Source organism: Aythya ferina, assembly GCF_964211825.1.
Source record: "Aythya ferina genome assembly, chromosome: Z".
Taxonomy (NCBI): domain Eukaryota; kingdom Metazoa; phylum Chordata; class Aves; order Anseriformes; family Anatidae; genus Aythya; species Aythya ferina.
Window position 1 is genome coordinate 52545 of NC_140299.1, and position 576716 is coordinate 629260.

The 576716-nt window shown below is 43.5% G+C and overlaps 14 protein-coding genes and 7 long non-coding RNA genes across 89 annotated transcripts in view; 9 read left to right on the forward strand and 12 right to left on the reverse strand.

Annotated features, from left to right (window-relative positions):
- Positions 1 to 4742, reverse strand: part of LOC311426666 — a 26414-nt gene extending 21672 nt beyond the window's left edge. For 8 of the 19 annotated variants that reach the window (XR_014686911.1, XR_014686912.1, XR_014686913.1 and 5 more), the window contains exons 1-6: positions 2015 to 2112; positions 1844 to 1893; positions 1363 to 1456; positions 1118 to 1253; positions 268 to 397; positions 30 to 68 (exon numbers count right to left, since the gene is read on the reverse strand). This is a non-coding gene — a long non-coding RNA (uncharacterized lncRNA). Of the gene's footprint in view, positions 69 to 267; positions 398 to 587; positions 1081 to 1117; positions 1254 to 1362; positions 1457 to 1843; positions 1894 to 2014; positions 2125 to 3019; positions 3897 to 3996; positions 4051 to 4323 lie in introns of those variants that run through there. The other 11 variants (XR_014686920.1, XR_014686921.1, XR_014686922.1 and 8 more) reach the window with 6 other exon arrangements.
- Positions 4743 to 9853: 5111 nt separating this feature from the next.
- On the reverse strand, positions 9854 to 21563 carry LOC311426668. Of its 15 annotated transcripts, none has more exons than XR_014686931.1 (16): positions 21297 to 21563; positions 21126 to 21175; positions 20645 to 20738; positions 20400 to 20535; positions 19550 to 19679; positions 19312 to 19350; positions 18494 to 18639; positions 17146 to 17313; positions 16867 to 17027; positions 16143 to 16242; positions 15344 to 15417; positions 14768 to 14913; positions 13293 to 13690; positions 12464 to 12496; positions 11141 to 11223; positions 9854 to 10579 (listed from the first exon to the last, which is right to left on the reverse strand). It is a non-coding gene; the product is annotated as an uncharacterized lncRNA (long non-coding RNA). The 15 variants fall into 15 exon arrangements; XR_014686932.1 differs by having other exon boundaries at positions 16926 to 17027; positions 21297 to 21562; XR_014686933.1 differs by lacking the exon at positions 16143 to 16242 and having other exon boundaries at positions 16926 to 17027; positions 21297 to 21561.
- A 437-nt stretch (positions 21564 to 22000) lies between these two features.
- LOC311426670 lies at positions 22001 to 24030 on the reverse strand. The gene is made up of 3 exons (XR_014686947.1): positions 23606 to 24030; positions 23279 to 23332; positions 22001 to 23178 (listed from the first exon to the last, which is right to left on the reverse strand). It is a non-coding gene; the product is annotated as an uncharacterized lncRNA (long non-coding RNA).
- A 4705-nt stretch (positions 24031 to 28735) lies between these two features.
- LOC311426671 lies at positions 28736 to 40432 on the reverse strand. Of its 15 annotated transcripts, none has more exons than XR_014686953.1 (16): positions 40179 to 40432; positions 40008 to 40057; positions 39527 to 39620; positions 39282 to 39417; positions 38432 to 38561; positions 38194 to 38232; positions 37376 to 37521; positions 36028 to 36195; positions 35808 to 35909; positions 35025 to 35124; positions 34226 to 34299; positions 33650 to 33795; positions 32175 to 32572; positions 31346 to 31378; positions 30023 to 30105; positions 28736 to 29461 (listed from the first exon to the last, which is right to left on the reverse strand). It is a non-coding gene; the product is annotated as an uncharacterized lncRNA (long non-coding RNA). The 15 variants fall into 15 exon arrangements; XR_014686954.1 differs by having other exon boundaries at positions 35749 to 35909; XR_014686950.1 differs by lacking the exon at positions 36028 to 36195.
- Positions 40433 to 40882: 450 nt separating this feature from the next.
- LOC311426673 lies at positions 40883 to 42912 on the reverse strand. 2 transcript variants are annotated; one of them, XR_014686963.1, is made up of 3 exons: positions 42488 to 42912; positions 42161 to 42214; positions 40883 to 42060 (listed from the first exon to the last, which is right to left on the reverse strand). It is a non-coding gene; the product is annotated as an uncharacterized lncRNA (long non-coding RNA). The 2 variants fall into 2 exon arrangements; XR_014686964.1 differs by having other exon boundaries at positions 40883 to 42086; positions 42488 to 42906.
- Positions 42913 to 47460: 4548 nt separating this feature from the next.
- LOC311426605 (uncharacterized protein) lies at positions 47461 to 60709 on the reverse strand (the record flags this gene model as incomplete). The annotated part of the gene is made up of 6 exons (XM_084503072.1): positions 47461 to 48008; positions 48635 to 49049; positions 49221 to 49286; positions 51758 to 51839; positions 60072 to 60374; positions 60691 to 60709. 5 exons carry the CDS (start codon positions 60707 to 60709, stop codon positions 49025 to 49027), a joined length of 495 nt encoding a protein of 164 aa, XP_084359198.1. The 3' UTR covers positions 47461 to 48008; positions 48635 to 49024.
- Positions 60710 to 76672: 15963 nt separating this feature from the next.
- On the forward strand, positions 76673 to 96804 carry LOC311427194 (protein ERGIC-53-like). The gene is made up of 13 exons (XM_084504357.1): positions 76673 to 76887; positions 78057 to 78211; positions 78300 to 78407; positions 81097 to 81158; positions 81889 to 81988; positions 83502 to 83625; positions 84023 to 84081; positions 84671 to 84803; positions 85504 to 85697; positions 85817 to 85887; positions 91014 to 91167; positions 91872 to 91993; positions 93435 to 96804. Exons 1-13 carry the CDS (start codon positions 76692 to 76694, stop codon positions 93469 to 93471), a joined length of 1515 nt encoding a protein of 504 aa, XP_084360483.1. The 5' UTR covers positions 76673 to 76691; the 3' UTR covers positions 93472 to 96804.
- A 4316-nt stretch (positions 96805 to 101120) lies between these two features.
- On the forward strand, positions 101121 to 118257 carry LOC311427195 (complexin-4; the record flags this gene model as incomplete). The annotated part of the gene is made up of 3 exons (XM_084504358.1): positions 101121 to 101287; positions 104422 to 104509; positions 118014 to 118257. The coding sequence occupies 3 exons, from the start codon at positions 101121 to 101123 to the stop codon at positions 118239 to 118241; spliced, it is 483 nt and encodes a 160-aa protein (XP_084360484.1). The 3' UTR covers positions 118242 to 118257.
- An 8081-nt stretch (positions 118258 to 126338) lies between these two features.
- On the forward strand, positions 126339 to 128675 carry LOC311427369 (retinal homeobox protein Rx2). 2 transcript variants are annotated; one of them, XM_084504678.1, is made up of 3 exons: positions 126339 to 126783; positions 126887 to 127113; positions 127839 to 128675. In XM_084504678.1, the coding sequence occupies exons 1-3, from the start codon at positions 126507 to 126509 to the stop codon at positions 128289 to 128291; spliced, it is 957 nt and encodes a 318-aa protein (XP_084360804.1). In that variant the 5' UTR covers positions 126339 to 126506; the 3' UTR covers positions 128292 to 128675. The 2 variants fall into 2 exon arrangements, with proteins under 2 accessions (XP_084360804.1, XP_084360805.1); XM_084504679.1 differs by having other exon boundaries at positions 126887 to 127101.
- Positions 128676 to 136601: 7926 nt separating this feature from the next.
- On the reverse strand, positions 136602 to 141478 carry LOC311427196 (gastrin-releasing peptide-like). Its single transcript, XM_084504359.1, has 3 exons — positions 141059 to 141478; positions 139871 to 140121; positions 136602 to 136992 (listed from the first exon to the last, which is right to left on the reverse strand). Exons 1-3 carry the CDS (start codon positions 141204 to 141206, stop codon positions 136939 to 136941), a joined length of 453 nt encoding a protein of 150 aa, XP_084360485.1. The 5' UTR covers positions 141207 to 141478; the 3' UTR covers positions 136602 to 136938.
- On the forward strand, positions 140131 to 143943 carry LOC311427197. Its single transcript, XR_014687250.1, has 3 exons — positions 140131 to 140966; positions 142338 to 142528; positions 142983 to 143943. It is a non-coding gene; the product is annotated as an uncharacterized lncRNA (long non-coding RNA).
- An 8277-nt stretch (positions 143944 to 152220) lies between these two features.
- Positions 152221 to 157822, reverse strand: LOC311427198 (signal peptidase complex catalytic subunit SEC11C). Its single transcript, XM_084504360.1, has 6 exons — positions 157673 to 157822; positions 157386 to 157495; positions 155998 to 156147; positions 154128 to 154247; positions 152837 to 152894; positions 152221 to 152430 (listed from the first exon to the last, which is right to left on the reverse strand). Exons 1-6 carry the CDS (start codon positions 157712 to 157714, stop codon positions 152377 to 152379), a joined length of 534 nt encoding a protein of 177 aa, XP_084360486.1. The 5' UTR covers positions 157715 to 157822; the 3' UTR covers positions 152221 to 152376.
- Positions 157823 to 172163: 14341 nt separating this feature from the next.
- On the reverse strand, positions 172164 to 218447 carry LOC311426618 (zinc finger protein 532). Of its 10 annotated transcripts, XM_084503097.1 has the most exons (11): positions 217049 to 217269; positions 215322 to 215431; positions 213486 to 213565; positions 200533 to 202889; positions 194624 to 194805; positions 191409 to 191585; positions 184767 to 184929; positions 180817 to 181095; positions 176849 to 176961; positions 175778 to 175925; positions 172164 to 174496 (listed from the first exon to the last, which is right to left on the reverse strand). In XM_084503097.1, the coding sequence occupies exons 4-11, from the start codon at positions 202867 to 202869 to the stop codon at positions 174002 to 174004; spliced, it is 3894 nt and encodes a 1297-aa protein (XP_084359223.1). In that variant the 5' UTR covers positions 202870 to 202889; positions 213486 to 213565; positions 215322 to 215431; positions 217049 to 217269; the 3' UTR covers positions 172164 to 174001. The 10 variants fall into 10 exon arrangements, with proteins under 10 accessions (XP_084359223.1, XP_084359221.1, XP_084359218.1 ...); XM_084503095.1 differs by lacking the exons at positions 213486 to 213565; positions 217049 to 217269 and adding an exon at positions 217915 to 218446; XM_084503092.1 differs by lacking the exon at positions 213486 to 213565.
- An 18892-nt stretch (positions 218448 to 237339) lies between these two features.
- LOC311426619 (mucosa-associated lymphoid tissue lymphoma translocation protein 1-like) lies at positions 237340 to 265786 on the reverse strand. Of its 2 annotated transcripts, XM_084503099.1 has the most exons (17): positions 265605 to 265786; positions 264214 to 264380; positions 261188 to 261309; positions 260291 to 260441; positions 259195 to 259373; positions 258537 to 258633; positions 257762 to 257794; positions 257354 to 257380; positions 256239 to 256271; positions 254092 to 254295; positions 247662 to 247839; positions 246247 to 246321; positions 245048 to 245175; positions 243654 to 243803; positions 242821 to 242978; positions 241923 to 242048; positions 237340 to 240714 (listed from the first exon to the last, which is right to left on the reverse strand). In XM_084503099.1, the coding sequence occupies exons 1-17, from the start codon at positions 265763 to 265765 to the stop codon at positions 240253 to 240255; spliced, it is 2451 nt and encodes an 816-aa protein (XP_084359225.1). In that variant the 5' UTR covers positions 265766 to 265786; the 3' UTR covers positions 237340 to 240252. The 2 variants fall into 2 exon arrangements, with proteins under 2 accessions (XP_084359225.1, XP_084359226.1); XM_084503100.1 differs by lacking the exon at positions 257354 to 257380.
- A 1755-nt stretch (positions 265787 to 267541) lies between these two features.
- On the forward strand, positions 267542 to 337683 carry LOC311426674 (alpha-protein kinase 2-like). Of its 4 annotated transcripts, none has more exons than XR_014686965.1 (13): positions 267542 to 267697; positions 267782 to 267835; positions 277486 to 279168; positions 280946 to 283838; positions 286372 to 286519; positions 287967 to 288094; positions 288180 to 288215; positions 292754 to 293028; positions 293152 to 293240; positions 296256 to 296473; positions 299313 to 299361; positions 336319 to 336423; positions 337503 to 337683. XR_014686965.1 is itself a non-coding variant. In XM_084503201.1 (13 exons), exons 3-12 carry the CDS (start codon positions 277747 to 277749, stop codon positions 310847 to 310849), a joined length of 5361 nt encoding a protein of 1786 aa, XP_084359327.1. In that variant the 5' UTR covers positions 267542 to 267697; positions 267782 to 267835; positions 277486 to 277746; the 3' UTR covers positions 310850 to 310863; positions 318598 to 318731. The 4 variants fall into 4 exon arrangements, 3 of the variants coding, with proteins under 3 accessions (XP_084359327.1, XP_084359326.1, XP_084359328.1); XM_084503201.1 differs by lacking the exons at positions 336319 to 336423; positions 337503 to 337683 and adding exons at positions 310747 to 310863; positions 318598 to 318731; XM_084503200.1 differs by lacking the exons at positions 336319 to 336423; positions 337503 to 337683 and adding an exon at positions 306422 to 307201.
- On the reverse strand, positions 307934 to 313857 carry LOC311426678. The gene is made up of 2 exons (XR_014686966.1): positions 313716 to 313857; positions 307934 to 310378 (listed from the first exon to the last, which is right to left on the reverse strand). It is a non-coding gene; the product is annotated as an uncharacterized lncRNA (long non-coding RNA).
- Positions 337684 to 338865: 1182 nt separating the features above from the next.
- On the reverse strand, positions 338866 to 480823 carry LOC311426675 (E3 ubiquitin-protein ligase NEDD4-like). 8 transcript variants are annotated; one of them, XM_084503208.1, is made up of 33 exons: positions 478966 to 479086; positions 455329 to 455437; positions 442106 to 442179; positions 413687 to 413768; positions 408973 to 409011; positions 407285 to 407338; positions 379324 to 379374; positions 376359 to 376420; positions 376155 to 376254; positions 373793 to 373959; positions 372060 to 372192; positions 370807 to 370983; positions 369989 to 370063; positions 368084 to 368143; positions 363024 to 363155; positions 362383 to 362502; positions 360930 to 361127; positions 360063 to 360140; positions 357733 to 357787; positions 357587 to 357643; positions 353715 to 353773; positions 351533 to 351598; positions 349957 to 350186; positions 348456 to 348577; positions 347511 to 347581; positions 346145 to 346240; positions 343745 to 343818; positions 342918 to 342978; positions 342473 to 342532; positions 341813 to 341920; positions 341091 to 341187; positions 340407 to 340479; positions 338866 to 339270 (listed from the first exon to the last, which is right to left on the reverse strand). In XM_084503208.1, the coding sequence occupies exons 8-33, from the start codon at positions 376403 to 376405 to the stop codon at positions 339168 to 339170; spliced, it is 2619 nt and encodes an 872-aa protein (XP_084359334.1). In that variant the 5' UTR covers positions 376406 to 376420; positions 379324 to 379374; positions 407285 to 407338; positions 408973 to 409011; positions 413687 to 413768; positions 442106 to 442179; positions 455329 to 455437; positions 478966 to 479086; the 3' UTR covers positions 338866 to 339167. The 8 variants fall into 8 exon arrangements, with proteins under 8 accessions (XP_084359334.1, XP_084359329.1, XP_084359333.1 ...); XM_084503203.1 differs by lacking the exon at positions 455329 to 455437 and having other exon boundaries at positions 478966 to 479123; XM_084503207.1 differs by lacking the exons at positions 455329 to 455437; positions 478966 to 479086 and adding an exon at positions 448946 to 449057.
- Positions 478980 to 482403, forward strand: LOC311426677 (uncharacterized protein). The gene is made up of 4 exons (XM_084503212.1): positions 478980 to 479094; positions 481056 to 481162; positions 481304 to 481377; positions 481529 to 482403. The coding sequence occupies exons 1-4, from the start codon at positions 479012 to 479014 to the stop codon at positions 481646 to 481648; spliced, it is 384 nt and encodes a 127-aa protein (XP_084359338.1). The 5' UTR covers positions 478980 to 479011; the 3' UTR covers positions 481649 to 482403.
- A 25255-nt stretch (positions 482404 to 507658) lies between these two features.
- Positions 507659 to 541124, forward strand: LOC311427720 (phospholipid-transporting ATPase IC-like). Its single transcript, XM_084505233.1, has 28 exons — positions 507659 to 507831; positions 517269 to 517461; positions 518407 to 518504; positions 519799 to 519912; positions 520464 to 520562; positions 520664 to 520725; positions 521180 to 521252; positions 521348 to 521418; positions 523431 to 523513; positions 524586 to 524744; positions 524922 to 525010; positions 525678 to 525868; positions 526436 to 526644; positions 527745 to 527788; positions 527926 to 528082; positions 529250 to 529438; positions 530152 to 530264; positions 530755 to 530919; positions 531606 to 531717; positions 532428 to 532503; positions 533171 to 533303; positions 534470 to 534755; positions 535524 to 535747; positions 536693 to 536776; positions 537723 to 537968; positions 538214 to 538352; positions 538895 to 539025; positions 539903 to 541124. The coding sequence occupies exons 2-28, from the start codon at positions 517281 to 517283 to the stop codon at positions 540131 to 540133; spliced, it is 3759 nt and encodes a 1252-aa protein (XP_084361359.1). The 5' UTR covers positions 507659 to 507831; positions 517269 to 517280; the 3' UTR covers positions 540134 to 541124.
- A 200-nt stretch (positions 541125 to 541324) lies between these two features.
- LOC311426860 (asparagine--tRNA ligase, cytoplasmic) lies at positions 541325 to 554107 on the forward strand. Its single transcript, XM_084503587.1, has 15 exons — positions 541325 to 541404; positions 542899 to 542981; positions 543200 to 543265; positions 543367 to 543459; positions 543890 to 543979; positions 544694 to 544772; positions 545930 to 546000; positions 546259 to 546345; positions 548434 to 548655; positions 549055 to 549254; positions 549700 to 549835; positions 550848 to 550961; positions 551387 to 551518; positions 552089 to 552220; positions 552784 to 554107. The coding sequence occupies exons 1-15, from the start codon at positions 541362 to 541364 to the stop codon at positions 552913 to 552915; spliced, it is 1680 nt and encodes a 559-aa protein (XP_084359713.1). The 5' UTR covers positions 541325 to 541361; the 3' UTR covers positions 552916 to 554107.
- Positions 554108 to 555929: 1822 nt separating this feature from the next.
- On the forward strand, positions 555930 to 572588 carry LOC311426861 (ferrochelatase, mitochondrial-like). The gene is made up of 11 exons (XM_084503588.1): positions 555930 to 556085; positions 556889 to 556994; positions 557280 to 557399; positions 557796 to 557944; positions 563207 to 563341; positions 563757 to 563863; positions 565018 to 565116; positions 565905 to 566012; positions 566970 to 567134; positions 567349 to 567408; positions 567896 to 572588. The coding sequence occupies exons 1-11, from the start codon at positions 556037 to 556039 to the stop codon at positions 568028 to 568030; spliced, it is 1233 nt and encodes a 410-aa protein (XP_084359714.1). The 5' UTR covers positions 555930 to 556036; the 3' UTR covers positions 568031 to 572588.
- The last annotated feature ends 4128 nt before the right edge of the window (positions 572589 to 576716 follow it).

Sequence of the window (576716 nt, forward strand, 5' to 3'; positions counted from 1 at the left end):
ACTCGGGGCCCCCACTGCTGTCCACTCACCCTCATGCTTCGTTCAAGCTTCCGTGCCTACGCCCTGAGCTACAAGAAACAAAGAGAGAAGGTCACATCCACAATGGATACGCAAACAGTGCGGCACATGCAGAGGACTCAAACACAGAGACCAGAGCCAGACAAATAAAAACAAACAAACAAACAAACAAACAAACAAACTGAAGTCCACAAATGCCACAAGGCCATGAATGCATAGCAGCCCCGGCAGGGGTAATGACAGACATACCCTTTGCAGATGAAAAAGGTGACCCTGCTCAGTCTCTTGGTAATACTGCACCAACGCGGTCAAGCCTCTTGTAGCACGTCATCAAGCTGGTTTTAGTCCTCTGGAGAGTTACACAAGTGGGTTGATTCATCTAGAGATTAAAATACAGATCAAACACAGGAGCGTATCATCCCACCATCCCAAAAAAAAAGTGAGCCAGCAACCTCTGCTAAATATCCCTCTATGAAGTGAATTCCAAGCCCTTAGAATTCCAGAAATCCATAGACTCCAGCCTGCCTAGAGAACCCGGCAACTGACTGAAGGAAAAACAAAGCACTTACCCCCAAAGAGCAGCCCAGGCAGAAGGAGCTCTCTGACGGCATACTTGGGGCTCATATACCTTTTGGTCCCACCCAGCACCCAAACCCAATCACCTGGGAAAGGGGAGGGGCAAAGCACATGAAAGTAGAAAGAGGAGGAGCAGCAGCTGTGGTTTATTTACTTATTTATAAGGCTTAGCTCGACAGCATGCAGAGGGCAGACAGCAGAACTGGGGTGTTTCTAGAAGCAACAATCCCCATGCTTTCGCTGCAGCTTTGAATATTGAAAGGACAACACAACCAAGCAAGTAACTGAAGCTTTTTCAGCTCGAATTAGCTCAAACTTTTATTTACGCAGAAAGAAAAATCTAGGAGCAGAACAGATTACACACCAAAAAAAAAAGTCAATTCCATTCCACTCACAGGAAAAATCACTTACTTCAGCAGGCTATCTGAGAACCAAAAGGCTATGCTGATGGGTCAAAACACACTACAGGACACTGGGGCCGGGCCCTCCGCTGCACCCACTTAAAACCCATCCCTACACTCACCAAGGTGCAACCCCAACCCGAACACAGACGCAGCATTTCAGCCTCAACACAGTTTCCAGAACTGCTGGAAAGCAGGCTTCATCCTCAGCGAGGCGTGCTCAGGCTGCACAGGAGGGGGCTTCGGGCACCTCTTTGCCTACCGAAGAAGACCGCCATCAGCACCTGCTTTGTTCCGATCCTAAAGGCTAACATCACAGCCCACGTCGCCTGGGACACCTGATAAACAGAAGAGAAAGCAGCCATACCGTTTTCAAGCCGTCCCTGCACGTGTCGCTCCTCGATGATCTGCAACCTCTTCTCAAATCCTCAACCGCTTCTGTGGAGAGCCTGCCATGGCACCTGCAAAGCAAGACCCTTCGCAGTCACCTCGTGCTACTTGGCAGTTCTGCTCCAATCCAGCTCACAAACAGCCCGCCCTTCCCGTGCTGCTCTTCAGAGTGCAGCTTGGCCCCTCTGAGCCTGTGCGACACACCTGTGAAACAAAAAGAAAAGCATAGGCTGAAGCAGCATCCAAAGCCACAGCACAGCTGGGACAGTTACTCTCATCTGCTCCCTAACCTCTCTGCTCCCTCACCTGCCCTCGAGGCAGATGCTTCCATCTGCTCTCTTAGGCCAGCTACAACACCCCTGAAATATAAACAGGATTTTTACTGTACTTTGTGCAGTTAAGTAACTGCAGTGACAACTGCACCCCTAAAGTACCTGCTACATCTGTTCATCGCTCACCTTGCCAAAAGCAGCTCCGGTCAAGTCCCGCGTTGTACACTGTGTTTCAGCTTTAACAAATGAAAACGGTCACAAGATAATCATTCAGCTGCCAGCATTAGCACCCATCCCTCAACAACACAAAGGGACCCCGTTTACAATATTATCATTTCAAAACAGCAGCCCCCATACCTCAGCACACCTCAGAAGTAGACCAAGCCAGTCACCGAGCTGCCTACCCAGTGCTGAACAGTTCCGGAAGGAGCTCTTTCCTGTGACAGGTTCCTCCAAAGGTTTACACTCTACTGGGGACAGGAGAGAAATAAAAATAAAAGTTTCAAAAACCCCTTATCTGTAAGCTTTCAAGATTCCACAGACCTCCTCCTCAAGCACACCGTTCAAGCACTATGCGAGCAGCTGCTCACAAGCAGCTCAACTCTTCCCCCCCACACACACACCTGACAAACACCACAGAGAGGACTGTGCCTGCTGCCCTTCAGTACATGCGCAGAGGCAGACCAGATGTCTTCGCCAACACAGTCCGGACAATGTATTAGCACACCCACGCACTGCCACGTTAGCTGTCATCACTAACTGCCAGGCAGGACAGCTCCAGACCAAACACATACACACACAGCCACGCCACAAACACTACAAACAAAACACACAACACAAGGCGCAAGAAAAAGTGACCCCCGGAGGGAAGCCCTATGGCAACAGCAAGTCACAACAGGTGCTCTGCACCAGACCCAAGGAGAGACTCAAATGTCACGACACGCGACTGGAAGCAACTGCCAGAACTGGGGTGATGGAGGCCTAAAAAGCCTGCCTTCAAGACAAGAGACCAGAAGGATGCGGACTGAAAACCCCATATGATTCAAAGATTGAAGCCGAAATTCCTTTAAGCGGTATATTCTTTATTGCAGCGCTGGATGCACGGGGGGATCTCTCCACCTATCGTGCATACCCAAAGCAGAAAGCAGTCTTGAATTTATACAATCAATCTATCAATATTCTACCGGCGCCTATACATATTCATTGCCTACCCCCGCCTTCCCTCGCTTCTCATGCTAATTAGCCTTTTGGCACCTTGCGCCTGCGTAGAGCCTCCCAAGAACTGTGGGCAGGGGCCTTTGGGACGTGGGCAGGGGTCTTTGGGAGGAAGACCCCGAGTCTTCCTCACATTGTACTTTTCACCTTTGGTCAGGAATCCGCTGAGTTGGCATGTTTCTTAATCGCAAGAGCTGGCTGTTGCTAATTCTTCCCTTTGTTGTGTCTTTATAATGAATTCCAATGTCCAGTTTTGAGATTTATAGTCCTTACATTTGTTTCTCTGTCCGTCTGCCGCTTCCTTATCGTGAGTTCCGGTGTCTTGTTTCGAGATATACAGTCCTTGTCTGGGGACTGTCCTTGCCTCCCCAATACCTCCTTAATCACATAAGACGACGCTTAGGAAATCAATTCCCAAGCAAGAGCTCCTGATGCGGCCCAGATGACTTCCACAAGAGCGAGGATGGAAACAGATGCGATCTCAAACCGAATATGATGCACGAGACCTGAAACAGAACTGCACTTCAAGCAGCGACTGCAAGACAAGAAGTGCTCGGATCAGAGCCACGATGACAAAACAAGCACTGAGGCCCTTCAGCACCGCTACCAAGTCGCCTGTCTGGTCAGTCCAGTGTAAAAAGCTAGAAGGATATCAAGACCCGAGAAGCACAGAACAGACATTGCAGAAGCAACACTACAGGACGGACGAACAGAAGGAAACTGTCCTGCCTGGCGCACGCACTCACGCTACAAAATAATCCCGCTGCTCCTATTAGCCTGGTGACCCGGCCACAAGCAGCCTGAACGTGACCCAGCCTGAACCACCCTCGCAGTGGCACCAAGTATTTTCAGCCAGCTGGCTCCACGCTGCTCTGGCTCCCAGCTCCCATTAGCCACCCCAGATATGCAAATACCAGGTGCCCCCCAACTTAGCTCTCAGGTTGCTGCATGGTAAATTCCCTCCGCCTCAAGAAATACACAGGCACTGGTCGTCATCTTAGTCAATTGCCAGGCTCATCATCAGCTGCAAAAACAGAGTACCAGCATTCACTAGCATGCCGGTCATGATGCCCACCTTCTCCACAATGCTGACTACTGCTGATGCAACATACAACTATGCTCACCTGTTCCTCTCCAAATCCAAGCTCCAACAGTGCAACCAGTATCATCCACACCACCTGGGAAAACAAAGGGATTAAATGATCGTTGCGTTCACAACACGTCACCCAATGGTGTTTTTTGTTGTTGTTGTTGTTGTTTTTGTTATTGTTGTTTTTTTGTGTGTGTGTTTCCTGTATTTATTTATTTTTTAGTCTGCTTTAGCTCAACGGCATGCAGAGTGCAGACAAGAAAACTGGGGTGTTTCTAGAAGCAACAATCCCCACGCTTTTGCTGCAGCTTTGAATATTAAAAGGACAATACGACCCAGCAAGTAACTGGAACTTTCTTACCTGGAATTAGCTCAAACTTTTCTTCACATTGAAGGAAAAATCTAGGAGCAGAACAGATTATACACCAACAAAATTGAGTCCATTTCATCCCCAGAAAAACAATCACATACTCTCATCCCCTCCTGTACCTCAGCCGCTTGCCTACCCCACGTGGCACACGCTTCCATCTGTTCTCTTTACCCACTTATAGCACCTCTAAAAGGCAAACTGGAATTTTACTCTATTGGCTGTAGGAAAATAACTGCAGTGACAACCGCGCCCCAAACTGAGCCAGCAGCCCCTACTAAACATCCCTCTACTAAGCGAATTCCAAGCACTTAAAATCCAGAAATCCATAGACTCCAGCCTGCCTAAACAACCCTGCAACGGACAGAAGGAAAAACAAAGCACTGCCCCCAAAAGAGCAGCCCAGGCAGAAGGAGCTCCCTGACGGCATGCCTGGGGCTCATATAGCATTTAGCCCCGCCCAGCACCCAAACCCAATCACCTGGGGAAGGGGAGGGGCAAAGCACATGAAAGTAGGAAGAGAGCAAAAGGAGCAGCTGTGTTTTGTTTTGTTTTGTTTTTCCTTTGTTTTTTTAAAATCTGTTTTATCTCAAAAACATTCAGAGAGCAGACAAGAGACCTGTGGTGTTTCTGGAAGCAAAAATCCCCTTTTGCTTTTGCTGCAGCTTTTAATGTTGAACTGATAACGGCACCAAGCAAGTAACTGAAACTTCTTCAACTGGAATTAGTTTAAACACGCTCACCGTCATCTGCAAACACAGAGAACCAGCATTCACTAGCCCTAACCCTAACCCCAACCCTCACCCTAAACTCTAACCCTAGCCCCAGCCCTAGTCCCTAACCCCAACCCTGGTTCCCGAGAACTTCATTTCCAGGCATGCTCTGGGCGCTCAACATGGCCTCCCGGAGGTCCGGAGTCCCAGAACTACATTTCCCGGCATGCTCCGGGCACCCAACATGGCCTCCCGGAAGTTCGGAGTCCCAGAACTACATCTCCCGGCATGCTCCGGGCAGTCAACGCGGCCTACCGGAAGCCTGGTGCCGGAAAACTACACCTACCAGAATTCCCTGGACAGCCAGCACGGCCAATCAGAGGCCGAGTTTTCGAGAACTACATTTAACCGCACTCACTGTAACCCTAGCCCTTCCCGCCCTTACACAAAAAAGCCTCAAGCCCTATCCCTAAACATCCTCGAAACCCCTACGGACCTAACCCAAACTATTTACCACACTAAACCCCTGAAGTCCTATGCCTAAAACCCCTAACCCAATAAATTAAGACGCTCAAATCCCAAACCCGCAAAATTGAGATGCTCAAATCCCAAACCCCAAAAAATAGGACGCTCAAATCCCAAACCCCCTTCCAAAAAAGAAAAGGAAAAATCAAGAAAAAAATAAAATCAAACAAAACAAAAACAACAAAAGGGGTAGATCTGGTGGCATCTGCCCTGTAACCCTGCAAAAATCACGAGGGACCTAGAACAACAAAGCAAACGCACAAAATAACATTGACATCCTATCCATAAATGTGCTATAACAATTAATCACCTCCAAAGAGCTTCAAGCAATAAACGCACATACTACTAGATCGGTTTCCTCTAAAAGATCGTACCAGACCCTGACCCACCAAAAGAACCCTGCATGTAGCTAACAGAAGCATCAACAAAGCACTGACCCCAAAGAGCAGCCCGGGCAGAAGGAGCTCTCTGATGCCGTGCCTGGGGCTCCTGTACCATTTGGCCCCGCCCAGCACCCAAACCCAATCACCTGGGAAAGGGGAGGGGGCAAACCACAAGAAAGAGAGCAGGAGCAGCAGCAGCTGTGTTCTTTTATTTATTTATTTATTTGTTTGGTTTTGTGCCTATCCCTAGTTTACAGCATGCAGAGTGCAGACAAGAGAACTGGGGTGTTTCTAGAAGCAAAATTTACCGTATTTATGCCTCAGCTTTGCACATAAAAAGGACAATACAACCAAGAAAGTAAATGAAATATTTTCCACGGGAATTAGCTCAAACTTTAGTGTTAGGTCAGAGGTTGGACTCAATGATCTTGAGGTCTCTTCCAACCTAGAAGATCTGTGATTCTGTGTGATTTACATATGAAGAAAAATCTAGGAGCGTAGGAAATTACACAGCAAAAAAAACAACGACATAAAAAGCAACGCGCATGCACGGCCCCACGGCCGCCTGCAGTACTCGTTTTCCACCAAAAGGAGGCGGCAGAGGGCGCCCCTGGGCCCCAACGCGCATGCGCCCCCCTCGGCCGCCTGCAGTACCCCTTTCCCACCAGCAGGTGGCAGCAGAGAACGCCCGCGGACCCCACCGCGCATGCGCGCCCCCCGGCCGCCTGCAGTACTCGCTTCCCACCAGCAGGTGGCGGCAGAGAGCACCCGCGGGCCCCACCGCGCATGCGCGCCTCCCGGCCGCCTGCAGTACCCCTTTCCCACCAGCAGGTGGCGGCAGAGAACGCCCGCGGACCCCACCGCGCATGCGCGCCCCCCGGCCGCCTGCAGTACTCGCTTCCCACCAGCAGGTGGCGGCAGAGAGCACCCGCGGGCCCCACCGCGCATGCGCGCCTCCCGGCCGCCTGCAGTACTCGCTTTCCACCAGCAGGTGGCGGCAGAGGGCGCCCGCGGGCGTCTCCGCGCATGCGCCCCCCCCGGCCGCCTGCAGTACCCTTTTCCCACCAGCAGGTGGCGGCAGAGGGCGCCCGCGGGCGTCACCGCGCATGCGCGCCCCCCGGCCGCCTGCAGTACTCGCTTTCCACCAGCAGGTGGCGGCAGAGGGCGCCCGCGGGCGTCACCGCGCATGCGAGCCCCCCGGCCGCCTGCAGTACCCTTTTCCCACCAGCAGGTGGCGGCAGAGGGCGCCCGCGGGCGTCTCCGCGCATGCGCGCCCCCCGGCCGCCTGCAGTACCCTTTTCCCACCAGCAGGTGGCGGCAGAGGGCGCCCGCGGGCGTCACCGCGCATGCGCGCCCCCCGGCCGCCTGCAGTACTCGCTTTCCACCAGCAGGTGGCGGCAGAGGGCGCCCGCGGGCGTCACCGCGCATGCGCGCCCCCCGGCCGCCTGCATTACCCTTCTCCCACCAGCAGGTGGCGGCAGAGGGCGCCCGCGGGCGTCACCGCGCATGCGCGCCCCCCGGCCGCCTGCAGTACTCGCTTTCCACCAGCAGGTGGCGGTAGAGGGCGCCCGCGGGCGTCTCCGCGCATGCGCCCCCCCCGGCCGCCTGCAGTACCCTTTTCCCACCAGCAGGTGGCGGCAGAGGGCGCCCGCGGGCGTCACCGCGCATGCGCGCCCCCCGGCCGCCTGCAGTACTCGCTTTCCACCAGCAGGTGGCGGTAGAGGGCGCCCGCGGGCGTCTCCGCGCATGCGCCCCCCCCGGCCGCCTGCAGTACCCTTTTCCCACCAGCAGGTGGCGGCAGAGGGCGCCCGCGGGCGTCACCGCGCATGCGCGCCCCCCGGCCGCCTGCAGTACTCGCTTTCCACCAGCAGGTGGCGGTAGAGGGCGCCCGCGGGCGTCTCCGCGCATGCGCCCCCCCCGGCCGCCTGCAGTACCCTTTTCCCACCAGCAGGTGGCGGCAGAGGGCGCCCGCGGGCGTCACCGCGCATGCGCGCCCCCCGGCCGCCTGCATTACCCTTCTCCCACCAGCAGGTGGCGGCAGAGGGCGCCCGCGGGCGTCACCGCGCATGCGCGCCCCCCGGCCGCCTGCAGTACTCGCTTTCCACCAGCAGGTGGCGGTAGAGGGCGCCCGCGGGCGTCTCCGCGCATGCGCCCCCCCCGGCCGCCTGCAGTACCCTTTTCCCACCAGCAGGTGGCGGCAGAGGGCGCCCGCGGGCGTCACCGCGCATGCGCGCCCCCCGGCCGCCTGCAGTACTCGCTTTCCACCAGCAGGTGGCGGTAGAGGGCGCCCGCGGGCGTCTCCGCGCATGCGCCCCCCCCGGCCGCCTGCAGTACCCTTTTCCCACCAGCAGGTGGCGGCAGAGGGCGCCCGCGGGCGTCACCGCGCATGCGCGCCCCCCGGCCGCCTGCAGTACTCGCTTTCCACCAGCAGGTGGCGGTAGAGGGCGCCCGCGGGCGTCTCCGCGCATGCGCCCCCCCCGGCCGCCTGCAGTACCCTTTTCCCACCAGCAGGTGGCGGCAGAGGGCGCCCGCGGGCGTCTCCGCGCATGCGCCCCCCCCGGCCGCCTGCAGTACCCTTTTCCCACCAGCAGGTGGCGGCAGAGGGCTCCCGCGGGCGTCTCCGCGCATGCGCGCCTCCCGGCCGCCTGCAGTACCCTTTTCCCACCAGCAGGTGGCGGCAGAGGGCGCCCGCGGGCGTCTCCGCGCATGCGCCCCCCCCGGCCGCCTGCAGTACCCTTTTCCCACCAGCAGGTGGCGGCAGAGGGCGCCCGCGGGCGTCACCGCGCATGCGCGCCCCCCGGCCGCCTGCAGTACTCGCTTTCCACCAGCAGGTGGCGGCAGAGGGCGCCCGCGGGCGTCTCCGCGCATGCGCCCCCCCCGGCCGCCTGCAGTACCCTTTTCCCACCAGCAGGTGGCGGCAGAGGGCGCCCGCGGGCGTCACCGCGCATGCGCGCCCCCCGGCCGCCTGCAGTACCCTTTTCCCACCAGCAGGTGGCGGCAGAGGGCGCCCGCGGGCGTCACCGCGCATGCGCGCCCCCCGGCCGCCTGCAGTACCCGATTAACACCAGCAGGTGGCGGCAGAGGGCACCCGCGGGAGTCACCGCGCTATGCGCCCCCCTCGGCCGCCTGCAGTACGCGATTAACACCAGCAGGTGGCGGCAGAGGGCGCCCACCGCTGCCACCGTGCATGCGCGTTCCTCGGCCGCCTGCAGTACCCCTTTCCCACCAGCAGGTGGCGGCAGAGGGCGCCCGCGGGAGGCCTTGTCGGGCGGATCACAGCTCGCCTACTGTGCCATTCGGAGCTTGTGGCCGTATTTTTTCCAACGTATTTGCTACCCACACCCCGCGGGGCAGCTTGTCTTACAAAGAATTCTCTCTGTTAATTTTCTCTTTAAGGCGGGCACGAAGCATCCACTGCTCTTCTAAGCAAGCAACCTTCCTTCTGTGCTCCCTTCGGGATGCAGGACTACGTGCACTCAGATTTATTCCACTCATTTTTCTTCGCCTTTTCATTGGCACAGTCTCCAAGGACGCCTGGCTTTCTTCTCACAGACTCGCGTCCGTTTCAGCGTAAGGCATCTTTTCCCTCCGCCGCTCTAATCCAAATTCAAATTATCCAGATAAAACAATAGCGAGGTAAGAGAGAACTGTCTGAGTTAAAGTCACCATCTTTCTGTAACTAATTTAGCAGACAGCTGTACCACATCAGAGGAGGAGGTTTAGATGCTAACCAGGTCACAGGCCCTGCTCAGGCACATCACGGTCAAGTGAGCGCCCCCGGAATCACTAAAGAAACTTACGTAAGAATCTACTAGAAGAAAGCTGTCTCCTCTTACCACCACCTATTTAAAAGATAGCGTAGTACAGGCAGTTCTACACGCATAAAACCACATACACACAGTATACCTGACCCAAGTAAATTCCCTCTTAGAAGTCCACCATTAAGCAAAAGAGGCGTATTGTGGTGACATACAGCTGCCGTGTAATGATCCTGAAGGGATGAATCGCCCTATGTATTCCAAGGTACTACTGTGGTTTTTTGTTTGTTTTTTTTTTCCCCCCCAAGTACGTTCAACAGTACAGATAAGTACGTTCCCGCTAAGAAAAGAGTTCAGAATTGTTTATAACGAGTTCGTTCCAAGTGTCACTTTCTCACTTAACGTAGTAATAAAGATACGCTGCTGCTTTTGGATTTTATTTCCTTCTTGAATCTCACTGGTGTAATTCCAATGGTCAAACAACCTCTTCCAGAAAGACCAGCCCACTGCTTCACAGGAGAAGGAAAAGATGTCTCACACACGCTGGCTAGTACTAAAAAGAGTAATAGGAAGAGAAGTTCAGGCCATCAATATAAGTATGTTTCCCTGCCTCTTCTGCTGGCTGGTCAAGTGGAATCCTCAGGACAGCCCCAATACCTTGTGAAGAGCTTGTTAACGCCAGCACAACTTCAACCTGTCTTTTAAAAGAAAGCTGTTAAAGGAGCAGGAGACTGTTTTTAAATGAGAACAACCGAAAATAAACTTATCTGAAGAGCCACTTACTACTGGCATATTACCGTTTAAAAGGAAAATATTAATTACGTGCAGGTGCTCCAGTCTTCGTTGCATTTTCTGTGATTCACAACATTACCTTTGAACAAAAGAGTAAGAGGAACGGAAGGGAGGATATTAACTCGGGTAACCAAGGATTTGGTAAGCTGGAACTTGGTGTCTTTAACACTTTAGCCTTGGAGCAAAAATGTACACCCTGTACAGGCTGAGCTGACTGATGAGGCAGGTGCTCCAGGGTACGTGCTACCGGGAGGTAAGTAACAAACACATTCCGCAGCTATTACCAGAAGTGGGGTTTCAGGATATGCAGACTGGTTTCACAAAAAATATTAGCGGTCTGTTGGTGACAGACAGTTTGAGGAATTCAGCGCTGCCCATTACAGACTCCTCAGATCAGCACTTAACGAGAATTAATAAAACGGCTTATTTTTTTTTTATATATATATATACATATACACACACACACACACACCCACCTATGTTCAAAAAAATGTATACAGTTAAAATATCAAATTAGTGATCCGGTAACAACACTGTTCAAAACCAATCTCTTTTGTATGAACATTAAACTAAATGCACACTTTTAAAAGCATTTCTTTTTAGTGCTTCCAAAGCACAGCGTGTGCCAAGGCAAGGCCACCTGAAGAATCTCCGTCCTCCTCACGGGATGAAAGAGAACTGAAGTCAGGGACCTGGGAAGCCTCAGGTGCGCTTTCATAATGTCTGCAGATAAAAACAGAAGAGAGTCCGAGGTAGATTGTTTAGTAACCACCAAGTGGTAACAGTCACAGGGCTGTCTTTAGCTTTCATTAACACAACAGCAGTTTCTTTATTCTCGATCTACGCTGAATCTCAAGTTTAAAGGCATGGCTAGCAGTTCTCGGGAACAAGGCCCTCGTCTCTGTGCTGGCAACATGCAATATTACCAGTGCAGGTGTTTCTGGGAGTTTTGTTTGTTTGTTTTTTTATTGGGGGGGGGGGACACGACACACACAACAGATGGGATCTCTCCACAATGCAGACACTGTGTGCATTTGACAGTGCCCCATTTTAGTGCGATCCACTGCCTATTGCACGTAAAACGGCTAATGACAGTATTCAAGTGAGTAAATTCTCACCACCTGCAGGAGGGGCAGCAATGGTTATTTTTTTCAGCCTGTTGAGCAAAGAGCACCCTCCACAGGAAAAAAGCCACACCTTTCATAGCACGTCCTTAAGGTTACAGCCCAGCTTCTGCCGATAGAGGTTCGTAAAGTTAAAGCTCTGCTGCTTCTTCTCGGACTCTGACAGTAAGATCACTTGACCGCCAGGATGGCGAGGGCAACAGCTACGTCCTCTTCCACTCTTCTGCGGCACAGCAAACTCATTCCCGGTCCGTATTCCTCTGGCTGGTACACTATTATCTACCGTTCACCTGATTAACTCTGTTGGGTAGGCTGTTGAACTCTAGCTCCTCTAGCGTTCTCTCTAAGTGCTGTATTAAGACACGATTTTTAAACCAAGGGAAGTAATTTCATTTCTTCTTCCAAAAACAGCAGTTAAATAACTCAGTATTATTTTGCCACGACAAACAGTATTAGCAGAGGCTCTCTGTTTCCAGCATGGAAGAGCTTCCCTCATTTCTGACATCAGAATGGCAAATTTAATTTGATACAGCCATCTTTCCCCAACCCACGCAAATTCTGGGTCTTTCTTCCATAACCACCCGTATCTTTCTATTTCACACTTCAGCTCTAGGTAACGACCATTTACTTCAGAAAATACAACGGCAGTTTGACCGCTGAAACTGTAATAATTTAAGTATGTCAAAACAAAACACTTGTTTTGGAAAAGACTGAGATTTGCTATCATGAACAACGTTAGCATTTAACTCTGAATCATTCATATCTATACAAACCTTGCTCCTTCCCTTATAGCAAATTCTATTAAATACTTCTGAGTTTCCATCGGTCCTTGTACATACCTCCTCAAGAAGAGAGAAGATTTTTTTCACCATCTTAAAGAAGAGATCCAAACAGATATTAGAAGCAGATCTTGTAAATGCATTTTCAATAAATCTCAACAGCCAAAGGAAAAGCAACAAAGCCTAGAGTTTCCCATTTCTGCATACAGTAATGCACATAAGAAAAAAAAGCCAGCATACCAATAATTTGAAGTGATATCGATCAGCTGATATTCAAATGTAACGCTGAATTTTGTTCTCTTAAAAGAGCAGTATCTAGAAACATCTGCCCTTGGAAAATGCAGACTAGGTTTAATCAGCAGAGAAGCCTTGTATCTCCACGAACACGCTGCCATGATCAGCAGTTAATAGAAACAAAGGGATACCAAGCCATGTTTCAACCTAGAGCTGTCATTTTTGAAAGCAGAGGTTTAAGATAACTACTCTTTACAAGATGACTGATCTATGTGGAGCATGAGTACGATTGTCTCATATAAAGTTTAACAAAATGAAACAAAAAAAAAAAGTAGCGCAAAAGAATGAACCGGACACCTTAGATGCGAAACAACAGTATTTTTTCATTGGTTTCTGTATTTTCTTCTCTGAACCAACTATGAAAACACGAATGGTGCTGTGACTAAGCCTGCTTAAGAGTGCTGCAGTAAGGACGGTGAGGACATAAAGTTGGACCGCGAATACACGTACTTACTTTCTTGTTCTTCCACTACTTGTACACGAGTAATCAAAGATCATTCCAAATCTGAGGTTTTATTTTTAAAATAGATCCTCATTTCAAGAAGAAGTCTTCTGTACCCCTAGCCTATTTTTAATACACTAATAAAGAACTTACTTCTTCCACGTTTGCGAACCTCTTTCACCACTCTGATTTTAATACCAGCATCGCTTCCCTCCAACATTGTAGGTGTTATTTTAAATGAATTTGACACAGATTCAGAAGTAGACTCCATCACTCGTTTTCGGTCATCTCCAGCCACGCTGTAATTTAGAGGCCCTCGAACAAGTGCATTGGTACCAGGTTTACGATCCAAGCCATCTTTGCATCATTTAAGCAATTGAACTCATCATGTAGAGAGTCTAAGTCACCAGGTGACATTTCATCCTCTCCCTTAACAGCTGGAACCGAAGAAGCCATTTGCACAGACAAGCCATCAATTTGCTTTTCCAGCAACTGACAGTTTTCTGCTTTCTTCTCTCCATTACCATCTTGGACAGTACTGATACCAGTGTCTGAAAATTAAGAAGGAGCTTAGTAGTGCATATAACTGCAGGATCAAAAAACACAGAAGGACATTATTCTGCATCCCTTCTTGTTGAAAGTACTGTGGAGAGAGTTACTCAGCACTGTCAGATCACTTCAGTAGTTTTATTCACCCTTTGACGCAACCACAGGAATACCTCCTTTTGGGCTGCTACCGTCTCATATGACTGTCGTGAAGTTATTTGCTGTATTCCCATTTCAGTGACTAAAGTAAACTAAAGTTTCCCCTCCTTCCCCCAGTTCCAGCAAATTTTTCTTTCGACTCTGCTGCAACAGGTGGGTAAATTACTATTTGTGAGAAATTTTAATTTTTTTTTTTATTTTTTTTTTTTTTTACACACTTTCCTTCCCCACTTCTCCCTTCCCCACTATAGAATACACAATTGAGAATTAAAAGCTGAAATGAAATCCTTGCTACCGCCAAACCATCGTGGTGAAAGGTTTCAGCACTTTTTAGAAACAGTTCAAAATTATTGCTCATTCAGGACTTCGTTACCTATAGCAACAGCCTGTTTGTCTAAGCCGACCAAAGAAATTCAGTCCCAATTAACTCTAAAACTTACGTGTCCTTTTGAATTAACACAGAAAGCACGGAGACCTTTTTTTTTTTTTTTCCTGCACACTATGTCCATTTATGACCACACAAGTTCCTGTACTACAACAACTCCAACATACTTTTATTTGTTGGCATGCCTTTGAGGTTCAGATATGGTGACGGAGATCCAGCAGCACAGGGTGGCCCTTTCCCACCAACATGGTTTGTCACAACAGTGACTGTGGCCGTCGCAATAGCGGCGACATGCTACGCCTTCTCTCTTTAGTGATGCTGGAGTATTGGGCTCTCCGGGACGCTTGATCTTATTCTGAGGCCCAGCAACAAATTTATCTGCTTCATCTATCATCGTACCCTGAAAAGACTTTTTTTTTTTTTTAAATATAAGTAAAAAACAATTGCTTCGTCAATTCACTACCAGAGTATTTGCCTCCGTGTTACAATTCAGTTACTTTTCAAATAATGATAGAGCAGATACCAAGACTTCTCCTACCTTCTCATCCTGTTTGAACAGACTGCCAAGTGTATGAAGAAGCCTTTTTGGTTGATCTGGATCAATCTCCCGAAGGGGTGAAGGCATCATTTTCAACTACTCCTGATGATTTCCCCTTTGAGCAACAGGAACGCCGTGAAGGCAGTCTGCAGCAGAACAAGGTATCTAAATTTAGTCTACCTTAAGACTAAGGAAATACAAGCCTCGCATGCTTCCATTTCCAGTGTTAGCATTTAAGATCTAGAAATCACTATTTCCTCCCTCTACAAAACAAAGGAAAAGCAAAAGGCAAATAAAGCCCCTCTTTCCTTTCACCGTCACTATAAGAACATCTACTGCATCCTGTTGCACAGGAAAGCTCACCCATGAGACTTAATTTTCAAATTCCAAGCACGCACAACATGTTTTGTGACAGAAGGCAGAAATTTCATTCTTTTCCTTCGGAATCTAGGGAAGGACGACTGACCCAAGAAACGATGCAAAGTCTACTTCCTCTCCCACACCGAGGACAGAAACACTACTTAGGTGAATTAAATAGCTGTACCAGAATATTAATAAATAATTGTGTCCATTTACCTTCATCCTGCCCCACGATATCCCTGTGTGTTTTCAGAAGATTGGTTCTCATTCCGGTTAGCTGATCTAGAAGACTGTGACAAGACATATCATATGCATTTCTGAATGCCCGTGGCTTCAAATCCTAGTTTTATAATAAAACAAGTAACTTTCAGTTAACCCGCGAGTTCTCACGCACAAAGAAATTGCTCTGTGGGCTGTACTACCGTTAACTACTAAAAAAAAAAACAAAACAAAAAAAAAATTCCAAAACAACTTCAGACATTCTGAACGTATTCTGAAACAACTTTCTTTCCATCTCTCTGGAAAGAGCTTTCCTCCTATCTGTGACAAAGGAAAAAAAAAAAAAAAAAAGTTGTGATCGCGGGAGTCGTTACACAAAGCCACACTCTGTGAATTCACTACTACAGTTAAGATCATTTTTAGTCAAAAATACCTCGGCAGCAATGCTATCACTGCAAACATAGCGTTGCCAAAAAAAAAAAAAAAAAAAAGAAATTCAACTCAAGATATTGGAGAGGGCGAGCTAAAAGCACAAATAACATGACCGATGGAGGCTGCAACAACCACCTGGTAGATGGTTGTCCACAGCCCTCGGATTGCATGGTTGTCTTTCCTGACAAACGAATACTGGAAGAACATAAAAGATACACCGTGTGTCCGCAAAAGCCTTCGGGGAGACTACTGAAAGGAAAACCAAACCAAAAAACTAGGAACAGCAAGTGGCGTATACGTCAGTTTTGTTAACAGAGCACCACTAATGTGCCAGGAATTTCCACATTCTTCGCCCCTCCTCTACCTTGAAAATGTCACCCAATTCTGTCAGTGTCTTCACCATCAGCATTTATTTATTTATTTCGTTTTTCACGTGGACATCCGAGGAAAACATTTCCAGTACCCTGTCATCGAGGAAGAAGAGGAGAGGGGGGAAAAAAAAAAAAAAAAAAAAAGAGAGATGAGGGGGGAAGAAGCACTGCCATTCCTTTCCTCGGTAACGCGAGCAAAAAGCTCAGGCGCTCAGCAACAACGTGCTTTGAAAGATAAAACACAGAAGAAACTGCACGTTATTTAGTCTCAGCTACAGAGTCACGTGTATTTGTACCTGCTCATTTATTCATCTGCCAGCGTATTTTAGTACAAACGCTACAGAACATAGAAACCGCAAGGTTACTACTACCTTTTGTGACCGACGCGATCTTTGGCAGGAACAGCTATCGAAAAAGAACCAACAAAATCCCCTTCGTCGACAGCCATCCGAACCTTTATCGTCTAACAGCAGTCCTACAAACATCCCCTGGGATGCTCAACTCCTGAAACTTTCTGTTCAACTTGAGGCAGAACAAGCCCTTACCCTGGGCACCTTCACCCAGCTCTCCACTGCTAGCAGAGTAGCACCCTGATACTGTCCAGGACGCGCTGCAGCAGCCTACTCGCTTACGCGTATTTACTGCAGCCTGGTTCGAGACGCGCACAGAGGGACCCACGAAAAATCCACCCTTTCCTTCAGAGAAGTAAATACATACATACATACGGACGACACGGTAAGGAAGAAAAGCTGAACACACAGCATGCGGTCCTTTACCGTGGGGCAGATCCAGCATCAGCACAAGGAGCTTTGGGGCACGTGAGCGATCATCTACACCGGCCATCGCGACAAGCCAAACTCACGCACACAAGCCTCGACCTAAAAACACAGAACACACTAAGTTCCTTTATAGCTTATGGAAGTAACAACCAGCATCTTAGATGCAGTTGGATAGTTGGATTGCATCAGCTTAGGGACTGCCTCCTTCAAAACGCACAGGGGGGTGGGGAAACCAGTCTTGGAAACCCGTTGCCTAACAGGAAGGAGACTGTTGTCTTCTCCTCCATAGGTGACGTTCTTCCAAGCATCGTCCTGCTCCTGGATTTTACCAGCCACGACGGGATGGTCCTACCGGCGTGAGTCGGGAACGCTTCCCACGGGGTTTCTGTGACACTGAAGTAAGTTTTCTGCAGGTACAAGTAACGCAGCACGAGACGGCAAGGAAGCTAAGGCACCGTCTGCAGCACAGCACGTGTGCGATATTGGGCCTGAGGGGACCAGTCAAAGCCTGCAGTAATCGCTGAACAGGTGGGCAAGCAGGGAGCCCTACGGGAAACAAAGCTCACGTTCTGCAAAGCTCTTTTCCCGTCAAGAAGACGGCCGTTTCTATTCAGCGCGTTTACTGAACTTTAGGCTACTTCCCATTCGCTTTGGCAAGTTAGCCTTTGCGTAAGCCAAGAGGTTTTAAACTGCCAAGCACCACTGATGGTTCTTGTTCTCCAACAACAGGGAATTTCAATCAGGGCACTCGTTAACAGGAAAGCCTGGCTCTGTTTCACACAAATCACGTACCTAAACCACGGAGACAGGAGTCTGCAGGAAGAACTCTTTAAAAGGTGAACTTAAAGAGAAGGATACTACTCATTTTTCCAGAACTTCTGCAAGGACTGCGGCAAAAAAAAGGCTGAACCAGGGACGTCTCTATCATCATCCCCTCTAGAATTCAGCAACTCCATACAGTTAGGGGTCAAATACCACAGCTGCAGCGCAAGACAAACAAAGACCTCGAAGGTCACGTTTCTGCCTGCGTACCGAGTTCCGCTGGGAAGACCCCCCACCTCTGGAAAGACCCCCAGCCGCTCAACTCCCAAGCAACGTTGCCACGGCCAGTGCTTACGCAGAGTTTTGCTCTCTCTCGCTGCTCAGTACAGGCCCAAGGCCTCCTTTATTGCACACAGTTCAAGCAAAACTCTTGGGACATAACCAATAGACAGACAGACAGACAGACAGAAATTGCCTCTCACGTCTGTCCTCACTGACCGCAACCAGCGTCCTGGAAAGCCCCGCAAGCACCGGTCTATTCCTAGGACAACTCCGAAAGCTGAGGCGGGACAAAGTTTAGCCTCTCGTACCAAAGACTGAGCAACAGACAGAGCCTGACAGGCCAATTCATTCTAGGTCTAAGAGGCTACTACGACTCGGCAGGCACTACGTGCCTTCCTTCCCTTTGCGCTTCCCAGCGCCGAGCAGCTCGCGCTTCCGCAAATTCAACGAAGCCTTTGAGCCGGGGCTGCAGGAAGCTTACGAGCACGCCTTGATTCCACCCCGAGGTCGCTGCGACTTACCTGGGCAGTCGGGACGGACGGGCTGCTCTCTCTCCTGAGAACCCTGCGACCGCAGCACGCCAGCTGCGGCTTTCCTCGCTTTACCCGGTGCGCCACCTTCGCTCGGCAACAAACCCCGCAGGGGTCCTAGCGGCGGGGAGCTGCTTCTGCCCCGGTGAACCGCAGCACAAGGAGAGAGCCGGCTGTCAGGACGCAGGGAGAGGAAAGCCTCCGGGGCGCGGCGCGGCGCAGCCCAACGATCAAGCGCAGCGAGGACCCGTGCCCGGCCTCAACACCCCCCGCCCCTCCCGGCCCGACGCTCCGAGGAGGCACCCCCGGAGGCTCTCGCTCGCCTCACCGCCGGCAACCGCGCTCGCCGCCAGCGGCAACCTGCGCCTCCCGGCGCGCACGGCCCGGCCCCGGCCCCGGCCCGGCCGCGCAGCCCGGAGCCCACGTGGCCGCCCGGCAGCGCAGAACTACAGCTCCCAGCATGCCTCGGGACGGAGCAGTCCAGCCAATCCAGAGGGGCGTCGGCCACGCGCACGCAACGGCACCTCCTCCTGCTGCCCTCTCTGCCCCCCCCCGCCGCCGCAGCCGCCCCCCTCTCCCCTGTCCCCTCTCCCCCAGCCCCCCGAAGCCGCCCCAGCTCCTCTCGTGCTCCGAGCATCTCCAGCATTTCAGGAACTGGAACCCTGGAACCGCTGACGTCTGGCACGTGTCAGAAACGTGGCAGGAGACGTACTCTGCTGTCGCAAGGCACTTGCAAAGCCGGCCCGACAGCTGAAGCAGACTCACACAGTCCACCGAGCAACTCGGGGCCCCCACTGCTGTCCACTCACCCTCATGCTTCGTTCAAGCTTCCGTGCCTACGCCCTGAGCTACAAGAAACAAAGAGAGAAGGTCACATCCACAATGGATACGCAAACAGTGCGGCACATGCAGAGGACTCAAACACAGAGACCAGAGCCAGACAAATAAAAACAAACAAACAAACAAACAAACAAACAAACTGAAGTCCACAAATGCCACAAGGCCATGAATGCATAGCAGCCCCGGCAGGGGTAATGACAGACATACCCTTTGCAGATGAAAAAGGTGACCCTGCTCAGTCTCTTGGTAATACTGCACCAACGCGGTCAAGCCTCTTGTAGCACGTCATCAAGCTGGTTTTAGTCCTCTGGAGAGTTACACAAGTGGGTTGATTCATCTAGAGATTAAAATACAGATCAAACACAGGAGCGTATCATCCCACCATCCCAAAAAAAAAGTGAGCCAGCAACCTCTGCTAAATATCCCTCTATGAAGTGAATTCCAAGCCCTTAGAATTCCAGAAATCCATAGACTCCAGCCTGCCTAGAGAACCCGGCAACTGACTGAAGGAAAAACAAAGCACTTACCCCCAAAGAGCAGCCCAGGCAGAAGGAGCTCTCTGACGGCATACTTGGGGCTCATATACCTTTTGGTCCCACCCAGCACCCAAACCCAATCACCTGGGAAAGGGGAGGGGCAAAGCACATGAAAGTAGAAAGAGGAGGAGCAGCAGCTGTGGTTTATTTACTTATTTATAAGGCTTAGCTCGACAGCATGCAGAGGGCAGACAGCAGAACTGGGGTGTTTCTAGAAGCAACAATCCCCATGCTTTCGCTGCAGCTTTGAATATTGAAAGGACAACACAACCAAGCAAGTAACTGAAGCTTTTTCAGCTCGAATTAGCTCAAACTTTTATTTACGCAGAAAGAAAAATCTAGGAGCAGAACAGATTACACACCAAAAAAAAAAGTCAATTCCATTCCACTCACAGGAAAAATCACTTACTTCAGCAGGCTATCTGAGAACCAAAAGGCTATGCTGATGGGTCAAAACACACTACAGGACACTGGGGCCGGGCCCTCCGCTGCACCCACTTAAAACCCATCCCTACACTCACCAAGGTGCAACCCCAACCCGAACACAGACGCAGCATTTCAGCCTCAACACAGTTTCCAGAACTGCTGGAAAGCAGGCTTCATCCTCAGCGAGGCGTGCTCAGGCTGCACAGGAGGGGGCTTCGGGCACCTCTTTGCCTACCGAAGAAGACCGCCATCAGCACCTGCTTTGTTCCGATCCTAAAGGCTAACATCACAGCCCACGTCGCCTGGGACACCTGATAAACAGAAGAGAAAGCAGCCATACCGTTTTCAAGCCGTCCCTGCACGTGTCGCTCCTCGATGATCTGCAACCTCTTCTCAAATCCTCAACCGCTTCTGTGGAGAGCCTGCCATGGCACCTGCAAAGCAAGACCCTTCGCAGTCACCTCGTGCTACTTGGCAGTTCTGCTCCAATCCAGCTCACAAACAGCCCGCCCTTCCCGTGCTGCTCTTCAGAGTGCAGCTTGGCCCCTCTGAGCCTGTGCGACACACCTGTGAAACAAAAAGAAAAGCATAGGCTGAAGCAGCATCCAAAGCCACAGCACAGCTGGGACAGTTACTCTCATCTGCTCCCTAACCTCTCTGCTCCCTCACCTGCCCTCGAGGCAGATGCTTCCATCTGCTCTCTTAGGCCAGCTACAACACCCCTGAAATATAAACAGGATTTTTACTGTACTTTGTGCAGTTAAGTAACTGCAGTGACAACTGCACCCCTAAAGTACCTGCTACATCTGTTCATCGCTCACCTTGCCAAAAGCAGCTCCGGTCAAGTCCCGCGTTGTACACTGTGTTTCAGCTTTAACAAATGAAAACGGTCACAAGATAATCATTCAGCTGCCAGCATTAGCACCCATCCCTCAACAACACAAAGGGACCCCGTTTACAATATTATCATTTCAAAACAGCAGCCCCCATACCTCAGCACACCTCAGAAGTAGACCAAGCCAGTCACCGAGCTGCCTACCCAGTGCTGAACAGTTCCGGAAGGAGCTCTTTCCTGTGACAGGTTCCTCCAAAGGTTTACACTCTACTGGGGACAGGAGAGAAATAAAAATAAAAGTTTCAAAAACCCCTTATCTGTAAGCTTTCAAGATTCCACAGACCTCCTCCTCAAGCACACCGTTCAAGCACTATGCGAGCAGCTGCTCACAAGCAGCTCAACTCTTCCCCCCCACACACACACCTGACAAACACCACAGAGAGGACTGTGCCTGCTGCCCTTCAGTACGTGCGCAGAGGCAGACCAGATGTCTTCGCCAACACAGTCCGGACAATGTATTAGCACACCCACGCACTGCCACGTTAGCTGTCATCACTAACTGCCAGGCAGGACAGCTCCAGACCAAACACATACACACACAGCCACGCCACAAACACTACAAACAAAACACACAACACAAGGCGCAAGAAAAAGTGACCCCCGGAGGGAAGCCCTATGGCAACAGCAAGTCACAACAGGTGCTCTGCACCAGACCCAAGGAGAGACTCAAATGTCACGACACGCGACTGGAAGCAACTGCCAGAACTGGGGTGATGGAGGCCTAAAAAGCCTGCCTTCAAGACAAGAGACCAGAAGGATGCGGACTGAAAACCCCATATGATTCAAAGATTGAAGCCGAAATTCCTTTAAGCGGTATATTCTTTATTGCAGCGCTGGATGCACGGGGGGATCTCTCCACCTATCGTGCATACCCAAAGCAGAAAGCAGTCTTGAATTTATACAATCAATCTATCAATATTCTACCGGCGCCTATACATATTCATTGCCTACCCCCGCCTTCCCTCGCTTCTCATGCTAATTAGCCTTTTGGCACCTTGCGCCTGCGTAGAGCCTCCCAAGAACTGTGGGCAGGGGCCTTTGGGACGTGGGCAGGGGTCTTTGGGAGGAAGACCCCGAGTCTTCCTCACATTGTACTTTTCACCTTTGGTCAGGAATCCGCTGAGTTGGCATGTTTCTTAATCGCAAGAGCTGGCTGTTGCTAATTCTTCCCTTTGTTGTGTCTTTATAATGAATTCCAATGTCCAGTTTTGAGATTTATAGTCCTTACATTTGTTTCTCTGTCCGTCTGCCGCTTCCTTATCGTGAGTTCCGGTGTCTTGTTTCGAGATATACAGTCCTTGTCTGGGGACTGTCCTTGCCTCCCCAATACCTCCTTAATCACATAAGACGACGCTTAGGAAATCAATTCCCAAGCAAGAGCTCCTGATGCGGCCCAGATGACTTCCACAAGAGCGAGGATGGAAACAGATGCGATCTCAAACCGAATATGATGCACGAGACCTGAAACAGAACTGCACTTCAAGCAGCGACTGCAAGACAAGAAGTGCTCGGATCAGAGCCACGATGACAAAACAAGCACTGAGGCCCTTCAGCACCGCTACCAAGTCGCCTGTCTGGTCAGTCCAGTGTAAAAAGCTAGAAGGATATCAAGACCCGAGAAGCACAGAACAGACATTGCAGAAGCAACACTACAGGACGGACGAACAGAAGGAAACTGTCCTGCCTGGCGCACGCACTCACGCTACAAAATAATCCCGCTGCTCCTATTAGCCTGGTGACCCGGCCACAAGCAGCCTGAACGTGACCCAGCCTGAACCACCCTCGCAGTGGCACCAAGTATTTTCAGCCAGCTGGCTCCACGCTGCTCTGGCTCCCAGCTCCCATTAGCCACCCCAGATATGCAAATACCAGGTGCCCCCCAACTTAGCTCTCAGGTTGCTGCATGGTAAATTCCCTCCGCCTCAAGAAATACACAGGCACTGGTCGTCATCTTAGTCAATTGCCAGGCTCATCATCAGCTGCAAAAACAGAGTACCAGCATTCACTAGCATGCCGGTCATGATGCCCACCTTCTCCACAATGCTGACTACTGCTGATGCAACATACAACTATGCTCACCTGTTCCTCTCCAAATCCAAGCTCCAACAGTGCAACCAGTATCATCCACACCACCTGGGAAAACAAAGGGATTAAATGATCGTTGCGTTCACAACACGTCACCCAATGGTGTTTTTTGTTGTTGTTGTTGTTGTTTTTGTTATTGTTGTTTTTTTGTGTGTGTGTTTCCTGTATTTATTTATTTTTTAGTCTGCTTTAGCTCAACGGCATGCAGAGTGCAGACAAGAAAACTGGGGTGTTTCTAGAAGCAACAATCCCCACGCTTTTGCTGCAGCTTTGAATATTAAAAGGACAATACGACCCAGCAAGTAACTGGAACTTTCTTACCTGGAATTAGCTCAAACTTTTCTTCACATTGAAGGAAAAATCTAGGAGCAGAACAGATTATACACCAACAAAATTGAGTCCATTTCATCCCCAGAAAAACAATCACATACTCTCATCCCCTCCTGTACCTCAGCCGCTTGCCTACCCCACGTGGCACACGCTTCCATCTGTTCTCTTTACCCACTTATAGCACCTCTAAAAGGCAAACTGGAATTTTACTCTATTGGCTGTAGGAAAATAACTGCAGTGACAACCGCGCCCCAAACTGAGCCAGCAGCCCCTACTAAACATCCCTCTACTAAGCGAATTCCAAGCACTTAAAATCCAGAAATCCATAGACTCCAGCCTGCCTAAACAACCCTGCAACGGACAGAAGGAAAAACAAAGCACTGCCCCCAAAAGAGCAGCCCAGGCAGAAGGAGCTCCCTGACGGCATGCCTGGGGCTCATATAGCATTTAGCCCCGCCCAGCACCCAAACCCAATCACCTGGGGAAGGGGAGGGGCAAAGCACATGAAAGTAGGAAGAGAGCAAAAGGAGCAGCTGTGTTTTGTTTTGTTTTGTTTTTCCTTTGTTTTTTTAAAATCTGTTTTATCTCAAAAACATTCAGAGAGCAGACAAGAGACCTGTGGTGTTTCTGGAAGCAAAAATCCCCTTTTGCTTTTGCTGCAGCTTTTAATGTTGAACTGATAACGGCACCAAGCAAGTAACTGAAACTTCTTCAACTGGAATTAGTTTAAACACGCTCACCGTCATCTGCAAACACAGAGAACCAGCATTCACTAGCCCTAACCCTAACCCCAACCCTCACCCTAAACTCTAACCCTAGCCCCAGCCCTAGTCCCTAACCCCAACCCTGGTTCCCGAGAACTTCATTTCCAGGCATGCTCTGGGCGCTCAACATGGCCTCCCGGAGGTCCGGAGTCCCAGAACTACATTTCCCGGCATGCTCCGGGCACCCAACATGGCCTCCCGGAAGTTCGGAGTCCCAGAACTACATCTCCCGGCATGCTCCGGGCAGTCAACGCGGCCTACCGGAAGCCTGGTGCCGGAAAACTACACCTACCAGAATTCCCTGGACAGCCAGCACGGCCAATCAGAGGCCGAGTTTTCGAGAACTACATTTAACCGCACTCACTGTAACCCTAGCCCTTCCCGCCCTTACACAAAAAAGCCTCAAGCCCTATCCCTAAACATCCTCGAAACCCCTACGGACCTAACCCAAACTATTTACCACACTAAACCCCTGAAGTCCTATGCCTAAAACCCCTAACCCAATAAATTAAGACGCTCAAATCCCAAACCCGCAAAATTGAGATGCTCAAATCCCAAACCCCAAAAAATAGGACGCTCAAATCCCAAACCCCCTTCCAAAAAAGAAAAGGAAAAATCAAGAAAAAAATAAAATCAAACAAAACAAAAACAACAAAAGGGGTAGATCTGGTGGCATCTGCCCTGTAACCCTGCAAAAATCACGAGGGACCTAGAACAACAAAGCAAACGCACAAAATAACATTGACATCCTATCCATAAATGTGCTATAACAATTAATCACCTCCAAAGAGCTTCAAGCAATAAACGCACATACTACTAGATCGGTTTCCTCTAAAAGATCGTACCAGACCCTGACCCACCAAAAGAACCCTGCATGTAGCTAACAGAAGCATCAACAAAGCACTGACCCCAAAGAGCAGCCCGGGCAGAAGGAGCTCTCTGATGCCGTGCCTGGGGCTCCTGTACCATTTGGCCCCGCCCAGCACCCAAACCCAATCACCTGGGAAAGGGGAGGGGGCAAACCACAAGAAAGAGAGCAGGAGCAGCAGCAGCTGTGTTCTTTTATTTATTTATTTATTTGTTTGGTTTTGTGCCTATCCCTAGTTTACAGCATGCAGAGTGCAGACAAGAGAACTGGGGTGTTTCTAGAAGCAAAATTTACCGTATTTATGCCTCAGCTTTGCACATAAAAAGGACAATACAACCAAGAAAGTAAATGAAATATTTTCCACGGGAATTAGCTCAAACTTTAGTGTTAGGTCAGAGGTTGGACTCAATGATCTTGAGGTCTCTTCCAACCTAGAAGATCTGTGATTCTGTGTGATTTACATATGAAGAAAAATCTAGGAGCGTAGGAAATTACACAGCAAAAAAAACAACGACATAAAAAGCAACGCGCATGCACGGCCCCACGGCCGCCTGCAGTACTCGTTTTCCACCAAAAGGAGGCGGCAGAGGGCGCCCCTGGGCCCCAACGCGCATGCGCCCCCCTCGGCCGCCTGCAGTACCCCTTTCCCACCAGCAGGTGGCAGCAGAGAACGCCCGCGGACCCCACCGCGCATGCGCGCCCCCCGGCCGCCTGCAGTACTCGCTTCCCACCAGCAGGTGGCGGCAGAGAGCACCCGCGGGCCCCACCGCGCATGCGCGCCTCCCGGCCGCCTGCAGTACCCCTTTCCCACCAGCAGGTGGCGGCAGAGAACGCCCGCGGACCCCACCGCGCATGCGCGCCCCCCGGCCGCCTGCAGTACTCGCTTCCCACCAGCAGGTGGCGGCAGAGAGCACCCGCGGGCCCCACCGCGCATGCGCGCCTCCCGGCCGCCTGCAGTACTCGCTTTCCACCAGCAGGTGGCGGCAGAGGGCGCCCGCGGGCGTCTCCGCGCATGCGCCCCCCCCGGCCGCCTGCAGTACCCTTTTCCCACCAGCAGGTGGCGGCAGAGGGCGCCCGCGGGCGTCACCGCGCATGCGCGCCCCCCGGCCGCCTGCAGTACTCGCTTTCCACCAGCAGGTGGCGGCAGAGGGCGCCCGCGGGCGTCACCGCGCATGCGAGCCCCCCGGCCGCCTGCAGTACCCTTTTCCCACCAGCAGGTGGCGGCAGAGGGCGCCCGCGGGCGTCTCCGCGCATGCGCGCCCCCCGGCCGCCTGCAGTACCCTTTTCCCACCAGCAGGTGGCGGCAGAGGGCGCCCGCGGGCGTCACCGCGCATGCGCGCCCCCCGGCCGCCTGCAGTACTCGCTTTCCACCAGCAGGTGGCGGCAGAGGGCGCCCGCGGGCGTCACCGCGCATGCGCGCCCCCCGGCCGCCTGCATTACCCTTCTCCCACCAGCAGGTGGCGGCAGAGGGCGCCCGCGGGCGTCACCGCGCATGCGCGCCCCCCGGCCGCCTGCAGTACTCGCTTTCCACCAGCAGGTGGCGGTAGAGGGCGCCCGCGGGCGTCTCCGCGCATGCGCCCCCCCCGGCCGCCTGCAGTACCCTTTTCCCACCAGCAGGTGGCGGCAGAGGGCGCCCGCGGGCGTCACCGCGCATGCGCGCCCCCCGGCCGCCTGCAGTACTCGCTTTCCACCAGCAGGTGGCGGTAGAGGGCGCCCGCGGGCGTCTCCGCGCATGCGCCCCCCCCGGCCGCCTGCAGTACCCTTTTCCCACCAGCAGGTGGCGGCAGAGGGCGCCCGCGGGCGTCACCGCGCATGCGCGCCCCCCGGCCGCCTGCAGTACTCGCTTTCCACCAGCAGGTGGCGGTAGAGGGCGCCCGCGGGCGTCTCCGCGCATGCGCCCCCCCCGGCCGCCTGCAGTACCCTTTTCCCACCAGCAGGTGGCGGCAGAGGGCGCCCGCGGGCGTCACCGCGCATGCGCGCCCCCCGGCCGCCTGCAGTACTCGCTTTCCACCAGCAGGTGGCGGTAGAGGGCGCCCGCGGGCGTCTCCGCGCATGCGCCCCCCCCGGCCGCCTGCAGTACCCTTTTCCCACCAGCAGGTGGCGGCAGAGGGCGCCCGCGGGCGTCTCCGCGCATGCGCCCCCCCCGGCCGCCTGCAGTACCCTTTTCCCACCAGCAGGTGGCGGCAGAGGGCTCCCGCGGGCGTCTCCGCGCATGCGCGCCTCCCGGCCGCCTGCAGTACCCTTTTCCCACCAGCAGGTGGCGGCAGAGGGCGCCCGCGGGCGTCTCCGCGCATGCGCCCCCCCCGGCCGCCTGCAGTACCCTTTTCCCACCAGCAGGTGGCGGCAGAGGGCGCCCGCGGGCGTCACCGCGCATGCGCGCCCCCCGGCCGCCTGCAGTACTCGCTTTCCACCAGCAGGTGGCGGCAGAGGGCGCCCGCGGGCGTCTCCGCGCATGCGCCCCCCCCGGCCGCCTGCAGTACCCTTTTCCCACCAGCAGGTGGCGGCAGAGGGCGCCCGCGGGCGTCACCGCGCATGCGCGCCCCCCGGCCGCCTGCAGTACCCTTTTCCCACCAGCAGGTGGCGGCAGAGGGCGCCCGCGGGCGTCACCGCGCATGCGCGCCCCCCGGCCGCCTGCAGTACCCGATTAACACCAGCAGGTGGCGGCAGAGGGCACCCGCGGGAGTCACCGCGCTATGCGCCCCCCTCGGCCGCCTGCAGTACGCGATTAACACCAGCAGGTGGCGGCAGAGGGCGCCCACCGCTGCCACCGTGCATGCGCGTTCCTCGGCCGCCTGCAGTACCCCTTTCCCACCAGCAGGTGGCGGCAGAGGGCGCCCGCGGGAGGCCTTGTCGGGCGGATCACAGCTCGCCTACTGTGCCATTCGGAGCTTGTGGCCGTATTTTTTCCAACGTATTTGCTACCCACACCCCGCGGGGCAGCTTGTCTTACAAAGAATTCTCTCTGTTAATTTTCTCTTTAAGGCGGGCACGAAGCATCCACTGCTCTTCTAAGCAAGCAACCTTCCTTCTGTGCTCCCTTCGGGATGCAGGACTACGTGCACTCAGATTTATTCCACTCATTTTTCTTCGCCTTTTCATTGGCACAGTCTCCAAGGACGCCTGGCTTTCTTCTCACAGACTCGCGTCCGTTTCAGCGTAAGGCATCTTTTCCCTCCGCCGCTCTAATCCAAATTCAAATTATCCAGATAAAACAATAGCGAGGTAAGAGAGAACTGTCTGAGTTAAAGTCACCATCTTTCTGTAACTAATTTAGCAGACAGCTGTACCACATCAGAGGAGGAGGTTTAGATGCTAACCAGGTCACAGGCCCTGCTCAGGCACATCACGGTCAAGTGAGCGCCCCCGGAATCACTAAAGAAACTTACGTAAGAATCTACTAGAAGAAAGCTGTCTCCTCTTACCACCACCTATTTAAAAGATAGCGTAGTACAGGCAGTTCTACACGCATAAAACCACATACACACAGTATACCTGACCCAAGTAAATTCCCTCTTAGAAGTCCACCATTAAGCAAAAGAGGCGTATTGTGGTGACATACAGCTGCCGTGTAATGATCCTGAAGGGATGAATCGCCCTATGTATTCCAAGGTACTACTGTGGTTTTTTGTTTGTTTTTTTTTTCCCCCCCAAGTACGTTCAACAGTACAGATAAGTACGTTCCCGCTAAGAAAAGAGTTCAGAATTGTTTATAACGAGTTCGTTCCAAGTGTCACTTTCTCACTTAACGTAGTAATAAAGATACGCTGCTGCTTTTGGATTTTATTTCCTTCTTGAATCTCACTGGTGTAATTCCAATGGTCAAACAACCTCTTCCAGAAAGACCAGCCCACTGCTTCACAGGAGAAGGAAAAGATGTCTCACACACGCTGGCTAGTACTAAAAAGAGTAATAGGAAGAGAAGTTCAGGCCATCAATATAAGTATGTTTCCCTGCCTCTTCTGCTGGCTGGTCAAGTGGAATCCTCAGGACAGCCCCAATACCTTGTGAAGAGCTTGTTAACGCCAGCACAACTTCAACCTGTCTTTTAAAAGAAAGCTGTTAAAGGAGCAGGAGACTGTTTTTAAATGAGAACAACCGAAAATAAACTTATCTGAAGAGCCACTTACTACTGGCATATTACCGTTTAAAAGGAAAATATTAATTACGTGCAGGTGCTCCAGTCTTCGTTGCATTTTCTGTGATTCACAACATTACCTTTGAACAAAAGAGTAAGAGGAACGGAAGGGAGGATATTAACTCGGGTAACCAAGGATTTGGTAAGCTGGAACTTGGTGTCTTTAACACTTTAGCCTTGGAGCAAAAATGTACACCCTGTACAGGCTGAGCTGACTGATGAGGCAGGTGCTCCAGGGTACGTGCTACCGGGAGGTAAGTAACAAACACATTCCGCAGCTATTACCAGAAGTGGGGTTTCAGGATATGCAGACTGGTTTCACAAAAAATATTAGCGGTCTGTTGGTGACAGACAGTTTGAGGAATTCAGCGCTGCCCATTACAGACTCCTCAGATCAGCACTTAACGAGAATTAATAAAACGGCTTATTTTTTTTTTATATATATATATACATATACACACACACACACACACCCACCTATGTTCAAAAAAATGTATACAGTTAAAATATCAAATTAGTGATCCGGTAACAACACTGTTCAAAACCAATCTCTTTTGTATGAACATTAAACTAAATGCACACTTTTAAAAGCATTTCTTTTTAGTGCTTCCAAAGCACAGCGTGTGCCAAGGCAAGGCCACCTGAAGAATCTCCGTCCTCCTCACGGGATGAAAGAGAACTGAAGTCAGGGACCTGGGAAGCCTCAGGTGCGCTTTCATAATGTCTGCAGATAAAAACAGAAGAGAGTCCGAGGTAGATTGTTTAGTAACCACCAAGTGGTAACAGTCACAGGGCTGTCTTTAGCTTTCATTAACACAACAGCAGTTTCTTTATTCTCGATCTACGCTGAATCTCAAGTTTAAAGGCATGGCTAGCAGTTCTCGGGAACAAGGCCCTCGTCTCTGTGCTGGCAACATGCAATATTACCAGTGCAGGTGTTTCTGGGAGTTTTGTTTGTTTGTTTTTTTATTGGGGGGGGGGGACACGACACACACAACAGATGGGATCTCTCCACAATGCAGACACTGTGTGCATTTGACAGTGCCCCATTTTAGTGCGATCCACTGCCTATTGCACGTAAAACGGCTAATGACAGTATTCAAGTGAGTAAATTCTCACCACCTGCAGGAGGGGCAGCAATGGTTATTTTTTTCAGCCTGTTGAGCAAAGAGCACCCTCCACAGGAAAAAAGCCACACCTTTCATAGCACGTCCTTAAGGTTACAGCCCAGCTTCTGCCGATAGAGGTTCGTAAAGTTAAAGCTCTGCTGCTTCTTCTCGGACTCTGACAGTAAGATCACTTGACCGCCAGGATGGCGAGGGCAACAGCTACGTCCTCTTCCACTCTTCTGCGGCACAGCAAACTCATTCCCGGTCCGTATTCCTCTGGCTGGTACACTATTATCTACCGTTCACCTGATTAACTCTGTTGGGTAGGCTGTTGAACTCTAGCTCCTCTAGCGTTCTCTCTAAGTGCTGTATTAAGACACGATTTTTAAACCAAGGGAAGTAATTTCATTTCTTCTTCCAAAAACAGCAGTTAAATAACTCAGTATTATTTTGCCACGACAAACAGTATTAGCAGAGGCTCTCTGTTTCCAGCATGGAAGAGCTTCCCTCATTTCTGACATCAGAATGGCAAATTTAATTTGATACAGCCATCTTTCCCCAACCCACGCAAATTCTGGGTCTTTCTTCCATAACCACCCGTATCTTTCTATTTCACACTTCAGCTCTAGGTAACGACCATTTACTTCAGAAAATACAACGGCAGTTTGACCGCTGAAACTGTAATAATTTAAGTATGTCAAAACAAAACACTTGTTTTGGAAAAGACTGAGATTTGCTATCATGAACAACGTTAGCATTTAACTCTGAATCATTCATATCTATACAAACCTTGCTCCTTCCCTTATAGCAAATTCTATTAAATACTTCTGAGTTTCCATCGGTCCTTGTACATACCTCCTCAAGAAGAGAGAAGATTTTTTTCACCATCTTAAAGAAGAGATCCAAACAGATATTAGAAGCAGATCTTGTAAATGCATTTTCAATAAATCTCAACAGCCAAAGGAAAAGCAACAAAGCCTAGAGTTTCCCATTTCTGCATACAGTAATGCACATAAGAAAAAAAAGCCAGCATACCAATAATTTGAAGTGATATCGATCAGCTGATATTCAAATGTAACGCTGAATTTTGTTCTCTTAAAAGAGCAGTATCTAGAAACATCTGCCCTTGGAAAATGCAGACTAGGTTTAATCAGCAGAGAAGCCTTGTATCTCCACGAACACGCTGCCATGATCAGCAGTTAATAGAAACAAAGGGATACCAAGCCATGTTTCAACCTAGAGCTGTCATTTTTGAAAGCAGAGGTTTAAGATAACTACTCTTTACAAGATGACTGATCTATGTGGAGCATGAGTACGATTGTCTCATATAAAGTTTAACAAAATGAAACAAAAAAAAAAAGTAGCGCAAAAGAATGAACCGGACACCTTAGATGCGAAACAACAGTATTTTTTCATTGGTTTCTGTATTTTCTTCTCTGAACCAACTATGAAAACACGAATGGTGCTGTGACTAAGCCTGCTTAAGAGTGCTGCAGTAAGGACGGTGAGGACATAAAGTTGGACCGCGAATACACGTACTTACTTTCTTGTTCTTCCACTACTTGTACACGAGTAATCAAAGATCATTCCAAATCTGAGGTTTTATTTTTAAAATAGATCCTCATTTCAAGAAGAAGTCTTCTGTACCCCTAGCCTATTTTTAATACACTAATAAAGAACTTACTTCTTCCACGTTTGCGAACCTCTTTCACCACTCTGATTTTAATACCAGCATCGCTTCCCTCCAACATTGTAGGTGTTATTTTAAATGAATTTGACACAGATTCAGAAGTAGACTCCATCACTCGTTTTCGGTCATCTCCAGCCACGCTGTAATTTAGAGGCCCTCGAACAAGTGCATTGGTACCAGGTTTACGATCCAAGCCATCTTTGCATCATTTAAGCAATTGAACTCATCATGTAGAGAGTCTAAGTCACCAGGTGACATTTCATCCTCTCCCTTAACAGCTGGAACCGAAGAAGCCATTTGCACAGACAAGCCATCAATTTGCTTTTCCAGCAACTGACAGTTTTCTGCTTTCTTCTCTCCATTACCATCTTGGACAGTACTGATACCAGTGTCTGAAAATTAAGAAGGAGCTTAGTAGTGCATATAACTGCAGGATCAAAAAACACAGAAGGACATTATTCTGCATCCCTTCTTGTTGAAAGTACTGTGGAGAGAGTTACTCAGCACTGTCAGATCACTTCAGTAGTTTTATTCACCCTTTGACGCAACCACAGGAATACCTCCTTTTGGGCTGCTACCGTCTCATATGACTGTCGTGAAGTTATTTGCTGTATTCCCATTTCAGTGACTAAAGTAAACTAAAGTTTCCCCTCCTTCCCCCAGTTCCAGCAAATTTTTCTTTCGACTCTGCTGCAACAGGTGGGTAAATTACTATTTGTGAGAAATTTTAATTTTTTTTTTTATTTTTTTTTTTTTTTACACACTTTCCTTCCCCACTTCTCCCTTCCCCACTATAGAATACACAATTGAGAATTAAAAGCTGAAATGAAATCCTTGCTACCGCCAAACCATCGTGGTGAAAGGTTTCAGCACTTTTTAGAAACAGTTCAAAATTATTGCTCATTCAGGACTTCGTTACCTATAGCAACAGCCTGTTTGTCTAAGCCGACCAAAGAAATTCAGTCCCAATTAACTCTAAAACTTACGTGTCCTTTTGAATTAACACAGAAAGCACGGAGACCTTTTTTTTTTTTTTTCCTGCACACTATGTCCATTTATGACCACACAAGTTCCTGTACTACAACAACTCCAACATACTTTTATTTGTTGGCATGCCTTTGAGGTTCAGATATGGTGACGGAGATCCAGCAGCACAGGGTGGCCCTTTCCCACCAACATGGTTTGTCACAACAGTGACTGTGGCCGTCGCAATAGCGGCGACATGCTACGCCTTCTCTCTTTAGTGATGCTGGAGTATTGGGCTCTCCGGGACGCTTGATCTTATTCTGAGGCCCAGCAACAAATTTATCTGCTTCATCTATCATCGTACCCTGAAAAGACTTTTTTTTTTTTTTAAATATAAGTAAAAAACAATTGCTTCGTCAATTCACTACCAGAGTATTTGCCTCCGTGTTACAATTCAGTTACTTTTCAAATAATGATAGAGCAGATACCAAGACTTCTCCTACCTTCTCATCCTGTTTGAACAGACTGCCAAGTGTATGAAGAAGCCTTTTTGGTTGATCTGGATCAATCTCCCGAAGGGGTGAAGGCATCATTTTCAACTACTCCTGATGATTTCCCCTTTGAGCAACAGGAACGCCGTGAAGGCAGTCTGCAGCAGAACAAGGTATCTAAATTTAGTCTACCTTAAGACTAAGGAAATACAAGCCTCGCATGCTTCCATTTCCAGTGTTAGCATTTAAGATCTAGAAATCACTATTTCCTCCCTCTACAAAACAAAGGAAAAGCAAAAGGCAAATAAAGCCCCTCTTTCCTTTCACCGTCACTATAAGAACATCTACTGCATCCTGTTGCACAGGAAAGCTCACCCATGAGACTTAATTTTCAAATTCCAAGCACGCACAACATGTTTTGTGACAGAAGGCAGAAATTTCATTCTTTTCCTTCGGAATCTAGGGAAGGACGACTGACCCAAGAAACGATGCAAAGTCTACTTCCTCTCCCACACCGAGGACAGAAACACTACTTAGGTGAATTAAATAGCTGTACCAGAATATTAATAAATAATTGTGTCCATTTACCTTCATCCTGCCCCACGATATCCCTGTGTGTTTTCAGAAGATTGGTTCTCATTCCGGTTAGCTGATCTAGAAGACTGTGACAAGACATATCATATGCATTTCTGAATGCCCGTGGCTTCAAATCCTAGTTTTATAATAAAACAAGTAACTTTCAGTTAACCCGCGAGTTCTCACGCACAAAGAAATTGCTCTGTGGGCTGTACTACCGTTAACTACTAAAAAAAAAAACAAAACAAAAAAAAAATTCCAAAACAACTTCAGACATTCTGAACGTATTCTGAAACAACTTTCTTTCCATCTCTCTGGAAAGAGCTTTCCTCCTATCTGTGACAAAGGAAAAAAAAAAAAAAAAAAGTTGTGATCGCGGGAGTCGTTACACAAAGCCACACTCTGTGAATTCACTACTACAGTTAAGATCATTTTTAGTCAAAAATACCTCGGCAGCAATGCTATCACTGCAAACATAGCGTTGCCAAAAAAAAAAAAAAAAAAAAGAAATTCAACTCAAGATATTGGAGAGGGCGAGCTAAAAGCACAAATAACATGACCGATGGAGGCTGCAACAACCACCTGGTAGATGGTTGTCCACAGCCCTCGGATTGCATGGTTGTCTTTCCTGACAAACGAATACTGGAAGAACATAAAAGATACACCGTGTGTCCGCAAAAGCCTTCGGGGAGACTACTGAAAGGAAAACCAAACCAAAAAACTAGGAACAGCAAGTGGCGTATACGTCAGTTTTGTTAACAGAGCACCACTAATGTGCCAGGAATTTCCACATTCTTCGCCCCTCCTCTACCTTGAAAATGTCACCCAATTCTGTCAGTGTCTTCACCATCAGCATTTATTTATTTATTTCGTTTTTCACGTGGACATCCGAGGAAAACATTTCCAGTACCCTGTCATCGAGGAAGAAGAGGAGAGGGGGGAAAAAAAAAAAAAAAAAAAAAGAGAGATGAGGGGGGAAGAAGCACTGCCATTCCTTTCCTCGGTAACGCGAGCAAAAAGCTCAGGCGCTCAGCAACAACGTGCTTTGAAAGATAAAACACAGAAGAAACTGCACGTTATTTAGTCTCAGCTACAGAGTCACGTGTATTTGTACCTGCTCATTTATTCATCTGCCAGCGTATTTTAGTACAAACGCTACAGAACATAGAAACCGCAAGGTTACTACTACCTTTTGTGACCGACGCGATCTTTGGCAGGAACAGCTATCGAAAAAGAACCAACAAAATCCCCTTCGTCGACAGCCATCCGAACCTTTATCGTCTAACAGCAGTCCTACAAACATCCCCTGGGATGCTCAACTCCTGAAACTTTCTGTTCAACTTGAGGCAGAACAAGCCCTTACCCTGGGCACCTTCACCCAGCTCTCCACTGCTAGCAGAGTAGCACCCTGATACTGTCCAGGACGCGCTGCAGCAGCCTACTCGCTTACGCGTATTTACTGCAGCCTGGTTCGAGACGCGCACAGAGGGACCCACGAAAAATCCACCCTTTCCTTCAGAGAAGTAAATACATACATACATACGGACGACACGGTAAGGAAGAAAAGCTGAACACACAGCATGCGGTCCTTTACCGTGGGGCAGATCCAGCATCAGCACAAGGAGCTTTGGGGCACGTGAGCGATCATCTACACCGGCCATCGCGACAAGCCAAACTCACGCACACAAGCCTCGACCTAAAAACACAGAACACACTAAGTTCCTTTATAGCTTATGGAAGTAACAACCAGCATCTTAGATGCAGTTGGATAGTTGGATTGCATCAGCTTAGGGACTGCCTCCTTCAAAACGCACAGGGGGGTGGGGAAACCAGTCTTGGAAACCCGTTGCCTAACAGGAAGGAGACTGTTGTCTTCTCCTCCATAGGTGACGTTCTTCCAAGCATCGTCCTGCTCCTGGATTTTACCAGCCACGACGGGATGGTCCTACCGGCGTGAGTCGGGAACGCTTCCCACGGGGTTTCTGTGACACTGAAGTAAGTTTTCTGCAGGTACAAGTAACGCAGCACGAGACGGCAAGGAAGCTAAGGCACCGTCTGCAGCACAGCACGTGTGCGATATTGGGCCTGAGGGGACCAGTCAAAGCCTGCAGTAATCGCTGAACAGGTGGGCAAGCAGGGAGCCCTACGGGAAACAAAGCTCACGTTCTGCAAAGCTCTTTTCCCGTCAAGAAGACGGCCGTTTCTATTCAGCGCGTTTACTGAACTTTAGGCTACTTCCCATTCGCTTTGGCAAGTTAGCCTTTGCGTAAGCCAAGAGGTTTTAAACTGCCAAGCACCACTGATGGTTCTTGTTCTCCAACAACAGGGAATTTCAATCAGGGCACTCGTTAACAGGAAAGCCTGGCTCTGTTTCACACAAATCACGTACCTAAACCACGGAGACAGGAGTCTGCAGGAAGAACTCTTTAAAAGGTGAACTTAAAGAGAAGGATACTACTCATTTTTCCAGAACTTCTGCAAGGACTGCGGCAAAAAAAAGGCTGAACCAGGGACGTCTCTATCATCATCCCCTCTAGAATTCAGCAACTCCATACAGTTAGGGGTCAAATACCACAGCTGCAGCGCAAGACAAACAAAGACCTCGAAGGTCACGTTTCTGCCTGCGTACCGAGTTCCGCTGGGAAGACCCCCCACCTCTGGAAAGACCCCCAGCCGCTCAACTCCCAAGCAACGTTGCCACGGCCAGTGCTTACGCAGAGTTTTGCTCTCTCTCGCTGCTCAGTACAGGCCCAAGGCCTCCTTTATTGCACACAGTTCAAGCAAAACTCTTGGGACATAACCAATAGACAGACAGACAGACAGACAGAAATTGCCTCTCACGTCTGTCCTCACTGACCGCAACCAGCGTCCTGGAAAGCCCCGCAAGCACCGGTCTATTCCTAGGACAACTCCGAAAGCTGAGGCGGGACAAAGTTTAGCCTCTCGTACCAAAGACTGAGCAACAGACAGAGCCTGACAGGCCAATTCATTCTAGGTCTAAGAGGCTACTACGACTCGGCAGGCACTACGTGCCTTCCTTCCCTTTGCGCTTCCCAGCGCCGAGCAGCTCGCGCTTCCGCAAATTCAACGAAGCCTTTGAGCCGGGGCTGCAGGAAGCTTACGAGCACGCCTTGATTCCACCCCGAGGTCGCTGCGACTTACCTGGGCAGTCGGGACGGACGGGCTGCTCTCTCTCCTGAGAACCCTGCGACCGCAGCACGCCAGCTGCGGCTTTCCTCGCTTTACCCGGTGCGCCACCTTCGCTCGGCAACAAACCCCGCAGGGGTCCTAGCGGCGGGGAGCTGCTTCTGCCCCGGTGAACCGCAGCACAAGGAGAGAGCCGGCTGTCAGGACGCAGGGAGAGGAAAGCCTCCGGGGCGCGGCGCGGCGCAGCCCAACGATCAAGCGCAGCGAGGACCCGTGCCCGGCCTCAACACCCCCCGCCCCTCCCGGCCCGACGCTCCGAGGAGGCACCCCCGGAGGCTCTCGCTCGCCTCACCGCCGGCAACCGCGCTCGCCGCCAGCGGCAACCTGCGCCTCCCGGCGCGCACGGCCCGGCCCCGGCCCCGGCCCGGCCGCGCAGCCCGGAGCCCACGTGGCCGCCCGGCAGCGCAGAACTACAGCTCCCAGCATGCCTCGGGACGGAGCAGTCCAGCCAATCCAGAGGGGCGTCGGCCACGCGCACGCAACGGCACCTCCTCCTGCTGCCCTCTCTGCCCCCCCCCGCCGCCGCAGCCGCCCCCCTCTCCCCTGTCCCCTCTCCCCCAGCCCCCCGAAGCCGCCCCAGCTCCTCTCGTGCTCCGAGCATCTCCAGCATTTCAGGAACTGGAACCCTGGAACCGCTGACGTCTGGCACGTGTCAGAAACGTGGCAGGAGACGTACTCTGCTGTCGCAAGGCACTTGCAAAGCCGGCCCGACAGCTGAAGCAGACTCACACAGTCCACCGAGCAACTCGGGGCCCCCACTGCTGTCCACTCACCCTCATGCTTCGTTCAAGCTTCCGTGCCTACGCCCTGAGCTACAAGAAACAAAGAGAGAAGGTCACATCCACAATGGATACGCAAACAGTGCGGCACATGCAGAGGACTCAAACACAGAGACCAGAGCCAGACAAATAAAAACAAACAAACAAACAAACAAACAAACAAACTGAAGTCCACAAATGCCACAAGGCCATGAATGCATAGCAGCCCCGGCAGGGGTAATGACAGACATACCCTTTGCAGATGAAAAAGGTGACCCTGCTCAGTCTCTTGGTAATACTGCACCAACGCGGTCAAGCCTCTTGTAGCACGTCATCAAGCTGGTTTTAGTCCTCTGGAGAGTTACACAAGTGGGTTGATTCATCTAGAGATTAAAATACAGATCAAACACAGGAGCGTATCATCCCACCATCCCAAAAAAAAAGTGAGCCAGCAACCTCTGCTAAATATCCCTCTATGAAGTGAATTCCAAGCCCTTAGAATTCCAGAAATCCATAGACTCCAGCCTGCCTAGAGAACCCGGCAACTGACTGAAGGAAAAACAAAGCACTTACCCCCAAAGAGCAGCCCAGGCAGAAGGAGCTCTCTGACGGCATACTTGGGGCTCATATACCTTTTGGTCCCACCCAGCACCCAAACCCAATCACCTGGGAAAGGGGAGGGGCAAAGCACATGAAAGTAGAAAGAGGAGGAGCAGCAGCTGTGGTTTATTTACTTATTTATAAGGCTTAGCTCGACAGCATGCAGAGGGCAGACAGCAGAACTGGGGTGTTTCTAGAAGCAACAATCCCCATGCTTTCGCTGCAGCTTTGAATATTGAAAGGACAACACAACCAAGCAAGTAACTGAAGCTTTTTCAGCTCGAATTAGCTCAAACTTTTATTTACGCAGAAAGAAAAATCTAGGAGCAGAACAGATTACACACCAAAAAAAAAAGTCAATTCCATTCCACTCACAGGAAAAATCACTTACTTCAGCAGGCTATCTGAGAACCAAAAGGCTATGCTGATGGGTCAAAACACACTACAGGACACTGGGGCCGGGCCCTCCGCTGCACCCACTTAAAACCCATCCCTACACTCACCAAGGTGCAACCCCAACCCGAACACAGACGCAGCATTTCAGCCTCAACACAGTTTCCAGAACTGCTGGAAAGCAGGCTTCATCCTCAGCGAGGCGTGCTCAGGCTGCACAGGAGGGGGCTTCGGGCACCTCTTTGCCTACCGAAGAAGACCGCCATCAGCACCTGCTTTGTTCCGATCCTAAAGGCTAACATCACAGCCCACGTCGCCTGGGACACCTGATAAACAGAAGAGAAAGCAGCCATACCGTTTTCAAGCCGTCCCTGCACGTGTCGCTCCTCGATGATCTGCAACCTCTTCTCAAATCCTCAACCGCTTCTGTGGAGAGCCTGCCATGGCACCTGCAAAGCAAGACCCTTCGCAGTCACCTCGTGCTACTTGGCAGTTCTGCTCCAATCCAGCTCACAAACAGCCCGCCCTTCCCGTGCTGCTCTTCAGAGTGCAGCTTGGCCCCTCTGAGCCTGTGCGACACACCTGTGAAACAAAAAGAAAAGCATAGGCTGAAGCAGCATCCAAAGCCACAGCACAGCTGGGACAGTTACTCTCATCTGCTCCCTAACCTCTCTGCTCCCTCACCTGCCCTCGAGGCAGATGCTTCCATCTGCTCTCTTAGGCCAGCTACAACACCCCTGAAATATAAACAGGATTTTTACTGTACTTTGTGCAGTTAAGTAACTGCAGTGACAACTGCACCCCTAAAGTACCTGCTACATCTGTTCATCGCTCACCTTGCCAAAAGCAGCTCCGGTCAAGTCCCGCGTTGTACACTGTGTTTCAGCTTTAACAAATGAAAACGGTCACAAGATAATCATTCAGCTGCCAGCATTAGCACCCATCCCTCAACAACACAAAGGGACCCCGTTTACAATATTATCATTTCAAAACAGCAGCCCCCATACCTCAGCACACCTCAGAAGTAGACCAAGCCAGTCACCGAGCTGCCTACCCAGTGCTGAACAGTTCCGGAAGGAGCTCTTTCCTGTGACAGGTTCCTCCAAAGGTTTACACTCTACTGGGGACAGGAGAGAAATAAAAATAAAAGTTTCAAAAACCCCTTATCTGTAAGCTTTCAAGATTCCACAGACCTCCTCCTCAAGCACACCGTTCAAGCACTATGCGAGCAGCTGCTCACAAGCAGCTCAACTCTTCCCCCCCACACACACACCTGACAAACACCACAGAGAGGACTGTGCCTGCTGCCCTTCAGTACGTGCGCAGAGGCAGACCAGATGTCTTCGCCAACACAGTCCGGACAATGTATTAGCACACCCACGCACTGCCACGTTAGCTGTCATCACTAACTGCCAGGCAGGACAGCTCCAGACCAAACACATACACACACAGCCACGCCACAAACACTACAAACAAAACACACAACACAAGGCGCAAGAAAAAGTGACCCCCGGAGGGAAGCCCTATGGCAACAGCAAGTCACAACAGGTGCTCTGCACCAGACCCAAGGAGAGACTCAAATGTCACGACACGCGACTGGAAGCAACTGCCAGAACTGGGGTGATGGAGGCCTAAAAAGCCTGCCTTCAAGACAAGAGACCAGAAGGATGCGGACTGAAAACCCCATATGATTCAAAGATTGAAGCCGAAATTCCTTTAAGCGGTATATTCTTTATTGCAGCGCTGGATGCACGGGGGGATCTCTCCACCTATCGTGCATACCCAAAGCAGAAAGCAGTCTTGAATTTATACAATCAATCTATCAATATTCTACCGGCGCCTATACATATTCATTGCCTACCCCCGCCTTCCCTCGCTTCTCATGCTAATTAGCCTTTTGGCACCTTGCGCCTGCGTAGAGCCTCCCAAGAACTGTGGGCAGGGGCCTTTGGGACGTGGGCAGGGGTCTTTGGGAGGAAGACCCCGAGTCTTCCTCACATTGTACTTTTCACCTTTGGTCAGGAATCCGCTGAGTTGGCATGTTTCTTAATCGCAAGAGCTGGCTGTTGCTAATTCTTCCCTTTGTTGTGTCTTTATAATGAATTCCAATGTCCAGTTTTGAGATTTATAGTCCTTACATTTGTTTCTCTGTCCGTCTGCCGCTTCCTTATCGTGAGTTCCGGTGTCTTGTTTCGAGATATACAGTCCTTGTCTGGGGACTGTCCTTGCCTCCCCAATACCTCCTTAATCACATAAGACGACGCTTAGGAAATCAATTCCCAAGCAAGAGCTCCTGATGCGGCCCAGATGACTTCCACAAGAGCGAGGATGGAAACAGATGCGATCTCAAACCGAATATGATGCACGAGACCTGAAACAGAACTGCACTTCAAGCAGCGACTGCAAGACAAGAAGTGCTCGGATCAGAGCCACGATGACAAAACAAGCACTGAGGCCCTTCAGCACCGCTACCAAGTCGCCTGTCTGGTCAGTCCAGTGTAAAAAGCTAGAAGGATATCAAGACCCGAGAAGCACAGAACAGACATTGCAGAAGCAACACTACAGGACGGACGAACAGAAGGAAACTGTCCTGCCTGGCGCACGCACTCACGCTACAAAATAATCCCGCTGCTCCTATTAGCCTGGTGACCCGGCCACAAGCAGCCTGAACGTGACCCAGCCTGAACCACCCTCGCAGTGGCACCAAGTATTTTCAGCCAGCTGGCTCCACGCTGCTCTGGCTCCCAGCTCCCATTAGCCACCCCAGATATGCAAATACCAGGTGCCCCCCAACTTAGCTCTCAGGTTGCTGCATGGTAAATTCCCTCCGCCTCAAGAAATACACAGGCACTGGTCGTCATCTTAGTCAATTGCCAGGCTCATCATCAGCTGCAAAAACAGAGTACCAGCATTCACTAGCATGCCGGTCATGATGCCCACCTTCTCCACAATGCTGACTACTGCTGATGCAACATACAACTATGCTCACCTGTTCCTCTCCAAATCCAAGCTCCAACAGTGCAACCAGTATCATCCACACCACCTGGGAAAACAAAGGGATTAAATGATCGTTGCGTTCACAACACGTCACCCAATGGTGTTTTTTGTTGTTGTTGTTGTTGTTTTTGTTATTGTTGTTTTTTTGTGTGTGTGTTTCCTGTATTTATTTATTTTTTAGTCTGCTTTAGCTCAACGGCATGCAGAGTGCAGACAAGAAAACTGGGGTGTTTCTAGAAGCAACAATCCCCACGCTTTTGCTGCAGCTTTGAATATTAAAAGGACAATACGACCCAGCAAGTAACTGGAACTTTCTTACCTGGAATTAGCTCAAACTTTTCTTCACATTGAAGGAAAAATCTAGGAGCAGAACAGATTATACACCAACAAAATTGAGTCCATTTCATCCCCAGAAAAACAATCACATACTCTCATCCCCTCCTGTACCTCAGCCGCTTGCCTACCCCACGTGGCACACGCTTCCATCTGTTCTCTTTACCCACTTATAGCACCTCTAAAAGGCAAACTGGAATTTTACTCTATTGGCTGTAGGAAAATAACTGCAGTGACAACCGCGCCCCAAACTGAGCCAGCAGCCCCTACTAAACATCCCTCTACTAAGCGAATTCCAAGCACTTAAAATCCAGAAATCCATAGACTCCAGCCTGCCTAAACAACCCTGCAACGGACAGAAGGAAAAACAAAGCACTGCCCCCAAAAGAGCAGCCCAGGCAGAAGGAGCTCCCTGACGGCATGCCTGGGGCTCATATAGCATTTAGCCCCGCCCAGCACCCAAACCCAATCACCTGGGGAAGGGGAGGGGCAAAGCACATGAAAGTAGGAAGAGAGCAAAAGGAGCAGCTGTGTTTTGTTTTGTTTTGTTTTTCCTTTGTTTTTTTAAAATCTGTTTTATCTCAAAAACATTCAGAGAGCAGACAAGAGACCTGTGGTGTTTCTGGAAGCAAAAATCCCCTTTTGCTTTTGCTGCAGCTTTTAATGTTGAACTGATAACGGCACCAAGCAAGTAACTGAAACTTCTTCAACTGGAATTAGTTTAAACACGCTCACCGTCATCTGCAAACACAGAGAACCAGCATTCACTAGCCCTAACCCTAACCCCAACCCTCACCCTAAACTCTAACCCTAGCCCCAGCCCTAGTCCCTAACCCCAACCCTGGTTCCCGAGAACTTCATTTCCAGGCATGCTCTGGGCGCTCAACATGGCCTCCCGGAGGTCCGGAGTCCCAGAACTACATTTCCCGGCATGCTCCGGGCACCCAACATGGCCTCCCGGAAGTTCGGAGTCCCAGAACTACATCTCCCGGCATGCTCCGGGCAGTCAACGCGGCCTACCGGAAGCCTGGTGCCGGAAAACTACACCTACCAGAATTCCCTGGACAGCCAGCACGGCCAATCAGAGGCCGAGTTTTCGAGAACTACATTTAACCGCACTCACTGTAACCCTAGCCCTTCCCGCCCTTACACAAAAAAGCCTCAAGCCCTATCCCTAAACATCCTCGAAACCCCTACGGACCTAACCCAAACTATTTACCACACTAAACCCCTGAAGTCCTATGCCTAAAACCCCTAACCCAATAAATTAAGACGCTCAAATCCCAAACCCGCAAAATTGAGATGCTCAAATCCCAAACCCCAAAAAATAGGACGCTCAAATCCCAAACCCCCTTCCAAAAAAGAAAAGGAAAAATCAAGAAAAAAATAAAATCAAACAAAACAAAAACAACAAAAGGGGTAGATCTGGTGGCATCTGCCCTGTAACCCTGCAAAAATCACGAGGGACCTAGAACAACAAAGCAAACGCACAAAATAACATTGACATCCTATCCATAAATGTGCTATAACAATTAATCACCTCCAAAGAGCTTCAAGCAATAAACGCACATACTACTAGATCGGTTTCCTCTAAAAGATCGTACCAGACCCTGACCCACCAAAAGAACCCTGCATGTAGCTAACAGAAGCATCAACAAAGCACTGACCCCAAAGAGCAGCCCGGGCAGAAGGAGCTCTCTGATGCCGTGCCTGGGGCTCCTGTACCATTTGGCCCCGCCCAGCACCCAAACCCAATCACCTGGGAAAGGGGAGGGGGCAAACCACAAGAAAGAGAGCAGGAGCAGCAGCAGCTGTGTTGTTTTATTTATTTATTTATTTGTTTGGTTTTGTGCCTATCCCTAGTTTACAGCATGCAGAGTGCAGACAAGAGAACTGGGGTGTTTCTAGAAGCAAAATTTACCGTATTTATGCCTCAGCTTTGCACATAGAAAGGACAATACAACCAAGAAAGTAAATGAAATATTTTCCACGGGAATTAGCTCAAACTTTAGTGTTAGGTCAGAGGTTGGACTCAATGATCTTGAGGTCTCTTCCAACCTAGAAGATCTGTGATTCTGTGTGATTTACATATGAAGAAAAATCTAGGAGCGTAGGAAATTACACAGCAAAAAAAACAACGACATAAAAAGCAACGCGCATGCACGGCCCCACGGCCGCCTGCAGTACTCGTTTTCCACCAAAAGGAGGCGGCAGAGGGCGCCCCTGGGCCCCAACGCGCATGCGCCCCCCTCGGCCGCCTGCAGTACCCCTTTCCCACCAGCAGGTGGCGGCAGAGAACGCCCGCGGACCCCACCGCGCATGCGCGCCCCCCGGCCGCCTGCAGTACTCGCTTCCCACCAGCAGGTGGCGGCAGAGAGCACCCGCGGGCCCCACCGCGCATGCGCGCCTCCCGGCCGCCTGCAGTACTCGCTTTCCACCAGCAGGTGGCGGCAGAGGGCGCCCGCGGGCGTCTCCGCGCATGCGCCCCCCCCCGGCCGCCTGCAGTACCCTTTTTCCACCAGTAGGTGGCGGCAGAGGGCGCCCGCGGGCGTCACCGCGCATGCGCGCCCCCCGGCCGCCTGCAGTACTCGCTTTCCACCAGCAGGTGGCGGCAGAGGGCGCCCGCGGGCGTCACCGCGCATGCGCGCCCCCCGGCCGCCTGCAGTACTCGCTTTCCACCAGCAGGTGGCGGCAGAGGGCGCCCGCGGGCGTCACCGCGCATGCGCGCCCCCCGGCCGCCTGCAGTACCCTTTTCCCACCAGCAGGTGGCGGCAGAGGGCGCCCGCGGGCGTCTCCGCGCATGCGCGCCCCCCGGCCGCCTGCAGTACCCTTTTCCCACCAGCAGGTGGCGGCAGAGGGCGCCTGCGGGCGTCACCGCGCATGCGCGCCCCCCGGCCGCCTGCAGTACTCGCTTTCCACCAGCAGGTGGCGGTAGAGGGCGCCCGCGGGCGTCTCCGCGCATGCGCCCCCCCCCGGCCGCCTGCAGTACCCTTTTCCCACCAGCAGGTGGCGGCAGAGGGCGCCCGCGGGCGTCTCCGCGCATGCGCCCCCCCCCGGCCGCCTGCAGTACCCTTTTTCCACCAGTAGGTGGCGGCAGAGGGCGCCCGCGGGCGTCACCGCGCATGCGCGACCCCCGGCCGCCTGCAGTACTCGATTTCCACCAGCAGGTGACGGCAGAGGGCGCCCGCGGGCGTCTCCGCGCATGCGCGCCCCCCGGCCGCCTGCAGTACCCTTTTCCCACCAGCAGGTGGCGGCAGAGGGCTCCCGCGGGCGTCACCGCGCATGCGCGCCTCCCGGCCGCCTGCAGTACTCGCTTTCCACCAGCAGGTGGCGGCAGAGGGCGCCCGCGGGCGTCTCCGCGCATGCGCGCCCCCCGGCCGCCTGCAGTACCCTTTTCCCACCAGCAGGTGGCGGTAGAGGGCGCACGCGGGCGTCACCGCGCATGCGCTCCCCCCGGCCGCCTGCAGTACCCTTTTCCCACCAGCAGGTGGCGGCAGAGGGCGCCCGCGGGCGTCTCCGCGCATGCGCCCCCCCCGGCCGCCTGCAGTACCCTTTTCCCACCAACAGGTGGCGGCAGAGGGCGCCCGCGGGCGTCTCCGCGCATGCGCCCCCCCCGGCCGCCTGCAGTACCCTTTTCCCACCAGCAGGTGGCGGCAGAGGGCTCCCGCGGGCGTCTCCGCGCATGCGCGCCTCCCGGCCGCCTGCAGTACCCTTTTCCCACCAGCAGGTGGCGGCAGAGGGCGCCCGCGGGCGTCTCCGCGCATGCGCCCCCCCCGGCCGCCTGCAGTACCCTTTTCCCACCAGCAGGTGGCGGCAGAGGGCGTCCGCGGGCGTCACCGCGCATGCGCGCCCCCCGGCCGCCTGCAGTACTCGCTTTCCACCAGCAGGTGGCGGCAGAGGGCGCCCGCGGGCGTCTCCGCGCATGCGCCCCCCCCGGCCGCCTGCAGTACCCTTTTCCCACCAGCAGGTGGCGGCAGAGGGCGCCCGCGGGCGTCACCGCGCATGCGCGCCCCCCGGCCGCCTGCAGTACCCTTTTCCCACCAGCAGGTGGCGGCAGAGGGCGCCCGCGGGCGTCACCGCGCATGCGCGCCCCCCGGCCGCCTGCAGTACCCGATTAACACCAGCAGGTGGCGGCAGAGGGCACCCGCGGGAGTCACCGCGCTATGCGCCCCCCTCGGCCGCCTGCAGTACGCGATTAACACCAGCAGGTGGCGGCAGAGGGCGCCCACCGCTGCCACCGTGCATGCGCGTTCCTCGGCCGCCTGCAGTACCCCTTTCCCACCAGCAGGTGGCGGCAGAGGGCGCCCGCGGGAGGCCTTGTCGGGCGGATCACAGCTCGCCTACTGTGCCATTCGGAGCTTGTGGCCGTATTTTTTCCAACGTATTTGCTACCCACACCCCGCGGGGCAGCTTGTCTTACAAAGAATTCTCTCTGTTAATTTTCTCTTTAAGGCGGGCACGAAGCATCCACTGCTCTTCTAAGCAAGCAACCTTCCTTCTGTGCTCCCTTCGGGATGCAGGACTACGTGCACTCAGATTTATTCCACTCATTTTTCTTCGCCTTTTCATTGGCACAGTCTCCAAGGACGCCTGGCTTTCTTCTCACAGACTCGCGTCCGTTTCAGCGTAAGGCATCTTTTCCCTCCGCCGCTCTAATCCAAATTCAAATTATCCAGATAAAACAATAGCGAGGTAAGAGAGAACTGTCTGAGTTAAAGTCACCATCTTTCTGTAACTAATTTAGCAGACAGCTGTACCACATCAGAGGAGGAGGTTTAGATGCTAACCAGGTCACAGGCCCTGCTCAGGCACATCACGGTCAAGTGAGCGCCCCCGGAATCACTAAAGAAACTTACGTAAGAATCTACTAGAAGAAAGCTGTCTCCTCTTACCACCACCTATTTAAAAGATAGCGTAGTACAGGCAGTTCTACACGCATAAAACCACATACACACAGTATACCTGACCCAAGTAAATTCCCTCTTAGAAGTCCACCATTAAGCAAAAGAGGCGTATTGTGGTGACATACAGCTGCCGTGTAATGATCCTGAAGGGATGAATCGCCCTATGTATTCCAAGGTACTACTGTGTTTTTTTGTTTGTTTTTTTTTCCCCCCCAAGTACGTTCAACAGTACAGATAAGTACGTTCCCGCTAAGAAAAGAGTTCAGAATTGTTTATAACGAGTTCGTTCCAAGTGTCACTTTCTCACTTAACGTAGTAATAAAGATACGCTGCTGCTTTTGGATTTTATTTCCTTCTTGAATCTCACTGGTGTAATTCCAATGGTCAAACAACCTCTTCCAGAAAGACCAGCCCACTGCTTCACAGGAGAAGGAAAAGATGTCTCACACACGCTGGCTAGTACTAAAAAGAGTAATAGGAAGAGAAGTTCAGGCCATCAATATAAGTATGTTTCCCTGCCTCTTCTGCTGGCTGGTCAAGTGGAATCCTCAGGACAGCCCCAATACCTTGTGAAGAGCTTGTTAACGCCAGCACAACTTCAACCTGTCTTTTAAAAGAAAGCTGTTAAAGGAGCAGGAGACTGTTTTTAAATGAGAACAACCGAAAATAAACTTATCTGAAGAGCCACTTACTACTGGCATATTACCGTTTAAAAGGAAAATATTAATTACGTGCAGGTGCTCCAGTCTTCGTTGCATTTTCTGTGATTCACAACATTACCTTTGAACAAAAGAGTAAGAGGAACGGAAGGGAGGATATTAACTCGGGTAACCAAGGATTTGGTAAGCTGGAACTTGGTGTCTTTAACACTTTAGCCTTGGAGCAAAAATGTACACCCTGTACAGGCTGAGCTGACTGATGAGGCAGGTGCTCCAGGGTGCCCCCCAGAGGGGCGTCGGCCACGCGCACGCAACGGCACCTCCTCCTGCTGCCCTCTCTGCCCCCCCCGCCGCCGCAGCCGCCCCCCTCTCTCCCCTCTCCCCCAGCCCCCCGAAGCCCCGCGCCGTGCAGACCCCGCCGCACGCCCGGTCCGGTGCGGTGCGGTGCGGCGCCGCCCCCGCCCAGCACAAGGGCCATTGCAGCACAAGCCGCCGACCGCGTGGCGCCCCGCCCGCCTGCCACCTCGCCCCCTCCCGGCCCGGCCCCGACCACCATCCTCGTTACCGCACCGAGCGTCGGCGGCTAGGGCTGAGCCCGGCCCAGCCCGACCCGACAGCTTCCGCCCACAGTGCCGGCATGTCCTGACGCCACTTCCGCCCTCGGCTCCCAGCCAATCAGGAAGTGCTTCCGCCCTCAGTTAAGGCACACCGTGATGACACTTCCGCCCTGGGTTTCCAGCAAATCAGGGAGTGCTTCCGCCCTCAGTTAACGCACTTCCTGACACCACTTCCGTCCCCGGTTGCCAGCCCGGTACAGGCTCGGCCGGTGCTGCTTCCGCTCCGCAGAAGGGCGCTGCCGTTTTGCGGCGTGCGGGAGTCCTGCAGCGCCCCCCGGCTCCCTCTGCTCAGGCAAGGCGGCCGGCTCCGCGCATGTGCAGAAGCAGAGCAGCAGGCACGGCTTCACGGAGCAGCGCTGACGTGCGAGCTAAAAAAAGAAAAAAAATAAATAAAAGCAATCAAACAAACAAAAAAAATACCACTCACAGCTTTATGCGTTTACGCAACTTTCTAACAGTTTTTCCAACATTAAGGTGCAATATTCTTCCGGTATCACGGGGGATGGTTGGGGGATGAATTTCTCAGACCCCCCCCGTACCTGTACATGAAAGCGGGAAAACAATCGTAACCACGGCGTGCCCGACCAGAGCCACTCAGGCCCCACCTACAAGAGAGAAATAATGCAAGCTGTGTTCAGTGCAAGCGGATGTTAGGGAAGACACCCCCCAGAAGGATACCTGTCTGACTTCCGGGATCAGTCGAAGGGCCGAGCCTCTCTTCCCCCTACCTGGCACCCTCCACCCTGGGTCACTGTGGGGTAACGTTTGAACGCTGCCCTTCAATGCACTGTTCCTAGCCGTGACAGTTCTCATTGAACACGACTAGAACGAGAGCGTGCTACCTCATTTAGGTGAATCTGTGACCGTGATAGTCCAGTACCCTGAATCCAAACAGTAACAGTCAGTCAAAGTTAATCAGCTACGCCCTTTAATGCGACCGTATTTCATAGGGAAAAAAACATTAAGCCTAAGATTTCTCGTCCCTAAGGCCCTGGGGGACAGGCAGAGCAGGAATCCAAGACTCCAGAAATGCTGTACTCTAAGGAACTTTTACTCATTCTAGCTTAGAAGTAGCTAAACTGTTTGGGATGAAGTATTCTAGGCGAGGAAAGGTAGTGGTAAGCTTGAAGCAGAAATGGACTGTGAAAACACTTCAACCAACTGACAGAAGTTTCGCAACTGAAGGTGACGCTCTGTAATGAGAGGAACGAGGAAACCTTGAAACTCCCCGTGCTCTCAGGCTTCCCTATATAACTACCCTGGTTCCTTCCACTCACTTTGGGATTCTTTTTTGTTTGTTTGTTTGGTAGGATGGAATTGTCCATCCACACCAGATTTCACCTATGTCTGTCAAAAGCAAGTTTGCCTGTGTGTCTGATCTGCGCTTTTGCACAAAAATTCAGCTACATATGTTTGGAAATCAAACTCTTTTGTTTTCTGGACTTTTCTATAGTTAGTTAAATACATTGACTTCTTGTTTGGCTGGTGCACTATAAAGTATTCTTTTTGTAAGCAAACCGTGTGCCATAGGGCTTCTGGCAAATGTCAAATAACTGATAATCACTAGTATCTCCACTACAATCGGCTAATTTAGTCAAGGGAAAATCTGACCAACTGCCACATCATCTGACATAAACCAACATGTGGAAGCACCCACATGTAGCATGCAAGAAGCCTGCCTGCTGGTCCCTTACACACCAAATTCCATCTCCCTTTCCACCAGACAAGAAAAAGCGCCTTCCCTGCCCTCCTTCTGAACGCTGTTTTTTCAAGCTGTTGCTGCAACCAGAACCACTCAGAGAGTTCAGCAGATACTTCGGAAATGCCCGGCTTTGTATGGCAGCCAACTGGGGAGCAGCCTGAATCGCGGGTTTCGGATGCTGGTTCATCTCTGATGAGATGATGGTCACTACACGTGCTCACTGGCAGTATGGATGTTACATGAGGTGTTGAGGGGGGGCATTCGCACCAGCCCTGTCATTCAGTTACAGAAGGCACAGCTCACCTCAGATTTCAGCCTGGCCTTTCACTGCTTAAAGTCAAAGAGCAGCACCACTGAGAACGACAGAACCACACAGACAGTTATTGCACTGTGGTGGTTTTACAGTGCCGGGCAGCTAAACTCCACTACAGCCTCCTTCTCACTCCTCTTCAAAAGAGGGACGGGAGGGAGAAGAAAGTATGCTGAAAAGAAAAAGAAATGAAAAGGAAAAGGAAAAGGAAAAGGAAAAGGAAAAGGAAAAGGAAAAGGAAAAGGAAAAGGAAAAGGAAAAGGAAAAGGAAAAGGAAAAGGAAAAGGAAAAGGAAAAGGAAAAGCTCATGGGTTGAGATAAGGATAATTTAATTAAAAGGGGAAAAATATAAATAAATAAATAAATAAATAAATAAAATAAATGAGCAAATGCTGTGCAGAAGCATAAAGGGAAGAAAGAAATTACTCTCTACTTCCCATCAGCAAGTGGTGTTCAGCCAAATCCCAGGAAGCAGGGCCTCAATACACACAGCAGTTGTTTGGGAGGACAGCTATCTTCAAAAAGAGAGCCACCCCCCTCCTTCCCCTTTCCCACCTTGTATTGCTGAGTGTGACATCAGATGGTATGGAATATCCCTTTGGTTGGTTTAGGTCTGCTGCCCTGGTGATGTCCCCTCCCCACTTCTTACCCACCACAAGCTTGCTGGATCTGGGGGGTTTGGAGAGAGTCTTGGTGCTACGCCAGCTACAACAATCTACAAAACACTGATGAGGTACCAGTGCTGTTCTAGCTACAAGCGCAGAGCAGAGCACTGTATGGGCTGCTGCAGGGAAAGCGAACTCCATCCCAGCCAGACCCAGTACATGCAGGGAAAGATTTTCAGGAAAGAATTTCCCTTCACAACACCGTTCCCTCTGCTTTTCTTTGCATGTTGAGGCTGTTTCGGAAAAGTGTTTCTCTCCACGGCACCAGGAGAATTCCCAGAGCTTCTCTCCTGTTCCATAGCAGAGCCCTGCATGTAAATGCCGGGCAACCTACGGAGAGTGCCTGAGAAAAGCAGACGGGGGCACCTCTAAGCTCTACGCTTCGTTCTCGTCATTTACATGTTTTTCCTGTGGTCGTCTCCGGAAGACCGCCTAGTTTTTGGAAGAATGGACCGTGGAAGTTTACATGCGTGGACAGTACCTGTAAAATAAAATACACGGTGGGTAAGAAACGGCCTGTTACAAGCGTTATTTTTAGATAAAGCACCACACGAAACAAGGATGCGGTGGGTATCTTCCAACGACTTTCACAAGCCCTGGCACCACCTCACAGGAGTGAGAAGGAAAAAAAAAAAAAAAACTACAAAAAAAAACGGAGCCGGCGGCCGGGCGGGGGCTGACGAGAAGCACGAGCAGCAGGCGGCGCCAGGGCACGGGCAGCCCGGGGGGCCGCGGAGCACGGCAGCGATGGCCCGGCGCTCACCGCCACCGCCGCGAGGATCCCGCGGGCCGGGCGCTTCTCGCGCGGCCTCCCCCGCCCGCCTTCCTCCTCCGCACCCGGCCGCTGCGCTGCCACCCGCCCGCGGGCGGAGCCCGGCGCCTCGCGCTCCCGCTCTCACCGCGCGAGGCTCCGCCGACGCCCAGCGGCTCCAGCGCACCGGGCGGCACCTCCGGCCCCGCAGCGCCGAGCGCTGCCCGGGGCCCCTCCTCCGCACCGAGCCGCGCCGGGGCCCGGCCGCGCTCAGGGCGCAGAGCGCACGGCCCGCCCCGGGGCCCCCTCGGGCACCGAGGGCCGCGACGAGGCCCGCCCGCGGCGCTCCCTGCCCCGGGCGGCGCGGGCCCGGCGCCCTCAGCCTGCCTCCGCGGGGCAGCCGCCGACCGCGGCGCCCGCTCGGCGTCCCCGGGCCGGCAGAGCGCCCGCTCCCGCCCCGCCCCGCCCGGCTCCCGCTGCCGCCCCGGGCCCCGCCGCGCGCTCTCGTAGCCGCGGGCCGGGAGGCGCCGGGGGCCGAGCAGCTGCTCCCCGAGCCGCCGGGGCCCGGAGCTCGCCCGCACCCGAGGCGAGCCGGCGGCGCTGCGCAGCTCCGGGCGTGCCGCTCTGCTCCGTGCCGCTCCGCTCCGTGCCGCTCCGCTCCGTACCGCTCCGCGCCGCTCCGCTCCGCGCCGCTCCGCTCCGCGCCCTTCCCGAGCGCCGCGCGCGGCTCCTGCTGGCTGTGCGGCCGGGTCCGGCCCCGCAGCGCCCGGCGCTGCAGCCGGCGGCGGCCCCGCTGTGTCCGCGAGCGGTGAGCCCGGGTGGCGGCCTTCGCGCGCAGCCTTTTGCTGCTCGTTTCCCTTGTCGGCGCTGCTGCGGTTCCCCGATGCGGGTCTTCAAAACTGACGTGCATCGAGCGTCTTCCCAGCGGGAGCCGTCAGCCGCTTCGCTGCTTTTCTTTAACGGTGCTGCTGGTGCTGTCCGAAGGATCGCTGCCGCCGGTAACCCTCTCTGTTTCACACACGGACACGTAAACTAGGCCCGAGGGAAGGCGAGCGCTCCCCGGCAAGGTACTGCGTCCTGCAAGCACTGCCAAGTCATGCCAGACCTTCTCCTGCTACCGGTTCCGGGCCGTTGCGCCCCGTTCCCCAGCGGTAGGTCGATGGGAATTTTCGACCTGCTTTTGCCACAACCACCGTATTGTTAGCGGTGTTGCGCGGGGGCCAGGCAGAATACTCGTGTTTGCACATTGCCGGCTCTGCGCGGAACACAGCTGACCTGCCTACAAGAAGCAGGTCTTTAGCTTAGCCCCACAAAGAATCTTTTCCCGTTCTTTCAGCTACCTTCAGTTCCCACAGGCCTTCATTATGAAGATTTCAGTTGATTGCTGCTAACACACACTTGAATCCAAATGTTTGTGCTATTCATAGTGAAACGCTCATTCAGCTAAATGCTTGTCTGTGTCAGGGCTCTTTTGATCAAACTGAATAAAAGACTTGACAAGGTTTTCTGCATAGCCCCGGGTCACATGAAGGAATTCACCAGTGCAGGGACGCCACGCAGTAATAAAATCTCTCTGATTTATGCAGCATAGGTGATGTCTGGGGTTCCAGCAGACAAAAGGAAAGTTTTTTTTGTTTGTTTGTTTTGTTTTGTTTTGTTTTGTTTTGTTTTTGTTTTTGTTTTTGTTTTTGCCAGGGCAGGACTGTATCTGCCTTTAGAAACCTTTCAAGGGCATCCTGCTAGGTGGAAAGCAGGCAGAGGTATCTACGTGTACCTAAGACAATTCTTGTGAACCAGAGAACAAAGTGCAGGCTCTGCACTGACACATCACTCACTCATTCTGAACACCTGAGTTTGTTCTCTTTCCTAAGAAGGACGTTTGGCAGTGCATTTAGCTCCCATTACCCATCTCAGTGATGGGAGCCTCCGTACCCTGACAGCTTTGCTGTCCCTGCAGCTCCTTGCTCCCTCCCCGCAGGGTGCAGCCAGCCCCCTCCACTCCCTGCCATCTCTATCCAGAGGCTGGGGAGGACAGGGAACACAGGGAACAGAGCTGTAGAGAGCAGTAGGGGCCGTTTGTGCCCGTAGGCAGAGCTGCCCGTTGTCCCATCGGAGCGCCTGGCTTTGTCGGACCCGGTGGTGTTTTCTGTGCTCTTATGCTATGCGACAGAGATCTTCTTCCTCAGACTCTTCGCTATGCCTGAGCAATGCATGATCCTAGAGCCTGCTGATATCACACTTTTTTTTTTTTTTTCTCTTCCAGCATAATGCAGAAAGAGGTTCTGCTTGCTCACATTTCTGCCCTGTGGTTGCAGATGTCTCTTGATTTTCCTTGTACTGTTCTTCCAGTACCAGGGCTTTGTCAGCCACCTTCCTGCCTTTGTCAGCCTCCCATGTTAACAGGCTACTTTTCCAGCTAGCTGTAAAAGTCACCTTTCAGTGCTGTGACGCCTTTCTTGTGATTCCCTTACAGCTCTCGCAGTCTCATTAGAACAAAAGGGGGCACTCGCACACTGCAGTCTTGTCTGCATGGACCATGTTGGTTTAACACTCGCTGCCTGGAGTGTAAGAGCTCTGACCAGCAGTAATTTGTCACTGTGTAGTTAATTCTCCAGTTTGAAACTGACTTGCCTCTGTTAAGAATCCTTCTTCATAAATGGATGGTAAAAACATGCTCTTCAGGTGCACGTGCTTACTTAAGTTGCTCTGCACTGTCTCCTACTCGAGGAGAGGCTAGCATTTCCATCAGTGGCAAAGATCCTTTTGTCTTAGCCACTCAATGGCTTTAAACTAAAAGAGGGTAGGCTGACATTAGGCATAAGGAGGAAATTGAGGCACTGGAACAGGTTGCCCAGAGAAGCTGTGGATGCCCCATCACTCGAAGTATTCAAGGCCAGCCTGGATGAGTCTTTGAGAAACATGATTTAGCGGGAGGTGTCCCTGCCCATGGCAGAGGTGTTGGAATTAGATCTTTACAATCCCTCCCAACCCAAACCGTTGTATGATTCAGTGGTCGTGTGATCTCATCTCATCTCATCCTTCTCTGCTCCCTCCTGCCCAACAGTGCCAGTACACAGACAGGTGGCACAGTGCAATGAGTTGCATCAGGGAACTTGAAATTAACCTGTCAAAGAAGGGGGAAGCAGCTATTTTTAACCTCAGTTCCTTCACCTAACCCATGTTGTGGCCTCACAAGCAGTTTAACAGCACCAAGGTGTTAAGGTCTTTAACAGCACGCAGCAGCTGTCAGGGAGTACATGGCTGCTGCCTAACGCAGCATGTCTGTGCCATGAAGCACAGCCTCAAGGTGCCTGCTGTGGACCAGCAAGATCAGAGCCAGGCCAGCCCAGATCTTTGTGCAGCACAAGCTTCCCTGGAGACTTCTGTGCCTGGCCCATTGCCTCAGAACTCCGCTGGCCTTTTACTCTATGTACACCTTTCCCTCACCGATCTCCGTGTGCCTGCCCTGTATACCCAGAGTCTGCTGTTGCTTTTTGTTCCATACTTGCTGAGGAATGAAAATGTATGTCAACTGCCACTTCAGTCGATCCTCATAGTGTTTTTTGGTTGTGATTGTTGTGGCTCATACATCCACTTAAGCCTTCTGCCTGAGCATAGGCACATGTCAGATTCCATCTGCGTGTCCTACAGCGTTTTCAGGCTGTGTCTTGGGATCAGCACTCAGACTGCGCCCAGTTTTTCACTGAGCCGCTATGCAGCCATGCAGATTTACTGGGTTCACCACGTACAACTAGCTCATTCGGTGAAAGGGCTCCTTAGCTGCTCTCCATGTCTGATAGTCACTGGACCAGATGGAGCAGAAGCTGAGCTCTTTAGGTGACTCCTACAATTGCGGTTATCCTGCAGCAAGGACACCTGCCCTAGAGAGAAGACTCCTGGCTCCTGGTCTCTGTTCCAAGTACTTTTTTTTTTTTTTTTTTCATACAAGCATGAAATACAAAGACAGCAGAGACCAAACGCACCTCCAGCTCCCAGCACAAGAGACCTGTCTGCCTTCTCTGTCTCTTTTTCTGCATAATGCCCTGCTTCAAAAGGAAAGAAGTGGATGGCAAGAACCATTCCTTACACTTTTTTCTAAAAAGCTATGGTGTGATAATTTGAAATGTGCGTACTTCCTGTAGATGAGGAGATAATTGGACTGGTTATCTTGCTTCTTGAGCACGTACTTCAGTCAGTAGACTAACATGGACCTGGGGGAGAATGCTGTTGGATGGTAGGAGAAGCCTAAATTTGGCAGTGTATGTTACACAGAAATATCCCTGGACTGAAGCCTTCACATGGCTTAGAGAAACACTTGTTACCCAACCTGTGCTAAATGGCCTTGTGGCAGAAAGCAGTTCCTGGTGCTGTTTCATCTGGAGCACAGACGTAGCCAACACAACTTCTGAACCAAAAGGCCAAACAAGCTGGTCCCAAAGTGCTGCAAAGGGTGGGAGACAGCAGAAGGGATCTTTTGCATGGCACTTCAAGGGTCACACCTGTCAGTCCCCTTCTCTTTCCTCAGCCACCTCAACAGCCTTCTCGGCCACATCTTCATTCCACACAAGGTGGTAACTGAACATATGCACTCTACAGGGAAAGGTAACCTGGTTACTCCTACAATAATTTTATGTAATTATATTGAATTATTTAAATAATACAAAACCAACAATATAATAATTGTACGGTATTTTGTGCAAATATAATGTATAATATGGAATAAATATATCAAATATTTATAATATGTAGAACACAAACTATGATAGGTTTATAATTGATGGCACTAGAAAACCTTATCATAACAAATCACCATATGATATTTAATGCTCAGATTGAAAACACGGTAATTTTCCTTGCTAAGGAAATTATTTCATATGGAAAAGTTTTTGCTATGCAGGTGGAACAGGGGCCAAGGGAGAGCTCCCCTGCCTTTCACAGTATTCAAAACTTAGAGGCCTTGGACAAGTGGACAAGGCTGTGAGCAAGCTGATGCGCCTGCACCTGCTCTGAGCCCTCCAGAGGCTCTGTCTCCATGGATGTGATTCTCTGATTTTTGACCTCTGGGAGCACTGCAGCCACACAATAAATTACAACACACACATGCCAGGCAGACTAGAGGTTGCTCAAGTCTTTTGACATGCACTTTTTTTTTTTTTTTTTTTTTGAGTGCATCTCTGTTATTTTGTGACATGGGTTGTAAAAATGAAAGGAGGAAGAAGAGAGAGAACGAAAGATCAAGGATCAGATGTTAAATCCTGCTTGCTCACTTGCTGGTATGAAAACAGTTTGTAAGTGTGCATTCACAATTAACAGCAGACATATTTTGTATCACTGAACTCTGCAAGCAGTCTTTTAACAGATTCTAATCGTGCCTGTAAGTGATCAAAAAACTGCAGTGGGAATTACTATAAAATTTACTAAAAAATTACTAAATTAAATTAATTTACTAAATTAAAAATTAAAATTTACTAAATTAAAACTTACTAAAGATTACTATCTATAAAAATATGAATGAAATTACTGTCATAATTTAGGCCTTAAAGCTGAGCAGTGGTTAAAGCCAGACTGAAATTTTATACCAAATCATAACCCAAAAATATCTCACCCTAAAGATGCTTCTCTTGCATGCTTCCTGCTATGGCTTCAAAGGGCAAGCCCAGTATTGTGGAAACATCAGTATTCCTGAAGACCAAAAACCGGAAGACTTCTATTTGCTTAAGGATTCTGCTGCATTCCTCCCTGAGGCAAAACAAACCAGTAATCCTCATTGTTACAGAAACACAGCACTTCACATCTGTTTATCTGTATATAAACATTAAACGATTAATAAAAAATAAGCACCAAAAGGCTTAATTTGAAATCTACTGAAGTTAATGCTAGTCCTCAGTACCCTGGGATACAGCTTCTCGTAACCCAGAACAGCAGAGTTTTCTATTAATGTTATCACACTTTTGCCTGTAGAAATGACCCCTTCAGCACAAGGTGGAAAGGCATGGGGAAGGCAAGCTTCTTTGCAACAACGTGGGGTACAGATGTCCATGCAGATCCAGGACAGCCCCTGCCCGGCTACCACCTTCACGGAGAGTTTCCGTACAAACCCACAGCCTCAAATGTCAGTACAGAAAACCATTGCTGTGAAAATACATTCATTTTTTTCCACACTACAGAAGAGAAGTGTTCAATATCCCTCTTCTTTTCGTTTCTTTTCTCCTTTTTATTTTTTTATTTTTATTTTTTTTTATTCAGTTCTGTTTTAGGTGAAATTGTCCCCATCTCTGAAAAATATTATGAGACTGGTGCCTGGAAAGCATTACACAAGTGTGGAGGAAAGAAAAAGTGCAGTCATGTGTGGCTGGGGTGATTTCTTCTTGACAACGTTGAGAACTGAGGAGCTCTTGCAAACGAAAGGTTCAATCCTGCTGCCCATACATAAACAGGTCTCCAGCTAGGCTTTGCATGACTGTGACGTATGGGATGAGACCCTGCATTAGCAGGAGGAACCAAGTGATGCGGTCAGTACAGCATAATGGGAAAAACCGAACTCTGCTACAACTAAATGTCATGTTGATAAATGCAACTTCACTGTTTTTTATAAACAAAATTAAACTTAATTTGCTTCACAGTAGCTAAGGTGCCGTTAATTCAAAACCCACAGAGTAACTCATTGGACACAGTTAATAGTCAGCAGACCACATAGGCCAGGCTTTGAAAGCATTTAATATTCACTGAAGTGCTGCTTGTATCCAATTATAACTCACTACTTGCCATCTTAATAATTTAAATCTGTCCACTCTTTAGAGAGGAAAAAAAAAAAGCACTAATCAAAGACATGAATGCACCTTTTGCTTTTGACAGCATTAAATTAAAACTAAATGGTAGATCTTGAATGAGTTACTCTGCAAGAATAAAGGCATTAATGAGGTAATTTCATTATAGAGGCTCATCCAAGCCTATGTGAAAACAAGGGAAGTAAATGGAGAGGAAAGCCACGGAGGAAATTAGGGTTCCTTCCACACTAATTAATGTTTTGGGGCATTTAGTACAGGCACCAAATTAACTGCTCCAAAGAACTCCATTGAAAAAAAAATACATTGTTGCCCTGCCATGTAATTAGAAGACAGTACAAGTAGAACACTTAATGAGTATAAAGCCGGCCTTTAACTTATTCTGCCCAGCTTCTGAAAACATGTCATTGTGGAGGCCTAAGTTTAAGGAAGCACCAGGCGTACAATATAGGATTGTTTAGGTCCTTCTGTTCGGTGAGCTGTAAACAGGTAGCCCTGAATGAGAGACTCTGGGACTCCTGGGAGGCCCGGCTTCCCAGAAGAAGAGGAAAAAAAAAAAAAAAAAAAAAGTCTTAAATGCATCCAGAGGAGAAAAAAAAAAAAAAAGGTGAATAGGCCCGGCACAGCTCACCCAGTGAATGCTCACTGCTGTCTTAAGAGATTACATGATGTTGTGCCACCCCCTCTCATTGAGTTATCTTTACACTGCTTTTGTCTCCTCTAATTGGAGCTGATGAGGTGCTAATTGGTTGCCTTTCTAAAAAGCGGTGCTTAAGCACTGGCAAACAGAGTAAGACAGCGTGAGTGGAGTTAATGAGGGCTTAGCACCCCCCACCCCAAAACCCAAGCAACCCCTCCGCCTCGTATGAGCACACGAACGCACGCACGGCCGTGCCCCTGCCGCAGCCGAGAGCTGAAGGGACGTGACCGACTTCGGGTACAGCCCTGCGCTGGCCCGAGCCGTGTGAGGAAGGGGCAGTGCCGGGCCGGCAGCCGCGCCCCGCTCGCCGCGGGCAGGCCGGCGGCTGGCTGCTGGCGGCGGGTGCCGGGTGCCCGGCGGGGCCGGGTGCCCGGCGGGGCCGGCCGCGGGCCCCGTGGCCGCAGGGGCCCGGGTAAGAACCGCGCAGAGACGGTTCTCACCCGCCGACAGAGGCTGCGGGGGGCCGCTCACACTCACCTCGCGCAGAAAGGCACGGGCGGGGCGGGGCGGGGCGGCCGCGTTCGTCCCTCGCCGCTTTGCCGCCCGCGTGCCAGCCGCGGCCGCCGCCAAGGGAAAGGCCGGCAGCGCCTGGGCACGGCGGCAGGGCCCGGCACGGCGCGGGCGAGGCCGAGGCCGAGGCGGCAGCAGCAGCAGCAGCAGCAGCAGCGGGCCGTGCCGGCGCTGCGCCCCGGAAGCACGGGGGGCTGCGGGTGCCAAGGAGCTCGCTGTCCTCGGGAAGCGAGGCACGAGCAGCTGCGGCACGCTCAACTGCAAGCGCCCCTGTAGAAGGAGAGGCGCCCGTGCTCGGGGGCGAGCGTGCTGCCGTTCTCCTTGCTTCGGCATTTGGCGTTTTGCAAGCTTAAACTTTGGTCTTTTGCTACTTAAAACAGGGTATGCAATTAATAACTCGGACGTCGTTTTCAGCAACAATTCATACATGGAAATACCCTAAATATTTTGAACCCATGAAGAAAAGAAAAAGATAGAAACTTCTTTTTTTTTTTTTTTTTTCGTAATGCTTTGCATGTTTGTTACTTTTTTTTTTTTTTTTTGCCAGTTTTACGTAAAGTATTTTGATTAGAGTACAGTGTTAAACCTCTTGCAAGAGGCTGCATGGTTAACTATAACTGCATCTGGAGCTCCTAGATCCCAGTTTTGCCATATCCATACACATTTCCTAAAAAAGGCTTTGAGTGATGCTGAGTAGTCTGTATCTTACACCTATTTTGAAGGTGGGCTGATATTGCCTCCTGAATTTCTACACCAATTCTGGAATTCCCTGCTACTGAAAGCGTTCCTGAGTCCTAGCGATAACGTACAAAAAAAAAAAACTGGTCTAGTGCTGATGTCACCTGGCAACAGGCAAAAATTATCCTGCAAGTTATTTGAACGGGACACTGCAAACATCACTGCTGAAAACAATCTGCCATTTCTGAATCTGTTTATATATAGTCTACACAGACATGTGGCGTGATCTTTCAGTAGGTGCAAGGTTGCATTTTTCACATGTACGTCATATGTATGGGCTCCGGAGAGAAGTTGGCCGATGATGACAAGTTCGTCCCCTCTGTCACAGACTCAGTACCACCAGCCAGTTCTCTAAATCGTTCAAAACTGCTTGGCTGAACAGTTTCATATTGGACAAAAAAATAATAATAATAAAAATAAAATTAAGGACGAAGCAGATAAAACTATAAAACATATAAGAACGATGCATCTTTTGTTAAGACAACTCAGATGGTCTATTCATGCTGAGGAGAAATCAACAGTCAAGGCTCCCCCTTTCATCACTTTTATCTTTTTTTTTTTTTTTTTTTTTTTCCTCAGCAGTTGGAAAGACCAATTAGTTTGCAAACAGCCAGTTACATGGGGAGGTGTTTATGCCTGGTAATTTGTCCCCCTATTCACATTCTAAACAGGATTCTGTTCAATCTTATGCATGGGCACTTGCTTTTCTTTTGGTTGTCATGAAAACGAGGGATTTCTTGCTGGCTGGTAGAAAGAAACTTTCTAGTGGACAAAGTTACAATTAATTCCTCTAAACGTGTTCCTAGAGCCATCCACCTATTAAAGCTCAGCGGAGGTCTTTGCTCTCTAAAGTCCCAGAAGATGCAGAACTAAAACCAAAACAAAACAATACAAAAAAAAAAAATCATCTTGGTTCCCTTTAAGGCTAATTGAGCAAATATATTTTCTTCCCCCTGCTCCTAGTTTATGTACTTAAAAATTAAAAATCTTCATGTGTTTTCCACAGCAGGTATGATTGTGCCTGCAGAGATCGACGCTCCCACCACTGCTACCTGCTGTGTTCTCACAGAATGCTTGCAGGAGGTAGTCCCTTGGGTTTCCTGTGTTTCCCATGGGATTAATAGTTTCTGGTTTACCCCAAACCAGTATGACATGGGTTGTAAAATCACATGCCGCGCATGCCAAGATGTAATCCTTAAACATATCTTACCCTCTTTCCATTTCCTCCTCCAGTTTACTTTTCGCCTGGCTGCTGTTAGCAAGGTGCTTCCCAGGCCCCCTCCCTTCCTAATGAGCACGTGCACACATTTAAATAGGAATGACCTTCATTTTCTGAAGGTGAAGGTGATCCTGGTCCTAAGGAACGAAGAGGCAAGAGAGCCGAGGTCTCTACTCAGCTCCTACTGTTCCCAGTCCTGCTGGATGGTGGCGTTATTGCTCTGGCTGTTGCCGCATCAGCTGCAGCCTGGGGGCACATTCAGCACTACTACACGTAACACGGGAGATGAAGGTGCCTTAAACCACCTCCCCTCGTTGGTAGGTTTGGGTCTGGAAGCCTTATCTTTTCCTGCAGAAGTGGTAAACAGTTTAGTGGTTGCAAAGTGCATGGAGCAGATGTCACACGGCAGAGGCAGTATCACACCTGTAATTAGCATTGCACCTTTTGTTTCTGCTGGGACTGGTTCCTTGGTGTACCTTCAGGCCAGCTCACAGGTGAACCTGGGCCAGTGGCTCCTACCACCAGTGGACAACACATCTGTCATCTCTGACCTGAGAGGGGATTTGTCAGCTGTCCCTCTGTATCCCCGGTACGGTGGCACAGCACCTCACGTGGAAAAGCCACTTGCCTGCCACTGCTGCCGTTGGTAATGTCCCCAGGGAAAGCAAGTAGCACAGGAGAGGCAGGTGAGTGAAACTTCCCTGCCTTTCCTCATCCTTCTTCCTGCTGCTCTGTACAATAAAGTCTGAAAATGTCTCTTCCTGAATATTGGTCGTTTTGGAAATGTCAGTTCACCACAAACACTCTTAGGCTAATGTTTAATAATTAAGTCCTCTCCAAAGGAAGTAAAGCCTGTTCATGAAGTTCACGTGAAGGGAAAAGGCCCAAGGGGTGACAGTAAGGGACTGCTATTTCCAAAGAAAATACCTGAAGGGTATCACAGGAGACTGAAAATACAGCAAGTCTGGAAAGAACCCTAGGGAAAGGTGGGCAGGTTTTTACTCTTGTCCTTTCCAACCCCTCTTCTGCATAGGTTGCCCAGGACAGAGGTTGCTGGGGAGTCAGGCCCACATGCCCTGTACCGTGTCCTGAGACACCACAGGCACAGTGAGCAGCTGGAAAAGCTACAGGACTGATGGACTGATGGCAATGGTCATATGGTGAGCTGGACTGACTGACTAAAGGAAGGCATGGGAATGCAGGTTGCCTGAAAAAGCAAAAGCAGCAGTTGGTGAAGTGTGCAAAGCAAAAGGCACCTGATTTTTCAAGCTTCATCTTCTGTTTGTGTTTCCGTGCTACGCTCACTGGGGGAGTATCTCACAAGCTGTTAAAGTGCTCCCGTTACATGCTACTGCCTTTCCAGGAGTTAAAGTACAGCATCAGGCAAGGTGCTGCTGCTAGAGCCTAGTCGTTTGGTTAGCGGTGACTGGAAACTAACAAGCATACCAGCAATAAGGAACAGACTTCACAACTCAGGAACTGGATTCTTCAGGATACTGCATGCAGTGCTAGTCACAAGCTCAGCATTGCAGAAAAAGTGATCATTGTTTCAGAGAAAGGTGAGAAGCAGCTCCTGTGAAACAACACTACTTAACTTCTTCTGGTAAAAAGAACAGAAGTGTAATGTTGGGAAATGCATGACCTCTTTCTATAATACTGATTGTACTAAGAAGTATCTCCATCCTTTAGGTAACACTGGATGCTAAAAACAGTTGCCAGGTAGGCTGAAACAGGCTTTGCAGCTTCCAGTGCAACTGAAGAAAGACAAGGGGGATGCAGCCAAGCTCAGTAGGAACTGCTGCAAATGGAAGGGATGGGGTTTTAATGCCACCAGAGAATACAGCCACAGTCCAAATGGGCACAGCGGGCAGGGCTGGGGCATGCATGTCCAAGGAGAGCTGGACGCATGCTCTGGAACCCTTCTGCAGGGACCTGTGTGGTGACCCAGCGCTGCTGTGGGGTGGCTGGGGCAGCCCAGCCTGCACGGCTGCACGCTTGCTGCGGTCGGGAGCCCTGCCATCCAAGGTCCCTGGAAGCCAGTCAGTTGAGTGACCAGGATGCTGTGAGCATGTCTCAGTGCATAAGTGTATGTTTTCCCCTGAATTCTGCACATTGCTTCTACTTTGAGCAGTAAAATTCTTGACTAAGTTAAATTGAATGTGGCTTTTATCTGATTAGTTATCCTTTGGGTACCAAAATTACCAAGAGCTCCTTCCTGCTTGCATGTAGAAACTAAAGGGGGGAAAGTGCATGCTTGCAGTGAAAACAATCTGGACGGTCCTTCAGCCATCAAGCGATGCTTTAGGGATTGATCATTCCTTATATTGTCCTCCCCATTAGGGCTGACAGTTATATTGCATTAGAGAAACAATGAAGTATCTAGAAACGTGTCCAATTGCTGAGGGAAGGCCTGTTGTCAGGAGGCAGATAAGTATCCTGGAGAAAGCAAACAGGGGAAGGAGGGGAGGTGAAGTAAAGCAAACGAGAGAACGAATGTAGCAGAGGTGAGACTCCAAGCATGGGGTAGATGCCTGGCAAGTGAAAAGGACTCATCAAGTAGAGTGGGGAAGCAGTGAGAAGACTGTGTGGTGTTAGTTGTGTTGTGCTGTGCCGAGGATCACATGAGCAGCTTGTCCAGAGGCTGTGCTCAAGAAGCCAAAGTTCAAAGCTGGGGGTGCTTCCATGTTTTTCATGGTTCACTTCCAGGTCATTTGCTTTAAAAGATTCTAAATTTGTCAACTTTTAATGCTCAAAGAGGTTCAGATGTTTTTAAATCAGCTCAGCTCGTCCCTGCTTGAGATAAACATGAACAGGACAATTGCTCATTTTAATAAAATATAACTCAAAATTCACCATTCAAAGTTGCAGGAGAGTGTGTTAGAAGGGGGCTCTCACTGCGGTGAAGATGTTCAGTATTTAAAATACTCAACAAGATCGGGGAAGAGCTGACTGAATATTGTCAGTCTGCAGCCCTAGAACTGAGTAAAGCACAAAAGAAGGTAAGAATGAGACAGAAGATGAGCTTTTGTGCCACTGCACTTGCCTCCTGGGGTCCAAAAAGGATCCTTGCATGGTGAGATACCCCCACCAATTTCCAGTGGATGTGTATGAAAGCTAAAACTATCAAAATATCAATTACTACCATGGGTTTCTGCAGCTTTAGGCCACATTTAGGCTAAGCCATTTGACTTTTAAAGCATGTTAGGCTCTTAGCAATTCATTAACTCATGTGTCTGTGGAATTAGCCAACCAATTTATGCATCTTTTTGAAATCTAGCCTCATCTACTAAGCAGGTCACAGAAAGAGCAATGCCCTTTATTATTTTATGACTAAGCATTATTTCTAAGGTTTAGTTTTGATCTGGGAATAATAATTAGCAAATGGTGTCTCCTGCCATTTTTTTAAATCTGTGATGGCATCCCTAAACTGGTGGCTGAAGAGGACGTGCCTTGCCTTCACCTCATACTCATGATTTTGCTAACTAGCCTGCTATTTATTTTGGGAACCAGAGCAAATATGAACACAAAGCCTTCTGCACAGTGAAAAGCATTTGCTTCCTTTACTGTGGAACACCAGCATTAACAGTATTTCCTTAATAAAAGTGCTAAAGAGAAAAGGGCTGGAATGGAACCATTGTGGAAGTTGACCGCTTGCTGAAGAGTATCTGAGAGCCATGTGGAAGCTACAAAGCTTCACCATAACCTTGTTTGCGCATTTTACACTACTTAAGTTGTGGAATGTCTGACTTGATCCTAGGGCTCACTTGTTACCCTTGGTAAAATTTTGGCTGGTACATCTGCTAGATCGGATGCTGAACTGAGTCCTGCCAGGAATCAGGTTAAGCTTTCCTTGTATCTCAGTGGCACTGGGATTCTGATCCTGCCTAAATACACTAATATAACCAATACGAAGATAGGTACAAAAATTACTTTGCAGCCTGAACTTTGTTAAGTCAGGCAGGATATTTTTATTTGTTCCATATCAAGATAAATTCATACCAGTGAACTTCCAAGCAATTTTTGGCACAGCTGAAGCTTTGCCTTAGCTCACCCAGAAGTCACCTGCAATAGCATACCGTGCACAACAAGGTGTGGTAGACAACTTGCAGCCAAGAGAAGAGCCACAGAACATTTTCTGCAACAAAATGGTATCATAATAATGTTTGAACAAGGATGCTTTATTTTAGAAACTCTGATGTTAGTCCAGGCCAGGGGAACCAAAGATGTAGCATGATAAATAAAATAGTAAAATAACCAGAGAAAAAATGTTCTCTGTCCCTATCTCAGTCTGTACAGCATTTTTACGTGCAAACAAATTATTACTAACAACACTGCTCAAGTCCTTTAACTGTCCTGGTAATACCACTTGAGGAACTAGATACTATTGTGACTTTTTTTTTTAGCCTGGAACTGTGAAATATGAAGAATAAAGCAGAGCAAGGATTATCAAGAAAGGAAGGAATTCTCAGAGATGATCTGTCCTGTATGTCTGCCAAGCAGACACTGCAGCACAGACACTTTTCCTAATAAAGCTTTTGCAGAGATGCTATGCCTTGTCAGCACTCTCTCCAGGTACTCTGCAGTTGTAACAAATACAAAATTTCCTGTTTAAAACCAATACTCATTTAAAGCCACTATTCTTTTTAACAGTTACTTGTTGACACAGAAGGTAAATTCCTTTGTTTTGTGTTTTTTTTTTTTTCTTTTTTTTTAAAGAACCATTTTTATGTTTTATGGGTTGTGGTGTGCTCCCCTTCATCTAATCTTCACTGATGTTAGAAGTGTGCCTTTACTGATAGCTGTGTTTTCCAGATCTCTCCTCCATGCAGTGCTCTCCTTTGGTCAGTTTTCTGTGAGCAGCAGTATACTTAATGCTCACTGCAGACTTGCTGGGGCCAGTGGCTGCCACAAACGTGACAGGTTCTCAGCTCACCTTCATCACAGTCTTCTTTTTATGGCAAGTTCTAACGTATATGTTTGAGAGAGTGGAGTGTCTCAATTCCCACAGTGCCAGCAGCGGTGGTCTAATGTGAAACAAAGGCTGCACATGAAAACAGCAGAGAAGGTGAAATAAAAATTGTCCTCATTTATATATCCACAATGGAGATGCATTTCCAAAAAGCATGGTATAAAGTTAGATGTACCTGCATTCCAGATCCAAGAATGGCCCAACTGTTAAAATGGATAATATGACAATGTCATCTGACTTTAGCAAAAAGTAGAGAATGCTTATTTGTTCTGAAGAGAGCTTTGAAAAAAACCTGTGTGGTTCTTTCCCTCACAGATCACAGGAGATAGCTAAGGTACAAATGAATTGAGAAAGCATTTCATATCCAATAGGTCATTCCTACTCTTTGTACCCTATAATATTTTAGTAATGCTGCTTTATAGCACAATAATTGGATTCCCTAATGTTTCTTACATTAAGCAATGTCAGCATGTTAACAGAAAATGTTAACTTATTCGCTTTTTAAAAAGCCTCTTCCACTGGAAAGCCTGTATATTTTCATAGAAATAGATGCTGGTGAGAACAAGGAATTTCTGAAGTCAGGGGAGTTGATTTTAAATTGGATAGAAATCTGAAAGTTTCTCCAGAGCAAGAAAGAAAAACGGTTTTCTTGGTTTCAAAGCTAAAAATAAAAGGTACGTGTCCGAACGACCTGCTTGGATGTTTTAGCCATGCCTGTGGAGTTAACCCACCGTGCCCGCCCCAACAGATCTAGGAGATTGTCTCCGAGAGCCTGCAGCCCTGCGATGGGGAGCCATGCCCTGAGCTGGGGTGCCCTGTGCCCTGCTGCCCGTGGGCATGGCCCGCAGCCAGCCAGAGGCTGACGTCAGGCGCGGAGGCCAAGCGTTAGCGGCGGCAGCTTGCGCAGACACCGGCCGCTTCACACTGAGAGAAAGTCGTGGATGATGACCGAGGAAATTTTCGCTTACAAAGACATGGGGTCTGTCAAGCGTCACTGTTGTGGACTTCTCTCGACCTCGCTCGGCAGCACACTCCCACTGGTTGCAGCCTTTGTCCTGGAGTTTTTGGCGATGACCGCCTTTGCGGGCATTTGTTTCCAGCACTGGCTCACCAGGTGGAAATGCAGCGCAGGCTTCAGTGACGGCCTGACCCGGCGCCAGCAGCTCTCCGCCGGGGTTGCTGTGGAGACAAAGCTTCCTGTGCGTAATCCAAGCTTATCCAGCTCCTTATCCTACATGTGACCCTTAATTACTTGCTAAATTAGAATGGTTTTCTGAAAATCACAAGGGGAGGTTAATATGTTCTTCCAGAGCTGGTCAAGCTAAGATGACACCAAATTCGCAGGGAATTCAAATTACATGATCCCTGAAGGCGTCTCTTTCAGAAGGAAGACGAACTTTCCCAATGGGAGGCAGAGTGCCATGATAATGCTTCTGTCACTCACTTTCCTTGCCCTGCTTGTCTAGCTACAGCTTAATCCGGTAGGAACAATGTAGTAAGTAAATATCAGGTTGATTAATTATGGTGCAAGATTCAGTAACCGCTTGTCTTCTGTAATTAACATTGTAACTGAAATTAAGTAATACACTTCATACATGGATTCCTGGACGTGGAGGAGGAACAAGAGAGAATCCTCAAGGTTGCAAGAGGGAAATGAAGGAATTAATAACAAGGAGTCAAAATACTAATTGCCTCTTTAAAGCTACAGTACATTTTAAGATACTCTTCATGCAAAAAGAAAAATGATTTTACTACTTCTAGGTGTCCTTGTAGAGGTGAAACAAGGGTTATCAGTAAAAATATTGCTAAAGATTTCTGAAAATACACCCTTGTTTCACCAATTTGATAAATGGAAATTACAAGAGGTGCACAGTGGTTTTCCTTTCCTTGGTTTCCTGTGACACGCTACTTAACAAGGAGTGAGCCTTTCACTTGCATGAGAAGCTTTGTAAAGCTGTGCTAAAAATGCAGTGTCATGGTTCCAAAAAAAAGCGCTGTCTGCCTCAGCACATGCCTGTCTATTGTGAAAGGTAAGGTAGTTCGGGTCTGTGCACATATGCTTGTTCACATGGATACACATAAAAATCAGTGACTAATCATTAAGATGGGAAGAGCCCCGACAGGTAAGTGCTGCCTATAGCCTGCAGTATTGCAGACTTCTCTTTAAGACCTGCTTGTATCTTACACTTCAGTTACGGATACAGTCGCTTCCATTCCTGCTCAGAATTGCTAAGTACAAGACAACACACCTCAGAAGTTTATCACCAGCACAATAAGCAATGGTTCCCCCAGCACTTTTTAGAAAGGCTTCACTGTGGCCTAATTTTTTTTTCCATTTTCTTTCCCCTGTCTCCTAGGATTGTGGTCTCTGGTGTATCCAAGGGCTCACAGCATTGCAGGCTGAAGGACACATTCATGGGCGCTGGATAGTCACAGGGTCTTAGACTTCCCTGCTGAGACCTCTGAAAAATGTGATGGCATTTTTCTGAGAATAATGACAGAGAAACCTATGCCATCTATTGCTTGGCAGGGTCCGAGACAGTTTTTTGGTCCATTACGTTTATAAGAAATTTATGATCCTGTCGATGGATCTTTGTAAAAATAATTGTCTTATGAAGATGCATTTCTAGATGTGTGAGAGCTTTGATTGGTGAGCACTATATATTCACACTTTCTTTGGCATCTCTGCTCATACTTCCAGCAATACGATCACGTTTTTCTGAGTGAGCATCAACCCACTAGTAACTGGACTGATGATGGCAAGTATTTTCTCAAATGAAAAGGCTGTCAGTCCCTGCTAGTTCAAGAAGGTTTCATTCCAGTGAACCATTTTCCGCTCTCTCTTTGCTGAACCATCACTTCCCTGTCACTGTATTTGAATTAAAATGTCATTTTCAGGAGAGAAATGAAGAATTTTCTTACAATTAAGAAACATTTTCTGTTTCCTTAATAGGAAAAAACAAAAAACAGTGAGCTCAATAGTAAACTCATGTAGTCAAAACAGCTCGAAGGGATAGTACTCTTTCTTAACTGTTAATTTGTGTAATTTGGAAGTCTCTGGGTGTTTTCCTGTGTGTCAGGGTGGACTGCAGGGAAGCTTTCTGTGCATGGAAATACGGCCTTTAAAGGAGTGAGTTTCCATTTTCAGATGAGGTGTGGTGAGGAGTCCTCCATGCACAATTATTAAGACAGCCTAGTACCCATGATAAAATCTTTGGATGCCATCCAAATGACTGAAAGCCACCTAGTTATTTATGTGAGCACACACACAAATATGCACGCACCCTTTCCACCTCCGATAGAGTATTAGAATTCATACATTACATCTGCACTGAAAAACTCCTTAATGACAGGGTCTGGTGAGCCCTATGACATCTGGGGGTGTAAGGAAGCTTTCCAAGCACTTCTTCCAAAAGTTTTGATTTTCACAGAATTAGAAACCATTTTAAGATGTTTTCTTAAGCATTTGGAAATACAGATACATATATTTTACATACACACTGTAAAAAAGAAAGCATTTTAAGATGATTTCTTAAGAAATCCACCCTTCTCTTCTTTCAGTTTCTGCATTCAAAGTATAGGGAGTTATCAGGATGGAAAAAAAGGATTACGGATATTCAGTAAGCTGCCCCCTCCCCTCCCGTCCCCCTTAAAATACCAGGAATAAGGAAGGGAACTTCCTGGTTCCACTGCCTGCTTTGGAGAAGGGTCTGTTAGAAACATGGGTCAGATCTTCACATTCATTACAGGAACCTCATGGCTACCATAAGAAAACAGACACACACACAAACCAGCAAATTAGAAGGGTTGAAGAGACAGAGAGAAACGGAGACCACAGGGTCTGGTGGCCAGAGGTGGGTGTGGTGGCCAGAGATAGGTCTGACACAGATTCCCCTGGGGTAAAGGAATTACCTTTCTCTGTCAGTCTAGTGGAAACACACAGAGGAACCTGCAAAATGTTGTGTCCTCTACTATCCCTTTGTGTAGGTTAAAGGAGTGGAAGAATAGAAAAGGAGAATATGCTGTCATCTAAAATAATCTTTTAAAGTGCTAAGCTACTAGGCTGTGACAAGCTGTGATTGGTTCCTCTCAGAGCAAAACCAGCAGGGGAATGAAGGTATCTGAATAAGAGATCACTTCTAAAAATGCTGATTCTGTTGTACCATTAGATTGACATCTCTACCAGGAATGAAGATAATCAATATGAAAAAAAAAACCAAAACACCACCACCACCAAAAAAATGATATCCTAAACACTTGAGATTGTGTTCAGCTGCTCTTGAGCTATTTCATCTCCACCCCTGGTTTATTTCGTTGGTTTATATCCTTTTGATCTCTATCTTGAAACGTGAAAAGAAAACAGTTGTACAATAACGCCTTATAGTCTATGGCATATTCCAATTCAGGTAAAAGATACATTAAGTACAGTTCAGCTTGGGATCAGTTCAGCCTGGAAAAACTTTTCAATTCTCCGTGACAAAACTGAGCAAAATAGTTCAGAAAAGAAGAATAGCAAAGCAAACAGTGCTCCAGGGATCTAACAAGGCAGGCAGCAAGATCCTTTACTTACCCCAGTCTGGCAATTAACTCACATACAAAGAGTTTTAGGGGTCTCATGGTGACCAAGAGACTGTAGCAATGCGGTCTCCCAGAGTGCAGGGTATGGCAGATGAGCTCTGGGGAATCTGGCCGTGGTGCTTCAACCCACAGCCACGTCACAGTGTTTCTCCGGCTCTTCCAGGATCACCACTGCCTCAGCTGGGAATGGTAAGGGCTGCGTGCTGGCACATCAGCTGTTCCCGTTCTTAGCTCAGCATATAATTTCAAATATGGCTTTATCAGCAGTTTCCACAAAGAAATTTATCTGAGGCTTGAGTACACTCTGCTTGTGGTTACCTCTAGCACCCTTTTAACATCTTCACCAGAGCAGTCTTGCTCAGCAGGCTGGGGCATTTACTTTGTTTCAAGGGTGATGATGGAATATTTCTGTTTTCTAAAACATGCAGGTAGGATTCACTGTTGTTTTCAGTTCAAGTCAACAGCAAAAATTCCACTGATTTTAGTGGAAGCATCAGCTGATCCACGGTAATTTTTTATGTTGCTGCTGAGTATTGGTGTTGGAAAGACGTTGGGAGCTTTCCATCCAAAAGCAAGTAGGTTAATCCTGCAATTAATTTTAAGAACTACATTTTGCCAGCTTTTAGTCAGAACTCTTTTTCCTCTGACCTTTAAAGAATCAGCTAGCAATCTAACATGCATAAGGTTGTGCAAGCCACAAACTGCAAGAGCACTATCCTGTTTAATCTAGGAATAGAATGTAAATTGTTATTATTTACACGGTAGAGAGGAAAACCCATCTCCCCTGAGCTGCTAGTGACACTCTTCCTAATGCAGCCCAGGCTGCTGTTGGACTTTTTTGCTGTGATGGTGCTATCGCTGTTCTATGTCAAACTTGTTGTCCACCAGGACCCCGAAGTCCTCCTCTGCAGGGCTGCTTTCCACCAGGTTACTCCCCAGCCTCTCCTGGTGCGTGGGGCTGTTCCACCCCAGGTGAAGGACTTTGCATTTCAGTTTGCTGAACTTCATGAGGTTCCAGCAGGCCCATTTCAGCAGCCTGCTCAGGTCCCACGGGAAACAGACCCACTGTCACAACCCAGGCCTAGGAAACAGACAGGCTTGGTTTCTTTCTTCTTCTAGGTGGAACAGCACTAAGAATGTTAAAGCAAGTGTGTGTGGGGGTTGAAACAGTGGTTGTTCATGGTTGTTCACGATACTCCATGTTCTGAACACAGCCTTAGCTGTGCAAAGCTGTGTTACCTCTTTGACTGTGTAATGCCTAGAGGTTTATTTCTGTTCTTGGACTGGATAGACAAAAACTTCAAATCAGGAGAAAGGCCTGAAAAAGCCACGAATACTGTTTATAGAAAAATGCAGTCTGTGATCTTCCTTTTCCAGAAAACTGCAAATACTTGGAGGAATCGTGTTCTACTTTTGTACAGCCATGCACGAAAAGCTTGTTGAGATCCCTGGTCTACCATTTCTGGTCATTACCATAGGCACTGACAGAGAGTAAGTGAAATGTGCATGCTTTCTTTAAAAAGTCTTCAAATATGTTCACCTCCAAATTAAAATTCCCTCTTGGAAAGGTGGTACATGACTAAAGCATTGCTGTTGGAGTGTCCTTGGCTGCTCCGAAGTGAGCTGAGTGCTCATCTAATGGATAAAACAAATTATTTTTGTTTCAACAAATGCAGATGATGTAGAGAAGTATACTCCTGACCACAGTTTGACTCCTGAACACAGTTTGAAACAAGCAGAAAACTCTGCAGAGGATGAAATAGGTGATGCTGCTGAAGGATGGTGAGAAAAAGAGAGGGGTTAGCTACCAAGCCATTCGATGTGAGATTCAACGTTTAAATGAAGGCATGGGATAGAGATGTCTACTGCAGACCTAGCTTGCTGTATTACTGATAGGAAGAAAACAGGACTCCTAAGGTACGTGCTGATGTCTTTTAAGCATCCACTTAAAATGAGATTACCCTTGCCCCTGAAGCGCTCACTTTTCTATGCTGGTTATACAAGGAGTCCAGAACAGCCATAACAGATGTAAATGCCTATCCTGTAGATGCAGATGTCTAAAAAGTGAGGTTAATCTGCTATGTAACCACAGACAAGCCAGTTACTAGCTACCTTAGGCTACCTTATGGACACATTCCAAAATTTTTCCTGCACTGAAGACAGGCCACACTCCTGTGCCAGGCGGTGCCGCAGCCCTGGCCCAGGCTGCCCAGAGAGGGGCTGGGGGCTCCTCGGGGAGGTCTCCAGCAGCTGCCGGGATGTGGGGCTGGGCACCCTGCTCGGGGGGCTGCTGGGCTGGGGGGACCAGAGGCACCTGGGACTCCCTGCCCTCCCTGACCAGTCTGAGAGTCTGATAAATATGATGGGATCATGTCCTCAACTAAGCTACACTGGCCAGCCTTCCCATGTGTGTGCAATTTTAATATGCAAAAAAAATGCTCATGCGACATTTACTGATAATTTATGCTGCTGCTGAAGATGACTTACATGCATTAATGAAGGAGTCCTTTGTGCTGGTGTAAAGCGTGCACTGTACTGTGCATTCTATAGAAAAACTTGGAGGGGAACACCTTTGCAGACTTGGTACAATGATAAAAACGTTCACGTGAACAAAACATTGTACAAAGTGCAAGGTATGCTTGCAGAGCTAGGTATCTTTGACAGAGATTTTCTGAGATAGAAGTTACGAGTGAGGCCGCAGTGATCTTGACAGTAGTAATTGCAATGAAAGTGGACTTGAAGGAAGATTTTTATTGCAGTTTGCTCTTCTGGGGCCTTCCCAGGATAGCAACGCTGTTACCCACACGTTCAGATGAAAGGGTCAAACTTCCATGGCATTAACCAAATCTTTCTGGCATGGCAGGGCTGAGAGTTTCACAGTATAAATGCAAAGGACACAAAGGGAAGGTATGACGATAAATGGTCATTCAATATTCCTTTAAATAAAATATTTTGAAGTTTGACATCCCTAGAGTTTGTCATTTAGCCAATGTATATGTAAAATAAATATTTATATATGTAGTCTCTAAGATCATTTGTGTCTACACATGTTCATACAATTTGATTACTTCATTTTCTTCTTCAGCCGAGGGAAATGACTGGCTGAAGCGAGAGTTACTGCAATGTAGTGAAGTTTTCAGTGCAGAGTGACTGTACAAGCTAAGTAGAGTTTTGACAGAATGGCAAGAATTAAACAAATGGTGACCTGGGAAATCCTGTTCCCTGACTATGGACTGCTGTGAAACTGTCTGAGTTTCACATGCTGTGTGACAATTATGAAACAACTCTGAATTACTGTATAAAACAAAGGGACACAATTGATCAAATGACAGGTGAATTGACAGCAAGAATGATGCATGGAAGAGTAACTGCATAACATTCTGTTTTATCTACTAATACAATTAGCTGAAACAATTTCATATGTCATGAAGTTTTGCAGTATACAGTGTCTGTTCTGCAAATCATGTATTGTTCTGTGCTTGTGCCTCTAAGTGGTAGAATTTCAGACATGCTTATGTATGTGGGTAGGTAAGAGATTTGTTTCAAGGCTAGTGCTTTTGGTTTTTATTCTTTTAGTGTGATTCAATTATTTTTTTGGCATGATAAATTCCAAGATTACTGCCAAACGTATGATGTGGACACAACAGGGCTTCATGTCGTTCTATTCAGATCTCTGATGAATATGCCATTTTATCCTCCCAAAGTAATTGCAGCATATTGTATTGCCAGTGTGCTCTAGGGTTCTACTAGGAAAATCACTTTCTAGATCTTTACCAAAGAGAGAAACAGGTAAGTTTTCAGCCCAGTTAGCTGCCAGGAAGAAACTCTTGATTCCCTAAACATCCCCCACTGCTGTACTCCAAACCCCCCCACCAATATATATTCTTATTTAGAGATACTTTAGAATATAGTGGGATACTACACAGAAACAAAAATCGAGTGCTTCTTCCTCTATATTACCATTTAACTTATCAAGAATACAAAATATGCTTATTTAAGTTCTTCTAAAATTCATCTCAGATATATTTTGCTGGCATACAACACCTGATCAGTGTATTTGCTTTGTGTAATTGAGGAAGCTCACATACCTTTCCCAGTTAATGTGTCAGGTTTTACTTTGTCTATGCTGAAGCACGTACACTACCAAAAAAAACAAAAACAAGCAAACAGAAAACAACAGCACAAACCGAACTTGATCTCTCCCGGACGACTCCAAGGCCATCTCCTTTAGGAGGCTCTGAACCCGCTTACCGTTAAGTCGCTCGTACTCCCAGGTTGGGCAAGCGGACTAGAAAGGAGCTCGGAAACGAGGGGCTACGAAAAGGCCGGGACGAAAGGCGAGGGCGAAAAGGCCCCTCGCAACCGAGCGAGCACACGGTGCCCCCCCCCGCTGCTCGCTGCCTCCGGGAGCGGGCGGGGGCGAGCGGCGGGACCGAAGGCGGCTCCCGCGCGCAACCGGCCCCTGCCGACCGCCTGAGGCGGGGGCGCGGGGCCGCCCGGGGCCCGGCAGCGGCCGCGTCCTCACCTGGGCGGCTCCGCCCGGCCGGCGGCCTGCGGCTCCCTCGCGGCGGGGCTCGTGCCGTGAGGGAACCGCGTCAGTGCCTGTCTGCTGGGTTGCTTTCTACGGGGCTCGCGACCGGCCTGGAAGGCGCAGACAGAGCCTGCGTAAGCGGGGCCCCTGCCGAGGCGGCGGCGGCGAGGGCCGGAGCGCCCTTCTCCCCTCGGCCGCGTAGCGGGACGCCGGGCGGGCGGGGGGGCGCGGCGCGACCGCGGGGATGGCTCAGCCACGCTCGGCTCCCCTCGGCCCCGCCCGCGGCCAGGAGCACGCCGCCGGCCGGCGGGAACCCGGCGGGGCCCCCCGTGGCACGGCCCCTCAGGCGCCCTGAGGCAGAGGCCCGGACCCCGCTCCCGCGGGAGGGCCGCGCACCCGCCGGGCCGAGCAGCGGCGGCGCCGCCCCCGCTGGCTGCAGGGCGAGGCCCCGCCCCCCCCCGCCCCGCCCCGCCCCGCCGGGCCCGGCCCCGCGCTCGGCCAATCGCGCGGCGCCCTGTTGGCTGTGCCCGGCGGCCCGCAGCACGGCCCAAGATGGCGGCGCGCGCGCGGAGGGGAGGCCTGGCGGCGGCTCTCGTGGCCGGTGCCCTGCTCGCCCTCGGGCGGGCGGCGGCGGAGGGGGGCTCGGCGGCGGCGCCTCCGCACCGCCGGTTCGAGTACAAGTACAGCTTCAAGGGGCCGCACCTGGTGCAGGCGGACGGCACGGTGCCGTTCTGGGCGCATACGGGCAGTAAGTGCTGGGCGGGCGGCTGCCGCGCAGGGGGCTGCGGCCGGCCGGCGACGGTGCCCGGGGAACGGAACGGAACGGAACGGGCGGGAGCCGCGGCGGGCTGGGGCTGGGGCTGGGGCCGGGGCCGGGGCTGGGGCCGGGAGCCACGGCGCAGGTGGCCGGAGCCGGCCGGCCGTGGCCGGGCAGGTTGCGGGCTCGTAACCGGGGGCGGTTACGAGGAGCCTGGGCGGTAGCGGGAAAGCGCCGGCGGCCGCTCCGGAGCTGCCCGAGAGCGGTCCGGAGGTGTCGACGTGTCCCTGCGGGCGGCCAGCCGCCAGCCCCCCGCTGGCCGCGGTGCGAGGGCCGCGCGGCTCGGCTCCGCCGGGCACCGGCTGCGCCCACGGGGCAGCGGCCCCCGGTCGCCGGCGAGTTCTCCGTCCCGACGCCCCCCTCCCGCTGTGAATCGCGGCGGCGCTTTGGGCCTTCCTGGCCGGTAGCTTCGGCCGTAGCGCTAACTGCTGCTGTTCGCTTTCTGCCAGATATTAATTCAGCTCGTTTTGGTTGGCTCGAGAGCGTTACGTTTGAGCTCTGAAGGCTATTCGATGTTAACGTGAAGTTACAGGTGACAGGGAGGAAACTGTCTGCACGTTACGTTCTTGCTTGCTTTTTTTAAGCCAAATAGATGTTATTTCATAAGTGTGAATGACTCCTCACTCCTCCCTTCTTTCTCCCTCAACTCGTGCCTCTTTTTTCTTTAAACCGCTAAACAGAAGGCTGGAACATCTGTTCGTAAAAAGCAGGAGGGAAAACAGTGATTTGTGGAAAAAATCACACGATGCTTAAGGCAGGAAACAAAATCTTTTTTTAAAAAAAAACTTAATTAGTATCTTAACGACAAGACCCATGTTCTATTCAAGTTGTACATCGCACTACCAAATAGAAGGTGAACAAGTACTCTGTAAAAGAACTGTAATTAACTTATTAGGAGTAAGGATGGTGTTGCGTTTTTTTTTTTTTCCGTTTGTTTTGTTTTAATTCTCAAGTGATAGAGTATTCCATTAAAAAGCTGTTCTGAAAACTCGAGCTGAAGTGACTGGACAATTTTGTGAATTTAGAGGACTTGTTAAATGGCTGGTTGTGCATTCACAATACTTTTTATTCTATTTAACGTTGGTTCCGTTCTTTTCTAGATGCAATACCAAGTGCAGACCAGATTCGAATAACGACTTCTTTGAAAAGCCAAAGAGGATCAGTGTGGACAAAAAACAAGTCAATATTTGAATATTGGGAAGTCGAAGTGACCTTTCGAGTTACAGGAAGAGGCCGCATTGGAGCTGATGGACTGGTATTAAAAATTTGATCTAAGTTTAAAAAATAGACGTACTTCAAAAAGTGGCTCTTGACTTACAGCTCTTAATTTCTTTCTGCAATAGGCAATCTGGTTTACAGAAGAGCAAGGCATGGAAGGTCCTGTTTTTGGGGCAGCTGATAAGTGGAATGGTGTTGGAATTTTCTTTGATTCCTTTGACAATGACGGAAAGGTTAGTTGGAAGTAAACTCTTCTAGCAGAGAGATAAAATTAATTTCCTGCCTGTTTGGTACATATAGCTTTGTGGGGAAAAAATAGAATGCCATTTTCCTATTTCCCTCCATCTTTCACTTAAAGGGCTGGTTTAAAATAGTCATGTTTTCCTTAATACAATTTCAGCTTGACCTTTGACCTCTTCTATATACTTTTTCAAGTGTGTCACTTTTTCTTTTTTTTTTTTTTTTTGTGGGGGGGGAGAGTGGGTAGGAAGTTCAAGCTTGAAAGTTGGAGTGTAACACATAATGAATCTACTGAATATTAGCTCATCTGTTAGGTTTGGAGGGAAAATGCATTGCACATATGTATAAGCTGAAATTTGGAATGTCCATGCACAGTTTGCAATGTTGATAAACCTGAAGAGTTATGCTTTGGAAGAGGCGTGTTGTACAAAATATGCTACTGTGGAAGCAGATTTATGTGTCTCTTAGCAGAGATGCTCTTTTTTTGTGGAACAAATCTGCCTTGAGCAGCTTGGTAGCATCTGTGGCAATGATGATAGTTGCTGTTTGTTTTTTTTTTTGTTTTTTTTTTCCCTACTTCCATCTAAAAATCAGTAACATTGCTATAGGTACCTGCTTTTGAGTTTTCAGTTTTCCAGTCCAGAATGCATCAAAGGTCCTCAGAAACTCTAACAATATGCAGTTGGTCTGCTTCGCTTTTCTGGTAGTGCTTTGGCTTTTTTCTACTGTTCTAGCTACTTATTTGTAGGTGTAAAGGTTTAGTGTGTTGTTTTTTCTTTTTCCTGCAGATGGGTTTCAATATACAGCAAACTTAAAAGCTGACAGACTGAAGGTGACGTTTATGATTTAGATCTTGAAAGACAAGAATTGGAGTGTTGTTCAACTTGCTAAGAATTTTAAAAGCTTTTCTGACTTCTGACAGGGTTGTGGACTTTTGCATAGTTTAGCTGGCTGAAAAGACCATCTGTCAAAATTTGCATGTGGATGGTTCTGTTTTCCAGTTCCAGGACTCTTTTAGTAAAATAGTGATTAATTTTAGTCACTGATGTGATTTTTTTTTTTTTTTTTTTTTTTTTTAAGAAGGTGATGATGTATCATTTCTAGTCAAAACGAAAGTGTGTGCCATGCCTGCATTGGTCTGACGTGTCTTAAATACTGGAGTCCATAAGACTTCTTTGATGATAGCCTGTTACTTTCTTCAGTCCCAGTATGGAGAAAACCTTCCTGGTACTGTTTTTCATATGTTTGCTGGAAGGTGCCTAGGATGTAGCTGAACATCAGCCTAATATGTTAGCATTCTGAAGTAGACTCCACCTAGTACTTCCAACTCAAAGCACCCTAGTTGTGACGTTGATTCTAAAAATTGCAAAGCCTTTTTTTTTCACTGTCTAAAGCTGCAGGCTATCCTAGAGTTGAATTTTTATTTCTCTGTAGACATGGTGAAAAGAGCTTTTCAAAAAGGAAAAAAAGTTTTATAGCTCTGAACAGCTGAAATAGTAAGAACCACACTAAATAGAATCATAGAATCATTTAGGTTGGAAAAGATACTATGTTAGTATCTGTCTACTATGCTCTAAAGGGTACTAGGCGTGGGTTGCATTCATTAATGCTATGAAATTGAACTGGTTTTACACACTTTCTGCAGAATATATGCAAATATGTTTGAAATAATACAGTAATACTGTTGTTACACTAGAATAGACTGTTAAGAAGATGCTGTTTAAGTATTTTGGTGGTACTGAGCAGGCGTAATGCTGATACTGAAGCAATTCATCTAATCAAAATCAATTGTTGAGAAGTAGAAACTATGGCGTATTTCTCTACACCATGCACAATTCTGTTGTCCCAGTGTAAGTGATGAGGGAAAGCAATCGCATACTTCAGTTGTAGTGGTCTCAAAGTATTAAAGAAAAAGGACCACTTGCTCCCTGTCACTGTGAATAGAGAAATATGTCATTTATTGGATTCTTGAAATCCACGTTTTGTTTTCTTAAGAGTTGGGAATCTGTCCAATTGGACAGTAAATTCCTGTGGGAAATAATGAATGGTAATGTTGAAGGGAAAGTAGAGATTATCTCTGAAAACTCATGCTCCTATAACAACTAGAGTTAACTTTCTAAACTCCTCTAGGCATCTGGAAGAGCGCTGTAAATTTGTTCTGCTCTTCCCATTTCAGCTTGTTCTCATTTTCTAGCAGTTTAAATAACTGGGGATATGTTTGTTTAGCCAGTGACAGATAGCTCCTGAGTTCTTTTTTTTAGTGACTGATAAAGTCAGCAAGATGTCAACATACAGCCTGTTTGAATGTTTTTCTGAGTTACATAGACAAAGTCAGATGTAGTAAGTCATCGAAGAGTTCTAAGATCTGTATATTTGCTACATATAAAATCCATAGATGAATTTATATTTCTGTATTTATCAAATGATGCTATTCAGTGGCATAGCCAAGAACTTATTTTTTTCCCCACCCCTAGCTATACAAAGAACATACCTGTCTCTTGCAAAGTATGCAGGATGACACACTACTTCAGTCATCTTGCTTTCTGTACTTAAAGATGACATAAGAATAACACCTAGAAGGTGTTATTCTTCTAGGTTTTCCTTCACAGGAAGGCTATCAGTGATGTCACATAGTTCTCTTTGAATTAAACTATCCCATTTGTTTGCTATTTGTTTTTCTAGAAAAACAATCCTGGAGTGATTGTTGTAGGGAACAATGGAAATCTTCTGTATGACCATCAGAAGTAAGTTTATTTTCAATGTTGACTTAATGACAAATGTTTGTTTTTGAATGATGAAGTGTTGCATGAAACTCTCCAAGAAACATTTTAAAGGGTTATTTTATATGGAACTCTGTTTATGTATTCCTTTATATCTACGGTTTTCTGTTTGTTAAAACACTGTTTTAACAGCACAGAAATGGGCAACTGATTTAAGTGTTATGTGGCCTTAGGTGTGGGTGAACTCAGAGAAGTGGAAGTACAGACTTCTTACCTCGTCATTGCTTATGAGGGTGTTCCGTATGCAGCTTATAGATGACGAGTGATTAGCTGAAAACTAATTGCCTCTTAGTAAATTAATTGGTTTAATTTTGATTTCTGATGGTCTGTTGTCAACAGCACAATTACTTTTTTTTTTTTTGGGGGGGGGGGAGGAAGGGAGGAGGTATTTTTGGGGAGAGAGGCATTTAGTTTATCTGGTGTGGTCCAGCCTATAGTTAGTTTATGGGTGCAGGAATATGTCTTAAAAGCAGACTTTCCCATTGCTGTTTCTACCTATAGTGTCCTGTGTAAACCACCTGGTACTGTTGAGCCCAGACTTCAGAAAAGCTCAATACAACTGAGAGACATCTTTTGCAACAGCTTTTACATTTTGAAAAAATAGTGTGATGCTTCTTAGTGATACAGTGATGCTTTTTTGTCTTAGCTGATATATCATAAGATATAGTTTTATGCAAGTTGTCTTCTTGCATAGTGATGGTTCCACTCAAGCATTGGCCTCCTGTCAGAGGGACTTCCGTAATAAACCCTACCCTGTTCGAGCAAAAATTACATACTACCAAAAAACACTGACTGTAAGTACTCTGAAATGATCTAATTAACTCATGTTTATCAGCTTTTCAAGCGTGGGGTTGGGGGTTTGAAATAGTTGCTACAAAGGCCTCTTACGCTAATTTCAATATGCTTGAAAAAGTTGAGCTCAGTAGCTTGGAAGCTGGAATGAGGTGCAGTATGTTCGAATACTAGACAAGTTCTTTCAGCACATCTGTAGCTTTCTGAGCTGACTTAGCAGGTATTGCTGATTTTTCTGATGTTACGTGGGGTTCAGTCATGCTGCTGTATTCATCCATGTATGTGCTCCGACCCTGCTGTGTTGCTGTTGACCGGCCTGTAAATGTGTCCCAAAGCCAGCGTATGTTCTTCAGCTTTCACACAGTTGAGCAGTCCCTGAACTTGAGCATATTTCTCAAGCTGATCAGAGAGCTTCCAGTTGACTGTAGGGGATTCTTAAAATATGATTAAGAAAACACAGCTCTTTGACAGCACACTTAAATTTGTTGCTTGAGAATTCCCACCTCCAAGAAGCAGGAGGACTTTGAATGTTAAAGAAGATAGAAAACCACTGGTGTAAGGGGGTATTTAAGACTTCTTAAATACTATTTGGATGATTGCCTCCTAGATACGGGGACAAAAATGCTAATGTGGTGCTGGGTTGGAATAGCTCTGAAGTATTTCTTTCTTGGCTTCTGATTTCTACTGAAAAGATACTGTTCATAGGCATTAGTCAGTTACAACATGCGGCTATCATTTTTTAGTAAAAGTTTCTCTAAAAGTAAACATGAGAGCACCTAAAAAAGTGGACCTTGTACTCAGTTGTAATGCTAAAAGCTATGTGTTAGTCTTTAATGAAAATTAAATTGCAGACTCTGAGGCTGCTCTCTTTTTGAATATGCCCAGTCGCTGATGCCTTATCTAGAAGCTCCTCACCCAAGTGGTACAGCTAACCTTAGCGGTTCTTGGAATGCTTTGGTGGAGGAAGGGAGAATCTCTAAGCTTAGGATCGATTGAAGAGCAGTAAGGATGACTGTACTAGGCTGGACCAAAAACACGAGTTGCCCAGAATCCTATTGGGATATATACTTGATAGATTGGCCTTTAGTGATCACTGAGTCACGGATTTCTTCAACAAGAGTTAGTATTATTAGATCTTGATGAATTTTTCCATGTATTAATCTGTTTTGCTGTTTCTTATAACAGGTAAGTAAGTTTTTATCTCTCTTACGTCTGTATAATATGTCCTCTTAAGCAATGAATAGAAAATACGGAATTCTGCTCATGTTGAACTTTGAATCAGGCCTTTCTTCTTTAAAAAAATAAAAGCTTATGCTTTTTTTCTAGTAGAACCATCTTCAGAAATTAAACACCTGCTTTCAGAAGCCAAAAAACTATGAAGTTGCCTGATAAGTTGTATTTGTGTCCATTAGTATGAATTAACAAAGCAATTAACCAGATTGTGCAAGTAGCTTTGCCTGAGTAATTTCTCAAATAGATTTTTGTGGTTAAAACTATAGGTGTTTGTCTTTCTAGGTATTAATTAACAATGGATTTACTCCGGATAAGGAAGATTTTGAATTTTGTGCTAAAGTGGAAGATATGGTGTTGCCATCACAAGGATATTTTGGAATATCTGCAGCAACAGGGGGACTTGCAGGTAGAAAATGTTAAATTGTGGCAGACAGTGTGGAGACTTGCAAGAGACCTTTTTTTTTTTTTTTTTTTTTTTAAACACTTTTATGGCTGGTGTTGATCCATTATACTAATTTTTGACCTAATCTCTTCCTGTTTGAACTAATCTCCTCCTGTTCCCAAATAACTGAAATGCGTAGATCTTTTTCATGCCTAGAATAGAAATACCTTTAGTTTGTCCTGACAAAGATGTTGATCAGTCTCATTTGCTACTGCATAAACTTGGGAGGGGTTTGAGAGGATACTCTTAGCTGGAGATCCTTTACAAGTTGGAAGGTTGACCTGAAAAGTTGCAGGATATTTTATAATATGTAGCAGTACTCTTTAGTATTGTTGTTTTTTTGTTTGTTTGTTTAATCCAGATGACCACGATGTCCTGTCTTTTCTGACTTTCCAGTTGACTGAGCCTGGGAAGGAAGTAGTAAGTGTCTCTATGCATAACTAGTAAAATGTGCTAATATATGTATAGCACCAGATCTTGGCATTTTTTTCTGCAGTCATAATTAGCATCCCTGTTTCTAAATTTTGGCATGGAGCTGTGCTGTCATCTGTTTTGGAAAAATAAGATTAATACTATAGTATTTCAGTAGTTTAGTTACATTGAGGACCAGAACTCTTGAAGTAACACTGAATTGATGATAATCCTGATATTAAAACAAAAAATGCAAAGAAAACAAACAAAGGTACACTTTGGACAAATTTGTTTTCACTTTCAACTTTGCATTCCTGTAGAACACTTTTGTACTGTTAATCCTCATCTGTTCTTGTAAAACTTGACTTCTTTATAATTGCAGAAAGTAGGCTTTTCAGGAAAAAGCCATGAGTTTCCATGCGAATGCCTGGTTTCTTGCTTCCACGTTAATATATTGTTAACATATGTTAATATATGTGCTTCGCAAATTGTCATGCCATCAGACCTGAAGTCTAGACAGCATTTGCTGGACAGTGTGTCATATAGGAGTGGTAGAAAATCTTTTCTCTCCCCCTTACCTTTTGATAATGTTTTAAAGCCCACACCAGATGCAGAAATTCCTCAAAAAGATAAAGAAAAATATCAAGAAGAGTTTGAACACTTTCAACAAGAATTGGATAAAAAGAAAGAAGAATTTCAAAAGGAGCATCCTGACGTTCAAGGACAGCCAGGCAAGTTATTTGAGCAGTTTTTGAGTTTTCAAGGAAAATATTTGCTTTCCAGGATGTTCAAAACTAGGGCCTAATACTGTGGCATGCTGATCTTAACAAAGCTCCTACTGATTTTTATATCCCTGTACCATATTTAAGAATCTTTGGCTTTGTGTTTGTGAAATGGTTTCTGTAATATGAGATCTCTTTCCTCTCAGGCTTCCTGAGGAGAGGAAGTGGAAAGGGATGTGCTGGACTGTGTTCCTTTGGAGGAACACTGATGGCAGGATGCATGGGAATGGCAGAAAGCTGTTCAGATTGGATATTCAGAAAAATTTCTTCACTGTAAGGGTGGTCAAACATTGGAACAGGCTTACCAGTGAGGTGGCTGATGCCCCAAGCCTGTCAGTGTTCAACAGTCCTCAGTAGTATACTTCAAATTTTGGTTAGCCCTGAAGTGGTCAGGAAGTTGTTCTTTGTGATCTTTGAAGGTTCCATCCAACTGAACTGTTCTGATTCATGCCTGTATTGAGAACAAAACAAATGAACAGAAACTTATACAGACTTTAGAGATATATCCAATTATTGGAAGAAATATATTTAATTACTGGAAAAGTATGTCAGTGTGGAAACTTCAAGGGTGCAAGAAAAATCCAGTGCAGCTTACTATGAATCCATATGTGTTAACTATTTCCTGTGCTTTTTTTTTTTTTCTTACCAGCGGATGATCCTTTTGAAACTGTAAATGATCGTGAACTGAGGCAAATCTTTGAAGGTCAGAATCGAATTCATCTTGAAATCAAGCAGCTAAATAGACAATTGGACATGATTCTGGATGAGCAGAGAAGATATGTCTCTGCAGTCACAGATGAGATTGCTAAAAGAGGAGCTGGTGTTCCAGGTCAACAAGTACAGGTAACTCAAAAAGTAAACTGCAGTTGATATCTCTGCCTAATTTCGAAAGTGCAATCAATTATTTTTTCCAAGATACGTTGATTTTTTTTTTTTCTCACCCGTTCCTGCCCCGACACCAGGTTTCCCAGCAAGAGATTGATACCGTTGTGAAAACTCAAGAAGAGGTCATTAGACAAGTGAATGAAATGAGGTAAATGCTTTCTTTTCTAAATATTAAGGCTGTTTTGAATTTTATTAGTTTCCACCTTTTAAGCCAAATTTGTTATTTCAGTAGAAGAATGTGGGTAAACTTGAAATTTCTGTATGTGTTCCTTAGTGATGATTGTTCAATTTCTGTAATAAACGTAAGTTTGTGTCCATACAGTGGTTAAGCCCCCCTCACGTGCAGCACTTTATCATGAGGTTCTGCTGCAAAAGCAAGGTAAGTCGAGCACCTTTGGAACCAGTTGGTTTCTGTAGAATGACTAGTTTGGTAACCTGCTACCTCATGAAAATTTTTTGCTCTGATTTTTAGAGCATTGATAACAACATGAGCATGAATGCCTTCACATTATAGCTGGTGAATCTTAATAAATAAATTATGTTGTATTGGAGTATCTTGTCATTTTATCAGGAGTATGCGGACAATAGGAGTTACATAATATATATATATATATACATATTTTAGTGTAAGCAAAATCTGTTAAGGCATGTAAGTCTTCTGAAGGGAAGTTTTGTGCAAATTAAAATGTTCAGATTTCATTTCCACTGGGAATTCTTATTCATGGAGTTTATGAAAAGGTGGTTCTGTTTCTAAGAGTTCAAGAACAAACAACAACAAAACCCACAGATACCACTTAAAATAAATAAACAAAAATCTAAAGTCTTGCTGAACTACCAGGGTCAAAGAAAGGGTTGTCATCAGTGATGCAAGCTTCAGCTGGAAGGCAGTCACTAATGGTGCACCTCGGGTTGGTAGTGGGGCCATTATTCTTCAAGCATCTTTATTAATGATGTGGACAGTAAGACTGGGTGCATCTTCAGCAGTTTTACAGGTGATGCAAAGCAGGGAGTAGCATTTGATACTCACATGGTTGTGCAACCATTCAGTGGGACCTGGACAGGCTGGAAAAGTGTTCCAACAAGAATCTCATGAAGTTAAAGGCAAGTGCAAAGTCCTGCAGCTGTGTAACTCCATCTATCAGTACAGGCAGGGGACTGATCATCTGGAAGGCAGTTCTGTAGAAAAGAACTTTACTGGTAGACGAGTTGAATGTGGGACAGCAGTGTGCCCTTGTGTTAAAGACCACGAATAGCATCTTGGGCTGCATTAGGCAATGTTGCCAGTGTGTCAAAGGTGATGACTTGCCTTTTACTCAGCATTGGTGGCATCACCTTGTGGGGTCTGGGTGGATGGTAGTAGAGGGAGTCCAGTAAACAACCGTGACAATGATTAAGGGCACACAATGAAAGATAAGGGAGCTGGGACTGTACAGACTGGAGAAAAGGCTCAGCAAGGACTTAACAATGTGTGTAAACATCTGATTTTAGAGATGATGGGGGCTGGGGAAGATTTGGGGTGTGGGTGGTAGGGGAAGGAAGACAGAGCCAGTCTTCTCACTGGGTACCCAGTGACAGAATGGGAGGCAGTGGGCACAAACTGAAATACATCGAGTTCTGTTTGCTCTTCAGATGTAAAAAATAAATAAATAAATAAATTTTTGCTTGTGATGGTAGTGAGACATTTAGTAGGTTGGTTGCCCAGAGAGGTTTTGCAGTCTCCATCCTTGGAGATGCTGGAAACCTGACTATGACTTAAAATACCTTTTTTGGTTTAGTGATAAGGGAAGTTGTCAAAAAATTGTTTTTCTAATTTGTGAGTATTTAATGGTCTAACGTTTATTTGCTGTGTGAAAACTGCCTATCAGCTGATACTGATGCATCTTTTTGTAGCAAAAGATAATCACAGTAAAGGAGACTGACAGACACAGAACTTGCCTGATTGAGTTCAGTTGTGTATCAGTCTTGTGGGACTTGTCAGAATCAAATGTTAAGGCTCCTGATTTTATTGTTGTCTTGTTTTGTCTTTTGTCACAGGACTTTTGCCAGGACTTTTAACTTTCTCAGGAATCTTCTATATCTGCAAGGGCACTTGCAAGTTCCCAAATGATTAATAGATTAGCTTTTAAGGTGTATATTTTTTAATCGATTGAGAGGTATGCTGTACTTTTCTAATTAAGTTACCAAATGAAGCAAAGATCTCCATGTTTAAGGTTCGATACTGCTAAAGTGGGTTTGAGAAAATGCCTGTCTTTCAAGGGGGTGTTTATATAATGCTTCCAAGATGTTTAACAATAGCTGTTGTTAGCTGGAATGTCTTTAAGTTGGTTTACTACTTCATTTTCAGTAGTTAAAACATTATTTTTTGGCTTAAAAAAAAATAATCAATTCTACAACTTGATATTGTGTATTGTGTATAAGCAGTTGTTTTGTTTTGTTTTGTTTTTTGTTCGTGTTTTTGTGTGTGTGTTTTTTTTCCCCTCTGGTATTAGTTCAGGGGCAGATCTTGTCATTCATCTAAGTAGGTCAGGTTTTTGTACAATGAAGATTAGAGTGCTTCTGTTTTGTGTTTTTTTTTTTTTTTTTTTTTTTGCACTTGTTCTTCCACGGAAGCTTTAGCATTAATATTCTTGACAAATCTTTATACCTTACAAGCAAATTAGATTTTCTTGTTAACACTGGCAGTCTGCCCTTTCAGTGACTACTTACTAGGTATGAGTTTGTGTAACGTCGTCTTAATATTTTTCTTAGATTAAATAAATGTTTTATTTATAGATAGAAATGAACAGCCCGCTGTTGGTATTGCTGGTCATCCCAGAGGAAAAGGACTTACTGTCTTAAGTAATTTTCTTGTCAAGATTTGGGGATTTCTTAATCATCTGATTACAGAAGAATCTTGCATGTTCATACAGTAGAAACGAACAGCATGATATTGTTTATGCAAAAGTAAAGTAAATTAAATTTGGTACAGACCATGTCTATTTAGGGAAGTTATTTTGCTTTTAACAAAGTGGATTAATCTGGGGGAAGGCGGGTATGCCGATTTCTGTTCATTACACAGGGATTCTGGTACAAGGAGGGAGATGTACCAAATGAGTCTCACTTGCATTCTAGCACTGAAAATAGTGGGCCAAGATAAACAATCAGCAATTATTAGGCAGTGGTCCCGCTGTTCATTGCATGGGTTTCCATGGGGTAGTTAGGAACAATTTCCAGTGGAAAAACTTTCTTCTAAAATAAGTTATTACAACACTAATTGTAACAGCAGGTAAATAGTAACCAATTGACTTTATATGTTAATAACATAAAAATATAAAACGTATGGATTATATGCTAATGCTATTCAGGATATGTTCATTTAATTCACGACAGATTGAAGTGTTTTTTTTTTTTTTTGCATTAATTTTGCCTGTATAAATACTATTGGTTCAAAGACAAAAATGTAGAACGAGTGATAGATGTCTTACCTATCTTTGTTTGCAGCAGCTTGTAGGAGCAAGCAGCTGTCTTTTGTTAAAGCCTTTTGATAACTTTACTTCAATAGCTTTGTTTTTAATATTGCAAGTACTGAGAGTTTTGCAGAAATCCATGCATACCTAGAGTGCAGCACATTATCTGTATTTAACAAATAAAACTGGAAAGTGGGTTGTCTTCCAGTGTGCTGAAGTGGGATTGACTTTTCACGAACATGGAAGGAAAAGGGGAATTCTTGGATCATTATTGGAAGTGAGATTTTTTTTTTTTATGGAAGTATGCAGAATATTGTTTGTCTCATGTGAAGTTGATTGTCTGCGTGATACTTAAAAGGAAAAACTAGTAGTCTTTCATTTGGAGAAGAGTATATCGTTAATCCTACATTTAAGAGGGGCTACAATTGCTAAGTGCCTTTTTTCTCTAAAGTGGTGTATCTGCAGCTTAATATAATTGAGTAGATTAATTCAATGTGTAGCTCTGACTTAACATGTAGCTACTTCAAGTAGTTGAGCATGCTGCAAAATTTTTGCCATGATGAGACAGCAGCTGTGAAACTAAATAATAACATATCTGCGTTTGCAGTTTTTACCTAGATTTGTGGTAGTGCCTTTGAATCTGTATGGTACCTTTTTTTTTTTTTTTAATTCTGTGTTTTGAACTTTAATGGCATAAAGAGCAACTGATGCAAAGCTAAAAGATGAGCACCATCTTTATGAAGATTCTTTGTAAACATCTAAGTTTTGATGCTTACCTTGCAATTTGCACAACGAATATAAACCATTTAAAATCAATAATAAAATTTTGTGAAGCGCTTATGTATTGTTGCTACCAGTTTTCCCAAGGAATGACGTTCTAGTGTTTTTTTTCTTAAGGTGCAAGTTAAATTGCTGACCACTGTACAAAGAGTTAGGACTTTACCTTGAAGGCATTAAAGTAAACTCTAATCTGAAGGAAAATGTGAAGTTTGAAGTAAATTAAACAGGAATCCAAAGACGTACATTTTGAGTGCTTATTCTGTTAATAACGAAGAGATTAACATTCACATGATAAATATTTTAGCTGAAAATAATCCTCTTTGCAACTGAAAAGAGACATCACAGTAAGGGAAAACTATATAAACATATTGACTAGAGACTAAGTGTTTTTCTCTCACTGATTAGTTCACCTCAAACAAAACTAGGTATGGAACCTCAACTTTTCAGGGATTTAATATGATTTGTTAGAGCAGCAAAATGAATTCACATGGTAACAATATTAAGTATTATGACAGTGCATATAGGAAATGAGTTTCTCATATAAGTGATAATCATGAAACAAGGATGTATCTAAATCTTTTCTTATCCCTAAAGCCGCTTCTTTATTTTTATTTCTTACATGACTGCTTTTATTTATTTATTTTTATAAAACAGCTTTGGCTTTCTTCAAAGATTGTATTATACTCTGTTTATCCTAAAGCCTTGGCAAGAGACTTAGATAAAGGACTTGTTTTAGACTTGATCAATCAAGCAAAGCAGATGTCTAGCAATAGAATATTTGCCAGATCTTGTTTTCTGTGTGACTTTGGGAGGTAGCACACTGTACAAATTGAAACTGTCTGCAGAATCAAATATTAAAGACAATAGTTTGGTTAAGGAATTGCCTCCTGAGAAGTATTCTTGGAAGCCAGAAGAATGTTTTCTGCCTTTTTGGGTACCTGTGTATTTCAGACTAATTTTAATGGACTGAAATGTGTCCAACATAAATGCTGTTTATATAAAAAAATGTTTTGTATTGAATGATGTTTTGTTGTCCGTCTTGCTTTAGGAATTCCATGGCTGATACTCTGAGGCTGATCAGTGGAGCTCAACATCCTGGTTCTGCTGCAGGAGTCTATGAAGCGACTCAACACTTCAATGACATCAAAGAACACCTTCACGTAGTAAAAAGGGACATTGAGCATTTAGTACAACGAAATATGGTAATTTGTGTGCTGTTAGTGTAAAGCATGACTGTAATGCTTCTTTATTTGGCTGTTGGTAAAAAGCTGGGATGAGCCAGCATGCAATTTACAGAGCAATTAATCCTTCATTAAGCTGCTTCGCTGAAACTGCACTGCCCTGACCCAACTGCATGATCTGTGTCTTGATGAGAAGTTTTGCACAAAGAGCATGATTTTTAGTCTAGCTTCCTGTGGAAACAAGGTCAAGCAATTAAGTTTTGTAGGTGCTTTTGTGTTTGTACCCCTGCTTAACAGTTCCATATATAGGAGACTTTGTAAGCTTCTGCAGAGAAGGGAGAGGTTTAAACAGGGGAAACTTAGGAAAGCTCTGCTTCAGATACGTAAATGTTAAAGATGACTGTGTTAACATTCAGGAACACATTAGTCTTACCTAGATAGCAATTAGGCTGAATTAGCTTATGAACCCATACAAGGTTGTTATTTTCTTTCTCCTGTGGTCCTTCGGTTATCGTTAGTCAGGTTATCTGAGAAACAAAGAGGAAAGGGGAAAGTGAAAAACAGGGAGTTAAATTAACTTTCTCAAAGTAGTTGTCATTTTTGGCTGATTTCTGATTGTTTCAATTTTTAGATCATGGTGCATAGACCTTGTTTTGTTTCTTGCGTAGTGATCTTTTGATGGCATGTTGTTTCTCTTCTCAGATAACACTTTTCTTATTTCTTAGCCATCCAGTGAGAAGTCAAAGTGTCCAGACTTGCCACCGTTTCCATCATGCTTATCTACAATGCACTTCTTCATATTTGTAGCAGTGCAAACAGTGTTATTCATTGCTTATATCATGTATAGGTAAGTATATCTTTCTTGAAAGACAACAGGGCAAATGATTTTAGAACTTCTGAGTAGAAATGCAATTGCGATGATATGATTATATTAATCTTCTTTAAAACAAGCAATCATTCAGATTGGAAGAGACCTTTTGAGGTCTTCAGTTCAGCCTGTTCAAGTTCTACTTGATTGTTATCTATCATTGTCTTAACATGCATCTCTAAATAAACAGCTCCTGTCTCTTCAATAACATCTTCTGGGTATTGGAAATTGCCATGAGACCTCTCAAAACCTTCTTTTGTCTAGAAAGAACAAGTCTAGTTCCTCATACCTCTCCTCCTGAGGCATGCACTTCAGCCCCTGACCATCATTGTGGTCCCCTACTGGACTTACTGACATTTATTAACAAAATCTGACATGATCTGAGTTTTTGCTACATGTGCCTAACAGCTTTTGTCTGATTTGACAGATTTGTCAGTGAACTTTTTTATGATACATATCCTATGTAAGAGACAGATAAGGAGATACTGATGTTTTATGGAGTTCTTAGCATTGGAGGGGTGGGTTGTGTGTTTTTGGTGGTTGTTGCTCGGTTTTTACATTGGGATGTTTGCTGTATTCTCTTCTTCTTTGTAACATCATAACATTCAAATTAAATGTCAGTGGAAAGGGAAACCTATTGAGAATACGGACTTACTTGTTTGGTGGTCCTGTTTCTCTCATACATGGACACTTCTTTGGAATAAAAGGACCAAAATAGCTGCAGTGCTTTTCAAAGAGAAAATGCTGTTTGCTACCTTTATGGAAGAATAACTAGTATTAATATAATATAAATGCTGCTCTGATATCATCAACTTTTATTGTATGTCTGCTTCTTCACAAAGTAGGGAGGTTTTTTTTAATGTCATGTTATTTCATCAACTGGGAAATGACTTCCAAGATAAATGAGGAGCTGGTCACCTTCAATTCTTTCTGATACCCTTGTACTTCTATTTGTGTGTGTGTGTCTCTATCTAGTACAGTATCTATATCCACTAAAGAAAATAATTTTCTGTGCCAGAGTGAAAAAAGTCCTATTTCTATTTCAAGCAAGTTCTTATGCTGCTTAATTGCATGTTTCCTCTTCTGTCATGATCTTTAGGAAAATCAGATATTGAGAAGCTTTAGAGAATATTAATTAGAGAATTTTAATAATAAATTAATAAGCTCTTCCACAGTTTTTTCTACCCAGAATGTTTCCATCTGATGCAAAATTGGAACTATAGTCATGCTTCCTTTATATTTGTGAATAGAGTAACTTATATACTGTTTTTGTGATACAACTTATGTTTGATTTCTTTAAGCTTCTGTTGAAGGGGAATGGAATCTTTTAATCCCAAAATAAAAGAACGAACTATCTCAACTGGTTAGGTAATCTTTTACTGTACATCCATAATGAATTCTCTCCTGGTTTTTCTTTCAGGAGTCAACAAGAAGCAGCAGCCAAAAAGTTCTTTTGATGACCTCTTCCTTTTGTGTGTACATAACAGCAGTATGTATGCACAGAAAATCATACAGCTCTGTAAATGAGGGAAAACTTAGTGTTTGATATACTTCAATATTGTAAATTATTTAACTTTGTTAAACCATCTTCTCATTTCAACGGTTAATATTAAAGTTAAAAATGGACTGGGGAGCAGCAGAGCAAATGCTAGGAAGGGGAAGGCTGCGGACCCTATCTAGGGCTCTGTTCTCAATTAGGTTTCTGATAAATACCGGAAGGTGTTTACTGTATTCCTCTTCTGTTAGAATTTCAGAGGAGGGATTTAAAATAAGCATGTTTGGTGGCTGTTGATAATGGGAATTTGTGAATTGATGATTTGTGCAGAAAACTTGCCACTAAGTATCCGTATCAGATTTAGAAAACAACAACACACACAATTCTCCAAAATCCTCTAAAACCAAAAATTTAAATCAAAACAAAACTACACCTCTCTATTGTGAGGGGAGGAAAACTTGTTATAAACATTTCATTTCTTTACTATTTGGATCTAATGGCTTAAGAATGATTTTGAAAATTCTAACTCCTTGTGATATACAGATTCTAACTTTTCTTTAGTACATGGATGCAAAGACAGTCCTGCTAACTGTTAAGTTAGACTGCTGATATCTGGTATAGAACAAACTATACAAGATAAGCAAACAAAGTCTTATCTCCTTATTTTGGGTACTGTTTTTAGGCAGTGAGCAAAAAAAACATGATCAAGTAGTTTCTTCAGATATATTTGGATTGATTTCTTTTTTGTAGTTTCAAGTCTGTCTGTAATCTTGTTTGGAGACTTTTTGGAACTTTTTCAACAGAGATGCCATTGCTTTATACCATTTCCTATCTGATTTCAAGATATGTTGAATTTGGAAATATGCCTTTACTGTTATAAAGCTGTCTTGTGTCTATCATGTATCAAATACAGATGCTTTGATTTAAATATTGACATGGCAAGTATTCTAAACTACAAATACTGAATGTTAACAACTTTCCTTGCAGACTGTTGCTTCAGAAATGTTTGTTAGTCCAGCAGCTATTGTAGAACCAGTATTGTGTATCAATTCCTGGTTTAATACCTAACGTGTAAGATTGAACGTGTTTTTCTTTTGATGTTGCTAATCAGATGAACATTTGTTTCTGAAACGAAACAAAGCAGAAAGCCCAAATTAGAAATGTGAAATTAATTTGTTTTGACTTGTTTACATATCTGTGGTAACTTTTGTCTTTAAGTTGTTTTCGTGTAGAGTTAGAATAGTTTTGTTTTTCTTCTAGTTCTATAAAATACACAAATGTCTCTGGATGTTTCTCTTTGAATCACAAATTTGTCTGAAAACCTGCAAAATTTGTCTGGAACCTAGTATACTACTCCTGCAGTTCTCCAGTCTGTTCTTCTGGGAGTGCAATGTGTGCTGCCAAATTCACTGTTACGAAGAACACTTCTAGCATTGTGCCTGACAATTTGGAGAAATGATAAATCTATGCAATACACTTTGTTACTGAAAAGGCAGTGCCCCAGAAGTGGGTGTCTGTGCTATACCAATAAAATTATACTACCTACACACCTATTTACATAGCTATGCTGTGTAGCATACTGGTATAGCTTTATAGATTCATTTCTGAAGTTGAGATTTTGGTGTACTAATTGGAGAAACTACTGCCTCAAGCTCATGTTGCTGGATAAGTAGGATAAGTAAATGAAAACCTTTTCAGAGAATGCAGAGTAACACACAGGAATTTATCCATTCAGTTCTAACACCAGCAAATATTTACAGGTGCCTTGAGTCCAAACTATTACAACCCTGACTTTTTTCACTAAGCTTAATATATTTTCTTAAATTGTTCTGAAGATATACGTTGTTATTCTTGTCCATTGCTAGTTTTCTTGCATCAGTGCAACACCTAAATGAACTCCCTCTCTCAAAGCAGGCTTTGCAAGACCCTTTGTACAGAAAGGCTGATGACTGTATCCTAGTGAATTAGGTGCATAGGTCTGGTGTAATGAGGAACAGCTCCAGTGTATGTATTGGAGGAAGCCTGTACTTCTTGTTACTGTGAACTTCTCCAATTATAACTGTTTCAAAGCTGGACGCCCCATACTGTTGTGTGGTTTCTTGGGAAAAAGGGAAGGCTGGGACTGGGGGTTAGGGACAAACTTGCATCAACAGCTATATCTCATATGGGGTTCAGCTTCTGTGTTTACCCTGCTAGTATATCTGACCTGTCTCCCATGTGGGAAACATTTGCATTAGGGAGTAGAAGGCCTGACGTGTAACATCCTACAAGCGATAACTTTGCTTCATGCTTCATTTCACAGTCATTGCTCCCTGGAACATCAGTAATTGCTTCACAACTCACTGGATCAAAGGAAAACTCCCAATTACACAGACCAAATTTTGTTCTGGCTACTCCTGAAGTGCTAGCAACAAATCTGGATTTTAAGAATTTTTGTCAGTTAATGTAGCCTTTTGATATGAAGTTTCTCTCAACACTGATAACATATTTCATTTTGTCAAGTAAGATTTCAGGACTAAGAGAAGACAACTTTCAATTCAATTTGACAATATGATGGGAGAGCAAATCTAATACCAGTATTTGAAGTGTGAATGATAAGTGGCAAATACTTTGCTGTGACAAGGGATTCTCATTGTATTAGAGTATACTAAATAAATAGTCATACCTGAATCTTTCAAGCAAAATTCAGTAGTTCTAAATTACCTAACTTCCTGTTTGAAGAAAATCTGACATTTATCATTGATTGCATCAATTACTGTAACACCGAAGACTGTCTACTGTTTTGTTTTGTTTGTTTGTTGTTGTTTTTTTTTTTTTTTTTAAAAAAAGTGAACAGCTGACATTTCCATATGTTTGTTTCTGAATAATGTAAATTGGTGGTTGGAGTTTGGAAATAACCTTATTTGAATAAAGATGCATATTTTTAGTAAACTTCTTTCTTTTAATCTGGTTAATCTGGTATGTGTTACTGAAGTCTAAGTGTATTGGAAGCATTCTTGATGCTGTTCTTCAGAACAAAAGACTCAAACATAACTAATCAGAACTGGATTTGCTCAAAAGCTTGTGTGAAGAGTATCAGATATGTAGGGTCAGGTGAAAAGTACTGTGTCAACTTCGAAGTCTCTTAACAGTAAATCAAGTTGTTTGCTGGCCGCTTTGATCATACAAAGTACCTAATTTTTTTGAGCTGAAGATTGCTGGTATGTCTGTAGTTCATTTTCCAAGTTCCCCAAATTGCCCTCATCTGCGTGCTCTGCCCTGGTTTATTAAAAAACAGCATGTCTACCCAAAACAAGATAGTCTCAATGGGTTTTGTGCGTGTGTGTGTTTTCTTTTTTGTTGTTGTTTTTAATTTATACTGTTCTGTCCAGTAAATCATCTGTAGTAATCTCTCACAGGAAGATTAAGCATCCCCTCATTGACTATGATTTTTCCCCAACCAGGAACAAATTGCCTGATAGGTGGGTGGGTCTTGACTTGAACCTGTTCAAGCTGAGAAAGACCTAAAATTCCTATTTCTGTCTTTCTCTGCAAATGGTCTGAAGTTCAAACTTACATAAAAGCAACATCCTGTTCTAGAGAGACGAAGAGGTGGGAGAGTCTGGGCCCTTTCAAAGAATGCTTAGCTACTTCTGGATGACGTGGTTGGTGGTGTCTGCTGTGACCCTGTTTTGGGAACACGTTCTCAGGTCTGGATGCTTGCCTGTCAATAGCATTTTTGTGCTGTCTTGTCTGTGAGGCTTTTGGACTTTGCCCTTTGTGAATTGCCTGTTTCGGGACTCCAAATTCTATTCTGAGGTTGCAGGTGCCCCTGTTCTTTAGATACAGAACTTGGGCTTTTTTTCTTTTCACGTTGTCCAGTTCAGATAACATGGGAAATGAGCCTTTAATTAAGTTTTCGTTTAAGTTATAGGGGAAGGTCATTGATTTAAAGCCAAGGAAGTAGCAACACCAGTACTTAATAAGCAGCCGACTGTATGCTTTTATTAAGCCTGTGATTCCTGTAATCAACAAAAAGTTGTAAGTGGTTTGTAACCAGTACAGGCAGTGGTTACAGCACCTCTCAAGAGCAGGAATTACTTTGGAGATTCCAGTCCTTGACACCCAGGGTAGGTAACTAGGTAGTACTGCGAGCAATATGTTCCTTATTGGACCGAGTGTTTATTATTTGCTGAATCCATAATGAAGTCAGCAGTTCACTAGTTAGTTTTATTTAGTCTTAGAAAGTTTCACAGCTAGTCTGTGTTTCTTAGGGTTTCCAGTGCCAGTAGGGTCAATAACTTTCAAAGTACTTTTCTGTTATCTTCCATTTCAAACCAGACATTAGAAACCCTTTTGCTCTTTGGTTCATGAGACCTATCTCAAGACCTGGAGGGCAAGATCTCAGGTTCATAGCAACCACTTTCCAAGACAGTTTTCAGCTTTCTTGCCTTCTCAGTCTCTCATTGTGTGAATGCATCTTATGCAACCTTCCTCTCCTTTCTCTTTTAGGCAGAAAGGGGTACCAGCAATATTTCTGTAGTGATTGAAGTCAGGGAAAGTTCTCATCAGTAAAGACCAGTAGCTCAAAGAATAACAGAAGTAGAAGTCTCTGAAACCTATTAATTGAAATCAGTGCTGCATGTCACATTTTTGAGCGCACTGTGCAAACGCATTGCTCCTGTTGGAGTTTTTGATACAGATGAGCCAAACACTTCAAGAGGACTTGAGAAGCAGTTGGCACTAAGTGGTGATGTTGTGGGCCAGCATTCTAACAACCAAATGGCTCTCAAAGCTCAGAGAACATGATAACAATCAAAAGGTAATTTTATCTGATCTTAAACTTCTCTTGTAGCATGATTGTCTGTGATGCCTAACATACTGTTACTGAACTTAGGTGAATTTTAGGATCTGTGCATAAACACTGCCTATGTATGACTTTAGGCTGCCCAATCAAATGTTTCTGCAAGCCACTAAAAGCCTCTTTGTGATACGTACGTGGTTTGTACGGTACCCATTTGTCCTGTGAACTTGGGTGAGGTATAGCTTGGAGATGAAGCAGATCAAGAAGACAATCCTCCAGCTTCTGGTGTTCACATTTCTGTTAGCTTTGCTCAAGCAGTGTGTGTGAAGGTCAGCAGGACAAAAACTTTTATCCAGAGTTGTGATGTCCTCTTTCTCTAGCCACCTCTATTGCTAGATATACCTGAACTGATGAAGCACCTTCTGCTCTCACTGTGTTATGAGGAACATGGGGCAAGACACCTTTGTGAATCAGGTTACACTTCAGGAAAAAATTATATTTATTTATTTATTTATTTTCCCCCCCCAGAGGCTTCTGCTTAGAGCTGTCAACTTCAAGTCAAATGATCTATAAATAGCCCTTTCTTGTTGCTTCTTCCCCTCAAAGCTGTCTGCGTAAGGGAAAGGGGGTCCTGTGGTCTTGTTCTCTGTATTGGGTGGCTGTACTGCTCACAGTCATAGTGGTCACCCAAAGGCCGGCTTCTTCCTGGCAGACTCTAGATTAGGCCAGTTTGCTGGGCTTTCCAAGTACCACCAAAATGAGTGAGGTCTTGGCTTCAGCAGAAGGCAGAAGAGTTGCAGGTTAGAGCCATTCCTGCTTGTATGCATCATGTCAAATCCAGTAAATGGAGAAAAAAAGTAGAAAAGCACCACTTAAAGCACAGGTACAGAATGATGAGGCAATAACATGTCACATTCTGGTGGAGCTAGCATGCCTGCACAGCTACAGGGGACCAGCAGTAGGCCCACAGTGCTGGCTAGTTGTCAGCTCGCTTGAACAGTCTTCTCTAAAATGCAGAAGGATGGGAAATGCAGGATACCATCAGCCACTCTGCCCTTGGATGCCTCAGAGGGTCAGCAAGCTGAACCAGGGAAGTCTTTGGGTGCTAAAGAAAATCAGACCGACTATTGCCAGGTCCATTTTGAAGTAACTCTCTGTGAAGTAGAAGCAATGACATCTTATGTATAAACTAAATGCTGGATTTTTAGTTTTCAAATTTTGACAGGTCATAAATTGTGTTTAGTTTTACACTTTCAACTTCAGAGTAAGGTATAATCAGGTTTAGCATTCTCTACTTAAACTGGGATGAACTATCTGACCTGTATGATCTCAGTTCTGTTAAGCACTTGGACAAGTACAATAAGGTTTGGAAATCAAGGTCAAAGTTGATCAGATGCAAAAAGGTGATTCTTCCAACAAATTCTTGCAATTTATGCATAGCTCTGAAGGTGCAGAGTGATTATCAAAATCAATTTTGATTAAAAAAAAAAAAAAAAAAAGCAACTGTTTCATAGGTATAGTTATTCTATCAAAGAAATTTTGTTGTGACTTTGAGTTCTTGCTGCTGAGTGATACTCTGTTTCAAAAATAAATTCAAAGGTTCTTGTTTAATCACTAATAATCCAGGATTACAGAAGGTCCTGGTATTTTTTTTTCTTTTTCCATTTTAAAATAGTAACAGGTCTGCTTTAATTAGAAAGGCTCTAATGCAGATTAAGGCATTAGGCAAACTAGAAATCCTCCCATCTCTCAGTGAAATTATGAGAGTGCTAGGAGAACCACTTAGATAATCAAGACGACAGGATATTTCATTATGCCACATGCAGCTAGTCGAAGTACAATAAATATTCAGAACTCCAAATCATGAACATTTGAGGCTTAGTAGGTAGTCAAATAGCCTATGATTTAGGTAGCAGATCTTGCAGATCTTCAGCTGAATAAACCTGATGAAGCTAACGATGTGAACAAAAGTTTGACAGATTAGAAACCTAGCACCAGCAGCCCACATATAATAGCTCAGTAAGATTTATTTCTCCTTTATTGTATGCAGCACCAGTCAAGGTGGTGATCTAATTGGATAGAGCCTAGGGAAGAGTGAAATAAACCACAAGGAATGAACACTAAGAAAACACAATGTGATTCCCTTCAAAAGAAAAAAAGTAATGATGACAGTAATGCCCCATTCATCTGTGAGACAAACAAATCATATGAAAAGGGAATTAAAATTCCATGTACTTTCTGTCCAATGTGATAACATATTACTGGATAAAAATGATTAGTTTTTTTTTTTTTTTTTTTCTTAATGAAGAATTCCAGTTTTCAAATCTCATTGCACTGTGTAAACCTCAAAGGATTTTCTGCTCAGTAGCCCAGAATTTGCAGTTTTATTATAGCCATTTAGTCAACCAGGCTTTTATTTCACATTGATTGTTTCCTTGGAAAATTTTTTGGTCTTTGTGAGAGTTTTGAGATGGAAGATGTCAAAGGGATGTTGCACACAATAATTTTTATATATATATATACACACATATATATATATAATTAGCTTACGGTATTAATATAAAAAGTAGGTAGCTGCATCTAATGATTTTTTTTTTGAGTAATCTGAACCATCTGCCTCTAGATATTAAGGAGTTCACTCTTTAATCCAGATTATGGCTGACAAACTGGTGTTGGCATTCATGTTTCACTAGTGCTGTGCCCTTGAAGAGCCGCTGTGGCTGTAGAAACTCTCTTATGACTGTCAGTTTTGAAAACATTTTTTTGTTTGGCTTGGCTTTTTCTTGTAGCTTTTTTTTTTTTTTTTTTTTTTTTTTCTTGAGGAGAGGATGGCCTTCCTAATGAAAAGCATGTTGAGCAACCAGGTAAAGAATTTGGGACTTGGAGGTGGAGGGGAAGAAAACAAGGAAGAAAGCACTCCTTCCGACCCAGCAGCCGCTGCAGGAATGACCAGAGAGGAGTATGAGGAATATCAAAAGCAAGTGGTTGAGGAGAAGTGAGTACCTGATCCTTATTACCAGTATGGGGCTGATTCTTTGTGACTTTGTGCAGGTAAAAATAACCCAAGAAGAAGACAGACATTCCTAGGGTTAGGGCTTCAAACATATATATATATATATATTTTTAGCAGAAAAGTCTTTTTTGGAGAAGCTTTCCAAAAAAAAACTTCACCAACTGTAAATGATAAACTATTGTATTCCTCCTTCTCCCCCCTCATCCTACAACTCTTTCCTACACTCTCCTGCTCTCACCACAGCTTGATGTGTTGGATTAATTGGAGTTGCCTTATATATAACACTTTTTTCACATGTACAAAGGTGGTTATATTGTAGTAGTTGATTTTAAAATCCATATGATTTGCTCTCCTAGAACTCCATGTGTAGTACACTTTACATGTATAGTTCTTTCTTGGTCCATGTTTATCATGGCAGACACAGAAAAAGTAATGAGTGCTATGTAAAACAGCTAATATCTATCTAGACATAAGTTTTAAGATGGTTATTTCTTCTAGTTGCATTTTTAGTTACTTTTCCTAAAATCTACTTGAATAAAGCAGAACTTTTCAGATGATTAAATGTCATGAATGTAATTTTTTTTTCCTGTAGTTATAATCTTCACCCCTTGTTATGTTCCAATATCAAAACAGAAGTAAAATAAAGGACTTTTAGTGTAAGTCAAATCATGCATACTTTATAATTGCTTTCTTTATAAGAAAACAATTGACTTTTAAATCTCAGGTGCATCTGTTCTTCTAATGATCAATTACATAATGGTTGTGTAAATCCTTCACGTAAGATGATTATAGGTGAAAGGCTAATGACTGACGGAATTTGAGGTATCCTGGTCTGTATTTAGCAGCAGCTGTTTCTATCATAAAACCTTGAGTGGGTAATACTCACTTTTGAATAAAATGCAGAATGTTTTGCTATGTCTTTTTGTCACAGGATATTTGAAAGAGACAGAGTCAAACCAGGATTCCTGGAATGGGAAGAATGCAGGAAAAACTATTATTTGTATGAAGTTTTCAAGTGTGGCATGTCTGTTACATACAGAAATGTATTGAGGAGTCACTGCAGGAGCACTTCTGAAAGTACAATTTGGAACTACAGTAGGAACATCTGCAGTACTTTCAGAGAGAAGATGTGGCTGAGGATAGCACATGCTGTGTGGTTATGTAAATGTGTGTCAGAAATGTTCGGCACAGGCAGAACATCTGCTCAAGGGCTGTCTGGATTTTACCCAGCTTTCAGCTGTACAGAGTGGAGGTCAGGGATGTAAAGTGCCTTGCTGGAGTCATACTCAGGCACCTTGATACATGACTGTCCTGTCTTTTTTTGTTGTTGTTTGTTTTGTTGTTGTTGTTGTTGTTGTTGTTTTGTTTTGTTTTGTTTTGTTTTGTGACTAACCCACAAAAATTCAAGGACTGCTGTTTCTCAGCAAAGTGTGTGATATGCAGAGACAAACAGCTGGCTTGTGCCAGCAGTTTCCAGCATGGTTCTAGAGTTTGTCTCCAGCACCACAAGAGTTTAAAAGCAAGAGGGGGGGGGGGGCACCAGTTTGTGCTGTACATCAGCTCCTGGCTGTCATGCAACAACCCCTATATCTGTTTCCTGTAGCCACAAATCTTCACATTCCTGGGAATAACTAAATCCTCCAGAACAACAGGGTGTAAGATCAGGGCCCAGGCAACGGTGGAAGATTGCCAAGTCTTCCTGTGATGCCAGGACAAGTGAAAAGCTCAGATCTACCTAAATAGAAAATCCCCTCCTTCCCCCGAGCCTCACAGAGCACCCAAAGGGATCTGTAACATCGCAGGGAGCACTACCCTGTGGGAACATATCCCAACACCAGCCTGGGCCAGTAAGGGCTCCTGTGGAGAAGGAATGGGCAGGAGAAGAGGAAGGTTGAGAAAGAAGGCAAAAATGTGCAGGAAGTGCAAAAAAAAAAAACCTTTTCCCAATCATCCCATCTATTACTGGATGAAAGAAGTTTAAGATGGCTTGCAGTTGATGTGAACTAGTTCTTTTAAAAAATGAGAGAGAGGAAGAGTGATGCAAAAACTCTTTTGTGGAAGCAGAGGAAAGGTAATATTTCATTCCAACGTGACAAATTTTCAACATGATAAAATATCTATACTGGAACAAAACAATTTTGCCTGAGAATTTCTATGAAGCTTCTTCTGAAAAAAACAAAAAACAAAAAAAAAAAAAAAAACAAAAAACAAAAAACAAAAAAAAAAAAAAAAGAAAAAGAAAAAAAAAGAAAAAAAAAACTGGGAAGGTGAATGATATCAAATATTACCAGAAATCATCTTTGACAACACACATTTTGAAATAAATATCTAAGTAATCTAACAAAGAATTTTTATGAAGAATCTTTGAATTGAATTAAAGCATTTTATAAAATCACAGGCAAAAGAAGCACTTTTCCACAGAGAGAAGCTGTGGAATTAGTTGTTATAGGATGCTCTGGAGCAATAAATGATTAAGAAAAGACTGGGAAAATTTACAGATGACAAAAGCCATCCAAAGCTATTGAAGATGATGTAGGGCCAATTTCCAGCTCCAGCAGTCCCTAAACTAATGAATTTAGGAAGCTGGACGGTTATGATACAGGATGCCTATCCTGCTCTTAAATTCTGTCTTTGTCTGCCACTGTCCACTGTTGTAGACAGGACTCTAGGATAGGTGAACTTTTTGGTCTGACCTAGAAAAAACACTCTACCATGGGTTTCCAAGCTAGAAGAATGTCCTGCTTGCAGAACAGGAACATTGCCATCACTGTAAGTGCACCTGGTCGGATAAACAAGGAACAAGCATAAATTTTCTGCTTTGTGTATTAGAATTGCTACAGTGAGCAATAACAGCCTGTACTGACACAAACTCCAGACAAGCAGTATTTCATTCTTCATAGTACTTAAGAGAGGTGCACTGAGAGCAAGCTTGGGATTCAGGAATTTGAGCCCCTGAGCATCACTTTGTTGTTATCACTCTTTTTGTGCCTGTGAGCAAGTTACATGACTTCAGGAATAACTTCTGCCATTGTAACAGACAGTATTTCATCAGTATCTTGAAGAAACTTTTTTTTTTTCCTTTTTTATTTTTTTTTATTATCCTTTCTGATTTCCAGGATGGAAAGAGATGCAGCCTTTGCACAGAAAAAGGCAGAGAGAGCCTGTCTGAGGGTTCATCTGAGAGAAAAGTACAGACTCCCTAAGGTAAGCCTGTAGTTTGTGACTTCACCTACCTCAGTGGCTGTTTTTAGAGCAGACAGCGCCCGTGCAGAACTCCGAAAGCAGCCAACTGCCTTCGTTAGCAAGATCCTTGCTGCAGCTCAGTACAGAAGCCAAGGTGGCCACAGCTATGGATTTTCCTAGTGGCTGCTGGTTTTAGACCCCTTTTTTCCTGCTCAGTAGATGAATTAAATGGAAAGATTCTTGTAGTAATCTCTGTAATGTCAGATCTGAAATAGGAGACCGGGCAAGCTGGACATCTGGTCTGACTGAGCCTTGCAGCTAGTACATATGTTCTTAAATCAGCAACATACACCAGTTAAATAAAAAAAATATATAATAATAAACCAGAAAGTAAATAAGCAAAACTACTGAAAACTCTTCTACAAGCTGTACACTCGAACTCTCCAAACTTCTGAGTGCTCATTTGTATTATCGTCTTTCAAGTAGGGCAAACAGTCCATTCTTTTTTTCTTTAGTGCTGCTTTTCCTTATTGCTGCCTTATTTTGCAAAGTATTCCCAGAAAACAAAACAAAACAAAACAAATATATAGAGATAGATATCAGAAGCTGCAAACAACTGAAATCTGGAGGTTTGTTAAAAGCAGGAAGCAGCCGTGATAACTTCTGGGTCGTGGCAGAAAGCCCAGGTGGCAATTTAGGTTGCGAACAGTCAGTCAGTCTCTTCTGTGGGAGTGAATCAGAGGAATTTTCTCCACTCAGGGTTGTCAGAGGAGGTTGTTACACCATGCACAGTACTCCAGGGCCACGGGGTATTTACCCAAGAGTTGTAAAGGACTTTCAGATTATGAATGGCCACACTTACCGAGGTACTCTGTCTGCCATTGAATCTCAGAAGGTGGCAAATGTGAACATGTTTTCAAAAAAAAAAAAAAAAAGGCTCCATAAGATATAGATGGGAAAATAAATCAGTAACTGAGTTATTTAAAGGAAATGTGGGGAAAACGGGGAAAACTACCAAAGATAGCTAACAGATATATGGACAAAAATCATGTGATGGGAAGAAGAGTAAAAAGACCTTTGTATCAGACAGCCCAACCTTTCAAATTGATCACCATGCTCTGATGAGATGACTAATTATAAAGGTGAAAATGATTAGTTTTAGATTAAAAAAAATATATATATACACCTTTGGTCAAATTCCTTCCCCAGAGGCTCTTTGAAAAAAACAAACTGTGGTGGAACAGGAAGGAAGGTCCATGAAGTACTAAATATTCAAAAGCTAGGAGAAAAAGGACAGTAATGATGAGTCCTCACAATGGAGAGGGTAAGCAATAAGATTTTGCGAAAAATCTGAGCTGTTTAACATATTCAGTAATTAGCTGGGGGAGTTCAATGTACAGAAGCGTTAAGGGTGTTGAAATTAAAACTTGCTTAAGCAGTTACAGGAAACGATAATGATAGTGAGTGAATGGGCAGTGAAACGCTGCATGAGGTGCACTGCAAGAGTAGTGAAAGAAGAAGAAAAACCCGCCCTATCTCTGTGTGTTATGGATGGGTGGTTTCAAATGAACTGCTACCAGTCAAGAAAGAGATCTCAAAGTCATTGCAAATGAGTCACAGAAAACATCAGAGGAGTCCTCACTGGTGTCCAAGGGAAAATAGAAATTTCAAGAATCATTAGGAAAGGGATAGACACCAAAATCAGAAAACATTATTAGGTTACATTAGCAGTCTTTAACAATTTGAAACTGGAATGCAGTTTTAATCACTCTGTCTCAAAATGATAGGAGAACAACAAAAGCAATCTGCAGTTTCGAATGGCCTTGGCACAAGCATCGGTTAAACGTGCCTGTGAGGGGATGCAATGGAGATGTGTCAATTCGTGACCACTGTAAAGGAAGTAAATAGAGAACAATAATACACTATTTCTAAACAGCAGATGAAATCAAAAGTATTCCACAGAAAGTTTCAATCACTAGTGGAAGCCTGAGTGCTGATGTTAGGTTAGATACCTGTATTCTTACAGTTGTTCATAGTTGTTAGATTAGATGAATCCCATCCCTGTGCCCTAAGCTCTGACTTTTGTTGTCTAAATTCCTTTGAATATACAGTGAAAATATGAAATACCCCCCCCCCGTTGTTTTTTTTTTTTTTTTTTTTTTTTTTTTCCCCAAAGGACAAGGAACATAGTTTTCCAATTCATGCAATATCTCCCTGTCATCCTGAAGCATTTAATGGTGCTCTACTCAAACATCTGTAAAGTTGAAGTTACATTTAGTTCCCATTCATTTTGAAGATGTAACTGAAGACTCATGTGTGCAAATTACTACCATGCACTTAGGGACTCCCTAAAATTTGAGACTGTTCTCTGGGCCACAGAATTGAAAGCCTATGAGTTAGTTCAACCAAGTGTTTTTTGGCATGTGGGTGTTGTCCATTAGTTATGCTTTTCCATTTTATCCAGAGTACGCTGCACTGTTTGCTCCAACACAGAGAAAATAACTCGGGATTCTGTGCTTTGAAAGATTGTTTTTATGTTTATTTCATAGGCTTCTTCAACAGGCAGGAAAGCAGTAGTATGGAACAGTGTTTGCTCAGAACTGCTACTGCCAAGAAATGTTAGTGTTTTTGAAAATTTAATTTATATCCCCCAAGGAAGCATTTTCTTCTTAGCAGTTTTGGAGCTTGCTTATATTACTGCTACTTGCCTGCCAGCTCCGAGTCGTTACTGTTTATTTTCTGGTCAGTATTTCTCATTGTTTTTCTGGTTAATTAAAATGGAGGAAGGTGAAGAATCCATCATATGTACACTTAGCTGCTAAAAAAATTAGCACTTGATGCAATACAGCCACTCAGGGACTCTGTCATCAATGGAAAGAAATGAGCACGAAACCTCATCTAGCCAAACCTCCAGATAGGTGTTTAAGGTGGAGTTGGCTCACCTCCCAGTGATGCATGCCTCCCACAGAAGGGGTCACATTGCTACGTTAGACTAGCTGAAGTTAGGCGAGAAGCATTCCACCCCTAATCCATAAAACACTGGTTCTTATACTCTGCTTTAGCTGGAATTAGCAGAACAATCCCATCTTTCACTCTATGCTCACAAACTTGAGCTTGAATCTGAATTTTGTGAGACGCTGGGGTGTCCCAAATTTCTGGGTTCATTGCCAGCTTGGTTTTAAGAGGAGAGATCAGGTTGTGATCTCAAGTCTTACTGACAGGACAGTGAAGAGCAGAAGATTTGAATGGCTTTGCAACTTTTTGCCTTGTTTATCAGGCACTGTCGAGCACTGCAGTGAGGAAATAAATGCACCAAAAGGCATCGATGTCTCCTGGAGAACAAGGAAGTTTGTCTTTGCTTGAATCAATGCTGTCTTAAGCAGTGTTATAAATAGTTCCCAGAGACTGTGTAGTTTGGACTCTTACAAGGAGGGAGAAGAATATTTGTGTCTTGAGCTTACTGAATTTCTCTACTATGCACATGCATAACATGTATTCATTCTATGCTCTGGTTTCTCATCTATGGTTCAGCCTAGCAAGCACTGCGGCTCTGCATGAGGTGCCCATGACACAGCTTCTCCAGCTGCTGTTGTTGGCCTGGCAGATTTACTGGGTGAAGGGGGGAAGCTCAGGAAGCACTCCCTTCCCTGGGTTCGTCCTGACACAAACAGCAGCGGCTGCACTCCTGCAGCCTGCTGCCCTGCAGGCAGCCTTCCCTCTGCTGACCCCAGGCTGCGCCTCTCCCTGGGCTCGGGCCTGTGCAGTGGCACTGAGTAAAGGTCACTTCTGGAAGGGCTTTGCAGACTCAAGTTTGTGTAGCCTCCTTATTCCCCTATTGTTAAAAAGTCATGTGAGTTGTCCCAGGAATTACTGAGCCTGAGCTCTAGTGGTTTATATGCTATTAAACTGCTCTTAGCCTGGTTACTCTTTCAATGCTTGCAAAGGATTTCTTAAGAGATTTATTCTTCCAGCTTCCTTAAGATGTGCTTCAGGTACAGTTATGTGAAATACAACTTCAGTGACTTACTGAAATTTTGTCATTTGAGCAAACGCTTCCTGAAAATGCCTCCTGGCTGTTGCCTGGATTTCCTTTTTTGCTTTTACCTTCACAAATATTGTTACGACCTTGTGATCTGTGTGGTCTCTGTGTTGTTTTTTTTTTTTTTTTTTTTTTTTTTTTTTTTTTTTTTGTTTGTTTGTTTGTTTTGTTTTTGTTTTTTTGTTTTTTGCCTCTCCTGCAGTCAGCAGATTTTGGAGCTTGCTGGTCCATCAGTCACATGAAGATATGGATTTCTCTGTGTTTTGGTGGCCCTTGTCATGTCACTCAGCTTCCAAATGGGATGAACTCAGTTGTGTTTAACTAAAGTCCTATGTTCTTGCTCTGTGATGCATAACTGCAAAGGTATTCAGGTGATAAACTCCAAGGAATTTCAAGAAAATTAAGAACCCATATTCTTCATTGATTTTGAGCCCAGGTAGATAGAATTTTTCTTATTATACCAGTGTAATTACAATATTCTAGCAGTAAGTAGCCCACATTTTCCAGCCCTTTCTGTTCTGGGATGAGATATTTAATTGGGATGATGGCCCTGGTCAAGGTTGAGAACTACCCATGAAAATTCTCCGTTTCTATATTAATTAAGCAGTAGCAATGGGATTAATTATGAACAGGAAGTCCAACACACTCAAAATATTCTCCACTAATAAACTATTAATACCCCAGGGTATTTCATTTGTGATTGCTCAGGGTTGCCATCACAGAGGTCACGTAACAGCAGGGAACACTGAGTCACCCCAAGGCTAGTGGTGACCCAACTTAAAGAAAAGCTGAAAGAAAAACCTTCCCAGGAGCTGCCGAGTCCTGCAATTTTAACTTTGTCAAAGCAGAAGCATTGCAAAGTGCTTGTGCAAGGCTGAAGCTTCAATAATGTCTTCTGATGTCTACCAGAGGAAAGTGTTTTACTGAAGTGAGGAAGAAAAATGCAAGGTTGCATGGCTACAGACCTAGAGCACTGTGTTCAGCACTGGGGTCCCCAGCACATGGATGTATTCGAGTGAGTCAGAGGAGGCCACAAAGATGATCAAGGACTGGAGCCCCTCTCCTATGCAGACAGGCCAAGAGAGTTGGGGTCGTTCAGCCTGGAGAAGAGAAGCCTCCGGGGAGACCTTACAGTGGCCTTCCAGTACTTAAAGGGGGCCACAGGGAAGTTGGGGAGGGACTCCTTGTCAGGGGTGTAGGGATAGGACAAGGGGGAATGGCTTTAAACTGAAAGAGGGGAGATTTAGATTAGATATAAGCAGTCCTTACTGCAGTTTTGGCCTCAGCTTGCTAGCCCCTCAGACACATTACCTGGCCTGATCCCTGTACTGGGATCAAAGTCAAATGTAACTGAGTAATTTTAAAAACTATCCTAGAGTGTGTAAGGAATAAAATTAAATAGGTATGTGTTTTCTGTGGAAAGCACAACTAAATACTAAAACGTTTGCAACCATCTCTGATGTACTGTTTAAAGAATTACCTACTAAAACATCAGAAATGCCAGAACTAAAGGATTTAGCAGTGAAACAATTACAAATTAGGAAACAAATCAGGAAACCTAGGCTCAGAAAGTGATTATATAATGTAAACACCAGTTATAAATAATGTATTTCTTCTATGAGGTGGTAGATGCTGTGTCTAACCCTGAGCTGTCGAAGGCCCTCTAGTGCCATTTTCATAAAACTACATCACTCTTATGTGAAATCACAATTATTTGCTTGAACCTAAAGGCAAACTTTGCAATTTGGTTGAAAAATGAATGAATCTTGTGACTTAGATAAAATCACACCATTTGTATTTAACCAGTCTGGCAGGCCTCATTCATAATCTGAGGTGAAAAATATTTTTTTTTCTCTAGCTTTTAAAAACTTGTCTTTTTGCAACCAAAACCAACCAACCAACCAACCAAACAAACAAAAAACAAACAAACGATTAAAAAAAAAAATCAGGGGAAAATATTCTGTGGAGAAAGCCTCGCCTAAGCTACTTCCACTCACCCTTCCCTCCAAATGTATAAATGTTGAACAAAGCTTTCATACGTAAATTTACAATGAATACAGTATTACATAAAAACTCATTTCAGATCAACAAACTCTCTGTAAGGGCATTGGGCTTTTAAAATTACCTGAAGACATTTTGTCATTTTCAAAAATGGAGGACTTCTGCCACGCCTATTGCTTCTCATATAAGTGACCCCTTTAAATCAAAGTATGATTGGCCTTCTGCAGGTTGCTCCCAAGGCCACACGCTTACTTGTACTTGTACTTGTACTTACACTTTACTCTTTTTCACTGCCCAGAGGTCTTGGTATTATGGCTGAGTGTCCCTTTAAATAGACATACATGTCTGCACTGTGTAGTCTGATGTTTCCAGCAGGTACCAGACCTGCGTACCTCCTACAGACTGCACAGACCGTCTGCAGGCCATCGGACCAGCCTGGGCTGAGCCAAAGCCACTGAGCGCCTCAGCTCAGTCGTGCAGTCCTGATGAGGCAGTCAGACAGACAGACAGACTGTGCATGCTGCCTGCACACAGCACAGGGCCCGAGGAACGTGCAGGATACATGCTGTGTGAATAAAGCTGATTTTTTGTTTCTGCAGGGAATGTGCTAGGGAGCAGTAGGCAGCTGCTCACAGCTATAGCCTGGCGTCGGAAAGTCTAGCCAAACATAACTCATCTTCAGAGTCCCTCTGAACAGAATGTCCAGCCAGAAGAGAAAGAGATATGCCTGGAGAAATGTGCATATATGTTAGCTCTGTGCATGACCAGTGTCATACATGGGATATAAGGAGCATCCTCCATGCTATTCTGTATTAATCAGCTGCAATATACCATTTGTTCTGGGCTGCAGGTACTCAGCAGAATGACAAGAACAGAAAGAGGAAAAAAATATCCTGGGGGTGAGTTTAATTACTGAAAGATTAATTATGCAAAACAGGGAAGTACAAGATTTTAAGTGGTTGATTGGATTGTTGGCCTAAATCTCTAGACATTAGTCTAGATAGTGGACATGTAGTAAAATCACACTAGATCATTTGTTATGCTTTGTTTTCCTTTTTGGAAGCATGTGCTGAGACAGCTACTGAACAGCTTTTCCCCACATCCTCTTCACACTCCGTAAGGCCCTAAAAAATGCTTCTTTCAAAGGCTTAAGCATAACCACATACCCAGCTCTCGCATAAAAGCCAGCGGAGCAAGGTGTCTGTGGTTTTGGAAGTCTCCCATCTGCAGTGCTCTCTCCAGTTCTGGGAGGGTGATAAGGTCTCTGCAGCTGCCCCTGGCTGACCTCCTACCAGTGCGCTGCTGCCTCATCATGCCCAGGGCATGCAGCAGTGGCCTGCCCCGTCTCCAGCAGGATTTGTCTGTGGTACACACTAAGCATAGCTTCAGTAACAAGAGGACCTGCCTCTCAGGTAGGACAGGAGCTCTAAGCCAGCAAAGAATTTATTAAGCATATACTTTGCTTCTCTGATTTTCAGTGGTTTCAAGTAATTTAGCAGGACATGCTTTTCTTTTCAATTTTTTTTTTCTACTTATAGAAAATACTTCTACATTTATTGCATGAAGGTCTCCTTTCTTTTCACCACCATTTATGAAAACAGGAAAAAAAAAGAAAGATATTATTACATACATAGCGTATGTCCCTGAAAAAAAAATAATAAATCAATTCTATGACACAAAATTATGCCAGCAAAATGCTCTCAGACTTGTGATAACGTAGACCAGCTACATTAGTTATTCTGAAAATTGCAAGTCACATCAGGTAGCGCATTAAGGGATAGAAACTCTGAATATTGCCAGTATCATTCACTAGCACACATTGCAAATGAAAGCATGAAACTCAGAACTAAGCAGGGCCCCCTTTTCAGTTCAAAATCTAAAACTCCATGCTATCTGGGACACATTTATAAGAGAAAGCAGTCCCTTAATGAACCTAATCCTATTAACAGAATTGTCAACTTAGGTTTGTCATCAGAAAGATGTTTTTAGCCGTGAGACATTTAGTCTGTGGACAACTTTTGCCTCTGCAGAGTACTCAGTGCATCACCTCCATACAAAACAAAGTGCATTTTTACCACTTGTTTGAACATCCATTTTGAACATTCATGCCAGCTGATTTCATTCCACTTGCTTTCTTGTAAACTGCTTTCTACACACACAGCAGGGCAGGGTCACCTTAGCATAAATCTGGTATCCAAGATAGGGTGAAAAGAGATGTTCCACCATATGCTATGTTTTGCAAGCTAGTGATTTGATCTCATCTAGTTTAGTTTTGTTTAGAGGAAGGCTTTCATCTAAAATACTAGTAGTGTGGGACTAGACTGGGCAACTCCACTAACTATGGAACTTGAGAAACTTCATTTCCAGAATCAGGAAAGATTCAGTAATTACAAGTAAGTGCAATAGAGAAGATCAGGCAAGAAAAGAAGATGGTCCTGGTGAGTTTGTGTTTGTGGGAACACAAATTACTTTCAGCATCCTTGTATTTGAAATTTGGAAATCGCACTATCCCCTCTGTGTTTTTCCTGAAGAGCTGTGTTTATGGTCAGAGGAGTGTCATCCAAAAATGTATATGCTAAAACCTCGCTAATGCATAGTGATGCAAGTAATAATGTGTGTTTAAACAAACAAACAAACAAACAAACAAACAAAAAACAAACAAACAACGAACCAACCAACCAAAAAACACTACCCAACAAAAAACCCTTTTATTCACTTCTTGCCTTCTACTTCATCCTGCCCGGTGCCCCTACCTGTGGTCCCAGCATGGCCATGGACATGGCACAGGAGAGGCTCGCGGGGAGAGGCCAGGTCAGCACCATGATGCTGCATCGCTCGTGGCGGCTCTTGCTTGCAGGTCAAGTTGTCGGTGAGCTCTGGTTCTGTACACAGCTGGTGCACTGCAGGGGACAAGAGACAGGATCAGGTCTGGGTTCTCCTATCTACGGGACTCTGTGTATAGGCACAGGTAAATTTTATGGCAGGAAGATAACCAAAAGGAAAATTACGTGTCGCTTAGTGATGCTGGAAAACAGTTTGGCTCCACTGGGGATTAGTCAGTAAGCTTTCATCACTTTTTCTTACAGACTTGGTAAAAATAGATAGCCTGTTTTCTGCTTACAGCTGCCTGCCACATTTGTACAGAGAACTCAGAGCTGGATTGCTCCTGTAACAAAATGGATCTGGCTGAGTCTGATCCATTGACCTGCATTACTGCACCAGGTGCATAATCGGGGTCAAAGAACACTCCCAGGCACTCAGGCTCCAGCATCTGTGCTGCTGAATTGTCAGAATAGTGTCTGTCCCAGTTTTGGCCTGGGCACTCTCCCAGGCAGTTCCCAGGGCTGGTTTGGGAGCTGGGACAGGCATTCCCAACAGGGAGTTAGATGGGACCACCCTGTTTTGTAGGGCAAAAAAGCTCAATAGCATAGCCGTGGGTTGTTGCAGGCCAGCTGGCCTTGGGGCAAGAGACCACCACGAGGTATATTTAATTTGCTAGGAATAGATGTTGTTTCTGTGTTCTCAGAGACCCTAAAAGGGTGGCTGAGCACTTGCAGAGACATGGAGACTATGGGGATAGGAGAGCTAATTCACGAGGAGACAGACGATCCAGCCTGCTGTAGGTTTACTAAGGGAAGGGGGGCTTTCTGTGTGGCTTTGTCAGAGACCCCCTAACCTGTCCTATCCACTAGCACTGCCTATCTGGATGCTGTCTGTGGTCCAAGATGGGTGTATTCTGATGCAGGGTAGTGCCTCCATCACTACTGGAGCCGTACCTGGCTTTGAGCAAGGTACAGTCCCCACCTGTGTGCATGTTGGGGCAGCAGGGAGCTGCAGACCCTGCTTGCACTCTGATCCCAAGCTGCTGCCTGCAACTAACAGACATAATTGTGCATTTCCAGCACTGCATTCCTGCTCTGGGCTTCTGAAAGTGTGTGCTTGGAGCTGCATGCTCACTGTGTACGCAGATGCTTGCAGCAGCATTTACCTGACTTTAAGAACATTCTTTGGGAAAACTGTCTCATCTCTTCTTGTGAGAAAGCAAAGCTTGTTTCCACCAGGCTTAAAAACAAACAACAACAACAAAACAACCTCCCTCCCCCCCCCAACACTGGGTAAAATCAGGTATTTAAGGTAACATTTCCATTTAAACAACAAAGGAACAGAACCAGATCTGACAACTTTTAGAAGAAAAAAGAAGAGGCAATGTGTATCTTGCTGGCTTCTTTGCTTGCTGTTGAGCAATGCTCCTGTGTTGGAGCTCGTATTGACTCTACTCAAGGCCAGGCTATATATCAAGAGGATAAAAGCAGGTGGAATTTCAGTGACTTTGACAGAATTTTGCTGCTTTCAACCACATCTGGATACATTCATCTTTGGTCAGAGATCACTTTGAAACCCCAAACTGTGCCATGCATCACATCTCAGACTTCAGCAGGACAGGGGACATTGCTGCAAAAACATGCCAAACAGTAATTCAACTTGCCAACATTGCCTTCATGTGCATTATATGGCCATTTCTCCACAAAATATATGCTAGCATGCAGTGATGATAAATTATAAGTAGTTCTAAAGGAAAGAAAACGTGTCATCGGCTGCTTAGGAAGACTTCTTCAATAAGTAGCCCAGTATCTTTTTATCATCCTGTACTGTGATGTGGGAGAATTTCAGAAGGAAAACTCCTCTGATAGCTATTGCTTGTGGATTAAAAGCTTAAACTGTTGCTCCTGCTACACAATCAATAAAGAACACTTCTGCTGATTGGGATATTGTTACTAGCTCCCACAGATTTGATGGCAGCAAACCATATTCAACAGGGTCAAGAGATCTCCTTACTCATTTTAGCTACATGATTGAGTAGCATCAATCATGATAAACCTCTCTGTATTTTTCAGAAGAAATGGGGGAAATCAGATTAACGGGAAGTATAGTTATTACAAGCATAATGCTGTGCAAGTAAATGTAACAGTAAATAGTGGCTATGCAGTCAAGCATACCAGCCTGCTTGTTCTTGCAAAAGCCTGAAACTACACAGCCATTGCTCATATACATCCTTCCATTCACCCTTGCATTCATTCATTCATGCAAACCCAAGACCCCTCTCACTCTCAAAAACACCTCCTGCTGACAGCATTGCTACTTATTCATATCAGGCCTTTGCTGCTGTCATGCTTCATTTTGGAGATGTAATGAAGCATTAATGCTTATCTTTGATGTGTGAACTGTGTCAAAATATCCTGTTCTTCTGTGCTCAGGATCCATCAGAATCCACAACAAAATGTGAACAAAATCGCCATTGTTTGAAAAATTGACATAGCCCCACTGATAGAGTGTTTCAACAGGCGGGCAGGAAGCAAGTGTGCCTAGTGCCTACTGCATCTCAGCCCTTTTAATTGCTTAACCAGTTCCTTCTCTTGTCTCTTTTTGCTTTCTCAGATGTGCACCAAACCTCCATCCTTGCTTTTGTTAAGTCCTCCTATTATCCCACTTACCAGCACTACAGCGTTGCTCTGATTATGTGCCAGGCATCCCTTGCTCTTCGTCATGACTTGGAGTGCCAACCAAAGGCCTAGATAAGATTTAGACATGGTCTGGTGAAGATGGAGACCTTTTTTCCAGTAATTCTAAGTTTTCTTACACTGTGTGACCTTTGTATTGTGTGAAGTTCTAAGTAGAAGATACTTCATATTAAACACTCAAACTGGGCAGGCTCCTTCTACAGTTCACTGAAAACCCAGAAAGACCTCAGTTGTGTCAGAAATCCTATTTGCATTAATGCAGCTTTCTTCATGCCCCTCTGCCAATGCAAAGGGTCTTAAAAGGGGAAGGTCATTTACTGTCCCTTCCCATTGCTAGAACAGCGAGCTGCTACAGGGACTTGGCATTGGCATGGCCAAGACGGGAACTGCAGGGCCTGTGTCAAACCTTGCTGAAACCAGTTTTTGATAATCACCAGATCTCATCTCTCCCTTACTCTCTCTCGATTGCAACTGCTGCAGGCCATTTTCCAGTCTATTCTCCTGAGCATGTCTAGGTATTAAAATGGCAGGTATCCCGATGAAATGCTCTCTGTTTTAATATAAAATTTTGTACAGTTTGAGCATTATCGTTTTTTGTTTTTTGTTTTTTGTTTTTTTTTTTTTTAATTATTGTTATTTAATTGCTGCCTAACAGAAAGTATATGGAACACAAAAGTAATAGCAACCTTCCAGGTTGAAACTGCAGAACAGGAGTAGAAAAGAAGTTTCACAACTAGTGTGACTTCAGTGAAACTGAAGTATTGAACAAAGTGCTGCTGATATACTTGTGGGTTTGTGGTAGACCTTAGCAGAGTGAGTTTTTTGCAGACCTCGTTGCATACATGTGTATAGAGCACCTGATTTGGGAGGGGCGGGGAGGGGGGCTGCTGTTCGTTATGTAACTGTAGGCGATAGTTAGGCATTGCATGATAGTGGTCGATAATTCAGTGCTGGGGCAGAAGAATCTATTCATGACAGCCCTGTTGCTACAACATGTTTCAATGCAAATATCTAAACGGTGAATTTACTTGCTGATCCATTCCCTAATACAAAAGGTAGAAAGCAGTAAAGCTGATCAAATAAAGCCCTGTGGCTATTAGGCTTGCATTATAAATAGGACCTATTTTTACTTTAAGCAAAATATATGTCATTTAGCAGCTCAGATTCACACTGTTTTTAACTGCCATTTATTTTACCTTCCCAGCTGTAATGAAAACAAAAAAGTAGTCTATCAGGCAAATGCCATACTTATTTTCATATAATGAAACGGATGGAGGATTAACAGCAATCTGTCAATAGCCTGAAAAGAAATGGCAGAAAAAGTGAGTTTGCTTTCTATATTAGGTCAGAGGAGCTAACACCTACCATGATATTCCAGTGGCCAGTTTCTAGGAAGTTGACCTCCGTCACTCAGCACCTGCATATATCTGACTCCGGGGCAGCTTCCAGCAGGCCACTGGAATACCAGTGGTTTTCTTCCTGATCTTGGCTTGGGTTCTACAAACTGACACACCGCCTACTTTTACCTGAAAGCATTACAGATTCACAGCTACAGCTATCCTGGCATGCACATGGAGCACAAAGTAGCCTCTTATTTAAAAGTGTAGTATCTTAATTTGCCTGTATACATACATACATACATATATATAAGAAAAATTGCAAAACCCAAAGCATCCAGTCCTGAAGGGAAGGGTAATCAAGATGCAGCACAAAACTTGTGCATGCTGGCAGCAGAGCCTGGGCTGTTCACCTTCCTTCTCAAGGAGGTAACTGCAGTGGGACAGCCGCATGCCTCATGGAAAGACTAGCCTAGTGGTGAGCACCCTAACAAGGTGTGCCAGGTACTGCTGCCCTGTGGGCAGGACCCACACCAACCAAACCAAACAAACGAACAAAAAAGAGGCTCTTTAGGTCCTGGGGAAGCAGAAATACTCTCATGTACTGCTTTTATTTTGTTTTGTATCAGAGTGAATTGGATGAGAATCAAATACAGATGGCTGGAGATGATGTGGGTTTGCCAGAAGACCTTCAGAAGATGGTGGCAGAAGATCAGGTAGAAGAAGAGGACAAGGACTCTATCCTGGGACAGTTGCAGAATATTCAGAATATGGACATGGATGCGATCAAAGAAAAGGCACAAGCCACCTTCACTGAAATGAAACAGGCTGCTGAGCAGAAGTGTTCTGTGATGTAGAAGAGGCACTGCTATCCCAGGGCTGTGAATTCAACCTTGTCTCATGGGAGTGGGGGGTGAGGGCAGGCAGAAGAATGCACTTAGCTCTATAGCAGTAAATGTAAATATAAAAGAGAGGGAGAGAGACTTTAAAACCTCCAGGGGGTCAAAAAATTAAGTGCTGTGACTCGCTTAGTGCAAAGTTAGAAATGATCCTAATTTTTTAACATGACATTTTTCCATGGGAAAAAGATGGCTTAAAAAAAAAAAATAATAATAAAAATTGGGGGAAAGATGTGCCTTTTTCCATTTTTTCAAACTGATCAAAATGCTACTAAATGTGTATTTTGTAATTAAAATTGTGCTTCTGTTGCATAACATATAGGTAATCACTCATTTAATACTGCTTTCAGAAGGAAATATATATATATATGTAATAAAATGTCTTTTTCAAACATTTTGAAAGAAAACCAATATTCAAATGTTGATGTTTTTTGCAAAACTTTTTTTTTAAAAAAAAAAAAGGTTTTGAACACCTCTGTACTACATATAAAAAAGCATAAAATGCTACAGCTTGGGACAATAATGTCATTGTACATAGGAATGAGTGGGGCTTTGCAGGAAACCAAGGCTTGGTAGCTATCAGTGAACCACGAACCACAAGCAATGCAGACTCTTCCAGGCTGCTCCAGTGTCGCATCCTGCCGGTCTTCAAATGCAGCTCAAATCTAAGCTGTCAGCACTGCCCCTCTGCTTGGCTTCTGTCTGAGCCAAATTCTGGGGCTTGGAATACCAGCATGTAACTTGTATAGTTCACTGCATTTACTCTAGAAGTTAACTCCAGGCAGAGGTAAACATAAACCTGGCCTCCCTGGCAGACTATGCCCAGGCAGTGCACCCAAACCATGAGAAAAAGTGTGTCTTTCACTGGTGTTGAATGACTGAGTCCGCAGGACAAGCCAGACCCATTTCAACAGCCTTAGGTTCAGGACCAAGCAAAATTTTTTTTTATTGTTATTTTTTTTTCCTGTGGAGAAGCTAAGCGGGTGCTGACCCGACAGCTCCCACTCCCCAGCAAGGGGGACTGATGCTGGGTAACAGCTAGAGCAGCCCAGCCCCATATGAGCACCCAGCTGGCTGCCTGTGCCACTGGCCCGGAGACCCGAACAACCTGGGCCAGCACAGGACACCTCTCTGGCCCTGTGGGGCAGAGCCCTGTGCTTAAGGCAGATGTGAACATCGACCTGTCTCTGCACTTGCACCGCAATGAGTTACCACGCATGCTAATCCATACAGGGGCCGTACTGCTCTAACACATGGCTGATGCATACCATGCTGCTCATGAGGAGCCCAAATATTCTGTGAAATGAAGTACTTTGTAAGTTTTACAAGAGATAGTCTGTGAATGAAATATGCAGGTGATTGTGTGTAGCAACTTCCTACAGGTTTATAAGTCTCTCTCTTTCTCTGTCTCCACCCAAACAAGTAAAAATATTCATTCAAAATGAATAAATGCACTAAATATGATTTGTCTCCTTTCTTTCTCTTTCCTTCCCTCCTTGCTTCCCTTTTTTCCTCTCTCCTCTTCTCTCCTCTCCCCTCCCCTCTCTCTTCTCTTCTCCAAAGCACAGAAGATTGGTCTACAAAGCACAGAGTGTGCTCCAGATGTGCAATTCACCCTGTTCTGAATTCCCTTTGCCAGTGCTGGGTCATGTCCTTCACCACCTGTGGTGGCTCTGCCAAGCCCTGGGAAATTAGAGTTTTGTGGAGAAAAATTGGGTGGTCCTATGGATTGACTTTGCAGAAGGCCCCACCACCAACAGGGAGGATCTTCCAAGGGATGCAGAAGACAGCTGGTCTCCTCAGACTTAAGTACAGGAAGAACACCTGCCTCTTTATCTGGCAGCTTAAGTCCCCCCATTGTGGCAGCCCAGAGCAGCTTGCCACACGCACTTGGACAGCACCTCTCCTTGCAGAGTGGGACAACAGTCACCCACAGCTGCATGGCGGCAGTGCCAAGGGGCAAACAGACACAGAACCTGCCACGTGCCTTGCCTGCTTGGCCGTCTGGATTCTCTGGTGAATCCAGGCAGCACCTGCAGGCTGCCCTTGTGCCTCCACGAGGCAGAGCAGGGCTCAGCCCTGGCTGGAGAGTCCCTGCCCTGCCAGCTGTGCACCGTGCTTGGTCCCATCCTGCTGGGAGCTGGTGGAGCTGGGAGATGGCCATGATGCCAGAGCTGCCAGTGGAGAGGCGGGCATAGGTGGCAGATGCTGGCCCATGGGACACCTCTGTGCAGGAGGGTTCTTGGCTGCTTGCAATCTTCTTGAGAAAGCTTGGCAATGACTGCTCAAATCTGAGTTGCAAAGTTGTTTTAAAGCCTGTTATTAAACATTTCCCCCACCGCAGTCCCCAAGAAAACACTCTTCCCTCTGTATTTATATAAAGCTGGTAGGTGTCTCCACACTGTTCTGTTACTTTACAGGGTGAATTATTTTATCTCTAAAACACCACAGTAAACAAGTCTAAGACTTTTGACCTTTGAATTAAAATGTGCCTGGGACATCCAGAAAATCTTATTGAAAGCATCTGGTGGTTTAAAGGAGCTAATTAAGTTCGTCAGCACGTATAGGATCAGCATTTTCACGGTTTAAAGGGTCAGAGAAGAAAGTACAGTCAGAATCACCAAACAAGTGATTAACGAGATTCAAAAAAAAAAAAAATCAGGGTTAGCAGAGGCAAGCGGGGCTGGGAGGTAGCTGGGGGCTGGCGTGGGATGGATCAGGGACCCCGTCCATGGCAGGGGACGCTGCCTGGCCCTGGTGCTGGCCACAGCCAATCTGATCTGCTGCTGGAGCAGCCTGGGTTGCCATTGGCACCATTTTTAGTGTTGTAGATGTAAAAACTCTCAGTCCGGCATGGCCTCCGCTCCAACTGGCGTCTCCCTGGGCTGCCAGGGCTTGCGCCTGCTCCCGGGCTGGCACTAGGTGTGCCTTGGGCTGGTGGGGCCAGCGCCACTGCACCAAATTGCCCCAGCAGCTCTGTGTGGGTCAGCATGATGGCCAGGGCCTGGCTGCAAATCTGCCCTGCTGGCTGACCCTGGGCAGCACGGTGCAGCTCACCCCTCTGGCACCAGCTGTCCCCATCCTCCCACAGCAGCTGCAGAACTATGGGGTAAAAGCTGTCCTGGCTCCCACAATTGTTTGGGGATTCAGGAAGCTGCCCCGGGCGCTGTCTGGAGGAGCCATGTGCTTATTTTAGAAGGCAGGAGTGGTGGTGGCAGGCAGCAGAAGTGGTGCTGAGGCCCTGCTGGGCTGCAGGCAGGATGGAGGGGCTGACAGTGCCCAACCATGACAGCCAGCACCCCAGGACCACCACTGCCAGGCGGCACCTCCACCACAGAAAGCTCCCAGTGACCTGTGGGCAAGGGCAGCAGGCTTGGGGTGAAACCAGCGGACCCCAGAGACGGCAGGGCCTGCACCACTCCCAGCTGCCCCCATCCCCAAGCAGCCAGTGTGGCCTCTGGAGTGCAGGGATCCCTCAGAGCTGGGCACTGCCATCAGCCTCAGGGGTGCAGCATTTCTCAGGGGTGAAGCATTCGCAGGGCCTCAGCACTGAGGCCTCCCCACAGCTCATTAGGCTTAGCCCTGGGGACGATTCACGGGGAGCCTGGAGCACAGAGGGCAGGCAAGCAGCATGCTGACACCAATTTGACTCAATTAATATAAATAGATGTATATAAATACATCAGTGTGTCTAAACACACCTATCTACATAAATACCTGAAGAGATGATGCGATGAAAAAGCAGGCTTCTGTCAGTGCTGCCCATGTCCAGGCGCAGCGGCAGCCCTGTAGCGGAGCCCCAGCGGCTCCCCCTGCCCGCCAGGCCGCACTCCTGGGCCGGGCGGTGCCGCGGCCCAGAGAGGGGCTGGGGGCTGCTCGGGGAGGTCTCCAGCAGCTGCCGGGCCGTGAGGCTGGGCACCCTGCTCGGGGGGCTGCTGGGCTGGGGGGACCAGGAGCTGCCTGCCCACCCCAACCGGTCTGTGAATCTGGGATTTTGATTCTGTGAACTCGTAAGGACAATAAAGTAAGGTATTTCTCCAAGGTCTTTCACTAAATAATCTTTCTCCTAAGGCTGCTGGAACCTAAAGAGTTAGATACTGCATGTGCGTGCTTGTCTGTGTGTGCATGTGTATGTGTGTTTTGTGCATGTGTGTGCAAATCCACGTGTATATATGTGCATGCACCTGTGCGCATGTGTGCATATGAGTACATGGCTGTATGTGCACGTGTGTGTGTGAGCTGCACGGAAGAGGAGCAGATTAAAGGCGTTAGGTCACATGGGAGCTACTGCTGGACCTGCCCTACCTGGGATTTGGGTTCTTACAGTTAATAGGATCGCTGGAGCTCAAGGCCGTCATCCCATCAAGATAAATGTCTCTGGTGCCCACTTTTAAGCAATCCGAATTCAATTAGGCTAATTGGAAAACAAGTAAAGAAGGATTTCATTAATATAGCCTTACAGCATGAACCTCCACTCCCCCGCCCTGGAGGGATGTTCAAGCATGGCAAACCCAAAGCCTGAGCCCTTGCACCAGGCCCGTGCCACTTACCGTCCTGACGTGGCCACCCCCACTCCTGCCGCAGCCATGGCTGCTCCTGTGCCCACCACCGAGGCAAGCACTGGCAGCAGCTCACTCCAGCCAGTGCTCCCTGGGGTTTCTGTCCTGGTGGGGAAAAAAAAAAAGAAAAAAAGGAAAAAAAAAAAAAAAAAAAAAAAAGCTTTCCTAGAGATGGAGGAGAAAAATCCCACCAGAAAGGAATCAGGAGGTGACTGTCAAGGTACAAGTGCTGAAGTGATGGGGAGGCAGCAGCTTTCTCATACATCATGCTTTCAAAGAGATTCTTGAACTGCAAACTTCTGCAGAGAGAGAAGCAAAGTCAGTTTTTATAGCTTTTAACAATCTGTGATGTGATTCAGAGCATGCAAACTGCAGCAGGGTACAGGTTCCTGCTGGATGAATATTCCCCCTGCATTGTCGATTTGCTGTCTGACCTTGAAAGTCCTGTTCAACTCTCAGGGTGGCAGTCCCTGCTGAACATCACTGGTCTGGAGAATGATTTCTCACCTGCAGACTGACTTCAGCTTCAGATGTCTTCTCTACAAGGCAGCAAATTATTTCGGCTTGACATAAAGACAAGAGAAAAGGAAACACGAATCTGGGGCATTTTATGGTGCCAATTTCACTGTGCAAAGCCCCATCCAGTACACTTCTCTTAACAGCATCAACAGGTTCAAAACTATTCCCATTTAGTCTTCATTATGCATAAACCAGAAGTAGGCATTGGGGACAGCTGCACTTTAGAGATTCTCCATCTCAAGAATTCTTGTTAGCTTCCAAACATAATTTCAGCAATAACTGTTGCAATAATGCATTGAAACTAATATTAATAAATTAAAAAGGTGGTGGATCAGGGGCCGCCTTTGGATAGACAAGTAATAAATCGCACCTACTTGATTACCTAATGAATATTCTCAGATCTGATTGCCCTGTACATTTCCAAAGAGCAATGGTCTTTGTGAAGCTGTGACGTACCATCGATTTTTTTAGGCTTCATACCTATGAGACATATCCCAGGAGACTGTGACAACAGAGATTCAGCTAGCAGCCAGTGCATTAGACCCTAAAGGAAATGTTCAGATGCCCCCCTTTCATTCACCACCCTAAACTCTCTCTGTTAGTCTCTGACTATTAGAGGAACCATCAGAGTTTCTGAGGAACCATCAGAGTTTCTGTGCTGCAGTCAGAACCTCCCTCCTCAGTGCCATCTGATGCTTCATGTGTGTGTGTGTCAGGGCACTGAAGTCAGCATGTATAAAGCAGGGCAAGAGAGAAAAGGCAGCTCCAGAGCTGGAAGAGACAGAGCTGGTCTCTGCTCTAATACAGTTTTTTCCATATTTTTACATGTTTTGACCCAGGGAGTCGCTGCTTCCTTCAGCAACTCCACTCCTCTGCAAAAACAATGACAAAAACGGCTCTAGACTTTCTGTACGCCTGTAATGATCTACTGCTGAGGAGGGAGGAGACTGCTCTACTGGGGAGGAAGGTCTCTCATGTACGGTGTGCAATGTGCACCCTGCTTTGGGGTGGAAGTCTTCTGCTGTATGTCACATTGGAAGTAATAGCAAAAATTCTGAGTCTTGTTCCTGTATTTGCCAATTCTGACAGGAACCTGAAAAGCTGCATTTGTGCCACGATCCAATACCCTTAGTGGCTCTTAACTGCCAGGCCAGGGTCTGACTGAAAAGCTTATGCTGCTTCATCTCACCTTGCTTTCCTTGCTTTTTTTTTTTTTTTTTTTTTTTGTGTGTGTGTGTGTGTTTGTGTGCTACAACAAGCAAAAAGGATTCCCAAGTGTGCCCAGGGTTTCTGGAGGAACAGGCATGTTTAGTGCTGGTTGTGAGTGCCATAAAAACCCAGCTCCAAATTAGAAGAAATTAGGGACATTGCACAGTTCATTCATCTTCGCTAATGGAGTTCTTGGGAAATACACATGTAGATTAAAGGAACACAATGGCCCCTGGCTGATTGCTTTGAGTACCCTCCAATGCCCCTACAATGGTATTGACTTGCTTTTTATATCGTGCACAAAAGCCACACTAACCTTTTTTTGTCTCTTCTGTTGGCCTCTTCCCTCTTTGCCAATGGATGGCTGAGCTTCCTCCCACCCCCCCTCTCACTCTCCCTGGAAGCAGCCAGTGAGGGCAGACCTCACCTGGAACGATTAGGAAAAGCTGCTGAGCTACAAGAAATTAACTTTGGGACATCAGACCATAAACCTTAAAAAGGTGTGGGCGAGGGCTGAAGCAAACGCTGCCAATCGGGAGGAAGACACAAAGATGGAGTGAAGATACCCTGAGGGAAGAAGCCATACCTTTCAGTAGCACGTGTATCTGGAAGAAGCAGTACCAATGTTTTTCATTCACATACACCCTCCTCAGGCTCGAAATGGAAGCATCTTTGAAGCTAAATGCAGGCTGAAAACCACTTTGACGCTTTTGTGTTTGTCACTTTAGCTGGGACAAAAGATGGTTGGTACCTCAAAGAAATGGGCAGGTGCTAGCAGGAAAAAGTGATAAAGAGAAGGAAAGAGAAAGGCAGGGAAAATAATAATGCAGAAAGAAGTAAGTTGGAGGCGGGAGACACGATGCTGTTCCCCAGTTAGGACTGCGTTGAGCTCATGTCCTCCACCAAGCCCGGTGCAAAGCAGGGTGTGGGATCAGCTCTCCACCTCACCTTCAAAAGCAAACTGTAGATGTCCCATGCACCCTGTCCTGCCTTCTAGCCTCCAGCCCCACTCCCTCAGCAGGGGACTGGGCTGCCGAATTGGCTCTGCTCACATGGCCTGTCGTCCTCTGTCCTCTCGGGAGTGATACCAACAACTTGAGCCCAGTCACCACCACCCCCGCCCCGATACCTCCGGAGCTCATCCTCCCAAAAAGCCCACGTGCGTTTTCACCCGGGCAGTAAACGTGACTTGGAAGGCTGCCGAACCCAGGGCAAGTACCCCGTCGGGGGACCACAGCAGCAGCTTTTACCCCCGGGGCTTTTCACCCTCTGCATTTAGCCGCGGGACAGTGCCACGGCCCCCTCGCGCCTCTCGTCCGAGATGAACACCGCCTCCGCGGCCGAGGCGCCCTCCAAAGGCGCGGGACAGGCGTGGGCTGGAGCTGCCGGGGCGAGGAGCGTGTGCGCGGGGGTGCTCCGGGAGCCTCTGCCCCGGGCCCGTCCTCCGCGCTACCGCCAAGCGGCCCCCGCGCCCCGGGCCCCGCCGTGCCGGGTCGCTCCCCCCCGCCTGTCCCACGACGGCTTCCGACGGCGCTCGGCCGGCCGCGGGGCTGCGGCGGCGGCGGGGCCCGGCGGGGCGCCCGGCCAGGGCCGGCCCCGGCGGCAGCGGGGGGCCGCCCAGCCCCGCCTCGGGTGGCGTCGCCCGGTGCCGTCCGGGGCCGGCGGGGCGGGGAGAGGCGGGGGCGGCGGCGGCGCCGGGGGGGCCGGAGGGGCGGGGGGCCAGCGGGCGGCGGCGGCGGGGCCCCGGGGATGCCCTGCCCCCCCGCCAGGCCGCAGCGGCGCGGGGCCTCGCCTTCCCTCCGGCCCGCCGCCCCCCGGCACTCCTCCCCCGCCCCAAGGAGGCCAGCCCGCCGGGCGGCGCCGTGCCAGAGCTGCCCGCGCCGCCCCGGGGCCGGGCGGGAGCGCCGCCGCGCCGGGACCCCGGGCCGGCCGCCCCATGCACCCGCCCGGCGCCCCGCTCGCCATGGCCGAGGGCGCCTTCTCGCTGTCGGCTCCGGCGGCGCGCAGCCCCGGGGGGAACCCGTCGAGGCTGCACAGCATCGAGGCCATCCTGGGCTTCAGCAAGGAGGACGGCCTCCTCGGCCCCTTCCCGCCCGACGGCGGCGCCGGCAGCGCCAAGGAGGCGGACAAGCGGGGTCCCCGGCACGGCCTCCCCAAGATGCCCGGGGAGCCGCCGCCGGCCGAGCGCCAGGGCCGCGCCGAGCGCTTCCAAGGTGAGCGCGGCGGGCGAGGGGCGCCGGGTCCCGGGCGGGCGGGCGGCTCTCCCCGCGCCCCGGGCGGCCGCGCTGCCGCTGACTCGCCTCTCTCCCCCCGCAGAGCCGTACTGCCCCGGCAGCGCCAGCCCCGAGCTGCCCGCCGGCGGCGGCGAGGGGAAGCCGTCGGACGAGGAGCAGCCCAAGAAGAAGCACCGGCGGAACCGCACCACCTTCACCACCTACCAGCTCCACGAGCTGGAGCGCGCCTTCGAGAAGTCCCACTACCCCGACGTGTACAGCCGCGAGGAGCTGGCCATGAAGGTCAACCTGCCCGAGGTCCGCGTGCAGGTAACGCCCGCGCCCGCACGGACGGCCCCGGCCCCGGCCCCGGCCCCGGCCCCAGCCCCGGCCCCGGCCCCGGCCCCGGGAGTGCTGGTGCAGCACGGCCCGGCCGGGCTCGGCGCAGCCGCGCGTTGCCGGCGCCGGCAGCCCCCGGCCCGGCTCGGCCCGGCCCCTCACTCGTGGCAGCGGGAGGCGCTCAGCCCCGCCGCGCCGACGGCCTCGCTGCTCCGGTGCCGCTGCCGGAGCCCCGGCCGGCGCCCGGCCGAGCGGCACCGCGGGGCGCGAGGCTGCGCCGCAGCTCCGGGCTCGTCTCCGGCCGGCCCGGCTCGCACGGCCCCGACGCGGCAGGCACAGACCGGCGGAGCCCGGGGCCGTTTCGCGTTTGGCCGCCGCCGGTTAAGCGGCGTGTCCCGCTCCGGGGCACCGGGGCGGCAGAGCCGGGCGGTGGAGCCGGGAGCGGCGCGGCCCCAAGGTGGCTCCGCACAGCCCGTGCCCGGCCAGCGGCAGGGTGTCTCCAGAGGGCCCTCACCACGCTTCTTCCCCAAGCCCACGGGGAAGCACCTCCAAGTCCGCTCCTGCCTCGGTGCCTTCTCCTGCCCTGCCCTGCCCTGCTCTATTCCCTCTGCTCCATCTCATGTTTCCCTCTGTGCCCGGGGAAGCCTTTGCCTTCCGTGGCAGTGGCAGCGCTGTCCGGGGGCAGCGGTGCCTGGCTAACACGGCTGTGCTTGCAGGTGTGGTTTCAGAACAGACGGGCCAAGTGGCGGCGGCAGGAGAAGCTGGAGGTGACCTCTATGAAGCTTCAGGACTCACCTATACTCTCCTTCAACCGCTCACCACAGGCGACCCCCATGGGCCCCCTCAGCAGCAGCCTGCCCCTGGAAACGTGGCTCAGCCCGCCTGTGCCCAGCGGCACGGCCCTGCAGAGCCTGCCTGGCTTTGTGGCCTCTCCGCAGAGCCTGCCTGGCAGCTACACACCACCGCCCTTCCTGAACTCTCCGGCCGTGACCCACGCGCTGCAGCCCCTGGGGGCAATGGGGCCACCGCCGCCTTACCAGTGCGGGGCCACCTTTGTGGACAAGTTCCCCTTGGACGAGGCGGACCCACGCAACACCAGCATTGCTGCCTTGCGGATGAAGGCCAAGGAGCACATCCAGTCCATTGGCAAACCCTGGCAGACGATCTGAGCTTCTTCTTCCAGCACCTGGGACAAAAGCACTGGGAAGGCTGGTACCGGGATGCCCAAGGGATGCCCTTGACCCACTCTGACTCCCCTGGACAAGGACCTGACAACAGAGGGCTGTCCCTCACACCAGCTTTTTCCCCATGCCCTGGCTTGCTTTGTATTTTGTGGTCTTTTTAATCTCCTTTTCCACATGCCCTGCGGAGTTAGGGGTCAGATCATAGCTTAGGAAAAAAATCTCTTTCGTTCTCCCTTCTTGGCTGGATGCTTTAGTTGCAATAAAAGCTGAAGTAGGGCGAAGAGCGGCGTAGGGTGGCTGGGAACCAAGGCCTGTGTGATCTGGGGAGGGTTTTCTGTTTGCACCATTAAATGCCACAACTGGTGTGAAGCCTGTGCGTTGTGTGTCTGCACAAGGGGGCTGCCCAGGCCAGGTCCTTCGCTGCCTCTGGCGTGTGGTGGGGAGCCGCAGGCCTGGCCGTGGCCCTTTCCCTCCTTGCAGCTTAGCCTTGCTGGGGGTCTCATGCTTCCCCCTGCCCCTGGCTGTGGTGGCTCCCTTCAGTCACTGCCGGGGGCTCTTGATGGGGCCAGAGGTGTGGTCCCATGGCGGGCGCACACCCAGCCAGTGGCTCCATGCTCTGCAAAGAGTGGCCGGGGCCCCACCAGGGCCCAGCTGCAGCGTTCCCACACCCAGCAGGACAGCCCGGGGGCCGGATGGGATTTGCTGCCCCCATCCTGGGCTGCCAGCCCACGCCACCACCTCGGAGAAGGGTCCGGTAGGTCCTGCAGGCTCCTGGCTCCTCAGTCCAGCCGCTGCGTGGGGGCTGACTGGGGCAGCTGGCCTGGCAAGGCTGGGGTGCTGGCAAGGCACTGGGCCGCGCTCACCCCACACTGCACAGCACCCTTCCCGAGTTGCCTAAACTAAATCTGCGGCATCTTTATTTTCCATTATCTCCGTTACTGCCCGTAATGGGGCTGAGAAGCTGTAATGAAACACCCCTTCTCCTCCACTGGGCACGGGGCGCTCTGCACACTCTGGAGGTTGTGGCAATTAACGTTTCTCATTAGGGAAGGGAGAAGGATGCACAAGCGTCCTCATTGTGTCCTGGGGATGATTCAATGCAGACTGGGAGACCTCTCCTTTCACCATTTCCCACTCGTTGTGGCCAGACAAAGGCTGGCTTCTAATTATATTTTCACAATCTGTGCGTATCTTTAAGAGTCCTGTCAGAAACAAGTATGTCAGCTTTGTTCAGCTTCACTTCAGGGAGCTTTTTAACCTCAGACAGCAGTTTCTAAACATCCCTTCACAGCCTCCTCCACAGCAGCCCCATCCGTTGTCTGGAGAGCTCCTTTTGCAGATAATAATGAGAATCCCTTTATTTTGAAAACGCCTTTCCCTCCCTCTTTGGCCTCTGTGCGCATCCAGCCTGCCTCTTTGTATCAGGCCCCATGCTGTGTCCGGGCTTCCCTTCCCCAGCCTTGCTGGCCTGGGGGGCATGTAGGTGTGCCCCGCTGCCCCTTTTACAGGTGAGCTTTGTATCGCTGAGGATGCCCAGAATACGGGGCTTGCAGTAAGGCACATCTCCTCCGGTGGCTGTGAGGGAGAGATGTCTCCTCATGTTTGTGATGTGCCTGCACACCTGGGCTGCGTCAAAAGAAGACACGCATTAACAGATGTCTACACAGGCTGCACACACCCTGGTACCCCAGGGACAGGAACAGTCCCGCTTGGTGTTACTCGGCTTAAAACCCTCCTGCACATGAATGCATTTAATTGTCACCCAAAACCTGTTTCCCGTGCTTCTTGCTCACGATTAGCAAGCAAAACCCCGAGATCTCAGTGGTGTTCTCCCCCATTTTGCTGCTATTACCCTCCCTCCCTGTTGCCTCCTATTCTCCTATGTCCTGCAAAGCCACGTGAAAGACCCCCTGACTTTCTGTTCAGCACCGGAATCAGCATTGACGCTCAGTAACTTAGAGTCAAGCACTAATAACAGACAGCGACAGGACAGCAAAGTGAAGACACCTGTTCACTTTTATCAAGCTCTTGATCCAAAATCTGCAAGCAAAAAATGGTAATTATGTCAAGCTGTGTCAATTGTTCTTTTACTTGGATATTAAGCAGGTCTTTTTTATATTTTGTAAATGTGAACCCTGCAATGGATTATCTACACACAAAGATCAGTTGTGTGCTTCAAGGAAAGTGACAAGTTTATTGCTAAAAAGAAACATTCTAATCTGCTAAACATGAGTGGTCACAGAGAGGTAAATATTTTTAAAACCAATAAAGGGACAGAACTTGCATCTCTCTCCTACCTTGTCTGGTTTCCTGTATTCCTACACTTTCTTTCAAATTGTCCCATTCCATTTTAAAAGCTCATTTGTTCAGTTTGTTGTAAATATCTTCTCCTCCTTAATTGGGTGCTGAGTCTAATAATCCTGCCTCGGCTTGTTAACTGTACAATGGCAGTCAGAGTTAATGACCCATTAGTGATTAATTCCTTAACCAGCATCTAATTGCTCACTGTAAAACCTTTTCTTAAAAGTGGATTAAATCATCTAGATCCTTAACCACTTCTTTACTCTAACTTTGCTAAGACTCTTAGCCTGGCTGTTTCTGAGTGATCTATTTATTCTTTTGCTTAAATTGTATTAACAAGCTAGTATTGTTAGTGTCTATATTAAACTTCTTTGCAACATCTGAAGTTCTAAGGAAAAAATACACCAATAAAAGATAGCAAGTGAAAATATTAAGAAATCTACGCCCTTGCAATGGAGACAATTTCAGACAGAAAAGGTTGTTATGCTAACCATGGCATTTGAGAGAAGTGGACTTGTAGGACAGGGTGGCCAGGACATGGGAACAGGTACTTGAGGTTATTGGATAGTAACTTGAGGTTATTGGTAGGGTAACCGCTCATGGCAGTGTGTAGGCTTTGGTGGGTGAAGCTGTAAACACTCAGAGTTTTCAGAAGTGTGGCCTGGTCTTCACTCAGTGTCCTGGTTACGGGGCATTTGGCAGGGGCTGCCCCGGGAGACTCCTGGGAGGGATCGGTACATGCGGGACAAATCCTTGCCACCATTCCACACACACAGATGTGCACAGATGCTCTCCTGGGGGTACCGCATCTCCTTGCTCAGGGGATGTGATGAGCCGGGAGAGGCAAACCTTGCTGGGACTGGGAAGCAAGACAGTGTATGTCTGCTACCGGTCAAAAGGGAATTACTCATAGTTAAATTGGCCATGGGGAAGGCAGCCAGTATCAGTAGCTGAGGAGCTCTTTCCCCTTTCCTTCCACATTGCATTTTAATTGAATGAACAGGCTGAGCTAGGACCCTAGCTATGTTTGGAAAGCATTCCAATACATTTCCAGGTAAATCCCACATGACCTGTCTGAGCTTCATGTTTTTTACCTGGGGAGAGGATGGATAGATATACATTTATTCATATTATACAGATCATGAGATCACCCACTGTGCATTTGGCTTCAGAATTTTGGAAAAGTAAAATTGAATCACCATCTCTGCATCTGCTTCACCTGTAGCAATCTCTCCACTTGCAAATGAGGTTAATCCTGGGTGATTTCTCATTAAGATATGAAATGTGGAGAGGCGGACAGCTTTTCCTGAGAAGTCTTTCCATCAGGCTTGGCTGCTTTTACCCAGACAGAAATCCCAAGCTTAATATAGAGAAGTGCTCTGTAAAGTTTTGTACAGGTCAATAGCATGAGCTATGCAGGAGAGAAGACAATTATCATCAAGAGCTTTGAAGATCTCTGAATTAGTAGTTACAAATAAAATGTCATCATGAAACTTGGTCTCAATGCCACCATTTCTCAGCAGAAAGTATATTCTAATCTCTTTTCTTTCACAACCCTGCTCAAAATCCTGTCAGTATTCAAGAAAACTCACAAAGAATCCTGACCTATTTGAGTAGAATTCTGACCCACAGTTTGGCTCAGCTGCTTTCCAGTGAAGCAAGACTGGCTCTCTCAGTCCCTGATGGATGGTGTCAGGAGATGTGGCCATGTAGGTTGGCACTCATTAGTACACCCTGCTGTCACCCCTCTACAGCAGCGAGCTGGCCATGGTGTCTGCTCTACAGCCATGACAGGTCACAGCCCCAGAGATGAAAGCACACAGAGCTCAGTCACAGTTCAAATTTCTTTTCTGGGCTGTGGGAGTCTGGGGCAATTTTGTTCCCTTCCTCTGCTGAGGACTTGTTAGTGTCTGCAGGTGAGATGGAGACCTGAAGGTTCTTCTTTCCAGCTGCCTCAGCTACATCTGGCAGGGGTTGCAAGTAAGAACGTTCAGGTACCTCCTATTGGGACATAATGTGAAATCCAGCTCCAACAGGCATTAATTCAAGGGTTTTTCCTTCATCTACAGTGTTTTTGGGCCAGACATTCAAATTCTTTCTTCCATGCAGTCAGCATTGTCCTGTGTCACTGATGCCATGGGATATAAACTTGAAACTTTATTGATTTCCTTCATTATAGTTTGTCAGCCACTGAGTACCCATTTATAAAATCCCGTCATGGGAGCAAATGATGGAATAAATCAAACAAAAGAGAGCAGAATAAAAAGCAAGGAAGGAGATACTGATTAGGACATTATCACCCTGACGACATTACCAACTTTTCTGGCACAGTGAATATTGTGTCTCCTCTCTCCTAGCATCTCCATGTCCTGCCAATGGATGATGTGAAAATTGGCTGACATGTGGCTGTCATCTCTTTGGCATATGAAATTTCTGCCCCACTAAGAACCATGAAATAAGCTCTGGTCCTGTACAGAAAAGAAGTTAAAGTCAGCTAGGCAAGACTTTCAAGAAAGAGTTTAACTGTAGGCAGTAGGAATTTGGATGGCAAGAACTGAAGCTTTGGCAACTGATACTCAAAGAAGGGAGTGTTGGGGTAAACAAAGAGGATGGTGTTCCAGTTGCTGACCATCTCAGGTAGGTCAGATGTCTCTCTATTGAATCCTTCTCAGAGAGGGGGCAGCTGCAAGGAGTAAGACAGAACACTGGACAAACCCAGAATACCAAGGAGGGGATGCTAGTTTTAAGCAGTGTTTTTAAATAAATGGCTCCTCAGAAAGTTTGGCCCACCAGCAGCCCTCTCCTGCTCAAATGCCACTGCTGGCTGCAGAATAGCTCAAACACAGCATGGCTTGTATGGCAGGCAAATCTGCAGATGATTATGCAGATGCCATAAACTAGTGTTTACGGTGAACCCATCATAAACATGCTGATCCCCTACGCCCTCCCTGCAAGATCCTGCCATATACTTTCTAGTTTATTAGATGCTGCCTCTGTGGAACAGGAGAGTGCCATTTAACACGCAGAGAAACTGTGTCTCAGAGACACATGACTTACCCAGTCATCAGACAGGGATGGTACGACTGAGTTACCTATGCATATGCTCTTAGTGACATTTGGGACCCCTTTCGGGTAGCCTGAGCCATCCACACAGGCCTGGCACATACCACACAGGCTTTGCAAGAGAGAGAGCCCTGCTCCCTCAGACCCACAGCCAGAGGCCAAGGCTGCTGGTGGCAGCAGGTGCTGTGCTTTGGATCCCACCTGGAGTCTGTACGAAGACTGCCTGAGCCTTTGGATGGAGCTACGGCTTTTGGGCTAGGCTTCTTCTCCTTCCTGGGTGTGCAACACACGCACGCCTTCAGTGCCTTTGGCCACATGAAAACTCAAAGCCACCTTCCCAAGTGCCCTTCTGATTTGGCTCAACCCCTTCCTCCACTCTGCCTTCACCACCGACAGGGCAGGGTGAGGGACGACTGATTCAGATGTATAAGGAAAACTTTCCAGGGATGGCATCATAGCCCTGGGGGTGCGTGGTGCTGGCTGAGCTGCAGCATGCTGAGCAAGGTCCTTCCGCCTCGTGTGGTGTGAGGGAGGGGAGGCAGGGCTGGAACGCCATGAGAGCAGAGCGATTTCGCTGAGGTGCCAATCCTACCTGCGGGCCAGGTCTCACGCTGTCTTAGGGCAGGGCGGTGATCGGCCAGAAAAAGGAGAAATGGGAAGCGGTAAGCAGGCTCGAGTGACAAACGCCCCGGGCCAGCAGGTAAGTCCACCGGGTCTCCGCCGCGGCTGTCCTAATTTGGGATGCTCGCTGAGGTGCCCGGAATTTGCCCTGGAGCCCAGGATACCTGCAGCGAAGCGCGCAGGTAACCACCGGCCGTCCACTGACCGCTCTCCCGCACGACGAGGGGCCGGGGGCGGCCGGGGGCGCCGCGGCCCGGGGCTGCGTCCGCTGCGAGGCATCCGCTGGCCGGGGGCGCCCCCTGCCGGGACCGGGCGGAGCTGCGCCACCGGGCCCGTCCCGCCGGGCGGCCGCGGCGGTCCGTGAGGCGGGCCCGTGCTGCGGCAGGGCGGGCGCCTCGCCGATGCGCCGCGTGGTCGGCTCCCCGGTACACGGCTCGGCTGGGTTCGGAGGCTCCCCCGGGTGCCCCTGGTCCCGCGGCCCAGCAGCCCCCCGAGCAGGGTGCCCAGCCCCACGGCCCGGCGGCTGCTGGAGACCTCCCCGAGCTGCCCCCAGCCCCTCTCTGGGCAGCCTGGGCCAGGGCTGCGGCACCGCCCGGCACAGGAGTGTGGCCTGGCGGGCAGGGGGAGCCGCCGGGGTCCGCTACGGCCCGCAGAAGAGTCGGGAGATGCTGTTTGCTATCACAGTCAATATCCCCAAAAGCTGTGTCGCTCAAACAGAAACTGGAGGTTCACACTAGCCTTGAACTGAGAGGGTCCTAAAGCCAAATCTTCCATCCTCTTAAGGGGGGAAATGCAATAAATGCAATTATGCCAAAGGAGGGCATACCAGTGAACGAGCAGGATATTGTATATCCCACTGCCTGGACAGAGTGCCAAACTGTGAATTGCCTTCTGTAGCCTGGTCGGCCTCATTGCTCAGCTCCCATCATGAGATCTCTCCAACCTGCACAGCTAGCTTGCGAGTGCCTGAAGTCCATTGTTGCCATCAGTCATGCATCTCAGATGCATGGTTTGTGGCTGGGCTTGCTCACAGCTGCCTGAACCTAGAGTGGGCAATGTGGAAGCCAGCTCACACCTGAGTGTCTCAGTGATGCCTTTTCCAGATCCTTCGCCAGCAGTCAGTGCACACCGGTGTACCTAAGAAGTCCCTAAACAACTGCATCAGAGATTCAGATGTGTTCAGACCACTAGCTACAAGGCTTGATGCTCCGAAAGGGACGAAGATGCCTCAGTAGTGGTACTGAAAAATGGGGCGCTCTGACATCTGGCTCTGACCTGTGCTTGCCTAACATCTTGGCCACCTTGCAGTGCCCTGCTCTGCAGGCATGCTCCTTGCAAGGTCCCGCCGGTGCAGGTCCTGTTCTCTCTTGCCTACTTTCTCCTTAACCCTCCTAACCTTTTATCCCCGAGTACACAGTGGCTCAGCCTGTGCTCTGGTGTTTAATGAACAGCAAACGCTGGTGCCCCTGCTCTTGTGGTGAGTAAACAGCTCATGGACTGTGGCACTGCTGTTTTAGGAAGCACCGTTTTCTTTCTTATTCATTCTTCTCTGACCCAGGTCTGTTACTCCTGTCATGATGAGACAGTCTATTACCAAAACTTCCAGATCCTTCTTGTAGCTGCATCACACAGGCACAGCTGTGAGCCCATGACTTGAACAAACACTCCTGCTCCACAGCGTGGGCCAAGGAAGGTAGAAACTACGCTAAAGATAGATCTTTGTCCAGATCTGCTTCTCCTGCTTTGTGCTGGGCTTCCCCCCATCCTTACGATCTGGTCTGTCAGTGCTCTCACTTGAGAGGTGGCAGCACATTATCTCCTTGTCTGGGTTTTTGATGAAGGGACTGTCCAGTTGTGTACTGAAAACTACAAGTAAGCAAGGAGCATTGCTTAGCTAAAATGTGTTGTAGCCCCACAAAAGGTGTCACTCACTTGTTCTCCTGGGAGGCAATGTTCTTCCTTTAGACTCCTGTGGAAACATGAAGGTGCTGGACCTGCTAGTCACATCTGTAGGAGTGCATGTGGAGGGGGGAACACGCTCAGCTGCCACTTCGCCTCTGAGTCAAACAAGGCAGAGCATCGCTCAGCAGACCTGCCTGCTGCCTGCCGTGGCAGTGCATCACGTTCCCTGCACTTGGTGCAGAGCTACCTTGAGAAGGCAGTGTCAGCTCCCCCTTATTGAACAAAATGACAGGCCCGGGAGCAATTCAAGAAGAGCTTCAGTGGAAAGTGAATCATTCTATTGTGTCTTTGTTACTAGCTATGACACAGCCAATTTCCATTTTATTAAATAAAAGTATAAACTCGGCCTTTTCGTTCAAACTATTTATTGCAAATGTTGAAATGTCATGTAATTTTAAACTAAGAGATGAACTGATTAGATAGACGTTGTATAATTAATTGGAAGACCCTTCCATGACAATTATGCATATCAAAGCCATTCAAGTGGGAAAATGCAACCTTTAAAATGAAGTAGAGTGTAGTCATTGCTGAAACATACAAGAATATTTGTATTTAGATATTTTACTCAAAGGAAATATTGTTTACAGAAAGAAAACCTTGTTGATTATCTGATACAATCAAGTGTTTGTGAAACATAGTCTCTTATGGAAAGTATTCCATTTCTTCAAGGTTTAGAGACCTTCTTTCAGCTTGGAGTGTTCTCTTTCGTATTCACAACTTGAAGCAAATACTCCATCATCTAATAAAGAAAGAAAAATAGTATTTATAGATGAGTCCTGACAAAAGTCACTCACTAAGTTAATAAGCCTAATACACAGGCTGCTCTGTGTATTCGAATAAAAAACAAATTCCTAATAATCTTTCCAAAACAGACCTCATTTTTCTCAGTTAGCTTAATAACCAACTGCTGAAGTACAAGGAAAGTCGTTCTCCTGAATAATTCAGTCTGCCATCTCATTTATATAATGTCTCATTAGTGATAAAAAGCCAAGTCACAGAAACAATTTAAAGATTATTTTCCAACTTACTTTTTGCACTTAGAACAGCTTGCAGAAGAGATTTCCTTTCTGTCCTTTAACTACTTGAATTGTAGTTAACGCACTGAATAAAGAGCAGGCAAAGTCTTCATTTGCTAATTTCATTTGCATTAACTGAATATAGGAAAAAGTAACTCAGGCACACCACCCTAAGCCTAATTTCCTGTTATGATCAATTCTTGGCCATTTTGGCTATGTGTGTACTATGATACTTATCCTCCATTGGTTCAGTCTGCTAGAAAGGGTTTTTTAGTTATGATTATTATTTTATTGTTATTGAGAACTGTACAGCACAGTGTGAGCATCAGTGGTGAAGAATGCACTGAGTGAATGTGAGCTAATAAACAAGACCCTGAATTGAATTACCTGAAGGAAATATCTGTATTTACTGCTGCAGACTCTGACTTTGGGGGTAGTAACTTCCGACTTCAAATTTAAAGTTCAAAATTTAAACTACATCAGTTACTTTTGAAAAATTCCATGAAATAAAGCACCAAGTATATTCAACATGGAACCCCTCACATCCAGAAAAATCTACAGAATCAAAATCCAAAGGTCATTTACACTCCTCTGTCACTGCATATATGTATGTCCGAATTTCGTATGTACCAGAATTCCATTTTTTTAAATAAACATTGCCACTTTTAAAAAAGGTAACAATTACCATTAATTAAAGGTTTAGGAAATTATCACAGTCTTCTAAAATCAAAGCTTACATTTAATCTTCAGGTCTCCTGCATCAGGAAGGCAGATCTCAAGCAGATGTATATAGATATATAGTTTGATTTTTAGGTGCTGGGTTTTTGCTTTCCGAAGCCAATGGGAAAAATACCTTCCATCTTCTCTAGGCTGCATATAATCAGCTGTTTGTGTCCAACAGGCAGAAAGGACAGCTTTGGCACTTCTTTCATGATTATGCTTTACTTCAGGATAGAGACAAACTAACTTTATGCATTGGAAACAAAAGGTTCTATGGCAAAATGAGGTTCTGCCAGTTGTTCTATGTCTTAGTTACAGGAAAGACATATTTATTTTACCCCTCATTTGAGAATTCTGGAGACTTAAGGCAATAACCTCATTATTCCATGTATATGTTCAATGCCTGACCCCAAAACTCTGGATATTAATTTAGGGTAAAAGTACACATGTGAACAGAATTCAGTAAGGGCAATATCTGTCCTTTTTAAGTATGATTTATTACCAAATAGTTATAGACGTCAAAATATTTCCCTCTTTACATAATGTAATGGAATTTGTTTGTCTAATTTGATTACAAAGCTGCACACAGCAGAGCTGAGGATGCAATAAATATCTTACTTTTTAGATAGTATTAATCACAGTTATTATAAGCATCACTGTCATAAAGCCATAGCCAGAAAGAAACATATGGACACCATTCATATCAGTGGTGTAAGAGACGTAAAAGCACAACTTACTTTAATGAGTAAATCTTTATCCTTATGCAAGTCAGTGACAAGATATTCACTGACCACTGCGCTAGGATTCCAAGAGGGAGACCAAGGTGAGGTTAGCTGAGGAATATTAACTATATAATAACACTGTAGAATATGGGAAGAAAAAACTCTTCCCACTGATGTCTTTAATGGTGTGTATTATTCTTTCTATGCTGTTTCAATGTCAACCAGAAGAATCCTGCAACTCTATCACCATTTCTGAATTTCGTGCATTACAAAGAAAGGAGTTTTCTAGTACATTTTGCAGTTTACTTGATAAGTCTTTTAGACTCAGATTACTTTCTGTAAAACCTCACGAATATCCTTATGAGTGAATTTCACAGGATTTTCCAAAAGAATAGGGGTGAATCTGTACTTGTACCAAATCTGTACTTGTACCAGCCTTGTTACCTCGTGAACTAGGACTCATAAGTACACTAACTTAAGCGAGGAAGAGGCTGGTCCTAGGTGCACATTAAAGCTTGTTTGTAGCCACAGATTCTTTTTGCTTGACCAGAGATGACCACAGTAGTGGTCCACATCATCAGCCAGAAAAACTGATGCCTGGGGGAAAAAGACTTTGGCGTGAGCCAAATGCAGACTGAGGAGCTGAATAAACCCTCCAGTTCAGCTGCTCCATCCCTTGGGGCTGCGGCACCTTGAAGGCAAACATGATAATGGCACCTGGAATGGCAACAGAAGGGAACAGCTGGTGTGATGTGCTTTGCACACAATGCTTTGCCTTCTCTCTGCATGCACGCCTGTTTTTCACACTAGCTCGTTTTTGCTGAGTTGATACAGAACTTGCTGTTGGTGTGGTCATCTCAGCACGAAGTGCTAGGAAATAAGAGAATATAACAACCGAGCAACTTGAAGGCAATCCGGACACTGCAATCTGTTGAACACCTGTCGAATTTATGCCCAGTAGCAAATCAGTTCATAAACAATATAATCTGTGACTGACAATTTCTAATCAAGAGTAAAATCCCACTTGACTGAATGACTAGTGCATTAGGCACATTTCTATTATTTTTCTGGACAACACAAAAGTTAGATGAAGCCAGTATGTCACTGTAACACAAAAGTTGACTTTAAGGAATGTTTTTACAGATTTTGTCTTACTTACATCTTTCCAGCTGCTATTGTCATCTGTCTCCCAGGTGTTCCTCGTATACCAGGGAAGCCCTCCTTTTGAGAAGTGAGCACTTTTATTTTCATTCCCTTCCAGTAGCCGTAACAAATATTTGGACATTTCTTCCCACTGCAGAGAGTCATCCAGCTGCTTAATATTTTCAGGTAGTGCTGAAAATGGGATCTTGTTTTCTTCTTCATAACCATAAGGAAAATCTCCAGTGCTCTTTTTCCCCATTAAATGTCCTGTAAGAACAATGACTGTAGCATGAAATTCACCCAGACAGGCATGGATTTGATAGCTCAAACATCAGCTGGAAGTTCAAATTGACCGATAGTGTGAGGGAAGGAGAGGGAAGGGGAGAGAAGAGCAGGGAAGATGTTGAAACTGAAGCACAGCTGGGACTGGAGATGTTGTCGGTGTTGTGCACAACTGGTTTCCTACATTGGCAGAAGGAATGTTTCTCCAAACTGGGCAGAGATGACCACGCATTTTGCCTGGAGCTAGGGAGAGGCACCTGGTTAGATTTGCTGGAATAAGGACTGGACGGAGAAGCTGAAAGTTTTAGACTTTCCTTGCCTTGATGTGGGATGTGGGAACTCTAATATTAAAGTCTACGCTCCAGTGCCTTTCCAGCAGCTGAACTGGATGCGTTTTTGCCATCCCATGCTTTGCTGCCATTAAAACGCAACCGTAATCGGCGCTGGGCTGCGAAGGAGACCACCGGGAGGGGCCGGCTCCGTGCTGCGCACCCCAGGGCAGCGGCTGCGCCTCGGTGCTGGGGAGCTCCGGCTCCTGCCCAGCTGCCCTCGGGCTGGCCTCTGGTTGCCGATCTGAGCACGGAGGCAGCGGGAGGCGACACGGTCACCGCGTACCCGCGCCCTCGTGCAGCGCAGCCCCGTACCGCGGAGCGCGGCACGGCGGGGCCGGCAGCACCGGGGCGGGCGCGCCCGGCGTCGCCCCTCCTGTATCGCCCGTGCGCTCGCCAAGTGCCGGCACCGGCACCCCGTGCCGGCCAGAGCCCGGCGCTCCCGGGAGCGGTGCCGACGGGACGGCCCCTGGCGGGGACGCGGAGACCGCGGAGCAGCAGGTGGACCGGAGCCCGACGGGATGGGACGAGTCGGGACGGGTCGGGACGGGACGGGACGGGACGGGACGGGACGGGACGGGACGGAGACTTACCCACAGCCCAGTGGCTGCCGCGGGGGTAGATCTTGGTGAGCGCGGGGGAGCCGCCGGGCTGCAGGGGCGCCGCGCCGCCCTGCGCTGCCAGCAGCGCCAGCGCCAGCAGCGGCAGCGCGCCGGGCCGCCGCGGGCCGCCGCCGCCCATCCTGCCGCTGCCGCTGCCGCTGCCGGTGCCCCTGCCCGTGTCGGTGTCGGTGCCGGTGCCGGTGCCCGTGCCGCCGTCGAGCCGCCCTCCGCTGCGAGCCGGCCCCCGCCCGGGCTCCGGCTCCGGCTTCGGCTCCGACTCCGGCTGGGCCAAGCGCTGCCGCCGCCGCCCCCCTTTATACGGAGCCGGGACCGGGCGCGAGCGGAGCTCCCGCGCCTGACGCCTCCTCACGGGGCCGGGGCTGCGGCCGCCCCCGGCCCCCGTGCCTTCGGCCTGCCTCCGGCGGGGGCGGGGGCGGCCGCACGCAGCCCGGACCCCCCCGCTCCGGCGGGGGGAGGCGAGGGGGCGCCGCTCCCGGGGCTCTGCGGCCGCCCCGTCGGGCCGCCCTCCCCAGCCGCCGCCCCTGCACCGGCTGCCCCGGGGCCGCTCGCCCCGTCCCGGCCGCTCTCGGGGACGCCGGGGGATCCCGTACTTGCGGGGAGCGCCGGCAATTTCGCTCGTAATTTGCGAGTGTAAACCAGCAGTTGCAAGCCAGCAACTTCTGAGAAGTTTGAGATCCCCTCGGCCCCCCTCGGCCCCCTGGCGGGTGTGCTGCCCTGCGGCGGCCGCGGGCGGGCCGGGCGGGCCGGGTGCCCCGTGCCGGGAGCGCGGCGGGGCCGCGGCGGGAGCGCAGGAGCCGGGCGAGGGAGCGCGGGTGCGGGCGGCCGGGTCTGAGAGCGGGGGGGCTCTCAAGCTGCCAGGCCAGGCTGCAGCACCCGGGAGCCGGGGTGTCTGCCTTCCCTTTCCGTTACACTACCCTTTGGAAGGACTCGACGGTCCAAACGAATCTGCCTGCGTACAGAAAGCACGACAATGTCCCCAGAACTGATTTGCTGCTCTAGCCTGAAATGACTGAACGGGGTGACAGGCTTTTGGAAGAGCTTACGGGAAAAAGTTGCTCCAGCATTTTTTTGAGGCAGAGAAACCATTGTAAAATGACAAAACACAAAGGACAGCATCATTTTAAGTTCATTGAGAAAAAAGATGTTGGGCAAAGAGTTCCTTTGAATTTTCAGCATTGCATGAAATTACTGTCACATGTGTTTATGAATATGACTCTCAGGTTTGCAGGACTTTATTCTTGCCTTGCAGAGAGACCCTGTAAACTTTCCAGCACTCTGAGGCACCTGGAACTGGCCGACTTCCTGATAGTTAATGGGTGAAAGGATTTCCATCCTGAAGAGATGCTGAAGAGGAAAGGGTGGGTGAGTCGCTGAAGGAATCAACAGAGGACTGTGGAGGCCACGAAGAACTGGAACAGTTAAGAGCGTAGTCAGCTCCAGGTACGTAGATTTGGTGGAGGGAAGGTGGATGAGTAGTAGAGGCATGTGGAGTCCTGATGTGCTGTTTGTCCCAGAAGAGAACAGACACAGGGATGTAGTCATCTGGAATTGGCACAGTTTGTGTGCTGGTTTAGTGTCTAGAGAAATGTGTCAGGATACAGTTAACGGAGCTAACTGCAAGGGACTTGCCAGGTCCTTCAGCTGACCCTACAAAACTAGAACCGAACTATACCCATTGTTCTTTCTTAACGGAAACTACCTTGGGTATAAACTAACATAATTACTGGGCAAATTATCTAGTACAATCACTTGTGAAGTCAATTGTGTGGCCTACTGTATGAGCTAAATTGTTCCCTTGTTTAGTCTTAGTTTATTGCATCTCCTTTTACTGCTTCATGCGTTTCATTCTTTTATTTTGGTTATTAATTATGCATTCTTGTTTAATTTACAATAGTATTTCCATGCCTCAATCAGGAGTTTCACTGTGCAGCCTGCAGCACAGCTATGGAAAACACGTGCTCTGTGCTGAGCAACAGATGATCAGCTGCATCATTGCCACCCGTGGGAAATTCTAATTGCTCATCACAATTCGAGACAGGAAATGGAAAATTCAGAAAACTGTCTATTTTCAGAAGAAAGCAAAGCAAAACGTTTGCCTTCCCTAAGCTGCAGTGGCCGTACTGAAAGCATTCCAGTTGTCCTCACTTCCCTGCCTACTACTCTGGAGCCACTGTGCTGGGGCCCCAGCGTGCTCCCCGCCACCCTGGCCTTCCCGGCCCACGGCCCCCAGGCCCGTGAGCACAGCACGGTGCAGCACAGCCCCGCATGGCGTGGCCCCGTAGGGCCAGGGCCCGATATCGACAGAGCAGTGGTTGGCTGCTGGCACTGCCACACGGGCTAACCTGGGAAACCGCTTGCTTTCTGCTGCTACCTTCCACACGATGCTTTCGTTACTTTTCAGCCATTTCTGGTGGTTTTGCCTCTGTTGCTTTCTGCTGGGTTTATTGCTGATGAATAGCATAAACCAAGGTTGAAACCTCTGATCAAAAAGTCACATACAGCTAAGTCACACACGGCTGTGTGCAACGCCTATGCTGTTAGCAGGCTTTGGCTAGCAGTGCCAAAGCATGAATTCTTACTCAGTTGATTGTTATCAAGCACTCCTAAGTCTCACTTGCTACAAACACTGTCCAAACAAATAAACCTGTCTCAGATTTTGTATATATACTATGTCTTTGTATGTTTCATGTGCTAAAGGATGTGCCTTCACATTAAATCTCATTTCACCCTGTGTTAGGTTACTTTAATTTGAGTTTGCTCCTTATGCACTTCCATTTTTGTATCTTGCACAATGGTCTTAATTTGTTTGCTCTTTAGGTCATTAAAATTACAGTGAAAAGTACTGATCTACAGAATTGATTGAACTTGGATTTGATTTTTCTTTTTTAATTGGGATTGACTTTTTGAATTGAGGGACATTTTTTGCTGAGAAAAAAAACAAAAACAAAAACAACAACAAAAAAACTTATCTTCAGGGTTTGTCATAAGGTACATTTTAAAATCATGTTAACTACCCCAAACATTCAACTGGCTTATCTGAAGCAAGCCACTAAGAGGGTTTTTGGTCTTTCTGGAAAAGGAAAATAATTTTCCTAAACTAAAGCTACCCTAGAGGCCTGTTAATCTTTTTAGGTTCTACCTTTGCTTTTATACTGACAGCCATCATGACAGCCTGGTCTCATCATTGTGTTCAGTGGAAGCTTATCCTTGCTCTTTTCAGGAGAAAAAGACCTTAATAAGATCTTCAGTCCCCCAGTTTGCACATGTATCTTGATTCATGCAAACACTCAACTGAAACCCATGAAGTTGGAACTTAAATATTGAGCCCTCAACATATCTACAGAGAGTATCAGAAACAGACTTGTGCTTTTCCAAAGGAGCCTAGGCTCTGTGGAGTCTAGGCTTACACACACCCCAGAACGTATCGTATTGTTTGTAGTATGTGCTGGACATGCCGGAAACTCTACTTCATTTGTCTGTAAGATATAGCTGCCTGGTGAAAAGCTGGCTTTCTTTGGGGATCAAAACATCCATCAGGGCATTCACAGGACCTTCTTCACCCTCTGTCAGAATGTCTGGCTGCCACCTTGGCAAATCCAATCCATGACAACCCAGCAGAGGTGAGCTGACCTGCTCTTCCATGCCTTGCAGTGGGCTGAAGAGAAGATAATGCTTGAACAGTTGTACCTGGACCACTGAGTAGGGACCCAGGACTGGTGGGCACAGAGCATGCAGATGGCAGGGAGCAGCAGCGGCACTGGCCCTGGCCAGACTAGGACTCTGCAACAGCCAGCGGTTGGTTATCACAGCACCACTGGGTGCTGCTCGAAGGAGGCAGGCTGTGGCCTGCTACGTGAGCAGCTGGTCCTGCACACAGCACCTCGCTGGGTGAGCTGTGTCACTGCGTCCAGGACGACTTAGGCCCAGGGGAACACATGCCTGAGTAATGCTGCTTGCCTGTGGCCTCAAAGCAATTAGGCAGACAGGTTAATTAAATGAACTAACTGAATCTCTTCAATAAAAAACTCTTGCAGCTTGACAACCCCCTCCCCAGGTCCTTAGTGGCTTTAGAGGAGTAGGAGAAAATGGCAGTATCTTCAGACTGATGGGGCATGAACTGGTGCACTGCGTACCTTGTCTCGTCTTTCAGCTAGAACAGGGTTGCAGCTAGAACAGAACTGCAAATGTGAATGAGCAGCGCAGCACATGGAAAACACACCTGCAAAAAGAACCAAGTACTAGATCTCAAGCAGAAAAAAACAATCTTTCGGACATAAAACCCAAGCTTCCAATTAAAACTAAGCCAAAGCACAGCAAAGATGCTGAATAATTCCCATCTGCAAATGCAGAAAGCGGGCAAGACGAGCATCTTAGGCCCCGTGGTGGCTGGGAGCACCTCCACCACGATGGCAAGAAGCCAGGCAGTGGAGCGCGGGGTGGTGTGTTGCCACCAGCAGCCCACACGCTGCCAGCCTGGCCTGGCCCCCACGAAGTGTGTCTGGGAGCCGAGCTGCCAGGGCGGCAGGGGTGTGAGGCACAGCCGCGTGCCCTGCCTGCGCCTCGCCGGCAGCAGAGCAGCAGCCAGGGGTGAGGTCTCGGCACTCAGGGAAGGATGTGCTCTGAGTCCAATCGCCATGGCAGGGCTTGTCACTGGGTCGCAACTTGGACCAGGCGCAGGCTGAGGACCGCTGGCCAGGGCTGCGGGGATAGGTCCAGGGACGAGCTCTCTTCCCTGGCCTCACTGCCACCACTCAGCCCAGTGACAGGGCTGGCCCACTGCTTCGACATGTTTGTGCATTACAAGCATGTCTTTGTTTGCTTCCTCATAAGGATAAAAAAGTAACATGGATTTATCCTAATTCTTATTTTTTCTATTAACCTCTTCAGGAAAAAAAAATAATATGATAATATACAGAAATCATGTACTGGAACCCCCACAACAGGAAAGGATCCAGGTACAATAAACGTATACAATCAGTTTAAGTGACTTGTTCATATGAGACAACCTTTATTTCTTAAAGAAGAAATCCAATAACATAAATTCCCATAACGTAATAACATAATAACATAAATTGTGAATGCCACATCCCTAGAGGTGAGGCTGGATGGGGTCTTGGCCAACCTGATCTAGTGGGTGGCATCCCTGCCTATCGTGGAGGGTGAGGGGGGAGAGAGGTTGGAGTTAGGTGATCATTCCAACCGAAGCCATTCTATGATTCCATGATTCTATGAAATTTGTGGTTGAACTTCAAGAAAAAGCTTTCTGTATTTTCAGATACCTTTCTACTTGCCATGTATCTTTCCCTGTGGCAAAGTGAACAACTGTTGTACTTCATGGCAGAAAACAGTAATGGACTTTAAATGCTGATATCAGAATAGCACTGTTTATTTTGCTTCCTTCACATTTTAGACAAATATGATTGTTCCATCAGCAAGACAGTTTTTATGGAAATAAAAAGGGATAAAAGAAAAATGGTGTACCTTTCATCGTTTTATTTGTAGTGATTCTGACGTTACAGATAGCTATGACATATGTACAGAGCAAACAATGGTTTAAGCATATCAGCAATGTAATAATAGGGCACGATCACTAAGGAATACTTTGTAAATGTTGAAGATGCTGAATGGACTAGTCTTCAGTGCTCCAAACCCGTATGGAGGGCAGGCGTTCTGCAAACAGCCTGAGCACTGACGAGCACTGACTCTCTGCAGCAACAGTTCCCTGAAGAACTGCAGACATTTTTTCAGAAAGGAGCTCCACAACTTTGCAGAGGATGAAGAGAATGAACAACGTGAAATGACAAACATTTATTTAATGAGGCACAGTTTAAGATATTTGGCATCGTTTGTACCTCATTTTAGGAAGTCCTAGACCTCGACAGTTGAGGCTTAACTAAGGTGATGGTTTATTGCAAATTTAGTGTGTGTCAGAGGGCTGCGTTAACCATCCCTTCTAGTTTTTTTGTTTGTTTGTTCGTTTTTGTGGTGAAAGGGTTCAATATTCGAGAACCCAAGTGGGAAGCATTTATGTTTCTGCATTCTTGGGAACTGCTGTTGGCCAGATGCAGGCAGTCCCAGCTGAGCCTTGCCAGAGAAGACCAAATGCTTCAAGCTGCACAGCTGTGCTGGCAATCTGGGGGAGCACAGAGCAATGGGACACAAGCTGTGAGCACGCAGGGCTGGGACAGGTCATTGGCAGCCTGAGCTGGTGCACAGAGGTGCTGGGGCTCACCAGCCAGTGTGCCCGGGCCTGGAGAGGGGGGGCAGACCCTGGTGGGCCACTGGGAAAGCTGGAAGAGGTGGCACAGCTGCAAGCCTTGCAAACATGCAAGGACCTCTGTCTAGAGAAGGGCACAGGAGCAGTTTAGGGACATTCTCCCCATGCAGGCTGAGCTGTTTCAGCAGGACTTCCACACCAGCTGTAGCTGAGCTGTGCAGCAACCCAGCAGGTGACTCATCTGCCGATTTGTCAATTTGCAACTAAATCTATGGAAAATAAGTACCGTGGAAATATAAAACTACAGGTTTTCTTTCCCAAATGTCAACTTTCTTCCATATTTAGAGGCTAAAGCTGGATTTATAAACATGATACATGTTTGAGAAAATAGAGCTGAGGAAACTGCATGACAGAAGTCTAGATAGCTATTAGATGATGAGCAGAACAAGCATAGGTGACAGAAGGGACAGGCATTTTCAAGCCACGAAGCTATAAGGAGGCCCCAAACTCCAGACACAAGAAGCAAAGCAAGAAAACAGCAGCTCACTAAGCAGCTGGCAAATAGGTCGATGTTTCTTGGAAGCAGGGGCCATTCTGGCCAGCCCCTAGCCCCTTGGGCTACCTTCAGACAACCAAACACAGCCCCAGCTGTGCTGCAACTGTTGGAGCATGGCCCTGGCCAGGGCAGTGAACCAAGGCTTTGGGTCTCCCTGAAGAGAGCCATGCTGTTTTTGCTGCCTGCCAAACAGCAAAAACCCAGGTGGGACTCCTCCTTCTTTCTCCTTCTCCTTCTTCTCCTTCTCTTTTCTCTTCTCCTGCTCTTTCCCCTTCCCCTTCCCCTTTCCCACTCCCCTTTACCTTCCCCTTCCCACAAATGTGACCTTCACCATGCTGGAAACTGATGTCTTAACGTAAGTACAAAAGAAATGGAGCTTTGTCCATAATGGCTTTTTAAAAAACAAAACAAAACAAACAAACAAACAAACAAAAAAAAAAAAAAAAAAAAAAAACTCAAATCCAGACAGATACTCATATTGCAAACAGCTTCAGAATTGAGATGGTGGTGACAACCACATCAGGTTTTCATAGATCTACATATGGATACAGACTACATGTACACACCATATGTGTTTGTAATTTCTGCTGATAGCACAGTCACACGCAAATGATAGAGAAGCAGAGTCGGTTCCATGTACAAAGGTAATGTACTGAAGCATAAATGGTGACAAAAGAGATGGAATACACTTATTTAAGCCAAGCTGTGTAGCAGGGAAATGTATTGAATTGTTTGTCATTTACGTAGCTTACGTTTTGTTTCCTTTAGGCCCATAAGATGTTCAAAGAAACACTGATAAAATCCATGCACACAAGTGAAAATGTTTTCATCACTGTTGCTTGCTATCTTGATTAAATACAGAGAGAAATGACTTGCTAACAAGGCTTGAACTGGAGTTCTCTCTCCATTTACTCCACACACATTTTATCTCTACCAATGCAGGCTGCAGGTAAACCTGGATGATGGGGCTGGTAGAAGCTGTATGAAATACTGTGGCCAAGATATACCAGAGGTCAAATTAAACATAGCAAAACTTGTTTTTTCCTTTCTTTTTAAAACTGAAAAGTTTCAGGCTTCCAGCTTCAGAAGGCTGCTTACCAGGGTACTGTGAAGTGCTAAGGCAGCTCCATAGAAGCTGGAATGGAAATTAGGTGTGCAGCCTACCTTCTGGCTTCAGAAAACATACTTATCCACAGCTCTCGACACCTGGATTCCTGTGGAAATCAGCCTTAGGGGTGTACATCTTGCTGGCACCAAGCACTTGTGCTAGGCACCCCTGCAGCTGGACAGGGAAGGTTTCGGGGTGCCAATGCTTCTTCCCCCGGGTATGACTAAATGAGGACTAAAAGTCATTTCAGGACAGACATACAGCTGTCTGTGGATTCTTGTGCCTTCTCTCTCTTTTGCTTTTCAAGGAACTATCAGTGATGGGCCTTAAGTCAGTAAGACAAAGATGTGGAAAAGATGTGGAAAAATGTGTGATTAACAGAAAGGCAGGAAAAAATCTGAATAATCTTTTCCGATATGTTAAGAGGTGAGTGCTGAAAGCATTTCTTTCTGAGTGACAAATCTTGTCAGCAGCATTGATGTTCAAAATAAGACAAATGTCTTAAAAAGCTAGGCTATTCACATTCTGCAGAACTGCAAAGCACTTCTCCTGTAAAAAGCATGTGCTGCATAGCTTGCATTTTTTTTCTCTGAGAAAAAGAGATGTGATTAACCAAGCTTAGTATACAACATCATTTCCTCTCCACTGAGAAAAAGACTTCACACTCTACAGTTTACAGAAGTGTAATGCTTACAGCTCAAAAGACCTAACTTAGCAAGCTATGGTCTTGGACCTGGAAGACATCCTAAACCCTTGGATAGTTTTGTTTCATGCCAGTTCACTGCCATAAACTAGAATTTCAGTGACATGCTGGGGAAATGCTAGCTGAAGAAAGAGAAAGTGGGCTGGGAATGAGAGCAAGCAAGAAGGGTTCAGGTGGTGTGCTTGGAATTTTGTGCCTTATGGCTTTAGACATGATCTATCTAATCACATTTCTTTTCTCCTATTCACCCACCTGACATGGAGGATCCTCTCTGCTCAGGCTAGCTAGCATTTTCAGGAAGCCTTAGGCTGCAGGAGTGTTGCCACTGAACAGTGCAATGCAAACCACATGCAGCAGCTACAACAGCCAATGCTCAGCAACACACAGTGGGTTATGGGCAGAGACTGGGTCAGGTGGGGCTTTCACAGCATGATCTCAGCCACGGTCTGATCAATCTCAAAGTATTCATGTTCACTTCCTGCTGCTGTTGGAGAATTCTTAATCTAAGGGTGCACATTGCTACTCAGTTTGACTTCCCAGCTCCGTAGTACGTGATACTACTTCCACTACTTCCCTGGTGTTCCTTAGAAGCCTGCTTCATTAGTTGTTTCTCAAAGCAAATACAAATGCATTCTTAGAGCAAGAGCGTATTTGTTTTTGAAGCACAGCGGTGAAAAACATGCCACAGCTGGGAAAATCTAGCAGCTCACTGTTCCCAAAAGCTAAACTTGCTCCTCCTCCTTTGCATTTATATTTCTCCTGTTTGTTTTCCAGCGGAGAGTTACTAACTTCATCCTGGGTTTGCGCGTTGCGTTGGCTCCGCTGAACACAACTGATAGGACAAGGAGGAACAGCTTTAAACTGAAAGGGGGAAGATTTAGATTAAACATTAGGAAGAAGTTCTTTACTATGTGGGCAGTGATGCACTGGCACAGGCTGCCCAGAGAAACTGGGGATGCCCCATCTCTAGCAGTGCCCAAAGCCAGGCTGGATGGGGCTGGGGGCAGCCTGGGCTGCTGGAAGGCATCCCTGCTCCTGGCAGGGGGATGGAACACGATAGGCTTCAAGGTCCTTTCCAGCCCAAACCACTTTATGATTCTATGAAGATAAAACAACCCAAATGATAAGCTTGGCCCATTATTATGGGTGTGTCCAGAATCCCACTCTCAAAGGTAGAATTGACTGCAATTGTATTGGAGTGGGAATAAATTCTGATTTCAGGAACACTGGTCCGGGGGAACAGGACTTACTACCCATACACTGCCTCCAAAAATTATTTTTTCTTAACTGGGATGGTACACTTCCAGAAAGACTGCCTTAAGAATACCTAAATTATTCTGACATGTTATTTATTATACTCAATTTTATTTCTACACAAATTGATACAAAATAAGTCATTTTTGTAATACAGTTTGTTGTGAAAACTGCTTAGACTGCTTAGTAGGACACAAAAGAAGTAATATTACTTGGAAAAATTCAGCAGTTACCTGCTTTTCAGCACTGGCAGTTACAACAGAAGGGGTGCCATTATTGTATAATGGCATATTTTTGTAGAGGTGAGGGATTACAGAAGAAACAAAACTCCATAGAAAAAAAGCATCACGCTGTTCCTTATCAAAGAAACAAAAACAAAGCAAGTAAAGAAAACAAGTTTTGCTTTGTCAATGGTACAAAATTGACATTTGAATCCAAGAAGAGAAAGACCCAGAACTTCATGTAAGATGGTTATCAGGTAAGTTTTAAAATGAAAAACAAAAACAAAAACAAATTTTACGTTCAACAGTCTTCAGGTGTCATAAGACAGGAGAGAACAATACATCCTCAAAACAGGAATTTGGGTTATGTTTTTCCCTTATTGGTAATATTTCTGAAGCACACAACTGTGCTTTTCATTTAGTAATTCATAAGTATTAATAAATCCCCACAAAGATTTTTTGTTAGCTTGGTCTTACAGCAAGGAACGTAAAGGCAGAAAGGTTAATACCTTGCATTCTAGAATCACGTAGAGTGCCTAAAAATCCAGCCATTAATCGTTTTTGTCTCTAGCCCACTGAGGACCAAGTTTCATGTTCACAAAACAAACAAACAGTAAAACCACTACATTTCCATTTCTCAATTCTTAATCACAATAAAAGCTCGTTTGTTTTGCTCCCATTCAGACCATATCTAGACAACTTTCTTTAGGCATCAGTGCGACTAACCTCCTACAACTCACCACCTGTTCCAACCCATATGCTATGTCTTTACTAGTACTAATAAAATAGTTTGCAAAATTGTGAAGAGATTGAGTTGACAAGAGATCAAAAATAATCAAGCAAAATAACTGAACACACAGGAAAGGCAAAATAGGTTCAGTTGCAGTACCACTTTAAAACAAAAGAGCCTTCATCAGACCACAGCGAGATCACTGTATTCTACAGCATGTTAAGGAGTGCCATAAGCTACTCTAGCACGACAGTCAGTGTCTCCCCTTTGCAAAAGGCTAACAAAGCAATACGTAGTTCAGATGGTAAATTTGCCTTTATATAATTAACCATCAGCCAATAGCTTTAATTGCACAGTTTATTTAGACAAGACAAAAATTTGCACAGTTTTGTAACAGTATACAGAAATTAAAACATCTGAAATATATTAGGCTTTTTCTCCTGTATATTTAACTTTGTATTTTGTTCTTGGAAAAGTGATTTTTTCCCTTTTCCTTCCTTCAGGATTCTCGTTTCAGTAGTACATAAGCTCCCATTACTGCCAGAAGAGCATACTGCAGAAGAAAAAGAATGAAGACTGATTAAAATTTCTTTTACGAGAAGCTTTGAAATCACGAATTGTTTGAAACATGCCCTCTACACCTCTAGATGAGTACAGTTACTGAGTTGTGTTCCTGTAGAATTACAGCAGTATTCTGGTGTGATCATATTCTTTATAAATAGGCATCACAACTGTGTATGCTTAACTCATTACATCCTATACATGGTTTTCAAATGATTGAAAATAGTCAGTTCTACTGGGTAACAGTCAAGCTAAATTAAGAAAGCATAAGAACACTACTTATTTCATATTAGCTAACAACAAAAATTTATTTGCATGTATCATGATTCTTTTCATATTACCTTCATTTGCTATTTTTTAGTTTTAGATTTAAGTATTCAAAGTGTTTGTATACATACCTTAAATTTTGGATAGTCATTCATTATTATAGTTACCATACCAACATAGGGCAAAAACCTGTAATTGACAAAAAAGATGAATGTAAAATTAACCCTCAAAAATGACATGGATATGTTTCAATGTTACTCGGTTTTGAAAACTTTAGATAATGGATTTCAGAGAAAACAAAAACATTCAGACAGATAACAAAGGTTTTAAAGACAGTATGTACTTGATAATGCAAATTTGGGAGCGAGATTTCTGACTCCCTACTCCTTCCATCATGTAAATCCTTCAACTTGCTGAATATTATTCATAGCATTAAGAGTACACATGCACCCCAAAAATGGCAAGTATCACCAAAATGAGGGGTACTGGCAAAAACAAGCCTAACATCCTGCAACACATCAGAATCAGTTTTTCAGTTGTTATGAAGGTATAAAAGCCATATGATCTAAAACGGAAAGAATTTTAAGTGAATATGGAACTTAATTTAACATTTAAATTAACATAACAAGCAAATAAATATTATTCCAGAAAAGTAGTTTGTACTGTTATGCAAGTTACTATATTTATGACTGCTTATGGAACACTTATATTAGGCAAGAAAATACACAGATGTATAACCTGATACAAAAAGTCCTACTTTCTACTAGGGTTGGCCCACACTGTTAATCTTTGCCCACCGAATATGGCAGAACACGCATCAAGCTTCTTGTTGCATTAATAACATTCTCCTAGCCCAAAAAATGCTCTGCAACAGGCTCTGAGCAAAAGTGACCAAAATCACAAGTGTGCAAAACCATCATTTACACTTGTCAGTAATGCACACCTGACGTGGGAATTAAGTTTATATATCTCAACATACATACATACACACACACGTGTGCGTGTATATATATATATGCCTATGTATTTCTTACATAAAAATTTAGATTATTTGAGAAAAGTCTTAAGAGGTTGAATTTTTATCTCAACTGGGGAAAAGGAAACAAGCTCAAACTTTGCATAAGATTCTCATGAGATGTGGAAACATTTCCTAGTAAATTCTAACAATTGCAAGGATAGGTTGCCTAGGTTTTTTTCACTGGTGTGTTAAGTGTGCTGTTTTTCTAAAAAGAAAAAAAATATTCCCCGTCCACATTAGTGAGAAGGCTACAGAACACCACTTTGCCAGGTAAATTAGTTTTATTACCATTCTATTTATGAAATTCAATAAATACCACACTACATAGAAGAGTGGAACTGATGTTAAGTTCTTTTTTTTTTTTTTCTATTTTAGTTATAGAGAACAGACTTTGCATCACTCACCCTCTTGCTCTTCCAACAACATCTTTCTTCTCTAACCAGTTCTGACCTTCTTTGTACAAGCCTCTATCATCAACTTCATTATTATCACCTTTGGTCAGAAATTTGATGTTCCCATTTTCTCTAGAAGGCAACAAGGTGATAAAGTAAATACCACTTAATTTAAAAACCACAATTGACATCTACAAAGCACAATGAAACGTACTACAAGATTAGATAACAATGTTTACTTCCAGTCCTGCCTGTCCTGCTTATTTAACAAACACCATTAAATCATTAACATTTTAGACTTTACTGACAGAGTCAACAGATTTTAACAAGAGACATTTTTCCTAGGCTGTCATCTGATGTAAGCAATTACACAATGAATATGAAAGGATGTTATGATCTGGATATTTTCTGTCCAGAACCGGCACTAAATTTACTTAACAAAATCAGGATATGCCAATCTGGAGGGAAACAAAACAAAACAAAAAATCCTCTCTATTTTCAATAGAACAGAAATTTTAAGCTAAAAATCAATCAAACAAAAAAAACTAGAAACAGTATTTTATTTATCAAAGATCTCAACAGTGCAAAAACTTAAAAGGCTTGTGCTTTTTTCTTTTTATGACAATACGTTGAGTAAGACCCCATGAAGTCATCGCACATTGCAGAATGAATTTAACTGAATTTCAACCACAAGGTTCATGAAGCATGAGGCATACCCCCAGATTTTCCTGTAGTAAAGAAAACAGTATAACAGAATGCTCCACGTACTTCTCTTTTATATTTAACTCCTAGTAATCGCATTTTCATCAAAATAAAGTCCTGTCCTCCTTTTGATGCAAGTAAATACTGAGAACCCCTTAACATAGCTGCAAATCTGCATCAAAATTAAATATTTTGTCAATACTTTGTCACTGCAATACACTTTCAAGTCACTTACTGTTTAGCTAAACAATATAGCAAGTTCCTGGCAAAACTTCATTTATCTTTGTTATTTGTTAATGGGGCAGATAAGAAATAATACATGTAACAAGCCTTGAAATAACACTGGGTGAACAAAGTTATTACGTAGGGCTTTTACTGCCATGTATGGGGAAAGCAAAGTGATGCGAACAGCTTCAGTAGGTGGCACTGCACTCTTTCCCCCACATGAACAAACGTATGCAGTGCTCAGAGCCTGGCTGCTCCCCTGCAGCCAGAGCTGATGTCCTGACTTCTCCTGGCCATTAGACGGCTCATTCCTTTTGTAGGAATACAGGTATTGAACCCTTCACACAAATCGTTGCCTTTCCCTACTGTTTCAAATGGACAGAGCACCTTACATTTTGTTTTCAACATGATATAATTTAACTGCTGCTGTTAGAAAACTTGTCATGTTTTGCTCCCTTGGAAGCATTATGCACATGCAGATATGTGCAAGATTTCGGCTTAACACTCCCATTCAAACAAAAGTTAGTAGGTTTCCAGTCTTCAAAATTAGTTTTCTCAAAAAGCTGCTAATTGCCAGTAGTGATATCAACAAATAAGGAGTTTTTATGAAGACAAATTAAGTATTAAAAAAAAATAAATAATAAAAGAGGTAGTTCTTGGATGTAAGTATTTGAAAAAAAAAATGACGTGTACAGCTTGTGTTTCTGGACTCCTCTTTGGCGTAGGTTCACCTACTTTGAACCTGACCAACTTTGCTGAGGGACAGGAGCCAGAGTCTCAAGAAGCATGCCACAGAACGGGGAGCAGAAGCTGATCACATCCTAGAGACAAGCTGTATCTTAGAGCAAATCCTTGCTTGCCTTTTTCACAAAATATTAGGTAATTATAATGTAAGTGAAAATCATGGAGTAGGAAAACTATATTTAGAAACAAAGAAAATGCCAAGTTGCATTACTTTTCATGAATTTTGATTACTCTGTGAACTATTGGAATGTCTCTGCCTTCAACTTTAAAGACAACTATTTCACCGGCTCGGATTGGGTCATCATGGAAATTTGTTAAGAACAACAGGTCTCCCCTGTGAAAAGCTGGTTCCATGCTGCCACTACAAACAAAGAAAAAATGTATCAGCATTATGGCAAACAAAGGAAGAAACATGAATACAGAGAGCAGTTAATTCTTACAGATAAACTCACAATTTTAACTGAAATCTGTAGCTTCCACCATTCAGCAACACCATACAGACATTTAACACACAACTGAAACCTCATCAAGTTCCAAGCTGAGCCAGCCTATAGAAGATGTTCTTACTGCCTCAGTGAAAGAAATAAAACAAGTAAGCTCTATAGAAAAGTTAACAGTATTGTAGCTATCACGAACGAACAAAATAAGCCATTCTGCTTAAGACAACCAATCCATTAGCAAAAACCCAAAAGATGTTTCAGAGCAGCACCAGAAAGACTTCTCTACATTGAGTTGAGCTAACAAGTGCAAAACTTTTAGCTGCACCAATGATTACTACTGATGACCAGAAAAGTCCATGCCTTTTCTCCAAAGCCAGACACAGTAGGTTTTGGTAACATCCTTAAAGGTAGGGCTCCAGATCCCATTACCATCTGCAGTAACAGACTTCTTCCATCAAAACGCTGTTATTTCCTGCATATGGTCCTTACTGATGCACACTCAATTTCTACAGGGCTGAATCTTCCGTTAACATATGTTTAAAGTTTGTGAGTTTGTGTATTTGGTCAGTACTCAGGGGCCTCCAGGACTGGGTCTTTACGTACCTGAAGTAAGTTAGCATTGTGATAAAAGCCATGCAGAAGTGTAATTTACTAAAAAAGCAGCTTTACTGTAATGCAATTTTAAATGCACAAATGGTAAAAAAGAAACGAACAAATAAACCTGAAAATGTTCAGTGCCTTTAGAAGGTGCAATACGCCTCCTGAATTCTTCAGACAACAGAAGCCTCACAGGATTATGTGTACTCCTGTTAAAGCCGAGCTGGGTTTTGGAATCATAACCCCTCTGTCCAAGGATTACTATGCCTAGGTAGCAATACAGACAACCAACCTTGAGTTGCTGATCTGTACGGTACGGGAACAAACCCAGGCTTTCAAAGGTTTCACTCGATTACTGCTTCCATAGACTTCACCAAATTAGATCGCAACTGCGAGCAGCTTTTGCTCAGCGCCCGGACACAGACACAGCGGGAAGCGTTTGTGGGCTCCTGCAGGGCGATGCCCGAAGCCCCACGCGTTACCAGAGGGCGCGGGACGGTGCCCGAGGGCTGTGACAAGGCTGGGCACGGCCGGCAGCGCCTCCACCTCCGCCTCCACCCACCTGAGCACCACCACAATGGGGCTCTCGCTGCCGGTGACGACGATCAGCCCCTTCCATATCATCAGGGCGGAGGACACGATCATGGCGAAGTTCAGCACCTGGTAGTAGAGCTGCGGAGACAACGGGCACGGCTTCGCGCGGCGCCCCGGGGCACGGCGCAGCCCCGGCGGGCAGCCAGGCCAACGGCCCCGGGCCGAGACCCGCCCGTCCCGTCCCGTCCCGTCCCGTCCCGTCCCGCCCCGCCCCGTCCCGCGTCCCGCCCCCCGCCGGGCCCCGCCGCCACCCGCCTGCCGCTTGTTCATGCGCCGCAGGTCCCCGAAGAGGTCCATGGCGGCCCCGCCGCCCGCCACAACCACCACCGCCGCGGCCCCAGGGCACTACCGCCTGCCCCGAGCGAGGGGCTCCCCGGGAGTTGTAGTTCTCCGCCGCCGCCCGCCCCGCTCACGCTGCGTGTGGCCGCCACGGTTTTGGACCACAACTCCCAGCATGCACCGCGGCGCGAGGCCCCGGCGGGCGAGGCCCCTCGCGTCCCGCCGCCTCAGGCGCCCGGCCGGTTTGCTGCCCGGAGGGCTCCCGGCGGGGAGTCGCGGCCCCGCGGCAGCGCGGAGCGACCCGGGCGCGTCTGCAGGGCGGCGGAGCGGCGGCGGCGGCCCGGGAGGCCGGCGCTTTTCGGTCAGGCACGCGCCGGGCAGCTCTCGCCGGAGGCGTGGGCGCGGCTCATTGGCTGGCCCGGCCGGGCGGGCGGGGCGGGGCCGCCGGTGCCGGGAGTGCCGCGGGGCTCCGCCGGTTCCGGCAAACCCACGGGGCACGAGCACGCGGGCGGCGGGGAGGCGGCCGCGCCTGGCTGCGCCCCGCCGTCCGGACCCGGCTGCTGCCGTGGCAGCGTGCAGCCGGCCGCGGGGCGAGAGACCCCGGGCAGAGACCGACCCGCGTCAGGCCGCTCGCGGCGGGGCTCCCCGTGCCGGGGGGCGGCAGCGGGCGCGGTGCTGGCTGCGGGCGGCTTCGCAGCGGGAGCCCCGCGGCCCCCTCGGCCGTCCGCGCCTGGGCGGGGCGCTGCGCTCACGGCGCGCCCGTCGCGTGGTGCCGCAGGCGGCGGCCGTAGTGTGGCCGCCTCGCCCGCCCGCTCAGCCCGAGCCCCGGAGCCGCCCGGTAAAACCGGGAGCTGGGCACCGCCGCGGAGCGGGGCCGCTGCGCGTCCCTCGGGCCACAGCGACTGGGCGCAGGGCGATCTGTGTCTGTCACCGCCCCTCTGAGCAGCGGCAGCGTTCAGAAGTAATTAACAAGACAGGCGAGGGGAAGGAAACCGCACAAGAGCAAACCCAAAGGTGGCTAGAAGGTTTCCAAGTTTTCTCTGTTTAATTAAGACCTGAATTAAAACACTGTGGAACAGAGGTATTTAATTTTTAAACGGCTGATCTGCCCGCTGTAACGCTTGATAGATTCTTGCCTAGCAAAAAGTTTTTTTAATACCCCTGGAGCAGGTTTTCATAACGTGGTACTTACTTAGACTGATTTAAAAAATAACAATAGAGTTTTTCCGGGTGTGAATCTGCTTGGATTTTTATTTTTTTTTTAAACAAAGATTTAAAATGGTGATTCAGACAACGTGATCATAGATTGCAATCAGCGTAAGGAGGATTAGCAAGTCACAGTCTCTTGCAGGTGATTCTGCTACCCACAAAATCCGTAGCTGCGTATAGGTTTTTGGGCATATTCTATGGTGTATTGAGTCCTTTTGCAGAGGTGTCCATATAAGACAGAGGCAATGAAAGATAAGGTAATAGTTCAGTGAAGCTTTATGAAGAGTTCAAACACCTGTTGGTTACCTTCTGCCCACAATGAAACCATGAGAGTTGTTATTGTGAGAGGGTGGTCATATGGGATTGGGGTTTTTCATTTGCTCCTCTAATTAAAAACAGTTAATTACTGATTCTCCTAAAAGAGCTCATGGTGTCTCACACATTCTCCTTTTTGAAATGAGTCTCTTCATGATGAGTAAACTGTCAGTCACGGCTTCTGACTTGTTGTTAGATGCGTACTGTGATGATGATTTATAATCCATGCCTATTTATGAGCCTGTCCTCCTTCTCAATAGCTGACTGCTCCCATAAATGCATTTCCCAGAAGACTGATAGTTATACAACTGAGAGATGATGATCACAAAGCTACTAATTAAAATATAACACACAAGCTACTTACTGTCTAGTTGCATTTCTCTCCCAGAAAATTGTTCCTTTCAAGGAAAGTAAGTCCAAGTTATACTTGTTTACACCAAAAGCATTTGTACCTGGAGTACATCTGAAAATTTCTTTGAATATACGTTAATTTACACTGAGGCAGCAGAATTGAGTTTAGCATCATAAGTCATAGGCAATGAGAAATCATCTGACACTTAAGTCTGTTAAATTTACTGTGTGATTGGAATGAAATCTTTACAGTATTTCTTGTGGTTATAGAGGGACTTTTCACTTTAGCTATTAATTCATGGTATTAATGCAGAATACTATATTTGCTTTAAATATGTATATATATATATATATATATAAGAGCTTTTGTTCCAAAATCCTGTGTACCACTCCCAAATTCCTATTAAAGTAGAATAAACTTAAAGCTTTACTTTGCATTTAATTATCTGTTTATATATAATTGTGAGAATTTTGCACTTTTCTGTTACCCATCTCCTCTAAGCAAGTTTAAAACCTTATTTGCAAAGTTATACTGGCTGTGATTTTGAGAGCCATTCAGGTTGGTTAACCACATCTCTTCCAATAAGCCGTTTCAGACTGGTTCAACAACTGAACAGTGCACTGCTGTGATGCATGATTGAAACCTAGCTGGCCAACTGTAAACAAACTCTGCAATCCTCAAATATTGCTGCTGCAATATGAAAAATGGACTGCACAGATACAAGAAAGCATGGCCGATAAGCCATGGGCTAGCTGATGTTTTGCAGTGCTCTTGTAGTTGCTGCAATCCAGAATAAATCATGAGACTTTTGAAGTTTTGATTTCTTTTTTGATTTCTTTCAGGAATTCACTAGTGCAAAGATGACAGCAAGGCTTAGGAGGCTATTGTGCTCTTACATCTCCCTGCAAATGTAGCTCTGTACAGTCTCGCTGCAGTTAAGAGGTCACAAAATGAATGGCTGAAAGTACATGGATGACTTTGCATCCGAGACTAGAGTTGCAATGCTGCAATACGCAGCATGAAGCCAAATGGCTGACAGGAGAATGATCTCTGTTGTTGTTTGTAGGTAGTGCTTTAATTCACAAAACATTCACAAAGCACAAAAAATATTGTTGCCTGTTGTGAATTAGGAATGCATGAATTCTTGCGTTTAAGGACAAGCTATCTAGCAAGGAAATGGCAGCATCTTAGAGGAAATAAATGCCCAGAGACTGGGCAGTGTTAGAATGGTTCTTTGCAGTCATTCTCGGTGAAGAAAATAAAAAAGGAAATTCATGTGGTAAATTCTAATTTGGCAACAAGTAGAAAGACAAAGCAGAGCTAGTCTCTGGAGAATTAAGAAAAGAAAATGCACCTTTGAGTGACCCAGGAGGACTGAAGCCCCTTAGTTGTTGTTGTTTGTTTGTCTGTTTTTTGTTTGTCACAGAAGATGCTACATTCTTTTCTCTAAAGCACAAATCTACACTTAATTCTGAGACCAGAGTACATTTGACAGTACCTTTGGGAAACAACTTGCCGTTGCTTAGCCTTCCAAAGCTCAGAAGACACTTTTGGGCACCCATTGTTCTCAATGAGTCAAGGGAACCATCTCAGGATCACACTTTTCCACAGATGCTAGGATTCACCCACACTTCTGCTGGTGGCTTTGTTATTTTACTGTCTGAATGGTTTTGATTATCAAAGGTTACACGTGTTTTTGAATCTTTCCATTCTCCAGATGTTTGACTTCAATATTTGTACAGCAGATCTTCTGAAGCTCAGTGGCTAGAAAATTATGCTAATTTTTTTAGTCCACAGAAAAATGTAGCTCTTGACATTCTGTCTGTTTTGCCAGACCTTTTCAAACATCCAGGCATTAGTGCTACCTATATATATATATGTATAATATTTGAGTTACAGCTCTTTGTTTTCAAAGAGATTGTTCATGGGCAAATAACTAGCACCTTGCACCTGAGCTGAAAAATGTAGGTTAATAGAGAAAGCTGCAGAAGTCCATTTGCAGCCACTCAGGGTAAAGCACACACACAAAAAAGCAATAACTGACTTCCTGAGTGAGCTCTTTTTTTGTTGTTTTTTTTTTTCAGCATACATTTGGACTTGCCTCCTTTCTGTTCCTCTCACTCAACAGGCTATTAGAGCAGCCAGTAATGCACGCAGAGCTGTCCAAAAGCAACGGGATGCCACTCACACCAATCTCTTCTGGTTCACACTCTCTTCTGGCTCCTCTCTGGCTCCTCATCCTTGGAGCACTAAGTTGCCCAGAGCAGTAGCAGCATCGCAGTGCAATTAAGTGGAAAGCCACCTTTGCTATGAAAGAAGCTTCCGCTATATCTGCCCAGGAACAACTCTGAAAGGGAAAAGATGCATACCAGAGAAAGGCTGTATTTCAGAAGGAAGGGATTGAACTGTGAACGTCAACAAGCAGCTTGTGTATGCACTAAACAAATCTCCCTTGAACCTGTGCTTTGGAAGTAACACTAGCTTGTGTTTATGCTGCAGACAATACTGTTCATCACCTGCTTGGCCAGCCTCAGTTTGATTTTCTTTTGCTATGTCCATAAGCAGGACCATGATTACTTTTACCCATTACCTTTGGTTTGCTGTCAGAGGAGCTACACAAGACCAGGTGTCTCTGTGTTCAGATCTTTTCATCCAACTTTACATACTTGAGCCAAGCCCTGGAGGATTCCACATCAGCCCCAGTGTGTACTTCTCTTCAGCTTCTCAGTACAATCAGTCACTGGTCACTGTACCATTCTCTGAGGCACAAAGCCGAGGTGATGACAGGGGATGGGCTGGACAGGTTGCTGGAATGTAAGCGTGCCTCAGGTGCCTCCATCTGCATAAAAACACATTTCTGACAAAGACAGGGATGCTACCTGCTCCCCTGCGTCAGCATCCAGGAGCCTTCGGTACCCATTGCTGCTGGCGTGTGGTTTATTGGCTTTGTTATCTTTCATTCATTTTCACATGCACAATATCCATGGACACGCTGAAGGGCTGTTTTTCTGTATATGAGAAATGGTACGGTATAATATGACTCCACGTATACATCTTTACTTTCAGAGGTGATTTTGAAGTCATTTCAGATGCCACATCAAGTAGTCTCAGGAAATGCTGCATGTCTTTCCTTTGAAATCCCATTAAAGTTCCTTAAAATTGGACACCCGACAGGCAAGACGTGCAAAATGACCTGTCATTGTTGGAAATGTAGACCTTCATGTTTCGGTTATTAATGGGCCTTTCCGGATTAAGTCTCACTCTTCTGAGAGGGTTTTCTTTCAGTGGCTGAAAATCTAAGTATAGACATTTCCCTGGGGCTTGGTGTAGGTCCTGATTATCTATTATTTTCAGTGCATGCCTCCGAGGGGCATTCTTATTTTGCCATAGAGTCTTATTTTGGTTTTGTATTGCATTTAAATTTATCCGCCCTTTATCTCAATAAAATTCCTTTCTTTGCTTTTAGAATAAATGCTAGGTGGACAGCAACTTTTTTTTTTTTTTTTTAAATTTAAAATATCTCAGCAACAATTCCTTTTTAAATAGTCTTTGAGAACTCCTCTCCTCTCCTCTGTTCTCCTCTGTTCTCCTCTCCTCTGTTCTCCTCTCCTCTGTTCTCCCCTGAACCCCAATGGATTCTTGTGTGCACCTTGCTTTGGAGCCTGCCTGCTTCAGAGCACATACGGCATCTGGCTTGTGTACCTTCTCTCATGAATCTTGCTATCTGTCTCGATAGTTGTCAAGGATCTACTGATAAGCACAGTTTTCAAGCAAAACGTCACTTTGCAAGGTTGTATTTCTAAATGTATAAGTCAACATTTTCATTCTGCTCTGCAACCCATTATCTGGATAGCTAACGTGGTTACAGCTGTGTGGATGTGTTTCAGATTGTTTTGTTTTTGCTGGGTGGGGGGGAGGCAGAGAATAGCGAGGAATCGAACTATCTGAACATTTGATTGAATTTAGCAGATAATAATACCCTCTTTTCCTTCCCCTTCCTCCAAGAACTAGACAAAAATCAGGAATAACTTGAAAAAATTGTTTAGAATTTTTCATGTGAAAAGAGTTATTAATTGTTAAAACTACCCAAGAGTAAATAAGGGGGCAGTAACAAAGTTCCAAAACAAAACACAACAAAACAAAAACAAAACAAACAAACAAACAAAAAACAACAACAACAACAACAAAATGAGGTATTTCATCCTTTTCCATTTTCCAGCAGCAATCTCCTGGTGAGCCTGAGATGTGTGCAACGTGTTAGGTTTCATTTTACTGCTGGGGAAGGGGAGGGTGCTGAGCTGGCTTATGGGATTTTTTGTTTCTTTTTCTCACAAAAAAGAAAGCATTAGCAATAAAGCAGTAGCAGTAAGGATTGATGTTTTTGGGGTGCCGTGTGCCCAGGCACTGATGCTCTGACGTCCCTGCGTGTCAGGGATGTGATGAGAGTGGCCGGTGCAGGCGCTTGCAGCCGCTGCCCAGGCCCCGGGCAGCTGGGTGCAGGGCTGAGGGCAGCTGGAGGCGTGGGGGCACCTCAAAGCCCCTCTGCTGCCGGGGAGATGCGGCTCTGGTGCGCTGTGAGCCGCAGCTGGGGGCTGCTGCAGAGCTGGGAGGCTGACGGCAGCGTTTGTGTGGAGCAAAGTTCGTGGCACTTCTGGGCCGTCACAGTGCATTTTCATTCCTAAATGGTTTTGACTTCTTTGGCGAATCTCATTTGCAGCTCTTAATTTCTTGTCACCACGTCTTGAACTATCAGTGCCTCTTCCATGATCTCTTCTCCCTTCTGTAACTGTTGTAAAACAGTTGGGAAGATCAGCAGTGTTTCAGGCTGATAATGATACCCATTTACTTTGCTATTTGCTTAACCTGTGCTGAAGGACAGAGGCTAAAGCACTGTCCAAGAAAACAGAAAAGAAATTATACGTGTGATGGCTCCTGGAGGCCTCAGTCATAGCAGCACATAAACTGATCTGATCCATGGTAACTGACTTCACTGGAGATGAATTTGGCCTCCGGCCACAGAGCCTGATATTTGATTTTGCCTTGACTTTTATGAGCATTTAGAAAGCACTTGACATTACATGACTGGAGCACAGCATGTGTGGGAAACATCTCGGTGAGGTAAACCATCTAGTGCTGGAGCTGCCTGATGAAGAGACATTTCTCTGCACATAAAGGGCCCTGCTCGTTTTGCTAACAGCAACAGTATGTAAATGTAATGGTCAAGTGGTATTTTGGGCAAGCAGCTCCTCCAGTTGCAGTCTGATTCCATCAAGAACTGCTCTGCATTTTAACTGGGAAAGTGACAGTCACTTAAAGTAGGAAATATCGTTGTCCTTGACCTCAAATATCAATCTGGCTCACAGTGCTGTGGTGGCATTAGCAGGCACACTCGGGGCACTGCTTACAATGCAGCGCGTTCATATCACCACTATCACATTAGAATCTGTGGATACAAAACGGCAGAATTTGAGAATATAAAATAAACAAACTGGATAAAGGCTTCTGTCAAATCACATTACAGGACACATCTGTGAGGGAGACAACATTCAGATTATTTTGCTAATAGTCACTTTACTGTTCCAAATACATTTTTTCCCTTCAGCGAAGGAACCAGGGTGTCAGAAAAGACAACAGTAGTGCCTCCAGTTCATCTTCCAGAGGAATCCAAGTCATTTCCAGCACCCTGCTCTCCCTGGGCCTTTCACGTGCCCTGTCGCAGCAGAGGCAAGTGCGGTGCTTCGCACAGGCAGCGCCTTCACCCTGCTGCAGAGCTCCCTGCGCCGCTGTGGGTGTGCTCACTGTGCCCAGCATCCTCCGCACGTCTCCCTGCCTGCTGGTGGCCTGCAAAGCTCAAAAATTAATACTGATGAAACAGCTTTTGTGTGGCCGCTGTTGTGGAAACCAAACCGTTGTGGAAATGCAACCCTTTCAGAGGACGGAGACGCATGGCTTCACGTGCACCCGTGCCCAGCCCCAGCTGCAGCGCCCCACTGCGGGTCGGGTGCTGCCCGCTTGCTGTTTGCCGCCTTCTGGCCTCGTTTCTCTTTTCACTCCATTACTCAGTCTTTGCCCTTCTGGGAGCCTGGACGGGTAACCTTTTGGTGATAATCTGAAATTCAAATATGAGGAGTTTGCTCCTGAACTGCCCTAATATTTGAGAAAGGTTTTAAAATAAAATAGGCTTTTCTGTGTCCCATTATTAGCCTGGCAGCTGTGCGTGCATGCCAGGCGCACTGAGAAAGGTAATATTAACAGAATGAAAAGGTCAGAGTTATATAAAAATCCTTTAAAAACTAAATAGGCCTGGCATGCTGGATTCCCTGTGGATAAGCAGCGGTTAAGAACTGAGAGCATCTGGGCCTTCGGCAGCTTGAGTTCTGCGTCTGCAAATATCCCCCAGAGGCAGGAAGCAGCCAAGCCTGGCAGCACAGCAGGAGGAGGTCGTGACAGCATCACAGCCTCCAAGAGAAAACTACAGCTAGGATCGGAAGGAGTCTAAAGCCAACCTGCCCAGATCAGAGCGGAGGTTTGTCCAGCTCCAGCCTTGTCTCTGACAAAGCCTAGACCACCGTCTGCCTGGAGGAGGCTCTAAGGACAGGTGCTGCCCAAGTCAGAGAAGCTCTCTTTGCATTTGAAGATCACTGATTGGGTCTTTCTTCCAGAAATTTGTCTAATTACTTTTTGGTGCATATGAACTGTCAAGATCTGCAACATCCTGTTGCAGTTTCCCAGCTTCACTATGCACAGGATGTAGCACTCCTGTAGGAACTCCACGCCTCGTTTAGATGCCACTGCATCTTATGAAGGGAGATGTCATTCCCTGTTCATTATCACTGTGGCTTTGGTAACCTCTGTCACACCTGCTTTGCCCATCCCTTACCCCATTGTGATGTCCCCTGTACAGAAGTCCATCTTGTGTCCATCGCCTCTTCCAACCCTTCCCTGTGCTGCATGGGTCTGCTCTGTCTTTTGAGTGCTGCTGGGGAATTTAAGCTGTATAAGGCTTGAATTCCCTGGACAGGTGTTCATGGATTTATTCAATGGCACAACTATGTTTTATAATTATGTCTGTATTCCTGTGCTACTAACCTGTTTGCTTTCTTAATCGTTACTGAGTGCCAGGAGGACAACCTCATAGCATTATTAGTCCCTGCTCCAAGTCTTCTCTCCTGATTAGCAACTGCTGGTTCAGGATCTGTCACTTGGTACATAAAGTTGGTCCTGTTTGTTCACTTCTGAATCATGTCACTTTTTTTTTTCCACACTGACTCTCCACTGCCACTTTTTCACCTTTTTCATTACTGTGATATTCTTATGCAATGCTTTGCTTTGCAATCATTCTTCATTTATAAGATCCTACGTAACTTTGTCTCATTAGCAATCTTGTGACTTTGCTATTGCTCCCTTTTTCAGACTGTTTATGAACAGGACAGCCTTCAACCCAGATGCCTCTGGGGACTAATTCACAACTAACCTGCATGGATAGAAGTGTCATTGCTGTGTGATACTTTGGATGTAAGCAGGCGTGCCTTAACACTGAAGAGCTTTGTTCTCTTCTTGTGTTTTTATGACTAAGTCAAATCTTGTTTCAGTTGAGCAACTAAGCAGTGCCAACAGTCCAGCCAAACCTTGTTTGAGGCCCAGCAGAAAAATTAAACTTTGTGACTCTGTATGTGTGCAGCTGAAAAGCAGGTTTCCACCTGCATGGAAATCAAAGGCTTCAAAGGCTTAGATCAGCTGGATTAAATTAGTAGATCAGTTACCCCTAGTGTAGAAACTGCTACCAGACCCCACCCCATCTGTCTCCAGGTTGTGTTAGTCCATGTTCTTGCAATGTGAATGAAGAAAACCTACAGGGCAGACATGCAGTAATCTGGTTTCTTGGAAAGGCATAATTATATCAGAATAAGAGATTGAGGATTCCTTCCAAAATGTTTGTATTTCATATAAATACATTTTTGAACCTTGCTAAACTTTTTTTTTCTTTCTTTTTTTTTTTTTTTTTTTCCCTGTAGCATTGAGTTCCACACTTTTACTGTTTAACAGAGTTAGAATTACAGCTTTTATTAGTTTTGGCTGTTCTGCTTTTTGCGGGCCATGGTTCCCCTTGTCGCATCCTGAGGTGTCCTCTGCACCGCGCACTGAGCTGTGCTTTCAGCCCGCTCTTTCTCACTGCGCTGCCTCTGTCGGTCTCAGCCCATACGCGGTGCTGCACGCGAGAAGGGTGGCTGGGCAGAGAAGCCATCACCAGCTGGAGGCTTCATCGCCTCCTCACACCATTTGCACTCCCGCAGTGCCCATGGTGCCCTGAAGCACGGGGCCCACCGTGGCTGTTATCCAGCACGGGGTGTTGCTTCCAGTGGGGGCTGATTGCCCTGGATGCGGTGGCTCTGGCTGACCCAGTGTCCCACTTCCCATTGCCCATTGTTCTGTCCTGCCTTTCTCACAGCCTTTCTCAAGGGCATTTTGTTGCTGGAAAATTGAACATTTTGATGTCTCAGTGTGGCCCCATGCACAATGCGAAGGGCCAGCTCCACGCTGTGCTATTGTAAACTCACATGCTGTCATTTTCTATCACTTTCCCACTGGTAACTGGATGAGCGTCTCCATGAAGCTGTTTGCATTCAAAACTTCCCCTGATCTTTCTTTTCGCTTAATGTGTACTAGATCCTTGCTGGCCTGCTTCTGTGCTGTTGCCCGAAGACCTGCTGGGCACTGCCCACACACCCACGGCCCTGGGAAAGCCTCGTGCCCATTCAAACCTGCAAACCAGGCATCAAAGTGTGTACGTACTATGAACTGCAAGAGCGGGGGAGAGTTTCACTTTTGAAAGCTTTGCTTTTGACCACTAAAGCATGGTTTGGTGGGCCAAAGGGGTGTGAGGTGGAGAATGAGTTTGACCACTGCTCAGCAGAGCCCGCTTGGACAGGGCAGCCCTGGGGCATGGCAGCACCTGGGCCCTGCCCTGTGTCCACGTGCAGCCCCTGGCTCTCACTTTTGCCATGGATCCTGCGATTTCTTTATTGAAATGGACAATGACAACAGCATCACATTTCTTGTGATTCAAAATGTAATGCTCACAGTGTTTTAGGGTGGAGGCTTTTGTTTTGTTTTGTTTTGTTTTGTTTTGTTTTTTTTTCTTTAGCATGCTGTGCTGCATGATGTTACAGTCTGAGGGAAAATGAAGGAACTGGTGAATGGACCAGAGATCCAGAGCTCCCAAAATAGCTTGACAACAACAACATATTTGTGCTGATTTTTCTTAACCAACACAGTTGCTAATGTTAGCATAAAAACAATTCTCTTAACATCTTTCATGAACTCTGTCATGCTCCCTTGGAGTCTCTACTACTGACTCTGAGCCTCGGTTGGAAAATTTTGGGGGCTGAGATAAATGTTCAGGAGGCAGAAGAAGCCAGTGGCTGGACAGGATGGGGACTTCCCAGCCTTGGCAGAGGCAGCCCAGAAGCTTTGCTGCCTTTTGAGTGGTGCAGTGTGATAAGCTGAACTTCATCGTTTCTATCTTACCCTTGAGGGAAATACGTGTTTTTCCTACTAAATACCACCAATGCTGTAACAAGTTCATCATAGGAATCAGGAGCACTTGCACCAACACTGTAATGAGACTTTCCCTAGCCCAAAACACACCAGCTTCTCCAGTCCTTGCTCCGATTGTTTGCCAGTGTGTTTGGCCGTTCATCACACAGAGAGCGCTGAGCCAGGACATCACCTTCTTTGGCACTCCACGGCCAGTGGCGTAGGACAGACCTGCCCAAGGGACGGCCTGCAGTGGCCCACCGCTGGGACTGGAGGCACCAGTGCCGGCCGTGCCTGCGCGCCTCTGCCAAGGCTGGGCGGTGGGCATGTGGCTGCTGCCCTGCTCTGAACCTGAATGGAAGAGGTGGAACAGGCGCACACTGCTGGGCCACAGCTCCAGTTGGTGGTGGATACGTAGGAAGAGGTCCTAGTGAAATTCCTACCTTGCTGAAGAGCAGAAGGGATTGACTGGGAATGCACATAGCAAGTGGGAGGATACAGCCCCACACACACCCCACTACCCTACCCACCCCTGGACAGGCACTGCCCCTGCTGAAATAGGAAATTCCTGCCTTTTTACTAGATGAATTGAGTGAATCAGCCAAATGCTAACCCCCGACCTGACACTAACCCTTTGTTCTGCCTGCCTAAATGCTCCCTGAAGCCTTAATTAGTATTTCCATTCTAATTTGCTTGGAGAGTTGATGCACAATGCTAAGTACCTTTGTGTTCAACCAAAAGAGTGGCTGCAAAACACTGGAAGCTAAATGATCCCTTTCCTACCTCACAGAGAGGCTCTAGGAGGTTTTATTCATTACTGTTAAGTCCTCAGAGGGAAGCAGATGTAGCAAAGAGGTGTACTAATGTCATCATTATAATTGACTGTCAGTGTCACAACATTAATTAAAAACAAACAATTCAGATGTCAGAACTCAAGTAAAAATATGTTTAAATATCTTCTGTATAGTTTACAAGAGTAAATTATTCTCCTAGCCATGCAAAATGAGTTTTTTTACCATTCCATTTATGCCTCACGTTGCTCTAGGAAGTATTGTTCACTGCCTGGTCTCATGAAATCATCTTCCCTAGGAAGACCTGGCAGGGCTCTGGGGCTCCGTTTGCATTCTGCTGGGGCCTGGCTTCTGCACCCGAGGCTCACTGCAGGGCCGCAGGCCTGAGGGCTGCTTGACCACCCCAGGGGACTGGCTGCAACAAGTTGCCCTCGGCGGGGCCCCCCTGCGTGCTCTGAAAGACGTCTTGCCACTCCTGTCCATCCTGGCGTTCCCATGTTTTCTCTATGGAGAAGTTGTAACTTGGGATTTGCTTCCTTGTCTTGAGGGAAGCACCATAAACTCACAACACACATACACCAGGCCAAGTGACTTCAATTTGAACCCCCAGTGCATGTCATTGCTCGGTTTGCACGCCAGCAGAAGCCTTGGAGGCTAGTCCATGCTTTTCAAAGTACCAACTGGACAACCAAACAGAGAGTACAGAAGAGGGGAAGAGGGCACAAAGTCATTTCCTTTCTTTTCACCCCCTTCCCTTACCATAGCCCTCCAGCAGCTCTCCCCAGGTTCCCAGAGTGCTGTGGCTGCACCTAGCTGATTGCTACTGGTTCCTTGGCATGGAAATGCGGACACCTTCTCTTATGCATTTTCTTCCTTGTGCTGTCCTTGCTGGCTACATAGCGCCATTGTCCCTTAAAATGCTTTCTGTTTGAAAGCCACACACCACAGCAAGGATGGTGGCACTGTCCCCTGCTCTGCAGCAGGGCTCTGCTCAGCCTCTCATCCAGCAGAGAGAGTGAAGCCTTCACCCAAGCAGCTGCTGGTAGGGGACAGGGGACCAGCCACACTCCAACTCAGTAAAAACATATTTCATTAATAAGCCACTTTGCTTCCAATGTGCCTGCATTTTGGACACTATTTGGGCACTACTTGCTTTTGCTTTTCCCTCTGTAAGCAAGCGTGACTCCTGAGGGCTGGAGCAAAGATGAGACCAGCATGCACAGGACCGTGACAATCTTGTATTGTGTGGTTTCAACAGCAGAGGAGCCATAACTTTTGAAAAGGGTCAGGCCAAATAAAACATGAAAATTTGCTTTGCCCAAGATCAAGCTAAATACGAAACAGGTTGGTCTTTACCAGGAAATCTTCCCTTGGACAAGATCAACTTCCAAGCAGTAGAGTCACAACAGGAACAGACAGAAACTGTCTTGAGAAGTGTTGGAAATGGGATTGGATTTCCATCTACCCTGGAAAGAGAGAGAAGTACCTAACAGGCCTTTTTAATTACTAATACCTATGAATCTTGATGAATCTTGAATTACTCAGAAGATAGAGACTGAAAATTCCCAGACTCTGTGGGACTAGGTAAGAAATACAGGTGATCAACATCATGAAATTAGTTGTCCTGCTAAACCTTTTATTTCCTTTATTTTTAAATCATTATTATTATTTAGGTCTTTTTTACTGTTTGTTTAAAGAAGCAACATTTCTCTAAGGAACTCCTATCCCCTTATCTAGCTGAGAGGATTTCTGTCTGTCAAAAGGAGACAGTTAGAAGAGTGGACTGCTGGCCTGGAGGAAAAAGCTGTACTTTCCCGGTGTACCCAAGTGGGTAAAAACTCTGACACAGAAGAAACATGCCTAGAGATTATCAAGCAGTTCAAAACCTACCTTCCATTGAACCTTTCACAAGATTACTTAGAGTTAAATCCTTCTTCCACTTAGAAAGGATTGAACAGAGCCCACTGCCAAGAAGCTGAACTCCACTCAACTGCCCAGGCAAAAAGAAATCCCACGTGCCCATTTGGTGCCAATTACAAGGAGCAGGCAGCGTGGGACCTTACACCACACGTCTGACCCAGGAAGAGGCCTGTGACCACTGAATGGTTTCACATAGTCCCCAACAACTTTCAGATGGCTCGAGCACTACTGGCTTGTCAGTGACTTTTGCTTCTCACAGTGACAATGACATAAGTTATTGGTTCACAGCATCCCGTGGAGGTGCAGCACTATGATGTGGTAAAACAAACAGAAGTATTAATAATGGCTGTGAAAATTTAACTTTTATTATCTGTTCACTGTGTACAAAACACCATTCTGCATAGTGATAACTCATTTGTTGTACAGTTGACAGTGCACATCAACAAACAAGTATTAAAGAGGTATACACTTAATGAGAAGGGCAGTGATGGCCAGTGTACATTACACACTAAGATCCTGCATTGCCAGCTGTTTTAGGATGGAGTGCCTCATAACCACTCAATGGGTGAGTCATATAAATGGGATAAGCATTTACCAATGAATCAATTTAAGAATGAGGATGAAGAGACAAAGCAGAATTAACGTATCTGATACACAATTTCCAGAATGATTAAGAAGGTTTACAGAGGTGGCTGAGAAGGATCCGTATTTTTTCAAACACTTCAATCTTTAAAATTGTTAAAATTGTTAAAATTTAATGATAAATAACAGAATCTCACAAATCTTTAGGGGCAAAATGCTCCACATTTATTTACATATGAAATGTGTTTAATACAGTTGTAATGGACATAGTGTATAGTAACATCTGACAGCAGCAAGACTTTTAAGGAACCAAACAATTACTACCATATATCATGCAGCTATCTATATATACATGATTTGTTTTAAAAAAAAGTACAAAAAATTTTATAGGGATACATACAAGGTATAAAATGCAAAAACAAACCAAAAATATAACTCTCACAGAGACCAATATATGAAAGGGACAGTATGGTACCTCTTTGTACTTTGTGAAAGCATAACTAGTGATATTAGATACACTTTTGAAATGGCTGAACTAGCATCGTAAGATCTGTGCTAAAGTTGAAAGCCCCAGTAATACTTACATAGGCTGGTGTGTTAGCTTCTTGACAGTTGTGGCTGTATGTAACACTGAGCACCAGAACATTTGGCATTAGCATACAGAGCTGGGAAACACCAACCCCTGCAGCAAGGGTTAACTATTTTATTTTGATAACCAGAAATTAAGGAAAATACATAATGCTGTGTACTCGCTTCTATATGTTTAATAAATTACATGACAAAAAACATCATAATTATAAACCTATTCCTCTAATTACACCTTATTTATTTAATCCAGAGCAGCCCAGCCCTTTTATAACTATTTTAGCTTTGATCACAAGCACCTGATGGTCTAAAAATTACTTCATGATACATATATAGTTGTGCAATTATACTTTTCAGAAGTACTTTATCATTCTAGGGGGTCTGCACCTGTTTTGGTGTTGACACCTAAAACCAGCACTGCACTTTACACACGCAGTGATAATTTTTTTTCTTTTTCTTTTTTCTTTTTTTTTTTCTTTTTTTTTTTTTCTTTTTTTCTTTCCTTTGTAGAGAGAAGGTTTAAAAGCTTCCTTACTCATTTAGAAACACTAGTCCTGTAGAATTTAAAATCTCTCCTTGGCTTGTTTTCTTTCTTCATTTTTTCCCCTCCAAGCACTGCCTTCTGATGCACTCCCATTAGCTAAACTTTCTTTCAGAAGCATTCATTTAAGAAACCCGAGAAACTGCCCCAGCATTAAGAACTCTGTTTTAGAGAAACTTACTACAAAAAACAGAAACAAAACAAAAAACAATTTTCCACTAGATACCAATACAAACACGTAACAAAGAGTATAAAAGTTATTAGTTTAAATATATACAAACTCTTTTCAACTCAAATACTGCTTCAATGGTTTTGAGGGTATAGACAATGAGGTGAAGGGGACATTTTTATGCAGAATATATTGCAACAGCCTGAACAGTACTGTTAACACTATTATACCTTGAACTTTCTGTAACAAAAATGTCATTAGTATTCCAATGTGGAGAGAAATTTCTGTGTCCCAAATAATCTGATCATTTTTCTGCTGAACTCATTCTTTTTGACTTAATGAAGGCCATGCCATGTGTTCTCATGTGAGTATTTAAGGCCGCTTCAGTTTCAAAAGTCTTTGCACACACTTTGCATCTTCTGTCTGATACCGTATTGTCAGATGACTCGTCCTCATGATTGGGCTTGTTTTCTTGCTGATTATCTTCCCCAGACCCATTTTGTTTTGACACTGGCTGAGGCTCCTTCAGCTTATGTACAATGAAGAGATGTCTGGAGAGAGACACGTGAGATGTGTAGCAGAGTCCGCATTCCCTGCATTGGTATGAAGAGCCATCAGATTTATGCTGAGGAATATGTTCATGAAACTGGAGAAGATTTTCTGTTGTAAAGCCACAGACAGCACACTTGTGAACCTTAAAAACATTTATTTTTAGCTTCTTCAGTGGTTGCGTGATTGCACCTCGTGGAGGCCTGAATTCCAGTATAGGTTCTTCCAATTTACGCTTTGGACTAGGAACCTAAAAAAAAGCCATAAAGAGCATTTTGTGTAAGCATAAATATGCAGTGACTTCCATGACTGTGACTGCAAACTGCAAAAACTTTCCAGTGGTAGATTCCTGTACAACTTTGAAAAATACGGTATTTGAAATAATACGTGCAAATATATGTTGCACATGTTAGAAAAGTAAGGGTTTTCTTTACTATAAATTTCACGTAGATTTTGTCAGCTCTGATAAAGCAACAGTATCTAATGCACTGTGTTAACATGATTAAATACTTGCCAGTGTAACTGCATCCAAGTACACATCAATGTGACTACAGTTGTGCATGGAGTATCAGTCTAAGAACTTTTTAGCACCACCTTCTGAAACTGTATTTTAATTGCACTTAATATTTCATAACTGAAATTTGACAGGATGGATTATCTACTGGCTGTTAGTAGCCAAAAGAACACAATGGCAAAGGATGAACTAATATTGCAAGGTTTTGTTTTTTTTAAAACTATTTAAACATATCTTTTTTTTTTTTTTTTTTTTAATTCTTGTTGTTACTTTTCTGACATGAATATTTCTTTACAATCCTCTACATCCTACGTAGCTTGGATACACTCCATGATATTTCAGAAGACAATGTATATAGCTGCCACATTTTTAACACTTAAATAAAAAGGCAGTATGTTGGGCTGAAAAAGAGTCATGTAAAAGACAAGAATAAATTTAAAAAAACATGTATGTTTGTGTATCTACTATCAGCTCTGGTTGTGCTATCACATGTGAAATTCTTCATCATACAGCGCCCCTAACACTTAAAAAAAATATATATATATAAAGCTGTTAAACTCTGCACGTAACAAGTCTTTTGACAGCGCTGTCTTCTTATTTTTGCTTTCCTCCTAACGCTCATCATCAGACTGAAAGCAGTTTCACTCTAAAATTTATGTCAAATAAGCTCAAGGCTGGATACCTGGAATAAGCTCATAATGCTTCTATGCAACCTTTAGCTTTTCTACAGCTATGAGAGGACTTAGTTGCAGAAGTTTTGAAAGGTGCTCATGAAACAAACCACCAAAAGTAGAGTTACATTCTCTATGATTTAGTGATTAAATTAGACTGAAAGTCTTTCAAAAAACATGTTACAAAACAAGCAGGATAGAATTTGTTGCAGTAACTGTTGAGACATTTTGGGGGCTCTACTTCACAGATCAAAATCTTATGGGATCAAAATATCTGCATCTATTTAAAGATCCTGAATGTATACTCACAAAAAAATCTCACTTTCAGTGAAATCCAAGAAATTACCTTTGTATCTTCTTTTACTTCCCTTTCTTCCATATTGGTCGATTCAGTCATTTCTTTTACATCAGGGTCTTTAATGCCATGCATCAACTGAATATGTTTTTCCAACATCAACCGCTTGGTAAAAGTACGCCTTGAATCTGGGCAGTGTCTATACAAACACAAAGCAGACATGCAGAGATTCAAATATCATGTTTAAAAAGAAGATGTAATATTCTGAAGAATGAGAACAGAACTAGTAAATAAATCCAGACAACAGGACAATCTATTACAGTGACAATACTTTTCCAATCAATCATATGGGTAAGTATTATAAGAAAAGGAGAACAACTACAAAATAAAACTACAAATGTTTGAGCAACTTGTATTCACAGAAAATGAGAAAGAAGTTCTCTGAAGATAATATCCAAAATGGTAGGAAGCATGGGTCAGAATAAAACTTGTGAGCATATCATCCTTATCATAACATCGAATTTAGCTCCACAGTATGCAAATACAAATATATGTATACATACACATAAAGATAGAGCAGAAAGTTTCTTATTATATGTTTTATCTGATTGACATGGATCTTTTTATTACATTATGTGTTCTCTCTCCAGCCACTTAAATATCACTGAGGACTTTTTGACATTACACACTGTTTTATGCATGAGAAAAATACTACTAATATTGACTTTTGCAGATTAGAAGAGTGGTTTGTATATTTCAGAGACTACTAAACACCAAATTCACCACTGTAAAACTATCAGCCACGGAAACTCTCAGCTCAGTAGAACTCCTGACTTGCTTGCTAAAGCTCCTGAAAAGCTGCATACTTTACGTACATGTGTTCTGAGTAGTTTGTTATGTTTCATGCAGGCAGAACAGCTCAAATAGTTTGGACTGTTTTTAAATATTTACATATTTAATATAGTATTTAATATAATGCAATTAAAATGTATTTAAATAAATGATTCATTTTAATGAACAAGACACTTGCTTTTATACAGTTAAGAAGATAAATTCAATTAACAATGTTTTTGTTGGCTTATAGTCTGTCTCTAGTATGTTTAATAAATAAATAGAACTTACGAGCATGTATAAACCTTCCTAATGCCTTTGTGCTTGATACGATTGTGACGACATAAACTATGGGACGAACTGAAAGATTTGTCACATTGTCGACAAGGGTGTTTCTTCATTTGCTTTAAAAGAAGAAAAATGCATTAACTAAATAAAGCTATGTAAAAGTAGTGCATGCATTAAATCCTTTAACAATAGGAAAGAAACATACTTACTAGTGTCTGGCACTGCATCTTCAACTATACACCATTCCTACAGCAACACTGTAGGAGTCAGAGGAATTAAAGCTCTTTCAAAACAATGTGACCAGCATGAATTACACATGCACCTACCAAAATTGTAAACTGGTACCACAAACTGTGGGTGAAGTTCTTCCATCAAAGAAGCACAGAAAATCAGTGGATTATTTCTGGACCATTAAAGGTAGCATGGTCAAAGATCTGCTTTCACTATAAAGTAATCTCACCCTTCCCGTCACCAAATTGCTTCTGCAGCTGCTGACAGGGAGAGATTACCAATCACCCACAAGAAAAGAGGCGAAGGGCACATACTAAATAGTGACCATAGCAAAACGTCATGAATACTGATGTGATAATAGGGCTCAAAAAAGTCATGAGGAGAGATGGTCTGATGTCAGCTTGAGGAACATTTACTTGGGGAGTTCTATGGATCTTATATTACTATTAGTTTAGTGTAAGGAGAAAGAAAAGTTAAAAATGATGGAGTGGTCTCCACCCATGTCATTGCAGCTGAACACAGCCACAGGAGCTATAGTATCTGAAGAAATAACATCTCCAAAACTGTCAGCTATAAAAGATCCAAGAACGAATGACATGGTCCTATCCTTTAAATTTACTAGCACATCGTCAATCCTAGAACTCAGTCCAAATGGCCTGTCTTACCAGCCCAAGTAGTTGTAGCAAGGAAACTGAAATATTCCCAAACAAATTAATTAAATGCATTAATCAGTACATTCTGCAGTATGGTTTTGCAGTATGCTTTTGACTGCAGTACTCTGAGAAGAATTTACGGATGCTTAAAGCAGAATGTGAAGGCATATTAAGGATTCAATCAAAAAATAGCCCTGGCCTATACTGTAGAAACTGTAATTAATTGAACAAGCATTATCTATATGGTACTAATATTTTTTTACTTGCCTTCTGTCACTCTGAGGTAGCTTTGATTAGACTGGATGTGATTCCCCAGCTCATTCAGAAGTGACAGTATTATGGGGAGGTGTGTTGCTTTGTGTTGTTTTAAAGAATTGTATCAGTGTAAAATGTAAGTGTATCTGAGCTTGAACCTACTTCTGTTTGCCACTAAAAGCATTGATGAGTTAGTATTTGCACTAATGGGCAAAACGTTTTACATGCTGCTAAAGGGACTGATTTTGAAAGAAAACTAAACTATGATTGTATGAGTGTTACAGGATCAGGAGTAAGTAATTAGTTCAGTCATACTACAGGGACTGTAACATATTTTACGGAGTATCTTTATAGACGCTCCGTAGCATAAGTGTCACAAATATACTTGCTAGGCTTGAAACTGAAGCAATTAACACTAATTCCTTAGTGACTTCAACAGACAGAAATGCAAAAATGGGCTTCTAAAGCAACAGGAGAAACCAAACAGAGATGTTTGTCCAACTTTCACGCCCTCAAACTGTAAAAGGAGAACCAGGTAAAAGAAAATGTAGTTCTGTGAATCATAATCATTTGTTTTTGTGTGTTTTGTTCCAAGGGTTACTGGAAATGTAGCTATGCAGCCTGAATACGGCATTCTTTACAGCAGGAAGGCAATATCTCTCAGACGTGGCTGAAAGAACAGAGTGGGAGTTACCGAAGGCAAGGATGAGCATGAAAATGGTCTTTCAGTCAGGCTTGGGAGCTATTTGCTTGAAGTTGTCATAAGAAAATTAGAGATGACACTCAGCAGTCTGGCATTTTCAGCCTTTCCATAAAATGTTTAGAAACAGAATAAAACAATTTGCACAACACAGCTTCAGAGATAAGCACTGAAATTTGAAGAGACACAGAAACCTCTGAAAATGTGCTATCATTTATTGTAGCATATCAGCATCCTGAAAACTACAGATTTTTCCACTCTGGATGATTCTTCATCACTTAGACAAAATAAATCTGCTGTCCCTTCCAGCCCTGCTCTCTCTCTTCAGTGCAGCACAGTACTTTAGTTTAATTCCTTGCTTCTCTGTTGAAGGAAGAATCAGGCCATTGCTCCTGGCACACAGCAAAGGCCAGGACTGGACAGCAGACGACCGTGGTGCTGCAGTATCGGGCTGCACCTTGCCCTGGCCAGTCCCACCCACAGCTACGCAGGGTCCAGCAGACGACCCCGGCAGAGCGCCCAGCCCGCTGGGGGGTGAGGAACTGCACTGCTCCCGGCACCACCGCTCCTGGCTGTTCATGACACTGGGTTAATGCTGCCCTGCTACTCCTTGCTCCTTTGTCCAGACTCTGTGGAACTGGCCTTTAATTCCTACTCGCCTGGTTTTCCTTCAGTTCCATGCTCTCCTTGCCCTGAATCCTGCCTACAAGCCCAGCTCCCTGGCATCTTTTCCTCCCATGCAGCCCCTGCTCATTTTTGATGTTTGGGTCAGTGTAATCTTCAGCTTTTGTGTCTCCCAGTCTTGGCTCACTTTGACTTTGATAACCGCCTTCTGGTTTCAACCCTTGCTATAGGTGGGTACAACAGTTTTAGTACCATCAGGAGAGCTAATGCAGGCAAGGCAACAAGGGACACAGACACTATTGCAGCAAAACAACAACAACAAAAAACAACAAACCAAACCAATAAAGGAACCGAAATTTACTTTTCCCCTTTTGGTTCTGTGCTTGACAATTAGCACTTTGACCTCACTTCTGTAAATACTCATGCACTTGAGTAACCTCATACAAATCATAAGTGCTACATATACGAATCACTCACTACTTATGTGTTTGCTACAAGCAGTAGCACAGGGTCTGATTCAAACTGAATCAACCCAAAGAATTTCACTGACTTCACTGAGCTTGGTAGCCAAATCCACAATGTGATACTATGTGGAAGAATGAAGTCTGAACTGAAAATGGAAAATTCATCTTAAATAACAAAACTTTTTGCTTTTTTGCTTTACTCTAGCTTGCAGCACTGCAATGTATGAAGATAGACTCCTCAAACTGCACTGTGAAGTTATGTTTTTCACTATTCTTTTCCTTTTTAAGCTAAATTTAAAAAGTCAGTTTTGTTGCTCTCTTCCCTGAAAGCAGTAGCAGAAGAAAGTTGTTCAGTTTCACCACTGTCCACCTGCCAGTCCTTTTAATTTAAGTGGAAACGTTATAGAATGCATCAAGGACATCAGCCTGTCTTTCTGCTGACTTGAGACTACAGCGTTTCCATATTTCACTTTCAGTCAGTTTTAAGTAAGCTGTCTCACATCTAGCTGCCTTAAATAAAAAATGCCACCTTGCTCAACTCTGCTGACTTGTTGCCTGAGCCCGCAAGTGTAAGATTAGAGCAATGATTTGATGTTAGAGTGAGTCTAGCTTTAAAATGAAATGCTGTTTGGTGCTCATTGGACCAGCAAATTGAGATTCCATTCCCTAAGTTTAACAGCTAATGAATTTTCAAGACAGAAGGAACTGTGAAATCACAAAGGAAAAAATAATCTGGATCAGATTAGAAGACTTGGATGAAATAGTGGAACATCTTTCATTCTTTCCATCTTCAAGAAATGTTGGTACTGGATGAACAAGCCTACAATTAACTAAGCATGTGTAGATTTTCTCAAAAGAACTATGTAGAAAATGACAAAAACCAAGAAGCAAAAGAGAGAAAGATGACATACATGTAAGAACAGAGGAAAATAATGATGGAACTTAAAGGAATTAATTACAAAACCACAACAATTTGAAAAAAAAAAAAAGAAGACAATATTTCAGGTTTAACTCACTTTTTGTAATTAGGTATTATTCATTTACCTTTCCATGTTCTTTCCTCATGTGGGAAATGTAAACATCCCTCTGAGTGAAGAACCTATCACATTCCCAACATGTCCAGCCACGACTAGTGACTTTTTTAGGCTCTCCCTTCTTCATAGGAGAAGGAGATTTCTTCTCTAACTTTTCTGTTCCGTTGACAGATTTTGTGTCCTCTTTGTTGTGACTGGTTGAGTTCTGATTTGTAGGTTTCGTACTGAGAGGCAAATTTATCCCCAGGTTTGGTGGCCCTTCCACACTTTTCAAAGTTCCATGCATTGACTACAATAAAATAAAAATATATATATATATAAGCAAACAACTAACACAGTTGTGTACAATTGTACTGACAAAATGCAGAAGACCTACTGAAACATGAGTCTCCATTTACTTCTTTGTCATACTTCATCAGATCACATTTTTAACTTAAAGAAACAATGATTAAATACAGACAATGTCTAGCACAGGCAGAAACTAGCCAACAACACTGACACCAGCCATAGCTAAAGTAGTAATTTTCATTCAGTGGCTGGATATTTTCACAAAAAATGAGACTATGTAGGTTAAGTATAAATTGCTGTTGAATAAAGAGAAAAAAAGGGCTCAAGAAGTACATTAGGTTAAGTTCAGTTTCTTGCTTTACTTACCTAATGTAGTTTATTGAACATCCTCATTTCAAACTGTGTGTCTAAAGAGAGATTTCCAAGAAGGCAGGGTTTTTACTGACAAGTTTTGACTTGGAGCATCGGTAAATAAGACAAGAAAAGGTAACTCTGGAAAGATCAGGCAATTATGTTTTTTAGGATATATTAGTGTTTTATGTTAAGCCTGTGCTAAGCCCCGTCTTACTGCATGCTCAGGTTATAACTGCTTAGGGCTACACACTGCTATCGGTTCTTGGAATCAAAGGTGTGCAGGACTGGCGGGAACAGCTAAGTGCCTTACAAGCTGCTCAGCACCCTGCAGCTCTTAGGTAGTGATCCTTCCTCACTGATGTATTTCTAGCCTTTAAGATTAGGTAATTGATTAGTATGATGGGAAAACTTCTGCAGCTCCCCTGTTTATGGAGCCAGTGTCGCATGGTGGCGTGATACCTCAGCCCACAGAGAAGATGACTGTTTCAGGAAGACCTGGACCTCAGCTGTGTGTCTGTTTCATATATGACCATGGACTCAACAGGAATGAATTAGCAGGGTTCTGGGCCAACAAAGATGAGTGCAAACCAGGCTTAACGTATTGTTGAACATGGATCCACTGTCAAGGTCTCTTTCATATCCAAAAGACTTGCCCTTTACATTGACAGCATTCTAATCATCTCATATATTGATCTGCATTATAGCTATTGTGGACAATGTGTCTGGCCACCCTAAACATGCAGGTAACTTCAGAAACAAAAAGCATCTAATATATTCTTGATTTGGACAATGTAAGTATACCAATCTGCTTCTCCAGTGTAACACTATAGTACCAAGTTCTTTGTGAATCGTGTGGCTTTTGGGACTACCTGCATGTTGTACTGCAAATATCAACCTGATCTGTAGAACACGTTCTATTTGAATAGTCGACTGGAAAAGAAAGCCAGTACTTTTAAAAGCTAAGACATTATTAAAAAGCAAAGTGCACAGGATTGACTGACAGCTTCTAAGAATAAATTAAAATTGTGTAGTAAAGGAAGAAGTTTTCTGGGGTATCCCACTGCACTAGGAGATGAAGTACAAGCATTGAGTGCGGGGAAGGAGGGTCCTCTAGTTTCAGGCAACTGGAGATCGATCTGGAGATTCCATCCCATCTTAACTTATCAGCATGTAAGGCATTAGTGCTCAACTTTCTTTATGTCTTTTAAATGTAGTATCTGAAATTTAGTTTCTTAAAAATAATCCCAAAGCATTAAAGCGTAACCTGAAGTCACAGTGACAGTATATACCACCACTAGACTTAAGTGTTATGCCTCCAGTCCAGACCTTCACTATCTGTTATCACTGGCTGTTCCTTTTTTTTTTTTTTTTTTTTTTTGTAGCAAGCCATTAGAGGAAAATAAGACATACATTTTGCCAACAAGATACCTTCCCATCTGCAGGAATTACTCTAGGTTATTTTTGTAGCTTTAAATAACCTCCTTCTGAGCCTCTTTCTAACCCTTTCTGTTCTATTTTCATCCAAGTCTTCTCTGCCTTGCTGCTTTATGTCTAGCCATATCAAACAATTATGTTTGTTGCAGCTGGGATGAGCTCTGCCCTTGTTGAGCACTCTTCCTCTCCCTGTGTCCTTTTCTGCTTTTATCTATACCCTGTTACTGTCTTTTTCTTTCCCCCTAGAGTCAAGTCCAATTTACACTTTTCTGCTGTTGTTCCTAATACCATACACACATCCTAAATGTAAAAGCACTAGCAATTCTGAACAAAAGCTGTAATGCTGTTACTGAAAGCCTGTGTTCTAATTCACTAGTTTTGTTCTCAGAATTGTCTGCATCATTTGTAGTGTAACATGCTAAGAATATACTGGACAAAAGTACAAATACTGGCATGGAAAACTACAGCCAAAATGTAAAAAAGTATCCAAAACATAGGTAACTAAGTGTAACTTTATGAGAGATGCTGAGCAACCCTAACATATAAGAATAGCTCCTATCTCTAACTACAGTAACATCATGTCCCAAAGTGGTTTTCAGATCTTAAAGAAATACGTATGTAACATCACTTCCACAAAAATACCTGATTCAAGAAAAACTAATTATGTAATTAAGACATACACTCCAATGTATGGAATTTGCCTAACTAGTTAGAAAAGAAGCGATACATGTAGATTGAAGGAATTAGGAAATATGACTTTGCATTGCTGCATTAGAGGACCATTTAAGGTATCTGACATAAGTCTAAAATGATTCTTACTGTTTATATTTATAAACTAGTTCAGAAACAAAGAAAATACATTGTCCTTGCATTTCTGAACATCTTGGGACATTTCCCTATCTCCAACTCATGTTTAAAACTGGCTTTAAAACCAGCTGTTTTTGCAAGAATTCTGATCTTGTTTTCAATGCAACTTCAGTGATTTCTAAGGTTATAAGTACCATAGTTGAGGCTAAAATGCAAAATGATAGTTTTAGCAGGCAAGAAAGATAACTGATTTTTCACTACTCTGTATATAAATTTTACTATTTAAATCACTTCAACAGTTGCCAGGCACCAGATAATGATAATAATGTATAAGAAATTTCAGCACTGCTAACAGACTTGGTGTATTTAAAACAAGGTAACGGAGTACTTAAAGTGTATAGCTAGCAAGTTAGAGCCAGGGGACTGCTGATTCTTAATAACATGATTTGCAAGGATGGCAATAAGTCTTTTCTAGTCAAATTCTTCAAGCAGTTATAAGGATATTGATGAAAAATCCACTTCAGGTTCTTTTTTTTGAAGTGTGCATGTGTTCATGTGCACACACACACACACACAGACACCACACACAAAATTTCTACATTTGAGAAACGTACGGGTTCCCCCCAGTTAGTTCTGAATATTAAAGGTTCCATTTTGTGACGTGCTCAGCATTCTCAACTACTAACAACGGGAATAATACTTTAAATACTGTAAATAAGGCTCAACAGTTATTAGGATTGGATCAATGTACTCTAATATTATTATTATACATTATTATCTCCTCATTTAATTTTCATAAAATAACATATTGAATGCAATGTACTAAGATATTCCTAGCATATCAAAATAAACAATCACGTAGAAATAGTAAGTGGTTACATCACAGATGCTGAAAACCATATGAAATATAAGACTAACATCTGAAAACAATATTCACAATTTAATCTTTTGGAATTATTAACATCTCTTTCTTCCAGCAGCTTTCTTGTTATTTTGAGCCTTTTTTACAGCATTTTCTCAAAACACATATCGCATGATAAATAGTATCTAAGAATAAAACAAGAGATGCCTACACACCTTGATATGATCCATCATAAGCTGTTTCTGTGCATACAGAAGAGAGCAGTCTGGACACTTGAAAACAGACACCTTCTGGTTTTCAATATGCTGATCAAAGTGGCGATAGAGCAAAGGTTGTAGAGTAAACACAGTGTCACACATAGAGCATTTATATATTATTCTAAAAACAGAAGTACAATAAACAGTGTCAGTCATGTTTATGATCTATCAGCAAGAATCATGATGTTAACTTTTTTCTCAGCAGATACAAGATCTGACACGTTTAAGCAATTATTTTGCACTGCCTGAAAAAAGGTAAAATGAAACTAATTCAGAACATCTTCCAAAATCAAAATAAAGGAGCAGTAGAAAAAGCAGAAAAATAGAAAAAAATGACTAAGCCAGAAAACAATAGCATATGCCGGTTACATATATAACACCAACATCTGCTTACAGTACTCTGAAGTAACAGGTCTTCAGCTCCTGAACCCATGTTGTAACTGAAGGACAAAGAATACACCTGTTTCAGGTTGCAAAGGCAATGTATTTTAAGGGAGTTACTGATTTGATCATAATCAGTACTACACTTCAGGATGCACTTATTTTTTGTCAATGTATATGGCTTTCAACCTCTTGAATGACAAATCTAGACTCTGTTAATGTCCTGAAACTGAGACTTCACAGGGTGATATTTCCCTGTTTTGCAATTACAGGCCTTTAAGAATCTGTCTATCACAGCAATGTAGAGATACCACCAAAACCGCAACTTCCTCTCTCAAAGCATATGCATTTTTTAACTTGGAAAATGAATGAAAGGAAATGACATGTGAAAGAAAAGGAATACAGAAATTTGCCATAGATCATCAGATGAGAGATAAATCAAATCCATTATCCATCTGTAGTGGTACTTCAGAGAAACTTCAGATAAGATAAAGGAAACTCAAGCACAAGTGCTGAGTACCAAGACAGGCACTTCCTCTGTGAAAGCAGTCTTCCTAATCCCATCACTTAGAGGTTGATCTCTGTCCTAAAAAATGGATTTCCATTAAAAAACAATCAAACAAACAAAACCCCTGCTTGTTAGCATGCTAAGTTTTCTCATTGCCCATGTAAGTTCCTGTAAGGAAGGTGTTAAAGAGCTTGCCAGGAATAGAAAATGTTTCTTGATATTAATTGGTAAGGAAAAAAAAAGGTTTCTAAAATGCAGTTTCACCTCATACATCTCACATCAATAAAACCTCACTTATCTTACTAACAGTTTAAACTGAGATTATAAGAGACAACTCCCGGGGAAATAAATCAGCAGATTACCACCCTGGCAGACAAACTGAAGTGAATGCAGACTGAAATGGAGAGAACGTGAATCTGCCCAGGCACAGGGCACTATTACAGACACCCACTCGCTATGGGATGCACTGTTTAAGGGAAACAGAAAAGCAAGAGCGTAAAGATTTACTATGCAATAGATCATCTCCCTCAGCACACAGCTGCTGAGTATCTCAGCACGCTAAACCAACATCTTGGTCTTTTCTCATCGGAACAGTTCAAGATAATCTGAAGCAAAAATTTTACTGCCAGCTGCCTTCGCTACACCCAAGAAAAAATGTAATTTCCTCAGAGAAGTACTTGCTACAATTCTGTAGATAATATCTCAGACCACAAGCTGAGAGCAGATACTAACTGCCTGATGATATTTCCTGGTTCTGGGGTACCAAATACTTTTATTCCATCCTTTAAGTCCTGTCTTCTATAATACTGTTTTACATCTTCCTCAACAACTTTGTCCAAAAGTAATGAAATGTCAAAACCTGATCACTAACTAACAAGGCAAACAACCCGAGGCACGAGACTGTATCAAAGCCTTGCCCCTGGGAGGGAGATTGTCACCCTCCTGGTTCCTTGCTCATGGACCACTGATAACAACCACAATTCCAGAATTTTGGTGCCTCTTACTGAGTACTCAATGCCACTGCTAAGTGCTAATGAAAGATGAGTAAAATTACAGTGTTCTGGATTAATGAGATGTAAATAAGGACTGGCAGAATTAAAAATTATTGCCTGTGTATTTCATGACATCTTTATTCGAACAATATCTTGGAAATAAAACGAGGCAAAAGAAAAGTTGGAAAACCTGCTTTATCATCTGTTGTGGAACTAGACAGTCATCCGAGTTGGAACAATTTCAAGTCTGTAGAACATAAATTTGTTATTGCAGGATTATGTAATTCAATCAAATAAACTATGACCTATTGTATGCCTCAGATTCATAATGTACCTAAAGTAACACAAGACTACAGAATGACTGAGGTTGGAAGGGAGTTCTTGAGGTCATTTGGTCCAGCCCTGCCTCAAGCAGGGTCAGCCAGAGCAGCTGCCTAGGACCATGTCCAGTGAGGTTTTGACCATCTCCACAGGTGGAGACTCCACAGCCTCTCTGGGCAATCTGTGCAAGTGTTTGACTTCCAACCTCACTAACCTGTAATTTATTGTGTTCAGATGGAATTTCTAGTGGTTTAATTTCTGCCCATTGCCTCTTGTCCTGTGAGTGGGTGCTGATAAAAGGTGTTCATCTTCCTCTTCATTCCTTCCCATCAGGTGGGCATTGATACACATTGATAAGGTCTCCCTGAGCCTTCTCTTCTCCAGGCTGAACAGTCCCAGCTCTCTCACCTTCTCCTCACATGTGAGATGCACCAGGCCCTGCATCACCTTAGTCGTGCTGTGCTGAACTCACTCCACTATGTCCACGTCTCCCTTCTACCAGGGAGGCCAGATCTGGACCCAGTACTCCAGATGTGTCTCATCAGCACTGAAGAGATAAGAGAAGGATCACTTCCCTTGATTTGCTGCCAATGCTCTTCCCAGTCCCTTAAAGACCTTAAAGTGCACCTTGAGTAATGCACCACTCACTAACACTTACAGGTGCTACTGGCACCAGAAAGTGAATCTGCTACAAAAAAAATCACTTATTTGTGAATTCATCGTATATAAAAAAAAATCTCTCTCTAAAAACACCAGGAGCTGAATACTTACATTTTCTATGAAAGCTAAATGACATTACTCTGTTTTCACAAAAGCACAGGAACTATCTGGTATAGATTGAACTTTAAAACTCAGGCCTCTGTCTTAAATCAAATTCATACCAAGATACCTAACAGTACGTGTTGTGACTATATCCTCCACCAAGTTTTACTTTGACTCACATTTGAAAGCATGACTTTCAATCCTAAACACATGCAACTGAGTGTGCTGATTTGCTTTAAATTTGAGGTAATTGGTATTTAACATACATCAGCTTAAAGCCCTGCCCAAAGTTTAAAGGCTGTTATGCTTCTTCAGGACATAATTTACAACAGCTTAAGTTCAACAAGATCCTTGAGAAGGGCAGCCAGTTGTACTGCCACTGCACAACTACTCCTGCTCCACAGTACACACCAAAATAGGCATGATACGTACACTTCTTCATTTTTCAAAAATCTGGGTAATAAATATTCATATATTATCTTTGAATGAACACATGTATATCACAGAAAAATACTTTCATATTGCGTTAAAGATGTCTAGCATTTTGAAAAATTTTGCAGAGCATGGTATTTCTCCTTCCTGCACTTTTTTTCCGCAAAAAAAAACACTACTTGTGGGATAATATATTTTGTTCTGAGAGTACAGTATATATTCATAATCTGGCTTCATAAACAAGAATTTCTCCAATATCCAAAAAGAGATCAGCCATGAAAAATACCTTAATGCTGTTTCTATGGACTTCCAATATTTACTGAAAAAACTAAATCACATATAAGCTTAGGTTTCACATCAAAACATCCTAGATATGTTACAGGAGAGAGCTGACAAAGTTGAAAGCCATCCATTTCCCTATATTAAGATAATCTAATTTCAACTGTAAGAGAATCACTGCATATAGACTTTATTTTTCATGCAGCAAATTGTTTACTATATCTGTTCTGAAACAACCATTTTTAATATAATTATAAATCATACAATTCCAGTAAATGCCAGAGGCACACAGCCATTTACCCGCTAAGCCTAATTCCTGTAAACAAAAATTGTGTGAACAAGTAAACAGAGCCTGAGCTGGTCTCGGCCCATTTATGAGGGAGAACTAATAAATCCTTCCCAGCTCCCCTGATTTGTTCACACACACAGCCTGATTTCCCGCAGCACCGCCGTGACCAGGGCCTCTAGAAACCAGGCTCTGTGGTCAGAAAGGAGTTCAAAAACATTTGCCTATCAGCATAAGGTTTGAAACTCCCATTTAAAAATCTGGGTTAAATGACCTTCAAACACTACATAAAAGCCTGAAAGCTTCCTGTTTTAAAACACAAAAGGGTACTGTACACTGCTTTTCATTTATTTTAAAATGCTTACTTCGTAACAATAAACAATTGAACTTTCATGGTAATATTTCTAGTATTATAATACTGTATTTATTATCTTCCTTCTTTACAACAAATTGTCAAGCTTTCAGAATGTATGCAGGCCTTGTGCAGCACAGATAGCAGGTAACACAAGACAGGTAAACCAGCAGTGGCACTGGCATATTCATCAAGCAAGAATAAAATTTCTTCTAGTACAATATGGCACACTACAGTAGATAAAAAAGACTTTGAGCTATGAAAACTTAATGTCACTTGACTAAGATATGTGAGAAATATCCTCAGCAAACAATTAATCCAAACAAGAAAATACTTTCCATTTTACACTGCTGCTGAACAGCATAAATACATTAAGTTAATTCTGAGGAAAACCACAGGTCCTGATAGCCTGAAATAGACCTCATTAAATGGTCAGACAGTAATCAATGAGCATCTTGTGCCCTGGTGCTGACACTGTACTACCTACAGGTGCTTGTGAAACAGAAACAAGTAACTCCAAACATTGCAAAGACTGGGAAAACCTTACTAGTCATTCCGCAAGCATGTGAGACAGCATCTTGATTTAAATGGCCAAATTTAAAGAAAACACACCTTCTTATATGGAAAGGAAACTAATGCAAAATACTTAATTCACCAAATTTATGAGGAATTCAACAGATCCAAGCACAACTCAGTAAATCTTCTCTACTTTTCGTATGTGGAGTATCTTACACAATTGGTGATCTTAATCTTTCAGTTTTCTGTAATGGAAATTATGGGAACCTTAAACAAGTTTTAGATTAAATGCTGGTATGTCAAAGTCTGTCACTCAGATATTATCCTGAATTAAAACAAGGTATAATTTATCACTGGTGGAAATGTCTGAATTTAGTATCAGACACAGTAAGTCTGTTGCTATTTTGCTAAAGAAAAAAAAAAACAACAACAAAACCAACAAACAGATCTCCTTTTAATAGGCTAGAAATAAAAGTGTTATGCCAGATTCTTGTGAAATCTGGTTATTACAATGCAGGATACCTTATTTCTTTCATCTGCTCTATATTTTTTCGACTCTGAAATTTGTTAAAATGTACTTGCGTGGTCCAAGCAGTTCAACGGAACAAAACAGAGTTAAACATTTGAGTATCTACTCTGTTCTGCATTCATACCAGCAGAGGAAGAAGAGAGAAGAAAAAGGCCTGTGATTAGAAGGCATTGGGCTTAAGGCCTATGCAGTTTGAAGTCTGATTTTCATATGTGTCGACACCTGCAGCTCCCCCTGCCTTGAATATTCAACATTTTCACAATGAAGACCCTGAATTATGCTCCTTCTTACTGCCTTCAGTAAACCACTTACTGTGTTTATATACAACCAACCTAGGTGAAGAATGGAAACACTTCTGCCTTAATCCAGAAAAGATTTTGTATCAGAAAAAGTCTTATATAAAAATAGCTCTGTATATATATATATTTTGAATTTCAGGGCAAGGCTGGAAAAGGTTTAAAGGCTAGCACCTCTCACTTATCAGATGGGGATTGTTGTCCTTTAGACATGACAGTTTTAGTGAAGCTAAAACCTAGCTCACCATTCCCAAACTTACAGCTTTCACGAGGACACATCTAGCAGATAGCAGCCTGACAAGCGAGCAGCTGCCTGATCAGAACCACCTCTGTGGCACCGCAGGAGGCTGCAGCCCATGAGAGCCGCCTAAGGTCTGCCCAGAGACAACTGCAGCTGCATCTAACGCCCCAGCCACAAGTGTGCACCCCAACCCTTGAGGGCTGATGGCACCAGAAGAACCAATTTCCCAAATTCACCTAGACAACTATTTGTAAACACATAACAGAAAAAAATAAAATCACTTTTTTCTGCCTTTTCAACCAGACATTAAGAAAATCACTATAAAAGCACTGGCGAGTCTTAGCAGCTGTTTTTGGAATCACATTACATTTAACTCACAGTAAAAATGCATGTGAGGTAAGTGGATTAGAAATCAAGAAGCAGCACACTAGCAGGCTGAATTGTTTTTATAATTACTGCATCACTTTATTGGAGTGCTGTGTTTAAAGAACTGCTATGGCTATGTTCATGGAAATTTAACCTTTGCCTAATAAATTCCTAGCTAAAACCTCCTGAAAATATTAGAAGAATGACACGTATTACCAAATGGATGACAAACTGTTGATTGTTCAGTACTTGACTTAAGATTGTAAGTACAGGACAGAATGCAATTTCAAAGGTTATTAGAATGCAAGCAAGTACAGTAAAAACAGTAATTTTGCTTACTTTGGTTCGCCTATCTTGATACCCGGGTGTTGTGTATAGGCATGGGAATGTGTGCTGGGAGCAGATTTAAATGCCATGGGACAGATAGGACATTTGTAAAAGACTTCACAATGAGAACCTTGAATATGAGACTTGAGTGCCGCCACATCAGAGTATACAACATTGCAATGCACGCAGCTGCAAAAAGAGTGGAAAAGAGTCAGTTCAGCCTAGCATAAAGCAGTATTGAAAGAAATGGAATCAACACTGATTTTCAAGCAAGTGGAAGAGTTAAGCATATGCATATAACCAGTTAAAACTACATTACACTGTCAATTTAAAAGTACAAACAACAGAATAAGAATCACTATAAGCAGAGATTTGCATATCAAAAAGGAGAAAAAAAAGGATTTTCCCAATTTTAACTTGTAAAATCTAAGAGAGATGAAGTCAGAGCATGTTTTATGATATTACAACAGAATAGACAGAAGAGTCAGACAAATATTCTATTGATTATAAAAAGAACGCTTCAATCCTCTGCAAATTTGTAAAGAGCTTTTATAAAATGCATTTTTTTTTCACATGCAGTGGATTATGTAAGGTACACCACAGTAATTTAGGAGCTACCACCAAAATGAAAAACCAGTAAGCAAAACATTTTCACCACTTCCCTTGTTTAGACTTAATGAAAACATAATGGTAATGATTTTCTGTGCTAGTAATCAAATCAATGCTTGGATTAAAACAAACAAACAAAAAGTAAATTTAAATTCAGAACAACTAAACTGAATCTCTACAATCACGTCAATATATCAGATTGGAATTCTGAAAATATTTTTCAAAAACGTACTTCTGCAATGTCGAAAATTTGTGACCTTTCCGCATCTATTCTAAAACAAAATGATTAAAAAATTGAATTAAAATTAGCACATGAGAATTTCTACCCACAATGGCCTCTTTTATAGTGCCATGCACCTCCAGTCCAGTCTTAGTATATATACCCAGGAAGTCTGCGAATATACTGCAATAAGCAATTAAAACATAACCTGTCAAATCAACAGATTTCTTAGTGATCCGTGTTTTGCAGTAAGAGTTTTAGTTTCAACTTGGAAGGCCCCTGCTTCTGAAATAATAATTCTGGCATCTATCACATTAGCATGATCATTTTTGTATAAACATCAAATGGATATTGGATTTCGATTTTTGGATACTGTTTTAACGTCTTAATGATACCAATAAAGCATTAGATAGTTATAAATTACACTTAACAATCCTGCTTTCCTTTTAAAATGCATCTTCATGGAATTTTATGAAATGTCACCCTTTCTTTCTTAAGCACTTAATTTACATCCCTAATACTAGTACATAAGTAAATAACTAGTAAATCCTAATAAGTCCATAGCTATCTAGTCTCCACTTGCCGGTACATTTTCTAAAGTAAATGGTCCTCACCTTTTTGGGTTCTGTTAAGCTGTTCTCTGTTTATATAGAGATGAACATTTCTTCATAGCAGTAGAAAGTGTGACCCTCTCATTGCAGTGAATCCTCAATAGCTCTACTCCTATGGCGTCACCTCAATAGAGCTGGGGCGCATCCCCCCTCTCCCCCTCCATCCCATTCTGCCTGGAATTTATTCTCTAGTGATGCAAAATCATAAATGATCCTCAGCATCCACTGTTGCATATTAAAACAACTCCTAAGGCCCAAGCCTTCCTTTCTTTGACTGTAGCATCACCTTTCATGTTCTCAACACACTAGGATGCAATCAAACTTCAGGTTGACACTTTTAGCTTATTTAGTTCAGAAGTTAGCCTAAACCACTGAAACCAAACTGGCCTTACAAGGTCCATTGGGGAGGCAAGACATACCATGCATTTCACCAGCACATGTGTCGTGGTGATAAAGAGATGCTGAGGAGTTAAACTTTCCCAGATGCTGCTTTTCCTTGCCTAAGTACTTTTGGTTTCTTCTCACCAAATAAATTCTGACTTAGTGTGACATGAGATGTTTATGATAAATCTCAGAAAGCTTAGGAACATTATCATGATTCACTGTGAAGGATTTATGAATCTTCTGGTGTTACTGGTGCAGGCCAAGAGTCCCTGAAGATGATACAAAGAGGTACAGACTATTGGGAAGGGCAGTGGAGTGGAGGAAGCAGATGTAAGAAACTTAGGACAAGAAAGACCTAAGGATAGGGAGGAAAGGATAAAAGAAAAGAATCCAAAGAAACATGAAGATTTGAGAGTTGTGTCAGGCCATAGGTTCAGTCTGAAAACTGATTGCCACAGCAGCTGCCTTGATGGAGGAAAAATGCTTTCTTCCCTTTGTGGAAGGACGTCACAGCCATCCTAGTAAATGAACTGTGGTACCATGAAGGGGAAGAAGCTTTCTAGTAGGCAGGACTTTAAATCACCCTTCCCCAGTCAGATAGGATGAAATGGAAATGCTTGAGGACTGCTGAGCAAAGAGCAGCTGTACAGGTTGCTCTTCCGATCTCTCGCTGTGCTGCCTGCCACTCAGAGTCAGTAAAATTCTGACGATAAAACAATTTTCAAGCCTTTCAAAAGTTAACATTTTCATGAAATGCCTCTGATCCCCATTTTCTCAGTGAGTTGCCATTACAGGGAAACGAAAGAATAAAAGGAAAACTGAAGAGTAACAATGAACAACCAGAAGAGCAGGCTGTTTGAATGAGGAAGATAATTTTCAAGCAGTATAAAGAGACAAATCTTGACTTCCCACAGCAAATAGAGCAAAAAGGACTTTAAAAAGTTGTTTTTATTATGCTACCAGACCGGTGCAGTATGCCCATCCACATCTTGATAATAAATTCTCTTGATAATAAATACTGAAAATGACTGTTCTACCAGAAAGAACAGCCTAAAATTCAATGTCCTGAAAAAACTCAAGAAGTCTGTTATGAACCTGAAATTAAGAAAATACATCTGAATTTTCTAGACCTTAGAAACTGTGAAGTCCTGAATCTGACATTTTATGGTCGAATGAGATTAGCTAATATTCTGATTTAATAACATACAAAAGCGGATGCCCAAAACAAAGCTGAATTTTAATGCAGTATTTATTCCAAAATTTGTAGTACTAATAGCATTGTTTCCATGACAACCTTAAACCCATGAAGCTGTATTCTACAAACAATGTTTATGAAAATGGAAAATTACTTTTGAAAGCATAAATTACATATAAATTGACAAGAAAGTAATCATTATACTGACCGAAAACCAACTCTTCGGGTATAATGCAGGCAGTTCTTAGTAACATGAGTCTGGAAGTGGACAGATCTGCAGATTGCTCCACATTCAGGACACGTGTATGGAGATTTATGCTGATGAATTCTCTGGTGTGATGCAAAACTGCACTGGTTAGGAAGCAGCATCTGGCAGATATTGCATGTCTTCTAAACGATAAACCAAAATAGATGAAACAAAAGGTTTGGTTCAGCTAGACATAATTTCTCGTGTCAAACACTGCAATACAAACAAAAGGTTAAATGTTGTGACTGTGATGTGAATCAAAAGAAGTAGCCAAGGACTAAATTCTGGACTCTGTTGACTAACCTCATGGGACGGAGGGAAGAATATTGGCCACAGGATATACTGGCATTTTGGGCCAGATTCTGACAAAACAAAGCTCTTTCACATACCATTGACCATAGAAGATGCATGTCAGATTATTTAAATTTTATTACGTGCCTCAAAAGATTACCTTAATAGTGCAAGGAGTCTATGTAAAACTTGAGAAACAAACATAGCAGCTTTATCTAAAAGTACCGTGACAAGAAATAAAAAATAAACACAGAAAAAAAAAAAAGATATATATATATTATCTTCACTTTCTTTGATACTTGCTCTTGATGAATTTTATTGGCAATATCCTTAATACCAACAAAACAGAGTATTATCAATCAAATAGTCTATAAATAATTTCAAAATATATTTCTCAGGCTAGACCACAGCATCTGCTTTGTAAAATATCAAAATATTGTGCATTTGAGTAAAAACTGCAGATATACTAAATACTTCAGAAGCTCTTCTTTGAAGGGCAATCTTAGTGCAGGAACTACTTCCTGTACCAATTCTTTTCTAGTATTTTGTTACACAAAAATAATAATAATAAAAAAAAAAACAAACAAAAAAACCACACAACTTCAACTACATGTTGACCATTTGCCAAATCAGAATCATGGAATTCTTTGGGTACTGTGTGTCATTCTTGGGGTGAAATGTAAATGATGCAACTGAGCTGGAAACACGCTTCACTTCTGCTCACAGTTGCTTTCCATTACTGGAGAAAACAAAGAGCAGCACCTGTAAAACCATTTGTGAAAATGTTTCATTTAGAGTATTACATCACAAAGATCTCTAATCAGGTGGTTGACAGTCTCTATGGAGCAATGCTTCTGGTTAAGTTTTATCACAGAAGCTACTGCTTCATTGACTTTAACAGAAACACTGGCTAAAACTCAAGCACAAATAAAAGTCTTTGAAGAACGACTTCATTTTGTACAACTTTGCTTTGTAAGACCTTTTAGATTATGGTTCTCTCTTATGACCTGGAAATTATGAATGTCATCAGTGACTTGTGAAGATTTAAAAGCAAAACTAAGACTTCTTCATGGTATGGGTATTTTTGAACAAGATATTTACATATTTTTAGAAATGTTATCCGTAAGAGTCTTGCAGATGGAGTAATGTGTACATTTTGCAAGAATATAGAAAAAACAAGATCTCCAAAGTTGTGTTAAAAATGATTTACTAACCTACGTATAAAGAAATCCTCAAATAATTAAGAAATAATCCTTTCCCTCATGATAAAACAGTTTCTTACTGAAAGACAGGGGCTTCACAAAGAGACACCCCCCTTCTTCCAGTTTAGGCCAGTAACCTGTGTCTTTTAAAAAACAGTAGTTTCAGAGCACATAACAGCAGAATCAAAGCTACCATTGCAGAAGAAATACTACAGTGTTACAAATAGGTTTCAAATGAGTTTGCCTTATTACTATCGGCAACTTTGCCAGTACAAAAAATCACCTGTATCCATTTAATCAATGCGAGACAAATACTAACCCCAGTGCCGGAAGCAAAAAGGCTTTACAGTCATACAAACATGACTAAATATAGTCATATTATCCACTCTGAAATGTCAGAGTTTGTCCTCAGTTGACCAAACAACCATGGTCTGAACCACTGACTCATGCCTGTCGACACTGAACAGAACTGGTCTGGGATGTGAATTTTGTATTCAGCTCAGGCTGACGGGCTGCAAACGCCTGACTAACCATAACTCTACTTAAAATGTGCTTGCCACATTTACTTGCCTTCTGCACCATTCCTAAAATTTATCTTCTGTCATATATGTATTAACAAGTAGCAATATAACACTGGAGGGCCTGGAATGTTATTCGATTATGTAAGAAACCAACAAAACAAAACTTCTTACTCCAATCACAGAAACATACTGGGTTTTCACAGCCCTTCCCAAGCATTTTGTCTGCAGCACTGCAAAAGGAAACCTGGTGTTATGCCACGTAAGAGCCATGCAACTTTCCAACCCCAGCTAAGTGTATCCCAGATGGTGATTTTGCAACAAGCAGTCTTCAAGATTCATCTGCAATGCCAGTAATTCAGACTGACGAGAAATGCCAATAATGCTATTTGTTAAGGCTACTGGTTTGCTATGTTGACTTGGAAAATATTTAATTGTAACTGATTAGAGTAGATCAAGAATAATCTACTGCAAAATTCTGAAATTCAGCACTTTTGCTTACCATTTTATTCTGGGCTTAAGGTGGCATTAACTTCCAGTTCTCTCATTCCAACCCATACCAAAATAAAACAGTTTGTGAAAATCATCACCTGCCTGCATTTGAAGTCAAAGTTCCAGAAAAAAAAACGGTTAGAAGAAAAAATGGTGGAGGTGGAAAATAAAGATACACAAGAACTATGAGCATGAAGGTAAATGAACTATGTAGTATCCCCGAGAGCAATACACTTATAGCTAGCTATAAGTAAGACAAACATTAACATGCATTAGTCTGGGTCTGCTACTTCTGTTTCCCCACCAAGTAGGTGAGGGTTACATTCAACCATGAAATCTACCAGTGAGTGGTCTGGTTCCTTTCAATGGGACTACTAACAGAAAAAAGATGCTACAGAAAAGTAAAAACTTTATAGGGAACATTTTTTAATTGCTGTTCAATTGCTGTTCATTTAATTGATGTTTCACTTTATTTTTTATTTTTTAATTATTCTAAAAGAAACATTCTACCTTTATAGCCGGAGTTTAAAAAGAAGTAACAGCTACTTTCTACTTTTACCACAAAGCAGTATGCAATTTCCTTTTCAAGAGTAAGGAGGTAGGCACTAGAAAGAATGATAAGTTGCCAATAATAACTATTTTTTCTATTTTTTTTTTACATCCAAATATTTTTTCCTTCCTTCCTCCTCAAGTGAAAATATCTATTTTATATAACTTTCATGTCTCCTTCCCCCCATATTAATTGTAGTTTCAGAACAAAAACCCAGTGCCAAGCGCTAAAAGAAGTCAAATAAAGCTCTTTTTCAAGCTTTTAAAGGGGTAACATACTATTTTTTATTAATAAACACCTATACACAGACTTTCTTCAGCAAGCACTACTCTTGCAGTGATGCTCATGCTAACTGAAGAGGGGACAAGAAGCTAACCTGTCAAGAAAGCCAGAGGCATTGCTCTCACTGTAAAGCAACTGTTCAGTGAGGCAGCTTCCATGATGTAGCAGTAGCGCAACATCATTACAGTATGCAATATAGCACAACATAAAAAAAGCACACAATTGAAAACTGCTGCTTGATGTATTAAAAGGACCATAAAAAATATTTAAGTCGTTTTTAAGAGGTAGTTCAACAAACATTTAAACAATGTTGATTGTGTTCTTTTAAAATGGAACAACATGAAAATTGCTTCTTTTCCTTTCTGTTTTGCAGCACAAGGCTTTTATTTTATTTATTTTTTTATTTTTTGAAATCTGGAAAAGCATGGCCTAGTAAGCAGGTACTAATGCCTTATTCATACCTCAGCTCTTAAAAGACAGTGGCTTTCCAACAAGAGATAAAAACACATCGGTAGGTTGTAGGCAATGCTATTTTCCGTATCTTCGTAAGCTTTCCTCCTTAAACAGCAGTATCTGTGTACCCATACTTATCTTTCTGCTTAACTGACGCTACATTTTGATGCTGTGTGAAGATCTCATTGCTTTTCCACAGTAAATTCACCAAGGTAAACAGTATCTAAGAGGACATGCATACAGAGCATACTCAGCAGCAACAGAGCACAAGCACCGATAAGAGGTAGCAAGAAAGGCCAAAGGTGTTTCTACAAACCTGTTTACCTGTCCATACCAAAAAAAGGCCCCCACAAAAAGCAAGTACAATACTTTTTTTTTTTTTTTTAATATTTGTTGTTCTCTATTTTTTCCATTTTGTCCTTGCCTCATCCTCCCAACCTATTTTCTCTGTCTTATTCACTTGGTTGTTTTGGAGGCTTTCTGCTTATGAACTACCATCTTAATTACTCATTTTCATAGTACCAAACACAACAGGGGTTTCCCAAGGACTACTGCATCTTACCATACCACAAATGATAATTAATGGACCTATTAGGAAAAAAAAAAAAAAAAGATAAACTTAACGTGCACCAACAGAGGAGTTGGCTAAAAACAATTACTGTGTATTGCCCAACTTGAGAGCTGGTGCAGAACATGCTCTTGGTCAGCTATTAGAAAATGTTCAAAACTGCAGCAAGATCTAAGGACAGAATATATTCTGCTAACTTCTTTCTGACATAAGGCTTAAATAAACTGACTTTAGGTAGGCCTGTCTGTAGTACATTACAAACACAAACTTGCTCACATTGCATTTCACTGTGAATCCAGGCAATTTCAGCCTAAGTCTGCTAACCAGTTGGTGAAGTAGGAGCTGAGGCAGAGCCACATAATCCATATAATCAAGATTATCTCCACATTCATATCTCTTTGCATCTCTGCTTGTACTGGTGGGAACAGTGTACCTGCTTCATGGCCACATAACAGGTCTTAAGATCAGTGAAGAGATTCCAGCGGGAACCTCTCTGCACTTCTGTTTCTAGCGGACTTCTTCCTAGCTGCAGGATGTAATCCTTTACTCTGCACTTTACTGTGAGAGTCCCAGGAATATTCCCAGGGCATCCCTGACTTAATCAGTCAGAGCCTGTTTGCAGGCTTTCAGCTTTGTTGCTGATGCGCAGGAACAAACCGCAACATCAACTGAATGCTTTGAAACGTGCCAGAATCCCTTTTAATTGGCACACTCCGATGGAAATTCAGCTATATCATTTAATTAATGATCTTAATTCTTACAGGGTTATAAAATACATGGCACACTGATTAATAGTAACTTTTATTGAATGAGGTGTTTCAGATTAGGCCACACGCAAACCATTTTAGAATTCTTTACTAAAGTAAGTTTAATTCATTAGCAATCATGAGAGGAAAGTAAAACCAATGCAAATATGCAAATGGTCACATAGCAAGTAACGTATGCTAGTGAACACCACTTTCTGTTCAAGAAAGACCTGAAGAACACAGCACGTGTACCCTTTCAGGACAGTGTGCCATTTATTCGCTGGCTAGAGTCCCTGTAGGTAACAGGAATGCCAACCTCACTTACAGTGTTACATGAAAATAACAAAACCCACGGATGGCTCAAGAATGAATCACTTAAAAATACTTCTCAGACTAAAAAGCATGCTGTTAATGAGGGTGCCAATTAAGTGGATTCCATGGGATAATCAAATTTCAAAGCACAAAGATAGTAAAGGCCATTATCAATTGCAGTATTATAATGTTCACCTGTAAAAAAGCTAATGCTAAATTCTAGTTAAAAATAGACAGTGGAAATTTTAGACTTCAATGACCTAAAAAATTCTAAGAAAAGTCTTATTTAAAAATGTTGACGTTCACTATAAAGGTGCGTGCAAGATTTTTTTGTGGTTTTAGTTTGTTTTTCATCATGGAGATTCAGGTAATTAACATCTAAACGAAAGAAAAACATATCCAAAGTCTCCTAGGCTTATAAGTGAAACATTGGAATTTAAACATATGATACTCTACTTGTCCACTTGTGTCTGCAGCCTGCTGGAAATGTGTAGCAAGAGATGTCTCATCTTGGAAAACTTCATTACACTCCAAACACTTTAGACCATGTCTACAGAGTTTTGATGGATCTTCATCTAGTGGCATAGCTGGAATGATGGGAGTACTTGCTGGAGCTGATATTACTGTCCCCGTTATGCCAGACTGTATCTTTGTCACAGTATGCGTGCCGACTCCCACAGGGCTTTGAAGCATAGATGTAGCAGTATTGCTTGAAGGAGATGCTATCATCTGATCTGCTGGGACTGGTTTTAAAATCAGATGGGAACACTGCATTACAACTCCTTTTTCCTTGTGTCCACGAGCATGGGAAAGAAGGCTGCACTTGTTGTAGAAAACTAAATTCTTTGTACAATGATTACATGTCACTTCAATTCGCACGCTCCTCCTGTCATAATGCTGTGTCAGGCTCTTCTCAAGAGCAAACGAGTCGCCACACTCCAAGCACTTGTAACCTCGTGTTGGTAACGTTATTCCGGCATTGGCAGGGGGACTAAGGTTTGGGATGTAAACCGGGACAGGATTGACACTACTCAGCACCTTGTTGAACGCTTCCACTACAGAACTCTGTAGAGATGACACCACCTGGACTCGAGACACCTTTTTAGAAGGCTGTGAGGCTGCTGCAGAAATTATTGCCTGCTTTATTTGCTGCTGAGGTTTCGTTAGCACTTGGCGGAGTTCAGAGGTGGTTTGAGCACCTTGAGGCAGAAGATTAAGGTTGGCAAGATGGACTGTCTTTGGCACAAGTTTAGCACTGGCAAGGCTGGATGCTGGCACCACAACAGTCTGCTGCTGTATAGCATTGGCAGCTTTTATAATGGCGCTACTGGCACTCTGCACTGAAGCAGCAGATATTACAGTGGCTTTCACTGTAGTATTGTTAGCAAGCTTCAAATTAATAACTTGTGAACCTGCTGTTTTAACTGCTGAAACTGGGAGAAAGGCAGTAGCCACAGGTTTGATGGTGACCTGCTTTGGTGCAAGTTCTGCAGATGCAACTGCATTGGTGACAACTGCGGACTGGAGAGGAGCTCTAGGAGGAGAGGAAAGAACAGCAGAAGTTGGAGAGGACAGGAGAGATGTCATGGAAGTTACCATGGAAGCACTCTGCTCTGTCTTTTTACCAGAGTCCAAGTCAACTTCCGGCAACACTCTAGTAACAGTTCTCTTTATCTCCCCAGAGGAAGTCTTGATGGTTTTTATGCGAACTTTAGGAATTGCTGGTGTTGACCCTGCAGGAGAGGATGGAGACCCTTTGCTACTGTTTTCACTTGATACACTCCTGGGACTATCAGGTGGCTTAACAGACGGCTTTTTAGCACCATCAATAAGACTCTGAGATTCGGGTGACTTTTCCATAGCCCGGGGACTTTCGCTCATGTCTTTTGGTAATGGAGAAGACTCTCCTGAATTAGACTGTAAATCCTTACTGGTATCTGTAGCTGCCTTTTTAGCACTCAGTGCTGCAATCGCAGCAATGCACGAAGAAAGCTTTGCTGATGACTTTGCTTTGGACTGTGAAATGCTGGCAAGACTCGTTTCACTTTTTTCTGTGCTCAGTTTTCCATCAAGTACCCTGTTTTCAAGAAGCTTCTCAGAATTGTCTTTTAGCAATTTGTCCTCTGCTTTCCGAGCTTTGAAAGGCTCATAAACACTTAAATTCACAGAGTTTGTCTCTGTCTCTCGTTTAGCTACTTTATTTTTATCTATACTGCTTGAAACAGGGATACCAGATTTAATCAAGTTCTCCCCTCCAAGTGCTTTTAGTTTGTCATATTCCTGCTGAGATACAGATCCTGTCAAGACATTTGCCCTGAAATTTGCACGCATCTCTTCTTTATCTGGAGGGTCATCCACCTCAATTTTTTCATCATCATCAAATTCTTCAGCACTTGAAATTGGGCTAAACTGGTTGAAAGCTGAATCCTTCAATGTACTCTCGGAAGTTGACCCATCATCTTTAAATGACTTGCCTTCATCTTTACTGTAACTATCGAGAGCTGATGATGTTAGAAAGCCATTATGCAAGCCATTGCCTGTGGAATGGTGGCCATCCTTGTCCACTCCTTCAGAAGAATCAATTGTACGTACATTTTTCACAATGACACTCACACCAACATCAGATGATGATGGTGCATGAGAATCTTCATCTGTATGAGCATTTTGTTTTATGTGGCTTTCATGGTCATCATGTCCAGATTCAATAGCTGCTTTTGGGTCAACCATGTCTGGTATGTCAAAGGCTGCAAGAAGGTCGTCAAAATCTGGGGTCTTCATATCCCCCATGGTCATGTATTTGATTGTAAGCAAGTCTGTAAAATAAGCAGAAAATCATCATCTCAGAATTTTACGTTCTAATAGCACACATACGAAATAAGCATATGTTCACATATGCCATGCAAAAAGTTATTTCACCTCTGAAGTAGTATTTTCAGAAATTACACATTACAGAATAGTATCCAGTGCAGAGGTACAGTTGGATTACAATGCCAAGAGCTACAGCAATCCATCACGTTCACAGACTGTAACCTAGTATTTTTATTCTAGGAGCAAATTTTCTCTTCAAGTAGCTTTCTTCCTGCCCACTCTCCTACACTCCCTGCTACCATCTCCCACCCATGCTACGATTACAGCAAGATACCTAGACTTTCAGAAAAATTAGGTATTTGCAATTCCTCCTAAGTCTAGTTTTGACTTGATATTTGCACTATCAACCTCATGAACCTTCTCAAAGTGAGCAAAACAGATGTATTGCTACTAACAGTTCAAGACTAATGCACTGTTTTCTATAAGCTAAATTGCTTTATATGAATTATGGAATATCTGTCTCCCAGTATCCTCAATGCATTTTTTTTTTCTCCAGTAACTCCCACAAAGGATCTGCTATATCTGCATTGCTTTCCAGGTGTCTCATCAACTTTACAGACCTCCCATTCTACAACCTCCAGTGCAATTTATTCCAGTTGTTCACAATTTCACCATTGTATTTCCTACTGAATAATCTGAATCTCTCTTGATGCAACTACGTGTGGTTCTATTCACCTATACTCTTTGCAACAGCACTTTATGCTGAGACCATTACCTCCCTTCAGTCTACTTTTTAGGGTAAACAATACCAGATCCTTAGGGGTTTCTTTTGTTGTTGTTTGTTTTTCCCCTTTACTGATAACAATTTCCAGATCCCATTCTTTCTGTCCAGCACTGGACACTATCACTGTTTTTTCCTTTCCATTCCAAAACCCAACAGATAACTAAAAACTGAAACTTTGCAAATGCTGTGTAAAAGGAAAGCTAACTTTGAGTGTACTTTTCCTTCATAAATCCCACTACGGTATTTGCCTTTTTCCACATATGTTTCAAGAATTTGCAAAGGTGTGCAAAACAAATCACTTACAGAGGTCTAAAAAGATGAATTACAGAAGCGGGAGGGGATGGGGGGGACAGATGACCTCCACAGGTCCCTTCTAACCTCAAACATTCTGTGATTTTGTGATAAAAGGAATCCTGCACTGGCATAATTTCCTTTTTAATCTGTTTATGTTTTTAAGTCTATTATTGATTTATTTCAAAAAGCTCCATATACAGAACACACACAGGTTTGATACAAAAGTTACTGAGGAACATTCTTTGGTCCAAGCTTTGCAGAAGTTCACACTACATAAACATAATGGTCCCTTCTAGATTTAAAAGCCATTAAGTTATTCTCTGCAAGACAAAGAGACAAATGAGCATTCCCGAAGTGCAAAGACTTTTATATAATCCATGGATGAAGACTGCAATAATCACTTACTCTACATCAGTGAAGGTATTAACAGAAAAGAACAAGAAATTGAAACCTTTCCAGAATGCCTTCTCTAATTGTCTAACAAAGCACAATAGGGGAAAAACTCCACCCTGCACAGATGTCCCCAAAGAGTAAGTTAGCCTGAATGCACAGTCATGACTGCTTTGTTCTTGGGACTTTAAACTACTCAGCCTAAAACTGGCTTAGGTATCTGTGTACCACTGTGTCATCAGCCCTTACCCAGAGTAGATCCCAGGAGACCAGACACATTTATTACATGACACTGAATTACTCACTAGGAGTAACTTGCAAAGGACAGAACTGACAACCAGAAGGTGGGCCCACTCAAAAGGAGCCCGGCCACAGCACAGCTTCGGAAAGATGCTGTCCTGCTGCCTGCTTCCTCTTTTCAGCTGTCGTAGACATTGGAAGAGGAGCTCTGCCAAGATACTCCTTCAATAGTTAAAATGTAAGAAAAACCACTTTGCTAGTTTGAATACTAAGCTACAGTGAACACCACAGATCAAAACATTTCTGTCTTTGGTGACAGAATCTGGCACGGCAGACAAGGACAAAAGACTATCTAGAGCTGCCAGTCTGATTTTATCCCTTGTTTCCATGTGGATGCATACCTTATCATAAATGAAGCACGAATTAAGAAAACACACTGGATGTACCATAATGAATGTAACCTGAAAGACAAATGTCTAAAATGACCTTTTTTTTCTGCCCCAGTTATGTTTTATTCACAATGCAAATAATCACAACTGTGGTAACATAACCCAGGCACGACAACAATTCAGAGTTAAGTCGCTACCTAGGCTGGTAAAAAAAAAATAAAATAGACAGTGGATATTTAAGTAACAGTTCACCTTGACTGAACTGCAACTTTAACACCCTGCTTACAAATTACTGAGCAGAGATTGCCGGGTTGCAAGGTACTTGTTAACATCTTTATGAATTACTTTACTTCTTTTTATTTATTTAACAAAGAGGAAGAATCACATACACATGTAATGTTAACATTACAAAGAAAGTTGTTATAAGATTTAAGTGAAGAAGTTTCTAGAGACCACAGCATGCAAATCCACACAAACCCACAATAACAAAGCCTTAATTGACAGTTTTTAATGATTTGATATACTAACTTGCACTCCAACTGTACTATGGATGTCTTTTTGCAGTTACTAAACATACTAAAAAGAACCTTAAAATATTCCTTGTCTAAAACTTCCTCCAATTATATGTAATGGAGTTTCATTAACATTTAACAATAGCAATGAATTAAGTAAAGGCCACTCACACAGTATTTTATCCATGTATCTTTAAGAGCAAAACTACGTAACAGAGGAGGAGACGCATTTGTTCTTTACCAAGAAACTTCATTAAGGCTAATTCCAAAATGGGAAAATATCTCAAAAGAATTCAGAGGTCTGAAGCTTTAAGCTGAGATCATACATTTATCCATAGAGAGCACTCTGCATAAAGCTACAACTGTCTTTCAGGCATCCAGACCGATTCCCGCACTCTACCAGAGCACAAGAACGGAGTGGTTTCGTCTGCATAGGGCACCCAGAACTGCTCTTGACCTTGCAGAGGATCTCTGCCATCCTTCAAACCTGTAAAGCAATTTAAATAAAACAAGAAGGGAGAAAAGGCATGGCAAGTCTTGCTAAACAACTAAACAAAGTTGTAACCTTGACATTTTATTAATTTTTTCCTTGTTATTCTAGAGTATCAATTTAAGACTCAGTATATGAACTATGTTCACTTCACAATTGTCAGGACTCAGTAAAAAAAGAGGAAGGTGGCTTCTACAGACATCTTTCAATAACCCTTCCCCTTAAAGATGAAACTTTGCCTTTTATCTCAGATTGAAATTGACTGTCGCCTTGGCTGCCAGACAAGTTGTTGGTCTATTCCTTCTCTGGGCCGACCTGAAGCCTGTAAATACTTCAGAATGGGAAATGAGGCAAGTTCCTGGTTCCCTAGGAAATGGTGATTTTCCAGGAACTGGAATTTCTTTGACAGCTGCTTTCTTTGAGAATTGCTGTGAGCAAAGCTCAACATCTCCCAAGAGACATACAAAGATGAAAAAAAAAACCACCTTGCATCAAAAGGCTGCCATTAAAATTATCTCTTCTATTGCTAATGACTTTCAAGTGCACTTAACAAAGGAAGATCTTCAGAATTAAACAGAGAAGCAGTCTGCAACACGTCTAACCAAGGATAAGCAAAAAGAAAATATTTAAAGAAACAACCTGCAAGACATCCACCTCCTCAAACATCTTTGTCTGAAATACTTTCTATTTTTATTTTCTAAATAACAGAAATGAAATGCACATCAATACATGGGACTACTAACTTGAAGCATATATTACAAAACACACTGGATAGATTATACCATAAATTAAATATCCCTAATCTGGGGTGCACTTATATAAAGAGACAGTTCTTAGATGTTCTCTCTCTGTCCACAGTACCATTTCATTTTCAGATGGTGGTTGCACTTTGTAAACTCCTTTTACTTCCCTTGGACTAACTCCATTTCCTGCCTCTCCTCCCAGCTGTCTGCTGATTGTTACCAGGAGAATGTCACGGAAGGCCTGCCACATTTGCAATGGAATTCGAATTACTTTATGAAAAATAATAATTTTAAAAGGGTCTTTAAAAATTTAAGCATTACTTTCCCGATTATTCAGTGATAAAAGCAAAAAGGAAAAAAAAAAAAAAAAAGGATATGTCCAGCAGGAATTGTACAGCTAGAAAGCCACAGTGCAGCGAGAAACGATGCTTTTGGGTTCTGTTTTTTGACGGTGGGTGACTGGACTCCTGGTAAGACTACCAGTGAGTCTTAAGTCCAGAAGATAAAGGACTCTGAGAGTTGTAAGGATATCCTTGCTTCATGGTTTACATCAGTCTCTCTGGGGATAAAGTCCACTGTTACATGCACATCATTATCTTGATGAAATGTAAGGTCTGAATTAAATGCTGGAGGAGACATAAAGATCATTTTGTTTCCCCGTTCAAAGCATTTGTTCACGATGCTAATTTTTTCTTTCTTTGGAAATGCATCTCCTGAATAAGGGCTTCCTATGAACAGCATGGAGAAAACGGCCCAGGTTTCAGCCAAAGGAAGATACTGCTTTGCTGTTCCACTGTCTTATTCTCCCAGTTAGCCTTTTCACTCATCTGGTAACACATTCCAGTGAAGCACTCGCTTGGTAATTATGTCAAAACAAGAACCCCTCTGTGAGAACGCTCTGCCATCAGTGAGGCAGTAAGCGAGCAGGACAAGAATCTGCTGCCTTACCCATAAGGAATAGTTACATTCTTGTAAACCTTTTGGCGCTGTCGTATCCTACCTGTTAAAATGGAAAACCTAAAGATGCATGCAAGGGTTTTCTAAGGCTGATTCCAGAAAAACGGCAGAACATGTGCAAGACAGAGTACATCTGAAAGCTCCTATTCTACTGTCACAGATTCAAGATACCATTTTGAAATACAGCTTTCTTACAGTGATTGTTTGCAGAGATGTGGGGAAGGCTCAAACATGTGATGACATAAATAGCAACTGAAGAAACATTAGGGCCTAGAAGCAAATAGCTGCTTCTGAAGGATTAAAGGCAGTTTTGTTTTACTACAGGGAATTTTTGTCGCTCCTCCTCAAGCCCTGTATCTGTGCTGGTTCCAGGTGGAGGGATTCTAGCCATATGAGAAAAAACAAACAAACCTACCTTTTCATGCACTCTGCCAAGGGGAAAAAACACAGAAGAAAATACTTTTACTCAGTTACTAAGTATGATCCATCTTACAGTTGGGCTTTAGGACTGCTGCAGATGGGGCACATTATTCTCCACAAGACAGACCAAGCTGTCTTTAAATTACTGCAGAAATTAAAAGGTACTTTTTGGTGTAAAGCTAAGCAACTGCAAGCAGTCAGACTTTTGGGGGAAGTTACCACCGTAATGAAGGCAAAAAACAGAGTGATCTGCCAGCTCCCACATAGATCCAAACTGCGCATAACATTGATTTTGTCTGTCAGGTACGAGAACAATTTAAGCTTTTCAGATCCAGCACTGACAAATAATCCAACTGCCTTTCCAGTACTTACCCAGTGAACACTCTCTTTGCATTAATATTTCTAACAACCTATTCTTAATCACAAGCATGGTCTAACATATTCAATTTTTATTCTTTTATTCATCATTAATCTGTAAAAAACTGAACAAGTTTTCCTTCTTGACACACGCTCTTGCCCATCCAACTCTTCATTTCTCAACCACAAATCCAATGGCACCACACAATTTTTTTAACTGCCTGTATCAGCCTTGTCCTTTCTGCTGTATTAAATTCCCAACTTTTGTCTTCAAATCCCACATGACCATCTACACTGGCTGTATGTCTCCATGTTCCTGCTCAAATATGCAACTTAAGTTTCCTTTCAGCAGCAAATCTGTTCACTATTTAAGGGAAAAAAAAAAAAAAAAGAAGTTAATTTTCATCTACCTATGGCACTCATGTTATTGTGACTACATTCCTTTAATTTCCCTAAACACTTCCTACTGTTTTTACTTCTATACAATATACAGTTGTGGACTGTGCTCTCTCTAGGGCAGACACATTTTCTTTTGTACATTCTTTAAAGAAAATTAGCATCCTTTTCAGTACCAAGAAACAACAGCACTGAGAAAGCATTTTTTGGTGTCTAGTACATGGTAATGCCTAGTCTCTATAAGAAGATTTATGGAACAGCAACAGCAAAATATTTATAAATTCCCAGTTAGACGTGGTATTCCAGAACAAATATCTGATAATCTGGTGTAATTATTCTGCTTTCAAATGCAAGTAATGACACCTATATAGCAACAAGTTCACTCTGGAACAAAATGCATACACAGAGAGTAATACCAGCCTCACCTGCACGAAAATATATATTTTTTATTTTTGTATCATTATGCCAAGAAATTTCATCATACAGAGAAGAAGTAAGTGATTCAACCAGACTTACAGTAATATATCCCAACCTTAGGCAAATATTAGCCTGACACACAAATTATAAGCAGCTCATTAGTTATCTTGCATATTAGCAATGATGATTGACTAACACTTCTGACTATTTAGTTTGAAAGCTAAGTATCTAAGGAGAGACAAAAGCAATATGCTAGTTCAACCACCAAAACTTTTCCAGGAAATGAGAACCACATCTCAAATCATGACTCAGTGTGGTTTGAAATACTCAGCAGGCAAGAAGGATATGCAAGAGGCCACTTTAACCACAATCAGCAATGCTGATCATATTCACATAAAATACAGGCTCCTTTTGGTTTATCAAGGATCCCATGACTTGTTAGTATTGAAAAAAATCAGGCAGATTCTTGCTTCCAAAAATAAAACCTTCATGACAGGCAGCTGTTGTACCAGTCCTTAGCTTTTTGACCATCTTTTTGAAGTACTAGTGCGTTTTACAGTCAACATTTATACCAAGCAATCTGATATTTCAACATTATACACAGTAGCTCCCTTAAAAAAGGAAAATCCTACTTGTCTCCACATACAACCTTCAATGAGTAAGACAAGTTTGAATTTGCACTTCTATTTTTTTAAGAGAACAGTCTACCAATTTTATTACTTCCTCTTCCACCTCTTCAAAAAAGCTTGGGAAGGCAAGTAGTATCGACATATTTCAAGTATTAACTTTTTTTTTTTTTTTTTAATTTATCAACAGCAACTGTCGATAGTTTCAGAAGGATTTAAAGATTTATTCTTTACTAGCCCCTAGAAGTTTCCAACAGCCATTTCATAGAAGCACAGAATAACTGAGGTTGAAAGGGACCTCTGGAACTCCAACTTTTCTGCTCAAATCAGAGTCAGCTACAGTAGGATGCTCAAGACATTGTCCAGTCAGGCTGTCAATATTTCTGAAGATGGAGACTCCAAAACCTCTCAGGGCAACATGTTCCAGGGACTGACCACTCTCATCATAAAAGTTTTAAACCAGTAATGAGCATCCAGACCTACCTTGCCCTATTACCCAATCATAACAGTATCTGAACGCATCTTTAGGGTCCTCTATCAAATGGAAGCAAGTTATGGAAGCTTTTTGAAACACTGCCCACAAACTGTTGATCTGGAGCACAATCCCAGCTCCCAGCACTATCACTTAGAACATTTTGGAACTGGCACAAGGTACGATGCTACACAACGCCCAGCCAGTACCTGTGATTTATACATCTGTCTCTGCACCCTTCACAATAAACTGCTCTGCCCCTATAAAATACGACCATTCAAGCACGTGTATCCACTAGTCAAAGGCACAACTTCACTACAGTAAAATGATTAAATGTAGCATTTTGGTTTTCAACAGAAGGTATTTCTACCAACTTAGACAAATGTAGATGTTACCATACATTGCCAAAAGCATACAGACAGAAGCAGATGGCAAAACTCTGTATACATAATGGTTTTTCTTTAGTTTTCTGAAACCATAATTAGCTATACGCAGTCAGGTCCTAACCAAAATAACTTTGGGGAAATGTCCACATTCTCCTCTCTTTTATCCCCAACCTCTGAGCAACTGCAGGCATGTGGTTTCAAGCAAAGACCATAGCTGGCTATGGAAGCCTTGCTTAGCAGCACTGGAGCTAGTTCAGGCTTCTTGATTTTGTTTCTCAAAACTTTGGGCACAATTTGCGAATATATACAGTGTAACAGGCGGAAGTCAGATTCAGTATTTTAATGGAAAATTCTGAAATTTGAAGTGCAGAAAGAAAATGCTACCACAACAGACGGTACCAGTTCACATTTGATTTGATTTAATTTCATGCAAGTTGTTCAATAAAGACATTTTAAACAAATCTGGATGTCTTAAGGAGGAAAATATTGTCCAGTACTGTATGCAAAAGACGTCAATTTGTAATAACTGCTAAAATACTTAAAAAAGGATTTAAAAAAAAAAAAAAAAAAAAAAAGATTCCTCCATTCACTCTACTTTTGTTTGCCTAGTTCTAGACTATCACTGAGGCCTGTTAATCTGCACACAGGCTGCAAGAGCTGTGTTAAACTGGCCAATACTGAAAGCAAACAAGTTGTAAAGCACTAAAGTCAATGTATCACCAAGCATATTCTGTTGGTTTGTACAAAAGTTCAGTTTGGTTACAATTGTTTACAATATTTTTAACTTTTCAATTCTGGAGTGTCTTTCACAAAAAATGTGGAAGTTCAACATCACAGACAGCAGAAATGAAAGCAACCGTAACAAATTACAGTTGGGATAGCAGAACATGAAGTTATGGAAAAATCACACACAAAAAAATCCTGAATTGCACTTGTGCAATTGCACAATGTTCACAGCATATTGCTAAAAACCTGGCATAGACAGACCTACATTGCATGTGTATACACATTGTCTTTTCCCAGTAAACAGAATTATGTGGGAGTCCCCAGAGGCCATGAGGATGATACTTATCTCCACATACAGAATGCAGATGCACTTGCAGCCAGAATGAAGTTTGAAAACTTACACTGCCATTTGTTGTTGATTCGTGCAGGTAGAACTTCTACGAATACAAGATCTCTGCAGAAGAGTCTCTTATTCAGTCTTTAACATGAGGTATGGCAAAGCCTTGTCAAGCCAACAAGTATTTATTCTCAAAAGCAGCCTGAGTTGCTTTGAATGTTATCACATTCTTTCAAAACATATCCATTCCTATAACTGGCTATCTAAGAGTGGCTAATTGACTTTGTCCTCTTTTCTACTCTATCCTGTACCTGAATACAGATCCTATTTATCTTACCTTTTAAAATTCTAGTCCTTTTTCCCCCAATAGGTATAATTAAGTAAAGACAGGCTTTAGAGTTTTTATTCACTTTCTTATGCAAAATCCCACTTTTTTTTTTTTTTTCCACAGCCAAAATAAAATCCCTTGTAATTTACAGCTCCTTGGAAGCCTCATCTTGCAGTCTAACTACTAATTTTTTGAACTTTTTTTTTTTTTCTTTCAAAACGGGTTATCTCAAGTTCTCCTCTTTGAGTAGGACAGTACAGGAAGGGAAAGAGAAGAGCCATCTTCTGAAGTCTAGTCAATGTCTCCTCACACACTGCCACTGAAACACCTCTAGCAGAGTCTGAAGAGAACCACATGCAATGGGTTCAAAGTTCACTATTACCAGCCTCTGGCTGGCAAAAATAAAGGGAGTATTTCAACACGGAGGCAGGTTATCTCTTTTCTCACACCACAGGGAGCCGAACATACCATCTCTATCTACAGCTGTCCAAATAAAAACAACCTACATTTGCAAAGAGATCCTGTTAAAGTTTTGGGCCTTGTAACTTCCTGATTTCTTTTAAAAATAAGATGAATTAATAAAAAGCAGGTAGGTCCTCAAACCATTATTTTTGCACCCCATTTAAAAATGGTTTAGTTTTATAATTCTATATGTGAAGTGGGCTGGTACAGTAATGTGACTAGTGTGGATGTACAACACTAGTGTGAATTCAGAGATTCGCAGTCTGGAATCACAGAATCATCTAGGTTGGAAAAGACCTTCAAGTTCATGAACTCCAACCATCAACCTGACCTACTGAGTCCCATCACTAAATCACGTCATTTAATCAACTCTGAACCACGTTCCAAATTACACTTGCTTCCTGTCCATTTCCTTCAATTTTTTAAGTGGATGTCAATTTCTGCTTGAGAACTGCATGAAGCAGCTCCAGACGACCCCAGTGAGAGTGCTCCTGCCTGTGCAACACTAGCAACAAACAGGCCCTAAAACATTGGGGTCAACATTTTTTTTAAAAACAGCCATTCCCAGCAATCTGTGTGCATATTTATATTTTATCACACGTTCATACTTCCAAGAAAAACAAACCTAGTTAATTAATTCAAAAGAGACTTGGAATTTGATAAGTCATTACCCCTGTTCTCAAGATTAAATTCCTGAGACAAGCCTCAACGGAAGATGAGCTCATGATTGCTGAGACAGAGGACCAACCCTCAAACATTAAGCAGCATTTTCTGCTGAGAAGCTGGCCTATGTGCAAAATCAAAATCACCCGGTGAAGAGCATTTGCAAACACTTTTAGTCTAAAGAAAAAACAAACAAACAAACAACAACTCACCAAGAATACTGCAGACTCCAGCATCTATTCAGGTTTCTTATCTTAGAGCCTACAAAGTCCCTGCAAATTCAAATCCTTTGCTAAAAATAAAAATTCATAGCACAGATCTTGTTCAAAAATCCAAATAAAACAGATATGTTGAATTTGGTGACCATTCAAGTACTTAAAACTTTACGGACCTTTCTATTCTGGTTGAGGGGAAAAAAAAATCTAAAAGGTGCTCTCATGTTACATGCATTTTAGCTGACACTTGGAAAAAGCATGCATTAAGGGCAGCGACAGATACTATTCCTATCATGCAACAAGAATTCATGTTTGTAAGCATAATTCTGCTACAGATGTCTACAGTCAAATATATATAGAACCTCTGCATACAAATTACAGAAAAAGATGGACACAAATCAGCGCAGTGTTGTTAGGCATTTTGCTCCACCACACAAGCTACTTACTGCCCTATCAAATCTGAGAAACAATACATTGCAGCTGCATTAAAAACCACAAAAACATTAATTTCAAGCTAAACATCGGCATTCTACTTCCACTTTTCTACAGTTAATATCTAAGTATCTTATGTAATCTGCTGCAGTCAGAAACAAAAAAGGTTCTCCTGTATTTGTCACACTCTGATGCAGGCACCCTGCCTATCATCAGCCACCATAAAACTTACCCAATATCCACAATCTCTCAAGGCTTTTAAGACTGTCTACTTTATTCTGCTGAACAGAGGAAAAAAGCATCATTTCACCCTAGACCAGAACATTTTCACCATTTTGCCTCCATATTTATCTTGATTGTAGATTACCAAACCAGCTAACATAGCCAAGGCTGGTCAGATTTTTTTTAAATCACACTGCATAAGAGTCTAGAGCTGCTGATTTCCTGCTATAGGAAGTAACAGCTCTGGCAAAAGAATCCCCAAAGCAAAATGTTTAGTGTTCCAATGTGCAAGCTCTAACAGCCTTTGTTCTTCCCTTTGCTATATTCATTACTGCTTTCTTCTCTCTCCCCCTCTCCCTCTCTCTGAATCCTCCAGCTTTCACTGTAAGATGCAAACGCCAGCTCAAACCTAAGTACACATTTATTTTTTAGATTAAAAATAAATAAATAAATAAATAATCCTATCCATTATCCATTGCTTTGAGTTAAAAGTAGTCATCCCTCAGGAGCTGATGCACTGCCCATCCGGTTTCCCATTCTTATTTCATTACTGCACAATATTATAATTCATGCAACTAATAATCCACTGGAGCTCCATCAGATCTCTAAAATACATCTTTCCACTTGGCTGCTGCAAAATTCTCCCTGGGTTACAACAGTTTAAGAAACACCATGCTTACAATCTATTTTTTATGTTTTTTTTTTTTTTTTTTTCTATGTCAGATATATTAAGTACATGTTTAACACTGAAGACCTCGATTCAGAAATAAACATCAGGTTACTCACATATGGCCACACAAGCAACCTTTAAATAATTAGACGGCAAAATCTGAATGTGCAATGCTGCAAAGCAGCACAGAACGGTTCACTGCCATGTGGTCCACAATTTATGATTGTCACTCAGAGGCCTATGCTTTATCACCACATTGTGAAAAACGTCTAGCTGGATATAAGATATTCAAATGAAAATACTGTATTTAGCTAAGGTATCGGTAAGACTTTACAAACAATAGCTTTAATCCTATTAAACCTGGAGGTTAATAGTATTTCTTTACTAACACTTAAACCATTGTCTCTTTTACTAATGTGCCAAGTGTGCAATCAGGAGCCAGATTTACTTTTCATATACATGTACCTTTGTACTATTGTTATATTCATACCCAAAACACCGCATCTCACCTTGTGAACCTTGACCTTTGAAAGAATTTTTTAGCCAATGCTCAGTTACTGCCACAGATGCATTACCTCTGCAAATATGAAAGGGTTAAAGGCAGCCCCAATCAATAGGCCTACAAGGAGAAAAAAAAAAGGGAGAAACGAGTATGCCTTACAGCATCTTTGCAATGCTTTTATGCACAATTCTACAACAATATCGTTTCCTTTTGGCCTTTCAGAAAGGCACGGACCCCCCCCCAACGTCTCCTAAAGAAGAAAACCACAAGACAGCACCCTGTAAATAAAACAGCATGCAAAGCAGCATTCTTCAGTCACAAGCACAACTACAATTACAAATCATTCAATCAATTTTATTTAGTTTAGTTTTAAAATAGACTGCATAACCAGTGTCCCACCCTTGCAAAGCAAAAATATTTTAATAAGGGTCATAAATCTCAGCTCTTGCCAATTCCTTAAGCATAAAAAGGCACGAAAAGCCAAAGTAATCTCAGTTACTGCAAATATGTACATTTATATACAGAATCCTTTATGACTACATTAGCCACATACCAGTGCTGTGTGTCTAAAGTGTGCATTCACATACTGTTTTGGGATGGTATCTTTCTGCAAGCTCCTCTGCTTTTGGCTGCCATGAAGGGAGGAAGCTATCCCACTGTAGCAGCTCAGTGACTGCATTGTGTTCAGGAGCTGATCTGCCTCAAACCAGTTCCAGCCGGTTCTGGTCACCCTACATAAAAAGCTATGGCAACCCTCGCTGAGTTGCCAACAAGTCCCTGGAATCGCAGGGGCTCTGCTTTCTGTGGCGGTGGGGCCGACAGCAGCCGGTCCCCCTGCTCCCGCCGTGCCCGAGCCCGTGCCCGGCCGGCCCGCGCAGCCCCTTGCTCCCCAGTGCCGCCCCACGCGCCCCTTCCTCTCCTCCCCCACTTACCTCCCACAACCTGGCTGAAAGCTGTGAGTGTGTGCGTGCCTGTCTGTAGCTAACAAAGAGACCGCAATAAAAATCCTCACAGGATCTCTCTTGCAGCACCAGGCAGGCTCGGCCACAGCACTGGGAGACGGGCTGCTAACCAAGGGCTGCTCCCCCTCCCCGCTCCCCACGGCACACGGGTGGCCGCAGCTCGGCGGCACAGCTGCCCCCTCATGCCCAGGGCTGATGGGGGTCTGCGCCCACCCGCCCCACTGCTCGCTGCATCTGGGGCCGCTCGAGTGGCATTCTCCCTGCTCCGTGCTGCATTAACTACAAAGATTACCCACACGCGCACCTCCCTCCCCTCAAGAAATCCATTTCCGCAGCAGCGAGATGCCTGCAAAACAGTTCCTTTGCCCCCTCCGAGCAGCACCGAGTTGGCTGCTCAGCCGATTTTTTTTCCTTTGCTCTTCAGCTTCTCCTTGAGGCACCGAAACGAAGGCTGCGGACCCACGCCCCAGCACCCCCCGGCTCCCACAGCCGCAGCCGTGGGAGGCCGGGGCCCACCCCGCAAAGATGGCTGCTGGCCACAGCCCTGCGCTGCGTCCCACGGCTGCACTGGGCCCACGCCTCGCCGTGGCACGGCTCCCCACGCTGCCAGCCCCCTTCCAGAGGAGGGCCCTGCGCCTGCCTTGGCCCGGCGCAGCGCTGCTCGTGGCCCGTGCCCCCCGCTTGCTCTGCCACCCGGGGCCTTTCCTCCTGCGAGGCTGACAGCTGCCCCAGGCCCAGGCATTGTTCGCCCCGCTCCTGTTTGGCTACTCACCCTCGCACTGGCACAACCCGTAACTACCTCCTGCTACGTGCCAAGCCCCATCCTCGCCGGGATGTGCCGCGGGATGGCTCTTCGGCGAGGCTTTTTCCTCCAAGGAGCTGCCACGCCAGGCTACAGCACCTAGCCCCTGCCTCTCTCCAGGCTGCACCTGCAACTGTTAGCAGAGGCCCCGGGCACAACCCGCACCCCCCTTCCCCTGCGGAGAGCGCCGAGAGCCGGCACCTTCCCCGCATCCCTCACCCCACCCCACCCCGGGGACCGCTGCCCTGTTCTGCCGCCGCCTCGGCCCCTCCGCTCCGCACAGGCGGCCCCAGGCGGCCCTCCCTCGGCCCCGCAGCCCGGGCGGGCTGCCCCCGCCTCTGCGGCCTCCGCGGCCGCCGCGGCCCCGGGCACCTCGCACACGGCCCGCGGCCCCCTCCCCTCCCATCCCCTCCCCGCGCCGCCGCCCCCCGCCCCTCGCCGGGCCCGCCGGCTGCACCGACCGACCCCGCGGCGGGGCAGCCCGGGGAGGGGAGGCCGCGGCCCCTCGGGCGGCCGGGCGGGGACGGCGACGGCGACGGGGACGGGGACGGCGGGGGGGGGCGAGGCGCCGGCGGGGCGGCCGCCGGGACAGACGAAGCCGCCGCTCGGGTGGCCGCGGGGCTCCGGCCGCCGCCGTCCTGGCGGCGCCCCGGCGGGGCAGGGTCGGGCCGGGCCGGGCCGGGCCGGGCCGCGCCGAGCCGAGCCGGGCAGGCCCCGCGGGCCGCTCCCCGCAGCCTGCCCGCGGCGCGGCGGGGCCTGCGCGCAGGCGGTGCGGGAGCCGGGCCGGGAGGAGGCGACCCCCCCGCATGCAAACTCCGCACCCCATGCAAACACACCTGCTGCGGCCCGCGGCTGCCCCGGCCGGGGGGGCCTCAGGCGGGCATGGCTAGGGTCCGCGCCGCCCCGGCCGCCTGCGGAGGGGCCTGGCCGGGAGACGGCGGAGCATAATGGCAGAGAGGCTCTGCGGGACTGCGGGAAGGCGGGGGTGGGGGTGCCTCGGCTCGCACAGATGGGGGAGACGCTCCCGTGTGATTCCTGTGCTACGGCTCCCTGGAGCGTGCCGGGGGCGGGGAGGGCTGCCGCGGCCCCCGGCGCTCCGCGGGCAGGCTCCGGGCCGGGGCCGGGGCCGGGGCCGGGGCCGAGGCCGGGCGGGAGGCGCGGGGCAGGTCGCGGCCTCCCGCCGCCGGCACGCGCCGAGGCGAGGCGGTCACGGAGCCCGCCCCGGGCGGCGACGGCGACGGCGACGGGGCCGGGGCCGGGGCCGGGGCCGAGCCCTCCCCGCGCTAAGGCCGCGGCCGGGACGGGGCAGGCCCGGGCCCCGCCGTGCCCGCGGGCGGCTCCGGGCGCGCCCGCACCGCCGCAGCCGCCGGCCTGGAGCCGCGGAGTTGGGCCGGGCCGGGCCGCGGCGCCCTCAGCGGCTGCCAACGGGGCTGCGCTGCCCCCGCGTCCCCGGCCTGCGGCTGGCGCGCGGCCCGGGGCGAAGGAGCGGCGCGGCCCGGCCCGGCCGCTCGGGCCTCGTGCCCGCGGGGCTGCGGAGCGCGCCCTGCCCGGCCGCACGCCGCGGGCGCCCCTCGCACGCCGGCCCCGTGCCCGGCGGAGCGCGCGGCACCTGCGGGCCCCCCGCCTGCTGGCGCCGGGGAGCCATTGGTGCGCGCTGCTGCAGGGAGCGGAGCGCAGCCCGCGGCTCTCCCGTGGCGCAGCTGCTGCGTCTCACGGTAACCAAGATTAACACGAGTTTTCGCAGCCCCTCCTGAAGACGGCCTGTGCTTTTCGGCTGCCATCTCTGTGACAAGCTGCTTTTCGTTTGCTGCAAGGCAGCCTGACGTCACTCCATTGTTGCAATTTTTAATTTAAATGAAATTTTCGTCGAAATGAAATTTCCCCTCTTTCTGTCGTTTTCACAAGTGCGCAGCACGATTCCTGGAATTTAAAGTGTCCCGTGTGAATCGCTTCGTTGGGTGATAACAATGGCTGTAAGTGCAGGGAATCAGCAACACCCATATCCAGTTTATGATATAAATTGACTTTTCATAGAGTATATGAATAACAACATATCCTATTTGAAACAATGGTGTTGTATTAAGACCTCTTATAAGGCCGTTGTAACGCAGCAAGTCACCAAGAGCTACCGCACTGTTCCTAAAGCAGCCTCTCATGGGCAGATGCCCTGCCAGAAGCTCTGTGTGCAGGCATTGTTGGCCGGGCCGCTCGCGCCCCAGCAGGTGGGACTTCATCAGATACCAGTTCTAACTTGTTTCCAGTCTTAACCAAATCCCAGCAAACTGCTACATTACCAGCTGTGGCAATTGGCGAGTCCAACAAGTTTGTAGGATTTGAATATCATAAATTGATAAATTATATTAAAAATAAATAGATTTGTGTTCTGCACTAGTTATAATGTTCAGGAAGGGCCACAAAATTCAGCTCGCACAAGCCTAGGGCTCATTCTGCAAGTGACGTGTAGAACCAGGCTGTAATACTTCTAACATTTTTTCCCCCTGATTAACCAATAAACTGATAAAGAGGTGAAAAACACAGTCTGTTTTCTTACACTGGATTTCTGTGGTCTGCTTGCATAATAGTATAAAGAAGAAGGCAGCTGCTACTACTACTTTTATATTAATACCTAAAACGTTAATTGCTTTCACAGTTTATACATGGCATAAAGGTCCCCGTGTGTGCTGTCTTTCAGACAGATCTACTTGTTTTCTTTCCAACCAGGTGTCTTTGACATCTCCGTGGAAGAAAAAGTGTGGCACCCAAAATATTTAACTCTCAAATAATAAAATTAAGAGAATTTAAAGTATCACTTACAAGCGGTGCCAAGCTGACAGCCCTTCTCCAGTAGCCTTTTTGTTCAAGCAGACAAAATAAGAGAAAACTGCAATGCAAGTGTCCCCACAGTACCGTTTTGTTTTGTGAGGCTTCAGCACTTTTTTCAGCATGTTGACCATGCATCGTAGATCTGAGGGAGAGTCCCCAGCTCACCTCAAGAACATGATGCCTCTGCAGGAAAAGCTTTTTCAGTTGGCTGTCGGGGACAGCGGGTGATTTTAGGTTACAGTGGCATTTCCAGAGGTGGTACCTGGAGCCCCTCTGTCCTGCCTCTGCAGCTGGTCTGTACAGGGACATCACCTGGGCAGTCAGAGAGGAGAGGCTCGGTTCCCCACTTTGCGCAGTTCCTACCTTGAAGCTTCCACCCCAAAGTCCTTCCTCTCGCTGCCCTTTATTATCCTGCAATGGTGCAGTGCCACAGTCCCTCTGCGATGGGGAAGGAAGGAGAAGGCCCCCATCACGGCACGGCTCAGAGGAGGGAGAGGGGCTGCGAGAGCCCATGCCATCAGTGGTGAGGGGCTCTGGCTGCAGGCAGCATTGACATCTAGATTAGAGTAAGACTTGATCTTCTGCTTCAGGTGATGAGTGTCTGGAGCAGAGGTCCTGTTCTCTTCCCCCACAGACACCATACCACAGAATCCTTGGAACCAGTGGTGGAAGAAATTCTATTTTCTCTTGATGCTGCAGTGAATGCTGATGGTGTGTGCAATAACAACTTCTTTATTACCTAACTCTGTAAAAGTTGTAGGGCTCTTGAAATCCATAACTCCAAAACCTGGAGTATTATTTCCACTTTCTGTATTGGAAGCAGTTTTAATTTTATCATATATAAATAGCATGAAGTATAGCTTTTGTACATCACAAATGTAATGGGTCCAAAGATGATTTTGCAGGTGGATTTACACAATAAAGACAAAGTCAATTTGCATTTTTTTAAATGTCAGAATAAATGATGCCTTTTTCTTGTGCTCTCCCAGCTTTGTTTGTTATTTTAGTCAGTAACAAAACGTTTCCCTCCTGGCTAGTGAAACATTCTTACTTTAACCAAGAAGGGTAGAATATAAACTCCACATTTTCAATCCTAAATCCTAAATTTATTTTCTTTCTAATAGTTCTACAACATTTGGCAAAAACATAATACTATCTGTCACTTGAGTTGTTTCTTTAGGTTTCCAGCTTAAAGTTTTCCTGTAGCATATTATCCCCAAGAGCACAGCAAAAATGTACATTTCTTGTTCTGTGATACATAGAGATACTTTTGTCACTTCTTAGAATGCAATGGCACTACTTTTCATTAAGGACTATACTTAAACATTTAGTATTAAAAGCATAAATGTTGCAACTAAACTTTTCTTTTTCAGATGCTCATATTACAATTCTTTACATATTTTCTGGGCAAAGAATTCAATTTCATTCACTGCTTATTAAAACAAGTCTCCTGTTATGTTTTGGACTAAAAGGTCGAGGATTGCTTTTGGGAAGATCAGATTTATTAAAAGAAAGTGATCTCATACAATGTAAGATGAAGGACTTTGGAAAGGAGAAATCTATAGCCAGGCTCAAAATGCATCTTAGCTAATGCTGGAGTTAAGTAAAAATTAAAATCTAGGACGATTTTCAATGGAAAATGCCTCTCACTCTAGCGAACAGACAATGCACAACAGAAAGGCACAAACCTGCAGCCACAGCTGTAGACTCTGGCACAGGCTCCCTGGGGCAGTGGTGGTGGCACCAAGCTGCCGGAGCTCCAGGAGCGTTTGGACAGCGCTCTCAGACACAGGGTCTGGTTTCTGGGCAGTCCTGCGTGGAGCCAGGACTTGGGCTTGATGGTTCTTATGGGTCCCTTCTGACTTGGGATATTCTATGATTCTATGACTCTGTTTGGCTAGCTTTGGGCACCGTAAAAGCCAAAATTGCCATGTGCCATGTCTGTCGGGTGCCACGGCACCTGTCTGCCTCGGAGGCTCCTGCACTGATGCAGGGCTGAGGCTCAGTCTCACCTCGCCCTCCCTCCAGGCTCCCGGAGCTACCAGGAGGAGGCCACCGGCCAGCCCCGGGGCTCTTCTGAGTCCTGACCCGGTGCCCAGGCTGCCTCGTGTCTGCTGTCCAGTTCCAAGGCTGAAGTGAGTTTTATTCACAGCAAACATGAGCAGTTTTCCTGCAAATAGATGCGCACTATAGTGTGCAGTCTCAAGCATCTTCTCAGCCAGAAAAAAGGATTTTGCTCAAGATACACACATATCTAAGAACCCCTATTGCACATATACAGTGACCAAAAAACAAAACAAAACAAACAACAACAACAACAAACCCCAACAAAATAACAACAATAAAAAAACAGTCATTTAAGGGTAAAACATTACAGTGAAAGGGGTGGGGGTGCCTGTGTGTGTGCAGGAGCTGGGTGATCCAAGTGATTTGCCAGCAGCACAGGAGAGCACTGCAGAAGGCCAGGCCCGGGTTTTCCCAGCTATCGCCTCACAGACTCAATTCTCCACCTGTGTTACCAGCAAATTACACAACGGGACCACATGCAAATTACAAAATGCAAGACTAATGGATTTTCCCATGAGCACCATGGTTTTTTCCGCTTACTAACACCTTCCAAATGCTGGGCCAGAAACCCCTCAGTCAGCTTTCTCTTCAGGCATTAGCCACCTGCATGATTAACATCCAGTATAACGAAGCTCATCAGCATAGGACATTGAAAAATGTCTGTTTTGTTCCCTTAACGTGCCATATGTATGGTTTTTTTTCCTCCCTTCTCCTGATATTTATTCAAGTATACGAGGATTATTTCTGAATTATTCATCATACAATATCTGATTAGACTGTGGCTGTGCTGGCTCCCACTGCTTAATGAATGAGCCATTAGCCTTTTGCAGATGGTGCTATCAACAGCTATTTGAATGCTGTATGTTCACCTGCATTTACCCAGCCCTGTGAGGAAAAGGCTGGAGCTTAACACAGGGCAAGAGAGAGTGTTACTGTAGCAGTAGTAAAGTGTCAAGTACAGCACTCCCCGGCTCGCCCTCCTTGCTGTTGCCCTGCTAACAGCATGCTCAGGGGACCTGGCCGCTGTCCTGTGGGTCTGGGCAGGCTTGGCAGCGCTGGGTGTGTTCACCCCTGTGTCTAAGCCCCGCAGACTGCAATGCCACCACGGCTATGGCTGTTTCCACACTGCTCTCTACTGTCTTTGTGGACGAGGATGCCACCAGCTGCTTAGGCTGGCTGTGGTTGCTGATTTTAAACAGCTTGTTATGTTCTTCCTACAACTGAAGCAAAAATAAAAGCAAAAATAAAGGAGGCTTGCTGATTTGCAGCCTGCACAGCCGGTGAGCCTTTCAAGCAACCCCAAACTTTCACTGCTGGTGCCTGCTATCTCCTGCTGGAGGAAGGACATCTGATTCATCACCACCAAAGCCTACAGAAGATGAGTCAAGGTTATACAAATTCCATTTAGCTTGTATAATAACACTACTTGCTGTGCTGAAGACATCCTTTTCTGTTGCCATAAAGATCGCTACTGAACAAAACCCTAGCCACACAGCAACGAGCAGTCTATCACCCAGACTGAGGCTGCAGTGCTTGTGCAGCCTATTTATTGGTGTTCGGGGGGTCTCAGCCCTGGGGCAGCGTGCAGCAGCGGGAACAGGGCTGATGAGGAAACAGAACAGAAACACATTGTCAGAAAAATGTCTTGGGCTTATCAGGATGTGTGAAAAGCCTTCCAAGAGCAGTGATGATGGACACACAAACCCTATGATGAGTGAAATAAAAAGCAGAAATAACTTTGATCAAAATTTTTGATAAGATATGGGAGAAGTGCATGTGCACTTCACATTAAACTCAGCCTGCATTGATATAAAACTCAACCCAGAATATTTAAAATACTGGCAAACTCATATTTATGATAAACAGCTAATAAAAAACAAATTCAAATAAATCCCCTAGACCTCTTACAAGCTTTTCTCTTTTACACATCCTTTTTCTTTAGGAATCATTTTAAGGAAACGTTATTTTTACAAATGGTTAGGAGACATAAATTCCTTGAAATGTACTGGCTGTCGAGAGCTCTGTTTAATTTACCACCCGTGGCACAAGGTTGGAAAATCATCCCTCCCTAGGAAAGACAGTTACTATTATCACCATTTCCATTTCCCTAATGTTCCAACTCTTGCTACCTCTTCTGTGAGTCTGCTACCTGACAGTACTGAATAACTTGCACACATGGCAGCTGAGCTGACTCCTGTGCCAGGTCTCACAGGAAACACATTGTGAGCAAGCGTAACCCTAGCAATTGCAATGACACCTGCTTTGTCCTGAGTTACGGACACCAGGAGGTTACAAGGAAGACTTACAGCCTCTCTGTAGGGTCACCCTTACACCACTGGTGAGCTCATTGTGGGAAATAATTCATGCGTCTGCACTGTGCACTGTTTAGTGTTTCTGTCACAGTGTGAGGTGGGAGCTGAAGAATGCTCGTGGAGTGCCACAGGGCGATGCCAAGCCCAGTGTGTGTGCAAACAAACAGCAAAATATACGCAGCTGTGGGGCAGCACCTCAGTACCGCCATCTGACTGCTTGCTCACTCGGGTGGCCTCTGGCCAGGGCACTTCCCTTGCCCTCGGTGCTTCCTTGGATGGTGCCAGCGCCCTGGGACCCTTCTGGCCTCTGGCATGGTGCAGCCCAGCACCCCTGGAAGGATGCGGCTGTTCTTGCATCCCTCATGAACCTGGGGCCATGGGCACGGCATGGTCGTATTCCTGCCCCTCTGAGCTCCTCATGGGTGCTCCCCAGCCCTGCCCAAGCCTGCCAGTGCACGCATGATGCTGAGCTCATGCAAGCTCAGGCCATCAGCATCCCCATGCGCAGGGACGCACAGTGCACTGCGACACCCTGGCAGTGCTGCACAGCTGCCTGGGCTGCACGCTGACAACATGCGTGTGCAAGCTGCACACACACATAGACACACACATGTATGTATGCACACTTATGTAGCATGTCTCACGCTGCATGCTCACTAATAGAAACCTAAAATCTTAGGTTTGCTAGCTCTACACTGTACATACCCATTTCAAGGTCTTGAGCCTTCTTCCGAGGAGTTTGCTGGAGCAAAAGGATGGGCCAGGGAGCAACCCTGTCCCCAAACACCGTCCTGGTGAGGGTTTTAGAAGTCCATTTCAGAGCTAAATGGTCAGCTACGATTGAAAACAAGGCAAATTTCTTTTTGTAAAAATTTCCAAGGAAAATGAAAAGTCTGTAGCCATCATCTAGAGGGACATTAAGGAAGGTTGCAGGTTTGTACAATTAAACAACAGGAAACCAATAGTATTAATAGCTCTTTGGCTTTCTTCCACCACCATGAGTCCAAGGTCTGCTGCACACATTCCTCTAGCTCAAGCAACACCTGCTGTCTTAGCAGTTAACTCATTGCTGGGCTTTGGCATTACCCGCATGTGCACGCACTGTCCTAGGTAACTTTGCCTGTGTTAGCACGATGAGAGGGAGGGAGGTTGTTCTCTGCCGGAAACGCCTGCTTCCTGCCTGCTGAGTGGCGTGCAGTCCTACAGCAGTCTTAAAAATACCCAATAACCTAAATCACCAAAAATATTGTAAAACACATCTGGGGTAGGGAAACACTTCTGCTTTCATAACATGTCACCTCATAGCATGTCACACCACTAATTTATGTGCCCAGCACTGGAAATGCCCTTCTCTCATTTGACATAAAGGGGGCAGAAGAGGCAGAGGGATCAAGGCCCACAGAAGAGGGAGGGGATGAGCCAGAGGACCCCAAACACAGACCCAGCCCAGAGGTTTTGGTACCCAGGGCAGCCCGTACTCATCACTTTATCAGCCTTCTTTGAGATGGATCAGCAGTCCCTGGTGGCTCTCCCTTCTTTGTGCGGAGTGGCAGGTGGTGAGGCCATTTCAGTTTGTTTCACACAAAAGAAACAAATGCAGGGCAGTTATCTCGCTGGAAGGGGTCCCCAGGTGACAGCACGTTCCCGTGGGATGGCGAGGGGGCCGGCTGCGTGCCCCCAGCCCAGCTGCCTCCCACTCGAATGAGCGTTTTTCCATGCAGCAGGATGGCCGAGCGTTATCCGTCGGTGAGGCATCCCTTGCTGTCACTGGTGACAATACTCGGTCTGACTGCACCTGCTGTGGCCCCGATTAGATTGTGTTTAATGTCAGGCTGTTTGGGGAGATTATGAGCAGTTTGTGGGCATCGGCTCCTCCAGCACGTGCACACATTGTCTGTGGGCCTAATCCACTGCTTCAGACCTGGAGTATCTTGCCTCTTTGTCCGTTCTCTCAGAAACTGCTGCCTCAGAAGTTACGCTCCCACGCAGCCGCTGCTCCCACCAGCACCTGCCCACAGCCCAGGGCTTCGTTGTGCCTGGGGTCTGGGGGAGCTGCTGCTGTCCCAACATTGCCTCCTCGTCCCCCTCCAAGGTCCTGGTCCCACAGCAGGACCTCCTTTACACAGCTTCTGAGTGTAATCGACGTTTGCAGAAACACTCCCTCCACAGCACAGCCTCACTAGCCCCACACTGGAAGTTTTGCATCCTGTCACAGAGGAAGGAGCCCGCAGCTCGCCCGGCGGAGGGAGGCGCAGGCTCTGCAGAAGAACGTTGACACCTGGTGGCTACCGCAGCCAACTGCTCAGGTGGCCACTGGGGACCCGGGGGGCCGCTCCCGGGCTGTGCCACGGGAACTTGAGCAATGGAACAAAATAATTACAGAAAATATCAAAGCTTAACTGGCATTAACCATGTGTTATCCTGCATGTTCACGTGCGAGAGAGGGACAGCAGAAACAGAGCTTCTGTCAGTGAGTCTTCATGGAGCTGTCCTCAGCCTCTGCAGGCACGCTGTCTGTGTTCAACAAGTATGCGTGCAGGTTGGAGCCTCAGGCATCAAGAAACCCACATCTAGGAGTGAATAGCTAATGACTAAAATATCACTGTAGGCTTCCTTCATGACAAAAAGTATCATTTGTTCTTTTTGAGCTACTGTGCTACATTTTCCATGAATAATCTTACCTGCAGTGTCTCACGGGCAACAAACTGCATTAGCTAACTGAAGTCCTGAACCTGAGCCCAACTGCACAGGCTGGCCAAGGTCATGCCATTCAATCAGCTTCGCTTTCAGAACAGGGTGGGTGCAATGGTCGCTGGGAGGGCAAAACACATGGATCATACTAGCACATTGAAAGCAAAGAAAAGAGAGTTACATGACTCCTTTGTCCTGTTAGGAATCCACGTGTATCCTCATCCTCCTAGGGACAATGTGAAATTTCAGGATCTGTTTGTAGAAAATCCCTCTGACATGAGAAAGGATTTGAACTTGTTCTTTCATTTGTACCACACCTTTCTCCTCCTTCAAAGGCTCCAAGACAAACTTAACTTGCTTCATCAACAGGCACCCAGGTTGAAGGCTGTTGAATTCCAAAGACAGGCAGAGAATGACCAGCATTAGAAATAGGCCAGGTGAAAGGCATTGCTAATGAAGGGATTAGAGCTCAAATGGGGAGGTAGAGCACGAGCTTCCCAGGATCCCATCACCCTAGATGAGTCCTGCACCTCTGTGTTCAGGTTACATGTGCACAGGAATGCCTGCGCCACGAGACACCCTTGTGGGCCTCCTGGATGCCATCTGCAGGGCCTCAGGTGGAAGAGAAGATTTCCTTCGATGTCCCTGGCAAAATGGCCAGCAAGAGCTGGTGCCAGGTCAGAGCAACCTCTCCAGAAAAGGGGATGAGCCTCGCAGCCAAACGCCTGGCAGTGGATGGAATCTCTGTCACGTTGCACTGAGCAATGACTATGAGTCTGGCTGATCCTTCGGGGGCAGTATGAAGCCAAAAAGTAACTTGTTGAAATCATACTGAAAATTAAACAGCCAAATAAAAACTGCTATGAAAACACAGACTGTGAGATGGTCTATTGAGTTCCTACCGGAAGTTCAACTCTCTGTCAGGCTTGCAGCACTTACCCTCACAGTAAAGTGGGGACAAAAACCATCTATGAGAGGCTTTGGAAGCAGGGGCTGTCTGGGACAGCATGGCTGGGGACCACGCTGGGGGTTTACCCAAGCCAGGTGCTGCCTGCACCCACAGGCGCTGACCCTTCAGCCCCCACAGCAGCAGGAAGAGGCAGGGCTGGTGGCAGGGTTTGCTATGAACCTCTTGTCATTTGGAAGAGAAAATAAACTCGCCACCCTGCCCTTACCCTTTTGTCCACTAAATTTTAGTAGAAATTATTCTGTTAGCAAGTTGTTGACTTGTGATAATAATAGAAGGGTAAACAGCAAAACCTGATTTAAACTCTGCTTAGGCTGTTGCACTGACAAGACAAATGCAAATGCCTCGATATAATCTTTGCAAGCAGAGAAATTGGTTTGACCCATTCTGAAAGCCTCTCTCTGCCATCCTTTTATGGGAACAATACAAATAATTACACAGGCCTGGTATGCGAGAAATAGCTTGGTTTCAGATAAGGGAAAAATTTACATTTTGCACTACATGAATACAAATAATAATCCATGTAGCAAAGACAACTGCTCAGCAGCATCGCTCTGCTCACTACATTTTTTATTGCTTCTCTTCTTAGAGTTGTCCAAAAATGTCCATCTTACATAATTAAAATAAATTCCAACTTGTGATATATCAAAATTCTAATTATACCTTTTAAACCTTATAAATACCATAGCTTGGACATCTTTAGATCTAGGAGGCAGATGGAGTTTAACAGGAAATATTACATCAACAGATGCCACTACCTAGTTATCTTTGTTCAGTCTAGGAATAAATTGAAGGGTAAGGCATGGAAACATGTTTTCTTATAGGGCCACCATCTGCTAATTTGAGAAGTTGCTATCACTGATGACTCAGTATCATTTGTGTTTATAAAAGTATTACTGATATAATTCTCAAGATAGCTATTATTTTATATTAACTTTATCATAACAATCGATTAACACCAAGATGACTGCTGTAAGAAAGTATTGCAATAAGAAAAACTGATGAGTCTAAAAGGAAAATAACTTTGAGCAGAATTAATTGAGAAAGGGCACTTATTTCTCACGGGGATCTTCAGAAAACAAACTTTTTTTTTCTTTCTTTTTTTTTTTTTTTTTCCTTTTCTGTCATATTCTGTTAGGAAAGGAAAATTTAGAACTTCCAGCACTTCCAGCCTGAGCTTCCAGGAAGGAACCCAAACACATATTTGATTTTGAGCTGGCAGACGGATAATGAAGTAGCTTTAAATCATTATCTTTGCTTTCCATTGCACTCTGTGTGCACCAAGTACATGCACCAGTCTTTCTGTCTTCGGGAATTCAGTTCAAAGAACAAAAGGAAAGAAAAAGAGATGCTCTGATAGTCTCAAGCTTTTATTTTTATTTTTATTTTTTTTTTGTCAAAAAAACTTTTGAGTGTGGAATGTTGCTAAAGCTGACAGTGCTCTGCAAAGTTTTAGCTTCAGTGAATCTGTATTTTAGGGAGTCAGAAAAAGGGAGAAAGGGCTGACTGGAAGAAACAAACAAACAAACCAACCCTCCAACTCAGCATATAATGCTTGCATTTGGGAAACCAAGCATTGAATATTAACTTATTTTCAGCTTTAAAACATCCATTGGGGGTTGGACCTGATGATCTTTTGAGGTTCCTTCCAACCCCTACAGTTCTGTGATTTCAAAATAAACATTTGTTTTTTCTTGGCAGACTTGTTTGTGATAACTTAAGCAGCCACCTCCTCAGATGTCTTCTTTGGAAGGATGATGGTGTGTAGAAGTCTGCTGATTTCATGACGTACCTGGTAGAATTATTTCATTTCAGTACAGAGCAGAGTCTAAATAAGTGAATGTGACATTTCCTTCTGATTTCATTGCCAAGGGCGACAGGTGTGGCAGGACACAGCCCTGGCCTCACGTTGGGCAGGTGAGCTCCTGACAGGACTCTGCCCACACCAGCAGCTGTAGGCATGTGTCTGCTCACCTGCCACAGAGCGCGGGGCTGCAGTGGTTAACCAGTTGTGAATTCAGTCCAGTAACAGATCGTATGCTTGCAGGGACACAGCACTATGTGTTCTATGAAAAGAGAGGGCCTGTTGCAACCACACACAACAAAAGCGGCTCCTGCCTTGGAGGGCTCCAACGTTACACAGGCCACTTGGTCCTGGCACCCCAAGGCCCTGGCTGGCATTCTGAGACAGCACCGCGTCCACAGACCTCTGCTCCATGGCACTTAGCAGAGCTAGAAAGAGAATTCTTGCTTTTGGTGTACAATTAGAATATCAGAATAATTTCACAATTGAAATTATTCCCCCGTGACACAAATTTTATTGCATGATCCAAATCTGGGGACCAAAATCTGCTCGAACAGTTTTGCAACACAGCGAAGCCAAGAGCGCTATCTTAAGGTAACATGTAGCAATGTTTTATTTATCTACCACGCATGTTATCTGCATCTATTTGCATTTTAAGTTGTAGGAATATTTAGATGCCAATTACTCTTAAGAACGGTAGGATATTAAATTATATGTTCCCATAGATATACATATATACATATAACTTTGGAATCAGCAAAGTAACTAGTTTCAACTTCAGTAAGAGTCTGAATCTGTCTGATTTACTGGGGAAGTGTTTTAATAGCAATAACTTTCTCACATGAGAGCTAAAATAAAAAGGCTGTATGCTAAGTAGAAATTGCACTCTGTAAGTATCTTACAAGTATCCTTTTTTTTTCTTTTTTTTTTTTTTTTTTCTCTCAACTCAGAGAGTGACTGGCTTCACAAACAGCTGCAAAGTTGAAGGGAAGCCAAAAAAGCAGAAATTCAGCTGAGAAACATCAGTCAAAAGCTAGAGGCCAAGTTTAGAAGACCACCAGGGAAAGGAAACTCACAGATCCAGACAAATCGTATAGCTTAATTTACTGTAGATTTTCTGCTGCTAAAGATCTGAGCTGAATATATTGAAATCAGAAGCACCAAACACCTGATTATCAATTGTCTTTATGTGAAGCAGTGTCATGGTTGAGAGAGGATGTAAGGAATATGGTCCAAATGAGCTGCGATGCCTGCCAGCCACCACATGCTCCCCTTACACAGGGCTGAGGGACTGAAGGAAGACCAAAAGCACAACAAATGTCTTCAGCCCAAGCTTACGCAGCCAAGTCCCACGGGAAAATTAGAGTTCTGAATCACATTTGCTGTCATTCATTGTGAAAATAAACGGCAACACAGAGTTCAATAAACACTAAACATTAAACAAAGGAAAGTTTTGTAACTATCCAATAGTCACAGAGCAGTGTAGATAAAAAGCTTCTCCTCCAGATGAGCCCTAGAGCAGGGGGCTGTGCTGCCAAGCACCCATGCTTACACCAGGACAGAGGATGACGTAAACACTCCCAGGCAGGAATTTGAATGTAGTTCCTGCAGTGCGAGCCCAGTGTGTTGGGTTCACAGAGTCTTGGATAGAGAAATAATTTCAAAACGAACTTGAAAACTCGCAGGGTAACCAGATCCACTGGGGCTTCTCAAAAGGAACTGTGCTGTTTTTTGCTAAAACCAATGAATGCAGGCAGCAGCAACAAGCATGATTGCACAGATTTGGGTCCTGTAAAAGGATATCGACTCCAAATCACTTTGACTCATTGAGTGCAAGGGTTCATGACTCAATTAGCTCCATGCACTTGAATGAGCACTTATTTCACTCATGTTCTTCCATAATTTATGCATTTCTGCAGGCATTTTTCTCCCACTGTGTTTGACAAAAGCTAGAGCCTTGCAAGTGTGTGTTACAGCACTTGTAATTTTTGTGCTTCTGATGTCCTGTAGCATATGACAGCATTACGGAGGGGAACGCACTTACACAGGAGAACCACTGAGTACCTGTTTCCCCACCATTCCTGCAGGCCTCCTTTGGAGAGGCACAGTGTGGCCACCTGCTGCAGCTCGCTGATAAGGCCGCTGCTTTTCAACAGCGTTAGTAGCATTCATACCTTTAACATCATTCATCAGTTTTGATTCCTTCTGAGCAGTTTGTGTCAATAAGTAAAGTTTGGTTTAAAATATTTGGGAGACTATAAAAAGGATTTCTTTTCAATTCACCAGTTCAGCACAGATTTCTTGTGGTTTCGGTATTGCTCTGTCAGAACAAGCAGTGCCTCAAAAGGAGGTAGTAAATAACTTTGTAATTCAACCACTGTAGCATTTATTTATTTACTTATTGCCAGTTCCCATGCCTGAAAATCTTCCGGTACAGCACTGTGCCAGTTTTTCTTTTCCTTCAGGTATTTGACAAAGCCAATGTTGCAGCTCTGCATTCCCAAAAGAAGGAATTCTCTTTACCTTACCCCTGCACAATAACAATTTTGCCCAGGAGGGGCACTGTCACACAACCTTTATGCAGGTTACTTGTATCACAGGAGTTCCTAAGAAATTTTTTTTTTTTTTTTTTAGAGAGTATCACTGACAAAAGCATTTGCAAGCAGCACTCTCAGCAATATCACTGCCAAGACATTAACATGTGGTTGAATGTGGCCCAGATTCCACTTCAAAAATGTACTTGACTCCAGATGCATTGATCCGCTTTGTTGTGTGTGTGATACATACCACACAGAGATGAACACAAGTACACACAGGCATTTATTTTGTGGTAGGGCAACAGGAGGGACCAGGCTGCCATCAGCAAGTCCAGGAGCTGCACTGGGCCATGCACACAGCTGAACTGGGAACACGTGTTGAACAACCACAGTTCTCAACCCAAGCTGTACAGATCCATACCATTTAAGGACTCTGCAGAAGGTCTGCCAGAAATCCTGCACTCTATACGACACCTTACCTCCCTGCAAGACTTCAGGTGAATGTAATTGTGTAAGAGCTTGTTTGGCTGACAGTGTACATCAGGGCACATGGCAGACATACAAGAAATACTGATTCACATTTCCTAGATATACTGGCAAAAAGACAGTTTCATCTTCTTGTAAGTGTCAGAAACACACTGTGGCAACAATCACAGAAGAACAACGTGCACTGTAACACTAAGTTGTACCACAGATGTACAGTGCCATGACCGTGCATTTTTAACAACATCCTCTCAGAGTATGGCAAAGATTATGCCACAGCAAAATCCACTGCTACAGATTTAGAAACAGAGCAAGCAAATTGCCTGCTCCCATCCATCTCATCAGAGGAAAGTGTGTTTTAACACCAGAGGGGGATGCTGCATTACAACCAGAATCATGCCAGAGGACAGCATGACAGAAATTAGCAGGGGGACTTCCACTGTAGTGTGCAGTCAGTCCTACCTCTGTTTTAAACCCACTCCACTTTTAACCAGCAAATTACCAATGTGATTGCAATGTAGTGTACAAACAGATGCAGTACTGTACCTGTTAGGACAGGTGAACTGCTTGCCATAAAGCACAGCTATTTTTTGATTAAAATGAGGCCATTATTTCCATTACAACCAGAGCTGATAATCTAATGGATGTTCCAAATAAAATGATTTCTTCTTTGCAGCTGCAGTGTTGAAACAGCCTGCAGTGTATGCAGAGTCTGCATATCACTAAGACAGGCATAAAGCAAAACCCACAAACCTCCGAGAATCTGCAAGTCGACATCTTATGGTTACTTTGCACTTCCTTGAAAGACAGCAATGGTTCTGAGAGGACAAAAAGCACAAAACATATTTGGCACTTTTTATGACATTCTCAAAACAGTTCTTAAAAATTACTGGACCAATCCCCCAGTCAGCCCTGCAAGGCAGGTACTGTGGATACTGCTGGCATTAAACAGGAGGGAAGGGAAAGGAGAACAGCAAAGACATTAAGATAAGAAATGAACAGAGAAGAATCCTGCGATCAGTTTAAATATCTAGAGTGCTGAAAAATAGCATATTTAGAGAGGAATTCACCTGAGCAGTGTTAGCCCCCTAGAGGTTAGGTATCTCTAGGCTGCCTGGTCATAATCAATAGGAGGCGCCTGCCTCTGAGGGACAAGGTGTGCTGCCCTACAGCACACACCCCATATGCATCTATTACAGGATGGCAGGACAGAATACAAGAAACTAGAGCTGCCTAACATGTAGAGAGGTGAAATAAGTCCTAACCATCAAGCTACATGATTATAGAGCCTACGAACCATATCTGAGCTGTTTTAACCTCTGTCCTTCTGTACAGTGAAATCGCTTGCACAACAGGTTGAAGACTTTTCATTCTAATTTCAATTGACTCCAAAAAATGAAAGCAGAGTACTGGAAAAATGGATTTCTATCTAAAAAAAAAATAGATGAGGAAGTCCTAGTCATTTCCTCCTGCACTTGCAGTAGCACTTTGAGTGATGAAAGTACGTGCGGAGGCTGGTTGATGTGGGAACACACAGCCCACGTGCACCACGTGCTCATGCTCATCGTGCATGCCAGCAGAAATGATGGGAGACAGCATTTCTAATTAGCTTTTAAAATAAACCTGCTATGACTAAATTGCAGCAGTGGTACCTTAGAAATTTAGTAACTGCTTAATTTCCATAACATTAAGGTGTTCTTATTACTCCATTCCTAGATAATTGCAATTACTAAACTAAAAGATGAGCAAACTTAAAAAAAAAAAAAAAAAAAAAAAAAAAAAAGGAAAAGAAGACACCTCCAAACCCTCCTCCCACACCTGGTACCCTAAAACGTCTAATTCATAGCAAACACCTTGGATATCAAAAGGTAACATGCCATAAAGTGAATAGATCTTACTCTGAATTAAAATTCTGTGCAAGGAGGGAGTAATAATGAAAAGTATTATACTTACGGAAGTCAGGAACATACGTCAAGATGAACACAGCCCTGAGGATTAATGGATGACAGAGTGGCCAAAGCCACTAATTAGCTGACACAGAACGGGGGAAAAGAGTTGATGCATGAACAAAAGCAACATCTACAGAGACAGAGAAACTGCCTTGAAAACTGCTGGTGAGGAGCTACATGGTGCAGATGATCTTCTGTGGCCAATGGGACAATTTAAGGACACACAAGGTACAAAGTTGTTTTACTGAGGTGGTAACTTGCAGAGCTTTATGTAGATATAGAAGGCAAATTCACTCACACCATTTATGTGGAAGGTCAAGACAGTCTCCATCTCAATATGAAGAGTGCCTTGATTAGACTACAACAGGCAGTGGCTACAGCAGTTCAAAAGGTGGCCTTGTTCAAACACCTCCTGCCATTAAAGCAGTTGCCTTTTGAGAGGAATAACATGTGAGAAATAACTGGCAAAGAGAACATGAAAAATTCCATTAGGTCAACACTCTATGTGATGTAAACTGAGGATAACATTTTACCCACTGTATTCAGCTATTTTCTTCCCCCAGTCTCAACATCAGATATGAAGTTAACTGGTTTCCCTGGGCTCTGGTGTCAAGTGGTGCAATCCAGGAACACCAGCTGACGACCTCTGCCACCAGAAGGCTTCAGATCTCAGCTGGGCCAAAATGAGATCCCAGCATTACTTCAGTCAGTACTTCTGACCAGGGGCAACCTGAGTTCCAAAGGGTATTCTGCTCATCTGGTGCCGTCACGGTGCAACCACTGCTCTGACAGTCTCACTGCGTGCGATAAATGGGTAAGAGTACCCTACGAGAGGTTTATGCAGAAGCATAAAACCCTTCCTACTAAACCTATCAGCAGCATCACGATTTCAGAGTGCTATTCAGAAACACTTTAGAGGAGAAATCTTCCATCCTACAGACCTCATACAAAGTGGAGAAAACAGACTGACAGAGAAAGATGCTCGTACAGGTCGGTACAAAATCTCTTACTGCCTGTGTGGTACGGATCTCCTCTGGCAATTTTCCACCACACAGCAACACACGAGAGGCTGCTTAACCAAGGGCAGTGGCAGCTGGTGCAGCGTTACGTCCCAGCTCTGCCTTCTGGGCTCACAGACGAGCACAGCCAGCATAGTAAGCAAAGGCCAAGGACGTGAAATTCAGAATGCCAAACCAAATGAATCCTAAGCCGTCACTGCTGGAGAGCTCTTTATAAGCCTCTCATGTTCCCCTACTTCCATCACTTGCTAAAAACAGGATCACTCTCTGAAGTTCAGTGGTGCATTAACAATAACTTCTTGCATTCATATTTGCCTCTCAGCGCAGAGTGGGGAGGGAACAGAAAAAGAGCATTGGCCTTTCTGAAGGTGTGAACTTCTCCTTTGCCAGACAAGCCTGAGCTTATTTAGACTACCTTCAAACCTGTCTTCCAAACCTATTCAACTCTGAAAAAGAGAAACCAACACCAGTAAGTCACGCAAAAATCCATAGATAAAGCAGCTGGCAAACTAACACAGCCTAGCAGATAATTCAAGATAAAAATAAGTACTATCCTCACAAAATCACCCTTCAGGAAAAAAAGCAAGGCAGTTAGCTCACACAGGGCATCACAACCAGAGACAGCTTTAACAAATGCCTAGGTAGGTTTAGTAATCTATTTTAATCCTACTGACTTCACTGAGATTTAAACGTTGGCTCATTTATGCATGCTTAACTTTTAAAGTGCTTTGCTGGATAGGGGCCAAAAGGAAACACATGCCTCTTACAGCTCATCCGTAAGCAGTGGAATGTTTCACCCTTAACACCAACGATCAGAACAGTTAAAGCAGGTCCAAAAGGCAGCAATACATCGAGAAAATGCATTTCCATCACCACCCCTTTTGAAGTAGGACTCAGACAATAAAGATCTTCCCCACAGACCCTACTTTCGCAGGTCCTTCGTCAGACGATGTGCAGAGGTCTCCTCCCAACCTCTACAGCCCCGTGACCTTTTCTTTACCACGTTCAAACACAGTTACATTTCAAGCATCTCAAGTATTGATCTCCAAAGGTTGGAGCTGGCCCACTGCCAGCTTTAAGCCGTGCCCCGAGACAGCTCCTCGTGCCCAGCACTGCCGCTCCTGGGAGCCTGTCCCATGTCACCAAGGTCAGAGCACACCTGCAAATGAGCACACAAATACAGCCAGCGAGTCCTTTGCCTTCTAGACAGCTTTTAAGGTTTCAAAACAACTTTATATTTCTCATGAAAATGGACAAAATACTGCTGAAACTAGCTGGGATGTCTCTGTGAGGTGATGGAAAAACATCACCTCGGCTTAACCAGCAGGCAGGTTGAGATAGAAGAAGCTAGAAAGCATAGAAAAGTGCAAAAAAAAAAAAAAAAAAATCCTCTACTACTAAGTGCATAGTTTGAGAAACCTGTACAGGAACAGGGTGCAGGTGTGCTCAACCTGAATTGAAGCTCACAAATCAGATTTGCCCTTCTCGTTAAGAAACAGAAACTTTTTCTACAAAATGCATTTTTAATGGAGTTTTGTTGACTTATTTTTTTGTTGTTTTTAAATTGGAATAAGTAGGACAATACAGCATCTACATATGCACAGATACATCTTGTGGACAACAGTTTATTTCAAGAATAAGAAGTAAAATAAGTTCTCATAGTAATTAGAAAATTGTGACAACACATTGACTAAATATTACAGTACCAGAACATTTCTCAAGCTATACTTTCAATTTATAAGTCAATTACACAGGATAATTAACACACAGGTACATCTCAATCCTCAGTAAATAGGTCACTATTTAATACCCTCCAAAAGAGATATCAGAAACTCAAGCTCATTTGCAGATTACCTCAAGCATGGCTGTCATTTTGGAAAGAACTACATTAATTTCCACATACATATATCCACTTTTCAGTGCAAATTAATTTGAAGATCAGCAGATCTAGTTAACAAGGCCGTTAATAGCCCAAGCAGAGCCCTCCCTGAGCATCCAGCCAACACGCCAGAGGATTGCAGCAGAAGGTGCCGTTCTCAACTGAGGATTTAAGCTGGTTTGTCCATCACATCAATAGAACAAAATTTTCAACTTTTTTTGCTACCTACTTAATTTTTCTAAAGTAAAGTATTACTTCATGATGAGGGTCCTAATTAAAGCAATGCTGCTTATCAGTGTTATCAAGGCAGGAGAGATTACTGCCTGTATCTGAAAACTCTCTTTAACAGAGGTTTTCTCTCTGTAACCTCACACCCTCATATTTTCATGATTTCAAAGTACCAAGTCTTTTAAAAACCTAAAAAAAAAAAAAAACAAACACAAAAAACCATGTCAAAACCTTTTAAAAAACAACAATAAAAAACTTATAAAAACATCAATTTTCTCACAATCTTCCCCAAATACACATAGGCAGGTAACATATTTCTAGGTATTCTAAAACAAAACATTAGAAAAAGAGTGTCTTTTTGATCAAACTATTCAACCTGAACAAGCAAAACAGTTCAGTAAGCAAAACTGTCCTTTCCTGGACACAGACCAAAAGAATCTGTGTTATCTAAAAAGATAACAGCTAGTCCAGACGAGTTCCATCTGTTCCCTTTGGTCAACGAAGTAGTAAAGCACCATATGGAAGTAGCTCGTTTGCCTCTTAGTACAGGATCACCTGCCTTCTGAAGGTGCCTATACCTCTGCATTGCATAGGAAAATTACGGGTTTTAAAAGCTAAAGGCCCTGGAAGCCTAGCTTGCTTTTGGCATCTAGCCCACGGAGAGATTAACTCCACCTTTAAGCTCCAAAGCAAATGCACACACATAGAGGCTGCAGGGAAACAGGCAAGATCTCGGGCCCTGACTTGAAGGCATTGGCTCTCACCTTCTGCAGGCTGCACTCGAAGTAGCTTTACACGTTTTATGTTTGTGTATGCTGGAGTCGTTATCTTGGGCTTTCATAGTTATTGGTTAGACTTTTCCTTTAACCTTTTTATTTGAAAGAACATGAATTCATTTGGCCCAGACAACATTTGAGTAGTTCTTTGGTTGTTTGTTCTTTTAAAATCACCACAAGAAAAACACTGGCTGATATCCAGAAACACCATCCCGCTACTTCAGCCTGAAGAACCTCAAAATTTTCACTCATCTTGCCCGTTCCCTTTCAGCCTTCAGTATATTTTATTGCAGGACTACCTATACAATACTTTGTTTGCAACAAACAGGTACTTTTCTCCCTGACATTTCCATTTAGTGTTCCAGAACAGAAAAAGACCACCTTTCCAGCAACTAGCTCAGTATAAATCTTGTGTGTGATATGAGACAAAAATTATCTTGAGAACAATCCACCACAGTAAGAATCTGATTTTGTTTCCTCTGATTATTTGTAAGCTAGTATTCTCTCTCTCAAAGCGATGTTAGTTTATTAGCTCAGTTCCTCTTCTCATCCTCACCTTTTGCTTTCCTTGCACAGTTCAGCATCTGTCAGTTTCTGCCAAACACTGGCAGAAGCGTACATGCAAAATGCAGTAAATGCTGATTATTAGCTAGATCCAAAGGACAGGAACGTCAATGATTGATCTTAATATATACATGAGGAAGAAAAGAAACTGGAGTCTTCAAGGAGACATTCTTAACACTGCATATTAAAACACCACATCTTCACTTCTGTAAAAGCTCCCCCTTCGTTCAGTTCATTTACTTCATGTGTCACCTTATATACTCAACAGCAGGTTGTTACAACATACTAACACATAAAACTTCACTCTAATGCAGTATGTAAAAAGAAATCCCTGGATCCTAGACAACTGAAAGGTGGAAGAGAGAAAAATATTATTTATCATTTGGGGGGGGGGGGGGCTAATGGATTTTAAAAAATCACATTAAATGATAGAGAACATGTAAATTCATTTTCCTACTTAAGTCTGTCAACATTTTTCCCACTAACAGCTAGGCATGGGTTGTTGTTTTTTTTTTTTTTTTTTTTTTTTTTTTTTGTATAGGATGAGCAGCTCCTCTCTAAAAAACAGAGTATTTATGAAGCATATGTTTACAGTAAATCTTGTAACTCCAGAAGGTACTGGAGGAGAAGCAGCTGGGAAGTTCCAAGGCTCTACTATCAAGAGAAACTCTGATATGATAACCAGGATTATACATATTCTGCATCTGAAACAGTAAGTTTCCTGCCAGAGATGTATGGTTGCCTGTGTTCATTAGTTGCTTGACAGCCATATCATGGAATATGAAACTTGAGTTTGTGTTTTTGCATGTATCAAGCTTCTAATGGTAGGACAAAAAAAAAAAAAAATCATGCCTTTTAATTCCTAAATCTATCAGTCCAGTTTTGTCTCCTTAGATCTGAGAAGTTTTCCCTGAGAGCAGTATGAACCAACACACATCATATCCTCATTCCCAATACCACCTCTAGACTCTCCGGTCCCTTTGACTCAAAGTCCCCAAAACCCAGAAGATGGATAGGCACTGTGGAAAGTCTCCTATCCAAAGATGATATCTGGTCTGTTCTGAAGACATCACAGCTACTGCTGCTTAGAGAACCTAAGGCTGTCAGAAAGGAGGAATTCCAGTTCAACAGTATCATCTGTAGTCTCTACTGGCACATTACTTTTTTGTGCAGGGGATTGGTAATTCTGTACTTCATGTCTTGAAGCTAATATTCTTGAAGTCCCATTGCAAGAACATGCCTCCGGTTGTCTAACGCTGTCTGAGCAAGTACGGTTTCCATGGTAAACGCCTGGGCAGGAATTTGGTTGGCAGTGACCAGGGAAGTAGTAGTTAGTTGCCACTGGACTTGATTCTACTTGATTGTGAAAAGGATTATTAGTCACACAACAGGTCTGGAGGCAGTTATTTTTGAATCCATGATGGAGGCCTAATTTAGCAATAAGGGGCTTCCCAACATTAACTTCCTTTCTTTCATCCATTGTATCTTCTATTCCTGGATATTCATAGTGCAAACAAACCGTGAAGATCAAGTGTTCCTACAAAACAGAATGGGGGGGGGGGGGGAAGGTTATACTTCTCTAAATAAGCCAAATAGGAAAAATTTCAAGAAGCACAATCTACTAATGGAGGAGACCACCGATCTATTTTAGGAGCTAAAACCGCATATTAGTCAAGTCTTAACCACATTAGTTACATGCATGCTGCTTGAAAGGTGGAGGTTCTCGACTGATGTGTTAATATTCTTAAGAACTCTGTGGGATTGCAAAAAGCAATCTACTCATCATAAAGCTTTTTCTGCAAACTCATATTTCATGCTAATTCAAGGTTCAGTTTCCCTCTACTGCTTAAAATGTAGGTAAACCAGATCAGATGTCCCTGTACATGACAGGCAGACAGGATTTCTCAATTATGTTGCAGTCTGGATGCCCAAGATATGCTGCAGGCCAGAAAGTTTTATTTTCTGTTGCTGCAGGGCAACACGACAACAAAAAACCTCCCCTGTTGCCCACTCCTCCGAACATTTTAGAGAACAGAGTAAAATTAAACTTTGTCCCCTTTACTGGCGAAGAACACCTCAGAACTTTACTGAAGACCTCCTGATCTGCTTAATACTTGCCCACCTGACAGTCTTTATTTCTAGAAGCATTTTTATTACAACACCTGCCAGAAGCATTTAAGAAAAGATACCTAGCCATGTCCAGATAAGATGTTCATAACAAAAAGATACAAAAGATAAACTTAACAGCGCCACAGTATGCTGAAGTGGGAACCTTTCAAAAGCCTCATCCAAGTACACAACTTGGAATAGAAATATGTAACATTTTTATCTCCTTCTAATAACTGTAAGATGCAGCTATGTTTCAGGTCACACTCTTACTGTACTACAAGGTACAGGAACATTTCCACAATGTGCACAAGATGATGATCATAAAAATAATCATCCTGTCAAAGTTCAGTACAATCCTAGAAAATACAAAGTGCCTTGCACAATGGCATTGGGATTGCACATGCATTGATTCTCTGGCTTTTATTTTACAGCGGAGGAACTAGTTATAGTCACTAAGTGTTGCTATTAGTCATTCTCCCTTCTAAGTAGCTAGGATTTAAATCTGGTATGTTGCGTATGTCTCCAGAACCTGTTACCTACCATGCAAACAATACACAGCCAACTCAATAGAACTGCAAAGCGACATGATTAATCTATGCTATCTGAACAAACTTGTGAGGAACAATTTATATTAACCCTTAGTTTTTGGAGTGAACTTAGCCTGGTGTAGAGGCAGTGTTTGGGAAGGTCCTTTGATACTAAATAGCTTCCAGTTTCCTCAGGAGTTCCTTTATTGGCCTCTTTAGGATCCACATCCAGGTCCTATTGCAAGAAAGAAATGATAACTCATCTGAAGGTACAGAACTTGTAGATCATAAAACAGTTAGGAACATTTATTTTTTTTTATGAAGTCAACATTTGCTTCTTCTTAAAAGGAAAGAACACCCATCTTGGATTACTTGCAGAAGCTGCTGAAACCACTATTAGTCACAGGCAGAAGAGGTTATTTATTTAGGTTACCCTCTTCTGCTGACTATTCCTTTGAAATCAGCTGAAGTACAGTACCATAACAGCAATTCTGTGGGCTACAGAGACACATCTTTATTATGCACATTAACTGAAATGCTTTCTTCACCAAGCATCAAAAGTGTCCTGTTTATTAAACACCAGAAAAGGTTTCCTGCACCTAAGGAACTTCCAGTTTTACTCTTATCCTTCACCTTACTGCACTGAGCTGAGTAACATCAATGGAACCAGAAAGATCACCCAGCTGTAAAGAAAACACTAAATTCTAAGAAAGCTTGTACTGCAAGGTAGACGTGCCGTAGGCCCAAAAAGAAGCTATTGACATTTAACTCACTCAATTAAATGTAACTACCTAATGTTATAATGACAATAAAAAGGTGACTTTGAAAAAGATGACCACATATAAAAATATGTTGCTGTATATGTACAGAGACAGTCATGTAAGCACCTGGTTTCAGTATTTTAGATTCACTTTATTACAAAAGGTGCAGTTTGACATGGACAGACCTGACAGTTTTCAACTTCAGTGGAGGGAGATCACACCAAGACACCTACAGAAAGCACTTACAAGTGCGAAGTCTGTAACGTAGGCTCTGCAAACTACTATTTCAGGTGGCTTCTTTACTATTCGCGTGTAGATTATCATGACATTGGAAAACTCGGCTGCAAACCCCAACTGAATCTGAACACCACATTTGAATTCGAGATACATACTTTCTGGAAGCTCTGCAAGTAAATAACACATCATTACATTCTAAATAGAAGTATGTATTTTCTATTATTACTCTTTGGGAATATTAAAAAACTTTAGAAGATACAGACCTTTCCTTGTGTACTCCCTCTACCTATTGCTTACATAGTCACGCAGAAGCAACTCTTAGAAGCTAACCTGGCAGCAATATTGTTTGCTAGATGCAGTATCAGAAGGTAACTGACTAACATTGCCATAGAGCTGACTTTTCAACTTCTTTCCAATCTTTCAATTCCAAGGTTTCTTTCCAATCACCATGCAACTAGCAAGGCAACATCTAATGCTACATACATAGAATACTGACCCAAGAATATGTTTATGTATCCGTAATCAAATCAGTAAGGTTAATACAGTACTGTATATTCAGGAGACACAGAGATAGCTTTATAATAAACTTTGAATGTGACAGCACGAAAAACTTCAGGTTCACAACACAAAAAATTCTAACATCTGAACACACTAATGAAAATCAAGATATGAACTTGAATTTCTTCAATTTCTATTCAGAATTATGGCTTATGGACTAGAGATTATAAAGAATGTACATCCTCTTATTTTTGAGGGAACTAGTTTAGTTCTAGTGATGTAACATCCTAATATGACATTCCCACCATTCAAGTAGTATCACCTAAAGGTAGATCATACCATACCATGAGCTTTAGCCCACTGTAGGTTCCGTGCCATACACTCTGCAGAAGATATGGTTTGTTGAATGGGATCAGTTAATGCCCTTTTCTCAGACAAACTGCTGCGGATCTCCAAAGCTTGTTTGCCTTTGGTAAGGTGACACTTGCCCATATCTAAAAACAAGATGCATAGTTTCTCTCAAGATCATTGCTGCTGAAATTCTAAATAAATTGACTATACAATGTAGCAGTGGCATAGCTGCTATGGTTATGACAGTATGAACACTTTGATACCAACTTGTAGTTTCAGAAGTATTCCTTTCAGTTATTTATTCATAAGATGTTGTGGATTAACCCTGGTAGATGGCCAAGCACCACACAACTGCTTGCTTACTCCCTCCCTCACCCACTTCCAGTGGGACAAGGGAGAAGGAAAAGAAGCATAAAAGCAAGAAAGCTTGAGATAAAAAATAAAACATGTTTGATAATGGAAGGAGAAGTGGAAAGACGAAAAAAAAAAAGAAGCGATACAAAGGCACTCACCACCACCCCTGTGTAGACCAATGCCCAGCCAGTTGCCAAGCAAAAGATAGCTAACTTTCCTAAACCTCTTCCTCTCTCTTATTGCTAAGCGTTACTGCATATGGTATGGAATATCTCTTTGGTTAGCTCAGGTCATCTGCCCAGTTGTGTCCCCTCCCCACCTCTTGCGCACCCCTGAACCTATTCACTGCAGAGCAGAGTCAGGAATAGAGAAGGCCTTGATGCTGTGCAAACACTGTTCATCATTTACATACAGCACTTTTAATGTGAGTATCACCAGTGTACCACTGTACTCACTAATACCCAGCATCTGGTAATACTCACAGCAGTTGTCTCACTGCCTGATGCGATTTTAACTCACGCTACCAAATGCGCACACACTAGCTGACTGAAACAACCAGTGCAGACACACTTCTTTTGAGCAGCTGGAACTCTCAAGCAGTGGGAACACTATGTACTGCGTTTGTATTTTGTTTAGTGCAGTCCTCAGATCTTTTAGAGGTTGCCAGTTCTATTTCTTAACACAGGACTTATCTGCCTTCTATATTACCTCCCTCCTCACCCTCCTGTTTACTTGCTGGGAGAAGACTTCCACTGCAAATCCCAATAGAAGCTGCCATCATGCTCTCCTCTGTGAAATCAGTCTTTGCACTCTGAGCTCAAGCATGAGATAATGTCACACATCAGGATATCTACAGCATGGGACATTAACCTGAAAGCACAGACTAAGCAGTAAGAGACACAACATCTGGGGAAGCACAGGGAAAACGGATGCAGGCAGAGCTAAAGTAGTGTAACATTTGCCATGAGAAGAATGACAGTTAAGCAAATAAGTTTTTAGTAAGAATTGACTAGTGTAGTAAGCTGCAATTCACCTTCTGCAACCTCATCAAGCAGTACAGTAATCTTTTTGTCTTCTAACAGACGCTCCTTCAAGAACTTCATGAAAATTCCATTGGCCAGCCCTGACTGCTGAATCTCAAAAGCTTCTGCTCCTTGGCACCTACAAGATAACCAGTGACAAGGGGAAAACAAAACAAAACAAAAAACAACGCACTGCAACAGCTGCATGACTAAGATCAACATGAAGACAAAAGGAATAACATTTGGAAGTGGGAGAAAGAAGCCCTTATACAGCAGGTTTATGGTCAACCTGCTCTTCATTTGCAAGCAACTCATCCTGGGAAGATTTCACTTACAACCAAGCCATAGACCAGAGGCAATATTAGCTGTTTATGTGAGAGGCTTGAAATGCTCATGGAAGATTTCACTAAAGCTCTTGACTATTTCTGTTCAATAGGTATTTCACATCATTTGAAAACTAATAGCAAGAGGTTATACAGATATCTGCAAAGTAACCTCTTCAAGTAGTTTCATTTGCAGGTGTAACTATGTATTACACCTACATGAAGCAAAAAAAGCAGGGACAGTCTATATGCCACTCTTCTAAAAAATGATTAATTTGTCTTATATATACGTATACATTTTTTAATATAAATTTAATTTGCATTTGCAGAGGAGACATAACTGCAGAGGGTACAGTAGGTAGGTTAAAATTAATCAGTCCCTCAACAGTACGTGACTTCCTATACAAGTGGACAGACTGGTAAGCACCATTAGGAACACACAAGACAAAACTCCCACTTCCCCATCAGCACAAACATTATAGGTTTGAGGGTAAAATTTGCTTTTTCATTCTGTGTGCTTTTAAAATCTCTAATAAATAGTATTCAGATAATTAGAGAATTCCTACAAGTAGCCATTAAAAATAATCAGAAATATTGTCTAGCAGTTTCTGATTTGCTGCTGAATGCAGTTCTCTCACTGGCATTCCCTTACACCTGAATAGGAACATTAAATACCAGGAATATATATGGATATCCATGATCAGTAGACCATGGAATCATTCAAAGAATGAAGTCCAAAAGGTAGTCTGAGGATACAGATACCAATACAAGTTATCAGTCCCTTAACACAACAGTTGGTATTTTCTGTAAAAGATTAGCTACACAATCTCAGTGATATCTTCTGGCTTCAAAATATCTGCAGCACAGCAGGAGAAAAGTTTCCTTACGTGGCGTATCCAAAAACAATGTTGGCTGTAACCTTCAGAGCATCTAAGATAAGTATAGTATCATCATATTCATTTCTGCAATAAGAGGAAACAAAAGAATATTTTGAGAACTAATAATAGTAACCAACTCCATAGTTGTTCAAAATATCAAACCAGCATAGTTTAGAAACATTATTTTTCTCCCACAGTTCTAGTCACTCCTTCTAGACAAAAGCAGCACCATCAACACTCTCCATGGAGAGAATTCAAAGAGTCAGTCAAACATCACGTTAACTATATGAGGGAATGATATATTAAGCAATACAGTGCTAATTTGGCTAAAATCTCTGCAAAAATGTCTTATAACTAGCCACTTTAGGTTATAACATAAACTATATTAATTCTGTCTTTCAAAAGATGGTGGTGTCTGCACAGTTAACATGAGGCTTATGTAGCTAATCGCACAGCAGATTGTGAAGCTGAATTGGGTCACTGGCATTTCATTAGCAGTGAGGTTTAAAAGCTCCACAAACATTAAAGCACTAGCAATTTTCCGTTATGAAACATTCCATAGAGACCAAATTCAGAGGTGCTGGCTGAAGAGCTAATTTCAAGTGCAAGTTTAATAGGACATAGTATTCTCTGAACATGTAAAGAAAACAGTACTTTGTTTAGAAAAAAATGATGAGCCAGTTGATTTTTAATTTCTAAATAAAGATACAACATCCCCAGCATAAAAGCAGTCCACCAAATTCATGCCTCTTAAGAGTTCTAAAATAAGTACTTCACTTGAGCCCTTCTGTCAAATTAACATGCTTTTGATCATATGGATTCTCCTTCCTTCCTGTAATGATAAAGATGGTTAACGATGCAAGGGGAGAAGGGTCATTCTTCTTCTTCAAGATGCCTAATTTCACTTTTATCTAGTCACACTGATGCTTTATAATTTGTAAACCACCACCAAAAAAAAGGGAAGAAAAAGATGTAATTCAAATCAAGAGGCAAGCATCTGCACATGGAAATGGAAAGTCTAGTCCCCAGCTTCATATATCCATCCAAGGCCAAAGACAAAATAAGCCTATGAATAAATTCTATTGACTTTAAAAAAGCTCAGGTGCAGGCCATAGATTTTCAGAACCAGGAATGTTTGAGAACAGTGTATACTCAGCCCAGGTTAAAGATTTCTCTTAAGCTTGAAGTCCAGCTTTCCCTCAAGATCCTTTGCTATTTTCCCAAAGCAAATGTTCAATTTCATTCATTCATTTTAAAAGTAAGCTGCATTTTAATCTCTTACTGCAGTGAATAAACTGAACTTCACAGCTGGTTCCTGGAACTACTATCATTATACTCTCTCCCCCTCTATCACAAACCAGAAACACCCCTCAAACATTTAACAACACTTCTCAGTATTCATGAACTATTAGATTAAATTATACCTTTTCCGACACATATCCAACAGGAATACGTTGAGCCCCGTCTCTTTTTCCTGCATTAATTTGAGGATGTTTTGTACACACAGACAGTTCGCGGATCGGTAGGGATTTGGAGCATCAATAGGAACCATGAAACTGTTTCCATAGTTTTCGTAGCCATGGCCAGCATAGTACAACAAACCTGAGAGATCAAACAGATTTAACTGAAAACACAGCTCAAGAGTACACTGCAACATTCCCATCAATTTTAACATGTTAAAAAATTTCATGCGCACTACGCATCTGAGGGAGATTAAGATCCTTCAAGATACTCCAAGTAGGTTTTTTGGTATCACTATGCCTTTGTTAAAACAGGAAGGAAGAGGAGGAGATGAAAAAAAAAAAAGTAACAAATTTCACAATGTGCAGAGAAGTTAAAAAAAAAAACAAACCAAAAAAAACCAATTTTCAACTCATGAAACAGAATCAATTCGATATTTATATCAATCACACTAATAAAGATAGCTAAATACTCTTGAAGTGTTTTAAGTAGAGTTATGACCTCTAACAGAAATAATCTGTTATCTACTATATATAACTCTCAGACATAAGCAAGGAACCGTGCCAACTGTAAAACAGCTTCTCCACATGTGCAACTACAAAGCTTTGTGTAGCTAAGAGTCAGTGCAGATTTTACAGACAGAAAAGATAACCCTGAACAGTTTGGTTGGACTTTTTTGTAGAGGAAAAACTGCCACCTTTAGAACTATTCTCTTTTCTTTTTAAGCTTACTATTATCATTGGCAATTCTTAAAATTAGTTTAACAAGAAAGAAAGAAAGAAATATATGTTTTACACTATGACAGCTTTTTTTTTTTTAATTTTTATAGGGAAAAAAGTATTACTCCATGGTTATACTTGATGGGATTCCAGAGCACATTTGTATTACCAAATTACCAGCAACTCATTTTTATTTGATGACATTTATATCTCTTCACAGTTGCATGAACCCATAACTCCTGCTATACAAAGAAATGATTTCCTAGACACAGCAAATTATCCTCCAATCATCTTCATGTGTCAATACATAAGGCTACAGTAGTTTTGAAGATTTAAAAGTCTTCAAAAAGCACAGATTTAAAGATTTAAAAATCTTCAAGATTTAAAAGATTTAAAAATCTTCAAAAAGCACACAACAATTTTATATAAAGAAAATAAATCATGTAATTAAAAAAGCTTTTTGTAATTCTGAAACGGGAACTACAATCTATAAGTTAGATTTAATCCATATATGAATTAAAACATGAAACATTAAGGTCACATCAGTTTGCAGTAAAATTAGGCTATCTTGGAATTAATGACTTCTGCCAAAACATGCCAGAAGCTTGTATTGTCCAATGAAATTTTCCTGTTTCCAGTGCTGTTTTTGTTTATCAACAAGTTTCATTTTTTAAGAGAAGTTTTTATTTATCTATACAAAGCAGTCCATGGGTCAGATATTCAATTAGTACATAGCACTGCAATTAAATCAAAGTCAGCACAGACACGACAATTTATGCTAACTGTAGACATGGTCTTGTTATGCCTTTATTCTTACTAAAAGCAGCTCTGAAATTTGTATCACAATAGAACTTGAATATTTACTAAAAACAAGCCTCACCTTAACATACTAAAAGATCAATATTCAAGTCAGCTTGCGTAGGTAGACATGCTACATGCTCTCCCTTTTCATTACCGATAGCTACAGCAACTGAAAATACTTCTCTTGCACAGCCCTGCCCGTCCTGTAAAGGAATACCAAGATACAACTATATCCCTTCAAACTAAGCCTTGCGTTTTCTTTTACTTGTAAGCTCTCAAGTCATTAGCACCTATGCCAAGACCTTGCTAACCGCTCCATTCAATCAGCAGTGCTCAATTTCTTTTTATGGGAAACTTGCATAGTCAAGATAAGCAGCAAGCAAGTGCATACAAGGTAAACTCCAGGACTTAAGGCTTCACTTCAAGAGCTTAATGGCTATTCACCTGCCAGCATCTTGGAAAATGACCTTTTAATTAACTCAAACTGTTATAAATGTCTAAAGGGCACAGAATTTTAAATGTGTCATTAAAACATTAGTTTCAAACAAGTTAAAAATGAAGTGCCACCATCAGTGATCTCGTGTCACACCTTAAGTGAAAGGGACCCCTATATTTCTTTTCCACAGAGTTTGGATCTGGACCTAAATTGAGGATATATTTGAGATCATATATCTGAGCATGTGTTAGGTAAGTAATTGGACTGACTGAAGGAAACTAGTGTCTTAAATTTAAAAACATATCAGTTTATCTTCAGTTTTTGCAAGGTTTACTATGTTAAATCAAGAAAAAAAAAAGCAGAAAAAACACAAAGCTAACATCTTTGAAATACTTCGATTTGTTTTTCAAGCCCAAATTAATCAGTTGGGGCTATGTTAAAACAGAACATTTACTTATGTTCCCATTGCCTCCTCATTGGATTGTTTTGCTTCCTAACAATGAAGTTAATAACTTGCTTTCTTTAATTAAAAAATCAGTTAGAAAGGAACAGCGGATATGGACTAGTGGAATATATTATACATAAAGCAATAAATCCCAACAGTACCATTCCCCACAGCTAAAAGTTACCTTTTTCCAACATGTCCCACAGATTACGTTCAATGAGGGCAAATCAAAGTCTGCTGTGAGATGGCTTCCTGACAACAGGACTTGCCATCCCTTTGAATGCAGACGGTAAGTAACAATATTCACATGCACCCGTCCATCCGAAACAAGGAAATAATTGCTAAAGGACTATGGAAACCCAGCAGCAGATCTGCCCAACTCAATCGATGGCACGTGGACCTGGCTCACTCACGGCAGTGGCCAAGACGCCTGCACCATACAGCACCAACCCAGTCACCGCTCTAGCTGGTGACCTCCAGCTTTCCTCAGCTTTTTGCCTGCTGCCAGTGGAGTTTGCGCTGCAGCAGTCACAGCTCCATTCTCACAGGGCCCTACGCTAATACCATGTTGTCTTTACAATACCAGAGAGAGAAAAAAATTGATGCCAACTTGAAGTTTTTACTCCATGTGACTGCAAGCACCCTGAGGGCTGTTTCCTTCATGTCAGATCAGCAAGGCTCCTGTAGCACACTCTGAATGGCAGCTGCAAATAAGCACCCGTCAGCCAGCAAAAAAGCTCGGGAGCAAAGACAAGCATCCAGAGCTACAAAATACCTGGATAACGCACCACAGATTCATGCCATTTCCATTCTCAGCTTTGGGACAGCTGTCCTCAACACCATTTGTGCAGGAGGATTTTTTGTTGTTACAGAGCACTCGGAACACAAAGTCAAGCAAGCAGAAGTGCCTTGACCTTCATCCTACCGAAACAAACTGAATATAGAGGTGCATGCTGTCTTTTTACAGTAGAAAAAGTATTGGAAAGGGCAGGAACCTGATATATCAGAGCCTTTTCCCAATGAATAGGAATATTTCAGAAATAACTATGTTTCTTTTTTATTTATTTATTTATTTATTTATTTTTCCCTTGAGTGGATAACTGCAGCGTGTTGTTTTTTTTCCTAAGTACCTTCAACAGTTAATCTGTTGAGCTCAAGATCAGAAATAAACCTCTGCATACCCAGAGTAAGCAAACATGTTTGGAGGGCCTCATTAGACACTTTGGCACAACAATTTTAAGTAGGCTCAAGTTCCTCACAGACGTCAGCGTCTAAGTGATATCAGCAGCTTTTTTTTTTTTTTTAAAGAAAAAAGCCTAACTATTTTTAGTCTTTAAAATATATAGGTTCATGCTTTTCTCCTTCGTAGGATAGAATACTAATTGCACATTACATTTAATACAACATAAACTAAAACATTAGAGGAGACCATCATCATCATGTTGTTTACTAGTCTTGCTCTTAAGGAACAATATCTGAAATGCCAGTTTCCTGGCAGTAAGCAGCAATTACCCAATGTCATACTAGGCATCACAAGTATGTGTAACAAGGACTGATCAGGAGTATCTGCTATGCTTCTGTTTGGAGCTATGCCCACTAAAAATGCAATAAATCATCATCTATTTGTGCCCTGACAGCATCTTTTATATGCTTTAAGACATTAGTAGACACTATCCAGAAAGAACAAAGCGATCACAACATAGTTATTGTCAAACACTACTGAAAGAACACTCTGCTTTTCTTTCAGAAATATCAATTTGCTGGGAAAATATAACTGCCAAAACATGGCTTATAAGAGCTTTCATATGTTGCTGGTGAGAAACTTGTTAATGCCTTTCAGTACTTTATTTTCTAAATTCTTGTCAACAATTACAGAAGAAAAAAAAATAGAAGGTGCAAGAATCTAAAAGCTCACTCAAATGCATGAGCCCATCTATCCCCCAGGGTACAAAACCAAAAACAGCTACCAGAAAGTCTACTAAACTTTACTGCCATAATTAGTCCCCATATCATACGAGTTTTGGCTCCGATGTAAATGCCCAAATGTCAGATCATCCAGTTCTGCACAGAGCATCAGGTAACACACCATTTAAAAAGTCATACTAAGAAATAACTTGACCTTGTGTTACAAAAAATAATTGAACAATGTTTTCTTGACTGGATATTACTATAAAAATTCTGCAATTTAAACAGTACAATTGGATGAGCTTTCTGATCTCTGTTCTAAAGGATTTCTACAGTTATTTATGCAAACAGCATTTAGAAAAAATGACAAAGATGGGGGCATTCAGCAGCACGCTCCTCAGAGCCCACCAAAACAATTTTTTTTTTTTTCCCAATTCAAGTTGTGTCATTCTAGGCCTTTTCCACCTAAGGCATCAAGGTTTTTTGCTGAGTGGATCAATTCCATCATGTCCCAGCCAGCACAGCCACTGGTTCCAACCTTGTGCTTTCTCTCTCAAAGCTTATTCATAAATTCTTTGTCTTGCCTAATCATCTAAGAATCAGTGCATACCAGCACAACATGTATCAGACTTGATTAGTCTTCATCCAAGAAGGTGGCAACTGCTACGCAATATGTAGAGGACAGCTTAAAATTCTTATTAATATTATGTTACAGGTATCTGATAAATAAATGTGACTCCAATTAACAAGAACATAGGGGAAAAAAAAGAGATGTGTTAAACACACACCTTTCAGTATGCTTAATTTTTACTCCTGTAACTTAAACCAGTATTGATAAGATGTTGCAGAACAATTATTAAAGTGATGGTGCAATTTAGAGGGCTGTTGCCTGGTTAAGCAATGTAACTGCGTATTAAGTTTCCCACATAATGTGCACAGAGAACACTCTGCATTCAGACTGTCCACAAAGATGTGAAACAATAGCTGTATCTGAGTTTGGAGTAGAAATACAGCTTTGGAGAACTTTTTCACTCCCTCTTTAAGACTTTATGAAAAACTCTGTGCTTGCCAGGCCAGTATCATGACAATTGAAAGAAACCTGCAATCCAAAAAATAAGGATTTCTACTTAACCTGAAAACTTGGCAGAAAGAGAACAAAACATGATTTCCCCCCCGACTCCCAACACACCTGGTATCAGAGTGCAGCTTACTGTCTGTCAAGGCAGAGAAAAGCACACCTCTTCCTCTGTTCTTTAAAGATCTGGTGAGCAAGGACTAAGAGAGCACAGCATCCCCTCCCAAAGAGCTCCAGAAGGATGGAAGTCCAGAAGTAAAGAGCAGTCTGTAGACAGCCAGTAGAAAGACAGAGGATGAACAGAAAGGTCCCAGTCCCATGAACAAGCTCAGAACATACTGCATGCTGTACTTCTGGCTGTTCCCCACTTCCTCAGCAGAAATGCAAACTAGGAGCCTGAACACACCAAGGGGCTGGTCAACCTTAACCAAAACAGCAACTTGTAGGCACAGGAAAGGGGGAAGGAGGACAGAGAAGGTGTTTAAGAAGAAGGTATTTAAAAGATCTCTTAAGACCAGCACAGACTGCTGTTCAAGACTACACGTAGTCTTGCATACTGCAGTTACACATTTTTGACTACTCTGCTACGAGCTCTTAGCTGTAACACAATAATACAGAAGACACAACACTTGCTCTTGCTTGTAAGATTAGCAGAAATGCGCATTTTCTGCAGAGTACATTGTCAAACACACTACACAGATGCAGCAGCTGTTGGCAGACAAACACACTGATAGTATCGAACACAGAAGTACACTGCAGTTTTAGGTGTGGTTAAAGAAAAAAGTGCAAAGATTTTATCTGTTCCAATAATAAAGTAACAGTAATGTTTTTAAACTAAAGTCTAAGGATGCTGGTGGGTGTGTTTAACTTTTCCCACTCTACATACATACTATTTGCAATGAAGTTTGTTTTATTGTCACATACAGGGAACTGGCAGAGGTAGATACAAGATGTTTGTGTGTTTCACGTCATGAAACTGACCTACTTCAGAAGGAATCCCACTTGTTCTTACCATATACTCCTCTGTCGAGGAGAAGCAAAAATTCATCCACAGCATTTCGCATCTCAGACTCAGTAAGATCCAGCAAAGAAACAACTTTGAAATCCATCTGTCTTAGCAAGTTGGTCAATTCATAGACATCCACCATTGGAGCCTTGAGTCGGGGGTGATTCCAGTAGTTCATATTTCCAATTAAGAGAGCTACTTTGTCTGTTGCTGCAAAGACAAAGGGAAAACAAAACAGCAGCACATTTGTTGTATTCCCTAGATTCAGTACCTTAAATTTAATTTATATCAAAGCAACAATAGTATCCAACCTCACTTCAGGCACAATACTTGCAAGTCATTCTGTATCAGCTATACAGCTAACTCAATTCTCATTCAAAGAACAAAGAAACATTTCAGCATGTTCTGACAGTCAACATATCTGAACTGTGAGGCATTTAAGACTGGATAATTTACCAAGAAGTGAGTCACTAAGGCTATATGTCATTTAACTTTTCCTGAAAGCACAATTACTGAATTCCTCCATACAGAAAGAAATTTAATAAACATGGAAATTCTTACGCCAAGTTGCTAAAGGTATGGCCGGTTATATTCCACCTCTCCCACCCCTCAGGCCAGCATTATGACAACTGAAAGGAACCTGCAGATTCACAAAATCTTGTGCTTCTTAAAAATAAAACAAAGCAAACAAAAAACCACCACACACAAAAGACCACTTTCATATCTCCAATTCCTACATTCACATCTTGCTAAAACATAGTATGTTTGAAGTAGAAGCTTTTACTTAAATAACAGAAAACTTTATTTAGGTCAGAAGTAAAAAGTCATTTTTTTCTGTTTGTTAAGGTTTCTTTGGTTGCTAAACAAAAGGTCCCTTTTCTTTGGGCCTCTTCTTCTGTTGCTGTAGTTAAAAACTGAGAGAAGATGAATTTACAAAACTGGGAGGGAAGTCTAACAATGTTCTTATATCCTGAGATATATTCATGCTGATTTTAACACAGCCAGAAGTATTTCTGTCCCGAAGAAACAGAGCAGCTATGAAACAAAAGAAAAAAAAAAATCTACATTGACAGAAGTGCTTCAGAGACAGGTAGTCTCATTTTTATCCAAAAATTTTACACCAAGGTACAGAAAGGCATTTATTCAAAGTAAGGCACTTCTCCTCTGGTTTATTTGTTACTTCTCCTCTCCAACAGGAATTTTTGTCCTACTGCTCCGGTTGCAAATAGGATCATATGACTGCCCCAAATCTGCTTCAGAGCCTGTAACCCCACTAACCAGGAGACAGCCTTTGTCCATAGCCTCAGCATCTAACATTTCAATTCCTTTAGCAAGATTCCCAACTTGCTTTTAACATTCTTACAGCTGAAAAACCTTCAAGGTCTTGAACAGCATGGACTATTTTAATGGCAGAGAAAGATGTATAGTGACAGTAGAAGACCGATGTTGAAAAATACTTTTAAAAGTGTGAGTTTGCTATACAATTTAGAAAAGATGAGCCAGAACTGCACTTACACTCCCCCTCATGCTGATGAGCCTGAGAGAAGTAAGATTTTGACATAGTCTGGCAACCCTTCCACCTGGTTTGGCACTGACGAAGTCAACTCGCCTGACCACAGTCAAATCTATGATGCAATGTGAAGAATGTGATTAAAAAAAACCCACCAAATGTTCTTCAAAACACCTATCCTTATCCATCTACCTCAACAAGCTGCAGCTCAGGATCAATGCCTCCACGCACTGTGCACAGTTGAAGCTGAGTTTGCAGGCACAACATACTCTCTTAGCAGACAACACCAATCCCTTTACTCACCTCACCCTAATGCCATGATCTCCAACCACAGAAGTATTCAAAATAATGGTGTAACACACTTGTTAAGGTCACAGCCAGAGGAATTTATAACCGTAAACTGAAACAGGCGAGAAGTCATAGACACTCCACCAAGTCACTAAAAATCTGGTGCCTTCATCACAGCTTACTACTTAAAGGGCAACCAAACATTATAAAGGGCTATAGAAATGCAGGCGTCTTCCTCCCTGCAGCTATTTCACAAGTTATTTCATAAGCAATGACAGAAGAAGCAAAATTCAGAAGCAACATTACCTCCTAGATAAGAAATAAAAGCGTTCATTACAACCACAAAACTACTTACCAAAAGGTCTGTCATTTGATTGTTCTTGTAGGTCTGCAAGAAATCAATTACAAGAACAGATCATCATTAAGTACAATCATAGTTGTCAGCAACAGAAAATGAACTGCATGTTCCATAAAGCAACAGTCTACTAGGAAGGCTTTAATAACTTAATTTCTTCACTGGTTTTAAGAAAATAAAAATGCTTTTTTGTTGCTGTTATTTACCTGATTTCTTTGACCTATAGCAAACATACCCCAGTAGGATATGAATAGCTAGTCCTATTTATTAAGAAATGTTAGAAACTTGTGGTATTATTTTAAATTTTACAAACTGTATGTCAGCATTTTCAGTAATGTCTGAGAGTTCATATTCTCCAAATGAAATGCAGATATGTAAGATGGAGATATTAGCAGAGATGACAATTGAATATGTGCAAAATCTTTTATTTCGTACTTCACAGAGGAATGGTAAAGCCAATGCCCTGCAAAGCCTAACTCTGGATAGCATGTCACAACAACACTACTGAACTATCTTTCAGTGACTAAGCCTTAGCAGAAGTAAACAGATCTTTGATGTCTAACCCAGGAAATTATGACTTCTGTGATTTGATATTTTAGGAACCCTATCAGAGATAATCCCTGATAGGGTATTATTTCAGAATTTGTTTCTATAATAAATATCAAACAGGCTTCAAGTCACATGAGCTCACTCCAACATTGAGTTGGTCTATTTCATAAATCCATCTATCATTGGTGACAGCCAGACATCTTATACTTCATTCACTGTAATCATCTGAAAAAGCAGCAACATAGTAAAACTTACAGCCCAACAAAGCCACGGACAAGAAAACAAAACACAATTTCTTCTGTATTTACATAAGTAAAACATAAACTCTTTACATAAAAGAGCAGCTTTGTGTGATTTTGAAAAGCAACTCTATGGTTCATTGCTTATCTACAAGTTTGTTTATTGGGACCAGAAAGTGGTACTGCCCCTACCTGTCACTAATAAATCCCCAGTTATAAAACACATCCAAATAATGTAAACTAAATATTGTAACTGAGCTAGGCTTCAGTGAATTGTAACATGAAATGAAGATGTGAAATTAAAGCTTTTCAAAACATAACACTTACCTGTTTTTTGAAGATCACTTAGATCTTCTGTGAAGAAATGCACCAATTCATAGTTTAAACAAGATGCAAAAATACATATGCTATTAATATATATAATTAATATATCTATATCTCTCAACATCTTTTGTGTTTTAAAAGAAATTATAAGTGCAGGGCACAAAAACAGTACAAAAATGAATATTGCAAAAGAAATCTTGCTTTCCCTCCTCCCCCACCCCCCCAAGCTTTAGATCATGCTATCAAGGCAAAGAGAGAAGCACGTGCAGAAGAAACGTTACATCACACATCAGTGTTTTAAAGCACACTGAAGCTCTTAACCCACATATGCTTTTCAGCAATGCACTTAGTAATAAATCATCCCAATAATTAATCTTTAAAAATTGATTGACAACTAAAGAGTTACTTTACCTTCTGTGCACTCCACTGCCATAGATTTCCTTCCTTGTGTTTTAAGCGGGGGGAAATTGGAAGACAATTGCTCTCAGTTATGAGAGTTAGCACATAAAATGGAAGAAAAAAGTCACTTCCAAGCTTCTCTGTAATCTGGCTCATTTTACAGCAGTATAAATCTTTCAGCACTGACTGTGATACTGTACAGTAATTATTAGTAAAATTCAGCAGTACTAGAATGTTCTTAGGATAGGAAAGAACTTTTCATATGAATTATGCAATAGTAGTCCCAGATAAATATAGAAGCTATATAAACAGATCTTCTCTTCTTTAGTTTACTGCAAATACATGCACATGCCCTAAACAGTGTTATATCCATTTATTTCACTTGCTGTGAATAATCTCACCTGCCCCAATTGCTAAAGAGCTCAGTGTAACACAGTTCAAATCACTAACAAGATGTTAATGAAATCAAGGTTTAAACTGTTGTCAGAAACAAAAATATAAAGAAAACAGCTCACCATCTGTTGTCAAGCTACATTCATACTAGCAATGCCAAAAAGCGGTAGCATTTCTATGCTAGCTACCTTAAAAACCCAAAGCACTTTATAACTTACAGAACTGTAAAACTGCCTCTGCTGTCAGCAAGCAACACTATTTTAACAAAGGGATGCACTAAAAATATAGAAGATTATGTGCTTGGCTTAATACTAGAAGTCTGAAAAGCAAATTCTGGTGATAGAGAAGAAATTGGTAAATCAACTGACCTCTATCAAACTGAAAAACTCCTTACCTACAACAACTTCTATCTTCTTGCTGTCTTGGTCTTCCTGGTCATTGAACACGTGACACCAATATGTTCCCCCATGTTCCATGTCCACACAAGTTACCTATGTGAGCACAATCATAGTCATCCTGCCAGGCCCCAGGCCCCCAGATAAAACAGTAAAAATTAAAAGCAAAACCTAAACAAATCCGCAATTTTCTGATACCCTCATTCTACAGAAAGCTGAACAGCATACATTCTAGAAATGCTTTCAAGAATTGAAGAAAGACTGCAAATCCACCTAACAGGCCTGAGATACTTTAAGCATTAAATGTAGCAGCTCTTACAAATCACAGAGCTTTGCAGTCTGGGATAGAAATACAAGCTTTCACTTTTACTGGTACTTCATCTTTGTTATGTAAATAAACCTCTTTAACTCAAAATACACTGTAGCTGTCCACCCCATGACCACCACCTGAAACACCTTCAGGATTACAATTCTGCACCCTGGAGCCTCAGAGCTATATTGGCATTTGAGTAACAAAACAGGATAGCTACTTAGAAACTGTATTTGCATAAAAGGTTATCAAGGCTATGAAGAAGTTATTTTCTTCAAGGAAGCTTTATATGATAAGCTAAAGGTGATTACATATTAACCCCCCAAGAGCACTCTGCAGTAACTTACCATGTAGACATTTTTGCTCCCATTTGCCAAGGGAAATCCATTTCTGAACCACTGATATTGAGGAATTGGGTTTCCAACAGCTCTGCATTCTAATACCAAAGCATCTCCCACTGTCAAGTTTTGTGGCTGAGGCTGAATACAAATGCATATCTTCTTTTCAGGCAAACTAATTAAGCTCCCTTCAAAAAACAAAGGAAACAATGACAGGAAAGAAACTTTTCCATCTGTCAGTGTGCTTGTCTTGTTTACTTGTAGTGCAGTTAACCCCTCACTCCATTTCCACAGAATCTAGGTTTGCTTACGTGTCCAGGCTTTAAGCATACAAGTGCTATGAGCTTCTGTATAAGGTAGGACTTTTTTCTAGTGGCCAGGAAAGCACTGAAACTCATTAGGTTCTTCTTTACCCAGTATCTTTATTCTCAGACTGGCAGCAAACAGATAGGCAGTGGACAAAAATTCCTGATTATCAGACCAGAACCCATAGGACAAACATGCATAAAAGACTGCGTGTGTAAACACACTAACAGGTTACAGGGCTCAGGTTAAAAAAAAATTAAAAAAAATTGATTTTTCTGGTACAAGAATCCTTTAGGAATTCAAAGGATTCCAAGACACTGTTTTCCATCTATTCTTATCCGCTATTCATAAAATCATAGAATGGCTTGGGTTGGAAGGGGCCTTAAAGTTCACCCAGTTCCAACACCCCTGCCATTTCTTCCTAATGTCTAATCTAAATCTATCCTCTATTAGTTTAAGACCATTCCCATTTATCCTAACATTATCTACCCAGTAGAGTCCCTCTCTCTCCTTTTTATAAGACTCCTCGAAAGGCCCCTATTGTGGAACTTTGTTTCTCTTCTGCTTTTATAGCCAGTACAAGAGCACAATAATCGAGTATCACCCTTTTAATCATCCTTCTCTCATGTCTGCGCAAGACAGTGACGGGGACCTGAGTTTCTCTAACAAGCAGGAAGGCAGACTTTCAGAAGACCATATTTGTCCAATAAATGCTCACTCGAACGCAAAAAAAAAGACTTCAGCTTCAAGGTACAATCCACACGGAGATGTCCCGCTATAAAAAGCTTCTGCCACTCACTGTGAGATGCACCCTGGAGATCGCAAACTTCCAGTCGTGCCCACTGACTGAATGCAAATGAAGATTCACTGTTCACTCGACAGATGTAGAAGCCAGCATCGTTTACTTTCACTGGATTCAAAACCAGTTCTGGAGAATTACCATAGGGAACCTGAATCACACACGAACCAAGAAATACTTTGATTTAGTTTGATTTAAGCTAAACTAGGATCAAACATTAGAATATTTATTCATCAACTCCTCAGTATTAGAATATTTATTAACAGCAGCCTCAACTTCCGTACTTGCTTAAAAATTTTGAATGAGAAAATCTTGCTCTACACGCTTGGTAGCTTAGATAGGGACTTTCTTCTAGGCATTATTCATGTGCGCCTATTTGAGAGGATTCTGAGCTTTTAAGCTGGTTAAATAACCCTTCCTGATATTATTTATTTTCTAGGAAGATAATCAGGACAAGAAATATGGGCATTACTGCTTCTGTTCACACTCCAGAGATACTGGCTCACATACACTCTGGTATTTTACCCAAGTCTGTGACACACTTGTGTTCAGGCCTTCAATTGCTCAGTCTTTGGAACCAGTTTCCATCTGTCTAAAGCCAACGGTGACTGACATTTATTCCACTGCAGCAGTTTCTCCTCAGGGTGTGAAATTTCTTGGTCGGGTCGTTATAGCATTTATTCAACTTTTATTTTTATTAGTAGGTGAAGCAAGCATCTCCCCTTATAATTAAGGGTAACAGCCTTCAAAAAATTTTGGAGAGAAATTCCCATCTAACACCAGGAATACCATAAGCTAGTTTATGTAGTCATTACCTATTCTTTTCACCAATTTTATATACATACATGTGTGTGTATATATATATATATATATATTTATTTTTTTTTCCCCCATTACCTCTTTTTCCTGTTTGAACCACTGGTAATGTACAAACGGGTGTCCTGTTGCCCAGCAACACAGCTTGACAATCTGGCCAGAGAGCACTGCTTGAGAGTCTGGCTGTATAACAATCTTTATACCTTTAAAAAAGAATTTAGACATAGAAAAGTGATTAAGAAATACAACTCAACCATTTAAATTTGTGCTTAAATTATCTTCCAAGCAAAGAAAGTTTCTGTCATTAATTATACTTGAAAGTAATCTATTTTTACTGTGTGAAATGAAACAGTTTCATTTAGTTAATTCTAAGACATTCAAAATTGTCTTCCATTTCACAAAATCCACACGCGAATCAATCAGCACTCTATGGAATTTTATTAAAGATTTACAGGAGATGACTGATGTTTTAATTTCTGGAAACTTCCATCACCTCTTGCTCTCTACTCACTACAGCAAACAGTACTTCCAATGGCATCGCGGTTTCCTTCTGGGAGGAGTATTCCCACAATACACCTTATGGAGTTTGCTCACACCAAATGATTTCTTTGAGTTGTTAAACTTCAGATATGAGACAAGGAACAGCCTGAGGGAGCGTTCAAAATAGTAAAACCTTGTTTAACTACAACATACTGAGTTTTTCAGGTATTGCTCATGCAACTTAATAGCCAACGTTAGTTTCTTTAATGGCTTTTGCTCCTGTAGAGCACAGGGCTGGGGCTTTCTTTTTACTAGGCTGCAAGGTAAAATTTTCCACTTCAGATTTTAACTGCCAGGAAATAGTGTGAGTGAAATTCTGACACCAGTCTGATACGATCCAGTTGTTTTCTTAACCTAGACCATTCCAGAGATCTAATTACAGTACAACCCCCAAAGCAGATCCACTGTTACAACCAAGGTCATGGGAAGAAAAGGGGGGGAAAAAAAGTTATTTGCAGAACAGAAAGTTTAACCTCAAGGTGCTGACAAAGAATATACGCACCTCTGGCCAAGTACAGAAACAGCGAACGGCACAGAGGCACTTCATTACCTTTTCATTATTCTCTGAAATTAACAATCAGATACAAAATAGGTATTCATATTTAATATTTCATTTTTATTAGAGTCAGTCTATTTCCTTGTATTGGAAGAAAGTAGGTTCCTTATTACTATTTAAAAGGAACACACTTTGCAGAAGCTGAAAGCGCAGTTTGGTACAGAAGCAGCATCCCAGACTGGGGGGGGGAATAATTTTAGAGAGTAATGTAAACTAAACAGAAGCTGCAAGCAAAAATAGCTGCAAAGAGATTGCAAACATCCCAGTACAAGGCTCAAGATTATAATTTGCTCCAAGCCTTCTTACTACACTCTATCAGGAGTTTTCTTTTTGTCTGCTTCCCCTCCCAACTCCCCACTTGTGTTCAATAGCTTAGTCACACATGGGGACTTTTTCCTAACAGAGAATGCTTGAGGAAAGAAACTGTAATGATTTGATCAACAGGCTGAAACTTGAGCAGAAACACATGTGGTTAGACCGAAACAGAGATTGTGTCATATGGAAATCACAGGGTCTTTGTCTAGCAGGGAAGCAGGCTATGTTAGCTTCCTCCATACAGAATCTTATTCTAAAATAGTTGAGTGCACAGGGGTCTACTCCAAACTAGCTACAGGACTTGAAAGCTCCTTGTCTATCTTTCCATAAAACATTTTCCCTCTAGAGCTTAGCTCCAGAGACGGATACTTCAGTTTTTCATTTAATACTTCCTCTGCTGTTTTTCTGAGTTAAAGGAAGCATATTAAGTCGTTCACAATCACCTAATATTAAACAATATTATCACAATCACCTCATATTAAACAAGACAAGTAGGATGTTTACAATATCAATTTAAAGGGCTTTGCACTTTCCAAAGACTTCCATTTCTATTTTTTTTAATCTCTCCTGATTTGCATCACTAACATCTCTTAAGAAAGTAGCTGAGAAAAGCAAGTCATCTGAAAGATCAATATCTTGTACTCCTTAGAGTTGTTACAAACAAGTTCTAAGAAAACTGATTCATAATTTCTTCAGTTTCAGTTATTTTCCTGTCATTCACTCAGCATTATATAGCTACTTCCTGCAAACATTACAGAATTTAATGTGTTAAAAAACAAAACATCTGGCTTAATTTTCTGAATGATTACAAAGATACACCAACACTTCTTTGCTCATTCAATGAACCATGGTGCTCCTAGCAGAGTAAAAATCAGCCGCCTTAACTAGATGAAATGGCTGCAAAGCATTGCTACTACTAGTTAACCTGAAAAATTCCACTGTTGTCTTAATAGTAGTTCTAAGTCCATTGCTTCAGTTCTCATGCTGTCCAAAGAAAAGAAGAACAACTATCAGTATGGCAAAGAGCTTGCTAGTTTCATTCCCAATCCCCACTTTCATGAGGGGCTTTTGTAACTTCCTAGTAGACTGAATTTTACCACATCCTGAAGGACTATACTTGTACTCTACAAGAAGCACTTGGTCTACATGGTCTTACCCATGCATGCCCTTGCATTGTCCACACTTCTGCAATTTTTGAGAAGCAGCAAACTGAATGCGTTAGCAGAAAATAATCTAGTTCGCTGCTAGGTTAGCCTCTCTGCCCAATTAGCTAGTTGGAATGGATCCAATACACAACAGAACTGGTGCTAATTGAACAATTCCCTTTCAATCAGGGTAAGCTATGAACTGAAGTTCTCAAAACCTGTAGCCTAAACAGATGGCTGGCAACGCTACTTGCCTTTCTAACTCAACCACTGCAGTTCTATAAGCATCTCCCAAAGCCCCAGTTTAATACAAGTTAGCAGAGCAAATGACAGCACCTGTCACATCGATGCAGCAAAGTCCAAGCTTACAAGACTGCATTAAGCCTGCTTACCTACTTAGCCTACTTTTAATCTCAGAATCATATAAATGATACCAGTTACTAGAATTCAACAACAACAAAAAAATGTTTTTATTTATTATAGAAAACAAATACTTCAGTGTTTCCAGTGGAAAATGCCTAGTTTCACTGAAAGCACGAACCAGAACTGACCTGAATAGCTGAGGCACTGGAGAGCCTCTGTATGCTCCAGGGCCTGCAGGAACTCCACCAGTTCCACCACAGTGCAACCCCTATCACCCAGCAGCTTCAGGAGACTCCAGCTTGGACTTCCTTCTGGCTCCAGGACTTTGAGGGAACATTGTTCTAAATCGAGAGGGCTACAAAATAATAAGACATGGCTTAGACCTTCTTAATACTCTTTCTCAAAAAGGACCTAGATTACGAAAAATCAGTTTGAGACCAAAACAAACAAATGAGATGGGAAAATCGTAGCTGATCTGGGCTTTTTCGGAGTATTTCCTTCAGGTTTCAGGAGTCCAGAGGTTATATAGCAGCACTTCCACAGACAGAAATTAGTAAGTTGTATGCTGTAAAACAAGAGATGTTTGTACCTAACAATTCTGACCAAACATATTGAGAAATCTTCCAATTTTTTTATTTTCTAAGTCTCAGCAGAAAAACAAGTACAGCACCTTTCGTTTTCATGTGCCTAATTCAGAAGCGGTAAAAACTGAGTCAGACTCTAACTTGAAAGCCCAGGAAGACTTAGATCTGCAGAGTAGCTGTTAAAACAGGCAACCGCGGCAGCTTCGCTGCTGCACACACGGCTACAGCTACAGCTGACAGCTCCAACAAATTTATGGCCAGCTATAAACTTTCCCGCTTTTAAACTTCAGTTTTATGACTTCACGTGCTTTTGTTCTCAGCAGACTGAAACAACACAGATGATAAGGGAATGAGTACTTATGGAAAGGGAACGCAAGTTTATGCATTACCGCTAAAAAGCTTCATCAACGTTTCCTTCATTAAATCCCAGTGCCACACGGACCTGGAGGCAGGACACTTTCCCACTCTCCCTTATCAAGAGCCTCGTTGCATTTCGCTGGGTAACACGGGAGAGAAACGCAGCACCAGGCCTCTCGAGGGCGTCGCGCTGCTGGTCTCGGGGTGCTTCCCCGTAGCAACAAATGACCGCCCCAGGGAAAGGAAACGTCTTCGCAGCGCACCTCCAGCGCTGCGCTCGGGCCGCCTTTCTGTTATTTCCCCCTCCAGGCTCTACCCTCCGCACGAGAGCCACACGAGCAGGAAGCGCCGCGCCGAGCGTGACCCGGGCAGGAAGCGCCGCTCAACGCCCCCAGACAGCGGAGCCGCCCCGCAGGCAGCAGCGGCCGCGCACCTGCGGCGGGGGCGCGGGGCGGGAGGCGCTCGGTGCTGGCTGCTGGCTGCTGCCGGGGCTCGGGGCCCGCCGCCCGCCGCCGCCCTGCCCCGGGAGGCTCGCCCAGGCGCCGGGCAGCAGGGCGAGCCCCGCCCGCCTCGCCCCCTCGCCAGCGGCCCCTGCCCCGCGCCCCCGCCCGGCTCCCCGCAGCGGGCAGCGCCCTCACCTCAGGCGGACCCTGCCGCGGCTCCCCGCTCGCTGCGCCAGGTCCCGCCAGCCCTTGCCGGGCGCCGCCCGGTCCAGCAGCTCGCTGAGCCGCCGCAGCACCGGCTCGGCCAGGCGGCTGAGGGGAAGGGAGCCCGGCGGGCTGCGCGGCGGCTCCGACATCGCCCCGCTGCTGCCTCCGCCGGGGCGGTGCTCCCGCCCGGAAGGACGCGCCCAGCGCAGCCGCACGGCCCGGCCCCCGCCGCCGGCGTCCCGGTACCGCCCGGCCCCGTCCCGGTACCGCCTGGCACCGCCCGGTCCCCCGCAGGGGGCCGCCTGCCCCGGGCGCGGTTCGCTGCCGGCGGCCCGAGGGGAGCGGTGGGGCGTTGGCGCCCCGTCGTGAGGCAGAGCGATGCCGCGGCCAAAAAACACCGCATGCAGCCGGGAGGGCCGGGGAGCAGCTCCCCTGTGGAGGGAGCGCGGCCGGGCAGGGCGGTGGGGCGAGCCAAAGCGGGGAGCTGGCAGCAGGCAGGAGGCAGCAGGCGTTTGGCCCGGCCGCAGCGCTCCCCGCCTCACGCTCCGTCCCCGGGAGCCGGGGTCCCGGCGGGGGCAGGAGCTGCCGCTGAGGGGAGGCCCCCGAGTCCCTGCTCCAGCGCCGTGAGGCGAGCGCGGGCACGGTGTGAGGTGAATTCGCATCTTCCCGCAGCTACAGGTTGCTCAAAGTGGGCTGAAAGTGTCTTAGAAATTACTCCTACTACCATTTTTAATCAGTGACCGAGCACTCAGGTGTGACCGCCCATACTCTGCAGTGTTTCCCTGCGTAGCTGCAAGCCTGCCCCGATGTCCCTGTGTGCAAACTGGAGGCCGGTGGCTGCAGTAGCGCAATGTGGAGACCAAATCCATCAGCTGTGCATGTAGCTGGTTGTCTCGTGCCCGGCACTAGTCAGAGCTGCGCAGAGACACACACCTGCCTGCAGAGCTGCTAACAGCACAGCATCTCCCCTTGGCTTCTGTGGGGTCCAGCACCTCTGAAAAACAAGCCATTTATTTAGACCTGAATTTGCATGGAGTGGCTTCTTCATGCACTGTTAATCAAGAAGGTATTCCTCCCAAGTTATGTGTGAAACCAATCTGCATGGCAGCATGGGTACAGGTAAGACAGTGCATTTGGCTTCCTGATGACATTCGCGTACCCACAGTTGTGTATGATACCAGGCTGGTGTCTTTCACCCGCCTTGGGCTGTGGACATGCTTGTTGGGACACCCCATGGTGTCAAACAGTCAAATGAGATCACGTTGAAAATGGCTTCAGATCCTGGTCTCTCAGTTCTTTGGGGATTATTTTGGCTATTAAGCTATTGTATGAATCATAGATACCCCTGCTGCTCTGTTTGTTGCTAAACACACTTGTTTTTTTTAGCCTGTGGCCTAGGTCTCGGGAACACTGGGAATCTGAAGTATTTAGCACCTTAGTATCTGATAAGGGGCATTTTAGCTGCACTTTCTGCAAAACAGTCAAGAAAAAAACATGGCACTAAACCGGCTTTTCAGCCTTTTCTGAGCTCCTTGAGCTGAGGGCATTTTGTGTAATTCAGACAAGTTCCTTGTGTGAGAATTGGCTTCTTGGGTAGCAGGCAGAGGAATACTTTTTCAGGATTCATTTAGATGTGTGTTTGATTATCATTGCCTTTGAGAAATGCAAATTGTTAGGTGATTTTTTGTGTGTAGTGATTGTTAAAAGTTCACTGTTCACCTTTGGCTTCCTCAGTCTACTTGTTAAGGAGAGTTGCGCAGATTTTTTTGCATTTTTAACTTCAAGCATGTCAGAAATTCCAACCGTGCCTAGCAAAGCAGTTAAGCACACTAAAGCATGTGCTTTAAAAGTGAGCCCAGTGCCTTATTATGAAAACCTAAGGCCAACACTTCCTCTCTCTTAAGGCCACGAGGAAATGCCCGTGGACTTCTATGGAAGTAGGATCTACCCTCTCATCACTGCCAGCTCTCTCACTCTCGCCCTCTCTGGCTGAGGTTTTCCTAGGAAGAGCCATCTGCTGCGTGTAATGAAATAGTCTCTCTTGGAAGACAAACTGCTGTGATCAGACTCACTATACTAAGGTCACACTAGCAAAACAACACTGAAGAGCTTCTCAGCTTTGAAGCAAAATGCATAAACTAAATGTCTTCTCTCTTGTAATGCAGAGTCAAACCGCAGGCCTGGTCCACAACTAGAACTTAAAGAGTGAGCACAGAAGGGTAAGTGCACATGTTTATGGTTTGAGAGGTCAAATTGTTTACAGTTTTAAAATGACTCAGCTACTTATTTCTCCTATGTTCAAATAGGAAAAGAAATATTGTAGAAAATAGAAAAGTGATCGTTAAAGATAAATAAATGAAGAAGAGCCAGTTACTTTATTCTTAGTGTATGACATGAATATAGTGATTTATACTGTTTATGTAACAGTATCATTTGTTATTTGCTTATTGTAAAGCAACTCTTGATAGATTCTAGATATTTAGATTCTGCTAAATATTTCTGAAATTACAGTCTGGTAATATCCACTGAGTTTGAGCAAGACAAACAAAATCGCAAAAGCTGCACAAAAGCGAACTTTATTCTGTAAGGAATGTGTAAATGACACTAGGTGTCCTGAAATATACATATTATTCTTTCCAAAGGTTTATTACATGGCCTAGTACTCCTGAGTTTAAAATTTCCTCCGTTTCTCCAAAAAATCTGGTCACTTACTAGCATGATAGATGGTTATTGGTCACGAATTGCTCATGCGACACTGTCAGATGCTTGACAAATGTTAAAAATAGATTAAGACAGATCAGTGTTAAGAGTTGTGCTGTGATTGCTTATTTTAATTAGTCTATATTAAGCTCTTTGTTAGAGATACGCAGAATGGTCACTTACTCTTCTTAGGTTTAGCCAATGGATTATACATGTAGCTGTGGCGTTTCCTTTATATTATGTTGCTGTTTACAATAGGTAGTGCACTAGTAGTGCACTGGTGTAAGAAATTTTCAAATCACCTCCTATGTGAGAAGTTTAAGAAGCACGGCATGTTTGCCAAGGTCACATTTTCCAGATATCTGCTTTTTGCACAGCCCAAACTTCACTGCTGTTTTCTTATCCAAACCTTGTTAATGCAACAGATATACAATAATTGGATTAGATAATACAGTGTTTTGCTGGTTTGGTTTCTGACATTATAGGCATTTTGACAACTTTGCTGCTCTAAATGTTTGATTTGATCACAGTGTCTTGAAGTATTTGTAAAAGAATAAAATTATTATAGTTATTATTTATATTCTAGCATTAGAGATTCTGGTCAGAACTGAGTCAGAATTTCATTACTGCGAGATACAGAAAGCGCAGTCATTGTGGATCATTTTGTGCATGGGTTCTCACTACTCTTACCCCATCAAATATTAGACTGCAGTAAGCAAAGTGCTGTATAAATATTTAACCATGCTAATGTGAGTAGAGTTAGCAGAGTTATAACTGAATTTTAGAATTTCAGGTTTTGTTGACTCAGAGATTTTAACTTTTTAAAAGTAATAACACTGAAGACTGAATGCATGATCACAACCTTTTTGGAAAGGAACACAACTTTTTCTGGAAGTGTTTCTACTGCTGTCTGGAACACTCACTTTGGAAAGCTTGTGTAGACAAGGAGTAGAGGAAAGCGGATCAGAAATTTCAGGTGGAATTTGATTCAATCAGTACTGATGGATGCACTGAAAAATTGCCTCACAGAAACAGGCAAACATTGATGAAACTTTTAAAAGAAAAGTTTATTAAAAGATTTGACTTATGTTAAAGGAAAAGTTTTTAAAGAGCACGTGAAAATTAGCATTTAAGTTGGGTAAACCATGTATGGCAACCTTTTTGGAAAAGAAAGTTATATCTTTCTAATCATAAATACAAATATCTTCTATGAATTTCCATTCAGGGAATATAATAACTCATTTAAAAGATTTAAATAGGAATTTGTGTCTGTGTTTATAGCAGCTATTTTGTTGAACAGGGAAAGTCTGTTTTGTTTCATTTTGTTTTGTAAGCAGAAATGTGCTAAATTTGGAGAACTTACTACAAAGTGAAAAATCTCTGAGTTGGCCTGGAAGAGAGAGAAAAAATGCATGTATTCCCAAACATAAAATCCTGTTAGGCTGGGAACAGAGCGTGCATGGAATTTTGGGTAGTACAGGAATGTTGTAGTTGTGCAAACTGTATGCAGGCTCTGTGCAAGATTGTTGAGACGTATTTGAGAAATATTTCTGGGGAGAAGGTGAAGTGAATTAGCATTAACCTTGGAACATGGCTGCATTTAAGCAGCAGACTTGGATTTCACAGATGACTGGGTGGCAGGTTGTGTACCGTACGCACGGTGCCATAGTAGTGGAAAGGGCCTGTAAGGTTATTTGAGTTATTTGCATATGAGGTCTTTGTGTCTCTGCAAACCGAGAGTCACAGTGATAAAATTGCAAGCAATCCAAGAATCAGGGTCGTAAAAACTCAAGCTTTGTTAGCAGGGATATCTAATTTTACTCTGCTTTTACTACTGCAAGTTAATTGCTATTGCAAGCTACTGCAGTAACCATTCAAGTTACTCTTGTGGTTCTTAACCCTGGAAGTAATTGTTCAAGACCAGGGTGGACGAGGCTCTGGCAGCCTGATTTAGGGGGTGGCAGATCTGAGTGCTGGGAAGATGTGCCTAGTCCCACTGTATGGTACTGCCCATTCTAGGTTTTTCTTGGGATTATGTTTTTAATGGAGGTTCCTTACCACTTTTATTCTTGTTTCTGTTCTGCTTTTGCTGCTGTCTCACACTTTAATCAATATAATATTTCTAAAATCCTGCTGCCCACACCAACTAGATTTCTGATTGGACCTGCATAGTACACAACTGTTTCTATTCATCAGAAAGGAAGGTTTCGTGGCTGTTAGTGTTTTGGTTTGGAGTTTTGTCATGTTCATCTTACCTGAGGTCTGGTTATGTCAGCCACCTTTCTTTGTGGCTAAGCTACCCGTCAGCGTCTCTAAAAGGGGATGTATGCGTCAGTTTGTAGTGCGCCCCAGCAGGAGGAGAAGGAGCTGGTGATACATCTAAAGTTCATCTGGATAGTCTAGGGGATTGTATTTGGTTTTTCAAATGAGCAAGTCCAATTCCCAAATTTTAGCCTATAGAGTAGAGCTAATACTAGGAAACTGCTGGCATTTGGAGAATTTGTTGTTTCAGACCAAGTATCTCAGGATGAATGGTGAAGCAGATAAAAAATGTTCCACTGACTTTCTAAACATGGCCTGTCAGATACGGAAGTGTTAACACAGCAGGCAAGCAGACTGTGTTAGCCATGTACCTATATCCTCCTCATATACACATATGTACATAGGAGAAAGATTATGCTTCCTGTTTATTCAAGTCTCTCTCCAAGCTCATTTGAAGTGGTGTAGTTCTGTTTTCCTATCACAGTGATGACATTTAGCACAGTTATCTCTTTCTAGCTGTAAGCTCCTACCAAAATAGCCAAACAAAACCAAAAATCAACAGTGAGAACAAAGTGAAGAGCTTAATTCTGATGTTGGAGAAGCTTCCTCTGCTTCATGGAGACAGATTCTAGTTCATAACTAGTTCCCGTATGTCCTGTCACTCCTGGTTTTAAAGCATACTTCTTTTATCAGGTCTATCTGATTTAAATTAGTCTTTGTTACATAAAGAGAAATAAGAACATCCAACAATCTGTGGGGGCTAATGTGCTCCAATCTCCATGCTCTGCAGGAGGTTTTGAACCAGAACCCACAATGGAACTAACTTCACCAGGAAAATCCTTTATCTGTGGTCAGTTTGGCATGCTTTTATCATTATACCCCAGTTTCTGTAAAACATGCAAATCTGAATGGCTTCTTTGAAGCCAGGAGAATTTCATGCAGGGCAGAGGTTAAGTATCTGCTTTGGGACCTTGGCCTAAACCCAAGTTTCTCAGAAGAGTGACTGTAGAATGACCTGCTGCCTGCCTGCCTTTTTTTGTTTTTCATTTGATAGTAAACTGCTGACGTATATACTGGCAATTTGCATCTACTCTACTAGTTATTAGGAAAATAACTGTAATTCAAATACAATTAAGTACATATACAAAAAAGGCTGCAAACCTTTGGGTCAACCCTTTGAACCAAGTGGTGTGATTACCATCAAGATGAAACCGATTTACTCAGTTTTGCAGATTGAACTTTTCTCCCAGAGACAGACTGTGTGATAAGTCATATTTTCATTTGAGAGAGAATATAAATGTAGTTAGCTAAATGTAATATAATTACACTTGGATATACCCAAATAAATATAATTATAGAAATAACGCTCAGTTATGGTTCAGCTCTGCAATGGCATTGTGCGCTGCCTAAGTACATCTTTATTATACACAATATAAAAGAACTTTGTCCATGACATTTTATGTAATGTTCATGTGTTACTTAATTCTGCATGCAAATTCATTTCCTCAAATTTTAGTAGAAACTGTATGAAATGATTTTTTTCGTACATTGTGACAGTCACCATTTTTTGTCTGTTATTTGTGTCCTCAGGAGAAAGATCTTTATAGAGTTTTAGGTGGTAAGCTGAGAACCATTGAAGAGTTTTGTTTTGGAACTCTGATACCAACTTCTGATACACGCAGGGAGAAATCACATTGTGCCTTGATTCCTTGTCCGTAAAACTGAAAATCCCAAACTTCTCTCTTCAATTTGTATGTGGTTCTCTCCTACTTTTGCAGGAGTGATCCAAGTGTGACCGCATTGTTTTGCACCAGGAGGTGCTGGTTCATTACGATTTCTGAAAGAAACACATGCAGACTGTGTGAAGCATCGCTTAGAACGCCACTTGCAGGGGTGTCTGTAAAAAGAGAGCAGTAGAGAGAATCTCACGTCCCTTCAGAAGCTGGGTTCCCTGCACTGCATGGCAGGGCGTGGGCCTCCGGTCAGGGCGCGGTGTGCCACACAGTCCTCATCCTGGAACGGTTACGCTACGTGGGGCGTTCGTGCTTCTGTCATGTGTGCCTAAAGCACAGCAGCTCCATTCATGGCTGAGATGGCCACACAGAACTAAAGAAAAAAGGGTAGTGACAGAGTGAACGAGAAGTGGGAAGCTGGGAATTTCAGAGGTTTGCTGAGAAGCTGTGCAGAAGTCCTCCCTTGAAAGCTGCACAGGAAGTCTGTAAGAGCACAAATCTGTGCTGAACTGCACTGCCTGAATTGCTGGACGGATTCTGATGTGTGAGAAAGAGAGCACTTCGCCTGTCAGCAAGCAGTGTGCAAGCACCACAGCAGGACTTCAGAAATTCACGAGCTCTGGCTTGAAAAGCATGTCGTTTACAGAAACAGAAATAGATAAGCCCCTTTCGATTCATCTTTTGATTTTAGTGCATTTATGGTTCATGTTTTCAAGGTTTGTCCTTTATAGTGGTGGACAGTGGGTTAGTGAGTCATTTTTCTGGAAAATGAAAACTATGGTGTTCATATTTTTGGCCAATGCACAGAACCTTCAAAAATATGTTTGTGATTTTTGATTCAGAGAATTAAGGGGGGAAGACTAATGGTTTAGTCGTGTAAATTTAGACATGATCTAAGGAAGTTACAAGCACAGATTATTTATGGAACTATCCATTTCTCTTGAGTTTTCAGGTGTCACAGACCTGGTGTCAGCTTGGTATAGGGAAGCCAAAATACTGGCATCAGGATCTCTCTTAACGTGAGACACAGGAGGGTTATCAGTTGTGTTCCTGCATGTGCTGAGCTCAGATAACGTCTGTGTGGGCCGGTGCAGGTTCTTCTCTGCCACCCCGTTGCACTGGTGTGGGTGTAAAGCCAGGCACGGGCAGAACACGAGCGGCAGGTGGGGGCATTGGTGCTCTCACGTGGAGGTTTTCAGCGTGCCCAGGCAGCGCTCCGGTTGTCAAAGCATGCTTACACCTATTACATCTACCAGATTTAGGCCTGGGTGAGGTGCTCCTTGTGCCAGGCAGCATGTGAATGCACAGCGTGGTCCCCAACCCAAAAAGCTGGCACCTTGATGATAAGGGAAGAGACAATAGGTGTGTGTGGGCGGATGGGTCTGCCCAACGAGGGCAGCAGCAAGTGCGTCTGAACGATAGGAGGGTCGAGTTTGGGGGTGGGCTGAGCAGGGCTGTGCAGGGAACAGAGATTACGGGATGAACAGGTAGAAAATAAGCAGAAAAAACTTCAGAGAGGTCTTAAAGGGATTTTTTTTTTTTCCCATTGGCTTTGGAGGAAATGAACAGGAAGGCAGAAAGTCCCTCCTAAAACACAAGCTTTCTGTAGGAATACCTTCCGCGAGTGTAAAACTGCTTGCAGAGGAAGATTACCATTTTTGTAATAACTAAATAAAGTAGAAAAATATGATGCAAGAGAGGAAATTAGCTGCCATTTAGAGAGGAAATTAACTGCCATTTTTTAAGTTTAACCAGATTTATATATTTTTGTCAGTTAAAAAAACATGCCAACGTTAGGATTAAGACCACAGTTTCTTATAAAATCAATAGAAGCAACTTTGGGTCCGAAATAACCTCCAAAAATGGCTGTATTTAAAAAATTAAAGATAATTTCATCTTTTTCATCATTCCTTTCATCTTAAAATGTAATTTTCCAAAAATATTTTAGTTGCATTGTTAGAGCTTTCCACCAGTCTACATCTGCCCTAACTCACACCTGGGCACAGTTCTTGAGCTGCCGTGCTCGTGCCGCTGCTTCCTCTTCCCTTGCCCTCGGTTCCTGGGGCACTAAGCTCAGGCAGCGTTGTGACCCTGGAGAAGAGGATCCCACCAAACACGTCTTTCCTAGGTCCCAGCTGTTGGAGCTGTCAGGGAGAGGCAGCTTCTCTGTGCTGGCTTCGCCCCTTTGTTGTCTGTGCCCTTTTTATGGGAGATTGCGAGTGGCCGTAGGGCGCTACGTAAGGCACGATATGCGTGAAGTGCAGACGGGCCTGTGATGGATGGAGGGAGGGGAAGGGGAAGGGGAAAGCCAACATGTTGAGGGATAGCCACTGATCTACAGCAGGTGGAAAATATGTTCGCAGCTCGTTGGAGGACCAACACAGGACCCTTCTTTCCATTTCCTGCTCAGACCTGGTGGTGTTGGTTTCTCCTCCTGTGATGAGCAAACACCTGAGTCAGCAAGTAGCATCACTGGTGTCCAGAGCAAGACTTGAGACAAGCAGCCAGAACACCTTACACCTTTAGACATTCTCTCATCTTCAGCTGAACATTCAAAGCCCAGTTTGTTAGTATTTGAGCTCATTTTTGGGTTATTTGCCAATAGCCGATGGTAAATTGTCATGATCTCCAGTTCATCTTTGCTCGGTGAATTTCTTTATATATTTTCTGTTGTATTTTATAAGTTTTCCTGAGGAGCCAGGAGGGTAATGTAGTACCAATCTTTTCCCTGTTTCTATCTAAATTCAGTAATTGACATTATGGTTATATCTCATATCTTCTATTTTCTCTCCAAAATTAAAAAAAAATAATCATGTTTCCATCTTAGATGGAAAAACGTAATTTATGGTGATTTTCCTCATGCAACATTATTTTGCTCTAATTTCCATTGCTGGATCTGACTAAACGCACAGCAATCTAATCTAATTTTCACATCAAGAAATCTGACAGCTCTTTTCCCCTTGATGTCAAAATGCAGCTGAACTAAGAAAATGATAACTGTGTAGTACAACTGCTTTGGTAAAGAGTATTCATGAGTTGGTCTGCATGAAAAATTATTGCCAAGGCTCTTTTCAGCTGGGAAAATTACCACACTTTTAAAATAACTTATACCCTCCAAAAAAAGAGGAAAGAGGCATCTGGTCTTCTGAAAAGCAAAGATGAAAGCAGATTTGAAAGAAAGCAACAGGGAACATTAGGCAAATGCATATTTAAGAGGCGATGCGTGAATGCTGGGGGTTAATTCCATGGCACTGTAATCAAATGGATGAGGGAAAAATTAATCTCTGCTGCTCCATTTTTTCCTGTTAAATATTTATATTTCTTAGAGCTGAAATGGAAAGCAAAACGTGATCATCGATCTGAAAGGCTGAAGATAATGGGATCTGATGCCTTTTTTCTCCAGGCTCTTGTTGCACATGTGGTCCAGATTGATGTTCAAAGCCCTGCATGAAGCACAAGTGTAGAGTATTGGCCCAGGGCCCAGTCAACAGGTGTCCACATTATCTAAAACCAGCACAATATGCATGATTTGTCCTCTTCTTGTCCTCTGTGGCAGGGAAGCCCTTGTTACTATGGATTTTGAACTCGACTTCTTCTCAGGCTCCGAAGGTGGCAGTGTGAGGAAGCCTGCACTCCGGCTTCCTGCCCCCTTCCTCCTGCGTGCAGCAGCGCACCTTTCCCCTGCCAGCTCTCAAGCTCAGAGCATCGCTGGCCAAGGCACTGTGACCAGGCTGACCTGCACGGCTTTCAGGTGGTTTTGTCACCGTCTGTGCCTTCTGGCAACTCCCTGGCTACACTTCCGAGCTGACAATACACCTGTGTGGCACATCAGGCTTGCTCTTCAGGCCATTCTCTCCTGTTGGTCTTTGCTTCCTTGCATACTGGACCTTTGCCAGTTTATTCCAAGGCTAAATTGCCAAACATGTTCCTTTTCTGCTACCTCCTTCCGCTCCTCCTTCTCCAGCCAGTATTCAGGCTGTACCAGGAGGCACGTACACGTGTGTGTATGGCACGCATACGTAGTGCACTGGCAGAGGGTGGTGCTCTGCTCCTCTCACCTGCCATTGTTCCTCCGCACTCCTTTGTGTGTGTGGAGACCAACTGTTCATCACACAACCTAATGTTGCCCCTTCCGCTATCTTTCCCTTCAACCTTTTTCTTGTCCAACCTTTCCCCTCCCAGGTAAGCCTGTGAAAAAGGTGTCCGTGACAGGGAATGCATGAAGGAAATGAAAATATACCCAGCTGCTTTGTGCTGTTTGCATGAGGGGCAGATTCCAAGCAAGCCTTGCAAGCACCTCTCTGTTTGGCCATTGAGCTCTAATCTAGCTCCCCACATGTTTTCTTACTGACTGTGATCAGTGTCAGCAGCGAGCTGTGACACAAAGCTGGGTGCTGACAGGTCCAGTGGCTGCTCTGCCTGTGGCCCTGCAGGGAGCAGATGGCGCCTCAGAGCGCTTGAAAGGGCATCAGGAAGGGCCACAGCCAGCGCAGGAGGTCTCGCAGCCAGGACGGAGAGCTTACCGAGAAGGGTCCCCATGGGAGAAGCAGAGGAGGAAAGAGAGAATGAACATCATCAGATTAGCAGGCTGGCAAGAAAGGTTTTCCTGCTGTGTCACACCAGTTCTATGAATTATTTTTCAATGTTTAATTTGGCATCCTTTGTGAGATTGAGTACTTTTCTGTGATGAGGGAATCCCTGGGCTGTGGAAAAGATCATGGGTTAGTAGGGATACTCTAGTGAAGAATCAGCCAGAGTGATTTTTTTTTAATGTCCCTGTGATGCCAATGTGACTAGAATGCTTGGTAGCTGTAGAAGTCATGTACATGTAACTATTTGCATTGGTCTGTGTATTTCTGTTAGCAGTTAGAAATGCCTAAGTGACATGCACTAAAGCATGTTTTGTGCTGCTGCTGGGTGTATGTGCAGGCATGCTTAGGAATTTGTCTTCCTAACACAAATCACTTTGGACAGCTACAGTGTGTTCCCCCGAAGTGGTTCTGCATAGATAACTGGATTATAGTTCCTGCTGTTAATGTTTGATCTTGATTTTTAGATCATTATGTTTCCTTTTTTGGAAATGCTTGAAACTGTGTGGTGGTTTACCATCTGTTAGAAAATATGTATACCCATTTTCAAAATCATGTTAAACTTCAGATTTATTTTATTTGCAGGTGCACACAGCAAGATGCTGCACTTCACTGTACAATATCTGGAAACTGGCAGCTAGAATGACCTGCTACTCAACCCTTGTTGAGAGGGAATCTCACACAAAAATTGAAACTTCCCCAGAATTGGTTGCTGACCTAAATGACAGTGGGAAGCTTCAGAGTAAAATGAGGAACATTTTTTACAATACAAGTGTTACTCTTAAGAGGGTGACCCCATGTTAATTTCAACAAATTCCAACTCACCAAGAGTCAGTGTTTTATTGCATGAGAAGCCCAAAAGTATCATTCCCATGTGAGAAATCCCGCAGACGCTTGCCTAACATGGAAGACAACATGGATGCAAAAAATGTATTTGAAACACAGGAAAATATATGCTGCCTTAGGGATGCATCAGAGAATGGTGATGACCTAATTAATTTTAACAGTATGGTCTGCGTCGCTGCTGGAGAAGCAGAGAAATACTGCATCGGTCAGGTGCATTCCCACCCTACAGATCTAATCACTGATCACACAGACATTTGTTGCCTTAAAGTGGAAGACTCGGTTTCTTGTCCACCTCCAGCTGAAGTCCAGACACACGGAAAGACTGGGTTCAGTAGACCTCTAACCATGAATGCCCTGTTGAGTGAGCAGGCAGATACTCCGGTAGTAAATCAGAATTATTTTACAAAACATGATTCTGAAAATTCTGGAGGCATTTTGGAGGCTTGTGCAAGTGTAAGTGATGACTTTTCCGATGGTGTCCTAGAGTATTTTGAATGTTCAGATGTGCTGACAGCACATGAAAATGAAATCTGGGAAAAGAAATTACAGTTTTTATTAGAAAGTGGTGATGAAGATGATTTAAAACTGAGTAAGGATTGTGATGGGTGTGCTTACTTCCTCAGTGAGATGCCGTGTCTGTTCCGAGTGTCAGATAACACTACGCCTATGGATACTACCATTGGCTTCTGTGGTCATCACTCAAAATTCAAAGGAGTAAATGTAAGGAGAGACCCCTCTACATACAGCCAGTCAACTTTGCAGGCAGAGATGACTCTAGCTGTTGGACAACACCGAGATAAAACTACCAGTGTGAAAGACGAAGAGAAGGGTAAAGTGCCTGTTGCATCTGCTGTCATTGAAAATGAGCGTCTCCGAACTGAAGAAGAAAATAATGGAGTTGGCCAGACAGATTTCTCAACCAGCAAACCTCAGAACGTGGATAATGTACATGCAAAGGCAGACTCCTCTGCTGGTGGCATAGGTACTGCTTTGACAAATCAGGCTTCAGAGACAATGACAGAAAACAAGGTGGACGAGAACTTGCTAGGTGAAAGCTCATTGCTGCTAGAGGAGGGGAGAAGAAATTCATCAGAGGAAAATGCAAGGCATGCTGTCTCTACCTTAACAGAAACTCTAACAAGAAACCTTTTAAAGTTGCTAAACCCTATAGAGCTCTGCAGATATGTTGGTAATATAGGGCAATCTTTTCAGGCTGCTGCAGAGGTGAGGGAATCCAGTGCTTTGTTTCCCAGTCAGGAAGGGGTCTTTTCAGCACAAATGTGTGAGGAGACAGAAAGCTTGCAAATGCAGGCTGGTTTGTGTCGTACAGAAGAGGCGGATAAAGACTGTCATTGGGAACAGAAAAAGACTCGGGGCCCGTCTGAGCAAAATCAGGTGCCAGATGACAACGTCTCACCCCGGGTAAGTAAAGTGCTTATCATTTAACAGAAAGAGTGGTTTGACTGATTTTGTTCCTGTTTGTCAGAAAATAATGCAAATTTAAATTACTTTGAAAGACACTATTCATGCACTTCTGAATGACAGCTACGTCTGGGAAGGAAATCTGGTTTTGAAAAAGGCCCAAATAAACCATAAGCTGTTCTAATTATAGAGTGAGACTGATAATAGTAAGAGGCACTAATGGGACTCTGGACAGCTGGATAGAGAAATCTGATATTTAGGCTACTGCATAGGTCTTATCAAAGCAATGTTTCTTTCAACTCAGAAGTTTTCTCACATCCCTGTTGTGAGCAGAGAACATTTTGATTTACTTTCTTTTCAGTTTACACTCAAAGAACAAAATTGTGTCCAGTTACGGAGCTGGAAATTTAAAACAAGTAAACAGAGCTTTGCTCTGAATTCTATCAAGGGGGGAGAATTTAATCCAGAGAATTAATGTTACAGAAGCGTATGGACCTTTTTTTTTTAAAAGTAAATCAATGAAAGATTTAGGTATTCCGTGGAAATGTAAAGAGCAGTTACAAATCAAAAACCCAAGCTGATACTCTCCAAGTACTTAAATATTTTATGCTGTTGGGCAGGAAATTGACCAGGGAAATCAGTACAGATGTGCTGACTGATACGATGCCCCACCAGTTTTCATAACCAGGAGAATTGGATCATACTTTTTATTTCACATAGTAAAGTCTGAAGATATATATTTATGAGTATTAAATCATGAATAATCTTATTATCACCCACTTCGCTGATTTTAAAGTGCATAGCCAAGTGCACAGAAAAACAGTTATGACAAATAAGCACAAGCTTTTTTTCACATGCTCTACTTCATCTGTATTCTTTAAGCAAATATCTCTCCCAGTTCTGAATCACAGATTGACTTTAATCTGACCGCTGGGGTGTCTTAAGCAATGAAAAATCACTGATTTCTTCTGCCTGAAAAGCATCCATAAGTTTCTCTGTTTTTATGGTACATAAAATTCCAATCACATTTTAGCAGCACTTAATGTTCTTATGATGGAGAATAGCCCCTTATTGGAATTAACCTACTGAGATTTTCTTGACAGTGTGTGTTGCCATGGTTTGCATGAGGCATTTTTTTCATTTTTTTTCAACTTGCGGTATAACCGTTTAAATCCCAGAACCCTACTAGCACAGAGCAGCTGTTATGTTACTGTAAGTGCTGTGGCTAGGTTTCAGATTGGCGAGTTCAGATTAGACTCCTGCTACCTGCAGCCAAGAGGTATTAGTTCTTTGAGCATCCATGATCAAAACTCTGTATTAGTTAAAAATTAAGTAGGAAAGAAATATCAGCGTACAGAAAAGGGCTAGAGATGAGCAGAAGCCAAACCCTGTGTTTTAGACAGTCCTTGGGTACAGGATAACTCTGTCAAGTGGTTAGCATACTCTTGTTCTGAGTATTACATTTATACCATGTGCCACAGATCCAACAGGCGAGTCTGGCAGGCTAGACTTGTAATTTGTACAAGTTTAAATACAGAACTATGATTTCTTCTTTCTGTCAGGGTAGGGTGATAGCTACAAACCAGAAACCTCAGACGTTAACAAATACTTTAAAAAACAAACAAACAAACAACAACAAAAAAACAAACAACAAAAAACCCTTTCATTTCAATTTAGGTCTACAGTTCAGGCCTGTGTCAAGCAGCAGTCGCATATTTTAATTCTATCACTTTTTTTCTTCTTCTTTTTTTTTTTTTTTTTTTTTTTTTTTTTGTAGAATCAAGGTGCCAGTCTTAAAATCTCTATCCAGAATTGTGATAGAGAATGTATGGAGCCTGAAATAGCAAAGGAAGGCATCCTCATAACTTGCCAGAATGCAGAAAACATCCATTCAGCTTCAGAATGTACTGAAAAGCCACTACAAGCAAAAAATGGAAGTTTACAAACCTATTCTCAACACCATGCTCCTTGTGATAAGAGAGAAAGTTGTCACCAGCAAGTCTTCTGGGAACAAGGGAAGGATATTAGTAGTAATGGCAACAAATCAAAGAAAGACATTTCACCTTTTCCCTTATGGGACGCAGACTCTGTTCCTGATAAACAAGAAAGTTTATGTGCTGTTCTCTCTTCTGCAAAGCTGTGTGATGAGCCAAAGGAGGGAGGGCAAAGGTATGGTTTTGATTCGCATGACGGCAATGACAGAGATACTCTCTGCAGTGTATCATGTGATGAGTCTCTGTTTGAAGCTAATCCCAAGTCAGTTCTGGAATCTGGAGAACCTGGGTGCAAAGGAGATGCCGATTTATCTGCAGTGCATGACAAGCTCTGGAAACTTCTTCAAGAAGATGACTCAGACTATCAAATCCCATTTGAAAACTGGGGAATCACAAGTTTGGAGGTAAGGCTGACAGATACCAAAGTCACAGAACTGAACTCTGTGCAAGAGACCTGTTCTGATCATCCTTTGCCCTCAAATTTCATAGAACAGCAGGAACCTATTACAGAGCCACCTACTAGACAAAGAACAGAGAAAGAAGACTGCACTGTCTCTAACGTCCTACTGAAAACAGATGAAGCATGTAACAGTGCATCCATAGAAAACTTTTCTCTTACACGAGTGGTAGAAGCAGATGGTTTATGTATCAGTTCTAGCACTGAATATAAAACAGAAACACCATCCACTTGTATTTCAGAAAATAGTATCTTAAATACAGAGGAGTGCTTTGAGCAGAAGCCAAATCAAACATTAATTGTCAATAATGGAGCCGTTCAAACGACTGTTTCTCGGGAAGGAAAGCTTACCATTCATAACACTTTCCAAACATGTGATACAGATTCTCAAAGATTAAAAAATGCTCAGAGTAGTAACTTAGCATGTGATAAACAAAACCCAGCTTACATGTCAGATAAGTCATGTTGGACAACTGGACAATTACCTCATACTGAGCGGAACATATCCTTGATAAATGAGAATATGACTGAGACCACAGATAAAGATGCTGGTAAAGACTGTCATTTTAAAGACTGTTACCTAGAAAGAAAAAAACTGGCATATTTCCCTGAGGAGAAAGTTATTTTCCCCAGTAATTCCTCTGTTGAAAATACCCATCAGTTTACACATGAAAAACACTCTTCTGTTAACACCATACATAGAAGTTATGAAAATAATTTACAAGAAAAAAGAAATCACTCAGAGTTGAATGCACAAAATGGCACTAATTATAGCAGGTATCATCCTTCAAAAAATTATGACTCTCAAGATTTTCAAGTTGTTTCTAATACACAGAAATGTAGTTACACAATGAAATTGCCTAATTTCATTAAGACTCCTGAAACCATAACATGTAAGAATCTACCCCAAAATGTGCACCAAATGACAGAATTAGAAAAACAAGAAGTGATGTTCACTGCCTCTCCTGAGAGTCCCATTTTAACAGATTTCTTTGTAAAAGTGCCCAAATATGAACCAAGTAAACCAGGAAAAGAACAGAGAGCCATTTTCATAGGTGATGAACAAAGGGCTGAAACATCCTGTGACTCTGGAGTTAGGCATGTTTCCGAGAGTCAGCCTGCAGTTTCCCCTCATAACATGTCTGAACAACATCTATTTTTTGCTGACAACACCTTTAAGTTTGACGAAGAGTTAAAAACAGATTCTTTGAAAAGTCCCACGTATGCCTCTGGGAATGTAACGTCAGTGTCAGTTAGTACCCTGCTGCCTAGAAAGGTTCAGAATGAGTACTGCACAGTAGCAAAGGAAGATTGTAGAGACATCGGTAATCAGATGGATCTCCAGCAACAGGGTGTAAGAGAAACATCACCATTCATACCTGTAAGGCAGTCAGAGGGCTCTCTTAACAGTGTAGCAGCAATGGGGTGTTCTGGCACAGGAAGTCGCGTACAAACAGAATGCACGCAAACTGCTGTCAAAGGAGATGAAAAATTGACTAAGTTGGAAGCTTTCTGCGAAGCATTGCAGGATCACATCCATAGGGTACCAGAAGAAAATAAGGAGGAAGCAATCTTGCGTGGAAATAAACAAGACATTCAAAGAACTACTGAATACAACCTGGATGCTGCTAAAATGAAGTCTCCTTTGCATGCTTTAATTAGCTCCAAGGCTCAGAGGCGGATTAGGAATAGTATCACTAAGCAGTCCTCTCCTGACTTGATCACTTCCAGCAAGCCGGCTGAGGTTGATTGTTCAATGAAGTCTACTGAGCATAATAAAGACAAAGAAGTCATGACTTCAGAGACTGCACTAAGTGCTTTAGTTAACTTGCCAGCAGTTGATTCAGGGGACAACCGCTTTCTTCAAAGGCAGCCACCCTACAGCAGGACTCAGCCACACTCCTTAGCATTGGCCACATATGATCCGTTCTCAGTCAGTGTGGAAAGGCCAGAAGATCAAGAAGGGTCAAAGTCCTGCCAGACATCACCAACTGTTGCTGAGTCTGAGCCCATCAAATGTAAACACACAGCAAAGAGTGAGAACTTAGCTACTGGAGCAAAGAAGAAGTTACCACCAGCAACACTGTCGAAGAAACCCCGACTGGAGGAGAGAGGAAATGTCAGCAAGGATCCTAGCTGTGTTAGAAGTGAGGCAAACGTGATTCATAAAGAAAATAGAAAAGAGCAAAGGACACTAATTTTGAAAAAGGATAGCAAAGGTAAGAGAAAACTGATTGTCATTTCTGTCCTTTCCCATCCTTATGACTCCAGTAGGAAGTTCAAATTCGTTAAACCCACTGCAAGCCTCCCTCAGTTGAAATCTTAGCAGTCAAAAGTGTCCTGCCCTCACTGATGTTATTTACAGTTCTGTGAACTTAATAACTACTGCTATCCTCATGCCACAGAGCTGGTACCTCCCTAGCATCCTTTTCCCTGCTGACAAATATATTTATTATTTTTTATCCTTTTTGAAAAGCCTACTATTCACTTGTCTCTTCAAGTCAGTTTCCAGGGCTGTGTAGCAGGATGGTAGCACCTAACTGCACACAACACAGTGGCGGCAAGCCCAGTCCTAGCATGTCATTTCGTTCCTGCAGGGCGGTGTTCCCAGTTACGCTCCCACACTGCAGCTCCCAAATGCAATTACTCTCTCTTGGTTACCAAATGGTTTTACTGCTAGCAAAGTATTATTGTTACTTGTAGGGTGCCACTGATAAACAGAATGTTTTGCAGTCCTGTCTGATGACTGATGGCTGGTTCTGTATCCCTTTTCACCACGATTGGTCAGAAATGACACTGATGAAATTAGCATTATTAAACTGACATAAGAAGCACATAATTCAGATGAGAATTGGGTTGCTTGTCAGAGTCTCCAGGAGATTGCTAACGGATAAAATGCAGACAGGAGTAGTAGCAGCATAACAGCTCAACAGATGAGGTGTTTGTGGTTTCCATGGATACTTTGCAAGGGCCAAGGTCTTATGTTCGCCTTCTGACATTGTCTTTTATGTTCACATCATGAAATAATTTTAAAGATAAGAGCAAGACTGAATAGTGACTAATGGTAGGCTAAACAGCTCTGAAGCTCTTCAGAGATTCAAATTATAGTGAAGTCTGGTCAGAGTTCAGTTTTCCAATCACATAGAAAGAGAAAAAAAACAACTTTATTCAAAAATGTGTCCTTTGCAAGCATGTTTGTCTACAAGAAATGACTGTGAAAGGGAATAATGGGAGACAAGCTATACTGAGCAAGAAAAAGGACTGGACACAGTGAGAATTTGCTGTAGGTGTCTGCTATACACCTGCAGGCCCATCAGCGATAACTGAGAGCAGAGCTAAAGTGGAAATTACCAGAGAACCAAATGTGTGGGAGAAGGAGAGACACATTTCTTCAAAGTAGAACAAGCAAACTGCAACTACCGAGAAAAAACAGACCTTTTCCGTGTATCTGAGCCTATACTTGAAAAATGTTGTCCATATTCAGGCTGAATTTTGTTCTCCTGCTTCTGTTCTGCTGCATTCTAGACTGAAGGGAATGTGTGTTTGTATTTTAGAGTGTTTGCATGGGCCTCTTCCCGGCATTACGGGGAGGTTGCCGTGGCTAGCCCGGTATGCACTCAGAGTGTGCTCCTGTGTATTTTTTTACCTCCGGGAGAAAGGGCTTTGTGGCTGAGGCAGGAAAACTGGAGCCTTTAGTTCTATTTCCAGTACTGTCGCATACTCGGTGCTGTTTTAGCCCTGATTCAGCAGGATTCTTAGGCCTAAGGACTTAAGTGGCTGCAAGTCAAACATAGCAACGAATTCCAGGTGCCTGACCCTTTGGGTCGGATTTAGCATTCCTTAGGCGTTAGGTGGGGAAAGTTAGACTGCTGGCAGGGGACCAGCGAGGAGATGTGTCATGCCAGCTCACTCAGAAGAGACTGGAGCGAGCCAACAAACAGTTTTAGCAGAGAGCCAGGTTATCGGGACCTTCCTGGACTGGGCAGGGTGCTTTATTTCTGGAACCTGAATAATTCTGCAATTTTCTCTGCACAGCGGTCAGTGTTAAGTAAAAGAACCATGTCCTGGGTCTGGAAAAGTAGGGACTTGCTTTAGAAGCAGGAAATTGATTCTTTGAAGTAAAGGCCACTGCCGTTACCAAATGCCATGTCATTGCTAGAGCAAATATCTAACCAGAGTGTGGATTCCTCCCTCCAGCTGTGTTTTAAAAGAAATGAAGCCATTACTGCATCTTGAAAAACGCCTGATCCTGGCCATGTGCATTAGGTGTGCTCCAAGAACACCTCGGAGCCTGAGCATCTTCCGGGACTTGGAGTCATTTCTCTTAAAGGCCGTGATTAGATAAAAAATGCACCACATACAAGGATTCAGTTAATATGAACTCTGATCATGTAACCGTATGGTATGCTGTACCATTTTGGTGTCTCTTTTTTAGCATCAAAGCCAGCTGATTCTTCAGTCAGAGAGAATGTGTTCACAGTAAGAAACAATGTTATTCTGATGTATTTTCAGACTAGAAATTCCCTTTGGTCCTGTTCTATAAATTCAGAATATCTTTGCATTGAAAACATTTCCATTGGCTGGGTGGGGCACTGAATCAGTCTTTTAAAACCTCCGTATTTTAAAACCTTGGTTTTATCAGTAATGTCAGATTCACGTGAACAATATCTGCAAAATGTTCTGGGATTCCTTTAAACTGCCAAAACACTGTAATTATCTTCTAATCCTAAACTGTGGCTCTTCTGTTTCAAGCTCCCAAGCTGCTGAAGAAAATCCAAGCAGAGTTGTTCCCTGACTGCTCTGGAAATGTTAAGCTGTGCTGCCAGTTTGGAAACATTCATGGGGACTCCACCATTACATGGACTAAAGACTCCAAGTTACTAGCTCGACTGCAGAGAAAGTGAGTAAATGTTTCTGATGGGCTGCTAATTTCTGAACAGCGGTTGAGAAAATACTAAATGTGCCAGTAATTCACTCTTTAATGTAACAACATTAGTATGATAGGTGCAAAAAAAAAGTTAAAATAGGGTAATTAAGAAGTGTTTTTCACATAGAGCATTAATATTTGTTACAGTTTGCATTCCATCACCTGCAATTCCTCTCAGCCCATTCATAACCAGTCTCATCCAACTTCCAAGTACAGTAAAAGATCATCTGAAGTTTCAACCTCAACACCCAGGCCAAATGATATAAACACGCCTGGTTAATATGTGGCGGGCTGTCTGCCCTTGTGTGGTGGTAGTGAATTGCTGAAACAACTAACATGCAATGTAGAGCTTGATGTGATCACTCCTTTGAACTTTATATTCCGTATCAAATGGAGCTTGAAGCTTGTTGGACTAAAAGATGGAGTTGCATTTAAGGAAAAATGATCTCTTCCCTCTGCCCAGCCAGTTAACCTGACTCTGAGTGACTAGAGGCAGGGCAATGAGAAGACTGGAAAACAAAAGCTTCCTAAGGCCTTTATCAGGGTCTTGTCCAGCTTCTCCTAAAACAACATCTTCATGGAACAAGTTATTTTCTTCCATTACAGTAATAACCTTCTTATAAAATAGCTCTTAAAATTTGTTTATAGTGCTTCAAAAATTAAGTTAACGTTTTCTAAAACAAAACAAAACAAAAATGTTTCTATCAGAAGGCACAATTTTGCAAAAATCAAAAATATTTATAGGAAGGCATCTGCCAAGATGCTATTTTAAGTTGAGAGGAAACATTGAATGAATTGGATAGACTACTCATATTATTCTGATTCTTGTTTTAACTACATTGATTTTGATTATTGCATTACCATATTGGTAATGGATATTACCACATCAATTTTTTTATTGTTATATAATATTATCTGCTAAGTAATGTTGCAGTGTTTCAATAAAGAAAAATATTTGGTAATATTTTGGTAACAAAATATTTGAATTTTTACTTCATGGGATAACATGCCATTGCTAAGTGTTTTCAGATATTCCCATGCAGAGTTTTTTCAAATATTTTAAGTATCAACGAGAAGACACCCTTTATAACTTCTTGGAGATATACCCTATCTTACCATTACCATCATACTTTACATATTTGCCATGGCATGAATGGGAACTTTAGAATGCCTTTTGGTGTGATTCAATTCGTTTTATCTGGATTAAGTTGAAGTACTTTTCTCTCAGAATATAGTATGATCAGCTATTGTGAAACACTTAATAGGGTGAATGGTTCTAAATGGGGTGAAATGAAATATTTTCTCTACTTGCAGCATATGTGAATCGGTCTTGGCAGTGACAGGCAGAAATTCCAGGAAAAGATACATGGAAATATCTTTTAGAGGTATTAATGTGGAAAATTAATGTATTCTGTTCCAGTGCCCAGGATGACTCTCCTGTCTCTTTGGCGATAGCTAAAGCCAGTGACAAAGACCAAGGAATGTATTATTGCTGCTTGAATAATATATATGGAAAGGTAACTGCGGAGTTTAATCTGACTTCTGAAGGTAAATCCTAGTTTATAATTTGAATTAATAACAACAATGGCAGTTTTCATTCATACTTCTTGAAAATCTCTTTGTTTCCTTGTAGTCCTGGAACATCTTTCAAGTTTTCAGAATTTTGAAGGTAAGTACACGCGTCTGGTTAATTGTGTGCTTAAATCTTTGTTCCTTCTTATTTTCAAATAGAACAAACGATGGAAAAATATAACCAAAATAATTAGCAGTATTTTCACCCAAGATGTGTACCTTCTGATTTGGTGGTACAAACTGTTTTCAAATCTTTTTACCACCCAGGTAAACTGGGTCTACAGTTGCTTAACATTATCAGAAAGTTACTAAGAAGCTGCACTGTCTTTGTGAATTTGACCCAAGATATGATAGTGTGAGCTATAAGAAGCACTTCTGAACCCTCTTAATAAGAAAATGAGCAGATATACATAAACAGTTATAACGAACTGTGTTTGGTTAGGAAATGGCTAGGCTGTAGCGGTGCAATCAGTTTCAGTTGAGTCACCTAATTTGTACTAAATCCTTGTTTTTATCTCTTGTCCATTTATAGGATCATAACATAATTCAGGTTGGAAGGGACCCCAGAGGGTCATCTTCTGCTCAAAGCAGGGTTAACTGTGGGGTGAGACCAAGAGGCTTAAGGCTTTATACAACAAGATCTTGAAAACATCTAGGGATGGAGACTGCACGGTATCTCTGTGCCACTGCTTGACTGTTCTTGTGAAAAAGTTTCTTCTTATATCCAGACTGAACATCTCTTGTTTCAATTTACATCAGTTGTCTGTCATCCTCTCACTATGCACCATTGTGCAGAGCTTCATGCCATCTTCTTGATAAGCTTCATAGTTTTATGCACCAGCTGCTGTTAGGTTCCCTGAAGCCTTCTCTTTTCCAGGCTGAGCAAGCCCCATTCCCTCAGACTCTCTTCATATGCCAGGTGCTCCAGGCCCCTCATCATCTTGGTGGCCCACTGCTGAAAGTGGTTCGGTTGTTTGAATGTCTTTACTGTACTGGGGGCCCCAGACGAGATATAGTGTTCCAGATATGGTCTCACTTCTCTTGATCTGCTGGCTGTCTTACTGTTGACACAGCCCTGGTGCAATTGGCCTTTGCTGCCAGGGTGCACTGGCAGCTCATATTCATTTGTGTCCCTAAGACTCCCAGCAGTGCCCTTTCAGCAGAGCTGTTCCCCAGCCAGGCTGTGCTGTTGCAAGAGACTTTTCCTTCCCAGGTGCAGGACTTTCCATTTGCCCTAGTGGAATTTCATGAGGTTCCTGTTGGCCCAATCCTCCAGCCTATGCGGGTTCCCCTGAGCGACAGCCCTGCGCTAGAGCATGTTGTCTGTTCCCCCAGTTTGATGTCACCTGCAATTTTATGAGCAAACACTCCATTGCTTCTTCCAGGTCTTTGGCAAAGATGTTAAAAGAGGACAAGGTGAAGATTGGACCCCTGTGGTACTCCGCTTGTTACATTAACCACTGCTTCCTGAGCCTGATGATCTCACCAGTTTTCTACTCATATGCTTATTCACTTGTCTAAACTGGATACAAGAATATTGTGAGACAGCTTCAAAAGCCTTGCTAAAGTCAAGTTAAATGACAGCCACTCCTCTTCACATCTCAACAGATCCAGTTATTTTATAACAGAAGGTCTGGCAGGATTTAACCCTTATCTTCCTCCTTCTCCTTCATGGTTCATAAATATGTTCCAAGACAATTCACTCTGTGTTTTTTTCCAGGGACTGAAGTGAGGCCAACCAGCCTCACTTCCAGTTCTCTACATTGTTCTTTTGGCCTTTTTTGAGGATGAGTGCAATGCTTGCTTTCCTCCAGTCACTATGGTCCTCTCCTGACATCCATGACTTTTCAAATATTCAGAGGGTGGTCTTGAAAGGACATCAGCCTGTTCTGTCAACACGTGTATGCAGCCTGCCTGGTCTAATCCCTGACGTGATCCTCACACACTGGTGGTAGTTCTTCTCTTTCTTGAACATTTTCACTAAGCAGAGAGCTCTGAGATGCCTCGCTGAGAATTCCAGCTGTATTTATGTCTCTGAATTACCCATCCCATTCAGTAATACGCCTTCAATTTACTTTTTCTGCCTTTTGTTACTGATGTAGCAGTTGCAGCTCTTTCCATTGCCCTTGATTGTTCCTCAGAAGTGTCAACTACAGGTGCTGTTGAATGCGACACTGGCAACTCAAGGGCTAGCAGAAACAGTTTTGCAATACACTTTTTCAAAGACAGTCCCATGGCCCTGCAATGAAGTCCATGCATTCACAACAGCTGGCGCTGCATATTTAATACCCTGCATTTATCACTGTGTGCTCAACACACAGTTGGATGCAGCATTTCAGCAGCTGCTGCATTTTCAGCTAGCTCTGAACGCACAGGCCTTTTTCTCTGTCTACAAGAGGTGCATTACGTTTACACAAAATCTGTGTTTCAGGGGAGACAAAACAATTTAAGGAATATTTTGTTTGTTTGAGATACTCATGTCCTTAGTGATTTCCAAATCACACAACAAAGTCATCACAATATAAATTCTAGTATGGGTTGAAAGAGGCCATACAGTTTGATTTCCACCAATACTGCTTGTTTTTGGGGAGCGGTGTGAATGCAGCTATTTACAACTCATGCTTGAATTCTCATGAGGATTAAGTACATTTACGAAGGTACAGGGCATGCAAATTGGAAAGCCTGTGCCTGATACTATCGAGGTGAAAGTTCATTAAAGAACTGAGGAATACTCAAAATTCAGATGTGTGATTGGGTTTTTAATTTCTTTAAATCATAGAGAAGCTGAGTTCTGGGCTTCAGCTGTAGTACCTCACCCCTTTTAGATTTCAATCTGAAACACAGGGACCAGAACACCTCAAACATTTCACTGGTCTACAGAATACAAGAGACATTTTGACAGTTACTCAGAAACTGTGGGAATCCCTCAAGCTGTTGAACACTGTGTTTTTGCTACTTATTTTTCCTTTTTGTAGTCAACTCTGTTATACCATCAAAGATAAAATCCACTTGAATTCATGGGAGTTTCATTGGTGAAATACCTTCATGTAGGGTAGAATGCTTTGTGCAGGGGGGTGGAGTGCACACCATGCCAGACTACTGATTTGAACTTGACTGACTAACTTCCCACTAATTTGATTCACTAGCACTTCGCACACAGTAAACAGTGAAGCAGCATTGCATCACAGTACACAGAGACAGAGACACACAGTGCACAGAAAGCTGCTTTGGCAGAAAAAACTTGCTAGTTGTGTTTGAACACATGGTCTTTGCAAGTCACCTGCTGTGTAACTTTACTCCAAGAGCCAGACAGGCATTAAGATTTGGAATGCTTTCCCCATATGTTATCTTGTGTTTAATCACACTTGGCATATGTCTTGCTGTGCTGCAGCTAAAGATAGACAGTGCATCGCAAATTGGTTTATTTGAACCAATATCTGGACACACTGTATTAGTCAGGTTGTTCATTCAGTCAATTGATTCTTGTTCTTGAAGAATAAAATTAAAGACAGGTGTTCTCACATAGCAGTACTGTGTAACTTCTGATCTGCAGAGAATTGTAGGTGGAGTTAAGGAGCTTTCTGATTTATGTTCTCTGTGGTACTGTTGAAGTCCATGGTTAGGAATAAAACAAGTATTACTGTATCAATTTCTCTTGAATATAAAGATCACTCAAATCAATTACTCTCCAAATGACATTGACGTGGTCATCTGTAGAAATTTTAGAAATAGAAAGAATAGAAATCTTATTCAAAATCATGTAAGAAATAAAAATCCTGTTTTCTTCTGCCTTTGCTAATGAACCTGTTTTTAATTTGGTGCTTGGTGTGCCAGACTGTAAATAAATAAGTAGATCAGCATGCTAGTCTTCAGCACTGGAGCTTCTGTAGAGAATGTGGTTAGTACTAGGAGAGGCAAGTTTTCATTGTGGTCATACCAGAGAATGTCTGAGACCTCTTTCAGCTGAATGCCTGTATGAACAGGTTGACAGAATCTCTTCCTGAAAAGGTTCCAAGCTGAAAGTTAAAACGAGCTCTGGTTGTACCAGCAAAAGCCACCTTCTCCCCCCACCCCCCCTCATTCTTCTGGCTTTCCTGAAAAGAAAAGGAAGGCTAGCTTCAGGAGAATGTGATGTGCCTGGAACACAGTAGGCACAGAACTGTGTTCTACTTTTAAATTCATGTCTACATACACTGCTGCACATTAACTTTATTACGGTCTCTGTCTTCCCAAAACAGCAGAGTTGGACGGATCTCAGTATCCTCTCAATGCCTCTTTAGTTCTCAGCTGGCTTGACTTACTTCACATTCATTTGAAGCTCCAGTTTACAACTACCCTTACAGTTTTTAAATATTTGTTATATTTTCCTCTAAGTTTTGTGATACTTTCTGTATTCTTGCCTTATGAAACTGAGCTGCCGCCTTTCTCTGTGTTAGCTTTAGACAATAGAGGCAACAAACTATGTTTAGAGGAGGGATGTCCCAGCCTCATATTAGCACAAGTGAGGACACAAGTTCTGCTTCCATAGAGCCTACTCTTTAATCCTCTATGGAGAGATACATTCATCCTCCCATGTCCATCCCTTTCCCTGTGACTGCAGAAAGATGTGTAGAACAAAGTGGCATTGTGTTTTAGGTGTAGAAGAAATTGAATTCATGCAGCTCATGTTCAGAGAAGATTTCATCAGTGACAGTTATTTTGGTGGGAACCTGCATGGAATAATAGCTACAGAAGAATTTCACTTTGGTGAAGGCATGCATCGGAAAGCTTTCCGGAGTAAAGTGATGCAAGGCCTTGTACCAGTGTTCAGCCCTGGCCATCCCTGCGTTCTCAAAGTGCACAATGCTATCACGTATGGGACCAAAAGTAAGGATGACCTAGTTCAGAAGAACTACAAACTAGCACTGCAGGTAAGATTCCTCAGTCCTTTGCAAGCAAGAATTGTGGGGAAAAGCTGTCTTGGAAATATTCAAACAGCTGACCTATTAAGTGTTTTGAATAATATTCCATATGGATATCTCTTTGTAATATAGGAATGCTATGTCCAAAATACTGCAAGAGAGTATGCGAAGATATATGCAGCTGAAGCTGAACCTTTGGAAGGCTTTGGAGAAGTACCAGAGTGAGTACCACGCATACACACACATCTACGTGTGCCACACAGTCCTGTGCCTCACTTGCCCACCAATTGCTGGGGATGATTTCTAAAGAAGAAAGAGGAGTCCTGTGAACATTTGGAGTCATGGCTCAGTAAATAATACTGTGTATCCAGGTGGCATGAGAGATTCCCTTTCCTTTAGAAAAAAGATAAGGAGTAAAGACAGTAAGTGGCAGAGATCTAGGAGTAAAAGGCCTGTTGACATTATAAATTTAGAGGAAATTATAGTCATGTTGGTGGAGAATATAATACTATTAATATCATCTAGTAAGAGCAGTAGGGAATAAGTCAGACCTTCCAACTTTCCCTTAAAAATGAAACCTTGAGAGAAATCATGATCACTCTGTAGCTGGTATGAAGTTACTTTTTTGGCAAGTTTTCTACGTAAAAGGAGGCTTGTCATGGAGTCATAGAATGGATTGGGTTGGAAGGGACCTCTAAAGATCATTTATCTCCAATCCCCCTACTGAGGGCAGGGACACCTCCCACTAGATCAATTTGCCCAAAGCCCCATCCAACCTGGCCTTGAATTCTTCTGGGGATGGGGCACCCACAGCCACTCTGGGCAAACTGTGCCAGTGCCTCACCACCCATATATTAAAAAATTTCTTCCTTATATCTAATCTAAATCTACCCTCTTCTAGTTAAGCCAGCAAACCTCAACTCTGATTCTAGATTTTCCCACAGAATGGTCTATGTCATATCTGAAATTTTCCATTTCACAAATATGTGTACAGAATTATCTCTGCCCCTGAAGCTGGGAGATGACGCCTTGCAGATTTGGCAATAGAACTTTTTCAAAGGATTTGCTGTTCTAGTGTCAAACTACTGTGTAGAGTTGAAACTGCAATGGATGGTTGACATTCCATCTGCTTTGTTTCAAGGATAAGACCTACATGCTTGACAGCAGGCTAGATCTGTATCTCCTTTTAGATGATAAAAGGTCTGCTAAGCTGCAGTGATTTATTGAAGAAAAAAAATAGAGTTGTGTTCTCAGCAGTGTCCATAAAAAAATCAAGTCAATTGGCTCGAGGATCCTATCCACAGACAGTTAAATAAAACATTTTAATGCCCTGACTCAAGCTGCAAAAAAACTAAGCCTTTGCTAACCAGATACAGTGTGCAGTTTTCTTATTGCAAATTATTTTCCTGTCTTTACTAAGTAGGATAATTGATATCCATGCTATTCACAGTGGCAGCCATTTTACGCAGAACTGAAAGGGAAGAGGAAGGCTGGACCAACTCCATTTGGATACTTTGTGTGCAGTGTGCATGCTCGGCATTGCTGTTTTATTTTCTTTGCAGCTCTTAGATAAAACTGTCAGTGTGATGTTGCTGGGTTTGTGAGGGAAAAAAGCAGACCAGAGCAAAAAAATGAAGCTGTTACGTAAGCCTTATAAAGATAGTTATAGTCTTAGAACTGTTTCGTAGCGTTTTTCAGTGAGTATTTTTGTAATTATACAATAAAGTTTGAGCAAAAACCTTGTGACTGTAACTGCTTCTACACAAAGGTTTCTCAAAAAAACGTAATTTCAGCAGTACTAAAAATGCAACCTCTGGAAAGGTTCCTTAAAGCAACCTTTTTGGCATTAGAAATAGTATTGGAGATGGCAGTGAAATCTTTAAGTGAAAATATTTGTGCAGGTCAGCCTCTTTTCTGGAAACATATTGTTCCTGGTAAAATTTCTTTTTTAGAGATTTCTCTAGGTGTGGGATATAACCATCTAATTTTAATACGAGAGAGAGAGCATGCACTCTACAAAAACGAAGTCTGGTGTAAATAGCAAGCACACAGAAGGTTAGATCTGGTTGCTTTATTCTAAGTAATTGGCTGGAAGACAGCAGTTAGCAGAGAAAAGAGATGATGTGCGCATACATGTTTTGGTTTGCTTTTTGATTTCAAAATTTCGGGGCTTGATTACTTTCTTCTAGCCTGTCCTTGTCAGAGCAAACTTTTATTTAAAGGAGCACTTTATAAAGGAAATAGAGCAAGGGAAAAGTCATCTGCCTTCTCCAGAGTTGGCTTTAAAGCTACAGCCTTAGCCCATCTATGCACATTTGACTATAGAAGTGAGAAAAGGATAGAGAGAGCACTGCCATATAATGAGCAGCAGGCTGGCAGCTAGACACTTATAAAGAGACAGGAAGGAGAGAGAAAGGGATTCTGTGGTCTTAATACTGCTTATGATACACGCACAGTGGAGTTCTGCTAACACTTCTATTAACCCCTGACCCATTGCTTTTCCTTTAGTCTGGCTTTAAGAAAGCAACCTACTAAAAACCTGTTTCACGTAAAACTGGTCACAGTCATCCCCCCATCTGTTCTGAGATAATGGCAGGAACACGTGTCAGCTAGCTGATAAAGTATGTTCATAAAGTAGTTGATAAAGTGACGAACTCCTGCTGAATGGCTTTCCAAAATTACCTCACAGCAGTATTAAATTCCACTCTAATATACACTGATGACGCTTTTTTGCATACTTCTAAGGTTTTAATTTTGGAGATTTATACTGTAACATTAGAATGTTGCCTAGTAAAAATGCTGAGTTATCCCAGTGTAAGCACAAGCAGAAGTAGTCTATCTGTGAGGTAAGGTACCACACTGCTTCTCCAGATAGCATTAGCTCTGGCAACCAAGAAGTTCATGTTGCCAGTGAAGCAAATACTTCCTTCCAACCTATTGTCTTTCTCACGTTATATTCAGTCTTTCTCTCTGGGAAGACCCTGAAACTCCAAGCAACATTTTATTTGATTTTATTATTTTATTTGATTTATTTGATATTTTGTTATGATGCATCTTTAGATATAAAGGGACCTAGCTTAGATTTCTTTATCTTTCTGGCTAAACTAGGTCTCCTGGTTTGGTTGACTTGGTTGCTGTTCATTTACTCTCTGAGATCACCGGCTAATTTGTCTATTTCTTACTCTTTCCTTGCCAGAGCTCAGCGTGTTTTATTATTTTTCACCCTTTCATTTCAGGATTATTCCTATTTTTCTTGTTCATCGCCCTGCTAATAACATCCCCTATGCAACAGTGGAGGAGGAGCTGATTGGGGAATTTGTGAAATACTCTGTCAGGGATGGCAAGGAAGTCAATTTCCTGAGGAGAGACTCAGAGGCTGGCCAGAAGTGCTGCACCTTCCAGCACTGGGTGTATGAGAAAACCAATGGGAGCTTGCTTGTCACTGACCTGCAAGGTGAGTTGTCTGAGGGGGAACAGTAAAATGGCTGTGCTCATTGTCAGATCCCATAGCTTCAGGGCTTCCAGGGACTTACTTCTGAGCAATGTTATTCTTGGTATTCTGTGGCTTATTGACAATGCTGAAAGTGCTCCTCCTGTATCCTCGTAATGGGCAGTCTCCAGCTGGAGACAGTACCCTGGCCCACAGCTAATAATATGGTTAGGGCATCTTTGCACATAGGTGTGCATACTGTGAATTGGTTTTGCTTAGGAGATTTTAGACTACACTATAGGGTTGCCTTATGCAGGATGTATGCAGAAGCAGTATTCCTGTGTTCATGTGGTTCATCTTGTGTCCTATCTGACAAATCTGCTTTCTGCTACTCAGGGTGTATTTATGGCTTGAGACTGTCAGTTTGGCAACTCTGGATCATGTGTCATGGAGCTGTGTATACATGCCATCACTCTCTCCATGAATAGATGTCCGATACTCTTAAATCCCATGTCTTGTTAATCCCATACATGATATATTGTTTACCCTGCACCCCGGAAGCTCCAGAAGTTTGTGTCTCTCAGCCTTTTGGTTTGGCCTTCTTGGATGGTCTTACCAGGAATTCAGGAGCCTTCCAAGTGCACTAGAGAGCAGTCTGCAGCGTAGGGCTAAACTGTTAATGTATATCTCAACCATTCTGTGATTCCATGATGAAAAAGTTAAGTGCCATAACCTCCAACAGCCCTTGTCATCCTACATTGTGCCTTATTGAAGAAGTAGTGTGCCACTCTGATTCCCTCTCCATCAGCATGTTGCTGTTTGAGCCATTTAGCAGCAAGAAGTTGGGAGCAATGCTCAATCTGAATCTGTTATGCAAACAAGAATGTCTCATAACTGGAATTTTCAGTGAATGTTTATGCTGCCACAGTAAAGATATAGAGCTGTGTGTGGACCCAGAGGCATCACAGCAATACAACTACATAACAGTAACTCTACAAGATTAGTTTCATGAAAACCATCCCTCATGATTAAAAACAAACTGCTATACAAAACTTTTTATAATTCTTCAAATTGCAGTTTAAGCTACTATAGTGCCAGAGGAGGCAGACGAATTATTAAATGGGGACATCAGATGTATTTTCACTGAAATCTTTTTCAGTATAATTTAGGCACTGAGACTTACTCTTTGCAAGTGCCTTTGGCAAAGCAAACAGAGAAGTAATACAAGTGTAGATTTTTCAGACAGTTCAAATAGCATGTGCTCTTTTTATAAAGAATCTCATGCAGGTCAGAGTGAAAAATATGAGAGAGAGAAAGGATATTTACTTTTCTAGCCTCTTTTGAGTGCACTGTATTTATGTGTGTGCGTTACCCTAGGGAACAGAAAGAAATGCACGAGTTCCCTACTGTGGTAGCAGCAGCAAACACATATTGACCTATGCAGTAGTATGACATTTATCTATTCAGCAGAGAAAGGGAATTTTTAACTAGCTTGAATCGTTGTAAGAAAATAGTTTGGAAAAGGGGAAAATAAATCTTACACTCTTAGTGGGAGAGTTGTCCTTCCACATGTCTTCTCAGTAAATCAGAACACTCAATATGAGTCATCTGGTTTATTATCTCACCTCCCAGATGTTAATGAAATGCCTTGTTGGTTAAAGATTTTCAGTTTTTAATAACATCCTACTCGTTCGCTTTTTCTTATATTTAAATACTTATCAACTGCTCCACATTTGGGTCCTGGTTGGGTTTGAAGAAGCAGATTCCTTCCAAAAAAGAATGGTGAAGAAGTACACTCTCCACATACACCAAATGCAGTCCTTATGCTCCTATGGGTGTGACTCCCTCTCCCTGCTCATATGCTGGGCCTGTACCCAACACAATATGCATACGTGTACTTGAAACAGAGAAAGGCAGATGCTGGCTAAAGAAATAGAGAAATACTTCCCGTATTGTTTAACATGAGAAAGCAGGAATCAGCAACATCTAAACGAGGCCCCTGAAATAATTAAAAGGGAGAAGAAAGAACAACAGCCTAGCCTGAGGGAAGGAAAATGACAGAAATGGTATCTGAACCTGTACAATGATTGTTTACAATGATTGTTGCCACAAAAGGACAACGTACCTGCTGCTGCTGAAGAGAAACAACCTTCCTCTATGATCATCCTGTCATTAGAATATTTGGCTGCATTTTTCAGTTGAGATTTGTGAGAGTGTTCTCCTAGGAAAATAGTCTTGAGACCATTGTTTTTCTGTACAGACAAAATGCATACTACAGAACTGTTTTTTGCCTATAAAGAAGTCAACAAAGGGACAGGATGAACAAAAAAAAAAAAAAAAAAAAAGTTTTGGAAATACTGAAGTAGAAAAGGATTTGGGCTTTCTCATCCAAAAAGTAAAAACAAGGTTGACTGACCAGGTTGATTAGCAAAGCAAATACAAAATTCTTACTGATAAACATTGTGGTGCAAGTTTTGCAAAGCACCAAAAACATAAACCTGCCAGTGAATATAGGCAGGTGCATAAGTGAAGACTTTAAATCTTTCTTAAAATGCAGTCATGAAAGTGTATCCCTCCTGCCAGTGACTATCCAGACAGGAAATAAGTTATGCTCTCTTTGTAACTTTGCTATCTGTAAATGACTGTAATGAGTTTGACTTCTAGTGATACAGAGCACAAACATCTTGGTTCTAATTGGGGTACATTAAAATGTTAAAAAAATAGTGACAAATTGTTAAAATGAAAAAAAAAAAAAGAATCAGTAAATAATACTTAAGGCTTCTATATATGGCTTTTTTGAATCTGAAAATATTGCAGAAATTCTACTGTAACACAAACTCTCTGTTGCCTTGATGTCTTGTAGGTGTAGGAATGAAGTTAACTGATGTTGGCATAGCAACACTGGCCAAAGGGTGAGTGAAAAATTGCTTTGCTACAGCACGGTTTTGCTTTATGCATCAAACTCACAGTGTAAATATTTTGTGGGAGGGTCCGTTGGAAATTTATTCTTGCTTTAACTTTGGAAGAAAGCAATATGCATCAGACTCCTTTAAACTCCTCTTTTTGTTCATGTTTACGGGAACCCTTCTATAAGGGAAACACATTTGTTTTGTTTAAAGGGATGGATCTACAGTGTAGATTGGGCTTTGCTTTTGCTTTATGCCTGCGTTAAAATAGGCTTATTCACAGGGCTTCTCAAGAATGAAATCAAGGTCTCAGGTAACTTACAAACAGGCTACTTAGTATGTCAGCTGAAGGAAGGTAGGGCTGAAAAAGCAGGGCCAACACAGGCTCCAGCCTGGGGTACAGTAAAAGACCTGTTGTTGTCTGTGCTGTCCAGAGCTTCTGACCACAGGAAATATTTCTGATTCCAGCATGCTGTTGGAGCCAGAGCTCGAGCTGAGCTTGCACTCTCTAGCACCTGCCCCAGCCAATACAAATACAAGTGCTTATACATACCTAGCCCTACTACTAGATCCTGCTGCCAGTAGCTCAGATGACCCTTTCCCCTTTCTCTGTTCCACTGAAAGAAGAGAGAAAATCTGCCACTGTGGGATCTAGAGGAGTAGCCCTTTTTGCAAGGACTACATGGGGGAACAAAGCTAAAATCCCTTTTGCAGCTAGCAAAAGTGTCAATGCTTTAGAATATGTATTTCCAAAACGAGCTTTTACAGAGGCTCTGTTTTCAACTTAGAACCCTCTGAGTTAGTTTTTCTGCCTGTGGCGAAACAGAAGAGAATATCCTGAGTTGCAAGGGACCCAAAAGGATTGTCGAGTCCATAGTAGGCAGTGGCCATTAACTTTTCTCGAGCTTGTGTTCTTGTCAGATACATGGGTAGAAGGAAGATGTCTATTCAGATTTGTATAGACCGCTTACCTGATATAAAGAGGAAATGTGTTAAGAGATTTTCTGGTATGTCTTGCCCTTCTCTCTCAAAGGCAATAATTCTGATCTATAACAAAAGATCTTTTCGTAATACTTAAGGAGGTCCATTTCCTAGTAGTTTTGTAATAGCTTTGGATCTTTTGGGAAGATTTAAGCATAGGTATAAAGATACAGGCCATTAATGTTCTAACTTTCTTTCACTTCTCTTAAGTTTCTGTTAATTAAAGCTTCTGATTATGTCACAGATAAACAGAGCCACTGACAGAAATAGGCAGTGAAGGCAGCCATCCGAATCAGCTGTCTGCTGGAAAGGGAAAGGGGCAGGGGGCAGCAAAATAGCCATGGTCCTACTGTAGTCCACTTTATCTGTACTATTGCTTGAAATGCTGGCCAGTGGCAGCTCTTTCCTGTACAGAGGGAAGAATCTAGATGCAGCATTTACCACTGTAGGGAAGGATGGTCACCACTGTCTATCCCAGCTCTTGTATTGCAACAAGAGCACCGTGACTGTTCCCCAAGCTTGCTCGCCCCACGGGTTTGCCTGTTTCCCAGATCTGCCTCTTGGGAGAAACAAAGATAAAGAGAATGAAAAGCACACTGGTTAATATTTTTTTATTCAGAGGCTCACCTCTTACCTTAAATATACTATATTGTTTTCCCCGGTAGTATCACATTGCGATGAGATCCAGAGATTTAATGCATACTGTAGTGATGTACTTTGTGTTACCAGTTTGAAGTTATCCTGGAACATGCAGTGATTCAACCCTTTAGTCATTATGGCTACATAATTTTTCACCAGAAAAAGGTACTCCTTCCAGTATGGTTTTCTGTAAGCACATTCTTTCTCCAATGACTATATGTTATTCTTCCCACAACGCACACACACTTGGCTGTGTTGTATTGTCACCATTCTGTTTCCTGGCATCCTACACAGCTTTCTGGGTAAATGCATGTGACAGGTGCTTTAAATTCTTATTCTTCCTTTAGAAACTGATAGAAGAAAACAGATTTGATCACATGTACTCAGTCCTTATACTGAAACGGAACTTGTTTGTATATGCATGGTACAGGAGAAAAGCCCTCACAACGTCTTATATTATTAAAAATTTGACCACAGAATATTCTGGGAAAATTCTTAATGCTTTCAGGCTGGCATCCCTTCAAAACTTACGTGGGTTTACTCTTTTAGCTGAAGGTCCGAAGTTAAATCAGTTGAAATATCTTTTGAAATGAAATTGCATCGTCCGGTTGTAAAACAAAGAAGTCATACAAATTTTATTTGGGCAACACTGTTCTCTGGAATCAGGAGATTTATAGAAGGACTTCAGCTGATGTCATCCAGTTCACTATGGGCAATTACTCATATAAAAACACATATTGGCCTAAGGAAGAGGAAGGTGAAGTGAGAAAACAAATATACAATGCAAGCTGTAGTAAGGATCATCTCAGTCATATACAAGGGAATTCCCTTCATGTATAACCTCTTAAAAATATTGTCACTTAGTTTGACATATAGCTAATGATATTGCTATAAGACAAAAAATAATTTCTGGTTCTGTATCTTTCTTTCATGCTTCTTTCCCAGAAAGGACACCGCTGCATTAATAATCTGCCATTTGATTTTTAATTCAGTGAACCTGAATGGGAAAAACAAGTACAGAGAATTCATCTGTAGTACAGGTTATTGCTACCTTTGGTATTGTACGACCATGCTAGTGAGAGATTTTATATCTTACATGTCGGGGTGAACATACATAGTCATACTTAACCAGAACTTACAGTGCAATTCTGTTCTGTTTTTAACAGTATTGTTAGAGAAGACACAAAGCTGACTTTTAGTTACTATTGCCTATACAAATCCCCAGCAACCACTCCTTGCAGAGGTTATGACCTCACCAATCACAGTTAGGTCCTCCAGTTCTCTAAGCATATACTGATTACATCAAGGCAAAACAAAAATATTCTTGGGAAATGCTTCTGTGATCCTTGGTGAATGTAAACAAAATCGTATTGTTTCTTCTTGGGATGGAAATTAAATACAATTCTAATTTCACTCTAAAATTAAACCCATGATCCAGGGAAAAAAAGAAACTGAAAAAAAATCGCCCCCCTTCCCGCCTCTGTGCTCATAGTGTAATCAAGCTGACAAATAATCTAATGCCATGATACAAACTGTTATTGATGGCTTTGCAAAAACAAATATGGCAACTGTCATGAATTATTCATGGTCATTATTTTTCCCCCAGTGCTTCTTGTAAACCAAGCATAATAAACAGCATATATTAAATTTTCATACCTATATTCAGCATTGCTCATTGCCATTAATTTTTTATTTTTATTTTTTTGGTTCAGACTCATATTCCAGGTCTGAACAAACATTTCAGAATGAGTATTTATGTATCCTTTGTCTTTTATCTTTCTCTTCTTTCATGTGGAGAGATGGTTGTTTTCAACAACTAACATCCTTCAACACAATTATGATCTTTTATCCTTTCTGTGGCTGTTTTATCAGTGAATAGGAAAGCAAAAGAACTGACAAGCAAAATGTAGTTTATCCAGTGCAGTGAAGTAGCCACAATACAGTTTCTGTCAATAAAAGGTGAAGCCTAACTAGAATCAGGAAAGCCTGGAAAGTATTTTTTTTGAAGTAGCCACTGGGGTGCACCAGAGTCAGGAAATGCTCCTTTAGATATGATATTTAGTACATTCGTTGAACATATACAAGAATAGTACAACCTGGTGACTGGCTTTTAAGTGTGGGCAGTGAACCACTTTAGCAGCTGTACAAATTGTCCAGGTATTTATCCAAGAATGGTGAACAAAAAGATGAAGGAAACAGAAACAGAGTGACCCACAGGCATGGTGATTAACAGGAGTGCTGTTTGCCAGAAGTGGATCTGAAAATCTTTCTGATTTCAAGACTGTGACGGGTTTGGCTTGACCCAACATGGCAATGACAGGCACTGGGGAGTTTAAGCCTGGGGACAAATTCAGCACTCACCCTTCACATTTAAGGAGAATTTGGTCTGGGCCGGACCCCAGTTGCCAGCTTTGAGAGCTGGAATTCTGTCTGTGTTTTGCTCACCAGTCATCCAGGCAGTGAATTAAGAGAGAAAGTTGTGTAAAACAGAAGACCTATTTCTCATGGCTTGAAATAGTCAGTGGGCTGGTGTTACTGAATGCAGAACACGTGACAGCAATATGGACCATGCAATTTGGAAGACATTCACTAATGCAGACCTTCTCCCTATTACACATACCAGAAGCTATAGCAGCATGGAATGGTTTGAATTAAGCTCACAAGTCCTGCCAAATTACAACAGGGCTGTGTTCATTATGCCTGTACAGAAAAATGATGCAGTCTGGAAGCATCCAGGGAGGGCTGTGTGGAATCGGTGACTAACAAGCAGCAAACAGCTGAGAGATCTCAGATGCAAAGCTTTGGTCTCACATCTCTAGATTAGTTTCCTATGGCCCACTGTAAGAACTGGAGCTGTGTGCATGTTGCAGAGCCAAGCTAAGCTCAGTCATGCCTCTCAGCTTCCAAAATGGACAAAGAATGTTACCTAGGCCCCATCTGTAGCACCAAGATCAAATGCAAATCTGTTATTCGAAGAGAAGGGAAATGAAGATGACTATTTAGGAGTAAAGCTAGTGAAATGATGTTTTTAATATAAATGTTGTCCCTTGTTCACAAGATATTTATGTTCTTACCTTTTTTACCAAAAATATTGGTAATATTTGTTGAATTCTGAAGCTGAAGTTAGTTAGAGCATTCAGTTGTTCATTTAAAGCGTCTCTTATAGTATTGTATGAGCAAAAGCTAGTGATACTGCTCTTTGTCTAGACATTCCTTCAAAGACATAGAGGAAGTGACAAATACTAAATACAGATGGGAAAGCAATTTGGACAGACCTTTATTTCATGAGAAAAGTGGGATAATTTTGCTCAACTTTTTCATGCCAGGATTATTTCCGCAAATAAATGAACGTTGTCAGAATTTTATAGCTCTTGAGCTTTCTGTGAGGGAGAAAACCCCATGAAGAGATTTCCTTTAGCTGCGGTAAAATGTCCACCAAAGAAAAACAAATGAGAACAAGACAGTGTGTGGTGCAACCACAAATTAAAATAACCATTATCCCCTGCAGCAAAACTTCTTACTGAACTGCTAGCCCTGAAGATTCTTTATCATTAATATTTCTGCCAGCTCAGCAGAAAACACCTACACAACCTGCAGGAGAAATGAAGGCTCTTAATCAGTCTTGCAGCAGAAATGGAGAACTTCAGATACCAGAGTAAGCAGATGCTACCCAAAGGCTGCACAGAGCTCCTTATCTGCTCAGATAGGTAATTGGCAGCTGCATCTGTGTTACACACGCTGCTGCAGCATCCAGCAGTGACACACCATGACTGTGCAAGGTGTTGTAACAACAGCTGCTTGAATTATTTGTTGCCACTGGCACTTACTGGAAAGATCCAATGGTTTGTTGAATATTCATGGTAAATTAATCAGAATATTTCAGTCAAAGTTATTGCCATTTGCTGGCAGTGTATTGCTCTGCTCTGAGTAGCTTCGGAGTCACCATCAATGCTTGATAAGATTCTCTTCCTGAGCACAGCCAGGTTTGTCTGGGAAAATTATGTTCTGCTGATGGCTGTAGTAAAGGAGCTCCAGTATAAGGTCAGAAGTCTGTTACTTCCCCAGAGAAGCAAGAGAACACTTCCTTCTCTTACTGAGCCTCTGGTATAGTCATAGAATGGCTTGGGCTGGAAGGGACCTCAAAGACCAGCTAGGTCCAAGCCCCCTGCCATGGGCAGGGACACCTCCCACTAGATCAGCTTGCTCAAAGCCTCTTCCAGCCTGGCCTTGGGCACTTCCATGGATGGGGCATCAGGCAGCACTTCTGGGCAGATGTGGAGACAGATATCATCCCCCCCTTGTTTTGTAAGGAATTTCATTATATTTTCATCACTGGCACCATTCTTTTTTAGGAGAAAATTTGGCAAAACGTGTTGCAATAAAGATGTTTATCCATCTAAGAGTTTGAATGTCTCAGAGCAATGGTATTTTCTTTAACACTGTGCAATCTGCATGAGAAAATAAGTTCTCTGGAATGCTGTGCAGGGATCATATCGTGTTAATTTCAGTGCTAAATCTTTTTGTTTGTTTTGTGCAGTGATAACTCACAATATACATCTGAGGACTTTGTATGTCCAGTGAACCAAGAGAATAGGGTAGAAGACGAGCTTATTAAGATGACCAGACAAGAAGAGCACCCTAGTGTTTCTTCTCCCTTTTCTGCCTTGTCAGTCTGGCCAAAAATGACTCCTTCAAAAAGCAGGTGCAAGTTTTAAAAAGCTGCCGCAGCCATTGAAATGCTGATACAGCTTAAAAAGCAGGTACCAGAGGGAAAGATAGCAACCAGAAGAGGGAAGTATGTGCTCTGTCTTCTCCCTGGCTTTTCTAGCCTGCTGAAGAAGGGAGAGGTAGCAATGGGAGATAGTTGGTGGCTTGAGAACTGTGAAGGCTGGATGAGGCTGCTTTCTTGAGGAATCCTCCTTACATCCTTCTTCCCCAAGAGGCTTGGCTCCGGGAGATCTTGTAGTCAAATCCTGAGCGAGGGAAGAGCATAGCAGAGAAGTTATTTACACGCTTGGATGAAAACAGCCTCCAGTTCTGACAACACCTCCTGCTGCAACCTTGTCTCTTCCTGGTAGTCAAAAAACACCGTTTATAGAGAATGATGTATGATGGATTTCATTTGTATATTACCAAGGAAAAGTTAGCCAGCAAACAATTATGTTACCAATGAAATAAAATGAAAAAGAATAGCCAGGCTGCAGAGCTAAGCCCTATCAGCCCTTTTCTGTCTTCTGTCACTGCTTATTACCTGGTTTCTTTCACATCTTAATGGCTCACTTTGCATATCTGTGAAAGAGTTAGTGCTTCTCAAAACAGCATGGGTGGAAGAGACTTGCTTAATATTGTCAAGTTGCTTTTGAGTCAACAGTCATACTCTGCCTCCCCTGTGCTGAAAATTAATCTTGAAATCCCATTTGGCTTTGTTTTTTCTTTGTTGCTACAGATACAAAGGTTTTAAAGGCAACTGCTCCATTTCCTTCATTGAGCAGTTCAGAGCCCTCCACCAGTGCAATAAGTACTGTGAGATGCTGGGGCTGAAATCTCTCCGATCCACTCATCAAAAACAGAGGAAACCAACATCCACGAAAAGCAAAACTCTACCAAACTCACCGACTATTAAGAAAACAGTGCCCAAGAAAGCAAGAGAACCTAGAGACTTCATATCTTCGGAGCATTAAGTAGCACTGTCCCATCTTGTGAAAACTTCTGTTGAGGATATGTAATAGTGATAGGCACCAAGGCTCTGATGGGAGGATAATGTTGGTCTTTTACTAATGATGTTATTTTGAAGTCATCCTGATGCTGATGCCAGCAGCAAAAAAAGGAGCTGATTCTATGGCGTAGGTACCTGAGATTTAACAATAGGGCAAGGTTTTGAAGATAATTTAAGCCATCTGCCTGGATTGTCTTACAACCCTTCTATGTATTGGTATCTGTATGCTTTGAGTCGTGGCCTCTGAGTGCACCATGGGTTGCTGGAGAACATCTTCCTTTCCGTGTGTCTGTGCCTGTGAGACTGTGGGTTCAGCTGCAGTGTAAACATCAAAATATTTAAGATGCCACTTAGTAAAAGTTTTGCACAGTATTGTTGTTCAGGCTGCTCTGGAAAAGTTGTTTTCTCTCCCAGATCTTTGCATGTTGTAGTACTGCTATATTCCTATTCTGATAATATTTTTCCCTACTTATATGTCCCTACTTCAATACAAGACAGAGTTATTCTCGATTGGACATTTGTGCCTTCTGTCCTACATAAAGATGGCTAGGATCTTTAAGTTTCTCACAAAGTGATGTCATCATCTTAAAAATGGACAATGTGTGATTCTCCATAGAATTCCTTGCTTCCCAGGAAAACTTCTTTGACTCTACAGTTAACCCTGTGGCACAGTCCTTTTGCACTTGCACCAATCCTATTGTAAGATAGAGGTTTGAAGTCTGCATGTTGCCAAACAGCTAGCATCTGAAATAAGCCATTACATATGGAGAGTATTTCAATACCTTGAAACATTTTCAACTCAAATAATACAAGGGCTTTTATGTGAGAGTTGTTTCTGAAGGAACATGAAAGGTACCTTGAGCCAGCGTGTGACTACTAAGGAGTCACAATATATCCAGACTCAGTACAGCTATCAGAATATATCAGAAATCAGTACAGCTGTATTACAGAGCTAAACCTTATGCAGCTGAACAGGATTTGTGCAGTATCACAGCTAGTGCTGCTGCACTGTGTTCCCAGAACCTAGGGCACTGCTGGGTGTGACACTACAAAAATGGTTTTGGAGGAGTTACCTTGGCTCTAGCATGATTGATGCTGGACCAGGGTTAACAAAGTTAACAAAGGGTTTGTGTTCATTGGGTGTTTACATGTTCTCACTTGTGTTCTTGGCCTTACCTCTCAGCTTTAGCTGTCCCTCAATAAAGGTAATAAAGTCTCCTTCATATGGTACTGATCTAGCTCGGGTCTGAACCCCCACCTTCCTTTTCTACCTTTGAAGCACCTTGCTCCTCAAGCTTAATGTTTTCTGTGCTCCTCTGTCCACCATCTCACTCCCGCTTCTCCTTCATATTTTCTATCGTTGACTTTGCTCCTTCCCTTTCCTTGTCACTGTGCCTGATGTTTATTTTGGATTGGAAGGGGGAAAAAAAGCAACTCCTCATAAATGGCTGTCAGCCCATCTGGGGTGATCTGTGCTTCTGGAATGCAGGATCTGGGGAACTGCAAGCTGAAACGACATTGGTAAGATCCAGAAGGCAGAAGGTGACAATGTCTGCACTGTGTTTGTCTCTAGCCTTGGCACTCTGTAGAACCTGTACCATCAGGACTATTCCTGAACAGAAGAGCTGTTTGTGCAGTCATTCCTGCATCTGGCTAATAATAAAGTATACTCCATGCACACAGGTGTGGGCCATCCCTGGTTTAAACTTCTCATTTTTGCCTAGTGTGTAACCACTTTGAAGCTACTAAACAACAGGCTTTGTATCTAGCTGTGTATTTTTTACTGCCTCAGAAACTCAGTTTTGAAGATGGGACTGAACTGCTGACAAGATCACCCTAGTTAAATTAGGCTACAAAGGAAATTTTTACACATTTTTATACATTCTGGAGTATATATTTTTATTTAAAAAAGTAAATGTTAACATCCTTGAAATACCTAGAAATGTACTGGACAAAACACTAAATAATACTATGTGTAGAAGAGCTCAGGAGATAATGCCCATCTCTTAGTTCCTATGATTTAAATCACAAGAACTTTGACTTTTAAATTACCCTCTCTTCTTCATTTTTTTCCTACAGTCTTTGTTCTCCCTGTAGGCAGTAAGCTTTATACATGTATTCTTCCCTATGCAAGAGTGTTCCTGCACTGGTTAGTCTGAAGACCACAGGATTATTCTCCATTCAGATATCTTTTATTGCTCTATCAGGTACCTGTGCAGAGGGGCAGTGCAGGTTTCCAGAACAGATGAAAACAAAAGGAAAAGGAGACTACAAAGAGCAGTTAGGATATATATAAGGCATAGGGAAACTGCTCTGTGTTTCTCTGTGAAGTCCAGAGGTTGTTATTATCATTTGAGGTGCTGAGAATTCTTTTTACAAAAATCTGGACTAGAACTGAATTTTACTGTACAATATTGTAGTTATTCTGTTAGTTTTCAGCAGTATGCATTGCTAATGACTATTGCACAGCAATAACTCCTGGAAGAAAACAAGGTTTAGAGAATAAAATTAAGTAACTTACTGAGCATATTCTGCTGGGAAAAACTGTAATGAAATTGGTTGCAAATGGAAATGCTGTATAATATATGAAGGATAAATATATCTTCCAACAGCAGTCTACACATCACTTAAATACAGCCATAGGAAGCTTCCTATTCATTATGTGTGCCTGATTACTTAACAATCGAAATTTGGCACATGCTGATGAACCGTGAACATGCTGAATTATGGTTACCACTCTTTGCAAACCAGAAAACAATATCCTGTGAACCTAAATCTTGGATTATTTAATGGAATTTAGGCTCCCTGTTACATTGTTTGTTCCTGGCTTTCATTAATCCCTTTGAAAGTTCCCACAGTTGATTCTTATTCTTCACAAAAGTTTTCAGGAGAACTTCTATGAGGAAATTATGTCCCTTCCCGAAACAGCAGGTTCAGAACATAAAATGATGGACTTGAGCATAGTGCTGAAATTGTATATACAGTTGTGATATGGAAGGGAACAAAGCTGCAAGCATTTGAAACGTGAATAAATGTTGTTTCCAGTTGGGTGTAATAGCTTTTTATCAACATTTTGAAAGGTGTTCTGTTTGAAAAGTGTTACAAGCATCTCAGTCAATTAATGTTTGAAACCTGTATGTTTGAATGGGGTACCAAAATAAGAGCCAGGGTTTGACTACATCAGGTAACTGGCTTCAGTACTCTATTGTCACGGTCAATCCAACAGGCAAATGAAAATCCCAAGCCAGCCTTGTTTTTCAGAGGTAGAGTAATTACAGCTGCATCGACTGCAGTGAAATCCACTTTGCCAACACTGGTGTTACGATCCCTTCAGAATTCTATGATTCTGTGATTCAGATGATTCTTGTGTGCTTTACAGCGCGAATCTGGAAATGCACAGAGTTATGTATTTCCCACGTATTATTGTGGGTTTACTTGTAAAAGGAGTCATCCTGACATGTAGAAAGCTTATTTATTCCACAGCACAGTAGGAGAATGTATTGCTACAGTTCATATACTTTTCTGAATTGATGTCTGATCTACCAGTAGCTATTTAGTGTGATAATGGCGTTTGATAGAATGGACACAAACACCATTGTCACACTCCACAGCTCTCCTAGTAGACTGTTAGTCCATGGAAGAAGTAACATGTACACATGCAGACTTCAGCATGGAGACTTCAAAGATCTGCAAAACACAGAGAAAAGACCGTCAGTATGCATACTTAATGTGGCACATCAGGGTTCTCACCAAGGAAGTGGGAGATAGGATTCAGCATTTTTGTCTCAGCTAGCTGTAGACATCTGAAAGCTAAGTAGCTTTAAATGTGCCTTTATAGGCAAAGGAAACTGACAGGCACTTTTAGAAAGTCATCAGTGCTGCCCTAAGAGACAAATTTATGGAGAGAGGGATGAAGCATTCTCTGCAAGGACTTGCACCTTTCTCTTATTGATGGAGATAACTCAGAATAAGTGCTTGACTTCTATAGATATACGTTAGATCAGAGTCATGATGCTAAAGACTATATTTGTTTTCCATATACTTGTTTTTGATAGTGTTTTAGAACCAGCCTACTTAGACAGCAAGTTGGTCTTCTCTTCCAACTGTTTCATTCAGTGCAAGATCTTCTGTGACGCTTCACATCCAACAGTGAATTAAGCAGTGTAACTAAGGTACATTATTATTGTTTCTTCTTCACGTTTTTTTGTTTGTTGTTGTTTGACAAGACAGAGTACATTTCTGTGTTTAACCTGCAAGTCTAGTAACTTTTCTGCACATCCTCAGTAAGTATTAAAAAAATGAAACTGTAAAATTCATGAGGAGTGGTCTAAGAGCATACAAAAAGTTACTGAGTGTCATCTTCTGCACGGTGATTTCTTAAACCATGGGTATTCAGTTGGATGTTATGATCACATCTGAATACTGCAAAGCAGCAGAGAAAATAGAGAAGGAGCCCAGAGAAGGGAGGACATTAGAATTAGAAACCATTAGGTATCCTGTGCAGATAGAAAGTAGCTTTGTGAAAGTGCAAGCCAGCTAGTGAACATTCATTATTAGCAATAACAAAATAAATTACTAATTGATAACACTAATGAAGCCTACTAACTTCAAGAAAAAGGAGGACTACGGAATGTAAGTCCTATACTCCCCTAGAATTGGATTAAAAAAAAACAACTCAGGGAGAGCAGAGTACATTAAATATTAATTTTCAGTTTTTCAAGAATTTGGTAAGATTTTATATGTGCTTAGTTCAGCAATGGTTTCTTGTGGCTACTGAAGGCTTGAACTTTTTAACTCAGAAAAAATGCTGTATGGACTGGCTGGAAGCACCCTTCTGATGTGTTCATGAGAGGGGAAGGAGTTGTCTTTTTGTGTCGGGACAACAGAACATATTAGTATTATACTTTTAAAACATCCATCTAATTTTTTATGCTTAGTAAATGCATTCACATTTTTATGTATTTGGGAGTATTTTCTGCCAATATATAAGAAAGCTACACCTTCTTATAGTCTTCTGGATCCGATAGCATTTTAGCAATAGAAAACGTTAAGCAAGTTAAATCATTCAATGGGTAGACTTCTCAGATCCTCAAAACTCCTCCCATGGGTTTAGCCTTCTTTTCAGTCTCGTTTTTTTAATGTTTCCTAATTCACTCCCCTGATGATGTGTCATTCTCACACAGTAACAGCCTTAGCACCTGTGCTTTATTCCCAGTCTGCTGTCAGCACTCGCATTGTACGTTACAGCTTAGAAACAAAAGGGAGAGGCATAAATCTCTATCATCAGCTGTTTGTAAAATATGTTTGACAGAACTGAGGCATATCAGCTGAATGTGGTACAGCTATGGAGGGAAATCACAGTTCTGTACTTGTTCAGACCAAGTGGTCATTACTTTAAGTATCAGCTTTAAGGAGAGACATTCCCTAGCTTGAATCAGGGCATGCTGCAGTTTGTGAGAAGCAGAGGTCTGTGTGCCCCAAAATAAGAGCCTGTGTATGGGCGACTGCCACTAGGTCAACTGAAGCATTGGAGGTAGAGGGGAGTAGGACATGGCTCTCTGCAGGAAAAGCTCCCGCACAGAAACCTGATCTCCAGGTGACATACGGATTGAGGGGTACTACAAAAATAGCAGCCCTGGCTTGAGAAAGTGGAATGAAATAGCAGAGAAATGGTAAATAGCAGAGAAATGAACTGCCACTAGCTGCTTACCTTGTCAGATTGTTTTGTGTTTTGAACATGATTATTACAGATGCTCCATCATTCCCACCTTTGTCAAAGAAGCAAGCCTATAAATGCTTGGGCAGGGCCAAAACTTTTCCAATTGCTTTTTATCTTTGACTGACTTTGTGTTTTGAGTCTGCATGTGCTGTGGGGAAATGCATATGCAGAGTGGTTGGACAGATTTGCAGATCCACAGACAGGTCAGGCCACTGTGAAATCACAGCTATGAAGGAGTCACCTCCAAAAGAAGGAAAGGATATGCAGCACATCCTGTGCATCAAAATGGCACTGAGTTTTTTGAATTAATGACGGGACACACAGTCACACCCAGAACACATTATGTCTAGTCAGGATGTGGCTTGCTGAGGTCCAGAGACTATTTTTCATAAATGTGTCTATGCTTTAGCTGGTGATAATTAGAAATTAATGCCAAATAGACACACATACTTTTACATTGTTTTCTAACTCATACCATAACCATATAAGTGGTTTCCCCCTTTCCCCATGCACATTTTACTTGGCATTATATCTGCATCAGAGAAGAAAGGTTACACAAGATCCTACTCTAAGTTCGCTAAGGTAAAGTTGGACAGTCACTGACATACACAGTGCCAAGAGCAGCAGCAGGGAACTGGCAGATGAGCCTTTAGGCTTTCTTGTGAAATGTTTATGTCAGTAGACAGCCAGATAACTACAAGCAGGCAGTTTTATAGTTCCACAACTACATGGAAGCTGCCAGCAATTCAACAGGAGTATTTCCATGGACAAAAGGTAATGAAAGAAAGAAATGGCCACCATCTAAAAGTACTGCAACTCAGAACAACAGATTAGCACAGGGAGAAAGCAAAAAATAATCAGCACAGAAAAAGAAAAACCTACTTTTTGCTTTTCTTCTGCTAGATGTTCATATAAAGAATACTACTAGAATGTTCCAGTTGAGAAGATCATTGTGAAGAACAAAAGAATTTTTAAAGAAGTATCTGAATATGGATCACAAAAATTGTCCTTTTTATATATTCAGACTTGGAAGCATTCCTGTAACCCTGGTGAAGCCTAGGCGTGCTTACTACCAACTTTATTTTTTTCCTAAAGCTACCTAATCTCTTTAATAGAAAGTGCAGGCTGAGATCACCATGTACAAGACATTAAATCCTGTTAAATTACACAAGCCACAGGCATTTGCAGACATCTTGATATGCCAAAGTGTTTATTATTCAAAACTCATTTACACTATTTAATTTTTGTTAGTACATGTTAGCATTTCATTTTCTGTACGTGAAGCAAGCACAGGAAAGCACTTACCATCTCACACGACTAGCAAATGATCCCATGGTGTGTCGTTAGGATGTGTCAGAACTGAGATTCTGTTGTATGACATTTTGATGACTATCACTGTATTCTGATCATTGCAGATCTTGGTTTTCTTTTACGAGTCACAGCAGTGGTCAGCTGTTGAAAGCCTCTGTTTCCAGTGGACACCTTTGCCTTGCCCTTTATGGGATCCTGAGGTTTTAAAGTAAACAATTCATTCTCTTTCCGATAAGACATATTAAAATATTGATCTGGGGGTGGGAGATGGCCCTCACTGCACAGAGCCAGAGTCATCTTCAGTCAAACAGATTGAAGAACAGGGGAAAAAAATCCTTGAAAGCTCCATTTTCTCTCCCTTTAGAGACGACATATGTGGGCAGGGAAAAATGAAAAATACTTTTTTTTTTTTTTTTCAGCTGCTTGTTCTCCTTAACCCCAAGATGCAGTGTTTACTAGGTCTTCATATTAATTACTTACTTGTAGCAAGAGTGAATTCATCAGTCTAATCTTAATGTTCACTGCCGGACTTTACCAATCTTTTTATTTTGATTTACTGTCTTTTTGTGCAGGAATTTTCATAACTCTGCAAGAGTCCATTGCATTTTTAATTAGTTTCATTTTCCAACTCACCTATGAGATTAAGGAAGAGTCTGACTTCAGTTAAACCTATCTGAACACTAATGACAAAAATGCAGCCTAATCACGGTGTAGTTCCAGTCTCAGATACACTAATAACATAATAATGGCTGCAGACATGAATAAAAGAGAAAGGTGTGTAACTGTGCTTTTTGTGCAATAAAGGAGCTATATTTAGAGCAGTCAAGAATAGTTTTTTTGCCTTATGAAAAAACTGCAGAATCATTATTAGAGATATAATGACATAGTTTTCTAAACTTAGTTTTAAAAGCAACGTCACTGTACCATTTCCAGTTTTGTTAAAGTTTTTAATTAACACAAAGCACAAATGATTAGTGCTAACAGGTGACATGTAGTAGGGAAGTGGAGAATGAAATGAGACAGAAAAAGAAAAAAGCACGTGCCTGAGTGTTGGCTTTAATACTCTGCTCTATATGATAGAGTATTGAAGAAAGTTATTGAAATTAAGAATTTTGTAAGAACACAATCCTAGTCACTTACTCGTAGGTTAGAAGCACCTGTAATCTGTGCTGTCTAACTTCAGGTGTTCTATGAGAAGGGAAACCATGGCTACCTGCCAAGCTCAGCTGGCTGTGCAGCTACTTGCATGCACTGATACCATCTCATTTTCTATCCTTAAAAAGACATGAACTTGAGACAACTGGGAAAATTCTGGAGTGAATCACAGTCATCTGATCGCTTAACATCAACCAAAACAGGATATATTAAAGTCTTTAGAAGCATTCCCACTAACTTCTAAAAGATCAGGATATGATCTACAGCATTTGTATGTATGTATATTCTTTGTGTATGCAGACATCTTGTGCAGTGAGACCTGACTGTGACATGATTATTACTACTAACAGACTTGCGTTAAAATTAGGCAAAATATACCCCCAGTTACAACTGTTGTTTAGGGTCCCAGTGATTAGAGCTTTTCGATGGTGCTCTCAGCCTTTGTGTTACCTTCTGCCTTTGGTCTGTTCAGGAAACCTGCTGACGCAGGGACTGCTTTTCATTTGGTACTGATAGTGCTTGTTGTCAGTGAGAAGTGTCTTAGCCGGGATATGTACATGCACACAGCATGAAGAAGATGGAATTAATAGTAGAAGCAGCAGCATTAGTAGTAGGTCATAGTCTGCTTATAGTACTAGAACAAGTCTAGGGAGAAAAATGTACTGAAAAATTACCTGTATAATTATACCAGAGTTCTGGGTGCAAACAACACATGCTGCTCTGAAAATATGAAGATACATCTACAGCAGGTATCTGGCAATAAACTTATAAATAAAAAGAGGACAAAACATCTCAAAAATAAAATGTCATCCTGTTCTTCAAAAATAATAGAGAAAAACTAAAATGTGCTACATTTCTGTGCACAAAAGAAACACCACTTACCCAGTGTTTTGGGGGATATGTTTCTGTATAAAAGCTCTTTTCTTCAAAATGGCAATCTGCAATTGTAAATGAAGTACACATGAAGCCACAGATGAGAGTCTGAAACAGAATTGCAACATTCATTACTGTTGCAGACTGGTTTTGGTCCAATTCTGTGAAATTAAATGCCAAATTATTTGGAAATTCTGGAGGAAAAAAAAAAAAAAAAAAAAAAAAAAGAACTGGTTTGTTTAAATGTCAGCACAGGTGACACAAGGACAAATAATGCAATACACACTGCACATTCATCCAAGAGCCAAATTCTTCTCTTGAAAAAATGTAGGTATGACCCCAAGCAAAATTATCTAACTTCGAAGTTCATCCTAACTTTGAAGTTGGCACTGCTTAGAGCACAGAAGTACTCCCTGTGACCTCCAAAGGTCCTTTCCAACCTGAAGAATTCTGTGATTGTCTGACTCCATTTTATGTGCTCTGCTCCTGTTTACTAAGGGGTCGCTGTACAAACACTGAAATTTGGTCCATGGAAGAATTCTTTCCTATCATTTTTCTTACATGTAATATGGAGGATATGAAGTGTGAAATAGGTATCTGAGGAATGAAGTGCTTCCCATGTGAAAAGAATGAAGGAACAACTGCAAAATTGTGGGAATGATAACTTACCACAGAAATAAAAACTGGATTTTCTATGTGGGGAATTTTTAACAATGGGATGAAGGAGATGGGCAACTGGACCCTCGGCTGAGATTCTGGTCTGAAAAATGTGATGCCGAAAGATGTAGAGATTTAAAGGGAAATTACTGAGGCACCAGTCCAAGGAGATTCCCATCCTGTAGTCCTGTGGAATAGATATTTAAACATTTTATTTTACTTTGCTTACTTAGATTACCAGCCTCAGAATTTAACAGTTATACTGATGGCCATTCGCATATGAGAATTTGAGCTATTTTATGGCTTTACATTTATGGCTTTACTCAGCCTCTATCTTTAATGAGCATACAGTGAATGCCTTTAGAATTAAACTTAGCTGGAGTTGGCTGTTTTATCTATGGAAAATTTTACAATTCCCCAGCTGTGGGCATGGTTTAAAACTTTCAGACTAATCTTGGTCAAAGTTTTAGGCCACATCATTTTATGGAAAAAAATGATATGAAACTAATGATGTATATGAATTTGTCCCTTTGCTATAACATACTAATTTCTGTAGAGCTATTCAGATTTTTGTCAGTTTAGTGTATGACCATTACATTTGTGAGAGGAAATTGCTACAGGAATTACTGGGCTGGAAGTGGGCAAAATCGGTATTTGTTTATCATTTTATTACAAATTCCTACAATATCCCAGAGGCAACAACCTTCATGAACATTAAAGGAAGCACATTTTCCTGGCACTAATACTACAATATAATAGGCAAAGGTAAGGCATATATAGCACTAGGACAACTTAAATTACAGCAGTGAAAATGTTGTGACCCTTGTTAGTCAACTGCAAGGGGTTAAAGATTACCTATGCTGGTCATTCTGACTACTAGATAGGGAAAGATTAACTTAAAGCATTATAAAGTAGAGCAAAGGTATTTAACCTGGAAAACATGATCTCTCCTGATTACTTCTGGGGCTCAGTAAACGAAATTGATTTGAATTTCCCAATCATCAAACTCATTACATCAGTTCTAGATCATCCTGGCATTCCTCACGACAATTCACCATCTGACAGATGAGACACAAAGAATTCAGGTTGAGGATTATCTTCAGATTAAGTAAATTAGTACAAAGTCCAACTAACAATGTACCATCAATGAAATTTGTGTGTTCCCCCAGCAAAACAGCTGTGGATAGAATTTAAGTAATTTGTTGTAAGCAGATGGCTAACACAGAAAACCTGTGTTCATTTACCTGACCCTAGGAGCAACTCCTCACCCACCAAGAATACTACTCCCTCAGAAAATGTTGTTACTTGCTTCTTAGCTTTAAGTCTTTTGCTGAGGTCAGTGATACTGCTTCCATTCATCTGAGAAATTACTTACCAATCAATTAATTACCATTCAGACAATCAGATATTATCAAAGACACAGAACTTCATTTTTCCTGCCAACCACTTCTGCAACCTATGCATTTCAGGCAAAGCATTAGCCCTATAAATCGTGAATCTCAGCAGATCGAATTATTTAGTAATGGACATTTACAATGAATGCGAGATAAGTTTTTTGTAACCTGTCTTCCTTCCTAGATGCTACCAGGAGGTCTGCAGACCTCCCCTCTACATACAGCTAGCTGTAAGCACCGAGTGGTAACGGCCCTAAAATTGCCCTGCTCCTGCCTTGTACAAACTGGTACTCTGAATTTGGGTCAGTGAGTATCGGTTCACTGTGCTGCTGTATGATTTATTTTGGTCTGCCAGTCATCAAACACATAAAACTTAGTAGAACAAGTGTTTCTGTGATCAGAGAGATTTGTACCACCACTTCTCTCTTGGCCACAATTTCAACTCTTTCCGTACTGTGGTAGATACTGACATGTTACACACATGGGGTCCAGAAAGTGTAATCTTTGATCAGTAAGCATGGGCTAATCATTTCAAGACTAGAGCTCTAAGTCATTTTGGAGTCTGAATCCCAGTAGTGTTATTGCCTTCAGAATTTGCCACAATAAGTCAAATCTTTGCTCAGTAGTGGCTAATGCCACCTACGTCAGAAAAGAGAAGAAAACAAAAGTTAGCACTTGTTCCACAGAGGAAAAGGTCTTAACATCTTACTAATTTTCACTCATGTGTGTTCAGTGTCGTTGTATCTGTGTGATACTTTTACACCCAGCATAGGAATGATTCAGATTTTTACCTGCAGGCTTTACCCCCCACTCTCACACCTGAGAGGGAAAATAGCGTGGGTGCGACCCTCGCAGGCAGCGGAACCTTCCGGAAGGCGCCCTCCCGGCACAGGGCCTGGGCTGGGGGCAGTCGGCGGCTGTGTTCTGCAGGGAGGAGATGCACGTTTTCTGCCTGTGTTTTCTGCTCCCTTCGGAGCCATCTCACTGCAGCTGTCTTTGGCCTGCTTGGACCTGCTTGCAGAGGACACGGTGAGTGTTGGTGGCCTGCGAGGCAGCGCTCTGCAGCCCGGGCAGCTGAGCCCAGAACGTCCCTTTCTGGAGGGAACGGTCTGACCACCCACGGGAGGGAAAAGCACCCCACGGGTGAATTCAGCTCCGGTTGTCTGCACCAGAGCAGATAATGAAAATGTTGTAGAGAGTAGGCTGGAAAGGGTGCCTGGCACTGATTGCTTGCTATAATCAGCTCTAATTAATCATTGTTTTAACTTTTCTGTGAGTGGTGAAGTTCATTCTGGATATGAGTGGTCACCACGTGCTTTGCCTCTGTCTCCCACTGTACTTCAGGTGAAGCATTTCAGCCAGTACAGCTCAGCATAGGCTTGGCCTGCTTTTTATTATTTTTGTCTTTTGATAAAAATTGCAGGCTCAGAAATTGGTTGAAAAATCATGACACTGTTTTCATAATTCTGTGTTGAAAATTTAACCCATCCTTTTGCTACCAGTTTGAACTTGTTCTGGCCACATGGTGACTGGAAAAAGAACTCTCTAGAATTGACCTCTATAGCAGGAGTGCATTGAGCCAAGAAATAGCCAAGTTAAGGGTACTTCAATGGAGCTTAGCAGGGCTTTTTCCTCTCTTTGTTATTCCTCAACATCTGTTATAATAAGCAAAAATAATGTGGCTGTAATATCAATGTTTTGGAGACAAAAAGCGGGGACAAAATCAAAAAATGTTAGTTGTTATATGACATTGCAGACATTTCACTTGCTAAATGTAATCTTTACATAGATCTCATGTTTAGTCTCCTCAGGTAGTAGTGTTCCTTAGTTGGCTAACTCACTGTCCTATGCAGCATGAAGTTGAATTTCGTGTGGCTATTCTAGTCCTGGATGCAATAGCTCTGCTGAACTGAGATACTTGTCACAAAACCTTGATTTCAAGGCCACAGAAAAACAATCTGCTGTTTCTTTTTCTAGTCTGTCTGAGTAGTCATGTTTCTGTCACAAAGGGTGTGTGTAAGGGAAGGGGATAAGCATCTTGAGCACAGCTGTCCCTCTTTGCTCAGATTAATGCAGGTGGCTAGAGTCAGGCATCACAATTTCTCTTCATGTGTTGCAAGACATTTCTATGGGGAAAAGAGAACAAGGACTAAAGCAGGAAGAAAAAGAAAGCAGCTGCTTCTGTGAAAACAGAACTTCCTCTCTTTCAAACAGAAAATTTTGATATATTGGTAATTGGAGAACACTATGGAAGGGATATTGTTTCAGGAAGCAGAAGCTGGTTTTCAGTTTGAAGCCTGAATGGCATCCTTTAACCTGGCCAGTGAGATCTATGCAGTTTGCGTGTTGTGGATAACTTTGCACGTAGAAACAACAGGTGAGTAAAATATGGATTTTGAGCTCAAATTAAAATGAAGTATTGGCAATTCTGGGCAACATTGAGGCATTGTTTAACAAAAATATTGGAAGAGGAATTGTTAATGTGCTGGCTGCTGAAGTAGGGTTTAGGAGTTATACTGTTGTTGAGACAAAGAGAAATGAGTAAGTCTTCAGTAAAAGTGGGTGTGATGGTGGCTTGGGGACCTTTCTAGAGACTTCTGAATCCTTGGATTCAAAGCAGATAGGTCATCAGAACAGTCTCTATTAAATTGTAAAAGATTACCTATGCACTGGGTATTAAATTTACTGGATAGTAATGGCACTAGAATTATTGCAACTGCTCATCTGGACTGACTTGGCTGGAGTAAGTTTCCAATTGACAACTAAAGCAGGAAAGATTTGTTCTAAGATTCTAATCATCTTTGTAATATGGTCACTCTGAAGTGTTAATATTCAGCAATTAAAACTGCAGGAGTCATTGTTCCCTTGCCATGTATCAGATTCTACTTTTTTCTTTTTTTTTTTTTTTTTTTAGAATGTGTATCCATAGATGGTAGAAAGACAGCTGGATTTGAAGTTAATCATCAGTAAACTTGCGTTTCCCCCCTCCCCTCTCAATCTCTATGCCTGGGAATTGACTTAGAATTTCCAAGGGTGGATAAATCAGGTTTGTGGTTAATAGAATAAGAAGTGATCCTATGTTCAGATGGTTTGGGTTGGCGTGATAATCTCAGTCTATGCCACATGTGCAGTTTCTGTGTTGTGTATTGGAGAAAGGCTCTCTGGGCAAGACTGTTCAGGACAGAGTAACACAAACTTTTTCACGTTGGCTTCTGGAAATGCTCTGTATTTGCAGTCTTCTAACTGAGCAGCGTGGCACAGAGTTCCCAAAAACACTTGTCTGAGGTGTAATTCCAAAATCAATGTTGATCAATGAGGCTTAGCTATTCATGTCCCAGCAATGTGTTGGGTAAAGTGCTTGACTTCCAACAGTGAAACTACATAATTTCCAAAGACATATATGAATGAAATGCTGGAAAACTTACTTAGGGATAAGTGATCTATTTTGGGTTTAACAAGGGCAGATTCCACTGGTATCAGGTTCCCAAGAAATTTCCTACCCCGTGGACCATGCTTAACCAATGTTCACCTCAGGGACTTGTTACCCTGCAACAGACGGTAGCACACATAAATGCTTCTTGGTATCTTACAGAAATCTGGTGTAGCGTACCATAACTTTGGAGACTAAGAAACCACCTTTTTAAAATTTTTTTTTTTTTTTTTTTTTTTTTTTTAAATATTGAATGTTAACAGGCATGCTTTTGATGGTGTTTGAGAACATGCTATCCTGTACCTTGCCAGGAAATGTTTGCTGTAAGAAAGGAAATGTGCAGTATTGTGGTCCTTCCTCATGTACATTCATATACTCTGTTGGCCTGCGTGCAAATGTAGGCTTGTTTTTGAAAGGAAGAACTCAGTGTAAAATGGGAAGAGTTTCTTACTGCCTCCTCGATCCTAGATAGGGTGGTAAATGGCTGAGTGTATGAGCTTTTAAAGACACCTGGCAGTTTTGATGTTAATAGGACTTAAGTGCAAATAATGGGAATTGGCTGCCTCTAATCACATAGCAATTCAGATGACCAGAACTTTAAATTTATTGCCATGGCCACAGCAGTTTCTCAGGTTATACAGCATTGTGCTCAGAATGCATTTGAAAGGCAAATTAATTTGAAACATCTCCCTTTTTTCTGTGCTTCTCTCCTTACTATCTCATTGCTTTGTTATTAGTGTTAGAAAAGGAAATGAATTTGACCAGCAAACTAGTTCTTAAAACACCAATGTGGAGGAGTGGGGAGGAAAACTGCAAGTTCAGTTTGCAACAGATGGCCATTTGAAATATTTATATCTTGAAACAAAAATATTTTTATTTGGAAGTGCAACTGAGATGTTTCAGTAATTTTTTTGGAAACAGGATTAGCCTGTAATAGTGCGTATAGGGACTATACTTCAGAGCCCCCATAATGCAATATGATATTCATCTTTTGGAGTATCACTGATAGCTTCTTGTTGTTTCTCAGAAAACAAACAAATAAAAAAAACCCCACATATCTAAGCTACATTTCTTGTAAAGTCATGCAAACCTATTGAAATATATGTTTAGTCTCAGAGGAGTTGTCTTGAGCTTCTTCAAGTTTGAATTTTCTGGCCTTTATTTTTAAAAGCTTAAAATTTCTACTGGCAATAAAATAAAACATCACTTTCCATGTTTGTTGTTTTTCTGTTGTATTGGAAATCAATTCAACATGTTCAATTGCTGTTTCAGTAATATAAGTAGATTAAACTCTTTTCCTATGTAGAAGATAGGCTTGAGTTTATATAAAGAACAAGTAGAAATTGGTTATTTTCTTGTTGAAGTGAAGGTTCTTAAACTATGCAATTTGTAGTCATTTCAACACTTTACTTTCATGGCTTATTCAGGGATTCAGAAATTATATATATATATATATATATATATATATACACACATATTTTTAACTGGTAAGCAGAATATATTCTTAAATTTTTGTTTGCTGGATAAATTCTGTATGAAATGAAATTGGAACTCACCTGCTGTTCCTAGAATACTCTTCAAAACTTGTTTTTCTTCTGCGGAAATTTATTATGACTGGAAGAAAACAAAACAAGAAACCCACCACATATGCAAAGCTTAGTCTTTATCCCCAGTGGAGAGTGGGTTATTTTCTGCTGACTTTAGCTGATGGTTTTCCAGCTTACTTTCAAACAATATCCTACTGCAGCTATCTTTGAAACTGCATGCTGAGTATGGCAGTGTACAAAGGTGGCATTTGTATCCACTCTGCCAAAACAACAGGCTCTATGTGCTGCTCTGGGGTCAGAATAGACCCTTTCTGTGGAGTTTGTTAAAGATTACTCAGTCTGAAATGTATCAAGAGCAAGTCTTCTCTTTGATTTGATCGTTACTGTGGGTATTATTTCTCCAGGACTTGTCAGCTCTGGTCTGCTGTTTACGCTTGTGATAGGACTTAATTTTTCACGGTGGTATTTGGCAGTGTCTGTTTGCTAGAAAAATTATTGCAGCTTCAACACCTGTGAGTAGTTTCAATCACTAGTAGTGCTCTCTCCTGTTACAGCTGTTAGGCTGCTCAGTTTTGTGAGCACAGTCCTGTTCTTGGAGTGAAAGAGCTTGTAACTGCAGTGCTTTGACTCTCTTGGCAGCCTGATGGCATGCTAAATTGAGGTATGCTTTAATAAGACATGGTCACTGATGCAGGGAGGACGTGTATTTTAACATTGTGAAATATGCCTTCTGGTGGGGAAAATGTGCATGCATTTCCAGTGTCATTGGTGATTTAAGCTACGATATTCTCATTGATAGCTTGTTTGAGCCATTTCACATACATGAACTTGAGAATGTTAAATATTAATCATTCTTATCAGCCCTCTGTAAGCAGTAAGTCAGAGCCCTGTTTTAACTTCAGGTAAATGAACAAACGAACTGGGGCGATTCGTGAAACTAAGTGATATATGTAGCAAGATTAAGTTTGTTTCACAACTCCTAAATGCTTGTGGAACATAAAGTTCCATTTTAATTTAGGATTGGTGAGTAACTCAGCCAGACACAAGTAAAAGGTCTGTGTGCAAGCTACCTCGGTTGTGTATTACAATATATTTTAAGTGAAAGCAAGGGAAAAAATGGAATGGACTGTGTTAATGTGATCTCAAGAATACAAGCTGTGTCCAGAACTGCACTGAAAAACCTGAGCAGGATTAGTTATCCGTCTTCGAACTTTTTCTGGTTTCTTCCTAAAGAAGCAATGAGAAAATAGCGTTGTTCCCTGAGATGATAAGGCTGCTGAGGAGTAGCTGCAACAGTAAGATCCTAAGATCCTGGTTTAATTCAGGTAGCGAGGGATGACAGGAGGTCTCTGGTCCAACCTCCTGCTCAAAGCAGGGTTAGCTGTAGGGTCAGACCAAGCTGGTCAGGGCTTTATCCAATTGGGTCTTGACATCCTCCCTGGGGAGAGACTGCACAACTTCTCAGCTTGACCAGATGTGATCTGGTGCATCAGCTGTGGAAGTACCAGGTACTGAGCAAGGTAACAGCAGCTGAAACAGCTGCTCTTTGGCCCGAAGCTTCCCATGGGAAATCTTACCACAGCTGCCTGTTTCTGGACCTACACACAGAATATGAGTTCTTTCTTTCCAGTGTTTGTATGCCAAAACATTTCAGAGGTGCTGTGTTGTTGGAACACCTACTGAAATCAGGGGAGCTTCCTACGGAGCGGGGCAGGTGCAGAGAGCTCCGTTCTGGAAGTCTGCAGGAAGCAGCGGCTGAAGGGGCTGGGTGTGCAGCACGTGCGTGTGCTCGTCCACAGGCTTATCGCTGGGGCTGGTAGCGCTGGCCGATGCGCTCTCACTCGGAGGGTGGTGAGGCACTGGAACAGGCTGCCCAGGGAGGTTGTGGATGCCCCATCCCTGGAGGCAGTCAAGGCCAGGCTGGATGCGGCTGTGGGCATCCTGCTCTAGTGGCTGGCAACCCTGCCCGGAGCAGGGGGGTTGGAACTAGGTGATCTTGAAGGGCCTTTTCAACCCAGGCCGTGCTATGATTCTGCTGCCTGCTGATTGAACGGAAACAGAACGTCTGAAGTGCTGCGTGGAACAGTGAAAATGAGGGTTTCTTCCATATGGATTTTTATAGTTCCAGTAAAGGCAAACAAGAGCTTGATGAGGGAGCACAAGGAAACAGTGGGAATTTCATTCTTTAAATGTGCTAGTAGCTAATCTCATAGCATGTAGTGGGGTTTTAGTAATTTTTAGTGATTTTTTTTTTTAATTTATTTACTTTTTCCTTCTCTATGTGTGTGGTGGTTGTTGTTGGTGGCTTTTTTTTGTTTGCTTGTTTTTGGGGCAGCTCATGCTGCTGGATCGGGGACCTGTGCAGGGAGCTGCAGGCAGTCATCGTGGCCTTGGTTGTGACAGGCACCGGTGAAAGTTTAGGGGAAAGCCCTGGGGTAGCGCTGCTGGCAGAATTCCTGCTGGCTGCCGTGGGGCCAGAATTCCCCCCACTGCATAGAATCACCCGTTTGGGCTGGAAGGGACCTTAACGAAGAAAAGGGCAGGGACACTTCTCACCAGATCAGGTGGCTCGACGCCCTGTCTGACCTGGCCTCAAACAGTTCCAGGGATGGGACATCTGTTCTGCCACAACAGACAGTTATTGTATGGTTTAAAGGATTTTACTGGAAAGTGTGAAGATGAGAGACTCTCTCTGTTAGAAGGAGCATGTGGTACAGTATCTATCGGTGTCCACAGGTTCGTGAGAACTGCCTGAAGCACCTCAGTCCAACACAGAGAGGTTTTTTCAAATACATTTTTTTCCTGAAGCATATCATTTGGCAAAATACTTCGGCTCAAGTGGAAATTTCAAACCTAAATAAGTTTCTATTTCATCTCTAACTGCAATTTTATTTAATTCTTGAAAGCTGACGTGAATGTTGTGATTGAATTAAAATATGTTGCTTTTCAAGTGTTATTTAGAATTACTATGCTTCTGTTTTTATTTCATTGGCATGAAGGTGTGTTTTTGTTCAAATCCAGCTTTCGGATATGGTTGTGAACATGAGGGGAACAGAGAATATTGAGCACAGACCAGGGAAAGGTACTATGTATTGTTTGAGTTCTCTAGTCCAGCACCTATTGATAGAATACTAATTGGAAAGGATGAATATTGGATTATGTCCTTAGTTTTTAATGAAAATTGGTATTTCTGTTTCTTTAATTCAGCTATTTTTTAGAAGAAATTTTTCCACATGTTTCACGTGTAACCCTCTTAACAAGTTCATTTGATTGGTCTACTAAAACCAGTGATGTGACAATCCAGGTTTCAAGACTTGAGGGTGGGCGTCGGTTTATTTATTTTTTATTTATAATCTTGCTAGCTATAGCTTCTGGGAAGTCTTCACTTGGGTGATGGTGCCTTAACTCAGGTTAGAGCAAAAGATTATCAGAGAAACCTAGACTTGCCGATTCTTTCTTTCACAACCAAATAACCTGATTCTTCTCTTTTGTTACATAAACGCCATTGTATGCTTTATGAATGCTCAGAATACTTGGAGATAAAATATTGTCTCATCTTGCACTTGATCTACTTTAAATCTGTGAGTCTTGGTGCCTGACTTGCTGACTATTGAGCTAAACTTTTTTTGTTGGTGGTGTTTATTAATAGCTTTTGGGAACACAAAAGAGATGTAAACTGCATTGAAATGGTTTCTGAGCAATATACTTATAGGCAAGAGTGTTTCGTTAGCCATAACAGCTGCTTAGTAGTTGCTGTAATAAGCTGAAACCTCAAAGTGGGATGATACATGTGGAACTCAAGGTAGCTCCATGTCTGCTTGAACTTCTGCTGAGAGATTGTCCTTGTCCAGGTATATTATTCCAGCAAATTAGGAATCCATTTTAATCCATTTTCCGGGTATTGTATTCTTGCACATACCAAGTAGCATCTGATTTCGTGTGATTATCCCAACAAAGCTGGTGGGGGTTCCTGAGGATCTTTTCGTGGAAAAATCAGACCTGTGATTTTGCATTTCATTGATCGTGCTGATTACTTACTTGTTACAGTTTTAGATTGACTAGAAACAGTGGGGAGGAAGGCGATCCACTTTGCTTCTAGGAACATGTGTACATGTGTAGTCTGAGATGTCTGACAATATAATAAATCACAGAAGTTTTGTGGTGAGGGATAAGCTGATGCTGGGAAGGAGTTGGAATGCTTTCTGCTCTTGTAAAGAAGAAAACCATGCACCTCAAATGTAAGAGATGCCATGGCATGTAGGGAAGGGAAAGTCGCTTGATACTTTTTTTTTTTTTTTTTTTTTTTGGATTTGCAAGACATTTAACAAACTTTTAGGAAACTGAGGCTGACATGAGACAAAGGGGAAAGTCTTCATATAACAAAATGTCAACCTATAGGAGAGGAAACAAAATGGGGAGTGGAGACAGTTGTCGTCAGTTCAGTCTCTGGAGTTCCTCAAAAGTACACAGGAAACTTTCAATAGATTTCAGGATATCATTGCAGGATGCAACAGGATTTTACTGATTCCCCGGTTTGAGGTTCTTGGGTGTTTTTAGCCCCACCAATAGAGATCAGTAACCAGGACAAACAAGCTACTCAGCGGATGACCAGGTGGGCTGACTGACTGGTCATTGGACTCCTGTCCTTTGGTGTATGGACAGATCGGCTCAAACAAAGATATTTAAACAGATGCCTATGGCACAGATAAGAGGTGGTATGGATATATGTGTGTATATACACTGGCCTTAGAAGAAAAAAAAAAAGGCATTTTTTTTTCTTACTGACAATCGAACACGAAAACATGACGACAGTTACTTTAGCAGAATAATTTGAAGTTTCTGTGACAGTCAAATGAGTCTTAGTTTTCTCTTTTAAATGTCACTCATGCTGATGTTGTTGCTAGATATTGTTAAGATTGAACATGCTCTGGATTTTCTAAGGTAACTCTCATTTGTGCTTGCAGTAGGCATAAAGACCTCTGAATACTGTATTTGCTTCCCTTCTAAGTGCAGCTTGATGTGAAGTACTGCTTATTCTAGCCATCCTGATGGTTGTTTTTGTTTGTTTGTTTGTTTGTTTGTTTTTTAAAAAGCTCCGTATGTAGCCTCATTTCTTTTCCTGGGAGACAGATGTGTGCACTTGTACCAGAAATACTTGTGTAAAAGTTGCTGTAGATTGAACTAGCACTGGATACAAAATGTAAGAAACTGTCACTTCCTCAACTGCAATGAATATATCACAAATACCCTCTGAAGTGCTTTTAATTGCTTCCATCTATTCTTTTTCTTTCCGCCAAGGTTAGATATTAGTGATAAACTTTGTTTTGGTACTGTGAACAAAGGGGCAGGAGCAGGGATGCAGTATCTGCAGACCTTCAATGTGGGCTAAAAGAAGCTCAGGCGTGGTTGTGACACTGTTTCTTCATCCCTTCCTTTTTGTGTAGAGCCAAGTGAGAGCTGTGGAAGTGTAAGGTAATGTTAAGAAAACACGTTTTTTGGAATGAAATTGGAGGGAATGTTCCTATCAGTATTGCTCAGAGCAAAGTCTGGCTCTGTGCTTACAACTGCAGGGGATGGAAAGTCATGTTTTTATCACCAGAAGTCAGAAAATACTAAGCTAGATTTGCTGATGCTGTTGGAAGACTGTTTTTGCCACATAACAGATTTTCTCTTTCTGGGGTTCTTTACGCCAGTTCTGGTTGTTCTTTATGCCAGTACACTGCCAAACTGCAGCTAGCAGCAGCTGCTGTACAGCACCTCTGCACCTCTTGTAGTGCATGTGCTGCTGCTGCATAGAGACTGAAAATGCAAGAGAGCACTTGTCAAATCCAGGTCTGAGGAACGCTTTGATTTGTGTTGGGCTGCTTCCCTGTAATGGAGCAGTACCTGCCTCTTTCTTGGACTAATCCTCACCAAATACTGAGTGACTGGCAAACTCTTCTCATTGCTCGTTAGGGATGGTACAGTTGTTAAAAGATAAAAGGCAGAAAGGAGCAAAAGGAAGATGTTTCCCAACTCACAGTCAAATAGTCAAATCTGTTATAAAAGAAGAAAAAAACCCATGATTTGGACTGCGTGCTTTTTTTTTTTTAACATGGAAGCACAGTTGAGAAATACAGTCTGAGATGTGTATGTTGTAACAAGTCATTGAGATAACAAAATGTTACCGTGATTTCTATTTAAATCATTATTAAATAATCACAGGGAACTATCTGCATGTTTGAGTAGGAATCAGAGCTGTTTAAAACTTGGTAGTATTCTTAACAGCTGTTTTTCATGGAAATAAAGCACTGGGACATAAGAAGTGACTGAGATGGTAGAAGACAGAAAAGGTTGTTAGTGGTCAGGTAACACTCAGTTCTATGCTCCAGATGGACTGCAGAGGAAAGAGATCACTAGGTTAGCACCAACTATTAGTCCCTAGTTGCTTCAGAATGTTTTTTAAAATTTTTCTTTGTGTAAAGAAACCCTTAAACCTAAGGGTGCATTCTGCATTAGCATACCGAAATAGTGAGAAGTACAGCAGAGAGGCACCTGTCCACTGCATGCAACTAATATTTGCCAGGTATTGATCTAGTGTCCAGCACTGTTATTCTTTAACTTTAGCCCAAGGTTCAAAGTTTTGCCTTTTGTTTAAAAACTGATTTCAAAGGGAGGTCATGTACTCTAGCTAATCCAGACGTGATAGATATCTGTGGAATAGAAATAGTTTACTGCAATCTGGAGGAAGGCTCGGAAGCCTGTACAGAACCCCCTATGGCACTGAGATGTGTATGTTTCCACCCACGCTGCGGCACATAGTGAGCCTGAAAAAGTGACAAAGTGGGGCAAGTAATTAGTGCAAATTTGCAGAACAAGCAGAAGCCCCAGGTTTTTCCCACTGTTTATGCACACGCACAGCAAAAGTGAAATTGTGGTTATAACTTCTGCAGTTGTATCTGTACTAGCTTCGTCTGGTAAGACTAGATAGTACAATATTGCTGGAAACCAGAGTACAACTGTTATGGTCGTATCTGGGCTATGTGCAATGTTACTGTGTCTTTGCTGACACTGGGTTGCTTGCAGTAGCTTGAGGCAGTGGTGATTGCCCACATGCCTGTATAAATGGGCATTACAGCTGAATTTCTCGTAACTCTGAGTGCATTCAGCACTCCATGAGGTCAAGCTCACTGTATTCAGGTTCAAAGGAGATTTTCAAATTTATCAGGTTCAAGCTGGACAAAAATTAAATTTAAAATTGCATGGTTAACCTGATTGTTCTCTGTTAGTATACATCCTTGCCCATTTGATAGTCACAGTCTTGTTTTGGGGACCTAACTCAGAAACCAGTTTTGGTTTCCACAAAGCCAGTGGCACTGCAGATGCTCCTCTGCACGCTGGTCAAGGGCAACTGGGTTGCAGAGCAGCCATCGAGAGGAGCCTTCTCCTGCACTGTGCTTAGGAAAATGAGGTACCTTTGTCACTTACAGCCACTGTGCGTTACCCAGTAACTTCTTTGCAAGGTCCTCAGCTTACTGTTTGGTTGTAAAGTAGTCTATCAAGGCACAACATTGAATGTCCTGCAGATCAAACACAGGTCTGTCTCCTGTTCAGGTCTTGTAACTCATGGAGCAAGAATACTGCATACCCCAATGGATCTGGACTTGGCTAGTGGAAAATCCAGTTGCTAGAAAGGTGGCTGTCATCTTCCTCTTTGCTTTCATAGTGAAACTTGCTGGAAATCGTAGATGTTTGAACCAGCTTCCAAATTATTTAGCAAAGCATTGTGCAAGTGATCAGAATACTTAGAAATTTGAAAATATATTGAATAACTAGAGGCACAGAATTTTTATGTGGTCGCATTGTTATACACTACTGCTAGAGAATTGTCAAAGAGGAAAATGCTCTGAAACTTAATGTAAAAAGCATTGATAGTGTATTTGTAGTGTTAAGGTACAATGTACAGAGTAGAAGTGAGTAGATACAGAGCAGTATATTTTTGATGATTATATCTTAATTTTATATTCCACTGCACTTCAAACTAAAGTCTAATCAGTTAAGCTAGTGAAACCCAGAGCAAATAGCAGAAAGTAAGTTGGGTGAAAATAGCAGGTGCATTTAAGCAAGAATAAGTTTAATTTGGTCAAGGCTCTGTAATCAAAGGGGAAAATAGCCAAGAGTAATTGTCGAGATTATTTATCATTGTGATCCTTGTATCAGAGAGGTTTGATACAGGAGCATTTCCTGTTGGGTTACCATAGTGAACCCTGGGTTTCTTTCTCATGATATTATTATGTATGAATATAAATGATAGTGGGTTTATGTAGAGTCAATCCTGGAATGAAAGAAAAGCATCAAATTCAGCTCAATTTAAAACACTCAAGATTGCTGAAACAGTAAAGAGGCTAGCTTTGAGAAGAGAGCACAGGACAGATTTTTTAAAAGAAATGTCTGCCTTTTGTGACTGCCAGAATGTTTTGAATGCCCAAATACTCATTAAATACAACTCTTAACTGCAAGTCTTAGACAGCAACTGTAACTTCCACGTTGAGAATTGCTCTGTTATGTTATCCCTACCTAATTAATGTTTCCATAGCCATAATGTATTTCTGGGCCTTAACACAGGGTCTGCCCCTCCAGCCATTCTGCAGAGCAGATGAAGTGGCCAAGCACAGTAAGATGGAGTTAATGCCATTGTGGCAGTGGGTGCCTGGTGCTGTCATCCGGCACTCGCATGCCCTCTTTTTCCTCTAGCTTCCCCGGAAGCTGAGGTGTGCTGTTTAACTCCACACGTACGGTTGTTTCTATCAGACGGCCTACGTTTGCACCAGTAGGCAGCTCTAAACGTTACCAGAAGTTCTGTGCCAGCCTGCAGAGGTGATGGACTTTGCTCAGATTGTCACCAGTGACGTAAATATGACCATGCTTCTTGTCGCTTTTCTTCCCTTGGCTGGATCCAGAACTAGGGCTGGCTTCCACTCGAGGGAACCACCTCCAGAGGCCGTTTGCATCCATGTTTTCTTGCCATGGCCTCATAGCAATCAGTCCCTTACTTGAGGAGTGTTCAGTGAGGCAGAGGTAGGGGAATGTGCTGACATCCAAATACATATCTAGTTATTTATATGCCAGGTTTCCAACAACCACAAAAAAAGAACCATTTCTGCTGTGGTAGGTCCTTGAGCTGTATGTTACTCGTGTTTTGAAAGTAAATTTGCTGGAAGCACTGCTGTTTGTCCTGCATTTCTATTGTTTGGGCAGGCTGTTAACCAAGTCTAACTTGATCTGGTATGATTGTTTTTATTATGACAGAAAGTGTTGTTGGTTTGTATTTGTTAAAGGAATTAAGTTTGCTAGTTTAGGAATTTGCTGTTAGGATAGGAAGTGTCAGGGTAGCAAAGAACCAGGTGTCAGGGTGAGCATGTCCTCATGAGCATGTCCCCGCTGCTGATACAGCGACTGCAGCGTCTCCTAGGGGTGGCTGTGGCGCATTGGTCGTACGTGGGCACGGATTTCAGGTGCTAATGCAGTAACATGCTGTTGTGGTTTGCTTGTTTTTAAAGAATAGCAAAACCTTGCTAGAAGTAGGGAAATGCCATAGACTAAGGATTTGCAGAGACATCGTCAGCCACTGAGAAAGCTCCACCACAGAATGGTCTGGGGGGAACAGCTGGGGTCTCAAAAGAGCAGGGCAGAGGGGGAGAATCCCCTCCCTTGTCCTGCTGGCCGTGCTGCTTCGGATGCAGCCCGGGATATGGTTGGCTTTCTGGGCTGCAAGCACACGTTGCTGGCTCATGCTGAGTTTTTCATCAACCAACACCCCCAGGTCCTTCTCATCGGAAGGCTTCCACAGATGAATTTTCATTTCCAATTAGAAACAAATGAAGTCTTGTTGTCTTGTTTTTTTTTAAACCTCCTGGATGTAACTGTGCTGAAACATTAACACAAGTAGGTATCACTGGAAAAGACGTGTATGTTGTGGTGGTCTTTGTTGGGTTATTTTTAAATCTTTGTTGTAAAGAGCCCTGGTTAGTCCTGTGTTTCAGCATCACATGTAGGTCTTCACTTTCCAGTGCTAAGGTGTGTGCTCCTGCTACAGCTGAGTTGGGAGGATGCGCTGTTAGTCGATGGCATGCACTTTGAAACATGCCACCTGGCTGCTCCAGCCCAGGAAGAAGTGGAGGCTGGAACAAAGGGGAGGAGATGGGGAAATCTTTGAGAAACCTCTGCCCAAGGGAGGAGAAGACAGACGGGCACAAGCAGTGTTTATACAAAATGAATTAGTTGCTGCTCTAGGGTCAGGAACATGTTGTGCACAGTCCAAGTTATGAAACCAGAGAATTAGTGTAAAGCAATTTGCGCTCTCAGCATGAAGGAGTCAGTAATCAACGCCGTCAGCCTGTAAGCAGAAGCTTGTCTGTTTTGGCTTTCTGAACTGCATTGTTGGCACAGCTCAGAGATTACTGCATTAATTATTAAAGCAGACTAAGTCATGCTACGATTGTGAGTTGAGATGGTGTATCCAATACCACACATGTGCACATGCAAGGAATAGCTCCGCTGCAAAACTTAATAGGCTGAATCATCCAGGGGTTTGGTGTCTTTTCAGTAGTCATATGGCGACATCGGTGAGCTCTGAGTAACTTGATTCGTTACAGGCATTGCCATCTGTTGGCAAGATGACCACGATTTCTGATGACGTGGTGTTTCTGGGTCATATTGAGATGTACTTGTTTGCCTAGTCACCTTGCTTGCCCTCATTCCTCTCCCAGTTCCCAGACACTTGCTGAAGCCGATGGGGTGGTTGTAGCGGTGGTGGTTTGTTGTTTAGCAAATGGCATCCAAGGGTAGCTGCACAAAAATGCTCATGACCCTTGAGGTGTATTAGGCACATCACATCTGTATCTCTTGTAGGCTGTTCTTAATGCATAGAGAATCCGTGAGTGTTAATTTACGTTCTGGTTTTGTGTTTAAGACTAATAGGCAGCTTAGTGCAGCCACATCTCTCTTGAGTGCTGATAGGAAGACAAGCAAGCTGAGGAGGAAAATTCTGTATACCTAAGGCGAACTGTTAAGTCAAACCATGCCTTGGTTACAAACAAGACGGCCACCCTGAGTAGCAAAAAAGGCAACGTGGGTTCCATCGCTGTTGGTGAGGGCACTGAAATGTGAAGACTTGCATTGTAAAACTCAGCTTCTGTCAGTCTATGAGGTTGTTCGTCTGTACTGTTTTCTGTAATACAGATATTATAGTGGGGTGCAGAAAGTTCTGTTGTAAGCATATGAATATGCAGCAGAAATAGTAGCATCTGTGTTTTTATTTTGTATGTGGCTTAAACAGGAAAAGCTTGCAGGCATGCTGCTTGCCTGGTCTCTGCAGAATTAGATAATTTGAGAACAGCCTTCTTGGTTGTGGTGTTTCGATGGAGGGTTTCTGTTCCTGTAACATAAATAGTGACGCAACAGAGGGGATACCAATAAAAAGTTGGGAAAGATACCAGTTTTGTATTTAGTCTTTAAAGAACACTACATAATCACTGGCTTGTACTAGTTGTTCAAATCCTTATAGATAGAGAAATTCCCTTGGATGGTGCCTTCTGAAGGTGGTTGTGTGCCAGTGACTGACCAGTAGCCACTGTAAACATTTTTCAGTTTCACCTTACACACCTGAAAACCCTATATGCATCCGTTTTGTGGGAACGTTGAGGATCACAGAAAAATTTGGGAACCACTTTTACAGAAGCTGAAATAAATGGATGGTGCTTTTAACCATTTAGGAATTAAATCAGGTACAGATGTGACTACAGATAGGCTCCCGGAACCATCTCCCAGGGTGAGAATGTCTTCCAGCAGTCAATTTTTTTAAATAAAACAAAGGTTCAACTAGACAAAAATATATTTGAAGTATAAAATGTTGTAACTTCCATAGTTCTTTATTAAATATTTAATTAAGTTGCATCATTTCATTACAACAACTTCATTTTGTCACATTGAGCTTCTGCTGTCAGGAAAAACAAACTACAATTTCATTCATTTCTTTTCAGAAAATAAATGGAAAAAATGTTTTTTTTTTGTCCTTAAACAAAACCTTTCTCCACAGTGTATCAAATCCAACCACAGTTTAAAGCTGTATTAATTGTGAAAATTAGCATTATTTATAAGTAGCATTTTAAAATCAATTTTAAGTAGTCTGGTGTAAATTTGAATAGCCTTCTAGTGTGAGGCAATTCTTACAAAAATATTAAACAGTGTGAATTTAATCTGGAATGTTTGACGCTTTCTGCATGTTTGGAGATATAAATTATCTCAGTTTTAAGTCTGAATTTTAGGTTCACAGACGTGGAACATAGCAACATCATTTTCTGGAGTTTTGCATTTGGGTTTTGAGAATCATAACCCGTTCACTTCTATGTGGTTGCGCTACTGCTGTAGCAGAGAGGGTGCTCACGAGCTGCTTTCAATTCAACAGAACAGATTAAAGTACAAAAACGCAACGCATATGTACTGTTGTATGTGGGTACATACTGTGCATATTTTTACATACATATATACAAAATTGTTAAGAAAAAAAGAGCAAAGTATGTGAAAATTGTATGGAAAAGGGGGGAACCAAGAACATGTAAGTGGCAGCTCATGTGGATGAACAGAACGTGAGAGGTGTGTACATAAACAGACTAACTACGGCTTGCATTGATGACAGTGTTATGTATCTAAGGAGGTTCTATGTGCAGTAGGACAGACGTGCTAGGTATGTAACATTAATATGGTTAGATTCCAGTTCTGTAAGTTTCCTGTGCATTGTAACTATGCATTGCTTCTTAGTGCAACATCGTAAGAGATGCCTGAAGACTGCAGGCTTTTCTTTGTTGCTGTAGTTTTAGATACAAAAGGAAAAGCTTTTTTATACAAAAGAAGGAAATTAATGTGGTAATCTACCTCTTTTCTACTACACATATAATGATTAGCCCTTGCCCTCAGATAGGTATGATGACTTCTTTTAACTCTGACAAATGCAGTCCAACTATCCAGCTTTCCCTCGCTAGCTTTCCCAATTCCTGGCCCACTGGTGGCACGTGCAGTGCTCCAGCCAAGCACCTAGAGGGGCTGGGCACACGCAGTGAGTGCTGCCCTTCTGGGGCTGCGGTGCAGGGCTAGTGCTTGTGGCAGCGTTTATCTGAACGTGCTTGAGGCTAGCGTGCTCCTTGCACTCAGAAACCAGCGAGGGGTCTGAGTGAGAGAGATGGAAATGAGATGATAAAAGCTCCCACTCCAAGTTTCATCTATCTTAGGACCGAAAAACAGAAAGCAACTTCCAGCACTGAGGCCTGGAAGCTGGAGTTACTGTGATAGTACAGTGTATGTTAAGTACAGCCTTACAAGGCTCAAAACTATAAGCCTTGATGAGAAGAGGAGGTGACAGCTACAGACCCTATACTCTAAATAGTGACCAAATTGGCTTTGGGCTAAACTGAATACTGTGTTAAGAAAGGCACAAAACTATGGTAGTTGCTTTGTGTTTTACTTCAAATTGTAACCAACTGACATTTCGCTACCTTTTTTCCTAGAAAGATTCCTTCAAACGCTACTTCAGGAGCTCCAGAAGGATTGCTAGGTGGCTAGAGTGTCAGAAGATAAAAGCTCAGATCCTGCTCAGGACCTCAGAAAGAGTGGTAAGTCCTTATATTAAAGGGTTGGGGGCAATTTCTTCTGCAGCTGCTGCCTTGTACAGCTCATGCCAGTTACTTAGCCTCATGTAGTCTGTTGCAAAACTAGAGATAATTTCCTGGGTTTTGTCCTAGTATAGAAGATCTTAGCTTTTTGGCTGATGTGAAGGGCATATCTGCCCTTTGGGTTAGCTATCAAGATAGCCATTGATAACAGAATCTGAGTTGTGTGGCTATAGTACGTTTCAGTAGGGGTTACATCTCTTAACTTCCCTGATACATGAAAACCAGACGAAGTCAAGAGTGGCATTCTTATAACCTGTCCATAACAGCAGTTGCTGTAGCTAACAGGGAGGCTTCTGCTGTTCAACACAAAAGCTTTATGCAGCAAGGGACTGGGCTGAGCAATTCCCTTCAGATTTTCTAACAAGTAGTTATGCTCATTAGTGAATGCCAAATCTGGATTACTCCTGCATCCCAACAAGAAAAGGACAATGTTACTGTAGTGACAGAAGCTGCATTATATAAAGCTGCTTCTGTACAGGCAAAATGTGGTGGTGTGTGGTAATAGCACAGCTAACTTGGACACCCAAAAGTAATGAGCTGGCTTACTGTTAAGTTCACCTGGACTAGGTAACTCTATTGTTTGGAAGGACTTTAGAAATTATTATTAAGGTATTAGAAAACCTCTCATAGAAGATGACCTCCAACCATACAAAATCCTCCAGGTAAACACAGAAAGAAAAATGATTTTGGAGTGTGACATTTCCCTTAAGGGCATCTGTGTTATAACTAGTAGTGCTTAGCATATAGAAGATCACTTTACCCCATTCTCTCAATCTTCCCCACAGTAAATGATCAGTATAGTGTTTCTCTGTCTACTCAGATGCAGTACGTTTCTGTCTCATTCAAGGTTTTCTGCTCATTAAAATGTAACAATTCAGAAAGGAATGTCAGAAAACATTTAATACAAAATTAATCTTGTGTTCAATAATAATAAAAAATCACGCATCTATTAGCTTTTCAAAATTTTTGCTAGTATGTACAGATTTGCTGAATGTTAATTACTGTTGTCTTCTTTCCAGTAGCCTTTTTAGCCAAAGTGTTAACATGCTGAAGTTTCTGGACCGTGGCTACTTATTGTCAGCGCTGGACTGTACTTGCCAGTGGGAGCTGTGAAGCAGGTAAGGCCACCACTGTTGGCAACAAGGTGAAGATTTGTTTTTTACATTGTGGTATCATCTTGTCTCATAAAGCATTAGATGGGCTCTTGGGGAAAAATCCTATGCGTAGTAAGTACGTGGACTAAACTTAGAAAACTGAAGATCATCAAATTGATGAAGCCATCCCTTCAAACCTACTGTAGTAATACTGTAACCATTTAACTACAGTGGATCAAATACAAATCTTTCACTTTTAATCCATCACACAAGAGATGCAACTCAGACATTATAGTTTAAGCATGCAACATGTCATAGGTAACAAAACTGATTAGATAGATAGTGTATATTAAATAAATCTTTGTGATTAAGTAAAAAATAAATCACAAAAACAATTGCTGAGGAACATGTCTGCAGGCTCAGCTCTATATCTGTTTTTTTCTTTTATACATCAGCAGCAGCCAGATTCACAATTGATAGATATTGCACCAGAAAGACATGTGCAGTGAGAAGGAATATAATCACATTAATGTTTATGATAAAAAACAGATATGACTTCCATGTGTTACATAAAGTGCCTTTAGAGTTGGTGCAGTTAGAAACAAACAAAAAAAATTGTTATTTAGATATCATTAGCAAATGCTTACAAACAGGAGACAAAACAGATCTGTTTTCTGTAGTGCCAAATCACATAGTGCCAGGTTTCTTTCAAAATGCCTCCATTGCAAACAGTAAAGAGGAAAAAATAATAAAAGAATCACTATACAAAGATAATGACAGGGTTAAGCATATTTTCCTAAAATGATTAATGCCAACCCTACCCCAAAATGTTTTATAGTACATGTAAATATTATCAAGGAATAATGAGGCAATTTTTTCATTGAACATGAGATTTGGCATGCTATGATTCTCTCTTGACTCATAACTATTCTATTATTTATACAAAAATGCAACATTGAATCCATACATTTTCTGGATACGGAAAAATATTTATATGCTCAATGAAAAGAGTTACTCTTGATGTAGCCAATATAGAGAAAATTCCCAACATAGCTTTCTCCTATTTTCTTAATGGTTTGGGAACACAAGGCTCAACATGTGCACATGTGCTTTGAAAAAAGGACACTGGCATCAAGTCTTGTATGAAATTAAGAAAAATGCTCATTTTTTTCCAAGTACATGATATTTAATTGTAATGAAATATAATCTGAAAATGTCTAAATGAATTAAAAAGTAAACATGAGTTGTAATACTATACCTGTAAAATGATTAATTCCATTCATTGTCATTAGAAATTATGTAAAATATTTATTAAGGGCTTTGCCTACAGAGGCACAACATAAATAGAGTAAGTCCTGCTGAAATGTAATCAGAGTACAAGTTAACCAGTTGGTAATCTGCTGTGGAAACATCAAAAAGCCATCCACAGGTTATAGTTCAAAATTCTGGATTTAGGCAACTGCACTGTCGAAGGGTTTGCTCCATGAACCAACGTTGTGCAACTGTTCTGCCATAGTCACTCAAGAGTCCGTTAGGCAAATGCAAAAGTGCAGCAGAACTTGCTTGAATGGGGGGAAAAAAGTATTTGTTTTAATCCACTCCTTCAAATCCTTGAGCGTTTTCAACTGCCATAAGTAGCTTCTCTCGCAAATCTTCAAAAGATTCATAAAGAGGTAAGTCAAGGCGATTAAAGCTGAAATTCAGAAGGAAAAAAAAAATCCATTGAAAAACATATGAGATTTTGAAGAAATAGAAAAGGGGGCCTTAATAATGGACCATATGTTTTTGACCAAACACACACAATCTCTGCAGTATCCTCTGCAAATATAACTGATGCTTGGTGTTCCCTGATTATAGCATCTGAAGACAATTGTGCCTGTGCTGTGATGAGTTTTCAGAAATAACTACATTTTTTCTTTCCAGAACTGAAAATGGGAAGTTGTTAATGCCCTCCCTACCTTCCCCCATAAAAAAAAAAAAAAAGATTAAAAAATAATTGTTAGATTGAAAATATTTCAGCTTTTGTCAACCTGTCAAAAGTCTGTTTTCCTAGGAATTAGAAAAGATGTTCTGAAAAATAATATTAAAAACTCCAAAGAAGCTCTTTAAAAAGTCATGTACAATTTAACAGGTAACTGAGATGAGAGTTGATTTTTTGGAATGCATTTTTTCTTATTTTTTTAAATATAATTATTAAATAAATATAAATATAAATATTTTACTAATTATATATATATAATATTTTCTTAATATTTTTTATTCTATAACTCTCTCTTTACTGAAAGAGTGCCATGTTCTAAACACTAGCTTTTCTAAATTTACCTTAGAAAGCCTATGGGGAAAAGCTAGCTCTTCTAACATGCATTTTAGTGCAAAAACAGTTATCAGAAGAAATGTCCAGAGTTGCAAGGGTTACTTAGAGTAAATTAAAATACCATTTAAAAATTATTATCAAAAAGGCTAAGCTGTAATGAGTTTCTTGTGGATTCCTTTACCTACATTTATTGCAGAACACCTACAACTACTTTATTAACAGAGGCTTTTATCTTTCATGTGTGCATGTGAAGGCTAAACCAAGCCTTCTTCAGAGACTGTCAGAAGCAATGGCAAGCTACTGAAGTTGAACCTTGCTACTTCCTGGAACACATTCTGCAACTGTGTCAGCATGTAAGTACTAACTTTTCTTTGCCTTTTAATAAATACATGCACACACACATGGTATTGTCCCAAGCTAAAATGTATTTGAAATAGGCACAGACATCACTCTCTCCCCTTTCCTGGCCCTATAACAATACAGAAAAGCAATAATTTTATGCTTTTATGACTTACCATGTGTGAGCTCTGGGCAGTTTATCAGGAGTTCCCCATTGCTCTATTGTAAACAGCTGAGGACCATTTGAACCTGGATGAAAATGAAAAATAGGAAATTTAAATTACTGGACATTACAGAAACTACCTAAATGCTATTTTTAAAATTATATGTTTGCACAAATTAAGTTTTCCTTAAGGCTAAGTTTTCAACTGGTATAGAATACCTGGTACAAATTCCCTCAATCAAAATTACATTAAAGTAAATAGGAGTGCAGATACTTATTTGCAAATAAATAGTTAGCTTAAGTTTACCTAGCTACCTTTGCATAGAATATGTATAATGCCAATGAAATAAGCTCAAATATTAACACAGGAAAAAAAAATAGCATTCTTGGATAAACTTGCAGTCTCCTCTTCTTCATGTGCTGTGAATATTATTGTTGTTGATAGCTGAACTCTTCTTTGGGGAGTTGATTCATTCCTGTGCAAGGAGAATGTCTACACAACACCCATGGTGCACAAAAACTTTTACTTTTCAAATACTCCAGGGCTGGTGGAATCTAGAAGAAATCTTATGTGGGAGTAAAGGTTGACTATACCTATATTCATTAATGCCCAGGCTTTCCTGTGGAAGTTCAGAAGCGGTCTGTATAGTCATTCTAAAGGTGAGCATAATGGGTGGGCAGCTGAAAGGAAGCTTACCATAAAGTTCAGCAAATCCATTCATAGGCACGCGTGACGTCCCAGTAACAAACTGCAGTAATCGAATCCGTTTTTCAGCATCCATCAGTAAAACAGCCTATTGAGAAAGAAAGAGTCACTTTCACAGTTGTACATGTTGCTGTTAAGCAAAAACCAACCCAAACCTGAGTGCATTATCTATTTGTATTAGACTGTAATAAACAGACATGTAACTTTGAAGGGGAGCATAGAGGTAGCAGGCCATTTCTCTGGTTAAAACAGAGGCATCCTTTTCCAACTGTCCTCAGGCCACAACAAAGAGACAATACCCTGGCACCAGCTGGAAGCTACAACTGCTGTTCACCTTTGAGGTGACTTGCTTTTTCATCCAATCTATGACCTGTGCCTGCCTGGTGGCATGTGATAATTTATAAATATACCTAGCAGGGAGAATAGAGAAACAGAGATGGCAGAAAAACCTTAAACATCAGGCAGAGGAATGCAGTTTCAAAGAAGAATCAGTGTTACACTACGACAGGATCTCTTAGGACCATAACACTGTTTGGGTTAGTGAAACATCACTATATCATAATGATTGTTGGTACAATTACATAGTCTTCATGCTTACCATGCATCTTCATGACGATGATTTTAAAAAAGCAGAAACAAACAAACTGCAACACAGTAAGGTAGCTTTGACTTTTAGGAATAGCCACAGAAGTGAAATGTGATGAGAGTATTACCTTCCAGAACCACTGGATAACAGGATGGTTTGGGCAGTAACCGTTTTTGTAGATTGTGTGTTGCCTCCAATCATTAACATCAACATCGCCAAGGCCACACATCAGTAACTGTATACAGAAGTAATCATTAGGGTGTTAACTGAAGATGGTATTAGTATTATCCTGTGCACTTTAACAGAAAAACAAGATTAAGCTCTCCCTCTGTTGTCTGACCTCTTAAACAGCTAAGTGGTGCAAATATAAATGCAGACATAAAGGAGAGCTGAGCTCCTCTTCAAGAGAGTTCTCAAAGAATATCTCACTTTCCTGGAGAAACACTGTACAATATGAAGTACGTGTGCTTCACGTGACAGCATCTTTTATAGTATTGTGCTCAAAATATGACGGGTATAAGCATAACAACATTAACTCAGTAAGTTACTTGCATGCTTTACATATGAACATACTTAATCACCTCATTGAGTAAATAATATTTTTGTACTTTTACTTTATCAATAGGTTTATTATTTTTTTTAGGGAAAAAGTTCTCATTTCCCACTATAAGTAAAGCATCTTTGTCTCCTAATTCACTGAAGATCTAGAGACTTCAGGATATAACATATCTTTTGCAATGAGATTGATCTGGTTTATTGCCTCTGGACATCAGTTACACAAACTTACCTCTAGTTCATTTTCATCAAAAATTTTAATCAGGTCAATAGGAAGAAGTTCTGTGAATCCCTAAGAGAAAGCAAAATAAGGGTGATATTTGTACAATATGTAACACTAAGTTTTTTATCTATGGGTCTTGGCTTCAGGGAAAGCCACTAGTTAATTAAATGACATACAACAAAGAAGGATTTTGAAAATGAAATACATGGTTCCTGAGTATTAATGAATCTCTAATTTAAAAATTAATCACTAGATTATTTCAAACTCAAGTAATTTAAACTTGAAAGAGAATAATCTTATAAAAGGAGAAATGTGAAACCATTATATGTAAGCATTCCAGAACTTGTGCAGTCATGCAAAGCTTCTCACTCCCTTAATGAGATACAGATATATGAGAAGTCTGCATAAAAATATGTATGTATTATGTGGGTAGAACGGAAAAAAAGTACTTTACCTCCAAAAAAGCATTCATCTGTTTTTGAACTCTGTTGACAAACCTCCACTGGATGACCAGACTATAGTAGTTAAATAAAAACATGAACACATTCATTAGAAGACTTTAGACTTAATTAGCAACCTTAACAGTTTCCGTTTCTCTTCAAGCATCTCCCAACAATACTTTGATGCTAAGAAAACTAAATTAGACAGACATCCTATTTGCATTCTTTTCTCCAGAATTAGTTTGCTGTTCAGATCTGCCTTTATTCTTGTTTTATATTCTGTGACAGCAGTTCATCAGGAAAAATGAAATTCCAGGGTAGAAACTCACTCCCATTAGGAGCTCTGCGAAGCTGACATAGTTAACCCTAGGCACTTCGGTGTAGTCAACGCACAGAAGCAGGCTGAATTCATATGCCTGCTTTAACATGATAATTACTATATCCAACAAGTGCCATTTTTTTCACAATTTCATCAGTTGTGAAGGGTGAAGTTTCAGCTTAGAGTAATTAGTGAGTAATTTAGATGTAGATGTCTGCAATAATAATAATTCAGAGAAATACCATCCCTTCTTGAATATTCCTCATGTCTACACATCATCAAGAAGATACTGTTTCCTGTTACGTCATAGACTACATTGATTAGTTAAATCATACAACAATAAAGGTTAAAATCTAAACTTTCTAAGGATCAGGTATAAACAAACTATGTTAACAAAAGGATTTTCTTTTAAAGGGATGTCTGATGATTTATTGCACTACAATAATTACAGTAGGGTGAATTTCAAACCAGTACTACTGTGTATTGTTACACTCCGGATAAATTCCATAAATGTATACTTACTCAATGTATTCCCTTTTGTTTTCATTTGTTACCATGATTTCTGACCCATTTGGCTTCAGGTCAACTTGATACGTCTATATTTTAAAGAAGAAAAAAAAAAAACACAACAACAAAAGATGACATTATTTCAGGACACGTTTCTCATGAAATCCACTGCCCTTGAGCAGCATTTTACAAGTAGTACTAGAAAACTATTATACTGTAATAGCTAATGAGCCATCATAGTATTCCACATCTAAAGATGGCATCATTATGAACAAATTATTCTATGATCACTCTTAAGAATGAATTATTTTCAAAATTCTAGTCCTGAACAGCAGGTTCATTTGGGTAAAAAAAACACATACTTCATTTTCATAAGGATAGAAAAATGTCTTCTAATTCTTCAAAATGCTTAAAAAAAAATACTATTTAAAATCCAGAGAGAAATTCTTCTGTTAAAAGGACAAATAAGCAAAGTAGAAAAATGCATTACAGAAATGTTTAAACGCAGATTTGTTGAGAATGATGAGCATAACCATCATATGAGCATAAGATAGAAACAAATAGATTCATTATAGTTCACAAGAAACTACAAGACCAAATAATACATTCAATTTTTGGTGAAAGTAATTTATCAGCAGAAATTCAACAGAATTAATGCAGACTTAGGTTCCATGAAAGCCAGAAGTTGCTAACTTTTTTACCAGTTAATGCTTACATAAAAGAGCTACCAAACCACGTGCTCAGTAGTGCAGCTATGGGGAAGGATATTTCTGAATGCAGATCCCGGTGTTTACATACATTGTAGGCACAAGATTTCATTTTTTAAAAAGAATGGGCACTTGGGAGCATTTTTCATTAAAGGAAAAGAGAGAAGGAAAGTCAAATATTCTGGCTATTGTCGGGAACTTCCCCAACAACCCCACACATACTATGAAAACATGGAAAAATGTTATATTCACGACAAAAGAAATCATAAATGCCATTACTTAATCTGCAGCCCCTGATAGATAGAAACAACATGCAGAGAGATATAATAAGGTAAGCTAAGAAACAAATCTATGAGCCTCAACCTGCAGCTATTTATAAAAGCAGTTTGTAAAGTTTCCCCAAAAGCATAAACACTTATGTACTTTTTTTTTTTTTTAAATTATGCATCACTCGTCATGCACTTCACTGATTATCATTCTACTATTTATTTTGTCTTTTGAGAACATCTTTACCTATAGGCCCCAAACAGTCCTAAGCTGAGACAATTTTCTAATAAAGATTCTGTAACACCTTTATTACTCCTTATAAGTATTTCAGTCTGCTTCTCAGCCAGCTTCTACTGCTTTTCAGAAAGACATCGTATCGCTCTTGACAAGAATAGAATTCCTTCGTTGGCATCTCCAGCCTTAGATAGCTCATAAAAAATCATAGAATCATTTCAGCTGGAAAAGACCTGTAAGATCGTCAAGTCCAACCATTACCTACCACAACTAAGTCCACTGCTAAACCATGTCCCTAAGCACCACACCACACATCTCTTAAATAACCACCAGGGTGGCAACCACCACTTCCCTGGGGAGCCTGTTCCCCACCCTTTCTGTGAAGAAATTCTTCCTGATATCAAATCTCAACCTCCCGTGGAACAACTTCAGGCTCTTTCCTCACGTCCTATCACTTGTCACCTGAGAAAAGACTGGCACCCTCCTTGCTGCAAGCTCCTCAGCCTCCTTTCCTCCAGACTAAACAATCCCAGTTCTCGCAGCTGCTCCTCACATGCCTTCTTTTCATTTTACTTTACAAAAGACACTTTACAGTTCTCACAACTGTGCAAGAAAGCTTAAAGGTGTAACCTGCTGAAGGGTGAAGAACAGTTAGGTCCCTCACCCTCCAAGCATTTATGAGGGTGAGCCAAACTGGTTCCTGTGCCTGAGGGAGCCACCAGGGGAGTGTGGCCAAGCCACAGCTCTTGCAGGGAAAATAGCCTGACCTCTGGAGCACCACAGGCAGCTGGCTGGTGGCTGCTCATCCTCTCCAGGCCCAACAGAGGTGGGGGAGATGGCTTGTGTTAGTCATGGGTAAAGACAACTTGCGCTTAATTTTTTCCCACATTCATGGACAGGCCCCAAGCTCACAGACGTAGCCAGTCTGTCACCAAGACCTCTCTGAGGTTATGTGCGGCCTCAGCTCACCACAGATGGGCTCTGCCATCGCTTGTCCCCTACCCCTCCAAGTGCCACCTGAGTACTTACAGCAACCACAGCCAAAAAAAAAACAAAACTCAGCAGCAGAGAAAGAGAGATTAATACTCAAAGCCCATAATGAGATTAACGTTCAGCAGTCCCGATCAGGTCCACAAGCACGTGATGCTGGCTTTTGGCAATAACCAGTAGGATGGATGTACAGACTTTTGGGTTAATCTTTACATACCTGTCCGAAGTTTTCCTCATCTATGCAAAACATGAGATCCAGCTCTGTAGGGTCATTTTCCAGGATCCACTTCAAAGAGTTGTAGTATTCACTGTCCTACAGGAGATTGAAATTAAGCAAAGTTGGAATATATAAACATTAAATACGCAATTTAATTTTAAAATAAACAAATAAAAACTCCAAAGGGGTTGGAAGGATGGGAACCTTTTTATTTGTATAGCTACTGTAAAGCAGTGTAAAGATGAATTACCTTATTCATTTGCATTTTTTAGATGCTATATTTTTAGGTATGCGTAACTCTCCTTAATTGACGTGTAACTATTATACAATACAATAGATTGACTGTACTAATTGGTTAGAGAATGTCTTCTAGATAAAGCTGTTCTTCTCAACACTATTTATGTACTGCTTCATTACATCAACAATATATTATACAATTACTATTATATTGTTGTTATTAAAAACTCTTGAAATTTGCTGAATAAAAAATCCCCTCTAAATTCCTGAACAGGCTGTATCTTTATTATGTAGAAAACATTAAGAAGACAAGAAGGGTATCATACTACTAACTTCAAGGAAACCTTTTACAGTTAGCTATTGTATACATCTGAAGTGTACTGTATTTCAGTACTGGTGGAGTGCACATGTCTAGATTGGGCATCTGCACAATCCTGTTAGTTGTGCTCCTTCATTTTAAAATGCAAAGTTAGAGATTACTAACTCATAAAGCAGTTATTTTTTCTCCCAGGGAGCAATGAACACAAAAGTACTTGATTGCAATTCATGTTGAAGAAGTGGAAGTCGATGAAGTGCAGAGAACAAAACCAAAGCCTGTACCAGGGCATAAGTAGTGCTGCATTCATTGTCTCTTTGTGGGTAAAACCGTTAATCATTTGGCAACCCCTTCTTCCACTACGGTGGACAACTTCCCATGCTACCAGGTCAGAACTATGTCCTTTCATCTACCTCATCCTGCTCCACAGTATGAAAAGAAGGGAAAAAAGAAGAAGGGAAAAACAGGACCTCTTGCTAGTGTTCCTCACAACAGGGAGACAGCTGACTCAGTGGAAAAGGCAAAAACACAACCGCGAATCATTCTGTATTGCGTCTCTTACTGGCCTATTCATGCCTCTTCTCCCTCAACCCTAACTGCTCTAAATGCACTGGTCCTGAAACTGCTGATGTGGCAGGGAATATTTGTTTTATTAAAAAAATACGCACATACCATTCTCAAGTTCTTAAAACCATAACCTTGTGTTTTCCACCATGCACTTTACTGGAACTATTAGCTCTTATAATATTTCCCAGATGAAAAAAAAAAAATCAAATAATTACTAATGCTGATAACTTTCAAATGTTATCTTACCACTGATTCCATGTCTTTTAGAGTTATTGGTTTCCCCAACATCATCTTGTAAAAAGGTCTGATGAAGAAGCCTAAAACAGAGGGAAAAGCGTTACCTCTGCTATTCTGCATTCTCACCTTACCTAAAGATATGACTGCTAAAGGATGAAACACCACGCTATTTCTTACTGTGTCTGTGGGAAAGAAATATCCTGCAAGGAACAGCGCTGTAACTGCTCAAGTTAACACAGCAGACCCATTTTTTATTTAGACTTGGCAAGCCCAATTTTTCAATTACAAGAATTATGCCAATGTTAGTTACATGGTAGAGACACTGAAGATAGAGAATTGCGCTCAAGATACTCTAATCCACTTAAAATCGCCATTCTTCTCTCAAAGGAGATACTAGAAAAACAGGACCATGAGCTTCATCTGTTGTTGGGCTGCACTGTCTTTAAATAACATCTAGGCAGTTTATAATGGTTGCTTGCTTGGATATTCTGGGATTTCAAAGTTGAGCAAAAATTTATTTACTCATTCAATCAATTGTTTTATTAACTCGTTCAATCAACGAGAAATAATTTTATAGAAAAATTCAGGCTGCAATTGACAAGCAACTGCTTTGGCTTCAGCTGGTTTGCATGTAAGTTGCTGATACAAACTTAGTGATTTTCCTTCAGGATAGAGATTATTTGAAAATGGAGATTCTCTAGGGTTAACAGGAGTGGACAGAGGAGCAAAACTTTATATGAAACATATTTGTTGAGCAAGACACTATCATTTTACCAAAATCACCATTCAAAACAGGAATGCAATTTCCAAAGCTTCCAGTTCCATTACTTTAATCTCTTAGACTTTGTTTCAAGATATACTACATTCTAAAGCATATGAATTATTGAAGTGATTCATTTCATTTAAAAAAAAAATCCAGTAAGAGTAGCTTAGCAATACAGTATAGTAACTCACCATCTAATAGCTTCCCATGATATACTGCCAGACCAGCAACCCGTCCAATAAATGTAAAATACGAAAGATGATCTTCATTACAAAGACCTGAATTAGGATTAATCTGAAGCGTATAGTTGTCCCTATTTTGGGGAAAGAAAAAAGCAGATTGAAACCATCATTGCGTTATCAGTACTATTCTCATCCTAAATCCAAAACACAGATTGTTCAGAATATTTTCTTTGAATAAAACAGGTTCAACCGCTAAGATAGGAAGAGTGTGCAAAGTCTAAGCTGGTAACTTCCAGTTTCCCAAGACATTTCTATTTCAAACTTTCTAGTACACTAATAGATTCCTAAAAATCCCAACTAAATCCTATTTTATATTCTGATTATCTAAATAAAATCAATGGGACTTAAAACTATAAAATGTTGTATTAACGAGTTAATGAATAACCATGAGTGGTAATGTTTAATTTTCAGATGTGTATGTATTTCCCAGAATTAATTAAATACTACTCCCAGAAACATCAGTTATAAACAGGCTGTCTCTAGTAAAGTTTTATTTGTCTTTGCTGTTGATAGGAAGTCTCACTCTAGAGTGAATGCTTACAATTTAAAATACACCTTTCCATCAAATTGAACCTCGAATGAAAATAATGTTTTTAAAGTGATTGCAGTGATATTTTTATCACATAAGCAGTAGTAATATTTCAAAACAAATGTTTATCCAGTGAATTCTACTAACACAAAGGCATTCTGAACTAGTCAATATTCTGTAAGCTATGTTTTCCTCCAAAAACAAAACGTGTATTTTCTGAGAAACAAATGCAACAAAACCCTCATTATACAGCCTTTGTTCATCTACTTTACAATTTATTCAATGCTCATTAAAGAAAGGAGCAAGTTTGATATTGGCATGAAAACATAAAAACTGCTGCTGGCAATTAAGAAATCCATCCTTACTGTGGCTAAGTGCACAATGTGGAATTACATAAGTAGACCAAAACAGATGTAATTTAAGCAAGAGACTTGCTCTCTTGTTTACTAATGCAACACTCAGGGGGTTTAAAATTGGACAAAAATACATTTAAATTCATGCAAAGCCAGTGCTGTATGACTACTGAAATGTAAATGAGAAGGTGTTTTATGAACTAATTACAAAGAACACTAATTCTGGAAGGCAGGTGCTTTAAAATGCACTGGGAGGACATTAAAACATCTTGTCTAGCATCAATCCTCTTACTATTGCTAGCTTCAAAAATGGAATCTACTATTGTTGCAAGCAAGGCAACATCGAATACTATTTTAGCAATAAGAATGTTCTATGAGATTTCAACAGCAAATTTAAAGTTTCTTGGAAAAGGATAAATGATAATGCAGAACAGAGAGATTTGACTGATAGGAGTACAAATTCATGTATCATGAAGGATGATCTGACTACTCTCCAATGTAACTTTCCATTTTACTCAAAATCTAACATATATCGCTTACGAATGAGAATATTATAATGGATACTTACGTTGCTGAATATTCAAAAAGACCATAATAAGGGTTGAACATCTCCTTGGACAAGAGAAAAAACCATTCTCTGGCCACGCCTCCATAGTCAAGTCCTTTTTCTGACTCAAATTCAATCCAGAGCCTGGCTTTTAGTACATCAGGTCTCTTCACAGACATGATTCTTCTGTAGGACTCCTCAAAAATATTATTTCTGTGTAGCTTCATCTCAAATCTATTTGGTATATCGGCCTGTGTGAAAGGAAATCAGTTAGTCTCAATAAATAGTCTTCAGGGAAATTACTGATCGTACGCTTAAAACTGAAGGACAGATTAGACATCTGAGTGTACCAAGTTTCCTTTATTCTTGTTTTCCAATGCTCTCTAAGTCCACAGGTTGATACATTATGGTGAACTGGGTAAGTTCCACTAGTGGGGTTCAGAGATTTCTATGATATTTGATAAAATAATGAAAACAACAAGAAAAGCAACAACAACAACAAAAGTAAGAACTGTTGATATTACCACGCTCTATTTAAAGGTCATTTTAGCTTAACATGTTAAAAAACACACAAGCTTTATGCAACCCTTTCACTCAAATATCTGTAAAGGCCAGAACTGTTTCACCATTAAGAACACCAACAGTACTACACATAAAACAGTATTGAATTGCCAAGATGTAAGCAGAACAGGACTGCCAAAATATTTAAGAATTTCTGTCCGAAAAAAGAGAACACTAACACCCATTATGAAAGCCCAGGGAGACGAATTCAGAAAAGACAGAAGAGAATTGTGTAAAGTATTTGAAGAAAGAAGCAGAAGATGAACAGATAAATATGACCCTTACAGTCAGGTACAGTTTTCCTGATAAAATTGACTTGAAACAAGCATTTCAGGAGGTTTGCTTTTTCCTGTCAATTAAAGTACTTATTGTGTACAGTCACAAGTCAAGCTCAAGGTGCAAATTCAAGGAACTATCAACAATCCCATAAAGACATTGGTGAGTCCCTCTTCATATTAGAGTTGATGCTGCCAAGGCTGTTTGCTGTCAATTACAAGTCAATATCACATGCATGCTAATAACTTGCATTCTCTTAAGTTAAAGAAGTTATTTTTACAGAACATGAATGTGAGAAGCTTGTGCCAGATGCAGTAATACTGTGGGCTCTGCTCTGCCAGTTTGTTCCAGCTCTGTCTTTCCAAACCTACTGTTGAAGACAAAGGGAAATACCAATCCTCTAGCCTATTTTCAATCTAAAGTCTCTTAAACTAACATACAAATTAGACTCAGTTAGAATGGAAAATAGTGAATCACCGCTTGTTATCTCATCACTCTGACTTTCCATTCGTATTAGAAAGTGCAAATCTTAAAGATTTGTAAATGCTGTTGTTGAGAAATCCATCGATCAAATTCAAACTTTTCTTCATTTTCTTGGTTTCTACTTAACTCTTTTAAGGAACAAGACAAACAAGAAAAAACAGCAAATTTGTTATAGCATGAAACACCATTCTGTATCTACCCCTGGGATATTTAATTTTTTCTCCCCAGACGTAACATAACCGGCTTCAACACAAAGCAGCATGGCTATTATACTCACGGGTTTCTTTAACTTCTTCCGGAAATAGTCATATTTCTGTTTGAACTCCCTAGAATATGGAACTGCCTATCAGAGAGAGAATCATAAACACAGATTATTCCAGGTATTTAACAAATTGATATTCCAATATTATTTAAACAAATGAAAACTAAATTTGAAGACTACCTAGATATGTATGCCATAGGTTCACGTAAAAAAAAAAAAACAGTATGCATGAAATACAGAACCCAAAATCTTCCCATTTCTCAGTGTGTAAGTTCAGTTAAAAGGTATCAAAACGTTTAGCCATTTTTTTAAACAAGTACTTACCCTCATTTTTTTTCTTATTTTAGGAGCAGAAAAAACAAAAACATTTTTTAACACAGAGAAAAAGAGATTAGAATGCAGTGCTGCCAACTATGCTTTTCACTAGGAAATGATAAGCATGCCATATGATATTTTTTAAAATGACTTTTTGCAGAATCATAGAATGGCCTGGGTTGGAAGGGACCTCAAAGATGATCTAGTTCCAACCCCCCTGCCATGGGCAGGGATGCCGCCCACTAGATCACGTTGCTTAGGGCCTCATCTAACCTGGTCGTGAAACAGTTGTTACCAAAGAATATGGATTTATGGATTTAAAAATTACATTTTCTATTCCTTGAAAGATGAATCACAAACTGCAAAGCTCTGGTTCAAGTTCAGATCTGAGGGGAGAGTGGGTTTTCATGAGAGGGCTGGTCTTGAAGTAGACTCATGTATGTGAGAGCGTAAGACAGAAATATTTCTATATAATCTTTCTCTTGTGAAAGATAAGACATGAAAAGTTAAAAAAAAAAACAAAAACATATTAATTCATTTTACTCTGATGATAATATGACTTTACCACAGCCATTAAAGAATCTTTTGACATGTTATCATTGTTTGAACACAATGTGAAATACAATTTACGTACTTCTTTGTTTTTGTCATAGCAGCAAAAATACTGTTAAAGGCACTAAGATGAATGCTTAATGGGTATATGACTGCAAAACGGATCTAATCTTGCTTTTTCGTAAAAATAAAATAATACTGTTGTTTCCTTAATTTGGTCAGGATTGACCCTGATTATGTTGAAACAAATATCCCCCAAACAGACTGTCTCATCTATGCTTATGGTTTCTGGGAACATAAGTAGAAGAATTTGTGTAACATTGCGTACTAGTATCTCAAGCATTATGTGCATGTTAAATGGGTACATCAGTACAACAGCAATTACATTCAAACACGTGACTATTATCAACCTTGTTCATAAACACAAGGAACTGGAATTAAACACTAGCAACTAGGATTACAACATCCAGTAGTTCATCTGCTGTGGCCTGTCTGAGATCCTTGAGCATTTACCCCAAATTAAAAAGTATTATTGGCAGATTTCTACCTGGAAACATCTTTAGGTTGGAAATCCAATCACTTGAAATACCACAAAGTAGCCTAAAGCAGCATAAAAAGGTCAAAGAACCATTCCATATATTTAATGTTTTAAAAAACTGATACTAAATTAAAAACATTCGTTTTTTCTAAAGTTGTTTTTCTGAAAGCTTAGTTCATATGCAGGATTTTTTATGACTCTTAAATTTGATAGGCCTGATTATTGCCTTTATTGCATTCAGAATCCACAAAGTAGTCACATCTTTTCCATATCGAGTGGTAACAGCTTTTTATTTTCCAGAAATGCAAAAATGAACAGCTCAGTGTCTCAGCTCAATAGAATTGTCTTGACAGTAATGACACAGGTAATGGTAAATATGAACAGTTCTCCTATATACGTTCCTAAAACCTTACAATCTAGAATTCAGCACAGAGTATTTGGTCTGAAACTGACAAAATCTTCCAACCAAAGAATCAGAGCAGACACCCCTCATGCCCAGCTTAATAAAAAATATACTATTTGAACACAATGGAGCAATAAAGATGGTCCACAGAGGGGCATCAATTTGGGGGAACCTTGTCAGGGTGGTGCATGACAGCAACTTCCCCTGCCCTTGGAGGCTTACAAAAGCAGGTACTTGAGCCTCCCATGTCCCTCAGGAAAAGGCAGAGGTTGGTCCTGCTTCCTTGGTTGTTCAACAGTCTGAGCTCATCTGGAGAACAGGCATGACCTGTTGCTTAACAGTACCTGAGTCACAGCATTTCATGCAAAAAGAACCATAGCAGTACTTACTGGACCCGTAATCGCTGGGTTCTGCAGTCTGGGGTCTTCCCACTGGGTAATTTTGTTATCTGTAAATAACAGAAGAAATTATATCATTACTTCTTGATTATCACACAATGAATTTACGGTGTTTTGTTTTGTTTTCCCTACAGATGTTTTCCCTACCATTTCCACAACTTAGTATTTCAGGGTTAGAAAAGACTGCATTCACGCATCTCCATCAAAACCCCACCACACCGTTTAGTTAAAACACTCATACAAAAATGCAAAACTACAACATAATCCAGCGTAACTACACTGGTTTTATTTCAACACCCATAGCAGTAAACATGTTCTATTCAAACATGGTCTTGGATTCAACACATATTAGGAATACACAGATCTCATGCCTGAAAGGTAAAGGAATCCCAAAACTTTGTCAAATGACAAACTAAGTTTACTTATTTCAAATTCTGCAAGGTTTAATAATTTTAAAACAGTCTGAATTTAAATTTGGAGGGGAAGGAATAATGACTAATTTTGGGAAAAAAAGTCCTAGACACTGATTTTAATGAAAAGGCTATAGGATCGGTAAAGGGAGGAAAAATTACACAGTTATGGTATAAGAAATTGTTCAGTTTTGGCAAGGCAGATTTTGGCATCAAGGCAACAGAATTCAGTTCTTTTCATCTACAGTTTTTAAGAGCACCAGCAGCGTTACATGGTTATACAGTGAGTTATACAGGACCATGGTGAAACTCTCCCTGCCTCCAGACAACTGTTTCTCACAAGATTCTGAACACAACAGAATCACAACAAAATGATGATGTTGCAACAATAAGACAATGCTCCAAAAACCAAACTAAACGCCATCTCCAATGGCAAGGTTCAAATCATCTCTTTCCTACACTGGAATAGTAATAATAATACACCTGTTAGTTACATGCACTGCTTTGATTTATGAACTGCATATTAAAAGGGTAGTCAAGATTTTAAGTTTTGTAATTACTACATGTTTGGGAATGAAACCACTAAATTTCAAGAAAATTGTTTTTAAGGACACAATGGGTAAAAGCAAACAACCAATCCCACTTATTTTAAAACAGGAATTTTCCATGTTTCTACAGTTGGAAAAACAAAAACAAAACCAAAAAACATCAGTTTTGAGCATCCCAAATTAATTTTAACATGGACTAGATTTTGAAAGCTGACATTCATTAAATGTTACTAAAGAAAATTCAAAAAGATCACAAGCACATTTCAAGAAAATTTGACCTATCAGTTAATTTAATATTAAATTACTCTTTTATTTTCCTTTACATGTTAAGTCTATTTAGTGCTCATGGCAATTATGGAGGAAATGTGTTAGACTCACAGCTCCATGTACTTCACAGCCTGCCCTAAAAGCATGACTCCTGAGCTGGCCCTTGTCATCTCGTTTCAACCTGTGCAGTCAAATTGAGTTCTACAATGTTTGCCAGTTCATTTCTTATACCTACTTGAAACTGACAGCTGCAAATTATGGTGGTAATTTTCTATGAAATCAGACAGAACTGTAAATGACTTTGAGAGTTTGTCAGTTCTCTCTTACTACCGTGGCATATGTTTAAGAGCATATGCTGTTACTGATAAGTCTTTGTCTAAGTTGTTTTTCAGAATATTACAGTGATAGAGACTTCATATCATAAACACTATTCCAGGGCTTAAATGCCCTTAAATAATATCCATTCCTCTGTCAGTGAACCACTGGTAACTATTCTGAATATGGTTGGAAAGCCTTTGTGTTTTTCTTCAGGATACCTTCTAACAGGTTGATCGTAATTTCCTATAAGGCTCCTAGGAAATGCAGAAGTTTAAACATGCTATGTGAATACAGAATATTACTTCGTTTATGGATGGCAAATAATGTTGACTCAGCTGGCTAAGGCCAATCGCAGAGAACTAGAGACCACATATATATATGTATAAAGATAAATATACATATAAAGGAATTTACTATTGGACAAATTAGGACTGTGTACACTTAAAATCTGAAAAGTATCATGTTTTCACATTAGTATGTTAAAAGTACTACCTAAATTATTTTATCTGTATTTTGATAGGACAAAAGTATTAAATAATTATGCATAAGAATTACAAAATATATCTGGAAAACCAAGACATCAATAGTAGCTGAATCAGTTCATACTTCCAACATTCTTATTGTATTCTAACAGTGAAATCGAGTACACTGGTTGCATCTTAACTAATCACTTCAGTTAAGAATGACTAAAATGATGGCCAGTTTGTCACAGTAATGGGCTACTGAGACTTGCGTGTTTAGAGGGAGCACAGTTATCATACGCATGGCTGATTTCAGTGTATGTTCTCAAGTTCTCATCAAACAATTAAGAGCCAGCAGGCTCTGTCATAAACCTATCATTATGGTCAAATGTCATTGTGCTTCCTTACCCAAACTGTGGAAACAAATGCTACTGTTGAGATTGTTCAAGCCAAATGACTGAACACCAAATGCTGAGTGCAGTCATTTACTCAATACTGAGCATGATGTTATCACAATGGAGCTGCAAGGTGGCCACTGTAATATCACTGGCATCACCTCTGCTTCTAGAGTCCCCTGGCAATTGTAGTAGTATGGTACCACAATGAGACAAAAAGGATTTTTGCTGGAAGCAAGTAGCATCATCAGGGGGAAAAAAAAAACAACAAACTTTTATAAAGTTTGCTATCTAAAAAGGTGAAAGAAAAATTAAATCAACAGAGGGAATAGCAAGAGATTTCAGATGCAAATAAATGTATTTTTATCTAAAAATTAAACTAGTTTGGAAAATATATTTATTCGACACTCCATTTACTTTTAGAGACAAAATAAACAAACCTTTTCAAAGCTAGGAAGATTCAACAATTATACAGATATTTTTAAAATAACAGTTCTATTCTGTGACTGTTCAGTGGCAGCAGTTTACCATAATTTGCCAGATTTAAGTTTCCAAATAACTCTTGGCAGAAACAATAACAGAAGATGCAAAGAATAATTCTATAATAATATTTGAAAAAGGCTAATCTTGTTGATGAGTGTACTATTTCTGTTTTTTATTTACAAGTATGTATGTGATTCTGAAATAGGTATTACTTTTGGAGACAGTGATTTAGAAATAGGGATTTAATAACGTACTATATATATACAACTACAGATTTGCATAGCATTTATTGTTACTGATACTGAAAGAAAAACAAACTATAATGCATATTTGGCAGTATTAAGATTTTAATTCTGTAAGTTTTATGTAGCAAATATACCCTCTTCCAATTGTTTTGTGAATTATCTATTTCTGTGAAGCTTATACAGTCTGTAGTAATACCTCATTAGAAAGTTCAGATTAAGTATTTAAAAAAAGGGGGTGGGGGAATAAAACCCTTTCTGGGCTGCTTTATTTTCAAACAATGACAAAAACTAACACAGTAGTTCTGAGATGCTGTAATAAGACAAATCTACAATGAAACATCACTTACACTAGAACTTCACTAACAGAACTGAATAGATATTAATGGGCTGGGTGCAATATAACATGCTATAAATAGGAAATAAGATCAGAATCAGCACTGCCACAAGACCTTCTCAAGGGAGAGGAAAGAGTATTATCAGTGCTAATTTCTCCACTGCCTATATATGGAGTTGTGGCTATATGATCTTTTCTCATCTTATTTTCTATTCCTAGTGTGTATTTTAATTTATTAAAGTGCAAAAAAGCCATGGGATCATCAACAACAACAACAAAGAATCCAAAATATCAACAAGAACAAAAGAAACCACAAAGAAGAAATGTTAATGCTTCACAAGTCAGAGAGGGACAAAGCTTGATGAGCCAATTAAAAGCAAGCTTTCAGTGAATATACAGTACCGTATGAGGGCACTAAGTCTCTGGTATCAATGTCTCCACATATCAACACCTGGCTTCCTAAATGAAGAGTAAAATTATAAAGCTTTCACTTCAATATTTATTACCTCCCTTTGTCTAATTGCTGTAGTACCTGAGTGCTTACTTACTATGATCTATGTAAAATGTTCTTCCATCCAAATGTATTCTTTCCTCCCAGCCAGGCTGGAATTGGGAAAAAAAAAAAAGAGAAAATACATGAAATAATACCACTCTCAAACAGCACAAAGCAATACATTATCCGTGCCTGCTTAAATTGTCTGAAAGGTGCTTGCCAAGTAGAACACACAAAACCAGATGCATTATGCCAAGGACAAAAACCTAGCAAGATTCAAAGAACTGGCTGTTTACCCAGGTGACTGCATCTAATACAGTAAATATTTTTTTAAGCTTTGAAGTGGAAACATCTTGCATCAGGGTTTATACCTGTTTCCTACGAGGAGATGATCACAGTGAATAGATTATCCATAATCTGTTAGATTTGAGAATTTCTGGTTCTACTTCTGAAACACCTGTGGGTTACTCACTAATTATATAAATCCTAATAGCATGGGATAAGAACGTCTAATCTAGTCCTCAATTCTTGCCTTTTTTTCCATTCTCTTTTTCACATTTTCCATACAATTATTGTATAGAAAGGAGAACAAACTTCAGCCTTCTATACAATATAGAAAATAAATGATTTCATTTCAATATTTTTTAAGTAACTCCTTCTAAATTCTGCAGCCATTACACTGGGAGGATACTCTTTATCAGGGAGTGTAGCAATAGGATGAGAGGTAATCATTTCAAACTAAAAGAGGGTAGATTCAGATTAGACATTGGGAAGAAGTTGTTAACTATGAGGGTGGTGAGGTAGTGGAACAGGTTGCCCAGAGGAGCTGTGGATGCTTCATCCCTGGAGGTGTTCAAGGCCAAGTTGGATGGGGCTTTGAGAGACCTGGTCTGGTGGGAGGCGTCCCTACTCATTGCAGGGGGGTTGGAAGTGGGTGGTGTTTCAAGTCTCTTCCAACTCAAAGCGTTCAATGATTCTGTGATTTTTACCTCAGTCAAAAATGGCTTGTTTAATTGAGTTTAAATCTGTGACTAATTATACACTTCCATTGATGTACGTCAGGCTACCCTGACTTCATAGCACATTTTACCTCTTGCAATTAACAGGCTAAGTTTCTCCTGTTCAGCACCTCCTTATCTAAGGAGCATGTCCTTGGACATTAATGCATGCTCAATGTATCTGAAAAATTACAAAGGAACAGCTACTTCCACAGCTTTCAAGAAAAATCACATTACTTCTGTGTTGTAATCAGAACATTCAACATAATAAATACATTCAACTGAACATAGCTTTTGATGTAATCAGTGTTTTGAGATACCGGGCCTGAAAAGTTGCCTAGCTGGATTTAAATACAAGGCAAAACTTTTTGCCAATCAAGACCAGGGCAGGGAGATTGCAGGATGTTTAAGAGGTGGATGTCTGATCATAGGCAGTAACAGGCTATTGTCCCCAGATGAAAGGCAGAATTTGTTACCAGTTGCCCAAAAGCAGAACTCATTCTGGTCTGCTGACAGAGCAGTTCTTCTAAGTAAATTGCAACTCATTTCAATGAAAATCAGTAAGATCAAAGACACATTATTCAATTTGTTTAAGATAATATAACCTGCCGCGTCCTATACAGTGGGACAGTCACCTTTTCTAATGGCACAGCTGTCTGCAGACAAAGTCCATAATACATGCTGAGACTGCTGGTGACAACTAGTAGCTGAGTTGTAAATAAAATTTCAATGACCATTTCTCAAAAGCATATTTAATATATATAAGGCAATGGGATGAACCACTGCTATACTGTAAAAATTTTAACTTTATAAAAAGTTTCAGATTTCATGCATTATCCTCTGACATTAAGAACACAGCTGTTTAAAAACAAAGCAAAACTCTGTATTTGACATGCATGTAAATCAGTATTATGTATCAGTCACAAATATGACAAAACTTTTGAGGTTAGTACCATGATTTTCCCTACAGAATACGGGAGTTTCATTCAAAAACAAAATTTATTTAGATTTCTGAATGCCAGTATACACTGGTACAATAACAAAGTTCACTTTGAACTATCTGCTTCTTTTTTTCTAAAGCAACTGTTAATTACCTAAAATCACACAGATGGAGGTAAAACCAAGGTAAGTTTCTTCAAAGCTCCAAGCTTCAGATAAGCAAATAAATGTTCAATCACTTCAGAATACTATGGACTGGCTTCAAAAAGCCTGACTGATTCACAGATAACAACAAAGTTTTTGGTGCTATCCGCAAACATTGCTTTAATAAGTCCATAAAAGCAATGAGATCAACATATGTGTCTATATACAATATATGACTACAGTAATAGATCAGTTTTTATAAGATAGCAGGTATATACTCAAATACATACACATTGTCACTTACAGGAAGGGGGCCCAAATCATTAGGGTTCAAAGAAGCTTTTGATCTCAAATGCACTGGAAATTTCAGTCGTGGATCTTCCTGTAACAGATATATGGAACTGTAAATCCAACAGATCAAGTTGTGACAGATAAAAGTGACAACACATTTAGCATTTGCATGTATCACATATTTTATTAAGATTCAAAAATTGCAATGAATTTTTTAAATATTAAGAGGTAGTTAGGGTAAGTCCTTAACTCCATTAAGTGTGTTATTTGCAGAGGTATGGTTAAAAATTAAAGCCCTCTTCCTACGAATGCATGCATTCCCCTAAGTGGTATTTAGATTCATCTGCACATTTTTGGCTCTTAAAACTTAATGAGAAATAAGCCTATCATAAAAAAGCTGGGAAATTATGCAAATGAGCTTCTTACATTTTAATTAATGCACAGATACAACACTTATGAATGAATGAGGTAGAAAGGGGCAAGCAAAACAGGTCATGAAAGACTGATATGCAATAGTTTGTCAAGTATAAAAAGGTCAAATACAAAATGCAAAACACCATTGCATCGTGCATGATATGTAAATCCTCCAAAATCTATTTTCAGTGGATATGTACGAGTAAGTTTCCTTTCTCTGAAATGAGCACCACTACAGGCATGACATGAAATTAGATACTTAAAAACTATTGCTACTGTACATCATTGCATGGAGGACTCAAGTCAGATCCCCATATCAGTTTTATGAAATGTTAGGCTAACAAATCCCATGGAACTTGAACCTTAAAGACAAGACAAATGCCAGAAAAAGAAAAAGACTGGTCAAGATGAAAACATTTAAAAGATGGCAAACGATTTAAAATTCATTACCTAGAATTCCCCTTACCCATGTAGTAGTTTTAGTATTATGATCAATGAAGAAGGGCCTGCCGTTGGGCGCTATTCGCATCTCCCAACCAGGAGGAAGGAAGCTTTGTGCAACTTTGTGTTGTGGTTTAGGAGAGTTGTAGGGCGAGGGCTGTGGAGACTGGGGATTGGAAAGGGTGTCCTTCACTGCTCTGCGCACAGGGGAGTCCTTCATACCCTGAAGAAAATGAAAGATAAAAAGACTTGCAAAATGTCACTTAATACAGGAAACTGAGTAAAATGTATTTCACAGCACAATTTTTTTTCATTCCAGATGTAATTCATTCTAGAATTAAGTGCTGGGATTGATTTCCTAGAACTTAGCTAAATTCCTCTTAATTAGCTACTTCTAACTTACTATGCTTTTTGTTTTAAAGGACACAATGTTTTATCACTTCTCTTGGCAATGATAATGTCCGCAGTATTTACATTTGTTTGTATCTTTTACTGAAGCTGTCCTGTACATGTCAGTGTTTCATTTTACAGAGAAAAAAATTGCAAACATTGCTTTGTGTTTCCCGGTGCAATGTATCTCATTTTTAAACAGGAAAGTATCCTAAATTTAAGGCAACATTATCCACTTTTTAATGGATCTCTCAATTAAACTTTCAGACAAAACATTTAAACATGACCTTAAAACAAGTTCCTAAAATAAATGGAGGTTTACTCTCCTTATATCATTTTACAATTACGGATTTTCAACATTTTGACCAGGACAGAAAGAGATAGAATTAGGAATGAGATGGTGAGAAAGAACAAATAAGGTGCCACACTTTCAGTCCAAAGAAGAAACTTTTAAGAACTTGCTCTCCTCAACACAGCCACATTTAATAGATTTGTGAGGTTTAACCATACTTTCAGAAGTAAAAAACACACCATCTTTGATTGCTTAGCCATGTAAGTTCTACTTCTGACATGTTGCAATGAACAACATATAACAGTATTCTAAACTATTTGTAAAGACACATACATTGAATACCCTTTTGAAAGACAAGGAATACGAAATTCAATCAGTATCTTAATTACAAAATTATCCAAACTAAATTGCATGTATTATTTTCAAAGGTAACACCATCAAAATAAATGTTGACTCAAAAAAATATTTTTGATCTTATACAACTGTAGCACTTGAGAGGAGTCATAGCAGCCCATGTTTCAGAAATGCACAGAATTAGTTTTAGCTGACCAACTCAAATTATCATATGTAAGACAGACTATTAATTCATATCATTCAATAATAATAGAAGTTAAGTAATACCATTGTATAATATAAAGATCCAGATGGAAAACTGCAAGAAAACAGCAACATATTACGATAAAATCAACAATAGGGGAAAATGGCTATTAGTAACTAAAAAGGAAATCGAAAGTTATAAAGACACAGAGAGAGAAATCACACATAAGTGATATTTGTTGATAAGTCTGTTTCTCACCTCAAGTGGAGCAGATAAAGTTACTGTGGGTGAACTAAGGCTGCGAGGCCGTCTGATCTGAGGTTCGCTTAAGTGGTTGTTGCTGCTTGCTGCTGACCCAACCATGCCGTCTTCAGCAAGCTAGTTCAGATGGAAAACTGAGTTAGTTAGTTGTCAGGATCATGGTTCATCCAGAGTTAGGGCATTTAAAATATAGTATCAATATTTATTATTATTATTATTATTATTATTATTATTATTATTATTAAATACTGAGTATACTATTTTAAAGAGCAAGTACATTATTTAATTTTAATTCCATTGGAAGGGCAAACAATATACAGTATTATTAATCAAGCAACCAAACTTTCAATTTCAATCCTAAGAATGCGTTTGCCTCTATTTATTAGTACTATGTAACTCTCTGTAAATTCCTTCCATTGTAGCAATCGACTTAATCTGTACCTTAATAAAGTTAAGAAAAGCAACAAAAAAAATCCCAGGCATTGCAATTTTTTTTTATGATTATCCTGAATTGTCATGACAATGCTTAGATTTTTATTTATTTTTTAAAGTTCTGAAGAGAGTCTTCAACTGAAGTTATACTCAATACATGCTAAGTGTGTGCTATCTAAATTGAGCAATATAACAGATTCTCATACCTGCATAATGGGACGTGTCCATGTTGTGGTTCGATTGTTATGATTGACATAATAAGTACGGCCCTTTGCATCCTTTCTTTCTTCCCAGCCTGAAGGTAAGCCTGGTGTAGTATGTACATAGGCCACTGAAGGCTGTTCAAGCAAGAAATAACCGTATTGTTACTCAATAACAACAACAACAAAAAATGTCTGCTCTTTAAAACGAACTTTTTAACTTACACCATTCTAAAAAACAAACGGAAAAACATGACTCAGATTTAATATAGTATAAGCTCTTCTTCATGCCCCTTTGACACAAATCATCTTTTCTCACAATAGATCTTTTGATTCACTTTTGCAAAAGTATAAGAAGTATCTTGTTCTAAAGCCAGCTAAGCTTATATGCCCTCAAACATTTTAATTTGTACATTATACATATTGACAAAAATGAACTTTGCATTTTAATGATTCCTCCTTAGAAAGGTTGAATTTTTCCTCTGTATTAGTGTGGATAAGTAAGAATTGAAGTGACCACGCTGTCTAGTCAAATCTCTCAAGTTCTGATCTCGTCTCTATCACAGGCTGTCCTGAGTTGGTTGCAGCAAACTACTATGCCTATAAAAACTAAAGTCCAAACATTTTGTTAGGTACAAACATTGCATTCAGGGTCAGGTGTCCTGAAGACTCAGGATATACCCTAAAATAGAGTCCAGATTTTAGAGTGAGATGTTGCTTTCTGTAATTAAAAAGTTGCACCACAAATACATAGTTTTAAAGAAAACATACATATAATGGTGCCAAAGGCACCAATTGTTATAAAACAAGTTGCGTAAAAAGTTAAAGCCAAAAACTTTTTTACAAAAGGTAAAGCAGCTGAGGAGGCAAATGTTAGAACAAATCACCATTGCAGAAGAGGTCTTAAAAACACTTAGCTCTCTCAAAGGAAAAAAAAAGATGTTGGAATATGACTCAGTGCATGCTATTAAGAGATGGAAGATGTTTAAAAAAGACTCTTCAAAATTTTTTGACATGATCTTAAAATAAAACCAAGGGAAGAATCAGCCTTCGAGATTACCAAATACCTCCACATAGGTTAGAAAACAACTGCTAGACTTTCTAGTTTTAGAAAGGGGTCTTCCTGATAAAGTGACAACTGCGCTGATGACCATTATTTTGATGGAAAAATAACTAAGTATTTTTGACATAAACATTTCTAGTCCTTGTAATTAAACTAAAAATCCAACACATGATGAGGAAGTGTTACTCCTACCTTACCGTTCTACTGCCCTGAACATTTAAAGAAACATTGAGATCAGTCTCCTGAAAATTCAGGATATGTTTTTGCTCTTGCTCTTATCTGACATGACTATCTATAATATTGGATACTTTAAAAACAATAATAATAAAAAAATACTGTGATGGGTAGCTCGTTAACATTCATTTTTATTCTATGTCTTTATACATTTGATATTTAATTCATTTTAAACCTGAAGTAGTCACTATCAAATTATATATGGCAGTATTGTTAAAGAAATACACGGAAAGTGGTGAGCTAGAAAATTGTAACAAAGTGGAATTAGCAAATTGCTTTAACTCAGAGTTTGATGCACTAGAAGATATGTGTTTTTTTAGCCATGAAACAGTAAAAGGAAGATGAATAAATGGTTAAAAGGACTGAAATTAAAAGTCATAAGGAATACCACAAATACATTTTTAATTGTTGAATTTATATTCATTTGAAAGAAAAAAATTTGCCAGATTTAAAAAAAATATATATAAAAAAATCACTAACAACTGCACTACTAGAATAGATGCAACATCAACCTGTAAAACTGACAGCTAAGTATGATTCCAGTTTTCAGTTCAATACAAAAACACAAAATGGGTAAGGTTGGAAGGGACCTCTGGAGGTCATACGATCCAACTCCTCTGCTCAAGCATGGACACTTCAAGCAAGTTGCTCAGAACCATGTCCAGGCAGCCTCTGAAGATCTACAGTACTTAATATCTATTCATGAATATCTTAAATTCTGTAAGACTTTCACTGTTTTTTCCTTATTTTACTTAGATTCGTAAATGTATGCATTCTGCAACTTCTTTTCTTTTCTTAAACTATCATCCACGTTTCGAGTTACTATGAAAACTTATAAGACCATAGGATGCATTAAGCCACAACTAACTTTACATGGATAGCTACCTCTGTCTCTCTAGGTTTTTAGGTTTACTCACCATGCTAATCACAAAGTAGCCAAAGAAATTACTCTTTCAATGTCCTAATAAACGGTGGCTTCTGCTGTATGATCTTTCTATTTAAAATATTAATACAGTGGAAAACTACTACCTAGAGATCAAAGAAGCGAGTGGCACTGCACAGAAGGATTTGGTATCTCTTCAGGCTTCTAAAGGCTCCTGTTGAAACTCAGGATACATTCTTTTTCTACAGTCTACATTCTTTGCTCCAGTGAAGTAATTTACTGTAATTCTTGTTCTTGCTTCTTATTCTTAAGACCTCTTCCCAAGACTTTTGCTAAGTTAATCAATATATTTGCTTTTTAACAGAAGAGCATAATAGACACAATGAGCTGGAGAACTGTCTAGATAATCAAGAATGGAAATTAGAAAAGATAATGGATGGATCAGAAAGCTGATGGAGCACATCAGGAAATAGGAAGCAAAGGAAAACAGATGAGAAAACAAAGTAATACTCATTGTAATGAACTATGAGACTGATTTATTAATTTCCTGAGTAGTCAGGTCCTGGAAATACTGCTGTTTTTCCACTTAGTTCAAAGAGCTGACAGGAGACTGACTACCTTTCCCAAGACTGTTCTAACAGTTTCCAAGCTATTAATTAACCAGTGATCAACAAGGTAACAGGTGTTAGTCTGAATACAGTCCACAGATCATATTTTAGTTCAAAATTATTTAATTAAGGTAACTGATAGCCTGGGTTCTAACATTAAACATTCTATGCGCTGTATGATGGCATGCTGCAAATGATCAACTTTGACTTACTAGAATACAGAAATACTAGAAATATGCTCTAGCTGTACCACCTGATCTTCCCTTTCTCTTTAACACTCTATCAAAAATAAATCCAGCTGTCAGCAGTCTTTCCCCTTACTAGTCATTGTGGGTTAATGAAACCAGAATGCAATCTGCAAAACAGAAAGTTTGAAAGTTTGCCCTTCAAACTCCTTTCCATACATTAGATACCAATGTAAAAGATATTCTACATGGTAGAATGGAAACTTAGGAGATTTATCAAGACCCTTTTACCCAAAACAAGAGTGCTTTTTAACAGGTGCCTTCAATAAACAACATGGGGAGACTGCCTCTGAAGTTAAAGCCAAAATGTCATGAGAACAGAGATGCTGGGATATATGATGCATTAACTAATGTTTTGCTCAGCCTATTTTTACAATGCACCTTTCACAGAGGAATGTGGTAAGGGGACAAAAAACAAACAAACATTAAAAAGTAAATCCATGGTGCTTTTATAACCGTAGTTATATTTACCCAAACCTGCAATTTATCTACAAACATCAACATCTACTTCATTGCAGACACTCAAGTAACAAATTTACTCATCCTCTGTCACTGACCTAAATAAAAAGTCCGCTATGCAGATGTAACATTTTTACAGTGTTAAAAAAAAATACGTTTAGATTACTGATATCTTATGAGCTATCTAAATGCTTAGACTCAGACCCACGAGTGGACAAAATCAAGTACTTGAAGTTAGTTTGCCTGAATACGCCCTTTAATAGCCACCTCAGGCCCCAGAGTTTGCTTTGACAATTCAAATCAACAGACTCTTTCCTATCTCCATCACCCTCCGAGAAAGACCAGAGGCCATGCCTGAAATCTGGGACACAAGGCTATCTGGGACACACAGGCTTGATGGTAATAACTGTCACACAAAATAACACTAATTAAGAACAATCATGCTGGTTATGCCCAATAGTAAGTTGCAACAAATTTACATAAAAAAATATGATTTAATCATATTAATTAGGAGTCAGTGTAGTTTGAACTTAGCTATTAGCAGAAAATACTAATATTTTGTTCTAAAACGTATAATTAACACAAGATCATCTGTCAAAAGAAGACTCTCTTTACATTACAATTCAATGTAGCGTACATTTTAACTAATGATGAGCTAGTCAAGCAAATTCTGCAAGGACACTAAAAAAATCTGCTGTTTGCAGGAACAAAATAAAAGTATGCTCCTTTGATTCTGAAATTCAAAAAACAGTAAATACATACAATATTGCAGAATGATACATCAACGCCCAAATTAAGGTCTGACATTACTATATAGAAACAAGAAACATGCCAAGTCTGAATTACATTTCTTTCCCTGAAGCAAATTATCTAGGAATGCAAATGTTCATGAAAGCCAAGTATTACAGTCACTATAAAATGATTTCTATGAAACAAATTTGCTTCAGATCAACATTTTAAAATATCAGCAAAGTCCAATATAAGCTGAATCTGTTTTCCTTTTATTATGTGGAAAAATTATTTCAGAAAAACATTTCAATAATTTTATTGGATGAGCAAAATAAAAATTCAGACTTGGACTGAAGAATGAACACTGGAAGATGAAAACTGGCAGTAAATAAGACCATTAAGAGCTGTAATGATATACCATTGTACCTCCACCGTTCTCAAATTAAGATAAACTTTAAGAATAAAAATGAATTAGTCTAATGGAGAGTAAGGAAACAAAGCAAGTTAAAAACAAAGCTATGTATATATTGATTTGATGTCTCTAATCAATTATTTCAACATCAGCTTTTAAAGAATTAGGTATTGTCTCTCATTTTTTAGAAATTTCTGGTATTTTCTTAGTGCACTCTGTTAATACTCTGGCATCTATTCATACTAGACAAGTATTGAATTAGAGTGAAATTGCAGTATTATTTGAGAAAACCTGAAACAAAAAATATATATAACTATTGATTCAGGCTGTATTTAACACATTGCATCTCTGTGAAAAAATGTTCATTACGGTACAAGACCTAAATCTACCCACATTTTATTTACAGATAGTGTTTGATAAAGAGTATTATTACCGTTGGTTCCTCACCACCTGTGACAGTTGAAGAACGAGCTCTCCTAGATGGGCCACTCTGCTGTTAAATGATAATGTTACACATAAGTATACTTTGTGATGAAGGTCACAGATTACTCTTACATCTTTAGGAAAAAGGAATCATCCATACTCTCATATTTATTAAAAGAGAGCAAGTAGATTGAAATAATGTTTCAGATAATAGCGAAAAAATGAACCCATCAATCACTGGTAACCAAGTCAGAATCTCATCCCAAAAGAACTAATTTCAAGTATCCAATTCTGTTTTTTCAATATTTCTATCAATAATTAGACCACTTAGTCTAAGTTTAACATGATTAATTTTCCTCTTTCTTATTTGAGATACAAATTTTATACGTTACACCCAAAAATATGGTATTTAAAAAGAAAATAGGTACATTCTGGTCATCAGTGAGTGCACAGAAAAACTCAGGCCAAAAATATGAAACTGGTGTTTCACATTTTCAGTAAAAATTAATGCAGTCAAGTCAAGAACAGCACTTTACTTAGAAAGAAATTATAGATTCAGTTGCTAGAAGATAAATTATCATTAGTTCAGTAAAGATTAAGGTCAGGAAACATCCTTCTTATAGAGCAATGATTTCAGTTCTGCTGTTTTGAACATCTGCTAGAGAAATGAGTGTTCTACAATAGTAAACTGAAAGATACATCATGACAAGGCCCAATCTGACTACAGCAATTAAAGAAATCCAGACTCCATAGGGCAATAGTAAATTAAGAAGTAGACCACCTCTGGAACAGACTTCGTTAGGAATCAACTTCTAGAAGGGAGAGAAGACAGATAAGAAGGAATTGTACTGGAAACCACACCATTGCTGGTCCGGAGGAGAAAGTAGAGAGGTGGATAATACTTCAGAAACACTTCTTTGAATAATAGCTATGACATGCAAATATAAGCAGCAAATGTAGATACACTAAAAATCTTTGAGAACACATGAAAAATTAAAGAGAAAAATACTGTGGTTACTCTAAATGTCTGCCCAATAGCAACAGGAAAAAAACAACAACAAAGGAGTGACGTCAGCTTTAAAAATGAACATACTAATAACGCTCTACTTACTCAACATTTCCACAGCAAATTTGTGTAATCTTTTTTATGTGTGGATTCATATGTAATATATTCCTAATAAAAATTGTAAAAAAAAAAAAAAAAAAAAAAAAAAAGAAAATCCTGGAACATGTACTCCAGAAAAAATAAAATGTTTAAAGTATTATATTGTTTTGAAATAATTGGAGCAGTTTTATTCACACGCATAATTTGCACAATCCTAGTTTAAGTTGTTTCTCTATAGTTTACCACCTTTGCTAACCTCATACTTCTGTTGTAGTATAAAACAGGTAGAACTATGAATTAGAGGGAAGGTGTGCATAGTTATAGAGTGAAGGAGAATCTTACTCTTTTCAAAACTATCTTTACTTTTTTTTTTTTTTTCCTGTTTGAAGAACGTGCTTAAACAAAATTGCAGAAGCTGATGCTTAAATCACTTGGATGAAAAAATTCCAACACGCAATTCTATTCAGTTCTATTGTACAAGGACTATCACTAAAAGGCTTGTTTTAACTACAGCTAGGCAAACACTAAGCCTGTTAAATGTTATACGTATATCTATATTCCAAGTAAAAACAATTTACAGGACACTTTTTTTCTCTTTTTCAGACACTTTTTTCCCTCTCTTATGGCCTTTCTCATTCTACTTTCTAATCGTGATGATATTAATTTGGTTTCCATTATGATTTGGGATAGTCATATGTCCATATTGGTAACTGAACTAGATCTGACTAGAACTCCTCTAGGAAAAGATACTATTTGCAATCAGATAATGTTGAAACAAGAAGAAAGAAATAAAACTTAGTTTTTGCTTACCAAAGATAATTGAGACTGTTCAGCGACTGTATCTGTTACGCTGCAAGATCTTAATCTTGAAGAAGGATCTCTTTGCTGAAGAAAAGAAAAAAGGATGTCTGTAAGTTAAGATGTCTTAAAACATGGGGGTTTGTTTTTCTCACATTGAATTACTATGAATAGTAGCCCAAAGTCTTAAAGTCTTCCTCTTCCCAAAGAGGGAAGGAAAGCGAAAGGGGAAGGGAAAGGGAGAAAAAGCAAAACAAGCTCATGAAGCGTTTTACCAGAACTGCCTACTTTCAGTTGTTATCCTTTGTTAGTGTTACAACAGCTGATCCAGTAAACTATGAAGGGTTTGTAAAATCCTAATGTAAGAAGAGACACCCTTTAACATAAAGATGTACAACAAACTTTTGAAAAATTACCATATAATAACGTGGACAATGATTGAAACAGCACTAGCAGTCTTTCCTTTTTCCTTTGTAAATGCCTAGTTTGATACTCTCTAGTATTATTTGATGTATTTTGCTTCACTAAAGAAACAGGATAGAAATGCTAAAGCTAAACACTAAAGAAACACTAAGGATAACAGAAGCAGGCTCTCAAATTAAGCTCATACAGAAAAAAATATTGAACCTAAATTGAGAAAATCTCTTCTTCAAGGCAGTTTGTTCCATGATGTAACTAAGATGCTTTTTTGAAGATACTTTTACCTGTGTGCTCAGTTTTTCCTAAGTCCATCAATTACTACTCATCCATATAAATGAGTCAGATTACTTTGAACTAACAAAAGATTACAGTAATAGAGATGCATTCAGAAAGAACAGCATGTCACGTACAATCAAAGAACTCAGTTGTTCCCCATTAGAATCAGGAGTGACCTGAAGTCTTCTGCTCAGTTCCTCAGACAGCTCCTGAGGACTGGTACGGGATACCGGCGATGCAGGAGGTGGTGGCAATGACAAGCTTAAGGAATCTCCGCTTGCGCTTGCCTCCTCTGAAATGGTTTCCCAAGGCTAACAAAAGAAAAGGAACTAAGTTTGTAAAGACAGACCAAGTGTCTCCTTTGCCTTCCAGATGACTACCTGATTATGACAAACACAGGTGTGATAATCAGCCTTAATATTTAATTAAATAAACCAATCCATAGAACATACATACAAACATCCTCAGTATAAAGGGAAAAGATTTTCTTGTTGTCTTCAAGGTGGTGATGAAACAACGCTTTTTGATTCAATACAGATGCAAATGAAAAGATGTATAAAAATCAGCTATCACTAAATAAAATCTATTGGAAATTTTTGTTCAAAATTTAACTAATTCTGCACTCTTACTAAAAACCTGTAAGAAACAACTCTCAATTTTAATTTAGAATAAAATGCATAATAATATTCATAAGTACCTGCAAATAAAATATTAACGGATGATGAGCAAAGTAAGAGCTTCCACAATCTTTTTATTGCTCTGAAGAGCATTCAGTGAAGCAAAACTTTCACAAAGAATTTTGCCTGTGATTCTCATAATAAAATATTCCTCAAGGTTGAATGGGATTACAGCTTTGCACAAAAAGCTCACCTAGGTGTACAAATATTTATGAAACTTCATTTAGTTAGTCTAGCTGTAAATTAAACAAACATGCTGATTATTAAGATCTCAGAATTTCAAACAGAACAAAGCACTTTGGGTAGAAAAAACAGCTTCACTTTCTTCTAAATCAAGACGCTAAAGAACACTGAAGCAAACATCTATTCTATTCAGCACATTTCACGTCTTTTTACGACTCATTTCATTGTTATTCAAAGCAGAATATTGAAAGTGTTTTTATCAACTTATATACAACAAGCAATGCTTGGCATTATAAATGATTGTCCTTGCATTTACATGGTATTTATAGTGCATACACTTCCAGTCACCCACAAATGCATATGACCTTGAAAGTATAGCTCTGTCTAGGATTTTTGCTGTGTCACTAATATTTAATTCAGGCAATTTCTGTAAAACATTATGCATGTTGTATATTAATTAGCTTACAAAGGAGAAACACTCTGGCTTGAAGTTTAGTTAAATTCTTAAAAGCAAGACCTTTATATACCTCAGGAATGTCTCCGCTCTCCATAGGTTCTGGTTCCAAATCCTCACTAATGTGTCTCCGAGAGCGAAACCGTCTATGGGCTGCTTCTTGGTTTATTTGTCTGATGTTGTTATCTGAATCAGATCCCACATCACTGGATAGTGGGGAAAAGAAATAAGGAAGGGGAAAAGTACAAGAAAACAATGAATATTAAACTGAAACACCTACTTCTTCATCCATTGCTTCCAAAACCTCATTAATGCTTTTGATTATAGTATAAAATTCATTACTCTTGCATATGTCAGGCTTCATAAATAGGAAACAGTTTAATCCTTTAGTTTAAATAATATAAAACTGGAAGCACTTCACAAATACCATGTAATACTGGAAATTAACATTCTTTGCACATCAAAGTTGGCACAACAGAAAAATTAAGTCCCCACTCTAACATACTAACCCGTTATTACTCATTGTGACCCAGGATAACCAGACTCAAAATACAAATGCATGTGACCTTGAAAGTATAATAGCAGACCCTGAGGCCTCCACTTTATATACACATCTGATGATGCTTTCTAGCCATGACTAATTGGTTATCTGTCAGTTAAAAATTTGTGAAGCCATGTACTCCTTGTTTCATTTAACATAATCAGAACACAAGGGGGTCCTAAATTAAATAATTTATAAAATTAAATTTTTATAGATGCTTACGGACTGTTACCAACCAGAACAGTGGTAGTTGATGAAAAAATAAAAGCAGCATAGTAAATAGCTCAGCATTTACAAAAATATTTCAAAACCTTCAGAATGAAATTTAATTAAATTCTAAGATAAACACATCAGACAAAAAGAACAAACAGTGCCATAAATACAGACAACACATATTTGCGTAATTTAACTATGAATATGAACATTCAAGAAGGAACAAACATCACTTATTAGAAACAATAGTGTAAGAATAGTAGCTACTCTAAAATAATGCAAGATGTTTGAATAATGCATGATTTCAGTATAACTCTTAACATTTTTGATTAAAACATACTATTTAAAATGTAAACTTGCTACAGTACTATAACTCTAATTATAACCAATGTGTAATGAAAGTTTGAACAGGAGCTGCACATTAACACAAGCGTGCATAAACAATGAAGTCTATACACTGAATAGTAAAGAGGATGTCTTCAAAATCAATCAGTTTAACTTAATCAAAACTTAATAGACTTGAAATGCTTGTGTGTTGTTTTTTGTTTGTTTGTTTGTTTGTTTTTAATACCCTTTCAACAGTCCCTGCAGAGGAACTTATTCCTTTTAAATTACTTACTGAAAAATTCCTCATCTATCTCCCAATATATGAAGGTACATATTAATTTCTCTTCCACCTTCAGATTCCCTAGATTTTCCCAGAATACTTATGTGTATATCTGATTTGCTTGGTGTGGGGAAATCTCTTTATATTCTTTAAAAAAGATGTTTCGTTTTTAACTGAAGCTCTGCAAACTTTGGTTCTCAATTTACCAGAATACCTGAAAATTTTCTCATAGTTTCAGATAGGTAGCAGTTAGCACCAGAATCAAAATTAGTTTGTAACTCAAAAGAAAAGCGTGCCTTTACAAACAGCTTTGTAAAAATTGTGCTTAAACTTTTTCCAACCTTGAATTCAAATTCAAAACAATAATGTTTGTTGGAAAAAAATCACTATCCTGACAGATAATTTTTCACTCACCTGTAAAACATTTATCTACACTGCCACTTACATTAAACTTGGTCGATGCCATTGAGTAGTTCTGTTGTTATGGTTGACATAGTAAGTCCGCCCCAGGTTGTCAACCTTTTCTTCCCATCCAGGAGGCAGTGGAGGAGGTGGTAACTCCTCCTGACGCTGAGATGCGGAGTCATTGGAATCAACCACATCCCATCCATGCTTAGGAATGAAAGAAAAAAAAAAAGATTATAAACTTTGAGTTAAAGAGAAGTTGTGTTACTGTTGCTTACATTACTGCATGGGTGCAGATTCAGATTTTTTTTTCCAAAGAGAAGTTAAAAATTACTTAAATCTCAACCATACACACATAAACTCCATGGTTACAGTGTGCACTACATTTCTATGATTAAAACAACAACAACAACAACAACAAACACTAAAATTCTACCAGTTTATTAAAACAGGAATTCCTAAACTTATTTGGGCAGGCACTCTGCCTGGTGGTGGCCAGGTGCAGATTTTCAGTCATGAAGCCAAACAGAACCAACTGCTAACTTTTGAACTCAAGCTGTGACCTTTTCTTCATGAAGCATAATCCTTCATTTTTCCTTTCTCTTTCCCAGCTGCTATTTTCTTAAAGCATATGGGAACTTCTATTCACCACATCTATTCTATCCTTTTGTCAAATTCAGCTGCAGCTTGCCAAATGGTCTAAAAGTTATTGACAGCAGCAAAAAAGCTATGCAAAAGCAGGACAACATACAGATGTGCAGATCATTCAACCATACCTCTTCTGGGAAAATAAACAAACCTAAAATCAATATTATTTCTAAACATATTCAATAACTTCACTTACACCACCACCACGCTATATTTTACTCCTGTTTCATAAGCATAACCCAAAAGACTTTAAAATGTAAATCTACTTGAATTCAAACTGAAATCTAATTGCCTTTGTGGATTCTTTCTAGGTAAAATATCCTCACTTATGTAAGATTCAACAGGCATAAAATGCTACCTTACTGTAATTCAATTATAGTTAAGAATATTCCTTCCCCGTTAATCCTCAAAAATTGAAGTATAAAATTAAGGAATGGTTGTAAGTGTGTTGATAAAACAAAGCCTAAAAGAATTTCTCTACTATTAACTTACTTGAAATGCTGTTTTCACAGGACACTACTAGAGCCTTGTGGCATTACCTTATGTATATAAGTCAGGAGGATCTTGACTTAAGATTCTTGTTATTTGAAGTATCAAAGAAAATTCAGATTATATTAGAATTTGGCAATTTCTAGGATATACGGATTATATACGGAATATAATTCAGATATACGGATTACTGATTATTTTATATAAATACTATATATTTATGTGACACATAAAACTTTTTGGATTCATATATGAATTCATATACAAAATTATAATACAATACGTACAAAGTATAGACAAAATACAAAAGTACTTATACACGAACACACTCACTTTTTCATATGAGATGACAGAGAAAAAAAATGGTTTTGAACCTGTAAACTGCCTTCATAGTAATAAGAGACTCAACACCCTGCCATAAGATCCAGACAAAGCATGGTTTTGGCTGGATATGCTGATAGGCTGGATAGCCTGATAGGCTGCTTTAACATGTGCAGGTTGACGACTGCTAAGAAACAACTCTGCTGCCTCTGTACCGGGACCAAGGCAGACCCTCTGAAAAGCAACCGCCAGAGTAGAAAAATATAGCTTGGGATGAGAGCCCTCATTCTCAAGTTACAGGCAACTGTTGTGCATTATTAGTAAAGCAAACTTGGGCTAATATCCACTTGGTCAACTCTAAATGCAGTAATTCTTAAGATGCATGATGGCTGATAAGAGTGCTGAGAAATCTTTAAACCTGCTGTGCCTCCATGAGCTCTATTCTCTGTAAAGCCAGTGCTGCCAAGAAGTGAAGAAAAGCGTTTTGACGGCTACGTTGAAATGGCTTCTCAGGAAGAGGTACTTATATATTTAATACAGACCATCATGTTTATGTCAAATATAAATTACCTGGATAGACTTCTGAATTCTTCTGCCCTCTTTGCATGACTTATAAGGTCTTGAGAATGTTCATAAAAATGAAAAAAACACCACCATAACTGAGTAAGACAAACTTTAGAATTCATTGTGCCACTTGAAATACTTTGATGTACTTGAAATAGTAGAGAAAACATCACCTTACAGCTAAAAAAAAAAACCACACCTGTGTGCATGTGTGATTGGGAGTAAGTAGCTACCAACATTGTTACCAGCATTTTATATTTCAAAAATACAACTTTTTCTATAATTATATTTTTAGATCTCTAATAATTTGAATACCTCAACATGTGTAAAAAAGACAAAAAGAGGTTATCAACTAGTGAACTCTTGATTAAGTGTCTTACCTCAGATTCATCCCTTTGATCATTTTCTTCATCTTGACCACCATTTTTAGGCATATAAGCCATCTTCAGTCTCAAGAAACCCTTTACACGAGATTTGTGGCTACAAAATAAAGAAAAGCATTTAATTCAATAGCCCTCAAATAGTTGCAAATAATAAATCTCGAGGTAAGAAATGTTTTAAAACACAAAGGTCTTCCCCCTCACCTTCTTGGTCTGAGAAGGAAATCCTTAAACGTATATGGCCTTTCCATGGTTGGGTCTTCAGTCTACAAGTATTTAAGAAAATAGCACATTACAGGGCTTTCCAACAAGCACAGAGATCTATAAAGAACATTCACATCACAGACCAACTAAAACTGCTAGGGAGGATTTGTTCAAGTGACAAAGTTGCAGCAGGCAGACCTGCTCCAGTATAATTACAGTGGGTGGATGTTTAATATATAGCTGCGGAAGAGGTCCACTAGATGTCACTGCAAATACCAGTAATGGGCTGAACCAAGCCTTGTTTTTAAGTGCACAGAAACGTTTGTAAATGCACAGAAACGTTCATATCTCAGTGAAAGCTGGGAAAGACCCAGTAAACAACCCCTCTCCAACTTGATGCAGTCACCCAACAGCATCGTCAGAGAAGGCTGCATCCACTTGAAGCAGTATTTTGACTGCTTCAAAATACTTGACTGCGTCAAAATACCAGTATTTTGACTGCTTCAAAATACTTTGGAAAGCTATTAAATAAAATATTCTTCAGTTGGCTTTCATTTTTTTTATTTCAAAACTGTTGAAACTTTCAAAACTTTCAGTTAAGACTATATGAATTATGAAATTCTGTATGAAGCAGATTTGTAATACTATCAGGCCGACAGATCACATTTTCTGATTTCCACTTAATTATGTTTCACAAAGCCTTAAATCTTAAAAAAAACTTTCTATTACATAAGAATTTCAGCTTCTTTATCAAGGTAAGTTACATCCATCAAGTCTGTGAGATCAGGCACTTTATAGGTACAAAACTAGAGATTTAAAAATGAGAAGGTAAATAAAAGAACCAGAGGCCCATATACAAGTATAATCTTTGGACTGCTTGGGGCACATTAACCTGTTGTACCATTGGGGCTGACAGATTGGAAGCATGAGCTGTGTTACACTGAAAAAGTAAGCACGTTACCACACATGCTCCAACAGAGACCTGAGATCTAGTTCCTTGGATTACCATGAAACTTTCTCAAAATGAGCACCAAGGTAGCAGGAATGTTGCTCCTTTCTGCCACCTACTAAAAAAAAATGGTGGTACATCTAGAAATCCCTTTCCAGCCCCATCCTTAAAAACAACAATACTTTTTGTGCCCCATTCCTCTACTAAGCCTTTATAAACACAGAATAACCTGCCTCCCGGATTACTAATCAGTAAAAGCTTTATTATCTGTGGTATTTCAAAGTCAGTAAGTAATAACTTCAAAATGAAGCCTAACTCATGATCTCAGATTTTATATCAAATAACATACAGTCTTTCACGGAATGAACTCTTATCCTGCAAGGCATTTCCTGCATTAAGTTTCCACTCAATCTGTGCAAGACAGACTTCCCATTTTCTCGGTGAGATAGTAGATTATAATCAAATCAAGGACTTTAAAAAATGCACGATTGAGAAGTATTGCTTTTTAGTACTCTCATCTGTATGCAATGTGCATTAAAAACGAAGCTGTTTATTTTAACCAAATATTGCAGATAGCAATTAGATAGTGCCAGAGAAAGCCAGGATTTTGCCAAACAAATCAGCAACACAGTTAGAATGAGAAAGAAAATATTTTAAATAATTGCTCCATGATCTCTCATGGAGCATACTGGAAGGATAAATGAGGAAAACATTGATTAGAACGTAAAGAATTATAGCATGTTTCCCTGAACATCAAATGAGTACACACACCTTGATGAGCATGATGTAAGTAACTGACGCAGAGCGTGAGAACAGCCCATGGGAGACACTGCTATGTCAGAGCCAGAAACAGAACGAATGACAGCTCTGAGATGTGTATTACAAGTTTTCCAGGAGAAATTTTGGAGAAAAAAAAAGTTGCTTCTGGAGCTAAATAAATTATCTGCAAATATGGAGAGTGAGGAAGGATTTTGTACAGGACTCACATTCACTTCGGAGTGAGCCTCAATGGAAGGAAGCGGGGAGTTCTGGACTACATTTTCTCATTTTAGATAATGGAATTTATTCTTCAATGGCAGCAAAGAAGCTCAACCAGACAATTTGCATTTTCTATTTAAAGACAGCAGAAGACTTAAAAATAACTTGAAAGAGTAAGTTTAGCGTTCCACTGTTTAAACAAGAGCTAGAACGTGAGATGCACGCTGAAGTGCGAGGCAAGTCCCTGGGGAGAGGACAGTAGGGCTGTCATCTGCCTATAGAATGCCGACGGAAAGCAGAAAGCTGCCAATTCCTCCAAAGAGCTCACAGCCTGTGACATGCCTCTAGCTCTACCTCAACTCTTGCTGATGATTTTTAATTATTAAAATAACATTTACTAAAAAGGAACTGTAAAATGCTACCTGACTGCAAAATAGACATGCACTAATACGTCCCTCATCATTTTCTACTTTGGAGCAGCGTGTCTGCAGTACACATGCAGCTTCACACTGGGGACTCTCTCTACAGTTGTGTATCTGCTACTTTGAGAGAGAGAATGTCTGCGCACATGCATGTGTGTAAATGGAAGCATACACACAAATATGGACACAATAATACTAAAAAATGTTGCTATTATGCTAGGGAATGGAATAATGCTTTTTTCATCAGTATACATTTTTGATCCTTCCATCATATTCTTCAACTATCGCAGTTTATAAGCCAACAACAACAGTGTTATGACTCAAGATCAACCATAACAGACATATCCAAATAAGCATCATTGTGAAAGTCACTGCAAAGCCATTTTCCTCACGTAATAACATCCATCAATAGCAAGGGGTCAAATTCAGGCAAAAATAACAATGTTCATGCTCCATGAGTACTCAATGCTCATGACACTTTAATTTGATGTAAATGTTTTTCAATAACTTCCAACATTCCTGTGTTAACCCATTCAACTATAAAAATAAAAACAAATTCAAGTTCACATATCTGGTGATGACAAAGAGAGCACACAGAGACAAAAGCACTGCTTACCGGGAGGTGACTAAGTGGCACATCCACCTGACCCAGGAAGTCGTCTCTAGTCTGTCAAATAGAAGAAGAAGAAGAAGAAAATAAAATAAAAAAAAAAAAAAAAAAAAAAAAAAAAGAAGTCTTTTTACTCCTAAAATTTTTACATCAGAAAAGCAAAAATTTATAAACAGTAATCCAAGGACAAGGAAGCAAGAATAAAGATGGTTTGGTACCATTATTTTTGCAATTACTGGTTTCTACCCCTTTATTGTTGCGCATTATCAGTGGTTACAATTAAGCTATTTCAGCAGAGCATTTATGTGACACTCCAAAATGCCTTCTTAGTCCACAGCATCTACGTTAAGCACTGATGAAATTCAAATGTTTTCTGTGCCAACTCATGTATAATTCAAAGCATAAAATAATAATAATCCACTCTTTGCATGAATTATAGTCTCCATCCACATTTGAAAAAGCAGAGTGAAATTACAGTTCACCACGTAGTTGAAACGTTCATGTCAAAGCTTGGTGACTTTTTGACTTGTATGGTAAGGAAAACAGGAAAACGTTATATCCACGTGGAACCGGTATGGGAGGGGGAGCCTGGCATCCAATCGGTGAAGAGAGAACTGCATGAATTGTAAACATTTTTCCCCAAATAAAAAATTATCATTTTATCAAAGAGAAAACAAAGTATTAGAAAGTATTAAAAAAAAAAAAAAAGTAGAAACTGCTGTTCCAGTGACTAAGCACACTGACTTTGCAAGGAACAGTTAGGTACATCTCCTAGAGGCAGCCCTTAGGGAACTCCCACCTCTCCCACTCGCCGAGCTGACCACTCGTGCAGCACTTCAGGCCTGGCTCGTGGATGTGGCTACGCCAGCGTTCAGGCCACACCGTGCCACCACGATACTCATGCACAGTTATGCCTGTATGCAGACCACGACCGCTACTTTTCCATATTTAATTCAATAGAAGTCAAAAACCGCCCAAAACGTGACAATGTTCTTTGCTGCAGGCTCGACCAGCGCCGTGTCTCGGAGTGAGCAGCCTGAAGGCACTGCTGGGAGGCAGCGGTGGGAGCCGGCCTCCAGGGAAGGCAAGGAAGGCCTCCCGCCTGCCTCCCGGTCCGCCACGGCACAGGTTGGCTTTGGAGCAAGCACCGCCAGCAACCACCTGGAAACTTCCAGGTCTCAAGGTTCACGTTAGCTATCTCATCTTTCAATGCTCAGCGGTGCTTAAGATGCTCAAACTGGACCATACGCAGTGGCCAAGTCACCCACTCACACCCACCGCTTCGGACAGTGCAGAAATTCCCACAAGGTTTCTCAGCGCCCTTCCAGCAACACGCTTACAAGGGCTGACAGAGGGAAAGGAACCTGACATAGCAGCAGAGATGCACAAACTAAGGATAAACTTTGAGAGGGAGAACATGCTCCGTTATCATTCACTTCACGCTTCAGTAAAACCTAGAAAGAAATAGCTCTCAATGATTTTCTCACAAAACAGCAATGTCTGTTCTTGAAATGTCTGTCCAATCAATACATTCAAGAGCAGTAGATATATTTTCAGTGGAAAATATTTGCATGCTGACTGGACTGGGATTTCTTTAAAAACTTTGTATCCTTAAAGCACTGCTCAGGCATTGTCTTTATCATTTAGAGACACCTCAAAGCTAATTCAGCATTTTTTCACAAACCACTAGTTTTTACAATTAACAGTTTCACCGAAAGAGCAGACAAAGCTGCAAATTCAACTAAACCTCAAGGGCCATTTCTCTTTAAAAACTTTCAGGTAAGTTCCATCTGACTTTAACACATCCCATACACAAACCAGAAATGCAGAGCACCTCCCCGCTTGAATCGCATACACGTGGATCTGATGATCTTCCCTGCTGGTAAGTAACAGAGGGCAACAGGAATAAAACCAAGGAGAACACAGGCGGCACAGTTCGGCACCGCACGGAGAGATTCCCTCCTGCCCCTTGGTGCTGCACCTCCTCAAAGTGCCACGTGTCCCAGGAGCTCGCTGGCAGCGCCAAGTCCCCGGAACGTGCTGGAGCGCTGTCCCACGTGGCGCTGAACGAAGCACACGCTCCTAGCAGACAGGTCTAATGAGACGGGAGAACCAGGGGCAAGGGCCCCGCCATGGGGACAAGGACACTGCATGTAAGGGAACAATAAGTTCGTAAACCAGTAGCAACGAAGCAGAAAACATCAATTATTGCAGGTTATTAACAACTTGGGCAACAAAGAGAATACTTTCTTATAGACTGAAAAAGTGTACTTAATTGTACATAATGTTTCCAGTGCTATGCAATCATGCACAAATGAAAAATAATTCCCTTTCAAATTAATTAATTTTAAAGCCAGAATTAAACCCTGTATTTGCAACCCATGCCTAGCACCATTTTTTGTCCTATTTTAAAATGATTTAAATTCGACTGTGATGCTTCTATGATGCTTCCAAAGGAATAAAATTTTGGCAAGAGATGAGATGGAAAGTAATTAAATAGCATATACGTATTTGCTTTATGAGCCAGTCACCATGCTGGATTTATGCTTGGTATTCATTAATCTTCTAAGATACTGGTTTTCATAACAAAGCATATTGCATTAATCAAAAATCAACTGTCTGTCAGGGAAAACAATTTCTGCCAGATACTGTTAACGATACCAGATATCAGCCCTAGTGAATCCCAAATAACCTGCTGCTTATTTATAACCACACTATGCACAGAATTCCAGGAAGTGCATGCTGCTCCTTTGAAGCCAAGTTTACATATTTCTCATAGCAAAGCATTACATTTAGTATTAAAATTCATATTTTATATGATAACGTAACAAAAATGCTGTTTCTGCCACAAAGAGCACCAAGTGCTACTGTCCCAAAGCATGGACACATGCTGCTGTGCTACAAGCTCACGTAGCAACGCAAAAAGAGTGCCTGCACCAAGGAGCCTGTCTTTTCCGAATTTAAGTAAAAACAGCTAACGTATTTTTAATTATGGAGTTTTGATTATTACCCTTCTTATCAGCTACCAGAAATAACTGGTAACAGGTATTGCTCTTAGGGAATTAACATGTTTCTCCCTTACTACTGCCAAATAGCAAGTACATTCAACACCCCACTTCAATACAATTACCCCAATATCAACTAATCAGAAAAAAACTATGCATACTTATTTGTAGAGCTCTTTATGCAGCTTTTCATTCAAGAAAAATGCAGCTCGTGCACATGGAAAATGCTCTTCACAGTCCAAATATGAAGCAGATAAGTATTTAACGCTAGTAAAAAGATAACTGCATGGAAATTCTCTTTGAAACACCACCTGAGCTACCATAAAGATGCTTTTATCATAGGGTCAGAGAATGCATCAAGTGGAAGATGCCTGGCCTTGAGGACAATTTCTTCAGCCAGGTGACAGATGCTCCAACCAGAGGAGGCTCTCTACAGGACCTGCTGCTCACTAACACAGATGATCTCATCGGGGAGGGCAGGGCAGAACATTAATTGCCTGATCTAGTTCGGTACGTGACTCTATAAATAATTTCACTGGAATGACTGAGGAGAATGGATGGCACAGCAAGGAGGTAGGAACTCGAGCAAGAGGGCCAGGACAGGCGTGTGTTGGGAAAGCTCACCAAGAGGTTCCCACTGAATGCTCTTGTGAAACTGTGCCGTTCATTGCCTCTGCCTGGGAACTGGCAACACCTGCAAACCACTGCAGAGACCTCATCATCTGTACGTGAAATTTCAATAATGGACAGAAATGGGGAAAAGATGAATAAAAAATAAAATTGAAAGATACAGCAGAATTCATGTTGCTTCATGTTGATGCTCATCCGTGATGCGGAGGTGAGTCCTGATCAGCTGTGGTTATCACCAATCCCTCAGAAGTTCAGAGATGTTCTGGTTCTCTAGCCAAATCCCACACTGGATAGAAGCACTCCACCCACCTACAGTTCCCTTGGCATTTTCAGTTAATCACGGTGCTCCCAGCTTCCCCCCCTTAAAAATTGTTGTGTACTATTTCTGGGCGCTGTTTCAGCAGATGCTGCATTCCAGTCCTGATATTGCTTGATTTCAGAGCTGGGTGACACAACCCCTGTAGTAACTTCGATGGCACAAACAGAGTGAGGAGGTGCAGAGCCCGTGTTATCTTTGAATTCTATTCTAAATAGACGAAAGGTATGTTAATTCCAGTCTTTTCAAATCCCTGATGGACTAGCAGGGTGACACCTAACATGACAAGAACAGCCGTGTGAAGGGCGCTCATGTGAACATAATTCAGTGATGAGGGACCACAACACGGGCAGGAATAGGACACCTGTGCAGGCACTGATGCGATGGACACGCTTCCAGGGCCAGGCCATGAGAAAGGCTGGGTGGCACTGAACTGATCTGAGACCAAACTCTCCCTTCGAAGTGCACAGGCTGGACCAGTGCATGCAGGGACAAGAAGGCAGCACGGTGTATTTGCACTTCTGCACAGTACTCATCCGCCTTAAGGGGGTGGCAGAGAAAGAACGTGAATGCAAGACCTGCAAGTTGCAAACAGAGGGCTCCGTGAAAAGCTAAGAGAGGAGTTGCATTGTTCAATCAGTTCTCACGTGTTTGGTGAAACAATGGGTCAGATCTTTATCTTCTGTTGTTATTTTCTCATCTTTCTTTCATGCCTAAGAGCAGGAGCTCCTGTTGGGGGACTCGGAAATGCAGTGCACCGCCGTGATGTGCCCTGGTGTGTAACCAAAGAGGGCTGAGGGGCTATAATCATTAGGGGACAATTTTAACACTGGCAGCCTTAGTCACGAAGAACGATCAGTATGTCAACATACGTCATCCCCTCACTGTGCAGGACTACATGAGGCTTTGGGGAGATACAGTCGAGCTTTAAGCTGATGTTTTCTACAAGTCAGCAGCTAATGAGGTGGTATAAGCCTGGAGAAACTGGCAAAATAAACTAAACCAAGGACAAAAAGAGGGAGGTCGTGAAGAGGTGATTATCACAACTGAGCAAATTCAGCTGCCAAATTATTATAAAACAGTATAAAATTAAGCAAGAATTAAGCAAATTTTGCTTATGCATTACTTGGGCCCTGCACTTGAGAAATGATATATCACTGCCAAGTGTCACTGAAGCCCTTCCCAGAGTTTTAAAGACTCACACCTCTACAGCACTACATCTTCACAGCATAAATGCAATAGAGTTGCACATACCAAAAGTGAAAAAACAACTCAGGAGCAGAAAATACCTAGTTGCTTTAGATAAAAATCACGTATTTTACCCGGACAGAGAGCTCTTTTCACCTCAATTAGCAAACTAAATATATTACACAGTGTTGTGTTGTAACAATGAAGCAAAATCCTGCTTTTGTCACTTCATGAACAAAAACAGTACTGGTTTTCTATTTTTTTTGTAGAAAAGTGTTACATTTTTGCAGAAGGAGACATAGGTAAGTCAGGCTTGACTTGCCTTTGGTAGCTTCTCCTGGCTTTTCCCAGTTTCCAGCTTCATTTGGCTTGGAACACTTTCCAGGCAGACTCATTCCTGTGCTTTCCCAGGACTGAGGCCCTGTAGTTTCCAGGTCCTGTTTCTATCCATTTGATGGAACTTGTGGTCTCCATCGCTGACCTTCACATGCTCAAACATCTCTCGTACATGAAGTGCGACTCCAGCTTCTCTTCTTCCCTTCCATTTTTCGGAGGGAGTCTGTAGCCATCCACTGTTTTCCCACTGCACCACTGTGACTCCCACAACATCAATACCTCTGCCTGGGCATGGAGCTCCCTTTTCCTCCCCCAGATGATGTGGGCTGGCATAGACACACTTGAGGTGGCAAGGCTCAGGGTTCTTGCCTTTGGAGAGGGCTGGGGAGCAGGAGCAGTCCTGCTGGCAGAGCCTCAGCTCGGCTGTAAGCACGGTATGCACGTGCGGTGCAGAATCCTAAACTGTGGTTTCGATTAAGGAGGAAAACTCACGTACCAGTCAAATGAGATGATTTGTCTAACTATTTTCAATCTCTCCTTGCTACCACAATAATGATAAATAAAAAAAAAGCCTAAAAGAAAACCAGTCACTGACTCTACATTTTGTAGGAAATGTAAGACTTTACTTGAAAAAATTGTTCCTGTACCAAGCATTTATTAAAAATACATTACAAAACTAAGTCCATACTTTTTACATACAGAGGTAGCTCATGCTTTATTTCTAGAGTTTAAAACACGACAAAGAACTAAAATTAAGAGAAGGGATATTTAATGCTGAAATAATTAGATTAGAATTATAATCTGTTACTGAAATTATTAGAACTTCTGATTTAGAAGGTGACGTTTTCAATTGTATTCAAATGCTGACAAAATAGGCATTCAGAAACCTGAAACTTAGTGTTCCTAAAAGCACAAGCACCACAGAGCAGTAGGCACATCACTTCTAATGAACTGCTTTCACACGTGAAAAGGCATTTAGTTGCATCTGTTAGATTCTTTAAATACGCAATACTATCCTATTTTTCACCTAACATCTGAAAGGTGCAGTTTTTGTTTTTAATCTAGCTCTTTTTTGCACTATATCTTTTGTAGCATAAACCATTCAGCGTTTTTAAAAATTTGAAGACATTTCAGTAATGCTTTGTACATAGCAAAGTGGCTCAGGAAACAATATTTTACATTGCAGACTTAAGTTTTGTTGTTAAACGTGAATGCACTGTTTGTTTATTTTTAAATAGCTCTATTGAAAAAGGGTCTACATGAAATTTTGATTTGGAATCAGAATTTACTACCTAACAATAATATAAAGTTAGTTCAGTGTTTGTGTTCAAGGCATACAATACGGCAATGCATTAAATGAACCACAGAAAAAAACAGAAGGCCTTCTAGTGGCTATGCTTTTTCCTATTCCAAACCTGTCTTAAAGGGAAGGTACTACAGAAAGACCAAAACTTCATTCATTTCCTAAACAATTATCTTGACACTCATTTGTGCAGTAATGAAAGAATAGTCACTGTTCCTCTAACAGCACTCACACGAATTTAATACTAGAACAGCCATTTCGGTTAGTTATATTTTAGTTTCCATAATATTTTCTTTCTCACTGCAAACTCCTGTCTGTTGTGGTGACACATTGATCTGAATCTTGCCTTTAAATCGCAGGTTGGGTTGTTAAGGAGTTACTGGGAAACAGTAAATTAAAAAACACAGGGCGAACCAGTAGGTTTCTATGTATTATTCTGTATGCACTAATGATACCCCCTGGAATACTGCTGCACATCAGAATGAATTTATTCTCATTCAGCCCAATCTATCACATTATGACTTCATTACTGTAACCCCTCTGGTATCGTTTCCACCCATTAGGAATAGTTAATGAGAAGATACCGCACAATCGGTTCCCAGGATATTACACACACTTGAGCACGCCTGCTCAAGGCTAAGTCTTATCTCTGGCAAGATGATAATGCGTAACACCCAGACAGAGGCCCTTCACAGATTAAGCTAGAAATAAAAGACAGAGTCGCAGTTTCAGAGCTGAGGCAGCAGCGCTCCCTAACAGCCACAGCTGAGCGAGAAAAGTCTATTTCCTAGGGAGCATGGACAACCATGACAACTAGATCCTTAATGAAATGGATTAAGTAAGCTGTAGTACATAAGCATAAAATATTTAAATTTTAAAATATTTGTCTTCTGTTGCCACTGCTTATTTAAACCCACTCAAAGCCATCAAGCACTTACACCAAAATCTGATACATTACTGAAATATGAGTAACACCCACCCCAAAACTCTGGACAATGCCAGAGAAAAGAAAGAAAGTTAAAGATGTATTCTACATTACACTGAAACAGCTTCCTTGTTAGATCCCTCCTGTAGTTAAGCGTATGCCAGAGGAGTGCTGAAACGGGCTCCTGTTGCTTCGCTCTACGAGGGCTCCCAGAGCTCTCTCTACCTGCTGGTACCCGCTGCTCGCAGCCTCCGGGAAGAGGCAGCTCTGCGTGGGGACAGGCAGCTCTGCGGGTCGGTGCGAGCAGAGCCCATGCCTGAGAGATGCTCAGCACAGGCCTGAGCCGGGAGAGGGTTGGGGAAAGAGGAGCAGAGTTGTTGTGCTTAAGGGGAAGGACGGGCAGAAAGTCTCAAAGAAACTGAATGCAATAGGACAGTTCCATAAAAAATGAAGGAACAGATGAAAAAAACAACAGGAAAAAAAAAAATGAAGTCATCTTACTATGAAGCTTCACTATAACTCAGCAATTTACCACCGTCCTATCCATTAGTACTCTAAGACCAAAAAGGATTGGGTCACTCAGGACAATTTTTTAGAGCCACTAAAGTTGAATGTCTGTTGTGCTCTTGAAATTAAATACGTATTGCCACTGGTACAAAAAAGGGACCAAAACATTTTTCACACTGTGCATGTTTGAGACTGCACAGGATTCAGTAGGGAATCACAATCCCTCATATCCAAAAGAAAAAAATTTATTCAAATTCTATATTCTTGTGTATTAAAAAAAAAAAAAGAGTACTGAATTTAGAAAACAATTACATTTTAGATAGGAAGCTAACTTTACCAAAGTCAGAGCAAAATCCAGCCAGGTTTACAGCAGAAGGGTTGTTACAAGGAAGAGATGCTGGTCTCTCTCCAAAGCCCAGACAACTGGACTTTACTGCTTGGAGCTTTCTCAGAGGCCCCAAAATTCTTCATTTGCTCAGACTCATTTTATTTTTTTTATTGCTTCTTGCCTGGGAGAGGCTGGTCCTGGAGAGGATGCACGGAAGTATACCTCAAGCACACGGCTCTCATGCAGCGGACCCCACACACGACTGACCGATAGGTATTCCTCACCTTACACCTAGTAACGTACCTGCAGCGGGACTCTGATGTTCCAAGCTGTGTTGCTGAAAAGTGATGGTGAACAAATGCAGCATAAGACAGAGAAAACACCAACAACTTCTGCTGAGATTATGTGAAGAAAAAAGACTAAACCGTTATGACATTTCACAAAAATGTATAAAATACAATAAAATACAAAGTATCAGATTCCACAACTGGGGATTGCAATGTGCTCCAATGAAGGGCCAGGGAAATGCTTTTTTTCTTTCAGATATGCAGACTGCCAGAGATCTAGAAGAATGAGAACCCAGGTCAAGTTTCATTCCAGCTGATGGATGTCCAGCACAGAAGGGCAGCTGCCTTCAGCTCCCTCTGTCAGCAAGGAGAAGCAGCTCGGTTGGATTAATGAACTTTTTCATCTGGGCAGACCCCTAATGATGACAAACAAAAGCCTCCAAGGACTGCATTTCTGTCAGCTAGGTGCCTAAAGTTAGCTGGCATAAATGCAGGACTTGGCACTCTCAAGACAAGAACTCTGTGATCATCCCCACAGAACTGCCTATTTTATTTAAACTCAGCCCTTGCGTTCCACCAAGCGTTTGTATTTTTTCCTTTCAAAATTATTCACTGTGAAGGACTGCTGCTCAGATAACTCCCCTTCAGAAACCAGTAATTCACGGAGCCATAGTGAGGGGATTTCTGAAATGAAGCACAACTGTAGCTGGGAACTGCTAATAATGGTAATCACGAGAGGCAGGCTTGGGGAACTCTGCAGTGGTGCACAGATTAAGCCAATTATAAAGAGTATAATTAGCTGGCAAATTGTTCATTAATACCGCCTTGTGTTGCAGACAATACGAACCATTCAAATGGCACAGATCTTTTACCTTCTTTCTCTATTACCACTCCTTTTCCCCTCTTCGCTAATCTCCTTATTCTACCTTTTGCTTAAGAAGTCCTACTTTTCCCTTTCTGTTTCTTTTCCTTACCAATAACAGTCTTGCCTTCTATCCAGCCTTTTGGGTTTCAGTATACACCTGTCCTTCCATGACCAATTTTTTTTTGGCATGCATGTTCTTTCTTGGCAGAAAGCACTTAAGAAATATAACCCACAGAAAAGCCAAACATTGTACGAGTATAAATGCTCCAGTGTGCTGGAGGGATTCATGTTCTCACTGCAACAAACTCCACCGTTTATAACCCTGTAACATCCTGGACAACTGCAGCAATTGAGATACAAGAGCTCAGGAAGCAACACGCACGTATAACTCTTGCAACCGTGCTGAAAGATTACCAAGAGGGTAGCAAATAACGTTAAAAATTGACATAACCTCCTCCTAAAATTTTAGCTTTTTCTTCTTATTCTTGGAAAAAACAGCTGAAAAGTATGACAGCAGTCTTTTTTTCCCATATTGTCTCAACTGTACACTAAGATTTGTCTGGAGGAAGTCGATGATAGGTTTAGAGCATGTTGGAATGCAGCTGCCTTTGAAAAACACCAAGAATATTTTACTTCTATGGGAACTGAACGTGGACAAACCTAAGAAAATCCTTAAGTCATAATTAATTACCTCAAATATTTTCTCTTCTATTGTAGAAATATTTCTCTCAAAATCTATCAAGAATAGAACTGCTATTTTAATAAGGAGCTCAGAAAATAGAAGGATTAGTTGGACATCGTTATCATAAGGCATAATGTGTATATATATTCTGCATGCATACATGCAAGCAAACAAGATGGCATTCTTTGTACATTTTCTAACCACTGATTTTTCACTCTGCAGCTCTTCCTCCTTCACTTGCTGACTCTCTACTTTTTAATAAAAAGTAATGTGCAAGTAGGGATCTGCGGCTAAAGAATCGTTTCAGTAGTGCAAAACCAGCTCTTCACAAATAAGCATACCTTCAGTCACCTGTCACACACACAGCTCCTTTCGTGCTGATGTAGGATTCCTTTATCACCGAGTACCATTCCTCAACTTGTTCACCTGAATACGTGCACCGCTGTGTACCAACGTCAGAGTAGCAGTAAAATAGAACAATAGAACTCAAGGAGATAGAAAAGTCCCCAGTTTTCCATTCTACAGACAGACTCATTCCTGCTATTTGGTACTCTCTTTAAGCATGCTATAGACCTGGGCATAAAGCCACTATAAACAGTTCAAGGCAGTATGAAAGACCAGTAATCCCCGCAGTGCTTTGAAATTCGCTGTAACCTGACCACATAACACAACATACTCAAATGACCAGAGACAGGTTTTGAAAGCCACTGAATGTTTATCTGACCCCTTGTGAACTCTTAAAAAACACTTAGCTGTAGGGGCAAACAACTAACATTTATACAAGCCACGACTCCCACTGAGAGCAGATCTGTTGTGTCCAGCTACCAGAGTCACGGCTCCTCCAGCACAAAACTTGGTCGCCTTTCGTTCTGGAGAAGCTGAAGGTGCATCTTCCGTAGCAACGTTCTAGAAAACTGCAATTTAAACAAGCCCCAGTAAAATCGTAGAGTCAAGCTTTTGTTTAAAGACTGCATACCAGAGCTCCAGCGACATTTTCAAAACCCTGTTCCTCCTGAATGATGTGTGAGTGTCCTATAAATTGCCAGGGATGAAAGGGATCAGAAGTCACATTAAGCACCTTCCCCAAGTATTCAGTTATATTACATTAGTAGCCATCAACATGTTTATCTTGGACCATGATGCAGCCCTTTAGGTATGCAGCTGATGGAAGAACCGTAGACCGAGGTTAAACAAAAGAGAACAGCGACAACGAAAAGAATGGGGAAAGTATCAGGAGGCAGAGAAATGAGATAGCAGTAACGGCAGCACAGAAAGCATGCTGACATTTATTCAGGCAAAATTTTCCAAAGCTACTAAGTAAGTTCTTTCAACAGTCTGATCCCAGTAGTGCTTATGTTCGAGAAGGCATTACACTTGGCAGTATTCGAAGTAATATTTTTGCTTTAATGATTTTCCTAACGTTAAGAGAAAATGCAGCAAATACCTTGTAAGAATTCTAAACGCCACATGTATCCGACCCGAGAACACAATACCTGCTATTTCTTCGGGCACTGAGGAGAAACTGCCAGAGAGAAATTAGAAGTGCCCTGGGATGAGGTGACTTTGGTTTATTTAATTCTTTAAGAAAAAGATAGTTACAAGTCCATTTAGCTCAGTCAAAAATATTTCCTGTAAGGTCTTTTTGGTGGGTAATTACTCACTTAGGTTGCAGTCAAACAACAGTGTATTTGGTGATACAATTTCTCTGTGTGAAAATTAAAGAACATAAGTAAGGGTTTGTACGGTGCATTACTTTTTTAAACTAGTGACCGATCTATTTTATTTGTATCCTGCACAGTGAGTTGATGCTTACATATTTACTTTTGATTATAACAAAACAAAACAAAAACAGGAAGGGCAGAGACTGCAAAAATATTTGCTGCGAATGTTTGGTCAGAAATGCTAATTCCCGTAAAATTCAGGGACCTAACAAAAGGCAGCAAAGAGTGCTCTCCAGCTCTGAGCTCTCAGAAACTTGAGAGAAGGAGACAGCATTGGCTGTGGAAAGGCACACAGCACAAGGAAAACACACACATCAGCTCCATGGAGAATGGAGCTGGCGCTGCAAACTGAAGACTCCAAATTCTTTTCTCCCTCCTCTTCCCGCATCTGTTTTGGCTGGCATCCGGCACAAGAAATCCAACTGATGTCACCTGCCCAGGCGAGCACTGCTGTGATTCACTGCTCAAGACAAAAACAAATCTGAAAAGCAGGCAGACAGCTCAGCAATCTGGGGACAGGAGAGGGAGTTCACGCTGAACTGCTGCCTGGAACAGCGGCTTTGACTTGCCAGTTACTGCTTCCTCCACCCCAGATTGCTGCCCTGTCACCTCCCAGATTCCCAACTGGTTATGAGCTTTTTTGTGAGCAGCATCAGGGCAGAGCGACAGGTCACAGTACAAACACAGACTGACCAAAACAGATGTAAAAAATAAAGCAGCAAGTGTTTTAAGCTCCTTTAGAGAGCAGAGCACGCCAACTCCCAGGGACTGAGCACACTCTGTGAACCCGACGCAGTGCCTCGGGACCTCCTGCACCTCAGGAGCCGAGGTTCTCCCTCCCTCACACCTCTGGAAACGGAGAACTGCCTGGCTGCAAACCCCGGCAGAGTTAAAGTGCCTCCCCTTTCCATAGGCTACCATGGGTATGAGAGACAAAGTGCTTAAGGTAAGGTTATGAAGTTTTCCCTGCCGTAAATCTAAGTAACAAACTGTGTATTGAAATAACACCAGTTTTTTAGTATCAGGAAAAACATAGCTGTATTGCTAAGCCTCAAAACTATCTGGTCCTACTGCAGGATAAAGATACATCTATTTAACAGGAAATTCTTCTGTGTACAGATATAGCCTGAAAATTTGGGCAATTAATTGATCCAAATTCACAGTATTTACAGGTTTATACATGGAAAACAAGAAACTTCTTTATGTAAACCTATCTCTACCCCATTGTTTTTTGTTTCTCTTAAGAGAAAACTAAATATGAAAAAATAGCGTAACACAACACTAATTCGTTAAGATAAAACCACTACAAGGTTTTCTGTGGGGACGGCAGTATAAAGACACTGCACATGTACAGGTTTTATTTTTCATTTTTCCCAATGAGTATAAAGTACGGTTTGCATTTGCTTGAGGCTGGATGTGAATGGGGAAAGCTGATACTGTCACAAGTACTGTAAAATATATATATACACGTCTATATAAAACAAACCTTCCAGAGTTACTCTATGGCTTGATTAGTATGCCTTGTAGAGCATCTATTGCAATCCTACACCTTGTAACTGATGAATTTATTATTTACACATAATTCTTTTGTGGCAAAAGAGACTACTTGAAAAGTTAACTTTCTCTCTCAGTATCCCATTATTTGTATTGACCTTACAACTTGTATTTTTTTTTCTTTTCAGCAGCTAACAATCTCCATGTACATATTGGTACACATTTGGTGTAGAACACCTGAAAACCAGCAGCTCCAATGGCAAACTGATTTTTACAAGTCAGGAGATATGCTCTGAGTGCACTGTAAAAAAAAAAAAATGCATCTCAACAGTGGACAACTTTCCCTCAAAGACATAGTTCAGACATAGTTCATATTAAGGTCCAAAGGGGCTTGTTTAAAAAAATTTTGGAAGTATCTGAAAACAGGACACTGGTTCTAACACCTGCAAAAACCTTAGATCCCTTTGTGGTATTGTCTGCTAACAAAAACCTGACATAGTAAGGTAGAAAACATGCAATAAATTGTCAAAGGAGATCTGCCAGAAATAATCACTAAGTCCAACATAAAAGCATAGAACTGTTGGCTGGCCACACAACGTTGTGACAAAACAAGGAGCCCTTAGATCTGTCTGACCTCCTCTGCCTCCCACCCATTTCGCTGGCATTCTCTTTGTCCATCAGTTCTGCAGCACTAGCGCTCTCAAGCTAGTTAATTGAATGTTCCTCATCCAACACAAAAGGCCTAAAATCACTGAACTGCAGGCAAACCTTTGTTCTATCCATAAAGAAATGATGAATCCCATTTCTGGGATGTTGTGGATTCAAACAGATTTTGGCTTTTCAGAGGTGCTTGAGAAGACTTGTGAAGCAACGCAAGGCCCCTAACACTACGCTGTGTTCCCCAACTTGCCCAAGTCACAAGTCAGGAAATTTCAAGACAGAAAATCCTCCTGCTTGCTTAAACCAGAGCTACTCTTGACAACGATGACAGACTAACTTCATAGGTTTGATAAAAGCACAAACCATATTGCAAATCGTGCAGATCACATTCTAGCAAATAGTTTATAAATCCCCATTTTTCTATGATAGAATATATATGGATAAATCCATTAGTCCCATTCATCAGACTTCATTTTTGCAAATGACACAGATTGCTTACATTTGGACAACAGACAGCTTCTGTAAGACATGCTAATGCATTAGGCCAGAAATTCACCACATAACAGCATATTTACTGCTTAAGGGAGAAATATGTTCCAAAAAAAAAAAAAAAATCTCCTTTGTTGTGAAATAAAAGAATACCAACAACCTGTGCTTAACCAGATATATCAAATAGATACACTGCTAATGCAAATAATTCATGTACAAGGACATTTTAGTGTTGCGCTTCATATCATTCATTTAAAAAAATCATTAAAAGGTCACAACTTGCCATCTGAAGCTTTCTGAACTGCAAAAGAAATGCTGTCTTTCTGGATTAAGGCGGCGATCTACAACTTTCAGCAATGCTTTTGGGCATTAGCATATTTATTTATTTTTATTATTATTTTTAATAGAGAGACAAATATGAAAACCGTGTGATTCTCACAATTCAAACATTCAAAAAGACGTTCTGTCCAGGATCAGAAACCTCCATTACGGATTACTGAATTCTGGAAAGATGTATGTTAGTAAACACTGCTACATAACTGCAAGCTGCATCACCAAATATATTGCAATCATTTCCCAACAAGTATAGTTCACTTGTGTTTATAATAATTCAGTGTACTGGCAGGCACGCTCTGATAGAGTTTCTAAAAATACTGAAGTGTTAGTAATACAGCAACTACAGCAGCCTCCACTTCCAGATCTTTGGAGAGAGCGCAAGATTCTGTGCACGTAAAGGGAAGGAGATTCTGCTAACTTTTCAACAATAACGTTTATATCCACTTTTATAGAATTTGAAGCAAATAATTGTCTTCTGGTAATATAACGCCCTGCTTGAAGCAGATTTCAAGTAACTAAATGATTAGCATATTTGTAACCCAAAGTCTTTACAGTGCAGATGTACTAAAACATAATTATATTACTGTTAAAATGCACAAAGCTTACACTAGAAGCAGGGAGATGTGTAGAATGTAACAAATATAATTCTTTGCTTTAATAATAATGCTTCAAATTTTATTTAGCAATAGGAAAATGCTTTAAATAATTGTGATTTGACATAATCCCTTTAAAATAATATTGCTATCCACACGTGTGGATATGCTATGCTCTTTACTTACAGGACATTAAGTAGAAATAAAATTAAAAGCAGCTCAAAGCAGAAAATTTATTTTTGGAACAAAATACACCAACTGGTTTAAATGTTAACTTGGTAAAACTTAGGCTCTAACTTTGTCAAGGAGGATACTAGTCAGCCTCCAATAGCTTGTTTTAAAGGATTTTCACTGCTTGATGAATAACTGTTTAGTTTTGAAGTGGCTTGCTTTCTGCAATAAAAGAATTCAAAATAACTTACTCCAGAGTTTTATTTCTGTCTTTCCAGCAATCTGCTGAATACTAAAACTGATGTTTAAAAGTAGGCTCCTGTTGCCTTGCTTCTCTTCATTATAAACACTGCTTAATTAATCTTTACCACAAAAAATTTCTTTTAGTAGTAGGATTAAGGATGTAAGACTTCAACAAGCAAAGAAGGCTAGCGAGCTCATACAAGCTCACTGCTGAATGTCCCTCGCGCTGAGGACAGAACTCCCACCTTACGGCCTCTCGTTCTTCTCCAGCCTACACAAAGTGCCGCCTGGGAACGCGGCTGAGCAGGGAGGATAATTCTTGCCAACCAAGGCTGAAAGGGAAGACGAAGCTTTTACCAAAGCAATCGAAAAAACATCTGAATTCACACCACAGTACACGGTGCAGTACATGTTTCATTTGCACAACTGATCTAATTAGAAACAGATTTTCCTTTTGCCTTTCGCTTCCCGAATAGCGCACGTGTCGGCCCCTCCCCGCCCCAGGCCCGAGCAGTGGGCACATCACGAACCTGGGAACAGGAATAGTGCTTTGGTAACATGCCTGGGCCTTTAACTTCAGAATCAGCTTCTTCCACACACACGACACAGCCCCGCATTTGGCTGGGTAGATGGTATCAGAGGATTTAAAGCCAGCGATGGTGATTTTTTTCCTCTTTTTGGCAACAGAAACCAGCCCAGTCATACTGCTGATATTATTAACGTCTTTTTCTGTACATAATTGCTGTATTTGGAAGCTACCAATGCCATCTTACTAAAAGAAAAACAACAAAAGCACCAGATTTTAGATGAATGTACGCAGCAGTACATTTTACAATGGGATGTAATCCAGAAACTAAGTTAACAGGATATATTTGGATTTAGAAGAGCTTTTTTGAACAAGAATGGTCACAAAACATATATGTTCCTAAATTCTTCGCTACTTGATCACCTTTCTCAAACAGCTGAGTAGTGCAAGAAGCCATGAACGCTCTGTATCTGTTTTATTACGTGCAGTTCTCTGTGGCTAGCTCTCTACTGAAGCTGCTCTGGCTGGCACCTTCGGTGTTAAGACTGTGTCAGCATTTCCATTGTAAATCGAGGGCCTTGTAAACTCAGCTTTAAAGAGATCACCGTGTACTGAGACTCAGCACACAATTTTTCCATGTAGGAGCAAATAGTTTATTACTGCTTTTAAATCAAAATGTTATTTCCAATTCTTTTGTTCAAGGTTTTATTTTGGTTTCCTTACAGAGAAATACCAAGATTCAGCTTCCAGCAAGAAAAATGCCCAACAACAAAGTCTAATAAAATCAGAATACTTTACCAGGGAACTCTGGGGATGGATAGGGATAAGGTAAAGACAGTATTGCCAATTCTTCACTCTGAAAACTTGACTAAGAGAGATACCTAGATATCTATATGTGAATAAATCCACGCTTGAAGTAGTTTTCAACTAACTAAATGGTTAGGATATTTGTGACCATCAAGGGATAGCATCCGCCACCCCTCCAGGGAGATGTGAGCAAAGTCCCCACCTGCACAGCACTGAGGCCCTTAGATAGCCATCTGCACCCCTTGTGCAGCAAGCAGAGAAACACAAATTTCACAGCACTCTTCCTTTGAGGTATTTTAAGCACCTAGCTATGGGCAGCATTAATTTTGTTCTAGAGATGCCTATCAGAGTCCAGATAGCAGTCCCTGAAGTAGGTCTCCAACCTTGGACAAGTGCAATATAAAAGATACTAACTGCTGGGTGCAGTATTAGCTCTGTGTAGCACTGGAAGGCAAGGCAGCCTCTCAAGGTGCACAACACTTCTCACAGCACTTGTCTACCGATGTCTTCTCTCTAAAGAAGCTTGGAAAGAAATACTGCTGATCCAGCCTTCACCTTTCCGTGTTAGAAAAATCTCTAAGCCCTCAATATGCAAGTAGTATAACCAAGAATAGCACATAAGGAAAGACAAATTGTTAGCAGCTTGCTTTGTAGCATTGAAAGCAGAGGTGCACTCAGTAAGTGCTGCAGGAGCGGCAGGGAGAGCCCCATAACGCTCACCGGGCACAGGGGTGGGCACAGGGGCAGACGGACCCCAAGACCAAGCGCTTGCCTGCTCCTCGCATCCCGTCCTGGATTAGAGTGCCGGCTCCGATGTACTTCACCACCCAGGTGAAAACAGGAGAGGCAGGTCAACTGTTACAGACACGTTCTTAGGAACAGGATCTGTCCCATTTTTATCTGTTTATTCTTTGGATTTTTTGGGCAGACTTGGCTCAACAATTGCAAGAAGCAACTAAACCTCTTCTCCAAACCAAAGGCACCACTGTACTCAGGTCCTGAAAAAGCATCCGAGGGAGGCTAGTTAAAGACGACAAATGTTGTATGTGCTGAACACCACATTGAGGACAGGCCGGTGAATGGCCTCAAGAATTGGCAAGAAGTGCCATGCTAAAAGGAAAATTAGGATTTCCCCCTCTCTCAGCAGACTGGATTAGCTAGCCTAAAACAAAATCTCTTGCAATGGTTATTTGAATGAGGGTAGAGGAGTGGGAGCATGGAAATGCTTTTTTCATTTTATCTTTAAATAATCCCCACCAGTTTTTCACATGAGGATCACCAGTAAATAATCCATTTATTGGCTCAATACCATCTCAGGAAAGAGACTCGCAGACCTGCCCATAGTTTACACCAGTGAGGCAACGATATATAAGAATGTTAAGACAGGACAAGAGGACACTAAAGCAGAACCTTGCTACTGAAAACTACATAGCTTTTGAGACTGACTGCAGAGCAAGTGTTCAAGCTAAAAAAGCACAGGCTTGTTTCCCTTTAAGAGTCTATTTTTTTTAAAGGTTCTGTTAAAATGTGTAAAAGTAAATAAAAACTGCATTTCCCCTATTTGCTTTTGAGCCGAATTAAAACATCCCAAGACTTCCGTATCACGGACTATAAACATCTTAGAGCACTGTGCAACAAGAGCAAGACCAAGAATAGGGTAATAATAAACATCAAATCCATAAACTTAATTGGCATTTCCCCGTCCCTTTTATTTGATAATACATGATATACTACATCATGATTGCAATCCCTTTTCCAACAAACTGCTGTCAATACATGCTTCTGAGGGGTCGTCTGTTTATACTTTGCATGGGGAACTTGTCTGCATTTCTGAGCATAAGTTCTTACATATCTGATATTAATTTCAAGCCCATCTAAGGCAGAAATATTTTTGCAGGACTTCGCTGTGAGAAAGGTTACTACAAGTGTTGCATTCTTTTGACATACATTTCTAATCCTAGGTAGAGCAGAAATGTGCTTCTTTTTTACATCCTTAATTTAGCATTAGATACTGTTCTGGTAACAGAGCTGAACACCAGCAAATTTTCACTGGGAGCGGAGACCAATTACTACCTCACTCTGCAATCCCATTGACATATTTCCTCTAATGTCAAACACAAATAAGCAATCCCCAATGTGATTAATTAAAGAGATTTGACTCAGCTCTACTAGTGGGATAGAAATTAAATGAAGATGGTACAAGGTTCTAAGCTTGAGTAATAGCAATCCATGCAATAAATTGCTACTATCTTTGCAAAATTTTGCCCTCTTATAACTGTATTTAAATTCCCAGAAGATCTCTCTGGTAAGAGGAGGTTACCAGCAAGCACTTACACTGAAAGTAAGAAAAATGGCGAGCAGAACAAAACAGCTCAGAGATGCTCGCATCCCCTCTGTGGGGGAAACTACTGTCAAAAGCCATTGTGCTAGGTCACAGTATAATAATGCATTAAAATACAGTGTAAAACAATGCTGTGTAAGTCTGTCCTCACCTGCACCAGCACTGCAGTCATGCAATTGTTAACTGCTAATGACTAATTTTGTAGAAGGGTTCTAGTAACTAGCCCTGCCTTCCCCCATACAGCTTTACACACAGGAGCTGGCTCTGCTCAAGGCGATGACAATTACACCTGATCCAGCACAGAACTCACCACCGACACATCTGAAGTCCGCTGTCCCAATGATGGGCAGAGGCCTCACACAAAAACATTTTCATTAAACCAATCACCAGCATCCAGGGTATCAACAGAAGCACGAGGTTTTGAACAGCCAAGGACCACGTGCAGAACAAGGCAGGGAACTGGATGCTCCGAGCCTCTGGAGAGGCATCAGCAGAGGAGCAGCAGTCCCAGCTCCTTGACTCCATGGTGTCCCACATACCTAACATGAACTTTTTAGCCACTTCACACAGAGTCTGTATGAAAGCCACCACATGCACTGTGTATATTCACCCAACACTGCTTCCACTTTCTAGAAAGGAAATCTTGCCAAAGACCATCTCAGCCAGACTTTGGGTACTCAACCGCCAGATTGCCACGCAGCATCAGCCCAAGCAGGACCTGTGTCTTTAGGTGCACACGTCCAAGTCTTCTGGACACTCTGCAGAATTTCAGCCCCTTGTGTTGGCTGAGCTGTGTTTATTCTAAGCTGCTTTTTTAGGTTTAGATGCCCCAGTCCCAGCTGATATCTTAGGAGCATAATTAGATTCTCTGTACTTTCACAATAAAATTTACTCAAATTATTTTTAAGGAAGGTAGGAAGGAAAATTAAAAGCTGACTTGCAAAATGCAGACCAGCAGAGTCGAGAGTTGCCATTTCTGTTTGTCAGCTACATATAATTCAATACTACAACATTTTGCCAGGGAGCTTTGCATTTTTTCATCGCAACAAAGACGCCTTTGTCAGAGCTCTAACACAGTTGTCCAATATATGGGATTTTTGAAGATACAAATATGCACTCGCAGACCCCAAATTAAAAACAACTTAAGTATTTGTTACATGCCATGGCATATATACACGCTTAGCAGTAGTCTATTGTATTACATATAAAATACCACGGTAGCCAAAAGAGTTTCCAACTATGCTTCCAAATAAAAATGTTCACAGTTGGGCACAAGCTCATATTTTAGTTAATATTTTATAACAACTTGTAATGAAATACATCCTGCTTGCCCAAAAACACTTCTGTCTAAAACAAGATATTTGAAAGGTCATAAACACTTGGTAGCAGTAGGACTGCAGACGCCCGCATGAATGTTTTCACTCAAGATAAATAAGGCTGTAGCAGCTGCTGCGTACAGCCCCAGGCCCAGGCCCTATATCAATCAAATACACACAAACTTGTTTAACTGGAAGAGTCCAGATTTTTTTTTCCTTCTCTAACAACCATAGGACATGGCAGCTTTTCCCCTCAGCTTCACGGAACAAACACTTCAGGCACACCCTCCCTTAGCATCAGAGATCCCCAAACTTCTGTGGGATAGCTCAGAAATCGCACCATACCGAGGAACGTTTTATACCTAGACAAACTAAAGCAAGACCTTCAGCAAGACGTTTTCATTGCCCACACTTCCTATGGCAACTTGCCTGGCCAATCACCTCTACCCACAACACTTCTGGGCTTACTCGAAATATGAGAAAACACCACAAAGAAGCTTTATGTTTCAATTAATTCTTCATTTTTGAAATGTTTTGCACTAAAGAATGCACGCTCTGTTTGGACCGAGTGCCTCCGTGACTGCCACGCTTCATGGCAGGCTAAATTGATTTCACATGGTAACTAAAGCTAAGAGCATGCAGGAACAAATTTCTTAATTCTCTTCTGGAAACACTGAAGTACATCTTTGGTATGTGAATTGCTACGACAGCGAGGATCAAAGAAGTGACTGTGGGGGTATATCCTTTAGGAAAATGAGAAGCACAGCAGAGGCACGGGCTGAAGACACAGGGCACATCTCTGCGACTTGCACAAATCTGTAAATCTCTGACACTTTTGTACCAGGTTTGACCTACTACAGCTACTTATATAATTGGTTACGGTGGTTCTCTGTGAACAGCTATTGTTGGATAATAGGAAATGGAAAATCAGGCATACATTTCTAGTATGAGACAGAACTCTTGATGTATTGCATACATGAAATTCAAATGAAGAAAAACCAGCGGAGATCATGCATTCCAAATTTTCCTGCTGAAACAGTCTCAGGCTGGCAGAAAAGACACTATGCACTACTTAACGACACTGCTAGCTAACAAACTGAAATGAAACCTGTATTTCTTTGGCAAGAGAATTTCTAACATTTATTTTTAATGAATGCTTAGGAATATTCTGTGCATAAATATGAATAATAGTGAATTTCTACACATAATAGTGACTGAAGAGCTAAAAAAGGTTACACTGGAATAGCTTTGAGATGATCAGCTTTTTTATAAGAAAGCTGCAGAGTCATCATATGGCCTCTCTGCAGTGAGCAGCTGTCTTTCTGTACTACATTTCACTGAAAGAAAGCGCAGGAGAATGAGAACACACAAGCAGTGAAGACCAAAATCTCTTCTAGTGAATCTGTTTTCACAGCTGGAGATAGAGTACTTACTATTCTATATACAGCATCACTGAGCTTAGGAACTCAAGTGGGCAGTGTTAAATTGCACAGTAAAGCAATTTAAGCAAATGACTAATCTAAACCCTTGAATTTCATTCCTGCCTTGGTCTTTTAAGAACGGCTTAAAACCACAAAACTTCAGCTTTTGTCCATTATAACAAAAAAAAAAAAAAAAGCAGCAGATGAATTTTGACATCTTAAAGCAAAGTCAAAGCAAATACAAATGACAATACAGTTCCTGAGTTGTGTCAAGCTACTTGTATAGTACTTTGATCAGGACTTGTGGCATACCATAAACAGGACACGTTTGTAATTTGTAGAAGGCCAAAAGCAAGAAAAAAATAAAGATTTTTTTTTTCTAACCTCTAAGTCATTATTGTCATTGGAATTATAAAATTTCTAGTCTTAGTTCCTATAGCGTTACAGGGCACATTTTTAAGTCAAACAGAGATACGAATGGGTACACTATCCTTAGAAGTTATCCAAGTATTTGTTTTTTAAAGCAAAGCAAATGAAGAATTCTTTATGCGGCAGGGTCTCAGACAGCGAAATTAACACAAACAATTTGCCATTTGAATGTCCTGATTTTAAAAATCTTTCAATTGATGTAACACTGAACTGAGTAATGTGTGACATTAGAATCTCAAAATATTACACAGGATGCAAGCATAACTGAGAGCAAAGTTAAGTCGGATTAGAAATAGAGATGATTTGCAGCTTGTTCCAGAGAAACGCAGAACGTTCTAGCACTAACAACGGAAGCCCTTCAGTTGCTTCAATTTCAGAAGCCTTTGTATGGCAATTCTGTATTTTAGCAGCACAGTACACTCAGCATCATACTTACCATGGTGCCGGCTGGTGTAGGGCCAGGGGTGCCACGACCATCTTTACCAACAACCTGATTTTGTTCTTCAGGATTACGGGTGACAAGGATTCTGAAGTGCTGTTGCCTCGTATTTTGATCTGGTCTGATTTTAAACAAACATCCCTGCCCTTGAGGAATCCTCTCTACTGAATTGCTTCTAGATATTTCTGACCCGTTCCTTCCATTTCCGTGCAGTTCTGAATTCACTCCATCATCTGCGGGGCTAATTTCTTCTGGTCGTGGCTGGACAGGGTAGGAGGTACTCCTTTCTAGCCGTATCCGAGGATACCTGACCAACCTGTCCCCTTTTGTCCCAGTAAAACCAAAGTTATATTCGCCACCGGTCCCACTTGCCTGTGGTTGCTGTAACTGGAGAACAAAGAACTTTTTCCCTGAATTTGCTGACATATCTGGCACATGTTGCAGAGACCAACGCCGGGGCTCAGGGGTGGGGGCATTATTTTGAGCCTCAGATCCAAAGGGTAATAGAGTAACCTGAGGCACGTCTACACTGGAAGCACGATGCTGAATCCTCACACCGCTTATGTTTAAACTTGAAGCTGCTTCATTTGTCTCATCCTCTTGGGCAGTAGATGGAGCATCTTCGCTCTGGTTATTGGAGGGAATAGTACAGAATATCCTCTGATTACAGCAAGGAGTTCCATTAAGCTGTCGCCCTAACTCTTCCGTCAGCCCGGGTGGAGAATTGTCAGGAGTCACCTCTGGACTGCCCAGAGAGGAAGACTGGTTTTCAACAGGGGGTGCAAAATGCTCCCTGAAGTCTGGGAACTTACAGGGAAGCGTCTCCTCGGGAGATGCCAGGGTTGCACTCTCATCCGCACAGTCGCTCGCAGCTTTGCGCTGAAGAGAGATCTGCATCGACGAGCTTCTCGTCGGACGCACGTCAATACTGTTCAGCAGCTGGGGAATAAACATGGATGTGCTCCTTTTTAAGGAGCCCACTTCCTGAAAATCACTGCCCCCACCATAATCTGCTCCGTGTCGGGAGAAAGCGTGAGGACTGTTTCTTCTTGGCAAAGTGTGGAATGCCATGAAAAAGTCATCTTCTCTTTCCCGGTCGAGGATCTCCGATTCAGGGGCTGTGTTGCTTCGCCCAGAGCCAAAATGAAACCGCAGCCGATGGGCCATGGTTTTACAGAAAGAAGAAAAGGAGAGGGAGAACAGCAACAATTCAGGCACTGCCAGAAGTTAAAAACCAAAGACATAAACTCCAAGAAAAAGTGTCCCATCTGCCAAACTGTTAGCACTGCAGCACTGATAGCGACAGATAGCAGAAATAGCCCAAGTGGCAAGCAGCATTCCAGGCATGATTGGGTAAGAGCAATCAGCGCTCCTACACACTGTGACATAGGGTAGGATGGTGGGAGTCACGTGGCCTGGTTCCCCCTCTCCAGTCTAAGCTAGTGGGGGTTTTGTTTTTTGTTTTTTTGTTTTTTAATGCCAGCAAGAGCCTGAAACAGCACCTTCACAGCTGCTCCTTTTCCATCAGAGAGGAGCGGCCCCGGCCCCAGCGGGAGAGCTCTCACAGCTGACTAAGGCAGCAAACACACTCGGCACTGCTATAAATCTAAACCACATCGTATTCGTACAGCACATTTGTATAAAGCACACGAAAAGTTAACTGCAACAGAAACACTTGGATTTAGTGTTAAAAGCAAGTCAACTCCACATGCAAATAAGAAAAAATATTTCAAGCTTAACATTTGGGTGTGCGTTACAGCATTCGGCTATCATGGCAGAACGGGAATAAATATAGCACGGTTATGCTTTCAATTTTAACTGTGCTCATAACGTGATTAAGTAACAAACTTCTTGCCTTTAAAAAGCCACAGCTTTTGCATTGTCCCTGTGGACGTCATATAGCCTACACTAGCCTGCTCAGTCCCTTTTAATAATTAAAAATCCACAACAAACAAAGCAACCCTACATATCCAAAGACTTCTCACACATTAAAAACAGCAGAAATGTGCAAAGTGACAGAAAATAAAGTTTCTTTTTAGTTTTACCAGGCAGTGAAGACGAGTGAAAACCGGAGACGGGTGTTGCATGTCGTTTTGTACTGATTTGTCTTAAACACCGTACAGAAACTCTGCCCATTGCTGGCCAGCCTCCAGTGAGAAAGTTAGCAATATTACCACGAGTGTGACTGCCAGCATGGAATACAGTTACGCTCTCTGAGAGCCAAAAGACCTCAGAAGAACAACAGACAGACAGGATACACCAAAACGCAAAACAAACACCCTACATGCAGAAAATCAGTGATCCGAGGATACTCACATTTGATGCACACGGCACAGCACTTGTTAGCACATACTAGAAAAGAAAGTGTTTAGCAAAAAGCCTACCTACAAAAAGAGACAGTGTATCTTCAATTAAATACATGGACATCTGCTCCCTAGAAGAACTCGAAAGCTTTACAGTTTTGTCAACAGCTCTGAAAATTTGTAGGTGGCGGGTCAATACTCTCTCTAGACATTTAAACCTCTGTACACGAGCAGCTTGCTTTCAAAAGACAGAAAACGACCAATCACAAGAGAAATGGAAGCTTAGAATGATTTAACTGCCAAGAGACAGCACAATCCACTATTGTTTTAAGCAGACTACGAGCCAATAAGAAGAAAAACATGAATAGCTTGTACACAGCAACAGTTCTGCGGAATTGCCTTGTGCAAGCACAGGTGTTGACTTTTTTTTATTATTATTTTCCAGGTAAAACATTACGCAAGGACAGCGTCTCTTTGCACTGAAGATGAAGCTTGCATCATATGTTCTTTGTCTTGACTGGGGAAAAAGAAAGGAAAGGACATACTGCAAAGACAAAGTGCTCTGATAATTTAGGGACATGAAGAAAGAGTTCTTATGGGGGCCAAAACCATGCAAGTATTCACAATGAGTATTTCACACAAAAGCCAAAATAAATCTGTTCAATGCTTCTCATTCTGTAAACATAAGATGGAAAATTGCTACTCTAAAAATCCCACTGTACTTGCTTTCCTTTGCCAACTGTTCAGAACACCTGAAAGGAAAGCAATGGCTCCTAAACCCAGGGCTACAGCCTAAGGGAAGGCTGTCTACAGAAGCAAGATCACAGAAAGAGCAGCCAGAAAATGGTTCAAGTATAAAATAGTACTGAAAGTACCAGTATAAGGCCAGTACCACATACAAGAAACTTGGAAATCCTAAGCAACATGTATCTGAAATGAGTATACCAGAACTGTTATTTGTCAGCTGTCACTGTGCAGCCACACTGGAATTTCTTCTGAACTGTCACCCCTTTACTGTCACACATGGACATCCCCACACATGCCACTGCCCTCTGCAGGCTAGAACGAAGCCTCTTCCACGAGTTTCAGGTTTGCCCTCTACGCCAACACAAACTTATTCCAACCATCCTCCAGGGCACACGCAAGCCACGCGGGAATGTCAGCGCAGTCCTGAGCCCAGGCTTACATACCCTGCGCGCAGTTACGGTTACAGGATTGCTGCTTCAGTGTTGTTTGCATCCGCTGGCAGCACGGCGCCTTAAAGCCAGGAAGAACTGACCGGTGATCTCCTTTAACTTCAAAAGGCATAGGAGTTTTGATAGTGCAAATGTTCATTATGATCATCTTTGCCAACAAATACACTCAGTCAGCCCAGTCTACATACATGCTGTCACAGATTTATTACATTTTGTCAGTTTACTTCACCCTAAAGGGGTGAAAATACAAAACAGTATTGTTTCACTGAGTCCTTTTTTCCCCCAGAATATTTTAACTTTTATTTTTCTTTGCTCTATATTTAATAGGAACACACAGAAAAAGAACATATTTTTGGAGATTGATATTGCCATATTATGTTTGTTTAGAGAAAAAATACCTTCTCAACACTGATCCTTATTTTCATAAGGCAAGCAATTTTCGTAGAGATGGTACTGCTCCCAACCAAGAAATGTAATACCTCATCTCATAAACAAAAACAATTGTGCTACAATTTTCAGAAGACAAAGCTAGCAGAAGGAACCAGAATTAAGATTTGGGGAGACTTCTCTAGAACAACTATTGCATCAGCAAAATGAATTTCAAGGCTAAAAACCCTGAAAATATGTCAGGTGTCACTGGGGACAGAACTGAATGCAAAATTCAGAGCGTTCATTATTTTACCAGTTCCTAGAGCCTTCATGCACCCGCTTCTTGAGTCTTAAGTGGCGCTCTGGTTACCACATCCCAAAAAAGGATTAAGAAGTATTAAAAGGTACAAGAAATAGACACTAAAATGATCAGAGGATGAAGCAGCTGCTTTGTAAGTGACTAAAAGGGCTGGGACTGCTTATCAGTTTACATCAGAGAAGCCTAAGGAAGAATCCGATGTGGCTTCCACTGTCAGAATACTGGCTTAAGAGTGTTCTGAGCCAGCAGAGTGCTCCTGTGTGCAATGTTCCATTTGTCCATAAAATAGACGCTTTTTATGCTTTAACCTGTATTGCCCAGCACACCAATGTACAGACAAAAATACCCCATTAAGATGTGCTGTGTTCTTGCCGTTCACGTTACACAGCCTGCGATCAGCGAAACAATGAAGGAGCACTCACCAGTCTGTTTTCATCGAACACTTCAAACAGGAGACGATGATTGGTTGGGTTTACCTGTGAGAAAATTAAAATATCGCTTTAGGTTCATTCGCTTGATAACAACGCTATACGGGTGCTAGTTCATACAATGATTAAACCAAGGCAAACAGAACAGGACTAACAGGTCTTAGGGATTTTAGTTTTACTTAAACTGGAGCACTCAAACAATTTGTTTCTAAACCCTACGGCAATTAGACCTAGCCTACCAGGGCTCTTATTTACTGTGCTCAGTGCAGGACAACTACCACACCTCTGTCTACAGACAGCTCTGCAGAGAGGCCAAGCTGCATGTAGGCTGACAGCAGCCTGGAGATGTCCCAGGGCAGCACCCCAGCAGCTTCCCCCTCAGGTAAGCCTCCGTCTGTGCCACATGTGGGGACCTTGGTGGCGAGCACAGAGGCACAGCTCACCTCGTCCACGACACCTGCAGAGCTTCCTTTCTCTCCCCTTCCCTGTGCAATCGCCATAATGGTCATCTCTATGTAATTTGTCCTCTACGCTATGAGCAATGTATTTGAACTCTGCCATAAAAGGTACTCTGAAGGTAGCAACTTTGTGGTAAAATGACAGTATTGAAGCCCAGCTGCACCGCGGGCAGCTGCTGGGGTCACCTCCGCAACGAGGGGGTGCAACTATCAAGGACCACCGGGATGAAGACGGAAAGCCTCCAGGCAGTCAAAATGAACTTAGTGTCAAGACAGTTCCTATTAACTCTGCACAGCTTAAAGAAGCAACTCTGAGTCCATATTTCCCACTCAAGAGTTATTACACAAATGAAAACATTAGATAAAGACAATTTTCAGAGATATAAATATTTATTAAACAGTTACAATCTAGAAAAAACTACTCGGTACACGTTTAAAAGTCAAAATTCTGTTCAAACCTTAAAAAAATGTGTATAGCAATAATATTGGTGGGAACTATTTAAATGATCTTATTGGCAGGACAGTCAAGTGCTAGGGCTATAAACAAAGTTTGACAGGATACCCATTTCTAACAATCTACAATGACAACATCTGTTCTCAAGCAGCTGTTTAAGATTAGATGTTAAACCACTGAAATTTTACCTAACCTCCTTTCGTGAAAGCTACAGCTGCAGTAAAATTAAGCCATTCTTCCTCAGAAAAATACTTTCAGCAAGTAAATAAAGTTATCATCCTTCTCATTTATACTATGTTGGTTCTGATAATAACAATTTTAACCCCCTCCTTTCTCATTTTCAAATATGAAGTTGTTTTCTCTTCTGATGAGAAGTCACCTACTAAGGAAACTGTGTCACACAGTTTTTGGTGAAACAAACTATTAACTCATTTTAAGAAAGATCTAAAAAGATAGAAGTAAACTACAAGAAAAAAATTTTGATTTATTTTGGCAAGTTATATGAAGGTCAAGATAAATTACTTTTTCAGTATTGCTTCTCTACATTTGTATTTCATTATTTTTTGCCATGATAGCTTGAATTTCCTACAGTTCCCTAAGATATTTCTGATAATTTGCCACCACACTAACATTTTAAGACCACAGCAAACATCAGGACAAGCATTTTTTAAGAAAACATACACAATGACAACAAGCTTCTTCCCAACCTTATAAAACACCATGTGATAAATCATACACGTTATAATGACTGCAAGTAAAGGGAAACTTACTCTAAAATAAAATTCTTCATTCCATTTTGGATTCAGTGTCTGTAAAAGAAATTAACATTAACACACTAAGATCTCCTTAGGTTTGCACTTTTGCAATTATTGAAATGTGCATGCAAATCACAATTTTCTAGAAAAACACAAGGAGAGAAAATAGCATGTCATAACAAAATAATGCAAATAAAAATATTGCTGTCAAATGATTTAGAACTTCTCTACTGAGTAAACCACATGTGGGAGGATATTTGAGTCAGATGATCCGAAAATAGATATTAACCATAAATGCTGTTCTGTGAGTAAAAGGGAAATCACTGGAAATCTACAGAAACAAAACCTTCAGATATTTCATTCTCCACATTTATTTACATCAAGACAGAAAAATATATTTTTTAAACACAAGGTCAACGTTAGTATTGCAAAGATAAGGGCAGTTACATTATATAGATTAAAAAGAAAGAACAAAAGGAAAGGTTATGTCCTTCGAACAGGTACCGTACTCTTCTTAATCTCCTCCAAGACTGGAGGATTAGAGTTGCAATTTAATCATTTGAATAAAACATTCAGAATAAAATGTGTTTCATTTGCAATCTTAATGGAGCTCAAGCATGAAATCATAAATTGAAGTTTAAAAAACTAGAACTACAAACATTAACAATTTGTGCACTTCAGATTTGGATAAATTTAAAATCTAGTACGATATGTCCAATGGCTTTGTTTTCTTGCCAAACCATTCCCTCATTCTCTCACACAGCAGAGATTTACCAGAAGAGCTGATGGTAGGAGTTGGCTCTACACCCACCAAAATTTTATGAGAGCAGAAGGACAATCTTGGTTGTTTCTCTCGAACTGCTCGATATAGACGCAATAGATCTATCACGTCCAGGACACAGTGGCTCACGCACTTCTCTGCGCTAAGGAAACGTGAGTCAGTGCGCAGCTCAGCATGCGCTCGGGTGCCACGCAATGCTGACTCTCATAAAGCCCCTTCCCCTGTCAGCGTGGGCTGGATCTCAACCCAACACATACATACACACATTGTACAACTGATAATCAAATACTGAAGCTTAAAAACCTTGTTCCAGAAGATTTAAGAACTATAGAATGAGAAAGTGAAATAACTCTACAAAAAGAAAGATGTAATAAAAATCTTCAACCTCTAAACCTTTATAAGCGGTTATGCAAGTGGTTAAGGTTTGTACTCATGTTAGATGTGGATCCTGAACAACTCTCTGATTTGGGGCAGGAAAACATTTCACAAAAGAAACAACCAGTGATCACAGTGGTGGAATAGGGGGCAGAGACACTTTCAGCTTTTTATTTTTCTTTTTTGCGTTATATGGGCAAAGATGTATTTACTCAAACGATGAAGCAATATAGGAAAATGTTATGTTTCAAATATTTGTATTCATTCACTGTGGCTGCTCTTGGCAACAGAGCCTTTGCATGTAATTTAGCAACTAAATTTGAGGGCACTACTACCAATCAATAATGCAATGATTTTGAATGCCACTTAACCACAATTACAAATCTCAGGGAACGTGTGATGTATTAGGAGGCACAAGCTTTAGTAAATGAACTGGTGACTGTTACCACCTTTACAAATACAACAACTGATAGGTCAAGTCAGAAAGCACAAACACTAGAATCACAGCAAAGGAGAAAACCACTTGTAAAGAAAGTCTCCAGAAATAAATGGATGAATAACCACTTCAGAAAGGATATTAGCAGGGAAACAACAACAAAAAGACTCATCAGCAAAAAGAGCTACATCCTAAAAAGGGCAAGTATCGTGGAGATAAAGAACTGCCAAGAGTCAAGCTGAGTTAGATCTTCCACAGGATATTAGAACAAACACAAAGAAAGTTCTTCAGCCATATAAATAAAAAGAGAACAAGAAAAGAAAGAAGAGATGCTACTAAGCAATGAAGCTCTCAGGGGAGACCCAACACTTTTAGATGTAGGAAATTGTGTGTTTAACACTATGGTAAAGGCAGAAAGGTAACAGGGCTCAGTAGGAAGACACTGGTGTCACAACTGAAGTAGAATTGGAGTCTTCAAAGCTCAACGCAGTCAAATCAAGGAAACTGAACAGTCTTCATCTGGACTTTTGAAAGGACTGACACGTGAAATCACACGCTGAGTAGTAGCAAAAATTTTGAAGAGGTCATACTGAGCAGCTTAAAAATGGCAAAGAGTTCTTTTACTACAGCAAGAGAGCAAAAGAGCACTTCTAGCGAGTCATTCAAAACAAAGCTCCAAAAGGAAACGCAAGGCTTTCATCAAACGCCACAGCTGGACTAACTAGACGTGTGGAGGGAGGTAAAGCAAAACAAACAGCCTCAGAAATTCAGCATCCCTACATCACGACAGATGCATCCAAAACTCTTTGCTGATAACTTTATTTCTGCAGAGTAAGGAAACATTTTAGGTTTAATCCTGCTTGGCTGTAACTAAGCACTTCAGGAGGCTAGGCCCAGCTGTACAGCAGGACACCTATCAGATAACTGCTCTGGTAATTTAAAAGGAGAATAAAAAGGGGAAACTGCAGTCCCTTATGCCTTCTTATAAGCACTCCTGCAAGCCAGTGCACACAGAAATTTACCCGTTCGAGTGAGGAAGACAACAATGAGTAGAAAAATAAGGAAAAGGTGAAGGGTTAGATGCCATCACATTAAAAGCTGCAGACTAGAAGGAGATAATCATCAGGGTCTTTCAGAATCACTCCTGGGAGTGACTTTGCTCAATATTTTTTCCTTAATAAATGCAACTCAAAATGAAGACGACATACACATTTGCTATTCATGAAATAAACACACAAGTTGTATGTTGCATAGGAAGAAAACTGCTCAGAGGGCAGACAAGATGAAATTCAACAATTCAATAATGAAATGACTGACGAGAAGTTTCCAAAGGATGAGTTAACATTACTATTACGGAAACAACCGAGAGAGTCCAGACTAAGTGACAGTTACAAGAAACAGTGAAAGAAGGCAGATACAATCCCAAGAGTACATCATCATCATCTCGCCCTCAGCCTTCTGCACAGAAGCCCAACTGCAGACAAACGCTGTCCTTTTTCTCCTTCCTAGGGCAGCACAAGGATCCCTGAGTTTACCACCTTCCCTCAGAGAAACAACACAATGCTTTCGCAACTTCACTATGGCTTTTATTTATGGTAGCCTTCTCAGAAGCTCTTATTCTCCTACCTGTCACACACATCCAAAGATGGTAATTATCATTTCAGCAATAACATTATAACCTTATTTCCAAGCCAATGCTCTCATTTCAACTGCTTGTAACTTTTACACTACTCTTCTATAGCCACCACATTTCAGGCATTTAGGAGCCAAATATGCCATCTCTTTAGTACTCATGCTTTTACACTAGCAACACCCTTCCAAATACAGGCAATGTTATCTGAGTAAGAAAAAAAAATAGACATAAGGCAATCTGCTTTGACTGTAACACCCCAAGAAAAACTGCACTGCTACTGGAAGAAATGAGACATTCAATAAAGCTCTGGATGTGATCACCATCTTTTCCTACAAAGCCAGGGGAAAAAAAAGCCTTAACCATGCCACACTTCCTCACCTCCCCACCCCTATTGCACGGACTTGCTACAAAGCATCTCTCCCCCAAGCCAAAGGACACTTGCACCTCCATGACCTGTCCCACGTCCCCTCTGCCATCACAACAGTCCTGCGTTTCATCCAAAGTCACAAAACAGCTGAAGTCAGAAGGGACCTCTGGAGGGCATCCAGCCCATCGCAATTCACACCACCTCATGTTCAAAGTCTTTCCTTCCACTCAAGCGAAAGGTGAAAGATCAGAATCTTTCTCCCACCTACAGGCATTTGCCAGCTAGCAGAAGCTGCCATGCTATTTTAGGAGAACAAACAAGTGCTACAAGGGCTGGACTTGGCTGTGACAGGAAGAAAGCCATCATTTTTCAGGAATGCTGAAGCATCCATTTTCAAATAAGCCCCCAAAAGCTAATGCATGGGCTGTCAGTAGGGTGTAACCTTTGCAATGTAAGAAAGATTTTTCAGTACACAGATACTGATGTAACAGTTTCTTATGAATACTGCTGTTCCATAATAAAACAAAACCAATCCCAGACTTCGGAGAGAACACACCATTTGATATTATAGCACAATTATAGCCAGGTATTATACAGCCTGCAAGTGACCTATCTAGCCTATGTGTTTTCCATTGATATGACGCCAGGACCAGGAGGCAGGCCTGTGCAAACGTGTCCCACGAAAGGGCATGACAGCATGCCCTGCCTTCTACAAAAACGAGGTATGGGAATCAGAAGAAAACCTCCCACATACTTACATAGAAGTGGCTATAAATCTTGAACCTATTTAAGGAAACAAAAAATGTCACAGCCCATGTTGTTACTACACCAGCTAACTTGGTACTGCTTTTCAGAAAAATTAATGTTTTTCTCACAAACTTTACACAAAACTAAGCTAGACAGGCTATAAAGAAGGTATTTTACAGAAAGAATATATGCAAAAATGCTATTATGAAACAACAGATCACACGCATTGAACTCGTATACCTTTGTTTTCTCATTCTGGTTTGAAAGAAGAATGGGTTATTGGGTTTCTATACATGTATGTGACAAGTTAAGTGTTGTATCACATTACAGAAACAGGTTCAGGTGTTCTTAGTGTCTCCAAAACAATGAAATAAAGAAGTATACACATACCTTTTTAATAGTTTTTGTCTGCACCAGGGCAAGTTCTCTGTTCTCATCTGCTACATACAAGGAAAGTTTCACGTAGGGGTCACTGCAAAAGAAGAGGTCACATTTAATGGGAATTTCACAGCCAAATGTAATTTCAATATAAGTTTGTCATTTAATGGGATAACAATAACAGCTAAATAGTTTTAGAGGAAGTGTTTTTACTGAAACCAATGTACTGTAACAAGCTACGGAAACACTTAAAAGATGTGTTTGAATGTGCTCACTTCCATACTGACCACGGCATTAACTTGCAACTTTCTCCCATTGCTGTGGACAAACAGCACGTGCTTGCATACAAGTTCTGCCCACCAGCACTAGCAAATAATTCAGCCTCCCTTCAAATACCGTTTCTAAACACGATGAAGCATAGACCATCAAATTTGCAGCCATGGGGTATTCTAAGCTTTGCAGAGCAGCAAGCAGAACCACCACTACAGCTAATCCCATTGAAATTTATTTGGGGACGGTCTTGTCCACAGCATTGTACCAGCTAGCACAGATAAGTCTGGCTTCAGATTTTCTCCCCCCCCCCCACCCGTTCCTCTTTTCTGAAGGAGAAGGAATTAGACGTGCATATTCCAGAGGCCATACAGCTCTGTATGTCAGATGTCTTTCAGACATAGGCTGTGGCACTAAAGGAGGTCACTGCTTTCAGCAAGCTGCCCATCCCTGCCACTGTGCTGCAGGTTTGCTGTCCTCCAAATCTGCATTTCCTAATTTCTCTCAGCAGGGAGACAGTAGCTGCCAGTATGGGGTAGTAGCACTACTACTGCAGAGCAGTAACCTCTTGCACTGTACAGCCTCCTAGCACCTTCTCTTCCTGCAAGGAAGAGCGTTCTAGAAGAAGGGGGAGTTCAAGGATGCTTTTGAAGAAAGGATAGGCAGCAGACACTGAGGCTATCCAACTAATTCATTCAGACTTGCAGAGACTCTCTCAAATACATCTCTGATACTTCATAAAACTGAAAAATAATTGTTTGTCAGTATTGCTAAAGAATAATCAGCATTTGAGTGTTCATTATACTAGGAGTTCAATTTACTTGGAAAATAACACTGCAGAGTGAAAATAACATACAAATAAACAAGATGTTGTGCAGGATTATCCTATCTGTTGATGCACATAAATGCACCTACTTAAACTGCAATTAAATTCATCATTGAGCGCCAAGGTCTGACAGGAAACAAAGCATCACAGTGATTAAAAAGAAATGCTACCACCACTCGGAATTGCTTAATGTACCATGCCACCTATATTTACTGAAAAATACCCTATTACAAGCAGCAGCAGAAACCAGACATTCATCGAAGTAAATCATACGCTTTTCAGCTTTGATAGATCAGAGTTAACCCCATTTCTTCAAAATATCCAACTTCTACTACTTGAAACCCTGCAACACCCATCGGGTTTGCACGTTTCAGACTGTGCTGTCACTGAACTGGAGATAGGGGAGAGCATGGGCATTCACAGATCCTGCACTCGTTCTGATTTGAGTATACAGTAACAAAACTGGAGGAGTAAACCCATTCCCCTTACAAGGAATTCACCATGAAAAAACATTAAGAAATACTCGTTCAGACCTCAGTGTTATTCGTCTTTTCAAATGCTCTTCTCAAGGTGAGCATCAACATTATTGCCTAAAGACACAAGTTTGCTCTAACTGCATGGTGCAAATACAAATGTTTCCATAACTAAATATTAGAACCAACACTAAGATCAACATCTGAAAAATAAAAATGCAAATGGTCGCTATTAGGATAGCGCGCAACAATATCCATGAAAAATGAGGAATGGTGAAGGAGGCAACAGATTTTTTTTTGCAAGACTTTTGTTTGTTTGTTTAACAAGGGAAAAACAGGTTTCTTACAAAACTGAGTAAGAAAATGTAGCCTTTCCTGAACTATTGACCCCTCAACCTGCTCTAAAACAGCCAGTGAACTGTACAAGTTTCCACTCCTGAACGTGAGCTGGGAGTTTATCTGAACGCTTAGATCTTTACAACTATTTACTCATGGGCAATCACTACTTAAAAAAAGCACGTAGCCTGACAGATGCCGAGGCGCTGTGAGCCTGCCCGGCAGTGCACCCAGCTCTGCCCCAGCTCCTTGTTCTGGCCCTTGTGCTGCCCCCGTCTTCAGTGGGGAACACCTCCGTGTGCAGCTACCCACGGGCATAGGTGAGAGGAAGAATTCGAGTCAAAAGCAGCTGCTGGGGGGAAAGGAGGTCAGCTCTCAGCCCAGTCAGTACTGTGGCTCGGTCCAGTGGAGGCATGCTAGTAGCTGCTGCTTCAGGAGAGACAGAATGCACAGCAGAGGTGGGAAGGAGCATCAAGAGGAAGGGCAGAGGAGTTTCTTCCCCTTTCCTTGCCCTTCCCTTTTCTAAAGTCATCTTAATGTTTTCTGAAGTCTACTTGACTGACTTTGTCAAATTAAACATCGCAAACAGATAGAAAACAGCCCTTGGTAGAGACATCTCTAAGCCACATGAAATGCAGAGCCAGCTTGGTTTTGGTCTTTAAGCTTTTTCTTTTTTTTTTTCTTTTTTTTTTTTTAATAATAACAAGCATTTAAAAATAAACAAGCAAACTTAAAAAGAGCATAAGGACACAAATAAAAAGTAAAGGATGAAAGAGCTGAGATCCACCACAAGTTTCTTATCCAGAGGCTGTGACTGATGGGATTTGCTGACAGCTTACAGAGGAAGCGGCCTCAGTCACGCTGCCTGCCTTACCTGCTGCTAAATCGAGCGCTTCATTCACAGCCCGGGAAGCTGCAGCTGCCTCAACTGATCTGACAGTTGACATTTTTTTCTCTCCTTTGAACCCATCATCTGTCCTAAAGAACCATGAAGCTTCCCGTGTAAGGAAAGCTTCTTGTGGCACTGGAAGTGAGGATAAGAGCACCGAACTCACCGAGCAACAGCGGCACAGAGAGCATCCCAGTCACAGACCGCAGCTTCCCAGCCAAAGTCTCCCAGAAGGATTTAGCTACCCAAATAACTGCCACGCTCACTTCTGCTTGCTCCATCAAAAAATAAGAGGACGTAAGTAAGAGATACCAAAGAGCACTGAGTTTATAACCACTTCATTTCTCCACTTAGAAGTTGCTGCCGATAAGAAACATTGCAGCCTATTCTGCTTCTCCCACCACGTGGCAGTTCCAGCTAACTCAGCCCCAGCGTGCAGCAGATCACCTTAACCCTGCCTGCTGCCGCTACACCGGGGCGGTCACGCTGAGCTGGAAGCTCGCAGAACAGACGTACCTCCCAAACCATGGACGTGGGTGTCTTCTGCATCCGCAGAAAACAAGGATCAAGACTCCTGTGCATTAACTTTTTTCAGTATTCAATATCAACATGTTGGTGTACTCCTATAACATACCATTTAAACTCCTGATCATCATAAATGAAGGCTCTTACTATTGAACTCTAACGCTACCTGCCAGAACTAGGGAAAAAAGAAAAAAAAGAAGTATTTCTGGGCAGAGGATATCAGGGGTACTTAAACATCTCCATAATGAGGCCGTGGCACTATTTTCAAAAAGGAACTGCTGGCAAAACCTATGCAAATACTCTGGTCGTGAAAACACAACCATATGGATTCATCACTAGAACACCTGTTCTCAGATACTGAACAAGATGAAAAGCAAACTAAACCAAAATCTTTTATAAGCAAAAAAAAAACCAAAACAAACAAACAAAAAAAAACCCACAAACACAAAAGGCCAAAACAAACCACCAAACAAAGGCCAGAGCAAAGCACCAGAGAAACCCACCCGTTATGCTTAAGAGGTTTCCCTGGGCTCCCAGGAAGGACAGACACACAAGGAAGGACAAGGAGGTGTTCGCCACACACTTCTGAAAGACAAGCACGCTGTCAGCTGGCCTCAGCCTCTCCTGGAGGGATGCTACAGTGGAGGCAGGCAGAGTCCCAGTCTCAGGTACTTCACAGAAAGGCCATTTACAAAGCACGTAGCAATGGCTCTCCCTGCACAGAAAGGGCCATCCCCCAGGCCACTCACCAACCAGACGTGCCCAGTACAACTCAGAACATGTTTTGATGCTCTGTCTCACAAGGTTTTACTGCAGGACTCTTGATACACAGTCCCAGATCGGTTGGGGTGGGCAGGGAGTCGCAGGTGCTGCCCCCCCGGCCCAGCAGCCCCCCGAGCAGGGTGCCCAGCCCCACATCCCGGCGGCTGCTGGAGACCTCCCCAGGGAGCCCCCAGCCCCTCTCTGGGCAGCCTGGGCCAGGGCTGCGGCACCCACATGTAATTGCCCAGCTTCACATGAAGATTTGGAGCTGCCTCAGATTCCTACAGATTCCACTGAAACAGAATCGCCCCCAAACCCAATGTGGTGTTCACATCTGTCCCACCTAAAAACTCTGCTTTGTTTTGCAATTTCAGTTTATCCATTCAGTTCTGGTTGGTAGAGATCCTGGATACACCTGGACGGGGCATGCACTTGAGACGAGAACGTGAATCACCAGATGCCGAGAACACCGCACGTTGGTCATTTCCATGTCATTAAGCCCGCAGTGCATCGTTCTGGCCCTTTTCCCTGTGACTTTACCAGGCCCACTTTTCATGCCAACAGGCAGCACGGACACAAAGCAACCCATGCAGGCTTTCCAAGGCAGTCACCATGACCAGGATTAAGCCAACTCAAGTGGTCAAGCACACACAATAAAAGCTTGTCATTTATTGTTTCCCACACACTTGTAATTCTCCGCAGTGATCTGCTAATGCTTTTAGGCAGCAGGCGTCTCAACACAAAGCCCTGAAACCCGCTTTTGTGCGCACATCAGCTGGCACGTTCGGGCACACAATGTGACAGCGGGTCAAGCAAACAAGACGCGCTGCTCACTCTGCAGGGCGCTGCTCCCTCGAGCTCCCACGGCACCGCACTGTTCGAGCAGCCCACATGCTGGTACCCAAAGCATGGGGCAGGCCTTTTGCTGAAGCACGGGGCTGCTATCTAGGGGGCACCAACGCAGAGAGATGCAGGCTGGATATACGGGGACACTACTTCACGGAGAGGACTCGAGCAGTGTCACAGGGGCTCAAGGCAACTGTAAAGCCTGCGTCTTTGGAGGTCTTGACTAGAGAAAGCCCTGAGCAACCTGGTGTGATCCCAGAGCTAACCCTGCTCCGGGGGCAAGGCTGGACCAGAGACCTTCTAAGGTTCCCTCCGGTCCTACAGTCATACCCAAATAAAAGCATCAGGACTCGCCGATCCCAGCCAGTTTTTAAAAACACATGCGCACAGTTCATGCTTGTTCCCTCCCCCTGATGGTTAAAGGGCTCTGTACCCAGCCTATTTCAGCCAGGGCTGAAATTAGCAAAGTCCCTGCCCCAGCTGTAAAATTCCAGATCAGACTGCACGCTGCTCGTTAATTTAGATCAACGTCTACACAGAAAATGTTAAAACACTTCCATATTCAATATTTTAAAGGGTACAGGTGCTCAATGGACTGGCTATGTTTTTAAAAATGAAAAAATATTATTGTGTAGTCTGAGTAATTATACTGCAACTTATTCCTTAATCCAGCAGACTTAACCCCTTTCTTCTCCTCCTTCCCGTGTTGGTGCCACTCCCCGGTTTCCAAGCACTTTATTACATTTGGCTCCTCAGCAGCACGTGTTTCAGCAAGCCAACCGTGCGGCACTGGGAGCATTCTTCAACAAATTTCCCAAGTAACAGGACAGAGTTTCCAACAGTCATAAATATAATTAGGCAATTCTTTACATCGCAGTTACATAAACTCTTGTTGACTACAATATATCTGACTAATATTAAACTTCTGGTGTTTGGAAGTCTATAAATAAGTTACAAAGTCAAGCTTTTAAGAAACTTGTTACTTAGAGTCTGGCTCAGATTGCAACAAACAAATAAGCAGTCTAATTTGTAACTGCCTGTAATTCAGAAGATATTGACGAAATACACGGGTTTCACATCCACAAACTAAACGCCTCAAATGCCTGCAGAATTAGAGCTCTGTTATCAGAGCAAGGACACTAACACAGCCCTATAGGATTCAACGTTAATCATACCCAAAGGGTTACAGAAAACTAGAGACGACCTGCCAGGAAACCTGTGCTTGTATAATATTCAAATAAAATCCATCAAAAGTAATTTATATTATAATCTGCCTTTTCATTGTCAATCACCCGATTCCATCTTGAAAAATTAAAAATGTGTATTTTTTCCCTGGAATTTAAATGTTTGACAAACACACTACTTTTCTATTCTTGTGGCCAAGAAAAGTGCTTATTATTCAACAACGTCTTGTTAAATTTCTAATAACTCTGCATTTGTTATATAATAAAACCATTACTAGCGAGCACTTACTGTATTCAGCTACAGTGGGAAAGGAGGAAACCATTCATTCCACTACCTTCAAGCGTTCCGCGGGGTTTGCTGCATAATAATGTTAAACGTAGTCCCTGCCAATAAGTTGTAGTTTGCATCTCTCTTCCTGGCATTAGAATCTGTTCAACCAGGAAAAGTCAGAAGTGACTCAAATCGTTAATGTTCATTAGGAAGACCTCCACTTAGTAAAACAAACAAACAAAAACCCTTTAAAAAAGAAAAAAAAACAAACACACGCCCCGAGCTTCTGTTGCATAATTAATCCATTGCATAATTAAACCTCAGAGCTGTCTTTTCTACAATAATCTGTGTTCATGCACCAGAAGCTTCTGGTACTCAGTAAGGAAGTGATGATGTGCCCACATGTGCTGGACTGTGTCCAGCCCCAAAAACAGGGATGTGGAAAAGACACTGACTAGACCAGTAGTGGCCCTGTAATAAGGGTGCCTGCCCAAGATTTTGTAACTCACCCTGAGTCTGCTTTACCTCACCTCGTGCATGCCTTTTAGCAACCTCTTTTCCCTGCGCTTCTCAGCACTCGTGGCCCTTGGTGACAAAGACACGCCTGGAACCAGATGGAAGTTGGCAGGGCGTCAAGCAAAACCAAACCAACTGTCTGCAGCAGTAACATGCAGTCTGCTGCTCCTTATCTCTACAGCTGCCAGGTAGTACCAGCAGGTTTCCTCAGCCACCACGAGCACATTCAGCCACACCAGGCCTCAGGCAGCTAAAAACAGTGTGTCCCAAATAGAGGGACACAGATTAATACTTACAGAATGATGTTGGTCTCTCATTCCTGATTACTAATAAATCTTATCACAGAGCAGATGAGAGACATGCATGGAAGTAGCACAACAGAACTTCCTGAGATCAGTACCTCTACCAGGAAACAAAAAACACGCAAAGTAAAAGGAGACAGACTGGTTGAGACCTCTCGGAGAGCCGGCATAATAGAAGAACACACTGAGCAAACAGGTGATGATATCGAAGGATGGCAGGACAAGGAAAGAAGCAGATCCATAATTAGTAACACAACTACAATAACAAAATGAAATATGAAAACGTATCCCAGAGAACAGACATTACATGTCAAAGGCGTAGTAGAAGCAAGCACTGAAGGAGCTTTACAATGGCAAAGTGCAAGGCAAACCGATGGATTTATTAGATAATAGCATGAAGATCTATAAAACTGTTCGAGGAAAATCTGCACAAGGACAAATACAGTATCTGATCTGTACAAAGGTACTGTGAAAAGTATCAATGACGTGGAATGAAATATATGTGAAGACCAGAGGAAATACCAGGCATCTGTTTAACAGCAGAATTTGTAGAAGTGTTAAAGAAGGGAAATCCTGACGATCCAGATCACAGAAGAGTCAAAAATAAAGACACCTGCTAAGATTACTGAGGAAAACCAACAAAGTAGGTTACAGGGAGCTTCTGTGCACAGAAAGCAGACTCCGATCAGTTTCAAGTTGTAGTTAGCAGATCTTTTCACCCTGAAACTGATGGATAAAAAGGAGGGGAGGTATGGGCATTAAGATAGAGTATTATTTTCTTGACTTTTATAATGGAGAAAAGTTCATTCCTGAAGAAAGCATTATATAAAAAACCTATATGGCACTCCTGGTAACCACAGTTATAAGAAGTGATGTATGAGTACTTTTATTGTGCTCTAAAAATAAGTAACAAATGAGGCAAGTCATTCCACAGTTCCTTGTCAGCATCAGTCTCTGGCTTGAATCACTGCTGATTTGCATCAGGTTTTAAAACCGAGTGCTAGATAAATTTAAGAGCATGACACTGGATGAGTAGAATTAAGCCCTTTAAATCGTGCAGATGACATCATGTACCTGACAAATGTTTGAACTAATAATAGTTTTGCAAATTGCTTAGAAAACTTGCCATAGAAATAGTTTTCGGCCAAAGTACTGGTTTTGTGTTGAGAAGAGGGCAGAACATCAAATGCAGAAGCTCAGCAAAATAATTCAGGTAGAAAGCTACAAGCCGAAAACTTAACCTGCATGAGTTTTTATCTAAAGCAGTGCTGGTATTAAGAAGGCAATCGTAATGAAGCCTGCCATGTGATAAATAGAAAAAAATCATGGACTTCTGTTAACGCAGTTGATATGTAAGTGAAAACGTACAGCAGCATTCTAGTAGCATTACTGTAATAACCGAAAGCAGATATAGGAACCGGGACAGAAGCCTGGAGCCCAGGGACAACGCAGATGGCAGTTCCTCACAGCCTGCCCCTGCTGCCCCGACACTGGCCGGCTTTCAGACAGGAGCACAACGCCAGGGACGCCAACAAAGGAAGGCGGCAGGCTGACACAGAAAGCCACGCAATGCAAGCAAGGTCACTGTGACCAGGAGGCTGCCATCAGAGAGATGACCCGATTGTAGCAGCTGGGCATAATAAACCTACGATTAACAGAACAAAGTAGTGCTGTAATACCCTCTGTGTCCGTGAGGATGCTTCTTGACATGGGAGAAGCAATTTTTTGCTGAAGATTAAGGGAGATAGGAGGAAGTGTATACAAAAGTTTGACCCTTTCACCTGCTATAGGACTCCTCCTTCCTAAGTATCGCTGGAGAAATTATACCAAAAGAGCCAACCCCAGCTCTATCCATAGCACAGCGCAGCAACATAAAAAGGAAGGAGAACCCCCCAGGTGCAGTGAAGGAGGTCAGCACAGCCATTCTCGCAATCAGAAAGATTACAGGGTTATTAGTGCTTTGAATTTCTTATGCAATGTCATCGCCCACTGCTGTCAGAAGTCAGCAGATCATTCCGCACGTGTTATTAGGCATTCAAGGGACTAAGCAGGGATTTCAAGTCAGGTCTTCATAAATAAAGAGAAATGAGCCCAGTCATTATCTCACTAGTGCCGGGAGATGAATGGGAGTTGATTTCTTGAACACCTATCTATAACACTCCTCCTTACAAAATCCCAAGCTCATTAATTACAGTCTTAGCCATCTTGATATGATTTGCCCAAACCTACAGAAAACATCAATACCTACCCAGATTAGCAGCACTATGGAGCTGATCACAGTTCTTTGGAGAATAAACTGGAATCCTAAGAGAGTTCTGTTAATAAGAAACGTTCCGCTAATCATAATCACAAGGCAGCGCAAAGTGGGTTTGGCAGAACAACAGCCATAAAAACTTTGAGGTCTTAATAAAGCCTTTTCCTGACCTTCTGAAATGCCTAACTTATTCAGAATTACCCACTTGTCATCTTTTTACCAACTCAGTATTTATTATTTTCTTAAAGCTCAAGCAATTCTAGAGCCTTCATTAGATCTGCAGCTTCAAAAGGCAACCTTACAGCTCTTCTTATTGGGGAGGACAACAAAGCATTGATTTGTTAAAAAAAATAAAAAAATCTCTGAAATAGAAGAGCAAACAGACCAACACCTTTTTAAAAACTATGTTATTTCAGAGTACTGTAATACTGGAGCCCATAAGCAGTTTCTTATTTGTTTACTTGAGTCTGGAATTATATTTACTATATATTCTTGAACCAGATTTGAAAGCAGGTCTTAAAGCATCCTTTGACAATGATCCAAATTATTATTTCTTTATTTTAAGCCATAAAAGAAGGGGGTGGAGAGCACACGCATACGTGGAAGAACAATGAAACTACTAAGCCCTGCACTGCTCCATTTTTATTTTTACATATGAAAACGCCTCCCAAAGTACAAGATTTAGTACCACTCGTTATGCAAGTGCATGCATGCCAAGCTTCTCACATGAAGGCAAACTTCACATTTCAGAACAGCTGTATTACTTCAAAGGAGACAAGTCTTGCCTGAAATGACAATTTTGCTTCTGTGAGAAATGCATATGCATTCCTACTGGGCCAACCCTTTCCCACCTCTGTTTCACACACACGAAAGGAACTAATCAACAGCTCACATGATTCTGTCTAGAAAAGTACTAACATCTTCAAACATGAAGGCAGAGAAGGCTTTTTCTTGAAGCCATATCCAAATTCAATTATTTCCATAGTTTTAAGGGAACCTCCACCTGGCTATTGGTCAGCTTTCATCCAACCTCTCCTCCCCCCCATTTACCCAATCTAACCTACCTGTACTCTCCCTACTCTCCCTTGGGCAGCCTCTCTGCTGCAGCAGGGCAGCCACCGCAACCTCTGGCTCCACAAAGCACGCCTGACCATACCCCAGCTGGGGGACACTGGGGACAGAAGCCCAATTTAACTTGACCTCTGCCAAATTTGAAAGAAAAAGCAAAAGCAGAATGCATTTGAAACTGTTAATATCCTATACTATTGCACCACAACTGGAGAGCTCTGCACAGTCTGCTGTGCTTATCCCCTCCTTAGGTGGAGCAACAGAGCCAGTCTGCCACTTTCCAGGCATGATGGAGTAAAGACAGGGCAGGCCAAACATCCAGGTATGGGGAAGGGACGCCAGCACAACTAAACCTGCAAGAACTCACCTGTCAGGTTCTGCTGTTGTTTTCATTTGGTTTTACATACTTATCTGTCTGCCCAGTCTTCAAAAGGGGGTGATATTCATTTTCACCGGGATTTTGTAAACACTAGAAAATGTGAGTACCAGCATAAAAACAGTCTGCCCGGTTACTCAGGGGAAAGCAAACTTTGGACTGAGTTTCATACTGAGATTTTTTTGTAGATTGCAGTCTACGTGTACTATTAGAGATCCACTTGTACAGCCAATATACCTTCAGAAATAATTTACAAATTCAGGTCAGTAAAATACACTCTTCAAAACTATCCATCTCAGCGAGTCTCCATAAGTTTACGGGAGTAATGAACAGTAATTAACAGCAGGACAGAATGCAGACTGTATTTGGCAAGAGGAAGTTCCTTGAAAAATGTTTTACAAAATCATTAAAAATACTTAGAGACAACTCTGTGCACACAAGCACTTAGTGCACGTTAGAAAGTAATCACTGATTTTAAAAGATTAAAGTTTTGCCTAGTGTTTCAAAGGGATGATGGAAACAAAGTTCAAAATATGCATTATTAAGGTTAAGATAGGAAATAAATACTTCTACCAAAGTTTTATGAAGAGTAGTAAAACCTCAATGTTACAAGACAAATAACTTTTACAGTCTCTATTATTTTTATCTCAATAACCATTGACAGGTTTCCCTATTCTTGTTACTTTAAGTGAGAAGTACAATAAAACCATACAGAAAATAACTAGAATGTTTCAGAGTGTATGGTCTGTTTGTTTGTTGTTTTTTTTTTTCCTTTAGGATGAGCTTCTAGGGGTTTGTCTTCCTGTCCATACCATTTAAAATGTATTAAGAGTTCTTCTAAAAGAGAAATGAAGCAGCTTTTTTCCCCTCACAGTCACACAAGGTTCACACGTACTGTGACTAAAGCAAAGCCAGAAGTGACTACTTGCACTAAAATAAAGAAATGTTTTTCAGAAGGAACAGAAATCCTTACCTTATCTTTCACCAAAGAGACAAACTTGCAATCCATTGTGTCCAAGCATCCTAAAAATCTCACCTCTTCATACTAAATCCCAGAGCCATTTTATAGGCCTCACATCTTTCCTTTTTTATGTTGTTATTATTATTTTCCAAAGAAAGGCTGACACCTCATCTAGCACTACAAGAAATTTAGCAAGGCTTTATTCAAAGAGCTGCTAGAGATAATGATGACTCACATCATAGACAGCTGCAAAGAAGTGCCTGTGGGTGAAAAAGGGAGTTAAAACTGTATAGCAAACTCCACCTACAGTGTCTCCACCTTCCCTGGACGTTACTTGAGAATGCTGTGTTCTGGTAAAGAGCAACAAGACCAGATTCATTTTGCATTTTTCCTGAACTGAAAAACTCCCAGAGCATGAGTTGAGTTTTCTAAATACATCTCAAAAAATGTATCTTGGCCTTGTAAAAAGATAGAAGCGTAAACACACGTATTTCTTCCTTTTCCTTGAGGCCATTTTTCATGATTGCAAGCCAAAGGTAAATGAATGCTCTAAGGGAGAGCCTGCATACCTCAGTCTTGATCTGAATTCTTCCTATGATGTTCCACCCCACCAAAACATCTCACTAAGTCCAAAAATCCAGCAGAAAAAAATAAATTCAGTAGCACCCGGCTTTTGGAAAAGAGAAGTTCACAGGAATTCTAGGCAGCATCTGTAGCAATGAATAGCACACGCTGGTAGTGCTGAGGAACAGGCTTTTCTGGCTTTACACAACCGGACAAGAGAGGCCACAATTTCGGAGCCACTTTAAATGACCTAATTGAGTGCTGCTGCTAGAGGAGGCTGGCTCCTCCCATGGCATGTTCCCAGCCCTGTGCCATCTCCTCTTCTGTCAACAAACAGGAACATCACAGAGATGGAACAGACAGGGACACAAACGTGGGTTAAAGCTTTCCGTCCCTCAGTCCAGGCTGTCGTAAACCCAGATTAGGTCCTTCATGCAGTTCGCCACAGAGCCTCAGAAATACCTGTGCTGGCCAGCAGAAAGGAGCAAGCAGCCAGCTAGGGCAGAGGAAGGCCGGACGTGTATCCTCAGCGTGATGTTCAGGGCTCAGAACTGCTGGTCTCACCTTACCAGCCCATGCAGTCCCACTGCCACCACCCCCTGTTGTGTTGGATGGGACAAGTTAAGGCGTTTTGCAGGACCAAACTGAAGAGGACTGTTCGCTGTCTTCACCAGGCTTTCTGCTCAGCAGAAGAAAGAGTGGTATGAGCAAGAACAGGACACCTTTGAAGATCCAAGTCTTCAAATAGGTCAGAAAAACTGCCACATGCAACAGTGAACACTCTTCAAGAGAAGCAACTGTAAATGTAAATCGTCATCTCACGTAAACATAAATTGGCTTCTAACAACCAGAAAGCCAGGCTCACCCACGAGGTCGTCAGCTCTTCCATCAGCCTCACAAACCCCGTGCCCTTGGCTGCTGCAAGCAGATCTCGTGAACCCGACATGGAGCAGAATGACGTTGGATGAAAGGAAAAGCCAGAAAGCACAGGAAGCACGTAATTAGCCTGTGGGATTCACTGCGGGTTAGGGAATTAGACAGGTTCAAAAGGGACCAAGTTGGTCATGTGGATAATAACAGTAATCGGCTAATTACTTCAAAAACTTCGGAATCCTCTCGCCTGAAGTCTGATGTTAATCTCTAGTTAGAGATAAAATTGCAACCTCTGAGAAGCACGTTATTTTCTTGCTAACGCAGGTTGAATTAGCTCAGAGACACCACTGTAAAAGCCAGACTTTCAACCACCTCAGATGAAAAAATAAATTTGCAGACTTAACATAATAATCGGAATCTCAGGATAGGCTGCTAGCATGAGGTTTCCAGGGAAAAATATGGAGCTGGCTTTTATCTAAGTACATTCAGTGAGCCTTATTCTGCAACATGCCACTAGGAAAGAAGCAATGCCCTCACAGGCATGGAGGAAGACATGCAGTGAAGGTGACAGGGCTCTTTTCCAGCTCTTTTTTTTTTTTTCTCCATCCCCTTCCCATACAAAGGCTTTGCCAAGAGCAAACAGGTTTCAGTGACTGTTCCTCTTTTTCAGCACCATTCATACCTAGTACACTGTCTAGGAAACAGTATCAGAAGTTAAAGAAAGAAGAAAACAACACAGGAAAACACTTATGCAGACGACGTGCCACAGTCCCACATATCAGTGCAGCACATGCTTCTGCCTGGAGAGCCCTACTTAACTCTCAGATGTTTTTTGTTTTGTGTAGATGGAAGCCATACGAAGCTTGCTGATGAAGAAAGCCACTTTTTGAATGCCCCACAGCAGGCTATGTTTAGTGGGAACAGGATACAGTTAACAGGCTAGAAAAGTAAAAGCACCACGTGCTGCCACGATGTCCTAGGCTGTCTCAAAGTGTTACCACATGCTTGCTACAGGCCAGACATGCTTGCCAGCTTCTTTCCTAAAACATCTCTGATCAGAAGGTGCAGGGGCCAGCAGGCTGCTGAGCTACCCTAATGCTACAACAGACTTAAGGGACCAGCAACACGCTGCACTTCACACCCCAACTGGTGCCCTCCAGCACAGCCACAATAGCTACAAACATTTACCTCAGAAATTACAGAAAGGGGTGAGCTCCTCTGAATTCCAAAGGGAGAGGTCTGCTAGTCTCTCGCACAAACACATACGTTTACAAACCTGTAATTCTTCTATGCTGCCTCAGGTATCGCAGTACACCTCACCGTGCCTGTTCATCATCACCTCCACGGTGCCACCTCTGCGGTGAATCCTCCTGCTGTCACGTTTCCAGGACACTCCCAGCGCCAAGCAGCTACTTGAATATGTGCGGAATTTACCCAACAACAACGAACAATGGGCTCACATCGCCCGTCCTCAGACAGATCCATTACTCTCCCCTTCAGCCCACTCCCAGCTGACACAACTAATACATTTCTTGGTTAATAAAAGAAAATAAGAGGTTGGAGAAGCAATTATTTTCCTTCCACAACACAGTTCTCTTTGTAGAATAGTGTCAACGAAAAGATCAACTGTGCTGAAACTGCTAATCAGCCTGGAGTTGCTGTCCCTCGCAGTGTTAAACCAAACAGTATTACTCCACAGAATCATGGTATAAGCCAAATCATTAGAATGTGAAATAAGATAAAACATTCAAGACAATCAATGGAGGCGAATTACTAACAAACCAGAGCTGTCAGATGTAGCATGCTGAATGATTCTATGAATACTGGACAAACGACAGTGTAATACAGGGAAAAAAAAGGAAAAAAAAAAGAAAAATTAGTTCTCTACACTATACAACACACAACACATTCTAAACCTTGACTTTCAACAGCCACAGAGGTCACAGATGGAGATGTAAGCTAAGAATTCACAAAATAAATGACATTTCCATTATGGTTAAATTGTAAGGAAAGTGGCAGAGGTAAAAGTTTCTCACTATTTATCCCAAGTACAGGAGATGGCAAGCTCTGTACAAAAGCACTAACATTAACAGTCTTGAACCATTGACCTTTACGAGGGGGACTTGGCAACAAGGGTTGGGTTTAATGAATCAAATTCCCCGATGATTACTCTGTCAACAATTGCATGAAAAATGCAGGCAATGCTAACTCAGAGCAGGCAACTTGCCTCCATTGTTTCCAATGAGCTGTGGTCACCAACATCCTACAGGTTAGGCAGTGACATGCAGGCACAGCCTCTGCTGGCGCTGGCCAGCCTTGCTCAGTCACACCACAAGTTTGTTGAACACCACAAACTTCTAAAGCTGTTTGTAAGCAGAAGGCCAGATCTACACACCATGAACGTTATCCAAAAGGGCTCCCCCCGCATCCCTTCTCTCAGCTGATATGTAAATGTCTAACTCTGTTGTTTCTCCTTGAAACACCTGAATTCATTTTCTTCCATGTGACATTTCAAGACTTGGTCATCACCAGGGTCAGCGCGTTCTCTTGGTCACTACTGTAGGCTCGCCTACAATGAATTTTGAAGGATGTGTCTCTACAATAGCATAAAAGCCCCCACCCACCTGAAGACACATGTCACGTGCTAATTGTTGAGCAACAAAATTTCATTCATTACTGCTAAGAAATGCCACATTACTCCTCACCCAACAGTATGAGATAAGTCTGAACTTCTGACTGACTGAGCAGCTGCTTCCTAAGGGCTTTCTCTCTGTAATACAGGAGACAAACACTCTTGAACAGAACTTATCCCTATCTGAAGATTTTTTTTTTGTCCTGGTGCAGACACGGCTATGACTTGAAGACAGCATGCATTTGCTATCTATCTGATGCATTTGCTCAGAAGATGGCTCGCAAGACTACAATTTAATTAAATTGCCTTTCAGACTGCAGTTCAATTAAATTGTTTTCTACATCTAGAGTGGACAGGATCCATAAGTTGCCAAAAGTTCCCAGAAACCAGTATTTGTGGGCGCCAGAGGCAATCTACTTAATTAAAAAGGAATTAACTGCTAAACAACTGAGTGCAACCCTGACTACCATGCCTGTGGAACTCAGTACAACCCAGCCCTAACATCTGCGTTAGCACCGTCCTTCCCTCAGACCCACACCGCAGGCCTGCCTCACTTTCCACAGCCTCCCTCGAGCCTCAGAGGAGGGTAGGCAGCTCCAGTCCACCACACGAAGCTGCATTTCCACCACAGAGCAAGCCCTCCACAGACCACAGCACAGGTCAGCCAGGAAGGGGCACCCAGTAACTGACATCACCTGCATAAATGAGAAAGTCCTTATTCAAATGAGCGGCTTTGATTGTGTTTCCAGTTGCCCTTGCATTACACCTGCCAGCCAAAGTGCAAGGCCTTGCGACCAGGAGCTCTGCCAGGCGAGATGCCCAACCACTGGTATCCTTACCACAGCCACATGCATTGCTTTTGTCAAACCTGAGCCCGAGACCTTCAGCTTCAGCAAGGGACACCTGTACTAGAGCAAGTTGGGTCGACAACCTCAGCCTGTAAAAAGAGCATTTCCAAAGTCTTTCCCAAGCACTAGCCTACTTCTGCTTCAACTAAAATCAGGGCTGCACATCTCCAACCCTCAAGTCAATTTTAAAATAAAAGAAAAAAAATCACACACTGTAGAAAAGTAGTAAGAATAGGGAGTGGAAAACACTAACAGTGCCTTCCTAGCAACCTGCAAGGTCTGCCTGTCCCAGGTAGGCCCAGTTTAGGCTGCAAACCCTTGCCTTCGTTTGCAGACATGCATTTCCGACGAGCAGTCCAGTTAAAAACAGACTGGAACTCTCTTCCTTTTACCACAGAAAGGAACCAGAAGCTGCAGTAAATGTGCTGCTATGCCCACAAAGCAGCTGAACCCCAACTGCTGCCCGCGCAGCTCCGCGCTCCCTCACGCCTCAGCGCGGCCAGGCCACGCGGCTCCTGCGCCTTTGTGTGTGACACGAAGCCACGTTTTCTATTTCACCCCAGCAGCTCATTTTATGTGATGTTTAGCCCTGTTCTGGAGGCTAGACAATTAATTTCCCCGTAGCCTTTTCTCAGGCTCCAATTTCCATGGTATCCGAGTATTTCACAAGCATTAATCCTGCCCTCCCCCAACACCCATGGAAACCGAAGGCTGGTATTTTTCCACATTTTGCAATTAGCTAACCAAGACACTGATAGAAAACAGTGATTTTCTGTGCTTCTCCTCTGACCTTGGTACTTGCAGACCTCTCTCTCACACTTTTCTCCTCAGCCTTCTGCCCATCCAGCATTTCTGCCCCTCAGACCCAGCGGCCTGGCTGCCGGGCTCAGCTCCGCGCCGCTGGGGGGGCCAAACAGGCCCGGGGCAGGCCCGGCTTCCCCTCACACAGGCCCCTGCAGCCCCGCTGCCCATGCACGGGCACCAATGCACGGACATGTTCAAAATACAGCTTTTGTAGAGTATTTTGTATTCCACAGCATTTTATGGCTATATTAATGTTGCTTTTGCAGACAGACGTAAACTGTTTCTGCACTCCGAGCTGAACAGACGCGAACTCTAGTTTGTGTCAGCTCTGGCACCTGGCAGACACCACCACGAGCTGGCCCCATCTGCCACACTCAACAGAAAAAGTCTTCTTGCCCACCTAGCACCCCAAAAGCATGCAGGTAGCTTCCTGCTGGTTAGTGACCTAGTCACGGCTCCTGAAAACCAACCTTGTCCCTGGGTTGTAAAATAGAAAGTGGGTTCTTCAAAACCAAAGTTAAGGGAAACAAGCTTCTAACCGAAATTTAAGCCCAGTTAAACTCTAAGGAAATTCTTTGTGCTTTAGCCTATGCTCATTTCTTTGGTGAAATATACAAGCACAGATATAAGATACGAAGCCTTACCAGAAATGCCAGCAACACTTTAATACTACCACTGACTTAAAGAAAAAAACTAATGCTTAATTGCATTGTATTATTTATTGATCTATTTCCACAACAGTTTATTCATTCATTTTCAATTAAAATAGAATATTATATATCTATTCACAAAATAATAGTTCTAGAGCAACACTTTTTATGTATCTGTTTCAAGGCTCTTTACTGAGGAGCCCAAAATTGCAAACGTCTTCATACAGTTTGGAGAGGTACCAAACAGCATAGGAAAACCAAACCTCCCTCACCCACCCAGGATCTTTTACTTCTGCTATACAGCTGAAAATTTAGTGCTATATTTTAGCTAGGGTAGGGAAAAGAAAAAGGAAGCCGTACTTTTCCCATGCTTTCCCACCCCCCTCCTTAGGTATGAGTGCTATACCCAGTCACGAGGGCTCTGCACAGGCACACTCACACACTTTGTGGCTCTAATAAGAACTAAAAAAGGGAACTGAAAGTTATGTCTGCCACCCTGTCCCTAACTTACCCGACAATGATTTCATAGCAAAGCCCTAAGAATACAGAAAGACTGACTGTTTCTTGGCAGTGTGTCCAAAATAAAGCTTCTGGCTAAGAGAGCACATCTCTTTCCTCCCCCCCCCCCCCCCCCCGGTACTGGAACAATATCTACAGAGTAAGTAATAATACATGATTGCCCTAAGGAAAAAAAATAAATGAACAGGCTTCAAAGCACGATGGAGCAGCAGCTGTGCCACTCAAGCAACATCCAAAAGCAAACACACAAGCAGCAACCACGCACGCTCACTGGCATTAGGAAACACGGCACGGTTACTTGGGCTAAGGGAGGGCTGGGCCCACAGCCTCTCACAGAGCAGCAAACCAGGGCTCATCTTCATGAAAGCAGGCAGCTACAGCTAGCTGCAGTTTCCCTGCTGGTCTGTGTGCTGGCACCCACTGCCCTCAATACCTCCAGCCCCTGCCTGTGCAAAGAGAGCAGCAAGGGGCTGCCTTCTGTGTCCCAACACCAAAGCTGCAGCCCAGGAGCCTTCCAAGGCAGAAACAGAGAAATGAGTAAGTAGTAACAACATCCTGGTTAAACCTTCAGCAAATAAATCAATGCAGAAGACTAGTCCATGATTTATTACCTCCTAACAAATGGACAGAGGCTTTTCCTTGTCTCAGGTAGCACTGGCAGGCATGAAACAATGAATTGCATGTCACATGTACATAAGTTCATTAAGGTATTATTTTAAAAACTAGTCCAAAAACAGAGCTCACAAGTTAGCACAGTCTGAGATGCATTTATATACTTTCTTTTTTTTTTATGCCTAAAAAGAAACTGGGATACATGAAGCTTTCTGTATAAAGTCGTCTTGACTGAAGTCCATCCTCTGCAAATCTTAAACCTGCATCAGGACTTCCAATGTGGAAGTGCAGAGGGAAACTCCTCAGTTCTTTAGTTCACTAACAAGGACAAATGCACGTAGAATTTGCTTGATTTTAACGTGCACCAGAAGGACAGCAACAAAAACTGTGTTAGCCAGCAGCAAAATTGCATAATACAAACAAACCACCAAGTTATACCTGCTCCAGTTACTTACAAAGAAATCTGAAAAAATGCTAGTGCTATTTTTGCAAGCGCCTGTATTCCTCTCTGCTTTCTTCTCTCCACATCAGCCTACATTGCAAGGGCCCACGCTGCCCCTAACATCTTAGGCACTTCTACCTGAGCAGCTCCCCTGCCCTTAGCACAGCCCCAGCCCTGACCGAGCTTAATCAAAGTGAGGTCTAAACACCTCACACAAAGATAGAGCATCTAAGTGGAACAGTTATCAGCTTACACTGTAATTTCTCAGCCAAAGCTTACTGCCAAGTAATGTCCACCTATTGACAATCTGTCTACTGAAAGCGATGTCATTGCCATTTCCTATTACACATTTTACTCGATACATGATGTGATGCAGACACGACAGTGATTATATCTGTACCTGCCCAAAGCTGCAACCATCTTCAGAGGCACTTGCAGAATCAAGTGGAAAATAAGCCAAGAGAATCGACTTGTAAGAACTTTACAAATTATTATTTATGCTTGTATTAATAAGCCTTCCAAAAAACTGGAATCAGTAATGCTATTTTTATTTTACAATTCCGATGTTCTTAATGAGTTACTGCAGCCATAATCTATTTCTGTCCAGCACACATTCCTGCTGAAGACAGTGCTAAAAGAAAAACAAGTTGCTCTGTAAACAAATAGAATTTGCCACCCACAAATAAAGGGTGTTTTATAACAGTTCACACAAGTCATGTTTTCTACTTTATAAACAGCAACAAAAACTCTGCAGAATAAATCCTCTTTGCTACTTCTCTCACGTGGTGCATCTTTAGCACATACTGCCCCCAGCAATTTCCAAGGACCCAGAGTTAGGTGTCACAAGGAACTGTTGGACCAAATACTGGCAGGAGTGCCAGTAAATCCAAGAGCTGATGTGGGTGAAAAAACAGGGAAGCCTAATTTCCGCTAAACCCAGAGTACCAGCTAGTGGTAAAAGTTGAGGAAATTCTCTGGTGCCCTCTGCTGCCAGCTAGCAAGAAATCAGCCAGATGCGACGTGGCCTGCTCCTCGCACGCTTTTCTCAACCTTCACAAAGAGGCCAGCTACAGCAGAGCACCCACCTGCCCTGGCACACCGCACATCCCTGCTGTGGGAAGCCTCCCTCTGTAAACCAAAAGCCACTGAGCCGATTTAATAAATACACCGATAAACCACGTGCCCCCACTCCCAACCTTAATTCTTTTGTTGGACTTTGCCACCTCCTCTGATGGAAAATAGAGAAGACTCAGACAATTCTTCACATTTTGGCCTGCTTTTCACACGTATTCTAACAAATTTAATAATTTACCTCTTCCCCAACAATCATTACAGTTCTGCTTGGCACCTGGAGCACTCGTCCCGCTTTCAAGAGGTGTCAGACAGCAGCCTTAGACTATCAGCATTGCAGACATCATCTCTGCTGAATGTCCACCTACACACCGCTAGGAAAAAACATTTCTGTGCAGCTTTGTTTAAGAAAAAAAAATTGGTGACCAAATCTTACTTCAGTTAACTAGTACAGATGCTATCTTGTCAAAGGTGCTTCTTCCTTCAGGACACCCTCACCATCTAGTGCTTTACAGTCAGCCTCTGAATTAACTTATTCGGTTTTATTCCCTTGTGCTTCAAAGCACAGCTTGGCCTAGATTTGGTGAGGCTCTTAACTGCTTTCTTTCCCTTCCCCTGCCTGGTAAATAACATGTTTGTTTCCACTACATTAGAAGTGCTTACAGTTTTTCTGAGTGACAGCTCCATACCAATGAAAGTAATGCCAGCAAACTCTTCCTCCCTCCTTGCCCCACACAATACCCTAGTAGGCACAGTGATTCAGAAGTGTTGAATCATTTGTCATTTAAAAAAATAAGAAAAGACAGTGCTGACAGGAAATCATCAGTTTCATCCCCATGCCTGCTGAAGCACTCATTTTGAGTTCACAACAATAAGAAGTCTCATTTGATGCTTATTTTTGTTAAGTACCAAAACACTGAGATTTTCCAGTGAAATTCAACCTGAATTGCCTGGTGCTCCATTGAAATGTAGCAAGTGAGAAAATTAAATAGTTGCACTGTGCACAAAGCAATAGTACAGAGCAAACATAGCACATAAGACTAAAGACTTTTACTGATCAATGGCATTGCACAAAACTCAAGTGGAAGACTTGTGCTGCTCTGAACATCACATTTCTCAGTGCATTACACCAGCAGAAGGAAAGTGGTTTTCTGTACTTCCCCCCCCAATTAGAAAAAGGAAAGAAATGCACTCTGAACTCTATCCTACTTGAGCAACTGCCACCTAGTGAAGCGGCTTTGTTGAATTCAGGCATTTGAAAAGTTTGCAGCACAAAACCCCTTTGCTTTGCTTCATCCCCAGGAACGCCTTGAGAGCACATACCCCGTACTTCCACTTTGGCACATGCCATCTTGTGCTTCTGAAACATTCCTCCAAAAGCTACTTCTATGAATCTGGCTAATCTCACATTTTACTGGGTAAAATTTCTGACTAATGGTTGATGCCAAAATAATATTTTAAGCCCTACACAAAATCAATTTAAGAGTTCAAATTTCATCTATGTTTACATAGAGTAGATCACTTTAAAGAAAATAAAAGTTACTGATAATAGATTTCTTTTTAAGCTGTTTATTAAACTAGCCACCAGAGGGAGCCTTGCTGTGTACTAGGATAACAGCTGGGAAGGGCTGTATGACTGCACTAAGGAGTCAGCTTATTAGGAGCCAGGTTATTTAAAAAAAAAAAAAAAAAAAGCTTGGTTAATTTTTGAGAGCAACTCACTTCAACTGATTTATCTCCTGCTAGAGTAGAAATAAGAGGCAGAAAATAGGCTGTTTTAAAAACTCAATCCAATGTAGCAGACTTGCTAGGACCTCCAGGGGCATAGCTGTGACAGGAATTTTCCCATTAGCTAGAAGAGCATAACCTCAATTGGACTGGAAATAGCGGTAGCGGACTGGCTAGAAGGTAGCCATCTGCTGTCTGTATCATCTGCAAGGCACAGGCACGTGTGCTCCACATTCATCGCAAACCCCAGTAACAGCACGCACATGAACTAGAGTTCAGCCCCATTTCAGGTAGACTTCTCAATGGGGACACACGATGTGATTTAACATAGCTCACCAGGTGCCTGGAGCCTGCGGGGCCTAGCGTTAACACTATTAGTTAAATCACTGACCCTAGGCCCAGGTAAAATGAAAAGGAAAAAGGCTTGCATCTTGCCTGTGTTTTCCAGGCTGCAGGCTTTTCAGAAAAGAGCAGGTAAAAGCAATAAACCCAGAGGGACTCATAACAAGCTATCACGTCATTAGAAGTGCAGCTTCCTCTTAATGAAAAACGTTCTTAATTTTATCGGAGAAGCACTCTACTTTTCTCAACTTCCCGACAGCCCCACTTGTCATTTACTTCATGATTCAGAAGGCAGCAGCAAGTAACACATTCAGATATACCCTCTCACATATACACACAACCCTTTTTACTTCCAAACCTTTTAGTTGAATAAGAACATCCACACCATGGGGTCTTACTTCACACAAACAACCACAGAATCATATGAATTCTATAATTATTAATAATAATCAGAAGACATTTTTTCTTATTTATACATATGCATTCACCTTTATTACCTATGAAACCATCTGTGTGTGTATATGAAGAAACTGCATTTATAAAAAGCATGCCACAACTGTGCCAAATAACCCAAGAGGCAGCCCAGTGCTGCTTTCAATACTGCTGTATTTCTTCTTTGTTTATTTTGGAGTGGATGAATTCTAAATTTAAGATATATAGTACATAGTGATGCAATAATTTATCTCATGTTGTTTCAACATGGTGTAAAAACAATGCTAAAAAGTAATTATATTCAGTAGATTGGTCAAACTCTGGTGATAATGAATAGCCATGATCTATTCCACCACCTAACACAAAGTTATTTATTCAATACAGTGACACGAGGGGCTGCTCTCCAGACCTTCTAGGAATCATAAATCCATGTTAAAAGCAGAAAAAGACCACCTCCTTGCCTATAATTAATAGTATTCCTCTCCTATAATTCTGGGTAAACCCCACAATCAAAACCCAAGCCCACACTGGAAGTACCTTCAGATGAGATGTATATTGTCCACTCGGGCAGACTGTGCTCAGCAGTCAGCCTGAGTCACTCAAGAATGTGCTAGATTCCAGAAAATAGCGAACATATGCAGCATTCAGGAGAGGAAATTTCATTTTATTTTACAAATTTCTCTAGGCAGTAACTGTAGTTGCGTGCAGTGAAATGCACAGAGCAGCCTCAGTCACAATAGTACTCAAGGCATCATTCTAGTATGCAAGTAAAAAGAAAATAATCTGTTAAGCATGTTCTGTAATTAAGATTAATTACATTATAATTTGTGTTACTTAATTGCATACAAGAATACAAATACTAGCTGAATTCATTAAGACATAGCATTTAAGAAGTTTAGAGAGGGAATTAAGAGGAAATAAATATAAAATTATGTAATACAGTCATGACAGGTGGTAAATATGTATACATACTTGCAAATGCACTAGAGAACAACACAGAGCATAGTGTTTTTTTCAGAGTTAAGCATGCAAAGCATTCACAAAATTCCAGTTTGTAATTACTATAGCCATTGGCATATATCAAAGACTAAGCCTTATAATTTTGCAGGGCAAAATGCAAACAGGTTATAAAACAAGCCAGTTATATCCACACCAACTAGCCACTTATGCCTACATCAACTAGATCTCTAGATAAAATTCATCTCATTTAACCACCACCTTGGGTTACTCAGCAGCTATTTCATTCGACATTTACTATATATTGTGTCATTATAATCATCGTTCTATGAATTTCTGAACTTTCATGTATCATTATTTACTATCGAAATGATTTCATAAGCCAAGAGTAGTTTCAGAAGAAAAACACTTTCCTCTAGCACTCTACACTGGTAAGACTTCCCTTGGATTTAATCAGGCAAGAAATGGCTTTCAGACTGCAAGCCTACAGCTGGCGTTTTCTAATGGTAAAGTTGATTAAAAACTGTAAGGAAAGCCTACTGAAAGGCAGAGCACAGCGTATGCCTTGTGGTTCATCTTTCACAGCTACGCGGTAACTCATCATTCTGCCTCTGTGCAAATGACTGCATAACTCAACTACACGGAGGCAACTGACTGCTGGGGCTGCACCTTTGCAATTTTAACACATTTTCAAATGATTTTAGGATAAACTCATTCTGAAGTTTGCAACTATCCAAAATATTTAGCACAGGCACTTGGCCTTCTTTCTCCCTAAAAGAGTGTTTACCAGGACCAGGAATTTGTCCTTAAAGCTTGGTGTCACGTATGAAAAGAGCCCAATAAAACAAAACCATGTTTGTCCATGACCCAGAACGTGCCTGCAGGCAGACATGCTGGTCAGGAACAGCACAGAAACCCAGCGTCTCCCACCACGGGGCACAGCACAGGCTGCAACGTGCATGCACTGAAGTCCTTGACCAGCCATGGCGCTGTGTGTTTCGGTGCTGACAACTTTTCCCTTTGCTAAGTCAATGACGAATGCATAATGCAACCCCATCCAAACCTGCAGCTGGAGGAACCACAAGGCATTTTCCTCTCCCCGTAAGGGTTCTGTGTTCCCCAAGGAAGGTCAATTTACCTCCTCACTTTCAAGTGCCCAGCCTGCTCATCCACGCGGAGCTGCCTCTGAACTTCATTCCCACACCTCCCTGGCTGCCTCTGCACAGCCCAGGGCCCCGGGAGGCCCTCCAGGAGAGAAAGTGACAAACCCTCTCCCTGTTCCCTGCTCCACCCTGCTGCACAACTGGTCCCCAAGGCTCTTTGCACCCAACAAGAGCAGCCCCAAGCACATCCCACTCTGTTATTTCATCCTTCGCCAAGTCTGCTAACAGAGGCCTCAGCGACAGCAAGCAGCACGCTCTGCCTTTCCGAATTCACGAGGCTTGCTTTCCCCTAAGATACCAGCTAGCCAGTGGCTGTGTCCAGGAGTTTCAGTGTCACACGTTGCTTCCAAGCTGACTTTTGGTACTCATGAAAATTACTGATGGGAGAGGGACCAAGAGCGCATGGGGGGGGTGCATCTGCAGCAACAAAGAAAACCCAGCTAGCACCAGTCGCTGCTGTTTTCCAGGGATCCTGAACAGACAGTACACAGGAAATAAATATTTGGTGAGGCTGTAATGTCTGTTAATTTCCTACATCCTCCTGCCGAGTTTAAACATTTACGTATGCTTCTGCAGCTCCCCCAAACAAAAAGTCAACCAGCAACTCCAGGTGATTCCCAGCAAACCCGTTACTGGGCCAGTCAGCCACAGCACGCTCCTGACAGCCACGTTAGAATGATACTACCTGGAGAAACTTACACCGTACTTAAGATTCAAGCAGCATGAAACGTTAGTATCTCAGCAAGGTATGCAAGGCCAGTAAAACAAACAGAAAAGTCAAACTGAAACGCTAGCCAAGAACAAAGCTTCCTGAACACTTGTCAGCACAGCAGTACGAGCATTTCACCAAGCTTACGGCTGTGATGCCGTTAGTTTCACTTTTACTAGAGAACTGCTTAGAACAAAGCTAAAAACATATTCCCAACTTACGTTTTTAGCTCCTCACTTTTATGGAAATGGTACTGGCTTGAGACTAATCTACTTAAATATTAAGGGCCACATAAACAGGACTCGGTTCACATTTCACTTAGTTTTAAGGTTTTGCATTTTGAAAGATATTAGTTCAATTTATCAATACCTAAGCAAATGTTAGGAGTTCTTTTGAATGACACCTGATAATAGCACGAGCAATCTGTAATAGTATGAATAGGCCAAGTTACACGAGGTAAAGAAAAAGCAATGTTAGTATGTACACACGGCAATTCTAGGGTTAGTATTGATAATAAAAAAATTGCTTTTTCTGTGCCTTAGCCTTATCTCTTCTCTAGAATTTGCTCCTCCTTTCCTTCCCTTTGGTACTGCAGCATCTCAATGCCAACTGCGGGCATAGGTGGCAAGCGGGAATTGCACAACGGATACACTAACGCCGTGAGCAAGCAGCAGTACTCTGATAGTGCGACCCAGCCACGCTATCAGCAGGACTACCTGGGCTCTGCTTAGCAAGCACTGCGTGTCCAAGTACATCTACACGAGCTGCCTCTCTTGTTGCTTGTGGTCACCGTATCAATGTGATCTTCTAAACAGCACATTTAGAGGAAGAAATAAAGCTTTGTCTTACCATATTCTGCACACAGCTACCAATGGAACGTTTGTTGGAAATTTCACAAAAAATTAAAGTTGATTAAACTTTTAATTGCTGCTTTCATGTAGTTTCAAGCTAGATATGCAAGCTAATGAACAATTTGTAAGCATCACTCAAGAGATATAGGAAAGTCCACAGGGAGGCTTGTTTATACATTAAGAAATTAGAGTAATTTCAATAAGAGCTAAATTGGATACCATTGATTTCAAACCAATTTAAAAAAAAATGTAAATAGGTTGGAGCATTTGCATTAAAGAATTTCCTCACAGCTGGGGGAGACAGAATGTCAAACCTCTATTAGCCTTCAAAAAAAAATGTTTACTGATCATTTCTGGCTTCAGAACCAGCTTCTCTCTCAATTACTACTACCTGATTGGATTCTTTAGATCATTATTTGTACAACAAGCCTAGACTTGGAAAAAGCTTATTTTTAAACCTGTGACCAATTCTTGTAAAATAAAAGTCTTGAAAACACACACAGTGTCTGTATTTGTATCTTTCTACACTACCATTTAAAGCCAGTTTTCTTGTTTGACAGCTGTTATTTTGGCTGAAGACTACTGTTTGCTCCATCTTTGGATACAAAGATGAACAGGGAAACGATCTTATGAGACTGCCTTATATACTCCAAAAACTTACCTTGTCCCTGAAGTCCCCAGTTTAAAACTCAAGATGATTCAAGATTTAACTGGAAATAAAACCCAGGCCTGCCACAGCCTAACAGAAAAGCACCAGGGCAGCACAGTTCATGCTGAACTCTTTTCTACATTAGCACTTACTACTAGCCTTCTTGTGCCATAGGCTCAACAGGTGAATATGTTTTTATTGCCTTTCTCTTTTAAGGTACCATACTTAAGAACTGCAGCAGTGGCACCTGAACACATCTAAGAGTTCAAGAAAATTCACAGTCTGTCTGTTCAGCCAGACTTCAACACTTGGCACCAGAGTCCTAAAAAACAGTAAGGAAAGTAGAGCTCTCACAAAGCAGGACAGAGGGTACTGCTGGCTTTTGGTCTTTCCTGCGTTACGTGGGGTGTATGGGGAGATAGTTGGGAGTAATGTTAAATATTGCCACATACTGCCCGAGTCTGAGCTGCTCCTCACACACAGAGAGCAAAGGCAGCTGGTGAGCTAAGGAGCTAAGCTGGTGGACCTCCAGGGGCACAGGAGGGCACAGAGAGTCACTGCTGCGATTAATAGCTGTCTTGCCAGCAGACATCACACAGTTTGCACTGGTTGTAAGCAAGTAATAGGATTTCTCATCACGTTTATTAACAATGAATGATAAAGTATCCTTGTGCTGCTACACTTACTCTGTTTAAAAGCATAAAATAGTCAAAGCAGAACACTTACCTGGCTCCAAAGATGTCTTTTTTTGCTAGGTCAATGCCAGAAACCACCTTTACCCTGAGGATACGAGACTCCTCCTGTTAACAAAAAAAAAAACCAGGTTTAATATTTATTCTGTAATTGATTTTGAAGATTACCAGTTCACAAGAGGTTAACCTGTGAATGAACGCTCACAACCTTTAGATAATATGAGTCTTCCTTACATAGGATTTTGGAAAAAAGGCCTCTCCTCAGAGGGAGATACACATCTTATCTGCCGAAGAATAACAAACATGAAGAGCATCCAACTACAGCAGTTCTTAAGAGTTAAATAAAAGCAGAATAACAGTAGATTCTAATAACAACATAGTAGTAATAATGCTATAAAATATTAATAGCAAAGGTAGAAGATAACTTGCTGAGCAGTGCCATTTCAACCCTTAATCAATCCATACTCCACAGAAATTCATTCTGCATAGACTCTAAATCTGTCTCTTCAAAACGAAGAAGTATTTGAAATGAGAGAAAGTATTTGTAAAGGTTTTGTCCAGTAATGCTAATAATCCCAGCTGAAAGATGTCTAGGGTTTAAAAAAGGTACAAGATTAAAATTAAATTCTTAATATGGAGTTGTTCAAGCCTGTGTCATCACCTCAGTAAAAAAAAAATAGCTTTTAGAGACAAGCAGCAGTTTCAGAAGATGCATGTTGTCTATTGTCTTGCTTATATATGCATACATTGTAGGACAGCTGATGTCCTGGTGGGCATTGACCTGACACTCAGTTTATCACCTTGTTACGTTCAGCTCCTGAGGAACGCTGGTATCAACAGCATCTTTTTTTTCCGCCCAGTTTGGCCCATTTACTTTTGTTACACAAAGGCCACTAGAATTAAATCTGGAAAAGATCCTATGGAAACAGGTTTTGCAGCCACACGTATCAGCTATCCACCTTTTTCTCCTCTGATAAGCATTCCAGAGCTGCGAGATACCAGATTCAGTTACAGTAACCTGAGACTCCATTCCTTGAAGCTTGTTCGGGAAACAATGCCGTTTTCCCACAGGTTTATCCTGGCATGACCACGCTACACCTACTCTATTTGCCTTAGATAGCTAAAAGACATGGACTCGTTAGCCGTACCTGAGATTTTGGAGATTATTAGGAAGGTCAGAAACACCCCAGGAGAAAATGAAAGAAACACCGAGGCTGGTCCTGTTCAACCCGTCAGCAGAGAGTCCCGTCCTAACATTCACCCTGCCATGTCCTTCTGTTGCCTTGAAACAAGAATTCAAGGCTTTACATCTTTTCTGAAAATTTGTTTGCTGGTATCTTTTCTGGAAGGACTTACACTGTCCAGCTTCCAAATTGGGAAAATAGGTTCTTTTGGGCCCAAAACAGCCCTAAGACTTACCAGATAGGTAAACAAAACGGGATGTGAAAAGCAACATTCAGTGGAGTTCTGTTAGTGGATAGCGAAATGAATGCACTTTTTCATAATTTCAGTAGTGGCACTGATGGGTTGTACGAAGTTATCTTCGAGGCATTACAGAACATACATGATTTTATGATCTTCAGGAGTGGTTTTAATGGACAAAAGGCAATGAACTTGAAAATTAAGATCAAGAAAATTCCTTAAGAGGAAGCAGGATAGAAAAACTGTCAGAAATGCAGACAATTCTGAACTTACTGAAGAAATGAAGGATAAGAATTTGTAATATTAAGTGAAGAGGGACCAAAAGAGGGATTTCTAGCAGTAACTATGTCACAAATGCTACTCAGATTTCCTCCCATGAAGTCTACCATCAACTCTGCTGGAGTGGCATCTTATTGCTGCACTAACATCACCTCAGCGTATTAATTGAATCAAACGCTGTATGATTAAATAATAATAATAAAATCACAGAACCAGAGGATGGCCAAATAGTGGAGAATCTCTAACTCAAGGTCCGCAAGACACAAAAGATAATCCTCGAGACAACTGAAACAGATTTTCAAAAACATATCCTAAGTCTCACTTCATGCTTAAAATGAAGTGCACAAAGGTATGACCCTGCTCCCACTCCGCATGCATGCTCTCAGCCTCTGCTAAATATTCCGTTTTACTAAGCAGGAAAGACAGTGCTTCTCCACGTATATGTTCAAGTTTTCATATGCATGAAATAAACGTAATACTTCAAGCACAATTAAAACATCTCAAGTGGTAACAAGGCTTCATCTACCTACACTCAGTTTTTTCCTTTGGTCAGCACAATACTCTCCTAACAGCTATTGTATGCAATGAGCAAGGCGTATTTTGGATGGCAGCAAATTGTTCTGCATTAGCATGATGCTAATTATGCACTGGTCTGAAGCACACGAGGAGCTGTTCAGATAGCTCACCTGCTAAACGATTCTCTTGTAATGCACTGAACTTCTATCATTTTTTGTTAAAATACTCCCAAAAGCAGTGTACCAACACCAGCACGTGCATGTGGATGCATACACCAGAAATACAACAGACTATTCCGTGTCACTTGACTGCCCAAAGCCTCAAATTACACAGCTGAGAGGTGCCCACATTGAGCTTGCTCAGCCTTCGCCGCTGGTAGCAGTGGGTACCAGCAGCAGGAGCATCTCCCAGCTTCCCAGGTGGACACCTCCAGTTTCTGTCTCCACTGATCTCCACTTCCTCAGCTGGCAATGCTGGGGGGAATAGTAAGACTGAAAGGCAGGAAAAGTAAGCTTTTCATATTCTTCTGTTTGATTCTTATGTCCCTTTTATTTATCTGCAAGTACCCTGCATCTAGGTAGAGGAAGGAGTTAAATTTTCACAGCAATAGAGAGCGTCCATCACAAGCCAGATAAAGGATTGCTTAGCTAGGCACAACGGGAGACTTGAAACACCGTCAGCTACCTGACAGGTTTCCACTCCCCCTTCTCTGAAAGGCTGGGCAAGAAAAAGAAAACTGGGGTTTTGGTTTGGTTTCTGGCAAATGCAGGGAACAATGAATGCCGCAGCAGCCAGGACAAGATCGCTACACATGGAAAAATTCTGAGACAGAAAGTCCGGGATGTGAAGCCCAGATGAAGCGATCCCTCCTCAGCTTTGAGCCTGGGCTAATCTTTAGCTAAGGAGCACTTTGGCTTGTTGATATTACCTGCATGTTTACACATACATTTCTTTCAGTGGAAAGTGCCAACTTAAACAGCTCTCCCTCCAGTTCACTCCATTCCTGCTGAGGTTTTTCTGAACCTAGGTCAACACCTTGTGGAAGTGCAGCCCACAAGCAGCGCGCCAACAAACCAAGCACCAAGACCAGAAATTTGAGACTTCTGCCTACAGCACCCAGCCATACTCAGTAAACCCAGAAAACGCTGACTACCCTTTTAAGTCCTTGTGCAGAAGCACAGAGAATGTTTTAAGCGAGTTAGATGTCATCTGAATACAGTCTCCAGATTAATATTTAGAAACAAAGACATTTAACGCTGACTCCACAACTAGGTAACTACAAACCAAGAGCACTTATCAGTGAAGCCAAGACCTCTTGGGCTCACTGTTTATGCTCTGCACGGTGTGACTGATGGCTCTGAAAGTACAAACCCTGAGTCAGGAACCCAGTGCAGCAAAGTCCAGGGCTACCTGGAAATAGTTATGTATACAAACACCAGCACGCAGCCTGACGTATCCTGCAGAGGCCGGCTTGACTGTGTTCAGTGTGCAGGAAAACCCCAGATACAAGTACAGAACTGGGTGAGGACACAAATTTGGAGGGGCAAGGAGAAGCGATATACCTACTGGGGAGCTATGGTTCTTCTTGGGATCCTATGCACGAGAAAGTAGGTGTGCAGCGAGGCTGATGGACACTTGGAGGGACTTACAGCTGGTGCCCTGGTTTGCAAGTTGGGTACACAAACAGGACCGTGCAGAGTGGATTAACAAAGTTGATCTGAAAAGAGGTACCTATGCCCAAAAGCTTGTCTACTTTTTCCAACTACAACTGCAATCAGTGTAATGAATATATTCTAATAAAAGGTCCTAATAAAACATACTGACTCCACTTACAAATCTTAACTTGCTGAGAACGATCAACCTTACAAAGAACTTCATGTGAAGCGATATGCCAATAAGCAGAAAGATGACCTTAAACTGTGTAGGCATCACTGACAGACACAAATCCAGCAGATTTTATTGGCAGTTAACTATCTTGATTGAAAGACTTTCATAGATAATCAATCATCTGACACATTCTCATAGCAGTTTTGCCCAACACAAACTTCCACCTTCTGGCAACTCTGACGTCCCTCTGAGTCAGTAGAGGAGGCAGTCACCACCAAACCCAGGGGTCAGGCCCAAGGACAAACCTTGGGACACTCCCTCCATCCCTCCCCACACACCCAAGCAGCCAGCAGCTGGCTCACTTAGGATCTTGCCCCGTCGTTCTACCAGCATCCCCAGGACCAGGAGACAGGAACCATGGAGGTGGGGTACAGTAAAGGACAGAAGACAGTAGCAAAGCTGAGACCACCTAACAGGAACCCTGTCCTTACCGGAGGTCTTGAGCGATTTAGAAGCCATTTGCTGCTCAAGTTGACATTCCATGCCAGGAACAGGCAGCAGTCCACAAAAGCACTCTAGAAATGGTACATGGTCCACATTTCCCCATGGGGTCACCCTAAAAATCTATCCAAAGTGAGCTAAGATCTGGCATTCCAAGGTTACTTCGCATTTTCATAGCTCTGCTCCAAGGCAGCAGGAAGCAGCCCTGACACTGGCTGCCCGCTCACACCGCTTCCAGCGACATCTGCCCTGAAGCAGACGGGAACGTGGGAGATCTGAGATCCGCCTTCCTCTCCCCACTTCTCCATTGCCATGGATGGGAGCTTTTGACTTGGATTCCTTCCTCTTCATTTTGTATTTAGTAATCACACAGAACTGGTCCTTGGATGATTTAAAAGCTATGACACTGACAGTGATTAATAGCAGCAACTCATCTACTGTACCCATCTTTAAATCACTTCTGGTAGTCTTGCTAAGTGGGCATTTTAAGAGGCACTCTTCTGATGCTACTCACAGTTCTAAACATTTATCAAAGAAATGCCTGTCTGGTGATAAGATTAAAGCGTATTCCCCTTCTGTACAATTGCCACGTTGTCCGGAGGAAATAGCATTAGCCACTGACAAACAGCCAGCTAGATGAGACGGACACCTCACTCGCAACTTTTCCTCTGAACTGCATTCAGTGGTATACATTTTCAGAAGAATATATCCTAAGCTTCTTTTTAAAATTCACTGTTTAGGAGAGGAGTTCAGCCCACCCCAGCAAGGAGTCTTTCTATTGCTGTACCCCTGCCCAGTGTGGCATCCCCACTGGAACTGCTTTCCTCCTGGCTTGGCTCCAGCTATGACACAGACGACCTCAGTACGAGGCTGTTCACAGTACATTGACTAAAATACATTTTTCCCTTCTTGTTCCTAGAATTCCGTGCCTCAGGACTGGGGTTGTTAGCAGCTAAGCAGTAGCACGCTAATGCTTTTGAAGCCTCACTTGTCAAAGCTCTTTATGCCTATGCTCTTTCCACCCTCACCCCTCTAACCTTAGCCTCACAACCTGCTTCAGCAGGGACACCATAAAGTGCTTGGTTAGGTATTAATGTGGAGTTCCACGGGTAACCACATTCATGCTTATTTCTGCTTTGTCCAATGATTAACATGAAGTTTATGTATTCTCGCCTCCCTGAAAATGTCAGAGGTTACATACTTTTATTCTTTGCTGAAGGATACTCTTTGCACAGGCTGGGTTCTCAGCTGTAATTCACTTTGCCATTTCAGGGAAGCTGACTTAGATTGGAGCAAGTCAGCCAATAAACAGCCACCTGTGACAAAAAACAAAGCCAACCACACAGCAAAACCTACAAACAGACTCCAGCACAGCTTGCACACCTCCCAGAACAGGCAGGAATACAGGTATGCTTAGAGAATCATGACATTTTGTGTACATACATTTACATATACAATTCATATTTTAAAATTTGCATTAAATGCACTTCCTCCAGGTGCTCTGAAAAGCAAAGTCATTTGTAAGACCTATTAAAACGTTAATGTAAAAAAGAAAAGCAAAATCCCTCCAGCTGTTAGATTAATGAAATACGCCAGAGCTGGGAAGTTCAGGGAGAAGTCAGCGGCACCGAGGGAAGAATGCAGGTAAACGGTGCCCTGGCCTGCCCGCTCCTTCCCCACCCCTGCAGACAATAACCAAGCAGAGGTAACTCAGTCCACGCCAACTAAAGCAAGATGGCTGTGCTATGAAAGCCAACCCGAACACATTTTGGAAAATGCATTCATACGTTCTGAACACACACAGACAGGAATCCACAGCAAGCCAGCCCGATGAAAGAAAAACTAGAGTTCAGCTTCCTGTAGGACAGAAAATCCCACAGGATTAGAACACACATTAAGAGAACAGCACTGAAATAATAATCAATATGGGTATAAAATTAGAAGCCTGGCCTTTTCCTTTTTTTTTTTTTCTTTAAATGAACAGACAAGTGTGAAAGGCAGACAAAGTTTGGGTCAATGCAAGCCAGTATTTGAACAGATGCCACGCAGACCAGAGAAGTGACGCACTGAAGATTTAATGTGTTCCTCCCCAATTACCTAGTGAAAGGCACATAAAATCAACTACAAGTCAAATCTCTCAAGCCAGACAAGTTTCTTTCAGAAACACGCCACGAATGCCTGAGGTGCAGCAGGTATTTCCTCAGCAGCCCAGCCCTCCTCACGTCTACTCCGAAGCCTCACAATCAGGCAGCCGTCCTAGCAGCTGGGGAGCACAGTTCAGACCTCACCCCGACACAGTGCCGGAGCGGGGAACGAAAGGCAAACTCACCAGGCACTTCAGCGTCTCCTTGGTGCGGGATCTCCGCGTGCAGGGGGACGGCGTTCCTCACAGCACAGCGAGGCCCGGCTGGCTCCGAGCGCCCTGAGCAGCAGCGATCGGTACACGGAAGTTTCTCCGGTGGAGGCAATAAATTGCCGTCACCAAGGCAACAAGGTGAAAGGACAGCAATCTAGTGTTTCACCTGAAGAAAGCTTAAGGTGAAATGCTGTTTGTTTTTTTTTTCCCCCTCTGTATACAGACATTTTTGATTTCAAACCAAGATAGGAGTCAGCGAGGTAAATTTCCACTGAGTGGAATGAAAGAAACCAGATAATACTGGAAATGTACCTGCACGCCAGACTGTGAATTCAGTTCCATCCACTGAGCACGTCTTCTTTATTTTTATTGCACTTAAAGTGTTGCAAAATGTAACAGAATGGAAAAGACAACAAATCTTTAACTTGTTTATAAACTCTTGGCCCTTTTGTTATTCTGAATAATAATAAAAAAACACACACAAAGCCCCTGCTGTGCTGGACATAACAAAAACATACAAATACCCAAACAAACTGCTCTTTAGTTTTCTGCATTACTGTGAAAAGTCAACTAGGACTTGCAGTTTCAAAACAAAACAGAATATTTTCAACCTACTTTTTTTTTTAAAAAAAAAAAAGGAATATTTTCTTTAGCCAAACTAACAGTGTTAGAATAATCCTAAATCTTTCAGCAACTGAATATGTGGAAGACAAATTAGATCATAGGAGAGCCATGCTGATTTTTACTTTGATTTCTTGGTGGATTAAACCAACCCATATTACAGCCGATTGCCCGAAAAGGCAGTCCTGCTTTTTCTTCCCTGCAGAATTCTTAACACACATTGCATGAGGCAACACATTTAAAAACAGATCAACATATTTTGTCTACGGCAGATCTTGAAATCGGAGGGATTGAACAGAAGCTTTCAGAGGAAGGAATGCTGTGCGACTGGGGTTCTCCAGAGGAAGCCACCAGGCTGAGGGGAGGGCTGCCTGTGCAGCAGGCAGTGAAGCCCGAGCCAAGCTCCTGTCCCGCAGAAAGCAGGACTATACTGCTTAGCAGCACCTGCCTGCTTGTCCTCACACCACAAAGCCCCGAGCCTAGGGGGACCTGCTCTTTTCCAGACCAGAACAAGGTGCACTTTAGCGACCTCCCCACACTGCTGTGCCATGAGCCCGAAGGGCCGGCAGGAAGGAAGGGGCGTTCAGCTCGGGGAAAGCTTGCACAAAGCCAAGGTTGTGCAGTGTAACCGCAGGCTGTGTCAGGCTACACTTAAAAAGCCCTGGATGTCCCAGAGCACTACAAAGTTATCGAACTAGGCTTTACTGAATACCTTGTCGAGGCCCAGCTGATGAAGCCAATACTGGTAGGCAGGACAAGAACAGCAGAGCTTGTGGAACTGTGGGAACCTTAATGCTTACGCAACAGAAAACCATCAGATGTTTCACAACAACAGTTACAGCATTACTCTTAGGCCTTAGGACTCTCAGAGGCGAAGTATATTCCCATGTTCCTTGGTTAGACTGATACAGCTGGGGAAAAACACCAGGCAAATTTTCAGGAAGGCGCAAGTTGGTCTTAACAGGGAAGTATCACCGTGCTGCCCTTATGCGTGGACAAAACAACTGATGAAACTGAAGTGAGCAAGTTAAAAATACACACATTGGGAGCAAGGTATTCAGATCAAAGCGTATCAGTGACAGAATTAGCAAACAGAACTCAAATCTGCCAGCCTAATGCTCTGACAGCAACAACACAAGCAGGCTAAAACAGAGCACTGAGCTCATGAAGATTTGTTTGCAGGGTATTTTACCACATAAAAAAAAAAAAAAAAAACAAGAAACCACATGCTCCTGGTGATCTATTTCTATAAAAATCAGTTTAACTCCATGCAGTCAGATACACTTGAGCAATTTCAGCAAGCACGTTGAACTGGGTCACCTGTAGTCTTTGGAAATGCCTACATGAATGCAGAACTTGAAATGAATGGCCTTGCTGCACTGCAGTATGAGACCTGATTTTCCTTATTTAACGCTTAGATCTATTTATATCACTCACTAGAGGAATTCTTCTAACCAACACAGTGTTTTCCGCACCAGGTAATTCAGCAAACTCTCCAGCAGGCTCACACAGGCTGTGCAAACGTCTTCTAAGCCCAGCTGTGCCAGCAAAGGGAAACAATTCCTACCCAATAGCTTTCTTTCCAGTTTTTACCACCACCAGAGGCTGCTGCCCCCCCTTCCGCAGATCAGGGAGCACCCAGAGGAGCTCCCTGAGTTCCCCAGCTCAGGGAGCACCCAGAGGAGCCAGGCTGGGCAGCCAGGCTGACTGGCCTCCCTCAGACAGCCTTGGCCCAAGGGGTGCTGATTCCTCGCTGCCTCCCTCCCTCCTCAGCTCCTGATGGTGTCGGGGCCCGCTGCTACCTGCGGTTCACCTGCCTGGCTCCTTGGTCTGTACGCCTCCTGTGCCCAGCTCCACGCTCAGCCTTACTGCTCCAGCTGCATGACCGGGGCTGCCCCGAGAAGCTGGCAGCAGCAACCCCTGTGCAGAAAGCGCAGCCACCACTCACCTCTGCTGAAATCGCATCGCTGTGTAACGGGCACCCACGAGGGAGGTAAAAATGCAGTGCAGCGGGAGAAAGGAGGGGATGTTTACTGAATCATCTGGATATGGCGGATTTTCAGCATGGGAATTTCTCTTCCTGAAAGAAGCCTCCATCTGCTTTTCTCTGGACAAGCCAAGAGACCTATTTAATTGGTGGTAGCAAAGAAACCTAAAAAGCAGTTGTGACACGTTGCTATTAAAAACCACGTACAAAGCAGTGACTAGGAGTCAGCAGGACATCTGCAGAAGTCGGTGACCTGAAAGTGACTCCCCTAAATGGACTTCAGTTTTAAGAGGGAAAAAAATTTGAAAAATCTTGCATCAGATGTCAGCACCAACATGTTCTGCATCCAGATAGAATATTTACTGCAAGAATAAACAGCAATTTCCTACAGTAAAATCTGTCAGTAAGGCTTTATTGCTGGTGGTGGTGGTTTTCCTTGGGGGATACAGAAATTCAGCTGATTCTTTAAAACTTTAAGCTTTTATTCAACAAACATCTATTTCTGGCATGCAAAAATAGCCCTTTAAGCATGAACTACCATAAAATAAAGGAATGGTGCTCTTTACAAGTAGGATGATTGCATTACACCGGCCCTGACACTCGTAAAAGCTTTGCCAACCATGGTGAGTAAAACAAGGCCAGCTGCTTTAATTTCAGATATTCATTATCCCCGGGTCAATGTCCGGACAGATCTAGTACTTACAGCATACAGAGAGCAGTACTTCAAAACTTACTAGTCAAAAGAGGAACGCAAAAATCCAAGGCGCTGCTGAACGCCCACCAATTTTACGAAGAACAGCCCCGACCCCCAGCTAACAGCTCGCACTAAGAAGTTGCTGCCAGACGCAAACCAACGGGGGCTAACACGCCGTGGCACTAACCGTCCAGGCGGTTAGTGGTGGTGCTGGACAGGACTGGGCCTGGGACTGGGCCCTGGGGTGCTCCGCTGGTTGCCGGCCTCCGGTAGCCTCAGTGCCACTGCCCGCTGGCCCCAACAGACCGCTCAGAGCTGAGCTAATACCTGAAGAAGCTGGGGCCGTGCTCGTTATGGGCCTGTCTTTTATTCCTGCCACTTCACACACTTCAAAGGGCACCTTTACAGCTTTTATTGTTTCCTATGATAGCACGAAAATAATTCTTAGCAGCTCCCCAAACACAGAGCGAGTGCCCAGCCTCGAACTGGCCGGCCGCCATCCCACAGGGCGCCAGGAGGGAAAACACCAGGCCTTCCTCCCGCTCCGCACACGTGCTGGCCTCACGCACAAAGAACTTCAAGGTCTTTATTTCAGAGTGGCAACTGCTTCCTACGTATATAATCTAAAAAACATTTGTTTAAAGCAAGTTTTATCAAAATTCTGATACCTTCTTTCTTTAAATACTGAGGGCATTGCCAGCTGTAATTAAAAAAGCCAGCACTGATCATCATCATGACCTAGATTAATACTCACAGTTCCTCCGTGAAAAGCTAAGGAAATGGTTCTAGGTAACAAACACTGCTGTCTTAGTTCTATACACAGAACACACACATTGAGAAGCATGGCGTTGGTCAGTTTAGATTTTTAAAGGCACAAATCTCTAAAGCAGGTTCAAAAGGCTGGCTATGCACACCAAGTGCACAAGAGAAGATCCCATACCAAATGGGGGAGGTTTAGATGTACTTCATTCCAGTAGCCCAACTGGTTGCTGACTGCTCACGCAAGCATGTTTGTGTAACCACAATCTATATTCTTGTTAGATATTTAAAGATTTTAGACCATAAACAGTCAGCTTTATTGCTGCTGCATTGTTTAATGACAGGACATGCGTTCAATAAAAATGTAATTCCAACAATAAACTGTAATTGGAGGCTTATTTCTAACCGAGATAACGTCAGTGATCTATTTAACCGTATGTGCCCACAGACCAAAGCTGCCACATGACTCTCTGTTTCATGCAGACAACGAACTGCAGGGCAGATGAGGAACAGGACAAGGAATTTCTTAAATAGGCTTTGCTGAAAAGCATTGATAACAGAAGACCTACACAAAGTGACAAGAAAATACCAGTGACATTGCCAAAACCTTAAATATCCCTAAAAGGACACCTTTGTACTGCAGCACTTCAACCTCAAAAAAAGATTTTATCAAGCACATTTTCAAAATAGTTGTGAAGGGGTATTAGTCACTTTTAGGATCTGTTGTTCTGAAGATCTAACACTGCTTTAGCACACAACACATTTCATCTTGGTACAGCGGAATGCAAAAATTAAAAGCATTGCTTTCAAAAGACTTCTGTAGAGATGCACAAGAGAAATACTGCAGATGAAATGCATCAGCTGGACTGATTCCACGCACAGTTTACACCAAGAGGAAGGAAAAAACTATTGCGAACAAAGAAAGTAAAGACAAAGAACTCTAAGTTTTGAAGGAGTTTGATTATTCTCTTCTGCTCAAACCAAAAATCAAGTACGATTGCAATGTTAATAATTACACCTTCCAATTATAAAGTATTAACGCTGGATTATTACATCTCTTGTAATTCAAACACATCATGCAGTAGCGATTTTAGGAATACTAAGAGAACAAAACCATAGAAGACTGTTGCTTAACAAAGAGGATGGTAAATTCAGTTAGGTCTAACATGATGTAATCTTAATTCATCCTGGTTTGAGCTGCAGAAGAGAAACAAGTCAAAATGTTAAAGAGCAACATACAGTGCTACCAAATCCAAAATGCTCTAAGAGCAGTTCTGGAAAAATTAGTGAACTTCGCTGGCACTAAACCTTATTCTACAATTTCAGTGCTCGGTGCATTCATTTACTACAAAAAGATCTTGTTTGAAACTTGGTTTGTAGCAAGTCTGATAAACTGTAGAAGTAAAAAGGATGAAACATAGGCTATAATCCCAGAATTTGATTGAGAGCTAGCTTCATGCATCTCAGAGCTCCACCAATTTCTTTGCTGTTCAATGACTGGAGCGTAGCAGGTATTCTCTACATTTACATGGCTAAATGAACATGATGCTAATTACTGTATATTCTACCACAATAGAAAGACAACGATTCATTTTCTAGGGAGGAGGGATAAGAACATCAGCAGAAATCTGGTAATTAACAGAGGCATATACATGTATAACATTAAAAAAAATGATAAGCATTTGCATTTATTTTAGAGCTGTTATCCAACTTCCATTCAGCCACTGTATTAATATAAAAACATGAGAAAAAAATATGGGCTTGCTGGGGTTTTTAAAAGATTTCTGTTGGAAAACAAATATTCTGCCCTTCATGTTGAATATGGTTTGTCCAAGTGCATTGGTTTAACGTAATATTATCAGGATCTGTTTTAAGGTCTTGCTCATCAAATCTTGGTGTAGTTTGCAAAAGTGTTTTTTATAATTCATTACAGGCTGCATCCATTGAAATGGTTCCAAATACTGTTACTTAAGAAAGCCTTCTAGCTAAAATATTTTAAAAACACTTTGAAGGAACAACAACAAAAACTTGAAAAAGTAAAGCCACAGATGACCCAAAGATTTACCTCTCAGTGTACGTATTGTGGTTTTTGTTTTTAAACAAACACCCCATAACTTCTGCTCAAAAGCAAAACAGACACGAAGATGTCTGATGCGATGTGGTTACTCTCACTGTAAGAATGAAACCCACAGTTTGCTTAGGTGGCAGCAATAGCAGCTTCCACAGGCTTCCCTGGCAAACAATTCCTTTTTCAAGTCCATTAACATTAGCTACTGATCTGACTAAAATACTCACAAGAACTCCTCTATTCTGTATCCTCCTCCTTAATCAAGTTTTCCTCTTGCGTTTCTTCTTAATGTTTTTGCACAGCATTAAACTGTCTTCTTCCACGTTCTTGCAAAAGCTGTTATGAAGATTAAAAACAGACCAGATTCAAGCTTCTGGTCTCAACATTTTGAGAGCCCTGCACCAAGAGCTGAAGCCAACTCTCAAACGCAGCTGCCATTCCATGCCCCCACTCCAGAACTAAGGAGTGGGGACAACAACCCCAGGGGCAGGAGAAGGGGAAGAGGCCACCTCGTCAGCCCCATAATTAAAAAAGGCAGGTGTGAGGCCTCACCTTTCCAGTCACACACAGGTGATGACACTTAGGACTCTTTAAAAATCAATGGATTACCAAGCACACACCTTACTTTCATCTTCTGCACAACGATGACCCAAGCTTATTGTGCACTTTAAGTTTAACCTTCAAAGCCATCTTAAAATGTGCATTAGAAGGGGTCCCAAGGATTTCTGAGAGGTGTGATCACTACCGAAATACCAGTTGATTCCCTGTGAGCAGATCTGCACTGTTCTGTCATACATATTAAAAAAAAAAAAAAAAAAAGGTAAATTAAAAATAAACCTTGTAGCAGACAGGCACACAAACCTATTTCATCAGCCTAAGAGCCCCTGGCACCTGTGATGCAGGTGACGCACAGCACACCGCATCCACACACCCAGGGAGCCCTGCGGGGGAGGCTCTGTGCAGGACCTCGTCCCCAGGGCCAGGAGCCCCCCGCTGATGGCAAGGCCAGCGGCAGCCCTGGCTGCAGGATGGTGGAGGTTTATCCTGCAAGGAGGTGGGGAAGGTGATCAACTGCGAGGAGTCCCTGCGCTTCCCAGCTTGCTTGCAGAACCGGGGGGCAGGACCCGACTGGAGGCTGCCCCGATGGCGCAGGGTCTGGAGCGAGGAGCACCCAGGAGGGGCTGCGCTGGGCTCGCTCAGCCTGCAGAAGGCCAAGGGGGGGCAACTGCTGCCCACCCCACAGCCCCCCACAGGGACAGCGCAGCCGACCCCTTCTCAGAGCGGGCAGCAAAAGGCCAAGGAGCGACCATCTCAAGTTAACACCAGAGAAATTCATGCTGAACAGGACAGGCTTTCCATGCCACCAGGTGGTTAAGGACTGGAGAGAGGCTTGGAGGGGCTGCAGGGCCTTCAGCACAGGAGATGGGCAAAGCTGGGATGGAGACGGCCCCAAACGACCTGTGCTGATGCTGGCCAGCCGCTCCCCAGGCACCCCTTGCCTCCAGCACGGGGCTCTCACCACCGCTGATTCTGGCAGCAGCTCCTGCAGAGGGTCTGTGGAACAGCCCACAGTGTCCTAGACAGGAGGACTGGAACAGATTGCTTCAAGATGGTGTGCAGCGACAGCAAGAACTGGCTGTGATCCCTGCCGAACACACGCATGCCGCGAGCAAGGTGGACCAGCACAGACATTTCTGCTCTCTGCGAGGCCTGAGGCAGGACCGGGAGCTGCTGCAGAGACACCACGAGCTTCAGCACCCCCAGACTGAACCTGGTCAGTGGCCAGCACGTATCCATGCCCCTTGAGTGGCCGACACATTCAGTACAGCTATATCACAGCCCCGGCCCCATCACCTGCTCATCATGCTGGTGCTGCTCGTCCTCCTGCTCTGCCCCTCAGCTTTCTGGGGGTAAAGCGAGGCAGCACGGCTGGGTGTCCGCTGGGGGCCGGGGGATACAGAGAGAGACAGAGGCCACGGATGGACCCCAGGACCTGGGAGACATCGACAGCCTGATGTCTGAGCGCAGCCTGATCCTTTCCCGTCACTTTTTTGAAGCACTGCAATAGCTCAACTGAAGCAGACTTCAGCCTAGAGCAGAGAGCAGGAATGCCAATTTTCACAGAAAGACTCCATTTTCTAACAGTTTGTTTCCTTGCATGAATCATCCTATTATCCAGCAAGAAATGAAATTAGATCTTGCAGCTCTCAACTGAAGTTAATAATTAATGTTACTGTAAGAGTTTCCAGTCTTCCCTGGTGAAGGAACTCTTTCAAACACATTAACATTTCAATGAGCACTGCTGTCAGTCAACCCAGCAGCTCATTCCTTTGGCCTCTTCTCCGTCTTCAAGTTTTTTGTTGCTGTTGTTTTTGTTTTAAATACCAAGTTTTATCCCCCAGCAGTACCTCCGCCTTGTCCTTAAGGGCAAATGCAGCTGCTAGCTCTGCTCCCCAGGCATTTCTGGGCTTGGGGGACAAATTCCTCTTTACAGTCTCTGTCCAGATTAGCAGAAGAAAAGCCAGCACCTACACCAAGCTGGTGGATCCACTGAAGGGATGCACTCTAACCATAGAAGCCTAATTCTCAGGCTTTTGTATCCTGGTTTTATTCTTCCAAGATGTTTGCACTGCATTTGGGAAGAGCAGCAAGCTGAAATCTCCACCTACAGCTCCCTTCAGGAGAGGTTCAGGTTGGAAACGAGGAGACATTTCTTCTCGGAAAGAGCAGTCAGGCATTGGGATGGGTTGCCAGGAAGGTGAAGTCACCATCCCTGGGGGTGTTCAAGTAAAGGTTGGACGTGGTGCTTAGGGACATGGGTGATGGTAGGGGAATGGTTGGACCAGATGATTTTGGAGGTCTTTTCCAGCCTCAGCGATTCTCTGAGATGCTGTTCCCATTCAGCACGCAGGTGTGGCTGAAAGCGGGGAGCTGTGCACAGCCAGCTCCTCGGTGAGTGGGGGCATGGGAAAGCTCACTCTGGAGAACTTCAGCCATCTGCTTTGTCATCTTCACTGCAGCGTGTGCTCCTTCTGAAACTGCTTTAACCACCAGCTTTCTCCTCAGGCCATTATAAAAATGCATTTCTTGGCACCCGGAGCCTAGGAGGATGGGAAAAAGGAGGGTGCCTCCAAAAGAGCATCTCATCTGGCAGCCGAGGTCCAAATCGCAGGCAGGGTCTGCTGCCAACTCACGAATTGCTCACTTTTTAGCTCCTTGGCTGCTACGACCTGTACCTATGAAGGCAGATGTAACTGCACGCTTAGTCATGACTACAAAAATTCACCCCTCTGAAGATCAGAACAAAGCTCTCCACAGCCTCTGCAAAGGCAAAGACACAATGTGCGGGCGCACAGACAGCGCACCGGCTCACTCAGGATTACACCTTCTCCCCAGAAGGCTTATTCTGACTGAAGATCTACAGCGATCAGATTTGGGGTGATGTCCACTCCAAACGTGGAGGCACTGTCCACTCACCCACCATATGGAGCGTTGTATCCAGGAAGCAGGGATCGGAAGAGAATTTGGGAACGTGCTGTGCAATGAACCACGCTGCGCACGAAACACCTTGCTCATCCCGCAGGAGATGCTCTTCTCCTGATAGCTCCTCCACCTCTCCCACTCCTCTCCTACTCACTTGGAAAAACACGGCAGCCCTCTGACAAGGATTTTTTAACTTTTGGTGGTGGCAAAGAATATTTGCAATTCAAAGCTATACTCCAGGGCTAGAAAGCTCTCAGTTAGACTGCCGTCTCCTAGAAGATGAGAAAACCTTGCGTTTATCAGTGCAGGTGTAATGGGCTGGGCTCAGGAAGCTGGCAGCGAGCAGCCACAGGCTCTGAGATGGGAAGGAGAGCAAAGCTCTCCAAGGAAGCTTCCCCGGGATGCCCCTGGCATGCCCTGCGAGCAGCTGGAGGCACGGACCAGAATTAAGATGATGTGCAAAACCTGCAGTAGTCAAAAAGCGTACTAGCACAAACATGATGGATGCAGGAAAATAAATTTAAGTAATTTAGCTGGACAAGTTATTTCCTATGCATATGTGAATTTAAGCTACTTTACAGAAAGAACAGCAGTTACCACCTTCCTTACTGAAAGGACATAGGATCACTGCTGAAAAAAGCCAAAGGCACCCCGAGTTAATGTGCACAGTTGCCATCAATTTTGGTAATACCATCACGAGCAAACCAACAGGCTTTCGGAAAAAATCCAGGATTCCTGCTTGGTAGCAGAATGCCTGTAAAACACTTACCCAGTTTCCTATTTTTAAGATTCACTTATCCAACGGCTAAGCCGTGCCAGCAGGTACCTGCCTACAGGACAGCTCCTGTGGGTTAGCGGCATTTCAACCCACGCCTTGCTTTCAGACAGGTGAACAACGCACCCAGTCCCGAGGCAGCGGGATGTGCTGGGAGCTGCCCTCGTATCAGAAATGCCATTAACTGGCAAGGCAGGTTGATATTTTTCTTTTTTAATGAGATATATTTTTTTTTCCCTTTGACACAGAGATTTTTAGTTTTCTGTAAATAATTTCTACATATGTGTTGAGGGTGGAAGGTTTGGTGAGGGGCCTTATTTTCAACTGTGTTACTGGCTGATAGGGAACTCCATAAGTTTGTGAAATCCTATAAATAAATGGATTGTTGCTGGACAAAGCTCAGAGGTTAGCTCAGTCACTTGTTCCTAAAATGGTACTTGACACTGACTAGACTAAGAAACACTCATTAAAACATTCAACACTCATTATCCCAAACAAAGGCCGGACTTTGTGTTCTGCCAGGCATTCTGGATGCAGAATGCAGCTCAACGCACCGAACAAAAGCCACATTGAAACCGATGTATTGCAGAAGATGTGTAATAAGGTCAGTCATTCATCATATCAGAGCAGGACCCGGTCCCAGAGAAACACAGATGCATGTTCTTGGATGAAGCAGAAAAAGGAGGGAGCAGAGGGCACAGCAATTCAAAATTTCTTAGCCAAGTCACAAAGCCCAGGAACAGCCTCTACCCCATTTTCTGCGGCGTTAGCAATGCAATACAGAGAGGTGACGAGCAGGTAGAAGCAGTAATTCCTTCACCACAACCAGATCAAGTTCCAAAAGTATGCAATTGGCCCTGCCTCTGCACCAGCCATGGGCATCACCACAAAGAGCCTGGATCCGTCCTCTCCACGCCTCCCTGCAGGTGTTTAGGGACATGGACGAGATCCCCGAAACTCCCCTCCTGCAGGCTGATGGCTCCAGGCCCTCCAGCATCCCCGCGGCCCCAAGCCCCACGCTGGGCTCCCTCCCCATCTCCATGTCTCCTGTACCGGGGTGCCCAGAAGGGGGCCCAGCTTCCAGGTGCACCCACACTGGTGCTGGGCAGGGGAAGGATCGCCTCCCCTCACCTGCTGGCTGATTTTTGTCTTATCTGTTCCTCCAAGACATCAAATTAATCTTATAGTGAACTACGTACAATGGTGAAGGTTACTCAGGATAATACAAATTAACAGAAGCAGCCTGAGGAACTCAGTTTCCTTCAGACAGGTTAAATAAAGTTACATCCCCTTGCAGAAGTAACAAGATATACAAAAAAAGAAATTTTTGCTTTGGGTTTTTGTTTGCTTTTGTAATTACTGTGGCTGCACCAAAAGCAAAGGGAGGAGACTAGCGAGGAACTGCTGCAGAGATACCAAAATCCAACCCCACAGAGAACTGTGTCCTTTAACAGGCTTCTGCTCCAATAGATGTTGAGTTTTAAAACAATATCTAGGCTTCGGCATATTACGCAATGCTACTGGCCAGCACGCTATGTTATATTGCAGTTGCTCGTACTAAATATAGGAGAACCTGCCCACAAGGCTAGGTAACAGCTTCAGAAAATGCAACTGCTGGTAAGGAACTTACACCACCAGAAGTGTTAGGAGAGGAGTCAAGTGGAGCTGCCAAGCCCCAGCAGTGCCAGGAGGTGAACAAAACAAGGCGACTCCTTCAGCTCTGCTCTCCGCACTGCCACACTTGCTCAAAGCTCACTAAAAGCAGCTCAAAGTGGTTGCTCAAAGGAACCCCAAAATCCAGGAATATGCAAGTTACCCCAAAAAATACCCCACACCACCCTAGATCAGAACTAGAGCCATAAATTTGAGTACAGCTCAAATACTGTCAGAGGTGCCATCACGAAACACTACAAGGAGCTAAAAGGATTTCTTAAAAGTGTTCAGACAGTGGCTAGTGTGCAACACCAGGGTAAACCATTTCGTTTAAGACCTCAGACAGCCCAGTAAATCACCAAAACACAAAATGAAAATGAGGGTTGCCGTGCTGCGATCAATTTATCAAGCAGAAAGGGAGAAGCCTCCCAGAACCGCTGTACAATCCCGGTAGGTTCCCTGTTCCCCACCAATACAGCCTGGACAACAAAAACTCCAAAGCGAAAGCTTCCTCACAGGGGCAGAGCATTTAGTGGGGAGCACCGAGAGCTGCACAGCCACACCACAGCCTGCCCCCGGAGCCGCCTGGGCTCTGCCTTCTTCCCAGGCTCTGCAGGGAGCTCCAGCGGGAGCGCCGCTGCTCACTTGAAAACTCTCCCCCTCTGCATGCAAGTTACCCAGTGAATATCAGGTACAACTCAAAAGCCACGACCAAGAAAATTCAATTAAGTATCCGAACTCCCTCAAATTCTTGGCTTTTGCACAAAACCCACAAAGCATCACGCAGAAATTCAGCTGATGTTGTCCTTTTGCAGGCCAAGACTGACAGAAGTATTCCTCTGCCTAGGGGATGAGCTGCAGGGAGTACCAATGTTTCACACAACCACAGAGCGGGCTGGGTTGGATGGAGCTCACGGCTCCACACATTCCCACTGTCGTCCTTACGTCTGGTCTACCACCCGCACCGCCACAGAGCAAGTCCGATCAGCAGGCAGATTTCACAGACAAGCCCAATAGGAGATTCATTTGATGTCAGTTCAATTCTCTGAGCTGACGGGGGTTTGCTACTCATGGTCACTACAGCTGATGGAAGGGAAGGGGTCGGGTCAGATCAGATTAATCTACTGCAGTCTGAAAAGACACCGCCGTAACGTGATACTTCAGCTTCTCAGCACAAAGCTGCACCACACATTCTTACTGCACGTGTAAGAAGAAGAAATTTGTTTTAAAGGTTTGTTGAACACAAACTAGCAAGTGTTTTGTAAATAGGCAAGCTTCACCTATCCAAAAATCTACAGTCTTCACCCCACTGTTGTGGGGAGGAGGAGGTTGCAGCTACAACAGAGCCGCGCTCTCCAGCAGAGGTTTGCAGGTGCCCAGCGGTAATTCCTACCCCGAGGTACCAGCCTGGTGCCCACGACTGCCTGATCTCTGCTGGATCTGGATTCGCTTTCCAACACATGCTGCAGAGAGCAGGAACAGCCCCAGCCCTGGGCAGGGAACGGCTGATTGCATGGCACAGATCATGGCCAGCTTCATCAAGGAGGCTCAGCTACAAGGGGGAGCCTAAAAGTCGCTGGCCTAGAGAGGCAGACTGCCTAACAGCAGCTCTTTGAAGCAGGGATCATTCGGAGATATTTATTCTCTATTCCTAATAATTTTAATAGAAAAAAAAAAAAAAAAAAAAAAAAGACTTCTCGATACCTAGTCAAGCTGCTGAACTCCGGGTGACGCTGCAGGGCAGGACAGAACCAGCAGGCTGGAGAAAACAGTGCTGGAGAGGAAACGTACGGGTTCCTCCCCCAGAGCAAGAAACCAACATGGGATGGGAAGGTGACTAACACAGAAGAGGCACAGCACAACAGGCAGGCTGCCAAAGATGCAAGGTAGTAAATAAGAGTGAGAAATTAACATTAATCACTAAGTCTGCAACCTTTTGCAACAACCTTGTCTTGTTTCGTTTTAATTATCTCTAATGAAGACGCATGGCGGCTTTTTAGCCAGCCCAGTAATTTTCCAACTAGATCAAGCTCTGTTCCAGCAGCAGCATGGCCAAAAGAACTCTCACTAAACGTAAATCAGCTGAAATACATAGGAGAACCTCACAGGCAGTCTTCCCCAAGTCATTGCTTGAATGCAAAAGGGTGAGTGCTTTTTGGTTTTCCTAGAACCAGAGAATGGCTCGTGCTGGGAAGGACCTTACAGACCACCCCGCTCCAACCCTGCCACGGGCAGGGACACCTCCCAGCAGCCCAGGCTGCCCAAAGCCCCATCCAACCCTGCCAGGTTGGATGCTGTGGGCAGCCTGCTCAGTGCCTCACCACCCTCTGAGTGATGAATTTCCTTCTAACATCTAAGCTAAATCTGCCCTCTTTCAGTTTAAGACTGTTTTATTGGCATGCAAAGCCTACTACCTCATTAGCTACTATTACCAGACGAGAACACCTGAATGAGTATTTTCAGCTGATGGATGCAGAAATATCTCCTCAAGAATTTTAGCTCTCAGAAATAGTGCCATGCCCATCCCATTCTTTCCTCATGCAGCCTTCCTCAAAACCTACGAGTGAAGACAGAAAACTGAAAAACAAACTAAAAACCACGATGTACCCTGTCTGTGCTTTCACATACTTCCTGCTTTTAATGCACCTTTCAGCTGAAATATGAAATACTGAATATTTATGAAATATTAGGGGAAGGAAGGGGGAAATATCTCAATGTAAAAAAAGCTTTTCTAAGGCAATCACATACCGCAGTTCATTTCCTGCACCCACTTACCAATGACCACGTCTTTCCTGGAAAATTCTTCGTTTTTCTAAATCAGTAGTCTCTTTAGCATCAATAAAACGGGAAGCATGTTCCAGTCTTTAAGCTACATAAGACTGGAGGCTAACATGACATTAATAGCCAGTTTAACCGCAGAGAGGGGCTTAAACCTCTGCTGAAAAGGATGATGAATACTGCCTTTGTCTAAGACAGAAAGAGCAGAGGTTGCAACCAGAGATCAGACATGAAAACCAGAAGTCAAGAACTGCCCTCATGTGCATGCACCAAACCTTAACCGTAAAGGCCAGGTAAGACTCAAGTCTTCCATAACAACTCAGCATTTAATAACTAGATGTTATTTATCTTAAATATATTAATTGGCGTTTATTCTTTTGCTTTACAGAAACCTTCCCTCTATAGTCATATTTTTTAGCTTATTATTTCTTAGTTAAGAATCTTGGCGGATTCACACTGATTTATTGCCCTTGTATATCAATGCAATAGTACCAAGCAATAAAACCCTCAATACCCATGATCTAGCAAGAAGTCTAAACAAACGGGAACCATATTAGCACACACGGCTCCTACAAAGACATCACTAGAATCAGAAAAAAATTAGAAGGGGATACCTTGATATTATCAGTCAAACCCCAGCTCCACACCAGGCAGCATCAACACAGGTTGCTTAGGGCCGTCTCCAGCCCAGCTCTGCCCACCTCCTGTGCTGAAGGCTCTGCAGCCACTCCAAGCCTCTCTCCTGTCCTTAACCACCTGGTGGCGGGGGCAGCCCGTCCTTCTATTGAGCTGGAATTCCTCTTGCTGTTCTCTTACCCTGCTGGCTGCAAGGTGGGCAGCAGTCACACCCCCTTAGCCTTCTCCTCCCTATGCTAAGCAAACCCACCAGGGCCACCCCTCCTGCATGCCCTGCGCTCCTTCCCCCAGCCTTCTTGATGACCCATGCGACTTGCTCTGCCTCATCAGCATCTGCCCTGAGCATGGGGGGCTCGAGCTGGACACAGACAGGATCCCAGAAGTGCTGCCCAGAGAGGAACTGCCGCTTCCCCAGCGATGCTCCGGCTGAAGCACTCCAGCCTGCCTGTCACCACACGGATCAGCAGGGCTCACGGTCACTGAACTGCAGCTACAAACCATCCATCTGAGACATTAAGGAAAACGCATCAAACATCCGGCACAGAGCAACACAACTAAAGGTGTGAGAAGATTAGAGAGGAGACATTTCATCTCCAAAGCCAAGACTTCACCCAAAAACATCTGCCAAAACAAACACAGGCACATACCAGGGTGTCAACACAGTATCTCACAGGGCTGGGTGAGAAAGGGAGTGAGAGGGCACAGTTAAGGTGAGAGAGCATTAATCATCAGGTGTAAAGCACTGCTTTCATTTACACAGTTCCTTGGCACATCACAGCAACTTCTGCTTCCCACAAAACGGAGAGGAGTCAGCCGTTTCTGCAACCTCCGAGCAAATTCTGGTCCTAGAAGAAGTGAGGAACAAGGCAAGCTGAGCTGGTCCCAGGAACGTGAATGATTTAACAGGCAGCTGCCAGAAAACAAGGACGAGATCATGACATCCAGCAAGAAAAAAAAAACAAAGCATCTCAAACCAAAAAAAAAAAAAACCAAGCTGTTGCTAGGCGAGCACATGACTTATGTGAATGTCAAAGCAAGAAAAATTCAGGAAGTCCAGATAAGAACTGGAGAAGGCTTTTCCCACAAAAAGGCCCTGGATTTTCAGAGATATCGAGGCTACAGGGAGGAGAACAAAAAGTTCACAAGACCAGTTCATAACAGAATCACTTCTTCCCCAAATGATCCGTCCTTACCACTGGAGATAACCACACTGCTGTCTTGGGAAGGCTCCTGCAAGGGAAGCACCGAGGTGTCACCAGCTCGGCCCTCAGGTGCAGCCCCGTGGACAGGGCACGGCTGAGGGGGAGCACCCAGTGGTGGTTCCAGGCCCCGTCCCATTCTTCAACAACCCAGGGGAATTAAATTACCAGAGGGCACCCTGGAAAGCAAAACTAACCCCAGGGCACACCTGGAGAACATCTGACCCTCGGGAGTTACCTCAGGCCAGACATCCAGCGCCGGTGCGACGCCGGGTCCAGGCTGCGGGGCCAGCGGTGTGACAGCCCCGGCCAGCTGGACTCACCCTCCAGCCACAGCAGTGTCTCAGCTCTTCCATAAACATCAGGATGCTGAGCGTTAAACACTGAAACCAGCCAGTGCTAAAATGCAGGTTTCCACAGCAACGCCAACAGTGCCACACAGGGCCTTTGGAACATGTCCCTGTGTTATCGAACGCTACCAGCGTACGTGTGTTGCAGCTTACAGAGTTGCACAGGTTTGAAAACCTTGATTTTATTTCCCAAAGGCTGGGATTTTGGTCTTTGAAGTATACATCATAAAATACCAAAAAAGAAAAGCGATCACAATGTGCAGTGACACCCATTGCAGACTGCAGCTCTCAGACTCCCTTCACATCAGCTTTCCTGCACGGGCTAGCGGCTCAGCCTCTTGTGCAAGTTTTAGGAATCCAAAACAAAACCTTTGTCACTCATAGGGTACAGACGAGCAAGAACACGCAGCACCCAGTCACTGAGTCACTTCATGGTTGGCTGCGAGGCAGGGAACATGCTCACACGGGTTACTTGTGCCGAATTACATCTAATAATCCCTTACTAGAAGGAAATGCAGCAAGATGAACGCAGCTACAAGCGGTTCAGAACTGAATAGGCCAGCCTTAAAAAAAAAAAAATAATAATCAGACTGCATGGCAGTAACACAGCAGATTAAAGGCAAATTTACATGGTCAGCAGGATGAGAGAACAATACAGGTTTTTGCTAAATCAATTCAAACAAGCGTAGAGGCATTTCCTTTTTTAATAGGGATGCTAATCAATCAAAATGCAAAGACTTGAAATCAGGACCGAAAGCCTTAAAAAGATGAACCAGTTCCAACACATATTCTGGACACACTCTAAAGAAAAAGTGAATTTCTTCCACATGTAGTCAAAAGATATGGGAAGAGCTCCACAAAACATGAAAAAATATTAACTACAAATTTTGCTTTTAAATTCTGAGGATTTTGAGGCTGCTCATTAACAGTTAAGAAAGACCCATGGCTTTGACAGCCTCCAAGAGGGGCTCTCCAGGATCTCGCATTAAGAGCAATGGATGCAGAGGGTGACAAATGGCTTCCTAGGTAATTAACACCTGTGACCTGCTCAAACCTGGTCTCGTCTTTCAAACCGCAACAGAAACTAGTAAAACCAAATCAAAACTTTACAGCACCGCTCCACGTGCCATCTGGTACTACTGTAGGATGCAGACACACCCCGGAAAACAGGGAAACAGGGCTCGAATGTGGAGCCCCGCGGGACAAGGAGTTGCTGGGTGGTACTCACTGCACCCACTTCTCCCCTTCTCCACATTCAGGAGAGGCAGAGCCAACACCCTGGTGGCTGCAGCCCAGCCTTATGCTGAATTAGGCATCAATGAAGTCACGTCCTCAAATCGGGGGAGAAAAACGTATGAGTTTCTTCAGCATGCTAATGAGATCACAGGACAAGAAGGTATCTCCAAGATAGAAGCAGGAACAGGGCAGCACTATCAGGATAACGCCCTTTGTGAAAGGTTTGGTTACTCAATACAAGGCTGTCTGCTAATCTGTGGAATAAACCAAATGAGGCTCACAACAGGCTTCCAAAATACAGTGAATTCTAAAAAGGGGAAAAAATGTACTCTGAGGAACTGGGGGCCTGCTACACTACTTCACCAGCTCTGGAGACTTCAGTTACCAAATAGTTTGGACTAGATATCTCTGTCAAAACTCTGTTCAAAGCAGGGGCAACACTGACTTCTGACCAGCTGTCCTGGGATTTTGTCCTGTTGGGTCTAGAAGAGCTCTAGTGATGCTCCAACCTCTCTGCTCCAGTGCTGAACTGCTCCACAAACAGAGGAACAGATGCACGGAGACATAAGTGGCAGGTAAAATACAGAACATTTCTTTGGCAAGGTGAAAAAAATGCTGCACGAAGTGTGTGCTGCAGCTCTTACTCATCAGTGAGGCTACAATGACACAGCACAGAAAGCCTACTTTGAGCTAGCAGCAGGTTACAGGCAGGTCCAGAAGGAAGCTCGTTAATGAGAGAAGCACCTGCAGTATTCTCAGCCTGCTAATGCCATAATGATGTCCGGGTTTGTTTCATACCAAGCCTCTTACCAACCATTACTGTTAGAAGAGGATTAGTGTCACAACTGTGGGAAAAAGCCTGTATAAAGCCTAGCAAAGGAAGTGACAGTGCATCAGATGGAAGTCCTCCTGCTGCATGAGACCAGGAGGTTCAGGTAGGGAAGGATTACTAATGGAGAACACGGGAAACAAGAGGCATGCTGCTTTCTGGGGTTATCTCATAAGCCTCTGCTCAGGGACTGCGCAGAGTCACCACTACGTGAATCATCACTACGGATCCCATCAGGACACAGGTGTGTCACAGTGCTGTTCAGACCAACCTACCCTGCAAGGTAAAAGGAAACCACAAAGCTCCTTCACACAAGAAACAGAAACAAGAAGTGCCTCCTCGGGCCAAAGCTGCCGGAACAGGGATTATTCACCCATCCTTTTCTGGCTGAACTTCCACGTGAACTTTCAGCATCACATCTGGTATTTCCTACTTGACTTCGAGAAGCCAACTTTTTTATAGAGACGCTGGAAAGACAAGGCACCCATCCTTTCCATTCAAGCAGCAATGAGATATTACTAATTGCTCCTTTAATACAAAATAATAATAATTCACATCTCAAGAGCAACTATTTTTGTCATAGTTGGTCAGCCTCTCCTAACAATAAGGAAAATGCTACCATTCATTAAAGTTGATGAGAGCAAAGAATTTTCCACTGGTTTAGGTAAGTAACTGTACCTCCCCAATCCCGAGGCTGTTTATGCCTGGTTTAAATATATTCATAGTCATTAAAAATAGTAAAGTTTCCTACTCAGAAGTGCAATGCATTGCACTATGACACTTCTTAAAAGCATAAATACAAGACTTCATTTCTGGTATTCAGTGGAACGAAAAGCAATCGGAAAACCACCCCAGAAGGTCTAGATACTTAGCACTGAGTATTTCTAAGTTAACCAAATGCTGCTGTATAGCATTCAAGCAACTTTGGGCAGAGGAGAAGTAACACCGTCCAACAGATCTGAAGCTGCCTTCCATTTTCTAGCAACCCCGGAGCACCATTACCTACACGCACCAAAACCAAATCATGCCTGATGACATGAATGTGAGCAGGGAAGCAGCCACTTTTCAGCTTCCCTCCCTGTTCTCCTGAGTCAGCTGTCTCGGGCAAATGCAGGGAAGTTTGCTGTCTCCCCAAGTGTCTACCTACTGACCTACCTATGTGATCACTTGAGCACTAAGTCCAGGTTTAAAAAGGAAAAAAAAAAAAAAAAAAAAGGAAAGGAAAAAGACACGTACCCAAAGTCAGGGAGAGGGAGGAGTGTCCTGTAGTATTGAGACTTTAAACAACTACACCTTTACCACCACTATAAAATGAAGTTGCGTACACACCACTCATGCATTTCATACAGTCTGCAGCTATCACCCAGTTCACTAAAGCAACACGTGTCCAAACCAAGTATTTTTGAGTTCTTTTGGTCTGATAGTTACAGCCAACGGCTGCGCTACCATTTTATAACACATAAAACATTAACTCACTAAGAAGAGCAGAGGTTAAGCAAAGAAGTATGCTGCTGCTTGCTGCTTCCAAAGCCGCAGTCCTATGGCTTTGTTAATCAGGCGAACCCACCCCACGCAGCAAGCAGACGCGTGGTTTTGTCCGCACATCACGCGTCCCTCCCACCACTCCCATCACCACAAACATCGTAACAGGCAATCTCAAGAAGCCCGTATTTTCTCCTCTTGTTTGCTAAGTGGAGAAAAACTTTGCCAAGTGGCTTGTCCATTAACACTTCCAGAAGGCAGCAGATGAGACGTCTTTAAACAAACCTACCGCAGACTTCACAGCCATGATTCCAGCCAAAGCCTGGATTCATGAGACCCAGGGAGCCAGCTCGGTACCTCACAGCCACCAAACTGCAGATGCCTTGCTACCTCTTCACACACACCCTCCACCCCCACCTACCTCTCTCATCATCTCTGGCAGCCGCCACAGGTCACCAACCCAGCAGGGAGATGGGCAGCTGACTGCAAATTAGCAGTTTGTATTGGATCATGGAAGGGCCTGAGGCAAAAACAAGAAAGCAGGGCCTCCCTCTCTCTCAGCAGTGGAAATCCAGTAGGTTCATATCAGCTGCTCCATACAGCATTGCTTAACACCAGAAGAGAAAGAAGCAGATCAGAGCCTCTTACAGGAGCAGCCAATTCAGCTTCATTTCCAGGTACCTGGGTTTGTCCATCGCGCATGCCCTCAGCCTGGTTTCTTCCTTCCCATCACAAAACCTGACACTTCCCTTCCATGCTAAACCCTGTGGACACTGTCTTCTTCCACTTGGCACACAGCACGTTGGGATCACCCGGTCACCTCCCTGCCACCAAGCAGGGAGCCTCCTGGCTTCCAGAGACTTGGGGCTCAAGGACCTTTCAGACACAGGATCTGCCTCTCTGGGGTCAAAACCAAGAAAGTGAGGCCACCCATTTATAGAAGGAAGTCAGCTTTATTCATCTTCATGCAGATTTTATTATTATTTTTTTTTAATCGATCAATACATTTTTTGGAAAAAGATGGCAATTGTTCAAATAGACAAAGTTTGAGTGAAATGTCTCTACTTCTGCTTAACAGAAGCAATAATGCCAGATTTCACATCGACACACCAAAACCGAGGAAGAAATACAGCCTGGCTAGCGTTCAGCAGAAAAGAATAGGGAGAATGGGAAGAAATGTCCCCATTCTGATTTCTTAATGATGAGAAAGTTAAACATTTTTACTCCAAAAGCTGACAACAGAGGAACCAAATAGACAGACAGTGGAGAACTGCAAGCAGAGCATGGAAATAAATCCTTTGGCTCTCCTTCCCTGAACGTACCCCAGAAACCTTGCTCCTTGCTGTTAGTTTATCTTCCAGGTCACCTCATCGCTGGAAGGTAAAATGCTGCTTCTCCCTCTGCAAAGCTTCACCACCACCACAGTCCTTCCCCCAGAGGGGTAGGGGAACAGAACAGAGCAGTGCCATTGAAATTGTGATGGCCACCTGACGTGCACGTGGGCATCAAAACCTCCGAAGCAGCGCTCCCATGATCTCAGCCTGGTGTCCCTGGGCAGAGGCCAGACCCCGAGCTGTTCCCAGCTAAGGCAGTACTGCATGTGTCTGCAGTAACAACTGTCCACACAAAGATGCTTAGAAAGAGTACGACTTTGAACTATTTTCAATTAAACCCAAGCACAAATTATATTACCGTACTTCCAGCCTCAAGCCAGGATTATTCAAAACTGGAAACCACCAAAGGAGAGATGACAGCGTGGTTGTGCACCATTCTGCACAGTTCTGTTATTCTGCAGTGGATAAACAGCATTAGAAAAAGAAAACCTATCCCGAGTTGGCACGACACCAATACAACAACCCTAAGCCAAGCAGTTAGGCACAAAAATAAGGTACTATAGCGTAATAGCTAAGCACAACTCATTCACGGAGCCATTCCTGCCAGCGTTCTCAGAATTGTAGATATTTCTTCTGATTATGCAAGGTTGCTAATTCCTGGAAATCAGGATTCTGACAAATACCTACATCCTGCCAGCACACAGGAACTGAAGTTAAAGGAAAGGAGGGAGGAAAAAAAAAATGCAATTACAAATATACAGTTTGTTGCCCAGTCAAGACATCATCCGGAGATTTTTAAAATACATTTAAAGAGTCAAGTTTCTGGACTGTTTTTTAAACTATTTTAGCTGCAGTTGGATTTAAGGCCTGTGCAATTTAACCACATCTCTTATTTTATAATGAATTACTAGAAAATCCCTGATCTTTTGTGCAAAAACAAACTCTTTCATAAGGTTTTCTTCCTTCTTTTTGGGAGGGGACAGGAAAAGACAGGGGAGCAGGAGAAGAGAGCGCTCCAGCATTTGGAGCTCAGCAGTTATTTCTAAGAACCCCATGCTGGAAAAAGTTGGCGTGACAGCGGGTTAAGCACTTCTGAAAGCTGCAGATCTAAACCCAGCTGAAGGTGTAACCCCGTGCAGACTTTAATAGTGAAATGGCAGCAGCTCCAATGCTGAACTGAGTCGAGCACACCAGCAGTAGAACTGCATTCCTTTCTCCTGGGGCGCAGGAGGAGTCATTCAGCCTGCCATTCACACGCTTACCCAGCTTAACTGAAAGTCAGTGTGCACAAGATTACACTTAATTTCTTTTTAAAAGGGATGGAGCTGCCTAGTAGCATTTCTTTTTCTGCTACAGAAATCCCCTCTTATTCAACACAATTAAAACGAACATTTTAATGGGAAGTAGCAAAGAATGTAAAAGATGAAGGCATTCAGGAAAATTAGTGAGATTTTCTCTGTTCACTGACACCAGCATTTACAAAACTGAATAAATAGAGACACTGCTGCACTGATATCGCATCTGGCTTTTTATTGACCTAAGCTGTTAGGAGTAATCCAGCCCTCACTGTTACTAAAAGGCCTAGAGATTTCCAGCTTCCAGAAAAGCCCCAGTTCGTATGCCACAGAGTTTAATTAAGCAAGAGGTCTTGGCCCCATATAATCTCCTAGGACTAAAAAAGGCTGTCGGTTCAGGCTGACTCAGCCAAATCATATTGAACCTCGCTAGTTAGCCACCGAAGAGGCTGCACCTACCGTAGCTCTTGCAGCACCAGCGCACAGCTGCTTCACGCAGCCCCCATGGCAGACACCTCACTCGGCTTCACGCAGCATTACCCACAAGAGCAAATGAATAACGATAATAGCACCAAGTCCCACAGTCGCTGACAAGGCCTCTGGGATCACACAGCACCTGTGGAGGTGGCCTGCCTTGCATAACAAGCTGCGTTTGGCTTCGGAAGGGTATTATGCCCATTGAACCTCCCATCATCTGAAGATGCAGCTGCAACCCAGAGGCTGCAGCAGTGCACTCTTTCAGCCCATAACATCCTAAAATATTCAGTTTCGTCCCTCCTGACAGCTAAGTTCACTTGGCACTCACATTACGCCTGGTTGTATTTTCAAAACAGAAAGGAATCCCATTAGATATTCACCAGACACAGCTCCCAGAAAAGCTGTGCCTGTGGGACTGAGAGGGCTGCTGCAGCAGGCAGGCCTCCCGCTGCCCAGCGAGCCTCAGCAGCTGCGGGGCTCCCAGCCCCTCTTCGCTCCCCAGCAAAATGGCAGCAAGCTGTCCACGAGCCCATGGCAGCGCTGGGTTTACATTCAGCACGACACAGTGCCCTCCAATGGCCAGCCCCACCGCCGGGATGGAAAACAAGGGCAGCCACGAGCAGCTCGGCCCTCCCTGCCAACAGGGCTCGCCGGCAGGGCGAGGTGAGGTGCGGAGTGATGGGGTGCAGTACGGTGTGATGGGGCTCAGCGTAGTGGGGTGGCCTGACCGCACATGCTAACATTGCTCCACACCCCCAGACCCTGGTGTGAGCACAAACCACCTTGAACATCTGTACATCAATCTTGCGTTATTAAAGCCAGGAACGTACTTAGCATTAGTAAGAATGGCCAAAATATGCTGAAAAGTCCCTAAAAGCAAGCTTAAAATGCGAGCTTTTATAAAATCCCAAATCTATTGACCTACCATGGAGAACCACAACCTATTAATTTTGTTGTTATGCTGCTGTGAGTACACATGCAAGGCCTTTCAATTATGAAATGCTACCTCATCTGGACTTTTTAATCATCATTTAAAGTTTTACATGCTATCTCTGGGAAGCCAATGCACTTAGAATCTATAAAACCAATTCAGGAGTTTTTTCCATTTACAAAGTCAATAAAAAAAAGTTCCTGTTCTGAATCGCTTATTGCTTAGATGCTGCGCCTCTGCTGCGACCAAAAGAGGTCCTTCCTCACGCTGATGAAAAAGTTATGCTTTTATATAACCAGAATATTCAGAGCAGAAACAACAGGCCTCTATTTTTAAGAAGTCTGTGTTCCCAGACAGAACAGTTCAGTTGGAAGGGAGCTGCACGGATCACCCAGTCCGGCTGCCTGAGCACTTCAGGGCTAACCAAACACTACAGCATGTTAATGGGGGCACCGTCCAAATGCCTCAAACACTGACAGCCTCGGGGCACTAAGCACCTCAATGGGAAGCCAGTGCCAGTGTTTGACCCCCCCATGGTAAGGAAATTTCCCTAACGCCCAGCCTAAACCTCCCCTGGCAGTTTGGTGCCATTCCCATGGTTGGCACCTGCCTCTGCACTTCCCTCCTCGAGGTCGCCTCAGGGCCCCTCTTCTCCAGCCCGGACAGACCAGGGGACTTCTGCCTCTCCTCAGGAGTGCCCTCCAGCCCTGCTGCCAGCCTTGTTGCCCTCCTCTGGGTGCTTTCCAGGACCTTAACAGCCCTTTTGTACTGTGGAGCCCAGACGCACACAGAAAACCCACAGCAGTGTTAACTACAAGTGTGCCTCGGGAGCTCCCTCTGATCCTGCTCTGGGCCCAAGCTGAGGGAGCTGCAAGATGCTGCACGGGGCAGGGGCAGCCCTGGTGCTGCTCACTCACCTCCCAGCTTCATGCTGGGGGCTCAGCAGCCCCGGACAATGCCCTGCTGCCACCCACACACCGCTTGCCCCAGGCCTCAGCAACGCGTGCTGCCATCCCACAGAACTAGAGCCATCCAACCGAACCAAACCGTGCTACTGCTCCTGCCGCTGCCCCCCAGGGCTGGGCACTGCCCCGCCAGGCGACACAGCCTGAAGCCACGCTCCTGCTCCTCCAGGGGCCCGCTGCTGACAGCCCGAGCTCGAAAAAGCTCCAGCTGCACAACCACAGTGCTGAAGCAGGGTGAGCAGTGGGAGCATCCTCAGCCAGTTGTAGCACACACCAGGAAACATTACCTTAAGTCTAATTACAACCTTCTAGGACACGGACGCTTTCCCCCAGCAACTCACCATTGCGCTTATTTCAAAACTGTGTGGCTTGCTTAGAGCACAACGTGGAGACAAGCACCACTGAACCCCGCTATGTCATTGAGTCAGGTGGGGAAGAACATTGAGCCTTCTTCCTCGGTAATAAATCAAGTTAATTGGTAACCAGCGCAGTAACCCCCTCCTTCCAAAGCCTTCGTAGCCCCATTGCAGGGGCAGGGCTGCAACACACATGGATGAGTGTCACTAACAGGACACTCAAGTATGGGGGGAAAGCCAATCCCCAAGGGAGATCTCTGCAGAGCAACAAACCCACCAGGAACACAAAGACCAGACAAAATCCAGCTTCCCACGTGCCTCATTCTGGAGCAGTGCGCACCAGGAGGCTGCTTCTCCACTGTGCTGCAGCCATTTTTGCTGCTCACCCCGTGGCCCAAACTGTACTTCACCATGGCATCATTTTGGCCAACCTTAGCTTTGTCTTTTACCCTGATATTAGATAGTACAGGCAAACCTAGACTTTAAAGAAACCCATCTCGTGTGGAGGCAGCGCTTCCTTCACAGCTGAAAACTGTGTTTATACGAATGTGCTACAACAATGCCTCGTTGGTTTTAGTCTCAACAGAGGGCCAAGGAGGCTCCTGAGATCCTGAAATTCTTCAGGCTTCATTCCTCAGTGTGCCCAATACAGTACATGAGAACAAGGATGAGAAGAGATTAAGCAGCACTGCCTATAACCAGGCCTACTTATTGTAAGGCATATGCAACCACCGCACGCATCGGGATAATTTTCACACAAGTAAGCTCCTCTTCCACAACTTCTAACGCATGACAAAACAAATCATCTCTACAGGAAGTTCTTAATTTCAGTTTATTCAACCAAAAGTCATAGAAGTTAAACTGAACTCGAAAGCAGAGCAATGTTGGAATTGGAGAGAGCACAGTCACACATGAACTCTTTGCCTTAGTTTGAAATAGACACAGGCAGGAAGACGGCAGATAAACACATACGGCATGAAAACTCTTTAACAAGTGCAACAGTTGCAATGCAAAAATACTGTTGTTTTTTTTTTTCAAGGATCTTTTTCTAAGGACACAATGTTTCTTCACCTAAACATGGTACAAGAAGCTGGGAATTTTTCCTCTGCCCAGGCACTGTGAGCAGCGGGAAGGGAACACTTGGACAAGCCTCAGGTTACCTTGGGCCACGTTCTGTTCAGACTCCAGAAATTTCCCTAAGGGACACATTATCTCCTTTCTTCTTTACAGATAAAATTAAAGACTAAAAAGTGAATTAAGTTCATGGGATTAATCTTGTGTTCAATGTTTCGGGAACTCCTTTAGTTGAAGCTGGGGAGAATGGCTGCAGTGCCTTGTGCTGCTGCGCGCCCTGCTCCCCGCAGCCCAGCTCCCACCCGGCTCTGCAGCCCTGCCATTGCCCACACCAGGAGCACTCGGCCAGCAGCAGCCTCACACGCCAGGCGTGGGCGATGCACGCACAGCTCAGGTTAAAGGCGGCAGTGCCCTATGCGGAAACAAAAATATTTTCGGCTCCTAAGCAGCACAACTTTCAAACATGCTGGTGTTTAAAGACTGCGTGAGGGCGCCTAAGCTTCCAGTGGATCACGTGAATGCTGCTCCACAGAGCCACAGAGGCTGAGGTTGGCAGCAGGACCTCTGGGGGGCATCTTGCCCAAACGGCTGGCCCAGCAGCCCCCCGAGCAGGGTGCCGAGCCCTACGTCCTGGCGGCTGCTGGAGACCTCCCCGAGGAGCCCCCAGCCCCTCTCTGGGCAGCCTGGGCCAGGGCCATGGCACCCACAGAATGAAAAATTTGGAGAAGCAAATCTGATTTACAGGGAATTTTAACCACCGAGATAATCTAAAATTGTGTACAATTCACATTTCCAGGGATGCAGCTTTAGGAAGACACCGTTTAAAGAAAAGTGGAGTCTGTCAGGAGACAAATGCAATGGTCAGCTTGTCATTTGTAATTCACTAAGTCCCTAAACCTCTGAGTGTCTAAACGCCTAGCAATAAAGAAAAATTAATAGCCTCTGTGTCTCTGTACATGATCTGGCCTCCAAGACTAGCAAAGAGACTTTACTTGTCAAAACCAAACAGACACGAGTCCAAGCCAATGTTAATGGGAAGCTGTGGTCCCCTGAAGCCAACACACAACGGAACTGAGAACATTCCTGCCTTTCTCAACCACTCCAGGTTTAATTTATGAAGCTTATGGCTGGTCCCCAGGGAGATTCTTCTCCCTCGGTGCTTTCCTTTCCCCTCGTGCTTACCCAAGCCCTGACAATGCTTTAGCCAGGTGGGGTATGCAAGCCACTGCCGATCAGGCTGCACAGTGCTGCCTCTGTTCTCCGTGCATTTCCTCACCCTGTCCCTTTTTCCCTTTCTTCCACCTATTTCCATTTGCAGTCTCTTCTCGTATTTTCAGATTACCGCTGCTCTGTTCTGTCCAGCACGGTCACAATTCTACAGCAGCACGGAAAACTTACAATCAGCCCACTGCCCCTAAGAGACAGGTGACCTCTGTGGTCACCGCTACCTTCGTGATGTGGGACCACCGAGGGACATGGCAGGGAGCCCAGAGGCCGCCTTCTGTAAGCTGCTGTTTTCCAGACGAGGGCCCGACGCCTCCCCCCACCTGGACGGCCGTACCGCAGCACCACGCGGCAGCCCAGGCCCCGACCCTGGGACACAGGGCGCTCAGCAGTGGCTCCCACCCACCCCCTTCAGATCCCATCCGCCTGGGAGCTGCACAGGCTGCACACCTCCACGCAGCGCCCTTCTCCCCCGGTGCATTTCTCCTTAGCATTCTGCACAAGCACTAGCACATGCCGGGGAAGGAGGCAGGGACAAAAGGTATCAGCGAGCACACACACAACAAAAGCAGCCGCCAGACTCAAGTGCTCTGTTCGCAGCCACCTATTTGGAGCACAGCAGCTTTGCCCACGGGTTTCCATTTTCCTGAAGGATAAAACCTGCGAATACACCCCAAACCATAAACGCGACAACCCCTACAAATTGCTTGGGGATTCCGCATCAGCGCAGCCAGCCCAGCCTGGCTCTCCGAAGCCCCCCAGCAGGCCGGCAGCACGCCGCAGAGCACACCAAGCACACCGCGGCGGATCCCTGTTATCTGGGGGATCGGTGACACCGATCCGGTGGCTCTGGGAACCGGGGGCCAAGAGGGGGAGGAAACCAGACAGAATGAGCTGCTCTGGGGATTCCTGGAGCCACGGCCGCGCTGAAGCAGACTTGTTCTTGCATGAAGGCTTACAAAAACAAACTGGGGAGGGAAGAGATTGTCCTCCAGTTCCGTGCTCGCTGTCTCAAGCACCAGAGCCTCTTGTGATGCATCCTCTCCTCCCTACCTTCGCACACACACAACGCTTAAATCAGGTTGCTCTCACAGCTTTATAAACCAACAACGGCCGCGCTAACCAGCTCCCTCCCTGCACGAAACACCCACTCGAGGCAAGGAGCCTTCCTTCCATCGGGATGAAGCGCTACAACCGCCCAGCCTCGGAGCAGCTCGGCTGGACGAGGAAACGAAACAGCCCGGCAGCTCCTGCACGCCCCGGTCCCCCCGCAGCACAAAGGCCGGGCGGGCAGCCCCCCGTGCTGGGTGGCGCCGTGACAGCTCCCGGTGTCGCCTCCTGGAAAGCACGAGCTGGCCGCGGGATGCCCGGCGGGCACCAGGGCTCCCGGCACGGCAGCAGCGGGGCTCCCGGCTCGGGCCCGCACCGCTGCCGAGCACGGAGCCCCCGGCCCCGGCCCCGGCCCTTTGTTCCGCACGCACCTGCCGGGGGGCGCCGCCCGGGGGTGCTGCCGGCGGCGGGGCCGGGCCGAGCCGAGCCGTACCGAGCCGTGCTGTGCTGTATCGAGCCGTACCGAGCCGATCCGTGCCGTGCCGCCCTCCCGGCCGCTCCCGGGGCGCCCTCCCGGACCGACCCTCGACCTTCGCCCGGGGCCCGCGCGGCCGGGCCGTGCCCGCAGGTGGGGCTGGGGGCGGCCCCCCCCGGGGGACAGCGGCACCCCCCGGCCCCAGCCCCGGCCCCGGCCCTGTTCGTCCCCGTCCCCGTCCCCGCGGCCGCGCCGGACCCACCTCCTCCTCGGACAGCCCGTACACCGGCTCCACCGCCGCGGTCGCCATGGAGCCGCCGCGGGGGGAGCGCCCCGCTCGGCCGCAGCTCCGCGCACTCCGTGCCCCGGGGGCTCCGCCGGCCCGGCCCAGGTGAGGAGGAGCCGGAGCCGCCGCCTTCCTCCTCCTCCTCCTCCTCCTCCTCCTCCTCCTCCTCCTCCTCCTCCTCCTGCTGCTGCCCCCGCTGCTGCTGCTCGCCCGCGGGCGGCGGAAGGCGGCAGCGGAGCCGAGCGCCGGCGGGAAGGGGCCGGGGGCGGTGCCGGGCGACGCCGCTCGGGGGAGGCGCTGGGGCCGCCCGCACCGCGCCGACACCGCCCGGGCTGGGGCCGGGGCCGCAGGGACCCCCCCGCTCCGCCCCGCCCCGCCCCGCCCCGCCCCGCGCCGGGCAGCCCCGGCGGCGGCCCAGTGGGGCGGGGACGCGGCCGCGGGGGCCCAATGGCGGCGGCGGCTGCGGGGGGGGGGCGGCGGGGCCGGGCCGGGCCGGGGCCGATTCGCGGCGGGGCGGGGGCCGGGGCCGCACAAAGGCGCGGGGGCGGCGCGGGCCGCGGGGGGCTCCCGGCAGCGCCCCCCCCCCATAGCCCCCCCACAACGAGCCCCGGAGCGGGGAGCGGGCGCCCCCCGGCGGTGGCCGGGGCGGAGGGGCCGGGGCTGGGGGGGCCTCCCCTGGATCCCGGGGGGGGTCCCTGGTTCCTGGGGGGGTCCCTGGCTCTCGGGGGGCTCCTGCCGCCGGGCCGGGCCGGGCGGGGCCCGCTGTGCAGGCGGGGGGCTCCCTGCCGGGCTGGGGGTTTGGTGGGACTCGGCGGGCCCTGGGCTCTGGCCCGCAGCTCTGATTTATTTGTTTTTTCCCTAATAAATGACGAGCACCGCGGGATCTGCGAGAGAACAGCAAAAAGCGCCCGCAGGCCCCTCGCTGCTGTTCCCTGTCCGCTTTCCATCCGTGTCCTCTCAGCAAGCCAAACACTGGGCATTGGGAGCTAGGTTACTTCTGAGCAAAATCAAGGCACGCTTCGGCTCTAAATTACTTCCTTATTTGATTTCTGCTCCTTCCTTAATTGTCTGTAGTCCCCTGCCAGCCATGCCCCACCCGTGCTACTCTCACCTTTATTATCCGTCTGTTATCTTTTGGCAAGATGCTAGCACTTAAGTAGGGCCTAATGAGCTATGGTTTACGTGGAGGCTGTTCTCAGAACATTTATGCTTGCACAAGGCAACAACCGATTTCTGCTACGATTTCTGTACATCAGAGTACACAGCACGGGAAGAAAGCTGCGTGGAGCCAGCGGCACGGGGGGAATCTCGAGCTGCTGCCCAAGACGAGAGGCCTGCAGCAGCCCCCAGCAGCACGGGGCACGGCTGGCCGCAGTGGGGGCTGTCACCCAGCCTGGTGCGGTACCGCGACCTAAAACCCTCAGCCCTCGTGTGAATGTGTCAGGTCCCAGCTGTGCCAGCACGGCAGCCTGGCTTACCTCCCGTCACTCGCCTCTCCTGTTCAGCAAACTCGAGCGTGGCGCTGGGGACGTCCAGCGGGAGGGATGTGGCAAATACCTGGGGGACAGCAGTCCCTGAAACCGGCCGTCACTCACACAAAGAGATCGCGTTCAGCCTGTAACTGTTCTCCCTTTACAGTGTTCTCACAGCCAAGGGTAGGAGGGCCACTGGCAAGCGAAACCTCTGGAGCAGCTTTCAGCTAACTGCCTCTGTGTGCTCGGCCATCGTCTCGCACCTGTGTTCTGCTCCAGGGAGCCGAGGGGAAGGGGAAACGGGAGATACTTTTTTTGGAGAGATTCCACAAGCAGTCCGTCAGCCAGAAATTTTCCTCCAGCCTTTACAAAAGCTCTTCCTGGGGAAGGAAGGGTTTGACCTATGCCCAGACAACAGTGCACACGAGCAAAATCGGCAGGCTGTTAAAGTATGGCCTGCGAAGTCATTAGCCTTTGTACTCGCACGAATGTCTGCTGCCCATAAACTCCATCGCATGCAGCTAATGCTGACACCTCTGGGCAGGGTCTTCCTGGGCATCATGGTCCAAAAGGGCTTTGGTTTCCCCTTTCCAGGAGGATCTGTGAAGGAGTCCCCTCAAATTGTCAGGTCCACGGGAACACCCGGGCAGCTGATTCATTCAACAGTTCTGATGCCAAGATAAATCCTCCACAAATTCCAGGTTTATTACTCTGACATTTATTGTGTCCTTCTCTTCGGCTACCTTGTTTTAGCTCTTTGTATTACAGCTTCGGGGCTCTGAGCAGGAGCATGAGTCACTCCAGGCTTTTTCCCCAAAGGCCACTTCTTCTCTCCTCGTTAGGTGAGGAACTCCCGGCCCCATTTGCTGTTGTGCAGGCCCTGCCCTGTCCCTGGGGCTCTGACCACAAGGCGCAGGTAATGTCTGAATCATCTAAAGGGCTGGCTCTGGGAGAGTACGTGTGACACTTGGAGCTCTCAAACCCTCTGATTTCAGGATTCCTTGAAATACTTTTCTGTAGTCAGTTTTGTAAATTAATTGCAGTTCTCTGCATGCCCCCGTCTTCAGGTATCAGCAGCTGAGGCCATTCGCTGGAACTGGGAACTACTGAGAACCTGGCTGGACTGTCAGGAGCGCTGTACTTCTGAAGGGCAGAATGGAGAGGAAATAGGTGATGTGATTCAGTGAAGGGACCCAAAGCCCATGATATGTGGACATCTCTGAATGCGAATCCTTCCTGCAGCACGTGATCCAGACACGTGTGCTCTACCAGGCCACCCGCTGGCCTCAGAAACCACGGTGATGTCTTTCCACTCGTGTTCCAGCATTTACACCGGTGTTTTTGTAAAATCAGATAGCTCTCCCATCAACAGGTCCTCCCCAAGGGAAAAATACGTACACACACAGCTGAATGAAAGGATCTCTGATGACAGAGCAGAAAATTAGTGCTCTGCCATTACCACATCAACCTGATTGGATTGCAGAGCTTTAGTATCAAATCTGTGATGGAGATTACTTGTTTATTTGCTTATGAAGATTACAAGCATAATTCCTCTGCGGAATTTTATTGAGAATGATAGATGGCCCTGAAGAGATGTAATTCATTTGAGAAAGCAGACATCAGAAGCCTCTAGGTGCAGCTCAGATGATTTATAGCTGGCCTCTTTATATAACAAAGATCCATTCATTATTTAAAATTCTCAGAGTAAAAATAGATTAAATATATATTACGGATGGCAATTCTTATCAACATTTAAGCTTCACGCAGCTGGGTAAGGCCAGATGTCGTAGGGAGCAGTGAGGATGCAGCACTTGTAGGTCTGTCCCGAAGGACGTAAGGTGAGGGGTGCACGTCCCAGGGCAGGCCGGTGTCTTGTCAGGCTGGAGACTGCTCTGACCCCTCAGGGCAGCCTCAGGGAGATGCACAGCACTGCCCCGAGGAGGCAGAGGAGGCTCCTGGCTCCAGCTGGCCATCAGCTCCTGGCCTGGGGCTGAGGGGCTGTGTCCCTCCCAAGTCCTTTAACCTCATGGGTGTAACAGCAGCTATCCCCGCTCACATGAATGCCTAATCCTTTCCTAGATCTATCTGACTGCTTCCTCATAACATCCTCCAGCAGCAATGTACCCTGGACTGATTAAACAGACAAATATAAAATTTTCTTTTGGCCCTTTAATGTACTTATGCTCTTGCCTCCCCATTCTTTTATTCACACTAATTACCCGAATAATGCCCATACATACTTGTATGTAGAAAAAAAGGAAAATGTTTTATCTGCTTTCCTAAACGGGCCCACAGGCTTTTAATTCCCTCATAAGGCAAAAAAAAAGCCACAAAAATAACTGAGCGCAGACCATTTTTTCGCCATCAGTCTGACCACTTTGGAGAGTGGTAGAGCAAGAAAATGCAAGAAACTACTTCTACCAATGTGGTCTTGTTTGTTTGTTTGCTTGTTTTTCCCGTGCATCATGAAAGTCATGGCATTGCCATAATTATCTAAGATGTAAGAAAAAAAGACTATACTTCCCTGAAGAGATGTACCAGATTTTCCAGAGAAGGAACAGCAAGAGACGTTTTCTCAGTAGCTCCTTGCTGGGCACGCACATGGAAGTTGTTCAGCCCTGAGCCAGCTCTGGTTCAAAACCTGGGTTGCCACGTGGAGTTAGAGTCCTGCTGAGCAAAAACTGCCAAGCTCTCTTAGTATGAGCCCCACCTGGCTTCTTAAACTTGTCTCTGCACCTTCCTCTTTGAAACTGGATGGTGTCCACCGAGTTCAAACCCATGGGAGAAATAAATTTGCTCCTGCCTTCAAAACATACATGTCCTCCAAGATATACCAAACTGCAGGGACAGGGAGAAGAAAACTCTTAAGGTTTGTAGCTGTTACTTAAGATCTAGACTAGTTCCATCACAAGCTCATTTGTACAAATGCCAGGTTGGCAGAAGTGGGAGACAATGTCTTAATTCTCATACCACTAATTTTAGCTTTTTTTTTTTTTTTTTTTTTTTCTTTAAGAAGCGGTATTCTTAAAACCCTGCTCATGGAGCTCACTCTGTCCCAATGTACCAGACCCCTCCCAAATCTCAAGCAAATATTTCACATCTCTTCCTCAGAACATATGCAAAAGATTAAAAGAGGAATGCAATCAGAAGTTAAGTGCTCGCTTACCAGGGAATGCACCTCCTCCCTATCTCTTTCAGTGACTTTCTTCCCTATGCCCTCAATGCATGTTTTGTAACATACTGCTCTTTTTTTTTTTTTTTTTTTTTTTTTTTTTCCTGCATTGCACCATCGGCATTCATTTATATCAGAAATATATTTTTGTTTCATTTTTAGCACACATTGAAATGTAAAACTGTACTCTAACTTTTGTACCAATATTGGTCTTATGCCCTTCTAGGTAATTTTTGTGCTTTACCGACAATGAATCAATGATACTTGGTATTAGCATTTATCACAGTCTTTGAGCCATGAATTCCTCCAGTGTGAACAAGCGTACAGCCCCATTGTGCTTGAAGTGAATTATTTCCAATTAAAATTATAACAATTTCCATACAATAAAATTTTAGAAAACTTTTTTTCTTTTTTTTTTTTTCTCTTAGCTTTTAGGTTTCTTATTAATGAGGAAACATTAATGGGAAGTTCATGACAGATTCTGCAGTTCTAAAGCAGTTGTAGCAGATTTAATGAAGTAAGCAGATTTTACTTTTCAGTTGCTCCATCTCTGTGTTTTATTGCTCCATGTCTCCAGAGTTTCATTTCCTGTGGACACAGGGATGGAAATCATCTGACCTAGTCACTCTAGGATCCTTTTATCCCCAGCAGAGAGAAACGGGAGCTTTTGAAATGCAATTCATCTCATCCTAAAGCAGACATCTGAAAAAAGTCAAATGAATGTTACCATGAAAGTGCTTTTATCTCTCTATTGACTATAAGAAAGCCCAAGGCAATGAGCTCCAATAAAGGCATCCACATCACAGGCTTTGGGCTGCAGGTGGGAATGGGGTTGTCATTCACAGGCAGCCTAGATTTACCTGACCCAATTTCCATAACTTCATTTCCTTTCCATGTATTGAGATTTGAGTATGGAGCATTGAATATTTTAACTCTGCTTCTTAGCATGTAAGCCAGTAACCCACCTAGCAGCTGAACTCTTGGGCGCAGAGGAAACAGAGCCAGCCCGGGAACCCCGGCTGCTGCCAGTGTCCGCAGGACAGGGCTCATCCCCTGTCACTTAGATTGCGTCACGCCAGCAGGCACCAAGGAAATGCAGTTGACAGAAAAAACACTTTCTCCTCAGAACTAAGCTGCTGCCAAAAATGCTTGGCTGCAGTTCAGCCCAATACTTAAGTGCTTTGCTAAACAGAAATGAATTTAAGCATGCGCTTAAGATGAAGCACTCGCTGTCTGCCTTTGCTACGTCAGAGCTGCTAAGAATAACTCCTGTATGTTTTTACATTTATTGGTAAGCATTTCAGAAACTATTCTATATTAATTGCATGCTAAAACAACACATCTCCTATGATTAATCCAATCAAGTTCACTACGATGAGCCACATAAGAAGAACAAAAAGCATTCCAAGCTCTGCCCATTGACTTGCACAGCCAATGCATCTAGAAAACATGTTCGCACCTGAGGAGCCCTCAGTGTCAACACCGGTACCATACAGAAACTAATTCTTTCGAGCACAAAGCTGCAGAGGCTGTGTGGTTGCGGGAGCTCTCTCTGGAGCTGCTCTCGGCAGAAGCAGTCCATGTGCGAGCTCCGAGGTCGTTCCCTTGGAGCTGTGCTTCCAGCGTGCGTGGCACTGCAGGTGAGATGTGGACCTGCAGCGCACGGCTTGGAGCAGAGCGGGGAAGTAGTGGTAACACAAAGCTCACAGGAGGCCTCCGGGGCCTCAACAAGTGTGGTGGGACAGACCTTTAGCCTGGTAGGATCTGTAGTGACTGCTTATCATTTTCTTAGCAAGACCACGCCTGCTTAACAAAAAGGTTAGCTAAACATTACTGCATAATTGACAAGGAACTTTAGTAATTATAAATATAAGCTTAGTGACAAACGTGGCAATAACTTAGCCATTTCCACTGTTTGTAGCCACAATACCCTGCAAGAGCATGGCTATTTCCATTATTTGGAGCCATTACATATTTTGCTGCTGGACCTGACTGTGCTGCTGCTAGTCAAATATTGGGAAATGCTACTTAGAAGGTCACTGCAACATGCCAATATATAGACTCGCATTGTAAATCCCTAGTACTTTTAATCATGCACTGCCAGTATACACAGAGAAAACCTACATAAAGCATGATCTTCACAAATACAGATGGCTTGGGTTTTACAGAATTGGCTTGAACAGATTAATAGAGCTACAACCTAAGCAGAAAATGCTCTTTCGGAAGTCAGACGGACTCTCCGCTGGCTTACCAAATAGCATTATAATGATAAACTGCTGCCAGAGCACTTTCCCAAATGACATGCTACTCTATTTAATAGCAGTTGTAAATTCGCAGCAACGCTTTCTGAGAAACTCTGGTGAAATGGAAAGTGATGATGCACAAGTTCCCGGCGCCAGAGGCAGCACGTGTGTGTGTGCACAGGAGCCACAGGCCACCGGCTCCACCATGGAGCTCAGTCTGAGCTGCGAGGCCCTGGGTGTTGGAGGTCTCCAGTCGCTGTCCCCCCAACAGGCCCTGAGGAAGGAGCCCGGCCAAGGCAGCACGATGGCAAAGCAACGCGGAGGCAGCCAGAGGGGAAGCGGGGCCGGCTGCAGGGCCCTCCCTCCCGCGGTTTGGGTGCCCGCAGAGGTTGCGCACAGCGGCGGCAGCTCACAGTCACGCGGGCGAGAGGCTGGCTCGTCTGGTGGGGTGTGAGCTGCACGTCGAGCCTTGTAACGCCTTTGTCTTGTAGAGGGTTATTGCATTTTAATGATTTCAAAGGGGACTTTCTAAACGCGCTATTCACAACGCGCTGCTGCTTCCACTGAGCCTAACGGATCATAAAAGCAATAACGGAAAGCTATAGATTTTATCCCACTCTCTTGTCAGCCCTCAGTTTAAAATAGAAATTCATTATCCTATTTCCACAGATAAGAAAATAAATCCATGTCTCACTGAGCAGGAAGAAAGCTGTTTACAGACACACATCAACACAGTTCAATATTCAAAGCTGTTACTGAATAATCTTTGCTCCAAAACAATGCTTCTCTCACTGCAAAACTTGTCAACAGGGATCACTCCTCTTTTTTTTTTTTTTTTTTTTCTGGAAAATTTTCATTAGAAATGTTAATATTTTACCAGGCTGAAGCTTGATTGGATGACAAAATTGTATCTATAATTTCAGGATATATCTTTTTTAAGGCATTGCAGAAATGTCTGGGGACTGAACATATGATTGTGGACACACAGAAAAACGGTTCTGAACATAAGAAAATTATGCTTTATGAGAATGAAACAGCAAGCCCTAGGCCTACACCAAGATATCCTTCTAAAGAGATTTGTGGCACACTTTGGTAAAACCACCTGGGTAAGCGCCTCAGCAGACACAGTCCTTCCTGTTGTTGGCATTAGTCCGAGCATCTTCTAGCCAGGGTAGCGCTGTGCATCACCCAGTTACACATCCCACATCTACATTTCCCTTAGCTGTGTGTCAGCAGCCGATCACGTCAGAGCAGCTTTAGAAGATATAAGCTGATAAAGCTTTAGCAGACAGAAGCTGAGGCTTCAGATGGCCACTTTTGAAGTCTATCCATTTCATTAGTATTATCCCCTAAATGCAGAGGGCGGATTCATTTACCTTTGTGCTGGGCTTTGCCGCCTGGAAAGTCAGAGGACTTTTTCTGTGCGTCTCCAGTTGTGGAAAGGTTTGACCTGCCTTGTGGCTGGGTTAATTGTTGTTCAGTTTCCAATCACTGTATAACACTTCAGGCACGAGCGAGATGCTTGTCCCTCCTTTGACAGGATTTTGCAGTGTTGTAACGTCCCTGCGGTTTTGAGCATTTTGGATAGAGGTCAAACAGGCACAGGCAGAACGTGCTGATGTATTATACATAAAGACCAGCTTTCATAACTTCCTACTCAATGTCAACAGTAATGCAAAATAATCAAAACACTTCCAAAGAAAGACAAATCGCTTTCTTGTCCCGAGGTCCAGCACAATGTGGGCGAGTGCCAGTGTCAACAGCCGCGGTGCAGCAGCGGCACGCAGGAGGCAGGCGCAGCAGAGGCGTGCAGGGGGCATGGCAAGGCAGGGAGGAAGCGCCAGCCCTGCCCGCAGCAGCTGGCCACTGGCCACCGTAGTGGCCACACACGGCTGGGGCAGCCGCCTTCTGTCACACTGGCCTGGTGCCGGGTGAACACAGTCGAGGGTCCCTCCGTTGCCCCCTGTGCTTCTCTCTTAACAGGAGAGCAGAGCTGTCACCTAAACAGTGCCCAATTCGGAGATGACCAGGAGACGGGTCAAACACAGGCTTAAGGGAAACAAAGCAGAGAAACTTCCAATTCACTGGAAAAATGTGTTTTCTTCAGACACCACCAGGAGAATACCAATGTAAGCACTGACAATTATTTTTGTCAGCCATGTCTTTACAGAGTTCTTCTGCTTCGGAGTTAATGCATATGCTAATTATAAAATTACAGAATCATTTAGGTTGGAAAAGAACTTCAAGTCATTAAGTCTAACCATCAACCTGACAAACACAGCCTATTGAGGCTGCAGAATTAACATCTGAGAAGTTGAGAAAAGGTCTGTGTTTCTATCAGCAATTCACAGTTTACAGGGGAGAAAAAAAAAAAAAAAAAAAAAGGAAAAGTGTGTATGGATTTTTTAAGTCCTGGTAGAATTTTACGACCTGGTTTGCAAGGTATGGTAACCCAAAGGCTTTGAAAAGTGTCCACTAATCATTTTTTAACATCTTTGATGCAGCCAGTGGCCTATTTTTTGGACAATACAAGGAATCCTCGCAGTTCACTGTGTTTTGTGGTGTGTCAGTTTTCCAGTCAGTGGGGTAACTTGAGAGGCTGGGCCAGCAGCAGATCCGTCCCCGGAGAGCAGCGTCCGGCTGGCAGGGGCCCCGCGCTGACGAGAGCGCTGCCATCACAGTGCCGAGGCCGTTCTGCTTTCTCGGAAATTAAGCTGAGAATGCCTTGCATCACTTAGTTTACCAGAAATCAAATCTCATGAGATTTGTTATGCAAACTGCTTCTTTCTCTTGGATTTCACGTTCTGTCTGTGTTTAATAAACCTTGGCTTTGTTTGAACGAGTGTGGTACTGATAAACCCAGGCAGATGTCTCTGCAGAAAAAAAAAAAAAAGAAGAAAGTAAGGAAGGAAGGAAGGAAGGAAGGAAGGAAGGAAGGAAGGAAGGAAGGAAGGAAGGAAGGAGCATGCAGTCTTTAAAAAAAAGCATACAATCTTTATGGAAAAGTGTTGAAAATTAAGGTTTCTCCCAGGGACTTGTCCTGCCTCATGCAGCAACATGAGCACCGTGTCTCCACCTGACATGCAGCAGCACAGGTCGGAGGTGGGTGCCGGAGAGCAGCCAGCACACCATGAGATGTGGTCTGAGGACAGACTTTGACACAGAAACTCCTAACAGCCCCCCTGACAACTACAGCTGTTTCACATGAGTCATAGGTGGCTTTGTCAGGGCAGCAGTGCCCGACCCGGGGCTGTAGCCTCTAATCTCCCTGCGGTATCTGCAGAGCAATGCAGCCTCTCCTGTTGCACCACCCGGGCATGTGCCACCCCACGTGCTCCAGGCAGGAGCATCCTGCACCAGCCTCGCTGCGCTCCCCATGAACTGTCCTTGCCAAAGGACTGCCTCCCCAAAACCTAGCCACAGGCTGCTGTAATTAATGTCGGGGCTCACGTCTGGTGCCTTGCCTCTGGCAGCACCCATGGCAAGCAGCGAGGCAGGTGGGCAGTGACTCCTCTGTGCACCCTTCCTGCTCCCAGTCTGCTGCAGCTCGGAGGCTTCCTGATCGGGGTCTTTAGCTTGGTCTTTTGATACCTTTTTCTTCTGTGAACTGGTCAAAATCCTTCTTGAGCATTTTTGGCGTTAGACCGCAATAACAATTTCCACCATGCTGTGTGAAAAAATGTCTCCTTCTCTTTGCTTCTATATCACTTTAACTATTTAATTTTGTTTCTCCTATTTCTTATATTATGGCTGGTAGGCAAGAATTATCAGCTGTTCTTTACTGGCTTGTATCCCCCTCTTCCAGCTCCTCTCCAGGCTGCAGACCTGTATCATACCTACTCCCTCCAAGTACACAAATGTTCCTCGACCTTTGCTCATCTTCACGGCCCTGCTCACACCTTTTGTTAGGTCTGTTGCATCTCCTCTAGTCTTTAGTTTCCAGGATTTAGAGAGAAGAAGGCTGCATGTAATCAAACTGAGAGCACAGAGGGATTTATCCTGTAGCATTTTATTGTATGCTGTTTGTTCACTTGGCTATTTCCTTCCTAGCTATTCTGAACTAGTCTGCTTGGGCTACTTTGTTTTTGTTTGACCAGGGGTGGGCATTGAGCTGAGGTTTCCATAAGGCCATCAGCAAACAGCAGCAGTAAGACCCTGAATAAGTGGGGCAGAACATAACACTGAATTTTTGTGCTGGGCTTGGCTCTCCGTGTTACTTTGCATTTATCCAAATTAAATGTCATCTTGCTGTACTACTGCCCACTCATTCAGCAGCATGAAATTATTGTGCAACTCCTCCCAGCTGCCTTTGGTTTTTATTACTTCTAATAACTTAATGATCATCCATAAAATTTTTTCACTTCAAGATCTTTTACAAGTAATTTATACCTAGTATTAGGTTGCAGAGCAGATCCCTGAGAAGCTCATCATCCTTTCTCTCTTATTCTGTAATCAATAATTTGCCCATGGAAGGAGCTTCCAATTCCACCCGGGACCATCCTGCAAGGTTTCCTAAAAAGCACCACTGTCAGATTTTCCCATCCACGTGCTAGCAAACGTTTTCCAAAAGCTGTAACAGACGAATGGCAGCCAAATGCTGCAGATGCTTTCCCACTGCTCCGTATGTGCCGGTGGGTTTACTGATGTTACCATTTCTGCCAGTTTGTTTGCAAAGTCAGACTGGTGGTGTACCAGCTTCTCCTCTGGCCCCCTCTCAAAACTGGTGAGAGTTGTCGCTGTCTGCTCCCCTCTGCAATCAGCAGCTTGCTCCTGCACTCAGCAGCTTAGCAAATCCTTATCTTGGTCTCCTCAGAACCACTGAATTCCTTTCTCACAGCAGTTTGCTCAGGAGGATTTGCTCCACAGCCTCTCCTGCAGGTACCTCTTGGAGGCATTTCCAGCAGAGCTGCCCTGTGAGGAGGGCGCCGACACAAGCACCTAGATGAGCTCTCCTTTGGAGAGAACATTGCAGCCAGCTCTGCTGCCAGCACCTCATCAGAGACAACTCCTTTTCTGTGTCAATCATGCAGTGATGCTGCGAGGTCTCTGGCAGGGTTCTTGCTTTCAGAAACATGTATTGGCTTTTATACCTCACAGTCTTGTTTTTACTGTTTTATTACGATTTTATAGTTAACAAATTTACACTTTTCTCTCTTTTTCTCAGGCACAATCTAAAATCTGTGAGTTACAACCTTTTACTTACTTACAGAAGACTTTTGTTTAACCAAACTTCTTTGCTCTCGTCAAAGGTCCTACCAAACCAACAATGTACACCCATGTTCTGCTTTTCAGTAATATCCAGCCTGCCTGCAGGTAGTCTGCCCTGCTGACTGTTTGATGAAATTCTCTCCCCAGCAAACTTTCCCAGCTGTCTGTAGTTCTTCAAACTGGAAGTCCTGCAGCGTGTCTCTTCCTGCATCTGCAAAGGCACTCGGTCTGAGCACACTGGGTCACTGGGCGACCTCTAGGGTGACCTTTAAGAAACACACTTCGTGTTTCATCCCAACCTTGGATCCTGACTTCAAAGTAAGGGGAGGCTCCACTTCTCCAGTCTGTCCATGCACAGCCAATGGAGGACTGGTGTTTCTGATTATGGAACAGTTTTCTTTCCCTACAAAGTACCATGTATGATTTTTAGGTTAGCAGAAGATGCTAGATGGACAATATCATCAGTTGTGTACTCAGTTGCTGTGCTGAATTTGTAACAGGACTGAAAAAGGATCAGACGATGTTGTAAATGCTCTTGCCCTTCTAGTAGTCAGCCTGAAGCTCAGTTATGTCCCTTTTTGAATTTCCACATGGAAGGCTTTTCTTCTCCCGAGACAGACAGCCAGTTTCTACATTTTTAGCTGATGGGGATCCACAGCCCAATTTAGAAAAACTAGGTGCAGAAAACCCAACGCACCAGATAAGCCCCCCACACTTCTGGCATCTGCTGCAGGCAGGAAGACGCAGCTGTGCCACACGCAGGAAGGGACTTGAGGACAGGGGACACACGAACGACTGTCCACATGCATCATTTCTGCCCAGCTGGACAAAACCTTTGAAAGAGAATAGGCAGGATTTCTGTGAATGGCTGCCATATGCCTGCCAACAACCAGTTTCAAGTTTCATACTGACTGCAGGCTTTTTTCTTATCAATTTCCTTTTTTTCTCATCAGAGTGCAGCATGAAGGCAGGTGACCCATTCATTATGATCAGCCTCTGAGAAATGCTAAACCTGCTTTTGCCAGTTTAAATGGAGCCAAGTCACCAGTGATGGCAAACATTATGCTCAGCATGGATTAGATGAAGTCCTGGGAGCAAGCACACAGTTAAAGCCTGAAAACGGTATCTGCAGTGAAAGCTGCCTTCACTGCTGAGAATTCAGTGTATAGCCCAACTCAGCCTGCTCTGGGCTTCTGCCAGCTTGAGGAAGGGGGGAGGGAAGAGAAGAGTCAGCTGGAGGTCTGGAGCCCTTCCTATGGGACAAGGGCTTTGTCACTTCAGGTCTCACAAAAATTGTTGCCTATACAGCTTATTCTCTCCAAGATTATCAGTGAGGAAATTTGCACTATTTGAAGCTGGGTAATAGTAAAAATTGCACTGTAGGTTATTTCAGTTATGGAAGAAATAAAGATATGCTAATTTGCTTATTTTCTTGTACCGCCTTACTTCTGGTGTAGTGTTGAACTGGTGGGCACCAGATACCACTTCCCTGCTTACAGGTGTCTTTCAGCAAGCATCATCAAAAACCCCTCTCTAGACTTCCCTTGAAGGAAAGTCTGGGGAGCTCTGAGAAGGAGAACAAATTATCTAAATCACCTCTCCCTTATCATTCCTGCCCCAAAAAACAATCACAGAAACCACCCCACACACTCATTTGAAATCCAAGTCAGGCTGGCGTATTGCTTGTTTTAGGGCAGGGATCTTTCCCTGTATTTTGTTTTCGTACGATCAGCCGGTGTTTGGGCCACAGGTGATGGTTTCTCCTGCTTCTCACACTCTAGTTGGAATGTGGCAGCACAACGGCTTTGTGGAGGTTCACCCAAGTTACAACATGGCCTTATCCTGCACGTGTACACCTATGCACATGGCATTCTTTGTTCTTTAGCTAACAGGTGAGCTGGCTGCAAGTGAGAGAATGTGAAGGATTATCCTAGGAGTCGGTAACTTGTGTTTGTTTCTCACCTTTGGAATTAACAAGAAATGCACTGCCTTTAGTAACATTTCCCCTACATGGTTTCCAGCTATGTGTTTGTGTGCAGACTCAGCACTGGGTTTGATCTCCCTGGGGTGTTTTGGATGGCTGTAGCAGCAGAGAGACTGTGATGATTCACTGCTGCGCAGTTGGCTCGCAGCTCACACCTCTCCAGCACTCTATATTAGGAGGACCCGCTTGCGTTTTGCAGCGTATTTGCCTCCATCCCACACAGATCTTCTGGCATCTTATTTTCACTACTCTAAATCACTCGCGTGATAAATACAAAACTAAGGTGACAGGCAATGTTATTTATATTAATCCTACATCCTTTACTCTCTCTTGCCTTATTTCTGAAGTCCTTTATCTTGCCTCCATCAGTAACAATTATTATATACATTTCAAAAAGACCCATCAAAAGACTGCATAACTGAGGTGAGAAATCATCACCTGGCTGTGGGAGTCACCCAGCACACCTCTGTTCCTCACCATCACACCCCAGCATATGCCCTTCCAAAAGGAGGCCAGACCTACCGCACTGAGCTCCTAACTCTTCAGGCATTACAGACACCTACAGTTCTGTGTTCTCTTTCTTATTTCGTTCATTTTGTTGAAATAACCCAGCATTAGAGCAAATTGTGAAGATGGATACTTAGAAATTCTGTTTTATAAGTACACCAACATGAAAGCTAAATACAACCACTCATTTACTGCTAGGTGAAATCCTATTGATGTAACTTGGGAGATTTATGTACATTTATTTATCTGATACAGTCTCTTTATCAAAAGCAATTCATCTGGCTTTTACAATCTGTTTATTTTAAATTCCTAGGAATCCTATCACACTGAAATTCTTGATTTTAAGAGCTTTTTCACAGCAGATATGAGCCCTTACAGCCAGGTAGTCAGGTTTATTCCTGCCACCGAATGAACAGACATTACAAGGGATCCGTGCATCCAGCCCCCCAAAGAATAAGGGTGCTTACCAGGGGAGTGGTCTCTAGCAGCATGCCAACTCCCTCACACAAAGCGGTGCTCAGTAATTACAGAGCACATGCATGCATATTCAACACTCAACATGCTCATAAAAGGCAGCTACATATGCTCTGCCAAGGAAGTGACATGATCTGCATTGCAATGATGAGGCTGCAATCAAACTGCTGCATGCGACAGCAGAAGGGAAGCCCCAGCCAACAGCCAGGCAGCAAACAGGCTGGCGGCGAAATGGGAGCTGCTGAAAGGGCTCACATCTGAGCCTGGGCTGAAGTGCAAAGCGAGGGTATTGGCATTCAGCAGCACTACTGACCGTGCTGTTCGTTCATACGGTACAAGACTTTGTTCCCCTCTCCTAACATCGAGCTCTACTGTTTCTGTGAAAAGTCCCCATTAGGTAAATTTAAATGTTCCAGATGTCACGTGTATCTTGGCCGATTTGACAGGATTTTATTCAAACCTCGTGTAATTTTATCTAATTTTTCTTCTTACGTTGTAGCTGTTATAGGCCCACTAATTAACTATATTTTACAGCCGTTTCCATCCACCCTTTTGATAAAATGCTTATGACGGCCTCTGACCAAATTGAAATTCTGCACACACACGCAAGCACACACACTCCTCCCTGGGAACGTTACCTTAACTCACTGGAAATGCTGTTTCCCAGTTCGTTAGCACAGGCAGGCTACTAAGGAATGCAGGATGCATTGCTACTTGTTCTTTTAGAAAAGTAGAGGTTGATGGGGAAAATCATTCAAGTTGAAACTACAAAGGGCTAATTAGATAATCTGATCCTCCTGGTGTCTGTCAGTTTATGTTAATAATGAGACACATTATTATGGCTAGCCCTAGCTTTTTAATGTCATCTCTATCAAGGAGAATTTGTTTGCTTACCTCAAATTCAGAAATTGTGCTTCTAGTAGTATTCAAGACAGAGCAGCCAAAGCACATCTTTTTCAGAGACTTTTGTGTTCTCACGGCAGGGTTGCAGCCCCACATGGTCACGCCTGAAGTTTCAGGAGGAGCAGCACCGAACTCCAAAATCTGGCCTTTTAGACCCTTTAGAATGTGAACAACACACAATTTGGTATCATACAGACTGTTTCAAGGTGGTATACCACAAAATTTTAACCCCACCAGCTTTTTGCCTGGGATGGAGAGAGGAAAAGACGTGGTAGCAACAGTAGCAATGTCCTTTGCAATTTCTGTGCCTTTGTTTTGTAAATGTAAATCAAGACAATATTAACAGAGGTTGGGGCATGTTTCCAGAGCACAGGGAGGTCTTCAAGTGAAAAGCCTGAGACAGAAATGTAAATTTTCATTAGTGTTTCCTACACTTCCTTCTGTTTGCTTTTCTGTGTCACGGAGAAACTGGCCTTTTCTCTGTCTTCTGCCTCAGCCGTCCAAGACTAACTAACACACCTCTTACAGGAGTTTTCTGGTTTGTACCTTTAGCTGCCGCTGGAAGAAAAGTCAATGGTCAGAGAAAGCCTGAGGACTTCAGTCAGATTTCATGCTGGTGTAAACAAGAATTAATTTTACCGAAGTCCAAGAAAAACAGTAAAAGGATTGCTTCTTTACAAATGGAGGACTCACATAACGATAATATAATTGTTTCTTCCCCTAAAGCCATTATCTGCCCTGTCTCCCGGCGGTTAGGGAGTGGAGGAGCTCAGGAAATCTCACAGAAGACAGCATCCTTCACCCTGCTCCCAACAAAGCAGCAACAACACTGCCAAGTGGAGGTCAGCCAGGTGTGCTCTTCTGGACACGGCCTGTTCTTACAAAGGGTTTCAAACACATCAATACAAGGCTATGGAGATTTGGAAAAAGGGGAGGGGGGGGGGAAGCAATTTCATCCACAAAGTCTCCAAATAAAATCTTGTACAAAACACTTGTCTTCAAATAGGGCATGCCACACAGAAGGAAGCACAATTGCTCTCAAGTTTTTGTGAAGCCACGGGGTTTAGCTGTCTCCTAGCCATAGCACAAAAGTTTTGTAAGGAGCAAGCTGCCTGACTTCTCTATTGTCCACCTGCAGAAAGCTAATGTGGAGACCCTGGCAGAGCCTCAGGACACAGAAAATAATGGCATCATTCTGAAAGGGATGCAAGATTAGGTTTCAGCCCCACGGAGTGATCATCAGGATATGGCATAAATCCCATCACCTCAGGCAGAGACATTTAGATATTAGTGCTTAATGAGCTGTTCGGTTCCATTTAGTTCCACACTGCTTTCAAGGATTTCTATGCATTCAACCAAATAAAATTGTAATAGCACAATGTAGTAAAGGAGTTTCTTGAAGAGCCTTAAAACGCAGTATTGCTGTAACAGTGAATACTGTAGCAATAATATTTAAACATGTAAAAGAAACTCGTAAGTATACTGACAGAATTTTCATCACTGTGATTGCAGGATGAGAATTAATCAGCCCTGTGTGTTAGTTGAATTAGCTTTATAAACAGTTCATTTGCAGACTGAGGAAATTGGGATGCATACCGTGAAATCAATGATGTTTAAAATAGATCTGAAATGTTTTCCATCTGTTTTCTCACACTGTTTGTCTAACTTAAACTCAAACTGCAAATGTATTTGCGTATTATCAATATTACTAGCTATAAATGCAGTCTGTATATCCTCCTGTTAACGAGATTACAACAAAAATGTACACGGATGAGTGTGAAGCTGCGCCAGCACACAGCAGTGTGTATACATACGCTGCAGTGATACGTATTGTGAGGAAAAGATGCAATACCAAGAAAAAAAAATTTAAACACCATTTTGTGACAGCAGAAGCTGTCCTGATATTTAACTCAAATAGATTGATGATTTACTGGATTATCTTTCTCAGATTATTTTAAAGAACATTGAATTCTGAACTTTTTGGTCTTATGTTTGCTGTCATCTTTTCTGTCTTTTAGAATGTGAATGTCACCACATTCCTGGACAAAAGACAAATATGCCTTTCCCCAGAGACAGGAGATGAAGGTAATTTGTGAGAAGCCACGTAAGTCTGTCCTCAAAATACAGATCCGCAATCTTCTAATAATTAATTTAAAATGTATTTTTATAGCACCTTTTATAAAGACCTGCTACAAAGACGTTCTGATATGGAATTTAATTATGGAATAAATTAAAAAATAATACAAATGATTTGGTATTTTATTCAGTTTTTCCACTCTTTGCCTATAAGGTACAACTAATTTTGATGCATTGCTTATTGGGATATACCTGCCTGACAATTGTTTCACCTTAGCTTTGCCTTTAATGAGGATTGCATTCTGATACCAGCTGCATACTTTTGCCCAGGAGTTGAATCCCAGGGACTTTAAGCTGGTTTCTCAGTAGAGATGGAGCCTCCAATAAAAACATGGGGTACACGCTAAACAGACTTTTTATGTACCATAGTCAGAAGGCACCTGCACCAATTCCTTGTCCCAGGAGTGTAACTGAAGTTTAGGAGTCTTTTCTTGGGACCGACCTCACTGGTTTTTCAGCCCCTTCTTTTCCAGGAGCTGCCATCTCAGAACAACCCCATATATCAGCAGGTTTTCTAAAACACAAGCATTTTGTGCACATGAGAAAACAGCTCTTTAGGAGTATGGATGACAGGGAGATCTGGTGATAGCTGTCACAACAATCACTATCACCGTTCACCGTTCTGAAAGCATATCGATCAAGTAGACAAAAGCCATCTAGAAGACTTGCTGCTTCTTAGGATTAACATTACAGGAGAGTTTGGGTGTGGGATAAGGAATAACAGTTAAAATAATCCATACACCAAAATAGTCACAGGTCTTTCAAGGAGCCCAGGAAGGCACTGTGCCCTGGGTTGTAAGGTCCATGTTGGACCTTGGCCAGGCATCTGACCAGCTGCACAAGCCCAAGAAATGGCAAGGGGGAACAGACAAAACAGACAAGGGGAAAAAGAGATGAGATTTGTTAGAGGAGAACTGGGAGGAGTATAGTGAGCAAAAGGGTGAGTAGGAGGAAAATAAATCTGAGATGTAGGTGGGTGAGAGGTACATAAAGCCATGAAGATGATACCAGATTACAGAGTCGTGAGTCAAACACTGAAGCATGAAGCAAGTCTACAAAGGGTATCCCAGATTCTTCTAATTCACACAAAAACTTCTGCAAATAACTCCCTGTCAGAGATATGTTACGCAAAGTCAGTATTCATCGTTGTGGGTTAAGCAATGTGTAAAGAGTGAGTCACACAGCTCCTGCATGTATGTGAGCTTGAGTGGTTACATAGGTTCAAAATGCAAGAAAAATACAATATAGGGAAAGAGGGGGATTAAATATTGCGCAAAATATAACAGCTGAGACTCTTAAAATGTCTCAGCATGAAAAAGCAGGAATTTGCATGGGTCGCTCATATCCCAGACAGGCCCAGTTTTTGAGGATCTTGCCACTGTCCCATGGGTCTTAACGCTTCACTAAAATTAGCTTCCCAGAAGATATAATTACTTTTCTCACATACAGACACAGCCCCAGGTGGCTGGGCAGGGAAGGGGTTGGAGATGGGCCAAGACCAGGCTGGCACATCAGCCCACCGAAAAGCAAGCTCTCTGCAGCATTTAGAGCAAATTTAGGCTCTGAAGAGGTATCAATGCGATCCACCCAACCCCTGAATTACACTTGTGGACATGCCAAAATTTATGTAACATTTAAAAGGATTCCAACTGACAGTGGATATTGCGATGCTTACTACTACCAATGGACACTGCGGTGCTGACCAATGCACCAGGGAGTGCAGAGGGCTGGGAGCTTGGGAGCAGCACTGATGGACGGGTCTGTGCCTGGGCGAGTACAAGGACTGGGCCACAGCTTTGATGTGGCTCCTGGGAGAGAGCGGAGGTGGCAGGACACACAGCTCATGAGGGGCGATTACAAATAGCCTAAGCTGAATCCTCTCCATTACTTCTGGCCGAGAATCTGCTGTGCTGCCCAACTCCTCTCCTTGTCCTCTTAGCAAAGATTTGGGAATGTTTTTTTAACGAGTTGGGACTTTCTGCCTACAGGTCACATCTTGGCAGAGCAGCGAGCTATTTCGTTCTCCTCGTGCCAGCCGAGGGCTGCGCTGCCCAGGTCTCTGCATCCCAGCAGGACAGCACCTGGGGCTCCCTCTACCAGCATTTCTACTATTTCAGAAAATGAAACAGAACAAAACAACAGCAACAAAAACACAGCCAAAAGGTGCCTTCAACAGATGAGACATTTCCAGCCATTTTTACTTACTCACATTCCTCTAGGTATTTATACCGGTAGTTTGGGACCTAACACCTTCAGTGGAAAACTAAGGGGGATGTTTCTGCAGCTCAGAACTACCCTGAAGGCCTTGCAGGATTTTATGTAGATATTTTCAGACTGGATTTGAATGGTCTTCCCTCCACCACAGATTTGAATAATAAGTATGGGACAGTGAGTGCATATGAACGGGGATGTTGATCTTTCTGGATGAAATTCAGATCTGACTGGCTAAATATCACATGCAGACTGCTTTTCTGGCCTTTCTGTATTCCTCTCCATCTGCTGTGCTGGAAGAAGAGTCAGAAGAACACAGTGAGTGACACCTCTTCCTGCCAGAAGACCCTCCAGGTAGCAGATAACGACAGTGGGAGGACATGCTCTTCAGGAAGGGACCTTGTTAACTCAGATAACCCTCACAAGGGTGACCTCCTCTGACACTAAAAGATCCATAGATAAGTCTTCATCAGCAAAAAATATCAACTCATCCATTAGAAATATTAAGTCTGCAGCCACCTAAGTTTCAGCAGGTTTACATTTCTGTACCGGAAAAACATTTTTTGCTTGGCAGTTTTTCTGATTCTGAACACAGCCTCTCCTGTTGACACCGTTACAGAGAGGTGGAGGCTGTGGCTGGCAGAGGGGAGCTGCAACCCTGGGGATGGGGCTCCTGCACCCACCCGCACCCAGCCCTGCTGAGGCAATAATCTGCAGGGATTCTGAGAGCAAGGTGGATGCTGCTCACGTGCAGCTCAGGTAGAAAATGGTAAGAGACACATGAAATGCTTCTGCCAGGTTTTCCTTACTGCGCATTTCCAGCGACTTGCAGCTCCAAGGCTTTCCAGCAGCAGGACAGGGTCGTCAGCTGGGTAGACAAGCACAGAAGTGGAGTCTTAACCAAGAAATCCGGTTTCTGTGAGAGGAACAGACACAGCTTGGAAGGACTCGCTGTTACTCAAGCTCTGTCTGCAGGCAACGTGAATCAGTTGGCTTCGATCAGAACTGGAACTTTCTGTCTCTCTGAGGACACAGGTTGAACACTACGGGGAACCAATTCTCAGCCTGCACAAGCAAGAGTCAGGAATAATTCTCCAGAGATCTGTTAAATTATTCTAGAATGAGTCTCATAATGTGACATTTGTGTAAGCCTTGCGCTGAATTTCCTTGCTGAGTAGGAGGAGGATTAATATAGAGACAAAAAAGACACTGCTTAAGGTAGTAAGTCTTCCATTGTCAAAAACTTATGTATGCATAGCTGTATAGATGGCTATACATCTTTACATACAGTCAACACAGATTTTTGCGTGGTTCTGCCTGACTTTTAACCAGACATAGCTTTATTATATGCGTATGATTTTCTATCTCATAAAGCTCATCAGTCTTATGAATTGTTTTTGAGTTTTCTTAAATTAAAATAATGACTTTAAATTTTTATTTTTTTTTAATTGTGGTTTTAGTCACCCATTGCAAGCACCTCAACAAAAGCTCTCCAGCTTCAAAACAAACCAAAACAAAATAAAACAAAAACCTACACACATAACCTGCTCCAATTTTCCAGAACCCCTCACCCTTCTTTAAAATTGTACATGAATAAAAAATCTGCAATAGAGTCATGTTTCCCTGACACCATCTTGCACCAAGGCCTTGGTGCGGTGGGCTTCTCCCCGCAGGGCCACCACAGAGCTCGCTGGCGCAGGGATGTCACACGTGCTGCCCTGCGTGCTTCTCGCCTCCGCGGCGAGGGTGTGCGTGGTGGGGCAGGCTGCAGGTGGGGCAGCTTTTTGTCTTTGTCTGCAGTCTCCAAGCACTGAGACGCTCTTTGCCAGCAAACCACTCCTCCCAGAGCAAGAGCTAATTGCCTTCTCTTTCTTCACTTCTCCCCCTTGTTTTGCCTTTTCCATGAGTGTCACCATCTTATTTCTCCTTCCCATCCGGCTTTCTCCAGCTCTCCTTCCATTTCCCTCTCCCTCTTGTTTCCCTATCTCCCTAACTTCTTTTTCTCAAACACATTTTTATACTTTGATGGACGCATCTTTAGAGGTTTGAAAGCCATAGTATGTTCACAATAGACCTAAACATGCTACTTCTGAATAAGTCCCCCAGGAAGCAACCCAGATGATGGGCAGTCTACCTGAGACAATCTAGTGCAGCTAAGCAGCAGCAACAGCCAAAATAGATAAAATAAATCCTCCTTTGATGGAAGCTAAGTCAATATATTCTAACTCAACAAATCTAATAATTACTTGCTTCCTCCGATGAAACTTGCAGTAAAAGGGTATCAAGACACTGTGTTTAAACAAATCAATGGGGAGAGAAACAGAATGTACGTGCATGTGGGTGCACATATATAACATAAATATATTATGGATAGTTTTTGGTCCAAGTGACAGCACTTTTGGAGAAGCTGCAAAAATTTAATGCAGATGTGTCTACATAAAAATTGATGAACTTTTAAATGAGAACACCAGACATAGAGCATATAGCACATTACCAGCAGTCCAGTGCTCATTCATTTCTACTTTGCTTATTTGGGGAATTTAATTAAATACACCTTTAACATCATAAATGAACCATTTTAAGTAACGTGGGCTTAAAGATGTATGAATGAATGAATGCCTAATCAGCTCATGCGTCTTTATGTATTAAATCTAGAATTTACTCCAAATGCCTTTCAATAAATAAATAAGTAAATAAATAAATGGGAGATACATTTTTCCTGTGCCGATGTTTGATAATAATGAATTACAGCAATAAATCTATGATTATCTCTGTTTTGCAGTTCAAGAGCACCCTAAAATATTCAGACAGAACACAGAACCCCTTGCAGAAGATGCCTGCAGCACTGTGTATTAAAGCTCCAACACACCTTCACTCTATATGAAAAGGGTGAGAGTCCAGAAGTTAAATATAAAGTTTTTCTATTTCTAAAAATGTAGACTAGGAGTTACAACAGCAGGTCAAGTACCCCGGTATCCTAACTGGTATGCAATGATCAAGAGAAACCAGGGTAAATGTTTAAACACTGGGAAAGAAATGCACCCACCACCCCTATTACTAGCTCAGCAGGTTGGCAGGTACAGCCCCTCATCATAATTTAAATGAATCCTTCCCATGGCTCGAGGACTGTACCATAGCAAGAGCTCTGCTGTGGGGTTGCTTTTATGCAGTGTTTTCCCCTGAGTCCCAGGCTTCAAGCCTTATCTTTGGGAACAGCATTTTAACTTCCATAGAGCACCTTTCTGTAGAGATGTGCTACACAAAAAGAGGAAAAGAGACCAAAACAATTTATGTTCACTGTGCATGAAGTTCAGTCAATCACTTCACCACTTTTCGTCTCGTTATATTTTAGCAAAGACTGAACAGATTTTTTGACTACAGTTAAATGGACTTATCATTACTACTCAAAATCCTTCCTCATCTGAACAAGGTCTCAGCTGACTAATTGCTGAACAGCACAAAATGCCCAGTGGGGAAGTGCCCACTGCCACGACTGTCCTTGCACATTTATGCGGCAAAGCGATGCCCAAAAGGCAATGCCCACAAAAAATGACATGCAGCCTGCCAAAAGAACCACGGGCGCTATAAGACAGGAAGAAAAGAAGGACGCCGTGGCAAGTTTTTTAGAAAGACTATATGTGGCCATGATATTATAATGCCTCTGAAATATATATAGCCGTGGATGTTGCATATAAGCCCACTCATGAAAACGTTACATAAAATGACTCTTCAGAGATTGCTAAAAGCAGCAACTTCCCTTAAAAACAAACAAACTGACTCACTTTCACATGGCACTCTCTGGTAAAACAGGGATGAGGCGGCGCGATGGCTGAACGCGGCGAGCTGCAGAGCCGCCGGCGGGCCCTGCCCTGCCTGCTGCCAGCCTGCGGGGAGAAACGGCCGGCCTCATGCTGCTGCAATGGGCGGCCTCCTCACGAACCACCACGCAGCATCTGGAGTGGGAAGCAAGCAAACAAACACAAGGCATGCACATATCCCATTATTACTTCTATGCCTTAAAACTGTTTGTCCAGGCATGCCAGACCGCAGGGCAAGAGAGCAATCAGAGGGCACACGTCCAGTAAGAGCACCTGGGGGCACATCCTGCAGCCACAACGATTTCTCCTTGGCATTCTTTTGCTTTTTAATTCACGGCCATACTCAATGCCTGCCAGAGTCTTCGGCAGAATTTCACTCACTGAAATTACTCTACTAGAAATTACCTCTTCGAGTTGCTCTGAGGATTATTTAAGGTTCATACAATACTTTGAATTTATAAGTAATATTATTGCTTTAATACCTTTCTTTCTCCTCTGGGATTCTGTTGTTACACTGTGGTGTTTTTTTGTAGAATAACTCCTAAAATTGCCTGGCAGACTAGTTTCTCCCATCCTCCCAGTAGGCCAGCGAGTCAGAAGCACACTAAGAACCAGCGTATGCTCTCTGGGATAACCCTCCTAAGTAAATCCTGACAAAGAGCTCAATGAATAATGTTACAGCAATTTCTGATCACAGAAGAGCTCCCAACAGTAGCTGCAGGGAAGCACAACATGGACTCCCTTTGTAAGCCACATAAAATAATAGTTGTTTTTTTTTTTTGTTGCAGCTTCAATCAACCCACCATACATTACCTTCTTTGAGAAAGTAAGAAAGCAGGAAATTACCCAAAATGTGCACAGTTTTGTGCATCCAACAATGCAGGTCACAAAATCAATAATGTGCAAAAACAATTGCTCAGAGCTGAACAATGAAATACATTAAGCGTAAGCTAAACACGACTAATGCTCCCTTCAGGAAAGACACGTCAAAATGGCAAACGACAGCTTGCTGTACAGATTGCAGAGAAGACAAGTGGCAGTCAGAAAATACAGAATCTTGATTTGTGGAAACACAGGCTCACAGGAAAAAAAAAAAAAAAAGAGAGAGAGAGAGAAACAACGCGTTGACAGTAAAAACAAAGGCAGACTTCCTAGGTGTATTTTTATGGTAAAATTAGAGTTTTCAAAAGTGTCCAGAGACTAGCCCTGTATGAAAATTTAATACCTAAGGTGCAAGTTGCAGCCTCTGGCACAAGTGCACACCTTCAGCTTCCCGCAGGGCGCAAGGCCTGGTCAGACCCAGGCAGGGTGCTCCCTGTGCTCCTTACTTCGCTGACAGCCTGCGCTGCTTCTGTCCCCGGGCACAGCCTGCTGGCCAGAACACCGCCAGGGGCCCAGCCCTACCCACCAGCAGATTCCTGAGCTCAGAGAGGAAACGCGTGAAAACAGGCACCCAAATCAGGTCCTTGGCCTTGTCCAAGACCAAATATATGTCCATTTCCAAATATTTACGTGAGAATGCGAGCACATTCTACTGTTCTGAGTTTATCACTGCACACAGTGTCGTTTGTAATTCACAGAGTTCAGTACCTCACAGAGAAGGGCAGCAGCGGAGTGCATTTCTGTCCAATTTGTCCGCCCCGTGCAGGATTTCCATTCCCCTTCCGCTTCCTGAACTAATCTTAAGTGACAGTAACTGTATCTAAAGCTCTAAAAGCATTACTTGAAAAGATTCTCCAAAGGGAGCAGAAGAGGCAGAGCACAGCCCTCCTTCCCGCAGCCCCCCCCCTCCGACCCTCAGGGCAGAGCCTCCTTCCCTCCCCAATGTCAGGGGGCACAAACATCTGCGGGCAGCCGGATGTTTGTCGTCTGTGAAAATAAGCTCTCAAATATTTTCTATAGCTTTTGGAGATGAGACAAAACACAGTTTGCTCTAAAAGCCAATAATATAATCACTGATTTAGAAAACAGATGGAGTCAAGGGTTCCTTCTGTATCATTAGAAACACTCAGCCCTGGTTGTGCGACTGCAGAAAGAAGTTGCTCTCCTCTTGTGAAACCATCGCTGGCTTGCCTGGCTCCAAAGACCTTTCATACAGGAACAGGGACTTCTGTAAGATCTCTGTGCATATATTTGAAAGATCACAGTCAGGAAAGGTAAAGTACATCACACACAACGCACAGAAGTAATGAGGCATTTCACAGACCTACAGCTGGGCTTTGCTTAACAATGCTGCTTGAAGTAAACGGGGAGTGTGACATAACTTTGCCATGTGTTAATGAATTTTAATCAAGATCCACTGATTGCTAAAAAAAAAAATAATTAAAATTGACAACCAAGTGTAGCTGTCATAATACTATTTACTTACTTTATACAATATATTCTGAAAAGGACTCTATTAACAATGAAAAAAAAAAAAAGATAACTTTTGCATTTGAGAGACTAGACCAATACTCAGGAATTTCTGTGTGCAGTTCCCATCTCTGCCACAGCCTACTGATATGATCTGAAGAAAAAGAAATTGTTTCTGTCTTATTTTTCTTCCTCTCTAGAGAAAATGTGGATGTAATTCCCAATCCTCAGAAAATTAATTAATGCCCAAAGTTCTAAAACATTCTGGTGATGAGGACTGCATCAGAACCAAACAAGCTCAGGGTGCGCGCCGTTGTGTTCACTTCAGGGCGATGCAGAGAGGTAGGAGGCTGATGGTAAAGGTAATAGCTAGTCTGGTGGATTCAAAATGTTACGGTGCCTGTATCTATTTTCAGCTTGTTTGTCTCTAAGTGATTAGGTTAATTAAAAAATATGTTTATTTTGCATCCACCGGGAGCTAGCACACACTGGGGGAACTCCTTCAGGTGGCAGCAGCTCCTTTTGCAAGGCCTGGCGCAGCAGGAGGGTGACCATTTCTGCTCGAGGCCCTGTATCTTCCCAGGGAATGCCAAGCACTGTGCAGTGAGTCCCAAACACTGTCCAGCTGCACCCTGGCAGAGGGGGCTTGGTGGCTGGAGCAGGGAAAATGCAAACCCCGAGCAGAGGGAGGAGCGGAGAGGGGCAGCAGTGCAGAAACGAGGGGTGTGTGAGCAGAGCATGCTGCTGTTTGGGGGCAAAAGGTAAGTTGGAAGAATAATGGAAAGGAAGGAATTATGTAGGAGAAAAATCAGGAAACTGAGCAGGATTCGAGGAGAAATTCAGAGATACATGCATTTGCTGGGACAAACCTAGGTCAGGGGCTGTGGGAGGCAGCAGGGGGAGCGTGCCCCCGATCCACAGAATGGCTGCTGTGTTTCCCTCAAGCATGGACCAGTAAAAGGAAGTGTTTGGACTGAACCATTAATCACTGCTAGAGCAATTAATCACTGCTAATGTTTTGTTTTGTATTGTGTTTAATATTTATAATAATAATATAATAATAATCAATAAATTATCTAATAATATTTCTAATAATCTTCTTCCTGAAAGAACATCAAGCAAACCCAGCTGGGCATACAGATACCCAGATGAAGTAGTTTCCTGGACAGAAAAAGAAATCTCAAAGGCATAAGCAAACCTTTGCTTTCACATTAATCCAAAATGTTACTGATTTTTAATTAACTTGTTTTCATTCCTGTGTGAGGAATGTGATGCAGGTATTGCAAGAGAAAGGAGCTAAAAGACAGAACTTTGTAATCCAAACTCAGATTTTAGGTCTAGGGAAAAAAAAAAAAATTCTGTTTGAAGAAATCTTTTTTTGGCACAGGGAAATTGAGCATTGTTGCTACTGAAAAATAAACCAAGCAATCTTGCATATCTGTCACTCTGCAGCAAAGAGCACTTTTATTACAGAGCAGCAGCCAAGAGCACTTTTATTACGGAGCAGCAGCCAGGTGTGGGCAGACTCAATTTCTGCAACAGCTGCTCATAAATGAACAGCTACACAGTGCTCACCTTCGTCTCTCATGTGTGTAATGACCAAATACACTTTTATTAGCAAAGCCTGCAGGGATGGGTCAAAAAATCTGATGGTTTGGCGGTGCATTAATTAAAAGCTACAAGAAACCACGTTTTTTTTAAAGTTATTTATTTATTTTTCTCCTGCTTGTATACAATAAGGCTAATGTCATAAGGCTAGTGTTTTGCCAAACTAAGAAAGCACGTTAAGATGAAAAGTACGGTTCTTATTTCAGGAATAACGACTGTGGTGCTTGTCCGTCGCTCCCCAAACGTGACCCCGCTGTCGGAGGTGTGACGGGGCAGCCGCTGGCACCACCGCAGCCGTGTGGCAGCTGTGCCCTGGCCACGGGCACCCGGACCGGGGAATTCCCCGTGCCCGGCACGACGATTCCGCGTCCCTGGCTCGAGCCCTGCCCCGTCCCCCCGGGGTGTAACCGGGCCGCCAACGCGAGCGCCCCGGGCCCGGGGGGGCCGCCCGGGTGCCCGCTGCCCGGCCCCGAGCCCGCCGGGGGGCGCCGCGGCCCCGCTGCTCCCGGGGCCGGCTGCGGCGGGACGGGGCGGCCCCGGGACGGGGCGGGCGGAGCGGGGCCGGCCGGGGGCGCCCCCCCCTCGCCCCGCCGTGTAACCGGAGCCGGGGCCGGGGCCGGGCGGCGCCTCCCCCGTCGGGGAACCCGTTCGGCAGGTCTGGCGGCGGCGGATCCCGCGGGAGGCCGGGCGGCGGCGGCGGCCGTCGGGGCATGAGCGGGCCCTGAGCCAGCGGGGCCGGGACCCGCGCCCACAGGTGCCGCCGGCGGGACGGGATGGGACGGGACGGGACGGGACGGGGCCCGAACTCGGGGGTCCCGGGGCCGGGGCCGGGCCGTCGGGGGGGGCGGCCGCGCCCTGCAGGGCCGCGGAGACCGGGGGGTGCCCCGAGCGCGGGGCACGGGGGGTCCGCACCGAGCCCTGCCGGGGCTCCGGCCGCGGGGCACAGCGGGGGAAGGGGCGCGGGGCCGGGAGGCGCTGCCCGGGGCGAGCCCGGTCGCGGCAAGGGCCGAAAAAGCTTCGGAGACTGACGCCAAAACGGCTCTGAAACGACTTCCTTTATTTATTTATTTATTTAATCGCCCTGGAACTCCGTCTCAGCAGCCCTCGGGCTGTTTGCTCTCTGCTCGGCCATTTAAACCTGGCGGCCCGGCTGCTGCTCCTCCAGCCCGCGGCCGGTCGCGCAGGAGGGGCTGTGCCCGTACCCGTACCCGTGCCCGTACCCATACCCGTACCCATACCCGTACCCATACCCGTACCCATACCCGTACCCATACCCGTACCCGTATCCGTACCCGTACCCGTGCCCATACCCGTGCCCGTACCCGTGCCCATACCCGTGCCCGTACCTGCTGCTGGTGCTTCCCTTCCTTTCGTTCCCCCCATCTATGCGTGAGGAAAATAGCTTTCGTGCTTGCAGGGTAATTACTTGCCAGTCAGTGTTTATACAGCCCTTAGAGCAGTCACAGGGGTGTGCGTTAAGACACTGTCCTCATCCTGCAGCAGGAGATGCTGAAAAGTTGCTTGTGAGGCTGGTCACTCGCTTGGAAGATGGAAATCCTCTTGGGACAGAAACAAAGCAGCATCTCAGTCCCTTTTCCTACTACGTGGTGTCTGTAGTTTAAATAGCATCCCTTCTCAGAAGGGCTAAGTGAAGCGGTGCTGAGTGGACCGGCCGATGAAGCCCTTACTGCCGAGTGTCAGAGGAGTGTTGCAGCTGAAGAAGCCGTACTGTGCAGTGGGCTCTGGGAAATAGCTGTGGGGAACAGAGCGGTGCTTGGGCACATCGATGGGGCTTTTAACAAACCTGGCTCTGGTGTAAACCCTAACGCTGAAATTGCGTCTAGATTCCTTGTTTGTAATTCCTGGCACAATGTGTCCTTACAGGCTCAGATTTGCTCACAAGTTTCTGATTGGTTCTGATTTGTTTGTTTGTTTTGATGTATTTTGTTTGTTTGGCTTTCTTTTCCAAGACGGATGCAGGTGTCAAGTGGTATGTGTCCCGGTGCTGCTGTTACTGAAGTTCACGTTAGCCTGTGGTTGCTTTTGTATCAGTCCCAAACCTGTATGTGTCTTGTTGTTAACTTCAGGTAATATAACGCTCCCTTTCAGTAACTTGTGAATTGTTATCTTCATTAGATCTCTGCTGTGAGACAGCCGATGAATATTCCAGTCCCTGGGTTTGCAATTTGTGATGGTGAATTCAATAAGCCACTTGCTTGCTTTGCATTGAAGTCCTCTATTTAAATTAGAATTAATTTTCCATGTTCTTTTGTTGTTGTGGCTTTCATTTTGATACCATTGGGAATCATATTGGGCCTGAAGGTAATGTGCTACCTGCATTTAGATATGGGGAGGGGGCTGATTGATTTTCTTTTGATTATGAGGGGTTTTGATGTTCTGCCTCATCTGTTTCCTTTATCTGGTCTCTGTTAAATGAGGTGCTTTGTGTAGACGTAATTGCATGCAGGATAGTAGCCAGGAGCTGCAGAAACCTAACCCTGGTCTATCCGTGACTTACCATTTCTGCTGTGGCCTTGGGCAAATCACTTACCCTCTCTGTGTCTCTGTGCTTGTCAGGGTACAGGACATGGTTCCCGTTATGGCCCTTGGAGACTGGCGGTTCAGCAGCTCCCAGCCCTGTTTGGAGGATGCTGTGCTCCGTGACAGCCCCGCTGCTGCACCTTTGCTCTCTGGCAGCCTTACCAGATTATGCTGTGGTTTTTCTCTGTGTTCTTATAGAAATTAGAAATATATGCTTAATATAGTAGAGTTGGACAGCTTGGGCAAGTTCACAGGTGCCTTTGTTTATAGAAAGGTGTGCAGTGAGGTACAGGGAGATGGAAGGGAGAAGCGGAGGAAGGGTGAGCACTGCCATCTCCAGCCCCGCAGCCAGAAGTGACCTGTATTTTTTTTACTATTAAAAGTGCCTGTTGGGTTCGAAGGGGAGGGGAACACCCAGAAAAATAACTCTATTTATACTTCCAAAAAGTCTTCCATGCCAAACAATATGGCTCATGTATGCACTAAAATGTTTCTGCTTTTGTTAAACCTAAACCGTATTGTTCTATACCATGAACCCTGAGAGGAAATTAACAGTCTCTAGAAAATGCAGGTTGAAACCCCTTCAGAGTACACTTAAAGATACAGCTTGAACAAAGGTTACGAACTTTTCTATTATCTGCAAAGATAACTTGTCTTGACTTGGACTTTAAGAGAAGGGAAGTCTGTATATCTGTTAATGAAAAATCCCGGTGCAGATAATGGGTAAAATTATTATTTTGTCTCTGTAAGTGCCCCACCTTCAAAACCATCCTTGCTTAGCCTAAGACAATTCGGACTGCAGGTTGTGGATCTCTCTGCTATGATAGTTTTCTGTTACGTTGTTGGTAAGTGCCTGGTCAACTTCTTCCTTTTGCAGAGCCCTGGTGGCTCATGGTGATAATTTACCTATGTTCGTTTTCATACATAGCTGCCTACAGAAATTTTAACATTGCTGTGTTAGTGAGTACACAATGGCCACTGGTTTAATTCCAGTTCTTCCTGGGTGAGGAAGGTTGGGTTTTGTTTCTTTGGTTGTTTTGTTGTAGTAGTTGGTTTTTGTTTTTCTTAAATGAGGCAATGAGGTGCTTTTCTTTAGCCGGTGCAATTGTGCAGAACTGAGATGAGAAGCACTAGGACATTAGGACTGAAGGCATTTGGAAACTGGTGGCCCCCATCTTTTCCTTTTCTTCTGATCTTGCATGCTTTTTTTTTTTTTTTTTTTTTTTTTTTTTCTGTTCTGTTCTTTTTTTCTGCCAAGGTTGGCCTTGGACACCTGTCAGCATTACAAAACTGCACTTCTTTCTGCAGTCAGCTCTCTCCAAGGGGTTTCATGGCTTTGATGCCTCAGCTGTTTGTCTAAACCTTCCAGATGTTCCTGGTAGAAATGGTCACTTCTCTTCAACCAAATCTGAAAATAATAACTTTGTAGAAACCAGATTTCACAGACCCGGGTGGTACCACTGTGTTAGAATGTTACCCTGGTGTCTGCCTCCTGCTGGGGCAGGTTATCTGTGTCCTCATGGCCTCCGAGGAGGGACTAGAGTTCATGCTTTGTAAAAGAAAGATCTGCAGATATTGCAAGGCTGGCTGGTTGCAATGCCAATAAAAAAAATCTCTAGGCGCTGGAAGTGGCCCAGTTCAGTAAGTTCTTGATCTTGCAGTTGAAAATGTATGACCAAGACGCATTTTTGGAAACACCTACTTAATGAGTGGGTGCCCTCGGCACATCTTTGGAGGCTGGCACATACTCTTCCTGTTGCAGGGTAAGTGGGAAGAGGCCCCACAGCTGCCTCCACGTACTGTGCCGAAGCACTGCTTGTGGCAGGGTGGTCTTAGGTGGGTACATGCCTTGTGCCAAAGCAATTTATTTACACAGTGGGAAATAACAATAAATGTTTGCTCATATCTTTATTTCCCAACATCCTTGTTCAGCACAGACCTGGCACTTACACATCCATGTGTACAGGATTTGGGGCTGGATGAAGGACAAAAGGTAGGACCAAGCTGACTCAGATGAGACCTGCTGCTTACAAGACAGGTTTCCCAGGATTTTCTTGTGTTGCAGCGATAGCCTGAGTCCCTGAAAGGCCTATCTGAGTCTTTTTGGTTCAGCTGCATGGTGGAGGCCATCTCAGCCTGTTGGGCGTGAAGTGTTCGGGAGAGCTGGGGTTTGTGATGTAGATGCGCTGCTTCACCACAGGTGTTTCACCCTTAGCCACGTCTAATCACTGGAATTTTAACCTTTTTGCTGGGAAGTCTGAGTCACCTTGCATTAAGCATGTGTTGGCATTGCTCAACTCTGGCAGGTTTCAAGGTGGGAACTTTCTCCAAGGTCACAGTGCAATGAAGGAAGGTGTGTTGCAGCTCTCATGGATAAGCAGACCTCTGCTGATGTCCTGCGCTCCGAGGCGTTCCCGTTTGAGGAGTTTGGCTGCCCGCTGCCCTATTTGCACAGTGTGAGCATTCAGCAGCTTTGTTTTCCTGAAGCGGCTCTGAGAAGCGGGGTGTGCCTGTTAGCCAGGTGCTCAGGACCTAATTGTCTGGGCAGAGTCTGTTTGTCTGATGTACCAAGCACTGAGCCCGGCTGTTTCTGGTAGCTGTTGGGAGCACCTAGGCTGACATCAAGGCATATCCATCGTATATGATGTACTCTGAGTAGTCTGCATTATAAACTAGTTTTTTTCCCTAATGCAATGTTTTCTTGATTGACCTTGAGGAGTTGAGGCTTCAGCTTCAGCATTCCAGGTGCATTTGAGAAACCCCAGGTAAACCAAGCCTTAGGTAACACTTCTGGGGTTTGAGCTTTCAGCTTTTCGTGAGCTCGTCTCTTTCACCTCTATCTTGAGTGTGTCATAACGTATGCAGTTAAGATAAAGGTAGTTAAGATATACGAAACCGAAGAGGGGGAGTCATCTGCCGGGCCTCCAGCTTACAGACAAGGAAGCAGTGGTTGGGGTGTGAAGGTCGGCACAGTCCTGCGTGCAGTGACCGCGCGATGGTGGAGTTCAGGATCCTGATAGGAAGGAGCAAGGCAAGTCCACAGCCCAGGACCTCAGGAGACCGGACTTTGCCTATGCAGGGATCTGCTTGGACGAGTTCCATGGGGCACGGCCTTGGAGAGCAGAGAGCTGGTTGATTTTCAGGGATCCCATCCTCCAGGGGCCAGAGTGGTCTATCGCGGTGAGCAGGACATCAAGCAAGGGTGGCAGGGGATGTGCACAGCTGAACAAGGAGCTCCTGACAAAATTCAGCCATGGTACTTGATGGGGACTGTCTCAGATGAACAAGACCATGCCTCCTGTCACAGCTGAGTTAAAACAGCTATCTAAACATCTGAGGTTGTCTTTGTCCAAGGTATTTCCAGAGCTGGGGCTATACCACAGTCATGGTACACTGTAAGGGTGCATAAAAAAGTTGGTGTGTTCCAGAACAAATCAACCAATAGAAATCATTCCTCTTGTATACATAATTGTGGGGTGTTCAACTATTTTGAACTAGTCACTCAGTGAAGTAAGCCTGGCTGTTACGTGTGAGGTAGCTCTAAATTGGGGAGCTTACAGCGTGCCCGTCACGTGGCAATCTAACTGGTGCTTACGAGGGCTTCAGTTGTGAAGAGGGAGGGGTATTTCTTTGGCCCATTTGTGCTCCGTGCTCTTTTGAGTAAAGACTTTTTTTTATTCTTAGTCATAAGTATTAGGTGAAAGGTTTGGTTTGTTCAGAAGATATTTCTGTCTGCCTGTCCAAACACTTGTTGCCAGTAAAACTTCATATCTGCTTTGTGCAGCTTGTGACCCATCACATATTTTGGAAGCAGATCTGGTTTTATTATTTGCCTGTTACCTTGTAGAAGCTCTTCTTACAGGTAGATGAGTTGATTAATATATTTTTAATGAAGGCCGATACTCTATTAAAGCATTTGGCCGGGATCACTGAGGTGAGAATAGAAATGCAATATCCTGCCATTAAGGGACTTCAGTTCTGACTGCTGCTTCCCCAGGATTGAATAGCGGGCAACAACTGCCGAAGCATTAGGCAAACCCAAACCCGTTTACCAACGTGATGCCTATCAGGCTGGGAGATGGCCTTGCAGCGTCCCGAGGTGTAACAGTCCTTTCAGAGGTCCTGCAGTGCTCCTTGGCAGCAATGTCTGTTTGCACAAGGTGGAGGAAGGTTAGGTGGCAACCACAGGAATTTCACTTTACAAAAAAAAAAAACAATTACTGTTCTGTTTCCTCCCTGATACTTAAAGAACCCCTCTGAGAATGTGTTAGATGTCCCCGCTAGCCCTTGTTGTGCGGACTGGGTGTCAAGAAACGTGACCCTTCCCTGTTCTCCTGGCTGCTGCAGTGAGCACCGCGCAGTGCCCACTGCCCCGCTCGAGGGGTACCTGGCTGTGGGGCGCTGTGGGGCTGCTGTGGGGGGACGGGGGCACCGCCGGGCACCAGCGGCTGGTGGTGTGGGCCCTGGCTGCAGAAACAGTCCCTGTGCATCTCGTCTTATTGGGGCTGGCAGACCCCACCTGGAGTCACTGCTGCGTGCCACCACGCTGGCATTCCCAGCTAGCACCGCCGGCTGCCTCTGTCTATATTTTAGGTATTTCCATCTAGCTGTGCATCTGTAGTAGAAGGTAAATGCAGTGGTTTTTCTGTTGTGGTTGTTTTTTTTTGACATCTCATCTAACCCTTGGCCTGATTAATTAGTTAATTAATCAATTGAGTAAAGGTTAATAGACTAAAGGCTGAATCACTTTATATGGCAGGGATACGAACTTTGGGGTTTTCTGGGATTGAAAACATAATCCCTGACTCAGTTCTTCGTAACTTCTTCCGTCTGGGCAGACTCTCGGGGAGAAGAAAACCTCAGTGTCTGTAAAACCCAGAGCAGGCACCTGGGCAACAGGTCTGACCCTGCCCTGCATGCAGAGCCACAGCATCGCTGGGCAAGGGCAGGATTGTCTGCAAGGGCAGGACTGTCTGTTGCCTGCATCCCTGCTGGGAGAGGAAAAGCTGGAGCCCTTGCCAGGCGGGCGGTGAGGCCAGTTGCTGGCCTGAAGCCTCGTCTCCAGCAGCAGCTTGCAGGTGCCTGCCCGAGGCATGGCCGGAGGTGTTGGTGTGATGGCCCCGCAGCGCAGCTCCCAGTGGTGCTGAGCCCTGTGCAGGGCACGCCGTTTCCCTGGGTGCCGGCACAGGGTCGGTGTTGGGGCAGGTTCTGCTGCAGGCTGGGAGGCAGCACAGCACAGGCTCTGCCTCTCCGGGAGTGCCGGGGGCGGCAGGGTTTTCCCAGCCACACAGGAGGGAGCCTGGCTGACTTGCAGGAACGCTGCTGCTTGTCACTGGAGAGCTGGCATAAGGCCAAGTGAAACCACCTTTGTAGTTCAGACGGCAGGCCTTTTATTTAAGGGCAACTGCACCAGCTCCTTGCTCTGCCGCCCCACATGGGCACGGCCCTCCTCCCCGGCTGGCACCTTTCTTTCCCCAGCTCCTGGAAATAAGAACTGCTGGGCTGCATCTGCCCACGGCCCCTTTGGCACAGGGATTGCTCCCTCCTGGGTGCGGCGTGGGGGGATTTCCCGGTCCACGTGCCTCCACTCTGTAACGCAGGAAACAATGCTGTAGAAAAAGCAACCTGAGCATGCAACAAAAAGTGCGTTTGTGTAAAAACCACCTGTAGGAATGCTGTGGCTCACTTTTCCATTGCATTGCAGACAGGACTGACACTGGTGACTCTGAATGGCTTCTGCATACACACTCTGCTTTTCTGAGTATCACTCGCCTGCTTGTGGCACCACCATGGGGTGCTTGCAGAGCCTGCCTGTCCTCCTCCTCCTCGCTGCTGGGCCCACGGGGATGCTCATTGTCCAGGGCTAGGCTTTGGAAACTGTGATGGTTGATGGAAATGCTTGCCTGAAGTTGTCATGTGCATTTCTCTCTCAACAGAGGGAAAATGTCTCTTTTTTGAGAGAATTTGAGCTTGAAACTCCTGCATCTCAGATGAGTTGCCTAACTCCAAGACAATGGAGGAAAACAAACAATGCCTCCACAAAAATTTCAGGTTCCACGGCCTGTGTATTAGAAACTGGCTGTCATAGTCCCAGCTGCTTTCATCGGTGAGCAGACTCGCACAGCTTGAGCAGTCTTGGAAGAAGCTGTATTAATCCGCACTAAATCAAACTGTGCGTTCATCCGATACCCACTAGTTTTGTCTTATTTTGTAAGCTGGCAGTCCTGAAACATTAGCTGTGTGCCAGGAGAGCACGACGGTACTGAGCGTGGCATGTGTTGGGCTTCCAGCCCACGGTCATGTCACCCGAGCAGCATATTCAGTGCTCATTTAATATTTATCTCTCTCATACGAGATATTAAGGAGGGAGGCCATTCGGCTTTGCAGAAACGGAAGGTAACGTGGGTGCTGGCGGGGTTTGGTGTCAGCCCCAGAGATTGCTGTTTGCTGGTTTTGTCGACAGCAGCACGTGGGTGGGGTAGCACTGGCCTTTCCTCCTAGGGCTGGGCTCCTGCGTTACGCAGCCTGGCCCCGCTGCCTCTGTGGGGGCGTCAGGCTGTCGGGGCAGCTGAGTGGGGCTGCTGCCTGTGGGACCGTGATGTCCCCGTGCTGGGGAGGGCCCAGTGATGGCCAGAGGTGCACAGCGTGGGGACGCAGCTGGAGGGGGCACGGGCACCCGGCACGGCTGAGCTGGAGGCCAGCGCTCCTCCCAGGCATCAGGGCTGAGCCAAACGGGGCTGCTGGTGCCAGTGCTGGGGGGGAGTAAAGTGAAGCTGGCTGGGGCTGGAGGGGCTTCCTGGTGCACACGGGGCCCTGCCAGAAACCCCTGGGGTGGTTGAGCCCATTCCTCTCCTCGGGGCTTGTAATTTCCCACAGCTTTCCCTGTGCTGGCACAGACAGATCAGAACCTGTCCGAAAGTGGTGGTCTTCAGAAAGGAACGCAAGTTGAGCTTCGGTACAAAGAGTTTGGAAATTGCCTGGCTAGGAATGAGCAGGGCACACTCATCAGAACAATCTAAACTGTTGTAAGGATCGGTAATTAAAATGCCAGGACACCCAGCAAAGCAATAGGCTGGCCAGGCGGAGATGGAAACCACCTAGGAGTTGTGCGGGTGGTTGTTTGTGTGGGACGGCAGGGGTGGAGCTGCACACCGGGAGATGGTTTCTGGATTTAGCTTACAGCCAGTTAATGGGATGCTGTCCGCTGCAGCGAACAGCTGAAGCTGCACAATGTGTCTATGTGATCTAAAAACGCTGAAGGAGGCTGCAGCTCCCCCAGCTCCTCTCATCCTGACCCCTCCGTGCAGGTCGGTGGCATGGCCCTGGGTATTTGGGTGTTCGCAGGCTTGCTCATCTCTGTGTCCCATTACCGATGTCCTGCGTCACGACTGCAGGGTGTTCCTTGGGCTGCCGTGTGAGTGTGCCTAATTACACACAGCACAACGGTAATGAGGGACTTGCTGTGAACGTAACTGCCACGTGACTTCGGTCCCTACTTCCAAACCAAGCCTGCGCTCTAAGCTCGTCCAGGGAAACCGGTTTCAAACGTGGGTTTCGCTGGGCAGTATTGACAGAGCGACATTCTGGGGACATGGTTTGCAGTTCTTGCTGTGATAGCTCCGCTCCTGAACCTTTACAAAATGTTTGCAGGGTGCTAGAGGCATGATCTCGGAACGGGATTCGGAGACCACCTTTGATGAGGATTCGCAGCCTAACGATGAGGAGGTGCCCTACAGCGACGACGACACGGAGGATGAGCTGGACAGCCGGCAGCCTGGGGTCGAGTCAGAACAAGCCCAAACCAACAGAGGCACTGAGGAGAGCCGAGAGACACTGAGAAAAGGTACTGCTACGTTAGAAACTTGCTTTGGGTAGCAAATGTTTCTCAGTACTGATGCTGAGCCGTGTGTAGATCGATTTGCTTTTTGTGGCTCATCTGTCAGACAGGACTTGGAATGGCTTATCCAAGTGTCTGAAGGAGCGATTGGTAGCAATTCATTCTATCAAATACCAGTATGAAAATCAACGTAATTCCAGTCCGCAACCAGAGTTCTGTGCCACTGCCTGTTGCATACAACTAATGATCTGTTTGGTGACCTCATGTTAATTAAGGCAGGTGCTAGATGTACGTAACCCGCGGTCTGAGAGCTGCTTGAACAGAACTTCAGTTAACTTGTCTTCCCCATCACCTGGACATTTGAACCAGTATAAGCCTTTTTTGTGTGTTTAGTGGGTTGTTTCCATATATTTCTAAATGATAAGGGGCCTTAATGTGGAGATGGATGGTTTGTTAGGATGTTAGGATGGTTGAAGAAATAAAATGAGTGCTTCAGGTTTTTGCTTACGATTGCAAAAGAAAGTCATTGCATGATGTGGTGATAGGATTTTATTTTTTTTCAAAAGATGGGTGAATCTTTCCATTTTAAAAAAGACTGTTTTGGGTGCTGAGTGCTTCACAGGTGTTAGCAAAAGCAAACTGGAAGAGGGGAAAGGAGGGAATTCAGCCTGACTAAATGTTCCTCTAAGTTTTCAATTTCTCATAGAACTTCCAAATTGTTATTTTGCTTCTTCCTTGCTGAGATTATATTTTAATTGCTAGTAAAGACAAATAAGCTGGACATTTCTTGAAAACCCTTTCTTAGACACTGTAATAAGAAAAGCAGGTACCAGTCTTGTTTCAATTGAAAGTACCTTACAAATATGGCATTTGAAAGAAAGGGAAGGCAGATTGGTTTCCTCATGTTTACAGCAATCAGATGTTGACCCATTTTCACCTTGTCTCTTCCAGACTGCAGCTGGCAAGTTAAAGCAAATGATCAACACTTCTATGAGCAACCCCAGTTTAAGAGAACAATACTTCTGTGCTTCAAAAAAAGCAAATATGCGGTAAGTTTTCTTTATCTTAATTATGTGATTATAGTACTTGTCAGGGTGAATGCTTTCTTAATGTCAATAAGATCTTTCCAACCATTTTTGACTCATCTAAAAACCACTAATAACACTTCCTTAGGATTTCCAGCAAAGATAGAGAAATGTAATTGACTTTGGCTTTGTGAATGGAAAAACAAAGTATCAAAAGACTTGCTTAAGATGAGATAGAGAAATAGAAGCCAGGTGTCCTCAGTCCAAATTCTGAGTTTTATCTGCTCAACTACAGCTGTTGCAAACATCCAGAAAGGTGTCATCTTTTGTATAAGAAGTCTTATACATTAAGCATTAAGCAATATCCTGATAAAGCTAGACGGAGGCAGCCTTAAAGTAGGCCATTGGGAATGTTCATTTAAACAGTGTCATTCCAAATCCACCTAATTATGATCAAGGCAACTTTTTTTAAAAAAAATCTCAATTATCAAGACAAAAGGCTCAGTAATTTTTTTTTGATCCTAATTTTTTAACTTTGCGAAGTACGTAAGCTTTTGTGCTAGTATGTGGTGCTGGTTGTGAGTGACAGAGGATTGGACTTTGTGGTTGTGTGTGGACTGCCTGGCTTTATCCGTGATGTGTTGGCCTCTGTGGTTTCCTTACATCTGCTGTGGTTTCTGCCTGGTGGATGTGAGGCAGTTTGGGTTGTTTCATGCATGATTATGAACATTTAATAGTAAAACTTCTACAGTTGGATCCATTATTAAAATGGAAGTCCTTTATGCTTCAACTAGGTAGGGGCTGCCACTTATCAAGTTAACCTCTGCTGGGTCTCACATTGTCCCTCCTGAACAAGTCTGATTAAAAGTCCTTTGTGTCTGGATGCATTGTTTGTGGTTTGACATCTGAGACCAATTGTATCCCTATTAGTGATACTGTGTATGTAGCAAATAAAACTGACATGCACCAGAGAGAACACTGCATAGGACAGGGAGAGCACTGAAGTCCCCCCTGTTCCCCCCCTTCTTCGTGCCCTTTTGGCAGTGCCATGTGCGCTGTGTCACTCACCTGGGCCAGGCTGTCTCCTTTCCACACAGTGACTGTGATGCCCTGTAGTCCTTGCTGTAGCCAGGGTGGAAGTGTGAGGTGCTTTTTGGGGTGTGTTAATGTCAGTGCAGACCTTTTTGTCTGGTTTCATTAAGACAGTGACCCATTTGAAACTGTTGATGAGGGGTACAGCTCTAACAAAGTTTATAGGAAAGATTTCCTATAAAAATACTTTCCACGTGTTGTGAATGACATTTGGTTTCTTCAACAGGGAAATGCGATTAAGACATACAAGTACAACCCCATCACTTTTTTACCGCTGAATCTGTTTGAGCAGTTTAAAAGAGCAGCCAACTTCTATTTCCTGGTCCTTCTCATTTTGCAGGTAAGGCGTAGTTTATAAAGAGAGAATACTAACTGGGAAGTGAGTTTGAGGTGCTAATCTACTGAGCTGAATACTACTTATGAAACCGTTCATTGCTATCCTGTTAGGAAATTGCAGGTTGCTGCGTAAGGGACTGCAGCTGAACTGTTAGAGAAACTAAGCACATCTTAACAGAAATCCGTATCAGCCTACCCTAGCTTTGTATTAGCTAAGATGAGCTAGTTGCAGAGTTTATGAATTTTTTGAGGACAAGGTATTTCTTTTGGCTATTACTCTGTAAAATATGATGGCCTTCAAGTCCCATTCATGAACCAGAAGCACCAACAGAAAATATGAGCAATTAACAGTTGTTAAAGAGAAAACAGCACTGAAGTACAGCAGCACAGTCAAAATCTCCCCCCGAGATTTTTTCATCTTCACAACCTGCCTTAAAATTCTCTCTCTGATGTGTTGGTTTTCCTTTTTATGTTTTAACTGCCCCAGTCCTTAATGTTTCTGAATTGAGTTTGATAGCAATCCCATATTGAGCTGATACTCTTTGTCTCTGACAGGCGATTCCTCAAATATCTACCCTGTCATGGTATACAACGCTGGTGCCCTTACTCTTGGTCCTGGGAATAACTGCAGTCAAAGACCTCGTGGATGACATAGTAAGCAATGTGTTCTGTTAATAATAAAAGCAAAAGAAAACAGTGTTGTTCTTCAGCTGTGACATGCAGTGGGGAGTACATTCTCTGCTCCTGGTTTTCAGGCCCGTCACAAGATGGACAATGAGGTTAATAACAGAACATGTGAAGTCATCAGGGATGGAAGGTTTGTACCGTTCACTTCTTAACTTAGTAAGTAAAGTTTGTTGCTTTTGGTACAAAGCTTCATCACAGATCATAAACTGTAGATGACAGGGAAAGTTCAGCTTTTTGTTCTCTACTGTTCCATACGTCTGTGTGAAAACCTAATTGGAAACAGAAGAGAAATGCCTGAAGGAGTCATTTAAACTTAGTTCTGTGGCAGTAAATCTGTGCTAAGAGCAACTTGCTTGGAGAGTTGGACAGAAATTCATATATGAGTGAACAGGAAAGAGCAGAGGTAGGTTGTCTTCTAAGTTTTAGATTCCCAACTAAACTGCAGTTCCCGAAACCAAAAAAAAACCCACATCTTACCAAGATGTAATGTCTTCATACTAAGGAAAGTTTAATATTTCAAGATGTATAGATTGTATAATGTTCTAGATTAAATAGTAATAATCATTAAACTATCTTGATATTAGGTTCAAAAACACAAAATGGAAAGATATTAAAGTTGGTGATATCATTCGTCTGAAGAAAAATACTTTCGTTCCTGTAAGTGCTTTAGATATATTTGTTTTATGTTTCTACAGAATTCTGTACAAATCTTGACTTGGATTTATTTGCTGCTTATTTATTTGTTTCACTAGGCTGATATTTTGCTGCTATCCAGCTCAGAACCAAACAGTCTCTGCTATGTAGAGACAGCTGAACTAGATGGGTAAGGTTCTACTTAAGGATTTCTTAGATTTATTTTTGGCTTCCTGGTAAAAGAGCAATAAGTGTTTATTTCAGAAGTAAGCTAATGTAAAGTAATACAGTTATTGTCAGGGTAAGGGTGCAATTAGTTGTTTTGTCTTAGTCTTCATGGATAAGGCCAGCCCCTGAGTCCCTATGTCGAGAAGCAATGGTGAACTGAATGGCAAACAACTGGTAGTATGTGATGGTCCAATTAGGGACCGTCTGTACAAATTGTCCCCAACAGACTTGAGAAGATACATCTGAACGTGATAAGAGCTGGCTGACATCATTCTGCATGTAAGCCACTGTCAATCATCTTCAAAAGATCACAGAGATCCAGGGAAATCCCAGAGGCTTCAAACACAGCAAGTATCACACCCTTCTATTAACAAGGGCCAAAATGACATTAAAAAAACTACGGACTAGTCTGCCTCACCTCAGTCCCTGGAAAAACTGTGGAGCAGGCCCTCATGGAACCTGTGTCCAGGTACATGAAGAACAAGAATTTGACTGGGGAAAGCCAACATTGTGCTTGGCCAACCTGGCTGTTGCTTTGTGTATTGAAATACCTTGCTCATTGGATATGGAGTCCATTCTGTAGCAGAAGATGTCATTTACCTTGATTTTATGAAAATATTTGGTATGGTGTCCCACAAAAAAAAGAAAAAAAAAAAAAAGAAAAAAAAAGGGGAGTTCTTGTGGACAGCGAGCAAGACAGCAGTGCACCCTTGCAGCAGTGGCAAACTGTCCTGGACTTCTTCAGGCCCACTATCAAACCAGCAGATTGAGTTGTTCCATGCTACCTGGCATTTGTTAAGCCACACCTGGAAAGCTGTGTGCAGTTTTTGATCCCCACAATTCAAGGAACATTAAAATCTGGTGAGGATCCACTGGAGTGCCAAAATAGTTGAAGCATTGGAGTACCTGGTACGCTAAGAAAGGGTGCAGGAGCCGGATTTATTCAGCCTGGAGAAGTGAAGGGTAATTTAATCACAGCCTTGCGATATCTCATGGTTACAGCAAAGATGCCCTGTACACAAGGATGCACATTGACAGGACAACAGGACAACAAAAGCAATGGATGCGTTACTTCAGAAGAAATTCTGTTTGGATTTAAGAATGGTTGTTCTCATGGTGAAGATTTTTTACCCCTGGAATAAGTTGCCCAGAGAGGTGGGAACACCTCCCTTGCTGGAAACAATGAAGGCTTGGCTTGATGGAGCCCTGGATAACCTTGTCTAAGGTCCTGCTTCTGACTGGACGTTGGACTGTTGATTGCCAGAGGTCTCTTCCAACTGGGTCTTTTCTATTATTCTAAGATCTCTAAGTTAGAGTGAGAAAATTAAAAAAAAAAAAAAAATAAAAATCCATGTTTTCTGTGGAAGTTTTTCTAAGAAACTGTGTAAGAATGGTAAATCTCAGTGTCTCTGTCACAATTGCGTTGTAAGTGTTGCTTTAGTTCACGTTGTCAGAAGAGGTAGCGCTGACTTTTATTTTACAAAAGGCTGTAGTGATATGAACTGCACCTAAATTAACTGAAATGATAGTTTTTCTGAATAAATAACTACTTACTCACTCAGCTTTTAGTGATCTTAAAAACAATAATTAATCATGCAGAAGAAGGATCTGCTTATATTGCAAATGTTTGTTCTCAGTTGGAATTTTCAACAATGTCAGTTATTAAATCGTGTTTTAAAATAACCATTAATCAAACTTAAATATTGCTTTAGAAAAACAGTATTTCTGAGCACCCTCACTTTTCTAAGTACAGGGATGCTACTGTGTCAGGTTTCATTTGTGAGGAGAAGCAACCGAGCAGTGCAAGAACTAGTCCTGTTGTTCATGAATGTTTCTCATCCACGCAAATGCATAGCTCAGCTCGTTGCTTCCAGGTGGGAGGTTGGTGTCTATGGCGTACTGTTTAATTTTGTTCAAACTTCTTTCCTGTATCAATGTTTTCAATAAAATGACCTTTTTGTCCTTTCTTTTTAGTGAGACTAACTTAAAATTCAAAATGGCACTGGAGGTAACAGACAAGTATCTTCAAGAAGAAAGTGCAATGGCGGACTTTAATGGTTTGTACAGTTGCATTTTTATTGTTACAGCTATTCAAATGCTGCTCAAACAGCTTACAGTACAAGTAAATAAAACACAGGTGCGGTTTGAGACATTGCTAATGGTTCTTGTGACACTGGAGTTAGTGGCTTCATAGCTTTTGTCACAAGGCAGCATTGGCAAGTTGCACAAGGAAACTGCTGCTGAGCAAAATACAGCCAATCTGAGGATAAGACCTTTGCCATGAATGAGATATGACGCACTGAGTAGGTAGGACAGGACCTTTTATTAGCATTTGCCTGCCTGTTTTCTTTGGAAAATATGTTTGCTGTTGGGGTTTTGGTGTGCCTCTTCCTGTGCTTCTCTTCCCTGACTACAGACGGTGCAGGATTGGAGACACTGCTGTTTGGGCCTCAGAGTGTTGTTCTGTGTTCCTCTGTAGCGATCAGCATTTATGTTGCCATTTACACCTATATATTTGTTTACTTACGTCTGAAGCAGAGTGTAGATGATTCTAAGTGCAGCATGAACCAGAATTTTAGAATGAGCTCAGTTTGGGGTTGGAAACAAAAAATGACCAATCATAAAGTACACAGTAAGAATAGGGCAAGTTCTAAGAGTCAAAGAAACAGGTCTCTTTTTTAGCTGAAATATTCACAGATATCTGAACAAGTAGCAGCTTATTTCATGAGATTTGTCTCACTGTGTTCATCCTAGAGACATCCAGCGAGAGGCTCGCTCTTGTAGGCAGGCTGTTGTTAAAACTTGAGAAATATTAAAAGAAACTTGGACAAGAAAAGCATCCGATTTGCCAGTAAATGCTGTGCGTAATGATCATGGTGCAGAAATGAATTATTTCTTCTATTTCAGTCTGGAAAGTGAAAGTCCACCCAAGAAGCCATTTTTAAAAAGCCAGCAACACAGCACTGACTATTTGTACACACAAAATCTCACATACATGGTTTGTTTAGAACAATCATACAAAACAACAACAACAAATTTCCACAAAGTAAAATAACTTGTATGGTGGGTACAAATTGATCCGTTTTTATTTAACTGTTGTATATTAAACATACTCTCCTGAAAATTTAGGTCTGATTGAATGTGAAGAACCTAATAACAGACTGGATAAGTTCACAGGAACATTATTCTGGAGAAACATGAGTTATGCGTTAGATGCTGATAAGATCTTACTACGTGGATGTAAAATTAGGAATACAGACTTCTGCCATGGAGTTGTCATATTTGCAGGTATTTATGAAATGAACAAATGAACATGTAACATTTACTCACTAGAAGTGTGCCTTTAGAAGGGAAAATGTGTCTTTCTCTTATGAAATTTGACTATATTTTATGTCCCAGGTTTGTAAAATACTAATATTAATACTTGTTAATGTATTACATTTTTATTTTTTTCTTTATTTTTAGGTGCTGATACAAAAATAATGAAAAATAGTGGAAAGACAAAATTTAAAAGGACAAAAATTGACTCCCTTATGAATTACATGGTTTATACTGTAAGACGTTTTCCATAAAATTCAGATGTTTGAGTTCACTTTTAAGTGAATAGAGTGAATGCAAATTTAGAAGAGTGTTTGTTTGTTTGTTTGTTTGTTTTGCTATAGGAAGTATGTTTCTACTTTGTTTTGGGTTGGAATGCAGTAGGGGAAGGAATCTAAAAAGGTGCCTTGCTGTTGGTGGAATCTGTGATCCTTAACTTCAGATGTTGGGCAGCCAATGCAAAGCAGGAGTGTGCTCGAAAAGCAGTGTTGTAGGTGCTTCTGGTCTGCTCTGAGCTGCTGGAGAGAGCCTTGAGGACCTGGGTCCTGGTCCTGAGCTCTGTTCAGCACCTGAGAAGTGCTGAAAGAGGAAAAAAAGAGCTGGACTGCAGGCAGGCAGAGGCATCTGTGGCAGCGTGACTGTGGTTCTGCCCTTGCTCCAAGCACATTCATGTGCCCTACTCACTGCCTGCTTAAGCACATGTAAAAACAAAAAACTGTGCTTGGGACATAAACTAAAATTAGAACCCTGATTATTTGATGAGACTATTTTGTGGGAAAGATTTGCTCCCCTTCTTTTTACTTAAAAATACATGTAATATTCTTTTTGGTACATGGAGATTTCAGAGTTACGCCTAGCAAACATTCCTGAAGTGTCTGACAGGCCTCTCTGTGTACACTGCAGATTTTTCTGGTCCTCATCCTGCTGTCGGCTGGCCTTGCCATCGGGCACACTTACTGGGAGCAGCAGATCGGCAACTCCTCCTGGTACCTCTACGACGCTGAAGACTACAGTCCTCCGTATCGCGGCTTCCTTAACTTCTGGGGATATATCATTGTTCTGAACACCATGGTTCCCATTTCCCTCTATGTGAGGTAAGTAAATACCTTGGCCTTTCAACAGCTAAACTGGTTATAGGGTTGAATTACTGAACTTTAGAATTAATGGTGAGCTAACTTAATTTTCCATTGGTGGTAACAGATGCAGCTTCCCAGCAGATGGGAAAGCACACTGATTTGTCTTACTGAAAAGATGTTGGATATACTCACCCTCTTCACTGGGATTTTAGAAAAGAGTGATCTGTTATGTACCATTTTCATATAAAATCATCACCCAAAGATTTTTGACTCAGAATTCAAAGATATCAAGCTTTCCTTACAGTATTAAGCATATATACTTTATACTTTGACTAAGGAAAAAAAATTCCTAGACACAAATGCTGTTCCCAAGTGGGATTCCGATTTGCTATGGGAGCATCATCATCAATACTTTTGGCTTGATCAGGCCGTAGAGACTCTTCCCAGCTGTTGAAGCTGAGCTGTGTGGTCTGATGTTAGTTTGAGACGCCTGTCTAGGGGCGATGGTGCTCTGTAATACGCTGATAAAATGTCATTGCTTTGACATACAGCCGGGAGTAAGAACTTTTGTTTTATTTCATTTAGCGTTGAAGTGATTCGTTTGGGCCAAAGCTATTTTATAAACTGGGACCTGCAAATGTATTACTCTGAGAAGGACACGGCCGCGAAGGCCAGAACCACCACGCTGAATGAGCAGCTGGGGCAGATCCACTACATCTTCTCTGATAAGACAGGAACGCTCACACAGAACATCATGACATTTAAAAAATGTTGCATAAACGGCCAAAGATATGGTAAGTCTGTGCCATGCTGCTGCACCCCACAGCGTTAACCAGCTTTGATTTCTATAGCAAATGCCAAAGCATCCCAGTACCAGGGGTCCTTTTTGTGGATGGCAGTGGTGCTGGGTGCTCCATGCATGGATGCAGAGCCGGGGGATGGCCCTCTACCCTCTACCCAGCTGGCCGCAGGTGCAATGCTGGTCCCTGGGGGCACGGCACAGCCCTGGTCCAGCCCGCCCTGCCCTGCAGCGTGTTTGTGTGCCGTGATCTCTGTCTGCCAGGAGAAACTTGCAGAAGTGTTTGCAGAGATCTGCAGGGAAACAGGAGTGCTTCCAGGTTGCACCCTCCCGCCAAAGGGGAGGAACATTAATGCTGGTTTGAAATCAGGTGCATCAGTCTTCTTACTTTCAACTGAGCTTCCACAATATAGCCCTGGCATTGAGCAAAGCTCTGGTAAAACTGAATGGTTGGAGTTTTCCCATTGTTTTCAGCTTTAAAAAGGGGAAATGGGTGGAGTTGAGTGGAAACTTCACAGTATAAAAGTCAGAAATGAGTGATTTACAGAATGCTTTGCTTTTCGTAGAAATGCTCTGGGAACAGTTCTGGAAATGAACCTAGAAATCAATAAGAAAGTGCAATAAGAGCAGCAGCTTTTCAGTTTAATATTAGTTACTTCCATTTCCAAACTTGTCTGGACTTCAGTGTTTGGAATACACAGTGATGTGCTCCAAACCGAGCTATCGTTTGGTCGGTTCAAACAACAAAGAGCGGTGTGCTAATACTGTATGCTTCTTAAACATCATACCTCTGAAGAGAGAAGAGGAACTTCTGACAGTAAAAGCTCTGTTAAAACAAGATGGATGTTTTAGGACAATTCCACCACATTTTCCTTTTCTTATTTTTGGTTTGGTATCACTGGCATAGACAGTTACACCCGACAAGACACAAAGGTACTGCTGCTATGAATGAATTTGCCTTTTTTTTTTTTTTAATCAGAGACATTCTAGTGTGATAGATGTAAATATTCTATATACTGTTGACTTTGTGAATGAGTTGTAAAAACCTTTGGTTTTCTGCCCCGTGCCTTCCAACTGATGGTGCTTGCATTGCAGGAGACTGCCGCGATGGAGCAGGGCAGCTCCCGAGCCACCCGGAGGTAGGTTGGTCTGACCTGGCAGAGAAGTCCTTGCAGTTTGTAGGGGACGTTGCCTTGCCAAGGTATGAAGGGATGCAGGTAGGCTTGAAGAATTGCACATGAGATAACCCAAACTCTCTCTTCTGTTTTCTAAGCAGCAAGTGGATTTCAGCTGGAACATGTACGCAGATGGAAAGTTCTTGTTTTATGATCACTACCTGATAGAGCAAATAAAGTCCAGAAAGGACCCAGAAATCCAAAAGTTCTTTCTTCTGCTTGCTATTTGTCACACAGTCATGGTCGATGTTTCTGATGGTGAGTATCATTTTTTTTCTCTTGTGTAAGGGGAAACAGCAATTGAAGTCCAGTTACACAAGAGAGGTCCAGCACTAATGCTGATCCCATAAATAAGGAGGAGTGCTAGGTTGTTCTTTTAAGTTAAACAAAAGCAAGTTCCTGTGCCATTTCCTGTACTCAATTTACCTGTTTACATAAGGAGGGTTGTCTTTATGATGGTTCCAGTTTTGACTAACGTGCATCTTGAGTAACAACAGATCTAGAAAGGTAGTGGAACAGCTTATACAGAGGGCTTGTGTTTCCTGTTACTGATCTTCTATCTATTCAAATATGTCTTTAAAATCTCCAAAGCATAAACCTCAAATAAAATGAATATGATACTAGTAAAGTCTCTGGTGCCACACACAAATGTGAAAATGGAAACACTTCTGGAAACTTGTTTTCAGTGTGGAAAAACAAGCATTTTCAGCATGAAGATCTCATTCACTTACTCCACGAAGCACAGCCCATAGCTGTACACAAACTGTATGTCTGTCCTAAGAATATCAGCAGCAGGTAACAAAAGTGAATAACAGAAGTGTGACAGGAACTGAATTTGAAGGTGAATGGGTATTGAAGAATACATGTGGAAAGTAAGCTCGACACAAGAGAAGAGTAACACTGCTTTACTCGCATCTTTGTGAGATCTTTGTGAAACCAGCAGTTTCCTGTCCCTTTGTGCTCTTTCTGCTGATGTTTTTGGGGTTATTTCCACTATGTTGGTGTTTTTGGCCAAGGATTTTTGATTTTTTGCTGTTGTTGTTGTTGCTGGTGTTTTTTTAAAACTTCCTTTGGAAATGCTTAAATAAAAATACTAAGAAATTAAGATATTTAAGTTACATTTGTCTTGAGACAGAGTAGTAAGCCTTTATACATGGAAAGAAGAGGTTCAGCGTCTTAGTGCATTTGGAAAGTACACCTGATGGGAAGGGGGAGTCCATAGTCCTTCTCCTCTGATGGCACTGCTGTTGGGTGCTGCAGCAGTGTGTTGAACCCCACTTCAGAAAGGGAGAGGACGTGGCATTGTGTGTCCCCCTGTCAATTGCAAAGAATGGGTGTTAAGTTTTGAGCTGTGGGGTCTGAGTGCCCCTGTAATGCTCAGGTGTACCCTGGCTTTCTTTCCTTTTCACTGTGTCAACAATGCAGGTCAGATCAATTACCAGGCGGCCTCCCCAGACGAAGGGGCCTTGGTTACGGCAGCCAGAAACTTTGGCTACGTTTTTCTCTCACGAACACAAAATACCATCACGATAAGTGAAATGGGGATTGAAAAAACCTATGATGTCCTTGCTATCTTGGATTTCAACAGCGATAGAAAACGAATGTCTGTCATTGGTAAGTTGACTACAAACAACCTCTAATTTATAAGACCTTTTTATAGGATAGGTTGCTTGCATTTCCTAGGTGGAATGGCTGTGTGGCACACACTCCTATGATAGATTTTACTCCACATAGATCTGGATAGCAAAATAGAGGCTTTGTAATGAGGTGCAAATGTGTTTTCTTAACAGTCCTGCTGCTCAGATGCGGCCTCTGCTGAAGATGATCCTTTAGTAGAAGCTTGAAGAAATTTTACAAAGTTAATTCATTCCCCTTATTCCCCAAAATAAATTAGTTGTATGTTTTTTGTAAGAACTAGGAATATAGGATGTGTTATAAATACCTTTCTCATTTTGATTTTAATAGCCTTTAAAAAAAGTCAATCTTGAATCAGTTACAGATCTGCTGTTTTTAAGGCTGTAGTTACAGCGCATCATACCTCTACTCTGTCTCTACTCAACTGCTGTGTGCAAATGAGATGAAACATTACCAAAACCATAATTCGTGGGAATTTAAATATCCTGTCCTGTCAAGAAATAGAAAACGAAATGCACTTGATCCAAGATACTTAGCTGACTAAATAATTTCAGGGGTGAGGGACTACAAAGAAACGTGGTCATGTAGCTTTGGCAGCTAACAGCAGTACACTGAAGAATCTAATCTGAAACTATTCCTTTGTTTAAATGTACTCTAACTTTTTGTCCCACCTCTCGTATTACACTCTACAGTAAGAGACTCCAATGGAAATATAAGGCTGTATTGTAAAGGAGCTGATACAGTAATTTATGAACGATTGCACCCAAGGAATGTAAAGAGAGAAGCTACAGAAGAAGCACTAGATGTATGTTTGCATTTTATATTCTGTTCTTAAAATCACATATTAAATTTATTTCTGACCATAATCTAATTTCATTTATGTCCTTTTGGTAAGCTGTTAAACAAATGCAGCCCTATAATTGGCTTTACACATTATCCCAAACCTGAGAAATAATAAGAGCAACGTTAGGTCATCATGCACATTTTAAAAATGCATGATCTTTGCAGGAGAAGTGAACTTACATTTTGTCTATTGCTTTTTTGTTTGTTTTTTTATGAGTATTCCAGGTCACTAAAATCTGTTCTATTTGTCACTTCCTCAGACTGCCTTTCAATTTAGACTGCCTTGCAAGTTATAATTTCCTTTTTGTTATTTCTGAAATGCTCAATATTTATTGTGCAGTCACTTGTTTTATCAGACCTGTGTAATGCTTATGATTGTAACTTTGATGTTTGGTTTCAAAACAAAGAGTTTTTTGTGCATATGTGGGTTTTTTTCTTTCTTCATTTTTCAGGTGTTTGCAAATGAAACTCTTAGAACACTCTGCCTCTGCTACAAAGACATCAGTGATGATGAATTTGAAGCATGGAATAAAAAGTTCATGGAGGCCAGTGTAGCTACAACTAATCGTGATGAAGCTCTGGACAAAGTATATGAGGAAATAGAAAAAAACTTGATTGTAAGTCAAGCTTTAAATTTTTAGTGTACTTTTATTCTTATGTAAGAAGAAACAGATCTTTCTGAAAATAAATTATCCTTGTCTATAGACTTTTTGCTTTAGATCTTTTCAGTATTTTATTGGCTTTAAGACCAAGACAAATTCTAGAGAAAGCTGAAACGAATGAAAGGAAATGTATTATTCTCCACTAATATATTTTTTGCTTTCCCCCAGCCCAATCATCCTGTTCTTCCCTGTTATTCTTTAATTTACAGGTTCATTTCAGGATGTCAGTAGTTGTACATGTATTACAGATACATTGTTAACAAACAAACAAACAAAAAAGCCTCCGAAGTTACTACTACACCTTTCAAGCCCAGAGTAGTTCTAGCATCCACACCATGATGCAGCTTTTCTATGTCAGAGGGTTTGTTATCCTTTGAAGAAAATTTTGATCATTAATAACATGCAGAAGCTATAGAAAACTTGAGTTGTCTGATTTCTAACAATTTATCTTCTGATATTTTAGTAGGTGTATTTAAGTGCAGTGACTTTTATATATGAGGCATTATCTTTACTGAATTCTTATCCTGAGTTGTACCTTGGCTTGAAGACATAGCCAAAATAGCATTGTTCTCTACTGTAAATGAATCAGTTTTCTATAGATGTTTATCTTACTGAATACCTGTGTTTGAAATATCTCCCAGCTCCTTGGTGCAACAGCTATTGAAGACAAACTACAGGATGGAGTTCCAGAAACTATTTCCAAACTTTCGAAAGCAGACATTAAAATCTGGGTGCTTACTGGTGACAAAAAAGGTAAGTTTGTTTACAGCCAAAGAGCTAGCAAAAACACTGTAACAGCTAGAAGATAAACTGGGACAGATGCAGACTTGTAGTGAAACACGTTTTCTAGAAAAGCACAGCATGAAAGTGCATCTAAATCAAAACTGGAAGACTTTCTACAATGTGCAGAAGTTCATGCCAGCTGTTCCCAATCCAGAATTACTGGGTGGGCTTCTGGGTAACTTCTGTTCCTCCAATAGATTAATGTAGCTGACTGATTTAGTGGTTGTCTTCTATAGGGAAATACCCAGATCCTGTTTTTCCCAGTGCAAAGCAAATGAAGAACAATTTGCTTTAAAGAAACAACAACAAAAAACACAACAAAACTTTAATGCCACCATGCTTGCTTGGCTCTTAGGGCAGAACACTTACATGCCAAACTTGTCTTTTTACAATGAAATCCAGGTCCTACAACATGGATAGAGGTGCAGCTAGATCAGCGTTGCATATAGGACGCTGTTATTCTATGGGAAATAATAAAGAAGCATTCCCCCCAGCTTCTGTGTACTAAGATTTATTTGTCCTGTTCCTCCATGCTATGTGGTGGTGAAAGGGAACATGCCATGCTGAAACGTAACTTCAAAAATTACTTAAGAAGACTTCCTGTACTTCTGGCTGCCCTCTGTAGTTACTCGGGACTGAACTTTAAGTCGATACTTTCCTCTGTATTTTTTTAATTTTAGAAACTGCTGAAAATATTGGATTTTCTTGCGACCTCTTAACAGATGAGACAACAATCTGCTATGGAGAAGATATCAGGCAAGTGAAAAGCACAAAGAATTTCTGTGTAGGAGTTAAAAATGTTCAATTTTTAAAATTATCCCAGCAGTACCATTGGTTTATCCCACAATGGTTCTTCTGTGCCTGAAGAGCATTTGCTGGCTGTTGTTTGGCTGTACGCTGTCTGTTTCTTGGCTTTTCCTGGAATTGTAATTTTACAAAGCAACGTCTTCACTGTGGGTAAAGGTGGTGATACCCTATTTGGAGAAGGTTTTAAGTTCTAGGTCAACAACTGTTGACATTAAATTTGTAGTTCAAAAAATGGAATTAAGTTCTGTGTGCTTTGGAGTGCAAGTGGTTAAAAACTGACAACCTTTATGGGGAAAACATTGATATTGAGGAGATGCATTTTCTTTATGATTCTGAAGAAATGACTTTTAAAATTAAAGTTTTCTAAGTTTCTTGGAAAAATAAGTGTTGCTAGTTGATCAAAAATATTTTTATTGCAGTCTGGGACTGATACATAGAATTGTTGAATCATACAGTCATTTAGGTTGGAAAAGACCCCTAAGATCATCAAGTCCGATCATCAACCTGACATTACTGAGTCCACCAATAAATTATGTCTCTAAGCACCACATACACAAACTTTATCTTATTTTAAAGTTTATCCTTGATTTTTCTGTAATGAAAAATTTCTTTCCAGTGCTCTTCTTCAAACGAGGTTGGAAAACCAGAGGAACAGAGCTGGATCGAGTACACATTCCTCTCTAAGAATGAATGAGCCCTTCTTTCAGGGTAGTAGAGATCGTGCTTTAATAATCACTGGCTCCTGGTTGGTATGTAGAAAGGAGGATCTCCTGTGCTCCTGTGTATTTGAGATTTGGGGGGTACTACCATGTCACAGTGTCCTTCACTCCATTCATTTGTCTGCTTTGCCAAACCAGTCAACAAAAATTCTTTGGCCCTTGTGCCACCACTTGACCATCTCTGTTTGATATTTATGTTCAAAAATATTTTTAGTTTTGAAGGTTGAAAATAGGCCTCGGTAAGGAAAGTAATGTCTTTGGCTTTTCCAATCACCGTGGTAGCTGCCATCAAAGTAAAACCAAACCTCTGCAAAAGCACAGCCTGATTTTCAGAGTGTTTATTTTTCATGAGGATGCCAGTCTAATGGAAAAAAATGAGAAAGGGAAGGAGATGACTGCCAGCTGCAGACGATTCATGGCTTCTGTGTAGGCACAGAAATCATGCTTGAAATGAAAGATGGAAGTGAAAACGTAGAAACAAAAGACAAGTTTTCTGCTCCGTCCTGCAGTATAGTGCTCTTATAGGAGCTTAGAAAGCAGAAAAGAGCTTTTGGCAGAAGTGGCTAACAGTAATTCAGTGACTATTACCCACCCTGTTGGCAGGCTGCTTTTACAGACAGCTGACAAGGAGAAAGTCCAGTGAAGAGCTCCACACCGTCTGCCGCATTCAGCATTCCAGCTCTAAGCCTTTATTCTGTATAAAGAAACGCAATTGTGTGTCAGGCATAGGAAGCAGGCTGGAAAGCTCTCAAAGTTATCTAGCAGGAGCATCGGGTAAAATCACAGGTCTGCTACTGCTACCTGCTGTTCCAGAGGTACTGCCCCAGAGTTCGCTTGGGTATTTATAGAAAACTTCCACCTTTGCTGAGCGTGGTCGTGCTTCCTATAGAAAGAGGCAAGTTTCAATATCAGAAATGTTTTTCAAAAGTGAATTAGCTGCCGCCACCAGAAGAAATATTCCTTTGTACTCTGCAAGGAGTGCTGTGACACTGAATACAAGCATTTTGATTTTGTTAATCCCACCAGATATGTTCTTTTCATTGTTTCCATGGCTGTTTTTTCACTCCTCTGCACGAGCGTTTCGTTAAAATGCTATAAATGGGATATAATGAAGTTAAGTGTGTAGTGTGTATAGGCAGCCCTTGGAGTGCTATTTTAAATGGTGTAGAAGGGAACATAACGTTTTTGTTACACAGAATGAAATCCTGCTGGAGAAGAAAAAGAAGAAAAAGAAACTTAAACTGAAATTCCCCAGAACAGCAGAAGAGAAACAAAAGCAAATTGAGAAGAGAAGAAAGGCTGAAGCTTACAAAGAGCAGCAGCAGAAGAACTTTGTTGATTTGGCATGCGAATGCAAGGCTGTGATCTGCTGCCGAGTGACTCCGAAACAAAAAGCCATGGTGGTTGAGCTTGTGAAGAAATACAAGAAAGCTATTACTCTGGCTATTGGGGACGGTGCCAATGATGTGAACATGATTAAAAGTAAGGCAGCTGTAAGACTTCTCTCGGTAGGAAACATCTCTTCTGGGAGTTCTTCCACAATCTCCTCGCTATTTCTGTTTGTTAAGAAGACTGTACCATCTGTTTCATTACCTACATTAACATTTCTTGCGTCCTTGTTACCTTCTATGCCTGCGCTGTCCCTTTTTGAGGAAGCCCTTTATGAAATGGTTAGTGGGTTTTGGTGATTTTAGCTTTTTATGTAGACATTCCCCGAGAGGGGCCTTGAATTATGTCTGTTACCATGTTGGAGGTTCCAAATGTCATATAAAGACAAAACAAGAGCTTAGGTGTCCCTTGCTTGGAGGCATTAGCCTGCTGTATTGCAACTGGCATTCTTTGAAACACTTGCTGAGGAAACCCATTGAAAAACAAACTTCTTGGAGATGGTTTATGCTAGGAAGTCTGTATCTGTAAACTGCCTGACCAGCTTGTTCAGGGGTTTTGCTTGCTCTGTCTCATCACTTACTTCTCACCTCAGTCAAATTTCCCAGTAGCCATTCAGATGGAACAAGCACGGAGAGAGAACCCAAATACCAGTGAAAACGTGAGCAGTAAATAACAGGGCAAGGAGGGGAGTGTGCACTGTTGTGTTAATCTTTAATGAAGCTTTTGTGCTGTACACAGAAATAAAATGGGGCAGGAAAGCGAGAAGCAGAGAAAAGGAACTGGTGAAAGATTTGCCCTCGGTCATGTTGTTGCTCTCCCTTTGTTTAATACAGTGTGTGTGGTCTTTGTTTGTTACCTTAGCTGCCCACATTGGAGTTGGAATCAGTGGCCAGGAAGGGATGCAAGCTGTCATGTCAAGCGACTACTCTTTTGGGCAATTCCGCTACCTCCAAAGACTGCTGCTGGTCCACGGACGATGGTCGTACATTAGGATGTGCAAGTTCCTAAGATATTTTTTCTACAAAAACTTTGCTTTTACACTAGTCCATATCTGGTATTCGTTCTTTAATGGCTTTTCTGCCCAGGTAAGAAGGCATGGTCTTGTCTACTATTTATTAACGGGCAGGTCTTCCTTTTCATCGGCACAGAATAGCAAAAGCTTAACCTGGGAAGTGATGGGAACCCAAACTTAACATCAGTAATTTCTGCAGGAGAATTGATTATAACTACTAAGCTAGTTACTTATAAGCAAAGCAGTTGGTTATGATTTCAGAGCAGTTACAGTCAATATCATGATTGTAGAGGGAGGGAGGGAGGAAGGGATTGTTAAATAGTGGTTTGGGAAACCTTTCTTAACTACGCTGTTTAAATATTCACAGGTGAAGCGAGATGGTGCATTTATCTATCAATAAGAAACCAAAACAATTTTATTTATATTTTTAATCTTGAACTGCTGGCTCGAAATGTGCTCGTTGTAAATGGCACTGCTTGAAGTTCACATAGTGTTGAAAGGTTGTGCTTATCTGTGTGCCAGAAAGACTTCAGGGGATGAGATGCATCTCCACGGGCAGAAGCAAAACACAGGAAGATGTAATTGCATGGTCCAGCATGGAGCATCAGGGCCATAGTCACAGACAAGCATCCCTGCCTGAGGTTAATAGCATTTTCTGTGGTGGAAATTATGGATGCTTAGGACAAAACAAAAGAGAAGAAACCAGGGTTCCCCAACTTGTGTGTGAGTGCTCATCACAGTCACAAATGCGGCTATAAACCAGGCTGACACCCCGTGTGGTGTTCAGTTTCAATAGTGTTTCAGGTCAGGTGGTGGTAATGGTTTGTAAGGAGCGGGAAGCTTAATACATGCTAGAAATGGTTTTAACAGCGTTTTGACCTAGGGTGTTTCTTGCCTTTTGGGTAAACAGAGACAGGTAATTTAATGCTATAACGGAGCACACAAATTTTCTCAGGAATTAGGAGGAAAAGGTGAAATCAAAAGGTAATCATTATGGACTTAAATTCTTCTGTTTCAGACAGCATATGAAGACTGGTTCATCACACTGTACAATGTATTGTACTCCAGTCTGCCGGTTCTGCTGGTTGGCTTGTTTGACCAGGTACTCTCCACGTTGTTGACAACAGATGAATTCAGAGGCAGTTAGAATCAAGTCTTAAATTACACTGAAACTGGTTGCTTTGTTTTATGTACAAGGCATCCTTTTTGAATGTAGTCCTATGCAGGATGTGAGGTAACAAAAGACAATAAGCAGAGGCTTACTGAAATAGCCAAAGTGAATCAATTCAGAGGTCTTCAGTGCTAGTGTTGTTTGCTAGAAAATACTTCTCAGTACCTGCTGTTCTATGCTATCACACACACAGCACAGAAACGGGCGGCTTTATTAATGGAAAAGGTACTCCTTGTGTACCCTTCTGACCTGAAGATGCAGGAAATGAACAATTTTGCATGACTGTACTTGATGGGAAGTCTTGGTGTGCAGCATTTGTTTTAATTCAACAGAACAAGTCCTTTTGGCCTTCTTTGCTTGTTTTTCCGTACAAGCTGATCAGGCAAATCAATGCCTCGGTTTACTTTTGTAGTAAAACTTAAGAAATAAATTCAGTACCAAGTTAAGCTCTCACTTGCGTATATGTTAGAGACTAAAAGTCAGGATGTGTGATGATAGCCCTAGTCTGCTAATTCACAGCACAGGGAAAGACTCCAAAACAATACGTAGCTGTAAAGAGTGACACAACTGCAGATGGTCTTGTCTGTGCAAATAATGGGCTAAGAACCTAGAAGCATAGAATCATTTAGGCTGGAGAAGACCATTAAGTCCTGAAAATGGGGTATGTGACAGCTTTGTAAGAGATGTCCTCTAGTCTTGGTTCGTCCCAGTTGTATGCATTACTCTGGAAAGTTGGCTGCCCATGCTGCTGATTGAAAAGAAAAAGGAATCTGCCATTCCCTTTGGTGCATTATATAGTTGAATTTCTTACTATTCCAAGGTTCACACTGAGAACAAGAAATTGCAGCAATTTTTTATTTTTTTTTCCTTTATTAAGGATGTGAGCGACAAATTGAGTCTTCGGTTCCCTAGACTGTATGTTTTGGGACAGAAAGATTTACTTTTTAACTACAAGAAATTCTTTTTAAGTTTGCTTCATGGAGCTATAACATCACTGATAATCTTCTTCATACCATACGGAGCTTACCTTCAAACTATGGGACAAGACGGAGAAGCACCTTCAGATTATCAGTCATTTGCCATCACAGCAGCATCTTCTCTTGTATTTGTTGTCAACCTTCAGGCAAGTAGGCTTATCTTCCTGTTGTCTCTTGCTCTGAAAACAACTTCTGGCCATGTTTATAAATATGTCTAGTAAAAACATAACAATTTGCAAAATTTTCTACTTTATTTCCACCTCTCTTCTCTGTCGACACTCTTTCAGAATGAAATGTAACTGGGTAAGAGATTACCTGACCACAATGTTTGTCCTGATAGTGATCTGGTTTTGAATTAATGAACTCATGTGGAGTTTTTGTTTCCTTTCAGATTGGTTTGGATACATCTTACTGGACTTTTGTTAATGCCTTCTCAGTGTTTGGGAGTATTGCAATTTACTTCGGTATCACATTTGACTTACACAGTGCTGGGATCCATGTTCTCTTTCCTTCTGCTTTTCAGTTCACAGGTCAGTCCTTGTGTTTTGTGTGTCTTGTTTCTGTCTCCCAAGAACATTTTTACAAAGCAATGCAACTTGAGCAGAACCACTGCCAAAATGTCGTGGCACGAACTAATGCCTGTGAAAGGAAATGATGCTAAATACAAATATATTTCCAAGGAAGGATTTTGTTATGTTTGAGGCCAGCTTAACTAGAATATTTCATTTCTTTCAATGAAAACAAGCTGGAACTTGATGCTGCCCAGCAGGAGGTGTTTGCAAATGAAAACTAAGGTAAAATTGGTGGGGCAGCTTTGAAGTAAAGAGAATGTGATGACCTTGCAGGGTGTTTGTTTGCCAGGTTGCTCTGATCAGTGGAAGGTAAAAGCCCGAAGCAAGATAGAGCCAAATGCTGCTATCAGCTCCTTGGGATTTTGTTGGAAGTCCAGGGAGGTGTGAGGAGCAGCCATTTGGAAAACATTTATTTTTAGGAATAGTGAACTTCCTAATTTTCCTAGAGATAGATCTTTCATATGTTGTCTTACATCTAAATATCCTCTTGCTATCCCTAGGAACTGCTCCAAATGCTCTGAGACAGCCGTACCTCTGGCTGACCATGGTTTTAACGATCGCTGTCTGCTTACTTCCCGTGGTGGCACAGCGTTTCTTATCAATGACAATTTGGCCTTCGGAAAGTGACCGAGTGAGTAAAGGTTTATGTTATTTTCGGCACATGTTTACCTACAGGCACCGGTATTGGTACTGATACTGGAAACAAATAAGGTCCCAGGCCAGGGAGCGTGGCAGCTGGGCTCTCCAGCGGCCAGGCCAGGCCTGCCTCTAGCCGCATGACAAACGCTGCCGTGGCGTTCTGCCGTCCCGTGCAGATCCCTGCTTTGATGTGTGCTTATTTCCTGGGGCTTCCTCGCGTAGTTCTGTGTAATGCAGAGCTACATGTGAAAGCTCAGCACACAGTTCAGCGTGGGCTAATTTAGCCTTTGTCTTGGCCCAGCATTTTTCTTTGTAAAACCACAGAAACCTGCTTTGAAGCTACTGATGGTATTACTTCTGCTTTTTATTTGGGCTCTGTTGGAGTGTCTTTATTACGTACCAGGGTGTAGTGTCCAATTTTGGTTTGCTTCTCTTTTGCCTCGAGCTGGCAAACTGCACAGGGAGGGTTATGATGTATGTAACGGAGTAACAGACTCTGAAACACAGCTGTTTAAAAAGGTATTAAATAAGTATCAGCATGCAAGCACAGTAATAGCTTTCAGTAGAAGCATCTTCAATTCACTTTAATGAAAGACATTTCAAAGATAAATGAAAATAATGAAGTACAAAGTGATACAGTAAGTCCTTCAGAAACTTTGATATATAACCTCGTATACTCTTGTTTCAAACAATCAAATTTAAACAAGAAAACACTCCTATTAAACGGTTTCTGGTTTTCTTTGGTTTTTATTTGTTGTTTGTTTTTTTAATAAAGCCTATCAGATTATTTCCCAAGAAAGTAAATGCAAAATGAAAACATGTTGTTTCCCTTTCAATCCATAAACTAATTTGTCTTTGCATGCGTGAAGATTCAGAAAAACCGTAAGAAATACATGGCAGAGGAAGAACAGTGGAAGAGGAGGCAGAGTGCTTTTCGCCGAGGGGTATCCAGCCGTCGTTCTGCTTATGCTTTCTCCCACCAACGAGGATACGCCGATCTTATTGCCTCCGGACGCAGCATACGGAAAAAGCGAGCGCCATTGGATGCAGTCCTGGGCAACGCTGTCACAGAAGTTAGAGAAGCTCGAGAAGCAAGCTGATTTACTACACTCTTGGGGAGAGGTTTCTTATCCAAATGATTGCACATTTTTGTTGGTGTTGTTGTTTTAAACAAACTCAGGATATTTTTTTAAACCAAATTTTTATGCTTTACCACAGAACTTCTTGGTTTTGGACTACTGAAAGCACAGAAGAGCCAAGAGTTCTCTGCAGAGCTACTTATCCTTGTGCAACTGATTTCTGTTCAATGTGAAATTGAAGGATGTGTGTGTTAGAGCATGAAACTGGCATTATAATTCCATGCCTGGAATTGCAACTTTTCTTTACATAAAATTGCAGCTACATTTCATATTGTGTCTTTGAAAACAAACTGCCAAGCAGCAGTTACTTTGTGTGCTCCATTTCATTAAATTGTACAATGATCATGTCATGTTAGATGATCAGACTTTCGAGAGAGTCACAGATACTCTCGTCTGAGCTTGTGCAGCTGAGATTAAGAAATATCTGGTAACAAACTTTGGTCAGCATCAGACTTTATTGGGTATTCTGACACTTATAGATGTCATTTTTGTCCATTTTGATTTCTCGGTTGACTACAGCTTGCTGCATTAAATTGAGAGACTTTTCTTTCCACATGGTCGGTATAAGCGATATGCCATTGTTCCTTTCAGAACGAATTCCTTGCTTTTCCCTGGAATAAAGAAATCTGAGTCTGCAGCTACCAGATGTTGTTTCCTCACTTGCCGTTTCTGTCCTTGCAGGGTACCTGTGGCTGCCCACGCGCTGTATTTATGGGCAGGCAGATTGAATCTCTGCAGGGCTGCCCTTTGGACCATCAGTTCGTGTGTTTCCGTTTCAGATACAGCAGCCGCCAATCGGTGACCGGTTGTTTTTGTATGAAGCACGTATCGACGGGCAGTGAATAAACACCGTTCGTGCAGTGTAAAATGTGTTTCTTTGAGCCTCGTTACGTTGGCACATCCTTTCATTCGAGATACTTAAATGTGACTTAAACGTGTCGCTTTTATTTGCTTTTCACTCGTGCTCTGACTGCTGAACTGGTTTTACAGTGTAAATCACGGCACGCAGCCCTTGTTCACCAGAATGCGCAATGCAAAAACTCGGTGAAAATAAATGTAGGAAAGTTTTCGGCTTCTGTCACAGTGAGCGCAGGGCCGGGCCGGGCCGGGCCGGGGCGGGGCGCGGCGGCTGATGCAAGGCGGCGGAAGCGCGGGGCGGCCGCTTCCGGAGCGCTGCGGCAGCGCGGCCATGGCGGGGGAGGTGCTGGGCAGGACGGCGGCGCTGGCGCTGGGTGAGGCGCGGGGCAGGGCGGCCCCTGCGGCCCCTGAGGACCCGGGGAGCGGAGCGGGGCGGGCAGGGCCGGCCCCGGGTGGCCCCGGGTGGCCCCTCGGCCCTCGCCGTGGGCAGGAGATGGCGGCGGCCGCGCCCCGCCGGGGCCTCGCGGGACGGATCCGGGCCCTGAGGCCGGGCCGGGGGTGGCCGGGGGGCAGCGGGGAGAGCGCGGGAGGGGCCCTGTGGTGTCTGTGTGTGTGTCTGTGTCTGTCTGTCTGTGTGTCTGTGTGTCTGTCTGTGTCTGTGTGTGTGTGTGTCTGTCTGTGTGTCTGTCTGTGTGTGTGTGTGTCTGTCTGTGTGTCTGTCTGTGTGTGTGTGTGTCTGTGTGTGTCTGTGTGTGTGTGTGTCTGTGTGTCTGTGTGTCTGTCTGTCTGTCTGTGTGCTGCCTGCCCTTAACGGGCACCTCGGTCCTCCGCAGGACGCGAGGTTGTTCCGCACGACCTGAGTAAGAAGCACAGAGCAGCAGCAAGGCGCCGCTTTTTCCTCCAAGAGAATGAGAATTCCCTAAGGAGAGCGCTGCCAGTATCAGTTCTGCTGCGTTTCTGGCTCGGTTGTGCGAGGGTAGCGAGGAGGAATGGAGCGTGTGTGTGTGTGTGCATGTATGGATGTGCGTGTGGGTGGTTACACGCCAGTTCATACCTGCATGGTTATGCGCACACAGGCATGTAGCTGTGTGTTTGTATTTACATGCGGGGCCCAGCCTGCAGCCCTGGCGGCTCCCCCTGCCCGCCTGCTGAGGTGGGAGGGGAGGAGAAGGCAGAGGGGTGCTCTGAGCACAGGACGGGAATGCTGATGCGGGAAGCAGGGGTTCTGTAATGGCCGAGCAGTCAGACACGAGTTCAGTGTGCCCTGATCCATGGAAATCGAAACCAAACTGCATTACAGAAGAAGGTTCACGTTTTATCGGTCAGGGTGTAGAGTGGGAGCACCTGGTAGGGGCAGTGGCTGTCGTGGAAGGCTCTGGGCCAGGCAGGTCTTGTCCCCTGGCCTGTGCGTCAGTTCAGGCAGCAAAAAAAAAAAAAAAAAAAGAAAAGAGAAGAGAAGTGTCTTCTGTTCTTTTTAATTTGTGACTCATTTCTTGGCTATGTGTGAGCTAAATGCCAGCTTGACTTGTCTGACTTTTCCCAGCTTATTATCTGCCTGCTTGCCTAGAAGTTATGTCCGAAGAAGGCTGCTTCCTTCTTGGCTCCTCAGCTGGGGACTTGCAAGGGTTCGGTACTTTGGGAGCCCTTAAGGCCTCAACATAATGCGTTTTTTGCGTGGAATGATTTTTAACACAGAAAATATTGACTGACTCTTACTTCACTTGCAACCAAGTGATTGTTTCTGAAGGTTTATCACTGCTGATAACCATGAAGATTTTATATCTTTTGCGTGTGTACAGTTTCTTCCCGTGTATTTCCACTGTTGATACTTTTTTTGAGTAATTGCCTGTATTTGCCATGTCTTACAGAGGAGCTGTATGTGTCCGAACGAGAGGGCAGTGATTCCACCGGCGATGGGACACAGAAGAAACCGTTCAAAACTGTCCTAAAGGTAAGTGCAGAGAACCTGCTGATCTGAAGCGTGTGAACTGCTTTAGGTCAGGCGATTGGCTGTATTTTTCTAAATGTAAATTTTATAGCTGTTGTTGCAGCTCTGACCAAAATGTCAGAAGCAGACTGCCTGCTCAGTCACTTTAGCAGGATTACTTTCATTCACCTGCGGTGTTGTTGATTCTGTTGTGTTTTTTTTTTTCCCTCCTTGCTTTTCAGGCTTTGATGACAGCAGGAAAGGAACCATTTCCTACTATTTACGTGGATTCACAAAAGGAAAATGAGGTGCTGTAACACCTTCCAACAGGAATTATTTTAATACTCTTTTGTGCAAAGGGACACAAATGTAATCTTCTGTCTTCTGCTCTCTCCTTGGTTTGGTTTAGAGATGGGCCATTATTTCAAAGTCACAGATGAAAAATGTCAAAAAACTGTGGCACAGGGAACAAATGAAGAATGAGGCTAAGGAGAAGAAAGAGGTAGGTTGTGGACGGTGCCAAGCTGGAGGAAGCATTCCTCGTTTCTTTTCCAAAAATATTAAGCAGTGCTGGTGTTGTTTCCCACACCCCATAAACCTTTAGTTTATTCTTCATCTGTGTCATATGTTTTACGTTCATTATTTACAGCTTATCTTTGCTTAGATTAGGGCAAGCAATGACTGAAACTGTGTGAGGGTGGATGATGGTAATCTATTGCCTTCAGACTTTGGGGAAAAATGAGAAATGCTTCTGTGCATTGTTTCTCATCCTGGTCTTAAATCAGGGCAGGCCAAGCCCCAGCAGGGTAACAACAAGGCTTTTTATGACGTCTGTCTATAAGTGTACATTATAGTCCCCAGTAATTATGAAGAGTGAGACCTTACAAAGCCTGGCCACGGTTATTTAATACTTATTTTTTCCCCTAAACCAGGCAGAAGATCTCTTGAGAAGAGAGAAGAACCTGGAGGAAGCTAAGAAAGTTGTTATCAAGAATGATCCCAGTCTTCCAGAGCCAAAATGTGTGAGTAGGATCCAGTGCCTGGTTTCCAGCATGTTGTCTGCACAAAGGCTGTGTCTCTGCGTTGTGGTTCTGACAGCTAGTGAAGGCCACTGTCCAGTTGCTGTCACTGCATGTACTTTTGTTTTTCTGGTTATCTGTATACCCGAGAAAGACCAAAATCTCTATATTAATGCACTCAGTGGATATCTAAACCTCCTCAGTTCATGCATCAGACTTTTCTCTGTCAGAGTTTGCTGGCAGATACCATATGGAAACCATTTGGAAATGTTTGTGAGTTCTGCTTTGGTTGGTTATTGTCGTGGTGGAGGATGAAGAGACCCTGCTGGTCAGAGGACATAATTTAAGTCACTGGCACACACATAGCAGTTCTTATGTGGCTGTTTGTAGAGTCCTGCTGGATCTGGTCCTGCAGTCCTTAACTTAGTAGGCAGATGTGTGCTGCTGTGTGGTGGGGTTTTTTGGACAGTTTCTATGTAGAGTGCAGAAAATGGATCTGATCAGAGCAAGGCACTCTTGTGGTTCCCCTTTGTGAAAGGGGCAGCCAGGCCCAGCTGGGTTTAAATCCTTGTCACTTTCAAACCAGCACACGCTGTTAGTGTTTAGCTGCCTGAAGCATGTCATATGCACTTGTGCTCAAAGTAATTGTGTGGAAAACACCATCTAAATGGTGAGTTACATTTCTATTTTTGATTGTTTTTATTCTCTGCTTTACAGGTAAAGATCTGTGCTCTGGAGGCTTATAGAGGCAAGAGAGTAAAGATTTTTGGCTGGATTCACAGGTTACGTAGGCAAGGTAAGCCACAGGCACTTAAAGCTTATTGAACTTATGCAGGGAGATGGAACAAACCGAGCAGCTATCAACATTTGGACATTTAATGAATCGGACAGCATCTAGTCTGAAATTTTTAGTTCATCACTTAGATTTGGTGTGTCACACTGATCAGCACAACACTAACAAATTCTGTACAATGTATGAGGGTGTAGACGTTTCTTAGTCAAAAACTTTTTAGATGTTTGATTTGGAGGCCAGTCCTATAGAATTTCTTCAAAAGACCTGTTTCTTAACTAATCCTAGAGACTGAGGAGCTAGCTAGCATCTGTTCATAATGAAATCAGTGAGCGAGAATTTTCTTTAAAGTATCGTAAAGTAACATAACTTCTTTTAGCAGTTGAACAAGTAATACTTGCTTTCAAACTGAGTGGTATTCTAGTTAGAATATCTGAGTTGGAAGGGACCCCCAGGGATCATCGAGTCCAACTCCTGGGTCCCCAAAGGACCACCCAAAAAAAAACAAACAAACAAAAAAAACACAGGTAATGTCTGAGTGAGTTGTCCAAACACTTCTTGAACTCTGGTTCGCAAGGTGGCATTCGCTGGGGAGTGACAGACTTAAGCAAAACTTCTAGTACGAAGCCTGAAATCCGCAGGCTGTTTTCTGTGTTCTTCTGTCAAACAACTCTGGAAGCGTATGGCAAAGCTGAGTCTGACCTCACAGAGAGCACTTGTTCAGATTGTCACTGGAGGACTTGACCGAGCAGTTATGGATCAGGATATCGTGAGCATTTTATGGAAAATCAATGTTTTAATCAGATGCCTTGTGGAGATGTGGGTAGAGGCGATGTCACTTTATCCACATCAGGCATACAGGGGGTCTGTGGCGCCCCTGGACCAGAGCCTGCCTGAGGTCACGGCGTGGCAGTGCAGTCCCAGCTGTGCTGAGCTCGGAGCAAGCAGTGCTCTTGATGTTTTTATGATCGAGCTAATGCTTCAGTGTTTTCTTGGAACATCGTTGCTTTTTTTTTTTTTTTTCTTTAATGGAAAGATGTGATCATGGTCCTTCGTTAATACTCTGCATGTCAGGGGGAAATGTTTCTTGCGGGTGGGTCTGTTCAGATGGATCAGGTGAACACACCTGAGTCTATATATTTTTTTCTTCTCTTTCCTACCAGGAAAAAATCTCATGTTCATTGTTTTGAGAGATGGCACAGGTTTTCTTCAGTGTGTCCTTTCAGATGAACTGGTAAGTTGTGATGATTTAGTTCTGTTCCCTCATTAAATAAAAGAGGTGTTCATACTCTGTCTTTTATGTAAATAATAGGAAGTTCACCTAAATCTACTGATTATGTTGTATTTTGGTTAAATTCTGTCTCCTGATGCTAGAGCTCTCTGTCAATGTGAGAGCTCGTTATCTCATCTCTGTCTCCAATTGGAGATGTAGATAGGAAGACCAAAAATTAAAAATTACCATAACTATGTCTCTTTCTTTTTTTCTCTGTAGTGTCAGTGTTACAACGGGCTAATTCTCTCCACAGAGAGCAGTGTTGCAGTGTATGGTGTGCTGAACCTTGTTCCTGAAGGCAAGCAGGTAGGGAGCTGGGTAGTGCTGTGTGTTTTGGTCCTCTTTTTCAACAGTTTATCACTTTCCTGATGAGAGGAAAAGCAGAAGTGGAAATAATTATTGAATGATTTCGGGGTAATTTGTTTTAGGAAAAAGAACAAACACCCCAAGGTTGCTGCTGTCACCCACATTTTGTTGTGTGCCATGGGAACTGTATGGCTCTTACTTAACGTCTGCCTGAAACAATTTTCCCCTGATACGTCACATCGATACTTCCTAGAATATAACAGTGGAAAACTATATTAAATAAATAGTTTTATTTTCCTTAACAGGGGTAATTAATGAGGGGTAATTAATAAATGTTGCTGTTTGGAAGATGGATCGAGTATAGAGTTAGAGCTAATGCCATGTTAAGTAGATATGCATAAGGCATGGCCCATAAAAAGGGTTCAGACTGAAGACAGCAAAGAAACTTCCCAGTTTACCCCTTCCTTTAGGTAGATATTCATAATTGTCATTGACTATGCAGTGAGAACTGGTTCTCTCTATGGATCAGCGCTCTATTGCCTGGCGTATTGAGTGCACTGACTCCAGGAAGACAAGAGAAGAAATATATCTGAACAAAATCACAATTTGAAGTGATGTTAAATTGCTTCAAACAACGTTTCTGAGATGTGGTAGACAATACCTGCGCAAAGTAGTTCCCTCACTGTGGCTGCCAGCAGGGTGTAAAATAAGGTCAAAGTGTTAACCTTTTGTGGAGCTTTGTAGAGAATTCAGTTAGCTTTTAAGCAGTGCTCTGTTGGCCATTACCAGCGTGTTTTGCTAACGGAACTTGGATAAGCTCAGTGGTTCTAGTTTTCCCTGTTACTCGGGTCCTATCCCCAAGAGATATTCCAACGGTTACAGAGCCAAGCTCAGTGAAACACGAGTCCATTGCCCCGTGTGTTTGCCTATCAGCAGTTAGTATCGTTTCCTTTTCTTCACAGCCTCTACTACTGTGAAGTCTAAAAACAAGCCCAGGTAAACAGGGATCAAACGCTTCTTTTAAACAGCTTTCATGCAATTTGGTAACTAAATTACTCATTTGTATGTGACTGCTCAGAATGTTTTGTACACTGAAAACACTTCGGTTTGGTGTCTCATCACAGCAGTAGAATGCTTTTAGTGCACGAAATCATCATAAAATCTGTTAACTAGACTTTGTAAATCGGCAATTATACCGTGAAAGTGCTGTGAATAGAAAAAGCAGGACCGAAGCCTGCTGTGACCCACACGGGGGAGCTGGTGAGGCCGGCAGTGCAGGCAGCCAGGATGGAGCCCTGGCACCTCAGCTTGCTTGTCGCAGCAGGTAGCAGAGGGGACCTGGCCAGCACGAACCTGCTGTTTTCATGTCACGGTGAAATGCTGCCGGCTGGAAAGGTGGCTCAGACATCCCTAACAGATGAGCTCGCAAATACCTGCAGTGAGCTAGCTCTTCCTCTGGCATAACCGAAGTGACTTTTGGAAGTTAGCCACCAGCATGGAAGGGGAATGTGGCCCAAACAGTAGGAAGAACAAAATCCATTGAATGTCACACTGCAGTCTTGCCCAAGTGTGTTTATGAACATCACCAAAGAGATTACACAGTCAGCGAGGACCCTTCTCTCTTTGTGACCTTTGTGCAGAATTTTTCTTATAGCCAACTGAAGTCTCTTCTTCCTACAATGTAAGACATTTGTCCTTTTGTTCCATTTCTTCTGTAACCGCCCATGAAATCACTGAAAGTGGCAAGTAGTTTCCTTCTGTGCAGCTTTCTGTTCTTCCAGCTGAATAAACCCAACTGTCTCTGGTATGTTACGTTTCAACAGAACACATCTGGAAGCCTCTAATTATTTGACAATAGTACTCAGTCCCATTCACATCGAGTCTGACAGACTTCTGGTGCGTTACAAATGGCATTTTCAAGGGTGGTGTCACTGGGTTACAAGGCAGTTACTGATAATACTGCAATTAGAAGGATTTTAGTATCTTTTGTTTAAACTAGTCTGACATCTCTGCCACAGTGCCAGATGGGGACATCCAGGGAGTGAAAAGCAGACTTCTGAAAGTTTTGTTTCCCTTTTAAATTGGCAGGCTCCAGGAGGCCACGAGCTGAACTGTGATTACTGGGAGCTTATAGGTCTGGCCCCAGCAGGAGGGGCTGACAATCTCCTCAATGAGGATTCGGAGGTTGACGTGCAGCTTAACAACAGGCACATGATGATTCGAGGCGAGAATATGTCCAAAATCTTCAAGGTGCGCTCCATGGTAGTACAGGCCTTCAGGGATCACTTCTTTGCCAATGGATATTATGAAGTAAGTATATTTGCCCTTGTTGGTAAATGACTACTTTAATTTCCTTACTTCAAGGCTATCTTTTTCCAGGAAAACCTGTACAGACTTTCTGATTGACTTGAAATGTTGGGGGAAAAAAAATCTGTTTCGTAGAAAACTATTATGTGATCGCTTTCGTGGGCATAGATCTCAAAGTTGTGTAGACATTTCTGAGGTAAGCGTTACAGCATGATTCACAAACAGCCTGCGTACCTCCTTTCGGGGCGCTGAAGGATATCAGGAAGAAGTTCTTGCAGCCATTGGTAGGAAAGTTTTGTAGGTGGTTTTCTGGAAGAATGTGCCTTACATCACTGCTATAACACGTTGTCATCGTTGTCCTTAATTCTTCACTCAAGTAATGGCTCTCCTGTTCTTTAACAGGTCACACCGCCAACTTTAGTCCAGACGCAGGTGGAAGGAGGTTCAACCCTATTCAAGCTGGATTATTTTGGAGAAGAGGCATATCTAACACAATCGTCCCAGCTCTATCTGGAGACCTGCATTCCAGCATTAGGAGATGTTTTCTGTGTTGCTCAGTCATACAGAGCTGAGCAATCCAGGACACGCAGACACTTGGCAGAGTACGGAGAGAGTATACTTCTCTATTGTTTGTGTAGAAGGGAATTCTTAAAACAAGGGGAGTAGCTGGTGGTTGGATGACAATATACAGTGAGAAGGCAGCATAATGCTGCTGTGGAACAGCTGGTCACAGGTGTACTTGGAGGTAACTCCTTGTATCAGGGAACGTCCAGCTGGTCATATTTGATGTTCAGTGAAGGGAGATTTGTGCAAAACAGAGCTGATACGGTTTTAGGAAGCTTTTTGTTTTTAGAATATACACTTCATACTGCTGTTTTCCTTCCTTTTTTTTTATTTTATTTTAAGAACTTTATTTCCTTTGCAGTGTAGAAGTGGGAGAGTTGAAAAACAGGACAAAAGTGGGTTTCATGTTTTTTCTTAAGAGAATTTTTTTCATAGCTATAGATTTGTTGTGTGGTTTTGTAACGTCGTGACCTGTTTTTTCAGGTACACTCATATTGAAGCTGAATGTCCCTTTATAACTTTTGAGGATTTGTTGGACCGTCTGGAGAACTTGGTGTGTGATGTAGTTGACAGAGTCTTGGCATCACCTGCATCAAGCTTACTGTTTGAGCTTAACCCGGTAAGCAGCGTTGTGGGGCAGTCTTGGGCAGACAAGGTCTGATCTTTACCTTTCCTGATGACCATGTTCACCTGGGAAAGACAGGGCATGGCAATGAGCTCTGCTTACTTAAGTAAGAATATTAAATGACATCAAAGAGTGAAAATGCTGTGAGGCTGGTAATGATTCTTCCACGAGCTGGGGGGCTGCAGAGGAAGAAGTTATCTGCTAGTAAAGTCTAGGAGCCAGCAGCGTGCTGGGATTTATCGTAAGATGTGCTGTACCCGTAGAATAAAAACCTCTATCCTAGAGCTCATAAAATTGATCAGCTGGTACTTGCAGATAGAGCGTAAGGGAGCAATGAGACAACCCTGGCGTTTTATTCCCTGTGCTGGAAGGCGCAGCTCTATAAAGCTGTCTTCCTTTGCTAGAGACCCTTTGTCTCCTGCTGCCTTTGCATAGAAAGTCAGTAGTCTCAAAGGCATCTTATCGCCTTCACTAGCTTTTCTCTCAGAGCACGTATAGACCCTCTCATCCCTGTTATTTTGACCTGTTTTCCTGATGAGTACTGGAAGGTTCCATTTTCAGTTTGAACTGAGATGGGCAGGAGGTCGAAAGCAACAGAAGCACAACCTGCCCTGTGGACTTGTCACAAAGGCAAATTCTGCAGCAGTCTAATGCACAAAGAAGCAAAAATGTTCTTTTGTGGCACTGTGTGTGGAATGTCTGCAAACTTCAGTCTGAAGCACCTACGTGTGTAGTGAATTCATACAGGAAAGGAAAATGCTTCCTCTCTTCTCTTCTGCTGTCGTTTTCAGCATCTGTTCTGTGAACTGCACGGAACTTGGAAGATGGTTTTGCTGGGCTCCAGCTTTTCAGTACTTCTGAACTTTTTAAGTAATAGTTGATACGCTACCTGCAAAGGGTAACATGTACGTGCTGAGTGTGGAAGTGGACTTGCTGATCAACTGGAAAAATAAATCTTTAAAAATGATACCCTTCTAAGCATTTTGATGTCTACTCTTATTTACAGGGCTTCAAGCCTCCCAAACGTCCTTTCCGAAGAATGAACTACGCTGAAGCAATCGAGTGGTTAAAGGAACATGACGTGAAGAAGGAAGATGGTACTTATTACGAGTTTGGGGAAGTAAGTCTTTTCTGAGTCTCCTTAGAAATTAAAACCAAAATGCCACAGTCCTCCACTAAGGGTTTGAGAGTCCCTTAAAGAACAATGCGTTTGGACCATGATCCTATTTTGGGGAAGAGGAAATGAAGCTCTTCAGTGTGTGTTAGTTGTTTGGAAAGTTTGCTTCAGGTTTAAGGTTTGCCTAGTTTCCTGTGTGAAATGTCGTGTAGACTGTTAAACAGGTTTTTTTCTGACCTGTATTTTTTTGAATATAAACATAGTTTCTTCTTCTAAGATGTTTGTTTTAAAAATGTAGATACGTCAGGATGAATGCTTGGATATGTGTGGTCTGAAAGTGTCTTTGTGTCTTGCCTGATGTGTTGTGGGTCTTGAGGTTTTGGAGTGTTCTTGGTTTTAAATATTAATAGAGCTCTCTTTACCCCTAGGATATTCCTGAAGCTCCTGAGAGACTGATGACAGACTCCATTAATGAGCCAATCTTGCTGTGCCGATTTCCTGCAGAGATAAAGTCTTTCTATATGCAGCGCTGTCATGACGATTCCCGTCTTACTGAATCTGTAAGTTGGTGTTTTACATCGTGTTACAGCCTTCTAAATAGAGTGCGAGTGTCTCTGTGAATGAGCATAAAATGAATGAGTACTGTAGGAGAACCTTGGAGAATTCATACCAGAATTTGTCTGGGGCCTTTCTTGGCATCACTTGTTGATACTGTAAAAGCAAACGAAGCAACACTGAAGTGCTTAAAAAATGTCACTAGATCACAGTGAACATGCTTTTCATTGACCTCTGGTTAGTGCTAGTCTAATGACAATATTTCTGTGAATTTTGGAGGCTGTATTATTTAAAAACCAGCTGTCTAGCAGCCAGGAAGAGTGCTGGTTGTTAGGAATGCTACTGTTTTTGTGGTTTAACAGTTCAGCGTCACCAAGAGTGTTAAAGACTAAGTCAGAGATCCTAGTCAGCTGGTTTCTTCCATATCTAAAACTTCCATGTATAAACCATATATTGCCTTCCCTCCTTGTGTCATGGAGAGTTAAAAATATGTGGTAAAACATATTATAAGGTTGGGCTTCATCTTTTGAGGGCAGCTTAACTGTAACAGTTTGATCTCATGTTGTGTGTTGTAGGTTGATGTGTTGATGCCTAATGTCGGTGAAATTGTTGGAGGCTCCATGCGTATTTGGGACAGTGAGGAGCTACTGGAAGGCTATAAGAGAGAGGGCATTGACCCCACGCCGTATTACTGGTACACCGATCAGGTATGTAAAACAGATTCAGTGTGCTGCTTGTCAGACATTTGAATTCTCTTAAACTGCTTCTGAGATGATGCAGTCTAAATTGCATACATTTTCCATGACCAAAAGTAGATGGTCATTTAACCACTGGCAAAATGCAACGGATAATAGTTTCCATTCTGTTAAATTGCTTTTGTTTGCTGCAGTGCATGCTGCCCATACCTGATCACCTTCATTAAACTGGTCTGTAATGTTCCTCTTGTAATGTCTGCCATAGTGTGCTACCTTTGTGAAGCCCTTGTCAGATAAAGATGGGTTGGTCTTTCCAGACTGGAATAGCTAGCTCTGTAAGGAGAAGAGAAAAGGAAGAGGTTGGAGAGGAAAAAATAAATAAGTCATTACGACCTCATCTTTCAGCTTCCATTTTTCTCTTCTAGTCCTTACATTGCCCCAGGGAACAAAACACAAATACCTTCTCTGAGGAGAGCATAGTCCGTATTCCTCCTCATTCGTTCAGAACGTGGTTTGGTTTTGTTTTTGTCTTAACAAATGAATGGTTAATATCTTCTGTGATTTTAATTTCACAGAGAAAATATGGTACCTGTCCTCACGGTGGATATGGTTTGGGATTAGAGCGGTTCCTGACCTGGATTCTGAATAGGCATCATATCAGAGATGTCTGTCTCTATCCACGCTTTGTCCAGCGCTGCAAACCATAGCCATCCTTGTGATAAACTCCTAGGAAATCAAGCAACTGATGCTTGGAAAAGAATGATACACTCTACTATGGCCCGTCTGAGAACAAGACTTACTGCAAGCTGTTGTTCATATATTCATTAATTTGGTGTGTGAGAAAACCATTTTTTAAGGAAAACGCTACTGATTAACTGGAAGAAGCCTTATAAAAATAATGTTAGGTGCATTTATGCTCTCATGTCAACATAAAACAAAAATCCTAAGCTGGTGTTTTAGATTTTTTTTCTCTTGTGGTTTCTTTTGAAGAAATCGGTTCAAGCTTTTTAAATTCCCAAATCCTGACCGCTGAGAGTGGTATGAAGAAATGTCTCTAAATAGCTCAACAAAATATAAAGATGGAGAATAATTGTGCTGTGCTTTTTTTTTAAGCTTACTGCTTTTAATGGAAGTTCTGTTTGAGTTTATTCAGTTATAAGCTATGTAGTATCAAGCACTAAATTCTACTGAAAGATTTTTTCTCCCAAATTATTTACTATTAATTCTATTAACTAAAAATGGTAAGACTGATTGTGGGGTATGCTTTGATACTTTTTCCTGATGCCCATGGATTGAGTGCTACAGTGGGACCATGAACTCCCAGCATAAGCTGAATTACAGTAGGAGAGGATGTGCTTAGAGACACTGGAGTGTTTGTGGTGCCTTTGAAACGAAGGTTATTCCATCTATTTCAAACAAGAAATGACTAACCGAAGACCCAAAGAATCTGTAACTTTGAAGTATAATTGGGTTTCAGCATTGTGTGCTGACTGAATTACTGTCCTCTCTTGAACTGTAATTCGAGCAGTGCTTTCCCACTTCGTGCTGAAGGATGTTTTCACGGTAGAACAGTTTCCTTGCTAGCTTGGTGTACTCTTGTCCTGCTGCATCTTAGCAGACTTTCTGGCTGTATTCAGGTTATCAAATAGAATTAAGTAAGTATTTAATGTGTTGAATCATCTGCATCCTTTTTAGCCATAAATGTGAGCCTGTTTACTAGGAAGATGAAAATCTGTAGGTGCATTACTGGCTACTTGCACCGAGACATTATTTGGATTTGCCATTCATGTTGAGCTGTGCGATATCCATATTTTTGTAATAAAAGGCTTTTTCCTTCATCTTGCATGTTAAATATACAAGCTGGTCTAAATCGGCAACCAATAAATTATGTCAACGCAAGTTGGTGTGCAGGACAGTAGTTCTTGACCTGTGATGTCTGTTTCTTTACCTTCACTTGGCCTTTATAGCTTACTTGCTTAATATATTCTGTCCTGGTAGAGACAATAACGGGGAAAAGCAGGAAAAGTAAATCTTCAAGTGCGGTGGGCACATGTTCTTAAAAAAAAAGAAGACTTTAATAGGTATTCAGCTTGAAGAAGCCATGTGGTTTTTTTTTCATAGTTTGGATAGACTTTCTGGGATACCCAGTAGAAGTATTATCCTGAGAATAAATGAGAGATGTGGTGCTGGATAACTAGCTGCAGAGGCAGCACCTCCAGTGGGAGTGGGCTTGGACTTCTGCTTGCTGTGGTCGCTGAGGCATCTGACGGTGCTCATCCTGGGCTTCCCAAAGTGGGGCCGGGTTTGTAAGTGTGCCCTTTGAAGAGGATGAATGAAAGGTACTCTAAGAAACGAGCGGTGCTAGGATGGTTTTTCTTATCCACACCTCTTCGAATTCACAGCTTTCACTGACTTTCCCAGTCTTTTCATGGGCTAGTCTTTTTCTGACAGAAAATGACAACAGATTTTAAGAGCTGCTTCTCACATTTGCCCTATTCTTGTTATTTGTGTTTTTGTTCTTTGTCTGAACTTAGCAATTATTCTCTGAAGTAGCTGTAAAGGCATGATCAAACATAAATTTCTTGTGATTTGGGGTATTTGTTGCAATGTGTTACGTATGTAAACTAGAGGAAGAAGGGAAATATGAACAAGCTTGACTGCAAGAAAACAAAAGAGATTTCTTACTCCTAAACATGTGACAATGCATTAACAGTGAGCTGTAGGAAAAGTCACCCCATTCAAATATTGAACATGCTGCCAAGTAGTAAGCCTACCCCTTGGGCTTTTATTGTTTGTGGTGTTTGTTTTGATTCTTTTGTTGTTTGATTTTACAACTGCTCTTGTGCCGAGATGCTCGAGGCTTCTGTGATGCAGGATGTGTAGAAATTTGTGAGCATATAAGGAGTTTTATCAACAACTAACAAAATCCTTCAAGTGGCTGTGGTGATAAGGGAAGAGAAAGGCTAGGAAAAGACACTACTAAAAAAATTCTTGTTGGCAGGGCGGTTTTCTGTCCCTTAAAGCGGAAGGGATGAGCTGCTCTGTCAAGGTTAAAAGCCTTAAAATATCCGGGGCGCTGCCAGGGGAAGGTCGGAGGGCTTGCAGGGAGCTCGTGGCAGAGGCAGCCCGGATAAGGAGCTTAAAAGGTGAGCGGGATGAGGGATGCCATCGAGTCACCCGTAACCTGCTCGTGATGCGGAGGTGCTGGGGAAGCCGCCCTGCTCCCCATGGGGGGATCCCGGGGTTCAGCAAGGGCCTGGGTGAGGCTGCTGGGGGCAGGGGGCTGCAGGAAGGCGGCAATACGAGGTGCTGCTGCACACAAACCTCGCCTCTGCGGCTGCCCGTGGAGGCTGCAAGCCCTGCGAGGCTGTGGCCGCTAATAACAGTTTTCGGAAAGGCGTTCAGGTGCTTGGAGCTCAGCGGAGCTTAATTAGAAAGGGTAAACAAATCTTCGAAAGAGGATACAAGGCGCAATTAAAACTTGGACGTCGTGCGCGTCCTGGGCTCCGTTCCCCCTGCAGGCGGCCCGCTAATGGGCTCGCTAATGGGCAAATTGGGCTGCGGGCAGCGGCTCCGCCGCCTCCCGGGCCCCAGCCGCCAGCTCCGCGATCGCTATCGGCGCGGCCAGATGCCATCTCCCCAGGGCAGCTCCTCCGGGGCGGGTCGCTCCGGGCCCTGCCCGGCCCTGCCCGGCCCCCCGCTGCGGCGGGCGTGCGCCGTGCCCGCGGGCGGGCGGGCGGGGCGGGGCGGCCGGGAGCCGAGCGGGGCCGAGCGGAGCGGAGCGGCCGGGAGGAGGCGGCGGCGGCAGCGGCGGCGCCGTCTGAGGGAATGCAGGCGGCCGCCAACATGGCTGCGGCCGGCCGGGCCGCGCGGCCCCGTGAGTGCGCGGCGGGTCCCGGCCCCGGCCCCGTTAGGCGGCCGGAGGGAGGGAGCGCGGGGCCGGGGGGGCGGCCGGGCCGAGCCGGGTTGAGCCGTGCCGTGCCGGGCTGGGCTGAGCCGGCGGAGGGCAGCGGCCCCGCGTTACACAACGGCCGCGCCGGGGCCGCCTTTGCGTAACGGCGTCAGCGGCGCCGGGCCGGCCCCGGGCTGCCGCGCCCCCGCCGGGCCCCAGGCGGCGGCTCCCGGCGGGACCGTGCGGGACGGGACGGGACGGGACGGGGCGGGCTGGGACCCACCGCGGGGCGCGGGGATCGGCCGCGGGGGTCCCGGGGCCGTGCCGGGGCCGTGCCGGTCCCCGCGGGGCTGTGCGGGGGCAGCGGGAGGTGCGCGGCGCTGAGGGACCTGGTGAGGGAGCGGGTCCCAGTCCCGGTGAGGGGAGCTGTGCCTGGGGGGTCGCTGGGGACCCGGACCCGGACCCGCTGTGCCCCGCAGGGCTGCTGCAGGAGCACTCGTGTTCAGCCAGCCCGGGTGCCCCCGTACCCGTGCTTCCAGCAGTTTCAAACATACAGCTGGAGCCTGACTTAGGGAGGCATCTGTTGGTTTTTAGGTTGCTGCCTGCTACCCAAGTGGGTGTGCGCTGGGTTTAAAGAAAGCCAAAAGCTCGCGCTCTCTGATTCCAGGACCTGGCGCTTAAGGCAGAAGACACCAAAGGGCTCAGTGGTGCCGAGCGTTTCGCCAGCGGGTGCGGGGCTCGTGCCTGCCTGGTGCCAGGTTTCCGATGCCTTGTTCTCTCTCCTCCAGTTGTCAAAAGCAGCAGCTCCCTGCGGGTCCCCCTGCGATGGCAAGGCCAGGCGTCCGCGGCCGTGGCGGCCAAGAGCACGAAGCCCCAGGTTCAGCCAGCAGCGCGGTGAGTTTGGGGTCAGGCCTGGCCGGGCGGCCGCTGCCCCGTCCCTGTGACACAGCGTGCAGCTGGCCCGCCTGACGGGTGGGCCTGGGGGCCGGCATGCCTCGTGTGCCCCTGCGCTGCCCGGCTGTTCCTGTTCGTAGTTCATGTTTTTTTCTCATAAGCAGGATGAACTTTAAATAGGATGCTGCAAAAGAAAAGTGCGGATGGACAAGCTGATTAAATTGCAATTAAAAAAAAAAACCAACAGTATGTTGCTAGGGTTTGAAATATAATTTCCTTCCATAGGAAACCTAAAACGGGAATCTTGATGTTAAACATGGGAGGTCCAGAAAGGCTGGATGATGTGCATGATTTCTTACTTCGACTCTTCCTGGACAGGGATCTAATGACGCTGCCAGCACAAAAGTAAGAAGCACCAGGAACTTGTGTGTTACAGTCATTGTGCAATGTTTTTGTCTTAACTGCAGGCTCAGGCATTACACTTTAGTTTAGCATATATCAGCATTTCTTAGAACTGTTTAGTCTTTGGGACCAGATTGTGCAAGATGTGGTATTGTAATTTTCTGGAAAGAAGTGTGCCAAGGTCAATCTCTTCAAACTGCAAATTCTGGTTTACTGTCACCTGGCAAGTTTGGGGAGGGTGACAGAGCGTAACATTAAACAAGCCACACCATGCTGGTTTGCTTGTCATCTAGGGAGGTTGCCACAGAAAAAAACCCACTCCAGTAGAGTTTTTTTGGGGAAGGGGGTGGGGGTGATTGGGGTTACAATATTAACACGTGTGCCTTCTGAATGCTTTAGTAAGTTAGCACCGTTCATCGCTAAGCGCCGCACGCCGAGGATCCAGGAGCAGTACAGCAGGATTGGAGGTGGGTCACCGATCAAGAAGTGGACGGCAGTGCAGGGAGAAGGCATGGTGAAGCTGCTGGATAGCATGTCTCCTCACACAGGTACTTCTTTACCACGGTTCTTAGAAGCTTCTTTGGCCTGATGTGTTGAAAACACAAGCTTGTAAAGCAACTTTTGCTTTTGGCTGTCAGTACTCATTCACCACAAGCCGACAGCCAGGTCCGTACCCACCTTCTCAGGCTGGATCCAGTATGTGCTGCGGTTCAGCTGCCACCTCTGTGCCCAAGGTAACTAGTTTGAGCTGTCTGTATGGCCACCCTGAGATACTTCTGGCACGTTTCATCTTGTGTAACTTCAGCCATCAGGAATGGCACCATGGGAGTGGCATTCTTGCTAGGGTAAAGGAGATGGAGATTAGTGGCCATTGGCAGTGGCTGTATAACCCCATGTGACTGTAGCTCAAATTTTTGTACCTTTTATGAAGAGGTGTGTGAGAACGATGATCCTTTTAGGCTGCACATGTGTGAATGCACACACAGAGTTAAGGAGTCTGTCAGTCTGGGGTTTCCTGGTTGCTCGTGTTCTGCACGCTGATCTATTGAGTTTCACAGAGGGTGGGATCTCCTGCTGTACGATGCACGGCCACCTTCTTGTGACCGCTGCTTGTAGCTGACGGCAGCACGGTGCTGCTCAGCTCCGCACGCCAGCAGCAGCCAGCAGCTGGGGCTGCGATGGAGCTGTGCTCCCTGCTCCTGCTGCCTCCTGCACGGGGCCAGCTCGGCGGGATGCTGTGCAGGGACTGGCTGGCACGATCCAGCTCTGAGGCCAGAATTTAATGCTGTAATGCCTTTTGTACCTGTCTGGTGTGCCAGTGTGAGCTGAAAGGGTTGGTGGCTGCACAGGAGGGTGTCAGCACTCTTAAACTGCTCCCCAAAGCTGCAGGTCTGCCATTTGTTCCTATGAAAGGTCCCCCGAAATTACTGGTTGCTTCAGAGCTCTCTCCTGAGTTACGTTGCCTGAATCTGTAGCTGCTGCTAATGGATAAAAGATCTAACACCAGTAAGGCCCCATTTCAGGCCTGAAGAGGAAGAAAAGATATGTTTTGTGGCTGAACACTGCAGGGCTTGGGCGAGTGATAGCAGTGAGCTCCGCCCGAGGGCACGAGCAGGCGATAAGGCCTAATGGCTTGGCATGGCTAGGAGTAGATACTGCCTTTGCCAGTTCTTCCTCGACTATCAGAGAGCTTAAAAGGTGAACAAAGCCTCCCTCCCCTCTCTGCAGATCACAGAGCCTCTCTGAACCTTGCTCCCTTGCAGCAGGGAGGTGTGACTCTGGTGTGGGTTATCCTGTGCCACTGTGCCTGGGAGCACCAGCGCGATGGCAAAACGGTGTAGGTGCTTCTGTGAGTGCCCAAATTAGCAAAGCCTTAAGCTAATGCACTACAGTGGGCAATTGCAACCTGCTGGGTGTGCAAACACAGACCATTGGGGTCATTCACCTCATGTTAGCCAGCTGTGGTTTGTCTGTGTTCAGTGGCTTTCTCCTAAAACCCCCAACCAAATAGATACAAGAGTCATTTTTAGCCCATGCATTCGTGGTGGAATCTGCAGCAGTTTGGCTGAACTGCTTTCAGACGGGTTGTTAGCTGAATTTGACTTTATCTTGTGTTGTTGCTCTGTTAGCAGCTATGATGAATTCAAGTCTTTGTTCCTCTGCCTCTTGCTGAAGGTGATAGATCATTTGCTTGCAGTACATCTTATGCTGGTTTCTTGCTATGTGAAATTAAAACAGTGCCATTAAAAGCATGGCATTAATAAATGTGAGTGGCAGCACCAGCAATCAGGCTGACACCCGCGCAGCAGCTTGAGGGTAGTGGCGGTCTTCTGTCTCTGTCGTCTCGTGGGACAGAGAAAAAAGGCCCAGTGAATCATCACTGCTTTGGCAAGCCAGGAGAAACGGTGATGCGATGGTTGGTCTGCCTGAAACGAGCTGTCTGGGGGCCACCTTTGTTCCAGTAAGGCACTTCTCGGCATTACGCTTTTTTCCTGAAGCAGCAAGCCAGCTTTGAGAGTAGAAGGAATTAACGAGATCACCGAGTTGCCCACTGTGTTCCTCCCCAATGTGTCAGCTGCAGATAATGCTTCTCATCCTGCCGCTCCAATGGGAGCACTAAGCGTTTGTACTGGAAAAGCTGCTGGAGTACCAGAAGCAGAAGAGGGGAGCTCGCCGTTCTCTTCAGCTCAGCAGCTCTCTGACGAGTGGTGCTGCAAGCTGCCTTCTCCCTGCGGCTTCCACGACCTTTGCAGGTTTGATGCTGGTGGGTCAGGGAGTCACCCCCCACGTTAGACCATATATGTTACTTGATTCTCGGCAGTTTAGTAATTCTTTGTGGATTCTACTTCAGATTTGGGTAGGAAAGGGCTAGAGGCAGGAGATTTTTAAATTTTTTTAAAAAAGATAAATGTCTGGAGCTGAAAAGTAATGCTCTTGAAAGTCTAGCTCCAGAATTCCCTTATTCATTCAGCATGTAACACGTCACTGATGCCTTCATTTGGATGGTATTTGACCTGTTTTTCCCCACAGACACTATTCTCTAACTTAATTCCAGCTGCAGTCCCTCCAAGTACAGTAAAAGCCTGCAGCAGAGCCTGCGTCCTGCCCTGGCTCCAAAGGCAGCAGCGTGTGTGGCAGCTGCAGCCCCTCGGGGGTCAGGCTTGCAACAGGTTCTGGAGATAAAACTTACCGAGTTTATCTGCTTTTCCCAGCACACCACTCCCATGTACTTTTGTTCGGTGCAGTTTTTGTACAGTCACGCCTGCCTCTCTGCAGTCCTTACCCCTCAGAGGTCCTTTAAAGGCTTTTTTTTGTAACCTAGCGATAGTTTTAAATACCGAATGTGCTAACCATTTCCTTCAGCGTTTCAGGCAGCCTTGCAGTGGTACCACGTACCGTGTTTCTGCAGAGCAGCCTGAAGCAGGCGTGCATGCAGCCTGAGCGGGGCGGTTATCGTCAGAGCACTGGGTCAGCGTGCCGTGTTCGCACGGCGTGTCGGGAGCCCTGAGCATGGTTAACGAGTAACTTGTGGGCTGTGCCTGTGCCATGTGAAATGCAAGGTGAGGAAGAAACACTTTGCATCTGTTGTTGCCTGGATCTGGACTTGCGGGTGGCCTGGAGGTTACAGCTATTTGTGTATTTGCAGCTGATGGAGAACTCGAGTTGGACAGTGTCCCCCTGTAAAACTCACCTGTTCGCATACATCAATCGACTGACGCGTAGACTTGTTGAATATGTTCGACACATTACTCCCTGACATTGGGACTAAGATCAAGCAGTAAATAAACAGCCTCACCAATGTCATCTGGGAACAATATAATTCTAAAATGAAGCGTTATTGTCACAGGCAGCTGTCTGAAAATAAACAAGAGTTCTTCCTCTCTGAATGAATGCACTTGGGTGGGCTCAGTGGTCTGTAAGAATAAGTCACGCAAATGTGGTGACAGGAAAATACATTTCTGTTTGTTTAGTGCTAGCATCAAATAGGCTAATGTCTCACAGCAATTATATTCCAAGAAGGAGCCTTTTGCTTTTTTTCACTGTTTTTAGTTACAAAGGTTCAGAGTATTTTTACGAGCTGTATTTTAGCCAAGATTCCCTTGCTGTCAGAAGAATGAAAGCCCTCAGGATGAAGGGACCGTGTTGTTTTCTTAGTTTGGCAGCTCTTCATAGCAGGAGCTGTTGTGTACCTGAAAGAGTAATCCTGATTCTGACTGTACCTGCAAACTGAATGCGTGTACACACATGAAAACCTGGTACTTGCTGCCTGTGGTCCAGGACAGAACATAATGCTGTGAGGGCATTGCAAGAAGTTCCCAGGTTGGTCATAATTTTCCTGATATGTCCTTTCCCAGGTTAAACTCCTCCTGTCTTTGCTCTGGTTAGTCAGATTTTTGTTTTCAATGCCATTTAAAAATGTTAGAGGTAACTGGCCTCCAGGCTCCTGAGGGTGGGTTGTTACTTGCTACTGCTCCCAAGTGGGAGGTTTTTTTTTGCCTCCTGCAAAGAACTGGGGCTGGCTAAACCTGCTTTCCTGAGTCCTGCATAAATCTGTGGAGTGCAGAACAAGCACAGGACATTACTTCCTTCAGAAACCTGTTAAATGGTATTTCAGAGCTAGTGACCTGGAAACCAGGAAAAAGAAACTTTGGGTTTGTTCTCCTAGAAGCCTGTCTTCCACTTAGAACAAAACAAAAAAATCAAGGAGAAACAAGCAAACGTAAACCACCACACTCACAAACCTCAGAGCTGACACCCAGAAGGTTAGAGGTGGAAAATGGAAAAACCTGAAATGTTGTCCTTGGAAAGAAAAGTATTGCTTCCAAAAAGCACTGAAGTGCTTACAGGCACAACGGTCTCTGTGCAAAACAGAAACAAACCAGAAATGGAAGAACCTGCCTCCCTTCCTCAGCACCCCCATCTGCTGCCCCAAACAAGCCCCTGTCCCTGGGGGTTTCTGTGCAAGCAGAGCAGTTCACCAGCGTGAGGGATGCTGGCTTGGTGACTTCTCTGCTGGCACCTGGCACACAAAAGGGGTAGAATTGTCTGGTTTTCTTGCACTGCCTTGCAAGCAGCTGATATCTGTGAGGTGCCTTTTCCTGTTTGAAAATCAGACCCTCTCAAGCTGACGACTGCAGAGCAGAACATCTCAGTGCTGGCACGCACAATTACAGCCCAATTGTGTTTGAAAGTTTAGTTAAATAACATTTCCTGGAACGAACAAGCTGCTTAAAGAATTTGTTTCCTTTTAGCAGAGTGGGTGGCAGCACGAAGAAAGCCTTGTCTTCCCGAAGCTTTGCCAGTTTAATTACGTTGCGGTATTTAAAGCATCCCACTCCTGATTTCGGTGCGGTGAGCTGTGCTGTTAGGAAGACCACAGCTCTTGTGTAGCAGTGATCTGTTCGGGTACAGTTATGTTCATTCAGCATCTTTTAATGGCACACTTTTACCAACGCATCCTTTAGATCCGAACTTCCCAGTAACAGATCAGAGCTCCGTGCAGCCTAGAAGCCGTGCCTCTGCTATCTGACCGAAACGAGGAGGCTGCTGCTTTCTGCAGGTCGTGTAAATCTCTTACAGTTTCTGCTAAAGGAAACTGAGTTACCAGCCTAATACGTACCAGACAAAGATGTGTTTGTATGCCGGTGGTTTTGAAAGGTAGCCAGGGAAGTGTCAACAGGTTTATTTTGACAGTTTGGTGAAAGTACCTGCCGGGTTCTGTGCCTCGTACCTGTTAGCAACACGGTGTTGCTGAAAGTCACGGGTCGGTGCTGTTTTCTGCAACTTCTTCTCCTCTCTTTGTCTGGCAGCACCTCACAAGTACTACATCGGGTTCCGGTACGTGCACCCTCTGACGGAAGAGGCGATCGAGGAGATGGAGCAGGACGGCATCGAACGGGCCATCGCCTTCACGCAGTACCCGCAGTACAGCTGCTCCACCACAGGTGAGAGCCCGCAGCTCCTGCACCGAGCCCGTCCCCTCGGCTTCCTTGCCAGCTCCAGCTCTGCTGTGTTTACTGCAGTGCTGAGTTCTAGCCAGAAACTCTTTAGGTAGGGATAGCTTTGTTACTGTCATTACTGCAAGAGAATATAAACGGAAGCCCCAGGAACACCACTGAGTAAGCTTTCTCCATGGAAACTGCAGTAACTGTTCTGCAGTTAAGGAATGGTTGAGCGAGTTATTCTTGTACGCTGTGTGAGCTTTGAGGCAGTTGTTCCCCTCTGATGTTCTCAGTTCTGAGTTGCATTTGAACTGTTTGCCATTTTAACATATTACAATGCCTTGCTACAAAACTGTTTTCATCCGACAGGTTGCTGATGCCTTGGATAACCTGATGTTGTTAATTCCCTGTCTTTCAGGAAGCAGTTTAAATGCTATTTATCGCTACTACAATAAAAAGGGGGAGAAGCCAAAGATGAAGTGGAGTATAATTGACCGGTGGCCCACACATCCCCTGCTCATCCAGGTATGGGTTTGTAGGAGAGCCTTTGAAGTTGGCAGTCAGAACGAGGTGTGTGAACTGAGCAGGTCTGATACAGAGGCCTCCAGGGACAACAGGGTACCCCGAAATATTCTTCTTAAGGCACTCTTAGAGCTGCAAGGGGAATGTTGCAGTCCTCTGCATGCACAGTGTGGGTGTGCTTCAGCACCCCAGAGTCAGAAGGGCTCGTTCACAGCTATCTCATTGTCTTTTCTGTGTTATCACACTGATGGACACTCCCAGGGGTTTTCTGAGGTTGGTTAATGTAGGAGAAACTTGGTATGTTTGCATTAGCACCTGATTTCAAAAGAAAAAAGAACTAAGTAAATACAGATGTTTATTCCATTTCTTTTTAAGAAATGTTTGCTACCAGTGAAAACACTGCATGATATTGAGCAAGAGGAATGTTCTGAGGAATCAGTTTACTTACTACAAGTCGCAGTAGTAAGTAAAGCTCACTGACTGCTAGTCATAGCGTGCAACAAAGCTTATGAGCTTTTTAGCTATGAAATATCCTAAAAGAAGATGAACCAATTTGCTGATTTAGGTTGTGTTTACACATTTTTCCTGTTGACTAAAAAAATAATAAAAAGGAGAAAAAAAATGAGAAGAATAAAAGGAATATTTCAGTGTAAGGGTACATCTTAGTTATGGTAATGAAATGTGTCTTGTCTACTGTGTACGCAGTTGCAGAAAGATGGTTATTTCACAAGAGATGTTCTGGCATGATAATGTGTGAATGTGACCACCACGTACACCTTGTTCTAGGAGTGTAGTCCTGTTGTTAAAGCAGTTTGAGCTGGAAGGGACCTCTAGAGGTCGTTAGCCCAAATTCCTGATCTGAGTAGGTCTGTGGTGAACTCACACAGATCACGTCTCCTCTGTCAGATCAGAGCTCAAAGGCAGCAAAGAGGTAGCTGTAGCCACAGCAGTGGCTGTGCAGGAGCAGTTACAGGGCACCTTCTTGCTCCTTCCTTTCCTGAGAAAATGGCACGTTTGTCCCTGGAGAGAGCTTCTCTTTTGGCTTGGGTTCTGCCATTTTTGTGGTGTGCTGAGCAGAAGAGTGGCTCTGCCTGCGCAGTGTGCGGTTCCCTTCCAGCAAGTCCTGATCCAAGTCTCTGCTCTTTCTTTCTGACCAGTGCTTTACCGACCACATACAGAAGGAACTGGACCTGTTTCCACCTGACAAAAGGAAAGATGTTGTCATCCTTTTCTCAGCTCACTCGCTCCCCATGTCTGTGAGTTACGTTGGGCTGTTCCTATAACTGCTGACCAGAATCGTGCTGGCTAAGCTGAACTGGAGGGTGTGCAGCTTGCACGCTTGCAGAGTAAAACCACACAAATAGAAAGATGAGTTGCTGAGTTGTGGCTGACATGGAGCTGAGGTCAAGGCACGTGAGCTGTGGTGGCTTTGCTGCATTTGCTCGGATGTGCACCGCTGGCCACCCCTGAAGGGAGGGCACTGGGTTAGGTGGATCGGTGGTCAGGCTCCATATGGCTGCTTTTATGGTCTCACAAACTTGCCAGCTCAAACCCGGGCGATAATGGTATTTTCTCACCTCTAGGAAGTATTAATAACCCTTTCCCTGGAGGAATGAAAGTAGTGTCTTTGCAGGGCTGCACTAAAGGGCATAATCCTCTATCAGTGACTGCAGTGAAATCCAGTCATTTAAAAAAAAATCAGTGCTGTTACCAAAATGTAATCATATCTGTATGAGAAGATTGAAGAATTTGTCCTTTGTCACTGGAGGGAGGAGCAGCAGATGCCCTGGTAAAGCAGCTTTGCTGTTGGTTTGGCCGGGCAGGAAGGCACTTCAGCTGGAAGGGCAGGAGGAGCCCTGGGGGCACCCCTGGCCAGGGGCTGTAGGGTGGGCTGGGGCGGTGGTGCCTGCGGCCACCTGGTGCCACCAGCCATGTCCCCACCATGCCCCAGTGCTCGGTAGTGGCTAAAGGCTGTGTGAGGTGAGGACAGGGTGCCCGCACAGACGTTCCCTGGAAGAAAACGTCTGCTGTTTGTGTCTTGAAGGTAGTGAACCGTGGTGATCCATATCCACAAGAAGTGGGAGCTACTGTTCAGAGAGTCATGGAGAAGCTGAACTACTCCAACCCCTACCGGCTGGTCTGGCAGTCCAAGGTAGGTGCTGGAGAACCACACCACCACCCGCTGCTGCCAAGAGCTTCAGGTGATGGAGCATGTGGTCCTCCCACAGTGCCATAACCCCAGACAAGTATGCTTAATGCGTCTGTTAGAAAACCTACAGTCTCACAGAATCACAGAATTTCTAGGTTGGAAGAGACCTCAAGATCATCGAGTCCAACCTCTACCTAACGCTAACAATCCCCACTAAACCATAAGTCTCATACCACCCAATTTGGTATTTTTCTTTCTCTGTCAGAAAGGAGAGTAGAGCATTCATTGCTTTTTTAAGTGTTACTTTTAGATGGTCTTGGAGCAATTTTTCAGAAATTGTCACTGTGAAATAGGCAGTCTTTATAATGACATACACATAACCCAGACAAGCTTCGTTAGTCTTGATGAAGACTTGCATTATTTTTTGCTTCTTATTACTACTGCAAGTAACAAGGAACTTAATTTTTACCATAGTTACGTAGTACAATTAACCATATGTTTCATTAGCATTACACCTACCATGCCATTGTTTTGTTCTTAAAGTTGCATCTTATGGTACATCGGCACCAAGTACTTCATGGATAGATAAGGGTTAAGGTGGGTTTTCTGCATCCTGAATGCTTCCATCTTCAAAAGGCAGGTAAATCCCCCTTCGTTAGTGATCAGGCTTTTGTTGAACTAAAAATAGCAGAGCTTCATTGAAACTTTTATTTTAATGCAAGTCTCGTTTAAGGCCAGCCCAGGTTCTCTTTTTAGGGGATTTAAATGGAGGGACAGTGGGACAGTATGTCTTCATAAAAACCTAACAGATAAAGTGAAAGGAAGAGTCAAAAGCAGAGAAATAGAGATAGCTGTCTCCTTCTTAAATATAACTTGGTCTGTGTTGCCTTGCTTAAGGAAAACATGGGTGTTTTTTCTAAGAATGATTTTTTTGAGTGTTTTTTCCTCCTTTTCTTACAGGTTGGGCCAATGCCTTGGCTTGGTCCGCAGACAGATGAGACCATTAAAGGCCTGTGTCAAAGAGGAAAGAAGAACATGTTGTTGGTCCCAATAGCATTTACAAGCGACCACATTGAAACGCTTTATGAACTGGATATTGAGTATGCCCAGGTTTTAGCAAATGAAGTAAGTAGTGTATTGTTTTCATAGCTGTTTGGGTAGTGGTGCTCTCAAATTATTTTTTCTCTCAAAATTTTGCTTTATAGGTGCTCTTTGCAATATAACTTGGGGCTTTTTTTTTTTTTTTTGTAAATTGAAAATGAATCTTAACTCAGGGGAGTTTTTAGCAACATGTAAGTAGATGTAGTAGACTTAACTTTTCTCCTTGTTTTTGGTCCAGTGTGGAGTTGAAAACATCAGAAGAGCAGAATCGCTGAATGGAAATCCACTGTTCTCTAAGGTATTTTTGCTGCATTAGTAATAAAAGTAATTAGTAATTACTTTTATAAGTAATAAGTAAATTAGTAATAAAAGTTTGCAGTTGTGTGTTTCCTATTAGATTGTGGATGTCTTTTTGTAGTTTTAAAGTATTTTTCATGTAAGAGGAAAAATAGAAATACGTACTTAATCCACATACCACAAAGAGTTTTTGTTGACCATGTTTGTTTTTTTTAAAAAGTTCTAAAGTTTGCTTTGACAAAGAAAAGCAAATTTTTATTCATTAATAGTTATTGCTTAATGGAATACTTATTTTAAGATACTGTGTGAGTGCAGTTCTGAAACAGGATTTTCCACTGAATCAATGGGGGATAGTGCTTAAAAGTAGAGTGAGCTCTGATGGCTACAAAGTTTGGCGATCTCACTAGTCTGTGTGACACGTTGAAGTGTTTTCTGATTTTATGCAAGGAGGTTTGCTCACTTCTGTTTTTTAATTAACTGTCTTTCAGGCTCTGGCAGACTTGGTCTGCTCACACATCCAGTCGAACGAAGTCTGCTCGAAGCAGTTAACGCTCTGCTGTCCGCTCTGTGTAAATCCTGTCTGCAGGGAGACAAAAGCTTTCTTCACTAATCAGCAGCTGTGATGGGCAGTGTGGGATGGCACGGCTGGCTTGTGCAGGAAAATTGCCCTGGTGAAGCGGTGCAAAGGAAAATCTGCTTGACGGAGCTCTCTTGTGTTACGTACTTACAGGCTGGTAGTCTCAGTGGTGTTAACCTCTATAGCAGCTTGGAGAATTTGACTTTTTTGGTTTAATTTTTACTTATGTTTTCTTTGTTTGAGAAGTGTTTGTAGAAAGTAGGGAAGCAAGGGCGTTTGTTCTGAGATGTGAAAAGGTCTCATCTCATCTGATTCTGTTTGGACTTAATATGAGTCTGCACGGAAAAGCCTAACAAGCTTTTATACCAATTGGCTTGTTTCCTGCAGAGGGATTTCTTTGTATGCATTTTTTTTCATGAGTGCATTAATTTCAGTTTTCCAGTGCAAGCACACAATTACTTAGTTTTGTTTATGCAAGGCATAGCATAACCAGCATCATCACCAGTTGTCTCTTCTGAGAGCGATCTCTTCGGATGGGTTTGAAGATCAAGTGACTTCTAATGCTTTTTAAATAATTGTATATTTTTTTAGAACATAAAGATAAGGTTTTGTTTTGTTTCTTCCTGCCAGAAACTTCCTGTGAAAGCTTAGCTGGGTTAGTAGAACTCACAAGACTTGTTTACATTTTCTAGATTAAAACACTTTCATCATCTGCAGGAAAGCCCCTGCACTTGAAAAGCATACAGTGAAAGACAAAATTCTGTTTGGACAATGCTGAAGAACGTGTGCACTTGACACAAACTGTGTATGTTTCAAATCTAGCAACCATCAGCAGCGTGAGTTGAAACATACTGGTTCGTTTTCAGCAAAGTGACTTTATTATTATTACTATTAAAAAGGGCTTTCTCTGTTTGGTTAAGGAAATTTAGTCAGGCTCCTTCTCTAGAAGGTTTACAGATCTGCTCTGTGCTTTCTACTGTGTCACAGTGCTGTGGTATTTGTGGGTATCTATGGACTTACATAGGTACAATTGATCTAGCCTAATTGATGTTGTTATTTAAAAGTGAGATGATGAATCAGGAGTAATTCACGTTGCAGATGCCTGAGCGCAGAGAGGCGAGCAGGCCCCTCGTGCTGACGGCTGTGTGCTTACACGTACCTTTGTCAGAAGCCACATTTTGTCTGTTACATTTCTGGCACCAGTCGTGAGCCTGGAGTTAATGAACTCGTAACCCATCTACACTTCTTGCTTGTTTCGGCAGGAGTTCGGGTGCTGAGTCCCCCTTAGTGGTGGTAGCTGTGTGCAGCGCGAGGAGCCTTCTGAGGGCGGCATCCCTTCGCTGTCAGCACCAGGACTGGCATCCAGCCTGGTCTCGGGATGGGAGGGGACTCCTTTCGGAGGCTGTCACCACACAGCATGCCCGATCTCGGCACCTGAAGTAGCGTAGGGTAGAAGCACTGCAGCACCTCAGTCACTGGTCCTCCCCACAGGGGCCTCCCTGGTGGGCTGGAGGAGCCGCAAAGCTGTGAGTGTTTGCAGGGACTGAGCCATATGAGTATTAGTCTAGCTGTCGCCTTGGTGGATGTCAATGTTTACTTCATTTAACTAGCACTGAAACGCCAGCCCTTTGGCAATGCAGGTTGTTTTCTGTACAGTGATGATTCAGCTAATCATGAGGTTTGAGAAGCAGGTGCCCTGCTGCTCAGACAGGTTTACTCGCGTGTGTAACTGAGGCATGAAGAGTTTGAACTTCTGGTCTTTCAATGGTGGGCTTGATTAAAAAGAAAATAGGCCTCTGTTGGTGTAACAGAGATTGATCTTGTTCTATTTTATGCTAAAGGAATTAAAGGTGGGGTATTAAAAATGAATGGATGCCGTGCTGGTCAGCCAGTGGGCCAGGTACTGCCAGGGAGCGATGTAAATCCCGGTCTCCTGCCTCGGTAGGGCCCACGGCCCCCCAATAAGTCTTGAGGGTCGTTTGAAAAGTCTCCACTGCCATCCAGCAGCTTCCAAATGTGACTGTGGTGAGACAGAATTAAACTCCTTCAGTGCCAGAACTGCCTGTGTTACTGCTGCCCCCTTGTTGCTGTAGCAGAAACAAGTCTTCCTCCACCCTTTGTACCTGTGCCTCTTCTCCGGGCAGGGAGACGCAGGGGCAGCTCTGCCGATGCCAAGGACGTGCCACTGTGTCCTCCCTGCCCTGGGCTTTGACTTCCAGAACCTTGCTGTGTTTGTAGTGCTCCCCGACTAGCAGAGGTGTACGGTTTTCAAAGAGTGGGAGAATATAGGGGAATTTTTCCCCTTTTGTGGACATGAGTAGAGACCGGGCTTTAGAGTGTTGGGTAGGACCAGTAGCGTGACCACAAGACACTACCTAGTCAAAGTTGTCTCTCTCCAGGACCTTTGGTTGCCTTCAAGTCTTTCAGCTCAGTCTGTCTTGGCGTGGAGAGTACCTGAATTCCCACATCAGTGCTGCAGGGAGTTTGTTACGTGTCTCCCTTCTGCCTTTCTTGCTCAGCTCGTGGTCTCTGCTCACTGCCGCAGCAGGAAAAGGGAATGCAAAGCTGATTCCTGCCCTCTCTCAGGCGGAGTAGGTAGGGGTATCATGTATAAAGGGGTGACATTTTTATGGAGAGGCTTCAAATCAATGTCAGAGGACTGACAATGTCAGCAGTATGTGTGGGGAACGAATCCCTTAGGTCTCCTGTTGGATGAACTTTTCTCCATTCCCACTTCTCTGCTTGATGCTTGTGGGTGAGTGGCAAACAGTCTGTTTTGTAAAATCTTCCCACTCATGCCTCTTTCCTACCAGCTGAAGGTGCTTGTGACCTCCAGAGCCAGGTTGCCACCAGCACATTTCAGTGTCTGCAGCTGAAAACTGAAGGTTGATTTTATGTGATCATTGCAATGCTATAAATACAGATCAGCTTTTTATTTCCATACTGGAGAGAGTACTGAAAATATTAGCTGGCACTAATTATGAGGCATTATGTTTGTCCCCAGTAATAAAAGGTATTTAAAATGCACTTTTTAGTATGCTAACCACAAGTGAGATAATTACTAAGCATCTTTAGCAATTGTTGCTATTAGGCCATAATGCAGAAATCACTTAATTTTCTAGCTTTTAGCAGGTGTCTCTCATCTCATAGAATTGGTGGGGTTTTTCATTTTGCTGAATAGTTTATTGTGATATCACTCTCCTGTTATTTAATGCACATTATTTTGTCTTAGAGCAGCATCAAAAGCCTGTTGAAAAGCTATCTGAGCAAGTTAAGTAGCAGCTCCACTATTATTTTTAATAGGAATCAGTTTCTTCCCCTGGCATTTAAAAATTCAATTTTAAAAAAGAAACCAGAGAGACTGGCAACAGTGGGAATTCTGCTGCCGTTGGGATCTTCTGATGCTGGGTTTGATGTCTGGGAGCATTTCCCACTACGTTAACTGGCAGTGGAATTCTCCTGACCTTACTGAGATGCTTCCAATCCTGATGTCAACATCTGAGCTGGTCTCCTAGGTACTGTTTGTGGTCAAAAGATGTTTTTTCATAAGCGCTTCTAAGAAGTGATTCATCTCCCCTCTGAGTGGATGCCTGCAGCAGGCTGGGTGAGTTCTGTCCTGCTGCTGCCCTGCATGCCTGGTGTGAGGAGAGGCGAATCCCATCCAGCTGTGCCTTCCTGGTAGCACCCTGCGGTGCTCTGTAGCTGCTGTGGCTGGGAGACTGCGGGCTTAATCCCCCAGTTATGCATTCGGTTTTCCCCTCTGGCAGACTTTGAACATTTGGTGCTATTGACTCAGGACCCGGTCCTGTCAGATCCTGAGCACTTTGCTCTGAATTATCTGAGTGCGTGGAAGTGTCAGCCTCTGGGAGACTGCAGTCTTCTGACAGAAATCTGGTCTGATTTTTTCCATTATCAATTATTCTCCTTTCGCAGTACTGCAGCTCCCAGCTGACGGTGCGGGCTGGCACACAGCTGGGGAGCGAGAAGCCAACCTGGTGCTGCCGAGCTCTGGCCTGAGCCTGGTTATCCTCAGGAAAAAGGTGGGGAGGGAAAGGTGCTTGCGAATGGAGTGCTGTGAGGAATTTGCTCATGGTGAGACTGTCCTGATGGAAGTCTGCAGTTTGGCTTTTTTTTTTCCCCCCTTTTTTAGTTGAAGTTTTTCTCTTTCGGAGTTTAATAAAATCTCCCTCGGTACTGGGTGCATTTTAGAAAATGTGATAGCTTCCAAAAGCGGTGCTGTAATATTAAAAGGCGTGTGAATGATGTCAGCAGGCTACGCTCCCACTTGCCATGGAGAAGCAGATGTTGCAGTTGAGGTCAGTGGGGCCAAGATTTTCCTAGGAATATTTAGAAGCTCGCTTTTGGTTCCCTTTCTGTCACAACAGGAGAGCTGGAAATCAACATGAAACGTAAGCTGTAAAGGAGAGAGAAATCACGTTTATTTTTTAATACCAGATGTGTACAAATACTTGCTCTTAGTCCTACACGTGTATTTCAGATTGAACAAGGACTTCCATTTAATGTAATTAACAATTTGTATAATCTTGCTGTGTACCATTTACCACAAAGTTGGAATTTCAATTAAAGTTTTTTGGAACAAGGAACTGAGTCGTGTGTCTTGAGTGCAGCCCTTTCTGGCGTGCTTGGTGTCCTCTGTCCCTTTCCTTGTCTCTGCACCAAGGCAAGCACCCACCAGCAGGCGTGGGGCAGCGTTCAGCAGGATCCATCACTTGATTCTGAGACATGGGGAACAACAAGGTTGGAGAGGGTGAGCAATTTAATTTAACATCACTCTGCTTCTTGTTAGAGCATGGCTTTTGCATGCTTTCTGTACAGCAGGCTCAAGACGATGGAGAATGCCTTGTGTTAGTTTTGAATCCCACCTGCAGTTGTTAATTTATTTAGTTATGTATTAACAGTCTCCAGGCAGCTTATTTCTTATGTTAAAAATTAAGTGCTTGATTGATTATTTTTTAGAACAGTGATGAGAGTTGCTGTATACTTAAGCTGATCCATTAGTGAGCTCTCATTACTAGATTTGATGGGAGAGAGAGAGAGGAACGGCTGGAAGGAGATGGGAACAAGGGAAGAGCAGTGGCTGTGTTTCCCTTCTTCCCTCTGGTATTTCAGTGACTGCAATTTCCCACCTGAGCTGTTCCCTCTACGAGTGCCGAGGACACTGCTCTGAGCACTGTCCTGGAGCGGAGCGGGGTGCTGGGGCTCGCTCAGCACCCACAGGGCACAGCCGCTGCTCCCTCCTGATGCCCTGCTGGTACCTGGCCACGAGGCACTGAGGGCTGGCCCTGCCCTTTACTGATTTATATTTTATTCCTCTTGCTTCAGGAACAAGGAAATGCACGCTGCAGTGCTGAGGGAAGTGCTGTGCACGTGGCCTGCATCAGGCTCGCTCTTTCTCAGAGCCCCTGGCATCGCCACCGCCCTGTCTGGGGGCTGGTGGAACTGAAAGCTCGCCTGAGGAACTGAGGTCTGCCCGGGGACTGCTGGAAATCGAAGGGAATCGACTCGAGCCTGCTTAGGGCGAGGTGATCCTCGGTGATGGATGGAGGCAGCACTAATCCACTGCCTCTCGCCCGGCAGGTGCTGTGCTGGCGGCGTGGTGTGTGCTGCCAGGGCGTGGGGGTGGTAACGCACAGGGGAGCTGCACACCGGGGGTTATAATACACAGGGGAGCTGCTGTGGTTGTCTGACCCCAGGAGAAGGCTGCTCGAGCAGACAGCAAGCTCCCCTGCGGGGACTTCAGGGTCTGGACACTGTTTGGGGTTTACGTTGGCTCTTGTGAGCGGGGTGCTAGAGGATGGAAGAAGTACTTCAATAGCAGCTGGCACTTCAAAGCTTGGGAAAATGTCTGGGTGTCTGTGAAATTGTCCGGGATCAGACCTGGGATGGCAAGCAAACCTCGCAGTGATCCATATGGGGCTGCCTGGGCCCTTCACACCACCCGGCGGGGGGTCACCAATTGGGGGGCCACCAATGGGGGGGTCACCAGCAGCAGGAGCTGGTGCAGGCTGAGCCCAGGCGTTGTTTTCCCCTGGGAAGGCGGGGAGGGAGCCGTAATGCAGAACCCAGAGCCCTCGGCCATCCTCTTCCTGTCACTTTTAAGGATGATCCATAACGTGTGAACATCACCCGCAATTGAGGCCTAATTACGTTTCTCAAGTGAGCATGTTGCATTTTCAAGGAAGTCTTAAACGAGCACTTAAGCTGTAATGCTCTTGAGTACACGCTGCGGATTTCAGGGCTCGCTCTGCATCCGAGGACGGTGCTGAGCTGGTGGCAGCATACTCCCACAAGTACTTTTATCGCAGAGTTATTAGACCATTATGGTCTACGATTGTCTTTTACTGCCTTTGATTTCTTCTGTTGTCAGACGTGAGGAAAGTGATGTGTAATCTGATCCAAAATGCCCTTGTTTGTTTTAATCTACTGTTTTAATATATTATGGCTTCCTGCCATTACGCTGCTCGGAGATGGACCCTTGAGTCACTCACGGAGGTTTTATCTGTGCAGAGCCTGGAAGGCTTTTTCCAGTGGGCACGTCTGGTGGCAGGCAGGGCCCTTCTCCTTTCCCTCTCCTCCACGTGTGTGCATGCCCTCCCACAGCCCCTTTCCACCTGGGCACCGACAGTCCCGCTGCTGCCCTCCACACTGCCCATCACGAGTGGTTTTGCTCCTGGCCCTTCGTTTTGCTTAATCACCATCCTTGGTGGGTGTCCAAACCTGGCTGCTTGCGGCCCTGGGCAGCTCTGCAGCTGCCCCAGCCTGAGCAGGGCTTGGAGCACAGGGCCACAAGTTTCTATAAGGCTCTTTGGTTAAACTTCCCAGTCACCAGGAGGTGTGGATTTCTGCAAAAACCACTCCAGCCTGGCCAATTCCTCCGCCCTCCTTCACTGTGGCTCTGAAATACCTGCATGTGCATGCCCAGCACACCGCCACTAACTGGCTCTTGGTGGTCACATCCCACCAGAGTTTGGGCTGCTGCACCATTTCCCAGGCAGTGGTGCTGTGCTGTGATGCAGACGAGGGCAGGAAGCAGTGCAGCTGATACTGGCTGCTTCTCTGCCCTTGCTGTGCCCCGAAATGGGGCAGAGGTCCTGGTCCCACGCAGGCGGTGCTCAGCACCCCGGCAGCTCCGTAGTGCTGCTGCCTGGGCCGCCCTGCCTTGGTGGCTCCCAGCGCTTGCTGCAGGGTGTATGGGCACAGCCCCCGGCCCCCGGGCAGTGCCGAGGGCATCCCTTCCCCAGGGGGTTTCTGCAGCTGATTTGCAGCAAGTCCCCCAGCTGAAGGCAAGCGGCGTGCCGCAGAGACACAGCACTGCAGCTGCCGTGCGCTCGGGTCATCTTTCAGCTTTTTGTCAGCTTAATGAAATGGTCCCGCTTCCGTATTCCAGATGTGGCCCCTGCTAAGTGCCTGGAAAATGCGTTCCCGGGGGAGCGGTCCCGCAAGTGAAATGGAAATGACCTACTGCGGACTGCATTAGTTTCGCCGTAATCACTTCTATTTTATCTCCTTTTGCTGGCAAAGTGTTCTCGCCCTCGCCCTGCTGCTCCCCGGGGTGCTGGCACCTGGGGCACCCCTCGCACCCTGCTGCCTGCCCCTGGGGCAAGCCTGCACCGCGCAGCTCGGGACAGCCGGGCTGCCCAAACTGTACCCTGTCTGAGCGTGGTGTGGGTGTGCGAACAAACCCACCCAGAGAAATACCGACCTCGCTCAGTGGTCAGTCATCAAACCTGGAGGTGCCAAAGCATCCTTGTTCATCAGCAGCTTTGGTAAGAGTGAGTGGTGTGCCTTCGGAGGAAGCACTGGGTACGTTTGCTTGGGTGCAGGGGGCAGACCAGCTGCGATCCACTGCAGGTGAATTAAAGCCCTTTACTGGACATTAATGGCAGGATTTGTAGTGCTACAGCTTAATGATAGAAACACAGATGTAAAGAATCCAGCACTGTAGAGCAAACACTGGAGTGGGAAAGTAACAGTGCCATGTTGATGACACAGAAAATACGAAAACATCTTCCCAACACTCAGCTTTATTACCAAAGAGGTGGGCATTTGGCAGGAGGCTTAAAGTGCCGTGTGTCAGCAACTACAAAGCAACATCCCCCCTTCGTTCAGGCAGAGCAGCAGCTGCAGCCAACACCACAGCTTTTTGCAAGCACAGGGCAGGGTTGTGCCTCGCTGTGCCCATGATGTGGGTGAGGGTTTTGGGGCCGCACTGGGAGAAATAACCTGCTGCTGGGATCGGCTTGGGTCACTGCTGCTCCGAATGGCCCAGCGGGGAGGGCTGCAGGGGGGTCACGTGCAGCAGGGCAGACACTGGGGCTGAGGAAAATGGACATTTGATACTTGGTTATTTGTGATTTGGATTTTCTGTGTGTATGGACAACCAATTGGTGGTTACATGTGATGGAAATGTGGCATGGGACAGGGCACAGGAAGGCTGCTGGCCCCGAGGGAGCGCTGTGCTGCGAGATGCTGCGGCCGCCAGCCCAGCTCGGTGCCTCCCCTTCCCCGGGGTGCTCGGGCTCCCTGGAGCTGGGAGGTGAAGGTGGAGAGGAGACTTCAAAAGCACCGATCGGAGCTCTTTGAAATAAACTGCTGAAGATGCAGGTCTGCTTCTCTTTGCACCGGTAGCCGCTCAGTGAAGTTAAATGAAGCAGCATAAATTTAATTAATGGCAGACTGGCTCACAGCATCAGGAGAGGGATATAAAGAGA

Coding starts and splice junctions, on each gene's coding strand:
- LOC311427194 (XM_084504357.1), top strand. CDS start 76,692: ATGGCGGCGCGCGCGCGGAGGGGAGGCCTGGCGGCGGCTCTCGTGGCC. Junction 78,408..81,096: donor CCTTTGACAATGACGGAAAG/GTTAGTTGGAAG, acceptor TTGTTTTTCTAG/AAAAACAATCCTGGAGTGAT. Junction 81,159..81,888: donor CTTCTGTATGACCATCAGAA/GTAAGTTTATTT, acceptor CTTCTTGCATAG/TGATGGTTCCACTCAAGCAT.
- LOC311427369 (XM_084504678.1), top strand. CDS start 126,507: ATGCACCCGCCCGGCGCCCCGCTCGCCATGGCCGAGGGCGCCTTCTCG. Junction 126,784..126,886: donor CCGCGCCGAGCGCTTCCAAG/GTGAGCGCGGCG, acceptor CTCCCCCCGCAG/AGCCGTACTGCCCCGGCAGC. Junction 127,114..127,838: donor TGCCCGAGGTCCGCGTGCAG/GTAACGCCCGCG, acceptor CTGTGCTTGCAG/GTGTGGTTTCAGAACAGACG.
- LOC311427196 (XM_084504359.1), bottom strand. CDS start 141,206: ATGGGCGGCGGCGGCCCGCGGCGGCCCGGCGCGCTGCCGCTGCTGGCG. Junction 140,122..141,058: donor CGGCAGCCACTGGGCTGTGG/GTAAGTCTCCGT, acceptor TTGTTCTTACAG/GACATTTAATGGGGAAAAAG. Junction 136,993..139,870: donor ACAATAGCAGCTGGAAAGAT/GTAAGTAAGACA, acceptor TTTCTTTATTAG/ATGATGGAGTATTTGCTTCA.
- LOC311427198 (XM_084504360.1), bottom strand. CDS start 157,714: ATGGACCTCTTCGGGGACCTGCGGCGCATGAACAAGCGGCAG. Junction 154,248..155,997: donor GTAATCAAAATTCATGAAAA/GTAATGCAACTT, acceptor GTTGCCTTCTAG/AGAAAATGGGAACATCAAAT. Junction 152,895..154,127: donor GTTGTTGGAAGAGCAAGAGG/GTGAGTGATGCA, acceptor TGTCAATTACAG/GTTTTTGCCCTATGTTGGTA.
- LOC311426618 (XM_084503089.1), bottom strand. CDS start 202,869: ATGACCATGGGGGATATGAAGACCCCAGATTTTGACGACCTTCTTGCA. Junction 184,930..191,408: donor ATCAAGATAGGCGAACCAAA/GTAAGCAAAATT, acceptor TTCTGTTTTTAG/AATAATATATAAATGCTCTA. Junction 176,962..180,816: donor TGAGGAAAGAACATGGAAAG/GTAAATGAATAA, acceptor CTTCTTTTAAAG/CAAATGAAGAAACACCCTTG.
- LOC311426619 (XM_084503099.1), bottom strand. CDS start 265,765: ATGTCGGAGCCGCCGCGCAGCCCGCCGGGCTCCCTTCCCCTCAGCCGC. Junction 261,310..264,213: donor CCAGTGCCTCAGCTATTCAG/GTCAGTTCTGGT, acceptor TCTTTTTTAAAG/GTATAAAGATTGTTATACAG. Junction 242,979..243,653: donor ACAGTGGGCTAAAGCTCATG/GTATGGTATGAT, acceptor ATTTACTTGCAG/AGCTTCCAGAAAGTATGTAT.
- LOC311426674 (XM_084503200.1), top strand. CDS start 277,747: ATGAGAAGCCCAAAAGTATCATTCCCATGTGAGAAATCCCGCAGACGC. Junction 286,520..287,966: donor CTAGCTCGACTGCAGAGAAA/GTGAGTAAATGT, acceptor ATTCTGTTCCAG/TGCCCAGGATGACTCTCCTG. Junction 296,474..299,312: donor GCTTGTCACTGACCTGCAAG/GTGAGTTGTCTG, acceptor GATGTCTTGTAG/GTGTAGGAATGAAGTTAACT.
- LOC311426677 (XM_084503212.1), top strand. CDS start 479,012: ATGGAGCCGCCGCGGGGGGAGCGCCCCGCTCGGCCGCAGCTCCGCGCA. Junction 481,163..481,303: donor AAATCCTCCACAAATTCCAG/GTTTATTACTCT, acceptor TCTCCTCGTTAG/GTGAGGAACTCCCGGCCCCA. Junction 481,378..481,528: donor GCTCTGACCACAAGGCGCAG/GTAATGTCTGAA, acceptor CCCCGTCTTCAG/GTATCAGCAGCTGAGGCCAT.
- LOC311426675 (XM_084503203.1), bottom strand. CDS start 479,013: ATGGCGACCGCGGCGGTGGAGCCGGTGTACGGGCTGTCCGAGGAGGAG. Junction 376,421..379,323: donor TGCCACTTAGTCACCTCCCG/GTAAGCAGTGCT, acceptor AAATACTTGTAG/ACTGAAGACCCAACCATGGA. Junction 373,960..376,154: donor ATCAAAGGGATGAATCTGAG/GTAAGACACTTA, acceptor TTCATTCCTAAG/CATGGATGGGATGTGGTTGA.
- LOC311427720 (XM_084505233.1), top strand. CDS start 517,281: ATGATCTCGGAACGGGATTCGGAGACCACCTTTGATGAGGATTCGCAG. Junction 525,011..525,677: donor TGAATTACATGGTTTATACT/GTAAGACGTTTT, acceptor TGTACACTGCAG/ATTTTTCTGGTCCTCATCCT. Junction 525,869..526,435: donor CCCATTTCCCTCTATGTGAG/GTAAGTAAATAC, acceptor TATTTCATTTAG/CGTTGAAGTGATTCGTTTGG.
- LOC311426860 (XM_084503587.1), top strand. CDS start 541,362: ATGGCGGGGGAGGTGCTGGGCAGGACGGCGGCGCTGGCGCTGG. Junction 546,001..546,258: donor GTGTCCTTTCAGATGAACTG/GTAAGTTGTGAT, acceptor TTTTCTCTGTAG/TGTCAGTGTTACAACGGGCT. Junction 551,519..552,088: donor ATTCCCGTCTTACTGAATCT/GTAAGTTGGTGT, acceptor TGTGTGTTGTAG/GTTGATGTGTTGATGCCTAA.
- LOC311426861 (XM_084503588.1), top strand. CDS start 556,037: ATGCAGGCGGCCGCCAACATGGCTGCGGCCGGCCGGGCCGCGCGGCCC. Junction 563,864..565,017: donor CACATCCCCTGCTCATCCAG/GTATGGGTTTGT, acceptor CTTTCTGACCAG/TGCTTTACCGACCACATACA. Junction 567,409..567,895: donor GAAATCCACTGTTCTCTAAG/GTATTTTTGCTG, acceptor ACTGTCTTTCAG/GCTCTGGCAGACTTGGTCTG.